Raw genomic sequence first — 553,576 nt, forward strand, 5'->3', positions numbered from 1 at the left:
TGGATTCTTCCCACACTATGTTTATAACTTGGCTTTACAAAACAACATTTAAAGAGCAAAACAAAGAAAAACTACAAAACTGTATATTCTAAGAAAAATATCTAAAATCAAGCAGTGCATGTATATTTATTTACAAAAACATTTCCCATATTTTTACATGTGAAAGACTGCATTAAATGGTATTATTTGTAGATTAAAAGTTAAACGTGAGTTTTTAAAAAATTGATAATCTAAAGAATGACTTTCTGAAAGAAAAGACTACCCTTTATAATACAGAACACATGATCACTACAGATATATCATGTCTAAAACTGCAAGTGTTCCCATTACAGCCAGTTTGCTTTTGGATAGCATTATAAACTTCCAAGTTTTGTTAAAATGTAGCACATAATGTGAGAAAATAATGACACGTGCATAGACTTTGTTTAAGTCTATAAATTGGTCAGTAGCAGATTGTGATTTAACTTGCCATTCCATTGTTAATTGTTTTCCCATCTCAACACTATTCTGTGTATCTTTCTAGCTGTATAGTAACTGTAGTTGTTGACTTACAACAGTTCATTTAGTGAGTGTTCGAAGTTACAATGGCATTGAAAAATGTGACCACTTTTCACACTTTTGACCATGGCAGCATGCCCAAAGTCACATGAACAAAATTCAGATGTTTGGCAGAATCAGAATCAATTTTTATTATAGTCACAGACCAGCACAAAAATTAAACATTAAAATAAATACATTCTCTAAAAGGTATTGAAAAATAACTAAGCAAACTAATAATATGTATAAAGATATTTAATTCTTTAGGTATTTTTTTCCTTATCATTGCATCAGCACAAAATTTTGCTACTGCATGAGTGGTGGCTGGTTTTGAATCCTGAAGGAGATGGTACACGTAGAAATTATCTGATGTCCCTAGAAATCTCTCTAATAAGAGGGAGAATGTTCATAGATCTGATGTTCCTGTAGAACCTGCGGACATGTGAGATATCTTCAACTTCCCCATTGCCACATGTGCACATTTGCTCAGCTATTGGGATTTTATCATGCCTGCCCTGCAGAAGTGTTGAGTGGAAGATATTACAGTAGGTCTGGCTCTAAAAAATGCTATTCTACTTTTAGGAAAAGTCAGGTCTTTCAGATACCTTGCTGGTTCCCACACACCTCACTTAATCTGATTTCTGCTGTGGAGAGATCTCCTCTTAAGTTCTAGCTGGAACTCTATGTCTGTCCAACCACTTCCTTGGCTTGATCATAGCCTAGGGATATTAAACACATGGGGAAAGTCCACAGAAGGCCAATTTATGCTCTATTGCCTGTTTCGAGGGAGAGGAAGTTGTCTATCAGGACTAAAGGAGTCAAGTCCTCTGGGAAGAACTGAATTTTCAACCAGTAAATTATCATCGTCTTCCAGGATCTTACCTGGATTTGAGGCATTGCTGTCTCAATTCTCAATTGGGTGTCTGATGTCCTGCTAGATGCAGCTAAAATGGATGGAAGAAATTTTGTTTGTATGGTTTGTATATACTCTTTGTTAAAAAAACAACCCTGTGCCCTGTAGAGAATTTGCATCAGTGTTTTAGTCTCAAAGAGTTTTAAGGCTGCAGCGACTAATCATACTCCACTTACCGTATGTTTTTTAAAAAGTGTTTGATAGGACCTAAGGTCCAGATGTGCCTTCCAAATACTTTTTGTATGGAAAACCACCTCAAGGTACTTGAATATATTGATGTTCTAAATTTTGCCTTTCTACCCTCCAAGAGTATTGAATAGCTCTTTTAGCAAAAACTAGGATTTTTGATTTATCGAAATTGAGGATCAGATTATTTTGTCTACAGTACTTTAATGTTGCTGAAATAGCTCTCGAGTCCAAGAATTTATGAAATAATAGTGGCAACATAAAAAAGTATCACTATTTTGTGTTGTGCTAAGTTGGGAGGATGGAAGTCTGGGTTATGCAGAAGGTCAATCAGCAGTTAATATATAGACTGAAAAGGGAAGGGGCCAAGATACATCCCTGGCATACTTATTGATCTCCCTTCCCTGAATCCAGCTTGTTCATCTTTAATTATGCCCTCTGAGATTATCTAATCTTGAAGTTTGTGGTTTAGGTGGTTAGCATACAACATGCTAATAACACTCAGTAGGCTAATGGGCCTGTAGTTACATGGATCGTTTTTATTGCTTGGCAACTGGATCATATTTATGATGGTTGCTGTGTCCTGAGATCATATCACCTTTTGCAACTCTTTAAGATTTACTTAACAACTGCAGTGATTTACTTAACAACTGTGGCAAGAAAGGAAGTAAAATGGGCCAAAACTCACTTAACAACTGACTTAGTAACATAAATTTTGAACTGAATTGAGGTCATACGTCAAGAACTACCTGTATACTTTCATGGGTAAAAGTGGCAACAGAAAGTATTTTAAAAAAACCTGCAACAGCACTCCAACATCACAAGCAAAAAGGGAAATGGGCGTACCTTTCCATTCTTGTTTCCATTTTATTTTTTTTGTAAGTAATATGTGGTAAATGTTAGATTCCAATACAAACTCGAATGCCCAAATTTGAGATGCAGAATTATTCTTCCATTAATAGTATTTTAGAAATGGCTTTGAAATGAGATTTCCTATTTTTGACTTTTGCAACCTAACAGCCTATTATTTTACTCCACTCACATTCGGGAATGACTTACAGACTGGGAGAAATTTAAATCTAGCAGTCCACCCTTTTCCAAGAGTAATTATATAATTATGAAGGTTTGTTGCTACTAAAACTAAAGCTCATGACAAACTATAGTTAGCATTTAGTCCAATATTAAAACAAATAGGGAAAAAAGTGTTTTAAGATCTCCTGCCCAAAGCTCAGGAATTAAGAATCATAAGGAACTTGGTGTCTCTCTTGAAATTCAAGGACAGTTCTGTGCTGCCTTGCATGTAACTATAGTTTGACTGTAACATTTGATTTTTAAATCAGAGACCAATTTTCTAGATATTAAAATGAGTTTATTGGGAAAACTTTATGTAGTCAAAAATAAGGTAACAAGCACAAACAGAATTCAAATTCAAATTTAATGGGTCTATAGCATGGGCCCAGGATATTTGCAGAACTGTCTTTCCTCAATGGGATTGGCCCACCCCACTGTGCTGGCAGAAGGGGCCCACTGTGGATCCCATCAGCCAAGGAATTTTAGCTGGTGAGATCCAGAAGAGCCTTTGGAATATTTTGCTGCAGGAGGTTAGATTCCCCCCCCCTTTTTTTTTAGCCTTCAGGAAGAACCTTAAAGCTTGGCTACGCCAGCTGGCATGAAGTTCTGAAGAAGAAGCTGTTGGGCTGGAAGTGATTGGTGCATTAAGACAGAAAGCACACCCACTTGTCCTACCCCATGGTTTTTTAGTCAGTTTTAATTTTTTTGTAATTTTATACTTACTGGATATTTGTATATTTTATCATGCTGTAAGCCACTCAGTCACTTCGAACTGTGAAATGGGTGGCAAATAAATTTTATAATAAATTATTCTGTTATTTAATATAACTTTATTAACTAGATCTACAGGATTTTGAGACTTCAAGACAATTTTAGAGTTCATTGCAGAAAGAAGGCTGGAGATAACTCATATGGAACAGCTTATCCGTTCAGATCTTTCAGCATGGCATCAACTTACTAGATGTGTTAGTGGCTTGCCAACAATTGTGGCAGCCCCTGCCCTTCCTCCTGAAGTTTAACAGACCTCTACTCTCCTTGTCCTTGCAAAGCACTGAAAACCTGAGCTTTTCCCAGAACTGCTAGGGTAATATGAGGCAACTGCATTATCAGAAGCTTGACCTGGCACCAGGTTTTTCTTTAATGTGTTAGGTTATCATTTTAATATGGTTTTTGTGTTTTAATTTTAAATTGAAAGCTGCTGAAGTTTGTTATAAAATGGGCAGCTATATAAATGTTTCAAATAAATAGTTTTTCAGCCAGGAGCTGAATGGGAGAAGTGCAGCCATATTAGTACTATGAGACCATAGGATGTCAACACTCGACTGCCTGGTAGGCTATAGTAGCTATAATCTTTCCTATTGTACATGTCCAGAAGATAGTGCTGTGAGATTCTCTGGCATCTCAGTTCTTGTCTTCTAATGTCCCACAGAATTCCATCTTGTTCATTGCCCACTCTTATAATGAACAGGGAAATGTGTTTTGGCTGATGCATGGTGATGATGCAGAGATATTATCATTTAGGATAAATTGGGAATTCTGACACTTTTTTGTGTGCATTAAAGAGGGATTTAAAGTACAATAAATTAAGTCTGTAGGAAGCTTTTTTTTTAGTGGGAAAGCATGTTACTCAATGCAGGTGACATTATGGGTGGGGAGGGTTCCCTTGGCTGCAGAAAGGGAGCCTGAAGAGGGGAAAGACTTTTAATGTGGCTACAGACTAAATAAATGATTCAATATAGAAAAACACAGATGCCTCTCAATATAGTCATAGCATCTTCACCTAGTAAGATCAATGGAAGACAGCCAATCCTACCTATAACAGTCTGTTACAGTATTTGAGAGAAGATGGAAATCAGGTGGACTCAGAAAAAAATCCTAGCAATGGAGGCAGCCTATCAACCACAGTCAGAACTGGGAAATTAACTAAAAATATAGTAGGCACTATCCTTTCCTAGATATACAATTGATCCCTTATGTGCTCAATAAACAAATGATTTGAGCCACTCAGTACAAATCAACTTTTAATTTGGTGCTCAAAGGACAGTCACTTTCATCTGTTTGTATGGTAAAGTCCCATAAAAATCCCAAGTAGGAAATCTATTCTGGAGCCTACATAAAAATGATGGTCCATGTTTTTGTAACAGAGTGAACAGAACAGGATTCTTTCTGTGCAAAGATACAATCCATCGCTTCCCATGGAACCTGCAAAGAAAAAAAAATCACATGAAATGAATTTCTGTGTCAGATCTCCTGGAGATACGTTTTACTCGTTTCCGACAAATGATGTGGACTTCGCAATTAAGTCAGCTGCTACCTCTTTTCAAGATATATTGGATAAAGTTGCAGAGGGATCATTTTAGGAAACGCGCGTGTTCAATATTCTGAGTTGCACCAAAGGTATCCCCAAAAAAATCCGCTTTTTGGATTTCCTTTTTTAAATCAACGTTATTAGGAATGCTAATGGCCCATCTGCCGCCTTTTTTTTTCTTGTGAATTCTTCTTTGTGGGCAACCCCGCTGGCTTTAGTTGCCCTGTCGAAACGCGCATACACCAAGAAAGGAGCAGCAACCTCAGCGGCTCGCTGAGCAAACCGATGGATCTCGCCCGGTTATACTTTCCGCACTAGAAGCAGGTAAAGAGACGGCTCGTTCGTACGACCGTTACGCCTCTCGCGCGTCTTACGTGGGATCTTTCTTGCAGCAGGTCAGCCGTACAAACCCCTCCGCTCCGGATCGCATCGGAAACATAACTCTACGGCCCGCTTCTGTCCCTAGACTTACTTACGTACAGGCGGACCGGAAGCTGCGCCAAATGGCTGGCTCAACGGCGCCTGCGCGCTGTCGCTTTTCGCACCCGGCTTCGCCTTGCGTAGAGGGAGAGGCGCCTGTGCGCGCCTTGGGCCCAAGAAGGATTTTGGTAGCGTGTAGGCCGGCTCTTTAGCCGGCCGCAGCAGCAGGTACTGGGGCTGGTGGTAGGTCGGCTATGCGCGCCTGATTCGAGGGGCCGGCCTCGCCTGAGAGAGTGCGGCCGCTGGGCTGCGTTTCGCCCAGGGCTGTGAGCAGGCCGGAGAGGAGGCAAAAGGAGGGCTGGGAGCGTGCGCGGCCTTTGGATTGGGGGCGCCCGCAGGCTGAACCTGGCGTCCCCGAGGCGGACCGGAGAGGCGAGGGCGAGGCCCCTCGAGAGCTTGGCAGGGCTGCTGCTTCTTAGTCGCGGGGCGTTGAGGGTGGTGACTTGCGGCGCTGGAAGGTAGGGGGTTACTCGGAAGGCGTGAAGTAGCTGCTGGATACGGCCTCTTTTCGGCTGCCAGTGGCCTTCCAGGATTTAGAACAAAAGTTCGTCCTGACATTTCCTACCTGGGATAGTTTGGCACCTGTGGAAGACTTGGGTACCCTTTTCACATTATAGGAAGCTTGGCCCTTTTTTTTAATACTGTGCAGAATTTTCACACCGGTCTTATTTCCAGTGGGGGAAAAACACAATCCCTGTAAATTGCCCCTCCCCCTCCTTTTACAAACAGTCTTGCCCAAATAGGTAAGAATGTACAGATCTTTATTTTTCGGTTAGCTGTTATCATTAGACCCAGAGTATAGTTGTTCCAGATGAGACAATTAACCGAAATGTTTTTCTGGGAAATAACAGTTTTGTAAGTAGTAAATCCTGTCGACTTGCATACAGCTTAAGGGATTTCCGAGGTACATTCTTGTGAGGTTCAGGGGTCAGTCACTGAAATACCGTATCCTCCTTTGACATCCGTCTTTCTTCCTGATACCTAGTTTTCTTCTTTCTAGATGCTGGTTTTGGATTCTTCCAGAGTCAGAACTGTATGATCACTTAGCCAATCAGTTAAAAAGAATTGATGTTCTGGATAGAGAAATGTTAGATATGAAGAGGTGTATTGATATTAAAGATGGATTATAATCATTATAGATTAGTGTTTTGTCCAGTTGCGTCCATTCTGTTACAAAGTGAATTTCACTTCCATAAAAGATCAGATATGTAGTTTAGCCATTCTCCTATTCAAAGGAGAACAGTTAAATCGCTACGAGAATGATTGATATAGTTTGATCCCTCTACTAAACCTCTACTTTTTCCAAGTGAAATTCAAGATACTTGTATTTACAAAATCCTAAACAGTTTACATTCAAGCTACAAGAGGTACCGCTCTTTTGGTACTCTGAGCTTCTTATCCTGACAGATCAGAAGTTCTCTGTTCCCTGGTATTGCTTCATTTAAGGAATGTTTTCCCCAAGAGGATCACTTATAATGTTTGTTGTGGTACTTTCGTACCATACATTTTTCCAGTCATTCTAACAACTTTTAGCACTTCTAGAATGTTTTATTGCTTCATTTTAAAAATATAGAATGGGGAATCAGATTATTTTAAAACATGGATTTTAAAATTATGTTAAGTTGTGATATGTTTATATGTGTAAGCTGACACATATACCTAGCATACATTGATTGTATCTTTGTATCTGCTTATCTTTCTCTGGCCACATGTCCCTGCATGTTCCTCAGTAACCAAATGTGGCCCTTGAGCCAGACAAGATTGCAGATGAGTTGTTTATCCAAATAAAGTTGGAACCACTGATAATTTACTGTGCTTGCTTATTTATATTAAGTGTATGAGAACAACTTTGACCCAGTTAGTAGATAAAAAAACGTAAAGATAACTTATTTATTACATGCATGCTACAATATTTCAAGCTCAGAGAAAAATGGAATATTTTATTTTGAACCTATGGTTCTTACATTTTCTTTAATAATAATGATAATAGCATATACTGATCCCTGCCCTTATGTGCAACATAGATAGATATGTCTATAAAATGCTACTTGGGGGTAAGGAATAGATAAAGAGATAGAATATCTTACCCAAAGTATTCCCTAGGAATGGAAAAGATAAGAAACTACTTGGTGTTCATGTTCCTACAATAAATGCAGTAACCAGTCATGTAGTTCTGAAAAATATTTCAAATATTTATATTGGAATCAATTTCCATTTCAATATTGTACAAGCATTATGTATATATAAAACTGAAATATTTGTCAGAATGCTTATACTATTTATTTTAGGAGCATTGCCAAGAAGACATGAAGGAATTCTTCAGATTGCTGTTTTCAATCCTGCAATATGTTTTGGGTTTAACTAGATGTTTTATTCCATCTCTCTAGCTGTAACTTTTTCTTTTTATATATCAATCTGCCTAATTCACAATGAAATCTATTGTAATTGACTAAATAGATGTTATCTTAATTAAGGACTTTTTTTGAGCTCATTGCATGTAGGTACCATATATTTTCCCTCAATCGACATGGTTTATGTTTCTGGAATGGTAGCTCAGGAGATGTTGTTTCTATTTTCTCTACTGTTCTTTGTCATTCTATTAAGTACTTTGATTCTGAAATGGTAGCCTCTATGCCTCCCCACCCCCAATGGAATTACTCCAAAACACACTGCCGTTCTGTCCATGTTTATATAAGAGTAAGTGGAATTTCCTAGTAAGTAAATTGCAAATGGTTTTTTGGGATGCTTCTAAACTCTTTTTAGAAGGTTTGTTAAATTTCTGAAGTTCTTAATTATCCATTTTGTCTTATGATATTACTATATAAGTACTCAAAATACCCTGTTCTGGTGGTGTCCAGCTTTTGTCAGCTTGAGGATTGCTTCAGGCTTTGAATCATAGGGTTGAATTCCATAAGTAGGCAGAATAGATCCGTTTTGGGGAGCTTGGAGTGAAATTGATGCCATAAGCCCCAGCAACATCTCTCCTAATTGTACCTGCCTGAGGTTTTATGGACAGCTCAATGAATGCTGCATAGGCTGAAATTATTGCTAATTTGATTGATATAGTTTATTTCAAAATAAAGAGAATAGAAAACTTCATTTGTATTTATAGGACATCTCAAATAATGTTTAACAGAGTTTGATTATAATTACCTAATTTGGCAATGCACTTCTGTAGTTAGAAGATTAATTCACATGGCTTCAGCTTATCCTGTGATTGCCATATTTTGGACTATTTTCCACAATATTATTTATATGACTATTAATAGAAAGCCTGTGTGCCATAGTGATTTAGCATCATAGAGAATTCAAGGGTACAGTCTCATGGAAACTCACAGTTTCCTGCAACCAAAATTACTTCATAGGAGGACTGTTGTAAAGAGTAAAATAAGGAGAGATTCTCAAGTAAGCTAGCTCAGGCCCATGGAGAAAGGTAGGATATACCGTAAATTTAGTAAATAAGTAAATTATCTTGCTTATCAAGGATGCATATGCATCCTTGGCTGTGTTTTATAAATTTGGAATTTATCAAAGCACTAAGAATTGTGGAGTTGCAGAGGGAAAGTAGTCAAAACAATGAATACAATAATAGAAAGATACATATACACTAGGATTGTTGAAAGGCGTGGTTTATCAATGTTGGAAATTGTTTTTTACATTTTTTTCTCTTCTGGACAAAAGGATGAATAAGAATTTTCAAGCAAGTTGACACACACTTTTGGAATTTTTCTGTTTTTGACACAATTTTCCAGGAGTTTTCTCCTTTAATTATTTGCAGTAATATATGTATTTATTTATTTTTGGGACTTATATGCCGCCCTATCTCCCGAAGGACTCAGGGCTGCTAACAACAATAAAAGACAATAATACAAATGTTAAAAAAAATTAAATTAAAGCCCCAATGATAAAATATTAAAAACATTTTTAAAAATCCCTATTGTCAGTCCAGGTCAGCCTGATTGAAAAGAAATGTTTTAAGGCTGCGAGGAAAGGACCGTAAAATGTAACACATTTTTCTGTTATAATGTGTTGCTTTCCTGAATTGTTTTTTCTTATACTACATTGTTATAAATCTGAGAAGTTATAAGTAATCTGTTAGGATGAGTACTTTGTGTTACTATCTCTCCAGATTTAAGTTGATCCCAACTTCTTTCTGCCTGCCTCATGTCTTATTGTTAGTTCATCACAAAGGGTTGTTGTCCATTTCCATCTTGGTGTCTGGATTTATATATGTCAGTAGTCTTTGATTTTATTTACAGCAGTTTGATTAAAGTATGTTTATTAAAATACAAAATGCCCCCAGAACTGACCATGCCCATTCCAGTAACATATTGCCCTTATTCTCCACAGCATATGGAATTGTTTTCTTAAGAGATTGTGATCTCCTCCACAAATAAACCCCACCTTGCTTTATTGAGTCAGTTTTGACTTAAGAGAAATTTGCAGACACACAAATATATATATTTTAACTTGGATAGGAGTCACCTCTCTCTATGGAAAAGCAATAAGTGGCAGAGGAATAATAAAAGAGGAGAACTGAAGGACCTAATTAATTAATGTTTATGGAATTAGATGACAAGTCAGGCACGAAAATGCAGGTTTATGGAGGAGATTAGCAATAGCACCTAGATTTATATACCACTTAATAGTGCTTTACAGCTCTCTAAGCAGTTTACAGAGTCAGCACATTGCCACCAACTATCTGGATCAGGGGTCTTCAGATTTGGCCCTTTTATGACTTGTGGACTTCAACTCCAAGAATTCCTCAGCCAGGCCATGTCATGCCTTGACTACAAACCAAAACTAGTTATGACCATAATTCTGGGCTCAGTTTCATTTGAAATTAAGGATTACCTGTAGTCCACTGTCCGTATTTCAAGCCAGAATTGAGTGTTGAGTTTGATTTATTTGAGTTTGATTTATTTGATTTATTTTCCAGCCAAAACCATAGACCAGGACTTTTCAACTTTTTCACCCATTGTAATACTTATAGGATATGGCCACATCCAAGTACCACCAGTCACCTAGCAAGGTGTCAAAAACTTGACCCCCAAAAAAGGAAAAAGGTGATGAAGTACAGGTAGTCCTCAACTTACAACAATTCGCTTAGTGACTGTTTGAAGTTACAATGGCACTGAAAAAAGTGCCCTCCAAGCCACAGCTGAGCAAGATGCCTGCCTGCCCGCCCAGCGGCGCTCTTCCTCCTGTCTGAGGTTTTCATTGTTGTGAGCATTTCTGTTGAGGATTGGCAGCGGGGGTGGGGGGGTGTTTGGTTTTTATTTTCCCCCACCCCCCGTCTGCTGGGTGGTTGCAGCAGGTTTTGGTCACTTAACATGACCCTGGGACACTGTGACCGTCATATGAATCAGTTACCAAGCATCTGAATGCATCACAAGACCTTGGAGATGCTGCAGCATTCCAGCTGATCTGGGCTCAGCAGAAGCACCAGGATCAGCACTAAGCTCCAGCTGGAGCCTGGCACTGATCCTGGTGCTTCCGCTGAGCCCTGGCAGCCCTGCAGCTCCAGCCATCTCTTGCTCAGGCTTGTGCGGTGTTGCCACCGGTTCAGCTCATTCCCCTCCCCCGCTACCACTTTTCTAGGATGGTCGTGTACCATCTGCCAGGTGCCAATGTACCACAGGTGGTACCTGTACCACTGGTTGAAAAGCCCTGTCTCAGACAGTATCACTGCAGTGAAGGTCGATTAACTCAAATTCTTTCCTCATATCCTAAAATCAGTTTAAATAGAAAACTCGTGCTCTATTAATCTACCTGTTTTTATTAAGTGCTTTGCTGTTTTTTGTTTATAGGGAGCTGTGTTTTTAACTATATTAACATCCAATTTCTCCATTATTTTCTGGGAACAGCAATCACTTCTTGACTATAGTGTCTTTACTTCATATAAATTGGTCTTGTATCTGGACTGAACATATCTCTAGCTAAAATTTTAGGAGGCAATTTTTTTCCCTTCCTGAGTGTATGGTCACAGAGGTGACCATCTCATTTCCTATAGCAATTACATTTCTCTTGTCCCTGATATTTAAGTTGTAATCTCGTTGTTTGGGTTAAAACCCATGCCATGTTAAGAACAAATATGCCTAAACTGTCTAATGTTGGTTGTCTCAGTACTGATGGCCTTGGGCTCTGCTTTTCCTTGACGGATAATAAAGCATGTTTAAGAATGAAGATAAAACATCTTCTGTTGACCGGAGATCTTAAGAATTAAAAAAGAGGAGCAAGTCTTTTGAGAATAAGAGAAACTAGCCTTCATACTGTCCCCTACCTTGATGGCCAAGGTTCTGTATAAACTGAGGTATAATCAGCATTACCTCCATTACCTACTCCAGGCTCTCCAGTTGGAGAATCCCTGTTGCCCTACCTTTGGGAAGGCCCTAGGAGCTGACTACATTTCTGTTGAACTATTAAAAATAATACGGAGTGGTGGATACCAGTCCTGATGGCGCTATTCACTTATATAAATAGTTTGCCAATGGAAATTGTTTTGCCATTTGTTTTACTCCTAGTGTTATTTATGGCCCTGGACCCAAAGTTATCTGTTGAGTGATTATACTTCTAATAAACCCTAAAACCCACAGGGGGAAAGCTTTTCCAGAAACCCCACAAGTGTTCATACCTTGGTCTCATATTCTCTTTGGGGTAGTAGTTTAATATAGTTTTTACTGCCGCTATCTAGTCCAGGGACATTTCACCTGACATCTCTCCAGGATATTTTTTTTAACCCTGTGCTGCTTTTCTATTAACTGGAAGATCAGGATAAACATTAAAATAATTTTAATCTGAGATTTAGAACAGACGTGAAAACAAAACTAATTCACAACTGCATTGCTTGAGATTGACTGCCATATCTTATAGCACAGTGATGGTGAATCAAGTGCCCAAACTGCAACCCAAAACCCACTTATTTATTGCAAAGTGCCAGGGCCGCATCAGCATTGTGGTGCTCTCGGGGGAGCGAGGGGCATGGGCATGGCCCACTGGGTGGGTGTGGCCCACTGAATGTGATCACTGTGGTGATCACAGCAGACTGGGCATGGGCGGGGTGGGTGTGGCCACCTTGATGTTGCTTGTGGGGGCCAGGCAGGGTTGGAGAAATCCAGGGGGTTACTGGCGGAGGCTCGTCCTGTGGGGTGAGGCAAGGCAAGGCGGGGTACCATTGCCATGAGGCAAGGCAGGGGCAGCTGCCGCCTGACACCATTGGCCCCCACACACAGAGGCCAGTGAGTGCATGGGGGCTGATGGTGTCCGTCAGTAGCCACAGCCTGCCGGCCCCTCAGCCAGCGCACTCTGCAGCTCCACAGCCTGCTGCCAATACCGGAGCAGCCCTCTAGCATCAGGTGGAGTAGGGGAGGGGGAGGCATGTGATGCAGACCGCCGGATGTGCCTACTCCATCCCATCTGTTTTTTGCTTGCGGTTGGAGAGCAGGTTGCTGCTGGTCATCTCCTCAGCCCCCTTATAGATCTTGTCCTTGGCCCGTGCGTGGGGCCTGTTCCCCCCGTGCACCCAATACACCTTGGGCTGGCACCGCCACCACTGCCCGGAGCACCTGGCCCGCCCAGCACAAATGAAGGTAAAACAGCCATCTAGCAAGCTCAAGTAGAGGGGGTAGAGCACGCCCATGCCCAGCAAACTGAAGGCCATCCCAAGTGGGGAAAGCTGGATCCCCATCAGCGCCATGCCCCCCCCAGTCCCAGCTAGGATTGTGTGCCTTCCCCCCATCTCTGCTGGGCCTGGGCGGCCATGACAGTGATGGGGATCGGGCTTTCCCTGCTTGGGATGGCCTTTTGCCTGCTGGCCCTGGGCGTGCTCTACCACCTTCACATGGGGCCTCCTAGCTGACCGCTTCGCCTCCTTCGTGCTGGGCAGGCCTGCAGCTCTGGCCAGCAGCCTAATGGAACTGCGCAAGAGGCTGGCGGCCGTGGTAGGTACCGAGGTGCGCCAGGGGAATGCGTTCCACCCACGGGCCAAGGGCAAGACCCTTGAGGGGGCTGAGGAGATGACCAGTGGCGATCAGCTCTCCAACCAAAAAGAGATGGGATGGAGTAAGCATGTCCAGCAGTCCACAACACGTACTCTCTCGACTGCTGCCGGAGGCCTGGCCCGATATTCACAGCGGGCTATGCAGCCTCTGCTGCCAGATGCTGTCGGTCCCCTTGCGCTCACCGTCTCCTGTGTGCATGCCTTGGGGGTCACCGGGCTGGGTGGGGGCAGGGCAGCGGGGAACAGTCCCTCGCCATCTCCGGGGCATCCCCAGGGGCCCAATGCCGCTTGCTCGCTCACTTCCTGCCCTGTCGCTTCCAAACGCCACGTGCACACTACTCTGGAGAACTCTGCTGGGGCATTAGCGGTCATGCCCACAGAGAGAGCTCTGAGTGCCGCCTCAAGTACGCGTGCCATAGTTTCGCCACCACTGGTATAGGTTCTCTTGCTTGAGCAGGGGTTGGACTAGAATATCTCTTATGGTTCCTTCCAACTCTTATTATTCTGTTAAGCAGGGCTTTTTTTGTCATAGAACGCTCAGAACAGAGTTCTGGCACCATTTTTAGATGGAACTTTGTAGAGTAGGCAAGGCGGATTGTATGACATGTCTGAGTTCCGCCACCTTTTTCTTTTACAAAAAAAGCACTGCTGTTGAGTATATTTGAGAGATTCCTGAACCCTAATCTCCTTGCTTGCTTTCCTTTGGATATGTTCCTGTTTGTCAGGTTTTTCTCAAAAAGCATTGCCTAGAACTATATGCAGTATTTGTAAGCAATCTACTGTACAGTTGAGTTGCTGAGGAAGGTTGGTTTGAAAGAGCCATATCCCAGTAGGAAACTCCTATGTATATATGAAATTGTACCTGGTGAAAGTTTTGTGCCAATCTTATCTGGAATTGTAAACTAAGACTGATCAGTATTTGAGATTTACATATATAGATATGACCGTGAAATCATTCAAGTCATGCTTTAGTTGAAGAATACATTTCTTTTAGGTTACTTACAATAAGAATTTATCTGTGTAGGATTTTTTTTTTTTGCTATAGTTTTAGCTTTGTTGGATTTAGGAAAATTACCTAAATAGTCGAAAGATTGAAGAATGAGCAATAAAAAGGGGAAAATAGCAATGTGTCTCTAACATTGCGTCTGTACTGGCAGTAAATTATGTGAGTTTCAAAGGAGAAGGGAAGTTGTAATAACTTGAAAGATATAAACTAACTTTAGTCCATTTATTAAAGAAAGAGAAAGAAATCACAATAATTGTTGGCTCATTTTTCCAGGTAAATTTATTCTGATTGTAATCAAGTTGCACGTATTTTCAGATCTGGCTTGTTCCAGTTTGCTTGTGTTTTTTTCCTCTCTTATTTTTGAGATTATGTTTAATATGCTTGTTTTTCTTATTAGGGCAAGACAGTTATTCAGAAATATATCGTAATAATTAGAGGAAATGAGGCCAATATTAGGAGAAGGATAAAAATAGCTTATCAAACTATGTTTTTCTTCTCAAACAAGATAATTCCTCCAACCCTTTTCACTGTTGATTTTAAATAATACACTTGAAATAAAAACATGAAGTTATATGTCAATTGAAACAGATTTTCTTTCTGATTACTTCCATTGCTTAGAAACCATGACATCTTCAGGAAAAGAGAATTTTCGACTCAAGAGTTATAAAAACAAGTCTCTGAACCCTGATGAAATGCGTCGCCGTCGGGAGGAAGAGGGCCTTCAGTTGCGGAAACAAAAACGAGAGGAGCAGGTACATACGTACATCCATGAATACATATATATGTAAAACATTTAGTAAAAAATCAATTATCAAGGAGCAAATGAAAGGGGGAAATGGAACAAAAATATTCCAGAAAATCATATGTTCAAAGATAATTAAGAAAAAACTGTTAATAAAGTTCCTGCATTTTAATTTTTTTAAGCCAAAGGATTTCCCAAAAATTTAATTGGTTTAATGGAATTCTGAATTGATTTTAAGAAAGACATACTTTCTGGCAGGTAATAAAAGCATTTATTTTATATATTTGTGTGTGATAACATTTTAGAAATTTTTGAATTTTAAACAGTAAAATGATGTAATTATTTACCAAAAGTACTATATTGAAAGAATTTATTGGCAGTGGCCATATCTATGAATTTCCTGGATGATGAAGTGTCAGTTAAGTAAAAGAAGCCAAATGTTGACTTTATCATCAAAAATAAGAGAATCTTCCAGAAACTAAAAGCCAAATCAGTTTGACTTTGATACCTAGGGAAGATGCTAGTGCAGTTCATAGTGACGGATCTGTAAACATTTGAAAAAAAAATCAGTGATTACTTGAAGTTAGCATGGATTTCCCAAGAACATACTGTTAAGACTCACTTGATTTCAATTTCAAGGCATAGGCATAGTCTTTCATGCCATGATCTCACAGAAAATGCATAGAGAGTATATAACACAGGTAGCAAGTAAAATAATAAAAGCCGAGTTACTGCAGCATTGCGATCACTCTTATATATTAAAGAGGCAATATTTATTACTTGAATACTCCAAGTGTTAGAGCTCAGCTGTTTTTTGTCCCCAACTAAGTTTGTACAATTCCTTGTTCTTTTAGAAAACATTCAGATTAAATTTCTAAGGAACATTCCAAATTCCTTGCTGTGTCTCAAATGCAGATCTTTTCTGTGAGGCTGGCAGTATAATTGAAACCAATACTTGTTTACATATTTTTACATACCAGGCCAATTTTTTTCATACTACCACCTTATGTCTGGCACCCTGAATTCTTATTCATAATTTTTTATTTATCCTGGAATTTCCTTAAATCAGCCCTGCGTGTTCAAACATGAGAATGGAGCAGCAACTTTGAGACATTGAATTGAGACTATTTGTAGCCAATTAAACCTAGGATCTCTTCCCAAGGATGTATTTTTGATTAGCCTCTTCATCCTGCCAAATATTTAACCAAATCACAACCCTTTAGTATAAGAAGGCATTCTCCCTAGCTCAATTCAGTGGCCATCCTACAGTGGTCTTTGACTAAGGCTTTGCTCATGTGATGAAAGGGCTAACAAAACTATAAAATACTTTCATTTCAGTGCCTCTTTTAAGCTGGCACACATTCATAGTTGATAACACCACATTTAAAGAAAACTGATCATTCTTACTGGTTCTGTTTATAATTTTTTCTTTCAAAAGGACATGGTTCTGTTATTCTAAATGCTATGTATTATGCAAAATGTTTCCTTTCCCGTTTACATATAACATGTTTTAGATTGGAATACATTTTATTATATACTGTTCATTGAACATAATAAATATTTTTTCTTCCCTATTACTTAGAAAACTAAATTTCTTAAATGTGTAATTATATTCTTGTTAAATAATACAAAAGAAGAAAACATGAGCTTTTGGACATGCTTTTGGTGTTCTTTGGTTTCAAGTGCTGGATAAAAGAATTCCATTCATAATGTTTTATATGAGCTTTCTAAGATTGTTGTGCTGCAGTAATTTAAATAATTCACTTTATATTCTATATGAAATAATGCAAAATATGTTGAGTATTCTGCTACTGGAAACCATTGAAATTTGGACAATTTCTGTTGTTCCACCCCAAGGCCACAAAAATTAGTAGGATATCAGATTATGCTTATTATGTACTCACCAATTTACAGAAAATATGTCACTGATTATTTTTAAATATGTGAATTAAACAGGTTTAATTAGGAGCTGTGAGACCCTTTCAGTATCTAGCTCTGTGACTTCTAAATAAACTAAGGAAACCAGCAACTAAGAAAGTTTGGAAACTTTTGATCTAGTTGATAATCTTCTGGAAGGGCTAGTATTTCATGTTTTAAAACTGCTGTAAAGAGAATTGGATGATCCTGCTCCACTACTCTTAAGTCCTGCTTAAAACAGGCTAACAAAACTGAAATTCAGAGACCATTACTTTATGCTGAAGGATATTATTAGCCTTTAGTCATTATGTTATGGATGTACCAGCAGCATATCCACAGTCTTCTAGCTAGATAAAGATAGACATCACAGTTGAAAGTGTGTGTCGGGGGGGGGAGGAGAGAGAGAGAGAGGGCTTTTTCAAGTATATTGCACATTTTTTTTGTATTTTGCCTCAATTTACACACTTTTCCATAGTATACAATGGATATAAAAAGTCTAAACATCCCTGTTAAAATTTTTGATATGTAAAAAAAACTAGACCAAGATAAATCATATCAGAACTTTTTCCACCTTTAATATAACATATAAGCTATATAATTCAGTTGAAAAACAAACCAGAATTTTTTAGGGGTAAAAGTAACAATGAAAATTTACAATAACATGGTTGCATAAGTGTGCACACCCTCATAAGTGAGGATGTGGCTATGTTCAGAATTAACCAATCACATGCATACTGATGTTAAATAGTAAGTCAGTACATACCTGCCATCAATTAAAGTGACTGATCAAAGACATATAAAGTTCAGCTGTTGTAGTAGTTTTTCTGACATTTACTCAGTTGCCCCTTACAGCAAAAGCCATGGCCTGCAAAGAACATACAGACCAACAAAAGGATCTTATTGTTGGAAAGTATCAGTCAGAAAGGGTCCAAAAAATTTCCAAGGCATTAGATATATCATGGAACATAGCGAAGACAGTCAGCATCAGGTGGAGAAAATAGACCACAACAGTGACATTATCAAGAACTGGACGTTCCTCCAAAATTGATAATAAAACAAAACTGGTCCAAGAGGCTGCTAAGAGGCCTACAACAACATTAAAGGAACCATATGAAGTTCTGGCGAGTACTGTTTGTGTACTTCATGTGATAACTACTGTATTGTTCATATGTCTGGGCTGTGGAGTAGGGTGGCAGGATGGAAGCTTTTCTTACAAAGAAAAACTTGTTGAAAAGCCTACGTCAAGTCTGAGAAAAGCATGTGGGAAAATGTGTTATGGTCTGATGAGACCAAGCTTGAACTTTCTAACCATAATTCCAAAAAGTACGTTTGGCACAAAAACAACACTGAACATCATCAAAGTACACCGTATTCACAGTGAAGCATGATAGTGGCAGTATTATATTTTGGGGCTGTTTTTCTTCAACTGGAACTGGGGCTTTAGTCAAGGTGGAGGGAATTAGGAACAGTTCCAAATGTCACTCAGTTTTGGCACAAGACCTCTGATGCTGATGAAGAGGAATTTCACTTTTCAACATGACAACAATCCAAAGCATACCTCGAAGTCAACAAAAGAATGACTTCACCAGAAGATCAAAATTTTGAAATGACTCACCCAGGATCCAAACTGGAATCCAATTAAAAATCTGTGGGATGACCTGAAAAGCTCTGTGCACAAGTGATGCCCTTGGAATCTTGACAGATTTGGAGCACTTTTGCAAGGAAGAATGGGCAAAGATTCCAAATGTCCAAGATGTGCCAGGCTCCTACCCCAGAAGACATGAGTGCCATCATAAAATCAAAAGTGCTTCAACAAGGTATTAATTTAAGGTTGTGCATTTTTATGTGACCATGGTTACTGTGCATTTTTTATTTTTCCACCTAAAAGATTTCAAATGTTTTTCAGTTGAATATTACAACTTACATATTATGTTAAAGCTGAAAAAAAATCTGAAGTGGTTTATCTTGGTCTGATTTCTTTACATCTCAAAAACCTGGCACTTTAACAGGGATGTGTTGACTTTCTACATCCATTGTATATAGTTGATTGTATAGTCTTCATTTTCTCCAACAGTTATATTATTTCATGTCCCTCCCAGCATTTTTTTCCAAACATTACTGAAGAGGTTATAGAGTCTAGGACCCTATGATTGTTTGATAAATTGTGAATTGTTTTATTCTCTAAATTACATGCTTTTAATTTTAATATCATTGCATTTCTTTTCTAGTTATTTAAACGTAGAAATGTTGCCACAGCTGATGAAGAGACAGAGGAGGAAGTCATGTCAGATGGTGGTTTCCATGAAACTCAAATGAATAACATGGAAATGACATCTGTAAGTCCATAATGAAATTCCAAATCCATTCTGAACATCTGGCTGACTGTGCGACCAACCATTTTAATAATTTCATTAATGATAATTTCTAAAGCTGTAAACCAAAATGCAATTCTCAAGATATCTGTTAATTGCATGAGCATTCTCAAATTAAGTATGCTGCATTTTTGCCTTGGAGAAAAAAGCAGATAAACAACAATTGGGCTATGCACTATATGTTATAGTATTTATAAGCTCTATTTTCAGTAGTTTCGAGCCACTGGCAGATGAACAATTTTAAACAGTTGAAAAAGTAAATTCTTAGAGCTTTTTTAAAAATATTTTTTTAAATTTAATCTTGCAGTTAAATGAACAGATATTTGGACTGTTTGGTTTTGATAAGGTTTACAGGATGTAATTAAAGAGAGGATGATTTCTCTTCCAGTAGATTCTTTCTTTGCTTTTTAAAAAGTTTAAAATGTAGAGAAGAAAAGGAAGCAGAGAGTGGTTTCATGTATTTTTGAAAATGTTACAAGGTACGTAAGTCATTCTGTTCTATATAGGACAGACATGTCAAACACAAGGCCCGGGGGCCAGATCCTGCCCGCGAAGTGGTTTCATGTGGCCCGTGAAGCCATCCTGGAAACAGTGAGGGAATGGCCCCCGCTGCCTTGGCCCTGGCCCAGAGACCCTCCTTCTGCCAGAGTCCCTCAGATCTGTCCCACTCCTGCCCAGGCCCCCATAGGCACCCTTGATGCGAATGATGTAGAGCTGGCCATGCCCACCCAGTAGGCCATATGCACTCTAGCCACGCCCACCCTGGCCATACCCACCCGGCCCATTGAGGACAACCACAATGCGGCCCTCAATGAAATTGAGTTTGACACCCCTGATATAGGAGAACCAATCTGGAAACCTCCAAGCTACATTATTTCTGCAGGATATTCACAATGCTGGGGGAGGGGGGACCCTAGCTTAACATCATTTTCAAAGCTATACCTGATTATTTAAAGGGAGACTTGAACTACTTGCTAGCTTTTGTCCCATATCTTTTTTCACTCTCATATTGCTTCTAACAAAATCAGTGGCAAATGGTTTTTTTTACACCCGATTCAAACTGAAAATGAAATAAATTGATTTTCCATTGTATCTTTGCTTGGAATTTTTTCTTCCATTCAGTTGTGCCTGATTCTGGACAGGTCCCTGCAGTTTTTTTGGCAAGATTTTTAGAAGTGATTTGCCCTTACCTGCTTCCTAGGGCCCGAGTGCTGGCTTTGTGCCTAAGCTGTAAATTAGAACACATGGTCTCTGGATTTGTAACCGTATCATTACACCCAAACTGGTGCTCTCTGGAACTTAAGCAATTTCTTATTTGAGTGGGGGTTTTCTTTGGCTGCCATTCTTTCCTAGCTAAGTGTTTTTGATATTGTCTGCTTTTAATCCTATGTGTACAACAGAGAATTGCAATTATGAGATGGCTGGTCATATAAATTGATATAAGAAATAAATATAAAATAGCCAGAGACCTAATTTAGGAGGAACAATGTGTTGATTTGGAAGTAAATGCCTAGTAAGCATTCTGTAATAATCCATACCAATACTAGTTACCATTTTAGTTTCCCTCTGAAGGGTATTTTAATGATTAATTAGTAATAAGGGACGCGGTGGCTTAGTGGGTTAGGACGCTGAGCTTGTCGATCAGAAGGTCGGCAGTTTGGCGGGTCGAATCCCGAGTGCCGCGTAACAGAGTGAGCACCTGTTACTCATCCCAGCTTCTGCCAACCTAGCAGTTCGAAAGCACGTAAAAATGCAAGTAGAAAAATAGGGACCACTGCGGTGGCAAGGTAACAGCGTTCCGTGCGCCTTTGGCGTCTAGTCATGCCGGCCACATGACCACGGAGACGTCCTCGGACAAGCGCTGGCTCTTTGGCTTTGAAACGGAGATGAGCACCGGCCCCTAGAGTCGGAAACGACTAGCACGCATGTGCGGGGGAACCTTTACCTTTACCTAATAAGTCTATGCTGAATCTCCATCAACACATGAGCAACATGTTATGGACTCTTAGTGTTCAGAAGCTGGAAACAGCAAACCTTACACCTCCTTCCTTTTATAGGCAAACTTTCTTTGAGATCTGTTCTTATCAGTAGAAACTTCCTCAAAAAGGCAATATTTCTAACACCTGCAATGCCTAGATTCCTTTTGTAGAACCTACATATTCTCAAAGCCTCACTGCCAAATTACTTCAACCTGAGGTCGGTTTTCTCTCAGGCTTTAGTCCCTAAAGGTCTTCAGCACAAAGCCGACAACCCTCTCAATCTCCAAAAAAATCTCTGTCCCTATCGCAGAGGCCCCCAGCCTTTTGGGCACCAGTGACTGTTTGTGTGGAGAAAGATTTTTTCCACGGACCAGCGGGGCCATGGTTTCATGTGCTGCCTGCAGCCAGTGGATGGGGCTTCACTTGTGCACGGCCCAGTTCCTGGTATGCCGTGGCCCGGGGGTTGGGGACTGCTGCCTTAGAGGGGACTTTGTCAGTTGGAACTAGATCTTTCACAGGTCTCGAGAGGTCATTCTCCCACCCATCACTCTTGATACAATTGGATTTACATCATTCAAAATCTGTATTATTAAAAATACCTATTCTTTTTGACTGGCTGCATCTTTTCACCTGGCCTAATGGTTACAGCCTAACCTATTTAGCTATTTATAGTGAGATATTTCCAGAACCCTCTCACTACAGTTCCCATTCTTTAGGGTCACAGCTGTCTTGTTAGTATTCTCTGTTCATGTTTCTGCACTGGAGACAGTGCTGCCATTTAATATAACCCTTTCAAATTCAATAATTTACAAAATTAAAGTGTGGCTTTGCAGAAGAAGCTTTTGAATGTTAAAGTTTACTACTGGTCCTATTTGTTTCATAGGTTCGGTAGATTGTTTCCATTCTATAAAAAATAGTTTGTGTTCCATGTTTGGAAGTCTTCAAACAACAAAGGGGGAAAGAGAACATTATTCAACTATTCTGAAGATCCTTTATAGTTTGGTGTGAATGAGGTAGAGGTAGTCCTTGATTTATGACTACAACTGAGCCCAAAATTTATGTTGCTAAGTGAAACATTTGTTAAGTGAGTTTTGCCCCATTTTATGATTTTTTGCGCCACAATTGTTAAGTGAATCATTACATTTGTTAAGTTAGTAACATGGTTATTAAGTGAATCTGGCTTCCCCATTGACTTTGCTTGTCAGAAGGTCGCAAAAGGTGATCATATGATCCAGAACGCTGCAACCGTCATAAATATGAGTCACTTGCCAAGCATCTGAATTTTGATTATGTGACCATGGGGATGCTGCAACAGTAATGTGAAAAATAACTCACTTTTTTCAATGCCGTTGTAACTTTGAACAGTTACTAAATTAACTGTTGTAAGTTGAGGACTACCTGTATTAGGTCATATTTCACTTGCAGGGACTTTCCTTGGTGTTTTAAGTAACCCCATCTAAGGAATGGGAAGATTTTTTTCCACTCCTGCATCAGTTATCTCAGTAGGGGTTCTTTGACAGCCTTTTAGTTGGTCAAGATTAAAACCTGAAATGAGGACTTTGTCAGAACTAGTATAACAGCACCCTTTACTCGTGTGGCTTTCTTAGCTTCCTAGGATGTCTCCTTTGCATCAAACCAGAGAGAATTTTCACAGCAAAGTGACTCACCTTTCCCTTTTTTGTAGAGGAAACAATTCATGCACCTATCACAATTATCTAAAAATATTTTTCCCAGAACAGTTGTTTTGATCATATTGTTCTTAAATTGATTAAACCTTTAAAATAAATAGATGAATTCTAAAATAAATAAATAAATTGATAAATTCTTTTTAATTGACTCCAGGTTCTAATGGAGACAGTTCTATATGTGCTAAATAATATTTAAATGCACTCACTGTGTAGTTCTTAATACTTCACTAAACTTCAGTATTCTTCCTTTTCTTTATACATTTCTTACACATTGTATGTCAGTATAAATATTAATAAAGCAATAATGATAATATATAACACTTATATGTTTCTTTCAAGAATTTAGCCCTGTTCATATGAATTCTGTTTCTGTTATGTGAATATATTCCTTAAATTGAATATAGAGATGGAAGGAAAAAATATTAATCTTTGCAGTTATCCAAATCATAGCTCCCAGTGTTGCTTTTGGAATTTTTATTTAATAACAAAATATATTTTAAGATTGTAATTTTTTCATTTGCCCTTGCAATTGTTTTTGTTGAATTCAGTTGTCTTTCTGAAACTACTTATTTTACAAAAAACCTCATGAATGAGAACAATGCCTCTTCGAGTCCAATTTAATTACTTAAATGATGTTAAATTTAAGAATTTCAATTTATTTTTTTTGAATTTTGAAGCAGTGTTTTTAAGTATTTTTTCCCCATTTGGAATTGTAGAATGCAGTGATCACCTCTGACATGACCGAGATGATCTTTTCCAATAGTCCAGAACAGCAGCTCTCAGCTACCCAAAAGTTCCGAAAACTTCTTTCAAAAGGTAAGTGTAAGAGTACTAGAGAGAGTTGCTGCTCCTAGGCATGTATTGTGGGTTTCCATCGAAGTTGTCCTATTATTAGCACTTACTACACATTAACAGGATGCCAGGTAAGGAGCCCAGGAATAGCAGTGCCCAAAGAAACCTCCCTGGATGCTCATCAGGCTCATTTCCATTCAACTTCCTACCTTCAAAAAAATGATTTAAAATATTGGATGGATGGCATCTTGCAAATGTAGAGCAAATGTGCAACTATTTCATTATTTCTGAGAATGCCTGTGATCCCTAAATTCTCCTAGAAAAATGCATGGTGAATGGCTGCTTCCCTGTATTTCTGTTTCACGTCCAGCAAATAGACAAAGGTAAATAGAGGTCGTAGGTCATGTCTTGGTGGAGGGTCATTCTGGTAAATTGATGCCTTGAAACTGGTAGAGCTATACAGTGATGTGAATTCAGAAGGCAAAACGTAATCCAGAGCATTCTTAGATATGTGCATTGCACCTGGCTCAAATAATTTAAAGCAGCTGCATTTTGTTTGTTTGTTTGTCTTGGGGCTGGCACAGTAAGAATAGAGTCTTAGGAAAAGCTACATTTAGTTAGGAAATCCTAACAGGTATTCTGTGTACATCCCAAAATATTTTGCCCTTCAGGTCCTAATCACTGCATTGCTCTAGCAACAGTTTATTCCAGTCCGGGTGTATGCCCGCTCAGTAATCATTTTGCAGCTGAACTCATAATGGGTTTTCAGAATACCAGATAATACCCACCACCCCAAAGAGGTTGTAGACCTATTTTCATGATATCAGGTTTAAAAGAGGAAAGAAATTTAGAACACAATGAAAAATAATTCATATTTTATATAAAGTTTATGGAGAAATATTTATGTATAGGAGGAGCAGGTGGATGAAATGAGCTTATAATTCTAAATAATATGTTTTAATTTCCTATTACATTCATCATTCATTCATATACATGTATACTCCTCATACTACAATTTACTTTTGCATGTGAGGTCATAGAAAACACAAAGTCAAAAAATAGAGAATGAACTAGTGCACTGTCCATTAGAGGTTACATATGTAGTTTACTCTGTAGATGAAGTCTGCTTTGCTCTGCTCTTTCTCTACATGACTAGACTTTATATAGACCTATAGTTCATTCAGTTTTGTAAAAGAGCGTGCATTCAGGGATCCAGTGTTCCACAGTGGAGGAAATTTTCCTTATCTGGGTTGCTCGTCTCCACTTGCCCTAAGAGGAGGATCAAAACATACAGTGTATCTCTGATTTGAAGAGGCACCAGTCTTCCTCTTAAAGTCTTTCCCCTACCCCTCGGCAGCAGCCTCCCTTCCACAGACGATCCCAGGAGCAGTTCTTGGCTCAACAGCTGAGTCAATAGATTCCACTTGTGCCACCTCTGCAGGTGAACAGAACTCCCTCAATCCCCATGAAGAGCTGAGAGACCATGGGGTAGGAAGGGACTAAGCCTAGAGACAACGAGCAGCCAATCTCCCACCTCCCACGACCAAGTGATCGGCGTTTCATCTGGACTTCTGCCATTGGATGCACCAGGTAACCTTGGCAGACCTCTCCCCATACAACCCTCACGACCCATCTCCCCCAAGGGCAAAGGAGACTACACTACCTCACAGGGGACCTCCTCTCTGTAACCAGTATCTTGAGGGAGAGAAAAGTTGCCATCTTGATGGGCCTAGACTGCATCCATCCCTTTCAAGTGAATGCTCACCCAGCAGAGGAAGAGAAAACACCTGTTCCTCTTTTATCTTTTGTTTTTCATCCTTCTATATTCTGAAGGAGTTTATCTCAAATACTGAAGGGGAGGGGCTGCTTCCTTCCACAGTGGAAGCACACAAAACCTTTAGTCATGTCTATCAGACTGAATGGGAGGAGCAACCCAGAAGAGGATTTCCCTCTATCCACTGAAGGAAAAGGATCTTCATGGTAATTGCAAGGATTTGTTTGCTTCAAGTAGATTTCCCATAGCATCATTGCTGTTGGGTTCTTCTTTTATAAATCACTTAACACTCACAATATTTTTTTGTAGTTTTCCTGTATCCTTTCTCATCACATACCCTTCTTCTCTAAAATATTTATGTAATCATTTTCTTAATTCTGCAACACAAAATGAAGATCCAAATGCTACTCCTGGTCTTTATTAATACTTAAAGGCAATGTTTAATATCTGATCACTAGCATATTGAATATAACCAGTTGTTACTGCATAGTTTATCATAAGTTTCTTTTTAAAATTATGTCCGCAATTTGACAAAACTCCATTTTCCTACCTGTTGAATTACTGTTAGTTAAAACACTTTTATAACTTAATTGAACTTTGCTTTCCTGCAACTTAAATCCATGGTTCTATTTGGATTCTGCAACAGCGGGGAACACCTTCTGTGTGAGATATTTGAACAGGGCTTTCCTATTCTAATTATTCTGTCCTTAAGACTTGATTTTGCATAATTCCTTCAACTCTCTTCACAAGAACTTAGATTTTGGTCCCTTGATCATCTTCCTCACTTTTCCATGAACAGTTCCAGTTGTCCTGAATCCTTAAAATATAGGGCCCACAATGAAACACAGTATTTGGGATAGCTAGACCAATGCAGAATTATTTAGAAATTATAATTCTGTTGATCAAGAGTTAATTTATATTTGCCATTTTTGCAGCTAGATCATCGTAATTTCTCTTTCTATTAAGGATATTAACTATCCCATCTAATTTTAAGCCATCTACAAATTGAATAAGTATTACTGCCACCTCCTAAATCCAGTAATTGTTTTTTTTAAAAGGTACTAGGCCCTAATACTGATTCTTAAAATTCTATGCTCAGTGCATCCATCTTTATGCTCAGCATCTTTAACAAACTGAACTTTAGCTTTCAATAACACTAAACCTTTTAATTGTCACGGGTTTCTTTTTATGCCCTTTCATTTTTTTATTCACTGGAATTGTTTGTGATAGTGTTTTTAGTATCTTTTAAAGAAACACTCATGTATCTTAAGCTCCTTTTCCTGTAAGAGTGTTCTGCCACAGGATCCACCTTTTGAGGTTTAAAGTATGTTTTTGACTATAGTCAAATTTAATTGAATCTTAATGTTTTTATTAGAAATGCTAAGAATAGCTGACCTTCCTTCACCCTCTGAAGGAGGGTAAATTTGACACAAGTCAAAAATTTCGTTAGAACTATACTTGGCAGAATTTTTTTCAATGGTTGATTTGAATGATTAAACTCATCCCCTTCCCTTTTTAAAACATTTGTAATTTGGTTTTAGATACACTTGCAGCATCTTTTCCATATGTGGGCAAACAGTAATTGACACCAACAATAGTAGTTTTTCTTGTTACCCCACTTGTTTTAATCCAGATGTTCTCTATAATATTACTAGATTTATTCAGTTGAATTTCTGATTAGATGTAGAGTATTCACTATTGATTTATTTTGTCACTGCGTTTTTTTCTGTTTTGTCAGTTTAGCACGTCTCACTCTGTTTTTCTGCCAGCTGCATTGTAATCTTATCATTGTAACCAAGGTGATTGTCACATGTCCAGCCATGTTTTGGTTTCATGTCTAGAACTACTATGATGTGCGCATGTCCAGCCACAAAAGTTTACTTTCTCTTTTTTTCTCTTTGTGCTGTCTTGTGAGAGAGCATGTAGTCAGTTAAGAGTATTTCTTTCCTTTTTCTGATTGAAGTTTTGTTATAGTAGAATATATGTTTTGGGGTTTCTTTATTTTTACCTGATGTTCATCATGCATCAAATGAACCACGGTTCATTGCCCTCTGATAGGGAGGTTTTGATTTATCTCCCTGACATATTTAATATTTTTCCTTTCTGTTTCCAAAGACTCAAGATAAATTGCACAGAAATGAAATAAAATTAGCACAAGGAAAAGTTAGGTTTAAAATTCAACATAATAAACATTGAAAACATTTCAGAATTTCACATAAAAAGATGTGTCTTGCCACCTTACTTTTCTGTTTTAGAGAAGAAAGTCACATTCTTGAGAAAAGCTGCAGATTGAAATAAATATGCAGATATTTTGCATAAAAAAGATGGATTGTTGGTAGTTAAAATTAAGTGCAATGAAATTCAATAACATTAAATTGAAGAAAACTTATAAACAGGAAAATGCCTTGTAGAATGAAATATATAGATCCCAAATAGAGTTGCTGAATTTCAGCTGCATACCTTCTGTCTCTGTATTTGCAGTATATAACAAATACTCCTTTTTGTTGCTTTCTCTTATTGAAGTAGAAATTGGGGATGTGTATTTCTCCTAGAGTCACCTGTTGTATCATTCCCACATGCTGCTTTTTTTTTTAAAAAAATGTCCTTTTCTTCCTCCTCTGTCACTGTGGAAGACAGAGAATCCTTCAGCAAACACTCTTTTTCCAGAACCATTCAGCTACAGCTAAATTAAATAAATAAGTTTGAGACTATTCAGGTTCCATTCCTGGTTCCACACACTTGTTTGCATATTTGTTGTCATCATTAGATGGGAGGAGGGACTGGGACATTGAAAAGTGTGGTGAAGACTAGTTTTCCGTTCTCCTTTGCAGTGGCTCCACTTTCAAATTTCTAGTCTTGGGGTAGGCACTTGCATGAAAGAAACTCAAATATAAGGTTTATTAAGGAAATAACATAATGATAAAATGGCTGGGCTATTCAAGTCTTTTTACAGTTTGCAGTCTATAATGTACTTTTCTCCCATTATGGAGAAAAAGCCTATCAAGTGAGAACAGGCCAGAGCTGAAGAAGAAAGAAAACGGAACTGAGAGGGAAGGGAGAATTTCAGGCTACCTAAGTAGAGGCATGTTCTTTAGAGGCAAATAAAATAAGTCTTTTAGAAAGGGATGGAAATAAAGGACAGAGTCCCTGTCTGTATGTGTTTCTCTAGAGTCGTTTGGTTTATAGGTGCAGAAAGCCGGTTGGTGAAAAGTTAAATTCTACAAAGTGGTCTGTGAGAGAGAAATAGTTGGGATGATACATGAGTGCACAAATTGTTTAAAACCTTTAACGTGAACCTATTTATGCACTTTATACCAAATTCTATCATATATTTTATAATTAAAATCAGTTAAAAGATGGAGGTGAGTAACACTATATGGTTATTTAATTTATCAATCAATTGCCTTAATTATTATTTTTTCCTTTTTGGCAAAACAGCACCTAGTTCAAAATGTGATTCAGATCGTATCTTAAAATAATGGTTTTGCATTTATAATACAGACCATACTATAGGTACCCGCCCAAACTTTAAATTGCTTCATATTTAAAAGATAACAGTGTTATTTTAATATATTTTTATTTTGTATCATCTCAAACAGAACCAAATCCACCTATAGATGAAGTTATCAGCACACCAGGAGTTGTTGCCAGGTTTGTGGAGTTCCTGAAGCGGAAGGAAAACTGCACATTACAGGTGTGATGTTTGTGTGTATTCGTTATTTGTAAAAAAATAAATAAAATAAATGCATATTCATACATAATTTAAAAAAATCTAAACTCACTGAAGTCAAAGTAGTATATAACAGCTCGAAATCTTTTATCATGAAGAACTTAATAGTTCAGCTTTAAAAATTTTATTGGTACCAAGAACATTTGTCTCATTTTAGTTTATTTCCACTCAGTTGGGAGGAGTGAATGTTAGTTTTTATTTCCTATTTCTTTGCTTATAAATTGTTTAACCCCAAAATGGATGCATAAATATACATGTAAATGCAACTTTAATAGTTTCCAAGTAGAAACGAAAATAATTGTTTTTTTTTCTTTGATCAAACCAGTCAATTTAGCTATCTCTGATAAATCATACTATTTCTTAACCAGTTATGTTGGTATACATACCAGGAAATACATCTTAACAGTTGTCAGCAACAACTGTTGCATAAAGTTACCTACCGTATTTTCCGGTGTATAAGACGACTGGGCGTATAAGATGACCCCCTACTTTTCCTGTTAAATTACCGTATTTTTCAGACCATAAGATGCACCTGACCATAAGACGCACCCAGTTTTTAGAGCAGGAAAACAAGAAAAAAAATATTCTGAAGCAAATAGTACTGGTATACTAAAACAGGGCTTTTCAACCTTTTCATCCATTGTACCACTTTTAGGACAAGGCAGTGTCCGAGTACCACCAGTCGCCCAGCAAGGTGTCAAAAACTTGACCCCCCCCCAAAAAAGGAAAAAAATGATAAAGTACAGGTAGTCCTCGGCTTACAATGATTCACTTAGTGACCGTTCAAAGTTACGACAGCACTGAAAAAGGTGACTTATGACCATTTTTCACACTTATGACCATTGCAGCATCCCCAGGGTCATGTGATTTACATTCGGATGCTTGACAATCGATTCATATTTATGATGGTCACATTGTTCCAGGGTCATGTGATCACCTTTTGCAACCTTCTGACAAGCAAAGTTAGTGGGGAAACCAGATTCACTTAACAATCATGTTACTAATTTAATTTCTCTCTCCTTCTCTTTCTCTCCCTCTCTCCCCCTCCCTCTTTCTTTCTCTCTCCTCTCCTTTCTCTCTCTCCCTTTCTCTCCCTCTCCCTCTTTCTCTCCCTATTTTTCTCTTTCCCTCTATTTCTCCCTCTTTCTCTCTCCCTCTATTTCTTTCTTTCTCCTTCTCTCTCCCTCTATCTCTCTCCCTTTCTTTCCCTCTCTCTTTCCCTCTCCCTCTTTCTCTCTCTCCCTCTATTTCTCTCCCTTTCTTTCTCCTTCTCTCTCTCTCCCTTTCTCTCCCTCCCTATTTCTCTTTCTCTCTCTCCCTCCCACTCCCATTGTCCCTTCCTTCTTTCCTTCCTTCGTTCCTTCCCTCTTTGTCCTTCCCTCTCCACGTTAGAGCAGTACCTGTGGAGGCGGCCCTGCAGCCCGGCTTTCTCTTGCAGAAAGCAAGCTGAAACGGAGCAAGGGAGATTGCCAGGAACGCGAATCGGCTGATCTCGTGTTCCTGAAATCTCCCTCACTCGGTTTCAGCTTCCCTTGCTACAAGAGAAACAGGCTGAAACGAGGGAGATTGCAGCAGTGCGAGATCAGCCGATTCGCATTCCTGGCAATCTCCCTCACTCCGTTTCAGCCTGCTTTCTCTTGTAGTAAGGGAAGCTGAAAGCGAGCAAAGGAGATTGCAGGAGCGTGAGATCGGCGTTTCTCAGCACGTGCCGATTCGTGCTCCTGGCAATCTCCCTTGCTTTCCACTTGCAGAGGTTGGGGCTGGCCATACGGATCAGCTTTGGACCATAAGACGCACCCTCGTTTCCCCCCCCCTTTTGGGGGGAAAAAGTGCGTCTTATAGTCCGAAAAATACGGGTATAGGGTTTGGGCTATACTCGCTGTATAAGACTACTGTATTTTTCTTTAGAGTTTATGGTTGTTAGTATATGGTTGTTTATGATTGTTTTTTTTTCCTATACCTTGTATTTAGCTCTGGGAAGTCGGGGGGGGGAGGGGGAGAGGGGTAGGGAGGGAGGGGGAGGGGGGATTGTTAAAGATAAAATGTATGTTAAAACTTTTCAATAAAAAAAAAAGACTACTGTATTTTCCAGCGTATAAGACGACTGGGCGTATAAGATGACCCCCGACTTTTGAGAAGATTTTCATGGGTTAAAAAGTCGTCTTATACGCCGGAAAATACGGTAACATAAGGCTACAGAAGTGGAATATGTTTGTTTGTCATGATTTACATTGTGTTGTTTGGTAGAGTTCTTTACACAAATCTGTACAAAGGATCAGTATTAGTTCAAACAGTTTGGTCCATGAGCCTTGTAATGTTGTTCAGGTAGTAGATTGAAGACTAAGGGCTGCTTTTTCCCTTCCCTGAAGCTTTCCCTGTTATCAATTTCTTTCTGTGTCTTTCTAAAGCACGGGTGTCAAACTCACCATGTCGTGACATGTCACGATGTAGCGTGATTTTTTTCCGCATTGCTGGAGCTGGGGTGGGCGCAGCCTCTGCATGATGCAACTGGCCTATGGGCCAGCAGTTTGACACCCCTGCTCTAAAAGAATACAAGCCTGGACTCAAATATTTTCATATCTATAATTGGAGATATGAAAATAAAGGCAGGTAATTCTGGAGATTTTAGTGGCATTCTCTCCCCCTTTCTAATTACACCCCAAGATGCTCATTTTAAAAGGGTGGGCTTTAAGCAGCCAAACCTTTTTCTTTCTCTTCCTTTTTATTTGTTTTCCCCATGTTAATCACTTTGTACATGTGCCTTAAACCACGATTTACACTATGGCTTGTTTATAAAAATGTGACTTTAACAGTACTTAAGGCAAATGATCCAAATAGCGTGCACCATTGTGCAAATAACGTGCACTGTTCTATCAATGCTTTGAATGGCTTCTGAAATCTGAAACCTCATAAGAAGACTGTGCCTACCATTTTTCAATTTGCACATGCTGTTCTTGTAATGCATCAGAAGGCCTCAGAAGCATTGTGAGAATGGCATGCACAATTTGGAGACTGGTGTGCACAACCATCTTGCAGTGCTTTGGAAGGCCTCAGAAGGTTTTAGAAGCATTATGAAAATGGAGCGTGCTATTTGGAGAAGGGCGCAAGCAACCTTGGGAAGAAGGCCTGGCATAACCAACAGCCACAGAGGACCAGGTTGGGCAGTGCACCTTGTTAGCAATGAAAAGAAGATGATGTAGGTCAGCTGTGTGTTGCAGGGCAGCAGTGATGGCTGGGGCTTTGCAGCTGTAACTTTGGGGATCAAGTGTAACTATCATTTGTTCATTGCTTCAGTAACTTTGGTTGTTGAATGAATGGTCAATAAGCAAGGACTTCTCAATTGTGAACTACTAGCAACTATTTGTGGGCGAGGCTTACACATAATTAGCAAAATTTTGCTACTTTTAGAGAAATTTCTCTTGATTATTTAATAGATGATACAACTTAAGGTGCTGGTACTTACCTTTAAAGCCCTACATGGCCTAGGCCCGGGATATTTGCAGGACTGTCTGCTGCCGGGAACGACTTCCCATCGCCCAGTGCGCTCACACAGAGAGGGCCTCCTCAGGGTGCCATCGGTTAGACAATGTCGGCTGGCGACCCCCAGGGGGAGGGCCTTCTCTGTGGGAGTGCCAGCCCTGTGGAACCAACTCCCCCTTGAGCTCCCCCGGATCTCCGGTCCTTTCGCCGCGGCCTTAAAACTTTCCTTTTTCATCAGGCTGACCTGGACTGACGGCAGGGTTTTTTAAAATGTTTTTTAATCTTTAATTGTTTAGTTTAACTTATTTATTGGGGCTGTTTATTTAATTTCTTTTAACTTTTGTATTGTTGTTTTTATTGTTGTTAGCCGCCCTGAGTCCTTTGGGAGATAGGGCGGCATATAAGTCCCAAAAATAAATAAATAAATAAACTAAAAGCTATCAGAGTACCCAGGAAATTTAAAGAAAAGGGAGGCCATGAACTGGTGCTCAACGTCCCTATAGAACTGGCAATACAGAATAATATGGGACTGTGGTTTGTATAGCACCCATATCATAAGGGTGGTATTGAGTTTCGCGTGGAGTTTTTTTATATTTCCCTTCCAGTAAGCTAGGGAGGATATTAAATGAAGCTGAAGATAAAGCTCTCCTAAATTTGAGAACTGATATGATATAAATAGGCTGGTTTAGACACTAAAATATGGTTATTCGTAATTATATTGTGAATGAAAGCAGTAATTTCTGTTTACCTTCTATATCCTTTTTCTTAGATCTAGCTTGATCTGACTTCTAAGTTAGATCACTAGAGAAACCATAGATGCTTAGATACTAGATACTCGATACTCAGATACTAAACACATCCGTGTGTTTCTTGTTGTTATTGGTAATTTATATGTGACCCTGTAAATACAACTAAAATGGAATTGAATATTATATTTTAAAAATCAATGGCTGAAGCTTTTTCTATCTCCTAATGCAGTTTGAAGCTGCCTGGGTTCTGACTAACATTGCCTCTGGAAATTCCCTTCAAACTCGGATTGTGATCCAAGCTGGAGCTGTTCCTATCTTCATAGAACTACTCAGCTCAGAATTTGAAGATGTTCAGGAACAGGTTAGATTCTCAGAAAATAAAATGGGGAAAAAAGAAATTAAGTAGAATGGATTTCTCCAAAATTGAAAATTGTCTTTATAGTGTTACTTTATCTTACTTGATTGCTATTTTGTGTCTTGTTTTACTGTGACTTTATGATTTATTACTGTTTAAATTGTATTATTATTTTACTGAATAGTTAGCCTGGAGGTATAGTCTTTAAATCTTCTTAGATGCATAATGTAATACTAGAAAAGTCTTCGTAGTGGAATACAGGACACTGAAGATTATACTGAACATATTTAATTCTGACTCTTTTCTTTCTTTCTCAGGCTGTTTGGGCTCTAGGTAATATTGCAGGTGATAGTACCATGTGTAGAGACTATGTCCTCGACTGCAACATCTTGCCCCCTCTATTACAGTAAGTGATGCAAATGATACTCAGGTTTATTAGCAAGGGTGCTATAATCTTTGTGAAAAGCAAATATTTACCAGCAGAGTGCAGCAAAATAATGAATTCCAGTTTATGAACTGACAGGCCATCCTACAACTAAAAAATGTGCTTGGATGGAATACCATAGGGGAAACTGACTTATACCACCTTCATTTCCTTGATGAAGGTGAAACATAAAGTGTAGATAAAATAAGAAAGTGTTTCACAATTGGTAATTTCTCATTAAAAATAAAAACATCCTTACAGTTGGTTCATAGGGAGAGCATCTCATAAGCCTGAATAATAAATATAAATATAATAATAAATGTATTGTCAATCCACTACGCAAGAAGATGACATTGTAAACCTCTATTTCTATTTTCAGATTGCTTTCCAAACAGAATCGTCTTACCATGACTCGGAATGCAGTATGGGCACTATCTAATCTTTGCAGAGGGAAGAACCCTCCTCCAGATTTTGTTAAGGTACAGAATAAAATTCAAGAGGAGTTAATGTCCCAAAGGTGTTTTCTCCAAAAGGCAACTGGATTTTCTTGGGGGGGGGGGTTCTGTGAAAACATTTCACTTCTCATCCAAGAAGCTTCTTCAGTTCTGGTTTTTCCTGTTGCTTTTTCTAAAAGTTGTTCACACTAGGTTTATTTTCTCAGAATGCCTGGTTCGCAATTACTTTCTCATTCTCAGCTGTACCAATTATTGCAATTTTTCTGTAAGCTGTAATCTTTCTGGAATATTTCTTTGGAATAGCAATCAACTCCTGCACAGAGAAGAAGTGGCTAATTTCTCATTATTAATAATAGAGGGGACAAAGTACCTCAAGTACAGTAATTGAGAAACAAAGGGAAGTTTCTTTCCCTTTTTGCAAACCTATTGAAAACCATTGATTTTTTTTTCAGAGTGAAAAACAAAGAGATCTACATGGAAGAAGACAGGGGTCTAAACTCTATAGAAATATATCATAGGAGGTAAAACATAGCTCCTATGGTTAAATAAAATTTTTCTAAAGAAACAGTAAGCCAGACTAGCCAACAACACTTACTTTATTTTTGGTATATTGCACAGGATGTCAGTTTTCGTGATCATTTGCCTAAGACATAGGCTTGTGCTTGGTGCACTGATCTCCTTGCGCAGGGAATAAGTTTGTTTTCTTGAACACGAGATAGTTGAGCTAGAGAGATGGAGAGGGGAGATAATTTGGGATGTATTAACTTTATTTCAGTCTTCAAAAAAATAACTCCCTTGCTGTCAAGAAGAATAAGGAACTTGGGGAAGGACATAATTGTGATGGCCTCCTCAGACACTTCCCTGGACACCTCTTCGGACGCTAGCTCGAAGGAGGTTGAGCCAGTCCCAGCCATGTAATGGGCAGAGGTGATAACATGTCTGGAGGTTGCTGGTGGCTCTGAGCAGGGAGCAATGAGACCAAGCACAGTGGAGCGATCATGGGGAGAGAAATCAGATGAGCAGCCAGCTGAGCATGGGTCAGTTGAACCACAGATGAAGCAGGACTGCCCTGAGCCTTCAGGTGGAGAGAGTGTGCAGCTGCAGCTGGACAGCAAGGAGAAGGAGGAACTGCCTCCTCCACCAGTCCAAGAGCACACAGGATGAAGAAGGGACAGGAGGTCAGCCCAGCTACTTGTGAAGCGGCAGCCTTGTTCCTCTGGATAGGCTGCATTAGGTGCCAGCGATTTAGCCCAATGGGAGCAGGGAAATGACACTGGGAACAATGCATCTGTTTTGATGCCCAGCATTTGCCAGCTTCTTAGTTGAGCTTCCTGACCATGACCGTGGATTTTAGATCCTGGATTTGTGTCTTGACTCTTTGATCTGCCTCTTTGATCTGCCTTTGCCTTGAACCCAAACTATCTCCAGACCCAGTATTTATACCTTGCCTGGCTTCTATTTTGTCTTGCCTTGTGGAGTTCTCCACCTTCATGGATTCATGCTGGAGTCATTCCAGAACTGAGCTGTGAACATGTTGGGGGGTTGCCCTGTTGCTTGATTGGGGATTTTCTGGGGAAGATTCTTGGAAGGGCTTGGAAAGCATCAATAAATCCCTTGAAATCTCTGAGGTGTGTGAGCATGTGAGCTGGAGCAGGACAATAATTTCATAGAAGACTGAGATATTCCCAAAGAAGATCCCTAATCCTTGGATGTTGAATGCATATTCTTTCATACCAAGAGTACTCCCCCATAGAGTTGAAGGCTTTCAGTTGCAGATGATTTGATGACAGGATGAGTTCGTGTTGGGTACAGAACATATAGTAATTTGTCTACCTGAGGAAAATATTATAGATAAAATATTACAATAAGCTGCTATATAGCACTGGGGAAGGGGAAAACCCATTGTGGGAATACTGTAAATGTAATATATCTTGATTTCATCAGCAAATCATTTGAGAGCGTCAAGAGGAACGTGGCTGGAGATGGCCTCAGCAACATTGTACGTTTGGATTTTCAAAAATTATTTGACAGAATTATTCATCAAATTTTTTGAATAAACCTAATGGTCAAGGGATAAGAGGAACTGTCTGAATAGTTGTATTATTTTTAAAAATAGTGTATTTATACAGTGTCAAGAAGAGTTTAGAGCACGGGTGTGAAACTTGTGTCACATATGATGTATCATGACTTTTTTGCCTTTGCGGAGCTGGGTTGGGTATGGTCTGCATGTGAGACATCCAGCTGGTAGGCCGTCAGTTTGACACCCCTGGTTTAGAAGCTGTATTGCTGTTCTAGTGTGAGAGTCAGAATGTCCCATTTTCTCCTGCTTGTTTTCTCATGGCTTACTCCAGAGTAAGCATTCAAATCTCCACCATTCTCACTATTTAAAAAATGTTCTCCAAGAGACTCAAAAATAGAAAATCTTGATAACTATTTTTTTCTTTTTCAACAACATGTACTGGTAATTATATCTGTGACTTGTTTTAAAGCCACAGTTGTACTTTAGGAATTAGGTTAGTAAGTCAGTAATTACTATGTGCATTGAAAGCAGGAGTCCTTTCCCTATAAATGTTTCTTTATCTCTCTAAGATTCCAAGTGTTGTGCAAAATCAAACACAAAACGCAAATGGAGAGGCATTTAAAAGATCAGCAATTTGTCATTAGCAATACATATTTCGTTTGGATAAAATCTGAAAGAAGAATTGGTTTCTATATTTTGGTTTTCAGTGGAAACTATGTGAAATTCTTCTTAATTTCAAAATATTAAAATGAACAGTGATAGTCCAATTGTTATTACATTTTTTCACTCCAATTATTTATTGTTGGACTGGTTCAGGTTTACAGTCTTCACTTGATGTATAGTGAAGCGCTCTTTTTATACATAAGAATTCAGTTTTGGCAACCTTCAGAGTAAGAAGCAGTTCATGTGTCATTTTAATAGAAACCATTTGATTAATTATTTCCCTTTTTCTTCCTTTGCAGGTGTCACCCTGTCTGAGTGTACTCTCATGGCTGCTGTTTGTTAATGACACAGATGTTCTAGCAGATGCATGTTGGGCTCTCTCCTACCTGTCTGATGGACCCAATGATAAAATTCAGGCTGTGATTGATGCTGGAGTGTGTAGGAGACTCGTAGAGCTGTTGATGTAAGGATTTTAGATCAAATAAATGATCTAAATAATTTATAAATAAATTAAATTATTAAATAATTTTTTCCAGTATCAGTGTAAGATTGAATCAATGTTTGTTTCACATTCATTGACTGATTCATCTGGTTCCAGTGCTTCCTTTTAGAATAGCATTTAAACAATCAGTCATCTTGGCTTTACAGCACATCTTTCCAATATCTGTTTTCTTAGAATACTACAAAATAGCTAGCTATGATCTTGATGGAAGATTAAGTAAGGTCTTTATTTGAAAGTAAAATTTGCCAATATGCAATATCTCTTGTAGTTGCCCAGTCTTCCTTTTGCCACTCATTTAGGCCTACCAACTCTTCCTTCTATGCTTCAGAGTTCATGAACAACTGGGAAATGACATCTTGACATTGCTGGACATGTAACCAAGATTAACAGTTGGAGGCTTTTGTGGGGAACTGCACACATCTCACTGAGATAATAAACTCTGAGGGATTACGGATGACTGGGTTATCTACACTAAATGACAGAATAGCATGGAAAGAATCCTTTGTTAACCCTGTAGCTTTAATGAGGACAATATAGTCACATTTTGCTTAAGCTGGTTCATATCTGCACACCTTTCACTCCCACACACAAACAGCAGACACCCACCAACTGGCCAAGGAGGAATGGAAGCAATAAATTACAGCTTCATATGGATTGTCTACATATATAGTTTCCCTCCCCTCATCCAATTGCTTCCTCTGGTCTCCCAAAATTACAAAATGTAATATGAACAATTACGGATATTATATTCATAATGTGTAATTAATGCTGGATCACATACCTTAACATTCTGCAATGCAATACTAAACAAGTATAAACTATACTTGCATTGCAGGAGGTGTACAAAGATACTGAGTTGAATATTTTTATACATTACAGGAATATCCTACTTTGCCCGCAATAAACTGGTAAATTAGGAAAGTATAGAACAGTGTTTATATTTTTAATAATTCGCTATAATTTCTAAGTAGTGAAAATCCGATTCAAAGAACAGGAATTTGTTTATTAACATTTTTATTCAGTTTACTCTGGACTCCCCTTAGGGTAAAATTTTTCTTTCATTCAATGACTTTTTTCCCCCCAAAATACAAAATAGTTATTTTTTTAAAAAAGTACTGAATTCAGAGATGTTACTTCTTTTATACATGGTTTACCCATTTGACAGTAGAAGATAGATCCTTATTCATTCTCCATTTTGTATTTTTTAATTATTGACAATTTAAATCTGTGCATAGTTTTCATATATGGATTCACACAGTCTCTTCTCAGACTGTGATGTAGCTCTGTCTACTTTTGATATGCAGTTTTTGTTTAACCATTCATGACTCATTTTCAAGGAATGTGACAAATTTGGTTTCAGCCTTTTGACAACAATTGTACAGCAATATTATAATAAACAATATTTAGTATTATTATTACATTCAACCCAAAAGCAAAACATACCCAGAAATGTTACAGTGTCATATGTTCATGAGTATTCATTGAAAAAGGTAGTATAAAAAGAATGACACCACATAGTAATCATCACAAAATATCTACATTTGAATAAATATTTGTCTATATTTTACAGTTTAGTAATAATTTCCTGTGTGGTATTTTTTTAATCAGATTTGGATTTTTTTGGAGTGTTACTGTGCTTGATTATAAGAGAGCATTATATCTGTTAAACTGCATCCTTCTCTTGTTTTAGGCACAATGACTACAAAGTAATATCACCTGCCTTGCGAGCAGTTGGGAATATTGTTACAGGAGATGATATCCAGACCCAGGTATTAATTTTTTATATTGGAACTTAATGTATGCGTTTCAATCAAGTCATTGGACAGAAGTAAATTTGCCCATCTGAGGAACATCATAAAAACACGAGGTTTTTTTGTGAAAGACAACATGGTTTCCTTACTGTGTTTTAGATTTTAGTGCTTGGAGGTTCAATGAAAGTTACTTCAGTTATTTTACAGGGTCTGAGACATATAACTTGCTGAATAGGTATGTCTCTGCCTATTAATTTTATTTATTTGAAGTGCAGTTAAATCTTTAGATCATAAATAATTTCACATGATCTCCTACATTCCTTAAAGATTTAGAAATAGGATTCATCTGTAAATATACATTACCTTTTCATTCTTATTGTTCAACTCTTGGTAAAACAAAATACAAAATTATTGAATTAGTACTTAACCCTGAACAATGTCGGCTGGCAACCCCCAGGGGGAGGGCCTTCTCTGTGGGGGCACCTGCCCTGTGGAATCAGCTTTCCCTGGAGCTCCGGATTACCCCAGACCTCCGGTCCTTTCGTCGTGACCTTAAGACATTTCTTTTCCAACAGGCTGACCTGGACTGATGATAATGGGGTTTTAATCTGTTTTTTAAGGTTTTATAGGATTGGGGCTACTGATAGTTTAATTTTAATTTTAATATTTGTATTTTTTTGTATTTTATTGTTGTTAGCCGCCCTGAGTCCTTTGGGAGATAGGGCGGCATATAAGTCCCATTAAATGAATGAATGAATGAATGAATGAATGAATGTTATTTTTACATAGAATTTGAATAAAAACTGGTATAAAATGTGAAATGGCGGAGGGAGGGTCGTGCTCCTTCCTCACACTTTTCTTTTTGTGAAGGGCATACATACAGTTGCAAGAAAAAGTATGTGAACCCTTTGGGATTACATGGAGTTTTGCATGAATTGGCCATAAAATGCGCTCTAAACGTCATGTAAGTCACAACAATAGAAAAACACAGTCTGCTTAAAATAATACTACACAAACATTAGCTGTTGTCAGGTTTTAATTGAACATAAGATGGAAACATTCACAGTGCAGGGTGGAAAAAGTATGTGAACCCCTAGCCTAATGACTTCTCCAAGAGCTAATTGGAGCCAGGAGTGAACCAACCTTGACCCCAATCAGTGTGATGATATTGGATGTGTTGCTGACAGCTGTCCTGCCCTTTAAAAACACACACCTGTTTTGGGTTTACTGGTCTCAAGAAGCACTGTCTGATGTGAACCATGCCTCGCAGAAAAGAGCTCTCAGAAGACCTACGATCAAGAATTGTTGACTTGCATGAAGCTGGAAAGGGTTACAAAAGTATCTCCAAAAGCCTTGATGTTCATGTGTCCATGGTAAGACAGACTGTCTACAAATGGAGAAAGTTTACCACTGTTGCTACTCTTCCTAGGCGTGGTCGTCCTGTAAAAATGACTGCAAGAGCACAGCACATAATGCTTAATGAGGTAAAGAAGAATCCTAGAGTGTCAGCTAAAGACCTACAGAAATCTCTGGCACATGCTAACATTTGTGTTGACACATCTACAATAAGGAAAACATTAAACAAGAATGGAGTACATGGGAGGACACCACGGAGGAAGCCATTGCTGTCCAAAAAAAATATTGCACCACGTTCGAAGTTTGCAAAAGAGCACCTGGATGTTCCACAGCACTACTGGCAAAATATACTGTGGACAGATGAAACCAAAATTGTTTGGGAAAAACACACAACACTATGTGTGGAGAAAAAAAGGCACAGCACACCAACATCAAAACCTCATCCCCACTGTAAAACATGGCGGAGGGAGCATCATGGTTTGGGGCTGCTTTGCTGCCTCAGGGCCTGGACGGATTGTTGTCATTGATGGGAAAATGAATTCCAGAGTTTATCAGGACATTTTGCAGGAAAACGTACAACCATCTGTCTGCCAACTGAAGCTCCGCAGAGGATGGGTGATGCAACAGGACAATGACCCAAAGCATACAAGTAATTCAACAAAACAATGGCTTCAACAGAACAGAATACGCCTTCTGGAGTGGCCCAGTCAGAGTCTTGACCTCAACCCGATTGAAATGCTGTGGCATGACCTTAAGAGAGTGATTCACACCAGACATCCCAAGAATATTGCTATACTGAAACAGTTTTGTGAAGAGGAGTGGTCCAAAATTACTCCAGATCGTTGTGCAGGTCTGATCTGCAACTACAGGAAACGTTTGGTTGAGGTTATTGCTGCCAAAGGAGGGTCAACCAGTTATTAAGTCCAAAGGTTCACATACTTTTTCCACCCTGCACTGTGAATGTTTCCATCTTATCTTCAATTAAAACATGACAACAGCTAATGTTTGTGTAGTATTATTTTAAGCAGACTGTGTTTTTCTATTGTTGTGACTTACATGACGTTTAGAGCGCATTTTATGGCCAATTCATGCAAAACTCCACGTAATCCCAAAGGGTTCACATACTTTTTCTTGCAACTATATTGTTGCTTAGTATATTAATAAGCTTGCTGAGTGGTTGAGCAGATGTTTTAACCAGATCTATATATGTTTGAATTTTCTGCAATGCCTGGAGATTCATCATATATTATAAATGGTGTAGAAATATTTAAACATAAATGAAAATATTGGAATAAGCTCCTAACTGTAAGGACCTGCCTCAATCCCTCTTCCCAAGAAAGCAGAACTCGTGGAACAGCTTCATTCCAAAAGGAACTTTTATTAGGAGAAGTTGACAGCAGGCATAAAAGGCAGGATCTGAGAGTTTCCCGTGCAAATCAATAGGTTTAAGGAGCAATTGGCAAACCCCACCCCAATAGTCCATCCAGTCAGTTCAAACGAGCCAATCTCCAGGTGTGAACCTGCTGTGGAAACGGGGTTGATAAGACACCATTCCCAACTGTTAGGCTGTTAGGTCTTTGCGCTTGTTCTTCTGCAGCTAGATATAAGGCAGATGGCCAGAGACACATTCCATTCTCACCCCAGGCTAGCAATAAGGGGAATAGACCAAAGAGCAGGCAGATAGAGGAAAGCTGAGAGGATACATTGTAGTGCCTATTGCTTCCCCCTCCCCCAGGAGTAAGGCAGAACCCGCAGAAAGATAGAATAAAGAAATCACACCCCACCCAATAACTGGGTTCTGACTTCAAAAACTTCCTGAAATAATAGAAAGTTATTGGACAGAACTGTTGAAATGAACCCAGTTATGTTCTGAACATGTTCTCCTTCCTCAAAATAAATCTACAAATCTAAATAATTTGATCTTAGTGGTGTTTAAAAAGATGAGTGGTTGAGTATCAAGTAATGTAGCGATCTGTATCCATAAATGCATTTTCTTTTCTTTGCCTGGAAGGAGTTTAAGCTAAGGGCTCTTCAGTTTCCCAGACCTTGTCAAAGTCCTTTTAAAAATATGGCTACTCTGTTTTTATGACCCTGTAATCCCTTAATTCGTGTTAGAGTCAGGGCAAGATAAAAAAGTTCTGTATAGCTCAGTACAGCTGTCAGATAGCCAGTCAAATGTGTGGCTCTCCTATCATGTCTGATTGGTTTTACCGAATGATTTTGCTTTCAGATTCTTTCCTATTCTGTTATTATTTCCAGGGGTCTTCAAACTTGGCCCTTTTATGACTTGTGGACTTCAACTCCCAGAATTCCTCAGCCAGCTTTGCTGGCTGAGGAATTCTGGGAGTTGAAGTCCACAAGTCATAAAAGGGCCAAGTTTGAAGACCCCTGATTTAGGCAGATGTAGCAAAGACTACCTATCTGCAAGTACTGGTATATGTGCTTCCATTCCCTTAGGAATATGAGTGCCATTCAAAACTATATATACAAACATTTTTTAAAAAAATTTGTAAGCTACCTAAAAATCAGTTAAGCTCAAAATCCTAGTCCACAGCCCTTTCCTCTATTGTAATATAACTTGTGTGGCAGATGCCAGTCAGCATAACCTGCCATTGATCTGCAGTTCAAGTTCAAACAGGAGATCCAGCATGTTGAGAGAATTGCTGGTAGCCTGGTGGTGGCTGGCTGGCTGTTAGAAAATAAAACTCTGTATTCAACTGCTGCTTATGTTATACTTCCATGAGAATTTTTTAAAAAAACATATTGGTTAGATTTTTTTTCTCCAGGAGCTCAGAATGGCTTACGTGGCATACTCAGCTTTAATTTTATCTTCACAACAAAACATCTGAGATTGATTGATCTGAGAGATTCAAAATAACCTAGTGAGCTTCTGTGCAAGTTACATCCCCAAATGCCTCTATAATCCTAACCCAATATTTTTATCGTTACATACACACTGGCAAAAGCTGGATTTTTTTAAAAAAAAGGCAAGATTGCTGCCCCTGCCCAAGCTCCATTAAAAAAAACCCCAGAAAGTTCTGCCTGGGTGTAAAAATCCTGTCTGCAGAGCTTTTACCTCCTAAACCTTTCTGTTTAGCATAAATAGAGCAGCATAAAATGAGCAGCTATGTGCTTACAACACTCAATTGCTCAGCAAAAAAAAATATTTTTTATACTTAAAAATCTTTTTTTAAAAATAGCAGTAGCTTTTCTTTAAGGCAGAAAGTCACAGGCATGTACATCCACAGAGTTGCTTCATGATGCTATGAGTAGAACAGGCTTTTTCAGTCTAGGCTCTGGTCTGCTGCCAGCGTTTTGGCTCCGTGATGCACGCGCCTGGTGGGCTACAAAGCAGGTGTATAATTTCAGACCTGCCTTGGTCAGGGACTGTTGCATAGCCATATGTGAATGCTCCCCACTAGCCATGTGTGAATGCAGATGGGTCCCTCAAAGTGAACTACATGAGATCTCCATCCAGGATCCAGTAAAACCAGGGAACTACATGGAATCCATGCAGCTTGGCTGGTATCTCCCTTTAATACTCTTTTATTATTCTAGTTCTTGTTTTGAAATTCACATTTCAAAATCTTCACTTAAAAATCCCTCCCCCAAAAAACCTATTAAACAGCAAAAAGGAAAAAAACCACATCAGCATAGAGTGTTGCTTCTGATGCCACAGCATAATAGCCCTCAGTCATTCTTGGTTAATCTCAAAAGCCTAGTTAGGGATGGACCTAGTTAGTACTTGAATTGGGGGACTGTAAGAGGATCCCAGGGCTATAGTTGAAAAAGCATCCCAGAACTTGGGAATGGCCCATATTTCTGCCATGAGCTCCACTCAAGGGAGAGTTTGCCTTTACCCTTCAGCCTTTGGTAATAATTACTCATGTTGTTTCCACTGACCATCCCTCCAGTCCTATCTCACTGGATAAGCCATCTGCTGTCATGCTTCTCTCTGCAAGCTTTTCTTAAAGTTCTTTTTTAATTATTTGTTGAAGTTTTAGGACCATTGTTTCTGATGTTGTTGTCTTTGTGCTTCGGTTAATTGTTCTTATTACATCGTCCGAGTATAGTCTAAAATCTATTCTCCCTCTTTCTAGGTAATACTGAACTGTGCAGCCCTGCAAAGTTTATTACACTTGCTAAGTAGTCCTAAAGAATCAATCAAAAAGGAGGCATGTTGGACAATATCAAACATTACAGCCGGAAACAGAGCACAGATTCAAGTAATTAATCATTTGCTGGGGGCGGGGGAGAGAAAAAGACATATTTGCAAGGACAAAGTGAGACATCTTTATAAAGCTTTTGAAAAGGACGTATCTTTCTCCTCATAATCCAAGAAATGTTATATTGTATTTCTAAGCAGAAACTTAAGAGAAGTGAATTCCAGCTATATTGACAGTTTGGAAATATAGGTAGTCCTCATTCAGCAACCACAGTTGGGACTGGCAACTTGGCTGTTAAGTGAAGCAGTCATTAAGTGAAACCACAATTGGGGTTATAATCTTTACTTCAGCTTCATTTGCTTTACAGACCCACAAAGCTTATAAAATTGAGGTTAGTTGCAAAGGTAGTTTCTTCACCACTGTAACTGAATGGTTTCTGGACAAGGCAGTCGCTAAACAAGGACTACCAGTTAACTGGTGCCAAATAATATAGTGTAGACATAAATAGAGAGAAATGCATATTGCCGTGAGTGTCACCAAATTAACTCTAGGAAAAGGGGTTTTTGTCTACAATTTTATTTGTTATTTAATCCTCTCTTTCAGACTGTCATAGATGCCAGTATTTTTCCAGCTCTAATAAGTATTTTGCAAACTGCTGAGTTTCGGACAAGAAAAGAAGCTGCTTGGGCAATCACTAATGCAACATCTGGTGGCTCTGCTGAACAAATTAAGTAAGTAGTAGTGAATTGCTCATAGCTGATTGATGAAAACCATTACAAAACATTAAGGATGATGATCCAGGAGCTGCATTGATGCCCTTAAAACACCCCCAAAAATCATGTTGTTGAAATTCATCAAAGTGCAATTTTTGGCAATGCATATATTTATATTATTGTGGTTAAAAGTGCAGAAGGAAAATAATAAGCTTCTATAGTGCTTAATGCATTATTTTACATTTTAAATCTCCCAGACTTTTCAAAAAATGAAAATAACCAATTTTTGGTTCCATCTTCCAATGACATCGCTGCCAACTTTCTTCTATTCTTTGAGAAACAGACCCCCTTCCCCTCCAAAACTGAGCATCAACCAATCCCTATCTCCATTGCACAGCTATTGCCTGTCTGTTTTGTATTTGCTCCCAAAGATACTTTAAAATAGAGGAATTGTGGTAGGAGCTGATTCCATGTTTTATTTTGTCTTACCTGCAACCAAATTTTTGCTAATTTTATTAGTTAATTTTATTCCATCTTTATTTGATAATTTTATTTGATATATCTTCATTAATGCTTTAGGTTGGCCTTTTAATACTTTTTAGCATTTTTCCAATTCATTATTTTGCTACTGACTAAATACTTTCCCAGAGAAAATTGATTAATTTTTCAGTAATAGTCTTCCTTATGTACAGCGTATTTAGAACATTTGAGCCATATTAATTTTACATTACAAAGTTATCTGTGCTTTTAAGTGATATAACCGTGATGTGCATCTTGACCAACAAAAACTTCTGAGTAACTTCCAATTGGTATGGTTTGCAGATATCTAGTAGAACTTGGTTGCATCAAACCACTCTGTGATCTCCTTACCGTGATGGATTCAAAAATTGTGCAGGTAGCACTTAATGGACTGGAAAACATCCTGAGGTTGGGTGAGCAAGAAGCAAGAAGAAGTGGCACTGGCATTAATCCATACTGTGCGCTCATCGAGGAAGCCTATGGTAAGGATGATGGCTAGAAACCAGGAGATGGACTTTGCTCTAAGCCTTCCTTGGCATGAAAGCTAGTTGGATCAGCCCCTCTCTCTCAGCTCAGCCTGCCTCATAGGGTTCCTATGGGGAACATTGGCAGGACTATTTATGCTTGCTGCCTTGAGTTGACATACAGACATGCATTAAAATAGGTGGGATGAAAATATAATAATATCCAGTAGGTTAGACTTCACTTACTTCCCATTGTTTATTTTAATCTGAATTTTAGTACAGTGTGCCTATTCTTTCAGTCCTTATCTAAAGCAGTTATTATAAACCTCTTTGCCTTCATCTTTGCTATATTCTTCCTTTTTCTTGCCTCCTATATTCCATTTCAAATAACATTTGTGTATTGCCATAGAAAAGGTTTGGTACAAATGTAAATGCGCCTTTTATTCTCAAAATAAAAACAAGATTTGAAAACTCTATTCTATTGTATAACCCAACAAAAGGTTGTGAGAGCCGTATCTTGACTTTTAAGATGTACTTGGCTACATTGGGTAAAAAAAATCATATTTGTTTGAACTGTAACATTAAGAGATTTGGAGAATATTTAATTATTTGTCTAACTGGCATCTGCAGGTTCTAAGATAGTAAAGAGAACATTAATTAATAAGCCTCAACCAACTTTAGTGCCAAAGGGACCTATAGCATCTTGAATAGCACAGAGCTAGTCTTCTTTACAATTTGCATAAGAATAAGTGAGTTCAGGCTGTCTGTTAGTTCAGTTTCTAGGTTTAGGGAAAGGCTAAAACAGAGCAACTGTATCTTCCAGTTCAAAATTTGATGGAAGTTCTTGTATTTTTTTTGCAGGCCTGGATAAGATTGAATTCCTGCAAAGCCACGAGAACCAAGAAATATATCAAAAGGCATTTGACCTGATTGAGCACTACTTTGGGACAGAAGAAGAAGACAGCAACATTGCCCCACAAGTAGATATTGGCCAGCAACAATACATCTTCCAGCAGTGTGAGGCTCCCATGGAAGGTTTCCAGCTCTGAAGTGCTCCTGTCTGCCATTAATGTAGAGCTCTGAGTGGTCTCATTTACTATAAATGTGTGAGCTGATTTGCTTGCTTTGCACATACACTACCTTAAACACAACTGGAAAAATATTTGCCTCTTAGTTGTAGGATGCCACTTTGGTAAGGGCTTATCTTAAATACTGAGCCCATCGTTCAGAACTGGCGCACTTCTGTAAAGATACCGTTTTTCCTGATTTTTCCTATTTTCCTAATACACTGAAAAGGTAACCCTAGAATCTCAAACAAGGACAGCGTTTCCATGTGGAGCATTCTTCACAGTCTACTGAGACTTTTGAGAGACTCTTCCTTCCCATGCATTCCTTTAGGTGCCTGCCTTGTTCAATGAATTTAAGAGAAATATTTAATGCACACTCAGAATTTGAGTGGCATTCTTCTGTGCGACAGCCTGGATTCCTGTTAATTTATAAGCATATATGGTTAGAATTATCCTATTCCCTGCAATCTATGAATACTTTTCTCCAGGTTCTAGGAATATTGTTAATTGTCAGCAAGCTGATTTCATTGCTCCCATTTTGACTGCATAGGATTTGGAGTTGCTCACTTTCTTCAATGCAGACAGAATCAGCTCATCCTTCTATTAAAAATATAGCACTTTCTTTGACATGTCCTAAATTGTGCCATTGATAGAGAAAATCTACCAGTCTAAATTAGTGCTGTCTCCTAAAGCATACTTTCACATCCTCACTAGCACAATAGTGAAAACTTCCAACTTAATTTTTTGTACAGCTCCATCACACAAAGCTGTATCTAGGTGGTTAATATTCTAAATTATTGATGCTATGGTAGGATACTTGATCCCTGATTTGCATCTGCTTTCACAAACTGAAGTTTCTAAATCAAATCAGACAGATTGGTTATTAGTAGTTTCGTTACAAATAGCAGAAACAATCTGCTCTGTATAATAGATGCCAGCACACCCAAATAATAATGTTTCACATTAAACTATAAGCACTTCAGCTGTTTAACACTCTTGCACCTTTCATCTAATTTTCAACACAACTGTCTCCAATGAAAAAGTTGTACTTCAGCCTCTGCAGCAGCTAAGAGATTCCATTTCTTGAAGAATACCCTTTGGGTAAGATGATGTTGGGGTCTCTAATAAGCTTGGATTTAAGGCCTTGGAAATGAATACCAGTTGCTTTGATCTTCTACATTCATGTCCACTGATCTTGATAGCATAATATAATTATTTCAGGAGTGTTGTCCTATGAATGAATTAAGTGGCATTTTCATTCAGTTTAACTTTTCCAAACATACCTTTGTTTACAATTCACAAAAGAAAACTAGCACCACCTACAACATATTATGTCAAAGTCTGATCCGTAACCTGTATCCCACATAGCTTCTATTGATATCTGTTCAGTAGCCACCTCAATTCAAATTACTGTATTCTCTTATGCTGAAGGTGCACCATGGGTTACAATGCCAGTTGAATTTCCATATTGTTTGATCTTAGGATTTTAAAAATAGAGCTAAGATGGCTAGGATGGTACATTTTGCAATAAACTAATTGTCCATTTTGTTGATTGTCCAGATTGTTGGACCCCAAGTGAGAGAAAAATATTATGGGCTCATGCTAATTGTTGTCTACGTAACATGTTTGACTCCAGATGATGTGACAATCATGTTTCCTGATTGGCTAGGATTGGTTTGGGAAGAGATCCCCATTTTTAACACCAGAAATCAGATGGGTAAAATAATCTGTTACACATAGGAAAGCAAGCAATATGCAGCAGGGGTCTTCAAACGTGGCCCTTTTATGACTTGTGGACGTCAACTCCCAGAATTCCTCAGCCAGGAAGACTGGCTGAGGAATTCTGGGAGTTGAGGTCCGCCAAGTTTGAAGACCCCTGATATGCAGTTCAAAATTAAATGAGCAATCTTTAACAATATTTTTAATTTTATATAATTTTTTCTTAAAGAATGGTAGAAACACTGATGAAAAGAAAAGGCCATTTCATTTCCACAAGGATTTTTTTTGTGGCTAGGTTTTTAAAGGGTAAATTACTGACTACATGTCATTTCTATATAATATGCTTTAAATCATGTACTTTATTGCATAGTTGTTCTAGAGAGAGGAACTACATATTTTGTAAATTAGCTTCGATGAAGTGTGTATGTGATACTGAAACATCACGTACACCAGTACTAATAAGTGTGTGCATATTTAGCTTGTACATGCACATACATACACTTCTGGGACAGTTGCTAATGTGTATGTATATATGTATATTTACACAAACTTCACAGTGGAAGTTTTTCTCTGAAGCTCCTAGAACAATAATGGTGCATTGGTGTTTCTTCTAGTAAATAATGACAGTTCTCTCTTTAAAAGGGTGAATTAAATCATATATTCAAATGAATGGACTGTGTATGTGTTTATAGAAGAGCTAATTAGATTTTTTAATATAGGTGAAATGTAGAAGTAGACTGTACAGTCCAGAGTTGTATAATTGAAGTATTTTAGATAGCCGAGGCTGCAAAATGTTACTAGTTATGTAACCTGTTGAAGGTAGTTCTTTGGGGGTTTTTTATGTGGAGCAAGGTGAGGAGATAAACTCCTGAAACAAATGTCAATACGTTTCAGGTGTGCACTGGGTGGATTGAATGGAATGTGAGAGGACTGTAATTATTATGTTGTCTTAAAGTGATTCAGAAAATGGGTGGGGGAGCTTGGAAAGATCTTTTTTGAAGTGCTTGCTTGTAAACCTTTTGTGTAGGTAACAGGGAAAGCCAACACTGGATTTAGTATCTTATTTACATATCCAGTTGTAGTCACAAGATTTTTGGCAGTAGCAAAGATTCCTCTAATACCTTTCTGGCTTGGCTGCCTGGGGGAGGGGAGATGGCATGGTTCTGTAAGAGTGGCAGGTGCATGTTCATGCACAGCTCCATTTGTGCAAGTGGAGCTTTGTGCACTCACACAAGTGTCTACTGCTTGCACGAGTGCCCACCGCTCACAAGTGGAGTTCCGCATGCTCGCCTGTCACTTTTGTGGCCCAGTTCCAAATGGGCTGTGGCCTGAGAGTTGGGGACCCCTGCTCTTAATAGTTCCAAGGTAGGTCAGAAGAGTGAAGGAAGATGAGTGTGGAAGGCAGAACTGTTCTTTTCCTTCCATGATAGCCTGTACTTTGCCATCACTTCATGAATTCAGGGCCAATTTCAAAAATTAAGGCTATCCTTCTTCTATTATTCTACAGTCCTCAACTTACAACCACAGTTGGGACCTGAATTTTAATAATTGCAGTTATATGTCAAGATACCACATCACTGGGCCAAATTTTTAGAACATTTTTACAGTCATCATTTAGTGAATCGTAGTTTTAAGTCTGAATCCATTGTGCAGAAAAGGTATTTTTTGCTGGAAATTCAGTCTTGTGACCATCGGGGTGATGTTTTGCAATGGCCGGAAGTGCTGTACAGATCATAAAGCACCCTTTCTGAGAATGTTGTAACTTTGGTTGTTAAACAACTGATCCTTAGTAGAGGACTACCTGTAGCTTGAACCTGAATTGCAGTAGACATTTTCAACAGAAGAATCTGGTTCTGCAAGTAAGCTTGACCAAATACTACAGAACATAGTATTATTCAAGTGAGGAATTAAATTTCATAAAATGTTTTCTTTTTAAGAAAAATGTGTAAATTTTTAAAGAAAAAATTACACATCACTGACAAATCCCCAAAATACAACAGCAGATTAATTTAGCATTAAGGCAGATGAGATGATCTTTGTCATATTTTTGGGGGAAATGTCAAGTAAAATGATGAGAATTTGAATTTCAAGTTGCTATCCAGTTGCTAGAATGTCATTGCTAAGTATGTATGGGCAGCACTATGGTTAACGTAACTGCTGAACTAAATCCTAAGTGAAAACAGTTACTAACCTGCAGTTTAGCACTTTGGATGTTGCCTTATGAAATGCATTATCTCTATACTGTATTTTTCCATGTATAAGATGCTATTTTTTCCTGCAAACACCCTGTTCAAAAATCAGGTGCGTCTTACACAAGTGCAGCATGTTATACACGGAAAAATAATGGTAACCTCTGCAGCCCAGGACATGCCTGTGTGGGTTGCCATGCTGCCTGGTGTAGGTGTCAAGCCCCTGTGGGCTTGCCACTAATGGGAGGGGGGAGGGGGCAAGATCGTCGACCGGCCGAACTTCTGGATTTGCCGGCTCAACTGTTTGGTGCTCGGCCGAACAGCTGGTTAGCGTGGAGAAATTTGCATGCCAGAGCATCTTATACAAGGGTGCGTCTTATAGATGGAAAAATATGGTACCATTCTTATTAAGCACAATACAGTAACAATTTGAGCACAGGTTGCCAAGAGTATCCAACAGTGATCTGGTTATTATAGAGAATCCTTTTTGTGCCCCAGATATAGATTCTGTGCTGAATAAAGCACAGAAGAGATTTTAGTAATGTACATTTAGTACATTTAGTAATGTATGGTTCCATTAATAATGCACAAAGGACTCCAGTTCTCCTTTGATCATTTATGAAAAGTTGAGCTGCATCTTATTTTTAATTTATATTTCTTTTCTCAGTTTTTTCCTGCATTTAATTTAAATTTAATGCTTTAATTTTCAAACTTTTAAACATATCTTCTATGCATTGTACTTGGGATCCCATCTGAGTTGTATGTCACTGAAACAGCAAGGTAGGCAACCTGCTATTAAGGTATCATTAGACAGCTGATTGTCAGCCATGTTCTCTGACAATCTGACTTCATTTTTAAAGAATCTTAATTAAAGTAATTTTGAAATTGGCATGCTTCAGCCCACCTAAGATCCATAGACACTTTTTGCAATGGAAAAAGACAAGTGGCTTCAATTGAGGGCTTTTTGGGGTGTATCCCCAATTGTCCATTTAAAAAAGATGAAGTAAACAATGGATGATATCATGCCCTTCCACTTTATCCTTTGTGATTGGCCATACCCATCATGGAAGTCATTTTGTGAGAATGCTTCCAACATGCTTCCTCCCCCATTTGTTCTGCTACTGCATAATTCTGAAATGTATTTGTCCTGAATCTCAGATAGGAATTCATCTTCATGGGTGTTCATTCTTTGGCATTTGGGTGTGATTTTTTTTTTTTGTACTATTCCACAAGACATTCCATGGTACAGGTAGTCCTCAACTTACAGCAGTTCATTTAATGACTGTTCAAAGTTACACCACCACCACTGAAAAATGTTTTTCAAAGTTACAACCTTTTGCGGCATCTTCATGATCATGTTGTCAAAATTCAGGTGCTTGGCAACTGGTTCATATTTATGACCATTGCACTGTCCCCAGGGTCACGTGGTCACCTTTTGCAACCTTCTCACAAGCAAAGTCAATGGGGAAGCCGGATTCATTTAACAACTGAGTTACTAACTTATAAACTGCAGCAATTTACTTTACAACTGTGGCAAGAAAGGTCGTAAAATAGGGCAAAACTCATTTAAATGTCTCACTTAACAGAAAATTTGGGCTCAATTGTTGTAAGTTAAGGACTACCTGTATTAGAAACTGTATTGGGTATTACCAACTTTCCTCAGTCAAGATTAATATTAAAACCAATGTTCAAAACAGGCTTTTCTCAACTCTTCTTACCATAGTTCATCTCCCCATCCATTGACCTTACATTACAAAAAAAAATGAAATATGACCTTTCCAACTGATGCTACCTGCTTTGCTTTTAATACTGTCAGCTATACTTCCATAACTATTGGGCAAAGCTGGTTCAACACCAACTCTGCACATGCTGTAACTACAAGGTTAAGATTCAATGCTATTACCAGCCAAGTAAGATACACAGTAATATCCAATTTAATACTTAGATGAAAAACTCAAACTTTAGTAGCAACTTTTGGAATGGATCTATGTTTTTAAATTCCAGCCTTTTGCATCTTTTCAAATGTTCATTTAATAAGAAAAATGAGTTCCCATTTGAAATAAATATTGGCATGAGCAATATTGGGAAGCAAGTAAAAGTGTGCTGTACGATTTCTTAAGGTTTTCATATTCTAGGTAGCTTTTGGATAGCTGCTGTTAGATTATTGTTTATTAAATACCATGCATTTCTTCAAATGTCAGGAAATGATTCCTCATTTCTTAGGCTTATGTCAGTTCAGTATTCTGGTTTGAAATTAAATCACACATCACACTTATTTCATGAAATGGAAAAAATGCCCAAGAGTAGAAAATACTTTGGATACAATTGCTACATCAGTCAGCCACAATTAATAAGACATACTAAAGGGACACAACTTGGGAATATAATAACAAGGTAAGTACCATTTACTGCTTCTTTAAATTTATATTTAAAATCAGATAAGTGGGAATACGTTATGAATTATTTTACCATTCATGCGTATGTTACCCAGTTCAGATGAATTCAGTATCCTGGATAGATCCTTTTATTGTTAGAGCAGGGTGTATTTCACAGGTTACATAGATTTTTAATACATATCCAGCATCCAGGATTTAAAGAAGCATTCTAATACAAGATTCAGCCTTTCAAAAACAAAAGGTGCTTTTGTTTTAGTTGGAAATGGGAGTCTTCATGAGAAAGGATGAAAATTTTAGAAGTATTGAACTATAAATTCTCTTTTTGAAATGTGAAAAATGAAGTAAATGTTTCTCAAGTTGCTCTTCCAATTCATGATGAAAACCAGCTTTGCACACCGACAGTTCTATCCACCTTTTTGATCATGGCTTGGCAGAAGCACTTTCAACAGCCTCTTCTATCTGCTCAACACTCGTGGTCATATACCGTAGTGATCTATATTTTTGAACATCCTGCAGAATGACCATAACATGGAAAGTAAGAGACAGTTAATTCTGTCATTATTTCTACAGCATGACAAATAGAAGCTTTAATGTTCACTTATCTGTAATTCTTAAAACATCTCTAAAACTGGAGTGGACAGAAGATAGATCTGGATATATAGTTAGATTACTGGATAACAAGAGTAAATCAGCAAACATTTCAGAATTCTCCAAAGCACCAGAGGGCAAGACAAGAAACAATGGTTGGAAACTGACCAAAGAGAGAAGCAACCTGGAATTAAGGAGAAACTTCCTAACACGGAGAACAATTAACCAGTGGAACAGCTTGTCTTCAGAAATTGTGGGCGCTCCATCACTGAACGTTTTTAAGAAGTGACTTGTCTGAAATGGTATAGGTTCTCCTGCTCGAGCAGGGGGTTGGACTAGAAGACCTTCAAGGTCCCTTCCATTTCCTATTAAGAGCAAAAAATAACTGCTTCCTAAAACAGGGCTTTTCAACCTTTTCACCCATTGTACCGCTTTTAGGATAGGACAACATCCGAGTACCACCAGTTGCCTAGCAAGGTGTCAAAAACTTGATCACCAAAAGGAAAAAAAAGTGATGAAGTACAGATAGTACTCGACTTACAACAGTTCGCTTAGTGACTATTCGAAGTTACAATGGCACTGAAAAAAGTGCTCCCGGAGCCACAGCTGAACAAGTCACCTGCCTGCCTGCCCAGCGGCGCTCTTCCTCCTGTCCCAAGGTTTTCATTGTGAGCATTTCTGTTGAGGATTGACAGTGGGGGTGTTTGATTTTTATTCCCCCCGTCTGCTGGGTGGTTGCAGAAGGTTTTGGTCACTTCACATGACCCTGGGACGCTGTGACCATCATAAATATGAATCAGTTGCCAAGCATCTGAATGTAAATCACAAGACCCTGGAGATGCTGCAACATTCCAGCTGATCGGCGCTTCTTCTGGACTCAGAAGCACCAGAATCAGCGCTGAGCTCCAGGTGGAGCCTGGTGCTGATCTTGGCGTTTCCATTAAGCCCTGACAGCCCTGCAGCTCCAGCCATCTCTCGCTCAGCCTTGTGCGGTGCTGCCACCGGTTCAGCTCATTCCCCTCCCCCCTACCACTTTTCTAGGATAGTTATGTACCACCTGCCAGGTGCCAATGTACCACAGGTGGTACCTGTACCACTGGTTGAAAAGTCCTTTTCTAAGGATATACATGTCTATAATTCTACAAGCCTGAAATCTGCAACAGAAGAGAGGAGAGTATCCTATGTTCTACTGGGTTAGTCCTTCATGTTCAAGTTTGTATCTCTTCTGGAGGTGACTCTGGGCAGCTTACAAACATTAAAACCAGAAACATTAAGAACAATAGTATAAAAGCAATCATACTAAAAATTGATTAAAGGGGGGTAGAAAGCATAACTACGGGGGGGGGGGAGTTGGTCTTTAACCACTTCCACAATGCCCCTGTGCTGAGGACCCAGGCATGCTAGTAGAGCGAGGTCTTCAGGCCCTCGGGAAGGTCAGGAGGGTCAGTGCAGGTCTCACCTTGGAGGAGGTATGAAGTTCCAAAGGGAAGGGTCCACAGCAGAGCAGTGTCTTCAGGATCCCACCTGTTGGAATTCTTTGGATGACAGGATCCATAGTATGCCCTCTGCTGGCATGGTTGGGGCGAGCCAATTTAATTGGGGTGAGGCAGTTCCTCAGCTGGGACCCAAGCCATACAGGGCTTTAAAAGTAATAATCAACACCTTGAATTGCAGCCAGAAGCAAACCAGCAACCAATGAAGCTTGTGGAGTGGCAGTATAACATGGGCCAACTGAGGTTCCCAAGAACTGCCTGCACTGTTACATGCTGCACCACTTATAGCTTCTGAATACTCTTCAAGGGTAACCCCATTAGAGTGCATTGCAATAGTCCAGGTGTGAGATCACTAGGGCTTGAGTCACTGAGTGCAGGGACTCCCGATCCAGGAAGAGGTGCAACTGGTGCACAATGCAAAGTTGGGCAAAGACACTCCTGGCCATGACTTGGAGCACAATTCGAGAGTCCAGGAGAACCCCCAAGTTGTGCACTGGGTCTGGGGTAATGCAACCCCATTCAGAACTAAATGTGTTACCATGCACCCAACGTCATTTGGTCTTGCCAGGGTTCTGCTGAAACTGTTGATCCCCATCTGGGCCCCTCCTCACTGCAGGGCAGCAGCAGCATCACTTGGGTCACCAGGGGTGGAGATGTAAAGTATGTGGTCTGGAGTTCTTTGGACAAATGACGGATACAATAACATTAATCAAGCTGTTACATATATAAGGAAGAAGGCACCCAAGGGGCTCATTGGGTATTGTTTAGGATAGATGACTGACTGACTGATTTGATTCATTGGCTCACACAAAGTGTTTCCTACTGCATGGAAGATGTTTAAACAAAAGTCAGAAAATAATGCAACCCTATAGGACAGTTGCAGATTGATTGGCAGGAGCTAGGAGTCACATTTTTGTGTCAAGCACTACAGAGGGTCTTCTCCACACTATTTTCAATGAGCTTTGAAATATAATTGAATAATGGGCAATCCATTAATACTTTTGTTTCCACTTTCAACCCTGTAACAATTTTATACTAACCTGTTTCCCTATCAAAACTGCAGATACAAAACCAATAAGCAGGATAGCCATTCCGAAGTAGGCTACCTTCACACGAAGCTTGCTTCTTGATGCACTCATTGTCTTTGCCCTTTAAAAAGCAATCATAAGGTTATCTCATGGAAATAGGGAGCCAGGGAAATAGCTGTATTGCACGTAAGATCTTGAAGTCAACTCTCCCATGGTTTTAGCTTACACTTAATTTTTACTTGTTTAATAGTTTAAAACATTTGCTCTGTTTTTATTGTGCTTTACCCAGAGTCGCTTTCATGAACTGCATGGCCATTTAAATTAGAATGATAAGAACCTAGATGCTTACACATTGCCAATTTTCAACAAGAAAAAATATCATATCTTATCTACTGGATCATATCTTGCAATTCTAGTTGTCTTTTTTGCATACTGATAGCTGGCTAAACAATACATTTGAAGAGACTACAAAGATGAGTGATTGAAAAGCAATCATACTTCCTGTTAAGTACAATAGGATGTTTGCAATTTCCTATACAGACTTATGAGAAAAGATGAAATAGCAAATTTGCATGACAACAGCAATGACAGTGAAACATAAGGGATAGGCTTGTACTAAGAAAGTTAGGAACAGTGGACAACTTTCTCCAATCTGAATGTGATTCAGATGTATGAGCTTCAAATTCCAGAATTTCCATTGCTCATATGAACTAAGGAAAACTAAACATCTGGAGTGAGAAGAGCCTGAGAAAAGCTAACAGAGCTTACTGAATCAAACCTACAATTACTCTTTAGTTCAGCATCCACAGTTTTACAAGAGCTTTTCTGCAGACAAAATATGTCCTCTGAACAAGACATTCCATTTAGCTGAAAACAGACATTCTCATCAAATTTACAGAATATAGAATAACAGCTGGAAAGGAACTTGGAATTTTATTCCAACCCCCTGCTCAAGCAGGAGATTATACCTATACTCTATTGAACCCCTCTTCTTTGTGACAGCCTCTCAAATATTAGAAGACTGCTATCATGTCATCTCTAGTCCACTTTGTTAGACTAGTTCTTGCAATTGTTCACCATTCACATTGGCCTCCAGTCCCCTAACAATTTTTTATTTATCAAATTTATAAATTTTATATACAAAATTATATTTTTTTCTTTTTAAAAAAACCATTATTTAAGCCGGTGGTCTACCACTAACTTTCAATATCATAAGTATTATACAGAAATATTCAGCCTTATTTGGCCTGAAACAGATGACAATCCACTTGACTGGATATCCCAGAGGTCATGATTTATAAGTCTCTTATGTTTTATAAGCCTCTGTATCTGAACTAAACAGACAAACTTTTTGGGTAGTTCCTCATAAAGAAATGACTTAAGTATTTGGTGTGAGTTTCCAAATCACAGGCAGTAATTCTGTTCTACTCTATATTTGTCAGACTATACCTAGAGTTCTGTGTCAAGCTTTGGACAAACAGTACTTCAAGATTCAAACAAATTGGAACAGGAAGAGGGAAAAGTGGTCCTAGAAAGAGAGATTGGAGAAACGGGTTTAATCTTGAGAATTTCGTGAGGATATGATAATATTCTTCTAGTTCTTGATGGAAGTATTTTGTAGACAAAATCATTATCTACTATCCAGACTGCAGTTTATAGAAAAATAATCTTAAAGCAGATTATGTTTGAATGCTAGGGGAAATCTAATGATAAATAGATTTAAGACGGATTGCCTGTGGAGGTAATGGATTTTCCCTTGATGGACGCATTTAAGCAGCAACTAATCAATATTTGTTTGGAGATATTTTCATTTGGATATCTGTATTACAGATATTATATAATTTTAAAATTGGTCCTGGATGCAAATTATGGAAGCTGTAATCCTAACTAAACAGAAAAACATCAGTGCAGGAATGGCTGGTGTACATATATTTGATATTCAAAATATTTTCATCATTTAAATTTTAATTTGTTGAATATATATGCTGCAAATCCTTAACACCTGATCATGTGAGATCATTTTTGCCCAAAGAAAACAATTTTGTTGCTTAGCTAACAAGATTCAGCAACTGGGAAACTACTTGTTCTTGCTGGTGTTGGGTATATTCTTATGTTGTTTGCAAGCATTCTGCACCTGTAATCTTATCAGCTTCTACCTTGAACTAAACAGATGGGTTTACATTTAGCTGTGCTTAGAGAAGAGTTACTGAAATGAAAAGTGGCAGTACATCAGATTTTAATAGGTATACTTTACACTTTATTATTTCTGAGTAAAACTCTTGGAGCAGACATGTCAAACTTGTGACATCACGTGACATCGTGCAACGTATCGGGAGAGTTTTGTCATTGCCGGCAATGGGATGGGCGCAGCTTCCGGATGATGTGTCTGGCCCGTGGGCCGGCAGTGTGACATCCATGTCTTAAGAGGATTGTTTTGTACATTTCATAAATACATATAAGAGTTAACACTGAATATGCTAAACACTGCATATTATTAAAGCATAAAACAGAGTTTTCATTTTAAAAAAGTAGTGATATTCCCCTCAAAGGAAGGAATTAGCAGTCTCCACATTCTCCAAACATTACTTAGTGGTCCGCAATTGCAGAAACTTTGAAAGTCTTCTGTAGTATGTGCTTATTGAAAGAAACATAAGCAACTTTCTGTAACTGGGTTAATTCCTAATCACTTATGATCTTAAGTGAGATTTTAAGGCTTCCCTGCTATAAAGCATTTCGTACAACTTTTAAGGGATGACCTTGCACTTTGCAAACTACATTATAGACAGCAAATTGGCTCAAATGACAGCAATTCCAAAGTCAACTTCAGACTAAAAGCTGCACCAGGGCTTCCAAGAAAGCAGCATGTTGGCTTCAGATTGCTGCTCTTGCATTAACATACCACCATTCCCCCCCCCGCCCCTGACCATCTGCCTTTTCAACACATGAAAAATAGGTATCTACTTGGTGTCAGCAACAATCATTTTTAATGGATAAAGAAAACCGAACATACGAGATGTGCTGAGGTATATCGTCTTCTTTCTTGAAGCGGCCTGACCACATCAACAGTTTCCTATCCCATTCAGAAACTTTGTGGTTGAATGGAGAGGAGGGGGCTGCAGGAGAAACAAAAGAGAAAATGCACCCACCTGAAACACCAAGGACAAAAGGCAGCATCAGAACTGAACTCCAGCATCACAGCCAAGGAGTCCCTTGGTAACAGTTTTCCTAAGGGTAACATACTTTATAGACATAGAGTACAGAATAACAGGGTGTTGTGATTCAGGGTCAGCCTGTGGGTTTGGCAGTTGGATCGGACGATTCAGAAGAGGAGGAGGGGGGTGTTGGAGAGCCTGCAGAGGACAGCCCTGAGGCTTTGCAGAGCCCTCAGCCAGGCCCCTCTCATCTGGTCACTACGCAGACCCAGCTGTGTGAGCCTGACAGCGTGGATGAAGATGACCCACAGCTGGCCCTGTTCAAGGATGCCCGACGCAGGAGGCAGTCAATCAGGAGTAAACAGAGGAAGGCAATGGGGCACCTCGGAAGGAGGCAGAGAGAAGCCACGCCTTGAACTGTTTAAAAGGGGAACGTGTGGGAGGGCTGGTTTGCTGAAGGCAACCGTTTGAATAGCTCCTGTTTCATGGTTCGTGTTTTGTTTTGCTCTGTTTGCTCTGTTTTGTGTCAATAAATTTGGCAGGCTTAGTTCCAGCCCCTTGCCTTTCTGTAAAGGGGTTGTCCCTGCCTTTTCTGCAGGGCCGGTAGTAGGCTGGTACAGAACACAGGGTTGGAAAAGACCTTGAGAGATCTTGCAGTCCAGAGGTGTCAAACTCGCAACATCACGTGACGTGTTGCAATGTATCGTGACTTTTTTCCATGGCCAGCAATGGGGTGGGCGCGGTTTCACCATGATGCACCCAGCCTGCGGGCCAGCAGTTTGACACCCCTGTTGTAGTCCAACCCCGTTCAAGCCAAAGATCCCATACTATTCTGCACTAATGGCTGTCCAGTTTCAACAATGAAGACAGCTTTAGCCCACCATGAAGAGAAGCAACTGTACAGTTAGCATTCATTCTCCACTCCGATGTGATAGCAGAAGCAGATATTTCACTTCTGTGACCCCCAGATTTCCTGTCTTTATTCCTTCCTTCATTGTTCTCTCCTGATATTCAGGTCAAATGGATATTTTCATGGCAGCCTTTTCTAGAGAGCTGGATGTAATATATCTGAAGTAGGATAATTTGACCTCATCATTTGTGCTTCAAGTGAGAACTCTGGGTTGACTTCTAGTTTTCTTGCTGTCCATGGTACTCACGACCAACACCAAAGATCAAAAGCATCAACAATCTGCCTCTCCTGCTTCAGTCCAATTTTCACTTCCATATAGTGTCACAGGAAATATCATGGCTTGGCACTAATTAAGCTCATTTACAATCTTTTTTTTTGCCATGGTCACTAAGTGAATCACTGCAGTTAAGTGAATCTTGCAGTTCTTAACTGAACCAGCTTTCCGCATTGACTTTGCTTGTCAGAAGCCTGGTAGGAAAGTCACAAATGGAGATCACATGACCCTGGGATGCTGCAACCCTTGCAAAGAAATGTTGGCTGTCAAGTGCCCAAATTTGGATTATGCTCCTGTGGGAATACTGCAATACTTTTAAGCGTGGGGAGCAGTTACAAGTCACTTTTTTCACTGCCATTGTAACTTCAAACAATTGCTAAACAAATGGTTGTAAGTCAAGGATGACTTGTATATGCTGGAAAATCAGTATTCAGTACTGCGATCACAAGCAGGTAGTTTTTCAAAATAGCAGACAGATCTCCCAGAAGGAGAATGCAGCCAGCACTGTTCTATCATCAGCGGTGGGTAATTCCTTGGAAAAACTCTGCAAGTCACTCTAACCCACTCTTTCTCAAACTTGGTAACTTTAAGCTATATGGGCCAACTCCCAGAATTCCCCACCAAGCTTAAACTTGCCAAGGTTGAGAATGACTGCTCTCATCATTATATCTGAATATTCAGCCATGTCTGTTGTTTTGATTCTTGTGAACCAAAAAATAGCACATGATTCCTGTGCAGTTTCATTTGATACAATAGTGGAACTGACAAATGTGCCACTACTGGCCAAGTATGCAATTCCGTGCTTCTGTATACTCATAAACTGCAATAGAATGTGTGTTTCCAGGAACAATTGGGAGAATAGAGAGCTTCCTCAGAGAGAGGCTCAGATTAAACTGCACAGTCCTGAGCTGGATGAGGGAGGGAGGAAGAAGTTCAGGGTAGTCACACCCTAGAATCTCTTAGGAAATTAGTAGGGTAGAGGGTTAAAGTTTTTCTCCATTAAGTATAAGCAAACAAAGGACTGGACTCAATTGGATTTTGCTGTGTCACAGGTAGCTCAATGCAACTCTAAGCCTTTACAAGTAGCTCAGTTATTAATTTAATTGAGAAGCTTTAATTGTTCATTTAATAATCAATGTCTCAAGTGTTCTCAGTGGCTATCCCCTTTTAAAGCAGAGAGTCTAGATTCAGGAAGCTTCACATGCTAATTGTGGCTTGCTTAAATATGATAGTATCTAGAAACTGATCATGATCAAAACAGGTACCTATCCCAACTAAGTGGTATGTAACTACACACCTGTCAATATGCTATCAATGAATAAGATTCTAGATCAAACATGAAGTGATCAATATGAAAACAACTTGAAACAATTATCATCCATAGGTCAGTTCGGATTTGTCAAAAAGTCAGATTAACCTTATCTCATATTTTGATTGAGTAACTTCCTTAATAAATTGTGGAAATATTGTACATCATGACATTCTGATTATTCAACTAATTAGACAATGGTGGAATGGCATGACAATTAAAGAAATATGTATGGCTCCAAAGCCATAACTCAATTTCTTGTTGAAGATTCCTTGTCAGACTTTAGTTTTAAGCCCTCTACTGTATTCAACATTTTTATTAATGAGCTGGCTGAAGAGTTGAAAAGAATGCTTATCAAACTTGCAAATGACACATAAGTGGATGGATTGTGAGAGAAATTTCAAATAATTAACCTCTTGAGAAACAAACCCGAGGATAACAGAATGAAACATAGACCACTAAATGCAAAGTTATGCATTCAGGAAGGAAAAATGCACAGATACTGTAGATAATGAAGAATTATCTTGTGAGGAAGTTATTGGAAAAGTGTGTTAATTACAAACTGAGCATGAGTCAATAATGGTTTGTGACTTCCAAAAAGTAAGTGAAATTTTAGACTTCATTAGGAGAAGTACAGATTGCAAAACGCAAAAAGTAATATTTTTCATTTATTCCTTATTAGTTTGATCTCATTTGGATTATTATTTTTAGTTTTGTATATTACACTTTAAAAAGAATTCAAACAAAACAGTCATTCAAAAGTCATTCAAGACAGATATTCAAAGAGTAAAAAGGATGACGAGAGACTAAAAACAAAAATTTACAAAAAGATGGTAGAAACTGGAAAAGTTTTAATTTTCAGAAGAAAAAATTGCATAAGAATCTTTCAAATACTTGAAATGATGTAATATAGAGAAGGCTACATCTGTTCTTTATTGAACTAGATCAAGTGAGACAAATTAATGGATTTAGGCTATCAAAAGGAAGATTCTGATTGCTTTCTAACTTTTATTTATTTATATATTTATAGCCTGTCTTTATTTTTATAAATAACTCAGACCAGCGCACATGCCCAATATTCTTCCTCCTCCTATCTGCTAATAGACAATTCAATATTGAAATCAATTACCCATTGATATAGTGGTTTCCCCTTACTGGATTGTTCAAGCAGAGACGTATTTATCTATTTGGAATGCTTAATTTGAATTCACACACTGAGTAAAGAGTTGGACTGTATGCCTAAGTGGCCCCTTCTTATCAGCTATTAATAGAATATTTACTCTTCCTTGATATTCTCAAATGCTTCAGTCAAGGGAATGATGTAGAAATCCAACACAGGAAAGTGCCTTTTTTTCTAATTTAATATATCCTCTTTTCCAAAAAGAGTGACACCAGACCCTTCCCTGCCATCCCAGAATCTATATACAGGGATGACTGTATATTATTGGTCCACTCTGTTCTAGTAAATTTTAAGTATGTTTAATATCTTGTTTTGACATCCCCATGTTTACATTTGTACAATATGTAAGTCTTAGCTCCATATATTTCTTGAGCGTGAATTCCTTATAACACAAAAAAGGAGCAAAAAGACCAAGTCAATTTTGAAACCTCCCTCTGACTTCCTGGAGAAGGCCAAGATTTCAGAAATGGCTTGCCCTTGCCTGCTTCCTGCAACTGAGAGAGGGACTGGCTCAAGGGCACTTAGCTGGCTTTGTCTCCAATGTGGGACTAGAACTCACGATCTCCAAGTTTTTAGCCTGATACCTTAACCACTACACCAAACTATGTTTTTTTTTCCTAGGGGGCAAATTAAAAATTTGCTCTGAATGGTTTGGGTGTGAGAATTTGGTACATATATACAACTTCCTAAATTGGAGTTTTTCTTTCTGCATTTAACAGCTTTGAAACTGAGGGAATAGAGCACACAAGGTAGTCATCTACTGGCTGTGTTCATCCAAAAACATAATCCATGGTCCATCTAACCAGAACAAACCACAGTTATATGGATTGACAGACCATCAGGCTATAAAAATCATGGTTTGCTATCAGCGGTTGAGTTCACATAACGTACTAAGAAAGAAAAACAAGCAATCACATTTTGGTTCACCATACTGTGTGAACCCACAGATGTGTCAACTTCCATTCATACTCTTTACGCCCTTAATATTTTCTCATTTGTTCCAAGTTAAAAGCCTGATCGAACCCAAATTTAATTACAACACAGATCTTAGTAGAAATAGAGGGCACGAGTTCCTGGAAACGCAGGCTATTGATCTCACAAATAAATCAAACTCTCCAACTCTTTGAATAAGCACCCGACTGCATTTTGGGGCATCAATCTACACCATGTGGATTGCTTCCCAACGAAGCATACAAAGGATTCGTCAAGAAATTATGAAGGCTCGACTTTACCTGCTTCTTTGAAATGTGGATTTTTTCCATCGGCCTTCACAGTTTTGCAATACAGTCTACTGGTTATCGAATACGGTGTTTTAGCAGGACGTGCGACCGACAAAATGCGTTTGTCCAGCCTCCTGACAATTTTGCCTGGACGAAAAAGAAACAGCCTTATTAAATTAACAACGAGAAAACGATAAGTAACCCATCGCTTGGCTTCCGATTCCTCTAGCTCAGGGGTCGGCAACCTCGGCTCTTTTATGACTCGTGGACTTCAACTCCCAGAATTCCTGAGCCAGCATAGCTGGCTCAGGAATTCTGGGAGTTGAAGTCCACGAGTCATAAAAGAGCCGAGGTTGCCGACCCCTGCGATCGGGGACAGTTCACGAGACCGAGCGGAAAAGAAGGAGCTCCGTTTAGGAAGGCGAGAAAACCTAAAAGCTGCCTGGCAGCCAGCAGAAGCACCCACCGACAGCCAGCGACATGATCACGCTTCGCCCTTGGATTTCCGCGGCCCGACTCTCGGTTTCCGGCCCTTCCGCCCTCCTGGTCCAGCCCTTCGAGCCAGCTTCTTCGCGCACTGGCTCGATGGCACCGCTTGCCTCTTGCCGAGCGGGAGAGGTTGGCTGGCTGAGGCCGACTAGCGGCACCAGCGCGAACTGCAAATAAAAGCGAGAGCGGAGTGCGGGGAGAATGATTGCTTCTTAGAATAATACGGATTTCTGCTGCTCGCCTCTAGTCTAGAAACTATTTTTATCTTAACTTTAATGTGATGAAATGTGTTCTATTGAAGGGCTGGAAATAATTTTCATTGCCCTTCTGATGCTTTCCTACGGTTAATTCATAGTTTTCTTTAATATGCCAATGTGTTCTGATAAAAATATCAACATGTTTACATTAGTTCTTTCACTGGAAAAGGTAAACTATATGCTGAATAACAGTGGAATGCTAGAAAAATGGCCCTAAAATATAGCCTTGCTTTTACTGAGGCTAGAATGATGGATCTAGCCTGGACAGAAGGGACCAATAATAAAACTGGGATTGTAATTGTTGAAAGGAAAATCTTCATCAGGATCCAGTCCAAGCCAGGAATAAACAAAATGGAGACTGCTTTAGAAAGAAGGTTGTAGTTTATTGAAGAGCAGAACCACAAAACATGAGGCTCTGGAGCAACTGACCACATATTGCTGGGAGTGGTGGCTTTTTATACCTTCTTGGGCGTTTGTGTTTGGAGTCGTTCCTGTGGCATGAACTTTGGACCTGAGGTTCAGTGTGCCCTTTTGGTATTCTGATGGTGGTGGGTTAATCCTATTATATCCTCAAGGTCATGTCCTGTTTCCCTGGGGCTGGGGCTAATGACTATGTCCTGTGTTGGATGGGTGAGGGTTGCTGGTTCTAGGGATCTTTGTCTTTCTAATCCCATCAGCTCTAAGATTCCTGGCTCCAGTCTTTCTTTCTTTCACTCTTTCTGAAAGGATTATCAAATCTACATTTCTACAGACTTGGCTTCCTGAGTTTCTGGCTGGGGGAGAGTGAGAGGTTTCTGCCTTTTAATATTCCCCAAAATATTTATTTTTCAGGGGGGTGGGGATTGTCTTTCTACAATCCCCCCTTTGTGCCATATAAGTGTGGATGACACACTTTTATTGGCACGTGGTTAAAATTTGAGCTGTCACGGAGACTTGATGGGTGTTTCTATTGGGGCTCCAGGATGTGGGGAAACAAGTTTTTAAACTGTTAATGCAGAAAGGGGAAGACACTAATAGAGGCAGCAGACAAAGATCCCTGCAGCGGCTTCCAAAAGGGGAGCCTTTCAACCCAAAAAGGTCTAAAAGTCAGGGCAAAAGTTCTGTTAGGTGGAAAAGAAATTTATAGTGTCTAATATTCTGTGACAATTATTTTTACATGTTGGATCTCACTTTGAGCTTCCAGTCAGGTTTGCACATGCCTCCCAAAATTCTTCACAGCCATGTTTTGCCTCAGTACATAATTACTGGCTGCCCATTTTCAAGGGTTATTTCCTGCCTTAGCTCTTAGTTTAGTGCGTCCAGGTTTGTGATGTCCAGTTAAGGTTAACCGGTGTGCAAGCCAGGCTATTAATATTTCTTAAATTGCACACAGTGAGCCCTAAGACTCCCACTATGAATCCACCAGTGCAACATATTCAGGGCTTCGGTCTGGAGATCTCTTTCCTGCTATCTCCTCAGTGAAGGCATATGAATTGCAAATCATCTGAGGGGGCCTGGTTCCCTCCCCCTTGGAATTTTCAGGAAAATATGCATGCAAAGGCCTTAGTGGTATAGAGCAAGAACCAGCTTTACATGGAGGTAGGTGAAGGGAATAGCCTCAGTGTGATTCTGAATGGGGGTGTGTGTGTGCATGTGTGTGTGTGCATGCAGCTACTTCTACAAGACAGGCAATACAACATCCTGGATAGTTTTTCCTCCTACTAGACAGAAATCCAAGGTGTTCAGGATTTGCTTTGCCAACCATCCCCAAATGCCATCCCTCCATGGTTTCAGGCAAAGGGTGAGCCAGCGAACGGTCTGTTTGGCAGCGATGTGTTTTCAAGCGAGCGGCCTGTTTGGTGAGTGGCCTGTTTTTGGGCGAAGGGTGAGTTACCAAGCGGCATATTTGGTGAGAGGCCCGTTTGACGAGCATTGTGTTTTCAGGTGAAGGGTGAGCGAGTGAGCTGGTTCATGCCACAGGAACAACTCCAAACACAAAAGCCCAAGAAAGTATAAAAACCCACCACTCCCAGCAACATGTGGTCAGCTGCTCCAGAGCCACATGTTTTGTGGTTCTGCTCTTCAATAAAGTACAACCTTCTTTCTAAAGCAGTCTCCATTTTGTTTATTCCCAGCTTGGACTGGACCCTGATGAAGATTTTTCTTTCAACATAATAGTCCATTCAAGTTGGTCATCACCCAGAATTAACAGTTTATAGTGACACAGCATTCCTAGATTGGACAAGTCCCCTTACCTACCCTCTATGTTACTATAAGAATCTGATGAATACCTTAAATGCCTGCATTGTAAGTAAACATTTTTCTCATTTTTCCATTACAGAGAATCACAGAGCCCATCCTCATTTGCACCTAAATAAAATACAAATATGCCCTGGCAGCATCTTATTTCTGCCATACCCATGAAAATAATACCACTGGTAACATCTTCTCCCCATCCCCATGAGCAAGCTTAAAAAGTCCTTTGTCACCACTCCCTCCTTCAAGCCAATGGGATCCAACAACAACTATAAGGTTTATTTGTGTAAGATACCTTTCACTCCCTTTTACATCAGAAGAAAAGTCAGGTGACCAGGACCAAGCAGCATTTATTGGTTATTTCAGCTGATATATCTCCTCTCCTCTGAGTCCTGATCAATTTCATTTGTTCTCATAATACTGTTGTTTCCTTACAAAGTTGGATTCAGTAGCTCTAAGACACTGGTCTACCCCAGCTGCAGCCCTATAACTTTTGCCTGTTTAGTGCAAAACTGAAATGGAACCATGGGCTTATGAGACTTCTCTCCATTATTTTGTAAACAGAGATCAAAAGAATCTGGAAGTTGATACCTAGAAGTTATTCTTCACCAGCTGTAAGGGTTTCATTTTTGAAAGACTTGCAGTTGGATAATTGGTGGCTGTACACTTAAGAGGAAAAATAAGGCTGGGAAAACTAATGCATAATTCCACCTGATTGTGAGTGGAATGGGGGGGGATATGTATATATCTATTATTTATCAAATTTGTATAGCTTCTCATCTCGCCATTAACAACTCCGCCATTAGCAACTCTTTGGGCAGTGCACAAGTGGATAAAAATAATATAAAACAACAGATATAAAAATATATACTATATAAAATATAGTTCCAGAATGTCAAAACAGATGGAGCTAATTTCAGAGGGGGGGAGGAGAATGTTCCATAATATGGTACCATGACAGGTATGTCTTCTGGGATGCACAAATGTAGATCTCTAGCTGATGGCATCTGTAGCATACCTTCTCTGCCAAATCTAATATAGACCAGGCTGAAATATCTGGGGATAAACAGTCCCTCAGATAATCTGGTCTCATGCCATGTAGGGTTTTAAAATGTCTGTCACAGTGCAAATCCACCCCTTATGTGCAACCTTGGGGGATTGGACGAAGACTTCCAAGATCCCTTCCAGATCTACGTTTCTAACTAAGATTGGAGAAACAGCTCCTAATTTGGGGAATTCCTCCAGCTTGGGAGATGCATCATGCAACAGAAGCAGCCTCTTTATTCAATTTGTATTGAAATAGAAATTGTGTCTCTTTTCCCTTTGTGGCCACATAGGAGTCACTGTCATTGACTCAAAGAAGGCAAATATAACTTAAAGGATGTTAGCAACCAGAACGAATTTGCTTGGGATATGGTGCTCTATTTTCTTACAACCATTGACAAGTTGCCACTCCTTCTCCAAAACACATGGCTCAAAGGCATCACAGGTAAACACACAATTGTGACTATGATTGCTGTTGTGTGTGGTTATAAAGCAATGTCGCATGACTGCACCAACTTGCAACAGCAACTCCTCATTGTAGTTAACCAAGAATCATTGTTTGTTTAGCACAAACTCAGGTCAAGTCAAGCCATTCTTCGTGTCACCCAGCCACAAGCCTTGGTAAGCTTTCTGAAGACTGCACAGGTGGAGGGTGGCCAAAGAGGCAGAGATGGAGGGAAATAAGCAGGTGTGGGAAGTGGCAGCAACCCTGTGTTCGTTAAGTGCAGGTGGGCTGCCAAGCCCTGGAATTTTAATCATACGTCCAGCGGCCAGAACTTTGGTCACAGCGTGTAAGTTCCTTCATGCAGCAGCATCATAACTTGGGTCACTGAACAAATGGTCATAAGTTGAGGAATACCTCCAGGTCTTTTGTACTCATTTAAAAATGTATTTGGTGGAAGCCTTTCAAGGTGGTGACTATGGTTGGTAGAAAGAATCTGGTTCACTTTATTTGTTTGTATCTGGCCTTTATTATTTTCACAAATAACTCAAGGTAGCCAATATATCCAACATACATTCCTCCTCCTATTTTCCACACAACAATTCTGTGAGGAGGGTTGGGCTGAGAGTGACTGGCTCAAAGTTACCCAGCTGGCTTTCATGACTGAGGCAGGACCTGAGCTCTTGATCTCTAGCCTGGTGCCTTAACCACTAGTCCAAAGTGGCTCCATCCACTTTGCAGGCTCCTCAGTGGAGAAACTGGTAGCTGCTCTTGCTCCACATTGGTTAAAGGGCCAAGGGCTTTTCCTGGATTCCCTTCCCCAAGTCTCTAGCCCTCTGCCTTTGTCCTCCTGCTCACAAGCAGTCTTTCTGCACACCTAGCAGGGCTCTTCAGCTCACCTGGTCCAAATACTCTTCCTTCCTTTCGTCTTTCCCCCTCTGCCTTGCCACCTCCAAGCCTGGCATTCAATCCCCTCCACGTTCCTGTCTTATTACAAGAACGTTCCTTTTCTTGTATCTAGCCAACTAGCTTTTTAGCTGAGCTGTTTTAAGCTGCCTTCTGCCAACCTGGGTTGACTTTTTCTTCCTTCCTGGGTTTTTCTATTTTACTGAGTTTTGCCCCAATATTACCTTAAACAAAATGAAGTCGAATTCCTAAAAGAGTGACTGAGATATGGTACTGAAGGGTCCGGTAACTGGAACAAAAAGAAATTGTTTAGCCTAACTAACTATTGCTATCTCGCTTTCCCTCTGATGTAACTCAATCCTTGCTGGAGTTGAGGAAATTTTGAGATTATAGATAACATGTTGTTTTGACTAAAAGAGAGCCTAATGTTAGGTAATGGAAAGAGGAAGAAAACTGATTTGTTCATAGATGGATCTAGCAAAGTAGCTGAATGGGGGGAAAAGACATGATGGATGTGTGATGGTGGATGGGGAGGAGAGAATGTTGGTGGAGGCTGGGGGACGGCTTTCCCTCCCTTTGGTCAGCTCAAGCCCGTGGGGTCTACAGCAGGCTCTGAGGTTGTTGATACAAGGGGAATATGGATACTTTTGGAAAAAAGTGGAAAGAAAGAAGATTGATTAATAATAATAATAATAATAATAATAATAATAATAATAATAATAATAATAATAAAAAAGTTACTCAAATAAAGTTGATAGACACATGGGAAGTTGAGGAGAATGGCACGCAGCTGCAAGGAGGAGTTAGAGAATGGGTTTTGTTTTTGGCTTATGTTGTGGGAAGTACACAGTGGCTGGACAGGTTGTGACATCCAGTGGTGAGGCCATTTCAATACAGGCCTCATCTCTGGAAAACCTGCTTTGAAATGATGTATGGGAGTTGCACGAAGGTTCAAGAACGTCAATGAAGAAAAGAATGTTACTCAGTATTTGCATAATCTGGCACAGGTTTTGTCTTGTATCTCAGTACAGGCCCAGGCTGCCCTACCACCTGTCTCCAATCCTTGTTCCTGGAGAGTGGGTTCAAGTGAAAGAACTGTCACCTATACCAGCCTTAAGTGGTCCCAGCCCCGTCAAGTCCTCCTGAGCACCTCAACTGCAGTGAAAAGTGGAAGGAATCAAGGTGGGTCCAGGATAAGATCCATCTTCCCTTCTCCAGTGGCAAGATCAGTCGCTGGACAGCCTAACATCAACCTGCCTCACCTGCCTCACTGTTTCCATTTAACTAGAAGAAAACTTCAATGGACTGGACTACCCTGGAACTCGGGTTTGTAGTATCTAGACTGTGTATTGCTACATTTTTTTTACATTGTTGCTGCTGCTTCCCTCACATCTTCTTCAGACCATGGGTCCAATACTTAAAGGAACAAAAGGGAGTTATGTTTATAACAAGACTATGTATTCCATTTGCAAAGTGGGGGATAGGGTCACTTGTTATGATCCAGTCAATACAGTAGTGCCCTACCAACAACTTCAAATCTGGACATATGGAGGGACGCACAGACAATACCTCTTGGGAAAGAATGACTTATGGATAGTGCCAGAGTTTCCGTTAATGTATGTAAAGCTATTGACTAAAATCAAGGTAAATGAACTAAATGTGGAGACAGGCCTACTCATTTAACACCAAATATGTTTGTACATCTTACCTTAGCTACAATCTTATGCCGTGTCTGAGCTGGAGCACTGCAAAGTGGTATGCAGGGGTAACCCTAAAGGAGTCAGCACTTCCCAGTGCAACGCTAATTACTGCAACCCATCTTGGCACTTAGTAGATCTTGGCACTAACCATCTGTCCCCAAAAGATGTACTCTCTGTGCAGAATGATTTCTGCTTGGGGCAGGAACTTAGCAGGATAGGCTATAGGCTTACTTATTCAGAGGTTTTACCAGTGTATAAGGAGCAAAATGGAAAAGGCCAGCGTATAGCAGAATTCAATATGTGGCTAAAGGAGTAGTGTAAAGGAAAAGGCTTTGGTTATATTAGTCATGATGTCTGTAGCTGGTCCAATGAAAAAGTGTACAAAAGAGATGGTTTGCATCCATCAAAGAAAGGGACTGAGTTACTTGGCAATAAATTCACAGATTTTCTGGAGAAATATTTAAACTGAACAATGGGGACAGTGAGTTAATTAATACAGAACATTCCTGTCCCCGGCAATCTAAAAATTATAGGGTTATCAGTGCATGTAACCTAGATGAATGTGTGGACAAGAATATCAACTTTTCTGTCAAGCAAAATCAAGCTTTTAATAGCGAGTGCCACACGAAATGCACTAATCAAACAGGTGGTAAGAAAATAGAGGAACTCAGATACCACACAGGTTATATAGAAAATAAACACAGGGTCAGTCATAAAGGATTCAAATGTCCATACACCAACGCACAGAGCATGAGCAACAAACAGGGTGAATTCAGGTAAATGAGGGCAGATATGATATTGTTGCCATTATGGAAACTAGGTGGGATGAAACCCACAAATGGAACACACAGCTAGTAGGATTTAAATTATTTAAAAGAAACAGACCAAATAAAAAAGGAGGTGGAATTGCTCTCTATAAAAGAAATAACCACATTTCTACAGAAATAGAGCACAACAATGATGAAAACTGTATCAAATGCATTTGGGCCAACCAACCAAACAGAGGTAATAGATGAACTTTTGGCTAGTCAGTTAACCAAGGTATGTAGGAAGCTCATCACAACAGTAATGAGGATTTTAATTACCCTGATATCAAACTCTGCACCAGGTGGAAGATCAAACAGATTCCTAACAAACCTAGCAGACAACTTTCTCTCCCAAAAAGTAGAGAAGAGAACTAGGGGATCAGCCATATTGGACAATTCTCACTAACAGAGATAAAATGATAGAAGGTATTGAAACTACAGGAACCTTGTGGGGGAATGACCATGCAATATTGGAATTCAATATTGCACAAGCAATAGAACACAGTCAAACATGGACTTTAAGAGAGCTAATTTCAACAAACTTAAAGAGAGCTTGGGAAGGATTCCATAGGTGTGAATCCTCAAGGGGAAAACAACTCAAGAAGCTTGGGAAATTTTTAAAAGTGAGATTATAAAAGCCCAGTCTAGCACAATACCAATGAAGAAGAAAAATAACAGCTCTTAAAAGAAACCAGCATGGCTGCATAAAGAATTCTCTGATAAATTGAAAGACAAAAAGGACAAGTATAAGAAGTGGAAAGAGGGACACATAACTAAGGAAGAATATCAGCAAATAGCCCAAGCCTGCATAGATGGTGAGGAAAGCTAAGGCTCAAAATGAACTAAGGCTTGCAACAAAAGTCAAAACTAACACAAAAAAGCTTCTTTCAACATGTAAAAAACAAGAAAAAAGTTAAGGAAATGATTGGTCCATTAGTGGGAGAAAGTGGCAGGAAGGTGACAAGCAAAAGGGAGAAAGCAGAACTACTCAACTTGTTTTTTCTATCCGTATTTACACAAAAGGAAAAAACAGTCCAACCTATCAAAAACAGTACTATAAAAAACAGATTAGAAACACAAGTTAAGATAGGGAAGAAAATGGTAAATGAGCACCTGTCCACTGTAGATGAGTTCAAATCACCAGGACCAGATGAATTCCACCCCAAGGTTCTGAAGGAACTGGCAGATGTAATCTCAGAATCATTGAGCTATATCTTTCAAAGATCCTGGAGCACTGGGGGACTACCAGAGGACTGGAAAAGAGCTGATATAGTTCCCATCTTCAAGAAAGGGAAAAAATGGATCCAGGAAACTACAGACCTATCAGCCTGATCTCAATACCTGAGAAGATTCTGGAAAAGATAATCAAGCAATGAATCAGCAAACACCTAGAGGGAAACAAAGTCATTATCAAAAGCCAACATGGGCTTGTCAAAAACAGATCATGCCAGACAAATCTTATTGCATTCTTTGACCAGGTGACAAAATTAGAGGACCAGAGGAATGCTGTGGATATAATTTACTTGGACTTCAGTAAGGCATTTGATAAAGTAGACCAAAACCTACAACCTGATAGATAGAAAAATGTGGCATTACCACCAGATGGATTCGTAGCTGGCTGACTGGCTGTACTCAGCATGTGGTCCTCAATGGAACTGCATCTATATGGAGGGAAGTATGTAGTGCAGGTGCTCCAGGGCTCTGTTCTGTGTCCAATGCTCTTCAACATCTTCATCAACAATTTGGATGAGGGGATAGATGTGGAACTCATCAAATTTGCAGCCAACATAAAGTTGGCAGGAAAAACTACCGATATCGCTTTTAAATACAGATTATAAGATATTTGCTAAGGTTTTGGCTAATAGACTGATGAGGGTTCTGCAACAGGTGATTCATGGGGACCAAACGGGGTTTATTAGTGGAAGACAAATGAAAACCAATGTGAGACATATAGTTGATGTGTTAGAGTTTTTGGAAAGGCACAACCAGATCTCTGCTGCGCTAATCTTTTTAGATGCTGAAAAGGCTTTTGATCAATTGAACTGGCAATTTTTGTTGAAAGTTTTAGACAAAATGGATTTTGGGGAAAAATTTTTACAACCGATTAGGGCATTATACCAAAAACAAACTGCCCGAATTATAGTTAACAATAGTTTGACAACAGTATGTAATATTGAGAAGGGCACAAGGCAAGGCTGTCCGCTATCGCCCTTGTTATTTATATTAACATTAGAGATACTATTGGTTAAGATTCGGAATTCGGAAAAAATTAAGGGGATACAAGTTGGAGATCAGGATTACAGATTGAGAGCATTTGCAGATGATCTGGTTGTTACAGTGACCCAGCCAGAGAACTCTGTTGTGGACCTGATGGAGATAATAACACAATATGGGAAGGTTTCTGGATTTAAAGTAAATATACAGAAAACTAAAATTTTGGCTAGAAATATGACAGTTTCGCAGAAGGCTCTCTTAGAAGGATTAACTGGATTTGAGATTGTTAAAAGGGTTAAATATTTGGGGGTGATTTTGTCGCCCTCTAATACAAAGCTATATAAAAATAATTATGAAAAGTTATGGGGGAAAATTCAAAAAGAACTGGAGAGTTGGGAAAAATTGCAATTGTCTTTGTTGGGACGGATCGCAGCAGTGAAAATGAATGTCCTGCCCAAATTTTTATTCTTATTTCAAATGATACCGATTCTTAAGAAAGACTCTAACTTGGAGGAATGGCAGCGTGGTATCAATAAATTTGTGTGGGCAGGGAAAAAGCCACGAGTTAAACTTAAGATTATGCAGGATACTCGTGAGAGAGGTGGCCTTAAAATGCCTAATTTTAAATTATATTATGAAGCTGCTGCACTAGTAGGAATAAGTGATTGGATTAATTTGACACAATCGAGGTTATTAAATCTTGAGGGCCATGATCTGTTGTTTGGCTGGCATGCATATTTGTTGTATGATAAGAAGGTAGATACTGTGTTTAGGATGCATATTTTAAGACAGGCATTGCTGAGAGTTTGGAAGAAGTATAGACATAAGTTAAGCAGCAAGATACCATTGTGGGCAATCCCAAAACACGCAATAGAAAATATACATGCTGGTTTCAAACATGATGAGACTACTTACAAGGAAATTTTAAGTTTGGAAAGGAATATTTGGTGCTTGAAATCATATAGTTTCTTGCGAGAAGAGAAGGTTGTTCAGACTTGGTTTCAATATATTCAGTTACAGGCCAGGTGGAAAGAAGACCAAAAAAATGGATTTGCAACGACTGATGAAAATTTGATAAAGCAAATTAGAAATCAAGGACCAGCACATATTAAACGGATATATCTTGCATTGATAGAGATCGATTCAGAAACAGAGCTTGTTAAGGATTGTATGATAAAATGGGCCCAAAACATTCAGGAAGTTATTACAATGGACACGTGGGAAAAGATCTGGGTGAGGAATGTAAAATTCACTCAAGCTCAAAGTTTAAGAGAGAACTTTTACAAAATGTTTTATAGATGGCATCTAGATCCTAAAAAGCTTGCAAGTATGTATCCGAATTATCAGCCTAAATGTTGGAGGTGTGGTGATGAAGAGGCAACATATTTTCACATATGGTGGATATGTAAAAAGGTCAAGGCTTTTTGGATAAAAGTCTGGTGGAATATGCAGAAGATTTTTAAACGGAGGATAAAGTTTTGTCCGCAATTTTTTTTGTTGGGAATAATTGTTGACGCTACAGTTGTGGACTCTAAGTTGATGCTGAATTTAGTTACGGCAGCAAGACTTTTGATAGGTCAATATTGGAAGAAAGAGGAACTGCCGACTATACAAGAGTGGATTTTAAAGGTTTCCGACTTGGCAGAGATGGCGAAGATTTCGGCCTATTTGAAAGATTACTCGCAAGAACATTATATTATGGAATGGAGAAAATGGATTGAGTTTATCCAGAATAAGTATAGGGTCAAGAAGTTTTATCTAGCATTTGAATAAGTCTTCTTTCGTTTTCTTTTTTCTTTTTTTATTTTGTCTTCTATATATATTTAATAATGCTAAGTTTTGTTTGATCCTATATAAGTTAGAGAGTGATGGATTTTAGAATTTATAGTTGTTAGTATATGGTTGTTTATGATTGCCTTTTTATATATATATACCTTGTATTTAGCTCTGGGAAGTCCGGGGGGGGGAGGGGGGTTAGGGGGAGGTGGGGGGGGAGGAGGGAGGGGGGGAGGGGGGGGAAGGGGGGAGGTAGGGAGGGGAGGTAGGGAGGGGGAAGGGGGTTTTTTAAAGGAAAACTGTATTTTTAAAACTTTTCAATAAAAAAAAAAAAAAAAAAAAGTTGGCAGGAAAAACCAATACTCCGGAAGATAGGCTTTTGGATAGGATTTTGACAGATTTGAACATTGGGCGCTATCTAACAAAATGAAATTCAATGTTGAAAAAAGTAAGGTTCTACATTTAGGCAGGAAAAACCAAATGCATAGGTATAGTATAGTACCTTGCTCAATAGTAGTGACTGTGAGAGGGATCTTGGAGTCCTAGTGGACAATCACTTAAATATGAGCCAGCAGTGTGCTGCAGCTGCCAAAAAAGCCAACACAGTGCTAGGCTGCATTAACAGAGGGATAGAATCAAGATCATGTGAAGTGTTAATACCACTTTACAATGCCTTGGTAAGGCCACACTTGGAATACTGCATCCAGTTTTGGTCACCACGATGTAAAAAAGATGTTGAGACTCTAGAAAGAGTATAGAGAAGAGCAACAAAGATGATTAGGGGACTGGAGGCTAAAACATATAAGGAATGGTTGCTGGAATTGGGTATGTGTAGTTTAATGAAGAAAAGGGCAAGGGGTGACATGATAGCAGTGTTCCAATATCTCGGCGGCTGTCATAAAGAAGAGGGAGTCAAGCTATTCTCCAAAGCACCTGAAGGCATGGCAAGAAGCAACAGATGGAAACTAATCAAGGAGAGAAGCAACCTAAAACTAAGGAAAATCTTCCTGACAGTTAGAACAATTTATCAGTGGAACAACCTGCCTTCAGAAGCAGTGAATGCTCCAACACTGGAAGTTTTTAAGAAGAGACTGGACAGCCATTTGTCTGAAATGGTATAGGGCAGTGGTGGCCAACCTATGGCACGTGTGCCAGAGGGGGCACTCGGAGTCCTCTCTGTGGGCATGCACACTTTGCTCTTTGGCTACGGTTTCATAGGAAAAAGCCATTTCTCAAGCCACTTCCTAGCCAAATCAAGCCTCCAGAGTGAGCACACTGTTTTCAGCTTTGAGTTATATCAAATCTGACACCAGAATCAGACTAACAGAAGACCTGAGTGCTGCATGTGTTGCTCTCAAACGTACAAAGTATAAGCCAAGGTTAGACAAATTATCAGCAAGCATACAACAGAAAAAAAAATCACATGAATTGTTCAAAAGCATGCCAAATGCAAACTTTTACCTTTCAGTAAAAAGTTGTTTCTATCATTGAAAGCTTTGTTATTGTGTTTTTCTTTTAAGACAAAAGAAGTTAATGTATGAGTTGTTTTTTCTAAACTAAAACCTCAGTATTCAGATTAAATTGCCGTGTTGGCACTTTGCGATAAATAAGTGGGTTTTGGGTTGCAGTTTGGGCACTCGGTCTCTAAAAGGTTTGCCATCACTGGTATAGGGTTTCCTGCCTAAACAGGGGGTTAGATTAGATGACCTCCAAGATCCCTTCCAACTTTATTAATTTTTTTTGTATAGATTTTACTGGTATTTTTAACAAAACATAAATCATTCAGTAATTTGTAAACAGTATGTTGTCTGGGTAACATTTATAAGACAATCTTTAACAATTGATTTCTATAATCTATATTCCATATGTTAATTTCAGTTGATTTCCCCTTTCCCCAAAGTATCTTTCTATTGCAAAACATTAGATTAAGACAATTCTCATTATTTTGATTAACAACAATTAAGTATGTAGTTTTTCCATTAATCCTATTTGTCATTTTAGTTGCCTTATCGTAAATCCTGTTACAGTGCTCATTTCAGCTTATTTCTCTCCCCAAATTCTAAATATTCTTACTAGTGACAATTTTTTCAACAATTTACTACATTTACGTTGCGAGTTTCACACCCGATATATATGGATAGGATGTACTGAAAGAGGGAATAAGGAGTGTACAGGAATGATTGATATCTTCCTTATAATGTAATGATTCTGTTGTCTGATTCTTATTGGCTAACGAAGTTTATAAAGCAATGCTACTAACTTTCTAAGGTGTGGCACTTCTGAACGCAAGGCTGCCGGTATTCAGATTGTGTTCCCACCCAGGACTTATTTCGATCAAAAATGAAGTGCTGTACCTTTAAGAAGCCTCTGCTTCGGTTTTCATGATTGGATTTTTATAATTTCTCAAGTTTTGCCAAGGGCCAGTGACCTTACAGTACCAAAGTCCTTGGCGCTGTACCCAGTGCCCAAATAATTCCATTTTACAACAGCTTTTAAGAAGCTTAACTTCTGACAAGGTTTCTTTTAAATAAAAATTATCCCTAAAAGTCGATTTCCTGTAGCCGTTTGGAATAATGCATTTCGACCTCTGTTCAGTGGCATGCCCTTTGTGGCATGCCCTGGTTCACACGTGGCTTCAAGAGCGTGCTAAATGAGCATTTTTTTTTCCTAAACGGCTTGCCTTGAACGAGAACCTTAAAGCAGGGGTCTTCAAACTTGGCCCTTTTATGACTTGTGGACTTCAACTCCCAGAATTCCTCAGCCAGCCCTGGCTGGCTGAGGAATTCTGGGAGTTGAAGTCCACAAGTCATAAAAGGGCCAAGTTTGAAGACCCCTGCCTTAAAGCTTCAAAATAACTCTGTATCCCAAGAAAACTGCCCCACGAAAAGAACCGGCTGCAAGTATTGCTTTTCACCTCCAACGCGGCTGCTGTTGCTTTTAAAATCGGTCTCAGTAACTACGTGACGACTTCAAGACCTCTAACCACCTGCATCCCGGCGCCCTTGGCCATCAGCACCCAGGCACAGCCAAAAAGCACGGCGGCCACCGCAACAGACGGCCCAAGACTTCCGGCCCGGCTCGGGATTCCGCGGAAGCCTGGCTCTTGGGGCGGCGAAGGAGCAGGAGGGGCGGGCCTGCCTCCGTCACGCCTTCTCATTGGTTGCCTTGAGACTTTCCAACATGGCAGCGCCCGGCTCTGCTCTAAATTGCGAGGACTTCGCTGAGTTTCAGGTACGGAGATGAACACGAGGCTGGGTGGCGCCCGGCGGGGAGAAGCGCGCGGGACGTCTCCCTCCCCGCGGTCGGCTGGCACGCACTGATTCGCCTCCTCGCTCTGGGGAACCGGACGGGTACCTTTACTCGCGCCGTAGAGGGGGAGCGGGACGGGCGGGAACAGCAACGTGGAGCAGACGGCGAGAGATTGATTCTCCACCCGTGAAGCGGAGAAGAGGAGGCTCGTTTGGGGGGCGGCGGAGGGGCTGGACCCGGGCTGCTTGAAGGAGAGCCCGCGTGCGTTCCTGGAGGCTGAAAAAGATTCCCATTGCCCAGCACACCCGAGAGCCACGCACGCGCGTGGAGGGATGCCTGCCTGGGTGTATTGTGTTCGAGGTTTTAGAAACGCTCTTCCTTGTAGTTTTCTCTACAATAGATCAGTATTACTGTCCTGCATTGCAGGAAGGAAGAGATGAGAGGGTGAATGGTTTGCCTCTCCGGACGACCTTGGGGGGGATCCCTACCGTAATAGAAAGGTGAATGTCAAAATCAGAGCCTTCCTTTGTCTCGCGAAAAGAAAAGGGGCGAATGGCAGATAATAGGAGCTATCTGAGGGAGCTGAGAGATTATCGAGTCCAGTGAGCAGCAAAATAAAGTATGGAAAAATTCTGAATCAAAATAGAACAAACGAAAGAGGAAAAAAGTTAATTTACACATTTTTTCTGTTATATTAAGTTATGTAATAATTCTTACGCGAGCTTCAATATGATTTTAAAATATTTGCAAAGGCATAGAAAATATAATCTTGTTCTTTCATTCTGTTATTTTAATCATGTTGAAAAGAAGAAAAAATGTACAGAAGGAACATTTTGGCTTCTGCAGTTGGAACTGCAGCCTCTCATTATAGTTGTGGAACATGGAAGACTTGCCCAGTAGAGACAGGACTCAGATTGTTACTCTTGAATATAGGAGGTTAGGGTTAGGGTTAGAATCGCTTCCCCAGAATGAAAAGGTTGGGCTTCACCAGGAATGGTGGTGTCTTGAGGTATTTTTTTTTATTTTAATTCCATTTATATCCCGCCCTTCTCCGAAGACTCAGGGCGGCTTACAAGCTTAGCAGTAGCCTTCATTCTATGTATATGCCTGCTTATTAGGGCTTTCACACACACACCCCCAAGCGGCATTATTACAAAGTCAGCTTATTGCCCCCAACAATCTGGGTCCTCATTTTACCTACCTACATGAGGGAGCAGACATCCTTTTCTTTAGTATAAAGAAGTCTTCATAGCATTCCGATGCTGCTTCAACACAGCGCCACAGACATCATTGCTGGAGAGGAACATGTCATTGCTGGTGTTCCGTTATGTTCCCTCCATTTTGCTGGTAGCTGCTGTTGCTTGGAGTAACAGAATAACCAGAAATATTAGCACAAGACCTGGAATGTTGGCCTCTTTAGATTAAAGTAGGCATGGGATTGAAACCATTGTCCTTAGAAATAAATACAGGCAATCCTTGGTTTAGTGACCATAAATGGAACCAGCAACTAAGTTGTTACTAAAAGTGAACAATAAGTAAACTATGAACGTCCTTACAATCTTATTTCAGCTTTACAGGTTGTAAATGTGAGGATCAATTGCAAACTTTTTCATCACTGTTGTAACTGAATGGTCACTAAACAAGGACTATCTGTTTAGTGTAATGGATAAAAGGGCTAGTCAGGACAAAAATGGGAATTATGACTGTTGAAACCAGAATGACAAGATTCTATTACTTTATTTTGTGGTCTAAAAGTTAATTGTATGAAGTATAGCAGAACAACAACTGTTAAGCCATAGTTGGGTCCACAGTTACTGTAATGGCAAAATACTGCATTAATTACAAATTCAGACTTGATCCCAGAACCAGTTGTGATTTGCTTTGAGACCCCCTAGTCTTTGGTTGTTTTCAGCAGTCGAACAAGGGACAGCCCATCATGAGTGATAACACTCAGTCTAGTAGCAGTAGCAAAGAAATGTACCCCTTCAGGAGTACTATTTGTATAGCTGCATTGTAATTATTTTTTCTATTACTGATTTGCATTACCAAAATTGACTGGATGAGGTATTATCATCTTTCTGAGGAATTTCCTTCCAGATTTTTTTTCTTGAATTTCAAGGCACCTGACTCAAAATGTAGTTTACAATTTTTAAAAGAGTACATTTTTTAAAAAAAATATGGATACAGCCACATAAAAAAGCAACCTCCATGAACCCAGGAGAGGTGTTACTGATCTTATTTGTAACCAGAGACTCACTTCTGTGGTTATAGAATGTGAATGCCTAGATATTACACCAGTGCATCCCAAACTTAGGTTGAATAAAAGTGGGTTTTTTTGGATAATGACATATAAACCTAATCACAACAGGGATACCGTATTTAGATTGACTTAAAGCAGACATGTCAAACTCACGACGTCACGTGACATATTGGAGCTTTTTCCCCATTGCCGGCAATGGGGTGAGCGCGGTTTCCTCATGACCCGTCCGGCCTGTGGGCCGGCAGTTTGAAACCCCTTACTTAAAAGTGTTTTATCTATATGGGGTAAAAAGGACTTTCTGATAAATGGTTTCGGGTAATAAAGGAAAAAGTTTGGGAAGCACAGCATTATAGTGTATTAAAAAGATAAGCTGTGTGTCATCCTGATGATCCTGCTGTTTAGTTGGATCCTTCTCCAGTCTCCTTGATCTTGTATCTCAGCTAGAGTTGGAATCACTTTGAGGGTTGGGAAATTTACCTCTCCATTCCCTAGACCACGGGTTGGGAACCCACGGCTCCGGAGCCGCATGCAACTCTTTAAGCCATCTCCTGCGGCTCCCAGTCCTCCTCCGCCATGTGCAGTTCCGGGGGAAAAAAGTGGGACCAAAAAAGTTCAATCAATCAATTCAAACTTCTCACCAAAAAAAAAAAACTTCGCAAAGTTTGAATTGATTGGTTGAACTTCTTTGGTTTGTGGGACTGCCCACAAGCCGTTTGTGGGACTGCCCACAACCTCTTTGCTTCTTTGGACTGTACGTGGCGGCAGCGGAGGAAGCGACGGGAGGACTGGAAAGGTGAGTGGGCCTTTTTTCTACCAGCTGCGCGGGTGGGGGCGGCCAGTCTCGGGGTGCCCCGGGCCTGCCTCTTCCCTGCCCCTTCCCTGCCCCTTCCCTGCCTGTCTCCCCTCGCCCTGCTCCGCCGCTGCCTCTGCTAGCCTAGGGGTCCGCCGGGGGTCTCGGAAGCTTCCCCTGTCGGCCCTTGCCTTTTGGTCATCCCGCGGGCGGCAGATCCCCCGCGGTGCCTGCCAGGCCTGCTGACCTTGGCAACAAATCCAAGCCACTTCGGGCCAGGCAGCAGAGAAAACGGGGCGGTGGAGGCTGGCAGAGCTGCTGCCTTTGCCTCCTCTTTGTTCGGGCCAGGCAGAGGAGAAAAGGGGGTGGCAGAGGCTGGTGGAGCTGCTGCCTTCGCCTCCTCTTCATTCAGGCCAGGCAGAGGAGAGAAGGGGGCACCTCCAGCTTCTCTCGGTGAGCACACTAGGCTGCTGCAACAGCTGCTGCCGCTGCCACTGCTTTCCTGTTGCTTACGCCCGGCGGGCAGGCGGTGCTGCCACAGCCACCAAAGACGGTGAGCTCAGCGGCTACCACGCCGGGCCTGGAGCACCTCCAGCGTCCCTCAGTGAGCGCACGAGGGCCACCCCAACAGCAGCTGCCACCAGTGGAGCGATTGCCCGGCCCTTGAGGCCCGCTGCTGCCATGGGGGCTGTCACGGAAATTTGTTTCTGCGTGGGAGGCAGAGGCTGACAGAGATGCGGCAGACCTCCAGCGTCTCTCTCGCTGCCACCTCCACCGCTAGTGTCGGCTTCTGCTATGGCCAAAGCACCTCCAGCGTCTCTTGCTGAGCACACTAGGCTGCTGCAACAGCAGCCATCCCCGCCGCCACTTTCCTGTTGCTTACGCCCGGCAGGCAGGTGGTGCTGCCATAGCCGCCAAAGACAGCAAGCGCGGCGGCCCCATGCCGGGCCTGGAGCACCTCCAGTGTCTCTCAGTGAGTGCACTAGGCTGCCCCAACAGCAGCCGCCACTACCGGAGCAATTGCCCGGCCCGCTGCTGCCATTGGGGCCGGCACAGGAATTTGTTTCTGCGGGGAGGCGGAGGCTGACGGAGATGTAGCAGACCTCCAGTGTCTCTCTCGCCGCTGATTCCACCACTACTGTTGTCAGTTTTCGCTACGGCCGAACCCGGGCAGCCTCCTCCACCCCCAGCAGTGGCATCTGGGAGTTCTCCGGTTTCATCGGAACCAATCAGCAAGTGGAAAAATTAGCAGTAGCAGCACTACCGGGAACGGTTTCAATCATTCCCTTCATTGCCAAGCGTCCCCATGGAAGTCAATGGAGGCACTGTGGCTGGCCTTTCGAGTGAATGAGAGCGAGAGAGAAGCATTTTCAAGCAAAATGTGAGTGAATAGAGGGAGAGGGAAGCTTTTTTGAACAAAGTGTGAGTGAATGAGAGAGAGAGCTTTTGCAAACAAAACGTGAGTGAATTGAGAGCAGAGGGGGCAGGGCGGGTGCATGTCTCACCTTAGGCTCCACTCTTCAGTCAAATCCTGTTCTGTGCATGTGCACACATTTTTGCGGCTCCCAGTTTTTCCTTTTGTGAGGGAACCGGTTCCGAGTGGCTGTTTCAGGTTGCCGTCCCCTGCCCTAGACAGCAGGCTGAAATCAGCCATGAAATTCATACCTGCCACAGCAACAATGAACTAGTCTTAGATATGTAATCCAAAACTCTAGTCCTTATCTTTTCTTTTGAACTTTAATCCTGTGATATGGATATGGAAGATATTGTATCGATTCTTGCCTTGGGAGTGAATCTAATTAAACATGGGTATACCTCAGGTTTGAGCTTACACTATGGTAATAAAAGGGACGCGGTGGCTCAGTGGGTTAGGACGCTGAGCTTGTCGATCGGAAGGTCGGCAGTTTGGCGGGTCGAATCCCGAGTGCCGCGTAGCAGAGTGAGCGCCTGTTACTCGTCCCAGCTTCTGCCCACCTAGCAGTTCGAAAGCATGTAAAAATGCAAGTAGAAAAATAGGGACCACTACGGTGGGAAGGTAACAGCGTTCCGTGCGCCTTTGGCGTCTAGTCATGCCGGCCACATGACCACGGAGATGTCCTCGGACAAGCGCTGGCTCTTCGGCTATGAAACGGAGATGAGCACCGGCCCCTAGAGTCGGAAACGACTAGCACACATGTGCGGGGGAACCTTTACCTTTACTATGGTAATAAAAGCATCATTACTTCTCTCTTATTTCATCAATAAGCTATTAGCCTGTGATTGTTAGAATGTCAAATTTCTAGAGAGGTAAGAATGACTAGATGCCTTCTTGGCCACTATGTAACACTGTTGAAAAAGTTGTTCAGAATATATAAAATGGAATTGGTGAGATTTTCACTCCATATAGGCAGAATTCACAGTATTGACCAATACAGTTGTCTAGGACTCCTTTTGACCAGTGCACTCTAAGTCAGATTTTGTAGCATGGTCCCTATCACTTCATCCATGCCTCTTCTGGCTCCTTTGGGGAAAAGATTGGGACATGAAAGGGGTTGTAATGCGCCTTTCCTTAAGAGGTCATCTTTGGAATCAACTATTTGAGAACTGTCACCCATTTTCCAAACTTCCCTTTTTAGGAAATGTCAACTAGGTGGTGCTGATTCATCTTCAAAGTACCCTGGAGAAAGCCAATTATCTAGATCCTTTTCAACCAGATTCATGCTTCCTAAAATGTTTCCCCTGGAAGAAACTGCTGCTAGGGAGGAAGGCCACAATTCAAAAATAATCATTTCTCTGGCAAAATCATAATGCTTATGAATGGCTTCTCCTGGAAGTGAAATTAGCTTCTTTGATTTTAGACTTCCAAAACCTAGTTAAAATCAATTTATTTCAGAGGGCTTTGAAGTGAATTGTGACATTGTCAGGATTATTTTTACAATTTTAACTTTAATTTATTCTGAATGTTTTATTGTATTTTGAAATTGTTGTAAACCAATCAGGGTGATGATTTATTCTAAATTCAATAAATGAGTTGTAAATGAGTTGTATGAGAGTATTCCCATGTTCAGCTAAGCTTGTAAGCCGCCCTGAGTCTTCGGAGAAGGGCGGGATATAAATGGAATTAAAATTAAAAAAAATAAACATGAGGGTGGAGAATTCACTCCTGTTCAGTGAGAGCTGAGTTAGATAGACAGCAGCTTTAACAAGAGCTAGGCTACCATCATTGAATTTCTGGTTTGGTAGGATGGATTTTAACATATTTCCCTCCCGTTCTGAGAATGTTAGTATTAGAGCACATATGGAGAATGACATGTCCCTGAAATGAAGAGGTAGGGGAAGGAGGCATCATAAGTAGAAAAAAGAATACCATCAGGATAAGATAGCAGAAGGAGAAGACATCAACAAGCAAGAAGATATAGATGGATGCAGATGTACAATGTCATGTGTACACTAATGACATTCATGTTGGTTTCTCCATAATACATCCATGTTCAATCAGATTTATTTGTGACAAAGCATGTCCACACAACATCTTGAATCATGAACTAGCCAATTAATTTACCCTTTTGGGTTAGGTAAATAGCCAATGTAGATAACTCATGGTTCAATGCACTATACAAACTTATAAAACTGAATGAATAAATCATGGCTAGCTTAACCCTGAGAAATGTACTTTATAAATACAGTGAATAGAATTGTACAATTGGGAGGGATCTTGGAAGTCGTCTAGTGCAAGTCCCAACTCAGGAGAAGAATCCTCAGACCATCCCAGAAAAAAATGGCTGTCCAATGGTGATGGAGCACCCATAACCTCAGGAGGTGGTCCTTCAGTTGTAAGACTGCTATTGTGTCTCCACTTCTCTTTTAAGCTAAATGTGCTCAATTTCTTTAACCATTCTTCACAGAATTTAGCCACAAGCCCCTCATAATATTTGTCACTTGTTTATGGATTTTTTTTCCAATTCCTCAGCATCTTTCTTGTATTATGGAAGAAGGGTGGAACAAGAGCCAGTTGGGTAGAAGCTTTACATTTCAATTTACAGATTTTTGTAAAAAAAATTCTTGGAAGTTATGGTTTTTCAAAATATAATTAATTAGTTATAGATAGCCTATTTTGCTTTGAAAATTGCTTTGAAAAACCAAAAACCAGTATTAAGCTTTAAGCTAAGAATGAATATCAAAAGCCATGGTCAACAGAGTATAAATCATGAAGGACAATTATAGGCTATATTTCATCCATGCTATGAAGAATCTGTTCTGGTTTAGGTATCCCATAACATTTTCCCATAAAATTGAAATATGAACTCTACACATGCAGAAACCAAATGTTTGATATAGTATGAATTCAGGAATTAAGTTGTAGCCTACAAATGTATTCCAGCTTGTTGAATTCCAGGTCAAATATATTTTTAAGATACGAAGTTATTGTAGGCGTTAAAGCATACTCCCACAACTTGATTTGCTATTCTTTTCATAGAATGAATCAAATGACCTGTCCAGTAAAAAGCATCACAAAATTTTCAAACAAAATCATTTTTGTTGACCATGGCTTTGATCTGGGGATTCCTGCCCTGGGCAGTTTGAACTAAAAGACTTTAGATTCCCTTTCAATCTTATGATCTATTTTAGGAATCTGGCACAACCAACATGTATAGTACTTTGCAGGTTTCCAGGAAATTTAAATATATGGTTCAAAAATATATTACTTGATCTGGTTGCTAATATACTGTTTATTTTTTTAATTCAAATTTTGCAACATTAAGTCTAAGTTTTTCCTCCCCTGCCCCCTCCCACCCAGGAAATGCTCAGGGTAACAAGAACAATTGATGACAGAATAGTCCATGAATTAAACACTACAGTTCCAACAGCTTCTTTCGCAGGAAAAGTTGATGCTAGGCAAACTTGTGAAGAACTTCATCATTCGGTAAATATATTTGTCCTTCCTCTTCATTTAGCTTCTTTCGTTTAAAACCTGATTTTGCTTTCACCAAGTGTATATAATTATTGGCATTTTATAGTGCTATAAATCTGGGAGTACCAACATCTAGGTGACCACTAGATGACAACAAAGGTTGAGAATTTTTCTATAGTTCTTTGCTGTCATCTACCATGTTTTCCTGAAAATAAAACCTATCCTGATTTTTTAGGGTAGGCCTAATATAAGCCCTACTCCAAAAATAAATCCTAATTAGCACCCCGCCCACTCTGTCCCACCTGGCTGCTGCAAAGGGGCAGGAGGCCGCACAGAACATCGCACTGCTGCTGCCACAACAAGGTGAGGCAGGTGGGGGAGGGGGCTGGAGCTGCCCCATGTGCCCCATACCCGCTTCCTTTAGCCCCCCTCCCCCCAGCCAGGCCATTCCTTGCTCTCTTTCACTCCCCTCCCGAGCCAGACTGCCATGCTACCATACTGAGGATGGATGGGTGGGGTAGGCCTGGTCCCCCTGTGCTGTTTTGGAGTCGGGGGGGAGAGAGTAACTGCAAAAGGCTCCGCTGCCACTGTTCGCCTCTGGAGGGGCTTTCTTCACACTTCGCTCCACAGATTACCTGCTGGGTGGCAGCCGCCACCTCCTCTGCCAACACTCGCATGGCTTGCGCCAGAACTGGGCAGCACAAGCCTCCCCTGCTGCCTCCGTCCGCCAGCCCTCCATCGCCACCACTGCAGAGAACAGGGAGCGGAGCAGCTCTGCGCAGCGATGCAGAGCAGAGCACTTGCTTGCCTCCCTGCATCTCCCTTCTCCATTCTCAAAATGGCAGTCCTGTTTCCTGCCACTTCTCTCCCAAAAGCAAAAAATTTCAACACTGCTTTCCAACTCTAGCGCATTTCTCTCCTGCTGAAACAGAGTTCGTGGGACTAAAAAAAAAGTTCAGTCAGACCTTCCAACTTCTTGCAGGGAAAAAAAGATTGGGGTGTTCCACTTCTTGAAGGACCAATTATACGATGGGGCGGGTTTTTTTCTCCTGGATACCTCGCTACATCTAGGTAGGCAGGTGGAGGTCGTGACCAGAGAGGCCCATTCATGCACATATTGCTCTACAATGTCATATAAAAGGCTGCTTTGAAGACTACCGGAAACTGCAGTTTGTGCAAAATGTGGAGCTCGCAGTCATCACATCCACATAATGCCTGTGCTGTGAGCCCTGCATTAGTTGCCCATCGATTCTGAATACAATTCAAAGTGCTGTCTAACACCTTAGATGGCTTGGCTCCTAAGTATATCTTTGGGGCCACTGCCTCCAAGAGGAATCTGCATTATGGCGCTTGCTCCCCAACAAAACCCATTAACAGTTCTCCATTACTGAAAACATTAAAAGAGGCACAGGCTCACAAAGATGTTTTTTTGTTGCAACCCCAATGTTACGGAATAATTCCTGAGATCAAATCGGCACATATCCTAATAGCGCTCTGTAAGCAGGAAAAGTAGCTTTCCCAGGGAGTACTTGGGGGAATGAAGAAGTTAGTATATTGCTTTGTTATTATATTGTTTTATTGTTGTAGACTGCCATCAGCCCGTACAGATTACAGCTGAATATTAAACATTGAAAACAATATATTTTAACACCAACATTTATCAATAAATAGGCCTACAATCAGTAGTTTCTAATTTAGTTACAAAAAGGTGCTTTGAAAGTTATGGGTGTACAAACCTAGCAACTTTCTTCAACCCTTTAAAACTCTCTTTCTTTTCCCTGGATTGGGCAGCAACTAAGAGGTTGGCACCATCCTGCTAATCAGGACAATGGGCATCATGTTGACTTTCTTTAAGTACAGTATGCCAATATAAGCTTCCTTAAGAGGGACTGGCACAATACCAGAGTCAATCACATTCTAATAATTTGACAGCACTAAACCTTTGTTCATCTCAAAGTATTTTTAAAGCAAAATATCTGTTTCCTTTTTGAAATTTTTGTAATTATTGTAAACCAGCAAAATGTCTATATTTTTACTCCAGAGGAACTGGGATGTATACTCTTACTGCAATTGTATGTTACACTCCATGGAAAATATTTTTGTTTTGTCCTGCTTAATTGATTTGTGAGATTTGGTAAGCTTGCTATTAAATTGTTATAGCAGGAATTCAGAAATTGTTTTTCTGGAATCTAAATGGAAGATAATTGGTTGTCATTATATTGAAAAATGCTTGGAAGATAACATCAAATTTTCAATTGCTTTAAATTCATGAGTCGCATTTTATTTACTTGTATAAGAGTGACAGTTTCATCATCTCCATTGGTAGATAAAAGAAGGAAAAATGATGACCAAGAGAATGGAGATTTCCTCTTGATTTCAGAATGCATGCCTATTTAAGGTAGCTAAACACAGCATTGGTTATTTCTCAAGTAGATCTACATAAATAAAAATACGATCTATTTCATAGACTACGAAATAGGGAAAAGTTTGAACAGAGAGCATTGCAATTGAATGTGCATACAACTGAAGGAAAGTTTAATTAAAACTCCTTTTAGAACCCTTGCCACACCCCCTTTTTTAAAGAAAGTGAGCGTAAGTGGTTGCCAATTTCTGTATTTTTAAATGACAAGGATTGCTGCTAACCACTTATTTAATAGCTACAGTATCTGGGCGAGCTATGAACAAAAAGCGCTAAGAATAATAAGAAGCTCTTCTGCTATGTCCATTACATGTGCATAGAAAGTGGTAATTTGATGAAAACCTCATTAATTTCTGCTTTTAACATTTAACGCATTATTGGACTGCTTGCTTATCTGGTTTTCTTTGTTTTTATTTACTGTCTATTTAGTTGAAAGAAGCTCATGAAAGTAGGGAGAGAATAATCAAAAGCTGTATTGCCCAAACTTCTAATGTAGTAAAACGTCTGCAGGAAGAGAGGAAGAAATCTCCGGATGACATAACTTTACTAAAACAACTCAGGAAAGAGCAGACAAAAGTAAGTAGCAGAATTTGGTTACTTTGAGTTCTATCATACGACGTTTCCCTGAAAATAAGCCCTAGCTTGAAATTTACGCGTGCACCTAATATAAGCTCTATGCCCAAAATAAGCCCTAGTTTTGGGGTGAGGCACACAAGTAAAAATCAAGCTTGGGTAGGAGGGTGGAGCTGCCCCATGTTCCCCGCACCTGCTTACCTTAGGACCGCTGCAGCCAGGCCTCCCATGCCCCGACACCTGTTGCACTGCTACCCGAGTTCTGCGGCCGCATGCCACATGGCGCATTGCACCGTTGCCGTTCGCAGGAGGCTGCACGGCTTGGCGCGCTGGTGCTGCCACTCGTGGCAGGAGACCATGTGGCTTGTTGCACCAATTTCACTGCAGCTGTTCGCAGCACTGACACGATGAGCCACACAGCCTCCTGTCATGAGCGGTGGCATCAGCGCGACGAGCCATGCATCCTCCTGAGAGTGGCAGCAACAGTGCGATGCGCCACATGGCGTGCGGCTTCAAGTGGCTGCAGAAGAACTCTAGCAGCGGCATGACAGGAGTTGGGGTATGGGAGGCCTGGCTGCGGCGGTCCTAAGGTAACCGGGTGAGACATCCAAAAAAATAAGACCTGGTGCCTCTTTCGGAGACAAAAATATAAGACTGGTTCTTATTTTCAGGGAAACACGGTATAAAATATGACTGAAAATTGATTTCCAGCAGTGTCACAGGAAAATAAAACATTTAAAATTACAAAAATAATATCTGTAGTTTGACATAATCATTCTAATGCTAGAAAAGGACCAGTTCTCTCTTAATGATGTATCTGTCATTAAATATTTCTCTATGCCCATGCTTCACTGGAGAAAACACATAGAAATAGAAATCATGAATTGACAAACTGGCTGTTGCAGAGATTGTATTATTAGATAAGGCAACATCTTTTTCAGTTGAAGCTCGACTCCTGGCGTCTTCATAATGGTGCAGTTATCTCAGCCACAATATGGACTTGCCTTGACATATTCCAGAATGTTAGTTCAACATCCGAGTTTTGCTTTGAGCCCTGGGGATTCATTCTAAGTACTGATCAAGCCTGATCCTCTTCAGCCAAGATCAGCTTGTTAATACAACAGTATTACCCGGGGGGGGGGGGGCGGAATTGACCCTGTGTTCTAGCCCTATCTTAGGTACAAAGCCAATCACCCTCTCTCAGCCATAGGAAACAGGCTACAGCAAACTATTTCCAAAAATGTAGGGACTGATTCAACTAGTTGAAGGAGTTAAGACTGTCTTTCTCACATACAGAGAGAAAAAAATTAGGAATCTACCATTATTATAATTTTCTCACGTACTAAGCAAAATATATATATGCACAGACACAAACGCACACACATATACACAATTTGATATTGTGTTACATATATAAATATGTCTTGTTAAACATACATAATTAAGTCTTGTTTGTGAAAATGTGTACAAAAGTTGTTCTGGTAATATAAATTAATAATTAAATTATTATTAATGTTTGCTTGTTGTTGTTGTTAGTTGCGAAGTCGTGTCCGACCCATCGCGACCCCATGGACAATGTTCCTCCAGGCCTTCCTGTCCTCTACCATCTTCTGGAGTCCATCTAGGCTCACGCCTACTGCTTCAGTGACTCCATCCAGCCACCTCATTCTCTGTCGTCCCCTTCTTCTATTGCCTTCAATCTTTCCCAGCATTAGGCTCTTCTCCAGTGAGTCCTTCCTTCTCATTAGGTGGCCAAAATATTTGAGTTTCAACTTCAGGATCTGGCCTTCTAAAGAGCAGTCAGGGTTGATCTCCTCTAGGACTGACCTGTTTGATCGCCTTGCAGTCCAAGGGACTCGCAGGAGTCTTCTCCAGCATCATAGTTCAAAGGCCTCAATTCTTTGGCTCCCAGCCTTTCTTATGGTCCAGCTTTCACTGCATACATTGCAACTGACAATAGCCTTGACTATACGCACTTTTGTTGGCAGGGTGATGTCTCTGCTTTTAGTATGCTGTCTAGATTTGCCATGGCTTTCCTCCCCAGGAGCAAGCGTCTTTTAATTTTCTTGGCTACAGTCCCCATCTGCGGTGATCTTGGAGCCCAGGAAAATAAAATCTGTCACTACCTCCATTTCTTCCCCATCTATTTGCCAGGAATTGAGAGGGCCGGATGCCATGATCTTGGTTTTCTTAATGTTAAGTTTCAAGCCAACTTTTGCACTCTCCTTCTTCACCCACAACAAGAGGCTCTTTAGTTCCTATTCACTTTCTGCCATTAGAGTGGTATCATCTGCATATCTTAGGTTGTTGATATTTCTCCCGGCAATTTTAATTCCAACTTTTGATTCATCTAGCCCTGCCTTTCTCATGATGTGCTCTGCATATAAGTTAAATAGGCAGGGTGACAGTATACAGCCTTAACCGGACTCCTTTTCCAATTTTGACCCAATCAGTGGTTCCGTGTCCAGTTCTCGCTGTTGCTTCTTGACCCGCATATAGATTTCTCAAGAGACAATGTTTGCTAGCTGAAGTCAAACCCAGTTTCAAAGGAAAGCAAACATAAAATTTAACCTATAAATCATGCATCTACATTTCTGAGCAGTCCTTGTGATGCTCATTTAGATGTAGAAAGACAGGTAAATGGTTCAGTCTCTTCTATAATGATAGTAAAGACTGGAAACTTCCATGCTCTATCAATTTTTTGCAATTTTTGTGATCTTAAAATATACTGTATTCATTTCAGCTGCTCTCTGGTGGCTTCCAAAACCTTTGGTATAGTATTTATTGTTAAAGATGCTGAGTATTGACAAAAGAAAAAAGGTTTCCTGAAACAGAACGAATTGTGAAATTATTTTTTGTCCAGAAGAGAGCAGTACAGAGCAAGGCGACTAACATACTTTGAGCACTGCAACTCCAACAGTTAGCTGGAGCCCTCAGTTTCTTCCTAAAGAGTTGCAAAGGGGTCCACTGGATAAAAAATAAGGCTCTACTGTCTAGATCCTTGCCATATGAAGGTAATTTCAGACATCAGAATCTGCAAATTTTTATAAGACAAATGTGAAATGATGGGATTTAATAATACATTGCTATATTTCTGTCCATGTAATTGGACGCACTTTGTTGTCTTGACTCACCAAGATCAAATTAAAATTAACTGCTATTATTACTAAAAAAAAGTCTTGGTTGTTTTAACAGCTAATTAGGACATATTCAAGGACATATGTTGAATAAAGAATTTGTCATTGTAGGGATTTAAATCATCTATAACAGAGGTGTCAAACTCTCAACATTACATGACGTGTCGCAACATATTGTGACTTTTTTTCCATTGCCGGCAATGGGGTGGGTGTGGTTTTGCCATGATGCATCCAGCCCACAGGCCGGCAGTTTGACACCCCCGATCTATATGATAACATCATCACCCAGGTGATGTAATTATTTGTGTCATTGCATCATTATGCCTCCGAAATAAATTGATTTAAATAATGTAGTTTGCATCATTTGCTTGATGACATCACCATGCAAATATTGCAGATCATGGCCAAATTAGATAAACTCTGTTGCATTAAAGTTTGGTAAATCAAATTTTCACTGCATTACAATAGCCCATTCAAAAGTATATTCTCTGTTTTTGCAATTTTTCAGCTGGGGTGAAAAGACAAAAGATTTTCTAATTTCTCACCAGTATGAATTTTAGCTTTAGCTTTGTTCTCTTCTAAATATCTAGAAAATGCTTACACTTTTAATATTTAATTCCCCAATATTCTACAATGAAATTCAAGTTTTTCATAGGAAGATTTATTTCTTGAATGGTGAGGAAACTTGATTAAATATTTTATTTTAATCTGTTGTAAGTATATTTTTAATATTTTTATCCAAAAAATACAATCTGTCTGCTCATGGTCAGTCCCAGCTGTTATGCTAAGTCTCTAAATCCTTTCTTCTTTTCTCTTTCTCATAGTTGAAATTAATGCAGTCAGAGTTAAATGTTGAAGAAGTGGTAAATGACAGAAGCTGGAAGGTAAGGAACAGTCCTAATTTGTGAATTTTTGTCATACCATATTAAGGCTCTGATTGATGGGGGAAGAAGACTAGACAGAGAAGTTAAATCCAAATATGAAAATCAGATAGAAATATCTTACATAGACACATACTCTCTTCAGTGTGACTATACAAAATAGTGCATGCAAGTAGTCTTCAACTGTAATGGAGCCTAGAACTTCCATCATAAATCATAACTCAAGACACCATGTGACCAACCTGATTTTACAGCCCTTTTTGCAACAGTCCTTAAGTGAACACTGCAATTGTTAAGCGAACACCACATTCATTAAGCAAGTCAATGCATTCCTACAGGCATTACTTGCCAGGAACCATCTGAAAAGGTTGATTTCTAACCAAAAAAAAAGTTGCAAATCCTGTCACATGACCACAGAACTGCAACTGGCCATAAAGATCATGTGGCTGCAATAATGTGACGACAGGGCTACTAACATCAGAACTTTGGAATGGTTCTGTCATAAAAACCTCTGCCCGCCATGTGTGGAAATATTTCAGCCAGTTATTTCAACCCTTTTATTCTGAAAGCTACAAACCTGGACAATTAGATATCACTTGTTTTGTTTTTCTGAGCACCTACATTTGGCTCCCTTTACTGCTTTACAGCACAGTAGCTAATTAGGTTTTTAGATACTTGGATCCATTCACATTTGTATCAATCAACTTTCTGTTTTGCTATTTTAGATATTTAATGAACGCTGCAGAACTCATTATAAGCCCCCAAAGACACAATAATGCAAATGAGGGGGAAAGATTTCCCTGAAAGTGGTCTTCAGTCATGCAAATAAACTGGAAAAGAAACATGGAACAAAATGCATGGGACCTCTTGAAAAATGATACCCACGAGATCTAGTACAATGAGTGATTTTGCTAATAAAGATAAACCAACTGTTAATTTGTACAAGACATATGAGGAAAAAAACATTAAAAATATTCAGACGGAATGTTATGTCACATATTTGGCCTCTTTTGATATAGCAGCAAATGTACTTTACTTTTATTCATGCTCATGTACCTGGAGATTTTTACATATAAAACAGCATTATACTCTGCTAATTGTGTAGGATCTTTTTACACTCCAAGAAATATTGAAGGTAAACAAAACATTTTTCTAATTACCAACAATGTATAATCCGAGTGTAATCACATCACATTGTGATGGCATGTTTCAGAGATGTGAGAGTCTTATACTGCAGGGGTTCCCAACCCCCAGCATCAGTCCATAGCCCTCCAGGAACCGAGCCGCGCAAGTTGAGCAAAGCCCCATCTGCACGTGCATGGGATCCAGGCAGCATCCAAAATCAAGCCTCCCCAGTCAGTGGAAAAACTGCCCCCCATGGAACCAGTCCCTAGCACCTTTAGAAATTTTTGTTTAATAAAGCATACACATGAAATTAGTAAGGTTGAATTTTGGAATGTTCTGTATGAATATGGACTTCAAGGTTTGATTTCTGAATGTGATAGTAGTGTATGATAATTTATAGAAGCATCATTTTGGTTGTTTGAAGACAGTGTTAGCTATGAAGAAATCATTGGATCCCTGGTGGTGTGGTGGTTAAAGTGCAATATTGCAGGAAAACTCTGCCTTCAGCCAGGAGTTCAATCCAGACGGGCTCAAGGTTCATTCAGCTTTTTATCCTTCTGAGGTTGGTAAAATGAGGACCCAGAATGTTGGGGGCATTATGCAAATAATGCTTCTATATTGTAAATAGCCAAGAGAATGCTATAAAGCATTATGGGGTGGTATATTAGTCTAAATGCTATTGCTATTGCTGTTGCTAGTTACAGAAATAGATAAGCCAATCTCTTGCTTCATTTTGGTTTTCTAAACTATACAATCCAACTATATTTTCATCGTTCATATTTCCACATCTTGCTTGAATGATTTTTTTGGCAGCTGCACTACACTGCCAGCTCATACTTAAGGGTTTATCCATTAGGACACCTAGATCCCTCTCACAATCACTAATTATTAAGCCAGGTACCACCTAATTTATACCTGTGTATTTGATTTTTCTTGCTTAAATGTATGACTTTACTTTTCTCAGCTCTGAATTGCATTTTGTTGGATAGGTCCAGTGTTCAGGTCTGTCAAGATCCTTTGGTATATTAAGACAATTAAGTATTTGCTATTTCCCTCAGCCTGACATTTGCAAATATGATGAGTTCCCCTTCTGTCTCCTTATCTAAATCATTTATGAAGATGTTAAATAGCTTGATAGAACCTTGAGATATTCCGCTGCATGTACAGTGGTGGCCAAAATTGTGGAAACATTTTGGGAAAAGTACATTTGGGTTTGATGGCTAATAACACCACTTTTTTGGAGTAGCACCCTAAAATTATATATCAATGGAAAGATAATTTAATCAAGAATGTAATGCAACAAAGTTTGTTCAATTATCTGTATTCTACGAAAAGTTATAGCCAAATAACCAAAAAAAGGAAGCACAACTTGCTTAGGTTGATATCAGGTAGTTTTCCTTCATCTGATTGTAGCCAATGAGCATGACTGTTTAGAGAGCCAATCAGGTGTCATCTTGTTTTGACAATGAGCCAATCAGATCACAGTAGAATTCAGTTACTGATGTCATGTATTGAAGCTGAGAGGAGGACATTTGTCAGTGTGTTATGTGATTGCTATGAAGTTGGTTGTGTTTTTTTTGTTATTTCATTTAGTGAGCTTGTAAAACGTAATGAAATTAAAGTAATGGTGCAAAGAGTTGACTGGTTGCCCAGAAAGCAATGTAAAATAGTATTATTAAGTGAACAAGGCTACAGTTATAAAGAAATTAGAAGAAAAATTGGTGGAAATTGCCTCAGAGGTTTGGTAACTTTCTACACATATTTGAATCTCTGAAGTAGTTTGAGAAGTTTTTTTAAACATCCTTAGCGTATAGCTGATCTATGAACCCAATGGATTTTATTTAAAGATTTTTCAAATATATCTAATAATTTGCTCCTTCATCTCCTTTAACTCCCTCTTTAGTCAAAGAGTAGCTTTTTTGTAAGTCAAGAATTGCTGGCCAATCAGCAATCATGAAAACCAGAATGTTTTAGCCACCCACAACAAAGCAGACCAAGCTACAAATTATTAAAAGTAATAAACTAAAACCACAATTTTCTGCCCTTTATATTTCTGCATCAAATTTATATAAAAAAAGATACTCCACACTTCCTTAGTTTGGCTTGCCTTAGCAGCCTTCTTCCTTGTGTAATACTAAAGAAATCCCCAAAATGGCACAGATCTTCAAAAAAAGTTAACAGATTGTAGCTTAATGAAGATTAATAGTCCTTAAAAATGATTAAGAAATGAAAGGCATTACTTACTGTTTGTTTGAAAAATAAACTCCAAAATGGCTGGTTCTTCAACAAGGAACTGATTGCAGCCCTGCCTCCCAATTTTTGGCACACAAGTTGCTTAGAAGCACAGTTCCTGAAGCTACTTGCATACCTTTGATGTATCAGAGGATCTTGAGGGATAATTCTAGGATTTTCCCTAACCCAGGAGAGTCATATAAACTAAAGGAATTCTGGTTCCTTCTGTTGATAGTTGAAAAAGCTACATTCCAGGGAAAAATCCTTCAGGGATCCCTCCCTGGGGATGTAATCAATCGGCCATCTTTTTACCGGAAGTAACAAATGCACTGAACATTCCAGAATCTTCCGAGATCTTAATGTCAGGCTGATAGGTCTGTAGTTTCCTGGATTCACTTTTCCCCCCTTTTTGAAGATGGGAAACCCATCAGCTCTTTTCCAGTCCTCTGGTACTTCTGGTATTTCCCCAGTGCTCTAGAAGCTTTGAAGGATTTTGTTCAGGTTTCTGAGATCACATCTGCCAATTCCTTCAGAAACCTGAGATTACGCTATTAGTATATTGCACTATTAGTATTACACCATTAGTACTCCAAAGCAAGATTATAAAAGAAGTATTTTATGGAGAATTGATGATATAGAGCAGGGGTGTCAAACTGCCAGCCTGCGGGCCGGACATGTCACCAAGAAAACGCGCCCACCCCATTGCCAGCAATGGGGAAAAAGCTCTGATACGTCGCACAACGTCACATGACGTCGCAAGTTTGACATGTCTGGTATAGAGAGAATCAATTATAAAACAAATGTATGAAGGAAGATTATAAGGGTCAAGAGGAAGATTGAAAAAATTACAACTGAAAGAGTTGTTGAATCCTCTGCAAGAAAAAGGTGAGAAGCTGCAAAAATTGTATCAAATGATGAATATGGTGGGAGCTAGGATGATTTACAAAGATGAAAAGGCATGGAGATAAACAGTGTTAGTATATGTTGGTTTCGGTTATACTTCCTTCTCTTTTCCCCATATCACGTATTTAGTTTTTATTCCTCTTTTCTGGGCTCTACATAACATTTATCCTCAAAATAAATAGCAGGAGGAATATGTATGACTTGAGAACCATTGAAAGTTCTACATAAAAGTGAGATTGCTTCTAGTGTTTTTGCATAGAAACACTACTTTAATAGGCATATTTAAGGTTTCAACATTGATCAAACCTTTAGATGTCTTGATGGAGCTCTTTCTATATTATTACGTTTCCAAACACTTGTACAACATTTATTGCACCTCAGCTGGTTGATAGTGCTTGCTGCCCTTGAGCTCACAAACTGAGCAAGGTTGGTGGGGCCTCATTAGTATGTTGATGGGAGCCTACTGGGGCTATGAGCCAAAATGGGAAAATGGAAAACCTCCTGAGCAAAGACTGACAAACACCCTCCATGCTGTTATCAGTAAAATCACATGGTTGTGACAATAGTGTCAATATGAATTCTGCTCATCAATAAAGGTTTCAATTTTTTCTAGAATGGTGCAATATATGAATATCACAAGATCACAAGATACGAATGAAGAAAATTATTTCAGTGTTAAGGGAAGCTCAGACTAGTTTGGAGACTTTTCAAACAAAGCCAGTGATAAGAGTTGAAAAGAATTATCAGGTCTGAATGTCCCCATGGATAATTAAATGAAGATTACCTACATAGTCCTATTGATGACATTGTAGGAAATTCCTCAGATTCTGAGTTAGGTTTATCTGATTTAACAGTCTGTATTCTGCTAGCGCCTTGCTGGTAGGAAGTTTCTTATAGCGTTTACCCAAAATATCCATCTCTCTCATTTATAACATTTGTTTGCCCTGCTTGCAACTTCTATCTTTCAGATAAATTCTTCTCTAAAACAAACATATTAACTTGTCTCTTTCAATGTTTCCTTAAAGAATGTAGGATTTTGCTCTTCTAGTGATCTTCCAGTATCTTTACTAACTCTTCTTGAGTCGCCTTCTTGCTGGTTATTGATTATTCCTTTTTTCTTCTTATCTGAGGACCTGCTACCGTATCCCTTGGTTTTTTTTCTGAGTTAATTTATACATGTCCCCCTTTTTAAAAAATAAAACAGTATTTCATGACTGAGTCAGTCACCATGTCAAGGCTGTAGAAAAGCCCATAGATCACAAAGATGCAAGGTTGGGTGTCTGTTGCTCTGTTCTCCTTTGTGGTAACTGCTCTTCCAGATATTTTAGAGGTGCTGAAATGTCAGCGTGCCATGAGAACACCAAATGAGTTCCCACCTGTAATTTATATAAAATTGAGACTGTCAAAACCCATTGTATGATATTTAATTTTAGCTCTGTGAGATCAGAGAGTTGCACTCTTTTCTTTCAACTGGACATCATAGCTTCCAGCTAAAATGATCCACATTCCTAGACAGACGTTTAGGAAATAGATACTGATGCATTTTTATTTGCAAAACAATTGGTTTTTATCTCTGCTGGTGTTGGTGGCTACATAACATATCATAGTAAAAAAAAATCCAGTGCTAATTTTCAATACCTCAATGATTAGGAGGGGCTGTTGCAGCACCTTTAGTTACTCATAGCACTTTGCTTTGTTACCTTCAGTCACTCATAGCATGTTTGTCAAACATTGTTGTAGCCTTTCTGCAACCGATAACCATGATTTGCTAAAGAAACCCAATTTGCTTAGTTTCATACAATATATTAAGCCAGACATCATGGTTTATAATTCCAGAGCTCCATTGTTATAATTAAGATTTATATCTGTCTTTCCTTCAACTTACTTGGAATCTCCATTTTATCTCCATAAAAACACCTCAGTGAGTGAGTTCTAAAATTGAGGAGAGACTTGAACCTGAGTCTTATTGGTTATCTCTTCAACTGCTGTAACACACTGACTCATTCTCACATGCTAAGCCAAAACCAAACTAACCACATTTGGACTTTTTATTTATTAAATTTATATGCCACCCATCTCCCCAATAGCGTGACTCTGGGCTGCTTAGAGAACAGAAAAAGATAAATAGAAAAGCAATTAAAAATTTAAAGTTGCATATTTAAAATTTAAAACTATGCAGAAAATCAGGACTAAGGAGATGGATGGAATGGGTTAAGTCTTCTTATCCTATCAACAACCTCCAGCGGTGAGCACTCCTCTCATGACCCCAAGCCAACCAGCAAAACCAAGTTTTAATGCCCTTCTGGAAGGCTAAAGGGTGCGAGCAATTCTCACCTCTGGTCGTAGAGTGTTCCACAGGGTTGGGGCCACAGCAGAAAAGGCTCTTCCCTGTGACTCCACCTGCTGGAATTCCTTAGCAGATAGAGTCCATAGCAGGCCTCTTCTGCTGGCATGAGTGGGGCAGGCTAGGTCCATTGGGTGGAGTAAAAGGTAAAGGTAAAGGTTCCCCCGCACATGCGTGCTAGTCGTTTCCAACTCTAGGGGCCGGTGCTCATCTCCGTTTCAAAGCCGAAGAGCCAGCGCTTGTCCAAGGACGTCTCCGTGGTCATGTGGCCGGCATAACTAGACGCCAAAGGCGCACGGAACGCTGTTACCTTCCCACCGGAGTGGTCCCTATTTTTCTACTTGCATTTTTTACGTGCTTTCGAACTGCTAGGTTGGCAGAAGCTGGGACGAGTAACAGGCGCTCACTCTGTTACGCAGCACTCGGGATTCGACCCGGCAAACTGCCGACATTCTGATCGACAAGCTCAGCGTCCTAACCCACTGAGCCACCGCGTCCCTATTGGGTGGAGACAACTCCTCAAATATCCTAGGCCCATGCCATACAGGGCTTTAGCAGTATTAACAATAATCAACAATAATTGGACCAGAAGCAGACTGATAATCAATACAGATCATGCAGCAGTGGTATTGTATGTGCCATCCTAGGGCCTTCCCAGAACTGCGCACACTGCTGCATTCTGCCCTAGCTATAGCTTTCGAATACTCTTCAAGGGTAGCCTCATGTAGAGCACATTGCAGTAATCCAACTGAGAGATGACTAGAACATGAGCAATCATGTGCAGAGCCTCATGATCTAAATAAGGGTGCAATTGGTGTACATGAAGTTGCACAAAGACCCTCCTAGCCACAACTGCCACCTACTTTTTGAACAGGAGTTGTGAGTCCAGGAGACTCCCAGGCTGCACACCAAGTCTGGAGTGCAGCCCCATCCAAAACTAAAGATGATAAACAGTTCACGAGGTGCCCTGCACCCACAGCCGTTCTATGTTGCCAGGGTCCAGTTGTCCCATATCCAGATCCCCACAGCCTCCAGGCACTGAGCCTGAGAAAGGGCAGCCACAGCATCACTTGGATCACCAGGGATGGAGATGTAATGCAGACTGATAATAATTCATCCAGTGGTGTTAAACAATCTTGCGCAGTGGTTTCATGTAAATTTTAAAAAGAAGTGAGTATTGAGCCCTATGGCATCCCACAAGGGAATGGCCATGGGCTGGACCTCTCGCTCTCTATAAACACTGATTGGGACTGGCCTTGGAAAAACCAGTGCCAAAGCACTGCAGTATTGCTCCATGCAGCCCCAAGCCACACAGGCAACCCAAAAGGATACTGTGAAATACGAGTCTATTCTGAGTCATAGATATGCTTAGAAGAGGCTGGGCCTCTGCTGTAGAACTGGGAATCTCTTAAGTAGCATCTGAGCAAAGTTAGTGTGCACCAACCAGCAACACCAGAAGTACCAGTAGATTCTTAAAGTTTCATTTTAGTGCCTCCCATTTTCTCCCTAGGTCATTCAAAACCTGATTGACAGCCTTGCTCACAGTTCCTTTCAGGTTCATATCCATTGCAACTTGTTAACCATTATTTAGCCAGTTACTCTAGCCAGATAACAATGCTAAGTACTTTAAAATATTTCAAGTCAAGTCATACACCCCTTAGGATACTTTGCACATATTAACAGTCTCTGATCTGTACAGAATGCACTCTATTCTGTGGAGCTCAGCAACTTTGGTAATAAATGCTTGTAACTACAGGTAGTCCTCAACATATGACTACAACTGACCCAAAAATTTCTGTTGCTAAGCAAGATGTTTGTTAAGTGAGTTTTGCCCCATTTTACAATCTTTTTGCCACAGTTGTTAAGTGAATCACTGAAGTTGCTAGGTTAGTAACACAGTTGTTAAGCGAACCTGGCTTTTTCATTGACTTTGCTTATCAGATGATCGCAAAAGATGACCACGTTACCCTGGGACACTGCAACTGTCGTAAATATGAGTCAGTTGCCAAGCATCTGAATTTTGATCATTGACCATGAGGATGCTGCAATGGTCATAAGTGTGAAAAACAGTCATAAGTCCCTTTTTTAAGTGCTGTTGTAACTTTGAATGGTCACTAAATGAACTTTTGTAATTCAAGGACTCCATCTATAGCTTAAAAAGCATGATCTCAATATCATAACTGGTGAGTTGCCATCACTTAGATTATATGGGTTGATGCATTAAAAAAGGCTGTGGTCCTATGCTATAAGCCCCATCTCCTTTGTGTGACTTGTTCTGCTCCCATGAGGTTTCCTGTAGACACCCAAATACAGATCTACATATGTTAACTAATTAGGTGGAATGTGGTTAGGCTTAACTCCTAGCAACCATCTTTGATAAAAATTCATAGCTGTCCCATAACTACTCCAAGTAATTGCATTGATCCCATCCATCTCCATCAACTGGTTCTTTCCAAATAAAAAACGGTGTTCCTCTATTGTTATTTCTAAGGTTGTTACTAAGACATGTGATCTTATTCAGTGTTTCTCAACCTTGGTGACTTTAAGATAGGTGACTGGGGAATTCTTGAAGCTGAACTGCACACATCTTAAAATATGCCAAGATTGAGAAACATTGATCTAAGTGACACAGAAGCTTTATTGCTCAATTACAAATAAACTTTAGACACTGCTTGATTAGACTTGTTAAAAAACCTATTTGGAAAGCTGGTCTGGTAGCGACTCCCCAAACTTTCAACAAGTCAATACCACCCAATTTCTCCCCATTAGCTGTGTAAGACTCACCACTCCTCTAAGCGAGTATATGTCCTGGGGCCAGAGAGTGGTGGTGTAAAGCAATTGATCGCTATTCTTTCTAGGCACATTACTTTTGCCAATGTCCTCAAAACATTTAAATTACAATTAAAAAATACAGAGCATTTCCAGAAGGCGCAGTTTGTTCTTTTTTCAACATGAGACCATGTTGGGCAGAATGAATATGGATATTTGTGTTTATTCTAACCTCTTTTTCCAAGGGACTCTTCCTGAGCTCTTATCAGCCCAGGAAGACAATATGCAATTCACTGAATCACTGTATTGTTAATCAGGTTCTACTGCAATCTTTTACTTTGTTCCTGGAGAGATCAGGCAGTCAGCAAATTATCTGGTTTGGAAAGAGACATTGGGCTGGTTGTTTCTGGTTTTCTGAGTGCCTGCTGAATAAGCTCAGCACCTGAGCCTGTGGTTGGAGGGGGAGAGTCTTACAGCTGCAGCTGACTCATGAATCAGATGACCAGCTGATGAGTGAAGACACATTCTTTCAGTAATTGCTTCCTCTTAAACGTATTTTTTAGAAAAAGAACAGGCAGTAGGGGAAACAGAGAAGTTGAAACTGCTTCCTTGCTTGCTCATTTGATTTATACAACCACACATCTTACAGAGCATAACTTTGGGCAGATTACAATAAAAATATTTTTAAAAAACCCACAATACTGAATCCTGTTGTCCCCAGTTGTAATCATCTACTGCTCCATTTAGCTTCAGCCTCACATTATCCCAACATTCGGGAAAAGTCAAGTAAAAGCTTTTGGAAGGCCAGAAAGGTAGGGCTTTCTCAGGAGGAAGGGTGGTCTAGTTCAGAGGTCCCCAATATTTTGTGCACCAGGGACTGGTTACGTGGTTTCCGCGGACTGGAGTGGGTGTGGCTTTGTGTGCTTCCTGCATCCTGCGGATGGGGCTTTGCTTGTTTGTGTAGACCAGTTGCTGGCATGCTATGGACCAATACTGCTCCTTTAGACTAGAGCAGGGGTCCAATCTGCTCTACTCTAAAGGGCAGGGGGCAGTGCCTAGATCCCACTAAATGGCCATATTTAAGGAAGCAGTCTGGAATCTGCTCATTCAGCAGACCTGATGGAACAGGAAGATATCCTCAAGGAAATGAAGTCCTGTAAATGACCTGGCATTGGGTCATTAAAGGCTTTAAAAATGATAACAAGCATTTTGAATCACACCAGAAACTGAAAGGCAGTGCAGCTCACACACAGCAGCTACGTGACATGAGTGAATGACAGAGTGCCAAAACTGCACCTGCAATCTCATTCTGGACCAGTTGCAATTTCAGGATGGTTTTCAAGGGCCAGCCTCATGTAGAGCACATTGCAGTAAACCAACCAACCAGGTGTGGATGACTGTAAAAAAGGCCTCCTAGTCCAGGAATGGATACCATTGGTTCACAAGATTAATTTGTGTCATGGTTGCCCTCTTGAGCAGGCACCATGAGTCTACCTGTAGGAGGACCCCCATACCAGCTCTGTCCAGAGATGAGCAACACCAACAAGAGTCAAAGATGATCTCTTGCCAGAACCTGGCAACCCAGAACCATTTAATTTTGCTAGGTTTGAATTGAAAAAGGTTCCTCCCTATCCAAATCCTTATAGCATCCAGGCACTCAGCCAGAATTGCTTGGCTGGCCAGGGATACAAATGTGTAGCTGGGTATCATAAACTCACTGAAGATGCCACACTGTAAGAAGTAACTTTGAGGAAATAACAGGAGGAACAGCTACAACTAAGACAATAGTCAATTTTTTAAAAAACCTGAGTTCAGGGCAGAAATGTAATATGAGAAAGCATCAGACGTGACCCTCCCTAGTTTTCATGAAGATAAAGGGGGAAGGGAAAGTGGGTTCATATTTCAAAATCTGGTTACTATAACCTTATAATAAAAATAATATTAGTTTCCATGTTTTTGGTTTCCAAGTTTGAACTGCTTTGGAGGGCAGACATGCAACATGCCATCGGATGAGCTCTTCCAAGCTGCATCAAGTAGATGTTGAAAAAGTAAGGGTGAAAGACTCGGGCACTGACCCAAAGGTACTTTTTCAGGAGGCAACTTGACTTTGTTTTTCCTTGAAGATGTTTCACTTCTCACCCAAGAAGCTTCTTCAGTTCTGATTCAAGCAGTGAGACATCCCAAACTGAGAAGGCCAAGAGTGTCCACCAACTGGAACCTACCACAGGAGGAGGAGAAGCACAGCAAAACATTGCCAGAGTAGTCCAGGAAATAATCAAAATCAGTGACACTAGAAACCACTGAAAGATCAAGAAGGGTCAGAATGGATGGACCACCTTACCCCAGGCCCTCCACAGTTAATCCTCAAACACAACTAAAGCTACTTTAGCACTGTAACCAGGCCTGAACCCTGACTGAAAAGGGTCTAGACTGCAGACCAAGCTGGTATTAAATAGCAACAGCCAGAGTCCAGGAGTATCAGGGCTCCAGAGAGCAGGCCTCGTGGCTCAGCACAGGGAGTCAAAATATAGTATTGGTCTTAAACACTGAGGCTCTCCCACCATATTTCCTGATGCCCATCAAGAAATACAAAGCTGTTACTCTCTCAGAATAACAGTTGGAAGGGACCTTGGAAGTCTTCTAGTCCAACCCCCTACTCAAGCAGGAGACCCATTGTTGTCCTTCTCTGCACCCTTTCTGGAGTCTCAACATCTCTTTTGTATCCTGGTCACCAAAACTGGATAAAGTACAGGTAGTCCTTGACTTACAACCACAACTGAGCCCAACATTTCTGTTGTTAAGCGAAACATTTGTTAAGTGAGTTTTGCCCCATTTTACGCCTTGTCACATTTGTTAAGTGAATCACTGCAGTTGTGAAATTAATAACACAGTTGTTAAGTGAATCTGGATTCCCCATTGACTTTGCTTGTCAGATAGTCACAAAAAGTGATCACATGACCCCGGTACCCTGAAACTGTCATAAATGTGAGTCATTTGCCAAGCATCTGAATTTTGATTACCTGACCCTAGTGATGCTACAAGAGTCATAAGTGTGAAAAATGGTCATAAGTCACTTTTCAGTGCTGTTGTAAATTTGAATGGTCACTAAACGAACTTTTGTAAGTCAAGGACTACCTATACTGTATTCCAAGTGTGGCCTTACCAAAGCAGTATAAAGTGGTACTAACACTTCATGTGACCTTGGTACTGTCCCCCTATTGATACAGCCTAGCCTCTCCCTGTCTCTCCATTTTACCTGTCCAATATAATGGCTAAGGGACTGTCCTGTCAGCATTAAAACTCCACTCTAATAATATTAGATTTTCTAGTTGTTGTTTTTCTGAAAAAGGCACAAAGCTAGGTTTTTCACAGACATACAAGAATAAATGGTTTCAGACTTGCATAACAGGAACCTCTTGCTTTTTTTTTCTTCTTCAAAGCCAGCTCATTGTTTGGTGTTGGTTTTTTTTTTTGAAGAATTGGGATAAAATAATTCCAACCTCTGAAGAGCTCCAACAACAAATTGCATGCAAAACTAATGTATCATTTGTTTTTAATAGAATTAAAATGCGTGCAGATTTAACAGTAACATCTTTGTAAAAACAAAGTATTTTTTGAACTTTTGCATAAGCACTACACTTATGGAGATACCTATATATACACCCCATAGGCATGTAACAGGAGAAAAGAACTCCTAAATAACTCTTCAGAAGTAAGTCAAATCATCATGCTTTTCTTTCTTGCTCTGGTAATTAGTGAGCTCCACCGGCTTGTTTTCATGTGGGAGTCTTTTGTACACTCGCACATGAAAGTACTCATCATTCCCCACGTGGATCTAGAAAATAAGAAAAACAATCAGATCCAATACCAGAAAAAGGGAGAAAAAGTCTGGTCTAATTAGCAAGAAATACTGCCTATAAACATTTTACAATATCTCAGGAACCCCTAGGAGTGAGAGGTCTGCATCCAGACTGCTGGAAGGGTTTTGCCATCTCCCTCTTTCCTGCCTTGAAAATGGACTCGAGAGTAACAGAATAACAGGGAAGGGACCTTGGAGGTCTTCTAGTCCAACCTCCTACCTTATATCAATTTAGATAAATGGTTGTCCAATCTCTTCTTAAAAACCTCCAATGTTGGAGCACCCACAACTTCTGAAGACTACTCATTCCACGATTAATTGTTCTGTCAGGAAGTTTCTCCTTAGTTCTACAATATGTTGTAGAACTTGATTAGTTTCCACTTATTGCTTCTTGTCCTGGCTTCATGTGCTTTGGAAAATAGCTTGATTCCCTCCTCTTTGTGGCAGTCCCTGAGATATCATGTCTCCCTTGGTCCTTCTCTTCACTAGACTAGCCATGCCCAGTTCCTGTAACCGTTCTTCATATGTTTTAGCCTCCAATCCCCTAATCATTTTTGTTGCTCTTCTCTACACTCTAGTCTCAACATCTTTTTTATCGTATATCGTGGCGACTAAAATTGGATGCAGTATTCCAAGTGCAGTTTTACCAAGGCATTATAAAGTGGTGTTAACACTGTCCCTTTGAGCTCCGTGCACCATGGCTGGAAAAGGCTCTATTGAGCCTGTTCCTGGCCTTGACAGAGGCTCCTCCATTCCATCACACAGCTAAATGGATTGCATTTATACAACTTAAAAAACTGACCCGATCCTTTTCTCCCTGATGTACTACTATTATCTGCACAGAGCACTATGGCAGTTGTACAGCTCTTACATAGATTACCTGAGCAACCTTTATTATATTTATTGCACCAGGCAGCAAATATAACAACAAAGACATTTTTCTTTCAATTGGCAGCAGGCACAGTGACTATTGCCACCCTATGGGGAAATCTAGAATGTTTTCATTTCCAGGCCATAAACTAGATGTAGTTTATCACTCAAATAAACTAGGTAAATCAGGGCTGTAAAAACTTGAAAGATGGCTAGAGAGTAGCAAAGAGGCCTTGGGGGATTTTTACAAGTAGTCCTAGAGCAAATTTATACTATAGCATCTTATAGGAACCACATGTGCTACCTTGATGAAAAAGTTTATTCCAGCAACCACTTGTGTTTTATATAAAATGGCATTGAAGGTGGTAAAGTTCCTGTTTTCTTTTTCTTCCAGCTGTGACTTTATCTTTGGGAACAGAAAAGGAGAAAAATACATGTTGTTGCTGTTTAAAACCACCAAAACACACATCCTGCAATACCACATTTATTACTGAAGAAACAGACAATAAATGTAGAAGTAAAATAAAAAATGAATGTTGAAAAGACGCTCTCTAAAAAGACACCAATGAAAGCATCTGATTTCCAGCTTGAAATACCCCAAACCAAATGTGGTACATTCTTGAGACAATGTTTTACTGTTTTTATTTACATGCTTCTGTTCAAAGTTTATAATTTTATAAAGCCTCAGTCTTGGGGTATTCAAGCACATTTCTACAGATTATACCTCACCCCAAGAGCCAGCTGTTCTACCCCATTTAACATTTGGTGGATAGATCCTAGAATCAGAAGTGTTTGCTTCAGAGATAAAGAATTAAATCATTCTTCTTTTCCAGCTAAACATGAACCATTATGTTTTGTGACTATTTGTACAACTCTTTCCTTTTCTGTTTTACATTTAAAGGATTTACTCTATTAGATTGTGCTTAGTTTAATTGTTTCTGAAGTGTTTTTGAGTGTCCAAATCCAGTAGAAAGGAAGAAAGAAATTCCAATGGCATACTGATTTTACCAACTTATTCTGTCTTATTGGGATGGAAGCTCCACTGAACTCAATGGGATTTATTCAGATGCAATACACACTATTAGGGGTATTTTTTAAAAAAACGGGCTACGCATCCAGTCTTATAGGAAAGTTCAATTAGCCAGCACTATTCAATAGGTTTATACTTCCCAGTTAGGATGGAAAGCCTATGTTTGGTGTTTTATCATCCTTTCTATTTGAAAATTAATTCTACAGATGCAAGTAGAATTCAGTGCACTTTACAGTCCTGCTCTAGAACCAAATTCCTATACAGATTACTCATTTAATAAAGCAAATCTATTTCAACTCATGTGACTTCCAATTCTTCAAAAAGGAGCAATTCTGATGGGTTGCATTGAGAAAATGTCATTGTTTTCTGAAGCATGACTTAGTAAATAGTTTAGGTCACAGTGCAAAGTATGCCAGAATCAAGGATATTTTATGTTATTTTATGTTCTTTTTTATTGTAAGGACATTATAGAGTAACAATATGTCACTATGTCAATCATGAATGTATGCACAATTGTGAATTAGAAAAGTAATATATCAAAGAATTAATAACCATGAAGTGAAACGAAATGGAAATACTATTTATTCAGTCAATTGCCAAGCAAAATAATAATAATGACAGCAAAGGGATTTAGAAGACAGGACAATCTAAACAGGAGAAATTATCTTGTTCTGTAGAAAGTGATGTACTAAAGTTTATTTGCTAAACTTCTCTGTGACACCACAAGGTACATCAGGAACCAGCAAAGACATGCTCAACTTGCTGTGCCTGGTAGGTAATTAGAGAACAGCAGCAGAGGAAGCAGTGCTGCACGAGTGGTGCATTAAAAGCAAATGTTATATCCTCTCATTAAATCAAGAATATTTGGGAGGGGCACTTCTTGTTGCTCGTTTTGTCCTAAATCAAGAAGCTATATTCTTCCAATTGGTCAGTCTTATGACTGAACATTCTGTCCAGATAATTTTACAAATCTCTGGAAATGCAATATTTACAAGCACACACAAAAGTTTAATTTTGGATATAAACCAGTTCTTTACTGAAGTGTCTCACTCAGCTAATTTTCAAACTTTAAAGGAAATAAAACACTGGAAAACAGATACTATTTCCTGCCCTGCTTTTTGTAATGAGTGGCAATTGGCTCCCCAGAATGAAGCAACAGCTCTAAAATATCAGTTTAAATATTTCATAAAATAATTTCTGGATTTTTAAAAAAAAATATTCTGTTTTCATATAGAATTCAAAGCTGATCAGATACTCTTTCCTCCTATTTTCCCCACAACAAGCTGCTAGATACCCATCCTGCAAAAGATATCTCAGCCTACGGCAGGGGTAGGCAACCTCGGCTCTTTTATGACTCATGGACTTCCAATTCCCAGAATTCCTGAGTCAGCTATGCTGAGTTGAAGTCCATGAGTCATAAAAGAGCCGAGGTTGCCTACCCCTGGCCTACGGAAAGAAAGGGGGCATAGGAAGTGTCTCCGGAGGGACCCTCCCTAGTTTTCTGGAAAGTAAAAGCAAAGGAGGAGAGAAATACTTACCGGCTTTTAAGTCTGTTAATGTAATCTTAAAGCTAGAGGTAGTATTCATAGTTGTACTTCTTGTCTGGACTACCTTGAAGGGCTATAACAAGTGTGTGTCAGAGCTTTTACAGGCTGAGGATTCCGGGGGCGGGGAGAGGGCAGCACTCGCTGCTGTCTGTCCGGGTGTTTTAAAGGAGACTTGACCATAACCTTTTCCATCGTTAACTATGGGGGGGTGAGGTGTTACCCCCTGTTGATAGGGCCCGCAACTTGGGCGTCCTCCTGGATTCACGGCTGAGTTTGGAAGATCATATAGGAGCCGTGGCCAGGGGGACTTTTGCCCGGGTTCGCCTGGTGCGCCAGTTGTGGCCCTATCTGGACCCAGATGCCCTACGCACAGTCACCCATGCGCTCGTGACCTCCCAGCTAGACTACTGCAATGCTCTCTACATGGGGCTGCCCTTGAGGACCACTCGGAGGCTTCAGCTGGTGCAGAATGCAGCCGTGCGAGTTCTGATGGGAGTCTCCCAATACTCCCATGTAACACCTCTTCTCCGCGAGCTGTATTGGCTTCCAGTTGCCCTCCGGGTGAGATTCAAGGTGCTGGTGATGACCTATAAAGCCCTAAATGGCATGGGCCCGGATTATCTGAGGGAGCACCTGCTGCCGGCATCAACTTTCCATCGTCCTGTGCGCTCCCACAGGGAGGGCCTCCTCAGGGTACCGCCGGTCAAGGATTGCCGGCGGGTGATCCCCAGGGGGAGGGCGTTCTCTGTGGGCGCGCCTGCCCTATGGAATCAACTGCCAACGGAACTTCGGACTGCCGCCCCCGACCTTTGTTCGTTTCGCCGGGACCTAAAAACCTGGCTCTTTGAGCTATCTGGTCTGGACTGAGGGGTTTTAATGCTTTTAAATTGTGATTTTGACTTTTTGGGGCTATACTTAATTTAATTTTATTTTAATTTTATATTGTATTGTTTTTAAATTTTCCCCTGTAAACCGCCCTGAGTCCTTCGGGAATAGGGCGGTATATAAACCGAATTAATAAATAAATAAATAAGAATGTAAGGAGGCCCTCCAATATGGGCTTTTGGAGAGTGTCTAAAATGCATCCACTCAGCCAACACGGGGACTACCCAATGGCAGATTCCAACCTGCCTGTTTGGATTTGTCTTGTCCAGGGGTAGGCAACCTCGGCTCTTTTATGACTCATGGACTTCAACTCCCAGAATTCCTGAGCCAGCCATGGGAGTTGAAGTCCATGAGTCATAAAAGAGCCGAGGTTGCCTACCCCTGGTCTTGTCAAACCGCAGCCATAGCTGGTCGAAAGGGCGAGGCAAGAAGCAGAGCAGACAGTCTCATCCCAGCACTACCCGGGGCTTCCCTCGAAGGCTGAAACAACCAAAAGGCAGCCGCCACCTCTGACTACTCTTCAGCCCTCCCGGTCCCAGTGCCAAATTACGAAGGAGAAAGCCTTTGTTCGGAGAAAGCCAAGTTACAAAGGCAACAACGGGGGAACTTGGGCGGGCAACTGAAGGCTTCAGGGGAGCGCTGGTCGTGGGGAAGGGAAAAGGGAAAGAAGTTCTCCGGCGAGGTTGCCCCCGCAAAGTTGGCGCTCTCTCTCTCTCTCTCTCTCTCTGCCTTACCTCCTGCGTGATTTGCTGCGTCTCTTCAGTAGCTGCCTTTGGCTCGGAAAGTCCGCCGCACGACATCGCTGATGGAGGGTAGGCGGAGGAGGAGGTGGTGGTGACGGCGACCACGCAAACGCAAGCCGAGTGTTCCCCCCCACCACGCCGTCCGGCCTTTGTAGCAGCTGTCCCCTATTAGGGGCGTAACCAGAGTATGAGGAACAGAGTATTTCCGGGTTCCGATGCCATTTTTGGAAACCCTCCGCTATGAGTAGGAGGCGAGAAGCTGGGAGGCTGGAGCGAAGGGGATAGGCCAGGGGTAGGCAACCTCGGCTCTTTTATGACTCATGGACTTCAACTCCCAGAATTCCTGAGCCAGCATGGCTGGCTCAGGAATTCTGGGAGTTGAAGTCCATGAGTCATAAAAGAGCCGAGGTTGCCTACCCCTGGGATAGGCTTCCTCGTGACGGCGACTCAGTCAAGAATGTGTTTCCCCCCCCCCCCGTGGGTAGGAAGAAAAGGAGGAAAAGATACTTCTCCTAACTCGGTCGTTTTTATTTGAGGGGCTTAGTTCTTAAACGCTGCGTGATTGCAAGTAGAATACGAATACAAACCATCATCTTGTCCGGTGGAATAAACGGTCTGTAATATGGAGGCAGCGTTTTCACACAATGCCCTAAATCAGAAACATGCATGGGAAGCGCGGGCCCTTATTGTTACACGTCATCCCCCAGAGGCCACCGGCAAATCGTGTATCGCACCTAGCCGAGATTAGGCAATGCCTAAAGCATTGGTTCAGTGCGTGGATTCTAACCGATCGCTTTAGTTTTACGAGGGATCCCCCTGAATCACTCCCACGAATTAAAGCAAAAGAATGATAGGTGGAGCCTTGAGAAATTGCCAACTAATACACACCAAAACACAACGCTCAAACTGCATAGAAATAGGAGAATCCATGCCTTGCACGATATTAGTTTTCCTTGTTTCTGGAAGAACGTTTTAAGTTTTTAAAGATCTGTTTCACAGCAAATTTGGAGAAAGTCTCTAGTAAATATGTGATTCTTATGAACTGATGCCTCAGATCAATAGTGAGAAAGCAAAAGAAATATTAGCAATAATGATTTTCATTTTGATAAAAATGATCTGTAGCTAATCTTAGGTGGTTTGCAACAGTTTTAACTATAAGAGTGCTCAGAGCTGGTTTTCCATTGATTTGGAGGGTTTGCATTTATCTTGTATATTGACAGACGTGCACGTTACAACAAATGTGTACATGTTCATGATACAATATTTGCTGAACTATGGATGCTCAGAAATAATGTTCATCTAATAATAACATATACAGTGACAATACTGTAATGCTGTAGAAGCCGCCTGAGCTTTGAGTTGTGCTATTGAAACTTTGTAACTGTTTTAGTTTTTGTTTTTTTTAATCCCATTTATATCCCACCCTTCTCTGAAGACTCAGGGCAGCTTACAATCTAAAGCACAAATCAATGTGCTTAGCAATAGCCTTCATTCTATGTATATGCCTGCTTATTAGGGCTTTTGCACACACACCCCCAGCGGCATTATTAGAAAGTCAGCTTAATTGCCCCCAACAATCTGGGTCCTCATTTTACCTACCTCGGAAGGATGGAAGGCTGAGTCAACCTTGAGCCTGGTGGGATGCGAACCTGCACTAATTGCAGGCAGCTGGTGTTACTTAAGGAGGCATTAGCCCACTGCTCCACCAAGGCTCTTGTTACAGTTACATATTAAGCAAACTATGAAAGACCCACTAATGATAGTTTTTTTATTGAAAAGTTTTACAGTACATTTTATCTTTAACAAAACAAAACCCCTCCCACCCCCTTCCCCTCCCACCCCCTTCCCACTCCCCAGCCCTCCCCAACCCCTCCCTCCCTTTCCCCTCCCCCCTCCCCCCTCCCTGACTTCCCAGAGCTAAGTACAGGGTATAAGAATACAAACAATCATAATCTACCTTATGCAAACGATCATAAACTATTAAAACTATCGCACTTTAACTCATATAGATTAACTCCAAACAGTATAAATATCACATCAATAATTATTCAAATGCTGGATAATACTTTTTAGTCCCATATTTACTCCATAGTATCTCTCTTTTGCAAATAGTCTTTCAGGTACACTAAAGTGCTAAAATTACTTTTAAATAATACAGTATCATTGTATATAAATTGCAGCAGATTTATCAGCATTTATCAGACTATTTCACCCTCTACATTTTCTATTCCCATGCCATGTATATATTTTTTAAATTTTCACATCTAATCTATTTCTTCATGAATCAAAAATGTACTTCCTTTCTCAGTTCTCTCTACTTCATATTCCTGAGAAGCTTCAATGGTAAAATTATTTTTCATTTACTACTGAGTTGACTGTTGATAGTTTCTTCTTCTAAAAGATGCTGGCATTCAAACACAGAAGAGTTCTTAATAATACTTAATATAAAGGGCTGATATGATGAGTCACTTTATATAATTAATTTTACAGGGAACTTTTAAAAATTTGTCTAACTCACAGCAGTAACAACAGTCTCATTACGAATGATTTCTGAAATTTCCTGTTCCTAATGGACTAAGAAATCAAAGAACTCTGATAGAAAACCACAGCTTTTAGTTTATAAGGTGAGGGGGAAATCTCTTCTCTGCACTCTTTCAAGAGTCTCAACATCTTTTTTGTATCATGGTGACCAGAACTGGAGGCAGTCTTCCAACTGTGATCTTATACCAAGGCAGTATATAGCATTACTAAGGCATCACTTGATCTTGATGCTATCCCTCTGCTGATGCAGCCTAGAACTGCATTGGCTTTTTTGGCAGCTGCAGCACACTGCTGGCTCACACTTGTTGCAGTCAGTTAGAGGCCTCCTAGATCCCTCTCACGGTTAATATTGATGAGCCACGTACCACCTATTCTATATCTGTGCATTTGTTTTTTCTTGCCTAAGGCCTTTTCTCATCATTGAATTGTGTTTTGTTGGGATAGGGCCCAGTATTCAAGTGTCAGTTTAATTCTCAGTTTCCAAGTTCAGCAGGACCTGAAAAAGGCTTTGTGTAAAACGAACCAGAGACAAAACTCATGGATAATATTCTCTAAGGATCAGCACTGAAATTGACAATAACTCAGTATCTGGCTTATGAAATATAATTAATTGAGAAATGTTGGTTAGCATGAAGTTCTGACATGTGAGCCCTATCACTTTCTTTCAACTTGACCCACTTTGTGGAAGCATTACATAAATAATATGGAGGTGGTTGCATCATATATGCCACTGAGGCTGTGGAGTTAAAATAAATAACATGTAAGTTTCAGGATACTGAAAATAAAGCTTTTTTATGAGTTCCATGCTGCTCTAAGAAGATTGCTATATCTGGGCTGCAAAGAAGCTAAGCAACTTGTAAGTGGAAACTTACTGTAGTGTAATTTATTGCCCACTAGTGGTTGCTGAGTTGGTTGCACTTTAAATGTGACTACTCAATGTTGTTCCAGATTCCAAGAGTCAGTTGACTGTTTTGAATATCTGCAAATATTGTATAAGTTAATTTTTTTCCTGCTCTCAGGGCTGAGCTCTTACATTTCTGATAAGGGTTTTTTAGTTATTAAAAAGATTGGAAATTATCAGGATCCAAAGTGTACTGCAATAATCAAAATATATCTGGAATTTATATCGCTGTGCATATCCCTGATATTGACAGGTCTTGATAACATCTGCCTTTGAGACGTGGACTTGAAAGATGGGGGCATTTAAGGCAGGTTCTCTTCACCCATATCTGTATTATTTTTGTAATGTTGGTGCAACACCTTTGCCTTCTATAATTCAAAGATTTTTAAAATGTCATAGGGCAAGGGCATGTGTGCATCCTCTTGTCAATTCTAGCAGCCAATCTGCAAGTTTGCCTATGTCCTGAGGATCATGCATTATAGGTTGCTTTTGATCCTGCATTCCCTTTTTGCCAATAGGTTTTAGCATACAGTAGGCCTGACTCAGGATTTGTCTTTTTCACCTAATGCAACAGATTTAAGGTTTATGTAAACATTTAAGGAGGAATAATGTCATTGAGGGTGATAAGGAGGTGATCTGCCAAGAAGAAACAAATAGTATGAACCAACAATAACTCAGTTTTAATAAAACAAGGATCGGATACATGAATGTGCTGATTTTCACAACGGGCTTGTTTCCTTGAGCAAGTAAGGGTAGGTTTTTTTTGGGGGGGGGTTGTAGCTGCAGATGTGAAAGTAGGAAACACTGGAGAAGTAAAGTGCATCTTTCACTGGCTCACTTAATAGCATTGGAAATTGCCTTGGCTGGAGCTTTGATACAAAACAAAAAGCTTTAGAAAAAGCTTACAATAAAGAATATATTCATTCACATTCACTTACCTTTGACTGCTATATTAATAAAAATTTCCTAATAGATTTTTGTAATCTGTACAAATCTCCTTTGGCATAGAAATAGTGAATATGGATTTTTAAAATATTTGCATACATATTGTTTATTTCTTTATTTTGATTGTTTTTGTCACTGTATGTATTCCTACTTAATTTTGGTTCTTTATAATAAATGTTTCTCATTCTGCAAAAAACAGAAAAGATGGACAAGCAAGTCAATCAATTTCATTTAAGAGAGGGGATTAGTTTTTGACAAGATTCTGAAAGATGAGCCCGGGTAGCAAAGTGGTTAAAATGCAGTATTGCAGGCAAACTCTGCCCACAGTCTGGGGTTTGGTTCTCACTGGCTTGAGGTTGACTTAGCCTTCCTTCCTTCCGAGGTGGGTAAAATGACCCAGATTGTTAGGGGAAATAGGCTGACTCTGTAAACCACTTAGAGAATGCTGTAAAGCACTATGGGGCAATATAAAATCTAAGTGCTATTGCTATTGTAAATTAGTGGTCCACAGAACATGAACCAACATCTGCAGCTATGAACTAAGCTCCATTTTGTACACTTTTCTCTGTATGGACATAATATAAGTGGGTATTGTATGGATTCTTTTATCAGTACAAAAACTTCAGAGGATATTAAGGTATAGGATAATTTATATTTATCAAAAACATCAAAGTATACAATACTTTTGCTGTTACTGAGTACATGTACTGCTGTTACTGCATACATGTACTGATTAAGGAAAATAGGCAAGCAATTCTAATAAAACAGAATCCAAATCTCACTTTGCACTTTGGCTCAAAATGAGACTAGTGTAATATGCAAAATATTTTGAATGTAAATGGTTTGACTTCAAAACAGGTTAATCTGATTATCCTGGAATTTCTTCAGTTCAAAATGGTGTATTTCAAACATCATTTCAAGTGAAAATGTTTTGTATGCCTTTGATGATTTTAAAATTGTAGCAGATAATGGGTTAAAATTTTGGAACAAAACAACTTTTTTTTGCTTAAGAGTTAATATTTTACTCCTTAAAATCTCCTCCAAATAGCAAAGAACAATTTCTTAGGGATTTATTTTTTAAAAAGAGGTTGCAGGGAGGGTGGGTTTGGGGGAGCATCCCATTTTAGATGAAATTTGTAAAATCTTGGGAGAAACAGGAGCTGATAAGTATGCATTTCTCCTTCTCTTACAATTTCAAGAACCCTTTGTGTTGAAGTAAATGCCTGAACTAGGCCTAAGCGAGAGCATACCGTGTGTACTTTATTTTTTTTTAATAATATTTTATTGATTTTCTCATTTTACAATTGGATATTTAAAAAGCAACGTGATGGCTGGATTAATCAATAGTTCAATAGTGTACATAAATCTTTCGTATAAATCTCATGTTACAACATCAGATCTTTCCTCTCTTTTTCCATTAATATCTGTTATCTCATATTAGGCTAGTACACTTTACACAGTCATGCTCGAAATTGTTGACACCCCAGAAATTTTTCCAGAAAATCAAGTATTTCTCACAGAAAAGTATTGCAGGAACACATGTTTTGCTATACACAGGTTTATTCCCTTTGTGTGTATTGGAACACAACAAAAAAGGGAGGAAAAAAAGCAAATTGGACATAATGTCAAACAAAACTCCAAAAATGGGCCGGACAAAATTATTGGCACCCTTTCAAAATTGTGGGTAAACAAAATTGTTTCAAGCATGTGATGCTCCTTTAAACTCACCTTGGGCAAGTAACAGGTGTGGGCAATATAAAAATCACACCTGAAAGCAGATAAAAAGGAGAGAAGTTCACTTAGTCTTTGCATTGTGTGTCTGTGTGTGCCACACTAAGCATGGACAACAGAAAGAGGAGAAGAGAACTGTCTGAGGACCAAAATTGTGGACAAATATCAACAATCTCAAGGTTACAAGTCCATCTCCAGAGATCTAGATTTGCCTTTGTCCACAGTGTGCAACATTATCAAGAAGTTTGCAACCCATGGCACTGTAGCGAATCTCCCTGGTCGTGGACAGAAGAGAAAAATTGATGAAAGGTTGCAACGCAGGATAGTCCAGATGGTGGATAAGCAGCCCCAAACAAGTTCCAAAGGAATGCAAGCTGTCCTGCAGGCTCAGGGAGCATCAGTGTCGGCGCAAACTATCCGTCGACATTTAAATGAAATGAAACGCTATGGCAGGAGACCCAGGAGGACCCCACTGCTGACACAGAGACATAAAAAAGCAAGATCACAGTTTGCTAAAAATGTACTTGAGTAAGCCAAAATCCTTCTGGGAAAACGTCTTGTGGACAGATGAGACCAAGATAGAGCTTTTTGGTAAAGCACATCATTCTACTGTTTACCGAAAATGAAATGAGGCCTACAAAGAAAAGAACACAGTACCTACAGTGAAATGTGGTGGAGGTTCAATGATGTTTTGGGGTTGTTTTGCTGCCTCTGGCACTGGGTGCCTTGAATGTGTGCAAGGCATCATGAAATCTGAGGATTACCAAAGGATTTTGGGTCGCACTGTAGAGCCCAGTGTCAGAAAGCTGGGTTTGCGTCCGAGATCTTGGGTCTTCCAGCAGGACAATGACCCCAAACATACATCAAAAAGCACCCAGAAATGGATGGCAAGAAAGCGCTGCAGAGTTCTGAAGTGGCCAGCAATGAGTCCAGATCTGAATCCCATTGAACACCTGTGGAGAGATCTTAAAATTACTGTTGGGAAAAGGCGCCCTTCCAATAAGAGAGACCTGGAACAGTTTGCAAAGGAAGAGTGGTCCAAAATTCTGGGTGAGAGGTGTAAGAAGCTTATTGATGGTTATAGGAAGCAACTGATTTCAGTTATTTTTTCCAAAGGGTGTGCAACCAAATATTAAGTTAAGGGTGCCAATAATTTTGTCCGGCCCATTTTTGGAGTTTTGTTTGACATTATGTCCAATTTGCTTTTTTTCCTCCCTTTTTTGTTGTGTTCCAATACATACAAAGGGAATAAACCTGTGTATAGCAAAACATGTGTTCCTGCAATACTTTTCTGTGAGAAATACTTGATTTTCTGGAAAAATTTCTGGGGTGCCAACAATTTCGAGCATGACTGTATGTACTGTGTGTACATGGTATGTAAGCGTCTCTGAGCTCTGTTTTAGTTTTTGTACATTTCGCGATTTGTTTTCCCGGAATTAGATGTGTTGCCTGAGAGCTCAGGGGAAGGAAGCCCAGTGATGCAATGGTTAGGAGGAGTGCCTGGGAAAGCAGCAGCAGCAGCTGGTATAGCAGAAGGAGGGCAGACTGAGGCTGAGCGTGGAAGCTAGGTAGGAGGGTCTCACCTTGGTCTCTTAATGGAAAAAACGGCACCCCTTGCAACCCTAATCTGCCCTTCACTCCTTCTATTGCTCATTTATCATGCAAGTAAGTGAACATGTTTTTGTGGTCTTGTTTTCAATTCCTAAATGATTAATACAATTTTAAAAAAAAGATGATACCTAAGAAAATGCCTTTTGTTCATTAAGTTTCAACATGCTGAGATTGTGGGTTTCTGAATGCAATTTTGCAACCTGTGTAAAATTCCATGTCAGGATTGATATATATTTTAGATAATAAATGAATCATATTTTAAACCTATTTGAGATAATATATATAATTGTCAATATAATTTAACATCATTTAATGGATTATATTTTATGTTTTATTTAATAGATTAAACTACCTCAAAAAAGTTTTGTAAAGCAGAACAGAACAGAGTAGAATAGAATAACAGAGTTGGTTCTAGTCCCACCCCCTGCTCAGGCAGGAAACCCTATACCATTTCAGACAAATGGCTGTCCAGTCTCTTCTTAAAAATTTCCAGTTTTGGAGCATTCACCACTTCTGGAGGCATGTTGTTCCACTGATTAATTCTTCTAACTGTCAGGAAGTTTCTCCTTAGTTCTAGGTTGCTTCTCTCCTTGGTTAGTTTCCATCCGTTGCTTCTTGTCCTGCTTTCAGGTGCTTTGGGAGAATAGGTTGACTCCCTCTTCTTTGTGGCAGCCCCTGAGATATTGGAACACTGCTGTCATGTCACCCGTAGCCTTTCTTTTCAAAGCCTATGATGGGAAAAGGCCAGAAATTATTGCAAACTGATAGAAACACCCTGGGTTCTCAGATGCTTGAACTATGTAAATGATATCCAAGGAATATCATAGATACTCCTATTTCCAAGTTAGGTTGGGCTAAGTTGTGTACATGAGGGAGAAGAAGCTCAGTAAGATAATTGGTAGGTAGAAGATCTGCACAAGGAATGCAACTAACGGACCTAAAAATAATATATGAAAATTATATATTTCTTTTATTTATTTTACAAATGATTGAAAAAAGCATAACTTATCTAATCCTTGTAGTGTATGGGAAATATTAGATTCATATCAGCTATTGATTGATTGATTGATTGACTGACTGATTGATTGACTGAATTTTTACCTTAATGGGTAAATCTAAGCTGGCTATTTCATTATCTAGATGCAATGGATGTGTTCACGGTACGTCCGTTCGACAATATTTCTCTGCCCTGCCATTTCTCCTTTGTGGATAGCACAGAAGGTTTATCCTTCACCTGGGAGAGGGAAGATATCAAGGAGGAACACGAAGTAGAAGATGATGATTTTTACAAATATTTTGTCGGACTCCATGATTTTTATCAGTTTTATCCGAAGGTGATATACAGCTTTAGCGACAACATGGAACAAGTGGAAGAGCGGAATTCCCTCTATGAAGGCAGGGTCTGGGTGGATGAGGAGGAGATTCCCGAGGGCAGCCTGACCCTCATGCTGGACCAGGTTCAGTTTTCTGACGAGGCCATGTACATATGCAAGGCCACTAATTCACGGGGCAGAGGGCTAAAAAAAATGAAGCTTCTTGTGGAAGGTAAGAATGCTTGTCTATTTTCTGGCATTGCCTCCAGTTGAAAATACCTAATACTTCTATTTGTACACCAAGGAGTACCACACTCTGCGAATTACCTTCTATAAATTGCTGAAGCTTCTTTTCTTCTGCTATGAATCTTATCTGTTTATTCTACAGCAAGCCTGACTTCCGTAGAAGAAGGCACTTTTCAAAGCAAATATGTTTCCTCTCCCCAGTTTTTTAAATCTTCCTTAGAAAACAAATCAAATCACAGATACAGAGTGAGGGATAGATGACTTAGCAATAGATAGTAAAATATGCAATAAAACAATAACAGAGAATAAAAGATAGTAAATAACATTTAAAAATATCACAAGAAACCTATTTTTAAAAAGACTAAGAACAAATTAAGACTCCAGCAATTTTTGTATATACTGCAAAATTGTTGCAACTCAAAAATCCTTGGTTAACAATCTTTCAACAATCTTTCAACAATCAAAATTGAGTCAGGGTAAGTGATTTTTCAGGAGCAATTTTACAACATTGGACTCCTCATTTAAGTGAGACCTTTCATCTTAAGGTCTCTTAAAAGGTCACTGACATTAGTGCATCCTACTTCCAAGGGGCGAGAAATACCAAGGTTCCACTGTTAACCTGGCCTTAGATAGTTTTTGGAAATGACTTGCTTTGTAACTTTGTTTCTATAAATAGCTTTTTTAAAACAGATGCACAGAGACTGAGTTTGATAACATTAAAAGCATTAACATTTCAAGAGGACTATTTTCACTAACATAAGTGAATCCAGAATGCCATAGAAGTTGCTGATATGTCAAGTAAAATCTTTTTCTGAATATATATTTTACCCTTCAGCAACTTCAGCTGAAACAGCAACAGAAGAATAAACTGGAGTGGTTAAGTAGTTTGCTTAATTAGGAGAACTTAAATTGCATTTCTAAGCAAATCAGATGTAGCAAATCCTTACATAGTTAATCATGACTACTGACTAACAGATTATCCTGTAAAGATATTTTAAAAGGGTGAAAACCATTTCCAAGTTGAAACATTATTTGATCAACAAGAACCCTGTTTTTTAGTAAATATAGAGGAATGAAATTTCAACTGACCTTTCAAAAATGAACATTTTATTTCTAAGCATACACCACATACTGAGCCTAGCTGCATTATTCCCACATTCTGCTAAATCGTATTATGAGGATAAACAGAGGAATACATTTTACATTATTACTTAAGGCAGAGCAACAAGTAAGAGAGGAACAGATTAAATAACCAGCAATAAATTGGGAATAGCTCTCAGAATGATAATCCACAAAAGTATAACAAGGCAATAAATAGGCATATTTCTGAGAGTCAGAGGTGAACTTGAAACTAAGTAACAGGAGAACAAGGGACATGACTATAAATGCAGAACAGAAGTATTTATATAAGTAAGGGAGAAGTTTTGAAGATTAATTTTCTGGAAAGAATGTGTTCCTTCTCACACCCACAATTCATGCCCTACCAATTTTTCTTTTTTCTTCTTCTTAAGAAATCAAGAAATGGCAAGTCACAGCTTGAATGAAATGAATCTTACTAATACTGAGCAAAATATCCTACAGCAGATTTTCAGAAGTTCTAATCCAGCATTTCCCACCTCATGTTTTCTATATATCTAGGACTTTAGCTCTTCTAGTTCTACAACCTGGATGTCCAATGCCTCTACTGAGGAGATAACTACTGGAAATAAAGAATGCAAGCTCTGGAAATATTGCTGTATGACATGTTTGAGAAATCTCAGAGCAATTGTTACAAAGCTGTAATTAGATTATTACTAATTGTTCTGTTTTTCCACCCCTCACAATTAGATGCTGAAGAGCCGCAGGTGCAGTTCAGCACAGTCGATGATACACTTGTAGCCAAGTGCATCTCAGCAGGCTGGTACCATATGCCAAAGGTAACCTGGCGTAACCGCAAGGAAGAGGATCTATCTGGCTATTCCAAGACAGAGATTCTGGAAGAGAAACGGGATGGGTCCCACCGAGTGGTATCTACATTACATTACCCTGTATTGCTCCATGAAATCTACACTTGTCACATTGAGGAGAGTGATGTGCTCAACAGACCTGTTAGGTCCATCCACAAAGTTCCAAGTTAGTGATCTCCAGTTGAAAACCTCTATTGGGTGTTGAAATAAGAAATCTGTTGTTACGCAAAGTCATGAGGACAAATTAATTATCAGTAAAATTGGCAGTCTTAAAGAACAGGTGATTAGAATGTCAAAAGTGTTTTATTCTCTCTCACAAAGAGTGGAGAGAATGTGGGGCCCAATAATTTTTTTTAGGCATATCTCCATCTTCCCTTACTTTTTGCAAAAAAGACAAAAAGTTAATTTCTGGTATAGCAATCAATAGTGTACTTAATAATTCAGTATACAGTACTTCGTTCAAAGTATTACTGATGCAACTACCCAAGCTGAATCTCATAAACCTCTCTGAGAAAATAAAATGGTTCCTGGCAAGTTAGTTATTTAGAAGTAATTTCTATGATAGTGAAAGAGCATTAGGCCATCTTCTGTGAAGATTTGTGTTGATATAAAATTATGTAATTACGGTACTTATCCTGAAATTTTGGATGGAGTATGAAGCTGTGAATGTCCCTACAGCAAAATGGGAATGATTTCTTCTCTTCAGGGCCAAATTCTTAGAAGACTTATTTGCTAGTGAGCCAACATATCAATTGTAAATGGTGTTATTATTTATCTATCTGGCACTTTTTTTTCTTTAACTTTCTCTTCACAGATCATTGTTCTACTAGTGATTTGCAGGGTCTTCTAGTGCATCCACCATTGTAGAAAAATAGCAGTACTATTCGGTTCCACATTAGTGATTTGTAGCATCTCACAGCATTGTTCAATCACTGCTGTGGAAAAATAATCTTCCTTATTGATAAGTTGCCACAGCAAAGACAGCTGGTGACACTGAAAATGCTATAATGCTGCAAACAGTGAATGGTAGGCTTTTTATCATTTCAGTGAGTTGGATGATGTGAGGAATACTCTATGCAGTGGACAAGGGCGGGTGGGAGGGGAGCTCTTTGTTGTGCTTTCATCCAGTCCATGCAGCATCACAAAACCATGATGGGATATTTCTATTCTGTCCTCAGTGATGAATCTCATTCTGCCTCAACAATGAGGATAACAACATGTCAAACTCGCGACATCACGTGACGTCGTGCAACATATCGGGATGGTTTTGCCATTGCTGGTAATGGGGTGGGCATGGCTTCCAGACGACGTGTCTGGCCCGCGGGCCAGCACTTTGACACAATCAAAGGATCCTCTTGGTTTCACCTGCCTGAAGAAACAATACTATGTGAGGAAGAGATACGTTTTTATAGATGGTAGAACAGCCATCAAAATATGGCTCTGAGATAGCTGATCAGTGCGTGTTGGGCAGTCGTTCTGCCTGGTCTAGCAAATAGTGCTCTCCTGTTTTATTGGGTGGACCCAACTAACTCATCTGCAGGAATGGGTGGTCTACATTTAAAGAGCCTTGGTGGAGCAGTGGGCTAATGCCTCCTTAAGCAACACCAGCTGCCTGCAATTAGTGCAGGTTCGCATCCCACCAGGCTCAAGGTTGACTCAGCCTTCCATCCTTCTGAGGTAGGTAAAATGAGGACCCAGATTGTTGGGGGCAATTAAGCTGACTTTGTAATAATGCCGCTTGGGGTGTGTGTGTGAAAGCCCTAATAAGCAGGCATATAACATAGAATGAAGGCTACTGCTAAGCTTGTAAGCCGCCCTGAGTCTTCGGAGAAGGGCGGGATATAAATGGAATTAAAATAAATAAAATAAATAAAATAAATACATGGGAGTGTTCATTCTACCAGGTAGGCAGGAAACTGTCGGCTTTGTCAGGCAGAACACAACATCATCCCCTGCAGTATAGTTGCCCATCCAGCCCTGGCACATCAGGCAGTCCTGCAGCTGATGGGGGGGGCAGTAGTAAAGGGCCTCTAGTTGGAAAACAGGCAATCTTCCAGAAGACTGATGGACATGTTCCAAAAAAAGGGTTAAACTATTTATCCCCTCTGCCTTTTCCTCTCTCTCTCTCTCCCCCCTCCCCCCCTCCCTCTCTCTTTGAACTGGCAGGAAAGATGGGTCCATGTTTAAAAACGGCATTTCCCACTTTTGCTCCCCTCCCCCAATAAATGAAGGGGTTTAAATAATCAGGGACAGCAGCCTTCAAAACAGCCTTCCCTACTTCTCTTGCCAGCTTGAAAAAGAGATAGCAGGTAGGGGAGAAAAGTGTCAATCACTTTCTTGAAAAATGCGTGACACGTTCCTGGTTTCTCCTGTCATGCAAGCCCAAGAAGTCCTGGAAAGCTATGCCTGCAATAGCCTCAAGTGGCCAACAGGTGCTGGGCCGATTGCAATCACTAGCCATGCGTTACCTAGGCAGATAGGTAGATATTGAAGTTGTTAAAACAGGCACTCTTGTTCTAGGAGAAAACTAAAAGCACAACTTTTGCATGAGAACCTCTAAATATATCTTTAGGCTGCTGCTGCAGTGGGCTAGAGTTCCCAAGGCAACCTCATGAGAATGTGCCCTTTAACACAGATTAGTGAGGTAGTTTCATACTGTGATTAGTGGACCATGAGGAAGAGCCCAGAATCTGATGGGCAAGTTGTTCTTGCCAATGATCTGAATGATAACTAGTAAAGAGCCTTTGAAATTAGGGTGAGTGGCTGCATGAAACTACATCAAAAGTCTTACGATGTTAAACGTAGCACATTCCTATGATAGAGGTGAAACGTTTTCAGGAAATTTAACTTTTTCCAGTTAATTCAAAGTGTAGCATAAGCACATCAGAAATCAGGGGAAATATTTTACATAGGAAACTATGAAAAACACCTCAGCCCATGTAAAATGGATGCATTAGTTGAGATTTCAAAATGTTGGTATCTGACTATAACTAGCAATGAAGTTGCTAGAGAACCAGACAGAAAATATTAGCAACAAAAGGTATACGTGTAGATATAGACATAGGTATAGATATAGAAGATACAGATACAGGGAGTCCTCAACTTACAACTATTCATTTAATGACTATTCAAAGTTGCAACGGCACTGAAAAAAGTGACTTATGACCATACTTATAACCATTGGAGCATCCCCAAGGTCTCGTGATGAAAATTCAGATACTTGGCAACTGGCATGTATTTATAACAGTGCAAGTAATTTACTTAATAACTGTAACAAGAGAGGTCCTAAAATGGGGCCAAATTCACTTAACAACTGTCTTGCTTAGCAATAAAAATTTTGGGTTTAATTATGATCGTTAAGTCAAGGACTATCTGAATAGGTATGTATAGACGTATAGATATGTAGGGGCAAATGTCTATGGAGATTCTCAGTCACCCAGGTCATGGTTGTCTCAAAGGTTCTGAGTCAGAACTGATGAAGCTTCCTGGATGGGAAGTGAAATGTCTTCTTCCTCAGAGGAAAATCATAGTCTAGTTGCCTTTTGAAAAAACACCTTTGAGATATGTAGGAGTATTTTTTTAACAAATGTGCTGGTTGTTTGTATGGCTGAGTTTGTTTTAACTTTTTAACTTTTCTTTTTTTTCAGAGAGGAAATATCATAATATGTACAATCACTACTAGAAAATCAACATCCAGCTGATGCAGTGAGGGAAGATAAGCACTCAGTTTTTCATCATGTCAGCTCTGTACAATGCCTGCAACAGCAGAAGGAAGAGGAGAAATATTGAAAATGAGACAATAAATTTTGCATATTGAGAGGAAGGATTGTTTATATTATTCTGTTAGAATGTTTGAATTAAATTGAATTGAATTAAAAACTGCCAAAATAATCCAAATGGACAGCCAAGACTGGATTGAGTTTTTTTCTACTTACAGGGGTGATTTGGTAAGGGGTGATTTAGCTCAGTGGTCCCCATCCTTTATCAGTTGGCAGACTGGAGGGAAAGGGAAGGGGAAGCATTTTACGCGCAAGCACATGCAAATGGCATGGCACTAGAGCCCCCATGACAATCGCTAGCCCTGCCCCGGTTTTGCCATGTGGATGCTAGCACAGAGCCCCATTTCAGCCACACAGCCCCATTTTCACCACGTGGAGCCCTATTTAGGCTATGCGGAACCCTGTTTAGGCCACGGGGTGCCTCGTTTAGGCCACATGGCTATGGTGCTACCACAAGTGGGGATAAGTGCCTCACACATATGCACGCACTGGCCACCCTGTCCCGCAGCCTGGTGGCCAGCAGGCCACAGCCCGGTAGTGGGCTGTGGCCTACAGGTTGGGGACTCCTGATTTAGCTGATCAAGCCCATCTGCTGGGCTAAAGCATCCCCAACAGATGTCATTCTCTGCTAGAAGACATCTGGCCAGGGGGAGCCCACCTAGCCTCTATTGTAAAGAAATTATTTAATTGCTATTAAGAAACTTAAAAAGTAATAAAAACAATAGCAATCATACATAAGCATAGGTCTGCAACAATTAGTTTTCCAGTGATTTTGGTAAGATCTCATTGAATTGTGTCTTTTGTTTCAGAAGCGGAGAAAAATATTTACAGGATTGGATTGCTAGCTTTACACCCAGCCTTCCTCTTTTCTGATTCCAGTTTAGGAACAGCAATGGGGCACTTAATCTGTCTTCCTGTAATTAAAATCTTTCATTACATTTCTGGGTTCTGTAAGAATAGACAACAGGTCTTTGATTTTCTTGTGTCATATCCTTTTTCAGATATTTCAAGGGAGTTATCATATCCTCTTCAATTCTCTTCTGAAGACTAAACATTCCCAAATCCTCCCATTTGTCTTCATTTCTAGCTGCCTGATCATCCCCACCCCATTTTTTGAACTTGTCCCAGTTCAGCTGAATCCTTCTTAAAATGTAACACTCACTTGCTGAGATGGGCTCCGGCAGGAGTCCAAAAGCTCAGAAGACGAAATCTCCGGTCCTGGTGACCGATCCGGATAGGATCCTGCAACATTATCCTGGGATACATATATTCACTTTCATTTGTGAGAAAATAATAAAGCATCTATAATAAGGAAAGCAACCAGTAAATGTCCTCCTGGCAAAAGGTACAGTTTTCCCCCTGTCCAGTGGCGTCCAATTCTAGGGGTAATGCTCATCTCTGTTTCTTAGCTGAGGGAGCCAGCATTGCCCAAAGATATTTTCTGTGGTCATATGGAAGCATGACTATACGGCGAGGCACACAGAATGCTGTTACCTTCTCACTAAAGTGATACCTATTTATCTACTCGCATTTGCATGCTTCTGAACTGCTATGTTGGCAGGAGCTGGGGCAATAACAGGAGGTCACCCTGTCACATGGTGATTGGATGTTGAACTGCCAACCTTTTTGTCAACAAGCCCAGCATCTTAACCACTAGGCCACCACGTCCCCTTCAAAAGGTCCTCAATGACATTATAACAAAATAAACATAGCCTGAGCCTAACTATATATAAATTACTTCAGATACAATACTGCAATTTATAATGATAATGGCCCTCCAGGGTGGCTTTGCCTTTGCTGTCTGAAACACCTGTCCTGCAGAGGCCAATTTGAAGTTGAGAGGCAAAGCACTGATGATGATGGAGACAGGCTAAATTCTGCGGTTAAACCAGGGTTTCTCGACCTCAGCAACTTTAAGATGTTCAGCTCTTAGAATTCCTCTGCAGCCACACATCTTAAAACTGCTGGGGCTGAGAAACTCTATGTTAAACAATCCCCCTCCCCACCTCCCAAGCAGGTAGGGGAAGCAAGAGCCTTTCCAGAGAGAAGAAGGCTCTGAAGGCACACAAGACTGTTAGTAGAAGAGGACCCTATTTTTGAATACTTCCCTGCACCTACGCAATCTGTTTCCCACTTCTGGTGAACAAAAGCAGCAAGTGGTGGGAGGCTAAACCCTGTGCTCTATCACAGGTAGAAATTTTGAGTGAAGCCGGTTGCCTCGTTACAATTCTGAAATCTGTTTTCACAATCTGTCTAATAAGTTGGTGGTGATTTCATAACTGCTCATTATGTAGTAACCACTCAAATATAGTTAGCTGTATATAGGAAAAGATATTTGTCTTAGTTTGCCCCCACACCGCCATAATGGAATGAGAATCACTTTCCCATCTCAAGCCTCGAAGAGTACAATATACTGAACTCAACTTGTTGGGGTTAATTACATGGTTATTATTGGACAGGGGAGAAAAGGAAGGTTTATCCATGATCAGGCAGTAAAAGACACAGCCGTGACTTTGCCCATTTCCTCAGCAATGGTAATGTTTGTGTATAGCAGCTGGCAATGTGGGTGATGTGACATCTCCTTTCCCTTATGGAGCCAGGCGTCTGCTTTCTGCCCCCAACCCAGGGATAGGCAGCGCGGTGGCAGCTGCTCCCATGAGTAGGCCACAGACCATAAGTGGCCCCCAGGCAACCAATAAGGGAACAGCAGTTAGGATGGCAAAGCTGCTTTGTGGCTACTTCTGCCTTTTCTCTGTTTCTGCTGCCTCCTGAGTTTTGAACGATCCACCATCTCAGTTGAATGCAAGCTTTGATATTGTTGTCCTGCCTCAAACAGCAAAAGGTCTCTTGGATAGTGCTGTACATAAATAATTCTTTGAAAGAAGATTCTTACTCTGCTAAACAAAATATCTAGTGACCATTTCCTAATGTCCTTTTGAAAAGTAAAATCATAATGCTGGTAGCATAAGGCAGGGCTTTTCAACCTTTTCACCCATTGTACCACTTTTAGGATTTGGCAACATCCGAGTACCACCAGTCGCCTAGCAAGGTGTCAAAAAAAGGAAAAAAAGTGATGAAGTACAGGTGGTCCTCGACTTACAACAGTTTGTTTAATGACTGTTCGAAGTTACAATAGCACTGCCCACCCGCCCGACAGTGCTCTTCCTCCTGTTCGAGGTTTTCATTGTTGTGAGCATTTCTGTTGAGGATTGGCAGCGGGGGTGGGGTGGGGTGGGTGTTTGGTTTTTATTCCCCCCATCTGCTGGGTGGTTGCAGCAGGTTTTGATCCCTTCACATGACCCTGGGACACTGTGACTGTCATAAATATGAATCAGTTGCCAAGCATCTGAATGTAAATCACAAGACCCTGGAGATGCTGCAACATTCCAGCTGATCGGCGCTCAGCAGAAGCATCAGGATCAGTGCGGAGCTCCAGCTGGAGCCTGGCGCTGATCCTGGCGCTTCCACTGAGCCCTGACAGCCCTGAAGAAGCGCTGATCCTGGCGTTTCCGTTGAGCCCTGACAGCCCTGCAGCTCCAGCCATCTCTCGCTCAGGCTTGTGCGGTGCTGCCACTGGTTCAGCTCATTCCCCTCCCCCGCTACCACTTTTCTAGGATGGTTGCGTACCACCTGCCAGGTGCCAATGTACCACAGGTGGTACCCCGTACCACTGGTTGAAAATCCCTGGCATAAGGAGGCAAACTGGTTAATCAAAATTATTTCTACCGGGGTTTAGGCCAGATTTAGAGAAATAGATTGCCTTGGGAAGCACCTAATCTTGGAACTGAATAAATAGGTTGGAAGGGACCTTAGGCTTATATCTGGTCTGATCCTCGTCCAGTACAAAATATCCTGTATTACACCATCCTTGCCAAATTGCTAACTACCCTTTCAGTGTCAGAAAGTTCACCAGCTTCCAAGGAGTCTATTCCATTGCTGAACTGCTCTAACTATTAGGATTTTTTTCTTGATGCTCAGGCAAAATCAGTTTCTTCATAATTTAGACCGGTTGTTTCTTGTCTTGTCTTCTGAAACAAAACTCAACAATTCTTCTGTCTTCTGAATAACAACCTTCAGATACCTGAAAATAACAATTATGTCTCCTCACAGTCTCCCCCCCCCCTTTTTCTTCCTGTGTAAGCATGCAGGGGTGGTAATTGGCCCAAATTCTTTGTAGTACTTGCATCTGTTCTTTGTTCTTAAGGCTTTACAGGAGGGGGGTTAGAGATAACAAATGATATTTAGGTAGCTCTGCTGTGGAGGACCTTGCTCTGCCCGCCATAAAGTAGCCTCTACCCCTTGACTCATCTTATTGATTTTTGTCCCCACCTCCACACCCACATGTGCATATGTTCTCCTCCTATTTCATCAGCCCCCTAACAACCCTGTGACATAGGGAGAGATGGCCATGTTCACAAGAAATGACAAACCACACTACAACCATATTGGAGTCTACAATATTATGTACCCCAAATTTATGTAACCCTAGCAGTGTGTTGAGAAAACTCAGAAGATTGGAGTAAATTACAGATAACCATGGTGAACAAACTCAGACACTAACCAGATCAAACTCACCCAGAGAGTTTCCACTACTTAGGGTGGGCTAGAATCTATTCTCCCAGTCCCCACTATTATTATTATTGTTGTTGTTACAATTTATATTCTGTCTTTGCTCTAGGAGCTGACAGAGGCACACCTGGCATTGCCTCACCTACAACCCTCTGAGGTAGAATGGACTGACCCAACACTTACAGCAAGTCCCCGGGAGACGGGTAGTTAAGAAATATGAAATATAAATATAAATAAAAAAGAAAATTTATATGGTTTGCTAAGGGCTGAAACGTGGCTCTCCCTAGCCAAGAGACCAACATCTCAAATCACTACCACCCTCAGAACTCTACGGTGCTGAATTCCGCAATTATTACCTGCTTACCTGGAAGCAAAAGTGGGACAACTACAGGTATAAATTTTGCTGTTAAAAACGAACCCTATGGAAAGCACTGCTTACGAAAGGTAAAGAAGCAGGAGTGTTGGACATGATTGAACTAACGCACTTGGGAGCTTCTCTGTGAAAAAGGCACGGGATTTATCTATTTTTATTATTATTATTATTATTATTATTATTATTATTATTATTATTATTATTATTATTATTATTATTATTATTATTATTATTATTATTATTTAATTATTATTATTATTATTTCTGCCCAACCGAAGGTGGCAAACCTCGGGCACGGCGGGGCGGGGAGGTCCGGGTGAAGGGCGAGTTCCGCTCCCGCGCTAGAGTCACCCATTCGGTGGCTGAGGGTCGCCGGCAGCAGGGAAGCGGCGCACGAAGCGGCGGCGGCAGAAGCAGCTCACTTCCTGGGCACTCTGGAGTTCGACCTGTGCATCCTCCGCGTTCCGCCAAGGAAGGCAGGAAGGCGGGCAGCGCTTCACCTGGCCGGCTCTCTTCCTTCCTTTCTAGACGGGTCGAGGACTCCTCCGCACGTGCAGTCCCCGCTTGGATGCGCAGCGGCCGAACCCCGAGATCGGCGCCCTCGGGGGGCCCCGTCTTTTTTTTTTTCCAAGTTGCGTCCAGGGAGCTCGGCGTTATCATTCCAGCGTCCGGAGAAGCCCGGCCTCGCTTCGCCGGCCAGACTAGAAGATCCACTGGCCACGCCTCGATCCAATACGGAGGGCCCTCTGAAATGAGCCAGGTGGCAAGGAAGGGCGTGGGAAGCCCCAGGCGCGGCGAGCGGCCGGCCGCGGCTGGAAGGCAGCGAGGCAGCGAATAAACAGAGGGCGCCAGGCCCCGGGCTCGCCCAACTCGCCTCGGTCGGTCTCCTTTCGGCCGAGATGAGCGGCTGGGCAGGGCTGGCCGGGCTCCTCCTGGCCGTGGCCGGAGCTCCGAAACAACTGCCGCAGCCGCCCCGGGCGCCGCCGAGTAGCCTTCGCCCGGCCGCCGCAGAACACGCCGCTCCGTTCGACCACGTCTTGAACGGGACGGTCAACCGAGGCGCGGAGCGGCTCTACTCCTTCAACTACACCAGTAAGGTGGGCCAGGTAAGGATGCCCTCGCCTGGTCTTCCGCAGTCCGGACGGGTGCTCCGGGGCAGGTGCGCAGGGCTTAGATCAGGGGTCTTCAAACTTGGCCCTTTTATGACTTGTGGACTTCAACTCCCAGAATTCCTCAGCCAGCAAAGCTGGCTGAGGAATTCTGGGAGTTGAAATCCACAAGTCATAAAAGGGCCAAGTTTGAAGACCCCTGGCTTAGATGATGGGAAAGGTAGGCTGGGGGCAAGGCCGAGCGATTCTGGACTGAAAACTGGTCGGGTTATTCATTTATTATCACTTTCAGGCCCCCTCCCCTTTTGGCACTTTCCTAGGAGCTAGCTATTTTTCTGAACTTGTTTTTTTTATGTGATTATTTCTGCAAATAAAACTCCCATTTAAACAAACTTCAGATTTCCCTGTTCTTTCTGAGTCATGCCAAATGCTTCGATTGCTTCCTTGAGATAATGTCAGACCTCATGTTATCATGGAATTACATAACAGTTAACCCCGCATTGGTAATTAGAGGTTATTATTACATCCATCACACTGTGTGTGTGTTTTTTTTTGGGGGGGTAGGAATAAGCAATGTGCAATAAAAGAAAAGATGTTAATAGATTAAATTAAAGAGATGCTCATTCATTCTCTGCTTGTGACCAAATCATCTAAATGTATTTATTTCATTTGGGCAGTGTTAGACTTCAGGGTTTACGTGTGTGTGTGTGTGTGTGTGTGTGTGTGTGTGTGTGTGTGTGTGTACCTGTTTGTGCATGTACACATATATGTATGTTTGTAAACATATGTAAACCCTGAAGTCTGCCCAAATGAAAGAAATATATATTTCATTTATATTCTTTAAGTATATTAAGTATATTTCTTTCACACCTATCACTTACTTTTGCATTCCAGTTCGTTCATTCTTGACTCTTTTTTACCACATACCCATAAAATAACCCATTTCCTTTGCATTCAATAGTTTCTTCTGATATAAGTTCTATATAAGAAAGAAGGCAAAATATACAGTATGTTTGCTTATTTTGATACACATTCAATCTTTACAATAATCTCCATATTACCCACTCTCTTTTTATCAGCAAGGAAAGTATACAACTACCTGGAAATGTGAAAAGAACAAATCCTTCTCTGAACTAAAAAAATAAAAATAACAAAGCAAAACATGTAAATATTTATCTTGCCAACCTTATAGGCAAGTTAATGTATGTATATGGACAAATTTAATATTTTTTCATTCTCTGTACGGTTATTCCAAATTGCTTGAATATTATTCAAAATTATTTTTGAAAATTGTTAAAAGTTATTGATTCAGTTTCCATAAACACTGGAGGCCACCCCACCAATTTCAAAACCTCTGGTTTTTTTCTGAGGGTGCAAGTAATGTAATGCCAAATCACATACATAGCAAGTATTTTATCTGTACGTGTTGCCATTCAACCTTTCTAGGTAAATTCTATTCTTTACATAGATTTTGAAAAGTGTTAAAAGTATCCTTATTTAATAACTTAATGGAACCATAAGCTTCCATTATGACCCTATGTTTTCTAGAAATACAACTCCAAAATGTGCAAAATGTGGTAAGGAATCTGATCTCCTTTTGTTCCTATAAAATAGTGGCAGAAATCAAATTTCTTGCTTCCTTCTGTATTTGAGATGGAGAGCAATTGTTCTAGAACAGGATTTTTAAATGCTAGGCTTCTTTTCTGAGACAGCTGATTCTGAGCAGAGGGCAGAAATTCTAAAGTGGATCATGAATCACATCATGCTTACTGGCTAAGATACCATCCCTTACACACAAGTGAATCCTTAATTTGAACAGACCAAGCAGGGTTATGGTGTTTCCATTATTCCCATGTCTCCATTAAAGCATTTGCATAAACTTTTGCTGTGAGCTATATGTAGGCTAATGGCAGCTTCTAAGCCCCACTCCCTCAGTGAAAAGGATAGCCTCCTGGAAGAAGATGAACTCTTTTGAATGAGATGCACTGACTGTCAGGCTACACCTGAGCAAAATGTCTATGGTGAAGTATGCTGCCTATACAGGTAGTCTTCGACTTTTGACCATATTTGAGCCCAAACTTTCAGTTGCTAAGTGAGATAGTTAAGTGAGTTTTGCCCCATTTTACAACCTTTCTTGCCACCGTTGTTAAGTGAATCATTGCAGTTAAGTTAGTAACATGTTTGTTAAGTGAATCTGACTTCCCCATTGACTTTGCATGTCAGAAGCTTGCAAAAGCTGATTACATGACCCCGGGACACTGTAACCGTCATAAATATGAGTCACCCGCCAAGCATATGAATTCTAATCACATGACCATAGGGATGCCACAACAGTCATAAGTGTGAAAAACAATCATACATCACTTTTTCCAGTGACTTGTAACTTCGAATGGTCACTAAGTGCACTGTTGTAAGTCAAGGACTACCTGTACTCACTGAGGAGCTATGTCTTTGGGGGAGTATCTTCCATCTCACATAGAACCATAGAATCATGGGGCTAGAAGGGATCTTGGAGGTCTTCTAGTCCAACCTCCTTCCCAAGGCAGGAGTCCTTCATTCCAGACAAATGGCTCTCCAATCTTGTCTTGAAAACTTTCAGTGACCAAACACTCACAACTGCAGAGGAAAGCTGTTCCATTGATCAATTGTTCTCATTTTCAGGAAATTTCTCATTAGTTCCAAATTAGATATCTCTTTAATGTGTTTCCACTAATTGTTTCTTGTCCTGCCTACTGGTGGTTTAGAGAACAGGTCTATCCCCTGTGACAGCCCCTCAAGTATCAGAAGACAGCTATCAGGTCACCCCTAATTCTTCTCTCCATTAAGCTAGCCATACTTAACTTTCCTTAACTGTTCATTATCTCATTTTTCAGGGTTTCCCAGGCATATGGAATTGTTTTTCCTTTTAGGATTTCCAGCCATGAAATCCTTTCTAATCTTTCTCTTAGTTTGTTAAAGCCAGCTCTCTTAAAGTCTAAAACAGTAGTCTGACTTTGTTCAGTCACTTTTTCCTGCACTATGGTGAATTGTAGTATGACACGGTCACTTTCTCCCAAGCTTCCTACCATTTCCATTTCTTCAACCATCTTATCCCTATTAGGATTAAATCCAGGGCAGCTGATCTTCTAGTTCCCTCTCCACTATTTGGGTGACAAAGTCGTCAACTAGGCACATCAGAAATCTGTTGTTATTGTTTCTTTTTACTTTTTTACTTATTGATTGGGAAATATAAAAGCATGAGAGGGTTTGCATGGAAAAAAAAACAGAATGAAATCCACCAATGTAAATATAGTTAAGTGCTAAAAAAGATTGTCACTTGTAAAAGTATTTAGAATTTGGGGGGAGAAATAAGATGAAATAAATATGGTGACAGGATTTATGATAAGGCAACTAAAACGATACACAGGAGTACCGAAACTATATATTTAACTGTTGTTAAGCAAACAAAACTGTCTTAATCTAATGTTTTGCAAAGAAAGATATGTTGGGGAAAGGGGAAATCAAGTGAAATTAACATATGAAACATAGATTATAGAATTTAATTGTTAAGGACTGTTTTATAAATTTTACCCAGACAACATTCTGTTTTATAATGATTTATGTTATGTTAAAAAATCTCAATAAAATATTTACACACAAAAAAATCAAGAAATCTGTTAGATATTCCATTCACTGCAGAATTTGTTTGCCAGTTGATTTCAGGGAAGTTACTACTACATGCCTTTCCTGCACACCTTGGCTAATAGATTAGCAAAAAGTTTGTCTATTTCCTCTGCTTGGTTAAATGGCCTATAGTACACACCCAGTGGTGGGATTCAGCCAGTTCGCACCACTTTGGCAGAACCCGTAGCTAATTTTTTGTTGCCCAGGCCCAGAATGGACTTCCAAAAGCGGCATCCACACAGGGAACTGGTTGTTCACATATTTGAATCCCACCACTGTACACTCCTATAACAATGCCATTTCTTTTTCCTCTAATATTCACTCAAATACCTTCAAGAAAGTTTTTATCCCTAGTATTGTGTATTTCTATAAAGGTGTAGTAATTTTTTACATACAAAGGAACACCTCCCCCTCTTTTTTAGCTTTATATTCAAATCACAGGTTTCATCCCACCAAGTTTCAGAAATTACAGCAATATTGTACCTGCCCTCATGTATTAGGACTTCATGTTATCCCTGTCTGAGCATGTGTAATGTCTTCATAAGTCTGCATCCTCTCTTTGTGGGCCGCATCCTAATTTACTCCCATCAGAAAAGGATTACAGTGGAAATACCATCGGGGTTACTCTGAATAGAACAGGCTAGAGTAGGCATTGACTGATGGAGTATCCCTGCTGTCTTTGTCTCTGTGCAGGTGGATGCCCTCCGTGTTACCGTGAAGAGTGACTCCGAAGACGATCAGTACCCTGTCTTGTTTGTAGTTCGGCAGCAAAAGGGGGTGCTGTCCTGGCAGCTCCCTCTCATTTTTCATGGGCTGTAAGTAATCGCTCCCTATGATAAGATATTTATCTCTATCCTATTTAGTTTTTCTCATTCCAACGTCTTCCCTCAAATTCCTTCTAAAAGATTTTTTTAAAGGGAGGTTTTTTTACTCTTTGCCTGCTAGAGAAGAAGCTTCCTTCATTTTTTTTGCAACATTGCATTTTACTTTGTGGCACATTTATTTTTTATTGTACAGAGAATTTACACTGAATTAAAGTGTAGAGATAAGGACAGATGGTAAATTTAAAAAATAATTCAGTATTGCTGGCTAAATCTGTTCTTTAATATTTAATTGAATCCTAATAGCTATTCAAAGTAAGTAGTAATTTCCTATCGAACACCTTTTTTTTTTACAATATTGGTTTTCATATAATTTTGTGCATAGCTATCTTTTGTTTTTGGAGTTTTGTAAAATAGACATGCACAACTCAAAATGGTTTGAAATATATATTTATTATGAATTAACCTCTTTTATGTTATACTTGTTAAATTTATACATTAAAACTGGCTTGTAATAAAGTACAGATATAATGTGGTAGGAACAATGGGAGTAATGAAACAGATGGGAGCACAATATAATTGTTTCAACAGAGTCAAGATAAGAGCCTGTTGTCTGGCCCCACTCAGTAATTAACAAACTCTTCTGAATAAACTAGTTTTCAGACTAACATCCTGTGATAACCCAGTTTGGAGGTTAGCAGAACATTAATTCTTGGGGTTTCCGTGCCAAACATAGAAATATGACCTTCTCAATATAGAATACCCAATTTTCCCAACATTTTATATTTGATCTGTCAGGGTAATTTTGTTCTTGTCAAAAATGTCACCTCTAGGGCAAAGAAACCTCTAACTAGCAGCTTGCATTTAATAACCTTCTACAACTGCTTTCATATTTCTACTCTTCACTTTGGAAATAAAAGAAATGGGTGTCAGTGGTTAGCACTTAATTCAAAATGATAATAATTAATAATAATAATAATAATAATAATAATAATAATAATAATAATAATAATAATAATAATAATAATAATGATGATGTTGGAAGGGACCTTGGAGGTCATCTAGTCCAACCCCCTGCTCAGGCAGGAAACCCTATACCATTTCAGACAAATGGCTGTCCAGTCTCTTCTTAAAAACTTTCAGTGTTCACCACTTCTGGAGGCAGGTTGTTCCACTGGTTAATTGTTCTAACTGTCAGGAAGTTTCTCTTTAATTCTCCTTGACTAGTTTCCATCCGTTGCTTCTTGTCCTGCCTTCAGTTGCTTTGGAGAATAGCTTGACTCCCTCTTCTTTCTGGCAGCCCCTGAGATATTGCAACACTGCTATCATGTCACCCCTCACCCTTCTCTTCGTTAAACTACACATACCCAATTCCAGCAACCATTCCTTATATGTTTTAGCCTTCAGTCTCCTAATCATCTTTGTTGCTCTTCTCTGTACTTTTTCTAGTCTCAACATCTTTTTTACATCGTGGTGCCCAAAACTGGATGCAGTATTCCAAGTGTGGCCTTACCAAGGCATTGTAAAGTGGTATTAATACTTCACTTGATCTTGATTCTATCCCTCTGTTAATGCAGCCTAGCACTGTGTTGGCTTTTTTGGCAGCTGGAGCACACTGCTGGCTCATATTTAAGTGATTGTCCACTAGGACTCCGAGATCTCTCTCACAGTTACTACTGTTGAGCAAGGTACCACCTATACTATACCTGTGCGTTTGGTTTTTCCTGCCTAAATGTAGAACCTTACTTTTTTCAACATTGAATTTCATTTTGTTAGATAGTGCCCAGTGTTCAAGTCTGTCCAGATCCTCCTGTATCTTAAGCCTGTCTTCTGGAGTATTAGCTATTCCTGCCAGCTTGGTGTCATCTGCAAATTTGATGAATTCCCCATCTATCCCCTCGTCCAAATCATTGATGAAGATGTTGAAGAGCACTGGGCCCAGAACAGAGCCCTGGGGCACCCCACTACACACTTCCTTCCATGTAGATGCAGTTCCATTGTAACATTGTAACAAAGTATGGCCGGTCAGCCAACTATGAATCCATCTGGTGGTGATGCTATCTAACCCACATTTTTCTATCTTATCAAGTAGTAGGTTGTGATCTACTTTATCAAATGCCTTACTGAAGTCCAAGTAAATTATATCCACAGCATTCCTCTGGTCCTCTAATTTTGTCACTTGGTCAAAGAATGCAATAAGATTTGTCTGGCATGATCTGGTTTTGACAAACCCATGTTGGCTTTTGATAAAGACTTTGTTTGCCTCTAGGTGTTCGCTGATTCATTGCTTGATTATCTTCCAGAATCTTCTCAGGTATTGAGATCAGGCTGATAGGTCTGTAGTTTCCTGGATCCATTTTTCCCCTTTCTTGAAGATGGGAACCATATCAGCTCTTTTCCAGTCCTCTGGTAGTTCCCCAGTGCTCCAGGATCCTTGAAAAATATAGTTCAGTGGTTCTGAGATCACGTCTGCCAGTTCCATGAGAACCTTGGGGTGTAATCCATTTGGTCCTGGTGATTTGAACTCGTCTAGGCTGGACAGGTGCTCACTTACCATTTTCTTGCCTATCTTAATGTGTTTCTATTCTGTTTTTTATGGCACTGGTTTTGGTAGGTTGGACTGTTTTTTCCCTTTGTGTAAAGACAGATGCAAAAAATGAGTTAAATAGTTCTGCTTTCTCCCTGTTGCTTGTCACCTTCTTGCCACTTTCCCCCACTAATGGACCAAACATTTCCTTAACTTTTTTCTTGTTTTTTACATGTTGAAAGAAGCTTTTTTTGTTATTTTTGACTTTGGTTGTAAGCCTTAGTTCATTTTGAGCCTTAGCTTTCCTCACTTCATCTTTGCAGGCTTGGGCTATTTGCTGATATTCTGCCTTAGTTATGTGCCCCTCTTTCCACTTCTTATACTTGTCCTTTTTATCTTTCATTTTATCAGAGAGTTCTTTATGCAGCCATGCTAGTTTCTTCTGAGAGCTGTTATTTTTCTTCTTTGTTGGTATTGTGCTAGACTAGGCCTTTATTATCTCACTTTTCAAAATTTCCCAAGCTTCGTAAGTTGTTTTCCCCTTTAGGATTCTCATCCATGGAATCCTTCCCAAGATCTCTCTAAGTTTATTGAAATTAGTTCTTTTAAAGTCCAAGACTCTAGTTTGACTGTGTTCTATTGCTTGTGCTTCCAGAATGTTGAATTCCAATATTGCATGATCACTTCCCCCCAAGGTTCCTGTGGCTTCAACACCTTCTATCATTTCATCTCTGTTAGTGAGGATTAGATCCAATATGGCTGATTACCTATTTCCCTTTTCTACTTTTTGGGAGACAAAGTTGTCTGCTAGAATTGTCAGGAATCTGTTTGATCTTCCACTTGGTGCAGAGTTTGTCTCTCAGTTGATGTCAGGGTAATTAAAAGTCCCCCATTACTATTGTGATGTGCTTCTTACATACTTTAGTTAGCTGACTAGCAAAAAGTTCACCTATTTCCTCTGTTTGGTTGGGCGGCCTATAGTATACATCTATGGCAATGTCATTTTCCCCACCTTTTATATTGACCCAAATTCATTCAGGACAATTTTCATCATTGTTGTGCTCTATTTCTGTAGAGATATAGCTATTTCTTATATAGAGAGCAACTCCACCTCCTCTTTTGTTAGATCTGTTTCTTTTAAATAATTTAAATCCCTCTAGCTGTGTGTTCCATTTGTGGGTTTCGTCCCACAATGTTTCTGTAATGGCAACAATATCATATCCGCCCTCATTTACCTGAATTTCTAGTTCATCCTGCTTACTGTTCATACTCTGTGCCTTGGTGTTCAAGTCCTTTATGACTGACCCTGTGTTTACTTTCTACATAACTTGTGTGGTGCCTGAGTTCCCCTATTTTCTTAGATTGCTGGGGACAGGGATTGTCCACTTCTCCTGCAGGATCTTTGTGGTAGAGGGGGCTGATAGCGCAGAGGCTCAATAGAGTAGAAGGGCTGAACTGAACACCTAATTCCTGCCTGAAGAGCACAGATTACAGACCCTAGATAAATAGTCTGTCCTTGTAGACCAGTGATTTGTATACAGATTAGGACAGTTTCCCAGTTTGAAAAGAGTGCTGCGAAAGACAGCTGAAAAACAAGTGTTGCACTGAACTAAGCCAGACATTCTGAGATGAAAGGAATCTCAGATGCACTTGCCCTGAATGTACTGCCACTGTTTTTGATTTTTAGTTATATGATTCACGCGCCATTAGGCACGCAGGCTGCTACTTTGCTTCTCCACCCACCTCCTTCTTAACTCACAGTATTGTAGCTTTTCCCAGCAACCTCTGGCCAAATTCAAGTACAGGACATGGATCAGAGGCTGACTGGTGCTGGACAGATTTCGAAGAGAAAAGGTCACCAGCAATTAGGAATTGATGTGGAAAAATCAATAGGCAGATAATGTGATATAAACAGGATTAGTGGAGGTAGATAACAGAAGATAGGATGGTGAGACAAAAGGCATGTCAGGTGTATGCTATGGAAATTGCTCAGGTTAAAAAGGTAACTTGGATGTCAACAATGTGCGCTGATTATATTCAGGGTAGTATTAAAGGCCAAGGGTTACTCTTTACCCACAATGCTGGAACTGCTCAATGCCTGAAAGAATAGAGCACTTGTGATGCTGCTTATTGGCTCCGTGACATATTCCAGACACAGTAACACTTCTGCTCTTAGTGAAGGAGTTATTTTTATCTCCTCCCTTCTGTTTTAAATGGCAGTTTGTTTTATAACATATACATAAATATTTGTATGAAATCATCTTCATTTAGATAATATTATATGGCGTCTGAGTGCAGGCACCTATAGGACCCTCAAAGATTTGTCTGGCTTCACCTTGCTGTCCTTTAGAAACGCTTTTTAAAAACCTGGGTTTTGAAGAATCCAGAGGCCAGGTTGATTCATGATCCCAGGTGGTAGAGGATGGATAACTAGTATTTAAGTATATAGCTACATGTCTATGGCAGGAGTGTCAAACTCAATTTCATTGTGGGCCGCATCAGCATTGTGGTTGCTGTTGGAGTGGGGGTGGGGGGTGGATAGCATGGGCATGGCCTACTGGTGGGCATGGACTACTGGATGGGCGTGGCGAGCTCAATGTCACTCGCATCAGGGGCGCCTGTGCAGGCTTGGGTAGGCCTGGGGCAGATCCAAGGGTCTCTGGCGGAGGAGGGTGGGACCGGGGCGAGCACTGGGACATGGTCCACTGGAGGAGCCTTACCGTCCCTCTCAGGCTGTGTGGGGGGCCGCTGTACGGTGGCGTGGGCTGCCCAGAGCCTTGGGCAGCGGAAGTCAAGCGCCCAGCCCTCGAGTTCAGGGACCCTGCAGCCCAGCCCAGCCCTCGAGTTCAGGGACCCTGCAGCCCAGCCTGCAGCCCCATTTCCCCAAGGGGGCACGCAACTGCGCTTACCTCCTCCTTGAGGCTGCTGCTGTGCTCGTTCTCCTTGGCCAAGTTGCTCATGGTGTTGCGGGAGGGCAAAATGTGTGGGTCAGAGGGAGGCCCACTCCCTTTCCATGCAAGGAGACCCTGCTTTGTAACTAAAGCATCCTCAGCAATAGGATGGGAGACCACCAGGAGAGGTCAGGAGGAGAGGACAAGCAGATGGTGAAAGAGCAACAGGGCTGTTCAGGGCCAAGTGCTAAGGCAGGACTTTCCTCGACCCTTCCTCCCTCCCTCCCACCCTCCCTTTCTTCCTTCCTCCTTTCCTCCCTTCTTCTGTTCCTCCCTCCTTTTTTCCCCTCCCTCCCTTCCTTCCTCCTGCATTCCTCCCTTCCTCCCTCTCTCCCTTCCTTCCTCTGTTCCTTCCTCCCTCCCTCCCTCCCTCCCTTTTTTTCCTCCCTCCCACCCTCTGTTCCTTCCTCCCTCCATTCCTTCCTTCCTCTGTTTCTTCCTCCCTCCGTTCTTCCCTCCCTTTTCCTCTCTCCCTTCCTTCCTCCCTCCGTTCCTCCCTCCCTCCTTCCATTCCTTCCTTCCTCCATTCGTTCCTTCACCTTCTCATCTCTTTCCTTCCTCCGTGCTCAGGAAGGGGTGATGGGAGGGGGAGAGATTGCCAGTGCTGCCATATTGCTGCCAGTCTTGCTATCCCACATGGGCGGGCGGGAGATGTCCCAATGAAAGGAAAGCCTTGTGGCTGCGAGGCTGGAGGTGCTGGTGGCAGTGGGGGTGGCTCTGATCTATAACCTGGTTGCATCCATCAAAGCCAGAATGCACTCAGCCTTAGATCCACGGGGCAGCCCCGCCCTGCCCCCTGGGCACGTGCACAAGCAGAGTCTGGCATCCCTGCTGGCTGTCTTGCCCCGCAGGTTGACTTCACCCAGGACACCAGCGCTGGCCACTTCCTATGCGCACACCTGGGGGGCAGGAACTTGCTGGTTCCAGGGCTGCCCCACCGCCTCTGCCCTTCCCCCCAGTTCTGAATCAGAAGCTTCCTGGATGAGAAGCGAAATGTCTTCAGAGAAAAACAAGAAAGTCCAATTGCCTCATAAAAAGCACCTTTGGGATATTTAAGCATGTGTTTTTCTCCAAAGCATTATACTCAACCATGTGGGGGTTTTTTTTAAAAACAGGTTTTATTTGAATGTCAGATTTTGCTTTTTTGTTGGCAGTTACCAGAGAAGTTACAACTACACGGAAGTCAGCCGTACCCTCTGCCCATCCGAGTCTGTACCTGAGAATAGATCTTCCGAGCAAATCATATTTATAAATGTAGCTTCCATGGCTCCCTATAACGCCCACTATCAGCTGCAAGTTACCAAGATTAAGAACTTCCAGCTTAGGTGAGTGGTCAGTTTCTGGATTTACCATTTCCAAAAATGGAAGACTAAAGTTTTGTTGTTGTTACTGTTGTCAGAATCAGCACTGGCTGAAAAATTAACACAACAAACCCATCTTTAAGCACCCTTTAGGTAAGGATTGTTCTATTCATATTTGATTACCATGTTTAATTTGATTTATTTATTAATCAAATTCATAAGGATGCCTGTCTCGTAGAAAGTGACTTTATAAATATATAACAATAATTCTCAATGGATTATTCCTATAAATAAATATGTTTTGGGATATAAATATTAATTATCAGTATTTAAAGTGTTCTTTTGCCTTAAGATTATAAAGAATTTTTATATACCCCAACTGTTTATATATCATTTTGTTTTCGTTCTTAATACTGTTATTTTCAGCATTTGTTCATCTATTTAAATAGAAAAATTTTTTTAAAAATTCCCATGGACAACATGGGAGGCCACAGTTAAAAAGCACACACTTTTTACTGATCACAAACAGCTTGAGTTGTTTGGATGCCTGCATGGAGATGTGCAAGCTGTGGGCCTACATCCCACTGATGCTGCAGACCAAAGTGGGGGACAAAATGCAAAACTGAGGACCCCGCAATGTGACAGGAATAACACAAAGAAGAAGAGAAACAGACAGAGCCAAACCATCTGAAAAAACAGTAGCAGTAGATTTTATCACTCTAGGCTGTAAGCTATATTATAAGCAGCAAAGGCTTCTGGCAAAAAAAGCCATCTATTAAATATGCTGCATATCCCCAGTTTTGTATGTCAAGCCAATGGATATGCAAAGCTGACCAGAAACAGCAAAGAAAGCAACATAGTGCTAACATATGGCATGTAAGCTAAAAATGTTTAGCCTGAGTCTCAGTAGCTTGCTGGCTGCATCACACAACTTTCCCTGTCCATCTGCATCTCTACCCAATGCTATTTTTCCTGCCCATTCCTTCATTTTTGGATTCTCCATGGGCTCACCTTACCTTTTAGCCTCACTTAATTCTCGGCGCTGATTTGCATGCATCCAATACTCTGCACCATTCTTAAGAAGAATTTGGAGGGGTTGGAGCAAGTTTAGAGAAGGACAAATGAGGATTATCAGGTAATTAGAAAATAATTACACAGTTGCTCTTATGAAGACAGAATGAAGGAGTTAGAAAAGTTCAAGTTTGAGAAGAGATGATTGAGAGAGTTTGAATACAATAGCAGTTTTCAAATACCTGAATGCAGTTGCAGAAGGGGACAACTACTATTAGCACAATAATGGTGTCTGCAATTATTTGCATTTTTTGGAGCACAGGGGAACAAAATGAGGATTGGAAAAGAACTGATGTGGTTCCCATCTTCCAAAAAAAATGGGGGGGGGGGAGAGCCAGAAAATACAGACCAATCAGCCAGATATCAAAACCTGGAAAGATCTTGGAAAAGGTAAACAAGCAACAAATCTCCAAACACCTAGAAGCAAACAAAGTTATAATCAGAATCCAACATGGGTTTGTCAAAAACAGATCATGTCAATAAATCTTATTTCATTCTTTGACAAAGTAACTAAAGTAGTGGATCAGTGAAATGCTGTGGACATAGTATACTTAGATTTCAGTAAAGTATGTGATAAGGTAGACCACAACTTACTTGTTGGCAAGCTAGAAAAATGTGGGATAGAAAGCATCACCATGAGATGGGTTTGTACCTGGCTGACAAATTGTACTCAGTGTGTAGTCCTCAAAGGAATTACATCTACATGGAGGGAAGTAAGCAGTGGGGTATCCCTAAGTTCTGTTTTGGGCCCAATACTCTTCAACATCTTCACAAATGATCTAGATGAGGGAATAGAACGGGAACTTACCACATTTGCAGAGGACACTAAGCTGGCAGGAATAGGAAACACTCCAGAAGACAAGCTCAAGATCCAAAAAGATCTTGATAGACTTGAACACTTGGCCCTATTTAATAAAATAAAATTTAATGTAGATAAAAGTAGGTTTTACACTTAGACAAGAAAAACCAATTGTATAGGTACAAGATAAGTGAAACTTGGTTTATGCCAGTAACTGTGAGAGGGATCTTGGAGTCTTAATGGACAGTCACTTAAATATATGTGTGGCAGCAGCAAAAAAAAGCCAATGCAATCCTAGGCTGGATTAATAGAGGGATAGAATCAAGATCACGTGAAGTTCTAGCACTGCTTTACAAAGCCTTAGTAAGACCACACTTGGAATACTGTATCCAGTTCTGGTCATCTCAGTATAAAAAATATATTGAGAAGACCAACAAGAATGATTAGGGGGTTGGAGGCTAAAACATGTGAAGAATGGTTACAGGAATTGGGTATGTCTAGTCCACAGGTCTGCAACCTGCGGCTCCAGAGCCGCATGCGGCTCTTTCAGCCGTCTCCTGCGGCTCTCAGTCCTTTGCCATGTGCAGTCCAAAAAAAAAAGTGGGACTAAAAAAGTTCAACCAATCAATTCAAATATGCAGGGTAGGTGCATATCACGCCTTGGCTCCACTCTTCAGTCAAACCCTGTTCTGCGCATTCACGCATGTATGCACATGCGCACACATTTTTTGCGGCTCCCAGTTTTTCCTTTTGTGAGGGAACCGGTTCCGAGTGGCTCTTTCACTGTTTCAGGTTGCTGACCCCTGGTCTAGTCTAATGAAGAGAAGGACTAAAGGTGACATGATAGCAGTGTTCCAATAACTCAGGGGTTGCCATAAAGAAGAGAGAGTTGATCTATTCTCAAAAGCACCAGAAGGCAAGATGATAAACAATGGATGAAAACTAACCAAGGAGACAATTAACCCAGGACTAAGGAGAAATTGCCTAACAGTGAGAGCAATCAATCAATGGAACAGCTTACCTTGAGAAGTTGTGGGTGCTCCATCACCAGAGGCTCTCAGAAAGGATCTGGATAACCATTTGTCTGAAATGGTACAGGGTCTCCTGCTTGAGCAGGGGGTTGGACTAGAAGACCTCTAAGTTTTCTTCCAATTATGTTATTCTATGTTCGATGTGCTTTGTTTTCAACAACTTAATATTCAGAACAATGGAAGAAGATATTATTAACAGAGGAGAAACTTGTTTTGTATCAGATAAATATGATATAAATCTTTTTAAATTAATGGATTCCTTGTAGCTTTAAAGCTGGCCCACAGGCCAGATGTGTCACGCCGAAACCGTGCCCACCCACCCCATTGCCAGCAATGGGGAAAAAGTCCCGATACGTCACACAACATCATGTGACATCGCGAGTTTGACATGCCTGCTTTAAAGGAACACCATCCAGAGTCCCTCTAAGAGTGAGATGAAAGCTCTAAAATATGACAAATCAATCACTCAATAAATAAACACAGATTATTTTTTTTCACTCTATGACTTCCTTTTTATTGTTGTAAATAGGCAGAAGAATTTTCTCAGAATAGTTTGATACTATGCTACTGTTTCGCAAGTTTTTGAAGAATGAGTTTAAGACAAGTGTTGCTACTTAATGCTTTATTTTTAGGTATTTATATTATTTTAATGCAGTTGAGAATTACTAGCTAAAACCCACAAATGCAAGCAGCATAAATCTGTTTCATAGCTAAAGTCATCTTCCCTGTGAATTTTTGAGCCTAGGAAGTTAAAGATGTTACTGCTTCAGCTTTCCTTATTTGCATTGAATTAAATATTTCTTCTATCATCTACTTCTGTTGGTATCAGAATAGCACATGTGCATATCCGATGTTGTTGAATTTTGTCCCAGAGTTTTAATTCCTATTTCTTCTAGTCTAACATTTCTCATGATATGTTCTGCAAATAAGCTAATAAATAAACAACATACAACCTAGACATGCTACTTTTCCATTTTTGCCTGTTAATTGCTCTGTATTCTCTTCTGTTACTTCCTGTTCATCATACTTCAATAGACATAGAAAGTATCCCAGTTCACAGTTGTTTTCAAAGACTGTCCATATTTGTTGTGGTCTACACAATCAAAAGCCTTAGTCTCATCGATAAGGCAAAAACAGATGTCCTTTTGGAACTTCACTGCAGTTTCTTTATAAATACACACACAGGAGAGAACCAGATATTGAACTCTATAATATGTACAGGATATTCATCAGTAGAGTTTTTGTTCATTCAAAAATGATCTATATGTTCATTTGTCACATGGGTGAAGGTAATTTGGAAAAATGAAGCCAGCTGTGGATATATAATGAGGTTCTTACCCCACCTCTAACAGTTTCTAACCGCTATCTTATGTGTATGTTTCATATTTTATCTTAATATCTGGACAAATTTCCGCAGCATGGACACTACTTTTGCCTTCACTGCCAGCCCTTCCCAACCACAGGTAAGTGATAATAATTATGTATGATAATGATAAAAACATCTTTTGAAAGTTTAGTTAAAATCCAAGGTATTAGAATATTATTTTTGGCTACTTATTGAAATAGGATACATTTGCCCTATATTATAAATCTTAGGGCAGAATGGAGCCAACAGACAGATTAAGCAGCTATTAATAAAAAAGCCTCAACATTATAAAATCAATGCTTATATATAGGGTAAAGCCTCCAGTAAGACACAAATGTTTATATACATAGCTAGATCTTTACTTCACACTGGAAGGAAATCACTATTGCTGCCAGCTGTACATTTTTTTCATTGGCACTGAAATGAAATTGCATCGTGTGCCAGCTGTACATTCCTATATAAAATAATGGGCCACACTTAATGACAGGATGAAGAGAAGCATCCAAGAAAGTACAAGAACAGCTCTTCTTCACCTAAGTCAATATCTTAGACTGTGTAGGACTTCGGCATTATTAACTACCTTTATATATATATATATATATATATATATATATATATATATATATATATATATATATATATATATATATATATATATATATATATATATATATATATATATATATATATATATATATATATGGTTTTATTGATTTTATAGTTTTACATTTAAATATTTAAAAAGCAGTGTGGCTGCTGAGTTAATCAATAATTCAATAAAATACAAATATCTTTAGTACAAGTTTCAGACTACTACATTAAATATTTCCTCTCTTTTCCCCTTAGTGTTTACTGTCTCATGTTTAAACTAATACAATTCTTATTATATCAATTAAATAAAAATAACTTTCTTACATTTATCAATTTTTATTTTATACATATCCTGGTTATTTTATCATTCAATCTTTATAGATTATCAATGTCCTAATTAGTTTTTCCCAATTTTTAGTTTCCCATTAATATTTAAATTTAACATTTAATATTTATAAATTCCAAGTTTTAAATAACCACAGTTCCCTTTATCCCAATTCATCACAAAATCTAATGTTCAGGATACACATCTTATCTATTTAAATATTTATGCATTATTGGGACTTATATGCCGCCCTATCTCACCATCTTATATCAACTAATAATACAATATAACTTTCTTATTTTCTATTAATTTCCGAATGCCTTAAATTTCTCTTATTTCAACATTAAATACTTCCTCTCTTTTTCTCTTGATGTCTACTTTCTCATATTTAAGCTAGTAATTTTTAGTATAGCAGCTAAGTAAAAACATATTTATTACATTTATCAATAGATTTTTAGCTTATATATATCTTAATTACTTTTACATTTAACCTTTATAAGCTAATCAATATTCAAATTTAAAGTTTAATATTTATACTTCCAAGTTTTAAATGACCAAAGTTTTCTTTATCTCAGCTCATAACAAAATCTAATATTCAAAGTACACATCTTGCCTATTTGAGTATGTTCTATTTTAATTCTCACTAATAAGTCAAAACCCCAATTTTCTTCAGCCTTATTGTAGCTTTCTTTCTTTGCCAACTCGCCTTCCATGTCCGTGCTTTTAAGTGTTGTTATATATATTGTTTGGAGTAGAAAAGGCTATCTGGTCACCATTTTTTTGGAAGGACTAACAAATCGCCTCTCTATTTTTCCATCTCGACGTAGTTGTCCTGAACTGTTTATCTTCCCTTCAGTCTGTTCTTCTTGATCCTCAGGTTTCTTCTGGTTTATATAGAAAGTCTTTTCCCTTTTCCATGTTGTCAGTCTACCTGTATATAACGGGCAGAGAGGCAAATGTAGACTGATAAAATCTCTCTTCTGTCTTCTTGGATTCTTGAGTCCAGACTGGTACCAAATCAGATAAATCTCCTCTGGAGGACATGGAATGCAATGGCAACCTTAATACTTAATACAACCTTAATACATATAATGGCAACCTTAATACTCCAATCTAGATGAATGCTATACTAGTACCTGGATATCAAGTGCTGGATGACATCTAACTCAACAAGTTCCTCTATTTGGGTGTGGATATTTATGACTGGAAAGAACAAGGTTCATTGGTATGATCTTGTAGTGTCAGTATTAGAAGCTGCATCAGCGTGATAATAAAATGGAATAAAAATTGACATCTCTTTAAGTTCCAGGTTATATTGCCAATCAATCTCCATCTGGGGTTGATCGCTACATTAGTTGACAATAAAAGAGATGCCAGCAATGATTTCCTCAGGGATGAAGAAACCAACCTGGCATATATTATTCACATCTAATTTATCCTATTATCCTTGTTTGTAGAATATCAAAAATATTAAAATAACAAAAATTTTAATTTCAAAATAACGCTCTTTAATAAAGCGAATCAGAGATATAAGACATAATGGAAATGTGGTTTCTATTACACTATTTCTTTCTTTAAATGCTATTTGTTTTTGAAAGAAAAGTCCTTTCTGCATGATGTCTTGCATGTATCCAGTGTAGCATTTGACCCACAACATCCCACTGAAACATAAAGGGAAAATCTAGTAGTGAAAATCAGCAACAATATATGTTTTCTAAATTTGCAATCCTGCAATTCCCTAAAAATAAACAAATATAAATAAAAATAAATAATAACTCAATAAATAGGTAAAACTGTTGTGAATGGGAGATGATTTTGACAGGATCCAGAGTCATTTAGCAGTGTGATTGTGTAGGAGGAGGGCAGTGGTAGTCTGGTAACAAATGGTCAGGGTAACCCAAATAAATGGACATTAGGATCAGGACTAGAGTAATCCAAATGGACGGAGTGGAAATCTGTAAAATATACCGAGAAACTGGCACAAACAGACATCATTTTTTTAACCAAGATAAACAATATGAAATCTTTCTCAAAAAAAATGAAGCACCTCTGTGCAATGTACATACTATGCAGACTACCACATAATAGAGGGTCTCAATAAAAATGTTTTAACACATTGCCCTAATTTAAACACTACTCTCTCTATACATCTGATGAAGTGAGTAGCCTCTTCTTTTAATAAAATTTAGTTAGTAAGAAAAGCTGCAACCAGATTCTTTTTTATTTTCAGCAATGTCACATGGCTGAAAGATAAGCTGTATAGATAGTATACTGCATTTCCCCCCCTTCCATTCAGTCACTTGCAATTCTGCCTGGACTAGTCCCTGCTGTTTTCTTGGCAAAGTTTTTTTCCTAGAAGTGGTTTACCATTTTCCCCTTCCTACGGCTGAGAGAAAGTGAGTGGCCCAGGATCACCCTACGGGTTTTGTGCCTAAGGCAGAATTAGAAGGAAATGGGTAAATTTAGCCTTAAAATAGGAAATGTAAGGGCAGAGATAACAGCACTCTTCATGTAAGTAAAATGTCTCTCAGAGGAAGGCCTTTGATGCATACCATGTAATCCCAGAATGCAAGGCAAAAAAGTGCATTCTACTTGATAGGGCAATCAATTACTCAGGCATAGAAGGGTTTCTCTTTTAGTGGTTCAGCAGAAGTAAAAGTTGGACAGACATCTGTCCATATTTTAATTTGAATTTCTGCATTGAGCATTGAGCATGGAGTTGAACTTGAACTAAATAATGAAATCATAGTACACTTTCAAGTAAGAGCATTTTTGGCAAATAACTATTTCACCCCTGAAGATCTCCAGCAGAAAATAACTCTCCCTTATATGTGACATCTTCTTCCATTAGGTGGCAGCTGCTCTAATCAAGAAGTTCTTCCTCTGTCTGACCTCTATACTAACTTCCTTGTAATATTACTCTAATACAGGCATGTCAAACTGCCAGCCCGTGGGCCGGATGCATCACGCCGAAACCACGTCCACCCCATTGCCGGCAATGGGGAAAAAGTCCAGATACATCGTGTGACGTCACGTGATGTCATGAGTTTGACATGCCTGCTCTAATAGATTCTGGTCCTGCCCAATATTTGCTCACAATAGCAGTGTGATAACCCTTCAAACATTTGCAAATGGATATCATTTTTCCTTCAGTTATTTCTTTTGAAGGTTAAATATAAATAGATTTTTTTAACCATTTCTCAGTATATTGATTGATAGTTATCAAACCAGAAAGCTTCTAGAGGCAATGCTTATTGTGTAATTCCTTGACAATAAAAAGCAGAGGAGCAGTGTTTGGCCTGGCAGGGAAACAACTATGGGCCTCTTTGTCTTCATCCCCCATCTTACTCTTCTGCTCATCCTATGCTTATCCAGCTTCCAGCAATATCCTGCCCAACTGCCTGTTAAAAGGATGCTGCACTGCCATCCCTTCCAGAAAAAGGGGAAACTGAGTGTTTATTTTCCCCTTTGATAAAATAAACTGATTTTTTCAAGAACCTCCTCATCACAGATAGTCCTCTACATATGAGCACAACTGGGACCAAAATTTCCATTGCTAAGCAAGGTGGTTGTTAAATGAGTCATGCCCAGTTCTATGACCTTTTTTGCCACGGTTGTAAAGCAGATCATTGCAGTTGATCATACGGTCATTAAGTGAGTCCAGCTTCCTCCATTGACTTTGCTTGTGGGAAGCCAGATGGGAAGGTTGCAAATAGTGATAACTGAAGTATTTGTATGAATGGCCTTATGGGAATAGTAGGCTTGTAACTGTTAGTTATTTCTCCAAATAATATTTTAAAAATAAGAATAGTAAAATCCAATATGAAAATAAAAATCAATAAAATGAAAGTGAACCATTCTGGGTCCTTAGGACGCTTTACAAGGCTGACTTGGCCCTTGATATCTTTTAATTGTACAGCAGTTAAAGGGGAAGGTGTAATAATTGTGTCGGGAAAAGCACTGAGCATTATAAAGGTATGGTGGAAAACAGGAAAACATTTCCTTAATTATCCCAAATATGCTTTTTCAAAAGGCAACTGACTTTGTTTTTCCTTGAAGATGTTTCGCTTCTTCAGTTCTGAAGTTCTTTAAATCTTTAAATATGGGTGAGCTCCATTTATCCAAGATAGTCATGCTGATACGACCATGCCTCTGAGTCTGTGTATGATTTGCCCTGTTGTCAGCCATGACCTATATGACTGAGGATCTTCATAGACATTTCCTTAATTAAATAAAAGTTTTATCATCTCTTCCAAGCCACTAGAGATACAATATTTTTATTTTATTTTTAACTTCCCTCTAGATTAAAATTAAGCAATTATATATTCCACAAACTGGAACTCTTCCAACTAGGCACTAACCAGCACAAAGCCTGCTTTACTGTGGTGAAATTGTTGTATTGTGTGGATATGACAGCAGTTCCCTGAGTGGCTAGTAGCTGAAAAACTTACTTCACTTAGCATCCTTCTTACATATATTACACACTTTCAGAGGGCCTCTGGTGGCTGATAGTCACTCTGGAATTTGGGCTGCTTTTGGTTGAGGGATTATTTATTGATTGTATTTATGGGATTAATTTTTGGTTGAGGTTTGGTTTTTATATTTAACTATGTGGAGATCTCTACTCACCTTTAAATAAACCCAGGTAGAGCTCTACTTTAAATATTACCACTCAACAAGGCAAGTCAGGAATAAACTCAGAGGTGTGGTGGCGTCAGCATGACTGTCTCAGATAAATGGGGCTTACCCATATTTAAAGATTATCTTTATGGCAGAAAGAATTGTAAAAGTGTTTTCTTCCTTCATAGTACTTTTTGTACCAGTTCCCTCCCGATGTGGATTCTGTCATTGTCAGAGTGATTTCTAAGACAATCTATCCCTGCTCTGTGGTTTCCATCCAAGATATTGTGGTAAGTCCTGCTAGTTTATGATAGGCTACTTGAATATTGGCAGTGTTTGTCTTTGCTTACTGTACTATTGCTGTTCAATTATAATATTTATTATGAAGTGCAAATCAGATTTGGACCATTTCTACATTCTGAATCATATTGGGCTGATTCGGACAGATCTGAGCTGCCTTCAAAGCAGGTAGATTCCAAGTCTTGCATCCTCCTAAAGTTGTTTGTGTTCACTTAGGACAGCGAGAGAAAAACAGTATCCCTGAAAACTGATTAATTTCTTGTGAACCTCTTCAAATATGACAAATATCTGGTTCAGAGAGGAGGCATGCAGAGATAACCCTGAAAGGAATTCAAGGAAGAATTACATTAACATTCACTTAGCCATGAAAGAAAGGAGATGTGAGAAAGAGGCTCAAGATTGTCCCACCTTGATTCTCTTGGGTATAAAGAGGGGGACAGAGAGAAACCCTAGTCAGGCTTTCAAGATTCTGTTATCATACTTTGCAACAGGGTTCCAGTAGCCTTTGTAGTGGCTGTTTCCTGACTCAACCTATCTCAGAGGACTGACAAAGTGGCTGGGAAGGAAGGGAGGACATTGTTTTTGTTAGTGACATTACCAACTTCCAGTAATAATAAGACTTAGCAAGCCGTGATGATAAAAAAGTGTTGTTTTATTTTTGAAGTACCTCACAAAGAAGAGGCAGGTGCTAATTAGGAGGAAAAGCTGTTTCTGCTTCACTGAGAGAGAAAGCTCTACAAACATGGGGTGGAGATACAGACTCTGCATGGCCCAAATTTGTATTGTCCTCTTTTTCCATAAGGCAGAAATGATAGTAGACTTTCCAAACTTATTACAGTCATCCCTTCTGTATAGAAAATATTTTTTTCATTCCTCTCTTGCTAATTTCCTTCCCATTAGTTCCTCCATGTTTATTCCTTTTTTCCCCTTTCCCAGGTCAGATACCCCTTACCCTCAACCCATCTCACTTTTTCTTTTTCCTGTTTCTGCTGCTTGGAGGGAGGGCAATGTTTTTGATTTACATGCATATTTGTGTGAGTATGCACGTACATTAATGTTATGCAGAGAGTTCCTTGTGTTGGTTAATTCAGATAAAATTAATTTTTTTGTCTTGGCTCAATCCTTTTCTAGAGTGTGGCTTTTATTCCCTCATTATGTGTTTGTGTGTATGTTCACTTACATGTGTAGAACATCTATTTTATTTATTTGTTTGTTTACTGTTACTTGTTTATAGGGATGGGTGGCATTTCTGCAGGTGGTTTTCCCTGGATTTGGCAACCTTAAGCTGATAAAGTGGGAAAGCTGCTCATTGCACAGGGGTTTTGTCTGTGTTTGTCATTTGTTTGTACTATTCATTTTGGGAGAAGGGTTCTTTGAAATTCAGGGTCATCTTCATTTTGATAAAGGTGGTATACAATAGTATCATGTTTTATTTAATAATTCTTTCTTCGAGGCAGAAACATAAAAAAGGTATATAAATTAAGCAAGCTCAAAGTGGCTCAAACTGGGAGCCACCGAATTGTTCTGTGATGTAATGAAACATGGGAATAAAGCTAAAGGTCTGGAACAGCTGGAATGGCCCTGTTCTGAACTGTGATCGAGAGAAGGAAAGAATCGGGAAGGCCTGCCAGGAATCTGTTAAAATAATCAGATATACAGAAGCAGAGGTAGCTCTCTAATCAGCTTCTTCATCTGTTGCAGTGTCCAGTTTATGATTTGGATTATAATGTGGAATTTAATGGAGTTTATCAATCCATGACAAAGCAGGCAGCCCTCACTGTGCAGGTGAGTGGATGGTGCTGTCTACTGTAGTCAGTCTGCTTTTGATGTACGGGAAAGTTGAGGGGGCAACTAAGCTGATCAGGATTTTCTGCAATCAATCATATGGATGGATAGAGATATTTTGGAAGGTAGAAACTCAGCTGGGAAAATCTGTCCATATTTAGAGAGAAGAGCTTTGGGGAAGCTGGCAAACATAGGAGAGGGCAGGCAATACTGAGCCAGGAGAAGTTGACTGCAGGCAGATGAGAAGTCTGGGACAAATCCAAGAAAGGGAGAGAGAAGGAATCCATTTTAAGAAAAAACATATAAGAATGCTGTACGTTTTCTTGAGTTTGAATGCATCTACACTATTTGCACACAAAAACATACCTGCAAGCAGTTGAGAAGTGTCAAGCAGTTAATTTTCATTAGGAGTACTAGTGAGAGCATGGTCACTAAACCAGAGATAGCCGGTGATCTTGCATCAAGAGGCATATTTGGAGTTTTGAAAAAATGTTGATCACTACAGAATCATGGCCCTCTTGACCCCTTTGGCAGCTCCAGAGGTCACCAAGTGTTCCAACTTTTGAAAGCCCAAATGGCCCTTTTCAGGGTCATGATGTCCTTCCTTAGAAAAGAATTAGGGTTGAAATAGATAACTTAAAGCTCTTGGAAGCTCAAGACCCTCTTTTCTGCAATAAGACCTTAACTCCAATTTTATTTTAAATGTTTAGTTATACAACATTTTATTATGGTCTTCAACTAGCATGAGGTAAAAACATAGAGATTATGAAATTAACAGCTTTGTCCTGAAAACAGTCTGTGGAGATAGTGAGTTAAAAGATAGAAGTTAGTATTAAAAGGTAAAGTTAAAAGATGGCAAAATAAAAGCTGCAAATGCTTATAAAATTAAGAAGTACAAAAAACCTCTAGGGTTAACTAGAATTAAAATTTAGTTAAAATTAAGTGTGGAATACAATAAAATATACTATAATTGCAAAAACATATTAAAATTCAGTTGTGGTAAAAAACTATAGAACTGAATAACTAAGAAATAGCAAGATAATAATTATGACTGATTAGCTTAGCTGGCACACACTACCTGGCAAATTTTACAGACTATGCAATGCAAAACATGGCAGCATTATGTTAAGAGGGAATTACATTCAAAGAGCATATACAATAAGCCAGTATGGCCTGGGAGAATGCAGATGGCTGTGTAAAATGGGCAGGAAAGGAAGACATAGAATCATAGAGCTGGAAGGGACCTTGAAGGCAGAAGACTTTATTCCATCACATGGTTGGTGGCATCTTGAAGGTTACAGATGTTCTTGGAAGAGGATCTTTCTTTTATCTTCCATCTAGCACAGCAAAAGAAAGGGCATTGTAGAGAGCTAGACCCAAAGATGCTTTTTCACGAGTCAACTAGACTTTCTTTTTTCTCTTTGAAGACGTTTTGCTTTTTATCCAAGAAGCTTCTTCAGCTGTGACTGGATTGTGGGGAATGGAAGGATTTATACTCCCTGAAGACAGCTGCATTCTTTTAGAGAGTTGTTGATGCCACCTGGAGGCTTATCTGCGTCATCAGGTTGACCTGAGTAATGCAAATAAGTGTGGAGCCTTCTTGGAACTGCTGAAAGGACTGTCTTGTAGATAGAAGATAGATGGTGTCACATCCTTCCCCTTCTGTTGAGAGAGTGCTGTTCAGTTTTGACATAAATGGCCTCTTTGACCCCTCTTTCAGAGCCAGACCTTTCTATGGCTGAGTAAGATATGCAGCTGCTGTTACTATATATATTAGGAATCCTAACTGAAATAATGTTATTGATTTGCTTATGTTCCTAGAACAATCATAAATTCAAAATACAACAAATATTGTAATTTTTTTTGAAAATGCATTAAATTATATTAAAAAAAACCTGAAACAATAATGTGAAAGAGCACCAGCCATGACTATTGATAAGAATTTTGCAGTCTTCTTAGGCTTCTTTCCATTTTGCATATATTACAGGCAATTTAAAGAATGTACTATCCAAGAAAGATAAATTTGTTAGAATTAAGGTCACTTGATTTCATATGGATCTAGTCAACTCTGCAAAGAATATTTGTGACACATGATTCTTGTGCCAGAATACATGGGCATAATAAATAATGGACACAGGATGATCTTGCATTTTTGTATAAGTCACAATATCTCATCTGTGGACCTGCTTTTGCAATGTGCATAATAATATATATTGATGTTGGATTATCTGTATATATTGGCAGGATTTTATTTTTCTCTAAAAAATACAGGAATAGAGCTTAGAAATAGACTCCTTTTTTACATCTTCTGTTGTTTTGGATTAACCATTGGCCAATCATAGCTACTGTATGCGAAACCTTTGGAATTCTGAATAATTTCTATCTAAACATTTCCTCTTTCACAAGAAAAGACTTTTAAAAAAATAAATCAGGATTTTCTTTCTCTGGGCATTGTGTGTGTCAGTCACTGCTATTTATTCACTTATTGCCAAGATCTCTAAAAGAACCCCCTGACTTCACAACAGTGAAAGAGCAGAATAATTGCTTTTATTTTGATGGATTTTAGAAGAATTAAAATTTGCTCTATTTCAAGAAGATAAGTGGGCCTGTCAGGGCTTATTTAGGAGATCAACTGCCTCCCCCTTCACTTCTCCCTTACTGTCCAATTATCTTTCCTAACTATAGTTGTCTACCAGCATTAAAAGTTATTGTGTTTTTTATTGCACAGAAAAAGGACTTCCCAAGCAAACAGTTTTTTGTTGTATTTGTCATAAAGCCAGAGGACTATGCTTGTGGCGGTTCAAGGCCACCCTCCATTCAAGGTAGGTGATTTATGATCAAGAAGACCAAGATGAATACTCTCTCTCAATGTTTCTGTTTTCGACATTGTTATTATTCTAGACTGTCATGGCAATCACAGTGAGACATGTACTATAATTGTTACATAAAATGTAATTTCCTTGAAAGAAGTCAAACTAGGTCCTGGGAAATGTAACCAAGAGTTTCCAGATGGGCACACTTCTATGAAGACACTCTGAGGACACACCGGCTGAAGTATGAAGCAGTGAGGCTACCCAAGCAGTCACTTTAAATGCAGTGACTTCTGCTCTGACTACCTTTCATGCTGATCTGGACTTGTAAGATAGTGTGAGTCAAGATGCCTCCACGATACAAGGAGTTGCGGCTCAGATATTTATCTTTCTAATTCAGGAACAGAGTGTGCCCTACACAAATCACTATGGCAATAATAGCGAATCTTTGGGCCTACTAAGGCTGCTTCCTCTTATTTAGGATAGAGGAATGGCAGTTTAGTTGGGAACTCTATCTTGAGGTACTTAGACCTCAATAGCAGCATCTAAAGCAGGGGTCTTCAAACTTGGCCCTGGCTGAGGAATTCTGGGAGTTGAAGTCCACAAGTCATAAAAGGGCCAACTTTGAAGACCCCTACTCTAAAGGCTTTCTTTCCAGAATTTAATTAGGTTTCTACTGGGTTTTAAATTGTCATGGTATCATTGTATCTACTAGTTTAATTCTTTTTAAATTTTCATTCTATGTTTGTTCTTTTTTAATTTTATTGTTGTGAGCCGCCCTGAGTCCTTAGGGAGAAGGGCGGCATATAAATTTAAGTAAATAAATAAATAAATAAATTGGAAGCTTAATGCACCACTTCTGCTGAAAAGATGGCCAACTGATGACACATACAAGGAGGGATCCCTGAAGGGTTTTTCCCTGGAATGTAGCTTTTTCAACTATCTACAGAAGGAACTGGGATTCCTTTAGTTTTTTTTAAAACCAAGTTTTATTGATTTTTTAATATTTACATATACATGTATTTGTGAAGCAATATGGTGGTTGGGTAGTCAAAATAACAAATAACAAGTTGTAAATAGTTCAGGTTACATCAACAGGGATTCCCTCTCTGATTCCCTTAGTTATCACATAGTCAAAATAGTCAAGTTAATACACTTCTAGTTGTAACCCAGTCAATTAACAAAATTTTCAATATATTTTCACTAATACATATCAATATTCTGTTTTAAAATTTTATCTAATTGCAATAGAATATTCTAGAATAGCCTATAGTATACAAAAGAAAGCTTAATTTTCAGGTAACCCACAATTCCCTATTTCAATAAAGAATAATTCTCTTGTCTACAAAATTTACATTGTTCGTTACAAAACATTCTTACGTTTTACCATTAAAGTCTAGTTTTCATCTTAACAAATCACCAATTATTAGAAGTATATTTTTTATCTTAAGCGTTCAACAATTATTAAAATAATATCTTTTATATATAAAATTCTAAATTCTATAATATAGTTCAAAAGTAACAACTAATATATTCTATAAGTCATCTTAACCGTACATCAATTGTTAAAATACTATCTTTTGATATATCGTTCCAAATTCTATAAAATAGTTCAGAATTATATTCTTACTTTTGTTTTCCCTTACAGATCTAAAAGCTAAATGTAGAATCAGTTATATTTTTAGAGATTCCCCTTAATCCATTGAAAGGTATTTTTATACTCTATCTTTAGGAATTCCAAAAAAGAAACAAGTTCAGTTTTTTAAATTTAACTCTTGCCTTCCTTTTGTGCCAATCAGGCTTCCCTCTTGGCATCTTTAAATTCTCAAATGTATCTTCCTTTCTTCCTATACCCCTTATTTGAATCTAGGGAGTGTATCCAAATGTCAATTTTGCAAGGAAAATGTCCCCTTTGTAGCCATTGTAGTTTTGCTTTGATAGTTCAGTTTTTGATGATTGATGTAATATAGTTGTCATTAGATCAGTCAAGTCTTTTTGTTCTTCCAATTCTATCTGGGTTAGGTAGAAAGTAGTAGCTGATGTTATGGTTGTCATTTGAATAGTTGAATTCTCAATATAGTGTACTTGAAGGCCTTTAGTATCTTCACTCTTAGTATTGCTTTCTTCAGGTGCTGTTGCTTTTTGAGTTGTAAGTTTTGTAGTTGCCATTAAAGTTTGGACTTAAGGTTTTCTGTAGGTTGCTTTTGTTGTTCTTTGAAATCTCTTATTTTAGTGTTAGTTTCCACTTCTTCTATTTGGTTTTGGGTTATCTTTTCCTCATTTAAAGTCAGAATTTGATTTGGTGGCTTTGAGTTGTCAGATTTTTCTTGCAGTTTGGCTTTAATTTGCTCTGTCATTGCCAAAATCGTGTCCAGTATCAGTTTATAGTCAAGTGGTGGGATATATTCATCCATTTCGGGGTTTTTTGCAGCTAAATCTTCCATGGAGGCTATTTTAATAAGAATCAAGGATTATCCACCTCCAAAAGAGTTGTTTTCAGTGCCAGGTGTTCCCACACTTATCTTTAAGAATAATGTCAAGGACAGCTCTGTTATTCAGTCAGCTGTCACAACAGAAGAAATTTACTTGCTGTACCAGGTTTCGCCACAAGATGTCATCAGTAACATAAAATGCAATGTAAAAACTTTCTTTTTTTTCCAAATTAATATAGAACTTTTGTAGCATTAGTCCAATTTTTTTCCTTAATTCACAGCTTAGAGAGAAAATAGGATAGTGGATCCCCAGCCAAAAATAGGAGCTTTTTAGTAAATACAGATAAAATTGCTTAGATTCTTTGCTGAATTAATTAAATTTCTTTTAAAGCTTTAAGGCTTTAAGATTTGTTCCCAGAGTAGATATTTGCTGTTTTTTCAAGAAATGGGGAAAGAAATTTTCAGGAAAGTCCCACAGGAAGATGGTTAAGGGAATAGGAAAGGTAAAGGCTCACCCAGGTCCTCCAGATTGCTTCTTAGTGCTGGGTAGTGCTTTTGGCTTTCGGCAGGAAACGGCTTAGTGATCAGCCATCTTTATGGATGGTCTCTTCTTCTTCGGGCCAAAAGAGATTGTCCCGAATTCAAGCAGAGGGCTGCTGCCCTTCTGCGATCGCAGGGAAGTCCTCCTCTTGGTAATCGCCCCTCCAGGGTGATTTTTGACCCTTTTCAGGGTCCTCCAAAAAAGAAAGAAATGGACGGCAGGAAGCGGACTGTTCCTGTGCATCCGGAAGCATCACGTGCACAAACCGAAAGCATCACACGCGTGAACCGGATGGCTTTACGGATGCAACGTATGATGTAAATATCCATGACAGAGGGAAGAGCAACCCCGATGATCTTCTCTGCCATCCTCAGTATTTGCTGTAAGGTTTTGCGATCCGAAACGGTGCAGTTTCCAAACCAGACAGTAATGCAACTGCTCAGGATGCTCTCAATAGTCCCTCTGTAGAAGATTGTGAGGATGTGTGGTGGAAGCTGTGACTTCCTCAGTTTCCTCAGAAAGTAAAGACGCTGGTGGGCCGTCCTTGTTATGGAACAGGTGTTGAGGGACCAAGTGAGATTCTCCGCCAAGTGAACACCAAGAAATTTGGTGCTCCTTATGATCTCCACGAAGGAGCCATCGATGTTCAGTGGAGAGTGGTCATATTTTGTCCTCCTGAAGTCAACAACCATCTCTTTTATCTACATTCAGAGACAGGTTGTTGGCTTTGCACCAGTCTATTAGCTTCTCCACCTCCTCTCTATATGCTGACTCATCGTTCTTGCTGATGAGACCCACCACGGTCGTGTCATCAGCGAACTTAATGATGTGGTTCGAACTGTGCATTGCTACACAGTCGTGTGTCAGTAAGGTGAACAACAGGGGACTGAGCACACAGCCCTGAGGGGCCCCAGTGTTCAGTATGATGGTGTTAGAAATGTTATTCGCAATCCGGGCTGATTGAGGTCTTCCAGTCAAAAAGTCCAGGATCCAGTTACAGAGGGAGCTTCCCCATCAGGTGTTGGGGAATAATAGTATTGAATGCTGAACTAAAGTCTATGAACAGCATACGTACATATGAGTCCTTGTTTTCTAGATGAGTGAGAGCTAGATGGAGTGTAGTAGAGATGGCGTCATCGGTGGAACGATTTGAGCGGTATGCAAACTGCAGTGGATCCAATGTTACGGGCAGCAGGGTTTTTATGTGCCTCATGACAAGCCTCTCGAAGCACTTCATGATGATGGGAGTAAGTGCAATGGGACGGTAGTCATTGAGGCAAGACACAGATGGTTTCTTCGGCATGGGAACGATGATCGTTGTCTTGAAGCACTTTGGGACAACAGTGGTGCTCAGAGAAATGTTAAAGATGTCAGTGAAAACATCTGCCAGTTGGTCTGCACATCCTCTGAGCACTCTGCCAGAAATATTGTCTGGTCCCGCAGCTTTCCATGGGTTGACTCTACTTAGGCGAAACTGGAAGTCCGGAATGTTGTTATCTTCTATTGTGCTAAAAAGAGTCGGAAGTCAACGCCTTTTTCTTTCTTCCCTTGTACCGCATATTTTCTTTCCCCCTTTCTTTTTTCTTCCTTTAATTTCCTATTTTTTATTTTTTTTTGTATTTTATACATTGAAAAAACAATAAAAGTTATACAGAATAGGAAGCTCAATGCCAGAAGCAAATGTATGTTCTCCCTCTCCTTCTCCCTCCCTCTCCCTGCTCCCCTCTCTGCATTCAAGAATTCTCAACTATTTTGATTTCTCTCTTTCTGGAAGCCATGGTCTAGTACAGTTCTCATGATTTGCAAACTTTTTGCATGATCGAATCACATGTATGTACATGCATGTATGTATTATGTTACTCTTTTTCAGGAAAGGCTAACTACACATGGAACCTCAAACGAATGAAGCATTTTGAAGTGACAGTGTTGCCTTCAGTTAAAGGTCTTGAAACATAATTCTGTATTTTCTTTTGTTAACCTTAACAAAAATCAATGAACCCCTACTATCACTATACATATGGTTTTATTAAAATAGTACAAAATAATGCATAACATACTCAGGTGATATTATGAGTTTGCACACTTGCAAGTGCTAAGTGATCATTTGATTCTCTCATCCTTCAGTTTGCTGTAATTCCATTTGGCGCAGATTTTCACTCCCAGTACAAATACTGGATTTTGAAGACATGTTTTTCCTAAGAACCACAGAATAGAAGAGATGTCAAAGTCTTGATTGCAAATTAATTTACAAATCTGTCTTCCAAGTGGAGAATAATATTGAGGATTGCACATAGTAAAAGGAAGAAGTGAGCATTTACCATTATTTCAAATGTTGGTCTACTGAGGAGAAAAAAGAATAAAAATACATGAAATTGGAGGAGTGAACAACATGGTAGCAGAGGAATGGGCTATAATTTCTTCATTTACTAATGGTACATCCTTGTCTTTTTCCTAGGCACTGTTTATATACATGCCATCCTTTTCAGTTTTCTGACTTTCTTCTCCTTCTATCTGGGTGCACTAGTGGTTGGATTTGTGCAGTACATCAGGTACAAAGAACATTAAGCACTGTTTAATAAAACATGTCTCCATTTATTAAAATGTTTAGGCCTGCATGATGGCATAACATAGGGTCCAGGCAAAACACCTGCTTTGGACTATGAGAAGTTGCAATAGATTAATTAAAAAAACTCTTGTACTATATATAGATGAAAGGTTGTGATGACATTAGTAGAATAACAATATCAATAAATGTGACTGCTTTTATAATATAGCATAGAGACAAAATGGTTTTCTGATGGTCCTTCTTCCATATTTACAAGCATTCAAATTGCTTAATCTCTGTCACAGAAATAATAAACAAACTGTATATTTACCATATTGTTGAAAAATCTCTAAAAAATGATAAAGAATTTGATAATCATTTAAAAGACACAAAATATTCTGCATATAATAGATTATATTCATAAAATATCATATATTGTTCCATTAGAATGACTATCACATTTTTTTTATTGAACGTATCGGCGGTTCCAAGAGCAAAGTAAATATAGATGAACATAAGTGGCACCCTTGACATGTAACCTTTTGCATTTCATAACAAGAGATAATCCTATTCATAATCACCCAAGCAAAGATAATTAAAATTAATATCTAACTAAAAATCATGTAACCAAAAATATCACTTCTATATGTTACTAAAGGCTTTTTACAATTACCTTTTTGTAAGGATAATAAATCTTAACAATCAAAAGGCATCAGATGCTTGAAATCGTTTTATAAATCCAAATTGTGCAGGATATATTATTGAATAATAACCTTTGTACCAAAGTAGCTGTTGGTTTCTTAGCAACAGTATTTTACAATGAAAGTGGTCATAGCTCTACCAAATTCAAAGTGATCTTGCCAATTTTTAAAATAACTATTATATAAGCTTTATAGATTTTTATGATAAATACTTGCCTCTTACTATTTAGAGATATTGATGATATCTACATGGTTATATTTGTGTTTGATTTCAGATTTCATAGGAAAACATCTATTGGAGGACTTAATGATGGTAATTATGCTAATATATTGTGTTGCTGTTATAGAATTGGAAGACATGTCATGATTTATTAAGTCCTGTCTTCCAACTGGACTAAACATCAAAAAAAATTTGTGGGGGAAATTGTTGGGCTCTGTATAATCATTGCTGTGGATTGATGCCCTGAAGGAGCCAACTTCCTAGAGAAAGTGCAAATAAGGGATAAGTGACTATATGATATGAATGTTTATCTTTAAATTCAGTTATTTCCTAATTTTCATACACTTTCTGCAATAGAATCTGGAATACTCATCAACTTGATTCTTTTTCCATCTTCTATCTCCCTCTCCCCCTCCCTCCCTCCCTCCCTCTCTCTCTCTCTCATCATTAAGTGATGTGGTTGTAAAGTGCAAAGTCACTGACTACATCACTTAGTGATGGCAAGCCTGACCATCCCTGATCAGTTGTTAACCAAATCCCACCCAGTCATTAAGTGAGGACCCATCCAATTCCAAGCTATTCCCATCCTCCTTCCAGAGATTCCATCTGATTTATCAAAATCTTATGTTGAACTTCTTAATTTTCTTTGGTTGTATGCCAGTCAGGAGAAGTCCCATCTGATGTTTATTCATCAGATACAATATATAGATACTATCCTGGATATCATTAAAATTTGCTATGTTTTTTCCAGAAAAACAAATCAGCAGAATTTTAACATATAGGTCTGCTCAAAACTCTACATGGTGCAAAAATGTAGTGTACCCAGGGTGGTTACAATATCACTACACTTGAAATCTCTTCAATTTCATTCTATTTAGGCTTAGATTCTGCTGATTTTCATCTTAGGTCATTTCTAGTATAATGTAGCCAACTTACATGAATTATTCAAGGCGCCTTTTTCCATTTCCTTGCCCAATCCAACATGCTCGTCCAGAGGGCTGAGGAAGGTGTTTGTTGATACTTTTTCACCAAAGAACAAGCAGCCTCAGCTATCAAGGGATTTTTGTAATTTCAATGGCCCTGACTCTTTCTTCATTTTTCTTTTTGTACTGAGATGTATAGTTGTCCTTGGTATAGATGATAAAACTATGAAATTATATGAGCAAGAAAAGGGGGTATTGTAATTTCTTCCCTCTACCACCATTAATATCTCATGTACTCTATCTCAGGGTGGTTATATTACAGAATTTTGTGACTCCAAGTTGTCCTAACAAACAGATGCTATTGTATATTTTTGCCTCTTGATGTTCCCTTTTACAAAATATTTATTTTGTTGTCATTGTATCTACTTTTCCCCCTGGAATTTATGTATTATAATAACTTTAAGCATGCCAAGTTTCTCTCACATCACTTTTTAATGAAAATATTACCCAGTACATTTGGACTGTTCTGATTCCTTCCACATGTGTGTACACTTTTGGGGCTACTCCCTGCAATAGAATAGAATAGAATAGAATAGAATAGAATAGAATAGAATAGAATAGAATAGAATAGAATAGAATAGAATAGAATAGAATAGAATAGAATAGAATAGAATTCTTTATTAGCCAAATGTGATTGGACATAAGAAGGAATTTGTCTCCAGTGCATAAGCTCTCAGTATACATAAAATCATGATCATAATCAGCATAAAAAATAAATTCATCATAAATCATAAGATACAACATTTAGTGATAGTCATAGAATACTAAATAATACAAAATAAATCACTAGGATAGTGAATAAAACAATATATTTTAAAAATTAAGCTATTAAGAAGGTTAAAAATTGGAATTATACAAGGCTATTGTAAGAATTACACCTAAATAATGTATTTGAAAACCTTTAACCCTGAAAAGTTCATACACATGTTATAATGATGCTATTAAATATAAATAAAAAATTTATAAACAGGTAGTAATTTATTAAGTAACTTTTAAGAAATAAATTTATTTCTTACAATACTGAATACTATAAACATTTAATTCATAAGCTCTTTATAATGTGAAGCCTAAATAGATTCATTGGGTGACTTCAACTAATCACCCAAGAAAGCAGAACTCTTGAAACAGGCATTGTCTCAAAAGGAAACTTTTATTAGGAACTAGTGATAGCAGGGAATTTGAGGCGAGATCTGAAGAAAAGCCCGTGTTAACGATATAATTAAGCAAGCAATATTCCCCCTCCCACCAAAGTCATAATGTCTGTTTGAAATCCAGCCAATCCACAGGTGGCCTGGTGGGTGGCTGACTGGCATGGTAGGCGTGCATCTCAAGGTCTTCTCCAGCTTTCGTTTCTTTGTAACTGTCTCCTAGATAAGGAGACATATTCCATACTCAAAGAAGGAGGCCAGACAAAGGAAAAAGAAAATGAAAGTTAATACTATGAATGTACCCCCCCCCCAACAATAATGGCAGGCTCCAAAAAGACGGAAAAAAGGAGAGAGAAGATGAGCAGTTTTGGGGTCTGACAGAATTATGCATTCTGATTTCCCCAAAGTGGGAATTTTGTTCTCTGCTGTCTGGGTTAGGCCAAGAGACTGGAAAGGTGGAAAATAAGAGGCCTCCTCAGCCTGAAGGATCCATCCCTAAATCCTCCACCTTTTTCGTATTTGCTACTCAGAAAGTTGGGTTGTCATCATCTGATAGCAACAGAGGATAGGGCATACTGCTTGGTAATGCCTAAAGCCAAATGGAAGGAGACATCTCTTCTCAATTCTAAATAGTTGGTTATCGTGTCTGCTGGGCCATTTGGACAGTCATAAGTAAAAAAAAAATATTCCTTGTTGGTTTACTTTGTAGGTCCTGGGACTTTGACTTCTTCTCATCCTATCACTGCCAGCACCCCTGAAGGAAGCAGCTATGGAGCTATAGGTATAGTAATTCTTCAGTTTCAGAGATGTTGTTTGGTATGTCTGTATCCTGTATTTAGCTAATAAAAATAGTGCATTTTTGTTTATGAGCTGCTGCTTGAAGTTGAGGGTGAGCTTGACATTTTCAGTTTTGTTTCTCATCTTTTCTGCTGTATTTTTGCTTTAGTCCATTTCTGTATCATTTCTGTCCAGATTTTTATGTTCTTTTTCTCACATACACATAGTTTTTTTACACTTTTTGTCTAATATGGAGGCAGTCAGCTTTTCACAGCTGGAAAGAATTGTTAGTCTCAGAATCATGTAAAATGGGAAGAGCTGTGGTGCATGCTGTATATAACAAAGACAAGATTTTCAGCAGCAGTAGCTCTGATGATATTACCTAATTTGGTAATGAAATGTCTGCATGAACACATCTGTCTGTCTGTCTGTCTGTCTGTCTGTCTGTCTCTATCTATCTATCTATCTATCTATCTATCTATCTATCTATCTATCTATCTATCTACATAGAGACAGAGACAGAGATAGCAATAGAGGTATGCTGCAGCTGCCAAAAAAGTTAATATAGTCCTAAACTGCATCAATAGAGGAATAGTATCAAGAGCACATGAAGTATCATGCAGAATATTAGTACCAGTATATACTGCACTGTTAAAACCATACTTGGAATACTACATCCAGGTCTGGTCACCATGATACAAAAAAGATGTTGAGACTCTAGAAAGAGTGCAGAGAAGAGCAACATATGATGAACATTTGCAGGATCTGAGTATGTCTTGTCTAACAAAGAGAAAAAGACTAAGGGTAACATGATAGCAGTCTTCCAATATTTGAGAGGCTGCCACAAAGAAGAGGGGAGTCAACCTATTCTCCAAAGCACCTGAGGGCAAGACAAGATGTAACGGAAACTTATCAAAGAGAAATTCCATCTAAGAACTCAACCTCAACAAGTTCTGTTCCTCTTAAATATAACTCAGATTTCTTTCCTTTCCTTACTCTTTTCTCACCTTTCTCTTTTTTCACCTTTCCTTAACAATTCTTGCCCATTTGGGGCTGTCATCACTGTTTCTGGTTGGCGACATCTTCTCAAAAGCAGAAAAATGCCTTTTACTAGGTGAAAAGTTCTCTGCAGTTTTTGTCCATTTTCTCTCCTTCTCTTTTCCTATATAAAAGGAATACTTCAACACCATCAGTGTTCCAATCCATGGTTAGAGTGAAAACTCATCCCTGCCTGCTTTCTGTATGACATGATATTATGTGCTACAACTGGCCTTTGGCATTTGCCTTACTGAAATTTAAATTTTTATTAATTAAAATTTATCTCCAAGATATAAATAAGTAAGCTAATTGTTAAAAATATTACTTCTTATGAGGAAAAAGAAAGTTCTCATACAAATTATTATTTCTGGGCAAAGGGATGAAGCAGAAAATGGAGACACGGGCAGAATTCATACCCATGTAAAAAGCAGAAATGTAGATGGAAGTTTAAATTATGAAGATATGAAGATATGATCTGATGGGGCAGTAAAGACATTGAAGAGACATGATACTCCTTGCCTGCTTGCATTTGTTGTTGTTTGGCAGTATTAAAAAGACCAATATTCACTATTCATGTCTTATGAGAAAGACTTTCAACACTACTATAATGTTGTGTACATGACTCACATAAAAATAAACAAAGCAACCAAATTTTGTACCACAATTTTCACTTTCAGATGAATCAAACTCCAGTGGAGGTCAAGAATTATCAAATCTAGATCGTAGGCCTCCTTGTGGCAGTGATACAGACAGCTCAGTGGAAGAGGAGAGTGATTTTGACACTATGCCTGAAATTGAAAGCAACAAGAACGTAATCCGCACTAAGGTATCTCTTGCAAATGGTGTTTGCATTTTTGTAAGGAATTATTTTTAGGTATCCTTTCTCTACATTATTGCAGTTATCATTTGAAGTGCAACAATCTAAGATCTAAAACTTTGTTTGCATCGGGAACATATCTACACATTATTGTATAGATTATTCTTTATGTTCAAAGAATAAAATATTCTGAAACATGATGGATTGTAAATATACTGCTCAAAAAAATAAAGGGAACACAAGATAAGACATCCTACTATTAAATACGGTACATTGTGTTGTTTAAGTGTTCCCTTTATTTTTTTGAACAGTATATTTAGCTCAGATGTATGTGAGGAAACAGTGTGATTATGACTTTTGTAGAATAGGCTATTCTCTACTGAGAAAATTTGCTCAGAAATTGACACACTTTTAATCAAACCATAAAGAAACCACAGCGTATAACTTTTGATCAGAGTATTCCTGCAAAAAGATTTGTTGAAAGAAAGCTTCTCAGGTATAAATGTCTGGCTCCCAAAGAAGGTTTAATTAATCAGGTTCTCATTTGTTATTTATAATTAGCATTGAATAGTATTGCTTATTTTATTTTCATTGTATTTATCATTTTTATTAGTTTTTTTTAATTCCACCTTTATTATTCTATAAGTAACTCAAGACAGTGAATATACCTAATATGCCTTCATCCTTCTATCAAGGTCATCCAGCCAGCTTTCCTGCCTAAGGCAGGATTAGAGCTCACAGTCTGCTGGTTTTTAGGCCAGCACCATAAGCAGTACACCAAATTGGCCCTACATTTTCACATTTTATTGTTAATTGCTCCCAAAATCTTGTTATACAGTGTTATAACCTAAATAAAAATATCTTAACTATAGTTTTAGGATATAGGGTAGTTCAGACGGTTGTGTTTTACGCAAACAGTAGTATCGGACAGGAGGTTCAAGGTTTAGGTCAGGGCTTTTCAATCTTTTCACCCATTGTACCACTTTTAGGATATGGCAACAACCAAGTACCACCAGTCGCCTAGCAAGGTGTCAAAAACTTGATGACCAAAAAAAAAAGGGAAAAAAAAGATGAAGTACAGGTAGTCCTCAACTTACAACAGTTTGCTTAGTGACTGTTTGAAGTTACAATGGCACTGAAAAAGTGCCCCCTAAGCCACAGCCAAGCAAGATACCTGCCTGCCCTCCCGGCAGAGCTCTTCCTCCTGTCCGAGGTTTTCATTGTTGTGAGCATTTCTGTTGAGGATTGGCAGTGGGGGTGGGGTGGGGGGTGTTTGGTTTTTATTCCCCCCCATCTGCTGGGTAGTTGCAGCAGGTTTTGGTCACTTCACATGACCTTGGGATGCTGTGACCATCATAAATATGAATCAGTTGCCAAGCATCTAAATGTAAATCACAAGACCCTGGAGATGCTGCAACATTCTAGCTGATCGGCGCTTCTTCTGGGCTTCTGGGCTTCTTACTTTAATGGAATATATTTGGTTTCGTATACTTGCCTTGACAGGTTGAAATGACATTCCTGATCTGAAAAGCTAGATTGTATTTTAATCCTTTTAAAGAACTGTGAAGATCTTGTCCTCTTTCTTTTTAGATGTTCCTTTATCTGTCAGACCTATCCAGAAAGGATCGGAGAATTGTCAGCAAAAAGTATAAAATTTATTTCTGGTAAGTTACTAACAAATTAACGGAACTCATTTTTTTATACTGAACTCATCTTTCTTTCTCTTCTCATAATTTAAACAGAATCCTTACAGGTGATTTTCTTGGTGAAATAAGAGTATAACACCAGTCTCAAACTGGTTAAACATGAATTTCCTGGTACAAAATTTCAGAATTTTGCACTGATGAATCTAAAAGAGAAGTAGCTTTCATTGTTAATTGTTTCTAGGGTGAGTGCCCAGAATAGGCAGACTTTATACTGAGATAACCGGGACCTGCACTTTAGAGACAATGACCACAGCACTCTGCATAGTAACCAGAAATCTAGTGGCAGCTAATGCAGCACCTCAATATGAATGTTATCCCTTAAGGCCTGGTCAGGAATGATTGAAACACTATTTTATTGAAGCCCTTATAAACAGAAGAACACTGACACTGACATCCCCTAAACTCTGCTGAAGATGTTATCTAGCCTGGTAATGAAACATTTGGAAATAAACCCACAAGCTTGGAGAATGAACCTTCACCCTGATCCTACACAGAGCTACAGATATTTGCCACTATTGCAAACAATGTAAAATGATTAACAGCTATAGAAACGTGGGTGGTTTTTTTTTTAAAAAATTGTGTTTTTATGTATCTATCTTTTTCTGCACCCTTTTCCTATCGCTGAAGGGGCTCATCTTAAATTCTGGATCAGCTTGGCATTTGGAGTCATGTTAACTCTATGTTCAGTTTAAGAAATTAATTTTTGCTTTATTTACTCTAATGAGACCATTTATTAACCTTCAATGGAAACATACACATTTAAATACAATGCATTGTATTCTGTAGGAACATCATCACAATTGCTGTTTTCTATGCCTTACCAGTGATCCAGTTGGTGATCACATACCAAACGGTGAGTTCCTGTGCCTTCTCAGCACAAATTAAGCCTCCAGGCTAATATCTTTTCCTACTTTTTACTCCTCCTCCCCCCAAGCCCTATTGCTTTGCAAACTGTTTTTAGATTCAGTTCCAATTATTTACTTTTTAGCTTTTATAGTGATGCCAGGTACTGCTAAGAGCGGTCATCTCACTCTTAGACAAACCGCACTAAAAGGAGATAACAAAGGGCAGGCACAGTTCATCCAGGCCTGCGTGTGAATGCCTATTACCTCAAGAGCATTTTACTTTAGTCTGTTTATTTTAGCGATTATAAAATCTGTCTTTTGTTTGACCTATTAACAAAAATGAAGTATCAAAACAAAATGAATTGAAAGCTGTAATACTACTGATGATCAAATCTGCAATGCTCCTTTCTCCTTTATTAATCCAGGTTTAATGTAAAAGACACTCTAACAAAGTTAAGCAACCATCATCAGATTTCTTGGTAACCAATTTCTGTTTGATCCCCAACAGTCAGGAAAATCCTAGCAGAGGGCCCTATTATGGAGAGTTTCTGCTTCTTACTTATTGTTACAGGGGTTGAAAGTATAGCAGAGGGTTAGACTAGGAGATTCCAAGGTCACAACCAGCCCTGTGATTTTAGAAGAGGGTGATTACACTGTACCTGTGGGGGAATCTGATTTTCAGTTGAGGGAGGAGTGAAACGGCTGCATAGCCATGAGTCCCTGTGAGGAGGAAGAGGCCAAATGGTGACCCTCCCTAAAACTTCACAGTATTTTTCTAGTGGTTATGCAGTATGTGCTTTAGTCTGACAAGATCTCTATCTATCAGCTCATCATGTCATTTCCGGTTACTTGCACCTGACCCATGTCTTCCATATGATCTCCTTGCTAGGGCCTCTGGAACTGGAAAATATCAGCAATTTGACGTGTGATGCTTGGCTTCCTCCTAGCCTGAGTTCCAATTTCTCCCAGCAAATTCCTTCTGCCTCTGCTTCCCCTACTATTAAAGCTTTCTAATTGAAGCCTGATAGAGACATAAAAGGAGGGCGGAGAGGGGAAAGAAACCAACCATGCATCTCCTTTTTCTAGATGGAAAGGACACAGAGTAGTGGAGAGCATTGTGGCTCCAAATGAATATTCCCTATATGTAGATAATAGAAGGAAGAGAAACGAATGGAGCTAATTCCCCAGTTAAGACCTATAGTGTCTGTTCCATATTTATGTTTCTTCATGAAAAAATAGAATGGATGTGCATAGGAAATGAAAATACATTGCAGTGCTGAAAGAAAAAAAACTAAGATGGAGCAGCAAATAACACTGGACAACAAAGATTGTTTCCCCAACACTTTTGTTTGTATCTTACAGATTTTTGGCTGCTAATTGTGAAAATAATTTGTAATCTAATCTATCACATAACGTTCTACAGAAATCTTCTGTTTCTACATAATAGCAATGTATACCCTTCAGTACCTGTTGGTTATGTTGCACTTATTTGAAAGAAACATAAGAAACCATGGGACTATGGTTGAAGTACATCCAGTACACCAAATACAACTGGAATATCTGTGGAGAACTAAAAGTAGTGGCTCTGCTGCTTGGAATGCAATTCAGATATACCAAATATTGCTTGTTTTTCCTCTCTTGGCTGTTGACCGTCTTTGCTGACATGTTGCAATGAATACAAGCAAAACTTTATGCTGGGTTGTTTTTTTCCCCCTCCCACTTTTTAGGTGGTGAATGTGACTGGAAATCAGGATATCTGCTATTATAACTTCCTTTGTGCTCATCCACTAGGAGTCCTGAGGTGTGCATGAGGATCATTCCCAATTTGTGGCTTGGGTTTTAATTTGAGTTTCTTTCTGTGTATTTGGGAAATGGGGATGGATATTTTCTGTGGGGTAAGTGGTTTGCAATGAATATAATTTTTTGCATGAAGTTTAATTTTCATAGATTTGTAGAATACCAGGATTGGAATGCATCTCTAGTCCAACTCCGCTCAGTCCAGAATCCATTACTGCAGCAGTATTGGTTGCAGACTAATAATATCATTTAATAAAAGAATAAAATCCCATAAAAGGAATGCTGTCAAAACCAAAAGCCAAGCAAAAGGAAGTTCTGACTTTACTATTTTTTAATTTGAATCAAAGTAATTTGACACATATAAGTAAAGGCAAGTTACATGCACAGTTACATGCATAGGTAAGGGCAAAATTTCCAGGACTGGTAGCAGTCACAGATGGCAAGAATAGAACTGAGTTCCATTCCCCCAAGGTATCCCAGATAGTAATCTTTTGGGGAAAATACTGGAAATCAGAACAGAGGACAACTATATTTCTTCCCCCAGCTCTAATCATGAAAAATATTTCAAATGGCTGCACTTGGGACTGCAATTCTGGGGTGACAGATTATTTCATTTTCCTCACAATGTTAGCCAAGCAAAGCTAGTGTTATCAGTGCCATCTCCACACCCTTGCAAAAGACAGCTTTGCACATAGGATTAAGATGACTCTTGGAAATAAACAGAAAAAATACTTTTTTATATAGCTGTATTCCCTTACAATTATTTTTATATGCTCAGTTCCAGAGACAAAAATATTATATGGCTTTTTTGCTTTTCTGCAGTGCTTTCAACAACATCCTCAGCAACATTGGCCACATGCTGCTGGGTGTCCTTTTCCTGTTGATTGTGTTGTGCAGAGACCTTCTCCATCGACGTTCCTTGCAAATGAAAGACATCTGTGCAACGGTATACTCTCTGCCTTCTTGCTGGGTAAAAATATGGCATTGTGGACACTAGTATAAAGTGCCTCTATCTTTCTGGTTCTTACAATGCCAGTGAAGCTAAGGATTTTGCTAAAGGAAAGGACCCTTTCTGTTCTCTTTCCTTCACGGAGCTATGCCTCTGGGCAGACTGCACATCTCATGATTATTTTACGAAGCCTTTGTTTTAATACCAAGCAGCTTAATTTAAAAGACTTGCATTTGTGGTGGGGAAGATGTTTAACTTTCCTCTAGGAGCATCTCACTCAGAATTATTTTCCCTAAGTTCTTTTCTCTCAGGAGGAGATTTCTGATTGGCTTTCTCTGCACTTCACTTGCCTTCAAACTGTTCAGCCCTCTAGACAGTTTGTGTGGGGAAAAGGCTGAGCATGAAGACAGCTAGCGAGAATTTGGGGCGGGGGGGGGAGGCAAGGCTGAGAGTTGCAAACAAACCCCAGAGAGGAAAGAGAGGCTGAATATGTAGGGGGAGGGGATGACTACAGTGAGGTGTGAGGGAGGGGGAGCATGGGAGGAGGTAAGCAAGAATGCAAGAAGTACACTGACCATATTTTCTTAGAAAATATAAAGGACAAACCTGAAAATGTAGCAAATCTGAAAGATGTTCTTAAGGATAAATGACATGTTCATAATTTTGCTTTATATAGGAGAATTCAAGGGCAAAATCAAGAAAATCTTTACAAAAATGCATATTCGAATAAAAATATCAACAGTCAAACAGTAAATTTATTTTAACAAGGCAATTCACCTTTCATATTTTTCACATGGAAGTAAAAGACCACATCAAGTGGTAACATTTATATGGTAAAGTGTGGTCCACCTTCTTCAGTTCTTTGCTAATAATTTTAGCTACTGTTAATTGGGCTTTAATTGTTTTATCTATTCATTTAATTAACTGCTTTACCTATTCTGAATGAAAAAAACAGAATGATAATTTAGTGCTTGGTTATTCCTCTATCTTATCTTCAAGGAATATGGGATCCCTAAGCATTTTGGCCTCTTCTATGCCATGGGTGTTGCTTTAATGATGGAAGGCGTCCTCAGTGCTTGCTACCATGTCTGTCCAAACTACACTAATTTCCAGTTTGGTAAGTGGAGGGCTTTCTACAGTAAAGATCTGTCAAAGTCTTCTGGCCTTTTGAGCAGGCTGGGTTTAGTGGCATTTAAAGATTTTAGAAAGAGTAAAGCAAAACAGTTAAGCAAGCAGGAGGGAGTCAGTTTCTAACATTTCATCCCTGGGTTAGGTTTGCATGCCCTGAGCCTGAAAAAACAGCTTTTCTCTTGTTGTTTTTTCTGAGAACTGGTATCACAAGAGATACTCAGTTGACATGTTGAATAAGTGACTGCATTCACAGAACAGACTGTAACACACACAAGCCCTCTCTATTTTACATTTATATATTGTGCAAACACAACTCATGTAGGTAATTTTCTTCTGGGGAAAGAGAGGAGTGGGATCTTTATACATGTAATCCTCAACTTACAACCCTAATGGAGACCAGAATTCCATCATAAATCATGATGGTCATAAGTCAAGGCACCCATGTGACCAGACCTGATTTTACAACTTTTTTATGGAGGTCTTTAAGCAAATACCTCAATCATTAAGTAAATGTGTCAGTCATTAAGTGAACATTGTGGTTGTTAAGCGAACCAGTGTATTCCTAGGGGTGCTTTCTGCCACAAACTGACCAAAAAGCCCAAAAAACAGCAAACAACTGATGTAAGTCATGATATGCTGCAACTGGCAGTAAAGATGAGCTGGTTGCTAAGCGCCCAAATGCAGTCATATGATGTGTATGTGTTGTGTGTGTACATGTGTTGAACCAGCAGAACTCCAGAACTAGACCATAACTAACTGTTGGTGGGTCTGGTCATTACCTGTCTTTTAAAATTGCTAAAATTGATTTTAACAGACTAATTGAGTAAGAAACATATAATTGTGTTCTTACCAATTCTACAAAAACAATTATAAATATACAAAAACAAAATGTGTTTTTATTTAGTACTCAGTCTTCTACTACAACTAAGAGATCTTGAGGTTGCTCTGCTGGCTCTTGGTTTGAAAAATTAGTTCCCCATACCTTTGGGCATTAGTTCCCATGGTCTTCTGTTGGCTTTTGATGCCACAGTCAAAAGGGCTTAGAAGTCTTGCTCTGAAATTAACATTGCAATCTGGAGAATGAGTTTTATTTCATTATCTGGCCTGATTCTAGCAATCTCAGCCTTCTACAACAACAGTAAATAGTTGGTCTAGAGTAGTAGTTATCTCTTTAATGTTACCAGAAGTGTAAGAACTGTTCTGTTTTCTCTTCTTTTGGCAGACACCTCTTTCATGTATATGATTGCAGGATTGTGTATGCTAAAACTATATCAGACTCGCCACCCCGACATCAACGCCAGTGCTTACTCAGCCTATGCATCCTTTGCAGTGGTTATTTGCCTTGCTGTACTTGGAGTGGTAGGATTGTGTTTTATGCATTGGTGCTATTGTACATAGAGTCATGGGCAAGGAAGGCAGAACTTCTGGGGAAAAAATCATAAAAAACTTCTGTGGATTCTCATGAACTTAAACTTAAATTCCACTGATGCCAAATAGCAAAAAATCATCAGCTGTCGGTGCTCAAGTGATGGCTCAGCAGTTAAAGACACTGAGCTCTGGGTCTGAGACCCAAGCACTGCACAACAGGGTGCATACCTGTTGCTTGCTCCAGGTCCTGCCCAATAGTGGGATTCAAATATGTGAACACCCGGTTCTCTGTGTGGATGCCCCTTCTGGAAGTCCATTCTGGGCCTGGGCAATAAAAAATTAGCTACCGGTTCTGCCAAACAAGTGCGAACTGGCTGAATCCCACCACTGGTCCTGCCCTCTTGGCAATTTGAAAGCATGCAAATGCAAGTACATAAATAAGGTACCACATTGGTGGGAAGGTAACAGCGTTCTTTGTGCTTCTGTCTATAGTCATGTTAGCCACATGACCATGGACCAGGTGTTTTTGGACAACCCTGGCTCCCTTGACTAAGAATCAGAGATGAGCACTATCCCCTAGAGTCAGACACATCTAGACAGGGGAAACCTTTACCTTTACCTTTGAAAATTTGGGGCTATCCTTAAAGAATATCCAGAAGCTGCAGCTGGTACAGAATGTGGCTGGACGAACAGTTCTAGGCTCCCCAAGGATTGTTCATGTAACTTCAGTAGCTGAATGAACTTCATTGGATGCCAGTTTGCTTCTGGGTCCAATTTAAGGTGTTGGTTATCCCCTTTAAAAACCTTTATGGCATGGGACCAAGTTACCTGAGAGATCAGCTTGTCCCAATTACATCGACCTTCCCACCTGGTCAGATAGACAGGATATGTTATAGACGCATCAGTTAAAGAATTCTGACTTTACATGATTTTATGGCTTTTTATCTACAAATTGCGCAGAGTCACTTAAATAGTAAGATGGGCAGTCCCTAAATTTGATAAATTATATAAAATGAAAGACAGAACTATTAAATAACAATGCCAGAAGTTCTTGTAGAAAGTATTTCACAGCCTAGAGAGTGTCCTTTTCTCAGAATCCAGGTTCGGTGCCTGATTTAATGAAATTATCAAAGCAATAAGTAAAAACAGTTAAAAAAGTAAAAATAATAAACTGTAATAATAAACTCAATATTACACTAATAAAAATCAGTACAACATGTTGCCTTAATAATCAAAAGCTGTCTATATTTAGTCTGTATTTAGATTTTTGAAAATGCAATTTGAGTATGATCACATTAAAATATAAATCAGATAATTATCTTTTCCCATCTCTATAGCTACATTATTAAATTACTATTAGATTTTATTGATTACATTATTTATTTATTGGTGTATCTCACTACACCTTTCTGATCACCAAACTTAGTTTAAGTTAGAAAAAAGCTCAGGATAAAGGATTTATTTTTTATTTGAAAGGCAGGATATAGTATGCCTTGGGGATAACTGTTTATTTATTCTTTCCAAGGTTTTTGGGAAAAATGTGTGGTTTTGGGTCCTCTTCTCCATCATCCATGTTGTGGCCTCTCTTGGTCTTAGCACCCAAATTTACTACATGGGTCGTTTTAAGATAGGTAAGTTTCACTTGAAAGTAAGTCTAATTAAAATCCAATTATTTTTCTGTTGGACAGAAAAAGTGGTTTTATATTTTGGAAAGTCTGCTGGAGTATATATGTGTGTCTGTGTGTGTGTGTGTGTGTGTAGTCTCAAAGATAACACAATCAATGAAGAAGCAATCAATGAAGAAGCAAACCCTTGAAGTTTGAACCAAAATAAAATGAATATGTGCTGCTGACAGGTAAACTAGGAAAATTAAAACATGAAAACTGAGGGCCAGCTTACCTCTGGATGGGCTTATCCATGAGTATATGTAGTATTTTTTTCTTTATTTAGTTAATTAAAAAAACTCTTTAAAAAGAAATTATTCTGAAGACTGCTGCTTACATGAAAGAAAAATAGATTAGCTTTATTTAGTGATTTGTTGTTACCGGTAGTTGCAAAGTCGTGTCCGACCCATCGTGACCCTATGGACAACGTTCCTCCAGGCCTTCCTGTCCTCTACCATCTTCTGGAGTCCATTTAAGCTCACGCCTACTGCTTCAGTGACTCCATCCAGCCACCTCATTCTCTGTCGTCCCCTTCTTCTATTGCCCTCAACCTTTCCCAGCATTAGGCTCTTCTCCAGTGAGTCCTTCCTTCTCATTAGGTGGCCAGAGTATTTGAGTTTCAACTTCAGGATCTGGCCTTCTAAAGAGCAGTCAGGGTTGATCTCCTCTAGGACTGACCGGTTTGATCGCCTTGCAGTCCAAGGGACTCGCAGGAGTCTTCTCCAGCACCATAGTTCAAAGGCCTCAATTCTTTGGCGCTCAGCCTTTCTTATGGTCCAACTTTCACAGCCATACATTGCAACTGGGAAGACCATGGCCTTGACTATACGCACTTTTTTTGACAGGGTGATGTCTCTGCTTTTTAGTGTGTTGTCTAGATTTGCCATGGCTTTCCTCCCAAGCAGCAAGCGTCTTTTAATTTCTTGGCTACAGTCCCCATCTGCGGTGATCTTGGAGCCCAGGAAAATAAAATCTGTCACTACCTCCATTTCTTCCCCATCTACTTGCCAGGAATTGAGAGGGCCAGATGCCATGATCTTGGTTTTCTTAATGTTTAGTTTCAACCCAAGTTTTGCACTCTCCTTCTTCACTCGCAACAAGAGGCTCTTTAGTTCCTCTTCACTTTCTGCCATTAGAGTGGTATCATCTGCATATCTTAGGTTGTTGATATTTCTCCTGGCAGTCCTAATTCCAACTTTTGATTCATCTAGCCCTGCCTTTCTCATGATGTGCTCTGCATATAAGTTCAGTAGGCAGGGCGACAGTATACAGCCTTGCCGGACTCCTTTTCCAATTTCTTCACTTTCTGCCATTAGAGTGGTATCATCTGCATATCGTAGGTTGTTGGGACCCCAAATTACTTAAGTCCATATAATGTGCTGTCTTTCAATCAGCTACTGAATGGCTTAGTTCAGAATTAGAAGAAAAATGTAGATGAACTGAGAGGAAGAAAGTGATAAAAACCTTGAGAATATCAGCCTAGTAAATAAGATGTATGTTACATAAGACATGCTAAGTTAAAAAAAAAGCTTTTGGGATTAAAAAAGCAGAAAGAAATGCAGTCTTTCTGCTAACTAGGTCTACATCTGTTGTCCTGGAGGTCAGTACATTTATAGGCACAGAAAGCTGGTGTATGCATCCCCTTCACAATGGCCATTGCACCAGTTAATCATTCCCACTGCCTCACAAAAGCCTTTAAACTGATCTCTTGACCATGACTTGGTGAGTATGTTAACTGCTGTCTCCCCTATGGGTTAATACTTGTCCTCAACAAGCCATAGTGGAATGCATCTTGTACGTGATGGTACTTGGCATCATTGTGCTTTGTACATGAGGTAGCTTTTTTGTTTTGGAAATCAAAATGCAATTTTGGTTGTCCTCAACTATAATTCAGCTTATCTGTCTCAAAGTCCAATATTAGTTTTTTGGCAAAGTAGTGCTGCAGATACACATACGTATTGAGATAAAATGTTACAGAAGCAGATACATATTCTGTGATTGAGAGAACAACTATTAACTGCTTTTTGCTAATCCAGCTTTCCACATAGTAAAACAAGTTTTTGGATAGATTTTCCTTCCTTTATATCTCCATCTGAGCTGCTAGTCTGGAATTACTGTCCGTAGGTAAAATTAATTTTCAATCTGCAGTACTCTTTAAGTATCTTTCTATTATCTTGACTCCATCTAGTCTTAACTTTCTTGATGCATTTACCTTCCTGCATGGTATCCCTATTGCTGATGTAGTTTCTGGCATAGTGACTGTTTAATAGCTAACTACTAAAAGCCTGGAGGTCCATTATGAAGAGAAAGTGAGCCAAGTAAGTGCACAGGTTAGAGTCAGAAATGAAGGAGGAAAAAGGTGAAAGCCTTGAGAATATCTGTCTAACCAATAGAAAGCCTGTAATTTAGAGACATGCAGAGTAAGTCTTTTTGACAGGAAAAGCATAGAATTTTTAACTATCTCTATGTCTACTACCTCTAATTATTAACAGGTTATAAGTTCAGAAAGCCAATGCATTCAACTAGACAATATATGAGAATGAGCTTTACTCTTACTGATTTTTTCCCCTCCAATGGGTTACATTTGTTTCTCAATCTTTAAGATGCATGTACTTTAACTCCCAGGATTCTCATGCCAGCCAAGTTGAGAAATAGACCTAAGAATCCGTGTTCACTTTTTTATACCTAATATTGACCCATTAAGGGATTACATATTTATTTATTTATTTGTGTTGTGTGTTGAAAGCAACAGTTTTTTTTTCAGCAAGTAGTGCTTTTCACAGGGAGCATAGAGCTGATAATTGTGTATGTGTGCACATTTTGATTAGCAAGCATTTGAGAACACCTCCTAGCTATCTTACTTCCTTTGCTTTATTAGTATATTCTTCTGACAACATTTTCCCCCTTTCTTTTCTGCTTCACTTGGAGCCAGATGTCTCTGATCCAGGTAACTAGCATTTGGGGTTAAACCTTCCCCCTTCTCACTAAGCAAAAAAGGACTTTGGTAGCAAGACTAAGAAATATGCTCATTTTTCTGGATTTTTATGGAAAAGTCAATAACCTGAATCCCCAGTGCCTTCTGAATAGATATTGTAAAACAAACCAGATGGCATAACTATTATTTCTCAAGAATGTTGGTGGTTGGAGATGGTATAAGTGGGCACTTTTCAGCAAAATTACTGGCAGATATCTTTTTATCAAATGCTTCTATAGGGGCTAAAAATGATAGGGATGATATCTCTAGTTAAACATTAGAAAGACCTGAGAAAATAGGTTGAAGTTAGGAACTTGGAGCATGAAATAGTGAAGACACTACAGCTGACACAGCACATCTATTCTGAGACTTGGGTAATGGCAGCAAAGATTCTTAGAGGAAAAGATAGCCTTTCAGATACACACGTCTTTAGTGCATGAAACTTTTAAGTACAGTATTAAAGCAAGTATCTGCATTCAAAAATGTGTTGGGAGCTATTGAAATATTTCCATTCTCCCTGTCTTGGTCAAGATACTGGCTAGTAGCTCTGTTTTTGATAAAACTGTATTTTTCCATTACATGAATTGTGGTACGGTATCCAGATATTCCATGTTATCTATGTCCCAGAAGAGTCAACATTAATGTATCAGCCAGAGCTGGTAGAAAGCAGTCCATGCCTCAAAATGTATCTTAAGAGATAAGTCACATTGAAATTATTGCTCTACTATAGGAGAAATGAACAGTTTACAGGAAAGGGTAGGATTAACTTTCTTTTTCTGTTTCTTCAGCCTCATAGAGTGTAAAACACCAAGCTGATAGTACGATAATTTTAGGTGGGACTGAAATGTTAGTTAGAAGTACCTACTTCTAATTTTTAGAGGATTAAGGGGTGAAATGAGTAAATACAATGGCAAACAAATTTGGAAAAGCTACGGTATATTCCTTGAAAATTGGTATTTTTGCTGCTAATTTTTGGCTACATATTCTGGAAGTGCTCTGGAAGCTGTAAATGAATGTTAGGTTTATAGCCTGTGGTTACCAATCCATAATTGAGATTACAATCAACTCCTATAAAAATCTATTCTTAATTACCTCAATATTTACCAGTTTTCAGCTGCCTAATAATAGTATAAAAAGTCATATTTTTATCACTAGTGTTAAAATAACTGGTCCGTTGTAACTTTTCGGAAAATCAAACATTTTTCAATAGATTCCAATCTACTTTATGCCAACTCTTGCTTCTCAGCCCCGGGTTATATATTTGCTTCAACATGATCTTAGTCAAATGCTGATTGCCATATTTTAAATCCTTTTGTTGTTTTCTGCCATAGATCTTGGGATTTTTCGACGTATAGCTATAGTATTGTACACAGATTATATACAACAATGCAGCCGACCCATGTACATGGTAAGTACTTCCGTCAGTCCGTGGAAGCTATCTTTGATGGATTATGAAAATGCTTTTCTTTTTCATTTGAAAACATATACATTGGTTTAAATAAACACAATGGTCTTATTTGACATTGCAGTAGTAATCTATTTTTTGAAAATACTTTGACGAGACAAACTACAGATGAATTCCCCTTGAGAGGTGGAGAGATGTGCCCTAAAGAGATGGAGGAGATGGAAAGATTCATAAATAAAAACCTAGAAAGGGGATTTATTGAACCTGCCAAACCCAAAGTGGCTGCCCCGGTCCTCTTTAGGGAGAAGGATGGCACTTTGCATTTGTGCGTGGATTACTGCGCCCTGAATGCAATTAGTGAAAGTAACCTGTATCCTCTACCCCTCATGAAGGACATGTTATCCCACCTATCAAAAGGAAGGATTTTTACCAAACTAGACCTTAGAGAAGTGTACTACCACATTAGGATCAAGGAAGGGGACGAATGGAAGACCGCATTTAATTGTCCAATGGGGTGCTACCAATTCAAAGTTTTGCTGTTCGGACTACAAGGGTCCTCCACAGTATTTATGCAATTAATCAATGAAGTGCTAAGGGAGCACCTATTTAAGGGGGTCCTGGTTTATTTGGATGACATCCTTATCTAAAGAGGAGCATATCAACCTAGTCAGAGTGGTCGTAAAAAAATTGCAGGCTGCCCACCTATATATGAAGTTATCAAAATGCGAAATCCACCAGGAAAGAATAGACTACCTGGGGTATCACATATCCCCAAAGGGCATAGAAATGGACCCCGAGAAACTCAGGACAGTACTAGAATGGGCTCCACCTTGCACAAGGAAGCAGTTGCAAATTTTCCTGAGTTTCGCAAACTTACTGCCAATTCATCCCCTCATTTGCCCAAATAGCCCTGCACCTCACGAACTTACTAAAAATGAAGGGAGAATCCTCAGTGAAACCTAGCCAGCCACCAAAATGGACAATGGAATGCCAAGTAGTGTTTGAGAGGTTAAAGAGACTTTTCTGCCGAACCAGTACTGAGGCACCCAGACATGGATAAACCTTTCGTAATACAGGCAGACGCAAGCAATGTGGCAGTGGGGGCTGTACTATTACAAGAAAACAATGAAGGGGTATTGCAACCATGTGCATACACGTCTAAGAAACTCATCGAAACGGAACAGCACTGGGCCATGCGGGAAAAAGAGACATATGGGGTGCGCTGGTCATTAATTACGTGGCACCATTTCCTTAAAGGAAATAAAATCCCTTTTCAGGTATGGACAGACCACAAAAACCTGGAAGCCTTAAAAACACTCAGGAAGCTCATTCCCAAGCAAGCCCGCTGGTCCCAACATTTTCACCAATTCCATTTTATGCTCAAGCACTTGCCGGGGGGGGGGGGAATTTCCTGGCAGATGCACTATCTCGCATGCCCCAATATAACAGCACATGAGCCACCGATTCTAAACCACTCATGCCTGAAACACAACTGGCAGCACCAGTAACCACCAGAGCCCTAGCTAAATTAAAGCCAGAGCTGGGTAGCCAAACCAAAGTTGAATTCTGGAAAACTTTGGAAACAGATGAGTGGTTTCAAAAGAATAGACACGTGTGCACCATCAAGGATGGACTGCCATGGGTGGGAGAGAAGTTATATATACCATCTACCCAGAGGGTCATTTTCATGCAACTATGCCATGATACAAAATCAGCAGGGCATTTTGGATTTGTAAAAACATTACATTTAATTGAAAGGCAATTTTGGTGGCCGTCCATGAAAAAGGATATAGAAAGTTACGTGGCCAGCTGCCCAATATGCGCAATGGCTAAGAGGTTGCAAGGGAAGTCGCCCGGACTGTTACAACCAGTGGTGAACCCCTCAGCCCCCTGGAAAGAAATATCCATGGATTTTATAGTGGAATTACCAGAAAGCAACGGAAACACTGTCATCTGTGGAGTTACGGACTTGTTTTCCAAACAAGTGCACTTTATCCCCTGCCAAAAGATTCCCAGCGCAAAAACCTTAGCAAAACTATTAATGCAGCACATCTACAGACTGCACGGGGCACCCCAACACTTCATATCTGATAGGGGAGTGCAATTTATGTAAAAATTTTGGAAGGAATTTTTATCCCTCTTAGGAACCACTCAGGGACTGTCATCTAGTCATCATCCTCAAGGGAACAGCCAATCAGAACATTCTAACTCAGTACTTGAGCAATACGTAAGATGCTTTATTAATTTCCAGCAGACAAATTGGACAGACCTACTCCCTTTAGCAGAAGTTGCTTACAATAATGCAGTCCACTCAAGCACAGGCTATACTCCCTTTCAAATAGCCACCGGTCAAAGTTTCAACCCTATGCCAGAACTAATCCCAAACGAACCGGAAATTCCATTGCTGAAAGAATGGATTGCACAATTACAAAACACCTGGCCAATCATTAGGAAAGCCTTAGACAAAGCTAGGAAGCATACAAAGCACAAGCAGACAAAAAGAGAGTTGAACTCTTACCATTCAGTGTAGGAGAAATGGTATATTTATCTACAAAATACCTAAAATCCCTACAGCCCTGTAAAAAACTTGGACCAAAATATATAGGACCTTTTCCAATTAAAAGAATCATAAACCCATTAACAGTAGAATTAGAACTACCCAAAAATTTTAGGCAAATCCTCCGGGATCTGGTTTATTTCTCCATCCTCAAAAGGTGTGAAGAACTGTGGAATGATCATGCTGCAAACAGAACTGGATTGGTTTTATCTTCCCTTTCTCATGATGGACTTATCACCTGGGGATTGGCCGGTCTGAACCGCCCGGATGAACTGTGGGGTGGGGTTTGCTTAGGGACAGTTTAAAATATCGATCTGTAAGGGAATCCCTCAGATCCTGTCTATTATGCCTGCTATCTCCTATTCTTAATAAAAGTTCCTGCTTGGAAGAAACTGTTTCCAAGAGTTCTGCTTTCTTAGGATGTGGGCTTGAAGTAGGTCCTGACACTTGGTCAAACTAATGAATGCCTTTCCCAATGTGGGATTTTAATTGCATAATACAGTCGAGGACCATGAAGAAGAAGAGTGGTGATAGAATACAGTCTTGTCTAAGTAGTAATTTCGAAGAAGTCCATAACGCAGCAGCTTGATAGTTGGTATAAATCCTTAAATATAGTAATGAAGTCTGCCAGTAAACCATATAAATGTAGGATCTGCCATAGAGATTCTCAGTGGACAAAGTTAAATGCTTTCTTAAAATCAATAAAGCTGATGCCCAGTGGTTGTCAATACTCAGTGCACTGTTTTCATAAGGTGAAGATTTGTTCGCAGCAGTACCTTCCACAGCAAAATCCAGCTTGTTCTTCTTTCAGACATTGGTATATGGCACTTTGCAGCTGCCTAAGGAGAATTATGCAGAGTCTTTCTAGGCACCGAGGAGGGTAATGTCCCGCCAGTTGGTGCCTTCTTATCCTTGATCACAACATTGGAGCTATTCCTTATTCCAGTCAGTTCATTAGCAATGTAATAAAAGTGCTTTGGAATCATTCTGATTGGCCGCTTCTTTTTTTTTTTTTTTATTGAAAAGTTTTAAAAATACAATTTTCCTTTAAGAGTCCCCCCTTCCCCCTCCCTCCTTGCACTGGCCGCTTCTTGCACTTCAGTGCCTTTCTGTTCCAATCATTCTTTCTTGTCTTCCCAGCAATTTCTCTTCACCATCCAGTTGAGCTCTATACATTTCCATTTTGATTTTTTTCATTTCATCCGCATAACTTTTAAGTATGCTGTTAATTATTTCCTGTTGAAAGCATTGGAATAAAACAGGAAAATGTTGATGTGACTTGATGACTGCATTCCTGTCAGTTGTTCATTTTTGGTTATTCTTTCTCTTCTCTAGGACAGAATGATTTTGCTTGTTGTTGGGAACCTGGTTAATTGGTCTTTGTAAGTAGCAAATGTATGCTTATATTTTTGTAGATTTATTTTGTACAATCAAGAGATACAAGTGTCTGTTGGAGAAGCTCTGTCTCTGAAATAGTGCTGCCTGCTATTTTTAAAACTTTTTCAAGTTGACAAATTATCTGATACTTAACAATTTCTTCCCATTTTCCTTGTTCCCCACCCTGGAAATTCCAGAATTCCTAATGTGATTATTGCAGCATAGGAATCAGACTTTGTTATGGAATTAGTTTAGCAAACTATTGGAATGCAAACTAGTTCCTTCTTTTCCTCATCCCCCCACCTTAAGCTTGATTTAGATTTCTGCATCAGGGAGCATATGTGTCTGTTGTTTGGAGATGGTTGCATTGTTATTGCATTTATATTTATACCAAGAAGAGGGGGTCACATTATTCACCAAAGCACCAGAGGGCAGAACAAGAAACAATGATTGGAAAATGATCAAAGAGAGAAGCAATCTGGAATTAAGGAGAAACTTCCTGACAATGAGGACAATTAACCAGTGGAACAGCTTGCCTCGAGGAATCGTGGGCACTCCATCATTGGAGATTTTTAAAAGAGGCTAGATAGACAGTCACTTGTCTGTGATGGTATAGATCCTCCTTCTTGAGCAGGGGGCTTGACTAGGAGACCTCCAAGGTCCTTTCCAGCTCTATTCTAGTCTAGTCTACTTTTGTGAATATTAATATCCTGGATAAGGGGTACTCAAACGACGTGTCTTGCCTTTTGCCTGCCTCCCAACAGGAAGTTAGATCAACCAGTCAGTATGTAGGGCACACATCTCCAGTTATGATTTGGGAGATGTGTGTGCCTCAGCCCAATCTGCAACCTACACTTACCCATCAACCCCTTCACAGCGTAAGTATGTGTTCACAACTATGCACAGTTGTGGGCAAGTCTTAATCAAGCCTAAAGGCATTCCTATCCCCAGCAGAGAATCAGGAACAGCCTCTGCTTGAATGAGTATAGTGACTCTGACTTAAGCTTGATTTAGACTTACTTCTACAGTGCATGGGAGTCATGGTCAAAATCATTTATAAATATATATATTTATTATGGGAATAAAATACAAATCAGAAAAAAACAAAAATATACATCCAACAGTAAGAGCAACAAAAAGAAAAGAAAAAATGTGTACAAAAAGGTGGGGGGGAACAACTCAAACATCCAACATTAAAACATAAAAAAAAATTCCAAACTAGCTGGATGCTGGAAAAAATAATTTAAAAAACATGATAAATTCTCCTCCCCCTGCATGCAAATAGTTATAAACTTACAAATGAAGGCAAAGTGAAAGTTATAAAGTTTTTCATCCTCATTTAACAAGAAAAATATAACAAATATTTCAGATGAGATCTCTATCTAATAATCGAATCGACCCAACATCTTATATAAAAAGTGAAAGAAAAAAAATGAAAAGCAGTCAACACGTTATCCCAAATATTATACTAGTCTTCAAATCCCTCTGTTAACCATCTGTTATTGTATTTAATACGTAAAAAGTCCACAAATGGCTTCCAGTGTCTTATAAAGCTGTCTAGTCCATTATCTCTAATCAAGGCAGTTAATTTCATCATCTCTGCTAATTCAATCAATTTTAAAATCTAATCTTCAACAGTCGACATCGCCTTTCCACGGCTTAGCAAGCACAATCCTTGCAGTAGTCACCATGTAAAGAAACAGGGTTCCAAAATTGTTTTTAGATTGATTTATCCGTAATACCTAAAAGAAAAGCTTCAGGTTTTATTAATATTTGTTTCTTAAGTATTTTCTCTATTATCATTATAACATTTATTCAGGATGTTTTCACATACTTGCAGGACCACCGTATATGATTAACTGTATCTGGATTTTGATTACATTTCCAACACTTGTTAGAAGTGTTGACTCAAAGGACTCAAATGTCTGCACACCAATGCGCAGAGTATGAACAGTAAGCAGGGTGAACTAGAAATTCAGGTAAATGAGGGCGGATATGATATTGTTGCCATTACGGAAACATGGTGGGACGAAACCCACAAATGGAACACACAGCTAGAGGGATTTAAATTACCGTATATACTTGAGTATAAGCCGAATTTTTCAGCCCACTTTTTGGGCTGAAAAATTCCACTTCGGCTTATACTCCAGTCAACAAAAAAACTTACCGAGGACTTGTGCGCGGCCGAGGCTTTGGTGCTACTTTCAGAGCCTTCTCCGCTAATCAGCTGTCTGCCCATCAGCTGTCCATAGGGATGCTGCAAAGCTCTCCTTCTCTAGGCCTTGGACTCCCTCCTGGCTGAAGAGTAGATGAACCAAGCCAGCAAGGAGACAAAATGTTTCTGCAGCTGTTTTTCCTCTGAAGTTTTTTTTTTTTTTAAAGTAATCTCCGAAGGTTATGCCAGAAAATGGAGGACGCTGGGTCTTTGCAAGCTTTAGCTGTCCGCCTGGCTGCCTGAAGGCCACCCTTTTCAGGCAGTCTGACAGACAGCTAAAACTTGCAAAGACCCAGCGTCCTCCATTTTCTGGCACAACTTTTAGGGATTTATTATTATTATTCCTACTACTACTATTACTACTACTACTACTTCAGGAGTAAAAAGTTGCAGAAAAAAATTCTCTCCTTACTAGCTTAGTTCCTCTACTCTTCCATCTGGAGCCAAGGTAAGATTTTAAAAAGGGATATTGGTTGGAAGGCAGAGGGAGAGTTTAGTTTTAGCATCTAAAAAAAGGGGGGGGGGGAAATCAGCGAGTACATCCCAACCAGCTTTTTTTGTTTTTGTTATTGAAGAAATATGGGGGAGGGGGAGGGGTTCTGGGGTGGGTTGGGGAGGGGATAATATTGTAACTTCAATAAAAAATTTCAATAAAAAAAAAGAAATATGGCTTTCTGGGGGAAGGTGGGGAGGGCGTTAAGGAAGGAAAGGGTTTTTGGAAGCTCGTCCTGAAGCTGCCTTTTGTGCAAGGGGCCTTTTCTCAAAGCCTAGAGAGGCAGCTTTGTTGCCTCCCCGTAGACAGCTGATGGGCGAACACCAAAAGCTCCAAAAGGCTAGGGAACTAGTCCCAGAACAAAACGGAGACCTGCCTGGCGGCAGAGGCTTGCAGAGCACGGATCCAGCCTCCGAGGCATGCAGAACGGCGGATCGGCTTATACTCGAGTCAACAACTTTTCCCAGTTTTTGGGGGTGAAATTGGGGGTCTCGGCTTATACTCGAGTCGGCTTATACTCAAGTATATACGGTATTTAAAAGAAACAGACTAAACAAAAGAGGAGTTGCTCTATATATAAGAAATAACTTTATCTCTACAGAAATAGAGCACAACAATGATGAAAACTATAAACTTGAATGTATTTGGGTCAATATAAAAGGGGGGAAAATGACATTGCCATAGGTGTATACTATAGGCCGCCCAACCAAGCAGAGGAAATAGATGAACTTTTTGCTAGTCAGTTAACTAAGGTATGTAGGAAGCGCATCACAATAGTAATGGGGGACTTTAATTATCCTGATATCAACTGGGAGACAAATTCTGCACCAAGTGGAAGATCTAACAGATTCCTGACAAACCTAGCAGACAACTTTCTCTCCCAAAAAGTAGAGAAGGGAACTAGGGGATTAGCCATATTGGATTTAATTCACACTAACAGAGATGAAATGATAGAAAGTGTCGAAACCACAGGAACCTTGGGGGGAAGTGATCATGCAATATTGGAATTCAACATTATGGAAACACAAGCAATAGAATACAGCCAAACTAGAGTCTTGGACTTTAAAAGAGCTAATTTCAATAAACTTAGAGAGACCTTGGGAAGAATTCCATGGATGAGAATCCTAAAGGGGAAAACAATTCAAGAAGCTTGGGAAATATTGAAAAGTGAGATAATAAAGGCCCAGTCTAGCACAATACCAACAAAGAAAAATAACAGCTTTCAAAAGAAACCAGCATGGCTGCATAAAAAACTCTCTGATAAACTGAAAGATAAAAAGGACAAGTATAAGAAGTGGAAAGAGGGGTACATAACTAAGGCAGAATATTAGCAAACAGCCCGTGCCTGCAAAGATGAAGTGAGGGAAGCTAAGGCTCAAAATGAACTAAGGCTTGCAACCAAAGTAAAAAATAACAAAAAAAGCTTCTTTCAACATATAAGAAACAAGAAAAAGTTAAGGAAATGATTGGTCCATTAGTGGGGGAAAGTGGCAAGAAGGTGACAAGCAACAGGGAGAAAGCAGAACTATTTAACTTGTTTTTTGCATCTGTCTTTACACAAAGGGAAAAACAGTCCAACCTACCAAAACCAGTGCCATAAAAAACAGAATAGAAACACAAGTTAAGATAAGCAAGAAAATGGTAAGTGAGCACCTGTCCAGCCTAGACGAGTTCAAATCACCAGGACCAGATGGATTACACCCCAAGGTTCTCAAGGAACTGGCAGACGTGATCTCAGAACCACTGAACTATATTTTTCAAGGATCCTGGAGCACTGGGGAACTACCAGAGGACTGGAAGAGAGCTGATTTATTTAATCTCATTTATATCCCGCCCTTCTCTGAAGACTCAGGGCGGCTTACAATTTAAAGCACAAACCAGTGTGCTTAGCAATAGCCTTCATTCTATGTATATGCCTGCTTATTAGGGCTTTCGCCCCCCCCCCAAGCGGCATTATTACAAAGTCAGCTTATTGCCCCCAACAATCTGGGTCCTCATTTTACCTACCTCGGAAGGATGGAAGGCTGAGTCAACCTTGAGCCTGGTGGGCAATTGCAGGCAGCTGGTGTTACTTAAGGAGGCATTAGCCCACTGCTCCACCAAGGCTCTTGATGTAGTTCCCATATTCAAAAAAGGGAAAAAAATAGATCCAGGAAACTACAGACCTATCAGCCTGATCTCAATACCTGGGAAGATTCTGGAAAAGATAATCAAACAACAAATCAGCGAACACCTTGATGCGAACAAAGTTATCACTAAAATCCAACATGGGTTTGTCAAAAACAGATCATGCCAGACAAATCTTATTGCATTCTTTGACCAAGTGACAAAATTAGAGGACCAGAGGAATGCTGTGGATATAATTTACTTGGACTTCAGTAAGGCATTTGATAAAGTAGATCACAACCTACTACTTGATAAGATAGAAAAATGTGGGTTAGACAGCATCACCACCAGATGGATTCATAGCTGGCTGACCGGCCATACTCAGCATGTGGTCCTCAATGGAACTGCATCTACATGGAAGGAAGTGTGTAGTGGGGTGCCCCAGGGCTCTGTTCTGGGCCCAGTGCTCTTCAACATCTTCACCGATGATTTGGACGAAGGGATAAATGGGGAACTCATCAAATTTGCAGACGACACCAAGCTGGCAGGAATAGCCAATACTCCAGAAGATAGGCTTAAGATACAGGAGGATCTGGACAGACTCGAACACTGGGCACTATCTAACAAAATGAAATTCAATTGTGAAAAAGTAAGGTTCTACATTTAGGCAGGAAAAATCAAATGCACAGGTATAGTATAGGTGGTACCTTGCTCAATAATAGTAACTGTGAGAGAGATCTCAAGAGTCCTAGTGGACAATCACTTAAATATGAGCTAGCAGTGTGCTGCAGCTGCCAAAAAAGCCAACACAGTGCTAGGCTGCATTAATAGAGGGATAGAATCAAGATCACGTGAATACCACTTTACAATGCCTTGGTAAGGCCACACCTGGAATACTGCATCCAGTTTTGGTCACCACGATGTAAAAAAGATGTCGAGACTCTAGAAAGAATACAGAGAAGAGCAACAAAGATGATTGGGGGACTGGAGGCTAAAACATATAGGGAACGGTTGCTGGAATTGGGTATGTGTAGTTTAATGAAGAGAAGGGTGAGGGGTGACATGATAGCAGTGTTCCAATATCTCAGGGGCTGCCAGAAAGAAGAGGGAGCCAAGCTATTCTCCAAAGCACCTGAAAGCAGGACAAGAAGCAACGGATGGAAACTAGTCAAGGAGAGAAGCAACCTAGAACTAAGGAGAAACTTCCTGACAGTTAGAACAACTAACCAGTGGAACAACCTGCCTCCAGAAGTGGTGAATGCTCCAACACTGGAAGTTTTTAAAAAGATACTGGCCAGCCATTTGTCTGAAATGGTATAGGGTTTCCTGCCTGAGCAGGGGGTTGGACTAGATGACCTCCAAGGTCCCTTCCAACTTATTATTAAGTCCCTCTATACATTTTTGCTAATCTATCTGTAGTCAAATACCAATGATACATTTTATAAAATAATTCCTTCAAAATATAATTCCAAGTAAATTTTAATCGATTAGTCCATACATTATCCCATTTATCTATATTATACCCAAAATATTTTGCCCATTTTACCAAGCAGTCTTTTACATATTCATCTTGCAGTAACATCATCTTCATCTTGAGTAACATTTTATATATTTTAGCAATCAAGTGGTCATCTCCAGAACATAAATTGATATCCAATTCAGTGAAAACAAAACTTTTTTATCATGTTTAAACCTTTCAAAAATTCTATAATTAAACAAAACCATCACTTACTAATTGTTCTCTTGAGAACATCTCTGGAGCCATTTTTAATTAAACTAGTGGATTTACGGCAAGAGGTTTTGACAAATGGACGATCTTTATTTGGTTTTCAGGTAGATCAAGATGCTTTACAATTATAAGTAAAACCATTAAAACATAGTTATTTTTCTGACTACAAAATCAGTTATTCTAAATAAATTGATCTGGATCAGCTTTGCATAGTTTTGTGCAACCATCTTGGATTATATTGCCTTTATTTTTCCCTTTTAGTGCAATTTTTGGACTAGTATATCGGCCAAGGGATTTTGCTTCTTACATGCTGGGCATTTTTATCTGCAATCTTTTGCTATATCTTGCCTTTTATGTCATCATGAAGGTAAGTGGTTCTTATTATTAGTTAATATCCTTTATATTGCCAAACTTAGACTGCTTTGAAGGGGAAATTAGATTGTTGTATGGTAGAATATGTTTGCTCAGTGCTCATCTTTCAGATCTGCCCTTCAAGAGTTGACTATAACTTTTTAAGCCTTTGGATAAGAGACCTCAGCGAATATTAATTTATGATGAAGTTATTCTTAAGAGAAAGTACACATTTTGTATATTTGATAGACTTAAGATACAGAAGGATCTTGACAGACTTAATTTTGGGCGCTATCTAACAAAATGAAATTCAATGGTGAAAAAAGTAAGGTTCTATATTTAGGCAAGAAAAACCCAATGCACAGGTATAGTATAGGTGGTACCCTGCTCAATAGTAGCAACTGTGAGAGGGATCTTGGAGTCCTAGTGGACAATCACTTAAATATGAGCCAGCATGTGCTGCAGCTACCAAAAAAGCCAACACAGTTGGGCTGCATTAACAGAGGGATAAAGATCACGTGAAGTGTTAATACCACTGGTAAGGCCACACTTGGAATACTGCATCCAGTTTTGGTCACCACAATGTAAAAAAGATACTGAGAACCTAGAAAGAGTACAGAGAAGAGCAAAAAAGATGATCAGGGGCCTGGAGGCTAAAACATAGAAGGAACGGTTGCTGGAAATGGGTATGTGTAGTTTAATGAAGAGAAGGAGAGGAGACATGACAGCAGAGTTCCAATATCTCAGGGGCTGCCACAAAGAAAAGGGAGTCAAGAGGGAGTTCTCCAAAACACCTGAAGGCAGGACAAGAAACAACGGATGGAAACTAACCAGAGAAGCAACCTAGAACTAAGGAAAGATTTCCTGACAGTAAAATAAGAATTAATCAGTGGAACAACCTAACTCCAGAAGCTGTGAATGCTCCAACAGTGGAAGTGTTTAAGAAGAGACTGGATAGCCATTTGTCTGAAATGGTATAGGCCAGGGTTTCCTGCCTTAGCAGGGGGTTGTACTAGATGACCCAAAGTCCCTTCCAACTTTACTACTACTACTACTACTACTACTATTATTATTGGAATACATATGATCTATCTAAACTTGGAAAGCACAATTCAACTATTAATTTAAAGACAGGTATTAACTACATTCCACAACCTCAAACTTAAAGGGGAAAACACAATTTAACAAAGTTTACAATTATCATCAGGCTCCTTATATGGAAATGCCAAGTGAAAAGAAGGAAGAGGAAGGGCCCCATACTGTCAGTCAAAGTTGAGATTAGCCCCCTTCCTGAAGGACCTAGGACCAGGTGTGAACTATTATTTTAGGATAGCTGCACATTTTAGATTTCTAGGAATGCTAAGAACATGGTAATTTGGAACAAATTCAGGCAGATTCCTCTTAATTTTCAATTAGGGTTGGGGTTGAAAACTCTTGAAAAGAAAGCTCTTTAAAGTTAGAGAAAGCTAGATTGGCTTGAAGAGAAAATGCTAGCTTTTCTAAAAATTTGATTAGTTCTCCCTTACATCCTTTTTGAGCCTTTTTTGTGCATCTCATAGGAAATGCCAAATATTATACTTTTTGTCTTTCCAGCTCCGCAGTTCAGAGAAGCTGTTGCCTTTCCCCCTCTTCTGTATTGTGGCCACAGCTGTGGTTTGGGCTGCAGCTCTTTATTTCTTTTTCCAGAACCCCAGTAGCTGGGAGGTAGGTTTCTTCCCTTTTTTTCTTGTTTCTGTTGCACTTCAGGAGTATTTGAAATGACCAAAAGTTACCAGAAGGAAAGGAGTTAAAGAAGCATTAGAGAACATGTGGACAACATTTCATTTGTTTCGATTTAAAACTCAGCTTTGGCTTCCTTCACTGTGATCTAATTTCTTATGCTAAGATCTATATAATATTAATATAAAACCAGTGTGATACTTTCTTACTGTTGAATGTAGGTCATATAGAAACACATTATTCCATTTTCTCCTTCCCTTTTTTATAATATACATTTCAAAGAACATTTATAAAGAACACATCTCTTGAAACTATTCCTTAACATCAAGGGTGTAAATTTCTACCTATATAAGGACCAATCTATTTGCCTAAATACCAGGTTTGGTAAAGCCAGAGCAAGCCATTAAAAAAGCAAAATCATATTTTTGATGTGTAATTCAGTTTCACCAATTACTTATAAAACCTTTTTATTAATGTTGCTTAAGAAATTTATTTGACATTTTAGCATTTGAAATTCATGGGCATTACATAGTTGGTACTATCAGGCACATTTTAATTATATTTGATATTTATTTTATTACATAGCTACTTAATTAAATGCCCTCTAAAAATCTCAGCAGTTTGCATAGAAAGCCTTAATAGATTCATTCATCCGTTTTATCCTCTTCACCACTCATTTCCTCCTTAGATTGGATTAGTGAGTTTGCTTACTGTGCTTTTCATAGTAGAGAAGAGCATTTAATCATTGAGATGTAAGGCTAGATCAGACATAAGGTTACATTTTCTATTGGAGAACATCTAGAATTCACTGGTTTTATCATTTCCTCCAGGAAACTCCAGCACAGTCTCGTGAAAAAAACCGACCATGTATCCTTCTGGGATTCTTTGATGACCATGATATCTGGCACTTCCTTTCAGCTGCTGCCTTGTTCTTTTCATTCTTGGTGAGATTTTTCTTAATAACAAAATAATGCCCTAAAGTAAATCATGTTAGGTATATTCTTAGCCCTACTGAACAGTATAAACATTGTATAGTTTGTAGTATTTCCTTTGTTGCAATGAAAATGGTTTATCTTCCGTAATGAAAATAGATGCTATCCCTAAATAAGTCCTCACTTATCAAACACTCATTAAGTGACCATTTGAAATTCCAATGGCACTGAAAAATGAGATTTACAACTGCTCCTTGAAGTTACAGTTGTTGCAGCATCCTTGCAGTCATGTGATCACAATTTAGGCACTTGGCAACCAGCACACATTTAAGTGGTTGCAGTACCCCACAGTCACATGATCACCATTTGCAACCTTCACCTCTGGCTTCCAAAAAGCAAATCAATGGGGAAGCAAGCAGGAGATTACGAGTCACGGTCACAACATTGTGTTTAATTACTTGTTTGGAGGTCATTGACAATGTAAGTCAAGGCAATCATGTGATTTTTCATTTTATGACTACATTTAGCAACAAAGTTGCCAATCTCAATGGTGCTATCTTCTTTGCTGGAATGTGCTTGGCTCACTAGATCATGAGGGTGTTGTATTTTAAGTACCGTATATGTCCATTCATTCAGCACGCTTAATCAGATCACTTAAGGAAACAGCTTATTATTCAGACCTGTTCATGTTAGGGTCAGAATCAAGTCCCAGTTATTTTTAAAATACACTGGGCCAGGTTTTACAAACTCAGAAAGAGTTAACTCTCTGTTCAGGCCTTAAGTCATAGAAATAATTATTTAGATCATTCTAAAGAAATGAGTTTCCAATTTTAAGAAAAGGCTGGTATTCCTTTTTAATTATCTTTATTAAATTGGAAAGGGAAGAACCAATATTTTTTGGATAGTACCTGGAACTGTTTTAAATTATGTTGAATACTATCCCTAAGTGTGTTTTAGATAATTTTTGTGAATATTATTTATGTTGTAATATTTTATTATTTTATTGCATAATGCTTAGATACTGTTAAATTAACATACAACTGCTAGAAAATCCAACCAGCAAAACAGAGGTCTTTTGCTGGAGGGAAGATGGTTTTCTTTTAAAAATAATTTACCCTGTAGGCCTATCTAAAAATAACATACTATTTGAGTCAGACACAAACAACTTCCTGTTATATTCCACTTAAACCCGTGTTAAGAAGGAAAGGCATGGAGAAATAACCTCCAACAAAAATGGTCAAAATAGAAAAACATCTTATTGCAAAACATCAGTAGTTGGGTTAACATCTGGGACAGCTGAATACCTTAATCTGATGGAAATAGTTCATTTGGCTCTTGATAACCATGTACCAGGATGGAAACAATTGCCCTAAGATCCCCCATCTAAACAAGTGCCCAATACACAGTGTATTAATGTATCCAGCCTCTTTCTTGGGCCAGCATGGCTGTCTTGCCTAAAATGTGTCCCTTCTACTACTGTTAATTTTAGAAGCCAGAGGATGCTTCTGATGGTTTGAAAAGATCCTGTCTCTCTCTCCTATTTAGCCAGCTTGCTTTTTGTTGTTGTTATTCTTGGCTTGGAGAAATATCCTTGGAAGGAGCACTTCCAGAACATATTTGGGCTGTATTTAAAGGTTACTGATTTAAAGAACTCCCACATGAGAAAATTTGAGCACAGTATAAATAATGTTCCCTTTGTCACCAGTTGGACCAGATGGTATCTCAGATTCTTTACAGAACTGAAGTAACAAGGATGTCCACCAGGGAAGGGAAAATGACAAAATATTATTGAACTCATCACATTAATTGCTATGAATTACATACTTGCATTAGACATCAGAATGCAAGTACTATAATTTTATTGATATATTAAATTTGGAGACCACCCATCTCCCTCATGGAGCACCTCTGGGCAATTTACAATACAAAACATCAAGGTTTTTATGATATTTGCATTGTGTCACTACACGATTCTTGGACCTATCAGTTTGCTGTAGAATAGATAATTACATCTTACAATATGGTATTTGTATCACCAAATCCTAAAATAAATATGTGCAGGGGGAAAAGCAACTACTATTCAGATTTCTAGGAGGAAGATGTCAGAACTATCCTGACTACAAAACTGATGTCATTTCTGCCTATTCTTCCATTTTGTACCAAGAAAAAAAAATACAAATGTCTTGATGCGCCTGTGATACATTCTTGCTCTAGGGCCTGCTTACCCTGGATGATGATTTGGATTCTGTGCCAAGGAACAAGATTCCTGTCTTCTGAGCTACAGGATAAGAACAGCGTACGATGCTTCACAGTGAAATTTGCTGTGTGGAGCAGTCAGAACAGAGCACCAAGTACACATTGGAAAGAAGCATCTTTGAAACAATTCCCATAGAGAGAAAACTGAACACTGCACAAATCATGTCCTCAACATTAGATCTATAGTATAATGCATTACATTGAAACTAATCAAGCTGGGGTATTCATAGGCTCTCTGTGGCCTTTCTTCACTTTTTTCACTTCACTTTCTTATAATGGATAAGGTTTATACCCAGCACTGTAGTTTCTTAGTTTGTAATTTACCAAATGCACATGGAATGATTCCCCTTTTGGCTACAGTGGAACCTTGGTATTCAATTGCTTTGAAACCCATTGAATTTGGTACTCAATGCATTTTGACACAAAATTTTTGTCCCAGTACTCATGTCTGTTTGGTATTCAATGCACAAGCTAGAACTTGTCGGGGTCAGTTGCCTTGTGACTCACTATATTATTCCTTATGGCAGAGGTCCCCAATCATTTGGGCACCAGGGACCCAAAAGGAGAGAGGTTTTTCCAGAGACTACAGGGGGCAAGGTTTTGTGTGCTGCCTGCATCCTGTGGATGGGGTTTTCCTTGTTTGTACGGACCAGTTGCTGGCATGCCACCGCCTGGTACTGGTCCACGGACCTGGGGTTGGGGACCCCTGCCTTATGGGAGAAATTTGTTTGGTACTTGTGTTTGATACACATCATGCCCCCCAGAACCAATTAACAATGAGCACCAAGGTTCTACTGTACTTGTGTTGTGTTGCTTGATTAGTCAGAAATACTTTATACAGTACTGAAATATTACAGAATTCTTATATAAAACATTTTGCAACTGTTGCATTTACTACATAAAATGATAGTAACTCATTCTTTTTGTACTGAAGACACCATCCCGTTTTTCCCTATAGTTCTTTAGACAATGTGAACAGTGCAACCTGCCTCGTTTTCAGAGGGAGGATGGTACACTTCTTTGTACAAAACATACTTTCCCTGCTCAGCTGGAAGGTGCTTTTCCTGTCCATGAGACTGTCTTATGCATTATAACATTTCTTTTAACTTAGATGTTTGGTTCTCCGACAGGTAATCCAGTATTACAATGTTATTTACCTTGCTAATCATCTATCACTATTGCCAGTGGTGAATTATCTTCTGATAATCTACAATCTCTTCATCTGCTGTTAATTTAAGCTTGTGCAAAATAACTGTTACGTGGCCAAGACGGAAAAGATCCAATCTTCTACCCTATTGTTTAATCTCAGAACTATGTTCAGAGGATGCTGTGTAGATATTTGTGCCATGCTTTGCTAAATTTAAATTAAAGCATGTCTCAGTATTATCAATATGAATTGCTTAAAGATGTTTGTTAACCTTTAACTATATTTGGACTTTCTCCTAATGATTATTTGGCAGCTAATAACACAGCCCAATTGTCTTCACTTTGATTAAAAAAATACTAAACACTGGAATTCTGCATCTGCTTTTCCAGGGTCTCTAGGTTAAACCTGCTGTATATTTAAAGGAAATCTAAGAATAAAGGAGACTTTTTTTCCATCCAGAGATCTTTTATGCATGCCTGATTGAGATCTGGGTGGTGCTTTGCATCTGATTCCAAAAGGGTGTGAGTGTCCTAATGTAGCATTTCAGCAAAGGAAACATCTCTCTTCCAAAGCATGCTTTGGGTTAGTGTTTTTCAAACCTAACAACTTTTAAATGTCTAAACTTCAACTCCCAGAATTTCCAGTTAGGATCTTAAAGTTGCCATATTTGAAAAACACTGTTCTAGGTCTCTTTTTGGAATCAAGCCAAAGCATTACACAGCCCAAATACACTGTACTCCAAGTCACATTTTCTAAAAACGTAGCAGCCCCAAATGTATTTTCCTATCCCTAAACTAGTTGCTGATCAATAGATCTGAAAATTACCAGCAAACTACTTTCTTTGCATAGCAATCAAAGCGATGCTCTGACCCACTATTTACAACATTCTATGTTGTGTCCAAGAATCAGCCTGGCTATTTTGAGTTTCTCACTATGGCTGAGCAGGTGGAGAAACGAAATTGGAACAAATTAGTGGGAAACCACAGACAGAATTGCTGGACATTTTAGTTGTTTGCCTTCTTAAAAATTACAATCTTAAATTTGGGTATTTAAATGTAAGATAATTTGTTTTGCTTTTTGTTTTTCCTGCAGGGGAAGAATTACAAAACACAAGCAGAACACAAAATGATAATGCACAAACTGTACATGTTTAAAAATAAAATACTATTTTGTTTATATCTATACAATGTTTACAATCAATATAATTTTACATTTAATAAAAATCTGAGAATTTTTTTAAAAATCAATGTTGCAGGTATTTACATACAAATGCATTCAATTTGTAAAAAGATGTCAAAATAAAAAAACCTTATTTACAATAATAAACTTTCCTTACAAGTTTATCTTCAAGATCTTGAAAATTTCTGGGGGACCTTAAGTATTGGATGGAATATTATAGAATGCACAACAACATACATTCTTAATTTGCTGAAAAATGTAGCACAATCATCATACATTTCTTAATTTCAAAACAAGAGGGAGTTTAGATACCGGTAATTCTTCTAGCTGCACAAGGAAACTGCCACAAGGGACAGCAGCAAAAGAAGAAAGGTATGACAGTAGGATATACACCTGTAGGCTACTGTGCTGTGTGACAGCAAGTTTTCTTTATCTGTTCCCATTAAAAGAGAAAGGTTTGACTACCTATACCCAACAGAAACTCTAAGGTATTATATACATACATCCCACATGATCTATACCTTCCATGTTTTCAACTGGTTCAGCCACTATTGCGCCCTATAGCATCTTGGCAATAAGAAAAGATCAATTACTCCTACATCCAAAAATTGGCATCCAATGCTTTATGTGCTTCTCTAGCATATGAGAAGCTTCAAATCACATCAGTGTCAATAAGACTATGTGATAAAGATCGCAGAATTTATGAGATCATACAATGGGAAATTTGTATTAAAGTTAGAATCCTGGAATAGTTTAAGATAAGATTCTTCAAAGTAAAGTTTTCTTCATTCCCCCTTTTTTAACTGAAGGGCACTATTACCTGAAATAAGAAAAAAACAGGATTTGCAGAGTGCATGGAATCTCATTAGGGAGCTGATGCTCTTTTGCTAAGCACAATCCGCTAATAATCAAAACTAAGGTAATTTATCTGCAATAGCACTTTTACCACTGCAAGCAATATATTGAAAATATATTTCCCCATGAAAATACACTTGAAAAATTGTAGAAATAGTCTATGCTGACATCTACCAAAAATTCTAACAAGAAATACTGATAAATGCTCAGAAAGTAGCTATTGGTTTTTATGAATACATAGTGAAAGTCTGAATACTTTTTTAATCTATTGTCATAAAGTTTTTACACAAACCAATATGCAGAATATCATATCCTTCAATCAAGGGTTCCTTTGTTGTACAATTGACTCAATGAAAGGGAATACAGGTTCTCCTATTAATTAAATACCCTGCCATTTACTTGCATTTTCTTTTCATCCGTGCATCAGACTCTTCCAATACATTTTCAGGAAAAACTTTAATACTGCACTCAGAAATCATAAACACTCATTATTGCATAGAAAAATTCTTCAAGAAACTGATTTCCTCTGCTGGTCAATATATTTTTGTCCAATTCTTCACTTCCGACTGTTTCACTACTTGTTATGCATTTAAATTGGTTAAGAAGAGCACCTGTTTTTTTTTTCAGTCCTTGGAGTATGATTATAGGAAATTGTTTTCTGTAAACAGCTGCATAGCCATCTAATAAGAGGGAGGAAAAGAAAGTAAAACAATCTGGCCCTTTTTGTATGAACTCTTTGATCTGTTAGCACGTTCTGCAAAATCTCTAACCCAGTAAAAACTGGAAATACAGGAGAATACATTTAAGAGCAAATATTTCTCGCCACTCATTGTAGGAAGACTTTCTTTATTCCTGCTATCAAAAACAAAGGTTCTGCCTCAAATTGGGCTGCTCTAGAAAAGTCATCTCTGCGTGGTTTCACATTCCAAATAATACAGTAAGATTGTAAGATACAACTATCAGATGGCCAGAAAACAGCTTATGAATATTCATCCTACTGTATTGTATTTATTGTTTTGGTTAACCAATTCAGAATTCTCTCAGCTTTTTCCCTCACAAGAGTTAGCGTGTCCTGGAACACTCAATACGCTGAAGACATTAAGTCAGAGCTTAATCCTAAAACATAGCTATATATTTTCAGTTACTTCAGCTTAGTGCTTTGCTAAATTCTAAGAAATGATACTATTATCCCCATTTTAGAATCACGTTGTATGTTATCTCCCAAAGGAGACAGGCCAATGATTGAAACTCTTGCTTTGCAGGACCTTATAAAAAGAAACAGAAACAAAGAATTAGCATTTATCAGAATAATACCTTAGACAATGATGTACAGATTTTTGTCATCAGCTGTGTGGAGAAACAAATAGAAATAGTGTTTTAAAGAAATCAAAGTGGTGTACTAAAATGTATGTTTTGATCTTGACAGAAATATTCTCTCGTTCCCTGACTCAAGTGTTTTGGAATGCTAAATCAACTATGGGGTGTGTGTGACTATTTCCATTCTCATACCATCAAGACCACCATTCCACTAAACACCACGTGATTCTTTTTTTCCTCTCATCTTAATTCCTCTGACTTGACAAAAGTATGTTTATGTATGTAATCAGTTTGCCTACGGACTACTATAACTCCTGTTCATTTTTATAGCCTCATATATCAATATTACTAGTTTCCTATTACTAGAGGAAATTCAAAATAATAAATGTAAAAAAAGGGGAGGTGGGGAGAGAAAATCTCCTAAGAGGGTTTAAAAAAAACAATACCTGAGAAAGCACACAGTATATTAATCAGTGGTAAAAAGAATGAATTCTATACTGAGTGGGAAGAAATTACTATATTACTACTACTATTCCTGCCAACCAGAAATCTTGAAAATGAAGCAATGTTTCCATACAGTTTCATAGAGGTCATCAGAAACTAAGCATGGCATTAAGTTGAAACTGAAGAATTTATAGCATAGAGATGTTTATACCAATTTTTAAAAGCAATCTAAATTTTCTCCATGTATCTTGTGAAAAATGTTACTTTCCAAGGATTATAAATGCAATTCTTCAGTTTGTTTCCCTAGTCCCATTTTTCATAGACATGGTAACAACAGAAGGGTGAAGAGTGTCACATTATCATAAGCTGCTGAAACAGGTTAAACTTTTAACAACTAGTTTGCATTTAGAGATGCATAATTTAGCAATCTTTTTATGTATAAGCCCAAGAATAACCTGCAAATAAACCATTCCAGAGTGATTGTTATAAATGGTCTTTTTACAAATGATAAATATGCATTACATATATAAAAATGGGCATTCAAAAAAAATTCATTCCCTTCCCATTCTTTTCACACAGCTGAATTGCAGTCATGACCTAGAATATGGCTTATATTATGGGCAGGCCGGTTTGATGATTGTTTCAAAGAATCAGAACCAGATGTATTTGCTATTGAGAGCAGTGGTGAGATTGCTGATCCATCTGAAGGAAGAGCTGTAGCTATTTCTGGGAATAAAGAAGTCAAATTAAAATTGGACAAGTGTGATGAATTGGCCACGTGCATTGGAGGCATATCTGTCAAAAGGGGAAAGCTTGGCTGAGCAAAACCAACTGGTCTGGGGGGTGACAAAATAGAACCAAATCGATTGTTTAAACCTCCACCATTTGGCTTCTCTGTACTTGGATTAGAAAACATTTGGTTAGAAAAATAAGGAATTGAAATGTCATTAGACAGGGAGGGATGTGCAGGAGAATATGGTGGATAGAAAGATGGCAATGTATTTTGAGGGTCAACTGGAATCAGTGCTGCTGTTCGGGTAGCGTTGGCTTGAGTTACTGGTGGAATAAATGATGTGTTAGCGTTTACTGGGGGATTCATTCCACTTTCTGGAATAAAAGGAAATCCAAAATTTTGAGACAAAGTGTGCTGATCAGCAGCTGTGCTGTCATGAGACACATGTGGCCCTTCGGGCATGAATCGTACAATGCTGCCCCTTTTTTCAAGGGTAGGCTGCTGTCGTCCAAGGATCATTCCTCCACCAGCAGATAAAGGGAGCTGAGGAAGAGAAGGTTCAAACACGTTCCCATGTCTCTGATTTGCAGAACGATTCCTTTCAGACGGGCGAATTTTAGAGCCACTGTTATCCTGCAAAGGATGTCTCGATCGATCAGTGGCTGAAGAATTGGTTTGCCGAACAGATGGAGGAACCTGGTCAGCATTCCCACGAGAGACTGGTGCATAGTGAAGAGGACGTGTAGCTCCATGTACATTGCTAGAAGCTGAGGCATTTATGTGACCTTTTGTTCCATGGCTCTCTGTTATTCTCATGGAATTAGATTTCTGGATAGAAATATTGGGACTTGAGTTACGGCCCTGAATATCTCCAGAAGAACTTGAGAAGGGAATAGTTAAAGCATTGTTCCTACCATTAATAGTACCAAGAGACATATCACAACTTTCTCTGTTCTGGTCATCACCTTCTCTCCGAATATGAATAATTTCTCTTGCTGGGGCACAATTATAGTCCACATTTGAGGAACTGGCACACTGTGAATTTCTCTGATGATCTGAAATTGGTCTTTGGTTTCCATTAGCTTGATCTCCAAGATGAGGAATAAGTAAACTTTGCATGAATCCTTGGTGGCATGTATTCTCATTGTCTCTTCGGGGAGGGAGAGGATTTCCTGCTGAAAGGCTTTGAACTGGTTGATAAGACAACCTCTTTTGTCTGTCTATTGGTGGTCCAGCATTTTGGGCAAGTCGAAAACTCTGTGTCTGCATACCCCTGAGAGAGTTACTTATTTCATTACTTCTTGAAGATTGCACATCAAAATTACCTGTAGTCTGTTGATTAATGGCATTCATCTTGAATGTCTGACACTCAGGAAGCCTTTGAATATCTGATCCAAGTGGATGATCTACAGATACATGACTTTGTGTATTATGAATTACTAGTTCTTTATTCCTAGATACATCGGCATAGTTTCTCATCTCAAGATGATCTGAAACTTTGAAGCTCTGCATGGATACTCCAAGCCTGTGTTCTGAATTAGATGAAGACTTCCCAATAAGTGCCTCTGCAGAGTAACTACTAACTCTATTTCTTTCTTGCCTATGGGGGAGACAGGGAACATCTGGTCTGGTGACAATACTAGGTTGAGACACTATCTGCTGCTCCAAAGCCCTAGAGGTCAACAGTCTATTCATCTGACTATGTCCTGAGACATGTTCAGAAGGAACTCCAGAACCTGGTTGTCTGCTGCCCACATCTGTTGACTGCTGATGTAGAACGTCCTGACCTGGATGGGTCCGTGGATGGCTATGAGTTCTACTCAAAGCAGGATTCTCACAATTCTTCTCAGGCTGGGAAGAAGGGTAATGCTGCTGCAACTGTTGAATCTGAGAGTGATGGGGATGTGGCTGGCTACTCTTTGACCGTGGCTGGTCATTTCCATGATGCTTCTGTTGTAAAGTAAGTGTGGTGGGCTGAGTGGCTTGAATGAGGCTTCTCTTTTTCTGCAGCTGTGCCTCTTGATGCAATATTCGTTGCCGATGGGCAATATGGGCTTGAGAATGTATAGAGCTTTCTGCAGGAGAAATATAATGCTGAAGTTGATACAATTGATGCCTTTCTCTTAGCTGTCCAGCCTGCTGTTGCTGTGGTTTTATGTATGGGTGATTTGCCTGAAGATGAGCCATGCCTTGAGAGAGAGCATGTTGGATAGGCTGCAAATGTTGTCCTGCTTGATCTAAGATCAGCGGATGAGAATTACATTGAACTTCAGCTTGCCTTGAAGTAGGTGACACAAAATTGCTGGCTTGAAATAACCTGTTATGGCCATTGGTATGTCCTTGACTACTCACTGATACTGCAAGATTAGATGAGTTGGGGGGGATCTGATTCACACGGATTTGATTTTGATCCTCATCAGCTGTTTGATTCAACAGAGCCATGTCTTCGAGTTGTAGAGGTGCTGTCTGGCAATGTTTCTGCCTCTTTGATGCAGAAAGCATGTGATCATCTTGAACAGAACGCTTGGCTGATTCTTTGCGGCTTTCTTGTCTTTGCTGCTTTAAATGTGGTTCACATATCTGTGGACCTTGCATCGTGCTAGTCTGAAGAGCAGATAACTGTTCTGAAGGATACTCTGCCATCAACCTTGGAGAATGTCTTGGAGACTGAGTCATATATGAATTAGCAGACACAGATGGAGTCCCAGATACAGAAACAGCTGTTTGATCTGAAGATGATGGTACTCCTGAGCAGCTTACTGGAGGATGTATGATGCAGGTTGGATGTATGAGATTATTCACACTCAAGCTTGAGGTGCTTGAGGGTTGTGGACTAGGAATCTGCAAAGCTGTATCAGACATTTCCAGACCAATAGAACAACTTTTCTCTGTAGACAACTCAATGTTTATTTGCACTGAACTCTGGGTACTGAAATTGTTTGGCCCCGTTTCCATGTTTTTAATTGAATGGGCTTTGAATGGTTGGTCTCTTCCTAAAGATGCTACTTTACTACCCTTGGAAACAGAGCTTCCTGACACTGTTCCTGTATTTTTTGCAAGAGTCTCTTGGTCAAAAATTGCTCTTGCAGCCAGTGCTACAATATCTGTTTGCTCTGAAAACGTGCAGGTGTTATGTGTGTTCACCAAAGTGTTGCTAGAAACGTTTCCCCTACATGTATCTGGCAACATGGATGCAACAGAAAAGCCACAACTGCTAGCTGAACTAGTTGACATAGGGGAGTCTACTTGCCTATTAGCAGTGATCGCTTCCTGGTCAGAGGTGCAAGAATTAGACGGTGTGAGATTTTCTTCTTCAGCATTTATCAGCAAGAGTTCTTGTTTCCTTCCCAAATTATCATTTGAGTTAATATTTGATTTTGTGCTTTGGATACAAAAACTGGGGTGCTCTACTTGGACTGAAAAGGATTTTTGTACATCTCCTACTTTATTAAACTCTGAGAACATTTTGGTTAGGCCCTGTTCTTCTAATAAATCTGAGGCTTGCATTACTATGGAACAATTTTGTTCCATCCTGCAGATCTCTGAGACCTCTGTTCTGGGAACATTTTCCGCATCTGTTTCTCTATTTGACACTGACGTCTCAGAAATTTGAGAAATTGTCACGTGAGAATCCGAAGAAGGGGGCAGTAAAGGACTGGTGGATATACATTTGGACAATTCTGATAACTTAGAATTTGCTGTTGAGTTGGCTTGAGATTGACATATTTGAAGAGGTGGAGAAGCACAGACTTTGGAAATCCCAGGAACTACCTCAAATTGACCCAATAAGGATGATTCAAGGGACAATGATCTAGGCACTCCAGCTGTATTCAGGTCAGGTGTCAGGGTAGATTCCATGTTCTGTTCAGTTCTCAGTCTATCTTTGGGATGAGGATCAGAAGCATTTGGTGTTATTCTACAGTTTGCCTGTGGTACAGCTAAGCACTGCAAAACAACAGGCATATTTTCAAGCAATATGTCACTTCCTGGATGTTCAGAAGCAGGTACCACATTTCTATCATTTTTTTTGCATTCTTTGTCAGGATCTACTTGACACGCAAGGTTGTTGCTGGCTACTGAAGTTTTCTTAGTACTTGAATTTTTATTAGACCACTTTGAATCCAAATCAGCAACTTTGGGTGGAGAAATGTCTAGTGACGTTGAAGTACAGGTTAATCTAGAATTCTCAGCAGCTGAAGAGGAAGGTATTGTCACTGTTAGCAAAGCAGGAGTTATTGGTGTGGTTTGGCTACTCACAGTTTTGGGGTTGGTAGATTGATTGCCAGACACTTGTTGACAGCTTTGGCCAGCCATCTGTGATATACTTTGATTGAGGTTAGCTAAAGCACCAAATGCATTGAGGGCAATGTTGGTATTTGGATCTTCACTGGTAGTAGGCTGAATAATTTGCATAGGGTTTTGATCTGAATCTCCAGAACAGGATTTCATAGGCTTTAATGCAAACAACTGTCCATTTAAAGAAATGGTCTGTGGAAGCTTTGGGTTAGACATTGAAACAGAAAATGTTTGTGTCAGGCAAGAAGATGTTGAAGAGGAGGGCCTTGGTAAAATATGAACAAGATGTTTCCCACCAAACATATGAGGGCCAGAGGCACTTTGTATAAGATTGCCAGCATTTGTTCCATTCACAGGCATTTTAACAACTGATGGTGTTGAGAAAAAAGAGAGAGGATTTGGATTAGCAGTTTGTATTATTACAATCTGTTGACTAACAGTCTGATTTGGAAGTTCAGATCTCAGCACTGGAGGACAGGAATTAGCATTAGGAGGCTGAAGAATTACAATGTTCTGATTAATAGGTGATGTATTAATAGGGGAGGTCATTGGCTGAGATACTTGAATCACTTGCATGGCTGGATTCAGGGGAAGCAGGCTGCTTGTAATTTGCGCTCTAGTTTGTGTCTTACTAATTAGTGGCTGAATAGGTAAAGATGGATAGGAAGGCAAGGTAACAACCAATTGGTCAGCTGGGTGTTCATCTGGAATTAGAGGGTTATTTAAACCAGCAGCATTGGCCAGAATCTTGTTTGGAGTGGAAGCTAGAATACTAGCACCATTAATTGGCTCATTTAGAAGGGCTGTCATTATGTTGGATGGAGTATGATTTAGAGGCTGGACAGTGCTTCCTGCTAGCTGCAATGTAGTCCATGTGGTTTGGGTATTTCCAGCTGAAGTGATTCTCATAAGATTACCAATGCTTTTTGACTCTGGAATGCCAACACCTGAAGAACTAGGAAAAGGCCATTTCTCTACACTAGTAGCAGGCACTATATTCAGTTCTGTTACAGCCTTTGGGGCCTCTCCCTCTGGAGCTCTACCATCTAGGGTTTTGAAGACCTTTTCTGTGGATGCCTTTCCACCAATAGATGCAGCACAGGTTGGGTCAGCTGCAGAAGATACACAGCTTCCTAGAGACCTACGTCTTGAACCCACTTCTGGTGGTATATTTGCTTGTTGACAATGAAACATATCTACACTAACATTGGAAGAAAGGCTGGTGCTTAGTACACTTGCTTTCTCAATCAGCTTCAAACTCCCTTGATTATTTTTAGATTTGGAGATGTCATTCTCATCTTGTGATGAAATCTGTTTTCCACTCTGCAGTCTTACTAGCTGTGAGGTATTCACAGAACTGGCAGCACTCGTACAGATAGACGTGCCCTGCTTGTTCTCAGAGGTAGATTGCTCAAGAGTTTTTTTGTCTGCATTTGGTAGGCCTGATACTAATGATGAAACTGAAGTCTGAATACCTGATTTGATTGCTGTTGAATAAATACTAGAAATGGTTGCAGGAGTGTTGCAAGTCCTCTGGACAGGAACAACATTAGCTGTCTGTTTCTGTAAATTATGTCCTATATTAAAAGTTATTCCTTGGACAGATGCCCCCTGGTTACTTCCACCAAACTGGTTGCCATTGGAATATACAATGATATTCTTTTGCAGTTGATCATTGGGTATAACAACAGAAATATTTGTATTTTTCAGATTTTCTTTCTTCTTCTGCATCTGATCATTCGGAATTACAATTGAAACATTTGAATTTTTAAGATTCCCTTTCCAATGGATGGTAGGATCATCGTAAAGGCAAATGTCATTCGCTTTCAATAATGCTATGTAGCGTCCATTTTCTTTCTGGAGTTCATCCAATTGCTTCCGGAGTTTTTTTATTTCTTCAGCTGCAGAGAAAATTGTAAGATGTTAATGCTAATTAGAAAAATCACAGAAAAATCTAGTTGATCAAGGGGTTGATTTCATTTGGCTAAGGCCTGTCCCTGCTATTACCCAAACTGCTATGTGAAATTGGGCTTGTATGCATTCTGTCTAATCCAGTACCTCATTCCTGATTTAATGTGTGAAAAAGTGCAGGTGTAGATGCCCTCTTAAAAAGGAACTATTTCGGTTGTTTTTATTATTACTATTCAAATTCATATTGGACTTTCCTATTGAAAAAATGGGAAAAAATGCTAGAGGATAATCATTGGTAGATTCTAATAAAAGAAACTATTGATTCTATTCTTGACATATAATATGGGTAAAATATAGATTCTAATACAATGGGATGAATTTTAAAAATAATTAAATTATTCTTATTCTCAGCTATTAATTAGAGTTAGATTTGCTTTCCTATTTTTAACTACAAGTTGTCCTCAACTTGCGACCACAACTGAGCCCAAACTTTCTGTTGCTAAGTGAAAAATTTGTTAAGTTAGCTGTGCCCCATTTTACGACTTTTTATTTATTTATTTTATTTATATTTAAATTTATATACCGCCCTATTCCCGTAGGACTCAGGGCGGTTTACAGGGAAAATTAAAAGTTAAAATACATCATATACAATTAAAAACGCCACGTTAAGTGAATCACTGCAGTTCTTAAATTATTAACACGGTTGTTGAGTGAATCTGGCTTCCCCATTGACTTTGCTGTCAGAAGGTCACAAAAGAGGATCACATCACTCCAGGACACTGCAACCATCATAAATGTGAGTCAGTTGTCAAGCATACAAATGTAAATCATGTAATCATGGGGATGCTGCAACGCTCCTAAGTGTGAAAAATGGTCATAATTCATAAGTCACTATTTTCAGTGCTGTTGTAACTTTGAATGGTCACTAAATAAATTGTTGTAAGTTGAGTACTACCTATGATTTTTTCATATAAAACCTTTTTTTTTCAAAAAAGCAACAATCCTAGCATATACCAAGGCAGATGTATTAAGAAGTAAAATGAGCCATAAAGGTTTGGAAGATCAGTGTTGAACTTGCTGGAAAGTTTTAATAATTGTTACAAAGTAAAGGAGAAACAGCATGAAACTTTATTTAAAATTGTGTATGCAATAAAAACAAGTGTGCCAATTTTATATTATGTTGAGAATAGTTAAAAGCTACATTTGCTAACTAAAGGTAAAGGTAAAGGTTCCCCCGCACATGCATGCTAGTCGTTTCCAACTCTAGGGGCTGGTGCTCATCCCCATTTCAAAGCCGAAGCGCCAGTGCTTGTCCGAGGATGTCTCCGTGGTCATGTGGCCGGCATGACTAGACGCCAAAGGCGCACGGAATGCTGTTACCTTCCCACCGTAGTGGTCCCTATTTTCTACTTGCATTTTTACATGCTTTTAAACTGATTCGACCCGCCAAACTGCCAACCTTCTGATCGACAAGCTCAGCGTCCTAACCCACTGAGCTACCGCGTCCCTTCATTTGCTAACTACTTTTATTAAATATAAACATAGATATACAGTAACAATAGAATATTTTAGAATATTTATCAGTGCTATAAATTGAAAGCTTACCACCTTGTAGAAACAGTGCTTTCTTCCTGAAGTAGAAATAGTTTGAAATAATTCAGTCACAGAAGAAAGATAGTACATTACTTCACTTTGTTTGGCGATGCTTCTGCAGCAGCCCCAGTTAAATAAGGAAAGATTATAACATGCCACATTCATAGAATAATCTATTCACCTTGTTCATTGTTTCCTCCATTCAACAGGAGTTCATCATTTTGCTTTTTCATTTCTGATATATATTTGTATGCTTGATCAAGAATCATGTTCTTACTCTGTAAAGGATACAGATTTTGAATTGATTTATAATGTCTAGAGGAAAAGTAACAAAATATTTAATCTAATAAAACTAATACTATCATCAACCCTTGCTAATAGATTACATAATGAAAAGCTTTCACACAAAAAATTTCCAGAAATTTTTACATTGCTCTTTTGCTTAGTTTTTTTTTATTCTAAAAAATATTACCTCCTATTGCAACTGATTTAGACAATTTCAAAATCATAATCAATTTCATCCAACTGCCACAGAATTTTGTTATATATTTTAAAAAGTTTGATAACCACTTGATGACAGAACTGCCAGTCACAATTGTAGTCACTAAACAAGCTCTATCTGTAATAAGATATTATATTTGATTGCATTTCATAATTAAAACTTGAGTATATTCCAATTTATTAACACCAAGTCCTGATTGTCTGAACAGGGGTATAAGAAGAATCAACTCTAAAGGCCATATACAGCTGCTATTAACATAAGACCCTACTTGCCTGTTTCAATGCAGGGGAACATGGAATTAGCTCACCAATTCGGTTTATACCAGCATTGATTTTCTTCTTTCGATGCCTCTCCACTATAAAAAACAGAACACATTGTATGTATATTTATAATTACAGTTTGCTTAGAAATAATCACACTTTTCTGTTTTGATAGTCTTTGGTTTTGCATACTTAAAAGAATCATCTGGATCCCACCAATATTAAAGTTCCTTCCAATTGGGAAGCATGGTCAATTGAAGATGGATCTGTGAGAATGGAGCTGATGCAATGGAAAAAGGAGCTGTGAATGAATCAATTCCCTGAATTCCTCTTCAGAATAAAGAGAGGCCCTGGGATCCGCCATAGTACTTCATACAGATGCTCCCTGCAATGAGACTGTAAATCAGGTATCTCTGGTGGGTTTTAGAGCTCTGGATGCTAGAAGAATCTTTTTGTTCAAGCTATAGTTCAGAGCCTAGGTTTGCCGCTTTCTCTGGAAGTGACTTGTAAGCTGCTTTTTGAATATTAAGAATTTTCAGAAGGACAAGTTTTATTACGCTGGGTGATTTTCCTCAGCAAAAGTTTCATATAAGTCTAAGAGCTTAAATAAAATCAGAAATACGCAGCAAAATGGTGACTTCTGGTTTGTCATTGCAGCCGCAGCGGACGTTAGAAGGTGAGCTCCGTCTTCTGTGTTCAATTTCGTTCCACTGGGGACCCTGGAAAGGGTCAAAAGTCACCCTGTAGGGGTGAAGAGCAAGGAAGGGACCCCCGCTTGATCGCGGGAGGGAGGCAGCCCTTCCGCTCGATCCGGGGCAACCCTCCAAACCGGTGGAGGAAAGACCGGCCATAGCAATATGGCTTGTGACTAAGCTGCAGACAGCTGAAGTCAAACTCACTATCAGGCACTTCTAAAGCAACGTGGATGAAACTGGGTGAGATCTGATCTTCTCTTTAAGATCCTAAGTATTTTCTTTTCCTGTAAAAGCTGCCCAAACTATCTTTTCCCCCGTGAGAAGGAAGGGAATTTCTATCCCACCCTCTAAGAACAGCGGTGACTGAGTACTCAGGGGAGTTAAAGCACTAAAAAGAACAATTTTAATCTAATTGGATTGATATGTTTCTGAAACCTGGACTTTCAGAAGTTTTCTTATTTTTACTGGAGACTTTTGTTTTTATCTACAAAAAAGAAATAAAACTGGAAAAAGGATTATAAAAATGTTGGACTTAAAAACTTTAAATGGCATCAGTGACATCTTGTGATGAAGTTTGGTATTACAAGTTGTTATTGCCTAAAAGAGACTTGGCTTGAAGCCCAGACTTCAGATAAAACTCTTTCAACCTTGATAAGATACCACATGTGAGAAACTCAGCTGTAAAACGAACTTCTGGGCGGCATAATTGGTCTGCTTGAACTATGAATATAAACCTTTACTGACTTTCAGAGCTATTTTGGGGAAATTGCTTTCCTATTTCTTTATCTGAGGAACATTGGTTATTATATGAGATGATGAAATACATTGGAGTATAAAAACTTACTTGACAAACGACTTCTACTATAAAAAGTACTTATAAATACGTGAAATAGAGGTCTCATACCTAGTTATAAAATTATTTTTAACATCTGATTTTAAAGTCCTCAACTTAACACACTATCAAGAGAATATGGATGAAGACCAGGAAAAGATCCTTTCCATGTTGAAAGCAATACATGAAACCATTCTTTCAGCTTGTGACAAAATAAGATGCAACATAAAAGAACAAGATGCCAGTTTAGATATACAAACCTAAATTTTGACTACAACCAAAGAACTAACAACACAGAAGATAACAGAAGAAGTGGAACAATCAAATACTAAGGCCTCAATTGACCAACAAATATAGTTAATGGAAAATCCAGAAAAGGGAGTGACAACACTGAAATTAGAAAAGACTTTCTATATAAATCAGAAGAAATTTGAGAAGAAAGAAGAACAGATTGAATTGAAGATAAACATATCAAGACAATCATGGGGAATTGGAATAATAGGGAGACGATCTAATGAACACAGATTAGCCTTTCCAAAAAAATGGCAACTTATTTCAAATAATATATATAATAATAGAGGGAGATCTATTTGATGATTTAAAAGCACTAACATGAAAAGCTAGTTGGCAAAGGAAGAAAGCCAGAATAAGACTGAAGAAAATTGGGGGTTTGATTTATTAGAGGGGATTTCATATTACTAATTAGAGGGTTAAAGGGAGAAGTTGAGATAAGGGGAATTTTGGTCATTAAAATGTTTGAAAATTAGTTGAAAATAAGGATTCTATTTTTTAATATTTAAAAATTAGACCCAAAAGAAAAAATTATGAATATGTTTGATTTATTGATTAACCCAGACAATATATATAATGGTTTTGATTTATTAAAGGGGGTACTGTATTATTAGATGATTTAATATAGTGGGAAATAGATAATTTTTATAAAATAGAACAAGATTATACTCAAATAGATAAGATGTGTATTTTGAATATTAGATTCTGTTACGAATTGAGATAAGGGAAACTTTGGTTACCTAAAGCCTGGAAATTATAAATATCAAATGTTAAATTTGAATATTGATGAGAAACTAAACATTGGGGAAAAACCAATAACAGGTCACTGATTGTCTATTGAATGTAAAAGTAATTAAGATACGTATAATCAAAAAATTTATTGATAAATGTAATAATGATGTTTTTACTTAGATGATATAAGAAATGTATTTGATGTTGTAACTTTAGATTTGTACTAAAGATTTTTGTATGTTATTGAACTATTAACCCAGCCACCAAGTTGCTTTTTAAATATCTAAATGTAAAATTAGAAAATTAATAAAATATTATTAAAAAAGAAATAAACAGCAAAATGGTGATTAGAAAGTTGATTTTAGAGAGTTTTTAAATAGGCTAAGAGGCCAGATTGACCATAATATTTAAGAATTAATTATAAGAATATTTCTTGTGGTTTGTTTAAAATCCTCTAAAAATATAAGATTTTGAATTTAAGTGTAATAAACCTTTCCCTTGGAAAATGTGGATTAGAGAAGAACATTCAAGGAGACCTCAAAGTCTGGTTACTAGAGGTAGTCAGAAAGAACTAAAGATTATAACTAAGGTACAGACACACTAATATAGAATGGCAGAAGGTATTTTATCTCTGGAAGAATTCAAGGATAATTGGCAACAGTGTACTCAGAATTTTCCTTTGAGATTACTTGTGAATATATAAACAGGTTCAAAAAAAGAGATAGAAAAGGTCAGAACTCAGAATTAGGCTGTTAGAACTTCCAGTTTGGTGTCATGAAGAGATGGGGAAAAGAAAGAATCCATATATACCTGTGTATATATATGGATTTTAACTCAGAAGAGTGACTTGGACAACCTTGTTATTTTAGACTTACAAAAAACAAGTGTCTTAATTATGAAGGAGTTCCTGAGAAAAGATAAAGACAAAATGTTTCTAAAACATTACTTAAAAGGAATGGATGTCTTTTAAATGTAAAAAGATTTATAAAGTTCGCTTATTGATCAAAGTTAAAACAGGTATTAATGTTTTTTTTACTATGACTGAATGATGCTTTAAAAATTTGTTTATAGATAACAGAAAAGATTTTTCATTCAGTAAAATTGAAGCAAAGTGTTAAATTTGCAAAGGAGATGTTTAGAGCAGGGGTCCTGGACCCCCAGTTCATGGCTCAGTGCCAGGCTGCAATCCACTGGGAACCAGGCCACGGAAGTGGTGGGAGTGCACATGTGTGAAGTTGCATTTAAGAAAGTGGCACTTGCATTTGTGTGAAACCATCCTCTCTCCCCCCATTTCCACCAGTCCACCGAGCCAGAAAGGTTTGGGACCACTATCTTAGTGGATATGATAAGAAATTGATTTGTGGAACATTGGGATTAAATTTTAATTTGTTGTTTCTGGTAGTTCTTAATGGATTTTTCTGATTAACTTTAGAAGAGGAGGCTTTAAGATCTGTTTACAGATATAAGATATGGGATGACAAGATGTGTGTGTGTGTGTGTAAATATTTCTGGTAACTCATAATGTTAGGTTTTATTTGCTAATAAAAGATGAGATGGGATGAAAAGATTGTAGCTTGAAATCTTAGAGGTGATAAGTTATTGAAATTGTACTTGTCATGATGAAGAGGAAGTCTCACATACTCACGCACAAACATTTTGTTCTGTGGGAAGAATCCAGAGAAAAGAAATATTTTGGGGAATAATAAAAAGGCAGAATTTATTTCCCCAAAGGAATAATGGAGAAGATTTTTAAAAGGGTAGAAATGTCTACACACACACACACACAACTCAGCAGAAACCAGCTTTTAGAAATTCAGATGTAATAATCCATTCAGGAAGGTTGGAGCCCTCAGCTAGAAGCTAAAGAGATCAGAAAGACAAAGACTTAAAATCTACATAACCCACCCAAACTCTAAGACAGGACATAATAGGATAAACCCACCACCATCAGAATACCAGAAAGGCATACTCAGACTCAGGTCAAAGTACATGACACAGGAAACAGGAAAAGGAAATAACCTCAAGAGCCCCAGAAGGTATAAAACCCCACTCCCTACATGTGCTCTCTTTTCTTCCAGAGCCATCTTTCTGTCTGGCTCTCCTCTTCAATAAACTACAAACTTCTTTCTAAAGTAGTCATGTTGTTTATTCCCGGCTTGGATTGGACCCTGATGAAGACTTTTCCTTCAACAGTTCTTTTTGTATTTTTCTTAGTTCGTATTAGTTTATCTTTGTATTTTTAAACTTCAATAAAAATTATTACTAAAAATATTAAAATCTTACCTGCATTGTGAGTCTCACGGTTTTTCTTCCTGTTTAAAAAACATGAACTATTTATTGCTATTTAAAGTATTTTACTAAATCCATAAAATTTGTAAAACAATGTTCTTCTTTTCTGACACCCCCCCAGATATACAGTGAAGATTGTAGCATATTATTGATTAGCCAGTTTATTTTTAAACATAAGAAAATATTCCCTAAAACACATACACACAAAATATGCACAAAATTGCATGCATAAAACAAGCACACAATAAGGCTTTCTTGTGGGAATTCAAGTTATGAACAAAGCTTCCAATATGGATCACATATTGTATCACCAGTAGTGTAAACAAATATCACAGATATGAGGAACAGGGGAAACATTATAAATGTATATGTGATAGATTTTTTTTGTGTACCAGAGCAGGGGATTATGTTACATGAATTTAAAATATAGTTTTATACTTTCCTATAAATTTCTTTCACAAAAATAAGTTTAAAGAACATTTATCCTGCCAATGTTCCATATTTCCATACTCCAATGACATTTATTCTTAAGTGTGGATAGAACAGAAATCATGTACTGGACCTTGGAAAAGCTTGCCATTGTAATGGCAGGAATGCAGTAATGTACTAGTAACTTGTGAGATTTGCCATTTCATTACTGTATTTCCCTTAGTACATTTTCTTAAAGAAGGATGTCATGTGAAAAATGCTCTTTTATTCTAATAGATGCTACACCAAATAATTTATTTTTCAATTACTGTCCCTGCAAATCTATTAAAACGACTGTGTTTATGTACATGTACACAAACACCACATGATTGATTAACTGACCTAGGCTTATCTCCTCCAATCCCAAAGGACTCTGGGTTGCTTACATTTAGAAAGTATGAAACAATTTATAGCTTTATCTGCAATTACAAAAATATCTGCATTTGAAGAACAATCAAGCAGCAAAGAAGAACTCAGGGTGGAGGCTTGCTACTAGCAGTTCTAGGCCCGTTTTTAAAAAAATGCAACTGCTTTCCTAAAACTTAGCAAAATGAAAGCTAATCTAATTTTAGCCTCGTTTCAAAGGAGATGCTTTTGTATTCAGTCTTTCTTCTAAGAAATATAAGAAACTTCATATAAAAAAGAAAGGGCAATAACTGTTCTTATCACAGAAACATACTTCTCACATTTGCATGGGGTGGATGGAGAACATGAAGTATATTTTTGCACAACCCCCCACCCCCCTATATTTTACACTAAATTCCTGCTAAACCTTTTAACTAATAAATGGATTTGTTTGCTAGATTAAATTCTGGTATTACTGATATGTTTGTAAAGTGTAGTGGGTTAACACACACAAGACGACGCCAGGCAGTGAATTCAGCTCTTTATTTGTAGAGAAGAACCAGCAACAGAATGGGCTGCCTGTGCCCTTTATATACTCTGGCTGCTGAGCTGATAGCCAATCAATTTAACTAGGCTTTTCCTGAAAACTGAGCCACGCCTTGCGGCAGTTATGTACAGCCCCTTCTAGCTGTCATCTGTTAAGCTATTGCTTAATACAATACACACTCCAATACACAGCACCCCTTCCCTCTTAAGAATGAACAATACAACTATATAATACAACTATATATACATTTTTTCCGGATAATATGTTGGTTCTTATGGTTGCACATAGTCTTTGAGGTAAGCCGGTGGCCTGTGATTCCTAGCAGATCTTCTCAGAGGCTCGCCCCTGTCCTGAGCCGATGAGTCAGCGGGTGCCTCTGCTCTGTCCTCACCCAGTGTACCACCCCCAGTTCCCAGCTCATTGTGAGCTCCCTGTGCCGGTTGTTGCCCGGGTTGAACAGTTCTTTCTGGCCATAGATCCAGTTCCCCCCTTGCGTTCGGCTGGTAATCATACGGAATCGTGGGTGGTGCTGACAAGTGTTCCTCATGTTAGTTGCTGGCTGGCAGTCTTTCAGAAACTCGTGACCTGATCTGATCAATGTGTCTTCTTATTTGTCGATCCCCCTCCACCCCTATAATGTAAGACAACGGCCCCGTTCTGTCAACCACCACCCCCGGGATCCATACATGTCCAGGCCCATAGTTCCTTGCCCATACCAAGTCGCCTGTGTGTAGTTTCCTAGGGGGGTTGGATCGATCCGACTCTGCAGCCACTCTGTCGGGGTGCAGTCTGTTTAGCTTGGTGATAAGCCTTCTGCCCCAACGAAGTTCTGCTGGGCTCTTTCCGGTAGCCGTGCATGGTGTGGTGTGTTGGTTAAGTAGGAATTGGGCAAACCTTTGGTGCCAGTCGCCGCTGATAATTTGTTTTAATGCGTCTTTGGTTGTGCGCACCACAATCCATTGGTGGCCAGGTGGAAGGGTGCTGATGTGACATGTCTAATTGTGTAGCTCCTCGTGAAAGCCTGGAATTCAGAGGTGGTGAATTGAGAGCCATTATCCGATACTAACACATCCGGGAGGCCATGTGTGGCAAAAAGTCCCCTGAGCGCTTGGATTGTCTTTGCTGTGGTCATGCTAGTTACTGGAACTACCTCCAACCACTTGGAATGGCTATCTACGACCACTAAAAACAACTGTCCCTGGAATGGCCCTGCGTAGTCAATGTGGACGTGGGACCATGGGGTGTGTGGCCTCCCACTTGTGAACAGGTGCATGTGGCATCTCAGGTCTGGACCTTTGACACACATAGCACCCTTTTACTTGCTCCTCTATGGCCTTATCTAGGGCTGGCCACCACAGGTAGCTTCTGGCTAGTGCCTTCATCCTTACTATTCCTGGATGCCCCTCATGTAGAGATTGGATGACTCTGTTCCTTAACTTTTCTGGAATTACCACCTGGCTGCCCCACAATAGGCAACCCTTGTGCATGGACATCTCACACCTGCGAATAAAATACGCCTGGAATTTTGGCCCCGGGCTTTTCTCCTGCCACCCAGTTGCTACCCATGTTAAAACTCTGCTCAGGATCTTGTCCGCCACTGTCTCAGCAGCGATATCCTTTGCCTTGAGTGGGCATTCTAGCAGGTCCTGAATGGTCAGTAGCTGAGCTGCCGGTGCCGGATCCGGATCCGCTTGCGTTAGTGGCAACCTACTTAGTCCATCAGCGTGACCCATCTCCTTCCCTGGCCTGTACATCAGTTTACAGTTATAGGCCGATAGGAAAATGGACCACCTGAGCATTCTTGGGGATAAGATCTGGGGAGTTTGCCTATCTAATGTGAACAACCCCAGTAGTGGCTTGTGATCTGTGAATATTGTGAATTCTCGGCCATAGAGGTAATCATGAAACTTTTTAACCCCAGCCACTATTGCCAAGGCCTCTTTATCAATTTGAGCATAATTCCTTTCAGCCCCTGACAGTGTCCTGGAGTAGTAGGCAATGGGTCTTTGGACCCCATCCCCTTCCAAATGACTCAGAACTGCCTCCACTCCATATAGGGAAGCATCACATGCTATGCAAATGGGCTTAGATTCTATAAAGTGAGTCACAGTTGAATCTCTGGACAACAGTTTCTTTAAACTCCTGAAACTATTTTCATGTATAGGGGTCCAGTTCCACACTGCCTGCTTATCCAGCAACCTGTGAAGGGGCTCAGCAATAGCTGCTTTATTTGGGACGAATGAATGATAGAAATTTAGTAGCCCCAGGAATGCTTGCAATTCTGTCTTATTCTTGGGGTGGGGGCCATCTTGATGGCCCTTACCTTGGACTCTGCAGGATGGATTCCCCTGGCATCAATTCTGAAACCCAGGAATTCAGTGGCCTTTACGCCAAAGCTGCATTTGTCTTTCTTTAACTTAAATCCTGCAGCACGAAATCTTCCTAACACTGTCTCCAATCGGTCAGCCAATACTTCTTCCGTGTTTCCCGCAATGAGTACATCATCAAAGTATGGACATACTCCTGGAATCCCTTTCAGAGTCCTCTCCATCACCTCCTGAAAAATTCCTGGAGCCAGTCACTCCGAACTGTAAACAGTTAACTTTATACGCTCCACGGTGAGTTACAATAATTTGTGCGTCGGCCGTCTCCCTGGTAACCGGGAGCTGCTGGTATGCCTGTGCAAGATCTAATTTAGCGAAAATGGTGCCACCTTGTAGGGAAGCGAGGACATGGCTGACCGTTGGGACCGGGTAAGCATGCAGACTGAGTGCTCGATTGATCGTGCACTTGTAATCCGCACAAATCCTAACCTCCCCATTTGATTTGAGGGGGGTGACTATTGGGGTTTCCCACTCACCCCCTTCTACGGCCTCTAACACCCCTTGTTCCACTAGTTTGTCCAGTTCGCTCTCAATTTTATGCTTGAAAGCAAAGGGAACTCTTCGGGCCTTAATTCTAATGGGCGGTACCTTAGGGTTTAACTTAAACGAAATGGGGGGCCCAGTGTATTTGCCCAGTTGATCATTGAAAACGTCTGCAAACCTTTTGCAGATGGTTTCGATCCTCTTGGCCTGGGTGTTGTGGATCCCTCCAATCACGATACCCAAGGCCTTGAACCAATCTAACCCCATTAAATTAGTCCTTCAGCCTTCAACTACGAGGACATCCAAACACCCCTGGAACCCCTTGAACCCCACAGACAATGTGGCTTCCCCCTTAATTTTAATTGGAGTGTTTTGGAAATCTGCTAATTTGATATCGGAAGGCCTCCACTTGACCCACCGCTGACTCCAGTTGCACACGTGTTCAAAAGTCTCATTTGAAATTACTGAGACTGCTGAACCAGAGTCCAGTTCCATCTTGCAGGGAATCCCCTAAAAACAGATATCCAATTAGGTTTTTGGGGTGAGTGGCCGGTGAACCCCGGTGTTATATATTTTGAAATTGCCAATGGACTGCTGGGGCCCCCAGGTACCTGTTAGAACTTCGTCCTCGGACTGGATCTCGTGCAGGCCGTCTCTGGGACGATTTCAGCAGACTGCTGCGATGTGGCCTGTTTTTCCGCAGGCCTGACATTTGGCCGTACGTAATTTGCAGGCTGCTCTGGTGTGATTTCCCCCGCAGCCTGCATACTTGGGGTGGGTCGTGCCGCATCCGCAACAGGTGCATTTGTGTTGTGTCATTGGTGTTGTTGGTTTCTTCTGGGTCCTTTTGCTGTTGTTGTGCCTTTGCCGTTGTTGTGGCATCTGGTCTTGGTGAACGTCGATGTCGGTTGTCTCATCCCAATATCTGCTTCCGTCGTACATAGCGTTTGCTCGATGCATGGCCCCTCCGGTAGTGCTGGGTCTAGGGTCGCTCTGCTCTGCGCCATCGTCCAGGTCTCTGGCCAAAACCTCATCCTGGACCTCCTGGAAGGTCAGGTTCAGCTTAGCGCACATTTTTGCTGCAACCGCTTGTCCCGGAGGCAAAAAATGACCCGGTCGCAAAGCCTCTCGACTAAATTTACAGAGGCGGGTGGCTTGTCACACCCCCACGATAAAATCTGCTGCTGATTCGCCCGGCCGCTGATCCCTTTTTTCAAAATGGAATCGCCAGATCAGCTCAGACATTCTTCTGTTGAAATGCCTGTTCAGTTTTTCCACGAGGTCGTTGTACGTAACGGCTCCAATGGCTGTTGGCGCGCACAGTCCCACGGCCAGATCGTGAATGGCTGGGCGGCTTGTCCACATTAGAGCCGCTACCTTCATACTGTCCTCCGTGATTCTGTTCACCCGTAGGTAGAACTCGACCTGACTCAGGTGTGATTCCCACTGCTCGGGACACCTTGGGTCAAATGGCTGGATCTGGCCAAACTGTGCCATGTTGCGTCTGGTCCTGCAGATCCTGCTTCGGATAGCCCTTAAACTCGGTAGCTGGGGAAGATGCCTCTTCCCCCAGTGAGTAATGCGGGCCCTTTGTTAAATCAGCTCTTTCTGAAGCAGGATCCCACCTTCGTCGCCAGTGAAGTGTAGTGGGTTAACACACACAAGACGATGCCAGGCAGTGAATTCAGCTCTTTATTTGTAGAGAAGAACCAGCAACAGAATGGGCTGCCTGTGCCCTTTATATACTCTGGCTGCTGAGCTGACAGCCAATCAATTTAACTAGGCTTTCCCGCTGAAAACTGAGCCACGCCTTGCGGCAGTTATGTACAGCCCCTTCTAGCTGTCATCTGTTAAGCTATTGCTTAATACAATACACACTCCAATACACAGCAGTTTGCATGCCACACTAAACAAGGTCGGACAATAACTACTACTGTTATGCTTCTTCCAGATAAATAACACCTCAAACAATACAGCAAAGCATAGCCTGTTATAGTTCACCACTGTTTGTCATGTTGGTTGATAGCTCACCTTTCATAGTATCTGGCTATCTTGGTACTTTTTTTCATTTTTGTCAAAAATAAATAAAATATGATAGATTAATTAAAATTGGAGGGGGCCCCCAGCCCCACTTCTTTCATGCCCATTTTACCCTTTTCAAATGTACAGGCTATTGCCTGCAGACAAAACACCCTCCTTTTTGTGGTTATCCTAGTCTTCAATCTCTTCTTCCAGAGGCTGGAACAGAGAATTAATCAAAGCACAGTCAGTGTCAATGCAATCTCAACCAAATCAATATCATTTATTACTCTGTAGCAAAGATAGGATTATACCATACACTTATTTGTAACTTGGAAACATACCGGTGCTGCTTCTTAAGAGGAGCTTTCTCTGTCATCTCTGGCATAGTTTGAGACAAAAGAATCTAGGAAAACAGAAAAACTCATCACAATCTTTGAAGCTACTATATCAATTCTCATTACAGTTGAAAATGCATGGTTTTTCAGCAAGCTTTTACATCTGTATTTGTAGCAAACTTTCACCGCAATTTTGAAATATTTTACATTAGCACAATGAATTAATGAAATTGTCAAAGGTGTTGGTACACCTATGCATTGAACACTGCAGGAGAAACAATGCAAAATCTCTCTATTTAGCTACTCATATATTATCTATACTCAGCAGCAAACCATTTACTAGCTTGTAAGCATTCTACAGTTTCTACTGCATCCAAAAATACTTCAGATCTTAGACTAATAAAATTGTCTGAAATACCGAAGCCTTATTTATATTTTACTTTAATATCTTCATAAATGACCTAGATGGAGGGACTCATCAAATTTGCAGATGAAACAAAGCTGGGGGGAACTGCTAACACTTCAGAAGATATCCTCAAGATCCAGAAGGATCTTGACAGACTTGTGCACTGTGTCCTATCCAAGAAGATGCAGTTTAGTGGCAAAAAATGTAAGATCCTGCACTTCGGCAGGAAAAAGAAATGCACAGGTACAGGATAAGCAACACCTGACTCAACAGTAGTGCCTATTAAGAGGGACTTAGATGTCCTGGTAGAACAACCACTTAAGTTCAGTGTTTCCCTGAAAGTAAGACCTGGTCTTACTTTCTTTTGGGCTCTGAAATAAGCACTAGGGCTTACTTTTGGGGTCGAGCTTATTTTTATTGGTACCAGCAGCATGTGAGCATGTGGCGGTGGGGCGGGGCTTGCGCATGGGGTGGAGACGCTATGCAGCAGCAAGAGCGTGGTGACAGACCAAATACTGGCACGGGCAGGTGGGGCAGGGCGCATGCCCTCCCCATGCCAGGCCAGCTCCTGCAGCCCTGGGGCGGCCGTGCTGGGCAGTGGTGAGAAGGGCACCAAGGTGGGATTGGCCAGCCCGACACTCCTCCAGCCAGAGCGGAGGGGTTTTGCCCCGGGTATCCAGGAAGGCCGCCTTCCTGGACTGGCCATGCCTGCCTGAGAGGGGAGTGGGCAGCCCAGGACCAAAGCAGCAGGTGGAGCGCCAGAGGCTCGAGGAGGGAAGGTGCTGAAATGAGGAGATGTCCTGCAATCAGCGCCCATGCCGGCTATCTCTTCCCCACCAGAGCCAGAATGCCGCCGCATTTACCGTAAGTGCCAGTAGATGTTGGCCTTCCCTCTGGTGACCTGGGCAGCTACGAGACAGAGACATACCCGTTTCACCATCTTGCCACCCGCTTTGCAGTTCCTACACAGTTCTCTGCCATTGCGGAGCTGAAGTGCTTGCCACACCACCGCCAAATGCCCTCGCTTCTTCAGGAATTGCATTTCTTCACTTATCTGATTTCCAGCCACATCCCGTTTCTCCTTCACACTCCTCCGCTGCCATGGGCAGGGAAACAAAAGAAATTTGTGGGGGAAAGAAAAAAGTCAATCAATTTCAACTTCACAAGATCTTTTTTTTTTGTGATAAGTTGGAATTGATTGACTTGTTTTTCCCCCACAAACTTTTGTTTCCCTGCACGTGGTGGTGGAGGAGCATGAAGGAGATACGAGATGGGGCTGGAAGTCTGGTAAGCAAAGATATGCAATTCCTGGGGAAAGTGAGGGCATTTGGGCTGTAGAGTGGCAAGCTCTTCAGCTCTGCAATGGCAGAGAACTGCGATGGAGCTACAAAGCAGGTGGCAAGATGCTGAAATAGGCCTGTCTCTGTCCCACAGCTGCCCAGGCCCGCCGGAGAGAAGGCTGACATCTACTGGCACTTATGGTAAATGTGGCGGCATATCGGCTCTGGTGGGGAAGGGGCAGCTGGCATGGCTGCTGATGGTAGGATGCCCGCTTGCTTTAGCACCTTCCTTCCCCGAGCCTCCGGCGCTCCACCTGCTACTTTGGTGGCTCTGTGGGCAGAGCTACGAAGAGAGCCAGGTGGCTTAAAGCGCCAGCAGTCTGGCTCAGAAGTGAAAGGGAAGAGGCTGGGCAGGTGAAGGGGGAATCTACCCCACCTGTTCCGTGGCCACTTTCAGCCGAGCCATGTTGCACCTGCCAATGGCGCGGCCATGAGGCTTGGCAGATTTCCAAAGCAGTTTGGAAACAAACGGGGGGGGGAACTGTTTTTTCCGACACAACTTTTTCCTTTTCCCCCCCAAGGCTTCCCAGCTCCAGTTAGGGTTGGGGGGGAGTGGGGATTAGGATTACTGTTGGCATGGGAGGCCTGGCTATGGCCTCGCATAAGTCAGATGGGGGGATCTGCCAAGCCTTATGGCAGCGGCACTGGGCGTGATGCACAATGCGGCAAATGGGAACAGCAGCTGAAACCAGCCACAAAACAAGCCAAGCGGCAGTAAGGGACTGATATACTATTGGTTAGCAGGGCACATGGGTCAGATGGGGGATCCGCCAAGCCTCATGGCAGCAGCACTAGTGGGCGTGATGCGCAATGCAGCAAATGGCACAAGCCGGGTAGCATGAGTGGCAGCAGTAAGGTATACCGTAGGTTAGCGTGGCATGTGGGTCAGATCGCCCCTCTCCCAGTGGCTTTGCCTCATCGCAGAGGCACTGGCAGCTTCCCCCACTTAACCTTGTGTCTATAGTAGAAACCAGACAGAATTGGCAGCCAGCCGTCTGTGCAGGCTGTTAAGTAGGTGTCAGAACCCACTTCAATCCACATCTTAAGAAAGGACTCTTGGAGACAAGGTTGTCCAAGCAGGAACTTTTACTAAGAAAGAGAAGATAGCGGGTATAATAGACAGGATCTGAGAAATCCCTTCACAGATCAATATTTTTAAATGTCCCCAAGCAAGCCCCACCCCACAGTTCATTTGGTCAGTTCCAGATCAGCCAAGTTCCAGGTGGCAAGCCCCTTGTGGGAAGAGGAGAGACATCAGTCCATTCATAGCAGAAACATTTCCACCCCCTCACATTCCATCCGGAGAAACAAACTAGATTCTGGAGGGTTTCATTCCACCCCCTTTCTTAGTTGCCCGTAAGATGAGAGGGAAAATGCCTAGTGAGAGAGTAATTGATCTTATTGTGATGGATAGCAGGCAGGCGGAATAAACAAAAGGTTACATTTGAGGAAGGAAGTGAAAGCAATAAAAACCCATGCTTGTTCCCTCTCCTCCTTGGGAATGGCAGAATCTGGGGGGGTGGGGGGTGAGATTTGGGTTTGCACAGAAAATAGTTAGAAATAAAATATAAATGGATTCTGACAGTAGGGCTTACTTTCGGGGGAGAGCTTATATTAGGCCCACCCCCGAAACTCAACCTGGGGCTTACTTTCAGGGGGACTTACTTTCGGGGAAACAGTGTAGGAACCAGCAGTGTTCTGCAATTGCCAAACAAGCCAACGCGGAACTGAGCTACATCAATAGAGGGATAGTATTAAGTGACAGAATCACTTTATACCACATTGGTGAGGCCACATTTGCGATATTGCATCCAGTTCTGGTCACAACAATATAAAAAAGATGTTGAGGCTCTAGAAAGAGTGCAGAGAAGAAATTCCATTCCAAACCTATAAATCTATGTATCAGTCACAAAGGATAATTCATGAAAGGCTTACTAAAAAGCCCTATTTTGTCATGAATATCTGAAGTAACAGCAAAATTCAATTTTATATTTAGTGTAAAATGTGTTCTATAACTTTAGTGAGTCTAACTTTTACCAGTTATTAAAACGTATAAAACCTAATATTAATCTACATAGGAGTGGCATGTTGGTTGAAACTCATGTCACTGATTCTTGTTTAACGTTTTTTCAGATACACTAGTGTTGGGTATATATATAAAATCAAAATATAAACCTGAAATACTTTATAACAATAAGGTAAAGGTAAAGGTTCCCCCGCACATGCGTGCTAGTCGTTTCCGACTCTAGGGGCCGGTGCTCATCTCCATTTCAAAGCCGAAGAGCCAGCGCTTGTCTGAGGACGTCTCCGTGGTCATGTGGCCAGCGTGACTAGACGCCAAAGGCGCACGGAACACTGTTACCTTCTGTTCTGTACCAGCCTGCTACCGGCCCTGCAGAAAAGGCAACCCCTTTACAAACGGCAAGAGGCTGGAATAACGTCTGCCAAATTTATTACAACAAAAACAAACAAGACACGAACCAAGATACAGGAGCTTTGAAACACTATCTGAGCGGTTGCTTTCAGCAAACCAGCCCTCCCCACACATTCCCTTTATAAAGAGTTCAGGGCGTGGCTTCTCTATGCCTCCTTCCGAGAAGCCCCACTGCCTTCCTCTGTTTACTCCTACTTGACTGCCTCCTGCGTCGGGCGTCCTTGAACAGGGCCAGCTGTGGGTCATCTTCATCCACACTGTCAGGCTCACACAGCTGGGTCTCCATGGTGACCAAGTGGGAGGGGCCTGCCTGAGGGCTATCATCAGCAAGATCTTCAACCCCCTCAGCAAGGTCTTCAACACCCCCCTCCTCCTCTGAGTCGTCCGACCCAACTGCCGAACCCACAGGCTGACCCTGAATCACAACACCTTCCCACCGTAGTGGTCCCTATTTTTCTACTTGCATTTTTACGTGCTTTCGAACTGCTAGGTTGGCAGAAGCTGGGACGAGTAACAGGCGCTTACTCTGTTACGTGGCACTCGGGATTTGATCCACCAAACTGCCGACCTTCTGATCGACAAGCTCAGCGTCTTAACCCACTGAGCCAATACAGATATGCAAATATTAATAAGGAAAAAAAATTAAAAAGGAAAAACTTGCCTGAAAACAAAAACATATCAAACAATTCAAGGAGTTTTAATATATTGCTAGATATTCTTCTTCTCTGCTTCTCTATGGTTCTCTATCTAAAAAGAAATCAGTTCAAATATTATCACTGCATGCATGTCAAGAATCTACTGCCATAAATCATGCTACATATGTTCAAAAACTCCATAAACCACAAACAGAACATAGAGAGATATACATACTTAGACAAACAATAATAACATATTGAAATTCATATGCATTTTAATACTAAATTTATCAACTGAAATCAAGCAAAAACTACTCATAACTGAACAGAAAGGACAAATTTAAGTTAGAAAATAATTTGACAATAAATAAATAGGAGATCCTCATCAATAGTTCCTTTTAAATGTTTTGCATTTAGCGTATCTATTGGCCAATAAAAGAAACAAGAAAAAACAAATCTTTCTACAGGTGGTGGCTATATAAGGAATAAAAGCGAAAATATTTTTTCCTTCCCTGCATAAAAGAAATCAAACATACATACAGCATGTATCAAATGTAAATCTATAGAAGAACACAGAAGAAAAATAAGGAGAATAGAATAAACAAGTGGCCACACTTCAGCTCACAAAAGTGGACAAGGATTTTCGGAATCAAATACAAGAGCAATAGTAAATTGTTCCAGAAAGTAAACTTCCACAAAGAGAACTATCACATGGAGGAATATGCTCAGTGGAAGAGATTTACAAGATATTCTTTACCATGCAATTAATAAAACACTTTTAGGCTACCACATGAAAACAAGGATAGACAATAAAGCACCAAGAACACAGAGCTGGAAGAGGAGAGCATGACTACTATTGAAAGATGACAAAGGACATAATTATGGTAATTAGCATTTGTCCTTGTGATAAATGTAAATGTATGCTTAAAAGATTTTTTCATTTATGAAGTTTGCCAGAATAACAAAAACACAAGTACTTTCCAATTTTCAGGAAGTTCACCAAGAGTTATTCTTCCCAGTTATCCATATGGAGAACACAGTATTATCAATAGCAATTATCACTCTATTTATCTCAGACTCTTTGAAGCTCTAAGAAAAAGACTCAGTCTCTTAATCTTTGATCAGAAATAATCAAATCAATCATATATGTGTGTGTGTAATGTGTGTATATATAATATGTATATTATATATATATTATATATATAATATATCTCTGTGTGTGTATATATATATATATATGTCTATAATATGTATATGTATATTTCAAGCAGATATTCACCAATTACAATTCTCATTGACATTCAATCATCTAAGAGTATTTTTTTTCTGAAAGTGTTCAGAAAACACTTTTTCTCAAAATCCAAATCTACGTTTTCATTACCTCCATTCATTCGAGCTTAACACACAACTATTACCAACCTATACATTCCTACTTTCATATACACCTACAACAATGTAGCTGTATATTTTAGCCCATTCATGCATAAATAAGCCGATACCTACATTTTTATACATGCATGCATTCATCAAATAGCTGTCATGGTGGGTTCGACCTTGACCCTTCCTGGGGCCTTTCAGGATGCTTTTTCATTCTTGCTTACCTCTGTTTTTTCCCCCAGAGCCATACAAAAGGGACTGAGAAGTAGAAACAATCCCTTGTGAAACTGTCCTGAGAGAGAAGCTAGTAGAAGGGAAAGAATATACAGCAGTGCACAACGAAACAACAAAAAGAGGACCAAATGAAAGGAAAATGAAATAATAATAATAAAAGGAGGGGGAAGAAACTCACTACTGAACACAAGAGTGACAGTTAAACGGAATCTAAGACAGCCAAAGACAGGTTTTTTAGAGAAAACTGCACTTATCATTTCATCATCTCTTGCAAATTTTTAGCCAAATTACTTCTTTTTAAAAGATGGTATTTTAGTTAGCTGTTAGTTTATTAATCTGTCGCTAGTTATAGTACTATATGTTACTCCTGGCTCATATTTGTAAAAGAAGAACTTTTCATTAGAGGACAAAAGAGTGCTGTTTTTGTTATCACTAACGGAAGAATAATGGCAGAAAATTGGCATTGTGGTGAAGGTAAGGCTTGACTGCAATTAAGGTTTTAGAATGACATGCTGAAGAAACAGGGCAACCAGACTGAACAAGAACATTTGAAGTATATCCAGTGAGTGACAGTTGAGTGGAAGCCTGTTGTTGAACTCACTGCTCTTTTAGTGGACTTGGAAGGCTCCCAAGAAAGAGATTTTTCTTGGATAGTGTCTGTTTTTCTCTGTCCTTATTACATCTCAAGATATTTACATGGCCATCTGCTCAGAGATGGGATAAGGTATCTGCAGGCTCTCTATATAATTTTGCAGGTTTCTTGATGGAGAAAGTCCTAGAGTGGTGTTGACGAACCTTTTAGAGACTGAGTGCCCAGAAACCGCCCTGCCCCCACCTCTGCCCTGCCCCGCCACTCACTGCCTCCATGACCTGCCGCATATCGCCCAAGGCGGCCCATCAGCACTATGGCGGATACGCCCTGTGGCTGTGCCCCGCAGCATCAACTGTGCGTGATGGGGCGTGAGGGTGGAGTCTTGTCCCCACTGCCCGGCTGCCATGTCCTTGGCTGTGCTGCTCCTTGTGGGCCCTGCCCGGGGGTGACTCTTCTCCGGGGAGGCTGCTGGTGAGAAGGGGGCCGAGGGGGGAGGCGGGGCTGAGGCAATGGCACATATGCCCACAAAGAGCACTCAGTGCCGCCTCTGGCACGCGTGCCATAGGTTGGCTACCACTGTCCTAGGGCTAAATATGAACTGGACAGAATCCAATATGTTGTTGAGACTGGATCTTGTGCTATGAATCAAGGATACTTTTGAGCTCATTATGTTCAAGGAAGTGGACAGGATTCTCCATGAGATGAGTTTGCCAAATGCAAGTTGGATTCATGTTTTTCCTAGTTCTTCCAGGCAGGAAGGAATTGGCTGGATTAGGGGAATTGACAATGCTTGTCTGAGGGAGACTGTAGTACCACCTGTTTAAAGAGCATCCCACCAGGCTCAAGGTTGACTCAGCCTTCCATCCTTCCGAGGTAGGTAAAATGAGGACCCAGATTGTTGGGGGCAATTAAGCTGACTTTGTAATAATGCCGCTTGGGGTGTGTGTGAAAGCCCTAATAAGCAGGCATATACATAGAATGAAGGCTACTGCTAAGCTTGTAAGCCGCCCTGAGTCTTCGGAGAAGGGCGGGATATAAATGGAATTAAAATAAATAAATAAAAATAAAAATAAAGAGGCATTTGTGTACTGTCTCTTGAAAAAGCTCTCCCTGAATACAGCCAAACTTTTAATCACCAACTTGCTGAGGGGAGTGATTCAGCTTCAAAGAGTGATAGAAGATATGGATTATCTAGATTCCATTGGATGTAAATGGCATTAGTCACATTGGTGTATGACCATCTCAACCTTGATGGGGGACACTCCACACTTCCAGTCCTTTTAAAATTCTTAGTGGCTTTTGATACTCTTGATCATACCATCATATCGAACTGTCAGCAGGAGTTAGGGGGTTGGAAGTGTTGTTCTCAGTGGCTTTTTTCTTGAGTGGATGGTTCTAGTCCAGCAGCTCCCAATCTTTTCTATTCCCCTAGAACGCTTCTGATATATTCGTGCACCCCTCACAAAAATTCAAAGTAACAGCAACTAATTATGCCTATACACTATAATTTTGAAATTTGAAATAATTTCGCACCTCCTGGAATATCATCTCGCACCCCTGGTTGGGAACCCTTTCTAGTCTATAATCAAAGTAGAGCAGTATTTAAGAGTGTAATTTCACCTATGTGGGATATCAGAGGGCATAGTGCTCTTTCTCATATTAATTTTTCATTATTTTTTTCATTTTTAATATTCTGTAAGGTATGAAGAAAGAAGAATATAACAGAATAGCCCAACACAATACAGTCAATGTTCACTCACAGGTTACACATGACACTCAATTTATCAATAGAACAGTTATTATTAGCATTTGTATAATCTTTCCAGAGCTGATAAAAACATGACTCATTCCTCTAAAAGTTTTATGTCACTTTTTTCATAAGAGAAAAATAATAATTGCAGATCAATTATTTAATGATAGGTTATCTAGAAATTTCCAGTTTAGAGCAATTCTTTCTGCTCCATCTTATGATTTTGATTTGGTGCCATTGTTGTCAACCCTTAGCAATCATACAGATTTTCTCCATGACAATCTGTTCCTAACCTGGTCTTTCTGCTCTTCCAACAGTCTCCATCATACACTAAACAAAATGTTTCTTTCTTGATCTTTCCTCCTTCTCAGGACCAGGCAATCTTTTCCCAAAGTGCTAATTGATCTCTCTTACTGAACATTAGAAATGCATCTACAAGGCCTATTTTTACTATTTACTTTATTTACTACTCAGTCAGATATTTAACAGCAAAAGTAAACATATAGACACTGTAAAATGCTGAGAAAAAAGTGTACTGAGTACGGAAGATTACTGTGACATAGATACACAGCCCTTGACTAAAGCATTTTTAAAGTTCAGAATGTCCAGATAACATTTGGAAATGGTTCAGACAGGTGCCTCCCTAAGTCACTGAACTATAAAGAGAAGAAATAAAACAATCAGGCTTACAAGATTCTGTTTTTATACCAAATCGTAATAAAAACAGTTTTAGCTATCCTGTGCAGTTGATTCTTAGTCTGATTTATCTTGTGGGGTCAACAGGTATATCTCAAGTCTTCTCTGAAACAGTAATCAAAAAACAAAACGATCAGACATTATTATGCAAAACAATTTTTATGACATTAAACAAACCTTTGGTCGCAACCTCAAAATATGCTAAGAACCCAAAAGAATGATTTTAGGCTATCATATAATGCTTTGTAGAAGCAACAGTGAAAACTGGACACGGAACCACTGATTGGTTCAAAATTGGAAAAGGAGTCCGGCAAGGCTGTATACTGTCGCCCTGCCTACCGAACTTATATGCAGAGCACATCATGAGAAAGGAAGGGCTAGATGAATCAAAAGTTGTAATTAAGATTGCCAGGAGAAATATCAACAACCTAAGATATGCAGACAATACCACTCTAATGGCAAAATGTAAAGAGGAACTAAAGAGCCTCTTGTTGCAGGTGAAGAAGGAGAGTGCAAAAGTTGGCTTGAAACTTAACATTAAGAAAACCAAGATCATAGCATCTGGCCTTCTCAATTCCTGGCAAATAGATGGGGAAGAAATGGAGGTAGTGACAAATTTTATTTTCCTGGGCTCCAAGATAACCGCAGATGGGGACTGCAGCCAAGAAATTAAAAGATGCTTGCTCTAGACAGCATACTAAAAAGCAGAGACATCACCCTGCCAACAAAACTGCATATAGTCAAGGCCATGGTTTTCCCAGTTGCAATGTATGGCTGTGAAAGTTGGACCATAAGAAAGGCTGAGCACCAAAGAATTGAGGCCTTTGAACTATGGTGCTGGAGAAGACTCCTGCGAGTCCATTGGACTGCAAGGCGATCAAACCGGTCAGTCCTAGAGGAGATCAACCCTGACTGCTCTTTAGAAGGTCAGATCCTGAAGTTGAAACTCAAATACTCTGGCCACCTAATGAGAAGGAAGGACTCACCTGAGAAGAGCTTAATGTTGGGAAAGATTGAGGGCAAGAGAAGAAAGGGACAATAGAGAATGAGGTGGCTGAATGAGGTGACTGAATCAGTAGGCGTGAGCTTAAATGGACTCCAGAAGATGGTAGAGGGCAGGAAGGCCTGGAGGAATGTTGTCCATGGGGTCGCGATGGGTCGGACACGAATTTGCAATTAACAACAACAACAACGCTTTGTATACTAAAATGAGGGTAATAGAAGAAGGGGATGACAGAGAATGAGGTGGCTGGATGGAGTCACTGAAGCAGTAGGCGTGAGCCTAAATGGACTCCAGAAGATGGTAGAGGACAGGAAGGCCTGGAGGAACATTGTCCATGGGGTCACAATGGGTCAGACACGACTTCATAGCTAACAACAACATACTAAAATGAGCATCCTGACACAGGCTGAAAAGCAACCAGTAAAAAAAGTAATTTCAATATGACAGCATTGTAACACCTACAATATGGCATTCTAGGCCAGCTACAAGCTCCAAAGTCTTGCAGATCTTTAGATTCCAAATAGAATAATTAATACTGAGAGTAGATACTTATCCAATAATCCATATAAGGCATTGTGTTATCACAACCATTAACTGTTTAACCAAGAATTTAGACTCTTTTGGAGAGATACATTTGCAAAAACTAAGCAGGACCTTATCAATCTGAACTTTAAACAAGAATAACCTAATTCTGTTTGTAGAAGATGAACAGGGGCACACATGGAAACCTTCAATAACCTTTTATAGTACTGAATTTGTGTGTTTTCCAAAGATTTTATGCAATAGGCATTCTATCCTTTTTTGCTTGAAGCATCTGTGGGAAAACAATTTTAGTGCTTGGTGCCAGCAATTATTCTCCTTTTGTAGGACAAAAAAAATCATGATAGTCCCTATTGTTTTAATTAACATTTTACATTTTACTATAATCTACACACACTTTACCCAAAAAATTATTGAGTATTATTCTAAACATTTAAGAGTTTTAAACTGTTTTATGGTAGCTTCTCCAATATTTAGGTCATTTCCCCAAAACCATAACTTTGGATTTTATATGCTTAACCTCTAGATATTTCTCAGCACAATAACCTAATTTTTTTAAACATTCTTTTATCCAATTATTATTATTGAAAGAAGAATCATAACACTTATCATATGATAAAACTTTCAAGAACCTAAAGAACTCTGCAATGAATTGAACTGAAGCCATTTTCACTTCGTTTTCAGTTGCCACATATTTAGAATAGAAGGGGGGAAAGTGTAGTTTTAAATTAGCCATAACAATTCTCAACTATCAGAACCGAGATCATTACTGATAACATTTTGGCAGGCTAGAGATCTGGGAGGAGTGCCCGTGTTTAGTAACAATTGGTGAATGTGATTTATGACATCTAATTGGGGTGAAAATTGTAACCTGCAACTTTTTAACCAGGGGTTAAACCCAGTCTTGGGTTCACCTTTGTACGTGCTGCTATTTTGTAGCCAAATAAAAATGTTCTTTCAGGAAGAATTCCTTGCCTTGAAGTTCTTTTAATTGGTCTCATCTATCAGAACCATGACATCTTAGCTGATCAGAAAGCCAGAGAATACATAAAAACGTCTGGGGAGATCCTGGGGAAGATCCTCAGCGGAGGCACCCTGGGAGCCAGCGAAACAGACTCTCATTACTCCCTGGCCAACGGGCTGTTTCAAATGTGAGGATGGTCACCGAATGCTGCTTGAAAACTCCAGTTTGAAAGCCTGACTGAGAAGCAGGGGGGAAACCAGGGAAAACCCTGCCGAAGCCAAAGGAAACAGTGATGAAAAGCATGGAGGTTGTCGAGATCCTAACCCCATCCAAACAGGGGGGAAGAATTCCGACCCAGACTGGGGAACCCTCGGAATCTTCAGAAGATGGCTCAGAGGACAAACCCCTGGTAAGTGGACCCATCGCGCCCCTCACCAGAACCGTAGAACTATTTAGCCCAGGGATGCCGGAAAAATCCCCAGAAAGTACAGCAGCAGCAAGAGAGGGGGAGTTGGAAGGCATACCAGAGGAATATTGACATCTGGCTGAGGTCTGACAAATTACCCCCTCACCAACCCATAGACTGTGCTATTGAAATGCTCCCGGGGCCAAGTTACCTAAACCAAAATTATACTCGATGACCCTGTGGGAATTAGAAGAATTTTTAAAAAATTGTAGAGAAGAATTTAGCAAGGGGTTTCATCCAGCCGGCAAAGCCAAAAACAGCAGCCCCTGTGCTATTCCTCAAAAAGAAGCCTGGGTCTCTTCATTTCTGTCTGGATTATAGGTCTCCCAACACAGTGAGTAAAACTAACCTCTACCCACTTTCCTTTGATGAAGGACATGCTGGCACATTTGTCTAAAGGGAAGATTTTTTCAAAGTTGGACTTGAGAGAGGCAAATTACAGAGTCAGAATCAAAAAGGGGGACGAATGGAAAAGTGCATTCAATTGCCCTTTAGGTTGTTTCCAATTCAGAGTTCTGCCATTCGGGCTTCAAGGGGCACCCACAGTATTTATACATTGATAAACGAGGTGCTCCAGGAACACCTCTATAAGGGGGTGCTTGTCTACTTGGACGACATCCTGATATTTACCGAGACTAAGGAGGAACATGTAAAACTGGTCAAAGCTGTGCTGAACAAGTTCCATCTGTATGCCAAATTATCTAAGTGTGAGTTCCACAAAGATAGGATCAATTACCTTGGATATCGCATCTCATCTAACAGCATAGAGATGGATCCTGGAAAAGTCCGGGCTGTGCTAGAATGGGTTCCACCCAACACCAGGGGGCAATTGCAAAGCTTCCTCAGATTTGCAAACTTTTACCGCCAATTCATCCCCTCTTTTGCACAAATTGCATTGCCCATTACAAACCTATTAAAGACAAAAGGGGAAACCGAAGCCCAGCCAGCCATTGAAATGGACTGTAGAATGCCAATTAAAAACGTTATTCTCAACAGAACCAGTATTAAAACACCTGGATACTGAGAAACCTTTTATAATTCAAGTGGATGCTAGTGATGTAGCAGTAGGAGCAGTACTGCTCAGGAGAATAATGAAAGAAAATTACAACCTTGTGCATACACATTGAGGAAACTTACAAAGACAGAACAAAGGTGGGTAGTTTGGGAAAAGGAAGCGTATGCCGTCCTGTGGGCTTTCTTAACCTGGCGACATTTCTTGGAGGGGAATAAAATTGTATCATCATCATCATCATCATCATCATCATCATTATTTCACCATAAAACAGGTACCAGGCAGAAAAAAATTCCTAGCAGATGCACTGTCACAGTTACCACAATACAGCAACACCAAATCAGAGATAACAGATCCACTCATGCCATCAAAGCAATTAGCAGCACCAGTCACCACTTGAGCGCAAGCCAAAATTCCAAAAACTCTAATAAGCCAAGCTGGAGTAGAGCTCAGGAAAGCGCTAAAGAAAGACAAATGGTTCCTAAGCCACAAAAATTTATGCACCATGAATGATGGACTTCCATGGGTGGGAGGGAAACTCATCGATAAAAAAGGACATTGAAAGCTATGTAACTAGTTGCCCAATATGCACAGCAGCCAAAAGGAGACAGGGGAAAACTCCAGGACTATTGCAGACAGTAGCTACCCCATCAGCTCCCTGAAGGGAGATCTCTATGGACTTTATTGTGGAATTACCAGAAAGTGGGGGAAATATAGTGATTTGAGTATAACAGACTTATTTGGGTATAACAGACTTATTCTAAGCAGGTACGTTTTATTCCATGCCAGAAAATCCCCACCGCCAAAATCTTAACAAAGTTATTTGTACAGCATATTTATCAACTACATGGAGCCCCACAACAGATTATATCGGATAGAGGGTGCAATTTAATTTGGAGTTTGGGAAAGCTTTTCTAGAACTGTCATCTAGTCATCATCCTCAGACAAATGATAGGATGGAACGTTCGAACTCAGTACTGGAGCAGTACTTAAGGTGCTTTATAAACTACCAAGACAACTGGATTGACCTCCTGCCGTTTGCAGAAGTCGCCTATAACAATGCAGTACATTCCAGCACCGGCTACACTCTGTTCTAAGAAGCGACGGGACAGAGTTTTAATCTGATGCCTGACCTACCTTCTACTGAACCGACCATCCCCTATTTAAAAGAGTGGATTGCACACCTCCAAAACACCTGACCAGTTGTGAGGAAAGCTTTAGATGAGGCTAGGGAGGCGTATAAATTCCAAGCAGATAAAAAATGAATTGAGCCCAAACCATTTCAAGTAGGAGAGAAAGTATACTTGTCTACAAAATATCTGAAGTCTCTACAACCCTCTAAAAAACTGGGACCAAAATTTGTAGGACCCTTCCCCATTAAAAGTATAATCAATCCAGTAACAGTTGAGCTAGAGTTCCCTGAGACATTTGGTCAGGTTCACCCACTATTTCACATCAGCCTTTTAAAGCGTGAACTGAACTCATCCTTAAGGCCAGCTACAACCTCTCCTTCCTCTCCAATTATGGTAGAAAGGGAGCAGCATTTTGAAATTAAAGACATTTTGGACTCTAGAAAATACCATGGATCCACTCAATATCTATTTGCTTGGAAGCATTTGCCTCCATCCCAGAACAAATGGGTCCTTAAATGCCATATTAGAGCACCTAGGCTACTTAGTAAATTCCATGCTATGTACCCTGATAAAGCAGACTAATTCCTCTTTTATCTCATTTTTTTTGTCTTTTACAGGTGGACCTTTTTACAGGGGGGCCTTTTTAGTTTCTTTTTCTCTTCTATGGGTTCTGCCATACGCCTGGGGAGGGGGGAGACCTTTGGGGGATTGTATGAGTGTTGCCCTTTTGCTTAGCTGCTACAATGTATCCTCCCCATTTCCTCTATCTGCTTGCTCTTTGAACTATTCTCCCCTTGATGTCAACCTGGGGTGTGAAAGGAATGTGCCTCCAGCCATCTGGCTTATCTCTCGCTGAGGAAGAGAAGGTGCAAAGACCCAATAACATTTTCACAGCTTGGGAACGGTGTCTTATCAGCCTCATTCCCACAGCAGACTTAACACCTGAGGATTGGCCCATTTGAACTGACCGGATAAACTGTTGGGGTGGGGTTTGCTTTTTGCTCCTTTAACCTATTGATTTGAGTGGGAAACCCTCAGATCCTACCTTCTATGCCTGCTGTCCACTTCCCTTAATAAAAGTTCCTTTTGGGATGAATCTGTTCCAAGAGTACTGCTTTCTTGGGAAGAGGTTTTGAAGTGTGTCCTTACACATGATAGCAGTATTCCAGTATTTGAGGGGCTGCCACAAAGAAGAGGGGGTCACATTATTCACCAAAGCACCAGAGAACAGGACAAGAAACAATGGTTGGAAACTGATCAAACAGAGAAGCAACCTACAATTAAGGAGAAACTTCCTGACAGTGAGGACAATTAACCAGTGGAACAGCCTGCCTCCAGAAACTGTGGGCGCTCCATCACTGGAGATTTTTAAGAAGAGGCTAGACGGTCACTTGTCTGAGATGGTATAGGTTCTCCTGCTTAAGCAGTGGGCTAGACTAGAAGACCTCCCAGGTCCCTTCCAGCTCTATTCTATTCTATTCTATTCTATTCTATTCTATTCTATTCTATTCTATTCTATCCTATTCTATTCTATTCTATTCTATTCTATTATTTGCATGGTTTTACACACTAATCTCAGTCTTGTTTTACTGTTTTCTGGCTTTATGTTTTGCCTAGTTGTGCTTTACAGATAACATTATCCTTATTGGATTGGTTACATATGGTTTTGTACTGATTGTAATAAAACAGCTATCTTTCCATCCATCCAATCAATAAAATCTGGCCTCTTTTTAGAATACTTCTTTTAGCTTTAAAGATGCGGTACCTAATAAAGGAAGATGTGCAGTACAGTACCTCCTCATTCTAAGTGTTTCAATCTAGATAGAAATGAATATACATTTATGGTAGTAGAATGACAGATTCACTTATGCTGATCAAATGTTTGGGAAATTTACAGATGTATGTTCCTATTTGCCACTTAACGTCTAAATCAGTATTTTGGGAAAATAGTATTTTGTCATAATGCCTTCATTTGGCTGTGACACACGCAACTGTATGTCCATTTGTACTCAATCTTGCTATGTGAAAATATCTATTTTAAAATTTTGTCTGTCACATCTTATAGCCAAGTTCTCAAAATAAGTAAAATAATCTTTATTGTCATTTTTTACTGTGAGCACACTGGCCCACATTAAAAATGAAATTCTGTTGTTGCCTGCTCTCAAAAGAAAAATATATATCTAGCCATACACATACATAACACCCGCAACACCCATACATACATATATACATATACTGGTAAGGAAATTTTGGAGAGTGAATATGTAAACCCACAGTGATATAATTTACTAGAGATTAGAGCTACATAATATAGAATTGAAAAGACCAGCCCTTTCTTGCACTTGGGAATAGTGATACGTCCATCTCTAAGGATTCATTCATTTCCCAGAAGCTTTCCTATCCCATTTCAGATACTTCTTCAGGTCCCTTGGAAGAAGTCAAAATGCATACAGTCATCCAGCTTTCAAACCTCAATGACTGTATGCATTTTCAGGCCTATAACCAAACACTTCAGCATGGCTCATTAGCGATCATCCTAATAACAGGGTTAATCCATTCTCAGATATTATTTTTCCAGTCCTGGAGTTCTCATTCTATTTCCAGGTCCGCCCTAATGATCTCGGGAGCCTTCAGGCTACATCCTTCTAGCCTGTCCTAAGTATTTCTCAAGGTTTATCCATTTCACTGGGGCAAGTATCTAATGCTCAAACAGTATTTTTATCAAGATATTTACATAAACAACACGTAAATAAAGAGTAACAAAAACGTTTCCATTTCCGGATCTGAACATGTTTGACTCAGAAGAAGCAATCCTAACCTTTTCTACCGATACTATTAATTTCCTTCCTTCTAGGACCCACTCATTTTAAGCGTAGCCAGCGCTGCCTTCTGCGGAACCCAATCATGCCAATAGTAGACCTAACTCCTCCCTTTCTTTCCTACGGGCCTCCGGAGAGCTCCCGAGGTTTCAAAGGGTGTTGCATAGCTGAAAGGAAGACCAGGTCCTGCCACAGGGCTCCGGAGAGAGAGAAGATGGCAACGTCTTTTGCTGTAAGAAGCAGGGCTGCGGAAGCCTCGGAAAAGGAGGTTTGAGGGGAAAACCCTGCTGGTACGAACCCAGAGGCTTAACGCGGAGGTATGCACTCGGAGAACGAGCAGAAGTTGAACCCGGAACATTTCGGGTGCAGAACCACTGTAGTATGGGGCTGCGAAGAGGGGCCAGACCCCCCCCCCGCCCCCAGGCCCACGAGGTTGGAGGGCCTCTCGCGTAGCCACCTCCTGCTGCGACCCTGGCCAGAGGGACTCACCGACGGAGTACAGGGTGGGCTCAGCAGCTGCAACCCCACCGAGGGGACCATCCTCCTCCGAGGAGGCCTCTTCGCTCCCGTATCCCTATGTGTACTCATACAAAATCCCACCCACCCCTCCCTGAACAGCCAATGGACGACCGAGTCCCCTCCCACTTCTGTCAATCAGCGATCCAGAACAAGGCCACCGAGCTTGGAGAAAGGCGAGGCCGGCCCACGAGCGCTTCATTGGCCGAAGCACCAGCCAATGAGCGCCCCAAAGGTTTGAGATTGACGTTCAATGGGTTAGATTGAGGAGAAATCGGAACAGCCTTGGAGGCTGTGAGATGCGGAGCAAGGAAGGCGAGAGGTTGAGAGCATTTCGGAAAGGCGAAAGTCGAGGAAGTGCAAGTCTGTTTGGAAGTCAGTCCAGATTCGTTTCCTCTGCCATTTTTTGTCTTTTCCCGGGTCTTACATAGCAGATATTTGACTTGATTCATACCATTCTCAAAGATTGTGTTTCTCAACTTCAGCAATTTTAAGATGTATGGACTTCGACTCCCAGAATTCCCCAGCAAACATAGAATTCTGGGAATTGAAGTCCATACTTTTATTTACCGGTATTTATTAAGAATTTTCACAAAGTAAAAGACAAAGGAAAATCAGAAAAGTGGAAGAAAAGGAAAAAACTTAATATATAAATGAATTCTGGCCTTCTTTTCAACACGTTACAGTTTTATTGGCCCTCCTCCCTCTTAATTATTGTTTTATTTTAACCCTTCACCTCCCTCATTTAATCTGCATTTTTCTTAATATTCAAATCCATAAGTCATTTTATTTTTTCTTCTCTTAGAAAAATTTCCATATAAGGTTTTTAATCTTTCAAAATGTTTTTGTTGTTTGTTCTCTGACTAAACAGGCCGGTTTCATCAGTTTTGCAAATTCTATTTTCACAATCCATTCCCCACTGTGAGAATTTTTATTATTCTTCCATCATTGAAGTTCTGCTATAAGACAAAATGTGGTCTGTTTGCTAGCTCTTGTGGTTGTAAAGTATGCAAAATCTTAGCCCAGAGCATGTATGAATTGTGATACTACATGCTACGGTAAATACGAGGATGTCAAGAATGAAACTTTGGCAGCTGCCTCTTTGTTTCAACTTGCCATTAGAGTAAGGGGAAGGAGGTATTGCTTTAGAATTGGTTAGATGGAGAAGTGAAACCTCTAGGATTCTGCTGAAGACTGAAAGCCTGAAACCTTTCCAAGGACACTGCAGCAGTTGTGAAGAGGAAGCAGATGGTTCCCATAACAGAGTGAAATTGTTTACATGAACTACGTGAGAGGGTAGGGGTTTGGCCAGAGAAATTATTGATTAATTCTATGAACTGGTGTCTGGGAACCTCAGAGTTAGTTTTGCTTTGACATTACCATACCATGTATTCAGTAAACACTAGGATTTTCAGAACCGGAATGAACCTGGAGTTTTATTTGGATTCTCGAACTGGATGTTGACATTAAATTAACTCTCTAGCAGACTAACTGGGCCATTGTGAAATGGAGGGGTACAACAGGGAGAAGCTCCCCTCTTGCGGTCGTTGACTATAACCCAGACGGAAGTGACAGACTCATTGACAGGGACTCGTCCGAAGCACAAAGCTGGATCAATACAGTCACCACTTACGGCTGAAAGAGGAAGGCCCACAGAGGTTCCTTACTTGGCACCAAGAATTATGTGGGTGAGTGGCCTCAGGAAGGCATCAGAAGCTGAATTTCCTCTGACTTTATCAGGGGCTTTGCCAACAAAGGGAACCAAGAGGACAGCAGAATGGAGAGAGCCGGTAGAGTGGAGGCTTCCTGTGACAGCTTATAGCCCTTCCATGCAGCAATTATGAGAGAAGTTCAGGGGATTGGAGGTTTGAGGAGCTGCCTCACCAAAGTGATTAGTTGTGGGTTCCACTCATCCACTTGTTACACCATCTCCACCCTCCCGACAAAGGTAGCTTAGGGCTGGTCTGGGATGTCAGAGGCTGCACAGCAGAGGTTGCTGTGGGACCATATTCTAGCAATTGCTATCCTGACAAGTTTTGGGACACCACCTGGCTGTTGAGCAGCCTACAAGAGAAAGACTCAGGCAGCACCACAGGGAGCTGAACTACCACCATGATATGTACTGGTATGGGAGGATCAACAGCCTCATCCTTTTAAAGTCATATTAGATAGCTGACCGGAGAAGTTGGCTTACATTCTAATCCAGGTGTGAAATTATTTAGAAAGATTTGGAGGCAGATATACTGATGACAGATTATGTGTGAATGCTATTTACATGAACCTGGAAGGGGATGCAGTGGAGTGGTTGATGTCCTTATACGATGAGGCAGCTGCAGAGCTCCATGATGTGGATGCCTTCATGAAAGAAGGTTTGAAGATCCCACCGAGGCAAGGAAGGCAGATGTGAGAATCAGGACGATTAAGCCAGGAAAGTGACCAGTTGCTGAATACATTAGGGAATTTTGTAGCCTGGTGTCTTGTGTAAGAGGGTGGCCTGAACATAAGTTGGTCTACCACTTCCAAGATGGATTAAACAACTGTATTACTATTGTCTATCCAGAGAGGTGCCTAATCTCCTGAGAGATTGGTACCAGTTGGTTACCAACATGGAATTAGATTTGATAGATTACTGACATCACACTAGTCATGATAACCAACCTTGCTGTGCAGCTGAGAGGCACGTGACTGGCTAGGGAAGCAAGGGAACTGTTGCAGGGACCAGAAGGGAGAGATCTGGGTATGGGAGCGTGTTTCCAGTGTGGAAAAGAGGGGTACTGAGCCACAGATTGCCCTGTACCACACCCAATGTCAGTACGTCAAGCTCCAAGCAAGTCTTAAGACAAAGAAGTTGGTACCAAAGTCCAAAGAAAAAACAAAAAACACTCAGCAGGCCATGGAGATTTCTTCCCCATCCAGTGAAGGGAACGGTGACCCAATTGTAAGTGGTCCTATTTCTCCGATGACTACCAGGGTAGAACTGTTCATGCACTCCTCGCAGTAAGGGAGACCATCACAGCCCTACTGGATTGGGGTGCACAGGGTCAGCTTGCAAACGGTAGAAAAAGTGGGACTGTGGCTCAGAAAGTTGAGACAACCCATGGGGTTTTAGCAATTAGATGGGTCTGTTACAAGCGCCGGTAGAGACCCAGCCATATAAGAATGTCCGTGGTGTGTCAGCCATGGTGCAGTGCCTGAGATGCAGTGGGCGTCTGAAGGCAGCCATGTTCATTTGTCCCATTCCATTCAGGCCGGTTCCTCCTCCTCTTGATCCCCACGAGAGCAAGATAGAAAAACCTGTGTGGGGGGGGTGCGTGTGGGCGCTCGGACCAGATTAATGAATGAATGGGCAGAAAGAGAGAGATGGGGAGAGGGAGGGAGGGAGGGAGAGAGAGAGAATATGAATATATGTGTTGTTCTTACTGGACCTTTAGTAAAGAACATTTAATGAAATATTTTGATTTTTTTTTAATTAAGAGATGAGGTATGGGGGTAATTATGCTGTATTTAAAGATGGTAGATAAGCTACTAAAATTGATTTTACCTGTTGGGATGAAGGCAAGGTGGGGTTTTTTCTTTCTCTTGTCCTTTTCTCTCCCCCCCCCCCGCAATTTTTTTCTTTTCTATTTTTCTATTTGTAGTTTTTATAGTTTGCACTGGCTTTTTATTTCATAAATATGAGGAGGACTAAAATAGACATTGAGTATTTTATTTAAAAGTAACCTTTTTTTGGAGTTCAAAATGTTTTGGTTGCATGCAGAAATAAAAATTTGTTTTCTTTGTAGCAGTTTATTGATTTCATAAACGCAACACACTATATTTTTTTTTATACATAGCAGAAAGGTAAAAAAACGATATATGCAGTGTTATCTTCATTTTAGATGTCAAAAGGGTTTTCTGGCTCCCAGTGTTTTCTGTGGGAAACAGGTCCAAATGGCTCTTTGAGTGTTTAAGGTTGCCGACCCGTGTCCCAGACCAAAAAGCAGTTGCAGAGTTTTCTGGGATGTGCAAATTTGTATAGACAATTTATTTCTACTTTTGCACAGATTGCTTTGCCCATAATAAATTTGTTAAAAACAGGAAAAGGGATTAGGCCAAAACCAAGTCACCATTAGCTTGGACTTTTGAATGCTAAGCAGCATTTGAAAAGCTAAAGAAGCTTTTTGTTGCAGAATCACTTTTAAGGGACCCAAACCCAGAGAAGCCATTTGTAATTCAAGCAGATGCAAGTGATGTGGCAGTGGGAGCCGTGCTGCTACAAAAAAAATGAGAAAGAGCTGCTACAACCATGTGCGTACACCTCTCAAAAGTTATCAGACACAGAGAAGGCGGGCTATGTGGGGAAAGGAAGGCTTTGCTGTGCTATGGACTCTCCTAATTTGGAGACAGTTTTTAGAGGATAGTAAAATCCCATTTGAAGTGTGGACAGATCATAAGAATTTAGAGGCTTTAAAGACCCCCCCAAAAAAACAAGTGTCCCCTAAACAAGTAAGATGGGCTCAATATGTCAATCAATTTAATTTTAATCTGTGTTACATGCGATGGGGAAAAAATTGTGGCTGATGCTCTTTCACATATGTCTCAATACAAGAGTTTTAAGGAAGAAGTGGTAAATTCTATAATTTCTTCCAGTCAGCTTGTGGCACCAGCAAGACTGGTTCCTCGCAGAGGACCCCTCTGCCCCCCCGGGGGGGGGAAAAGAAGTTTAAAGAAGCTTTGGAACAAGATACATATTCCAGAACCATAAAGATGATCTAATGATAAAACGAGATGGCATGGAAAAAGAATAAACTTTTTTTTCCTAGTAATCAAAGGACACTAGTGTTAGAAATAACACATGCTGTAAAATCAGCTGGTCATTTTGGATTTGCAAAAACCCTTCATTTTTTGAAGAGACGGTTTTGGTGGCCAAAAATTAAAAGAGATATAAAAGAACATGTTATTAGTTGCTCAGTTTGCGCTTCCATGAAGCAATTGCCTGGGAAAACCCTGGGTTTATTAGAACCTGTAGCTAACTCTAGGACAGGGCTTTTCAACCTTTTCACCAATTGTACCACTTTTAGGATATGGCAACATCCGAGTACCACCAGTCACCTAGGAAAAGGAAAAAAGTGATGAAGTACAGGTAGTCCTCAACTTACAACAGTTCGCTTAGTGCTGTTTGAAGTTACAATCGCACTGAAAAAAGTGCCCCTCAAGCCACAGCCGAGCACGACACCTGCCTGCCTGCCCGGCGGCGCTCTTCCTTCTGCCCAAGTTTTTTTGAGCATTTCTGTTGAGGATTGTCAGGGGGGGTGGGGTGGGGGTGTTTGTTTTTTATTGCCCCCATCTGCTGGGTGGTTGCAGCAGGTTTTGGTCACTTCACATGACCCTGGGACACTGTGACCGTCATAAATATGAATCAGTTGCCAAGCATCTGAATGTAAATCACAAGACCCTGGAGATGTTGCAACATTCCAGCAGATCGGCGCTACTTCTGGGCTCAGAAGCACCAGGATCAGCGCCGAGCTTTAGCTGGAGCCTGGCACTGATCCTGGTGCTTCCACTGAGCCCTGACAGCCCTGAAGAAGCGCTGATCCTGGGACTTGCTCAGGCTTGTGCGGTGCTGCCACCGGTTCACCTCATTCCCCTCCCCCGCTACCACTTTTCTACAATGGTCACGTACCACCTGCCAGGTGCCAATGTACCACAGGTAGTACCCGTAGTACCCGTACCACTGGTTGAAAAGCCCTGGTCTAGGAGACCATGGGAAGAAATAGCAATGGACTTCATTGTCAAATTCCTGAGAGTGCTGGAAGTACAGTAATATGGACAGTAGTTGACTTATTTTCATTACAAACACAGTTTGTAGCTTGTCCAAAGGTTCCCTCAGCTAAAAGCTTGGCCAAGATGTTTGTACAGCATATTTATAGGCTACATCTGACCCATCATCTGACCCATCCGCTGCGATAATCAAGTTCGCAGATGATACAACTGTGGTGGGTCTTATTACAGGTGGGGATGAGACAGCATATAGGGCGGAGGTACAAAAACTATCCATATGGTGTAGTAACAACAACTTGCACCTAAACATCGGCAAGACGAAAGAGATGGTGTTAGACTTCCGGAGAAAAAAGGAGGAACCTGCCCCACTTTACATCGGAGAGAACTGTGTAGAGAGAGTTTCCTCCTTTAAATTTCTGGGAGTCTACCTCTGTGAAGATCTGACCTGGAAAGTTAACACAACTCAGGTGGCTAGAAAGGCCCAACAGAGGCTTCACTTTCTTAGGGTCTTGCGGAAGAACAGGGTAGAACAACAGCTAATGACCCTCTTTTACTGGTCTACTATAGAGAGCGTCCTCTCGTATGATATTGTAGTTTGGTATGCTGGTCTGACAGCCGCGGATAGGAAAGTATTACAGAGGGTAGTGAGCACAGCACAAGACATTGTGGGCTGTTCCCTGACACCACTGGATGACATCGCCAGGGCTCGTTGCTTTGGAAGAGTGAGGAAGATTCTCAGGGATGACTCACACCCTGGACGGTATCTCTTTACTCTCCTACCATCCGGTAGGAGATAATAGGAATATAGCCAGCCGTACCAACAGGCTGAAAAATAGCTTTTATCCGTGGGCTGTTAGGCTTTTAAATGGGACATAATCTTATGCAGAATTGGCTTAGGAGGCCGGTGTATGGTGTAGTTGGTTCACATAGTGTGGTGGGATGGAGGGTTTGTTGTCACTGTGTGGGGGGGAGAGAGCACGGGGGGAGGCTCAGCTAATCTCAATGTACACATGTTGTACTTTGACAATAAAGGTTTATTTACATGGAGACCCCCAAAAGAATCATTTCAGACAGAGGGGTGCATTTCACTACAAAAGTTTGGAGAGAGTTCATCCAATCAATAGGATCGTCCCAAGAACTCAGTTCCAGATTTAATCCATGTATTAATGGAGCAGCAGAATGTACAAATGTAATGATAGAACTGTTGTGTATGTAAATAGTTGCAAACAGGGAAGATTGCAGATTGCAAAGATAGTGGGGGTTGAGCGGGAGATTCTGTTGCAATCATTGGTTGCCATAAACAAGAAGCGGGAAAATAGTCTCCAACGATTGGTTACAGTTCAAACAGTTCCACTATAAAAAGGTTGCAACATTTGACAGTTGCCAGTTGACTTTGTGTATTCAATAAACTCATTCCTTGTTAAACCACTCTGAGTCCTCGTCTATCAGAACCAAACAATTGGCGACGAAGGTGGGATAGACAGAAGACCAGAGAATTGGCGGAATTGTCGCGCAAAGGCGGCAAATTCGAATACGTGTCAAAGTCAACCGAGCGGCCGCGGCAGAATAAGAAAATTCTCCGAATGGCGCAGATTGGGTCATTGAAGGAATTCGACCCAAACTTCCCCGAAGATTGGGAAGAATACGTCGGACAGGTCGAAGGGTTCCTGCTAGTGAACGGAATCACCGACGACCGGAAAAAAGCGGCAGCATTACTGACGATTTGCGGCACACCGGTCTATCGAGTCGCTGTCGGTCTGTGTCAACCGCAACCGGTCTCAAGCGTGCCGTATGCCGATCTCCTTGCCAAACTAAAGGTCCACTTTACACCTAGGAGATCCGAACTATTCTGGCGGCGCATCTTCGAGAAAAGAAACCAGAGGCCGGGAGAGTCCATACAAAAATTTGTCGCTGCCGTCAGGGAAGCCGCAGTACGATGTAAATACGATAATCTTGAAATAAGAATTCGTGACCGTGTAGTACTGGGCTTGAGGGACGAGCAGCTACAAAACAGAATTATATCCAAACCCACTGGCGATCTGCAGGAGGTGATCGACGAACTTCTAACGTACGAATCAACCGGGTATCGCGACCCCCCCCGCAGTAGCATGGCAGCATCGTCCGAGATCAACCAAGAGGGCTATGTGGACTGCGGGGAGGCGGACCAGCAGTGGGAAGAAGATATCGCCGAAGTCTCCAGGCGATTCGGAAAATTGGTGCCAAGACCACCCAGAAGCGAAGGGCCCGAACCTAACCGACGTCAACAACCCGCAACTCCGCAAAGACAAGCGACAGGGCCACAACGACCATGGAGGGACACCGCAACCAGACCGCGCGAAAATGAACCACAGAACCGGTGCGGCAGCTGCGGCGGCAACCATCCCCGCGCATCTTGCCGATTCCGCACCGCAAAGTGCAGGGCGTGTGGGAAGACCGGCCACATCCAGGCCATCTGCAGGAGCCGTGCTCGAGACAACCGCCTCCACGAAGTCGATGTGTGGCCCGAAGGTAAGGTAACCCCTAACGTTAGTGGCAAGGAGTCCCTTAAACCCTGGGTAAAAATTCCAAAATTAGGGGAGGTGGCTCGAGTCAACCGCAGGAGAATTGGGAAAAATGGCAATTTTCCAGAAGGAAAATTAAAAATCATAGTCCATCTGCAAGGGGTTCCTTGCAGAATGGAAATCGACTCAGGGGCTTCAGTATCAATAATTTCCAGTGAAACCCTTGATAGGATTGAACAAATAAGTGGAAGAAAAATTCCACTTAGTTCAACAAAAATTCAATTAACCGATTTCCAAAAAAGCCCAATTAAAATAAAAGGGAAAATTAGTCTTCGCGTAGAATTTAAGGGATTTAAGGGGAATTTAGATTTAATAGTAACTGAGGGTCATAGGACTAGCCTAATTGGCATTAACTGGTTCCCTGCCCTGGGCATTTGGATCGGGGGAATAAATTCAATAATTAAAAATAAGACCCTCGAATCAGTCTGCAATGAATTTGCAGACGTATTCGACGGATCCCTCGGTAAATACAAAGGACCCCCAATTAAATTCAATCTAGACCCCTCAGTAAAACCTATCAGGCTTAAAGCCCGCAGGGTGCCTTTCGCCCTGAAGGAAAAAATCGAGGCCGAGCTCGAGAGGCTTGTAGGCCAAGGCGTGTTAGAACCTGTTGAGGGTGGTTTGTGGGAAACGCCGATTGTCACACCCCTCAAACCCAATGGGGATGTGAGAATCTGCGCTGACTACAAAGCCACCCTGAACATTGGAATGAAAAAACATGCTTACCCGGTCCCGACGGTGAAGCAGGTCCTCGCCACGATCCAGGACGGCGCCATGTTTGCCAAGCTAGACTTGGCGCATGCGTACTTACAGTTGACTGTTTCCGAAGAGGCTGCAGAAGCACAGACGATAGTTACCCACAAGGGGGCGTTCCGAGTCCACAGACTGCAATTTGGCATTGCAGCAGCTCCAGGCATCTTTCAAGAAGTGATGGAGAGGACCTTAAAGGGCATACCAGGTGTATGCCCTTACTTTGATGATGTCTTGATAGCTGGAAAAAATGAAGAAATGCTAGTGGAGCGGCTGGAACAGGTATTGGGAAGATTTAGAAGGGCTGGTTTAAAACTAAAAAGGGAAAAATGTTGCATTGGGGTTAAGTCCACTGATTTCTTGGGGTTCAGGATAGACAAAAATGGGGTCCATCCAACCCCTGAAAAAATAAAAGCAATTAAATTAGCTCCTGAGCCTAGGAACAAGGCTGAACTACAAGCCTTCCTTGGCTTAGTAAACTTCTACCATACATTTGTACCCCACAAGGCTGCCATTGCAGAACCTCTCCATAGGCTCTTAGATAAAAAGACTCCTTGGCAGTGGCAGAAGAAACATAGAATTAGTTTCCAAACGTTAAAAGACATTCTTTCCAGCCAATCAACTGTAACCCACTTCATAGAAAATAAACCAATTTACCTAGCGTGTGATGCTTCACCTTATGGTGTAGGGGCCGTGATCAGCCACTTAGACAACCAAGGAATGCAAAGACCAATAGCATATTATTCCAGGACACTAACCAAGGCAGAGCGGAACTACGCTCAGATAGACAGGGAAGCATTAGCAATCGTGGCTGGAGTTAAAAAGTTCCACGACTACCTGTATGGAAGGAACTTTACCATACTGACAGACCACAAACCCCTGTTGGGACTGTTTACCACAGATAAACAGACTCCCCAAATCATGTCACCCCGGATGCTGAGATGGTCCATTTTCCTCTCAGCATACTCATTCTCTCTTCAATACAGACCGGGCAAGGACATGGGGCACGCAGATGCCCTTAGCAGACTGCCCTTAAACATCACCGAGGGTGACCCTGCCCCAGTGGGACAAATAATGTCCCTACAGGACATCCCTGACTTGCCTCTAACTGCTAAAGACATAGCTGCGGCAACAAATAATGACCACACTTTAAAGAGAGTAATGGCCTGGGTCCTGAGCGGGTGGCCAAACGCCAACCCGGATGAAAAATACATTCCCTATTTTAGAAGGAAAGATGAACTATCAGTTCATCTGGGTTGCTTACTGTGGGGAAATCGCGTGGTTATTCCTGGGATCCACAGATCAGCTATTCTATTAGAATTACATGAAGGACACCCAGGAATAGTACGGATGAAAGCGTTGGCTAGGAGTCACTTGTGGTGGCCAGGTCTCGACAACGACATTGAGGAATGTGTTGCAAATTGCCATTTGTGTCAACGTTCTAGGCCAGAACAACAACACACCCGTACGCATAAGTGGGAGTTAGCTAGAAATCCTTGGTCCAGGATTCATATTGACTTTGCTGGACCTTTCCAAGGGTTAACATTCCTGGTGGTGGTTGATAGTTTCTCTAGGTGGCTAGAGGTAGTACCAGTTAGTTCAGTAACTTCAGGAAGAACAATACAGGTATTAAGGGGCCTCTTTGCCACTCATGGGTTACCGGATGTCATCGTGTCTGATAATGGGCCACAATTCACATCTATTGAATTCCAGGATTTCCTCAAGGCCAACTCGATTAAGCACAAGACATCAGCACCCTTCCACCCATCCACCAACGGCTTGGCTGAACGAAATGTGAGGACCACGAAAGATGCCTTAAAAAGAATCATTCGGGGTGACTGGCATCAAAGACTGGCCGAATTTTTGCTGGCCCAACATTCGACCCCATGCGCTGCTACAGGCAAAAGTCCAGCTGAAATGAGGTGGGGAAGGAGGTTGACCACCAAATTGGACAGATTACACCCTGACAGACTTATACCAAGCGCTGAATTGGACATGCCAAATAGAACATTTAAAGTGGGGGAATTAATCTGGGCCAGGAACTATACCCAAGGGGACAAATGGATTCCAGGGGTGGTTACTGAAATCTTGGGTCCCTTGTCGTACATTATTGAGGGGGAAGGGAATAGGATCATTAAAAGACATCTAGATCAGCTGAGGAAGAGATCTAGTGGATGCTTGCCAGAAGATGGGGACCAAAATATATTGGGGGGAAACAGTACATCCAGGTTCAGTAATAACATCATGCCAGAGAGTGAGGGAGAGGAAAGGCAAAATAATTCACCCCCTGGTACTCAACAACAACCATTTAGTCAATTTGACTGGGTAGCGCCCCTGCGAGGTAGGCCAGTGACCACTAATCTTCAAGCACAAACAAATACACAAATCAGCAACAGGGAAACATCAGAGTCGGGTAGCCAAGAGCCCAGGTCCAACAGAGACAATCAGCCAAGCATAAATGCTGGAAAAGGGGTCCCCTGCAGCCAGAGCAATAGATACCCTTCTAGAATCCATAAGCCACCAAAATATCTAAAGGATTTTGTTCAGAAATAACAACAACTGGGGGGTAAGGGGTGTTGTGTATGTAAATAGTTGCAAACAGGGAAGATTGCAGATTGCAAAGATAGTGGGGGTTGAGCGGGAGATTCTGTTGCAATCATTGGTTGCCATAAACAAGAAGCGGGAAAATAGTCTCCAACGATTGGTTACAGTTCAAACAGTTCCACTATAAAAAGGTTGCAACATTTGACAGTTGCCAGTTGACTTTGTGTATTCAATAAACTCATTCCTTGTTAAACCACTCTGAGTCCTCGTCTATCAGAACCAAACAAGAACAATATATAAAATGCTATGTAAATAATTGGACTGAATTATTACTGTTTGCTGAAGTAGCATATAGTAATGTAAGTCAGAATATCAGCAAATAGCCTGAGCCTGCAAAGATGAAGTGAGGAAAGCTAAGACTCAAAATGAACTAAGGCTTGCGACCAAAGTTAAAAATAACAAAAAAAGCTTCTTTCAACATGTAAAAAACAAGAAAAAAGTGAAGGAAATGATTGGTCCATTAGTGGGGGAAAGTGGCAAGAAGGTGACAAGCAACAGGGAAAAACAGAACTATTTAACTTGTTTTTTGCATCTGTATTTACACAAAGGGAAAAAACAGACCAACCTATCAAAAATAGTGCCATAAAAAACAGAATAGAAACACAAGTTAAGATAGGCAAGAAAATGGTAAGTGAGCGCCTGTCCAGCCTTGACGAGTTCAAATCACCAAGACCAGATGGATTACACACCGAGGTTCTCATGGAACTGGCAGATGTGTTCTCAGAACCACTGAACTATATTTTTCAAGGATCCTGGAGCTCTGGGGATCTACCAGAGGACTGGAAAAGAGCTGATGTAGTTCCCATATTCAAAAAAGGGAAAAAATAGATCCAGGAAACTACAGACCTATCAGCCTGACCTCAATACCTGGGAAGATTCTGGAAAAGATAATCAAACAATGAATCAGCGAACACCTAGAGGCAAAGAAAGTCATTACTAAAAGCCAACATTGGTTAGTCCAAAACAGATCATGCCAGACAAATCTTTTTGCATTCTTTGACCAAGTGACAAAATTAGTGGACCAGAGGAATGCTGTGGATATAATTTACTTGGACTTCAGTAAGGCATTTGATAAAGTAGATCACACCCTACTACCTACTAGATAGATACAAAAATGTGGCATTACCACCAGATGGATTTGTAACTGGCTGACCGGCCGTACTCAGCGTGTGGTCCTCAACAGAACCGCATCTACATGGAGGGAAGTGAGTAGTGGGATGCCCCAGGCCTCTGTTCTGGACCCAGTGCTCTTCAACATCTTCATCAACGATTTGGACGAGGGGATAGATGGGGAACTCATCAAATTTGCTGACGACACCAAGCTGGCAGGAATAGCCAACACTCCAGAAGACAGGCTTAAGATACAGGAGGATCTGGACAGACTTGAACACTGGGCGCTATCTAGCAAAATGAAATTCAATGGTGAAAAAGGTAAGGTTCTACATTTAGGCAAGAAAAACCAAATGTACAGATACCTTGCTCAATAGTAGTAACTGTGAGAGAGATCTCAGAGTCCTAGTGGACAATCACTTCAATATGAGCCAGCAGTGTGCTGCAGCTGCCAAAAAAGCCAACACAGTGCTAGGCTGCATTAACAGAGCGATAGAATCAAGATCAAGTGAAGTACTAATACCACTTTACAATGTCTTGGTAAGGCCACACCTGGAATACTGCATCCAGTTTTGGTCACCACGATGTAAAAAAGATGTTGAGACTCTAGAAAGAGTACAGAGAAGAGCAACAAAGATGATTGGGGGACTGGAGGCTAAAACATATAGGGAACGGTTGCTGGAATTGGGTATGTGTAGTTTAACGAAGAGAAGGGTGAGGGGTGACATGATAGCAGTGTTCCAATATCTCAGGGGCTGCCACAAAGAAGAGGGAGCCAAGCTATTCTCCAAAGCACCTGAAAGCAGGACAAAGAGCAACGGATGGAAACTAGTCAAGGAGAGAAGCAACCTAGAACTAAGGAGAAACTTCCTGACAGTTAGAACAATTAACCAGTGGAACAACCTGCCTCCAGAAGCTGTGAATGCTCCAACACTGGAAGTTTTTAAGAAGAGACTGGACAGCCATTTGTCTGAAATGGTATAGGGCAGGAGTCAGCAACCTGAAACAGTGAAAGAGCCACTCGGAACCGGTTCCCTCACAAAAGGAAAAACTGAGAGCTGCAAAAAATGTGTGCACATGCGCATACATGCGCGCATGTGCAGAACAGGGTTTGACTGAAGAGTGGAGCCAAGGCGAGATATGCACCTATCCTGCATATTTGAATTGATTGGTTGAACTTTTTAGTCCCACTTTTTTTTTTTGGACTGCACATGGCAGAGGACTGGGAGCCGCAGGTTGCAGACCTGTCGTATAGGGTTTCCTGCCTGAGCCAGGGGTTGGACTAGATGACCTCCAAGGTGCCTTCCAACTTTACTATTATGATTATGATTATGACATAGCAGCACAGGATTTATCCCTTTTAAAGTGGCTACAGGTATCAAATATGTGGCTATGTCCAAATTCCCACAAGGAACCCCTTCTTCAACAACATTAAGAGTGAATGGACAATATAAAGGACACATGGGTTGGGGTACTCAAAGCTTTGGAAAAAGCACACAAAAGTAAAAAACAAACAAACAAACAGGCAGATAGGAAAAGAGTTTGAAGTGGGAAGCAAGGTATATTTGTCCACAAAATACTTGAATCTTAAAATATATGGTAAAAAACTTGATCCTGAATATATAGGTCCTTTTATTGTCACAAGTTATCAATCCAGTTATTGTAAAACTAGATTTTAAACAAATTTACCCAGTGTTTCATTGTAGCTTATTAAAGCCTGTTCAAGGTACAAGAATGAGGCCAGTAGAGAAACCACCTCCACTCCCAATTCTACTTGAGGGAGAGAGGCATTGAAGAGAGGCATTGAAGAAATTTTGGATTGTAGATATTATAAAGGAAAACTGTAATATCAAGTAAGGTAGAAAGGATACCCAATTGCAGAGGCACAATGGGTAGCAGCAAATAATGTTAGAGCTGCTAAGCTAATAAAGAAATTCCCTGAACGACCCTGGTGAGGGGGGAGATTAGGAAATTAACCCATAATCAATGTCTATATGTATGTATATTTCTGTTTTTTTATGTATTTCCAGATTCATTCTTCTTTCGGGGAGGAGGTCAATATATCAAGAATGAAACTTTGGCAGCTACATGTCTCTTTGTTTCAACTTGCCATTAGAGTAAGGGGGGAGGTGTTGCTTTAGAATTGGTTAGATGGACCATGAGAGTCTGAAATCTTTCCAAGGACACTGCAGCAGATGTAGAGACGAAGCAGATGGTTCCCATAAAAAAGTGAAATTGTTTACATGAAATACATGAGAGGGTAGGGGTTTGGCTGGATAAATTATTGTTTAACTCTACGAAGTGGTGTCTGGGAATCTCAGAATTAGTTTTACTTTGATATTACCATGCTGTGTATTCAATAAACAGTAAGATTTTCGCAACCGGAAGGAACCTGGAGTTTTATTTGGATTCTCTAGCTGGATGTTGACAGAAGATTTACATGAATAAGGATATCTCTTTAAAAGGATATATGTTATATGACAACTTTTTGTTGTTTGCTAAAAAGGAGCATGAAATAAGCTGCCCATCTCTAGGTTTGAGTATTTGCACATTCATTTAGGGGCTGGGAAGTAGATTTTTCAATGGGGGTTGGTTAGAGGTTGGAGCTCATTATGAATGGATGTCACAGCCATAATTACAAGGAAAATTCAGAATCCTGCCAGGGTGGTGCTTTTCCATTATGTATTTACAGAAATTAAAATTATTACAAAGTATACATACATCAATCTACATCATCTACTTTGAAAACATAGGTAGTGACATAAACTATTGTCATATTAAATAATGGGGCAAACTAAAACTCTGTGCATAGACTTCTAGGAATAGATAGCCCTGAAATTAGTAAGTTCCTATATTTGTACAGGTTAAATTTGACAAATGTATTTAAGATTTCCAATTGCAATTAAGAGTTTTTAATTAAAAAGAGGTTGCTGTTTAAATATTGGAATTAAAATAGAAATTGTATCAAAGAAGGCAGATCTGTCATCCTGATTATTTTTCTAATTCTTTGCCTTTCTGTAATGTTTCAATAATAGTAAAATTTGAAAGCATTATTATCATTTCACCCTGATTCAGACTGTTACTCTCCAAAGAAAAGGGTTACATGAAAGTTCATTTAAACTGAAGCCATTCAGCTAAAAAAACATATATAAATCAGAAAATAATCTGAGTTGTGGCTTCCCTCAGTGGGTACTTTTCTCAGGAGCCACTTTGAGTTGTTGCCTATAGAAAAGCTTGTGTTGAATGCAAATTTGCAGAAATGTAGTGCTTTGATACAATTTCTCCTCAAAGGTTAGTGCTTCAAAATAGAAGTTATTGTGAAATCCATAGCAAAGCCCAGAGACTGTGGGAATTTATATAATAGAGGCCTCTTCTACACTTTTATTTGAAAGCAGGAAAGTTGGGGGCGGGGAGCAAATAGCCTGCACAAAACCTTTGAAAAGAAAAATATTGTCCTGTCCTTTGAAATGCAAAAGTGTCTGCTAAAACAGAGAGAATACGTTGTTTTATTTGTTAGGAAATTTAGATTGTTTATTAACCTTGTTTAGGATTTTCAGCACAGTTTCTTGGGCCCAACAGAAATCTTAGTTTCTTGTGCTGCTGTCAGCTTCTTCAAAATTTTAAGTACTCACTTCTCAGTTTTCTTCAAGTGTACCTAGAAAAGCCAGTAGCCTTCCCATAAAATATTTGACTTAATCCTATTGTATCCAACAACTCTTAGGGAAAGTTGGGCTAAAAGCAGCCAGCTTTTTTATGATGTTCATTGCCAAATTGGCTATTTAGGATGTGCTGGATTACCTTAAACCAGTGGTTCCCAACCTTTTCTATATCCCGCACACCTAGAACACTTTTGATATATTCTCGCACCCCTTACAAAAGTTTGAAATAATTGCAACGAATTATGCATGTACATTATAATTTTAAAAACCCAAGTTTTCACACCCCCTGGAATATCATCTCGCACCCCCGGTTGGGAACCCCTGCCTTAAACAGTGAAAACTGCAGTAGAGAATCAGGATGCAGAGAGGGAAATGATGTTAAGTATATTTTAATTTATGCTGCCTAATAATGTGTAATAAAATTTAGAAAAAAACTTTAGGGGAAAGTTTGTTTTTAATGTTCAAAAATAAACTTGTTCCTGTGTATAAAAGCATTACCTAAGATCTATGGACAATGCAATCCATTCATAGTTTGAAAACATCTTTCAACGAGCTATCTAATCTTCTGAAATGCCTGAATTTTCCTAGTAACAGTAATATGGCACATTAGAGTGACCTTTCTTTCTCTGAATTAGAAATTTAGTGTATGTAGCAAAAACGGACATTCTGAAGCCACCCATAGATTAAACATGAAGTCAAAGTTGGTTATCTTGGGGAATGATACACCTCCCTAGTTGGATTGCAGTTTTCGTTGACTATTTCCAGAAAAGTCATAGTGTAGTATCCTCAAGTAATGCTCCTGACTGAATTATGTAAAGGCTGACATTTCTTTTATATTGTAAACACAAGGAGGTCCTGAATATCAAGAGCTGGAGCTCCATTCTTCCTGTTTTGTCATGAATGCTGGCACGTGATGATTGCATAGTAGCCCTGGTAATTTCTTTTTATTTATCTGGCCTTGGTGATTATGGTAAGGTTCAAGGATCTGCTGATACTGATTTTGTATGATAGGCATTAGTGCTCTGTTATGTTTGCTGACTGCCACACATATATGTCTGATGGAGCATGTAACATGCAATCAGATCCAAATCTGATCTAAAATTAGCATTCTAGAAAGGCTTGCAGGGGCTGGAAAGAAATTGGGAAGGGCAATGCTTACGTTTAAAGAGAATTCCAAAACACTTTAAACTTTGTTCCTACAGTCAATTCCAAGGCTGGAATCATTGAATCAGAAGGAGAGTGAGCCCAAATGGAACAGACTGGGATAAACCACAATTGGTCCTTTCAGCAGTGTCAGTGCTTGGAAGGTTCTTTTCCACAGAAGGACCTAAAAATGTGAAGACCGTTCTGCTGGGCTTTCTTGGTGAACCTTGGTAGGTGAGGATGATCTTTAGCGAGGCACAAGAGAAAGAGGAAATATCCATTTGCAGACAGCAATTTAATTCTGTATTTTAAATTTGTGCTTATAAATCTTGAAGCCTGACACAGTAAACTGTCAACACTGCTGACATTGGATGTTCTTGCTTTGACAACGTATGAAGATGCAGCCTTTTTCTTTCTTATGCTTTACTCTTAGAATGAGATGATACTGGGGAAGGAGGAATGTGATGGGAGTTAGTTAGACATAATATTGTAATAGTGTGTGAACTCAGGACTTTTGAAATAAGAGATGATAAGAAATGGCAGGTTGGAGTAAAGGAGGGAAAGCCGCAGTTCAAACTAATTGCAGAATGTGATTTATGACTGTTAATTAGGGGAGGGAATTGTGTTTGATACTATGTGCTAAGGGGAGGGGAATCCAGATTTTGGCTTCGACTATGTATGTGGTGATGCTATGCAACTTGAATAAAGATCCTTTGAGGTAAACAATGCCTTGAAGTTCTTTGAAGAGTTTCATCTGTTGGAACCATGACATTAAGCCAAAATCTCCAAACCTTCCAAACTATCTAGGGGTCCTGTTCCACAGTCGCTGTCCCTAGACTTGAGGGATAAGCTGACAAAGATTTGGGGAAGATTTCATCATGGAGAAAGAGGGACTGCCTGAAACCAGCACCCTGGTAGCAGCTGCTACCCCAGGGTGGGAAGCGACAGCCAGCAAGCCGGTGGAGAAGGGGCTTTTGCAGGCCTCACAGCTGGAGGCCAAACCCAAGTAGCTAGGAGAGCTGATCTGGTCATCAGACTGGAGTACGTACGAGAGTTTCGCAAGTTAGCCGGTCAGATAGAAAGGTGGCCTGAGCAGTCCATAATTCATCACTTCAGGGAAAGGTTAAGACAATAACTTCTCTCAGGCCTGCATCTATTGAGCAGTACCTGATCAGCTGCAAGAATGGTACCAGGCAGCGGTAAGACTAGAAGCCTCCCACACCTGAAGCCGAGCCGAAGCCAGAGCAACCCAAAGCCAGCACCACCCCCAAAAACTTCCAGTTGCTGCGACTGCTGAAAGTCCCAGGTCACCCTGCAGGCCCACCAATCAAGTGCTTCCAATGCAGGGACATCAAGCAGCGGGGACATCGAGCAGGGACATCGAGCAGAGAATTGCCCAGTTCCCTACCCCCAACAGCAGAACAGACCAGAACCAGCAGCAAGAAAGAAACCTGCCCAGCAGCCAAGGAGAGAGAAATCCAACTGGATCACACAGGAACCGGTTACCCAAGTCACATCCTCCACAGGAGGACACTGGGACTAAGACTGGATTTGCCCCCCCCCCGGTCTACCCTCTTTCAACAGTGACGATAAAGGAGAGAGTGACCCAATGGTAACTCAACATGTCCCATCTTTCTCACTGCTGCCAAATTTATAATCCCTAAGTCGGGAGCACATGCAGACTTAAAAGTGCTAGTCGATTCTGGATGCTCCTGATGCGTCATTAGCTTGCCATTTGCCATGAAAATGGGCATACAAGCAATACTGCTCTCCAAACCCGTGAGGTTTGAGCAAGCCGATGGCTCCCTGATGGGAGGGAATTTAGTCACACAATTAACTGAGCCCTAATGCCTAGAAATAGGTGAGCTTTGGGAGTTTATTCACTTTCTAGTGGCTCCAAAAATGACTGAGGCTGTGATCCTAGGATTAGCCTAGTTGGACAAATGGAAGCCATTTATCTGGTGGGAGAAAGTAATGAGAACTGTGAAGTTACCTATAGGGCCCCAGCCCCCCATTGATTCAACAGATGTTAAAGGAAACTTTAGCCCACCCAACGAGCGAGTGCAAATGGCTGCCTCACCGCCACCAGGCGAGCCACTCATCCCCAGCGAGTACCGTGACCTAGCAGAGGAATTTAGTGAGAAAGAATGCGATACCCTGCCTCCCCACTGGCCCAATAATTGCTCCATTGAACTGTTGCCAGGGGCCAAACTCCCATGACCAAGAATGTACACCATGTCCCCCCTTGAAATGGAGGAGATGCAGCGATATGTGGACAAAAACCTAGGAAGGGGATTCATTGAACAGGCCAAGTCTGCTATGGGAGCCCCTGTATTGTTTAAAGAAAAATAAGATGGGTCTCTTCGTCTTTGCATAGACTATAAATCTCTGAACACAGTGAGTGTGGGAAATAAATACCCCCTTCCCCCCCTAAAGGACTTACTAACCCACATGGCTAAGGGGAGTGTCTTCATTAAATTAGACCTGAGAAGCATATTACCGGGTGAGAATAGAGGAGGGAGATGAGTGGAAAACTGTTCAACTGCCCCTTGGGAAGCTACCAGTTCAAAGTCATGCCATTTGGGCTACAGGGGGCCCCAGCTGTATTTATGCAGTTGATTGATGAGGTTCTACATGATCATCTATACAAAGGGGTTCTGGTGTATCTTGATGACATCCTGATATACAGCACGTATATCACTGATCATATAAAGCTGGTGAGAGAAGTATTAAACTATTGGAATGCCAAGCTTTATGTCAAATTGTCAAAATGTGAATTTCACCAGACCCAATTAGATTATCTTGGCTACAGAATTTCCAGTTGAAATGGACCCAGCCAAAGTGAAGGCTATAATTGAATGGCAGCCCCCAACTTCTATCGTCAATTCATCCTCTCCTTTGCCGAGATTGCCCTACTCCTTACAGAACTACTCAAAAAAGGCAGAGGAGGGAAACCACGATCAAGCCAACCACTAGCATAGACTATGGGCTGTCAAACAGCTTTTAAGAATTTAAAAAGACTATTTGTAATTCAAGCTGACGCCAGCAACGTGGCCGTCGGAGCTGTATTACTGCAAAAGAACCAAAGTGGGGGTCTTGCAACCCTGTGCCTACACCTCAATTTTTTTTACTGAAAGTGAAAGGAGATGGGTAATCTGGGAGAAGGAGGCATTTGCAATTAAGTGGGGGCTATTAAACTGGTGACACTAGAAGAGAGCAAGATGCCTTTTGAAGTATGGACAGATCACAAAAATCTAGAAGCACTGAAAACTCCCCGCAAATTGTCCCCCAAGCAAGTACCGTAGGTGCAGTACTTTAACCATTTCAATTTCACTCTAAAGTACACACCAGGAGGAAAAAACTTCCTAGCTGATGCGCTATCAAGATTGCCCCAGTACAAAAGCGAATGCGGAGGTTAACAAGGCAATTATCTCCAATCCACAAACTGCTGCTCAACTCATGCCTCGAAGGGCCCCTAATACTGATGACCCTGGGGCAAAGAAAATAAAACAAGAGCCCCTCACCGATCAATGGTTCAAAGAGAACCAAACATTCCTAACATGCAGGGATGGTTTGGCTTACAAGGGGGGGGGAAAACTGTGTTTGCCTGAAACCCTCCGTCTTAAGGCTCTCAAACACAGCCATGATGTAAAACAGGCTGGACACTTCGGATATTTAAAAACTCTACATCTCATCTGCTGGCAGTTTGGGTGGCCAGGATTAAAACGGGATGTGGAAAACTATGTCAGGAATTGCTCTGTATGTGCCAGCATGAAAAGAATTCCAGGGAAACCCCCTGGGTTGCGGCAGCCAATGGCAGACCCTTCTCAACCATGGGAAGAAATTGCTATGGACTTTATAGTAGACCTACCTGAAAGTAGAGGAAATATTGTCATCTGGAATGTGATAGACCTGTTTTCGAAGCAGGCTCATTTCATCGCCTGCAAAGGACTCCCATCTGTCCAACGACTGACAAAATAGTTCCTGAAACATATCTACCGGCTACATGGTGCCCCTAAGTGAATAATTTTGGGCAGGGGAGGTGCAGTTCACGGCGAAGTTTTGGAAGAGCTTTCTTAAATTAATTGGATCATCTCAAGGCCTATCGTCTGCTTTTCACCCATCTACCAATGGGGCTGCAGAATCCGCTAACAAGATGGTGGAGCAATATCTCAGATGTTATGTTTCATGCTAACAAACTGGACCTACCTCCTCCCTTTCGCAGAGGTGGCTTACAATAATTCTGTTCACAGCAGCACTGGCTACACACCTTTCAGAGTAGCCACAGGAAAAGAGTTCAGCCCAATACCTGAATACCCTCAGGTGCCCTCCGCCTCCCAGAAACTTGATCAGTGGGTGAGGGGGTGGGAAGAAGTTTGGAGAAACACAAAAACGGCATTAAAAAAGACTTCCGAGACTTATAAAAAACAGACTGATAAAAAGAGGACGCCTCAAATAACATTCCAAGTTGGGGAAAAGGTTTATCTGTCAACTAAATATTTACGCCTCAAATTACCCAGTAAGAAATTAGGACTGAAATTCTTGGGGCCTTTCCCCATCCCAAGGATCATCAACCTGGTCACAGTGGAATTACAACTCCCTAGGCTTTTAGGGAGAGTTCACCCTGTGTTCCACTGCAGCTTGCTGAAACCTTTTCGGGGCTCCACTTTAAGACCTCCCCCTAAGAAGGCACCCATGTCCCTCGTAGTGGCGGGTCAGAGTCACTATGAAGTAAAGTGTATTCTTGACTAGAATTTTTAAAGGGAAATTGCAGTATCTGGTACAATGGAAGGGATACTCACTGTCTGAAGCCACTTGGGTGAAATCTAGCGATGTGAAAGCCGACAGACTCATCAAAAGGTTTTATAGGAAACACCCCCAAAAAACCGAGAGTCCCCTAACATATGCTTTGGTTTACACTACAGGATCTGTCCTTTTTGTAAGGGGGGCCCCGAATTGGATGTTCTTGCTTTGACAATATATGGAGATGCAGCCTTTTTCTTTCTTATGCTTTACTTTTAGAATGAGATACTGGGGAAGGAGGAGGAATGTGATGGGAGTTAGACATAATATTGTAATAGTGTGTGAACTTAGGACTTTTGAAATAAGAGATAAGAAATGGGTTGGAGTAAAGGAGGGAAAGCCTGCATTTCAAACTAATTGGAGAATGTGATTTATGACTGTTAATTAGAGGAGGGAATTGTGTTTGATACTATATGCTAAGGGGAGGGGAATCCAGATTTTGGTTTCGACTATGTATGTGCCGATGCTATGCAACTTGAATAAAGATTCTGTAAGGTAAACAATGCCTTGAAGTTCTTTGAAGAGTTTCATCTGTTGGTACTATGACAGGAAAAGAGACAGATGTTGCAGAGAGACTATGACAAGGAAGACTGCCTTCTGAAAATACAGGGCAGGGCCTGTCCCAGACTAACATCTCCTCTGCTCATTAAAACATCTTGAAAAATAAAAGCTATTATGGTCTTTGTGGAGAAGACAACAGAATTCCTCTAAGGCCAAAGTCTTTTTATATGACAAATAAATTAATCCAAATTTATAATCAAGAAACTGGACTGGAAGTGGGTAGATTGTTCAAATTTAGTAGGCATCACAGGGCCAAGTTAATTAAAACATAGCTAGAATTTATTTAGGCTGTAATACCGGTAGCATGTCATCTTTAATGGACATAATTAACCAAATACTTTTATCTATACAAAAATATTCCCTCTTCCTGACATGTACATTTGCTTTCTTCCTTCTTGCATGCCATGATTATCTATATATCAAAATGTATTTTTATGAAGTTCACTTTCAGTTGTGCTATGAGAAACTATTTTGTGCTAAACTCTTTTAAAATCATCCAGCTATAGCTATAATGTCACATATATTCCTTACAAACTTCTAAATAGAAGTGAAGATGATTGAACAGGATTCCCCAACCGATTAGTATAATTGTACATATGCTGAAAGGCAAGAGTGGAAAATTTCCTGCTTACCTTGTGAGGTATTAAAAAGCATCTACTTTCGATCCTCCCACATTTGATTATTTCCAAAGGCAAGGCATTTCCCATAATTGGCAAATTTCTGCAGCATACCAAGCAGCATACTAAGCAATCTGCTGCTTTCTGCAGCATACTAAGCAATCTGCTGCTCTTTGCTATAGTTAAGCAACCAGAAAAACGTCCAGGGAGCTAGTAATTAAATCTTCTGTTTTTCTAAGTAAGGAATAGCCAATGATTGGCAGAACTAAGAGTCGCTGAAGTATAACTTCATTTTCTGATTTCTTTTAGCTTCTACAGCAGTTACTGTAAAATGGAAACCTCCCAAGAAATACTGAAAAATACATTTACAGAATGACAGTGACTGAAAACATGTTTTAAAAACTGGATTTTCTTGAAATCACAAAGGAAAACTGCCTGAAAAACAAGCAATTCATAGATCAAGAGAACCATTACAAATCTCAACTTTCGGTTCTGGAATAGGAATATATATACCTTTTCCTTAGCACCAGAAGGCAGTTGTGAACTAATACTAATTTAGGTCTCCAACCTTCTTCAAACTATTTGCCTTATCTACCACTAATAAGGGAAGAGGTGCTGGCACATAAGCTCAAGATGCACTTCAACATCTTTGTAAAAGGAAGACAATTTCTGAGAAACTAAAACATAAGACTTTGTAAACTATGACCAAAAGATTTTTAGTATGAAAATCTTCCCTATTCAAGGCTTCTACAGGAGAAGCTTAAAATGTTTTAATTGTAATTATGTAGCTTGGAGAAAGTTTGTTTGTAATGTATGGATCCAATACTTATTCAGGATCTTCTGCTAGGATTGTAAGGAATGATGAAGATTCTAGCGTTTTCATTTCCTTTGCAGTTAAATGCTTCATAATGCAACTTACTTGAATTTTCCCAATTTTGGTTTCCTTTGCTTCCAATTAATTACAATGAAATTAAAACATCCAATAGCAAGATTATACTATAACCACACAATCCCAAAAATTTCTTTTTCAAAGCAGAAAAATGGAAAATACAGCTCAGGTTCAAAAACAGAAAAGAAATACATTTTAATATTGATTTAAGTGATAGGGTAGAATCTTCCCACTGCAACTGGCTACATTTCCCCAAATGAAAAGAATAAACTGAATCTGACATTTTAGTACTGAATGCCAGAAACTCAAACTGAAGTTGCAAACAAGAGCATAACAAAATACAAAGCAAGAGCTCAGCAAAGTAGGCTACAGTTCTCGTATGTTGTTAGGAGAAAGCCAGGTATTTGCTGAATCTTTACAAGGTTCCCCCAATAAGCCGTGCTTCTTGGTGTTCTACAACACTCCTTTTTTAAAGATGACAGTCATGTCTTTAAATGTGTAAGAAAAATACAGTTTTAACCATCTTCTGTCTTGAGTAATTAATTTCAGCAAACCAGCTGAACCGTTTTCAGAACAAAGCTTATTTTTTTTTAAATAGTCACCTTTAACAATATTAAATGTTTTGTTCCTCCACTGTGCTACAGCCAAGGCATGTTCTCCTTTCCCCATGAAATGTATATTATCAGAGGAAGAGGGAAAGATGGTATAACTCATTTGGATTGTCACCTACACCTGTCAAGGTACATGACATCAGCTGGCCAAACTTAGTACAAATAAACTACCCATAAGACTGATGTCTGTGTATATTCCAAAGATCAACAAGGCCAAACCTGCTAAATCAAGTTCAGAACTAGACAGAAATAACCTCCAAATTGGAAAAGCAATATGGCACTGATGCAAGGTATTGCTTAAACTTTGTCCTTCATCAGAAAAGCAGAAGGATCACACATGCTGAAGAAAACTCTGACCTTTGGAAGACCATATGAAGCCTCCTTTCCCTCCCCCCATTAAAACTGAGTACTATTTCCATCCCAAAGAATGCAAAGTAGAGATATAAAATAAAAACACACAATTTGACAATCCTTAGGAAGTTATTAATTTGTTGGACAGGGTACAGCACGTATTAGGAAAAAGGAACAAAAAACCAAAACTCCAGGCCTTCTTTCCTTATTTGGTGACAAGAAAGTGCAAGAAAGGGTTTCCTGGGTTTTGTTCAGTTGTCAGATTTTTGCATATCTGTGTTCTGGCCAAGACAGGGGGCTTTGAGGCTTTTCTGCAGCACATGCGCATCTGCTGGTTCTATCCTTTTGTAGTAGTTCTTCTTTGTTTCAATGATCTCAAATCCAAATTTCCGGTAGAAATCAATTGCTGACTCATTGCTAATCTGAACATGCCTAGGACAAAAAAAGAAACAATATACTGGAATTTGGTTACACATATTAGCAAAGTATACATTTAGGCATCAGAAAAACGAATGAAAAGAAAGATACAGAAAATGGGTGTTACCAAACAAGTTGTATCAATACTCTTGTGAATGTAATGGGTAAGAAGCATTTTTCCCAACACTAAAACCGCATAACAAAAAAGTAGATCTTTTTGGCAGTTTCATGTCTGCAATGGCAAGTTTGGAAGAAGAAAGATCAGATAACCATCTCTGTCCAGCAGTAGAGGAGGAAAGTTCCTGCTTTGTCTCCCTAGCTGGTCTTTGTCTTCTTGCTCTCGCAGATGACACATGCCCAGCTGGACTGCTGAAGTGGCTGGGGTTGGGCTGGGCTTTTTACAGCCCCAAAGATGCAACATGCCAAAAAGCCCCTTTGCGCCATGCTCCTGGGCCAGGCTGGGGCTGGCGTTCGTGCTGTGAGAAAAGCAAAGCAAAGCAAAGCAAAAAGAAGTCCCAGAGCTACGGCATAGCTGCAGGGGCTGCATTTTGCTTTTTGCCCCAAGTCCAGCCCGGGAGCACAGCACAAGGAGGTCTGGGATACGCCACAGCTCTGGGGCTGCTTTTTTCTTTTTTTCCAGGCAAAGCACAATCCTGGCCTGGCCCTGCAACCCGGATAGGCATGCCTCATCACAATTCTGGTTGTAAGTCAAGGTTTACCTGTAAGCCTACAAAGGAAGCTTACCACAGTTAGGCTCAATCCACCCCATTCTTTGATCCTGAAACATGACCAAACTGACAAAGGCTCTCCTTATCCTCTCCTAAATTTTCAAACTACAGTTCAGAATTCCCATAGAAGTAGTACTCTTTTCAGCTTTAATAATGAAACCAACCATTACTATTCTTACTCTGAGAATGTTAAACGTGAATTGTCTGTTGCACTCTTCATTCCAATGATATACAGCTATTTCTATGGAAAGATCACAGATAACAATGGTAATCAAACTAATAGGTAATCAATGTATAAGTGGGTCATGTTGACAATAAGGTGGAAGAAGACTGGAACAATGCCCACGCTGACCGATGGCTACAGTACTCCTGGGCCTACAGACCTGCCAGCTGCACCTATAGAGGAGAGTGGGATCTGCCCTGTCACAGAAAAAGTTGGTCAATTCTTGATCTAAGCTTATTCTTTGAACATCTGATTTTTTTATGCTTCTCTCAGTAATAAGTAGAATTAAAAATGAACACAAATAATTAAATCCCCCAATGCTTGTATTGAATAAATCAACAGTATTTACTTACAGATAGATATTATCAAAGGTGCCATCTTTTTCACAGATGTTTAACACATGATTCAACATTTTAGTTCCTGAAAAAGAATTGAGAAAGTACAAAAAAAAATCATGTTATTTCTAGTCTTTTTCAAATTTTGTAATCCCAAGACCAGCAACACTGCTTCTGAAATTAGAATCTCAACTCCAATATTTGAGATTGGGCTCATTATTTAAAGAAAAAATTAAGGACGCTTTTAGAAAATAGCATCAAGTATGTTAAATTATTGAATTTATTAGCTGCAAGTTAATAGTTTGATAAATAACCCTAATAAGTAACTGCTTCCATTCTAAAAACTTATTCTTCATATAATATATGAAGTTTGGCTTTTCATTGTACACCAGCATCTTGTACTATTTCATTTTTGGAATGAGTACAGAAATAGTTACACTTTAAAGCTCAAGAGTCAAATAAAGGCCACTGAATATTTGCTAGAGCCTTACCTATTCCTAACCGTCGGTAAGGGGCCAGACATCCAAGTGTCATGATGTACAATCTTTTCTGATTCTGAGAATGATCTACTCTACAGCACACTGCGCCCACAGCAATATCATTGAAATAGGCTATCAAAAAGAAATGGGAACAGAAAGAAAGCATATTTACTTTAGTTTCATATATATACATATTGTTCCTTTATTCTTTGCAACAAATACTGAAAAAGGTGCATGAATAAGATACAAGACTTTTTAAAATTTCATATCATATATTTTAAGTCAATTCAAATTTTGAATTGAATCAATTCAAACAAGCCCTAAAACTCAATGAAACAGGCTGGTTAGAAAGGTTGCAGTTATTTTGAGGAAAAAAATTAACTCTGGACATCAAAAACAAGCAGATTACTAGCTTTTTATGTGCAGAAAATACATTTTGTAAAGGAGCATTCAAGACCATACACGTAGAACAAAGTGGTATAATCAATGGGACAATGGAAAGATGTTTCCAAAAATAGATACAGATAGATATTTGTGTGTGTGTGTGTGTGTGTGTGTGTGTGTGTGTGTGTGTGTGTCTGTGTCTGTGTGTGCGCGCACGTGTGATGGCAGATGAATGAATGCCTGGGCAAAGTCCCTGAAGAAGGCAAGATTTCATTAGTGATTTGCCCTTAACTCCTTCATAGAGCTGAGAGACAGCCACTGGCCTAAAGTCACGCAGCTAAGATAGGACTAGGACTCATGAGCTCCTGGTTCACGGGTCGGCAACCCGCGGCTCCGGAGCCGCATGCGGCTCTTTAAGCCATCCCCTGTGGCTCCCAGTCCTCCTCTGCCATTCTGGAAAAAAAGTGGGAGTAAAAAAGTCCCATTGAGAGAATGGGGTGGCAGAGGTTTGGGAAGCTGCGCGTGCAGCTCCGCCACCTCTGCAAGCCTCCGCCGAGAGAATGGGGCGGTAGAGGCTTGCCACCCATTCTCTTGGCGGAGACTTCTTTCAGGGGATCCAGCCTCTGCCGCCCCCTTCTCTCAGCTGGGCTCTGCCGAGACGAGAGAATGGGGCAGCAAGCCGCCGAGAATGGGGCAGTGGAGCGCTCCGCCGAGAGAATGGGGTGGTGGTGGCTTGCCGCCCATTCTCTCAGTGGAGACTTTTTTCAGGGGATCCAGCTCTGCCACCCCCTTCTCTCAGCTGCCCAGCTGAGAGAAGGGACAGCAGAGGCTAGATCCCCCGAAAGAAGTCTCTGCCGAAATGAGAGAATGGGGCGGTGGAGCACTCCGCCAAGAGAATGGGGCAGTGGAGGCTTGCCGCCCATTCTCTCGGCGGAGACTTCTTTCGGGGGATCCAGCCTCTGCCGTGCCGCGAGAACAGCAAGCCGCCCCATTCTCTCGGGGGAGTGCTCCACCGCCCCATTCTCTCGGTGGCTTGCCGCCCCGTTGTCTCGTCTCGGTGGAGACTTCTTTCGGGGCGGCAAGCCGCCGAGAGAATGGGGCAGTGGAGTGCTCCGCCGAGAGAATGGGGTGGCTTGCTGTTTTCTCGGCACGACAGAGGCTGGATCCCCCAAGTCTCCGCCGAGAGAATGGGCGGCAAGCCTCCACAGCCCTTCTCTCGGCGGAGCTCTCCACCGCCCCATTCTCTCGTTTCGGCGGAGACTTCTTTCGGGGGATCCAGCCTCTGCCGCCCCCTTCTCTCAGTTGCCTGGGCAGCTGAGAGAAGGGGGCGGCAGAGGCTGGATCCTCCGAAAGAAGTCTCCGCTGAGAGAATGGGCGGCAAGCCTCCACCGCCCCATTCTCTCAGCGGAGCGCTCCACCGCCCCATTCTCTCGTCTCGGCATAGCCCAGCTGAGAGAAGGGGGCGACAGAGGCTGGATCCCCCGAAAGAAGTCTCCGCCGAGATGAGAGAACGGGGTGGCAAGCCGTCGAGAGAATGGGGTGGTGGAGCGCTCCGCCGAGAGAATGGGGCGGCTTGATGTTCTCTTGGCGTGGCACGGCAGAGGCTGGATCCCCCGAAAGAAGTCTCCGCTGAGAGAATGGGCGGCAAGCCTCCACCGCCCCATTCTCTCAGCGGAGCGCTCCACCGCCCCATTCTCTCGGCAGCTTGCCACCCCATTCTCTCATCTCAGCGGAGACTTCTTTTGGGGGATCCAGCCTCCACCGCCCCATTCTCTCGGCGGAGCGCTCCACCGCCCCATTCTCTCGGCAGCTTGCCACCCCATTCTCTCATCTCAGCGGAGACTTCTTTTGGGGGATCCAGCCTCCGACGCCCCATTCTCTTGGTGGAGACTTGCAGAGCTGCTACCTTCGGCTGCTTTTCTTTCGGGGCATCCAGCTGTTGAGAGAAGGGGGTGGCAGAGGCTGGATCCCCCAAAAGAAAAGTAACCGAAAGCAAGCTGAAACAGAGAGGAGACTGCAAGAAGGGCGAGATCAGCGCGGGCTGAGACATGCTGATCTCGTGTTCCTGGCAATCTCCCTCAATTTCCACTTGTGAAGTTCGGGGCTGGCCTTACGGAGTTGCCAGAGCTCCTGGAAGGACGCATACACAGGGCCGCTGATCAGCCTCTTGTTTTGCGCATGCGTGCGCATGCACACTCTTTTTTGCGCCTCCCAGTTTTTTCTTTTGTGAGGGAACCGGTTCCGAGTGGCTCTTTCACTGTTTCAGCTTGCCAACCCCTGTCCTGGTTCATAGGTTTTCAGTTTAATATACTAAAAATCAATCAGAAATCCGTGATGAAAAGCTAAAAATGGAATGTTGTTTTCATGTTAGATGGAATACTCAATTATAGCAACCAAGAGTATATTGCAGTAATCTACCATAGAGACTGTAAAGATTTGGATGAAAGATAATTACTCGCTATGGCTTCAAAACAGTACCTGAAGAGGTATTGAAGAAGACAGGAGAAGGATATGATATGAGCCTTGGTGGAGCAGTGGGCTAATGCCTCCTTAAGTAACACCAGCTGCCTGCAATTAGTGCAGGTTCGCATCCCACCAGGCTCAAGGTTGACTCAGCCTTCCATCCTTCCGAGGTAGGTAAAATGAGGACCCAGATTGTTGGGGGCAATTAAGCTGACTTTGTAATAATGCCGCTTGGGGGGTGTATGAAAGCCCTAATAAGCAGGCATATACATAGAATGAAGGCTACTGCTAAGCTTGTAAGCCGCCCTGAGTCTTCGGAGAAGGGCGGGATATAAATGGAATTAAAATAAAATAAATAAAATAAATAAATATGTTGTCTAATTATTCCAGTGTGCAGGACATGGAATAATAAATAGTCTTAGGTTAGAGGAAATACAGATTCCAGTTAAAGATTGAGAAAACAGTCGAAAAATGTAAAATATCACATAGACCAATATTGTGTCCAGCTTCGTGTGAAATACAATTAAAATATGAAATATAAAAAATATGTTCAATAACATATATAGCATTAGATGATTTAGCTCCAACCCACTAAATAAAGATCAAGAACTTATACCCAGTTTGGCAAGCTCGCCGACCTCTAACACATCCTTGTAGAACTTGTCATTGTAGCTGACAGGAAAGATGACTTGGTTTAACCTCTTCAACTGCTTAATGTTGTGTGGCGTCACATCACCCAGTTCGATCCGGCTACTGGAACAAATCAAAATATGCTCAATACTCTAGGAATTTCATTTTTTTTTTAATTGAAAAGTTTTATCATACATTTTATCTTTGACAGTCCCCCATACCCCTCCCCTCATTTTTATTAAATTACATATGACTTAATAGGAGAGACCACTTCAATATACCTCAAATGTTAAATATAATTCTCAGTTAGAGACTTTGTAATTTTATATAAAACAAATCTGAACTGTTATTCAGAAAAGGAACTGTGGCTATTCTGATTAGCAAGAACAGAACCTAGAATATATGAAATAACTCACAGTTACTGTTATTTGTTTGACTGTCATTATTAACATATCTAAATACTCCTTTTTCCTTCTGCTTGCCCTACAACAACCCTGTGAGATGAGTTGTACTGAGAGAGGTGACTGGCGCAAATCCAGCTGGCTTTCATGTCTAACGCAGAATACTGTTAATTCTTATGACATTTCTATGTCACTAGTTCCCAGTTTCTTTTCATTTGGCAAATACTTAAGTCCCCCAATCCTCAATGGCTTTGGTGTCTATTAACATCACAATTAACTTGCTGTATACTATCAACAACATTCTGACTAAAAAGATCAGTCTTCCTGCACTATATTAATGCCTCAATTCCAATGACAGTTTGTTCTACAATAAAGGTTCTGCAATAGAAATGTTAGATGTTTTTAAATCAATGGTGGATGCATTCTGCGATCAGGGTTGCAAAAGGTGTGGGATAAACTGTACAAGAGTAAACAGTGATGTAAATAACTTGGACTATGCTATGGCCTTGGACAATAAGATGAGCATACTGAATCATGCTCTAAATGCTAGTACCAATTTGGGTAACTATTTCAATCAGAATTAAACTCATATCTCCCAGAAATAATATTTATTACCTATGCTACTGCATTATAAGTCAGTTGTAATTTCCAAGTCATTTTCAAGGACAATTCCAACCGTACATATAGATCTCTTACACTGAATTATTGTCTGGTTTCTCCTTCAGACAAGGGTACCAAAATCCCAACATAAGCTGTCCAGCATCAATTCAGGAGGACCCTTGAACTCTGAACCTGTTCCTTTTAGGGCCATGCAACCCCATGCACAACAACCCCATGGCTGGGCAGGGGCAGGGGCCGTCTACACAAATTTAATAAGAGGCCTCTGATTACTTTTTTATCTAAATTTATTACGGGGTTAGGGAGAGGGGTGGGAGATAGGGGTTGTCTGGCTATGGGGGGTGGCCAATCAACCATGGCTCAGGCCAGACTTGGGTCCGACCGCGCGGGGGGAGAACGGGGTGTGGTTGTCTCCGGGGCTCATGAGCGGGTCGTGGGATTACCGATTCCCACGACGGGGAATGGCAGCAGGTGGATAGACAGAGGGCCGTATCGTTACCGGGAGGGCCGTCTCCGCTATTTGCAAGCGGTGAGGCGCTCCGACCCTCTGCCTCTTCCCCGAGGTTCCGGGAGCGAGGATGTGCAGCCTCCTGAGCTCCGGCTGGTGTACCTGAATGCCAGGTCCGTGGTTAACAAAGCTCCCCTCGTTAGGGATTTAGTTGAGGGTGAGCACGCGGACCTGGCTTGCATCACGGAGACTTGGTTGGGCCCAGAGGGTGGGGTCCCTTTGGTTGACCTCTGCCCACCAGGCTTCCGGGTGCTACATCGGCCACGAGCTCATGGTAGGGGTGGGGGTGTGGCGGTGACTATTAGGGAGACCTTATGTCCGCGGGAGACCACCGTTCCTCAGATAGTCGGGTGTGTGTCTCTCTTCGTGAGATTTGGTTCTGGGGCGCAGTTGGGTTTGCTGCTGGTGTACATTTCGCCTAGTCGCGCAGCGGCAGCCCTGCCCGAGCTGCTCGATATCCTCTCGGGGTTGGTGGTTGAGTTTCCCAAACTTATAGTTTTGGGAGACTTCAATCTACCATCCCTGGGAGGCTCATCTGAGCTAGCTCGGGAGTTCATGGCTTCCATGACGGCCATGGACCTGACGCAAGTAATTTCTGAACCAACTCATGAGGGAGGCCACACCCTTGACCTGATTTTTTTATCTGGACGGTGGTTGGATGATCTTGGTGGGGGCTCTCCATTTATTATGCCCCTGTCATGGACCGAACATCACCTCCTGCGGCTGGTCTTCCGTTTTGCCACCCCCCGCCGTGGGGGTACGGAGCCAATTAGATGGTACCGCCCCAGACGCTTAATGGATCCTGATAGATTCCAAGCGGCGCTGGGGTCCCCACCTGCCTCCATTGCTCACAACTCGGCGGATGCCTTAGTGGAAGCCTGGGAAAGGGCAGCCACTGAGGCACTTGACCGGGTTGTACCCTTGCGGCCCCTGACCCGGTGCAGATCCCAACGAGCTCCATGGTTCTCCGCGGAGCTCCGGGAGATGAAGCGTCGGAAACGGGGCCTAGAGAGCTGCTGGAGGTCTAGCCGATCTGAATCCGACCGGTTGCGGTTAAGAACCCATATTAGGTCTTATCTCGCAGCGATGAGGGTGGCGAGGTGTAATTACTTCTCTACCCTCATCGCGTCCGCAGATAATCGCCCGGCCGCCCTGTTTAGGGTGACTCGCTCCCTTCTTAATCAGGAGGTGAGGGAGGATCCCTTGCAGGGTCGTGCCGAGGAATTCAGTCAACATCTGTCGGATAAAATCGCTCGGATTCGGACCGGTTTGGACTCCAGCTGGGCAGAGTCTGGCGATCAGGACACGGGCGGTCTTGTCAATGTTATCTGGGAGGAGTTTGATTCTGTGACCCCTGATGAAGTGGACAGGATTATGGGGAGGCTGAGCTCCACCACATGTTTATTGGATCCGTGCCCTTCCTGGCTGGTTTATGCAGCTAGGGAGAGGACACGAGGCTGGCTCCAGGCGGTTATATCTGCTTCTTTGAGTGAGGGTTATTTCCCCACCGTCTTGAAGGAGGCGGTGGTGAGACCTCTCCTCAAGAAGCCTGCCTTGGACCCAGCTGTATTGAACAACTTTCGTCCAGTCTCCAACCTTCGCTTTTTTGCGAAGGTTGTTGAGAGTGTGGTGGCGCATCAGCTCCCTCTGGTCCTGGATGAAGCGGATTATCTGGACCCTTACCAATCGGGTTTCAGGCCCGGGTACAGCACGGAGACGGCATTGGTCGCTCTGGTGAATGATCTCTGGAGGGCTCGGGATAGAGGATATTCCTCTGTCCTAGTCCTATTAGACCTCTCGGCGGCTTTCGATACCATCGACCATGGTATCTTGCTGCGGCGTCTCAGGGGATTGGGAGTGGGAGGCACAGTTCTTCAGTGGTTCTCCTCCTATCTCCTGGGACGCTCGCAGTCGGTGTTGGCAGGGGGGCAGAGATCGGCCCCTAGGTCTCTCGTTTGTGGAGTTCCTCAGGGGTCGGTTCTCTCGCCTCTCCTGTTCAACATCTACATGAAACCGCTGGGTGAGATCATTCGTGGTTTTGGAGTTGGGTATCATCAATATGCCGATGATACCCAACTTTTTATTTCGACCCCAAACCACCCCAGTGATGCCCTCGCTGTGATGTCCCGCTGCCTGGAGGCGGTTCGGGTCTGGATGGGGAGGAACAGACTTCAACTCAACCCTGACAAGACTGAGTGGCTGTACATTCCGGCATCCCGAGACATTCAAAATGTTCCATCGCTTTCTATGGGGGGTGAGTTCTTACCCCCCGTGGATAGGGCTCGCAACTTGGGAGTCCTCCTAGATTCACGACTTACCCTGGAAGACCATATAGTAGCCGTGACTAGGGGGGCTTTCGCCCAGGTTCGCCTGGTGCGCCAGTTGCGGCCCTATCTGGACCGGGATGCCCTGTGTACGGTCACTCATGCGCTCGTGACCTCTCGCCTAGACTATTGTAATGCTCTCTACATGGGGCTTCCCTTGAAGACCACTCGGAGGCTCCAACTGGTACAGAATGCGGCCGCGAGAGTTTTCTTGGGAGTTTCCCGGTACTCCCACGTTACACCTTTGCTCCGCGAGCTGCATTGGTTACCAGTTGTCTTCCGGGTAAGGTTCAAGGTCTTGGTTATGATCTTTAAGTCCTTACATGGCATGGGTCCGGGATACCTCGAGGACCACCTGCTGCCGGCGTCAACTCCCCTCCGCCCTGTGCGTGCCCACAGAGAGGGCCTCCTCAGGGTGCCTCCGGTCAGGGAATGTCGACTGGTGGCCCCCAGGGGGAGGGCCTTCTCTGTGGGTGCCCCGGCACTATGGAACCAACTGCCGGTTGAGCTCCGGATGGCATCGGACCTCCGATCCTTCCGTCGCGGGTTGAAGACCCACTTGTTTGAGTTAGCTGGTCTGGCCTGAAGGGGAATATGGGTTTTTAATTGGTTTTATTTTTTACTATTGCTGTATTTTAATTGGGCATGGTTTAATTCTTTTTAATCTTTGTACAGTTATTTATATATGCCCTGTGAACCGCCCTGAGTCCCTAGGGAGAAGGGCGGTATAGAAATCCAATAAATGAAATGAAATGAAATGAAACAAGTCTATTCACTGAAGTTCATCTATCAGAATCAACTTTAACAATTTGTCTTGTCCCAAATCAGCTTCAACTTCTATTCCCCAATCAAGTCCTTAATAGTCAGGAGACATATAGAACTGCTTAGATATTCAGTTCTGAGCTTTCAGAAAGAATAAGTTCTTCAAACTTATACATGATCATTTCCTGCTGAGTTAATATAGATATTAAATTACCATATGGAACACAAGATGCAACTTGCGGAACATCCCCTCCCCCTGTGAATTAAACAAATAATCTTCATTTTCCAAAAGCAGAATAAAACAGTACTTCCAATGCCCAGCTACCTCAAATACTCTAAAGGTATACCATGGATGATAGCAACAAAGGTAGTGAAGGATTCTACAGTATCACTAGAATTACATTCTCCCGCCTTTCTTCCTTTGACAATTTTGGATCTGAACCCAATTCTCCGAATTGAACAACAGAGATAGTGATCTGATTTTCATCAGAATAAGCCAAGATCCAGCTTCTCTTTTCCAACCTTCTCTGAAACCCATTTAAGATACTGTTCCTCCACAACTGGATAGCATACACACATTTCATTTTGAAAAAAATTTCTTGCTGACCAAATAAAAAATAATAAAACATGTCACTTTACAAAGAAAGCTAAGTATCTTTCAGCATAATATGAACCAATTTTATGACACTACTGATTGAATGAAATGTCTAAGTTTACATTATAAATTGTAATAATTATACAAAAACCCTATTTGAGGAAGAATTTCTTCCAGTGCATGCTTCAGAGTGCAACTTTCCAAAGAGCAGATGAAAGAAGAGAATGTCCAAAAATGGCGTTCCGAGATAACTGGGGGGAAACGAGTGGAGAGTTTGGTACAAAATATAGTACGGTATGTCTAGGATAGATCATCTAGATTCTGGGAGCACTGAATACCCAGAAAGTAAAACAGTAAACAACTGAAAATCTGTTTATGCCTTTCTGAGGCCTTCTTCTTCCGTCTCTTTCAGCCTGAAACAAAAAGGCTAAAAATGTTTCAGCCTGCCTTTTCTGTTATTATCACATTATTATCTCTCTCGGAGAGATTAATCTCTGTTCCTTCCAATGACACCCACTGCTAATTTATTTAGTAAATATTATCCAGTATGTCAGAATCAACTTTACAGTTGATTTGTAAAAACATAAAATAAAAAGTTAGGGTAAATGAAACATCATATTATTTATGATAATTATATTTGCCCTTAAGTTGTTTTAAGATAATTTGCTGAGTTTGTTTCAAAAGCTTCTATCTCTCTGAAAGCTGTTATACTGTAAAACAACAAAGACAAATTTGTAGATGATACTACACTATCAGCTGAAAAATGAAGTCAGTAACATAAATGGTAAGATGAAGAAATGGTACATGTTGAACATTTTTCTTTCCATTCAATAGTACACACCTCCTTCCCTCTCTGAAAATGTCTTATCTTCAGGGAAAAGCAGGAATTTTAACTTCTGATAAGCAGCTGATTTCAAGTAAGTTCGGAAGTTTCTGATTATAGCTCTCTAGAGCAGGGGTGTCAAACTGCCGGCCCACAGGCTGGATGCGTCACACGGAAGCTGCTCCTGGCAATAGCAAAACAGTCCCGATACGTTGCGCAACGTCATGTGATGTCACGAGTTTGACATATCTGCTCTAGAGGATTTCTTGATGTTAAAGTAGGCTAAACTCTTTTACTTAAAAGTATACTTAAATAAAGGCCTTTAAATAAATACTGCAGTTAAAGGTCACAATTTTTTCTGCCATTATTACTCAAAAGCACTAATTTGAACAGCAGATTGACAGTTTAATGTTAATTGCACTGAGTCATAAGCAATGCCCATTGATGACAATGCTTTGAATTAAGCAGATTCTATTACAAAAAAAAATAAGAATTTAAGGAAAAGCAATAATGCTGTATAGGGTTCCCCCCCCAACTCATCTTTGTAACAAAGTTCTACATACAGATAAAGTGTGGCCCTACTCATAGTGCAATCTACTTTGCCTCCAAAGTGCAGCCACCCAAACATTGCCCACTTCATGAGGCATCATAGGCCTTTCGGAAAGGAGTATTATTCTGGATGTTAATTCTCTTTTTTTCACAGCTTACTATGTCCCTTTTAAAACTGAATTTTAAAAACTAGAAAGAATCAGGATGTCTGATAAGTGTTAAGGAAGTGCTTGTGAGTTAAGTGATCCTGAGAATGTTACGTTATGATACCTTTGCCGGGTATCGCTTTATAGCTAGGATAGGCAGTTCCAGAGGTTGTATCTGCCAGCATACACATAACACAGCTGCATCCATAAGCTCCTTTCAGATGCTCAAAACATACGAGTACAGATAGACATATGCACACATGGAAACAAATAAAGCACTAAATATAACATAGTATAGAACAGAACTATACTTTTCAATAAAAATCAATAAATAACTAGTGGATTGCTTCCATATATAATTGTGCAGTATTAAACTACAGCTTTAAAATCTCATTTAAACCACCAGTAATAGTAACTTTAAGACAAAAGATAGAACCTAAGAAATAAAAAGCATCAAGAAAGATAAAATGCATTAAGACTACTTTTCATTTCTCACTCAAAAATAATTTATAAATTGAGGGGTCCTTGATGCTCTCTGAGCTTGGTTGTTTTCTTAAAAAGGTTTATTTACTCAAACTAGGTAACATCATCAAACAACCAAGCTCAGAGAGCATCAAGGACCCTTCATTTCAACCCTGAGCTACAAATATTTTCATTTATTGACAACTCGTAAATTGCATATTCCAGATACAGTACAATGCTGGTGTACCTAACTATAGCTTACATTCATTGCAGCAACCATATTAATTACAAAACATTGCAGAACACAGTATCTTCCCCAGACAACTTCCATCAATGATGAAACATGTTGTCAACGACATGCTCATTAGACGTAAAAGGACCACAATGAAGGGAGAAAGACCTACATGAACTAGTCAAACATACTATCCTCATTGAATCACTCACTATGTTGCAGACAACAGGAATAGATACCTGAAGACAGAGAAGACAATCTAATGACATAAATGGCATACAAATTTCTAATTGTTTTACTACCTACGATTCTATACCACAAAAGTTTGAAGCTTCAACAGATCTTATGAGATTGAGTGGATAAGGAACAGTCAGCTTACTGAACAATATTTCATGTAAGTATCATGTATTTGAAAGGCAGTACTGGTAAAATGTTTACAAAATGATCAGTATTTTTGTAGCTATTTAATCCATGAACTTTTTTAGCAATTGCTATAGTCTGATGTGACACCATGATATACCATGTTTTTATCAAAATTTATATTGTATCAACATCTGTATATACATCATCTGATAATATACATTAGAATAAAAATATTTTCTTCACTACGTTGTTCCCTTAGGACAGACATGTCAAACTCACGACGTCATGTGACGTATCGGAATGTTTTCCCCATTGCCGGCAATGGGGTGGGTGCAGTTTCATTGTGACACGTCCGGCCCACGGGCCGGCAGTTTGACACCCCTGCCTTAGGAAATCAGGGTTTAAATACCATATTTTTGGAAGGCAGAATAAAAACAGAGTTAAGTAAGATTAGAAATGACATCTTAACTATAATAGTTATTTCTAAATCCACCATAATCTCAAACTTCTAAATGGTTAAGCCTTTCTGGGCATGATTTCTTCTGATCATGCACAGCTATCACTTTTCCAAGTCAAAATTAGCAGGTCTATTATTCAGATATTATTATTCTACTAGGTCTAATTTCCATAAATATTTGATGCAGTTTCTCCTCAGGTTAGGGTGTCTCTTGTGTTGTAATGTTCAGTATCATTATAATTTATGAAAATATATTTGAAAAGTGCAGAAAAAATTATTTGGTATGCTTTATAGTACCATGAAGTCAATATATGCTGTCATTTTGAGCAAATCCTGTGCCAAGTTTAAATGCCCCTTCCTTATCCTGATCAAGTTTTTTTCATAACATTAAAACTGTAATCTTTCAAATTCTGGTGTAACTTTCTTGATGAATATACTGTACCCTTATTCAATTTAAAATCAGTTCTGTATTTATAAGCTTCTTCAGAAACATCTGAGCTGAATTTTTTCTCAACCAAAAATATCAGTAACTTCCAGTTTGAGAACCTTATTTTATTAAGTATTCAACAAAACTTTAAATGTTGTATTTATTACTTTCTTGTTCAAATAAGGGATCTTAATCATTGTTCAGGCACAGTTCTATAAAAGAAGGATCTTTGGTTGATTTAATGCCCCAGGGGCTATGTTTACCTGACAAACTGAATAAATCAAGGCAGTTTAGTTTACTATATTTTGGAAATTCAGCCCACAGTGGTTTAGTTTGCAGCTTAGTGTTAAATTAATAAACTACAGCTAAGATAAGTAAGCATGGTGTGAAATCTCAGCCATAAAGTTACTCAGTCTTTGAAGTATGATATAAAGCTGAAGGTAGTGCTATCCATTACAGTGCTGTTTATTCTTTTGCATTGCTGCTGGAACATGCCAGAAGCCTGGTCAGTATAATATGAAAGTTCTGCCAAGTGAAGCTTCATCCTTCTGGAAATCTTTTTTACTAAAGTCTCAAGGAATATAGTTAGTTTTATGTCAAGGATATGATTCCAAAAGACTGCCTTTTACAAGAAAGAAAAGGCCAGGTTCTTGTCTGCTTGATGAGATACCAGACTGAGCTTTAAAGGATTCAACCTTTGAATTGTTTGAAAGACTAGTAATCTCTTGTCAACCTTCTGGCTGTGATGAGACACATGAAATATGGATGGTACTAAAAGATTCTTATTGCAAAGGTCTCTTTGGGCATATAACAGAATAACTGGGGTAAAATGGTACATTTTTCTCAGGTTTTGAATGAGGTGTACACTATTATACCTGTTGAAAGAGGATAATTGTTTAAATTATGAAGTGACTTAGTGGGGAGGGAGGCTGCAGAATCAGAACTGAATGTTCAAAATAGTAAAATTCAAACATTTGAGAGCTGCCTTGCTTTCCAATCTGAAGATATAATACTCTACAAAACCTTAATTTTGCCTTATGAATTAACAAAGTTGCCTCCTCAGCAGTGGAAAACACTTGTGCTCTGGATATTGTTAGTTCTTTTTAAGCCACAATAAGCCAAAGTAAAGGGAGAGATACATACAGAGGCATTCCACCAAACCTATTTTATTTCAATAATATTTCAATCTACTGAGTTCAATCTTTATCCCCCTTTTTATCTCACATTATGATCTTAAGCTTCTCTCCACGGCAACCAAGAAGACTATCTTATGTAACTAAAAACAGCTACACAGATTATTGAAAACTGACTGCTCGGCACCTGGGATGGCCCAACATGTTAAAATTATTTGAAGTGCAGGAATTCTGCATTTTCAGAGCTTTCTTTGGAGCTTCAACCGTTGTTAAAGGAGGCTAGGCTCTTCTTTTTACTGGTGCGATACACCTTGAATTGGGACGCGATTCCCTTTATGGTGCAATTCCGCGCACGCTTCCTGGGACCGAATTCAAAAAGCTCGCCTCCCCCTCCCCCGCCACAGCGCCTCACTTCTCTCCCAAAATATCAGGCTACGTACTCCCTGAGCCAAGAGCAGAGCCCGCTTCGTTTTCATCCCCCTAAAAAGGCAGGTGAACGACTCCTAGCAGTTCTTAGAGCCGAGAAACAAAGAGACGCCGCCGCCGCCGCTAAAAGCGCGAGATAATAACCCGGGGTTCCCCCGTTCGCTTCGAAAGGATCCCTCGAAGCCGCCCCACGGATGTCAAGAGAGGAAAAAGAGGCGGCGGCGCCGGTCCCGCACTCACCCCTTCATGGCTGCTGAGGGCCCAAGATCTCGATCCAGAAGGGGCAGTCAGGCCGCTTCTGCCGCCACTCCACATGGGCCTCAGGCCGTTCCGACCGTCCGCGCGAGTGTGCGCGTAGCCCCACCCCTTTTCCTGTCTCAACCTTTCACCCAACGTGAGGTAGGGTGACGCGACGTGACGTGCGACGGCCACCCGCTTCAGACGTAGACAGGGTCCGCTTCTACGCTAGACGTCACGCAAGCGCGGGGCCTCCCCTACGATTGGCTGTGAAGGGCGTGCGAATCGCACTTTCATTTACACCAGGGGTCTTCAAACTTGGCCCTTTTATGACTTGTGGACTTCAACTCCCAGAATTCTGGGAGTTGAAGTCCACAAGTCATAAAAGGGCCAAGTTTGAAGACCCCCGATTTACACGGTTCATTTCAGGGTTCAATATGTGGTAGGACCTTTCAGGCGAAATGGAGCGTATTCTTCTCTCTTTTTCGAAAGAGTTAACAAAAAGACAAGCAAAATGGGATGCGCATTTCACTTGGAACAAAAAGGTTTTAATAAATAAATAAATAAACATTTATTGTCAAAGTACAACATGTGTACATTGAGATTAGCTGAGCCTCCCCCCCCCCCCCCGCTGCTCTCACCCCCCAACACACAGTGACAACAAACCCTCCATCCTACCACACCTTGTGAACCAACTACACCACACACCGGCCTCCCAAGTCAATCCTGCATAAGTTCACAGAGATTATGTCCCATTTAAAAGCCTAACAGCCCACGGATAAAAGTTATTTTTCAGCCTGTTGGTACGGCTGGCTATATTCCTATATGTCCTACCGGATGGTAGGAGAGTAAAGAGATACCGTCCAGGCTGTGAGTCATCCCTGAGAATCTTCCTCACTCTTCCAAGGCAACTTTAATAAAGTATGTAGTATGTATGTAGTAAACTTTAATAAAGTATGTAGTATGTATGTAGTAAAGTATGTAGTATAATTATGGTACATCTACTTTAATAAAGTAGATGTACCATAATTATACTACAAACATTCGGATGACCTCTACATGGCCACGAAGAGTTGCTTACCTAAAATAAAACCCGTACTTCTGCTTAATGTGTATTGTTGTGTTTGTACCATACAGTAAGAAAAAAAACCGGTGACGTTGTTTAGGTTATGGCTTTAATTTAAGGCATCGTCAGAACCTGAAGTACTGAATATTTTGGATTTATAGAAAATGCATTTGTAGCTTATAACGTTTAGTTACAAATTTATACAAAAGTCGTTTTTCAGACTTGCTAATCTATCTTGTGGCTAGGTCACGATTTACAAATTATAGTGAATGAGATCACATAGTGACTGAACCAAACAATCACGTTACGGCTAACCACAATATACAATATTTCACTGATTAATATATTAAAGGAACATAGGCCTGAATCCAGGCATATTTTAAATTAAACAAATACCTTATCTATAATTTGTAACCATGATTCTTATTAAGATAAGAATAAGATAAATCTAATAAACCATAGATACAAATTAGATTGCTGTATATCTAATATATATTGATAATATACAAATAAGATTGCTGTACAATCAGGCCAGGAATGTATTAACAATGGAGATCAGGGCTGCAAAGAGAAGCTGAGGAATCAGCTATCAACAAATGAACCAGCAAATGTGTGGAAAAGCCTTTAAAATAATACTGGCTACAGCAAACCTCCTTCCCTTTGAGGGAAGTCAGGTACCCAGAGAAGGAAATATTAAAAGGGCAGAAAAATATATTTCCTAAAGAGAAATTAAAGAACTAGGAAAGCATGCCCAGTTTTCTTAACAGTCTCAGGTCTCCTTCCCCACAAGCAGAAAACCAGTTCTATAGACATGCAAATGTGAGCCATCAAGAAGGTTGGAGCTAGAAGCTTAGGAAGACAAAGGCCTAACATCTACATACTCCAGCCCCAGGGAAGCAGGGGCTGGGACATACCCACAACCAGCAAGATTCCTAGAAGGGCACAACTGGACTCAGGACACACAGGAAACAGCCTCAAAACAGGAACCGGAAATAACTCCAAACAATAGAGTCCAGGGGGTATAAAAACCCACTATCCACATGTGGTCAGTCCTTTTCTGTTGGATCCATTTTCCTGTGTGGCTTTCTTCTGCAATAAACTGTAACCCTCTTCCCAAAGCAGTCACCATGTTGTTTATCCCCAGCTTGGATGGAACTATGATGAAGACTTTTCTTCCTACACCTTGCTGAAGAGAATTGACAACTGGCAAATTTTAATTTAATTTAATAATTTAATAATTTGATTTCTATACCGCCCTTCTCCCGAAGGACTCAGGGCGGTGAACAGGGCAATACACAATAAAAATCAGATACAAAAATTAAAAAACCATTAAAAACCATTAAACATCATGCCCATAAAATCAATACATATTAAGTTAAAAACTAATTTTAAAAACCCAACCCCATCCCGTCAGACCAGGCCGTAAGTTTGAGAGCAATTGACTGTCAGATATACCAACAATAGTCTCCTACACCTGACTCCATCTCTTTGCCCCCCTACCTCTGGTGATCACAGAAAAAGATGTGCATGGTCTATTTCACAGACAAAAGCGTGGAAAAGCACCTGATCAACTGCCCCCCATCTTTACCCACATCTCTAATAAATCACTGGAGATCTGTTATATCTCTTCTTGCTTCAAACTTTCTACTATCATCCGGGTGCCCAAGAAACCCTCCATTCAGGAGCTGAATTACTACAGAGTGATTGTTTTGACATCTGTAGTTATGAAAACTTTGGAAAGGTGCTGGCCCACCTAAATGACATAACGGATTTACTGCTAAGCCCCTTGCAGTTTGCTTACTGTGTAAATAGATTGACAGATGATGCTGGCAATATGGCACTGCACTACATCTAACAACATCTTGACTCCCCAGAGACCTATGCAACGGTCCTTTTTGTAGACTAGCTCGGCATTCAACACCATGATTCCAGAAATCCTTCTCTCTAAATTGACTCAACAAGCTGTACCTGATCATACTGCTGCACGGGTAGTGATGGAAGCACCCCAATACTCCCATATTATACCCCTCCTGCGTGAGCTGCATTGGTTACCGGTTGCCCTCCGGGTGAGATTTAAGGTGCTGGTACTTACCTTTAAAGCCCTACATGGCTTAGGCCCGGGATACTTGCAGGACCATCTGCTGCTGGGAACGAATTCCCATCGCCCAGTACGCTCACACAGAGAAGGCCTCCTCAGGGTACCGTTGGCTAGACAATGTCGGCTGGCGACCCCCAGGGGGAGAGCCTTCTCTGTGGGAGCACCAGCCCTATGGAACCAGCTCCCCCCTGAGCTTCGGATGGCCCCAGATCTCCAGTCCTTTCGCCGCAGCCTCAAAACACTCCTTTTCCACCTGGCTGACCTGGACTGACAGGGATTTTAATTATGTTTTTAATTTTTTAACTCTAATTTTTTAATTTATTTTAATTTTAATTTATTGTACAGGGGCCTTTAATTTTAATTTTATCTTAACTTCTGTATTTATTGTATGTTATTGTTGTTAGCCGCCCTGAGTCCTTTGGGAGATAGGGCAGCATATAAGTCCCAATAATAAATAAATAAATAAATAAATAAATAAATAAATAAATAAATAAATAAATAAATACTTGCAGATAGATTATAAGCTTTCTAACAGATAGGAAGCAGCAGGTAAAGCTAGGTAAAATCATATCAAATGCCTGTTCAGGAGCCCCCCCAGGGCTGTGTGCTTTCTCTATTACTCTTTTCTCTCTATACTGGTGACTGTATTTCAAAGGATCCCTCTGTTAAAATACTCAGGTTTGCACATGATACAACAGACATTGGTCTCATTTGACACAATAATGAGTCTGCATATAAAGGGAGGTAGATCAACTGGCCCTGTAGTGCAGCTGAAACAATCTGGAGCTGAACACTCTTAAAACTGTAAAGATGATAGTAGATTTTAGAAGAAGCTATCCTATTCTACTGCCTCCTGTAATATATTAGGCAACACAGTATCAACAGTAGAGACTTCCAAGTTTCTAGGTTCTATAAACTCCCAGGACTTGAAATGGACACCTAACATTAGAACCATCATTAAAAAAGCCCAACCAAGAATGTTCTTCCTGCATCAACTCAAAGCTCAGTCTGCTGAAGGATCTGCTGATATAGTTCTACAGAGGAATTGAGTTTGTCATTTGTACATTAATAACTGTCTGGTTTGGCACAGCAACCAAGCAGTACAGATTATAGACTTCAGTGGATAGTTAGAACTGCAGAAAAAAGAATTGCAACCAGCCTGTCTTCCTTTAAGGATCTGTATACTGCACAAACCAGGAGAGCTGAGAAAATAGCTACAGACCTTCCTAGAATCCATATGTGTCAATATAAAAGGAAAAAAGAATGACATTGCCATAGGTGTATACTACAGACCACCCAACCAAGCAGAAGAAATTGATGAACTTTTAGCTAAACAACTAACAAATGTACGGTATGTAGGAAACAAATGTACGTAGTAAAGGGATTAACTACCCTGATATCAACTGAGAGACAAACTTTGCAGCAAGTGGGAGATCAAACAAATTCCTAACCAACCTAGCTGACAACTTTGTCATCCAAAAGGTAGAGGAGGGAACTAAAGAAAAAGCTATACTGGACCTAATTCTTACTAATTGAGAAGTGATAGAGAGAGTTGAAGTTGCTGGAACTTTGGGTGAGAGTGATTGCATCATGTTAGAATTAAATATAATGCAAACATAAGCAATAAAACGTAATCTAGCTAGTGTCTTAAACTTTAATTATAAACACACTGATTTATATATCCTAAATATTCAAGTTAGCTGGAGTGGTATCTCTCTGAATGTAACAAAGCTTAAGGTATTGCACAAATCAGCTTTGACCTGGTTCACATATGCCAAAAAATTGGTTTGCTTGGTTTCATTTCAAATCCAATTGTATTCATATAACATAATTCATAGGTTTGTTTGTGAAAGTTCAGCTTCAGCTATTGGGCTTAATAATAAATAGTCATAATTTGATTTGCTTGTTTGGAGTTTAGTGTAATTTAGGCTATTTGTATTCTCTATCTTTAAAAGCAGATCTAATTCACATACTGTAATGCATACACTTCACTGAAAGTATATGTAAGGGTGTAGGTCTATACATACGTTGTATATAGTATGTTTAAATGTGTGTTATGTATGTGTAAACTTTGAGAGCAAGCAACTGAACTTCATTTTTAATGTGTGCCATTATGTCCACAGTAAAAAATGACAATAAAGGTTATCTATCTATCTATCTATCTATCTATCTATCTATCTATCTATCTATCTATCTATCTAAATGACATATTCCTTACTATTAAAAAGGTAAAGGTTCCCCCGCACATGTTAGTGCTAGTCGTTTCCAACTCTAGGGGCCGATGCTTATCTCCGTTTCAAAGCCGAAGAGCCAGCGCTTGTCCAAGGACATCTCCGTGGTCATGTGGCCGGCATGACTAGATGCCAAAGGCACACGGAACGCTGTTACCTTCCCATCGTAGTGGTCCCTATTTTTCTACTTGCATTTTTACGTGCTTTCAAACTGCTAGGTTGGCAGAAGCTGGGACGAGTAACAGGCGCTCACTCTGTTACGTGGCACTCGGGATTCGACCCGCCAAACTGCCGACCTTCTTTATCGACAAGCTCAGCATCCTAACCCACTGAGCCACTGCGTCGCTTTTTCCTTACTATTAGTTTTTATCAAAAGTATGCCAATTTAACAAATCACATTATGTCAAGGTTGATATGACATATCTAGTTAAAACCTGGTTTATTTTTAGTTCAGCATGTTAGAATTTAGAAGTGATTTCTAAGCCATGGTTTACTTTTACAATATTAGGTCAATTATAACTGATTTTGACACTCCACTATAATGCAATGAATATTATTATTATTATTATTATTTATTATTATTATTATTATTATTATTATTATTATTAATAATAATAATAATAATAATAATAATAATAATAATAATAATAATAATTTGGAAGGGACCTTGGAGGTCATCTAGTCCAACCCCCTGCTAAGGCAGGAAACCCTATACCATTTCAGACAAATGGCTGTCCAGTCTCTTCTTAAAAACCTCCAGTGTTGGAGCATTCACCACTTCTGGAGGCAGGTTGTTCCACTGATTAATTGTTCTAACTGTCAGGAAGTTTCTCCTTAGTTCTAGGTTGCTTCTCTCCTTGACTAGTTTCCATCCGTTGCTTCTTGTCCTGCTTTCAGGTGCTTTGGAGAATAGCTTGGCTCCCTCTTCTTTGTGGCAGCCCCTGAGATATTGGAACACTGCTATCATGTCACCCCTCACCCTTCTCTTCATTAAACTACACATACCCAATTCCAGCAACCGTTCCCTATATGTTTTAGCCTCCAGTCCCCCAATCATCTTTGTTGCTCTTCTCTGTACTCTTTCTAGAGTCTCAACATCTTTTTTACATCCTGGTGACCAAAACTGGATGCAGTATTCCACGTGTGGCCTTACCAAGGCATTGTAAAGTGGTATTAGTACTTCACTTGATCTTGATTCTATCCCTGTTAATGCAGCCTAGCACTGTGTTGGCTTTTTTGGCAGCTGCAGCACACTGCTGGCTCATATTGAAGTGATTGTCCACTAGGACAGTGTTTTTCAACCTTTTTTGGGCAAAGGCACACTTGTTTCATGAAAAAAATCACGAGGCACTGCACCGTTTTCCGCACCGTTGGACCTCCCCACGGTCGCTACATGAACGGTCGTAAGTCGAGGATGGCCTGTGTTCTCAAGGGGTTGGACTAGATGACCTCCAAGGTCCCTTCCAACTTCTTCTTCTTCTTCTTCTTCTTCTTCTTCTTATTATTATTATTATTATTAGCCTCTTTATTTTATTTTATTTTATTTTGGGGCTTTTGTTTGTTTTTGCTGTGAAGGAAAAGGAAAGCTTGCATTTCTTTTTAATTTTTCTTTCTGTATTTTCTTTTTTCTCTTCTTTTCTTTCTTCCTTCCTTCCTTCCTTCCTTCCCTCTCTTCCCTCCCTCTCTTTTCTTTCTTTATCTTCCTTCCTTCCTCTCTCCCACTTTCTTTCCCTCCCTCTCTCAATTTCTTGCTTTCTACTTGTTGTGGAAATTGGAAGCTACTTGCATTTCTTTTTAATTTTTCTTTCTGCATTTTTCTCCTTCATTTATTTTTCTTTCTTTCTTTCTTTCTTTCTTTCTTTTTCTTTTTCTTTCTTTTCTCTTTCTTTCTTTCTATCTTCCTTCCTTTCTTTCCTGCCTTTCTCTCTCCCACTTTCTTTCCCTCCCTCTCTCAATTTCTTGCTTTCTACTTGTTGTGGAAACTGGAAGCTACTTGCATTTCTTTTTAATTTTTCTTTCTGCATTTTTCTCCTTCATTTATTTTTCTTTCTTTTTTCTTTCTTTCTTTCTTTCTTTCTTTCTTTCTTTCTTTCTTTCTTTCTTTCTTTCTTTCTTTCCTTCTTTCTTTTTTTTCTTTCTTTCTTTCTCTTTCTTTTCTTTCTTTCTATCTTCCTTCCTTTCTTTCCTGCCTTTCTGTCTCCCACTTTCTTTCCCTCCCTCTCTCAATTTCTTGCTTTCTACTTGTTGTGGAAACTGAAGCTACTTGCATTTCTTTTTAATTTTTCTTCCTGCTTTTTTTCCTTCCTTCCTTCCTCCCTTCCTCTCTCTCTCTCTTTTTTCTATTCTCCTTTTTTTTCTTTCTCCCTCCCTTTTCCCCTTCCCCCTTTCTCCTTTTTTCCCTTCCTTTTTTCTTTCTTTCTCACCTTTACCATCAAAAGCACTTCACTCCAGAGGGGGGAGGAACCCCAAAGGTTTTTTATCTTTTTTATTTTCCGATAAGCGAGCCGGTCGCCTCTCCCCAGCTTCTCTCTCTTCAGCAAGAGACCCTCCGAAGCCAGAGAAGGGGGCGGAGCTACGCTGCCGTGGAGCCCTGGTGCCTAGAGAGGTCGAGCCCACTTCTTTTCCCGGGCTTTTGCTTCCAGCGAAGTAGGGCCGTCAGCTTAGCCAAGGCTCCGGTGCCCAGCGCTCCCCGCCAGAGAGTCTTGCAGCGCCGCTCCGCCCGCGGCTGTTCCTCCTCCTCCTCTCACCGCTGTCTCCTAGGTCAGTGTTTTTTCAATTTTTCCCACGGCACACCAGGCAACATCTCGCGGCACACTAGTGTGCCGCGGAACAGCGGTTGAAAAACACTGCACTAGGACTCTGAGATCTCTCTCACAGTTACTATTATTGAGCAAGGTACTACCTATACTATACCTGTGCATTTGATTTTTCCTGCCTAAATGCAGAACCTTACTTTTTTCATAATTGAATTTCATTTTGTTAGATAGTGCCCAGTGTTCGAGTCTGTCCAGATCCTTCTGTATCTTAAGCCTATCTTCTGGAGTATTGGCTATTCCTGCCAGCTTGGTGTCATCTGCAAATTTGATGAGTTCCCCATCTATCCCCTCATCCAAATCGTTGATGAAGATGTTGAAGAGCACTGGGCCCAGAACAGAGCCCTGGGGCACCCCACTACACACTTCCTTCCATGTAGATGCAGTTCCATTGAGGACCACACACTGAGTATGGCCTGTCAGCCAGCTACGAATCCATCTGGTGGTGATGCTATCTAACCCACATTTTTCTATCTTATCAAGTAGTAGGTTGTGCACTACTTTATCAAATGCCTTACTGAAATCAAAGTAAATTATATCTACAGCATTCCTCTGGTCCACTAGTTTTGTCACTTGGTCAAAGAATGCAATAAGGTTTGTCTGGCACAATCTGGTTTTGACAAACCCATGTTGGCTTTTAGTGATTACAAAGTATCACTACTAGTATCAATTTTAAACATAATAAAATCATAAGCACAATAAAATCCCTTCACCGGTTTATTAAAAAAATCGGGTGCACATGTGAACTCTTTCCGCCGTTTTTCATCCTCGTCCTCTCCCGTTTGTGTGAATTTAAAAGGACAAGGAACGATGACGACGACGCACTAGCCTTAACAGCTTTCTCGTTGCTATACAAAACACGGACCCAACTACAGGCCGCAGATCAACGCAAACGGAAAACACCTGACGTCACTTCCTTTGGCGCAAGCGCGTTGGACTTACCGGGGGAAGGTCGTTCTTGAGGGAAGCGGGAGGTCGCCGCGATTGGTGGCTGGGCGGTCAGCTGCTGCCGGCGCTGCGGAACGGGCGTGTCCCGTGGGCTGCTTCTTTCGCTCGCCCGAGGTTGTGCTTTCTTCCCCGGAGGGCAATTCCGTCGAGGGAGGGGAGCCTTCCGGATCAGGGGTTTCTTTTTCTTTCCATTCACTCCGTGGCCGCCCGTCTTTGGCCGGAGCTGACCTCTGCGCTTGGCCAAAAGATTCTTTCCTTCCTCGGAGCAATTACTGTTTGGGTGAGCCTCTTTGTGACAAAACGCTTCTGGTTCATTCATACCGTGAAGCCAGTTCCTCCGCAGTGTCTCATTACCGTAGCCCAGGGGTCTTCAAACTTGGCCCTTTTATGACTTGTGGACTTCAACTCCCAGAATTCCTCAGCCAGCTTTGCTGGCTGAGGAATTCTGGGAGTTGAAGTCCACAAGTCATAAAAGGGCCAAGTTTGAAGACCCCTGCCGTAGCCTTTTTAGTCAGGGATGGGAAATAGTGCCGGCTATTTCTTTCTCTTCACATTCGTTCCGTTGGTTTCTGTGTTGTGTTCTTTATACTTCAGCTTGATTCATGTTAAACCAAGCGGCGTCCAACTGAATCTAGTAAGCTGTAGCTTTTTGTATGTTTTCGTAGGTTATAATCTGAGAAAAATATGTCGACGGTTAATTGTTTTGAGATTTATTCGCTGACTGTTTTTGCCTTTATTTTGAAGTTGCGTTTAGCTATTTTATGTTCTGCCCAGAAAATTTTTCCTTAGTAAATTTCTTAATTGCTGAGATTTGTCTGTTATTAAAATAGAGAAACAAAAAAAAAAGAGATTAAATGGTCAAAGGAGCAGGTAGATATTCTATTTTGTTCTTGTCCTTAAGTTTCCTTTGCGTAGATTTCTATTTTGCCTCTTTTGGTTTTAATATGGATAACCGTAATGTGCAGATTTTCTACAATTTACTTCAAATTCTAATTAAAGTTTTCCACAATGACTTGCTGAAGATATTTGACTATGTGAGTATGGTGTTAACATGCCTTAAAAAGTAATAAATATAAAATTCATCAGTGTGAGCCTCAGATTTGATGATTGGGCAGATCAGAGCACATGTTGGGTGGGATACCATATGAGGACATGAGCAAGAATTTCTCTTTCACTGCATCTGAAAGGGCAAAGTCTCTGCAAATAGAGTCCCATGAAATCTTCCCGCCAACTGATTTACCAAATTACTGGGTGTGATATAATCAAATGAACAGAATGCTGTCCTTGTGAGACTGGGGACAGCTGTGTCAAATAGTATCCAAGTCATTTTTGAATAGCTAAGTAGGTTTGAATGCTTATCTTTCTGTTGGATAATTCTCCCACCCATTTTCATACTGTTACCAGTTTTCCAACCAGTATTCCTTTTTTCCAAACCCCATGTATGTTTTCTTTGTCATGCTGATAATGTAATTGCTGTAACTACAAGAAACAGGGAACTAAAACTAACCAAGCCACATCATGACAAAGCATGCTGCATGAGCAAGACTAATAATTCTTTTTCTGTATCTTAGAAGTCTGACTTCTCAGACTGGTTTCCCATGTCATACAGTTACAAGAAAAAGACCAAGCTCCAAAGTATAGGATGGTTTTTTATTTTTTTCTTAACTTTATTTTAATATATTGTGCAGTAATATTTTATTCACTTATTAGTTTTCTATTATAGAAAAATTAATTCCTTGCCAAATCATGAGACACTGAGATTTTTTCAGCATTTTATTTGTTTAATAGCCATTTGAAGTTACAACAGTATTAAAAAAAGTGACATGATCATTTTCACACTTAGGACCATTGTAACATCCCCATGGTTACATAATCAAAATTCAGACTCTTGGCATCTAGCATAGATTTATGATAATTATAGTGTCCTGGGGTCATGTGATTATCTTTTGCAACCGTCTGACAAAGTCAATGGGGAAGTCAGATTCAGTTAAGAACCCTGTTACTAACTTAACAATTACAGTGATTCACTTAACAACTGTGGCAAGAAAGGTTGTAAAATGGAGCAAAACTCACTTAACAATTGTCTTGTTTGGCAACAGAAATTTTGGGCTCAGTTGTGGTTTAAGTACAGGATTACCTGTACAGTAGCCTTGGTCTTTCATCAGTCATCAGTTCATTGAGAAGATGAAAGCAAAGTGGAAATAGAGGAAAATCCCCTTTCCACATCATCTGTGGTATTCTACCATCCTCCCCAAACGTGGGCAAACACTGTTAATTTTTGTACTAATGATATTTTTTTAAAAAAATCTTTTATTTTTAGCTTTTTTGAGCCAAAGTTCCAATCATTCTTTACTGTTTCATATTTTATTTTGCAAATATGAGTTACTGGCATATTTTCTTCAGAATTATTTTCTGAGTTACTTTACACTTCCTATACATGTATCTTAATTTCAGATGAAAATTCACAGCAGTTTCCTAAGCTGTTCCATGTTTTTGTTTTCATTGGATTGATGTGCTTCCTGTATCTTATTTCTAAGAAGTTCCAACACTTTTGACTTCCTCTGACCAGTTTGAGGTAATCTGTTGACATGGAGTAAAGCATCATCAACGTGGGGTTGATACCCAGCTGTAATACATCTCTCTTATTGACCCAATGAAGCTAACATGGTTCTTGCCCTGTTTTTGGAAGTTGTGGACAATTTTTGCTTAATTCTAGCAGGGTTGAATGGCTGTGGATCTTAGGGTCTTTTCAAATCTGTGGACCTTCCACTATAAACCCTAGATGTGATACCTCTTCCCCAGTGAGAAGTTCTTGGATTCTCAGCTCTTGCTCAAAGAGCAGTTAGCAGCTAGAGTTAGGAAAGCTTTTGCAAAAATCCATTCTGGGATTGGGCGGGCCAGTTCATAGTTACTTCATATTTTGATCACTTCCCATTTGGACTATTAGAGTGCACTTTACATGGGATGCCTTTGAAGTCTACTTGGAAGTTACTACTGGTCCAGAGTGCAGCAACATGATAGTTATGGGTACACCCCTGCATTCTCATATAGCACCATTATTTCCTAAGTTGCACTGGCACACACTAAGCTTCTTGGTGCAATATAGAGCTCCTCATGGCACAGAACTGGGTTATTTGTGGGACTAGGCAAAAATGTTTTGATCACTTCCCTCCCCATTTAGGTGATTCTGAGACTACACCCGTCTACTTCCTACTGTTAAGTTACATGCCACACTGCATACTATGTTAAGTTATAATTAGTCGGGTTTTGGCCTCCCATGATTAATGAACAGAGTCTTTTGGGGCTATCTGACAAATAATAGTTAAGCACAATATGTAAACCTTGACGGCGTGGTAAATTTTGTATTTTGGTTATTGGTAGTAATAAAATAAGCTTTTTTCAATATTTTCTATCTTACGTTTTTACATAGACCTGTAGCTTCCTTAAACTTGCAGGTTAAGTAGGCACACTAATGCTGTTTAAATGGAACTTTTTGCTTTTTTTTCTTCTTGCTTAACTTGAAAGTCTAGAGCTGTATTTGCATAATTGTGAACTAAGCCAAGATTTATTTTAGCACAGTGTTATTGAAAAACGTCTTGTCAGATTTAGTTTTACAGTGCTGTGTGTGTAAGGCAATTGGAGTTTATTTAATAAATCATTTAATCATGAATCCAGAGGCTCAGTTCACAGAACCTCTTAAGCTAAAATGTGGTGTATTCATATTATAAATCTAGATAATTTATATTCCATATTCTGCAAACCCCAGCATTACCTCTTATGCAATAAGCAATGGCTGTATTAACCATTGTTTACTCACTAGTGTTATTATATGTTGTGTAATCCTTGTAGATGAATATAATCATCTTACAAATTAGTAAAATCAATTCTAGATTTATTTTATCTCAGTTTCTTTTGTTAATAGCCAGAGGATATCCCCTCAAATCCAGCCTTGTAAAAATACATTTTTTGTGTTTTTGTGAGTGTGCTTTTGGTTTATTGAGGGATTTGTTTAGATTTCAAGAATTACCATGCAACCAAGGTTTTGTGTATGTGTGAATCCAGCCACTGAACTTTGTAAATAATATTGTATAGTTTAGTATGCTGTATGAATCCAGCCATTTCTATTCTTTCAGTAAACCATGACTTAGCATGGTATGTCAACATTGTTTAAAATTTTTAAGTTTCTTTAATGAGCTGGAGGTTTGTTAAGGTTTATCATTTTTGTTTATGTGCAGTATTGTGTTCACATAGTTGTCTTTTTGGTGGAGACTGTTCTTATATAAATGGTCTTGTGTAGAGTCATGTTATCCATATATTGGTTTTAATGGGCTGTATATTCTTGATTCTTTAAGATGCCTACATATGAATCTGGTTTTTTCTGCAAATTTAATATGCAAGGAGATGGTTATATGTTTCGATAGTATGTATAGTTTATGTATTGTACTTTCATAGTGTCTGCGGATTAGTAAAGATCTATGTTTTGTCCATGTTGAATATTTTTCAGCATTAGTGGTTTCCCTTCTGTGACTTGGATATTTTGTTACCTTTTGTGGAATATTTGGAAATTCCAAATGCAATTGGACTTTAAGGAGGAGTGTTTTTCAACCTTGGCAATTTTAAGACGTGTAGACTGGGGAAACTGGAAGTTGGTCCACACATCTTACACTTGCTGAAATTGGAGTAACAGATTGTTTTGTTGAATATCAGAGGCTGTTGCTGGGTTTAGAAATGGCAACCTCACTTCCATGTTCCTCTTATTTAATTTAGTTCCAAAGATACTGATTAGATTATGGAATATTTTTTATAAAATCCATAAACTCTTCTCTTAATTTGGCTTTGGAAAATTGACTTTGATGTTACTTTATCATTTAGCAGAATGGAACAATTCAGAGCCTCAGACTGACAGAGATCACGCATGGATGTTTCACTATTAATCATTTTTTCTATTTTAAGTAGTTTGTCTGTGTCAGAGTTGGGAAGAATGAATAAATCAGCGTGATTATTTCTGGTCTCTTGTGAGACAGCTGTCAAGAATCTAATACTGTATTGTGTCTTTTCTGAATGTGAACATGTTAGCATTTCTCCAGTGCACATGGCACGAAATTCAAACAATCCATTGTACTAGAAGGAAAAATAATTCTGAAGAAATTTTAGTATACCGGTAGTTAAACATTTCCTTTAACCTATAGCTCTACTAAACGCAGTGCACATCAAAACTATGTCATCCAAAATGCCCCAAAACAGCAAAAAAAATATTTTTTTCCAGAGGAGTATATTCCAGTAGCACTGAAGTTATAGTTAGCAAAGGCTCGTGTACAATTAATCTTCGGTGTTCAGCTGGGACTTTACTTCTCTTTTACACTCCTCTGGAAAAGGTGCAATCCAAATTCCTAATGAGAGCCATATTTCAGGTAGTGTCCCAAATGTAAGTACACAGGTGGGAGGCAAGACTAGCCAAAATCGAAAGAGGTGCATGGATTTACATTTTTGCACATTGGTTAAAACTCCTCTTTTCCCCTAGAAGTTTGAGTTCTCCTCTTATAGAAGTCAATTTTGAATCAGTGTGGTTCAGGACCATCTCACAAACACTCCAGTATCTTGGTTTGTCCAGGGAAGTGCTTTTGATGATGGGGTATGAGTGTGCACTTAGTGCACTCAAACAACATGTTAAAGATCTGGAAAACTAACAAGATTGGGCTGCTCTTTACAAGAACGTTTTTTTGAGCAGTCAAATCCCCCCTTTTACAGCAGTGAGATATTTATATCAAACAACTCTCCCCAAAATCCGAAGGCCATTAACCTTAATGTGCTGCAACACACTTCCCACAGCAGTTTGGTAGGGCCCATACAAAAAGAATACCATATGAGCTGAGATTGTGCCCCTGTGGACAAGGGGCCATTGAAACTACAGCTCACATCCTGTTATACTGCATCTTCTCTCAGGGACCCAGTTTATAACACCTCACTTCATAAAATATCCAGGAAATACTGTTGTTTTTCACAGGGCAACTACTGTTATCAAATCAGTACCAAATAGTTTTTCTGATTGTGGCTAATCTTAATGTATCATTTTGTTTATTTTTTATTTTTTACTATTAGTATTGTTTTAATGCTTTTATTTGTAATGCTAGTCTGTGACTGTGACCATAATAAAATTTAATAATAATAATAATAATAATAATAATAATAATAATAATAATAATAATAATAATATTGAAAGGGATCTTGGAGGTCATCTAGTCCAACCCCCATGCTCAGGCAGGAAACCTTATACCAGGGGTAGGCAACCTTGGCTCTTTTATGACTCGTGGACTTCAACTGAAAAGAGCCAAGGTTGCCTACCCCTGCCCTATACCATTTCAAACAAATGGCTGTCCAATTTCTTCTTAAAAACTTCCAGTGTTGGAGCATTCACAGCTTCTGGAAGCAGGTTGTTCCACTGGTTAATTGTTCTAACTGTCAGGAAGTTTCTCCTTAGTTCTAGGTTGCTTCTCTATTTGGTTAGTTTCCATCCATTGGTTCTTGTCTTTCCTTCAGGTGCTTTGGAGAATAGCTTGACTCCCTCTTCTTTGTGGCAGCCCCTGAGATATTGGAACACTGCTATCATGTCTCCCCTTGTCCTTCTCTTCATTAAACTAGACATACCCAATTCCAGCAACTGTTCCTTGTACATTTTAGCCTCCAGTCCCCTAATCATCTTTGTTGCTTTTCTCTGTACTCTTTCTAGAGTCTCAACATCTTTTTTACATCCTGGTGACCAAAACTGGATGTAGTATTCCACGTGTGGCCTTACCAAGGCATTGTAAAGTGGTATTAACACCTCACATGATCTTGATTCTATCCCTCTGTTAATGCAGCCCTGCACTGTGTTGGCTTTTTTGGCAGCTGCAGCACATTGCTGGCTCATATCTAAGTGATTGTCCATTAGGACTCCGAGATCCCTCTCACAGTTATTACTGTTCAGCAAGGTACCTCCTAACTATACCTGTGCATTTGGTTTTTCTTGCCTAAATGTAGAACCTTACTTTTTTCACCATTGAATTTCATTTTGTTAGATAGTGCCCAATGTTCAAGTCTGTCAAGATCCTTCTGTGTCTTAAGCCTGTCTTCTGGAGTGTTGGTTATTCCTGCCAGCTTGTTGTTGTCTGTAAATTTGATGAGTTCCCCATCTATCCCCTCTTCCAAATCATTGATGAAGATGTTGAAGAGTATAGGGCCCAGAACAGAGCCCTGGGGCACCCCACTACACACTTCCCTCCATGTAGATGCAGTTCCATTGAGGACTACACTCTGAGTACATCCGGTTAGCCAGCTACGAATCCATCTGGTGGTGATGCTGTCTAATAAACCTTTTTCTATCTTATCAAGTAGTAGGTTGTGATCTACTTTATCTGCTTGATTGATCTCCTTTAAACATGCCAGGTAGTTTCCTTTTTAATCTTCGTTATGGGTGTCTGATATTTCAAAGCATTTCTCATTTCCATTTAATATAAGATGATTTTTAGAAGAACAGTTTCTAAAATTGAAATTATGCTGCAATTATTTTAAATAGTAACAATTCATAGTTACCTTCTATTATAATAACTTTAAAATGTTCATATCACTGTCAGAAAACCTAAATTTTTTACAGTTGTAAATTTTAGTAAAGAAATAGTATAAGATATACTATGTCAATATAGTCTAAATACATAGAATTAAGTAGAATTCTGATAGAATGAAGCCAAGACTCAAGAACTTGAAATGGAGAAAAATGCTTATATATTTTTATATTGCAGTTCACAAACTTACATTTTTATTTCAGTTTTATAAAGTACGGTACATTATAAAGATTCAGTATATTAAAGCAAGGGTTTACATTAATTACAATTTCTAATTTGTTAATATAAGTATTCAAATGGAAAGCTTATTAAATGTCATCTATATGGCATTTAATAATCACTGGTGGGCATTATGTAACTATATAATATCTGTTACGAAGTTCAGTTCTCTGCCTGTTCTGCAGAACTGAGCAACTTGATTTGTGCAATATCAGTACATAGTTGTTTCCCAGAGGTAACAACTATAGAATAGAATTTCATAATTTTAGCTCTTATCATATTGAAAACTGTAATGGCAACATCTGTGCGAATAGGCTGAACTAGTTTATAACAATTGACTTTGAATTTTCAAAATACATGCAAAAGCACAGTTGATTCCAGGTATGTCCCAAAGCATGTAATATTGCTATTCATTTGGTCTGATTTGATATAGTGTCATTTGCTACTATGTTGATATCTCTTGTGCAGCTGAAATATATTTTCTTATAAGTGAAATCATGAGTCTAATTTTTTCATAGCTGGATTACCATTTTATAGAGACATCATTGGACCATCCCAACATAACTAAATACAATAAGCACTGCTAAGACATAGAAGATGTCTTCTCAAAGTGGAAAAAATCTTAATCAGCTATTAACTCCTTGGTGGAGCAGTGGGCTAATGTAACACCAGCTGCCTGCAATTAGTGCAGGTTCGCATCCCACCAGGCTCAAGGTTGACTCAGCCTTCCATCCTTCCGAGGTAGGTAAAATGAGGACCCAGATTGTTGGGGGCAATTAAGCTGACTTTGTAATAATGCCGCTTGGGGTGTGTGTGTGAAAGCCCTAATAAGCAGGCATATACATAGAATGAAGGCTACTGCTAAGCTTGGAAGCCACCCTGAGTCTTCAGAGAAGGGCGGGATATAAATGGAATTAAAATAAAAATAAAAAAATGAAGAAGAAAGATACAGCAAATAACTATGTTATGATCTGAAAACCTCTTTGTAACAAAACGTGTAGTAAAACACTTATTAAATCCTTATTGAGCTTATGACAGATTTATCTTGCTTTTGATAGGCGGATCTTATTATAGTGCACAGGTAGTCCTGGGCTTACAACTGATTGCTTAATGTCCATTGAAAGATACAAAAGACCTCCCAGAAAGCATTTACATTTCTGTTTCAAAGTTACTGCTGCTGCAATGCCCCGGTGGTCATTTGCCTTTACAACCAACTGCAGGGATGTAACAGTGACCCTCCACCTATTTCCTTCTACCATCCTGTTCTGCCAGGTCCCTACCGGCATTGTGCCTGCTTTTCCCTCCCACTGGGTCCCCACAGGGCTTGGGGCTCCTCCCATTCACTTTCATCCATTGTGTAGTTATCTTCTGAAGATCTCCAGAGCTTCCAATCTCATATTGAGGAAGGAGGGCAGGCCATTCTGTCTCTCAGTGTCCCTGAGCCGTACAACCCAGGAATGGAATGATCTGCTCTGCTTCCCTAAGATTGTATTATTGCTTTGTCTCTGGCCTACATGGAGCTCTGGAGATCTTCAAAAGGTAAATATGCAATGGATGTTGGGGTGGGCAGGGGCCCCAAGCCCTGGGAGGATCCAGTGAAGGGGAAAGGCCTGCAGGGGTCCATTGAGAGGGAAAGATGCCCAAGAGCTGTGGGAAGCCAGAGGGGCAGGAAGCAGAGTATGGGGTATTTCGGGGGGGGGGGTTGGGAAGAGGATCAATGAGGGTGGACCTGTGCCTGTGCTAGGCCTCCCAGGACTCTCCCCACCCCTGAGGCACCCCATGTTGTGCTTAACAACTTATGGTGTTTAACAACCACATCAGAGAGAGGTGGGGGACAGGCTCCATTAAGGTTGTAGGATGAGGACTACCGTATTGTACTGAAAGTCTTAAAAATTTTGAAGCTAGTTGGTCTTCTAACAATATATTTGCAACTGCAATAGTCCTGGTGGAGAAATTGATGAGTCATCAGGTCAAGTGATTATTTCTCAGCTGTATGTGTGTAAACTCTTTTTTGACATATTTGTGAGTTTCAGGCAAAGCAAATTATTTCCAGTTTCTAATTACTTAAGTGGTTCCTTTTATAACTTTATGATCTTGGTGGATATTTAAGGTAAGATCTAGCTTGTATTTTTACTATAAAATTCTTTGGAAGAAATTGATTCTGAAGTGAATTATAATTGAGAAACATAATTTCACTAATCTAAAAGCTTCAGTCTCTTAAAATATCACATCAAATGATGTTAGATATCACAATATTATCCCACAATAATATCTAAATGAAGTGGTACTTTTAACATTGAGATAGGAAAATCTAAATGGAGAATAATTTATATTGGTGTGCTTCTTGGAGCACTACATTATAAATTGGCTATTTAATATACTTAAAATAGATCTGGAGCAATCAACATGTCACGTTATACATAAGTGTATTGTAAATGAGTACAGTAGCTTTTTTAAAGAATGGCAAAGACATATGTATTGTACAACTCCTATGCATCTATTGGAAATGTAGAAATTAACAGAGAACTAACTGTATGATAAAATACTGAAAATGTAGAAATTTGTAGGAAGAATAACAGACAAAAGCGGAATTAATTACTGTGTTATATTTTCTTCTTAGAATTGAATCTTTCACTGTAATGCTTGCAGTTTCTCTGTTTTCTGGAACATATTCTTGATCTGTTTTGGAGGATTTACTTAGTGCTGCATCATATTCATATATGTTCATATGTTCAAAATGACCTGCATTCTATTAATGCAAAATTTCTAGTTCTTTTTTCTCTCTCCCTCACAAGACTTTTTAAAACTTATATTTCATGGCTTGTGTGGGTCTTCTCTACCATCTCTCCAGTTTATCCTTGTCTCTTGATTCTTTCTCCATCATTCAGAACCTCTGTACCCTTCCTTCCCTCTGTCCTTGGACTCTTCACCATGCTAATCAACAAGAACTATTTTTTTATTTCCCTTTGCTCTTTTCTTGATTGGCTGGAAATATTACATACTATATATGTTATTTTTTGCCACAATAGGTCAGAATTATGGGGAAATTAAGATGCTTCAGCTTTAGTCTGAAATAATTCCAGTTGCTGAAAGGTTTTTGAGATTTATTTTTTTAACTCATAGCAGTTAGGTATTTTAAGTGGTGCAGTGCAAATTTGTGAGAATACAGTGATGCCAGTAATCACCATCTTGCCAGCCTTTAGTCTATTAAACAGTGTGGGAATGGTTGAAATATTTTTAAAAACTAGCAGTTATTTTAATGTTGAATTTTTATTATTCAAAATAAAATGTTTTTGGCTGTTCAGAATTGAAGGAATTCAAACACAAGATACTGAATGCTGGTTTCTGGCAGATCAGTAGTTGGCAGTTGAAATCTAGAAATCAGGATGTTCTGGTTCAGTATAAATAATACTTCAAAAACTACATATATAATATTATCCATGATACATGTGTTTGAGAAAATTTGCTTACTGCTTGAATTGTCAAATCACCCTGATTGATTTTAAGAAACTCTTGAATTCTCTGATTATCTTGTTGTTTATACACACACACACACACACACACACACACGATTAGGAATAGGGTAGGGTTAGGTTGGGGTTAGGGTTAGGATTTTTTTAAATGACATTCTTAATAATTAGCAAACAGTATGTTGTCTGGGCTCATGTATTTAAAAAACAATGAATAATAATTATAATAAACAATATGTTAATCACTCAATAGTCGTCTTCTTACTAGTATATATTCAATGTTACATATATTCCTTTCTTTCTAACTCATTTTTCTAGCCATTGATAAAACTTATCCCATGTTCTAAAATACACTGAATCTTCTTTCTCTTTTCTCTTTTATCCATTTCTGCACACTGTAAAATTTTCTTAATTAGTTCTTCAGTTGGTAAGTTTTCATTTTTCCAATATTGGGCAAATACAATTCTCTCTGCAGTTAGTACATGTAAAATTAAATATATATAGTCTTTCTCATAATTTGCTCCCATTGTTCCTAACAAAATAATTCTGGCTTGAAATCTATTTGTTTTTTAGTCATTTTCTCCAACCATAAATGTATTTTTGAACAAAATCTTTTAGCTTTACGGCTTGTCCACCAGATATGATAATATGTACCTGGCTTTTGTTTGCATTTCCAACCCTTGTTTGAAGTATTTTTAAACATTTTCGCTAATCTCACTGGTGTTAAATGCCATCTGTAAACATTTTATATAAGTTTTCTTTATATGCCACTGCTTTTGTTAATTTAGCATTTCTTTCCCATAAACATTGCCAGTTTTGTAATTCTATATTATGTCCAAAGTTCTTTGCACATGTTATCATTATTTCTTTTACTTGTTCCTCTTCCGTCTTTAAGCTTAACAGATATTTATAGAGTTTCTTAATCAATTTTTCATCTGTTTTTAGCAGTATCTGATCGAATTCTGTCTGTTCTTTATAGAATCCCATTGTTGTAGCATCTTTTTCATATCTAGTTTGGATTTGCAAATATGGCCACCATGATAGATCAATACCTTGTTCTTGTAAATCTTATCTGTCTTTCAATTTCCCTTCATTGTCCAAAATATCGTTATAGGTCACAACTTTGTCATAATTAATTATATTTGGGTAAGCAAATGCTTCCATTTATATAATGGGAGACTTCAATGGAATAATAGATGGAACTTTGGAATATAAAAGCACTAAGCAAGGGAAGAAAGGAAGAAATATGTTACCTAAAGCATTTTTAAAAATGGCAGAAGAACTCTATATCCAAGATATATGGAGAGAGAAAAAATCCGAAGAAACTACAATAAACATTTTACTCAAATAGACATAAATCATGGTCAAGAATTGATATGATATAGACATCCTCGGAACTTAGCACGATGATACAAGAAATTGAGATAGAAACTAATATCTGGGCAGATCATAATCTAATAAAGATGATTTGGAGAGGAGCCAAGAAAAAATTAAGATGGTCCTTGAACAAATCTATATTGAAAGAAAAAGAATTCATACAACTAGTGACAAAGGAAATGGACTTTTTTTCAAAATAAGAAAGACGAAACATTGCTTCAAAATGTGTGGGACACAGCTAAAGCATATTTCAGAGAATTGTCTATAACAAACTGCTAAAAAGAATAAAGAAAAGAAACAACAACAGTTAAAGTTGAAGGAAGAATTCAGAAAATTAAAATCAGAATCACAAATAGACCCACAAAAGAAAATACTTAAGAAGCAAATGGAGATAATAAAACATAAATTAAACCTAGCTGAGATGAAAATAATGGCCCAATAGATTAAAAGGGCTAAACAGAACTTTTTTGAAAATGCCAATAAACCGGAGAGAGGGTTCACATATAGACTGAAAAAAGAAAAAGAAAAAAAAACTGATAAACAAGTTGCAAGACTCAAAAGGTGAATTACAGTGTCAAAATGATACAATTAAAAAAATTATCAAAGACTATTATGAAATACTTTACAACACAGAGGAAATTTCAAAAGAAAAAATACAGCAGTATTTAAAAAAGCAGACTTACCAAAAATTTCAGAGAATATTCAAAATATATTAAATAGAAAAATATCAATGATGGAGATTACAGAGGCTATAAAAAGCCAAAAAAAAGATAAGACTCCGGGTCCAGATGGATTATCTGCAGAGCTTTATAAATCATTACAAGATATACTGAGCCAAATATTGAAAGAATTGTGCAATGAAATACTTTTTGAGGCTAAAATAGTAAATACATGGACTGAAGCCAATATTACCCTAATACCCAAAGAAGACTCTGATCTTCTGCAAATAAAAAATTACAGACCAATATAGTTATTAAACGTAGATTATAAAATGTTCGCCTCAATAATAGCAGAAAGACTAAAGTTTCTGACCGAATTTATACATATACCGTATTTTCCGGCGTATAAGACGACTTTTTAACCCATGAAAACCTTCTCAAAAGTCGGGGGTCATCTTATACGCCGGGTGTTAGGGTTAGGGGCAGTTTTATTGTCCGATATTACAGGAAAAACCAGAGGCAACACCCTTCCACACATACACACACGCAGGCAACCTCGGCAGCTCATTGATAGGGGGGGAGGAAGGGGGAGAGAATCACAAAATTGCTGTCTGTTGTCGAGCCCTGCAGGGCCGACACTACGCAGGGCACGGGTCGGCAACCCGCGGCTCCGGAGCCGCATGCAGCTCTTTGAGCCGTCTCCTGCGGCTTCCAGCCGCCCGGTGCGCGCGCACCTCTTCGAACGGGCAGTGGTGCGCGCGGACCTCTCCAAATGGAGAGTGGCACCGCCCGTTCCAAGAGGTGCACGCACACCTCTCCAAGCCGCCGCCGTCCCGTCCGGAGACCTGCCACATTCACGGTAGCTGTGCAAACAGGATGGCGGCGGTTTGGAGAGTGCGCGCGCACCTCTCCCAAGCCGCCGCCGTTCGGAGACCTGCCGACGTTTGGGGAGGTTTGGGGAGGTGCGCGCTCACCTCCCCAAACGTCGGCAGGTTTGGGGAGGTGCGCGCGCACCTCTCGGAATGGGTAGCGGCCCCGCTTGTTGCGAAAGCTGCCGCGGCCCGTCTGCAAAGCTGCCGCTTTCGGCAGTTTTGCAGACGGGCCGTCGCCGTCGCGCAACCGGGAACCGGTTCCATCACACATTAAAAAAAAGGCAACCGTGCGTGTCCACGCATGCGCAAGAAACATTTTTTGCGCATGCGCGTGCATGGACACACGCACGCGGCTCCCACTTTTTTTATGTGTGATGGAACCGGTTCCCAGTGGCTCTTTTCCTTTTTCGGGTTGCCGACCCATGACTGAGGGTTTAGCTAGCCATAACAATGTAGAAGTGTGGGAACTCAAGGATGTTTTCTGATAAGGTTTTGGCGGGCTGAGGGACCTGTCAGCTTTTAAATCACTAGATTTTACCCATGTGGCTTCAGACAATGGATATCCTTTCAACTGCACTAAGTACTGTAACTTTCCCTTAAAAAGTGTAGAATGAAGAATACGCTCACTTCATAATGGGTCTGTCCAGCTACCACTAGAGGGCTAGGTGCCTTCTTAGGGGGAGGTCGTAAGGTAGAACCCCGAAAAGGTTTCAATAGGCTACATAGGGTGGACTTTCCCTAAGAGTCTGGGAAACTTTTAACTCCACCGTGACTGGGTTAATGATTCTTACGATGGGGAAAGGACCTAGATACTTCGTTCCCAACTTCTTACTAGGCAACTTAAGTCATAAATATTTTGTGGATAAGTACACTTTTTTTTGGGGAGCCCTCTTTTTATCTGCTTGTTTTTATATGTCTCAGAATCCTTTTTCAGAGCTATTTTCATTTTGTCCCAAACCTCCTCCTACCCCCTCACCCACTGGTCAAGTGTTTGGGAAGCAGAAGGTCCCTGAGGATATTCAGGTAATGGGTTGAATTCTTTTCCTGTGGCAACTTTAAAAGGCGTAAAACTAGCACTGCTGTGAACAGAGTTATTGTAAGCCACCTCTGCGAAAGGGAGGAGGTCAGTCCAGTTCATTTGCTGATAATCCACATAGTATCTGAGGTACTGCTCCACCATTGAGTTCACTTTTTCAGCTGCCCCGTTCATAGATGGGTGAAAAGCCAATGACAGTCTTTGCGATGAGCCAATTAACTTGAGGAAACCCCTCCAGAACTTGGCCATAAATTTTATCCCTCGGTCTGAGATTATCCGCTTTGGCATGCCGTGCAGCCTCTAAATGTGCCTAAGAAACATCTTGGTTAGTTTCTGGGCTGATGGGAGTCCTTTGCAGGTGATGAAATGAGTCTGCTTCAAAAAAAGATCTATCACAGTCCAAATCACCGTATTCCCCCTACTTTCATGTAACGCCACAATAAAATCCATAGCAATTTCTTCCCATCCTGGGAAGGATCCGCAACTGGTTGCAATAGTCCAGGGGGTTTTCCCGGAATTCTTTTCATGGTGGCACACACAGCACAGCTCTTGACGTAGTTCTCTATGTCCCATTTCAAATATGGCCACCAGAATTGTCAATGAACCAGATGCAGTGTTTTTAAATAGCCAAAGTGTCCAGCTTGTTTCACATCATGAATGTGCTGCAGAGCATTGAGGTGGAGGGTTTTGGGCAAATACAACTTTCCCTTTTGTAAGCCAATCCATCCTTGCATGGTTTGATTGTCCTTGAACCATTGATCATTGTGGAGTTCCTGTTTTAATTTCCTCACCCCAGGGTTTGGGATTCTCGAAGATGGGCCTCTTTGTGGTGCTAGTTGAGAAGCAGCTCGCAGTGTAGATATGATTGCTTCACTAACCTCTTCATGCTGGCTCTCAGTCACCCATGTGCTCGTGACCTCCCGGTTAGACTACTGCAACGCTCTCTACATGGGGCTGCCCTCGAGGACCACTCGGAGGCTTCAGCTGGTGCAGAATGCTGCTGTGCGAGTTGTGATGGGGTTTCCCAATACTCCCATGTAACACCTCTACTCCGCGAGCTGCATTGGCTTCCAGTTGCCCTCCGGGTGAGATTCAAGGTGCTGGTGATGACCTATAAAGCCCTAAATGGCTTGGGGCTGGGATATTTGAGGGAACACCTGCTGCCGGCATCAAGTTCCCTTCGTCCTGTGCGCTCCCACATGGAGGGCCTTCTCAGGGTGCCGGCGGTAAAAGACTGCCGGCGGATAACACCCAGGGGGAGGGCCTTTTCAGTGGGTGCGCCTGCCCTTTGGAACCATCTACCTGTGGAGCTTAGGACTGCCCCCGACCTTCAGTCATTCCGCCGGGACCTGAAGACCTGGCTCTTTGAGCTTTCTGGCCCAAGCTGAGAGTTTTTAATTGGGGTTTTATATTTTTCAGGGATCAAATTTAATTATTTTAATTGTTTTTAACTTTTGTATTGTATTGATGTTTTTAAATACTTTGTAAACCGCCCTGAGTCCTACGGGAAAAGGGCGGTATATAAATTCAATAAACTTAAACTTATATTGAGGCAATCTGGATAAAGTGTCAGCTAAAAAGTGTTTTTTCCCTGGTATGTACTTTAGGGTGAAGTTAAATCAGTTAAAATATTGCGCCCACCATACTTGCTTCGGGGACAGCTTGTGGGGAGTTTTCAGTACCTCTAGATTTTTGTGATCAGTCCATACTTCGAAAGGCACCTTGTTCCTTTCTAGGTAGTGCTGCCAGTTTAATAGAGCCCAATGAATTGCAAAGGCTTCCTTCTCCCACACTGCCCACCTTCTCTCGCAGTCGGTGAACTTTTTTGAGGTGTAGGCACAGGGCTGCAGGACCCCCTCATGGTTCTTTTGCAAAAGTACAGTTCCAACGGTCACATCACTGGCATAGGCTTGAATCACAAAGGGCCTCCCTGGGCAGGAATGCTTTAGGACTGGCTCGACCGCAAATAGTCTTTTCAGGTTTTCAAAAGCAGTTTGACAGTTCATAGTCTATGTTAGCGGCTTGCCCGGTAGCGGCTTTCCCCCCCTCTTTGCCGGTTTTTAACAAGCCCATGAAGGGTAAAGCAATTTTGGCAAATGAGGGGGTGAATTGTTGGTAAAAGTTGATGAACTCCAGAAAGCTTTGAAGCTGTTTGTGAGTCTTTGGGGGTTGCCATTCGATTACGACTCTCACTTTACCAGGATCAATTTCAATGCCCTCACCGGAAATTCTGTAGCCTAAATAATACACTAGCTTCGCGTGGTCAGCCATGTTCATGCTGTATATCAGGATATCATCAAAATACACCAAAAACCCTTTGTACAAACGATCATGTAGCACCTGGTTAATCAGCTGCATGAAGACAGCTGGAGCCCCCTGTAGTCCAAATGGCATAACGTTGAACTGATAGCTACCCATGGGACAGTTAAAAGCTGTCTTCCATTCATCTTCTTTTCTTATTCTCACTCGGTAATATGCCTTGCATAGATCCAATTTTGTGAAGATGCTCCCCTTTGCTAAATGGGTTTAGTAAGTCCTTCAGGAGGGGGAGGGGGTACTTATTTTCTATACTCACAGCATTTAACCCCTTATGTTCCATGCAGAGATGAAGCGTCCCTTCTTTTTTCTCTTTAAATAACACCAGAGCCCCCACCTGAGATTTGGCTGGCTCAATGAATCCTCTTGCCAGGTTCTTGATCACATGTTGTTGCAGTTCATCCATTTCAAGGGGGGTCATGGCATATATCCTCAGCCGTGGGAGTTTAGCTCCCAGTAACAGTTCAATGGTGCAGTGATTGGGCCGATGGGGTGGCAGGATGTTGCATCTCTGCTAGATCCTGGTATTCGCTGGGGATGAGTGCCTTGCTTGGATGTGGCAGGGTAGCTATCTTTGCTAACTTGGTAGATGGCCTAGACCAGACACGTCAAACTTGCGACGTCACGTGACGTTGCACAATGTATCAGGACAGTTTTGCCATTGCCGGCAAAGGGGTTGATGTGGCTTCTGGATGACATGTCCGGCCCATGGGCCAGGAGTTTGACACCCCTGGCCTAGACTCTCCAGTAATGGCTGAATTAAGAGGGGGTTTGGGCCCTATAGGACTAGCCCCTCCTTGAAGTGATGCACCAGGTACTGCTCAGGGCACCTTTCTATCTGATCTGCTACCTTGCTACCTTGTACATATTCCAATGCAGGTCTACCGTCTTGCTTTATCTTGTAAATTTGTTTCTCCGCTTTGAGGGCTATGGATGGGTCCTCGAATCTGGCTCTTAATCTAAGGAAGAAGAGATGGAGATCCCCCAGTTCAGGCGCTTGCTCGTTGTACAGAGCATTTAGCCACTCAGACACTTCCTCTTCCAGATTGGCCGTGACCACGTCGACCGTAGCAGCTGGATTTGGATAGAAATTGGCATTGTGATTCATGTGGGAACATACTTGATTAAGGAAGAAGGTCAGCTTCTCCGGATCACCATCAAAAGTCTCTCTAAGGGGTGGCGCCATCATGGGCTGCTGCCCCCCCATTTCGGCTGCATTCCCATCAGCTGTTGGCCTCCCAGCAGCTGCTGACCTCCCAACTGTGGCATCCCCAATTGCTGCAGACCCCCCCCCCCCGTGGTCATTGTACATTCAGGAGCTGTTACCATCCCCACTGCTGCTGCACTCCCAACAGTTGCTGACCTCCCCGCGGCGGCATCCCCAGTTGCTGTAGGCCCCCCAGAGGTTGTTGCACATTCAGGGGCTGTTGCTAACCCCACTGCTGCTGTGCTCCCACTGGCTGCTGAACTCCCAGCAGCGGTGGCTGTGCTATTCCCAATTGCTGCAGGACCCCCAACGATTGTGGTGCTCCAAGCTGTTGCTGCCTGGCCAACAAATTGTGTAGCTGTTGTACTAAACCTTGTTGAACACTCACATCTGGGTCTCCTCCCTGCTTAGGCCTCGGGCTTGGGTGGCACCAACAGTGATGCACAGGGCTGTGTGACCGATATTAGCGATGGTTGGGGCTCTCACGGTACTGATGATGAACTGGACTTCAGTTGCCCAGGTGTTGGCTCGGGATTTGGTAGTGGGGCCATCCGTCAGGGCTGTCATCATAATCCCGCTGCCTGGAACCATCACAGTGGTGGTGCCTGTCAAGGGATCGCGACAACCGACGCTGACCAGGGCTTCTCCAGTGGCTGGGGCTCTCGCATTGTGAACAGCACTCTGAAGTCTTTGAGAAGCAGCAGCGACTCAGACTGCCGTGTTTAGAGCGGCGGCTGGGACTCTCTTTTCTTGCAGGGCTAGAGGTGAATGCTGGTGGCTTTGAGGCTGGGGAAACCGCCCGCGCTCCATCAGCAGGGCTGAGGCTTCTCCTAGGCACAGAGTGGTGTTGGCCTCACTGATCATCATGTTCATTGGCATGTGAAGAGTGAGAAAGTTGTTCCCCACTCCTCACCACCAGCCCTTCAAATCCATCCACTATCCCTTCTTTTATGTCCATTCGATTTTTTTCTTCCTGTTTGCTATTTCTGCTGGAAGGCAGGAGATGTCTCTGTACTGTTTATTGTGCATGTGATCGGATGGTGTGTGAATATTGCAGAAGGTGTTAATTATTTTATAGTTAGAATACCTTGTTATAGACATCAGTTCTTAATTGTTTTTAGTGCTGGCCTTGCTCTTTCTTGGAATGTACACTTGTATGGAAAGAGAAAATTGTGTAGGATTAGTTGGATTTGGCAAGCATATGTTGACCGGGAATCTGAGTATCCAAGAATATTTGTTTATCTTTTTCGAGGGAGGTATCTTAAATTTAGGGTCATCTTCCTATATTTCTGCCTTTTATTTTTGTTTTCTAGGTGCAGAACTTTATTATTAGTTCTTTCTTCAAATATGTTTGATTTTTTGATTCTTTTTCTAGTGCTTCAGTAGCATTTCACTTACTGATGCATCACAAAGGACCAGGACCCTGTGGCATTTTTTACATAAAGGGCTAGTAGCATGATGCTAGAGACAATTCATATCAATATTCTGGAATTGTGGCTACTTTCAGAGCTCTTCAAGGATTCAGAATACTGCTTCAAGGACATGCAATCCAAGTAATTGCAAACAACACAAAAGAGAACCTGTCCCCTCATACTTCTTGAACTGTAATTGAAGGTTTGAAATAGTTGCACTTGCTTGTAGTATATTTGAAGATGAGCAGTTGCATCTTAGAAGTTTCCAAGCAAATGTGCACGATGTATCTTTTGCCACTGATTTTCCATCAGAAGACAGTCAGATGCTGACTTATTTATAGGGCTGTGCAAACAATGGAAAAGGAATGTTTTGCAGAATACAGGAATATTCATGAAGAATATCTTTTCAGATAGTTAAAGCAGCAGCATCATTTGTAAGGCTTGCATCAGGCAATGGTTGTTTCTGGTTCTCAGCAGTAATACTATATTCATTTGCTTTCTCCACTTCTGGCAAGGGTAATTGCTGTGGTTCAGAAGGAAATGCTGGCAATTTTTTGAAGGCCTCAACAGCTATATATATATCTGCAATATGCAATGCTATAATTGGTTGTCTAGTACTTTCATCTATTTTGTTAGGATGCATTGCCTCACAATTTATATAGTTTAATACAGGTAGTCCTTGACTTACAACAGTTCGTTTAAGTACTGTTCAAAGTTATAACGGCACTGAAAAAAGTAACATGACCGTTTTTCACACTTAATGACCCTTGCAGCATCCCCATGGTCACATGATTTACATTCAGATGCTTGTCAACTGACACATATTTATGACAGTTGCAGTGTCTTGAGGTCATGTGATCCCCTCTTGCGACCTTCTGGCAAGCAAAAGTAAATGAAGAAGCCAGATTTACTTAACAACCATGTTACTAACTTAAAAACTGCAGTGATTCACTTAACAGCTGTGGCAAGAAAAATCGTAAAGTGGTGCAAAACTCACTTAACAAATTTCTCACTTAGCAACATAAATTCTGGCCTCAGTTGTGGTTGTAAGTCGAGGACTACCTGTGTTCAGATGTGAAATTTCTAAGACTGCAGATCTGAGAGGATGCAGGTACAGTTATAGATACTTATGCACTCAAATAGTCATATTCCATTCTACACGTGTTAAAGAGACTATTAAATGAACAAAGGAAGAGAATGCAAATTTAATAACTGACAGGGTCACAAGTAAGAGAATGTTACAAGTAAAATTCTCTTACTTGTTATAACACAAATTATGCTCAGAAACTCTAATAGTGGTAATAATTAATGACATTCATTCTGCTTTGCTAGATACTGACCAAGATCATCTGATTTACAAATCTGATTAAATATTTTCTGCGCTCATTTTCCAGATTATTGAAGATTTAAAATGGATTTCTCTAAACTCCCCAAAATCCGTGATGAAGATAGAGAAGACAGGTTTGGCTATGTCTATGGAGTCTCAGGGCCTGGTAAGTAGTACTTTGGTCTCGTTGAGAAATCTCTGCCTTCCTCTTTCACATAGTAACATTATGAGAATCTCTCACTATGGTGGAGATATTTTTATACTTGTTGTTATTCTTTGTGTGGACATGAACAGAATAGAGCACGGTTCTGTCCTAAATGTTTGCCTTTTGCTCTTTTGAGCCTTCTAGAATGATGGTGTTCGCTAGTGTTGAGGTCAATTCCTCCAAAACATGGGAAGATTTTCCTTCCCTGCATGGAGGGGAAGGGGAATTGCTTGGTGCACTGGGGAAACAGCTACAAATCCAATGTCGCCTCCATTTGCAACCTTCCCTGCCATTGACTTTCTGATGAAGCTGGCAGAGAAGATTGCAAATGGTAGTCAATAAATGATTGGAATCAGTTGGCAGTGACATGATTACAAGGCACTGGGCAGTAATTTTAAATGCGAAGAGATTGCCAAGTGCCCAAAATGTGGTATTGTAATGGGGGTGGGGGTGGGTCTGCTGCAACATTTTATGATTACATTTACATTTAATGTCTGGTCATAAATTGAAGACTACTTATATGCTTCAGAGCATGTGTAAAGTACTTGCATAAAATTCTTTTTCAAATTAATAGACCTTTGCTTTAATGGGTACCTCCTAGTCTCAGTACTGGTATTTCATTTGAAGTCCTTACCTTTCTCAGAGGTCCTTCTGCCCTTTTTCCAATTAAAGACTCATTTGTTTTTTCCAAGCTACAGTATCACACAACCTTTCTTCCAATCCTGTTACCTAATTCTTTTTGAACTGTTGTTGAATTGGAACTGAGAACTTACATTATTCTGTGTGAAAATATACAAATTATAGACAGTTCTACCAAAAACCTCAGTTTTGAAACCTTGGCATGATGATCTGATAATGCAGATTCACAAATGGCAAAAAACACTGTTACAAATAAAGAGTATATAATTCTAATGAGGCTAATACAGTTTTATGCATGTTTACTCATGTTCATATTAATAATAATAATAATAATAAAGTTGGAAGGGACCTTGGAGGTCATCTAGTCCAACCCCCTGCTCAGGCAGGAAACCTTATACCATTTCAGGCAAATGGCTGGCCAGTCTCTTTTTAAAAACTTCCAGTGTTGGAGCATTCACCACCTCTGGAGGCAGGTTGTTCCACTGGTTAATTGTTCTAACTGTCAGGAAGTTTCTCCTTAGTTCTGGGTTGCTTCTCTCCTTGACTAGTTTCCATCCGTTGCTTCTTGTCCTGCTTTCAGGTGCTTTGGAGAATAGAGATAGGATAGCAGCTTAGCAAATTATTTTTATCAATATTGCAATAATTAGAAGTGAGAAGATAGTAGTGATGTACTAACATAGAAAATTTGACACAAAGGATCTTTCAGAAACCAATATCAAAGAATTTTACAAGAAGTGAGATATAAATTTAATTTATTGTTTAATGTAATTTACTCAAGCCATACATTTCTCAGTTTAAGAAACCATTACTTTTTTTTCTTACCGTTACTAGATTCTTTTTCTCCTTTCTTTCACCTGCTTCTTTTAATTATCTCAGGTAATTGTGGCTTGTTGTATGACTGGTGTAGCTTGTCTTTGTCAATCACTTGTTTATATTATACTATTGAAGAAAAAGAACATGGAAGTATTCTTGTAGTTCTCATCAGCATTTTTAGGTACAATGATGCACATTACTAAAGCTCACACTGATGTATTTTCATGAAAGTTCCTTATGATATTCTCTCTCAAACATGCATCATCCAAGTCTTTCACTATAGATTTGGCTATAACAGCAAGCTGGTCAGGATCCAGTCTGACCCCAAGTTTCAGAAGTTCTCTTCACTGAAGGATTTTATCCAGTTTCTGTGATAAATGCCAAGAAACATGTTTTTATCAATTCAGAAAATTCATGTGGATCCTTTAGTAACCCATTTAGATCTACCTTGTGCAAAGTTGCATTATCTGCTTATTGAGTATTTTAACTGAGCCCTATATGTTAAGTAAAGAGTTCAATAGGGCTCCTGAGGAACTTTAAATAGGGGTTTTTTGCATGTCTGATATTTGTTAGTTGAGCTCATATTCAGAAAACAATAGATGTGAGTCCTATCCTCACATTTCTATATTAAAATAATGCTTAGTTCTTTCATACCAAATAGCCAGATTTATAGTAAAGAATATATATACAGCTACTATTAGCTAGAATCATAATTCAATCCATATAATCCTTTCCTTTGTTGTTTTTTAGTGGTCACTGCTTGCAGCATGGCAGGAGCTGCTATGTATGAACTGGTACGAGTTGGCAATAGTGAACTTGTAGGAGAGATTATCCGTTTGGAGGGTGACATGGCTACTATCCAGGTGTATGAGGAAACCTGTATCCTTTTAGCTGATATGCAATTTAGATTTTTTTAGCTTAAGATGTGACTTTAGAGTAATGGGAAGACAAAATATGGCCTGGTTTAACAATTACAGTTAGACTATAAGCATTTAATAATATTTTTATGCATAATATCAGTTAACAAAAAATAAAATTTATTAGCTGGACAATTTATAAAATTATAAGTGCAGACATGATTATGCATGAAATGTTTGGTTTAAATGGTTAACAATGAATCTTTGGAATGTTTGCAATATTTCTTTTGGCTCATCATTAGACAAACATTTACGCCAACACTGATTGTATTTGACCCTGTTTTCCAGAGTAATTTCCTCAACAATTTGTTTAGCTGGTGTTTCAGTTGGAGATCCTGTGCTTCGCACTGGCAAACCACTCTCTGTGGAACTTGGCCCGGGAATCATGGGAGCCATTTTTGATGGTATCCAAAGACCTTTGTCAGACATTAGTAGTCGGACTCAAAGTATATACATTCCCAGAGGAGTAAATGTGACAGCTTTGAGTAGAGATATCAAATGGGACTTCATTCCTATAAAAAACCTGCGAGTAAGTTATCTTGGGTTCTTTAAAATATTCCAATAGATGTTTTGTACATATTTGAACAAGGATTTTCCACACTAAAATGGAAACCAGGATACTAGCATCCACCAGCTGTTGTATCTATATTTCCTGATTAAGTTAAGTTAAACATTGCATCTTGAGTATGAAATATTTCCAAAATCATCAAAGTGACTCTTCTCGATTTCAAACTGGATGTTTCAAATCCACATTGTTTGGATTCAAATACTTTGCACACTCTTGTAGGATTTCAACAAATTACCTTCAGATGAAATTCCCCAAAGTCATTCAGGAAACATTTGGATCCATCAGATCATTTTAACAGATCCTTCACCCTTTGCAAGTTTGCAACTGAGACTGAGTTTCCATGTCAATTAAATTGAAAAAAACTCTCCTCATCTTCAGATTATCAAATTTAGCATATGGCCTGCTCTATTCAAATAGATGAAAAATATGTTTAGGCAGATCTGTGTTTACCAGAATGGGCATGCAGTCCTGAGTGGCTCACAACTGAGCAATCTCAGTAGACAGATTTGTGATACACAATATCCCTACGTTGTTCTCACCCTCCAAACAGTACATCCGTTCAAAATTGCCAGACCCTTGGATGGAGCTCCTAGTCAACAAGATGGAATTTTTAGAAATCATTGCTATCATTTCCTGCCTTCTGCTACAGCAACAAATTATACCTGCTATAATATGGCAGATAGAGCTGGAAGAGACAAATTCTCTCCCTTTTTTCAACATTCCTGATTAGTGCTTTCATCCAGAATTAAATTTAGAAACTAAACATTCCACCATGAATTAATTTCATAAAAAGTATAACCTTTTTGTCCGAAGCACCACCTTCTTCTTTGTCATAATTTAATTTCAACCTGAAATGAAGGAAGGCCAAAGAGTATCCTGCTCTTCTTTCCTTGCAAGCTCTCACAACAGCCTACCCCTCTATATTCTCAGTGCTCTTTCCCATGCCATGGCCATTCCTCCCTGTCCTCCAACTTCATAACAGTGTCTGACTAGCAAACATCTCCCATTTTTTTTAATAAAAAAACCTTCTCATGACTCACTTGCACATAGACATATCAGAAAGGACATCCTGTTGTCTCTCAAAAGTATAAACCATTTTGGTAACGAACAATTTAAGAGAAACGTCTCTTTAAACTTCACCTGCTTCAGGAAATTGGTTCAAGGTCTTGGGGCAGCCAACATCTAGTGGAAGATGTGTCAGGTTGCGTGCTTGGGGATACCAAGAACATCATAGAAAGTCAGGAACAAGCAAATAGGAAGCAAGATGATAATAGTGCACTGAGTTTCTCCCAGTTTACTTGTGATTTCAGCTTTTACCTTGTGTCAGAGTTTTATTGGGAGTTTTATTGCCCCCTTCTTTGTTTTAGAAGCTTTAATTTTATTTATGCTTTACTTTATCTTCATATTTCCATTTGAATTGATATTTGTCTCTCTATATGTCATTTTTACTTTTAAGGAGCTTGGTGATTTTTGTGATTACAAAGATTAGATATAAATCAAATTAGTTGAGTTGAGAGGTTGCTGTACTAGATTCTGAAAGGTTCCTGAATTTCCTGCCTTCTGGTCAGTTGTAAAAACAGCTGGAGATCAGAGTTATTTGGGAAATTGAGGATGCAAATAAAACAAAGTTTTAGAAAAAAAAGTCCCATCTACTTTTGAAGAAGATGATAAATAATGACATTTGAAGAACCTAAGGATGAGAAAGAAGGACATGAAGTTGGTTACAAGACAAAGAAGAGTAAGTAATGAAAATACAGTTGTCTCCACAAAGGGAAAAAATGTATTATCATAGGTCTTGGACAAATATGACAAATATGATGACGGAATGCAACTTAAGATTTATAGCAGAGAGTAACTATAGGCCAGCGAGACAGAATCCTTGTCAGAAACCATTTCCTATTGGGGGGGTTGGTTCTGTCCTTTTCTGGCTTCTTTCTATGGGTTCTGTCATTCTCCTGAGGGGGAAGGGGGAGGTCCTTTGGGATGCCTTATTTCTCCTTTTGCTTAGCTACAATGTATCCTGTCTGCCTTTTCTGTCTGCTTGCTCTTTGAACTATTTCCCCTTGATATCAACCTGGGGTGAGAAAGGAAGGTGCCTTCGGGCATCTGGCTTATCTCTGACTGCAGGTGCGAAGACCCAACAATGTCATCACAGGCATGGGAACGGACTCCATTATCAGCCGGGTTCCCACAGCAAACCTAACACCTGGGGATTGGCTCGTTCGAACTGATTGGATAAACTATTGGGGTGGGGTTTGCTTGAGGCTCCTTTAACCTATTGATCTGAGCTGGAAACCCTCAGATCCTGCCTTCCATGCCTGCTATCAGCTTCTCCTAATAAAAGTTCCTTTTGGAATGAAACTGCTCCAAGAGTCCTGCTTTCTTGGGAGGGTCGTTACATTAGAAACGACCCTCCCAAGAAAGCAGGAAAGTCAAGGTGGAGAGGTTGCTTCGCCTCAGTGAAGATGAGGATGACAGGCCACCCCACTCCAACCGGTTCCTAGAGCAAGCTATTGACATGCTGAGAGTTGCCTTCGATTCGTGCCCAGTCAGGCTACATCAGCTGATGGTGACGGACACCAACCTAGGAGATGGAGAGGACATTGAACCATCAAGAAGTTCCCTCCGCTGGGGGTGATGAGGTATAGCAGAGAGCTGCATCGTTTGCAGTTTTTCTTGACTCAAGTCTTAAACTACATGCAAGAATATGGCCAAGAAATACCGAGCGACCACGGCCGAATAAGGATTGTATAGATGACCCTAGATGGCGACGCTGTTGAATGGGTGGTGGATCTCCATGATGCCGATGCACCAGAGCTGCAAAATTTCAAGCCAATTCATGGCAGCTCTCCAGAGATGGTTCGAAGACCCTTTGGTCGACTGGAAAGCACAGGAGCGCATAAAGACTGTCAGACAAGGGTGACAGCCTTTACATGCAGGAATTCCGAGCCCTAGCCAGCAAGCTGAACTGGCCTGAGGACATCCTGGTAGGTCATCTCAAAGAAGGCCTAAACAATGACCTGTATTATGCTTGCATTCCTCGGGGAGATCCTGACCAGCTCCAAGATTGGTACATCTTAGCTGAGGAAGCAGAAATTGATCGTGCCAGAAGGCAGCGATATGGCGGGACATCCTGGGGAAAGTCACCAGTGGAGTTACCTCAAGAACCGACAAAACAGACCACTACCACCCCGAGGGCAACAGGCTGTTTCAAATGCAGGAAGGACAGGCATTGTGTCACCGAGTGCCGCTCGAAAAACCCCGTCTGAAAACCTGACTGAACTGCTGGGGGGAAGCCCGGAAAAATTCCGTCAAAACCGAAGGAGACAGCAATGAAAAGTGTGGAGGTTGTTGAGTTCCTGGCCCCGTCGGGCCAGACGGGAGGAACTCCAATCCAGCCAGGAGGATCCGATTCCTCACTCGGAAGATGAACCCCTGGTAAGTGGACCCGTCATGCCCCTCACCAGGACCATAGAACTGTTTAGCCCAGGGATGCTGGAGAAAGTTGCACTTAGAGCCCTGATAGATTCCGGCTGCACTCGCTGTCTTATAAGTCCAAACCTGGTGGGGAATTTAGGGATTCCGGTGAGGAGGCTGAAGAAACCGATTTCGTTCGGTCAATTAGATGGGTCCATTGCAGGGGGGACACCAGTCACTCTTGCCACATTACCTGTCCAACTCACTATAGGGGATCACATAGAGACTCTAACATTTGTAATGACCCCTGGAATGGAATGCCCACTCACTAAACCAACTGTTGTAAGTGGAGGACTACCTGCACCATCTTTGTTCCAGCTGAAATCATACATCATTTAAAGCAGGGGGGCTTTATTATTTCTTTGTCCTTGATTTCCTCCTGATGAAAATCTTCAAGGATACAACTAGTTGGAACATCACTGAGAGAATTCCTGCTTACTTGACCACCAGTATTAGCTGAGAATACTTATAATAGAAGGCAGTTATCATGTTTATTGCACTGCAATATTCTTGTGTATCTATTTGGTCTGAAATGTTTTTTGTTTATTGTGAAGAGGTCTGATTGCATTTATTACTGGAACAGGACATTATTGTTACATTTATTGAACTTATATTGAAATATTAAGATATTTCTTGATATATAAGGTAACTTTACCATTAGGGTAAGTCAAAGCTATATATCACCAAAACAAGAAGGATTTGTCTTAATGGATTATAGAGCTACATTAGCATAGGTTCAGTATTGTATGTATGTTTTCACTGTTTATATATGTAATGGGGAGGAACAGGCTTCAACTCAACCCGGACAAGACTGAATGGCTGTACATACCGGCATGTCAGGAAATTCAGATTATTCCATCTCTTAATATTGGGGGCGAGTTATTACCCCCCGTAGATAAGGCTCACAATCTGGGTGTCCTCTTAGATTCACAGCTCTCCTTAGAAGATCATATAGGAGCTGTGACTAGAGGGGCCTTCGCCCAGGTTCGTCTGGTGTGCCAGTTGCGACCCTATCTGGACCTGGATGCCTTGCGTACAGTCACCCATGCACTTATGACCTCTCACCTAGACTACTGCAATGCTCTTTACATGGGGCTGCCCTTGAGAACCACTCGGAAGCTTCAGCTGGTACAGAGTGCAGCTGCACGAGTTCTTTTGGGGGTCTCCCGATACTCCCATATTACACCTCTGCTCCGTGAGCTGCACTGGCTTCCAGTTGCCTTCCGAGTGAAATTCGCCTTCCGAGTTAAATTCAAGGTGCTGGTGATGACATACAAAGCCCTACATGGCATGGGTCTGGATTACCTGCGGGAGCACCTACTGCCGGCGTCAACGTCCCTCCGTCCGGTACGTTCCCACAGAGAGGGCCTCCTCAGGGTACCACCGGTCAGAGCATGTCGGCTGGTGACCCCCAGGGGGAGAGCATTCTCTGTGGGTGCACCAATCCTTTGGAACCACTTACCAGCTGAACTCCGGATGGCCCCTGACCTTCGCTCCTTCCGGCGTGATCTAAAAACTTATCTATTCGAACAAGCCGGCCTGGCCTGATGGATTTGGGTTTTAAAATTATTTAACTAATGTATTCTTATTTTATTGCCCTGTACACCACCCTGAGTCCTTCAGGAGAAGGGCGGTATATAAATCAAATAAATAAATAAAATAATGTATATTCTTTATACTAAATCTCCACACTTGTGATGATACATTTAAGATCTTTTCCTTGGATGATTTGCCTGTACTGTGGCGTCCAGTTCATCATCTGTATTAGGAGAATGCTCTACATTGTGTTATTAGAGAAAGAGAAAAGGCATTTGCTGACTCTGTCAATATAAGGCCCCCAGTCACTTTTCCCAAAGGAATGTGGTGTTCGATTTTCAATGTGTCGCCCATTTATAGAAATTCATATATAGACACCCCTAGATATTCATATATAGAGCATGTATTTGTAACTTAAGAATTTCTTTTTAATTGCAGGTTGGTAGCCACATTACAGGTGGAGATATCTATGGCCTAGTGAATGAGAATTCCCTTATCAAGCACAAAATCATGTTGCCTCCACGAAACAGAGGTACAATAACGTACATTGCTCCACCTGGAAATTATGATGCGTCTGTAAGTTTTTCTTTTAATTAAGTTTGCTAGTCTGCTGTCCTAAATAATACGTAGATTTTGATGCTTTAGACTGGTACCAAATTGGAGGGGGGGAAAACTCCCATTATTTTCTCACTACAAATCCTTGCTTAAATTGTAGGGTTGCTACATGTTTGAGATAAAAAGAATAACAGAAATGTATAACCACCTTCCTCTCTAATTTCCCTGACAGTCCTGTGTGTGTGTGTGTGTGTGTGTGTGTGAGAGAGAGTGTGTCTATCTATCTATATACCCCACTGAAATTAGTGTATAGCTGAACTAATACTGATGAGAAGCAACATAACTGGAGTATTACAGTATTAATGAGCCAACAGCTTTAAAATTATTTGTACTTTATAGATAGCCTTCATGGTGCCCTGAATTGCTATAGTGGATGTAGCTTTATGGAAATATACGGTACTTCTTTGCTTCTATGCCCTCCAGCCTCTGCCCAGCACAATTCTTGACTCTCTCCACTTTACTAACATAGTTCTCATTTGACTAGTGAAGTTAGCTTTAGTCTTGTATTTACAATGTTTGCTTGTTTTCAGTCTGTCATTTGCATTGATCTTTATGCTGCTTTCATTTAGGATGTTGTGTTGGAACTGGAGTTTGAGGATGTGAAGGAGAAATTTTCAATGGTTCAGGTCTGGCCTGTACGTCAGGTCCGTCCTGTTACAGAAAAATTACCTGCAAACCACCCTCTTTTAACTGGTCAGAGAGTCCTTGATGCACTGTTTCCGTAAGTGTCAGTTGTTTCTAACTGCTTTATTGTTGAAAGTGAGAATTTGTGCTCTTTCTTTTTTATGAATCACAATTATTTTATAACATTGTGATTCCTTCTAAGCCTGAAAGCTCACTGAATGAGCTATTTCTCACAGCCTTTTCTCAACTTCAACTACTGCCTCACACTGTAGTTGCAGTGAGAAAAGAGAGTATGACAGAAAAGCATTGAACAACCAAAAAGAAATTATAAACACACATATTTTTTCAACATTTAAATATGAAATAAATTCCCACTGTAAAATTTGCATCTTTGTAAATTTTAGTTTCAGATAAAACATTGATTTTTCAGAGAAAAGAGTGCCTTTATGTTTTAAAGGGCTTGGTGGTGCAGTGGTTTGAATGCAGTACTGAAGGCTACTTCTGCTGACTGAGCTACCAGCAGTTCGGCAGTTTGATTCTGGCTGGCTGAAGTTAGACTAATTTAAGTAATTATGTCCTTAATTATTTTGAGACTCCATTATACATTGTTTTTCTCTTACACACATATACATATATATGTTGTTGTTGTTAGCTGCGAAGTCGTGTCCGACCCATCGCGACCCTATGGACAATGTTCCTCCAGGCCTTCTTGTCCTCTACCAATACATATATATAGAAGGATGTAATACTTCTTTTATTCAATATCTTATTTGTGTCTGCCCTCAGGGCTGTAATAAATTCGAATTTTCTGGAATTCCTATATCCAGAAGTAAGGGTTCCCTCCCAACTTTCTTCTGAACCCAAACAAAAGGAATTTAGTGGTGTTTATGAGTTCTTCAGGGTTAAGCTCATTATGTTGAGAAAGATAGAATTTGCTCGCTTTTTATAGGTCCAGATTACTTATCTTATATCCTGGAGAGAGAAGATTTTTGGGATGGAATATCAGTTGGGTCACTAGAGCAGTTTTCTCTGGAATGGAAAGAACAAGAATGCCTTCCAAAACATGGGAAGGGCTGGAGCAGCCAAGTGAGATTATAGAGTTGCTGATTGCTTTACAAAGCCCTCTGTTACACAGCACTTTCCATGATGTTTTCTTTTGATTTAATATGAACTTTTTTTTTTAATCTAGGTGTGTTCAAGGAGGTACTACTGCTATTCCTGGGGCGTTTGGCTGTGGAAAGACAGTTATTTCCCAATCCCTTTCCAAATATTCCAATAGTGATGTTATTATCTATGTAGGCTGTGGTGAACGGGGAAATGAAATGTCAGAAGTGCTCAGAGATTTTCCAGAGGTTGGTACTGGGACTTGGCAATACTGTACAAATGAGAGTTCAGGTGGGAGGTTCTGGCTTCATATTGCAATTTAATTTAAGCAATTATGTTGATTTCCAGAAATAAATAAATGAAAAGCATTCTTGGAAGCCTTCCCAAGGCTTTTTAGTTCCCCTAAAAAGATAGTTGAAACGTTTTTATTGGCTGTACAAACCATTGAAATGGTTTTATTGGCTGTCCAAATATGTTTGTTTCTGGTATTTGAAGTTGGTTGATTAGATAGTAAGACTTGGGGGAAAATTAAATAAAAATACAAAATCTTTTAAATAGAAAATAAACTGAGAGCTTCTGACACTGCAGACAAATTCCTGGTGTATCTAATCACACTTGGCCAAATAAAGCCTGTTCTATTCTGTTCTGTTCTATTCTAGCAGTTTTAGAATGTAAATTTTTAAACTGTATTTTATTGCTGTTTTATGGAGCTATAACTTTCCACTCAATATGAGCAGAGTTGCCTTAAGAACCTGTTTTCACAGAAATATTTTAATGGGCAATCTGTAGGCTAGATGTAATCCTACCTTATTTTAGTGGAGCCCCCAACCCAATTTTAATGGCTCTTATATACCACCAAATTCACTCTCATCCTCTATAGTTACATCATTGGATACTTTACAACCTTTATAAATCCAGAACTGTTAAGCAGATGTGCAGTGCCAAGGTCCAGGAAGGGTCCCCAACTTTATTCACAATTTTAAAAATGGCCATTTAAAAAATGGTAAAAAATACAAAATCATTTTAGTGTATTTTTTGTTTTGTTTTATTTTTCTGTTTTGTATCTTGAGATTATTGATAAAAGGCGAGTTAAATATTAACATCTAGAAACAGAAGCAGCAATTCTGTTCTTAGAACTGAATTTAAATGAAATGAATTTAAACATAATTCTTATTTAAGAAAAGAAACAAAGTGTTTTTTACACCTTGAATGCTAACAAACTCATTTTAGCAGAATCGTTAATAGACTACGGTTCATTTCATAGTTAACTCTATGCAATCCCTCTGAATCTCTATACATCCTGCACTGAATTTTTAGGCAGTTATCCAAATTTTAGGGATATTTGGTTGAGTTCAGTTTTTCAGGGTAAATTCACTGAATCTGTTATATTTCCATGATTCAGGATCTTAAATTTGGCATACCAACCCTTTAAAAATGTATGCAAAAATTTCTGTAAAGCATAGCTGTTAGGAGGAAATATTGTGTCTTTTGCATTTGTAATAGGATAATGATATAGTTTGGGGGTCAAAATTTGTGAATCATTTCAGTATCTACTTTTATTTTTCCTTTAGAAAACAAATACCCTTTTGTTTACATTTTTCTTTTGTCTTTGTAGCTGACTATGGAAGTTGATGGTAAGGTAGAAAGCATAATGAAGAGAACTGCTTTAGTAGCAAACACTTCCAATATGCCTGTTGCTGCCAGAGAAGCCTCTATCTACACTGGTAAGAAATGTGGAAACAAAGATGGTATTGACTTAATGCTTGTTTCTTAGTCTTTTAGCTATTGCTGGCCTTCTCAAATTCAAAAGGTGCTTATAACAATTTGTCTATGAATTTACCTTTGACCTGTGTCACTAAGGATTACACTCAAGAACTGCCATTAATGTAGAATAAAAACAGAACTGTAATAGTAGTGCCAATTTTTTTTATTTTAATCCCATTTATATCCCGCCCTTCTCCGAAGACTCAGGGCAGCTTACAATTTAAAGCACAAACCAATGTGCTTAGCAATAGCCTTCATTCTATGTATATGCCTGCTTATTAGGGCTTTCGCCCCCCCCCCCCCAAGCGGCATTATTACAAAGTCAGCTTATTGCCCCCAACAATCTGGGTCCTCAGATTGAAGTTGATTGGGCAAGAAAAGGAACCTTATGGAGATCTAATTTGCTATCTCTCTTGTAGAGGACCTAAAGACACCCAGGCCATTAACTATAGATTTGACAGCTTTACCAAGAAGACCAGACAAGAAACATTATTGTAAAACTACTTTAATAGAATCTTGCAAGTCTGAAAGTATAATTCTCCTGCTGTCACCTTTACAGCCCAACCTTTGGAGGCTCTTGCTCTGCCCACTATACAGGCTGTCTCTTTTCTGCCTGTTTCCCAGGCAGCATCTCTTTGCCCTGCCTCCCACGGTCTTTCCCACATAAGAAGAACTGATCAGCTAGAGCTGCACATGTCGATCCTAGGACCTCAGCAGAGCCCCAGCAACACTGTAGCTCCAACAGATTCTCCCCCAGGCTTCTCTAAATTGTACACTGTGGTACAAATCTTAGATTCTGGAATTCTAGATTTCTTATAAGCCACTACAGGTGATAATTAATATTTGATTTGTAATTGTTATTGGTCATAGGGATTACCCTGTCTGAATACTTTCGTGACATGGGCTATCATGTCAGTATGATGGCTGACTCAACTTCCCGATGGGCAGAGGCACTTCGAGAAATTTCAGGGCGACTGGCTGAAATGCCTGCGGGTATGCATTTTCTTCTTTGTAACTTTTGAAAAAAAACTGATTCAAAAATTTTAAGTTTTCTTGTCATTAGAGAAGCTAACTTGCATTATATTTGGTAATTGCAGATAGTGGCTATCCAGCCTACCTTGGTGCTCGCCTAGCTTCTTTCTATGAACGGGCTGGTAGAGTGAAGTGTCTGGGGAATCCAGAGAGAGAAGGAAGTGTTAGCATAGTTGGAGCGTAAGTATATTAGCAACAAGATGTTCTTTTTCTGTACGTTGTATATTATTTTGCATTATGGTCTGTTACCTGATCATCTTGTACATAGAAAACGTTCCCTGAAATTAGAAATGCTTGTTCATAAAGTGAAACTGAAAGAGATAATGGGGAGCATTCTTTCAAGACAGCATTAGAGAGAACAATCTGCATATTTGTTAAAGTTATTATTTTCTTGATACTGTACATAGTTTTTCACTATTCTGTAAATACTATGCAAAGTCTATGACAGGGCTTTTCAACCAGTGGTACATTGGCACCTGGCAGATGGTACGTGACCATCCTAGAAAAGTGGTAGCTAGGGAGGGGAATGAGCTGAACCGGTGGCAGCACCACACAAGCCTGAGCGAGAGATGGCTGGAGCTGCAGGGCTGTCAGGGCTCAGCGGAAGTGCCAGGATCAGCGCCAGGCTCCAGCTGGAATGTTGCAGCATCTCCAGGGTCTTTACATTCAGATGCTTGGCAATTGATTCATATTTATGATGGTCACAGTTTCCCATGGTCATGTGAAGTGACCAAAACCTGCTGCAACCACCCAGCAAAAGGGGGGGGAATAAAAACCAAACACCCCACCCCACCCCCACTGCCAATCCTCAACAGAAATGCTCACAACAATGAAAACCTCGGACAGGAGGAAGAGCGCCACCAGGCAGGCAGGCAGGTGTCTTGCTCGGCTGTGGCTTGGGGGGCACTTTCTTCAGTGCCATTGTAACTTCAAACAGTCACTAAGCAAACTGTTGTAAGTCGAGGACTACCTGTACTTCATCACTTTTTTCCTTTTTTTTTGGTCAAGTTTTTGACACCTTGCTGGGCGACTGGTGGTCCTCAGATGTTGCCATATCCTAAAAGTGGTACAATGGGTGAAAAGGTTGAAAAGCCCTGGCCTATGATACATTTTAGGAACTATGGTCAGCCTTGGTGGAGCAGTGGGCTAATGCCTCCTTAAGTAACACCAGCTGCCTGCAATTAGTGCAGGTTCGCATCCCACCAGGCTCAAGGTTGACTCAGCCTTCCATCCTTCCGAGGTAGGTAAAATGAGGACCCAGATTGTTGGGGGCAATAAGCTGACTTTGTAATAATGCCGCTTGGGGGGGCGAAAGCCCTAATAAGCAGGCATATACATAGAATGAAGGCTACTGCTAAGCTTGTAAGCCGCCCTGAGTCTTCGGAGAAGGGCGGGATATAAATGGGATTAAAATAAATAAATAAAAATAAATCAAATTGTTCATTTAAGTCTTTCTCTGCCCATTTATATTAGATTAACTATTCATTTTCTTAATATCTTTCCAACCTAGTCCTTACCTGGATTCTTAAAAATTACTTAAAATGGGGAAAAAACATAGATTTAGTGGTAAAACTCATACTTTGAATATCATTTATGACAACCGCTGTTGTGATTAAGGAAGATTTTTCTTTGGTGATCTTAGTAAGATCGCTAGAGAGGGCAAAGCTAAAAGTTCAGTCTTTCTTGGGTGTTGCAATGGAACATTCTCAGTATTAAACAGGCAGCTCAGAGTTCTGCTTGAAAAGAAGCATTTGATTAGGAAGTCCAAGCCTAAACATACACATACAGAGAGGCCAGGGCAAATCTTAGAAGAGGCATTAGGATGGTGAAACAGCAATATAAACATAAGGTGGAGAACCACTTAGCAGACAGCAATTTGAGGCAAGTGTGGCAGGGACTGCAGCAATTAACCAATTACAAGGGCAGTACGAGGAGCATGGTTAACACCAATGCCTCGTTGGCTGAGGAGCTGAATATCTTTTTCGCTCGCTACGAGGTAAAAAGACCAGACCCCGTAGCCTCTGCTGGCCGGCCTTCTGATTTTCAGCAACTCACCTTATCTGAAGACCAAGTGAGAACTGTATTGAAGGCTGTGAATCCCAGCAAAGCCGCAGGCCCAGATGGGGTGCTGGGGATAGTGGTTAGGAATTGTGCCGACCAATTAGCAGGGTTCCTGACAAGGATTTTTAACATCTTGCAAACGGCATGTGTACCATCGTGCTTGAAAGCAGCTACCATTGTCCCAGTCCCCAAGAAAACTGCAGTTGAGTGCCTGAATGACTACAGACCTGTTGCATTAACGTCTGTAGTCATGAAATGCTTCAAAAGATTGGTTCTCCAACATCTTAGGACATGCCTCCCACTGGACTTTGATAAACATCAATTTGCCTACAGGGGAAATAGGTCGACAGACGATGCCATAGCTACTGCTTTACACTCTGTAGCAAGTCATCTTGAGAAACCTGGAAGTTATGTCAGGATGCTTTTTGTTGATTATAGCTCAGCTTTCAACACCATTTTGCCGAGCATTCTCATCAAGAAGCTGACTGACTTGAAATTCTCCCCCTCCATCTGCGATTGGATTCAAGACTTTCTTAGGGACCGGTTACAAACAGTGAGGGTTGGGTCTGCTTTGTCCACCCCCCTGAAGCTTTGCACCAGCTCGCCACAGGGCTGCGTGCTTAGCCCCTACCTGTACTCTTTGTACACATATGACTGTGTATCATCCAACCCATCTACTGCGATAATTAAGTTTGCAGATGATACGAACGTGGTGAGTCTTATTACAGGTGGGGATGAGACAGCATACAGGGTGGAGGTACAAAAACTATCCATATGGTGTAACAACAACTTGCACCTGAACATCAGCAAGACAAAAGAGATGGAGCTAGACTTCCGGAGGAAAAAGGAGGAACCTGCCCCACTTTACATCGGGGAGGATTGTGTGGACTTTCCTCCTTTAAATTTCTGGGAGTCTATCTCTGCGAAGATCTGACCTGGAAAGTTAATACAACCCAGGTGGCCAGAAAGGCCCAACAGAGACTTCACTTTCTCAGGGTCTTGTGGAAGAACAGGGTAGAACAATGGCTTATGACCCTCTTTTACCGGAGAGAGCGTCCTCTTGTACTGTATTGTGGTTTGGTATGCCGGTCTGACAGCCGCGGATAGGAAGGCATTACAGAGGGTGGTGAGCACAGCACAAGACCTTGTGGGCTGTCCCCTGACACCACTGGATGACATCGCCAGGGCTTGCTGCCTTGGAAGAGTGAGGAAAATTCTCAGGGATGACTCACACCCTGGACGGTATCTCTTTACTCTCCTACCATCGGGTAGGAAATATAGGAGTATAGCCAGCCACACCAACAGGCTGAAAACAGCTTTTATCCATGGGCTGTTAGGCTTTTGAATGGGAAATAATTTTTACAAACTTTATGCATAATTGACTTGTGAGGCTGGTGTGTTGTTCAATTAGTTCACATGGTGTAATAAGATAGAGGGTTTGTGTCACTGTAAGCTGGGGGGTTGGGGCACGAAGGGAGGCTCAGCCAATCTCAATGTATACATGATTGTACTTTGACAATAAAGGTTCATTCATTCATTAAAGAGTGAATTGCAAACATATTGTACAGTTGATGGTCCTTCTCAATTTGATGTAAGTATTACTACTGATTGTGATTTCCCCTTTCTGTCTTTTCTCTCCCACCCCAATTCAGTGTATCTCCTCCTGGAGGTGACTTCTCTGACCCAGTTACTTCTGCTACTCTGGGTATTGTTCAGGTAGGCAATAATTCTGCTCTCTAAGTAGAATGTAAGCTTTAATAAAAAGCTTATTGAATCTAATCGGTGAGTCTGTTACTATGAAAGACTACGTGTTGTTTATCATTCTTAATCTATTTATAAATATTTAGGCACATGAGTTTGGGTAGCCAACCTGCAGCAAAGAGATGCTGCTATTCTGGTTCTGAGATACTTAGTTTGCTGCCCAGCTTTCCAGGGGCTTCTTATTCCCTGCATCTGATGATTGGTCCATCTAACATAACATTTTGTAATAATGCCGCTGGGGGGGGCGAAAGCCCTAATAAGCAGGCATATACATAGAATGAAGGCTATTGCTATTGCTAAGCACATTGGTTTGTGCTTAAATTGTAAGCCGCCCTGAGTCTTCGGAGAAGGGCGGGATATAAATGGGATTTTTTTAAAAAAGCATGAAACCCTGGCCTTGTGGCCTTGTTCTTCTTAAAGAAGTACTCTGAGGCAAATGTGGTTCTGTTAATTAAGGATGCTCATTGACATTTTATTACTTTTGGGGCAGGTGTTCTGGGGCTTGGATAAGAAGCTTGCTCAACGTAAACATTTTCCATCTGTGAATTGGCTCATTAGCTACAGCAAATACACACGTGCTTTGGATGAATACTATGACAAGCATTTCCCCGAGTTTGTTCCCTTGAGAACTAAATCAAAAGAGATATTGCAGGAAGAGGAGGATCTTGCAGAGATTGTACAGTTGGTGGGGAAGGTGAGTGAAGGAACATCGCTCTTATTGAGCCATTTCTATAGCTGAAGCTATTTGGATTAGTTAATTATTTAATTAATTATAAAATGCTTTGTCTTTTTTATTAAAGTAATTCCAAAGGAGTGTACAAACAAATGTTAAAACTATACCAATTGGCAACTTCTGAAAATTTGGTGACATGTGTTCAGAGCAGACATACTTGTGTTGTCAGTGGTAGTTTCAAGATATTGGAGACATAAAATTTTTACTGTTTAAACATTTGCACAATGCTAGTATTGCTGTTGGGTGCTATAGATAATCTAAAGTTAATACAGTCCTAATTAAACACTTCCCTAGGCAAAACAGAAGGGAACGTTGTTGCAACATAGGCAAGTTCATATTCCCAACCAAGCAGTGAGCTGGAAAAGACATCATTTGTTTGTGATACCATCAAAAGAGATAGGAAAGTATTCTTATTCTTACCCTTATACTCATTCATGGTTCAAAATTGCCACTTTTTCAAATTAATTTGGTGCATTTGGGGAGGTTCAACCTCCTGTACCTGTATCCTTAAATCCTGCCACAATGCTAAAATTAGGCTGAATTCAGCACCAGAGTAACTATTTTGGGATACTTAAGAATGGATATCATGGTGTTGATCCCATTCTTTCTTAAATGTTGAATGAAGTAAAAAAAATGCACCACCAATATTGGCCATTTTGTTGCTGAATTTCAATATAATAGCATATTCTTAGGATGCTAGAGGAGGAAGTGGCAAGCAGATCAATTGCTCATTAAAGAGAATTAAGGAGAAGTAGTAAAGAACAGAAAGGACTGAAGACACAATTATTAGAGGCAAGAGTAATAATAGTATGGTTGATAAAAGTGATTTTCAGAGTTAATATTAGAGCAGCTTTTCTTCTCATGCCAACTGTGAGAGATGTCTAAATACCGGTAAGTAAAAAAACTAAGTAAAGGTTTTTCTGTGAAGATTCCCATGATGTATTGATAACAACCAATTCTTATATTTTGATTGGCTTGTTATCTGGATCAGATCACTGTTTTAAAAGACTTTTTCTATTCTCTCACTTTAGGCTTCTTTGGCAGAAACTGACAAAATTACACTGGAAGTTGCCAAGCTCATTAAAGATGATTTCCTGCAACAGAATGGTTATAGCCCATATGACAGGTATGGCCATGGGAAATTCTGTCTGCAGGGACTGTTCATGTAGAATGTCTTGATGTCTTGATCTCTGGTAATAAAGTTCTTTTAGATTTGTATTGCGTGTTAAGTATACTCTGACATACAAATTCTTCCCATTCAGTAGTCTTACTAGTTTTCCCAGCAGTTCAGAAAACTACACCATGCTATTTTTTCTTCGCACCCGGCACTGTTGGGGCTAGCCTACCTTTGGCCAACACTGTTGCATAAATATTAAATATCAACTCACATTTCACAAGTAGGAGCTTATTTTTTCTGTCCTGAATATTATATCAAACAGTGCTCTGATACAAAAATGCTGAAGATCCAGCTTTCCTCATCAATTTTGCATTCCAATTAGCTGTAAGTGTGCATTATTGAGGGCAACAAAGGACAAGTCCTCAATTGGCACGGGTAGGGGCCTTCGACGTAAACCCAACAAGAGGCCCCTGGTTAGTTTTTTGTCTATATTTTTTAGAGGGTTAGGGAGGGGGGAGGGTACTCCTTTTGGTTGTTTGGACAAGGGGGGCAGTCCAACAACCTCTGTTCAGGCCAGTGCCGAGGTAGATCGCGGAGGGGAGGAGCGGGGGTCGGTTGCCTCTGGGATCCCAGGGCTGGTCGTGGGATTACCTATTCCCACGACGTCAGGGAATGGCAGCAGGTGTAGGAGCAGAGGGCCGTATCGATCTCAGGGAAGGCCTCTACGCTGCTTACAAGCGGTGAGGCACTCCGACCCTCTGGTTCCACCCCGAGGTCCCGGGAGTGAGGATGTGCAGCCTCCTGAGCTCCGGCTGGTGTACTTGAATGCCAGGTCTGTCGCTAACAAAGCTCCTCTCATCCGTGAATTGGTCGAGGGTGAGCAGGCGGACCTGGCTTGCATCACGGAGACTTGGTTTGGCCCAGAGGGAGGGATTCCTCTGGTTGATCTTGGCCCACCAGGTTTCCGGGTGCTACACCGGCCTCGGGCTCAGGGTAGGGGTGGGGGTGTGGCTGTTGTTATGAGGGAGACCTTGTGTCCGTGGGAGGCCACCGTTCCCCAGATAGTCGGGTGTGAGTCTCTCTTCTTGAGATGCGGCCCTGGTGCGCAGTTGGGCTTGCTGCTGGTGTACCTTTCGCCTAGTCACGCAGCAGCAGCCCTGCCTGAGCTTCTCGATGTCCTCTCTGGGTTGGTGATTGAGTTCCCGAAACTCATAGTTTTGGGGGACTTTAATCTACCATCTCTGGGAGGATCATCTGAGTTAGCTCGGGAGTTCATGGCTTCCATGACGGCCATGGACCTGACGCAAGTAATTTTGGGACCGACTCATGTGGGAGGCCACACCCTTGACCTGATTTTCTTATCTGGACAGTGGTTAGATGATCTTGGTGGGGGCTCCCCAATTGTTATGCCCCTGTCATGGACCGATCATCATCTCCTGCGGCTGGTCTTCCGTTTTGCCACCCCCCGCTGTGGGTGTATGGAACCAAGTAGATGGTACCGCCCCAGACGCTTGATGGATCCCGAGAGGTTCCAGGTGGCGCTGGGGTCCCCACCTGCCTCCTCCGCTCACAGCTCGGCAGATGCCCTAGTGGAAGCCTGGGAAAGGGCAGCCACTGAGGCTCTTGACCGAGTTGTACCCTTGCGGCCCCTGACCCAGTGCAGATCCCGACGAGCTCCATGGTTTTCTGCGGAGCTCCGGGAGATGAAGCGTCAGAGACGGGGCCTAGAGAGCGGTTGGAGATCCAGCCGATCCGAATCCGACCGATTGCGACTAAGAGCCTATACTAGGTCTTATCTCGCTACGATAAGGGTGGCGAGGTCTAATCACTTTGCTACCCTTATCGCGTCCGCAGATAATCGCCCAGCCGCCCTGTTTAGGGTGACTCGCTCCCTCCTTAATCAAGAGGTGAGGGAGGAACCCTTGCAGGGTCGTGCCGAGGAGTTTAACCAACATCTGTCGGACAAAATCGCTCGGATTCGGACCGGTCTGGACTCTGACTGGGCAGAGTCTGACGATCAGGACACGGGCGGTCTTGTCGATATCACCTGGGAGGAGTTTGATTCTGTGACTCCGGAGGAAGTGGACAGGATTATGGGAAGGCTGAGCTCCACCACATGTTTATTGGACCCGTGCCCTTCCTGGCTGGTCTATGCAGCCCGGGAGAGGACACGCAGCTGGTTCCAGGCAGTTATATCGGCTTCTTTGAATGAGGGTAGCTTCCCTGCCGTCTTGAAAGAGGCGGTGGTGAGGCCCCTCCTCAAGAAGCCTGCCTTGGACCCAGATGTATTGAACAACTTTCGTCCGGTCTCTAACCTTCGCTTTCTTGCGAAGGTTGTTGAGAGTGTGGTGGCGCATCAGCTCCCTCTGGTCCTGGATGAAGCGGATTATCTAGACCCGTACCAATCGGGTTTCAGGCCCGGGTACAGCACGGAGACGGCATTGGTCGCGCTGGTGAATGATCTCTGGAGGGCTTGGGACAGGGGACATTCCTCTGTTCTAGTCCTATTAGACCTCTCAGCGGCTTTCGATACCATCGACCATGGTATCTTGCTGCGGCGTCTCAGGGGATTGGGAGTGGGAGGCACGGTTTTACAGTGGTTCTCCTATCTCCAGGGACGTTCGCAGTCGGTGTTGACAGGAGGGCATAGGTCGACCGCAAGGTCTCTCGTTTGTGGAGTTCCTCAGGGGTCGGTCCTCTCGCCTCTCCTGTTCAACATCTACATGAAACCGCTGGGTGAGATCATTCGTGGCTTTGGAGTTGGGTATCATCAGTACGCTGATGATACCCAGCTTTTTCTTTCGACCCCAAACCACCCCAGTGATGCCCTCGACGTGATGTCCCATTGCCTGGAGGCGGTTCGGGTCTGGATGGGGAGGAACAGACTTCAACTCAACCCCGACAAGACTGAGTGGCTTTGCATACCTTCAGCCCGGACCAATTTGGATATTCCATCTCTCTCCATGGGGGGTGAACTATTACCCCCCGTAGATAGGGCTCGCAACTTGGGAGTCCTCCTAGATTCACGGCTTACTTTGGAAGATCATATAGTGGCTGTGACTAGGGGGGCCTTTGCCCAGGTTCGCCTGGTGCGCCAGTTGCGGCCCTATCTAGGCCGGGATGACTTATGCACGGTCACTCACGCGCTCGTGACCTCTCGTCTGGACTACTGCAACGCTCTCTACATGGGGTTGCCCTTGAGGACCACCCGGAGGTTACAACTGGTACAGAATGCAGCTGCAAGAGTTGTGTTGGGAGTCTCCCGATACTCCCACGTTACACCTCTGCTCCGTGAGCTGCATTGGTTACCAGTTGTCTTCCGGGTGAGATTCAAGGTACTAGTAATGGTGTTTAAGGCCCTACATGGCAGGGGTCCGGAGTACCTCAGGGAACACCTGCTGCCGGCATCAACTTCCCTGCGCCCTGTGCGTTCCCACAGAGAGGGACTCCTCAGGGTGCCACTGATCAGAGAATGTTGATTGGTGGCCCCCAGGGGGAGATCCGTCTCTGTGGGCGCTCCGGAGCTATGGAATCAGTTACCGGTGGAGCTCCGGATGGCGCCCGATCTTCGCTCCTTTCGCCGCGATCTGAAAACATTTCTATTCGAACAAGCCGGCCTGGCCTGATGGGGGATTGCTGGGGTCTTTTATTGCTGTATTTTTGGGGTTTTTATAAACGTATTGTATTAATTGTTTTTAATGGGCAACTATTTAATCTTTTTTTAATATTTGTAACTTTGCATTTTATTCTTGCCCTGTTCACCGCCCTGAGTCCTTCGGGAGAAGGGCGGTATAGAAATATTAATAAACTAAACTAAACTAAATTGGTACCATGAACGCCTTGTACGTGAGCTTTTTGTTGCAAAATTTAGGCTTAAATTGAAGAAAGTAGGGAAAAGCACTAGGCCACTCAGATATGAACTAAATCATATCCCTGATGAATACACATTAGAGGTGACAAATAGATTTAAGGAATTAGATCTGATAGACCGAGTACCTGAAGAATTATGAACGGAGGTTCGCAACATTGTACAAGAGGTAGCAACTAAAACCATCCCAAAGAAAAAGAAATGCAAGGAAAGCAAAATGGCTTTCTGAGGAAGCTTTGCAAATAGCTGAGGAAAGAAGGGAAGCGAAAGGCAAGGGAGAAAGATACACCCAGTTGAATGCAGAATTCCAGAGAATAGCTAGAAGAGATAAGAATGCCTTCCAGCAAATTTGGAAAACTCAACAGTGGCCACAGGATTGGAAAACGTCAGTTTACATTCCAATTCCAAAGAAAGGCAATGCCAAAGAACGTTCAAAGTATCACACCATTGCATTCATTTCACATGCTAGTAAAGTTATGCTTAAAATCCTACAAGCTAGACTCCAGCAGTATGTGGATCGAGAACTACCAGAAGTACAGGGAGGATTTTGAAGAGGCAGAGGAACTAGAGATCAAATTGCCAACATACGCTGGATCATGGAGAAAGCTAGGGAGTTCCAGAAAAACATCTACTTCTACTTCATTGATTATGCTAAACCCTTTGTGTGGATCACAACAAATTGTGGCAAGTTCTTAAAGAGATGGGAGTATCAGACCATCTTATTTTTTCCTTGAGAAACCTATATGTGGGTCAAGAAGCAACAATGAGAACTGGACACGGAACCACTGATTGGTTCCAAATTGGGAAAGGAGTCCGGTAAGGCTGTATACTGTCACCCTGCCTATTTAACTTATATGCAGAGCACATCATGAGAAAGGCAGGGCTAGATGAATCAAAAGTTGGAATTAAAATTACCGGGAGAAATATCAACAACCTAAGATATGCAGACGATACCACTCTAATGGCAAAATGTGAAGAGGAACTAAAGAGCCTCTTGTTGCGAGTGAAGAAGGAGAGTGCAAAAGTTGGCTTGAAACTCAACATTAAGAAAACCAAGATCATGGCATCCGGCCCTCTCAATTCCTGGCAAATAGATGGGGAAGAAATGGAGGTAGTGACAGATTTTATTTTCCTGGGCTCCAAGATCACCGCAGATGGGGACTGCGGCCAAGAAATTAGAAGACGCTTGCTCCTGGGGAGGAAAGCTATGGCAAATCTTGACACCATACTAAAAAACAGAGACATCACCCTGTCAACAAAAGTGCGTATAGTCAAAGCCATGGTTTTCCCAGTTGCAATGTATGGCTGTGAAAGTTGGACCATAAGAAAGGCTGAGCACCAAAGAATTGAGGTCTTTGAACTATGGTGCTGGAGAAGACTCCTGCGAGTCCCTTGGACTGCAAGGCGTTCAAACCGGTCAGTCCTAGAAGAGGTCAACCCTGACTGCTCTTTAGAAGGCCAGATCCTGAAGTTGAAACTCAAATATTTTGGCCACCTAATGAGAAGGACTCACTGGAGAAGAGCCTAATGCTGGGAAAGATTGAGGGCAATAGAAGAATGGGACGACAGAGAATGAGGTGACTGGATGGAGTCACTGAAGCAGTAGGTGTGAGCTTAAATGCACTCCAGAAGATGGTAGAGGACAGGAAGGCCTGGAGGAACGTTGTCCATGGGGTCGTGATGGGTCAGACACGACTTTGCAACTAATAACAAAACTAAGGGGAAAGAACCAAGTGGAACTAAGGGCAAAGATACCAGCTTTCTTCACCCTCAACATTTACACCAAATAGCACAGCATTCATATTTCACATTTTCTAAGAATTGGCCTTTTGTTGAAGTGTGTTTCAATTGTAGGCTAGTCTCTTTCACTTTGCTCAGATGTTAGGAACATTGTTCCATTTCTTTCTCTTTTTTGTCAGTGGATTCCTTTGTGCTTATTCAGGATATATTATACTAGATTCTTATTCTGATGGTAGTCAGGACATGCAGCATGAATGCAAATACTAATTATGGGGAAGTAACTCCTAGTCTAGTCCTTCAGAAGTCTCTTCTGTTAAAAGTGCTGGGTAGTTCCTCTACAACTAAAGAATTATGTACAAATAAGCAAATGTTCTATAACCTGAGTGTGCTATTCAAATTTGTGTAACTGCTGTGCTAAAGATACCATGATAAAAAAACTATGAAAGTTGCTTATTCAGCCCATAGAAAATGTCCTCTTCACCTTGTTTCCGTATATGCATTGTCCGTTATAAAAAGCTGAATTCTATAGCCAACTGCTGTGCATTTATCACTTCTTCTACAAATGTTAATTATCAAACACAAATATTTGCTAACCTGTTTGAACAATTTAGTCATTAAAAAGTTCCTTAATTCTGAAAAAGATGAGTTTTGGTACTGTTTTCATTAGGTTCTGCCCATTTTATAAGACTGTGGGGATGCTGTCTAACGTGATTGCGTTTTATGATATGGCACGCCGAGCAGTTGAGACTACTGCCCAAAGTGACAATAAGATTACATGGTCCATTATCAAAGAGAACATGAGTGAAATCCTTTACCGACTTACCTCTATGAAATTCAAGGTATGTACTCTGCATTAGGATTATAACAAAACAATATGTACAAGTAGTCCTCAACTTACAACCATAAATGGGATAAATGCCATTGTTAAGTCGTCGGGACTGTGAGTCATCTTGTGACCAGATTCGATTTTATGACTCTTTTACTGTGGTTATAAGTTGAGTTGTGTGGTCGTGTGAATCCAGCTTAATCAGCAATGATTTTTCCAAGACTGTGCAGCAGCTAAACTTGTGCGGAGAACTGATCATGTTTTAGATAATATTTAAACAGAAATATTGAACATTCAATAGGGTTCACGACCATATTTCTTGTTCATGTCCCAAATCGGATATAAGATTGTTCCTTTAACATTCTATTAATCTAACTGCCATTTATAAAAAACAGCGTTGACAAGAGAGTTTAGTTTTTTAATTAAACTGCTAGAGATAGTCACTGATATATTAATAGGAAGAGCAAGAGGTAGGTCTAAGACTCTAAGTGGTTCCATCTTGTAATGTGATTTAGCGAGAATTGTAAAATACCTGCTTTTCTATTCTGTTGATAAAGCAAAGTGGTGGATGGCCTTGTTTTCTTATTATGGCATTAATTGGTCGCAGACCTCCTTAGAGTCTGTTTCTGTCATCTCCTGGTGCCTGTTCAAATGATGTGCAAAGGTAAGCAGCTAGGTCTTTCGTATCACCTCTGGACTCAGGAAGGTGGATGGTGCATTTCACAGTTCCAATTTCTTTTTGAATATGAAACTTTGTACACATGCAGATTGGTATTTGTGTTGTTACAGTTATAAGGGAAGTGCAAGAGAAAATAATAACTCTACTGCATAAGGTATTTATCTATTGGGGATATGTGTGTGCTGGCTGTTTCGTTTTACTACATGGGACAGAGATGGATCCCATCAGGCATATCAAAAGACCAATTCCCTCTGCACCATTGGTAGGAATTCTGCAATGTCAAGATATTCATGACATCTTCTGAGGAAGTGCTGTCTTTCTAAACCTCTTGAGTGATTATCCAGTTTTGTTCTGTTGAATTTCAGGACCCAGTGAAAGATGGAGAAGCAAAGATCAAAGCAGACTTCGCCCAGCTGTTTGAAGACATGCAGAATGCATTCCGCAGTTTGGAGGACTAGAAATTCCCATTTCAGTGTTTCTCATTTCAGTCTTCTCTTTTTCCATTAGAAGATGAAGATATCTATTGTGATGACTTATAACTGGAAAAACATTCCTATTTAGTTTTGACAGTTCCGTGCGTCTTTGTGCAAATGTAAAGCAGACTTTGTTATAGTCCCAGTAAGGCTTGACGTCTTCTCACCAAATTTAATCCTTCAACTGTTTCTCTCTTTGGAAGAGAATTAAGGTTGTCAAAGTGTAGATTTCTTCAGAGCGGAAAAAGGCAGTTGAATCAGTTTTCTACTGCATGTGGTCATGCATGATGCTTCAAAGGTAGTTTTGTTTATTCTTTAATGCTGCTGTTGTGTCTATAATCAGTAGAATTGATCAGAATTATAGATCAATATTTTGGTAAAAAAAAGTTCTTCCCCATTCTTCTTAATGGGATGAAAAATCTTCAGGATTAGAACTGATGGGCAAAATTATTCCCAACAGCAGTCTATAGTCAGTCATTACTATTTGAGGAAATGTATGCCTTTTGAATGTACATGCAACTTGTTAAGTTATTTTTCTATGCTTTTTATGCTTGGAAAAGATCAACCCTTCTTTTATTTCCGGGTGTTTGCTATTTAGAATTGAATGTATCCTTGTTTGAGAAAATGTAACACTATAAACTTTGTCTCTCACAGATCAAGATAAAAATGAAAAACCATGGAATAGTTGTACACAAGTTTTTAAATTTGCTGAAGAGAATGTTAAAATCCCAAGCTTTAATTTTAAAAAAGCTGCTAATCCTTTCTCCTTGTAAAGATCACTGTGTCTAGTTTTCTTATAGCATGTTAACAGCAAGCATTATATGACTATCATACATAATTACAATTTAAATAATGTGAAAGATCATCTTAAAAGTTGAACCTCCTAATGCCATTGTGACATTGCTGCAAAACAGACTATCCTAGCCAACATTTGTGTAAATCCACTCTGGAATCTGTTTCCTTGCACATTTGTAAATGTATTATGAAATATGATTATAAATAGGATACAATGAAACTGGAAACAAGGTTGCTAAACAAGGTTATAATAACATTATTTCCTCTTCCTGACCACTTTAACTGTAGAGGTAATGGCCCTTCTGTTTCTGGTGTGGCACTCAATTAATATTGGTTTTAAGCCTACCAGAAAAGTGCTTTTTCCTCATTTAGGCAATGCCAGTTAAATTTAATAACTGCATTTTCAATTATTTTGAGTTCTATAAGAAAGCTAATTTCATTTACATTGTGTTACAGAACATGATATATGAAAAGCAATTTTGCTTCTTTTGCTGAAATTCTTATTGGCTCTATTATGTTGTAGCATTCTATGCCTAGGAAACTGATTAACTACTATAATTTTACATACAATGTATTATGCTGCTTTGTTCCGTGTTTCTCCCTCACTGTGCAATTTATTTTTGGATAAAAATAAAATTCTGTGTCAGTGTTAGAAAAATGATGCTCATAATATTACAAACTCTATGGTTTCAAAAGAAGAGGAACTGATGGGAAGAAACAGCATTGTATCTATGGCTTTGTGTATATTTGTTCAAATCTTAAAGAATACAATTGTGGTGTTAATATACTATTCTTGTCCATCATAGAATAAACGTTTTTAGCCTTTTAATCAGTGCACTCCGTCAACAAGACTTTGCAGAAGTTAGTAATATAATAAAAATGAATAAACTTAAACTCTGCCTATGTTATCTAAGCACTTCAACACACTATATTCGACTATTATCTCTAAACCAGACATGTCAAACACAAGGCCCGGGGCCCAGATCTGGCCTGCGAAGTGGTTTCATGTGGTCCGCGAAGCCATCCTGGAAACAGTGAGGGAACGGCCCCCACTGCCTTGGCCCTGGCCCAGAGACCCTCCTTCTGCCAGAGACCCTCAGATCTGTCCCACTCCTGCCCAGGCCCCCATAGGCAACCTTGATGCGAACGATGTAGAGCTGGCCATGCCCACCCAGTAGGCCATACACACTAGCCACGCCCACCCAGTAGGCCACGCCCACCCTGGCCATACCTATCCGGCCCCCTGAGGGCAACCACAATGCTGATGCGGCCTTCAATGAAATTGAGTTTGATACCCCTGCTCTAAACCAATTAGAAATTATGGATATTTAGATTCAGGATTATGTATATTTAAATAATCACTCAGAAGCATCTACTCTCAAGCTTTAGGATATTATTCTATATTCCTTGGAATTAGAATCTGCAGCACTATTGGAAGTGCTTTTTATTGAGTGATTAGGGCAGCATTTTTCCAATTCCCTTCCTTCTCTAGAATGAAAGCTATTTTTCTTCTTGAAAGTTCATTCTACAGTGATCTCTATACAGATTCTATACCAGAGGTCTTCAAACTTGGCCCTTTTATGACTTCCTCAGCCAGGCACACTGAAGTCCACAAGTCATAAAAGGGCCAAGTTTGAAGACTCCTGTTCTACCAATGTCTCTTCTCACAGCTTCAAAAAACTACTATACAAATTAGATTCTGTTTGGTCCTAACGTTTGAATTGCGATGTAATAAACCTAGGTGGATTCCTGGCTATTCTGGGGGATTTTATTAACATTATAGCGCAAGTAATAGCAGATTAGGAAAAGAAAACTGCAAAGGTAATTTGGATAAATGCTTATTTGGTTGTAAGCAGATGTGAAACGATGAATGGGAAACTGTATCTTTTGCTTATACCTTTCCTGATTCTAGTATGTGCAAAAAGTAGTCACTGTTTTACATAAAGATGCACTTTTCTTAGTACACAAACAGTAAAATCATGGCAACAAAATACGGTTTAATCAAATGTTAAAATAACAAACTCTTTAAATATAAGGCAACACTGATTTGTATTTTACTGAAAAGAATGAAAAAAGCAAAAACTTGATTTTTTTATGTAAAAATATTTTCACATTTTAATGTTTGCAACAATATCTTTCATACTTGAGCTTATTAACAACAACTGTATCTCCAAACCTGCATTACATACACAAACTGGAATTACACAAATTCCTCCAGAGGAATTAGACTTTCTCCTCTTCCTGTTCTTCAGATTGTTTCCTGGATATTAAGACATACCAGATTTGGTCGATTCCTCATTCGACTTAAGAACTCTAATTCATTACAGAAAAACCTCCTCAATTGTCCTGACCCTATTAAAAAAGAGAATTTTATAATCCATCTCTTTCTCATTAAAAATAATACCAGCACACTGTATCTCAGCCAGCTCCTGGGTATCTTAGAATTTAGGGAGAAGGGTGGGGAGAAGATATAAAAGGGACCCTTTTCATTTTTTTAGTCATCACTGTCAAGGAAATCAGTATAAGTGGAGGAACAAATAAGTGCAATAGGTTTTGGCATATTTGTATTTCGTATTTCTTAATGGCCCATATTTACATTTCATATTTCTTAACATCCCATCTTTTGCTTGTCCAATTAAGATGTGCAGTGTAATTCTACTTATTGCCTTTATTAAAATCTTTTTTAAAAGAAATCAGGAACTAAGTTTGCCTATATCTGAACAAAAGCTTACAGTATTTTTTACAATATACCAATGGTCTCCATTTGCATAAATCAGCCTTCTATCCTTCATCAGATTAGATTTCAACTCCATAAAACTCAAAACACAGTGATCAATATTTTCCATCTCTAACTGCTGATATTCCAATTAATATAAGAACAATTTTCCTGAGCCATTTTGTAATACAGATCAGCTTCTCGGGGCCTTAGAATATCCCTCCTAAAATCTCTCAATTTAATTCCTAGCAGGGATTGATTAAACTGGTATCTGCCCTAGGTATGAAACTTCTGGCATACTGAAGTAAATTTGGCAACTTCCTCGGTGTTTTATTCATCTATTTTGAAGCTTCTGGGATTTGTAAGTAGTAAATTGAGGACTATAGTGAGGCATCAGGATTTCTATATTGTTAAATGATTTCTATTGATTACAGTGAAGCAACATATCATGGGAATAGTTGAATAGTTGGCATGATTTCTAAAAAAAAAATCTAGTTTTTTCCTTAGCACTTAGCATTCTGTGAGGTTGAAGACATATAACATACCTGTATTAGAAGATTTTCTATCCACTCTGAAAGTCAACACTATGGATCGACAGACAACTGGACTTCTGCATAAGTTTTTCAAATATTGTGTGAGCAGATCTTCTTGCTCTTCCAGCATCTGTCAAAATCAGATAAATAGCCTTGATTTGCACTCAAAGCCATTAGGTAAAATTCCTAATCCAAGTGGTTATTAAATTTCCCAATTCAAAATAAACCACTTACCCTAGCTCCTGTGCTAATTTCATTATGCTGAATGCAGATATTTCCCTTAATCCGAATATGATTTTGCAGGACCTCCCATTCCTTGGGGCTCAAACTCAACATTTGTTGCACCTGTTGGTTCTTGCAAAATACCACAACCTCACTTGTTCCATCTTCTACTAGGATTCTGTGATAATAAGTGGGATTTAAAATATATCGCATTCTCATTCAGAATAATGGATATCTGTAATTCTATTCTGTATGTCATAAAATAATAATTTGAGTAGCAGGTAGTCCTTGACTTACAACTGGATGCTTAGCAACTGTTCAAAATTATGATAGATTCCCCCCTAGCTACTTATGACCCAGTTCCAAAGTCCCAGTGGCCAACCCCCCTCTCCCAGTCACGTGACCATGTCTGGTGCACAACCTGTATTTATGGCCATTTGGAGTGCCTCGCAGTCGTCTGAGTGTTTTATGAAGTTTTTGCTAAACCCAGCATTTACTTCAAATTTTTGGCAAAATCCTCCTATTGCCAACAATGGATTCACTTCAGGGCCACAGCGGTTGCTTTACGTGGCAACCCTTTTTACAACCATCATGACTTACGATTGAGGATCACTTCTCGATTTTAAATATATTTGATCAAATAATAATTTCAGTACACCAAAAAGTTGCCAGATTTCAGGATTAAGTACTTATATAGACAAAACGAGCAAACTATTCAACATTCTATATTGTATAATTTGAATATGCATTATTGCTTTTTCCTATATAAATATAAGAAGGGACGCGGTGGCTCAGTGGGTTAGGACGCTGAACTTGTCGATCGGAAGGTCGGCAGTTTGGCGGGTCGAATCCCGAGTGCCGCGTAGCAGAGTGAGCGCCTGTTACTCGTCCCAGCTTCTGCCAACCTAGCAGTTCGAAAGCACGTAAAAATGCAAGTAGAAAAATAGGGACCACTACGGTGGGAAGGTAACAGCGCTCCGTGCGCCTTTGGCGTCTAGTCATGCCGGCCACATGACCACGGAGACGTCCTCGGACAAGCGCTGGCTCTTCGGCTATGAAACGGAGATGAGCACCGGCCCTTAGAGTCGGAAACGACTAGCACGCATGTGCGGGGGAACCTTTACCTTTACCTTTATATAAATATATGGGGACAATAAAAATTATTAGCAGTGATAGACATTTCTTTCCAAGTACTTACTTAGCTGTAGCTTTAATCATTCCTGTATGTGATGAGCAAGAATTGTTACATTCATTGTGCCTTCCCTGGTAAGAGGGAAAATATGTTGATAAAATTGGGCTAATTGTCATGTTAGTATAAAAATGTATATGGTACTACGATTTCAGATTACAGGTGTGAAGTTTGAATGACCCATATGTTCATCCAAAAGAATAAAACAATACAATACAGCAATTATGACGTGAGGAAAGCAGCTTAGGAATTCCCAGATTCAAATATGGCTGATTAGATACCTCTGTGAAGATGTTGCAGATATCACAGAACCATTGCATGGATAAAGATAGGATACATGTCAAATGGCAAGTGACTTGTGGTTGGCCCATATTAAAAGGCTGAAGTGGTACATTGGATAAATAACCTATTGGAAACTTAGGAGTGGAATCCAGATGTCTGCAAATAAAAAAGAAAAAGGGGCTTTCATCAAATTCTGCAGTTGGATGAGAAGTAAAAAAGTTTCAAGGTAACTTCTGAGGTTGATACTCACTTTGGAGAATTGTGAGATGGAGGAGTCAGAACACACACGTCACTAGAGGCAATAAAAATACAATAGACATTTCCAAATCTGTAATGAAAAAAAATGGATTTTGGATAGTAGTACAATTAAATGTGATAAAGAACCAATGAGAACGGTTGTGGAGAAGCAAAAAAAAAGTATGTACAAACAGTACCTGAGTTAACAACAAATTCAGTTCCCTAACTCTGTCTTTTAACTTGCATTTTAAATCGGAATCCATACTTACAAACAAGTTGCTTATTAAAAATGACAGATGGCTTTGTCTTTCCTTGAGCCAACTAAGAGCTGAAGCAATACAACACTTTTAGGAACTGATGAAAACAGGGTGCATATTAAAAATGTGTGGCTTCAGTGGTTCCCGAAAATACTGTGTGGCTTCAGTGTTTCAGCAGTTCAAGGAAGGAAAACACAACCATTTTTAGTAACAGGGAGCCCATTTATACCTAGTAAATTGTGTAATCAAGAATCCAGGGAATTTCCAGAGATATTAACAAGTCACTGAGAAGAGCAGAGAAAGGAGCTGATAGGGCATTTTGGTACACTGTGCTTGAAGAAGCATGGCAGCTCCGGAGAATAAACAGGCTGAGAAGACAACTGAGGCAGTCAGGCACATCACACTTGAATGTGAGAGTGATAGTGGCAACCAAGAGAAGATAGGAGGAAGGGAGGAAGGAAAGTGCTGATAGTTTGGAAAGACTAAAGCAGGGGTCCCCAACCCCCGGTCCATGGACCAGTTCCGGGCCACACAAACAAGCAAAGCCCCATCCACGAGATGCAGGCAGCACACACCCTCCAGTCTGCAGAAAAACCTCTCCACGGAACCGGTCCCTGGTGCCCAAAAAGTTGGGGACCTCTGGATTAGAGCACAGGCTATGAAAGGAAGGGAGAAAAAGATGAGATGCACTAGTCTTGCTTTATTCTGTAAAATCTCTCCAGATTGTCTCTTTGCTAATGCCCAGAACAATTCAGTTTCAATTCAATCAGAACCAGCTCAGAATAGCAAGATTTCTAATTCAAAGTATATTTTCTGTGTGAAACAAAACACATTTTCTGTTCTGTAGCCAAGTGGTAGCCAAGACATTAGTAGAAATTTTGAACAAATGGTTGTAAGTTGAAAACTACCTGTACTACCAAAGGCAAGCAGATATCAATAATGTCATATATGATGAATAATAATATGATGCTTCAGTACCTCTGAGCTCAAGACATACCTGGAAATTTTGCACTGTAGATCCCGAAACAAAATCATAGCTCCAGGCAACAAACCCCAAAGATATGGCACAAAAGCGGCTTGAATATAGACATCCAGAAGAATTGAAGAATCATGTGTAGGTGCTATGCTCAGCTTTATAGTATAATTCCAGGGCAAGAGGCCACCTAAATAGAATAGAATCGAGCTGGAAGGGACCTTGGAGGGCTTCTAGTCAAGCCCCCTGCTCAAGCAAAAGAACCTATACCATCTCAGACAAGTGACTGTCTAGCCTCTTTTTAAAAATCTCCAGTGATGGAGCACCCACGATTTCTGGGGGTAAGCTGTTCCACTGGTTAATTGTCCTCACTATCAGGAAGTTTCTCCTTAATTCCAGGTTGCTTCTCTCTTTGATCAGTTTCCAACCATTGTTTCTTGTCCTGCCCTCTGGTGCTTTGGAGAATAATGTGACCCCCCTCTTCATGGTGGCAGCCCAGCAAATACTGGAATACTGCTATCGTGTCGCCCTTATTTCTTCTTTTCTTTAGACTAGCTAAATCCAAGTCCTGCAGCCATTCTTCGTATATTTTAGTCTCCAGGCCTTTGATCATCTTAGTTGCTCTTCTCTGAATTTTTCCCAAACTCTCAACATCTTTTTTGTGATATGGCGACCAAAATTGGCTGCAGTATTCCAGGTGTGGTCTTACTAGGGTTTTATAAAGCGGTACTAATAACTCGCATGATCTTGATTCTATGCCTGTTTATACAACCCAGGATTGTATTAGCTGTTTTGGCTGCTGCTACACACTGCTGGCTCATGGTTAAGTGATCGTCCACTAGGACTCCAAGGTCCCTCTCACAATCACAGTTTAATAGGTAGAAGACAGTTTGCTCTCAGGTTGACCCTAACACTACTTTAGCTCTAGGCTATAGAAAATTCATTTTTCCTCTTGCAGAGTAATTCTCACCAATATATTCTGAATAGACTGGTTAGTTTACTTAGACGTGTGTGTGTGTGTGTGTGTGCGCACACACACACACACACAAAGAGTATTGTTCTCAGCACTTACACATTTTCCAAATAGTTACCTTTTTCCTGAGCATAGGCATCTGTTTCTGTCTTCTTTCCAGAATGAGAGTCACACAAAGTTCTTTCCATTATTTCTCCAGAAAAAGAGACCAGAGAACCTTTGGAGCTGATGAGGGAACATTTAACTTACTACATTTCCAGCTTTTCATCCAAAACAGAGATTAAAGTAAACTGAAAAGTATAAACTATAATTTTAAGCATAACTCTAGATTAAAAGCACTAACCCTAGATTAAAAATAACATAAATAAAATAAAATCAGTAAGATATCAGCATCTTCTAAATTAAAATCAGTTCAACAACAAATTTAAAAGGTATTGTCTACATCTTAATTTTAAATACTGAAAAAATAACTGATACAGGTAGTATATTTATTATTTAAGATTAACTTTGCTTCCAATCTCAACCAGTCACCAAAAGTGCTAAATTTGGGCTTCTTAAATACTAACACTATCCAAAGAAAAGTGACTTTGCCTGCCAAATGTATGCTTGATGATCATGGAACAGAGAGAAAGGGTTCTTCTAAAGATCTTAAAACTAAGTCCAGTCTTTTATAATATCCCAGTAAGTTAACACTAAACAATCAGGCTATTATCATCACTATGAATTGTGCCCACACATTTAAAAACATTTTTATCGTATCTATCGCAAAACTATGTTTTAAAAAGGAAGATCAGCAGCAATTTCTAAAATCAACTCTTTAGTCAGATAGATGTCTCTCATACGCCAATTCCAAAATCTATAAATATACAGTGAAAATGCCTTCTATTTTTCCCAACAGATCTCCACTGTTACCGGCCACATCCTTCTCTGTATGCATATTCTCTCACATACACAGATCACACTCACATGAAAACATGAGCATGCATGCACATATTCAAAGAGTCTTCTTCTTCTAGCAAAAACAGTAAAAAGGGAGGGGAAATGGCTGGGGACAAGTTAGCACTTTCTTTGGGTTTTGTTATTTTTAGCTGAGTGTTTCAGTTGTAACTTTGCAAAGAATAACAATGACTTCGTTTGTCAGAATACACAAGAATCCCATTATGTCCTAGCTGTAGTGTAAATGATAGCTAAATCTTAAATTATGATTTTGTGTACTCAAAAAGCAAGAATAAAATTTGCTTTAACTGAAGTAAAGCAAACTAGGTTTAGTGTGAACAAGCAGCCTGGATATGTCTTGTGTCTCTCTCCAACTCTTTCCCATCTTGTGCTTCAGAATTAGTTTATATTTTATTGTTAGCCAAGATAAAGTACAACTTTTAAAAAGTAGAGTACCTGTATTCCATCTCATTTCCTTAAAGACCATAATTACAATTTCCACAGTAAATCTCTCAGTAAACTAAAAGAAAATACATTTTACCTCAGACTGAGTATTTCTGCAATGGAGAACATTTTTTGCTCCCTTTTTAACATGTCTGACATGGGCTGAAAAAGAAAAGATAAATACATTCATCCATTGCTCTGCCCCTTCACGTGGTGAACCTACTGTGCTGGCATTAAAATTGTTTGCTTCTACTCATGCCTAGAACTCTGTTAGTTCATTTTTCCCCCAAATCAAAATCAAAATAGAAAGGACTGGAAGAAATACAGATTAACTTACCTGAGAAATCCGTCTCACATGATTCACATAGGCCCCATCTGGGAACGGCAGAAAAAAGGAACAGCTCAAGTTTGATTTGTTTCCTGGAGCCAGTGAGGGCCACTTTTTGTCAAAAATATCCAAATCCTGAAAAAAATACAGCCAACTGAGACCTACCGCAGAATCAAAATGTCCAGACACTTCCACCACAAGGAATCTTGAAAGACAAAAAATTGGACTAGAAGGCCCAATCACCGGTTTTTATCCTTCCTGAGTAAATCAGTTGAAGCCCAGCAATAAATTTCACAATTTATTTTACTCTTACCGTGCACTGAGGTAGAACGAGCTGGTACAGATGGTCAACATGTAGAAATGGGAACCAGTGCAGAGAGTTCTTCAAAAACAGTAACAATACCTGAAGTGGGAATAATTTGAGAAGTCCATTAACAAATGAAACCCAAATTTTACCATAGTTTTGGCAGTGAGAAACAAACCACAGTATGCTATTTGGCAAGATTAAGTTCTAGATTACAGTTCCTTGCTTGTGTAGAACAGCATGGACAAACTTGGGGATAAAACTGGGCACGTTTTATAGTGGCTCAAATGTGCCAAAACCGATTGGCACTGTCTTTACTATTTGTAGAGAATGCTGTATGGGCACAACAAAGGCTTAGTATTTAATTAAAACACCTTTTGTGAAACCATAACAAGCAACAAAGGACAACATCCATGGGTCCATTTAAGGACAACCACAACATATGAATAAAGAATGATAAAGAGAGTAAATTATTATATATTTCTTGAACTAAGAGCAAGAGCAGAGATCTGTCTGAAGATAGTCCAGTCGTGAGCTGATTAATATATTTTGAGGTATGGGCTTAATTCTGTATGAAAGAGCTGAAGTATAAATGAAAAAGTACAAAGTGATGTCATTCAGTTTGTTCTGGATCTCATGCACGTTACCCAACGATGATTATAGAAGAACAGAAATGCAACATTCTGAATGAATGCAATCATGTGCCATTTCTCCACTTCACTTCACCCTTACTTTCTGCTGGGCTTCGCTGGTCTCTTCAAAAGTAATAAGCTTGAGTTCCTCCTGTTCTTCATTTTCTCCAAGACTGTGGCATAGCTTAGGTTTGCCCATCCATAAAACTGTGGCCTGAAAGCAGAGTTGCATTGTCTTCCCATTTTCAGACTTGCTTTCTGAATTGTGGAAGTAGTTGCGCCACGCAAGTCCTTCCTTTTGAATCAGCAAAAACAGACGAGATACACAGGTGATCTTCTCAGTACTGTTCCTGAAATGTTCTGGCTCCTTGGTATTTGATTCTTCTATTCCCTTTTCTTTGCTTTTAGCTTTCCTTGCTGAGGGTCTCAGATCAGTTGTTGAGCTGCCGCTGTCTTTCACATCACAGGAGGTCTGTTCATAGATATGAGGACTTTTTTGGGGTCTCTTTTCAGGAATATGAAGAACTTTCACATCCTCAAAATAAAACTGTGCACAAAGCCTGTGAAGAGATGAACAGAAAAGTAGCATGACTGCAGCTCTAGAGAAGTAATAGGTAAAGGTAAAGGTTCCCCTGCACGTGCGTGCTAGTCGTTTCCAACTCTAGGGGCCGGTGCTCATCTCCGTTTCAAAGCCGAAGAGCCAGCGCTTGTCCGAGGACGTCTCCGTGGTCATGTGGCCGGCATGATTAGATGCCAAAGGCGCACAGAGCGCTATTGCCTTCCCACCGTAGTGGTCCCTATTTGTCTACTTGCATTTTTACGTGCTTTCGAACTGCTAGGTTGGCAGAAGCTGGGATGAGTAACAGGCGCTCACTCTGTTACACGGCACTTGGGATTCGACCCACCAAACTGAGATGTAATAGGGAGAAAGAAACACAAACTGCAGAATCAGGACACTCAACTCATCATAATGATTTTTCTGTAATAGACAAAGCGTGTCCTACAGTATAATGGGTTGCTCCTCCATTTCCATTCTCAGTTAAAATCTACCGCAAAACACCTGCAATGTGTCAGCCTTACAAGGTAGAGCAGATTAGGAAACCACAGTTAGGAATATAATACTACTTTCATTAAAAAGTTAAGAGAAACAGAATGGGTAGAAATTCGTCAGAGGGAGATCCAGTTGAGAATGGAACTTCACTGCTAAGATTCAGCTATAAGGTGCAATGTGACATGACCACACTAAACTCCAAACATACAGAGAACAACTGGGATGGAACTTTTTATTTTAATCAAGAGAAAATCAGAATAAAGGAAAATATTCAAAATTCAATGAACTAAACATGAGCCATATTAGTACAACAATTATTCATATTAGGTTTCTTTCTTCATAGTTCTAAAACAATATTTTACATTTGATTTTTTTATCTGCACCTTTGACTTGTTCTATGATTCTGCTGTTTTTAAACTTCATAAGTTTTTAAAAAAAGGATACCTGCCTTTTCTTTTTCTTTATATGCTTGGCTGTAATTGGTTGTTGTGAAGAAGAAAAGTCATTTTGAGGAAATTGCTCTATAACAAGCTGAAAAATATTCACCTGGAGGAGGCACCCTGTAGTTGAAAAAAAAATGAAATTATCAGTAATAAGCAAAGTTGACTACTATAAAAAACATAGCAGAGAGCAGAAGGAACATTTTTCAATACCCACCTTAGCAGAGGTGATGTAGGACAGGGCTTTTCAACTGGTGGTACGCGTACCACTTGTGGTACTATGCCACATGGCAGGTGGTACGTGATTGTTAGCCAAGTGTAGCAGGGGAGGGGAATGAGGCTAAGTGAGCCGAGCCTGAGGGAGAGAGGGAGAGGCAGCTACAACTGCAGGACTGTCTGGGCTCAGCAGAAGCCCCAGGAGCCGGCAGGGCTCCATCTGATTGGCACTTCCAGAAACAGCTCTGGAGGTGAACTGAAGAAAAAGGGCAAGGGGAGGGTATAAAAGGAGGTGGCTTGGGTGGAAAAAAAGACAACAGGGAAAGGTTTAATCCCTTTAAACAAATGTAATTAGTTTTACCCCCTTTAATTGAGTCTCTGTATGGCTTTTAGAAAGTTTTGTTTGAAGGTAAACTGGCTTAATTTAAAGCTAAAGCTTTTCCCAATTGCAGCAGCTTTCTATCTGTGATTGCAACATTGTGACACATGACACCCTGAGGCAGCTTAAAGAGAAAAATATTTTCTTACTTTGCACTTGATTACTACGTCTTTAAGGGTACAGGGAAGGGATTGGGGGGGGATGCATTTTTACTACACTGTGAAGAGCTCAGAAGGGCCAACCAGCTAGCTCAGGAGTCTACAAACTTAGAAACTTTAAGACCCGTGGACTTCAACTCCCAGAATTCCTCAACCAGCCATGAGGGCTGAGGAATTCTGGGAGTTGAAGTCCACAAGTCTCAAAAGTGCCATGTTTAAAGACCCCTGAGCTAGCTGGTAGTGGTGCATATTAATAAACATGGATAAATTCATCATACATTTGTCAGTGCAAAAGGAAAGTGATTCAGCAAGGGAATAGTCACCAAAGAAATTAAAACTGGTACTTTTTTTCTCTACAATTTGTAATAGTTTATTAATTTTAGAATAAAATACAAAAATAAAAAAAAAATAGTAGGACACAGTGGGGAGGAAAAAGGGGGCAAAAGTGAGGGGGAGAAGGGAAAAAGAATAGACTTTCTCTGTTGCAGTATAAGGAAGCATTAACATTGAACCTCAACTTTTTACTTTTCCATAATATTATAAACTAGCCATTTCTATAACAACAAATGAATCTAATCAGTAAAACCCCAAGTCTTCCCCCTCTTTTTTTAGTCATCTAGTTTTTGACAACTTGCTAAGCACTGGTGGTACTCAAATATTGTCATGTCCTAAAAGTGATGCTGAATTTAATAACGGCAGCAAGACTTTTGGTAGCGCAATATTGGAAGAAGGAGGATTTGCCTACTTAGAAGAATGGACTTTAAAAGTATCGAACCTGGCAGAAATGACACAAATTTCAGCATATTTGAAGGATCATTCTCAACAAAGATATATCTTGGAATGGAGAAGATGGATTGATTATATTCAGAATAAATATGGGACTAAAAAGTTTCATTTAGCATTTGAATAAGTATTAGATTTATAAGATTTGTTATTTAGTTATTTTTTAAGGAGAGTTAAATTGCGATAGGATTTAAAGTGTTATTATAGCTAGTTAACATATTATAGTTTAAGATTGTTAGGGTCAATACCCTGTATTATGCTCTGGGAAGTCGGGGGGGGAGGGGAAACTGGGAGGGGGTGGGGGAGGGATGGGATTTATGTTTAAAATGCATTTGTAAAACTCTTTAATAAAAAAAAGAAACTTCTCTTCTTCACATGCTGTTGGTGCAACTGCCCAAATAACATTTTTTGCCCCTCTTTCCCTCTCCATCAGTATTCAGAAGCAGCTACTTTCACTTCCATATAGCATACTGTGCAAATAGCACACTGCTTGCAGAAGAACTATTTTCACTCTGCTGACTGTTGGGCATCAAAATAAAGCTGAACATTTTATGTATGTACACCTTGAGAGGCTTCCACTGTCAACTAAAATTTATCTTTAAAACGGCTTTAAATAAAATCTCAGGCTTGTGTAGGTCCCTAGATCACAAGAAATTTCTCCAAAATCATCTCACAAAAGAAAGAGAATACTTTCATTTTATTTATGGCAGAGTTGGTTAAAACTGTTTCCTTAAAAAAAACTGCACTTCTGCAAACTTGTGTTTCAAGTCTGCTGATACTTGAAACAAGTCTGCTGATAACCCTCTTTCCTAGCTACATAAACAGTATAATTCAAATAACTAAATAGGAATACAAAAAATAAGATTATCAGCTAAAATTGCATAGACTACCAGGCAGACAACTTGATGGGTAGCTTCATTTTAATATTAATTAGTATTAAGTGGCCATTATTCTATATTTCCCCCAAATTATAGATAAAACTCAGTCAAATAAACAATGAACATACCTATTAGTGATGTGTCAGTGAATGGTCTGCAATCTTTGTGGAAAATTATACAAGGAAGACTGTTACTTCTGTCTCGTAATTGGAGGGAACCACTACTGGAATACTCCAGCACTCCAAGCAACAGCTATCCTCCCACCCCAAAAATAAAAGGTGATTATTAGCCATTGACAGGAAAAGAATACAACTATTCATTAATTATGTTCGATCCTTATAAGAATACTCTTTTGTTTATTTTTCTAGGAGTATCTAAACCACAAAACTTTTTACAATACAGAGAACTAATGTCAGCTTGATACTTCTCTGGAATTCTGTCATCAGTTGTTTTGTTTGCAAACACTAATTCTTAGTAAAAGAACCTATCACTTCAATCAAATGGAATCGAGGGTCTTTCTTTCCTAGGGACCTAGCTGGGGCAAGCGTGACAACTAATTTGATGGAGTGGTTAAAATATTTAGGCTAGAAACCTGGAGACAGTGAGTTTTAGTTGTACACACAGCTAGCTGGTTGACTTTTGCTCCTTCTCAGTCCTAGGAAGGAGGCAAGGGCAAAATCACTTTTGAAATCTTGTCAAGAAACTTCAGGCACTTGTCCTGGTATTTGCCAGGACTCAACACACACGGACACATGTTTATTCTCTGAGTTTAGTATACATCAAAAGACTATTCTTTCTCTCAATCTTTGAGAAGATAAGTGTCATACTTACCAATGGTGGATGAAAACATTCAGCTGACAAAATGCAGTAGTTCTGGGCCAATGTGAAATTTAATTCTTGCATATTTAGGTTGCAGATCTTTGAGTCAGAATGCAACTGCTGCAGTGGACCACAGCTTTCCCAGCAGCTCCTCTCAACCATACTATACAGTTGGACAAAATGTGGAATCTGACACGGTGGCTCCAGAATCTGGTACTAGGAAAAGGTTTAGGAGTTAAGTTATCTCCACATAGAAGATAAATCCACAGGATTATGGAAAAAGGTATTACCTGGTCTAGGAGACAGTGGTGCTTTTCTGCCAGAATCTCTACGTGCAAGTTTCTTTCCTGCTTCTTGGGTAGTAGCAGGGAATTCAGAATAGGAACAATAAACTTCTCTATTAGTTCTTGAGAATGATGGCTAAAGCAAAGCTGCATTTTTTGGTGCTGAGTGAAATAACAGAACCTAGAAAGATTTAAGATAACATGACATTCTTCGGAGATGTAATGAAGGGAAATGAATTTCAGGTGAAGAAAATTTAGGGGGAAAAATCAGAAGAACATAAAACAAGACAAAGAACAAATTCAAAGTAATTTACAACATAATTTCTTGAGCTTATTTATTCCTTGTACCCAAAAAATCTGGTGCTCTTCAGATGCTCTATATTTCAACTCCAACAAACTCAGCCAATATTACTAGTGACTATGAGCCTAAAATAATATTAAAATCAAATAAATCTGAATTGATAAGTACTAAAAATTTATCTCAATATTTGTATTGTGTATAATAATCGCTTCCTATAATTTAGGCATTACTACTCACCAACATATGAGAAAAATGCTTCTCTGGGCCGATATAATATAGGGAAATTCTAGGCCTTGGATATTCTTTGAATAGGACCACAGACTTGGATAGGATCACAAAGGCTCTGAAATCCAACCATCTGCTCAGTGGAGGAATCCAGATTAAAAACATCCACAAAAGGGTTGTCTTATGCTTGGACACAACTAACAAAAGCTAGTCCCTTTGGGTAATTTGTTTTACTACCAAGCTGCTCTAGGAGGGTTTTCTTAATGTTCGACTGGAGGCTGCTGCCACATAATTTAAATCCACTTTTTATATTCTGCATTCTAGAATAACAGATCTTTGCTTTTGTAGGTTTGAACTGTGGGGTCCTTGGTGTTCTCTGAGCTTGGCTGTATTCATTACCAAGTCAGGTAGGAAACATCATGGTAAGAGATTTAAGAAGCTCAGAGATTTAAGAAGGCTCAACACTCATTTGCACTATTCAGGTGACTCTGAATAAACTTCCAAGTGGCCTCAACAACTCTCAGAAAGAATGCTAATGACCAGATGACTGCAAGGAATATACATCCTTCCATCCTCCACCATTCAGTAAGAAATGTAGACATTTCTTAAAGAGAAGAGAAACGTCTTCAAGGAAAAACAAAGCCCAGTTGCCTTTTGAAAAAGCACCTTTGGATCTTTTATGAATTGAAGTATTTTTTTCCTTGTTCCCTGTCAGAGCTTCAAACTCTCTTAGCGCAACCTGTTCTCTGCCAAAAATCGCTGCTACTGTCCTATTCACTCACACTGAGAGCTGTCTGTCCGGAAACTGCTACCTTATATCTTGGGCCTGTATTTGTAGTATTGGGAGTTCCACAGCCTCTGACCAGAGTACATGGAGACTTGCATCCTGGCTGCAATTCTTGGGGACTCAGTTTGCATGTGACTGTATGCAACCTGTAATTGCAGAGGTGCCTACATGTGCCTCTCTGCATATGTGCATTGGATTGCACATATTCACCCTTTTAGTCTTAAACTGCAGGAAAAAAGAATTATCTTAAATTATAGAAAATTAGTATCAGGCCTTAAGTGTATGCCTGAAGAAAGGTTATACAACTTCATATTATCATAGGCCATTGATTTTAATCACACACACCTTTGTTCAAATATTTCCAGCAAGTTGACCAGATAAAGATAGAGTGACAGGCTTAAATTATAACGCAAGAGTAGTTGCAGGTAATAATTTCCAAAGCAGTTTACAGGTTGATGTAATATGCTATATACTGAAAAACTCTTTAGCACAATGGTAGTATGTAGACAAGCTCCAAAAGCAGCAGGAATAGTAGGTAAAGGCATCTCCAAAAGATGGACATCTCGGAGCTAACATGTAAAGCATAAAGAAAAATTGAAGATTTAAAAATTTTTCCAACAATTTTCACACAATAATTGGCTTTACAGTCAGTCAGGAAACTAACTGGGCAACATATTACACAATCCTCATCAGAATGCATCCTTCTCCAATAAGGATTTCTTGCTTTTAAATCAGAAACCTCTCCTGGCATAACTGCACTGTAGCTGGAAACAGCCTCTTATCTTATCTCTTATCTTCTTTTCAGACAGTCTACTTTCTTTAAAACTGCATTTCTAATGGAGACTGTAAACTACTCCAAGCCAACTCACCTCTATGCATGCTCCTGGTCGGAATCCACAGCCAGTATTCAACATCTGCCGATAAGCAAGACAAAGTACGTATTTGTTATCTAGTTCATAGAGGCCAGCTTGGGCATTTAACACTCGAGTGATAGTACCCTGAAAAGAGAATAATGAAAGGTTATGCTATAGATAGTTTGTAATGCTTACCAGAGTCATGTCTGAAGAAATGTTCAAGTGCAGGTTGAAAACAAAGTTTTCTTTGTATAAGTGTCACAATTTACTTACTGTATAAGAGATGAGCTCGGATTTTCTAACAGAACCCAGTATAATTTCTTCCTTCTGCACTTTCAATAAACTTTTAGGCTGTATAGAAGGCATCGTGGAAACTGGTGCCATGGAACTTCCTTGTGAAGTTACATCTAGACATTGTTCCTTTGTTTGTTCTTTGCAGTAAGGCAGAAGGCATGATGAAGAGCTGGCTCTGAAAACATTCTGTCCAGCACTTTTGAGGCAAGATATCTTCAAGTCAGTTAGGACATATTTGTGCCCCAGTTGTAGTGCATGATGCCAAACCAAGTGGGGAGCCTTCTAGGATAGAGAAATCAGGGAGAATGTCAAAATTCAGCACCTATAAGAACATCTGTGGAGCTTTTCTGATTCTAAGGTCACTTGAGGTACATATGACATTAGTATCAATGAAGGCCTATTCCACATTGTCACTGGAGACTGCTTTATTGATTTTCCTTCCAATATATTGTATGAGCTCTTTTAAGAGAAAGAGCAATGTAATCTACAAGCAGTACTATTAGGCAACCCATGTATAATTAGATGCTACCTTTACTATTCCATTGTGGTGCAGTGGTTAGAATGCAATACTGCAGTCTACCTCTGCTGACTGTTGGCAATTCGGCAGTTTGAGTCTCACCAGCTCAAGGTTGACTCAGCCGTCCATCCTTCCAAGGTCAGTAAAATGAGGACCCAGATTGTGGGGGGCAATATGCTGACTTTGTAAACCGCTTAGAGAAGACTGTAAAGCATTGTGAAGCGATATATAAGTCTAAGTGCTATTGCTATTCCCAAGCCCAATAGGAATTTAATCATGAAGAAAACCAACCCACACTGGTTGTGATGCATGATTAGCAAAATCATCATTATCCTCCAAACATCTTAGCAGACCAATTTGACTTCTACTTCCTCAAAAACAGTATATCTCAGCCTATGAACCACATAATTGGTCATGGTGGTTATTCATCAACCAACTTCTCTGTAGAAATTTAAGAAAAGGCATAGCTCTATTTTGAATAAAGGATAAAATAAACATACAGTAAATAAACATACTTGTACTACCACTGGAACACAAGCAGAAGAACTAAAACACTTCAGGAAGAGGAAGAAGAAAGTCTTTTGGTTGAAATAGAGAATAGTAGTCAACCTGACTAGTTCACCTGCCACATTCACCTTCGCTGTATTCTTATTCTGAGGCCTAAAAAAAGCAAAAAGAGTCCTGGCAGATCAGCAAAATGTACATTTCATAAGGCATTGTGTTTCTAATCATGGGCAATCAGATGCTGCCAAAAATCTCACAAAGAGGACCTGAATGCAATCTCGTTCTTTTACTGTAAACAACTCATGATTTATGAATATTAATTACCAGTATTACAATTTCATTAGCATGTTCCAGGCCTGACCTCCCTCAATTCAGACCTACCTCCCAAATGTAGGGTGAATGTAGATGTTTAGTGGTTATTCCCAAAGTATAGGATGTAAATTAAATCCATCGGCTGATACTAATCAAATTATACTACAGATGAAAAGAAGCTACCAAACACTGTTTTATAAAAAGAGCAGCCTACTGAAATCTTGCAGCAATTGGCTGAGGCACCTGAGACCACAAATGCTTCCTCATTTAGGCACATTATTGCGCAAGTTCCAGAGACTCTAGTTCCATCTCAATTGCTCAATAGCTCCCTTTGGATTCTGGGAGTCTTGTTTTTTTTCTTTATCTCTTCTATTTGTTCCTTGAATGAGGTAACTGACCCAGCAGCAATGGCCATTATTGGCAGTTAATGAGATTACAGGTAATCCTCACTTAACCACTCTCCTGTTTAACAACCATTTGAAGTTATTATTATGAGAAAGTAACTTTACAATCAGTTCTTGCACTAATGACTGGCAGCATCCCATAGTCAAGTGGTTGCCTTTTGTGTGCCTCACAGCTGGCTTCAGACAAGAACAGTCAATACAGAAACCAAGAGTAAAATTGCAAGTTGTGATCATATTATATCTTGCTTAATGACTATCACTTAGCGAGTTACCAGTCCTCATTGTGGTCATTAAGCAACAGAGGGTAATGGCCATTATTGTTCCATTACAGATAGTCCTTGACTTATGATTTAGAATTAAAATAGCATTATTTTCCCTCTTCTTTTGATATAGGAAATATGAAAATAAGATTGATATGAATAAAAATTTTAGCTATATAAATGCAATTAACATTGAGAAAATCATAACTGATATACTTTAAATATTGATGGGAAATTAAACCTTAACAAGAGCACGAAAAACAGGAGATTAATGAATTGATATTATTTGTATATTAGTGAAATATGATGAAGATGTTTACATCTAACTCTGTATACATCAATAGTACCAAGAATTAATCATGTTTTTAATTTTTACAGGTTTTAGTGGGGCTTTGTAAAATTTAATTTCTTTTAATATTTGTATTCATTGTTTTTATTGTTGTTTTTATTGTTGTTAGCCGCCCTGAATCCTTCGGGAGATAGGGCAGCATATAAGTCCCATAATTAAATTAAATTAAATTGTGTAATGAAGGGAAAATGGAAAAAATATGGGGGGGAAAAGGAGAATCAGGGAAAAAATACTGGATTGTGCAGTACTGAATAGACTTATACTGAAGAAGTTAATGTTAAATATGTGAACCCAGACAACATATTGTTTACTAAGCTCTAAAGATTGTAATTCTTAAAAATTAATAAAACTTAAAAAAAAGAAGTTACACAAAAGTGAATACCTGCAGATAGAGATATATGCTGCACCCATGTGTATCCCTTTAAAGAAGCCACACCTTTTCCTGGAAAATGTGCATTTAAATTAAGATGTCTCCATCCTCACTTTCTTAACAATTAAGGAAGGAAATGGATGAGATTAGGGAGAGGAGTGATCAATATGCCTAAATAATAGTAAATCTTTACCTGGCACTGAGTAGCTCCGCAGCTGTCCCAGGGTAGAAAACAGGGATGGTACTAAGATTCTTCTCTGATCCAGACAGTACTTGAATTGGTTCTTCTAGGATCTCCAAATATCCAGTTGTGCCCTCGCCTATCTGGGGAACATATATCCAACTAGGGAAGAGTGACAGATGTTCTAGCCACTCAAGCTTAAAATGCAGGAACTGCCCAAAAGAGAAAAAGTGACATTAGCTATACAAAGGCTAAATGGCCTTTATTTGAAACTTATAGATGCATATAGAAATACCTATCATGCTAATCCCATTCAGGTTTAATACATATTGACTCTACTAGAAAGTAATTTAGTTGCCCGCTCCAAAACGTTATTTGAATATTTCCAGCAAAATCCTATTGGATAGGAAGGGAGGTAAATTCAGCTTCCTTCATTTGAACATCAGTGTATTTACTAGCAGCATGAATGAACCAAGTAGAGGAAAACAAGTGAATAAACAGTCTCACAAACTGCATCATGACTACATGTGATAACTAGAACTGTATTTGATCCTCCAGATGTTGTGTGTGTATGTGTATATATGTATGTATGTATGCATACACAGACACACACACACACAAACAATATTTGGCTGTTAATCTTGACATCAATGTTACTTCAAAAATCAGATGCTAAGTATCAAGGAGTATGTTTCCAATTCCTGTTTATGAGCACACCAGGGTTAGTTGATGATTGCAAGAAACAAAAAGACTTGGTCTTGATCCAGCTGCATATTCTATTTAACTGGATACCCGGTATCTATCCCAGTGCATAATGAGAATAATTTTAAAGGCCCCCCAATCATCACTTTTATTTTTTCTGCTAAGATCTGTAATGTCTCTCTCCTAAGCAGCACTGGATAGCTAAGCAACAGAACATCTTAGTGCCTACCACACAGGGAAGTGCTCCAGTGTTATCTTGCAAATAAACACTGCCATCCATCATCTTATTTTTTTTTCCTGGTGTTTCAATTCTCAAGTAGCCTATGAGCATCAAATGAGATTGTTCCAAATATTTCTGGTCAGGCAAAATAGTTTCATTTTGGTGGATCCATTCTCTGAATTCATCAGAACTTGAGGTTAAACGACTACAGCAAGGTATATGCCGAGATTGAAGATCAGAGATAGAAGTAATGCTGGAACATATAATTATGTTAATTTATAGTGAAGAATGAAGACATAAATGTTGCTATTGTAGAGTTAAAACAAATAAAGACCTCCATATAAATTGTTTTGACCTTTGAAATTAAAACAAGATATATCTGTAAAATATTAATTATAAACAATGGGTTTATTAAACTGTCACAGCAAGTGGCAGAATCTAACCATTACTGAAAGGCTAAGTAGAGTCAGATCTCATTGTGTTTGAATGAAAAAATACTAGAAACTCTAGGGCTCAGAAATGTACAGTTGAAAAAAAATTTCGGAAGAGGGTAATAGGGTAACCATTTAAATACTACTACTAAGAAACCAACATAGACTTGTCCATGAATTCAACAAGGAATTGAGTTCAACTTGAGGGAAACTTTCTCTTCACTTTTATTGCTTGCTATGCTGGCTGTTGTATTTCACTTTGCTTCCTAATGATCATCATATCTGTTCTTTTCCCAAGTGTAACATTTTATTAAAAGGCACGAACCGCAGCTCACTTCATTTATTTCTGAGGCAGAGGGTTAGTTGTGCATCTCATGAATGATAATTATCGCAACTGAAGGCAAATATACGTTTCCCAGGATAATGTTGCAGGATCCAATCTGAGTCAGTCACCGGGGCCAGAGATTTAGTCTTCCAAGGTTTTCAACTCGTGCTATGAACTTCTCTGAATGAGGGCAAAGTAGAACCCCATCTTGTCCAACACTTTACTACCATCGCCATCCGACCCTTTCAAGGGAGGCTTAACTAAGTTAGGTGGGGCTGAAGGAGATTTTCGCTTTCAAGTGCCTTGCTGGCGGCGAGACGCCAAAACACTAACCACGTTTACTGGATTAAACTGAGAGCGTACGCCCCCGTGTGTAGTACGTAACCTTAAACCAGGGGTAGGCAACCTCGGCTCTTTTATGACTCATGGACTTCAACTCCCAGAATTCCTGAGTCAGCATAGCTGACTCAGGAATTCTGGGAGTTGAAGTCCATGAGTCATAAAAGAGCCGAGGTTGCCTACCCCTGCCTTAAACTAATCACGCTAGATATCCTCGCACAATAAACTAAACCACAAACTAGCAACAAACGTTTTAGCCCAGCAAACTCGTTCCTCTCGGAATATTGGTAAGCAGAGAGCAGGAGAGGAGGTGGAAGGGAAGAAAAATAAAATAAAAAGACGGACGATCGATTGAAATGTCACGCCGGCGACACCGCCCCCCTTTTGTCGCCCCCCACCCCACCTGCCGGCGCGTGCTGGGCTGCTGCGATTCGGGTTCCAGAAACGCTTCAATGACTGCCGGCGGCTGCTCGCCATCTCGTTACTCTCGCCCTTGCAAAAGCGGGAAGCGCAGCCTGCGCAACGCGCGAGGACGTCTGAACGGAGACTTGAGGGCGCGAATTTCTCGAACCGGGAGCGACCGCTTCACCGCCCGCTCCTTCTGGCCGTTGGAGGAAGGCGCCGGGTATTGCAGGGAAGACCGCCCTGCATGCACGTTATTCCGCGCGGACGCTTCCGCACACGACTTCCTTGCTAAACTGCACGGAATTCAGTAAGCAAAAAGGGTATCTGCAAACCGCAGACAATGCCCAAAAGCAGATATAACTTGGCTAAGCATATCTGAAACTACCTGGAACTGATTTTTTTAGTATACTGTTCTCTCCATCTCAGCCCCTACAAGTATTTTGTATGAAATGCTATTTTTGCTTCATATTTCAATGTTTAAAAAATAGCGGTTAGGAACTTCCAGGGCGCAGGCGATTCATTCGCCCGCACGTTGCAAATCGAAGGAGGCTGCTACCCGGATGTCGTCACTCACGAAAGGTCTACGAAAAAGCAGAGGGAGCACAACTGCGGTATCAAGCCGAGGGCGAGCCAGTTGCTCATTAAGACGCCTGCCGGGGGATCTAGCCGTGTTTTGCATTTTGAAAAGCGGCTGTTACCTCGCATCCCGAGACGAGATGCACGCTATGAGTGACAAGCTGCGTAAATTGACTTCATAGACTATTATTGTTTAAATCACATGTGCATTTAAAGGTAGTATGGATAGAGAAAACTAACTTATCTTTACCAACTTAAAATCGATTGTAAGTTGAAAATCGATGCATGGACTAAATCTGTCTTAGAAAAACAGGGTCTTTCTCTAGTTGCAGCTTTCACTTCCACCCTAACAAGAAGGTGGAGGCACCCTAACTTAAATAGGATTGTCGTCTCTACTTTTTCATTATTCTATAGACAAGTTGAGGTCAAGAGACGGAAGAAGCGATTGTTTCAGCTTTTCGAGTGTACAGAAATACACGTGCTGTCCTATTTTACTATCATAGAGCCCTCTAAATAAGGGTGGAAAAGACTCCTCTGCATTGGTTAATAAGCCAGACTTCTTAGTTTCCTTTCCCCCTATTTAAATATATACGTCTTCAGATGGAACTGATTGCTGCCTCTAAAACTTGACTGCGGAGTTTAGAATTTTGCCGCATCTGTAGTTTCCCAGTATAAATTCTGAAAAGAGACCGTGGGAAGATTGAATAAATGCTGAGGATTCAGGGTCTATCGAAATTATCTTCTGTAGAGAATAAATTATTGTCCATCAATACCTTTTTATTTAAAAAAATCTAAATAGAAAACAAGAGTCCATTATTGTTAGTCCTAAGCTGAAAGTCATAAAAAACAAAAAGGATTAAGAAACATTTTAAAATCCCAATTTAAAGATATGCATTATCGTTTTTGAGAATTTAGTAATATAGTCCACTGTGAATATTGCAAGTGTGAAATAAAACTAAAGCTACATACATGTTGCTAAAAATTCAGTGTAATCAGATTTTGATGATGAGGTTTTTTTTAAAAGGCAGCAGCCAGCCCACTTTGCTGATAATAGAAGATAAGCAGTGGTGAGCCACTTCCTATTCACTGCCAAAATCCCTGCACGTTGTATCCATGTAATCGGCAGAGTCGAGTTCAACACAGAGGCAACTTTGCTTTGTTTACTTTTCTGGGGAGCAGAGAAATTAATTTTTTCTCATTACATTATCAAAATTACTAATAATAATGTGTTCTCCTTCCTTTACAGCTGATAAAGTTGCAGGTTAAGGTTACAAAAAGCAATGAAATAGTCTCTTCAAGAATGTGCACTTGTGATACTTTCAGAGTTTCCTGTTGGCGCAGGTTGCCTTATATATTCATTCATTAGATTTTAATGTTACCTGTATTATTTTATAAGTAACTTAAAGCAGCATATTCCTTCCTCCTATTTCCCCCACAACAACAGCCCTGAGAAAGAGTGACTGACCCAAAGTCATTCAGCCGACTTTCATATTTAAGGCAGGACTACAACTCTCCTGGTTTCTGGGCCAGCACTTTAACTGCTACACCAAACTGGCTCTTTTAAGGCAAGTAACAATACTTGTTTAAAATAAAATGCTAATGTGAATTATATCTTCTGCCAGCTCCACCTCACATGTCTCTGATAGTTCATTTGAATTGCCTGCAAAAGTTTTTACAGGGAAACAGCCAAATGCCATTTAGTTTGTTGCTTGTTTATTAGGAAACTATGTCACAGTTGGCATGTTGCATGAATATTGTGTGGTGCTTTTCACACACCAAACTGTGCCATAGTTAACCATGGTTTGTGGGATAAGCCTAAATTGGCTGGATTAACCCCACACTAAACATAAAATCTAAAATCAGACATACAGACCTGGCGTTAACATGCTTAAATCACAGTCTAACCTGATTTTCTTCTAAAATGTACCTTGTTATGTACATTTTACAATAAATTTGGGAAAAAGAGGAAAGCTAGGATGAAATTAGCTTTCCAAAGTGCTAAACTAATTTTTTTTTCTTTGAGGCATCTTATTAGTTAGTCTTTTGAAAATAAAATCTAACCTTCTTCCATGGCATTCTGTGTAGGACTTAGTTTACTGAGAATGAATGGGTTAACTGCCTTGTTCACATGCTATGAGTAGATTCCTCTGAACATTATAGGGTGGATGGACTAATATTTCATGTGGGTGGGAATTTATGTCTCCACCCTTTCCTTACTTTTGGCTTCCTGTTTTATAAGGAACTTGGATTACCAGGCACGGAAGTTTTACTCTCTTCCCTTTTTGGAACAGTTGCCAAAGGTCACGCAGCCAGGGGCCCGCTCTGCAAATGTAAGGGGCAAGCTGGCCAAAGTATGATCCCACTGGGGTTCTTTCAAGTTTTAGTAATTCTGGTAAGTGGATATTTAAGGAAAATGGCTGAAGGAGAAAGTGAAACTCTGGGGGATATGATTATAAAGGCTGAAGGAGAATATTAGTTGCTACTATATTTGATTTCTAATTATTTCATATTTGTTAATCTGAAATGGGTGGTATCTGTTGCCAGGCATAATATAGGAGAAAATATTGATGTTAGATCACTTGTATAATAGTCTCAGTTTTGTCCCTGTTTGTTTTTCTCTGTTGGTTGGTTCTTCTTCCCTTGAAGATTTGGCAGCAATCGTCATAGAGATTGCCTCTGAAAAAATTATTTTAATGTATGGACCTCTTTTAATTGGTGAGATTTTTCTGATGAGTATACAGGATTTTGTTTGTTTGGATAATGTGTTTTCATTCTCTAGTTCTGTGTAATATTACTTCAAGGAGGTGACTTTGTTAGAGATAAATGAGAATGATTTTTAGTCTTTTCATTACTTTTAACAACTTCCTTAACATCCAGAAGATATTCAAAATAGGGCAGGGTGGCTGTGAATGTTCACTTCCAAACAGGGAACACTTCCAAAAAAATCAAAACAAACCATCAGTCACACAAATAAGGGGAGAATTATTTTAAAAAAACATTCCATAGGAATCATATTTTGTTGTTCACACAGAGGGAAAAAAGCCATTTTTTAAAAGAGCCCAAAATATATAAATTTCCAGTTGCTTGTCAGCTAACCTTATTAATCCGTTACATAGGAATAAAGGTACTTGTTACATTAAGACCTAAAAGCATTAACACATTAATAGCAGCAGCCCATACTGTGGAAAACTGCCCATTAACTTTCCACAGCACTGTACAGATTTCTTAAACTAAAATTGTGAACCTATTGTATACTCTTGATCGAAGATTGGTACACTCATAAAAATGTTCATTAGAAATGTATGCAAATATATGTAAAATACTTAATGCTTTCTTTAAGAATCATCAGTTTGACATTGATAGGTTTGAAATCCAGACTAATGTAATTTGGTAGTATGCTTCCATGTTATTTTACAAAATTTATAAAGTTGTATTTTAATAATAGGCATAGTTCTATGGGATTTAACAAAGATATTGGGAAAAGTGAATTTACATCTCTGCAAGTATAAAAGGGAAGAAATCATGATGTAAATTTCATTATCCTGGCATCACTGTGGTTAGAAATAGACACCTAGTTTAACAAAGCTCAAATTCTTTACCTATTGTAATTGACATTTTAGATGTCTCTATGATGCTGAATTTCTTCACCATTCAATATACAACTGGTCAAAATATCTGGAGAATTAAATCATCTTTGTTTTTAATAATGTTCTGCTTTGAATCCATGCTCTTATAATGTTTTGCTATACTGCACGGCATTTACCAGTTTGATGTAGTGGTTGAGGTGCTGGCCTGGAAGTCTGGAACTGTGAGTTCTAGTCCATCTTTAGGTGTGAAAGCCAACTGGATGACTTTGGGACAGTCATTTTCTTTCAGCTCAACCCACCTCATAGGGTTGTTGTTTGGAAAATATAAGGAGGAAGAGTATTAGGTATGTTCTCCGCCTTGAGTTATTTATAAAAATAAAAAGGGCATAAAATAAAAAATAAATGTACCTCCTATTTGGTGGCGTGTTGTTAGCAATAAATTTTCAGACAGACCTTAGTTAGAGATTCTGTCTTGAATACAATCATACAAGCATGCTTTGAATAAAACTGACTTCCTTGTGTCATACTTGCCAAAAAGTACAACATAATGAATGTTATCCAAGAGACAAGCATGATTGTACTGTTGGAAATGAAATTAATGAAAATGATGACTGTTTGAAACAATCAAAACTTATCTAAGCAAAAATTCAAATATGGGATATTGTAAATAAAAAACATGATTGTTGTTAAAATTTTGCACTTATTTATATTTACATTTATTTAAAACATTTCTACCCTGTCTCCATCAACAAGGGTTCTGTATACAATACAGCAAAGACATACTAAAGAGTGTGACATACATTTGTGACATATAAAAATAAGATATTTTCTTATTTTTAAAAAATCTCATAGTTGTTCCATAACTTAAACCACCTCAAGGATTGGATGCATGCAGAAACAGTGGTGCTTTGACTCATTTACAAAATATAAATAGCATAGGGGCCATCTGTATTAAAGAATAGGGGCTGTTACTGAGAAAGCCTGTCCCGGTACCTCTTGAGGAGGGAGACATCTCTAGCAGCCCCTCTCTTGATGACCATTTGGACAGAAGATGAAAAACAGACGATAATGTAAGAGTGATAATTGCAACAAACCTTTATTTTTTAAAACTAACAGACATGGAAGAAAAGGAAGCATGAAAACTGCTGAATTAATAGCTGAAATAATGTGATATATGAGAAAAAAAATCCATTTAAGATAAAGATTGTTGCAAACATGAGGCTGAGAGGAATCTAGTAATCTGCTGCAAATAATTTTCTCTGTTTACTTCAGATTATAATTCCAACTAATTAAAAACAGCAGACATAGGTGAACCCAGGACCTGGTTTAAGGCTGGGTGTGGTGGTGGGGGGCAATTAATATACAGAGTGTCATCTGAACCCTCTTTTACTATTTTGTATGAATCAAGCCCATCATATCTTATTCAACAAATTATGGTTTGAATAGGTATCTGTCATGAATTGTGAACCCAGTCATAATTTCTAAATAAATATGGAACTGAAGGGAATGTTTTGCTGACTAACGCTGAGAAATATTTTGAGTCAATTCTGTTCTTGTGTTTAGTTTTTTTTAGTTTTATTAAATTTTTATACTGCCCTTCTCCCGAAGGACTAAGGGCGGTGTACAGGGCAATAAATATCAGAATATAAATACCGTACAAAAGTTAAAAGAAGTTAAAAGAATTAAATAATCATGCCCAATATAATACAATGATTATTGTTGTCAAGTTCACTCTCTCTAAGTCTTGATACTGAGATTTTTTCAGAAAAAATAATTACAAAATATAAGTAGAAAATCAATTGAAACTATGTCCTATATTGCTTTATACCTTTAAGTAGCTCTGTAAGCTGCCTGAACTTTTTCAAAAACTGATTGGAAGAGACCACTATTCCTGACCTTTTTAAATGGTGACCTCTGGCAAGTCCATTATACTTTTGTTCCTACTTACTACAAAAAAAATGTTTGCAGGGTTCTATTTTCCTTTCTCCCCCCCACCCCACCCCCAAAGTATTCAGAACATGATTATTGGTTAGATGGTCAGTACCCACCTAGATGAGGAAAATTCCAGAAGTTTTTAGGAGAGTCTTCAGTTTTAGGCCCCTTGATGGTAGAACTAAGTTATTGACAGTTTTACCTCACATATTCCCTTTTTAGCAGAAGGACGCATGGCATGACCCAGATACACAGTGTGAGGCTGGCAGGAAAGTTCGAAGTTAGGAAAAAGGTAAAACAACTTCAATCAATCAGTCAATCAATCAGTCAGAATAGAGCTGGAAGGGACCTTGGAGGCCTTCTAGTCCAGCCTCCTGCTCAAGTAGGAAGGAGTCCCTATATCATTTCAGACAAGTGGCTTTCCAGTCTCTTCTTAAAAACCTCAACGTACAGAAGCATATCTTCCACTGTTACTAATAGACAGAAGAAGTTGTTTATGTTGGCATATGAGAGGAAAGGATTTTTTTTAATGAAGCTTTTAAGTTGCACAACAATTTCCAAGCTGCTGGTAAGTCAGTAAAACATAAGAAACTTCCTGAAAGAGGAATGCTTTCTATTTCTGTGTAGAGGACCCTGTGTAGGCGTCAGATGTCTTCTTCAGCTCATTAATTTTTACATTAATAATTGTTAATTGATTAAACAAGGCTGTTACAATCTCAACAGCTAAAACATAGTTAAAAAGTTACCTGGCCAGAAAAAACTGGACAAGATTTGGCAGTTAGAATGTCACTTTAACTTTTTAAAATAATTGTTGCATTTAAAACAACAACACAAATAGAAAAAAAAAGGAACAAAACAAAAGATTTATACATTATAAAAACAACAACCTTTTCCCACACTAGATTACTTTATGGGGAAATCCAAACATTAAAAATTCGGAAAAAGATGGTGATATGTAAAAATTGGATGCTGACTTGGTAGATAATGAGAATGAACTTTTAACATCATGTACTGAGAGACAAATACCATATTCTATCTATCTTCATTTTGTGTATCTCAGTGACTACAGTTACAACATTTGTTAACAACATTGTATGGAACAACAGCATTTTCTGTTTCTGAAATGTTGCAAAGGTCATAAGTGTGGAAAACAGTCATAACTCACTATTTTAAAGTAATTTTTACATTTTAAAGTTGTAATTTCAAACGATGATTAAATGAATGGTTGTAAGTCTGTAACCTATACAGTATTATATCTTATACATTGTATTTTATTTTTTTCTGTTATATCTTTTGCACTTATTTTTAAAACACTTGCTTTTGAGAATGTTGGACATTGTTACAAGCATAGCTACATATGCTATTTTCAGAGTAAACTATGCTTTGTTGTTGTTGTTGTTGTTGTTAGCTGCGAAGTCGTGTCCGACCCATCGCGACCCTATGGACAACATTCCTCCAGGCCTTCCTGTCCTCTACCATCTTCTGGAGTCCATTTAAGCTCACGCCTACTGCTTCAGTGACTCCATCCAGCCACCTCATTCTCTGTCGTCCCCTTCTTCTATTGCCCTCGATCTTTCCCAGCATTAGGCTCTTCTCCAGTGAGTCCTTCCTTCTCATTAGGTGGCCAAAGTACTTGAGTTTTAGCTTCAGGATCTGGCCTTCTAAAGAGCAGTCAGGATTGATCTCCTCTAGGACTGACCGGTTTGATCGCCTTGCGGTCCAAGGGACTCGCAGGAGTCTTCTCCAGCACCACAGTTCAAAGGCCTCAATTCTTTGGCGCTCAGCCTTTCTTATGGTCCAACTTTCACTGCCATACATTGCAAAAACTATGCTTACAAGAATCAAATGTTTTCCTTAACTAGAAGAAAATAAGCAGTTTAGTTTGTATACAGGTAGTGTTTGACTTACAACCACAATTGAGCCCAACATTTCTGTTACTGAGATATTTGTTAAGTGAGTCTTGTCCCATTTTACAACCTTTCTAGCCATAATTGTTAAGTAAATCACTGAAGTTGATAAGTTAGTAAAACGGTTGTTAATCTGGCTTCCCCATTGACTTTGCTTGTCAGAAGATCGCAAAAGATGATCACATGACCCTGGGACACTGCAGCTGTCATAAATAAGAGTCAGCTGCCAAGTGTCTGAATTTTGATCATGTGACCATGAGGTAATTGGTCATAAGTGTGAAAAATGGTCATAAGTCACTTTTTTCAGTTCTATTGTAACTTCAGTCACTAAATGAATTGTTATAAGTTGAGGACTACCTGTATCATGCTAAATTGTAATGTGGCTCTTTTACTTTGTGTTTAATATGTTGTGTGGACTAATTCAACAAAACACGGTTTAAATCATGGTTTATTATGAGCCACATATGAATTTATTCTACCTTATTGGATATGAACTGAAAACCCATCTAAATAAAAAAGATGAGGAAATGTAATGATCCCAGTGTCTTGCCCTGCTTCAAACCAGACTTAATTGATTTGCCTGTTCCTCCACAGATGATACTTTTGCAGCTAGGGGCACCATACAACCTGCAAGACAGTTGCCCATTTTGTCATGTAGTGCTGATGGATTCACTTTTTGTTACATTGTATTAATTCTAGAATATTCATTAAAGGAGTGTTCTAGGTTTAACGGTCCTTTTTTTTCAAAATTGAATTTAATTTGTACTGGTCAGTCAGAATAGTTTATATGCTAATTGTTGCAATGTAGTACTGGTAAATAGATTTGACTGTTGGAAGATGGAGAATCTTGTGCAATTCAACAAAAGCAAATAAAATGTACAGGATGGTTGCTTATTTTTTATTGCCCTATTTATAATGCTTTATTCCCTTATCTGGATGATACCATAATCAACAATCTGAATAATACTATTACTCTCACTTTGAGAATATGTATTCTAGAATCCATTGCCTTAAAGAATATGACTAACAGATCGTCAGCCTTTGATGAAAATTGCCTTACTTCACTGTTATTCTTCACAGGTAAATTTAATCCTGATTCAGTTGAGAATTGGGGAGTCCTTGGCAATACCACTTCTTTCTGAGCCCATACGAATCCATGAGGTTTTAGCAGAGAAACATACCTTCATTCATTTGAGTGGAAGAGAGCGGAGAGAAATTCAGTGCCAAGTTGGGCACTATCTTCACCCAAATGGAACTCACTGCTGTATTAAGTGCCACAAAGGTATTACTCTAATTTATATTCTAGTTTGTTGTGACTCAGGGCCAGCCTGTGGGCCCGGCAGCCGGCTCAGATGTATCGGATGACTCAGATGAGGGGGAGGAGGAGTGTGTGGGAGATGAACCGGCTGATGATGGCTTGCAGGCTTGGCAGAGCTCCCAGCCGGGGCCCTCTTCTCAGCTGCGTGAGCCCGATAGTGCGGAGGATGATGACCCACAGCTGGCCCTGTTCAAGGACGCCCGACGCAGGAGGCAGTCGAGCAGGACCAAGCAGAGAAAGGCTGCGGGTCTCCTCGGGAGGAGGCAGAGGGAGGCCACGCCCTGAACTCTGAATAAAAGGAGTGTTTGGGGAAGGGCTGGTTGCTGAAAGCAACCCTTCCGCTTGAGGATTCAAGTTCCAGTGTTTTTGTTTCTTGTTCTGTTAATTGACTAATAAATCTTGGCAGACGCTTTTCAGCCTTGGACGCTCTCCAGTCTCTACTGTTTGAATAGGGGTTTGCCTTATTACAAGGCCGGTAGTTGGCTGGTTCAGAACATAGTTGTTCTGTTTGCATTTCAGTATTTTCAGGATTCTTACCCCTCAAAAATATGTTACTTTCTTTTAAAATTAAACTCACATGTATAATATTGGGGGGGGGACTTTTCTAGCAAATGACAGCTTTCTAATGTAAAAGGAATAGTGGTATCCCTCTTGTGTTTGTATATCACATAAGAGAAAAGATTAAGTATTCATCTATGACACATTGCATTTAAGTATAGTGTGATTATTTGGTTAAAACAATGTAAAAAAGTGAGAACTCGACTTCTGTGGTTTGTAAGCAGTGTTTTATGACTTAGTATAATATGTGAACCATTAATTTTGTGATTTATTCAACAAAACATTACTAAAACTTTTATTTTGTACAGTTGCATCTTTGGACACGCTATGAGTTTGTGCCAGTATACCATATGTTGAAGGGATGTGGGCAAAAGTATGTTAGCTTGTGCAGAACAGCACAAACCTCCTTAAGGTAAACTTGGGATATGTTTATGCTTATTGCATGCAACCCCAAATATGCCAAAACTGACAGATTACTCTAAGCAAGCAAGGAAGGCTGTATTTGTTAAGATGATTAACCTACAAGTTCTCTGTCTTATTCATAAGTATTATGTGAATATATCCATTCTTGTAGGTGAGAACATTTCATTTTGAATTAAAAAGGGATCTTAACAGGTAGATGAAAAAAGGCTAGGTCTGTGGGGAAGAATCAATATAGTGAGACTGAATATTGCATTGATACACAATCTGAAAGCCCTGCCTGTGTTGCTTCCATTTAATTCTTTTATCCAGATTTGCAAGTTAATATATTAAACTTTTATAGAAGGAAGAAACATCAAGGAAATTGCTGTCCAAGTTATAGCTCTTGGTTTTAGTTTTCCCAGTTATAAAGAATATTAATTGACTCAATGACATTGCGCATATGCATGTTTTAAATATGCATTGGAATGCTACTAGGCTCAACTTAAAAGTTATTAATTTAGCATGCTTGAGCTCCTGGCAAGTTCTTAGTCCTAACAATAGTTGGTATATAATCAGTTTTCCAGCTTTGTTGAGTAGATTATTAAAAGCTGCTTATAATTCTTAAAAGAAATTAATGCTTTGAGGTCATTTTTATTTTAAATTGCTTTTAAAAGCAAGCAAAAAGCAAATTCTTACTCTTAATCAGTTAATAAGTGACAATAGTTCTGAAGAATTGGATGGATCAACTGACCTCTAAGTTGAATAAATAAATAGTTTTTATATATGCTGAATAATAATATATCCACTTTGGTATGCCCACCATTTGGCCACAATGGCTTCTAAAACCCCAGAGGCACAGAGTGTGTTTGAGAAATTATTTCACTGAACACTGAGACTTGAAACCATAATTTATTAGTATCATAAATTTTAAATATGTGCAAAAACAATTTTGGACACTATACTAGAAATTTGGTATAATGAATTGGAATATCTTGCATTGCTCAGTGTTCAACAATATATCAGAAAAAATTGGTATCATTTGATTTTTAAAGATTTTAAGACTTGTGACAAACATTTCATAGGATTTATAAATTTAGACAAGTTTTTTTCAGGTTTATTGGGCCCTTCTGAAAATGTATAAAAAAGGAATTCATAAATATGTTACATTTCAATGAATGGCAGTAATGAAAGAGGCAGGATGAATTTTGGGGGAAATTGTGCAAAATTATGAACAAATATTAGGAAAAAAGTTCTTCTTCTTGTTGTTGTTAGGTGGATAGGATAGGTATAGAGAGAACAGAGAAAAGAGAACCAGGGGAGAGGACCAAGCTATTGAAAATACTAGAATGAATGAAAATTGTGACTGTTGACATACAGTTAGAAAAAGGTTTCTCATTTTGGAATGTTTTTAAGCAGAAATGTATTGATACTGTATGGAAGAGAAGTGAATATAACTCTTAACAGGAATAGACAAATCTAACAGCAATAAATCTAAAAACACGAAGGATATAAGGACGATGAGTGGTTCTGAATGCTGATCATTATTTACTTGTGTCAGGAGTGGATCTTGTGGGAAGAAACAGAAGTAGAATAACTGCAGAAAAAAATAGTGTAGGGAAAAGCATAAGAAGGCAGATTAATCTAACAGAATGAATGGAAATTAAATGTTAAAGAAACAGGACATGAAAACTACTTAGAAAAGACAAAAATGAAATGCCACAGAAGTGTGTGGAGTTACTCAAATGGAAAAAAGTGAAAAAGAATGCTTGGTGGTATGATGAATTCTGATGTCTGTGAATGAGAAAAAGTGCACAGAGAAGGAGGATTATTATAAAAAAAACAAGTATGAAAGTTACTTACAGGTAGTTCTTGACTTATGACCACAAATGAGTCTAAAATTTCTGTTGCTAGGCAATTGTTAAGTGAGTTTTGTCCCATTTTATGAACTATCTTGCCACAGTTGTTAAGTGAGTCACTGTAGTTGTTAAATTAGTATCATGGATAAATGAAAATCATTTCCCCATTGACACTGCTTGTGATAAGGTCACAGAAGGTGATCACATGACCTTGGGACACTGCAACCATCATAAATATGAGCCAGTTGACAAGCGTCTGAATTTTGACTCCATGATAATGCGAAGGTCATAAGTGTGAAAAATGATCATGTCACTTTTTTCAGTGCCCTTGTAATTTCAAATAGTGATTAAACAAATGGTTGTAAGTTGAGGACTACCTATATCAGACATGTCAAACTTGCGACGTCATGTGACGTCGTGAGATGTATCGGGACTGTTTTGCCATTGCCGACAATGGAGTGGGCATGGCTTCCAGATGACACGTCCGGCCCGCGGGCTGGCAGTTTGACACCCCTGATAATTTTTATGCAAAGGAAAACAATAGCAAAGAATGCAATCAAAGACAGCAAAAATTTATTGAAATTAAAGGACGTTGAGAAAATGTAGAACAGTTTTGATGAAAATAAAAATGGTTTTGAAAGTGGGTCAAAATGTGGAGAATCACACAAGCAATTTTGGAGAAACTATGTGATGACATACAAAAATATGTTTTAATGCTGGGCAATGTAGAAAACATTAGAAACTGAAACTGATTCCTCCTTAACTCTCTGGGGCATAAGAAGGAGAGAAAGGGGAAGACATAATGAGGCTTTTAAGTTTCTGTGACTTTAGCCAATATCTGTATTGTGGAATACTATCATTCTTGCATAGTATTTTTGTTTCCTGATTCAGTCTACTTCAAATAATTGATAGTAAAGAGCCTTAAGAGGAGCCTCCAGAAGAAAACAAAAATAAAACAGTAATATAACAGTAATTTTGGGCTCAATTGTAGTCGTACATTGAGGACTACCTGTATTCTACTAACCATGTCTTACAATAATAACCTACAAAAATTTTGTTTATAGTTTGTTCTTGAAGTGTTGCAGAAAAACAAACTATACTTCAGTCCTTATTTCAAATTCTACGTATTCTCTACATACACTTTCCAATAAGAAGACTTTTGTCTCTTTTGCCAGTCTATTATTCCACTGTATATGTTCTATTGCATTAAAAACCTTGCCAAATTTCCAGCAAATTGGATAACTCTTAAAGACTTGGATAATCCCAAAATTGTCAGCAGTACCGACATTGATGTCTCATTAACCTCAGAAACCCTAGACTTAGCAAATAAGACAGAAACTACCCTGACTCGGGTACAGACTACAACAAATGGCAATTTAGCTTATTATACCAAACAAGAGTATTGCTGAAGGCAGTGGGACAAAGACTTTTGAACCTGCAAACGCTCCTCTTTATTAGAAAATGAGTCACTGCACCTCCTTTCCTCTCTAGGCTCCTGTACAAGACATTGCAGAATGATTCTCATCTCAACACCAATCTTTAGCATGCATTCCATGGTCTTGAGGATGCTTTGTTTGTTAAATTTATTATTAATTATGATTTGCTGTTTTTACAAGGGACTTGGTTACCTGAAACTCTTTCTCTTGATGGTTCTGTGTCATTCTCACTGAGAGCGTTCCTGGGTCTTGGGTCTCTTTTAGAATTTGTTGATGCTGGGAGGGGGAATGTGGATGAGAGTCCAGGTAGTCATAACAATAATAACTCAGCTTGGGAACCCAAGGTTATTAGGTCCAGAGTTGATAGAGATTTGGCAGGTTGGAGAGCTGGGGAGAAAGCCTGTGCTTCAAGTTAATTGGGGGATGTGATTTATGTTAATTGGAGGAGGGAATTGTGCTTTGCTACTTTGTCCCAGGAGAGGGGAATTCAGTTTTTGGCTTCAACTATGTAGTGCTGATACTTTGTTTCTCGAATAAAAGATTCTTTAAGAAAAAGAATGCCTTGAAGTTCTTTTGAAAAGATTCATCTGTCGGAACCATGACAAAGGTATTGTCACAGGATGTAAGCTGTTCTAAGTAAAGCTGTCTTTTGTAGATGGTGATTTTGTCAATCCCAGTGATGATCAAGTGTTGCTCAAGATGTTTTGGGACTAGACCTAGAGTGCTGTTATTATTGGTACTATCTTTGCTTTTTTGTCACAGTCTTTCTACTTCTGCTTGCAGGCCTTTATATTTTGTGATTTTCCCCCCCAGTTCTTTCTGTTCAAATACTCCAAATACTGTTACGTCTACTTTCCAGATTTTTTTTGTCTTTCTTATTAACAATTGTTAAATCTTTCAACAATGTTCAATTTATTTTTTATTGCATTTTATTTTACTTAGCTTATTTTATCTTTTACCTTTTTTATCCCACGTTCCATAAATCTGCTCAACGAGCAAAATAAAGTTTTATGAATCTTGTTGCCGAGAGAAAGGTAGCAAGACTGAATGCAGAAGCTACAGGAGATTCATTTGCTAAGCATACCTGGGAAGTTGTCTGGCAAAATACTGAAGAAAAGGTTATGATAGAGATTGTGTAACTTAATAGATGAACTCAGTACTATTTCATAACCTAATTGTCCTTCTATCGTACTTGCTAAGATGATATGTGTGTACACATTTACAAATTAATTATCTAAGTTCAGGAAATAAGCCTAGAAATAACAAATTGGAATTTACCTTACATTGATTGGGATAAGGAACAGCAATACAGTATCTTAAATGGCAAATATGCCTGCCATTCACCTCATTTATGCTCTCCGGATAATGAGAGTGCAGGTGAAACCTTCAGGCTTACTCTCCATAAAAGGGAAGATAAATTACATATGTTTTGCTGCCACTTATTACAAAACCAGTTTATTGCCAGCTGTTTTCCTGAAGGAGAGGAGGAGTCTCCTGAAAGAAAACCTTTGGAAAGAAGAAGGGCCCAGTAAAGTATGTGTGTATATGTGCATGGATGTAGTTGAACTTGGACAAAGAATATGAGTGTAGTCCTGACACTGCATTAGGGCATAACGTGATATGTTTGGTTCTGATTTGCACATGTTATGTAAACCCCGTCTCATGACTTGTAAATTATGGTTTGTGGCTTAATATGTTGAACAATCCCCTTCATGTGTTACTGCCTTGTCGTGGCGAAGGGGCTTGCGTAATTCAATGAAGCTATGAGCTATGCCGTGCAGGGCTACCCAAGACGGACAGGTCATAGCAGAGAGTTCTGACAAAACGTGATCCACTGGAGAAGGAAATGGCAACCCACTCCAGTATCTTTGCCATGAAAACCCTATGGACAGTACCAAAAGGCAAAACGATATGATGCTGGAAGATGAGCCCCTCAGGTCGGAAGGCATCCAATATGCTACTGGGGAAGAGCAGAGGGCTAGTACTAGTAGCGCCAGAAAGAATGAAGCGACTGGGCCAAAGCCGAAAGGACGCTCAGCTGTGGATATGTCTGGTGGTGAAAGGAAAGTCCGATGCTGTAAAGATTTTTTCTCCATAGGAACCTGGAATGTAAGATCCATGAATCAAGGAAAGCTGGACGTGGTCAAACAAGAGATGACAAGACTAAACATTGACATCTTAGGTATCAGCGAACTAAAATGGACAGGAATGGGTGAATTTAATTCAGATGACCATCAGGTATACTACTGCGGGCAAGAATCCCTCAGAAGAAATGGAGTAGCCTTCATAGTCAATAAAAAAATAGGAAAAGCAATACTGGGATACAATCCTCAAAATGACAGAATGATCTCAGTTCGAATCCAAGGCAAACCATTCAATATCACAGTAGTCCAAGTCTATGCCCCAACCACCGGTGCTGAAGAGGATGAAATTGACCGGTTCTATGAAGCCCTACAGCACCTTATAGAACTAACACCAAAAAATGATGTCCTTATCATCATGGGGGATTGGAATGCTAGTAAAGTTATGCTTAAAATTCTACAAGCTAGACTCCAGCAGTATGTGGATCGAGAACTACCAGAAGTACAGGCAGGATTTCGAAGAGGCAGAGGAACTAGAGATCAAATTGCTAACATACGCTGGATCATGGAGAAAGCTAGAGAGTTCCAGAAAAACATCTACTTCTGGCAAATTGATGGGGAAGAAATGGAGGTAGTGACAGATTTTATTTTCCTGGGCTCCAAGATCACTGCAGATGGGGACTGTAGCCAAGAAATTAAAAGACGCTTGCTCCTCGGGAGGAAAGCAATGGCAAATCTAGACAGCACACTAAAAAGCAGAGACATCACCCTGTCAACAAAAGTGCGTATAGTCAAGGCTATGGTCTTCCCAGTTGCAATGTATGGCAGTGAAAGCTGGACCATAAGAAAGGCTGAGCGTCAAAGAATTAAAGCCTTTGAACTATGGTGCTGGAGAAGACTCCTGCGAGTTCCTTGGACTGCAAGGCGATCAAACCGGTCAGTCCTAGAGGAGATCAACCCTGACTGCTCTTTAGAAGGCCAGATCCTGAAGCTAAAACTCAAATACTTTGGCCACCTAATGAGAAGGATGGACTCACTGGAGAAGAGCCTAATGCTGGGAAAGATTGAGGGCAATAGAAGAAGGGGACGACAGAGAATGAGGTGGCTGGATGGAGTCATTGAAGCAGTAGGCGTGAGCTTAGATGGACTCCAGAAGATGGTAGAGGACAGGAAGGCCTGGAGGAACATTGTCCATAGGGCCGCGATGGGTCGGACACGACTTCGCAACTAACAACAACAACAACAACAATGTTGAACAAATCCAGCCAACAAATCCAGTCTGGTTTGATGAATAAGCAATAGTTAAACACACTTATTGCAGTGTGTTAACCCAGTCTGAGTATGGATTCAGCTGGGACTGTTTATAAGAATACAGGAGATGTATGTATGAGAGCTTGTGTGGGAACATACAGTATGCTTATAGATGTGCTCATAACAACTAAATCATTCTCAGCCCCCCTCCCCTCCCCAAATTTGCTAGTTTTGGGTTAGGGGAAAACTGTTAATCCCTGACTCTGTTTTGCTGGAGGAAAGTTATTTATTGGCTAGAAGCCTTACATAGACAGGAATTTTCTACCGTTTTGTTCTGATTTCTTGCAGGAAATTGGAAAATACACTGGCCTCAGAACTGGGTAACTACATAGTTTAGTTCTCTTCTGATCATAACTTTGTTCAGCAGATATTGAAATATGACAACAATTCCAAGGAGGAAAAAATGACAGTCTACAGAGGAAACCCGTGTGACTGTATAAGAAATATAGTAAACAACAACCTGTGAGGTTGGATGGGCTGAAAAAGAGTGCTCAGTTCAGATTCAGTCCAATTAATTTTATTGTCAGAAAGGGCTACCAAATGTTCATTTTATTTTATTTAATCTCTGTATGAAAGACTCAGGTTTGTCAGTAAATATCAACTTATCTTTTGCAATTAAGGCTACCTCCATATTTCTTTCCTCCATGTATCAAACAATGACTTTTTCTGTTTCCAACTTCAAAATAGTTGTACACTATTGATTTTCAGCTCTTACGTTTTCAAGGGGTTCCAAGAGCCACAGAAGATGCATTTTGGGGTTCTCAAGAGTTTTGCATTGATAGCACTAGCTGCTGGCTTCTGTATTCTGCCTCACAACAGTAGCCCATGCAGTCATCGCTACCTGCATGTTCTATTGGGGCTGCCTGGAAAACCACTGAAAACTGCTTTTGGTGTAGAATGTGATAACCCAGCTCTTGGTGGATTTGCCATGCAAAGAGCCCTCATACTTGAGCTCTGAGCTGGAATAAATCACCAATATGTTTCCAGGCATACTATAAATCCAACAGCTGGCTTTGAACTATCAAACTCAGCACAGCTTGGCCCCAGGACAGGACCACTCTTTCCAACCAGAATCAATTTACTTGGCATGTTCATCAAGGGAGAAAGTCTCAGTTGTCCAGAAATTAGTTTGCCTTCTCTTATAATAGCATTCCAGAAGAGTTCTTCCTGACACATGAGGGTTTTGGTGGTGGTTTAGATGCATTTCTTGTCTATTATAAAATCTTGGTCAATTTATAATTGTCCATTTATCATGATTTTTGACAGTACTTTGTACATTTATTTTAAATTCAGGCATGGACATTTTATTTTTGATATTATTGTGAAAATTTTAATAGTTTTAGATTGTTGTAAATTATCCTTGATAGATTCATTAGTATAAATATAATAAATAATAAGTATAGTAGTTACAGTACATCCTCCATTTTTAGATTATTTGAAAGATTCAGTATCAGTCATTTACTTGATCACTGGTGATTTCCTTTCCCTTTCTAGGAACTTACCTTTCAGAACATTGTACAGGGCCAGATAAAGCAACTAAATGCTCTGTGTGTCCCGAAAATGCATTTATGCCTACAGAAAATAAATCACCAAAGTGTTTTGCGTGTCAGTCATGTCGTCCAAGTAAGTCTAACTTTATATTTGGTTAAATTAAAAATGAGCACTAATGAACAAAGTAAGCATTAGAACTTTGTGTATTTATTTGTGTACATATAGCTGTTGGTGCCAGATGTGTCTATATTTTTATTATTAATAAGTTGTTCAGGAAGGCCTGGAGGAATGTTGTCCATAGGGTCGCGATGGGTCAGACACGACTTCGCAACTAACAACAACAACAAGTTATTCATTACGTTTACTATATTTTATTATAATATCTGCATCCTTATGTTCTGTTCTTCATACAGAGTTCTCTGCAGTAATGCCAATTATAAATTACATTTATAAATTAGGAAAGGGAGGGGAAGGGGAGGGCCAAGCTGGAGTCAAATGACAGATGAATAGGTCGGGAAGCATGTTTAACAATAACAATTTGCTAAAAATGTCAGTGTAGGCTCATTGGTACAGATTTTTGGAGGAGGAAGCATTATATTGAGTTTTATATCTTTTTATAAATTCAAATGTTTTTATATTATTTATTAGATTTTTATCCCACCTTTATTATTCTTATAAATAACTCAAGGCAGCGAACATACATAATACTCCTTCCTCCTTCTATTTTCCTCACAACAATTCTGTGGAGGTAGGTTGGGCTGAAAGAGAGTGACTGGCCGAAGGTCACCCATCTGTTTTTCATGCCTACTTTAACCACCGCACTAAATTGGCTGGTAAATTTATATTTTAATTTATATTTTTAATGATATAAAATATAAGCATTAGAACAGTTTTACAAATTAAGCATTGCATACAGAAATAAAAGCCTACAAGACTATTCTGCTATCATATACAGCAGTAGGATCTCAATAGAAATACTCAAGCTTTTCCTCACTCCTCCCAGGCTTTCAGCAGATAATAAAGTTCAGTTGTACCAAGTGGGAAAACACTGTTTGTGGTTGTGACAGTAATCAATATAAAACTACCAGAACTTCTGAATTCTTATGCAAGAATTGCAGTGCCTGTCATAATGGAAAGGTCAGAAAAGACTGTAAGTATAATCTCAAAAAATCATTATAACAATTTAAACCTGTCTCCATCTTCATTCAGGTCATCTATGTTAATGCTGTATGTTATTGTTCAGTGTGATGTATTTGCTTGTCAGAGCTGGTCTTTTCCCATTTCCTTCTTATTTTTATCTGGTTATCTGTGATCCATCTTTTATCACTTAACATGCATCATATGGTACCAGATACTGAATTAAAAACAACATTAATCAGGGAAAGTGATATAAAAAAAGAGATAACTTCAAACTACTGTGTAATTTGTAGGGAATGAGAGTAGAACCATACATGCTTCAAAGCCTCTGGGGGTTCTCGTGAGGCATCTGTCTGCATCCTTTTTAATTGAAGAGATCTTTTTCCTGGGATTATGCTGCAGCTGTGAAATTCTGGGAGAAGATGCAGCTGATTTAGAGCACTGGAGAGCTTAAGTCTTGAGGACTGCTTCATTTTCTTTGGTAACAGTACTAGCACTGTCATCTTCAGGGATGCTTTTTGACTTTGCAGTGATGAAATTCCTTGGTAGTCTTCCATCCTAGCCCTGATAACTAATTTTTGAGTCCAAACTATGAAAGCCAAATGCTATCACTAGCTGCAGAAAAGAGGCATTACTTTTTTCTTTCTGTTATTTTGAATAAATTTGAGGAAGACCCCTTCCCCTTTTTATATTTTTTGGTACAGTATTGGTTCATTCTAAATTTCTGCATTCTTAATATTATCTAATTCCAGACCTTCTGTGCTCCATTACTTGTCAATGCCATTCTCACATCGTTGCTAATCTTTTCCTCTGGTTTTGCCCCCATCTCATAATTACTTTCAAACTCACTTTCTTCAAGTTGTCTGTCTTCTTGCCAAACATCTTCTAGCCCAGGGGTGTCAAACTGCCGGCCCAAGGGGCGGATGCGTCATCTGGAAGCCACACCCACCCCATTCCCAGCAATGACAAAACTCTCCCGATATGTTGCGTGATGTCACATGACGTTGTGAGTTTGACATGTCTGTTCTAGCCATGTCAAAGTAAGCTGTAGTACCCACAGCTTACTTCAAACTTCTTTCATCCAGAAAACAAAGAACATGGACCCCACAAATCAAAGCTGTCATGAGGACAACTACTATTATGTTTTAATATAAATATTAATATTTCTTCCACTTAAATCAAATGCTCCTATTATTTTCTCCCTGAAAACTATTGCTCCCTAAAAAATATTTCCAATTTTTTTTGGAAATTTTATTTCTCATGTTACTACTTCCCAATCTAGCCTACACTTTCATCTCATACAAATGTTAATCAGAGCTGTCTGTTTGACTTTTGGGGACCATCCCAAGTTGAGTATTTATCTGGATTTAAAAGCTTATTATCAATTAATAATTATTACTTGCTTTTCCTGCTTTTTTCTAGGCACATCAGATAGTGATACGATATGCGAATGTCACAGGGGATTTTTTCTTCAGGAGGATCAGAATAAATGCCTTCCCTGCAGCAGGTGGGGAAATATTATTTATCTTTAATACATGTGGGAATAACTCCTGGGCTAGGTGTAATTGTAGGCCTTGTCTCTGCACTCCCAGATGATTCATCCTCCTGCTTCCATGCTCATTTCCCATGGAAATTGCTCTGGGTCTCAACCTGTCAATCTGCTTTCTAGCTGATCTCTGCTCTAATCCTTTGTACAGTGGGATGGATATGTCATCATGTGCTTACCAGTTAACAGAATAACAGTTAAAAGAGGCCTTGGAGGTCTTCTGGTCCACTTCTCTGCTCAGGTAGGAGACCCTATCCTATGTCAGAAAAGTGGTTGTCCAGTCTCTTCTGAAAAACCTCCAGTTGTCCCAGAGTAGTAGTGCTGAAAATAGTTGGGGAGCTTCATGAAGTTCAACCTTCTCCTCTGTTTTTCATCCTAATGTGTTGTGAAGCTTTGAAAATGTATCTTATGGAATTATTGAATTCCAGTCTTAAATTTCCCTCCTCTGTACTAACCAGCTGATTAGCACTATTTCAATTTACCAAGTCTGCTGTAATTTAAAGTTGCCAACCCCAAGATAAGGGACAAAAGTGTGACAGAAAAAGCCGTGTATATCATGTAAACAAATGTGAGAAGGGCACAGGGGAGTCTGAAGCCTTGACTCTGCTGTTTCTGATTGCCATACACAGGCACATCTTTGCTATTAAAAGAGGGGTTACATTCCTGCAGGATAATCACCTGCAACTACTGGGTTTTATTCTGGGTCTAGCTACACATAATGAAGGAAATGTGGGTTCCTAATTTTGGAGAACAACCCTTGCTGATTGGGACTAGCAGTCCTGACTAGAATTCTTAGCTCTTCTGAACTCTCACTCACAATTCCACACGCAAATAACTCCTTAATCTTATTTTAATCTTTTTCATCTGACATTTCTTTAATGAGACTCAAACCTAGCGGGTCTGGGTAACGATTAATTCTTTTTTGCTCTTGTTTTCAGAAACACGTGTTGCCAAGATTATGTACATTTCCACTCTCTTTTGACGTTTTAAGAAGCAGTTGAATAGTTTAATTTGAGTAATTTAATTCCCCTTGTTTTCTAATTCTGGATATAGAATCAAAGGATAGTAAAATAAGAAATGCTGTTGAATGTTATCTGTATGTACAGAAATTTCTGATTTCATCTTCTAGCTGCAATAAGGAAGATTGCCTGGAGCAGTGTGAAAGAGAAAGGGAAATTAAAAGTCCATCAAATTCCATAGGTGAGATTTGAAATAAATTATCTAATATTTTAACTTGATTACCACTATTTCCTTTGTATCACATTTTCATCTTTGCTGTAATATTCTTTTTTCATTAACATTTATTTTCATATCTTTTCAAACTAACATCCAACATGTTTTTTTCCATTTAGAACTCGTATCTGTCCTCAGTTTCTTGACTGTCATGTTTGCAGTTGGTTTTGTTGCATTAACATTCAGAGCTTGCAAGAAATATTTTCCAGAAAGACAGTACTTCTCTTCCTGTAGTAAGTATCATTAATTGCCTGTTAATAAAATAAAAGAAAGTGACTGATTTCATTAAATGAATTACAGATCTAAAGCAATGAATCAGAACTGGATACAATGAAAGGTTATCAACATAGCTTTTTATTTTCATATTTGTCCCATTCATTTAAGATTGCAAAGACTCAGGGTTTTTGAAGGAGAAATTGCAATGTGTAGTGTCACCAGATACATGTTTCTATTGAACTTTAACAAGTGATTCAGACTCCAGAGAGGTAAATAAAAATATAGCCACCTGTGGTATTGATGAATATATGCAAGGAAGTGAAGGTTTAATCATGAATAAAATGGCTATGTCAAAAAGTATGGGTTGTTATCATATAGATTGTTATGGTTATTTATGAAAGTAATAATCTGTATTTATGTATTGAATGTACATTGTACTTCAGTCACTGAAATAATTCTGAAGTGGCTTGCATGTTAAAAATAATTGTGGAAATTGGGAAAAGTAACAGAGCATACACAAATTGCAATGAGATTTACTGTATATGCTAAGATGCTTGAGAAGGTGTTTGGCAGAATTTTGATTGTCACTTCTCAGGTCTGCAGGTATGCAGACCAATATTTTTACTTTTCAGTATGTCATTAATATTTCAAAATTTATATGTTAGCTGATTTAGAGAAAGAATGTGTAAAGTGCACTGTGGTGAGAGTTGATAGGAGTGACAGGTATCAGAAGAGTGAGCAGTTGAGGACTGTCCACCTTTCACAAAGGACACATCCAGCCCTCTATTAAGAAAATGTGAGAGAAAATGGACAACAGACACATTCCCCTAAATTACTTACATGGAAGGATTTTCCTTTGGAAGTACAGTACTAATAAATACTATTACCCAAAGCTTGTCCCTTGGATTAACCGTTTCTAGTCCAGGCAGCAAGGAAGAAAGTGACAATATATATGGCCCTGGGAGAAGTTTGTGCCCCAGTATGCTAACACATCTGTGACTTAGCATCATCTTTGAATTTATGGACAGTGAGCCATGGTTTTAATGTAGCATGTTTTGTGAGTTCAGCCTTTGATGACTTGTTGCACCAGTAAAATAAACATAATACTGTATTTTATCTCTGTTAAAATCCATATCTTGTATGTTAAATAATTTTTATATTAAAATATCTATTTATTGAAAGTAGAGACGAGCCTTTACTCACACCTGAAACTGGAAAGGAGCTTCAGATTCAGCATGAAGATGCTCACATTTCCTGTCTGTGCTCCTTAAAGAAACCATACCTTTACCTGGATTTGCATAGCATAGTCCCAGATCAACATGTCACAGCTCAGCCAGTCTGATTTGCCATGTTCTATCCATACTGTTGTAATTTTGTTATCTAATCTAAGAACTTGTCTGTTAAGTATATTATATTTACAATAACTACTAACATCCAATCATCTGTATCCATTGAGAAATGTTTTGTTTTAGTACAATTTCAGCTGTTTATCTACTAGTTCAGCATCAACCTGTGAGAATATACATTCATGTGTCTTTTGTTTTATTTTTTCAGCTTCAGGTGAACAGTTAAAAAAGCAACTTGCATCCAAGGTAAGTCTAACGTTCCCCACAGGTATGTCTCCACACAGATCAGGATTAACTCAACATTCTTATTGCTATTATTGCAAAGTAAGATAGATTAGGCGTCCTTAGATCCTGATAAATTTATGAATAGATTCTAGGTTTCTGTTTCTTAAATCACTAGCAATTGATTCTTTTCCCCCACCAATGATTCATTTTTAATGGACATTCATATGGTATGTATTTTTCTTTAACACTACCATTGGCTCAAACAAGACTTACCTATAAATATGCTATCCTTCTTTCCCCCCAAAATGATTTACATACTGAAGCATTCCAAAGTGAGAAAAGGGAGAGAGGATTGAGGGAGAAATGAGAAAAGACAGCTTCTAAGCTACCTTCATGATGGACAAAAACAGTGTCAGAAAACAGCCACTGAATTAGGTGATACAGTGTTGCATAGCATCTTTATTTCAAATGTAGAGCATAATACATTGACCTAAAACTACACAGGTATAAGGATTACAGCAATTTTGTATATGAAATATAATATGACTAAATTCATAATGAACTGTAATGAAAACACTACTTTTAAGTTCTGTGAACAAAATTGTAGTATTAATATTAAGTTCTGTAAGCAGTAAAATACAGTTTGCAAGACACATTAAAATTAATAAGCTATATGTGTAAAATCAATCAGAAATGTAGCATCAGTTTAGCTCTAATATAAGGAATATTAAGAACTATGTAATATTATCTTACAGATTATAAACATTGCTTTTTAAAATACTTAATTAGTTCCAGCTTAGATTTATAAATTGTAATACAAAACAGAGGCATTTTGCATGTTATTGAGAGAGTATAAGCATTTTCCAGTATGTCTGATTAGCATTCTCTCACAGTCTTAGAGCATTAGCAAGATAAAAGTATTATGCACTCTCTGTATAGCAGGCATTGAAGATGTGCTGAGAAATCCACACTGCCCAGCTTTACAACAGTAGAGATGTTTCATAGAGGCATTTTCTTATACTATCCTCTGCAATAGCAACAGTGAAAGCATTCCAAAATAACAGTATAAAATCCCTCTCTATTTTGGGTCTTCTGTATGCATTGCTGGTGATGCTATATGCTTCCATTTCTCAGGGCACAATAGATACTCAACCTACCTTGTTCAGTATTCAAAATATGGTTCTGCAGCACAGTGCAAGCCTTTTAAATAGCCCTAAGAATACAGGCTAGCCAAGTATTATAAAATCCTAGCATGATCACCTCAGCATTAATGCCTTCTTCCATGTACCATGAAAATTATTATCAAGGAAGTTAGATTTGAGCCAAAGAGAAACCCTTTTACTGATTCCATATCCTTTGACCATCTTACCAGAGGGAGTACATCTGTTTCAGATGTAGGAGAACAGCACTGAAACTTGGCATACAGAAAGTCATAAATCTTATTTCAGTTTTTAATGTTGCCAGCCATCACTATAAAGCATCCTGGAAAACAGATCCAAGTTCTTTCATAGATTCCCGAGTTATAAAAATAATCTACTGTAACTGGAGAGTTGTATGCTAATCACTAATAAGATACTATAGTGAAAGTAGACAGTAACTGTCACTGTGTATTATTTAAATGTAGATTATCAAACAGGACTTATATTCAGAGTGGTGGAAACCAATATCGTAAAATCTCCTTTCAGTCTTCCCTTTCCTCCTCAGCTTCTAGTACACTTGAACTGAAACCATCTGCCACTATCTCATTAGTGAACCAGGTTTCCTGGATCATTCTGATATCACATTTTAAATGTAGAGTTGAGAAAACAACCATTCATGCTCCTGTAGCATCCTGCAACACTCCAGCTCAAGGGGAAACTCTTATGCTACACTTCTGTTAGTAATAGCGATGGCACTTAGATTTATATACCGCTCCATAGTGCTCCATACCGCTCCACTATCTCTAAGTGGTTTCCAGAGTCAGCATATTTTCCCCAACAATCAAGAGTCCTCATTTTACCGACCTCAGAATGATGGAGGCTGAGTCAATCTTGAGCTGGTCATGATCAAACTCCTGGCAGTGAGCAGAGTCAGCCTGCAATACTGCATTCTAATCACTGTACCACCATGGCTCCTTATTCCTTTATTTGTGACTGCACTCATGAAAGCTAAGGTGGAGGTTTTTGAGATGTGTCCTACAATGGAGGAAGATGAGATGCAGAGAAAAGTGAAGAGAAGAAAAGTAGTGAATATATGTCAAATACATTTAAGTGACATCATTTTAATCACTAAGCCTTAAATAATATAAATACATAAAACATATAAATATAAAGTAAATAAAGTAAAATAAAAATTTGTCAGTTTGGTCTAGTTTAGTGATTAAGACCCCAGGCTAGAAAGTTAGTTCAGTCAGCTCAATCTGCTCCTGCATGTCCTATACCTCATCACTTTGATTTCCAGCTGCCTCATGATTAATGGATTACATAAAACCATAGACTGGCCCCATTCCTATCTAGAAAGGGTCAGGAAAGAAGTGAGGCAAAATAAATCCACTCCATCAGGGTACATAGTTATGGAATTCCAGGCATGTTCACCATTTCTATAATCCACAAGCAGCAACAGGGTAAGTCTACATGATGTTAGTTATTCCTCCTAACAGGGTATGTATGTCCTTGTTGCTTAGACTGCAGATAAAGCAAAAAACACTCTTTTGGACATAAAAGAAGAAACGATCTCGAGTACCATGCAAGTGCTACCATTGGGGAATGGCCAAGGGCAAGAACTGCCAGACTGCATAAAATCTGCAAGAGAGACCCGGATTTCTGACAGTAAGGGCAACTTCCTTTAAAACATACTGGAGTGGGTGATAGGTGCTATTAAAAATATTTGTGCATTACAGGTAGTCCTCGAGTTACAAATGGAATGGAGCCTGCCCATTCCATTCGTAACTTAAGAATTCATGGGAGTGAATCTCGTACCTCGAACAAGATCACTCTCTGCTTTTACCCACGAATTTGCTAATTTAATACATGGGCGAATGCACAGGTCATTAAGTGAACATGAGGTATCTCAGGGTGGGGAAGGCCATGCGGGGCCTAGTGATGGAACAGGCCACCTACTTCAGACCACCCAAGCTTCCCCCCCCCCGACCCACTGAAATACCTCATTCTTCCTCTCCCGGGGTCCCTTCAATTGCTCCCCCTCCATCCTGCCGCGCCCGGGTCACTTACCTTGTGAAGATATGTCTCCTCTCCAGCCTGTTTCTTTGTTCCCAGTGAGAGCAGAGGAAGAGCAGGATGAGCATGCCCTGCTCAGCTTCTCTGACTCATTGGGCTGCCGGCCACTTCTGGAGTGGCAGGCAGCCTCGGTGAGTCTCCTCCAAAGGCTTCCAGGCTTGGTGTGGAAAAGCGTTTGCATGCCAAAGGGAGGTTTGGGGCAATAAAATCACATTGCTTCAAACCTCCTGTTGGCATGCAAACACTTTTTGCGCAGAGCCTGGAAGGTTCTGGATGCCCTGATCTTGTGGGAAGTCAGGCACCCATTCTCTGCAAAAGTGGATGGGTGCCTGAGCACAAGATCATGGCCCTTAGAAGCTTTCAGCCTCCTTTCTGGGGATCAGAGGCTCACAAGAGGTTTCCCCGCCCAGAATAGACCTCTGGAGACCCGCTACCACCGCACCTGACCTCCGATCTGGATGTGGGAGGCCCGCAGTGGGTCTCTGGAGGTTCACTCTGGGCTGAGAAGAAGGGAAGACTTCGATGTTTCAGCCCTTACCTCCATTTGCAAAGACTTTCGCCGCAGATCTAGTCCAGGCCTCTGCAGAGAACAGAGGCCTTTAGTACCATGAGATCTTGCATGATCTTACGGTACTTTAGGTCTCCATTCTCTGCAAACACACAGAAGGCCAGAAGCAGCAAAACAGCCAAGATGCGAAGACTCTAGATAGTATCCACAGGCCTAGTGACTAGGGAGACCTGGGACAGGGGGGTTGTTGAGGGAGTGGCCAGGGTGAATGTTGCAGTGTCTCTGCAGTCATTTGTAAGGGTGAACAACTGCCGTAGTGCTGCAATATTTGTAATTTTGGGACTTTTTCGTAAACACTAGGGGCACTTATCCCGTAACTTAGAACATTTGCAACTCGGTATATCTACCAAGATGACATGTAGAATATGTGGAATATGGCTGCCAATCAAAAGACCAAAAAGCAGAGGGGAAAAAAGTCTTACTCAAATATTAAAAAGTACAGAGAATCTTAAATATAGGTAGTGTGAGGCCCAATAGCCTCTATTTAGTTTCTTTATTGTTGTTTGCCTACAGATAGAATCTTTCCATAGAAAAGCAACTATTATCCACATAACTAAAGGTATATTCTTTGAACTGCCAGGAAAATATTGTCTTTGCCCTCTTTGTGCCTTTAGTCTAAGACATCAAAGCTATGCTGCTTCTTTGCTGACTTGTAGGCAGCCCCTCCGTCCTGGGATTACAGACTACAGTGCCTCAGGTTTACAGAGGATCTCATGTTTTGATTCAAAAGAAAAGACATTGCTCACAATAGGCATTTTACATATTTTATGCTTTTTGATCATTATGAAAATTTTGCGTATACAAAACTGATAAATGAGGTGTCCCTAACCCCTGGGCCATGGTCCACTACCAGGTTGTGTCCCATTTGGATCAGGCCGTGCAAGCATCCCCTCCCCCACCACCGGCCACCAAGCTGAAAACTTTGGGGATTGCTGTGATAAATAACTAATCGACATAGAGAATGTTCAAACAAATATCTGTAAGTGCTGGAATTTAAGCACATGGGAAGCTCTTTATAGACCAGGACTAGGACATGAATAGAAGAGAACAGAGCAGAATAGAATAGAATAGAACAGAATTCTTTAAGGGCCAAATGTGATTGGACACAAGGAATTTGTCTCCAGTGCATAAGTTCACAGTGTATATGTAAACAGCAAATAATAGGTCATAGATCATATATCATAGTTACAATCATTAATCATATGTTACAAAAGCAATTGATAAATCATAAGAAAACAATAGGAGAAGATAGGAAAGTTGAGAAGATGAGAAAATATGAGAAATGAGACAGTGCTGTGGGAATTAAGTGTTCAGCAGAGTGATGGCATGGGGGGGAAAACTATATTTGTGTCTAGTTGTTTTGGCATGCAACGCTCTATAGCGGCATCCTGAGGGGAGAAGTTGAAATAGTATGGGCAGGATGTGAGGTGTCTGTAGATACTTTCTCTGGTTCGTGCAGTATACAGATCCTCAACAGAAGGCAGGCTGGTTGCGGTTTATTTTTTTCTGCAGTCCTAACTACTCTTTCAAGTCTCTGTCTGTTCTGTTTGGCTGCTGTGCCAAACCAAACAGTTGTTGAGGTACAAATGACAAACTCAATAATTCCTCTGTAGAACTGCATCAGCAGATCCTTGGACAGTCTGAGCTTTCTGAGTTGACGCAGGAAGAACATTCTTTCTTGTGCTTTTTAATTATGGTTATCATACTGTCTTTGTGTTCTCTAGATGAAATCCTAGCTAGGATGTGAACAGGGTGTATTGTACTGTGAAGAACTATCCTATTAGCCAATATAGGAAGGTTTTAAAATACTAAGTGTACTTAGTACTAAGTACTAAGCGTGACATACACTTCTGCAAATCCAAAGAGGCAGTAGAGAAGGTTTAAAGTCATTAAAGCATCCAGGACAGTTAACAGATAATCCATCATTCTTTTACTAAAATGATCAAAATAATAGCTTCTTCTTCCCAAAATGAAGCCAATACTGTAGTACTCTTCTTAAATTTACATTAACCAAGTCCCATTTTTTTTACTTGGTTCTGATAAAATATAAATATTTCACTGTAGAAAAATTAGATAGTGATATAATACAAGCAAAACCCTACCAAATAAGAACATTATTGTCACTTCTCAGTTAAGTGGCGTCACCAGAACTTCGGCTTCCCTAGACCATGGTGTAGATAAAGATCTACAAGAACTGGAAAAATATATATTTGGAAAACAACTGGCTCATCTTATCAAAAGGGCTTTAAACTAAAAATGGGTGGGTGGGGGAACTTCATGATCTATTGAAACCTAATTCCAAGCAAAAATCACTAGATAACCAATCACATAAGGAGGAAGGGAGTAAAGAGCAGTGCTTTTTTTGTAAAAGAAAAAGGTGCCGGAACTCACACCTGTCATACAACCCGCCTTGCCTACCCTACAAGGTTCCATCCAAAAAAGGTGCCGGAACTCCGTTCTGAGCGTTCTATGAGAAAAAAAGCCCTGGTAAAGAGAAAAAAGAAACAAAGAAAAACATAATGAAATAGAGAGTGATGGAAAGGATGGAAATCCCAATTATAAAGTAGGAGATACAAGAAACATACCCAAGACCAATAAAGGACTCAAATGCCTACATAGTAATGCTCAAAGTTTAGGGAACAAGCAGGGCGAACGTGAAGTATTATTGCAAGAAGGCAGATACGATTTGTCATTACTGAAACCTGGTGGGATGAAACTTATGACTGGAATGTACTGATGGAAAGATATAAACTATTCAAAAGAAACAGACCCAACAAAAGAGGAGGTGGAGTTGCATTATACATAAAACATCACTACATCTCTGACAGAACCTAGACCTTGAAGAATCCTACAACAGTCAAATATAGTGGACATTTCTTAGTTTAATAATATTTTTCCTAATAGATAAGTTTTATAATGCTTATAGAATTACTTATCTGGGTAGAAACACTGAATACTGTGTAGATCAGGGGTCCCCAACCCCCGGTCCATGGACCAGTACTGTGCTACGGCATGCCAGCAACCGGGCCGCACAAACAAGCAAAGCCCCATCTGCAAGATGCAGGGAGCTCACAAAACCACGCACCCTCTGGTCTGTGGAAAAACCACTCTCCACAGAACTGGTGCCTGGTGCCCAAAAGATTGGGGACCTCTGGTGTAGATAATTTTGTGGGGAGGGGATTATGTTAAAATTTCAACGGAATGGATTTAATACTTCCACCTTAAGTTTTTATTGCTTAATTGTCCCATTCAAAGAACTATATGGGAGTTCAAGTTGTTGCCTTCTAATATACAGGTATCTACCTAAAACTTAGTATCTTTCTTACCATAGAGAATCTGGCACTGAGGGAAGAATAAAAATGCTAGACACATTTTTTCAACTGTATGCTTTTCCCCCAGGTCCTGTGGTTTTATATGCTGTGATGGATGCTGTACCAGTATTACGATGGAAGGAATTTGTGAGGAACCTGGGACTGAGCGAAAATACAATTGAGAGGATTTTTTTTGACCATAGGCCTGTGCGGGATGCACAATATGAGACACTAAAAGAATGGAGACTATTGGCAAACCATGATGCTACTATGGAGCGCATCAGTCAGGTTCTCAGTAGAATGGACCTAAGTGGATGTATTGAGGATATTCAGGAAGCACTGGTCAAACAGTGAGAGACATTGTATTAACTGCTTTCTTTCCAAAGAGAACTCACTGGTGCAAACTTACTTTATCTTCAAGTTTGTTTTTCTATTGTACCATAAATGGAATTTTTTAAATATACTGTGTATCCCTAACATATGCTTTAAATGGAATCATCCAGTTAATTAAGCAAATTAAGGTGTGTGTGTAATATAAGAGTTACCTATTAATATTCATCCACTATATAGCCAAACTCATATCAAATGTTTGTTTTGTTTTTTAATGCCCATTATTTTTGTCTACTTCTTACTGTATATGTTTCATGTGCCCAGTAACTATGCACTTGTGAAAAAAATATAGATCTTTTAAAACAAGGGAAGGAATGAACATATTAAGGGGGGGGGGACTTTGAGAAAAGATTGTTCAGTTTTAAGGAAGAGGAAACTATGAGAAAGAAACTTGAAACAATAACACCTTGATTTTGGATCCTATAAGATGGGTCAGAGAGAAACTGCCAAGTTTCAAGATTTTGCTTTTCTTCCCTACAACAATAAAGAGCATTCTTGGAACCTCTGCTTTACCCTATTTCTTGCCTTTGCTTTTCTTGAATGGTTGCATGCATACTGTTTTTATTAGGAAAGCTTAATTTGTATACTAACTATAGGGTCAGTATTGGTATCTAGGATTTTTCAGACTGGAGAGACTTTACAAATCATCATATACAACTAGTATTAAATCCATAAATAGTATAAATATATACTATATTATAAATATAATAAATATTGAATATAAATATGTAGTATATAGTTATAGTATAAATATTAATCTTGGAGTCCTAATGGACAATCACTTAAATATGAGCCAGTGGTGAGCTGAGCTACCAAAAAAACCAATGCAATTTGAGGCTACATTAACAGAGATCTAGAATCAAGATCATGTGAAGTGTTAATACCACTTTATAATGCTTCAAACCTGCTTAGTCCTCTCTTTATTCTAGAGACAACAGATTCCATGGAAATAGCAGTTCTGAATCTCTTTTCAACTTCGAGTCCTTGTCATTCAAAAGATTCCCCTGAAGAATATGAAGACGAACTTCAGCACCTTGAAGGAAAGTACCTGGGATCCTGGTGACATTTCAAAGATGTGCCCTATTTTTATCTGTATTACCATCGAGGAACTGTCACGTCTTTGCCAGAACACACAGCTGGAAGACATGGTGAAAGTCTTGCAAGTTGGTGGCTATTACAGATAGAAATACGTCTGACAGTGAAAGACCTACAGGGAAGCTAGAGGGCTGCAGATATGAGACAAAATGGTGCCTGACCAGTTGATGCCAGAGAGACTAGCTCTACTTCTCTGCCTTCCTCCAGAAGCTTAGTTTCAGATGACTCCTTTTCCACAAATTGGCCCCTAATGTAGATCTAATCATCCTGTATCTCTCCACTCAACAGCAGGACCCCAGAAGAACGCTGCACTACAACCAGAGCTGGACCTGGATCCAATCAACTTCCTTGTGATAATGTCTGGTAAGGCTTGACACCCAAGGTTAAACTGAAGACTTTGAAAAAGAAAGGCCTCCAATTCAGTTCTCACCTGGAGAAATTGGCCTTTCACTATTCCATTTCCTTTTTCTTACCATTCTGGTTATGCAGGAAGTGTGTGGTGACACCAGCCCCCTGGCCCCAGCTCCTTCTCTTAGACTGAGTCAGGTTAAACCCTCCCCACATATCATGACCCAGAAAAACATGGTCACATGCCATATCTTAGAGCACATGTGTAGGTAGGCAGAGCCACAGCTTGTTCCTCCCTTGACTTCTCAGGAAGTCTATCAGGCTGACCCTTACACATTTCTTCCTGTGGACCTGGGATAGGCAGAATGATCCAACCTTGTCTCTTCATGATATTCTTTCCAGCATCTTTGACAAGCTGCTCTGGGCCATCGTCATTTTGCTGTACTGCAGTTAGAATGCGTTCCTGTTCCTGACCAAGATGAAGGTGGGCTTTTAGCTTCCTAAAGGAGCAGAGCAACAGTCCAGCCCTCCTCATCCTGCAGCTACAGGTGGAGATACAGCTTGGAAGGAGGTGGCTCTCCTGCATGGGCAGATTTTAATGTCTCTTGGAGATACTATTGTTTCCTGTGAGGGCAATTATGTTGAGAAAACCATGTTGTTTGGAAGAACAACAGGTAATATAAAAAGCTACCAGGACTGGAAGCTAAAACATACAAAGAATGGTTGAAGGAATTGGGTATGTTTAGTTTAATGAAAAGGACTAGGAATGACATGATAGCAGTGTTCCATTATCTAAGGCAGGGCTTTTCAACCTTTTCACCCATTGTACCACTTTTAGGATATGGCAACATCTGAGTACCACCAGTCACCTAGCAAGGTGTCAAAAACTTGATGACCAAAAAAAAAGTAAAAAAGTGATGAACTACAGGTAGTCCTCAACTTACAACAGTTCGCTTAGTGACTGTTCAAAGTTACAATGGCACTGAAAAAAGTGCCCAAGCACAGCCGAGCAAGACATCTGCCTGCCTGCCTGGCGGCACTTTCTCCTGTCCGAGGTTTTCATTGTGAGCATTTCTGTTGAGGATTGGCAGCGGGGGTGGGGTGGGGTTTGGTTTTTATTCCCCCCTCCCCCCCATCTGCTAGGTGGTTGCAGCAGGTTTTGGTCACTTCACATGACCCTGGGACACTGTGACTGTCATAACTATGAATCAGTTGCCAAGCATCTGAATATAAATCACAAGACCCTGGAGATGCTGCAACATTCCAGCTGATTGGCGCTTCTTCTGGGCTCAGAAGCGCCAGAATCAACGCTGAGCTCCAGGTGGAGCCTGGTGCTGATCTTGGCGTTTCCACTAAGCCCTGCAGCTCCAGCCATCTCTCGCTCAGGCTTGTGCGGTGCTGCCACTAGTTCAGCTCATTCCCCTCCCCCGCTACTACTTTTCTAGGATGGTCACGTACCACCTGCCAATGTACCACAGGTGGTACCCGTACCACTGGTTGAAAAGCCCTTATCTAAGGGGCTGCCACAAAGAAGAGAGAGTCAAGCTATTCTGCAAAGAACCTGAAGGCAGAAGCAATGGATTGAAACTAATCAAGGAGAAAATCTTCCTGACCACTAGAATAATCACTAGAACGATTTGCTTGCAGAAAATGTGGGTGCTCCAACATTGGAGGTTTTTAAGAAAATATTGGACAACCATTTGTCTGAAATGTTATAGGGTTTCCTGCTTGAGCAAGGGTTGGACTAGAAGACCTCAAGATCCGTTCAAATTGTTAGTCTGTTAGATACAATCAGTGATAACATACAATTAACAAACATTTATGTGTAGGATTTGTTGACCTTCCCTTTATAGGTAAGTAATTGAATACATTTAAACAACATAGCCCATATCCCCTGCTGAAGAGAAGAGAGAAGAGAAACTGGAAGGAACCTTGGAGGTCTTCTAGTCCAGCCCCTTGCTCAAGCAGGAGAACCTATACCATTTCAGACAAGTGACTGTCCAGTCTCTGCTTAAAAACCTCCAGTGATGGAGCGCCCACGATTTCTGAAGACAAGCTGTTCCACTGGTTAATTGTCCTCACTGTTAGGAAGTTTCTCCTTAATTCCAGGTCGCTTCTCTCTTCGGTCAGTTTCCAACCATTGTTTCTTGTCCTGCCCTCTGGTGCGTTGGAGAATAGTTTGATGCCCTCTTAATTTCGCTCTGTAATCAGAAATGCTTACACGAAATACCAGCATTTTTAAATAGCATATCTGCGCCCTGCGATGAAGTTTTAACGTCCATCCGTTAGGAAAAAAAGGAACGGACCATTACAGGAATACTAAAACCAACGTTGAACGGGAGGAGACAAACTCGCGGGTGAGATCAAATGCTGGATCCCCTCGGATATTTCTATGGGCGCTAGAAATTCCGCCACTGTGAATGAGATGCGCGAAGAAGCCGGCTCGCAGTTCCTGGAGTATCTGGCGAGGCTTTTACGGGAAATCGTCAGTAAAGGACGACACTTCCGGCGCTTTGAACGGTTTGGCGGGAAGATGGCGGCTGAGGGCTGCTGCCTGGAAGAACCGAGACCGTGGCTCCTGGAGGCGGCCACGGTCCCCTTTTCTCCCCGTGAAGAAGCCACGAGGGGCCCAGTGCTCAGCCCACCTGCCGGCTTAGAGAGCTCCAGAGCCCGGACTCGCAGCTTGCAAGGTAAGCAGGCTTTGAACCCGTAGCCGGGCGGGTTCAGTTCAGTCTCAAAAGGATGAGAAATATAAGAAATATATTTGGAAGCTGAACGGCTGGGAAAAATAATGGCTAGTAATCGAGAAAGGTTTATTAGTAAGATTTCATTGCAGCCGATGCATGCTAAGCGTGAGCTGCAAATAAAGCACGCAGTGGCCAGAGATGAATTTTTTGGTTACAACTTTTGCTAACTTATTAAAATGTCAAATGGTCATTGTGATATGGGACTGGAGAAACATCTCCTGGAGCAGTAGCTGCATAAAAGAAAGCTTCTCAAAACTTGCTGTTTTCTACACGGGAATTCTTAAATGAATCTAATAAATGATAGTTAAACTTTATTTAAATTTTATTAATATTTTTCTTACTGTATCACACATTTTCCTGAATAGTCATAAGGCAGAATATTGATTTTGAAACTAAAATTTATGGGCAAATTTCTAACCATTAAATAAGATTTCTGTCCTAACCATGTTTCTCCTTTGTATGACTTACAAATGAGTTTTAGAAAATCACTTATGCAGTATTTCAGGGGACATATTTATGTTATCGCATCTGAGAAGAAACCTGAATTCAAAATGTATTACTTAAACCTCAGTAGTAATTTCTGAATTCTGCTTTATCAGACTAGTTCATACTCTGAAAAACATTTTGTTCTATTAATTGATAAACAAAAGCATTATATGATACATTTATCTGTCAGATTATTTATTTTGCAACTTTGCATCCCTTTGACAACTGGTTATCATTATAGATCCAGGATAGGCACTTTCCACTTCCAATTGGTAGATCAATTTGCACTGTAATTCTTTGGATGTATTATATGCAGTTCAGACATATGGGATAGGCAGGATTAGAAAGACTTACTTAGATTTCAAAAGATACAATATATGAAGTGCCTTGTGAGTTAGAGATTGCATATGTACATGTGCATACATAGAAAAAGAACAAATGCACACAAGGACCCCACACCTTGATGCAACTGCAGTTGCTCAGAAGATACAGATGCTAGCTAGTTCAACTGTAGTGGAATCTTTGGAGAAGGATTTTTTTTTCACAACAGCATTAACCAAGATCATGAAGAAGGATACAAACTAAATTATGCAGCTTTAATTATGTCTGTCTCAACATTCCCATTTCGAGTCACAATAGTGTTTTTGTCCTGCTTCAGCAGTGAGAAACAGCAGTTGATTCTCTTCCACAAACTTAGTGGGTTTTCAACTGAATTGAGGGGAAAATTTCCCAAGGACCTTAATGGGTGAATACATATTTTCTCACATTCACTTCAGAAGGATTCCACACCAAGCCAGAACTTTTAATTTTTTAAAAATAAATTGTTCAGAAACTGTTGTGAGCATGCTTATGACTTTGCTGTTTCCAATAATGTATTGGTTATTGCTACTTACATTTGCTTGCATATTTTTTTTATTAAAGAGTTCTACAAAAACAAAATTTTACAATATATCCCCAAATCCCCCCCACCCCAAACCCGCCCACCCGCTTGCATATTAACAATTTTCTGTTGCTTTTCATTTGTAATTTTGTAAATGGAGACAGTATCTAATTTTTCTCAAGGAAATGAAAGCTGTTTCCATTCTAACAGTTTCAATAATCCAAATAATAATACATTGATAAAATCACCATTAGTCAATTGCAAAAGGCAGCTTTATTTGGAATAGCTTACATCCTGTTATGATACCCTTAACACTGTCAAACAACATCTGCTTATTCCAGATCCTTGGGAGAAACTTGATAGGTGGATAAACATGACAAATGTGGTCTATACGCTTGGCTGCCTGCGCAACAAAAATAATGCTCCCTTAAAATCTCTGATATTTATTCATATTAAATATTTCAAAAACTGCATAAAGTTCTGTGAAAAACATTTAATTAAATGTGGTTACCATAAGAACTATGCTTTCATATCAGAAGCTCATACTGATTACCAGGAAGCCTTGTCATCTAAGTACTATAGTGATTCTCAGCTCCCATTATTTTCTATGGATATTTATGACTCCTATCCAGGGAGCAAAAGTCAGTTCTTATTGATCTCACAACTATACACTATAATTAGCTTTTAAATCCTAACAATTTTTTCATATTTATTAATCCCCTGTATGTCCCACCAACCACCTCTGTGGTAGAGGAGTCCTAATGTAATGCTGGATTTCCACTTAGGACCATGTCAACATGTGGATGTTCCTGATGACAACAGTGACAAACTATTGTTAGCAAACTGGGAGCTTCCCAAAACAGTCCTGGAGAAATATCATGGTTTGGGAGTAGTTCGTATGTTCCAATGGCAAGCAGAGTGCTTGATGGCTGATCAAGTATTGGAGGGAAGGAACTTAGTCTACTCGGGTAAGACAGATACTAATAAAATCATTTACTGTTTTTTTTCCTTTTTCTGCATTTTTTTTAGTTTTATAGGATTTAGGTGAGAACAATTTAGACAATTTTACTGAAGTATTTAGATATTGAATTGGATAGTGTGCTTCCCTTTTTTATTCTGTTTCTAATATAAATTAATTTTAATGGCAGTTTCTTTAGTAATGTCAAATGACATGGATTTGGATTACATTTTAAGCATGGGAAAGTTGGAAAAAAATTAACAAAATTTATTTCATAAATGATACTAATATTCTTCCAACTTTTTAATAACTCTTACAGAAAGTTTGAGGACAAGATGTGTCAGGGCCCACTTCAAAACCTCATCCCAAGAAAGCAGAACTTGTGGAAGCAGACTCTTCCACAAGGAACTTTTATTAGGAGAAGCTGATAGCAGCCATACTAGACAGGATCTGAGGATTTCCCATGCAGATCGATAGGTTAAAGTGTCCTAAGCAAAAACTCCTCCCCATAGTTCATCCGGTCAGTTCGAATCAGCCAATCCTCAGGTGTTAAGTCCATAATGAGAAATGGGAGATAACATCAGGCTGGCTCCTGTTGTAACAGTGATGTTTAGGCGACTCTTCGCACCTTCTCTTGAGAGCGCAGAGATAAGCCAGTTGCCGGAGGTCACATTCCTTTCTTCCTCCTGCCTTTGCTAGCTGACATTAAGGTAGAAGAAAATTCAGAGAGAAATAATGCAGGAAAGCAAAGTGTTACAATGTAGCGATAGAGTAAGTCAAGGCAATAACCCCGGAAACATTCCCCTCTCCCTCCAGGAGTATGGCAGAACTCAGGGAGAGATGAGAATGAGAAGTGGGTCAGGGGAGAAATATGAATGAGACATAGGAAAGCAATATAACTATGGGTTCTGACATGATGTATGTAAATACTCTAAATTTATAAGAAGCATTGTTGATTGATAAGAATGTTTTCCAAGCTAGTGGCTGTAGAAAAATACGGTATTAGATAAAGAGAAATGTTTTTAAATTCTTATTGTTAGAGTATCAGTATGCTAGAGCGATATTTATGAAAGTGAGAGAGGCTTAGATATTTCTACCTGATTGGTACAAAAATATTTTGGATTCTTATTTCTATTTTATTAATAGCATAACCTGACTTTTTTAGACTGCAATACAGTGTAAATTTACTGAGTGGAGTAATTTTGCGTTGCTAAGCAAGATGGTTGTTAAGTAAGTTATGCTCCATGTTATGATTTTTTGCCACAGTTGTTAAGCGAATCACTGCATTTAAGTGAATAATGTGGTGGTTAAGTGAAAATCTACCTTCCCCCATTGACTTTCCTTGCTGGAAGCCGGCTCAGATGATTATTGGTGGGAGACCATGTGCTCTCTGAACAGTCTATAATTTTAGAAATTCTTGAATAAAAAAAAAGTCTAGCTGTTAATCATTTTCTTATAAATTGTTGCCTCTTTTTTCAATGGCTTTCAGCTCCCACGAGTGCGGGGAAAACACTTGTTGCCGAATTACTCATATTGAAGAGAGTTTTAGAAACACGGAAGAAAGCATTGTTCATTCTCCCTTTCATCTCTGTGGCAAAAGAGAAGAAATATTACCTACAGGTGTGATTTAAAATTGTAGTGGGACTTTCTTTAGTGGCTTTGGATTGCCTGTTTTTTTAAAAAACTGGAACGGGGTAGTGATCTTGATGTGCATTGTGATCTTGAAGCAACATAAATCACATATATTCTTGGCACGATCATTTGCAAGTTAAGGAAAGTAATTATTTAACTACCGTAGGTTTATTTTCTACTTACTTACCAAAGAATGGGCAGTTTATAAGTATCAACACTGAAACAAACCCATCATTAAAACTTTATATTAATAGGTTGTAAATAATTTTAGAAGTGCTGATTTTGAACACTGCCTGTATCTATGTGCTTCTTTCTGAAAAATAGGCTATGTTCCAAGAAGAGGGTGTACAAGTGGAAGGTTATATAGGCAGTGTTTCTCCTTCGGTCCCTTTTTCTGCACTGGACGTTGCAGTCTGTACTATTGAGAGAGCCAACGGTCTGGTCAATAGACTCATAGATGAGAAAACTCTTGACTCTCTGGGTAAGCTGACAAATATCAATATAAAGAGAATAGTGAAAAACAAATTGTTTACTTGGATACATCTTTTTTCAGCATGATAGCCACGTCTGTAACCATTTTTTCTCTCATGAACAGAAAGAACACACACATTCACATACATCCCCTTGTTATTGTTAGCTGCGAAGTCGTGTCTGACCCATCGCAACCCCATGGACAATGTTCCTCCAGGCCTTCCTGTCCTCTACCATCTTCTGGAGTCCATTTAAGCTCACGCCTATTGCTTCAGTGACACCATCCAGCCACCTCATTTTCTGTCGTCCCTCTATTGCCCTCAATCTTTCCCAGCATTAGGCTCTTCTCCAGTGAGTCCTTCCTTCTCATTAGGTGGCCAAAGTATTTGGGTTTCAACTTCAGGATCTGGCCTTCTAAAGAGCAGTCAGGGTTGATCTCCTCTAGGACTGACTGGTTTGATCGCCTTGCAGTCCAAGGGACTCGCAGGAGTCTTCTCCAGCACCATAGTTCAAAGGCCTCAATTCTTTGGCGCTCAGCCTTTCTTATGGTCCAACTTTCACTGCCATACATTGCAACTGGGAAGACCATAGCCTTGACTATATGCACTTTTGTTGACAGGGTGATGTCTCTGCTTTTTAGTGTGCTGTCTAGATTTGCCATTGCTTTCCTCCCGAGGAGCAAGCGTCTTTTAATTTATTGGCTACAGTCCCCATCTGCAGTGATCTTGGAGCCCAGGAAAATAAAATCTGTCACTACCTCCATTTCTTCCCCATCTATTTGCCAGGAATTGAGAGGGCCGGATGCCATGATCTTGGTTTTCTTAATGTTTAGTTTCAACCCAGGTTTTGCACTCTCCTTCACTCGCAACAAGAGGCTCTTTAGTTCCTCTTCACCTTCTGCCATTAGAGTGGTATCATCTTAGGTTGTTGATGTTTCTTCCGGCAATCTTAATGCCAACTTTTGATTCATCTAGCCCTGCCTTTCTCATGATCTACTCTGCATATAAGTTAAGTTACTTACAAAGCCCTACATGGTATGGGTCCGGATTACCTACAGCAACACCTGCGGCCGGCGTCAACTTCCCTCCGTCTAGTGCGCTCCCACAGAGAGGGCCTCCTCAGGGTGCCTCCGATCAAAGAATGCCGATTGGTGGCCCCCAGGGGGAGGGCGTTCTCTGTGGGCGCGCCAGACCTGTGGAACCGCTTGCCGGCTGAGCTCCGGATGGCCCCCGACCTTCGCTCCTTCCGGCGCGATCTAAAAACGTATTTATTTGAGCAATCTGACCTGGTCTGATGGGTTAGGGTTGGGGTTTTAAACATGTTCTTAATTATTGTGTTAAATTTTAAATTTGGGCATTATATTTAATTGTATTTTAACTTTTATATTCTGTTTTTTTATATTTATTGCCCTGTATACCGCCCTGAGTCCTTCGGGAGAAGGGCGGTATAAAAATATAATAAATAAATTAATAAATTAATAATAAATAGGCAGGGCGACAGTATACAGCCTTGCCGGACTCCTTTCCCAATTTTCAACCAATCAGTGGTTCCGTGTCCAGTTCTCACTGTTGCTTCTTGACCCACATATAGGTTTCTCAAGAGACAAATAAGATGGTCTGGTACTCCCATCTCTTTAAGAACTTGCCACAGTTTGTTGTGATCCACACAATGAAAGGTTTTAGCATAGTCAATGAAGCAGAAGTAGATGTTTTTCTGGAACTCCCTAGCTTTCTTCATGATCCAGCGTATGTTGGCAATTTGATCTCTAGTTCCTCTGCCTCTTCGAAATCCTGCCTGTACTTCTGGTAGTTCTCGATCCACATACTGCTGGAGTCTAGCTTGTAGGATTTTAAGCATAACTTTACTAGCATGTGAAATGAGTGCAATGGTGCGATAGTTTGAACATTCTTTGGCACTGCCTTTCTTTGGAATTGGAATATACACTGATCTTTTCCAATCCTGTGGCCACTGTTGAGTTTTCCAAATTTGCTGGCAAATTGAGTGTAGCACTTTTACTGCATCATCTTTTAAGATTTTTAATAGCTCAGCTGGAATACTGTCACCTCCACTAGCTTTGTTGTTGCTCAGTTTTTCTAAGGCCCACTTCACTTCACATTCTAGGATGTCTGGCTCGAGGTCAGTGACCACCTCATCATGGTTATCAGGGACGTTAAGCTCATTCTTGTATAGTTCTTCTGTGTAATTTTGCCATCTCTTCTGAATCTCTTCTGCCTCTGTTAGGTCCCTGCCATTTTGGTCCTTTATCATGCCCATTTTTGCATGAAACGTTCCCTTCATCTCTCCAATGTTCTTGAAGAGATCTCTGGTCCTCCCTATTCTATTGTTTTCTTATATTTTTCCCCACTGTTCATTTAAGAAGGCATTCTTATCTCTTCTAGCTATTCTTTGGAATTCTGCATTCAATTGGGCGTATCTTTCTTTTTCTCCTTTGCCTTTCCTCATCTATTTGCAAATCTTCCTCAGACAGCCATTTTGCTTTCTTGCATTTCTTTTTCTTTGGGATGGTTTTAGTTGCTACCTCTTGTACAACGTTGCCAACCTCTGTCCATAGTTCTTCAGGCACTCTGTCTATCAGATCTATTTCCTTAAATCTATTTGTCACCTCTACTGTATATTCAACAGGGATATGATTTAATTCATACCTGAGTGGCCTAGTGCTTTCCCCTACTTTCTTCAGTTTAAGCCTAAACTTTGCAACGAGAAGCTCATGGTCTGAGCCACAGTCAGCTCCTGGTCTTGTTTTTGCTGACTGTATAGAGCTTCTCCATCTTTGGCTGCAGAGCACATAGTCAATCTGATTTCTTTGTTGACCGTCTGGTGATGTCCATGTGTAGAGCCGTCTCTTGGATTGTTGGAAAAGAGTGTTTGCTATGACCATCATATTCTCTTGACAAAATTCTGTCAGCCTGTGTGCCCTGCTTCATTTTGTACTCCAAGGCCAAACTTGCCTGTTCCGATTATCTTTTGGCTTCCAACTTTAGAATTCCAATCCCCCATGATGATAAGGACATCATTTTTGGTGTTAGTTCTATAAGGTGCTGTAGGGCTTCATAGAACCGGTCAATTTCATCCTCTTTAGCACCAGTGGTTGGGGCATAGACTTGGACTACTGTGATATTGAATGGTTTGCCTTGGATTTGAACTGAGATCATTCTGTCATTTTGGGGATTGTATCCCAGTATTGCTTTCCCTACTCTTTTATTGACTATGAAGACTACTCCATTTCTTCTGAGGGATTCTTGCCCGCAGTAGTATACCTGATGGTCATCTTTATTAAATTCACCCATTCCTGTCCATTGTAGTTCGCTGATTCCTAAGATGTCGATGTTCAGTCTTGTCATCTCTTGTTTGACCACGTCCAGCTTTTCTTGATTCATGGATCTTACATTCCAGGTTCCTATGGAGAAAAAATCTTTACTGCATCGACTTTCCTTTCACCACCAGATACATCCACAGCTGAGTGTCCTTTCGGCTTTGGCCCAGTCGCTTCATTCTGGCGCTACTAGTACTAGCCCTCTGCTCTTCCCCAGTAGCATATTGGACAACTTCCGACCTGAGGGGCTCATCTTCCAGCATCATATCTTATTGCCTTTTGGTACTGTCCATGGGGTTTTCATGGCAGATACTGGAGTGGTTTGCCATTTCCTTCTCCAGTGGATCACGTTTTGTCAGAACTCTCTGCTATGACCTGTCTGTCTTGGGTGGCCCTGCACGGCATAGCTCATAGCTTCACTGAATTACGCAAGCCCCTTCGCCACGACAAGGCAGTAATCCATGAAGGGGATACATCCCCTACCCCCTAGCAAAGACAAAAATATGAAAAAGAATAACGTAGAAGAGGTATGAAAAAGGGGTAGCTATATTGGGAAGGAGAGAAAATTAAAACTATTTGTTGAATGGTTGGCAGAAAAATAATGATTTGGAATAAACCTGTGCATGCCTGCTCTCTACAGAAATGTGAAAAAGCAAGAATGTTCCATGTAAAGATTTTTTTTAACATATGTGGATATATCAATATTTTATCTTTATTCAAACTATGTATAAAGATAAAGGTGATGTAACTGAACAAAAGAACTATGAAAAATTGACTTTCCAATCATCTTTTCAAGAAAAATAATTACAGACATATCATTTCCTTCTGTGGAAAAAGTAGGTACCCCCTTTGATCTAATATCTAGCATGTCCCCTTTGGCAGAAAAAAAACTTCAAATTTTTTTTTTATAATTGTCTACCAGTTTCTATGTCAACTGGGAGAAATTTGTTCCTACTTTTGTTCCAGAATTTTTATACCTATGCAAATTAAAGGGATTTCTTACAGGCATAGCCCATTTCATATTACCCTGCAGTATCTCAATAGGATTTAGATCTGGGGTTTGTCTTGGCCATTCGAAAACTTTTCATTGTAGGGTTTTTTTAAGTTTTTAAGTTTTTTTTCCTTAGTGGATTTACAGGAATATTTAGGGTAATTGTGGTGTTGCAAAGTCCTCTTTTAGTTGAGCTTCAATCTTCTGCCAAATTATATCGTATTATCCTCAAGTATCCTCTTTTACAATGAAGAATTCATATTGGAATCTATGGTGGTGATTTGCTCAGGCCCTGATACAGCAAAGCAACCTCAAACCATAACATTTCCATCGCCATGTTTTACATTTGGTATCAGGTTCTTCTGGTGAAATGCTGTCTTTTGTTTTCACCAAATGTGTCTTCTGGGGCTGTAGCCAAAGACTATCTGCCTTGTCTGTCCAGAGCACATTGTTTAGAAATCCTGGTCTTTACCTAGATATTCATGAGCAAACTTTAGCGTTGCCTTAATGTTTTTTCTGGACAGCAAAAGTTTTTCCCCTACCACAGGGGTGTCAAACTCAATTTCATTGAGGGCCGCATCAGCATTGCGGTTGCCCTCAGGGGGCCGGGTGGGTATGGCCAGGGTGGGTGTGGCCTACTGGGTGGGCGTGGCCAGCTCTACATCGTTGACATCAAGGGTGCCTATGGGGGCCTGGGCAGGAGTGGGACAGATCTGAGGGTCTCTGGCAGAAGGAGGGTCTCTGGGCCAGGGCCAAGGCAGTGGGGGCCGTTCCCTCACTGTTTCCAGGATGGCTTCGTGGGCCACATGAAACCACTTTGTGGGCCGGATCCGGCCCCTGGGCCTTGTGTTTGACATGTCTGCCCTACCATAACCCCCATGTAGATCTACGTTCTAATAGTAGACTCAAGCATTTTGACATCAGTAGTAATGAGAGCTTCCTGTAAGTCACATGATGAAGTTCTGGAGTTCCCAGAAACCTTTTTTCAGCACTTTATAAATCCCTTTCATCTATAACTATCTGAAGATGGTAAATGTATGTCCTTCAACAACACAGAGCAAATTGAACTAAATACCTGAGTTTTCAATAAGACAGGTTCCTCCCGGATCCTCTCTAATAATGTTCTAATTATTTGTACCTGATGTGGTATACCTTATTCTTATTTTAGGGATTTGAGATGATGATAAATGTAGGGACGTATTTACTTTTTTCATTTGAGAAATTTGTATTTATGCTTATTTAAATTACACAATGGATTACAAAATGTATATGGTGCATGATACCTTTACCAATATTGTTGAAACAAAGACTTAAGATATTTATCTTGAAAAAGTCAAAAATTTCAAATGAAGAGTAGTTAATTTTTCACATGAAAATATGATTACTCTCAAGACTTCTTGTGAATTTTAGATTATTTATTATGAAATTCTGCCATAGACTACAGAATAATCCATTGAAGGAGGAAATAGAATGCAATTTGCTAGCTCTATTCCATCTTTTTACTTGCACATTAGACAGATTGAATGGAGGTAGAATGAAGCTTCTACCGCAACTTCTATCATTTGTAAAGGGAGGATTAGAAAAATGTGGGTATTCATTGAAGACGTTTGTATTTTCCTGTTTCTTTTTCAGCTACTTACTTGTATTATTTGCTACCTTTGTTTACAATAATGTAATGCTTACATTATTATTTACAATAGTATTCTCCATTTGGTGAACACAATCCAAATATTCTTCCTAAGTTATTTTGGAGAAAACTTGATTTTGTAGTGAATACAATACATGCAGTTTGTTTTAAGGTTATTGATAGTTTATTTTTCCTTTTATAATAGATACTGTTTTGGAATCTGCTTTGACAAATTAAAATATGCATATTCCATTCTCCCCTCTCTTCCTTTCTTTTTATAGGAATAGTTGTTGTGGATGAATTGCACATGTTAGGAGATTCTCACAGAGGATATTTATTAGAACTTCTGCTGGCAAAGATTTGTTTTTTGACTAAAAGAATAAAGAACAAGTACGTAGTATGAAAAATCATGATTTCTTTACTATTTGATCTTTTAAAACAAGCAGATTTGGGACTTAAGGATTTAGTTAAAATGTTAAATAATTTGCCTGACAACCATAAACACTTTTTAATGACCACTTCTAATTAGACTTAATTTGGAATGGCTGTCTAAATCATTTGCTTAGATATACTCTTAATGTGTTTAACATGGGTTCTGGGAAAGCTGTTAAGAATTGTCCCTAATACATTTTATTTATTATTTGAAGGATTGTTTGAATCTCACTTAGAATGAATCTTCACTTTATATAAATAAGTATTCAGTAAATTAAAATTCACTTTTTTATTTATACATATACCTCAGTATAACCTGGGTGTATGTTCTACCTAGTGATAATTGGGCAATTCTGTTTAGCTTGTGAGATTAACCAGGTAGTAACAACTGCTGAAGCCAATGACAAAATACTGTATACAGGTAGTCCTCATTTAGTGACCACAATCACCACCCGCTTTCCTTTGTTAACTGAGATCTTCCATCTCTTTCTACCAATAGTATAGCCAGTTTGACTTTTGTGTACTTTGTCTGGTGATGTCCATATTGCTTTGGTTGTTTGAAGACAATTAGAAATGAAGAGATTGGCAGAAGCTGATAAGTCATTCTCTTGCTTCATTGCAGTTTTCTAGGCTATGCAATCCAATTAAACCTTCTTCCTTGCTGTTTCTAACTTTGGCATTCTAGTCTCCAACCATAAGCAACATGTCTTTCCTGCATTTTTGTTGATTTCAAATTTAACTTGATTATAAAACTCATAAACTTTCTCTTCTTTTCAGTCAGTTTTGTTGGAGCATAAACCTGGATAATTGTCACAGTAGGGGGTTCTCTGTGAAGTCTAATTGATGTTATTTGTTCACTGATTGCATTACAACCAAGTACTGCTCTTTCTAGATCCTTCCTGATAATGAAAACTACATCATTCCTTTGTTTTTTATGTCTTGAGTAATAAACAGCATGATTGACTGAAAATGTCCAATTCCAGTCTTTTCAATTTGTTTACACTTAAAATACCAATATTTTGTCAGGTTACACCATATCGAGCCTTTCCATCTTTATGCTTCTTACAATATGTTCCATGTTCCCACTGTAGTTCTATCTTTGCAGCTTCAGATTTTCTTTTCTTGCATGGCAACATCAGCAACTGAAGGGCTTTAATCTAGCTACCTCATAACATCATTAGTACTCCAATCTTAGCTCTTCCTCAGTAGCTTATCATCCAATAATATATTGTTAATTGCTTTATCTTATCTACTCAAGTAGTTTTCTTGGTAAACTAGAAGTGTGGTATACCACGGCCTTCTTCCAAACAGTATGAAATGACTTCGCCATTGTCATGAAAATGATCTTCCGCTTCCAGCATCTTTCTTTATCACTGCTGCCCAATATACAGTAGAAGTCTGCTTGCTTTAGCTGTTAGCATACAATCCTAGTGTTCTTTGCAAAGCCCTCCTAGGAAACCTCTCCACCACAGCGAGAACTTGTGGTAGGGGAAGTAACCCTCTAATGCAGCCTTGCTAAACAAAATGTTTTGTTCTCTCTTACATCAGGGTTAGGGAGGGGATGCCAAATGAGTTATACTGTGGAAGTTGTGTAATGGTAAAGGAAACGGCTAAATTACTAAGTAGGCTAGTAGAAAGCTTTTGGGAGAAGTTTAAGACTTCAAGTTTTGCACCCTATGGTCACTCTACTTAGGGCTACCTTTGAAGATCACTCAAAAGTTACAATCTATCCAGAGCACATTAGTGCAGGCGGTTGCTTCCATGTTACACTGCTGCTCCACAAGTTGCATTGGTTTTCATTGGGCTGCTGAGTACTATCTATACAGCTCCTTGTGATAGGAGCTAAGATGTTTTCAGAATCAACTCTCCATGATAGTTTCTGCCCATTATGTCCGACAGATTGGGCATTGCTCCCAGCCCTCTCTATTAACTGGTGCCAGGAAGCATTCTGTCTGTTATAATGTGTGTGCCCTCTGGAACACCATGCCCTCTGAGATTTGCAGGGCCATTACCCTGGAAGCATTTCTAAGTCCTTGAAGAGTTCTTGAAGTTAGGCAATTGTGTCAGTATGTTAGTATTCTTTGTGGTTGAGTTGGGCTTGTTCCTGGACAATATTACTTTATTAGTAGTTGCTGATTTTGTTTTTTAGCCCAGTGTGCGCTAACCAGTGTTATAATTGCAGGATAGGCAGAAATATAAATTGACATAATACATAAATCCAGCTCCACTATCCGTGCTCCCCTATCAATAGGAAGTAATAATTGTTGACAGACACAGAATTCATTTCATAAAACTATTGACCATCACATCAGTGTGATTTAATATGTTAATAAATTCTATAAATAAATATGCAGTGGAATCAGTTTTCAAAATTCAAAATAGGTTTGTTTATTCCTGCAGACAAATCCTGGAAGAGACATTTTGTAATAAAATACAGATTATAGGAATGAGTGCCACCCTTCCTAATTTGGATCTTCTGGCTTCCTGGCTAAATGCAGAACTGTACCACACAGACTTCCGTCCAGTACCCCTTCTGGAACAAGTAAAAATTGGCAATAAGATTTATGACTCTTCAAATGCAGTTGTGAGAGAAATTCAACCTGTACTGAATATTAAGGTATTTGCCCATACTGAAAATTAGTTTGATGCAATATTACTTTTTAATATAAAATTATGGCAACATTTTATGTATATTAATATTCCTATACTATTATAAAAAAGTTCTGGTTTCATCTGAATATTTGTCTTCAAAATTCTTTGTATCATTATATGTATTTGTATTCATTTTTTTTACTCTTTCACAAGTCCCACATATATGTATGGTAAAAATAACCTTTTATGTTTTTCACATTTCCAATACTGACTAAAAATACTTTTATACACTTTAGATAATTTCTCTGGTGTCATATGCCAACAGCACATTATTTTGTAAAATTCCTCTCTTAAATAATGTCACAATGTGAATTTCAGTCCTTTTAATGTTCTTTCCCATTGGTCTGTTCATATCTACATATCACTATATACAGTAGTACCGTATATGGTATACTATATATACTCATAGGATCGTCATTTCTATTACTTACTAACAGCTTCCTCATGTCAGTGGAGAAATTGGCAGGAAGTATAAACTTAATCATACCAGCTTCCTGGAAGCAAAGTCCCCCCATTTGTAGAATCTCCCCAATCCCCTCTTTGCTCACACTGTGCTGCCACTTGCACATTACTGTGTATCTTTCTTGACCCATGCTGAATCTCCTTGCATGTGCAGCATCTCTCTCACATCCCCATGCACCAAACCCATATCACACTCCATGTACTCTCTAACACAGACATGCACCCTTCCTGCTCTGCCCCACACCCCTCCACATCCTTTCCACCCCACACAGCCCCCCTGTATATCTTCCCTGTCCCGCACAGCAACTCATGGACCTCCATACAGCTTCCTAACCTGCGCAGTACCTCCCACACAGGTTGGGAGGGTGTGCAGGGTAGAGTGTGTGGATAAGGAAGTATACGCTCGGGGCTGCATGAGAAGCACCATGTGAGTCAGAAGGTTTTCAGGGAGCTTCAAGCAAGGTGCACCAGGGATCACAGAGGGCATTTGGGGTGTGCAGGATAGGTAAGAAAATATCTCAAACTATTTTGATAAATTGTCTATAATCAATATTCTTAACCATTTTATCATGCACTCTTTAACTTGTTCTTCGGCTTCAAATATCAGCAAATATATTTATCATTTGTAAACAAATCAGTTTCAAATTTTGTTTTGTTTTTCAATTCCAATTATTTTTAATCTATATTAAATCTTTTTCTTAATTTTAGATATATATGAAAACCATTGACAACTAACTCCAGCTGTAGTGATTTGTTCTTTGACTTCATCTTCAGTTCTACATGGTCCTGTATTAGCAAATCTTGATATGTTAACTGTTTGTCCTTGCTCGCTGTTTCTTTTCTATAAAATGCTTCTTGTGCTGAAATCAGTAAAGACATTTTTGGACACAGCCTGGTTTTATATCTATTCCATATTCTTAGTATGGCACTCCTAACATGATTTACTTTAACTTTCTACATTTTCTTTAACTTTCTTGTATGTTAAAAAGCAAAACCATCCAAATCTCAGCTTGTGTTCTTCTAATTATAACATTCTTTTACTTCTCAAGAGCACCCCCAAACATCAGACTGCGAAATACAATTTACAAATACAACTCAGGCAATCCTAATCCTCTTTCTTTTATGTCTTAAAGAATTTTATATTTAAACCTTCCATTTTATTTCCATAGCCCTAATATGTAATTGTCACTTTCTACAATTGTTTAGGGAGATGAGGACCATGTGGTGACTCTGTGTTATGAGACAGTTCAGGATGGACATTCAGTTCTTGTATTTTGTCCAACAAAGAATTGGTGTGAGAAATTAGCAGACATCATTGCCAGGGAATTCTGCAGTATTCAACAAAAGAGTAAGTCAAGAGTAAGGGATAGAAGAAGAGAAGGGAGTTGGAGAGAAAGCATAAGGTTTTAAGGCTGTTTTCCTTTCTGAAGATCTTCAAAAGATGTCAACCCTTTCACCTGTTACGCTGTGCCAGGAAGGGATAGAAAAGTTGTTGATTCAGTTGAAGCAGTCTCCTTCTGGCTTGGACAGTGTGCTTCACCGGACCATCAAGTGGGGAGTTGCTTTTCACCATGCAGGTACACTTTTTGTTATCATGCTTATCAATAGGTGTGAAATTTCTAGCATGTTGTGACCATGTAAAGATGGAGAAGAATATGTCTAAAACACATTGGGTTTGATCTGTAGGCCTTAAACTGGTGATGATTGGAAATAAAACTAGTGGTAAAAATTTCAGATAAACTCCTGTTCAGGTAGAAGAAGGAAACGAGGTAGTAATTATGCTGAGATTATGAAGAATGTTGACATAAATTGTGGCCATTGTGGTCTATACAATGAAAATATGGATATAAATTAAGAGATGAACTAAAATATGATGGGAAGATTCTTAAGATTACTGTAGAATAGAACAGTTGAAGAAACAGACTTATTTAAATAGCACAGAAGTAACGGAAATTGAGGAAGAATTGCCTTGCATGTTAAAAATTTTCATGTTGAAGAGAAATCCCAGGTAATGAACTTGGTAGCACTGTCAAGAGGATCAGGATTAAATTAACCAGAACTAATAAAAGTATCAGCACTGGTGACTTTTTTTTTAAATTCCACCTGGTCTTCACAAGATGACTACTTCCCAGGCAGGGAACCAACATCTCAGCAGAATCACATGAGTTTTGGCATGTACACAATAAGCAATTCAGAAAATTGTAGGAATTGTAAGCAGGAAGGAGCATGTAATATTGGAATTGTCAATATTAACAGAAATTGTTGTGCATGTATGGTATCTACCTTGAAACTATACACTTTAATGAAGTCAGTAGGATTCCATGAAGTCAAAGTTGTTCGTAAAAGGAAGAAAAAATAGATGGCTACAAAAAAGGAGAGATAATTAAGGCACAAAAGGATATCCTAAAAAGAAAAAATGGAGGATGGCAAAAGCTAATGTGGTTAGAAAAATCATTAAGTGAATATCTACAAATTGAAAAGAACACATTAAAAAAGGAAAGAGGGGCATGTCACTAAAGTACATAGAAGTAATTCTGAAAGTATAGAAGGTATCAGAAAAGCTAAACCTCACAATGAGTTGAGGTTAGTGATGGATGTTAAGAACAACACACATTTTTTCAAGTAAGTTTGAAATTAAAGGCAGTAAGGACTTTTACAGATAGGGGATTCAAATTCTGTTTTTATATAACTTTTATAAGACCAAATGTTGGGCATCTCCAACAGTGTAATAAACTTTTACACTTACATTTGCCCCAAACATTTCCTGATTAGGAAAATTCAGTGTGCTTAATTTCAGTAAAGGTTTGCATGTTTTGATTTTCATCTAAGTTGTTATAAGCAGCTTTTAGTCTGGGTTTTGTGCTTTTTAAAATATCCTGTATTGTGGGCTTTTGACTGTAATAGTGAACAAAACTATTTTATTGTGGATGCCATGAGTCACCATTGCTCAGTTAGCAGTGGTACAAAGGAACGTCTTTTTTGTTTTAGAATGATCTCACGATCAAGAGCAGGGAGAATATTTTTGTTTGTTTTCTCTACCAGCATTGTTAATTCTTTTAACTTTTAATTGAAAAGTTTAATTATTATTTTTACCATTTTATTGTAAACTAATTGAAATTTTTAATGAAAATGAAAAATGCCACCTATATATTAAACTTATAAAGCATATTCATCTTAAAACTATTTTTCAGGTTTGACATTTGATGAACGAGATATAATTGAAGTAGCTTTCCGTCAAGGTGTCCTGCGAGTTTTAATAGCAACTTCCACACTTTCTTCGGGGGTAAATTTGCCTGCACGTCGGGTAATTATCCGAACTCCTGTATTTGGTAGCAGACTGTTGGATATCTTGACATACAAACAAATGGCTGGAAGAGCTGGAAGGAAAGGAGTAGATACTATAGGTAAATGCATTTAGAGCCCTTTATCTGTTTATGTTTGTAACTAGAACAACATGAATCTTATCATACTTTAAAGTCCAAAACTTTAAAGTTTTGGTAAATTATTTTCTTCCACATACTTAGTCATTTTCTCCCATGGAGTTTCTTCTTTAATTATTTTTTTTATTGCTTCATTTTTAAATTGTAAACAGTCTTTTTCATCTACTAAATTGTTTATCAATTTTTTCTCCTGTTTTTTTAAGTTTATAAGCTAACCATCTTCCTGGTTTATTTGCATTTTGAAAGAAGGTTTGCTTTGCCCTTTTAATTTTCTGTGCCAGTTTTTCTGATTCTATTAAATTTAGTTTATGTTTTATTATTTCCACTTGTCTTTTAAATATTTTCTTTTTTCTGGATTCCTTTCCACACCATTTTTAGAGGATTATGATTGCCCAAGTACCTAATTCTATTTCAATTTCCTGCATATTAACCCCTCAATCAGGCGTCATCCAAATCATATCAATTCTGGACCAAGGTTTATTAGAATAAAATGTATATTGTGATATTCCTGGGTTTGTTTCTTTCCAAATATCTTCTACACCAATTTCCTCTATCATATTGAAAAAAGTCTTAGGTAATCTTTTTCTTCCTTGTTTCCCTGATTTACTGCTTTTATAGTCTAATGTTCTGTTTACTTACTGCATTGAAATTCCCAATTAAGCATATATTTTGATATTCCATTTCTACTATTTTTCTGTGAAAGTTTTCATAAAATTCTTCTTGTCTGTTATTTGGTGTATAGCTATCAAAAGTATCTGTTTTTGATTTAAAAATATTTCTACCATTAATATTCTTCCTTCTTCATCTGCATAAATCATTTTGGAATCTATTGTCTCTTTAACATATATAACTACTCTTTTTTTGTTGAGCTGATGTGTAATAAAGTTTTCCAAGTTTTGGATTTTCCAATAATTTATGATGATGTTTTTTTGTGTGTGTCTCTTGCAAACATATCAATGTTTAATTTCTGTAGTTGTTTGAAAATTCTTTTTCTTTTTGATGGGGAATTCAATCCATTTATATTCACTGAAAAAAATCCATTTTCCTTCTCCATTTTAATTTACTTATATTTAGGTCTTGTTGATCTTGTAATCCTCTACTCTCTTACTGTTCCCTCAACTTCTTGATTCATCTCTTTTTCTTCTTCCACTTGTGTAGTTGTTTCCTCTATTGTTTGTTCTTTCTTTTTCTGGCTTCTTCCATCCTCTTGTTGATATTGTGTTCTTTCTCCCAGAAATGCTCTATATCTTTCATCAAAATCCTTTACCTTCCACACTGAATCCAATCGATATCTTTTATTATTCCAATTGATTAGAATCCCTTCTGGCATCAGCCATCTAAAATTTACTCCTTTTGCAATCAGCTTTGTAGTCAAGAAATGATATTGTCTTCAAGTATCCCTTATTCTCTTGGGAATCTGTTTCAGCACTACTATTTCTTTATATTGTAATGAGTCATTTCTGACTCTTCTTAATATCTCATCCCTTGTTTTCTTCATAAATCTTACCTGGACTTCTCTGGGCAATTTGTGTTTCCTCACGTAACTTTAGCTCATTCTAAATATTTCATCCACTTCTTGCTGCATCTCCAATCTTTCAATTTTTAGGGCCTCTGACAATAGATTAATAATCACTTCTGCTATATCTTCCTCTTTATGTTTGGGTATGTTCTGGAGTCTCAGGTAGTGTACAGCTTTCCACAGCAGTGACTCCTCCTTCTAAGTTTTGATTTGCTTGTTCTAATCTTTCATTCTCTGTCATTAGTGCTTCAATTTTTTCTCCAGTATCTTCTGATTGATCTTCCACCTTCTGAATTCTTTGTTCATTTTTAAGAATCATTTGTTGGTGAACCTCAAATTGTTTCTTTATATCAAGCATTTGCTCATTTAGCTTATCAAGATTGCTTTTTGTTTCTTGGTGATTCTTCTGCATCATTTCTTGCATTAGTTGTAAAGTTGCATGCATCTCTTTTTGGAGATTGTTTGCCTTCTCTCGTTGTAACATTGCTTCAATAGATCCCTGACTTGCTGGACTAGATATTCCAGAAGACAGTGCAAAAGCAGATTTTTTTGTAAATTTTTTAATAAAGTTTTTTTTTTAACCTCTACATACATATATTAGTTTTTCAAACAGTGTGCGATCTGGATTCATAAAATGCTAATACATAATTGAGTCTTATTCTTTGGTTCTCTCTTCTAACCATTTGTAGAATAAATTCCAGCTTTGGTAATATTTTGTTTCTTATTTATCTTTCAGTCTCATAGTTAATCTGTCCATCTCTGCGCATTCCAGTATCTTTTTTATTATCTCTTCTTCTGAAGGTATTTGTTCATTTTTCCAACATTGTGCATAGCTTATTTTTGCTGCAGTTACAATATGTAAAACCAGGTATAAATTTTGCTTATTAATCTTTTCTGGTACTATACCTAATAAAAAAAATTCAGGATTAAATACTACATGTTCTCCTAATATTTTTTCTAGCCAAGCATGTATTTTTCCCCAATAAGCCTTTACCTTGTCTCATGTCCACCAGATATGATAATATGTACCTAAGTTACGTTTACATTTCCAACATTTACCTGATACATTTTTAAACATTTTTGCTAATCTAGCTGGAGGTAAGTGCCATCTATAAAACATTTTATACAAATTTTCTTTATATGCAGTTGACATTGTCAATTTATGATTTCTCTCCCACAATTTTTGCCATTTTTCTAATTCTATATTATAACCAAAGTTTTCCGCCCACCTTATCATTGTCCCTTTAATTTTTTCACTTTCCATCTCTAAAGTTAACAAAAATTATACAATTTCTTAATTAATTTCTCATCAGAAGTTAATAATATCTTATCAAACACATTTTGTTCTTTATAAAATCCATACATTTTCATATCTTTTTCATATCTATTTTGTATTTGTAATTTAAGAGTGATAATAGATGTATTGGAATACTACGAGCTACATCCAGGGAAACAAATGGCATTAATATTTTTAGATGCTCAAAAGGCATTTGATAATCTTTCATGGCAATTTATGATTCATCAATTACAAACAATGGACTTTGGACAGAATTTTATAAATATGGTAAAAACAATATACAATAAACAAACAGCCAAAATGATTTTGAATGGAGATTGTACTGAGAGCTTTGAAATAAGGAAAGGCACAAGGCAAGGATGCCCTCTATCCCCTCTGTTATTCATTTTCACTTTGGAAGTTTTAAATCGAAATATTAAGACAAGATACAGAAATTAGAGAGGGTTGGGGATAAAGGGTGAAACATATAAATTACAAGCATTTGCTGATGATTTAGTATTTATTTTGGAAGATCCCTTGGAGATGATTCCAAAATTGTGGGGAAAATTATAACAATATGGTGAAATAGCGGGACTAAAAATTAATAAAGAAAAAACTAAGTTAATTGTTAAGAATCTTACGGATAAGCAAAAAAGCCGAGTGTCAGAAGTGACAGAGGTACAGATAGTGAAAAAGGGCATCAACATGTCATGGTGGGTACAGATTTTTTTTGTAATTTTAGTGAAGTTGTTCAAGCAAGCAAGTTTTGTAAATCCACAGGGAGAAGAGAGGAAAAGAAAAAAAAAACAAAAAACAAGCCAACTGGTTTAGGCTATAATCCAATTTTAGAAAAAATCCCACTACTTTAGACTATAATCCAACTTTAAGAAGAGCCAACTGTTTTAGGCTATAATCCAAGTTTAAAAAGAGCCAACTGTTTTAGGCTATAATCCAAATTTAAAAGGGATCCAACTGCTTTAGGCTATAATCCAAATTTAAAAGGGAGCCAACTGCTTTAGGCTGTAATCCAAGTTTAAAAAGAACCAAATGCTTTAGGCTATAATCCAAGTTTAAAAAAGGGCCAACTGCTTTAAGGTATAATCCAACAACAACAAAAGGCAATTGCATAAATCTAGTCCAGATATTTCTGTCAGTTCAAAGATATTTTTTAAAAACCCTGTCTCTAAGTAGTTTCTATAATAGCTATCTCTGGAGTTAAAAGATACAGTTATATATAAAAAAAGTCTTTGTTTTTTTTTGTAGAGTCAGAGAATGTTCTTTGTTTAGCACAGGTGTTGTTTCAAGGTCAACACTCTTCTGACTGTTTCTGTATTATTGTAGTATCTTCCTTCATCACTAGATGTCCTCATTAATTGTAATGTCTCTATCCAGTAATAAAACTTTATTTAAAATGCTCTTTCACAACAAAGTAAAAAAGTCTTCCCAAATCAAAAAAGTTACCCTGAAAAAATTATTATTTTTTCAATCAGTCTCAAGTCTTCTCTGCGTATTTTTTATATTCCTTAATTTTGTTCCCCCATTTCAGATTTCTCACTGCTTTTAACTCTTTTCTTCCCGAGTCCTCCTAGGGTTTTTACTTTTAAAAATTATCCAGTTCAGGGATTTATATTTTAAAAATCCATAGGGAAGAGATATTAAGAACAATGTCACCCAGATCTCACACGTTGACAGTCAGCTGTTTGGTGGCACTGCCGCTTTTGTTTCTTTCCTGGCTGTCTATGGCCTGGGCTCTCTGCATATTTGCTGGCAGCCTTTCTCCTGGCTGTTTAAAGAGTTCCGTTGGTCTGTTTGGACCAACCATCGTAGGCTCTGAACTCTCAAGGTTTCCCTTCCTCCTCGTTGCCTCTCCAGGGCAACTTTCCGACCTATGGGTCTCCAGACAAAGCGAAATTGGACTAGGAAACCGGAACTCCAGTTTCTTTCATCAGTGTTGTCATGGTTCCGACTGAGGAGACAGATCAAAGAACAGTCCAGCATTGTTTTATTCTAAAAAGTCTATAATAATGAGAACGAAGTATTGGCACTCATGGATGGGTGCCAGAATCTGAAATTCCTCTCTTAAACACATCGTATCATGCACAATTTCCTCCCTTAATTATACGTCATAAATCACATTCTTCAATTAGTTGTAAAGTTTCACTTCCTTTCTGTAGCACGCCAATTTTATCAAAACAACCGGGTTAACCTTCCCCCCTGTTCATTGATTCAAAGCAAAACAGAAGGAAAAAACTGCCTCATATTGTCAGAGCAAAAACATCCAATGTTTGCAGCATTGACATCCTCCCCCCCTTACAAAAAGGATAGATCCTGTAATGTAAACAAAAGCATATGTCAGGGATTATCTCTTGGTTTGTTGGGGGGTTTTTCCATGAAACTTTCTGATGAGTCGGTCAGCCTTCACATCGCTAGATTTCACCCAATTAGCTTCAGGCAGTGAGTACCCCTTCCATTGTACTAGGTACTGCAATTTCCCTTTAAAGATTCTAGAGTCAAGAATGCTTTTCACTTCATAGTGTCTCTGACCCGCTACTACAAGGGGCCTGAGTGCCTTCTTAGGGGGAGGTCTTAAGGTGGAGTCCCAAAAAGGTTTCAGCAGTCTGCAATGGAAGACAAGGTGAACTTTCCCTAAAAGCCTGGGGAGTTTTAATTCTACTGTGACGGGGTTGATGATCCTTACAATGGGGAAAGGCCCCAAGAATTTCGGTCCTAATTTCTTGCTGGGTAATTTGGGGCATAAATATTTAGTTGACAGATAAACCTTTTCCCCCACTTGGAATGTTCTTTGGGGAGCCCTCTTTTTATTACCGTTTTTATAAGTCTCGTAAGTCTTTTTTAATGCCATTTTCGTGTTTCTCCAAACCTCTTCCCACCCCCTTACCCATGGATCAAGTGTCTGGAGGACACCTGAGAATAGTCAGACATTGGGCTGAACTCTTATAGTTTATAGTTTATTAAATTTTTATACCGCCCTTCTCCCGAGGGACTCAGGGCGGTGAACAGGGCATATAATAAAAATACAGAATACAAACGTTAAGAACAAATTAAATTATAGCCCAAATAAAACAGTAAAAAATACAAATATTAAAACCCAAGTTAACTCCCCATCAGGCCAGGCCAGCTTGTTCAAATAAACAGGTCTTTAGGCCGCGCCGGAAGGAGCGGAGATCCGGTGCCATCCGGAGCTCAACCGGCAGTTGATTCCACAAAGCCGGGGCGCCCACAGAGAAGGCCCTCCCCCTGGGGGCCACCAGCCGGCATTCCCTGACCGGAGGCACCCTGAGGAGGCCCTCTCTGTGGGAACGTCCTGTGGCTACTCTGAAAGGCGTGTAGCTGGTGCTGCTGTGAACAGAATTATTGTAAGCCACCTCGGCAAAAGGGAGGAGGTCAGTCCAGTTTGTCTGCTGGTAGGAAACATAGCATCTGAGATATTGCTCCACCATTTTGTTAGCGGATTCTGCAGCCCTATTGGTAGCTGGATGAAAAACAGATGATAAGCCTTGAGATGATTCAATTAATTTAAGGAAACTCCTCCAAAATTTTGCTGTGAACTGCACTCCTATATCTGAAATTATTCGCTTAGGGGTGCCATGCAGTTGGTAGCTATGTTTCAGGAACAATTTAGTCAGTCGTTGGGCAGATGGGAGTCCTTTGCAGGCGATAAAATGAGCCTGCTTCGAAAACAGGTCTATCACAGTCCAGATGACAGTATTTCCTCTACTTTCGGGTAGGTCTACAATAAAGTCCATAGCTATTTCTTCCCATGGTTGAGAAAGGTCTGCCACCAGCTGCAATAACACAGGGGTTTCCCCTGGAATTCTTTTCATGGTGGTACAACTCCTGACATAGTTTTCTACATCTCGTTTTAGCCCCAGCCACCAAATTTGTCGGCTGATGAGGTGTAGAGTTTTTAAATATCCGAAGTGTCCAGCCTGTTTTATATCATGGCTGTGTTTGAGAGCACTGAGGGTGGAGGGCTTCAGGTAGATACAGTTTCCCCCCCTTATATGCCAAACCATGCCTGCATGTTAAGGAGGTTTGATTATCTTGGAACCATTGATCGGTGAGGAGCTCTCATTTTATCTTCCTCGCTCCCGGATTAGGGGTTCTGCAAGGTGTGAGTTGTGCCACAGGTTGTGAATTAGGGATAATTGCTTTGTTGACCTCTTTGTGTTCGCTTTTGTACTGGGGCAATCGGGATAGCGCATCAGCTATCCCGGCATGTGCTTTAGAGTGAAGTTGAAACAATTAAAGTACTGTGCCCACCGCACTTGTTTTGGGGACAGTTTGCGGGGGGGTCTTCAGTGCCTCTAGGTTTTTGTGATCTGTCCATACTTCAAGTGGCACCTTGCTTCCCTCTAAATCAGACATGTCAAACACAAGGCCCGGGGGCCGGATCCGGCCCGCGAAGTGGCTTCATGCGGCCCACGAAGCCCTCCTGGAAACAGTGAGGGAACGGCCCCCTCTGCCTTGGCCCTGGCCCAGAGACCCTCCTCCTGCCAGAGACCCTCAGATCTGTCCCACTCCTGTCCAGGCCCCCATAGGCACCCTTGATGCGAACGATGTAGAGCTGGCCACGCCCACCCAGTAGGCCATATGCACTTTGGCCACACCCACCCAGTAGGCCACGCCCACCCTGGCCATACCCACCTGGCCCCTTGAAGGTAACCGCAATGCTGATGCGGCCCTCAATGAAATTGAGTTTGACACCCCTGCTCTAAATAGTGTCGCCACTTTAACAGGCTCCACCTAATGGGGAAGGCCTCCTTCTCCCAGATTGCCCATCTCCTCTCTCTTTCAGTGAATTTTTTGGAGGTGTAGGTGCAGGGTTGTAGGACTCCACTTTTGTTCTTTTGCAGTAATACAGCATGGATAGAATTATATGCAAATTCAGCTAATGGTGTCAGTGACAGCTAGTTGTCCTGTCTGTATGTACAGTAACACCTTAAATAGTGTTGCAACATCTGGTCAGTCTTCTTAGCCTCCCTGTTTGTAACAGGGTGGTGGGCTGATGAAAAATTAATTTGTACCTTCAAAAGCTGAAATAATGCCTTCGAAAACATGGAACTAAATTGACTTCCATGATCTGAAACTGCTATATAAATCATTTATGTTTAACAAAAAGCATCCAGATACAGAATAACAGAAGGGACATTGTAGATCATCTAGTCCAGCTCCCTGCCCAAGCAGGAGATCCTATACCATTTCTGACAAGTGGTTGTCTTTTTGAATGCCTCCAGTGATGAAGCACCCACAACTTTTGAAGGAAAGCTGTTCCATTGGTTGATTGTTCTCACTACTATCAGAAAATTTCTCCTTATTTCTAGTTGAATCTTTCCTTGATCAGTTTCCATACATTGTTCATTGGCCATCGGGTGCTTTGAAAAATAGATTGTCTCTTCCTCTCTGTGACAGCCCTTCAAATATTGGAACACTGCTATCATGTCACTCCTGGTCTTTCTCTTCACTAGACTAGCCATGCCCAGTTCTTGCAACCGTTCTTCATATGTTTTAGCCTCCAGTCCTCTAATCATCTTTGTTGCTGTTCTCTGCAATGTCAGGTCCCACTTCAAACCCACATCTTAAGAAAGCAGAACTCTTGGAAACAATTTCTTCCAAACAGGAACTTTTATTAAGAGTAGGTGATAGCAGCATAAGACCGGATCTGAGATTTCCCGTGCAGTGCAGTAGATTATAGTATCCCCAAACAAGACCCCACCCCATAGATCAACCGCCTGATGTGGGATGGCCAATCCCCAAGTGTTACGTCCATTGTGGGAACTGGGGAGGTAACATCGGCCTGTCTCCAGTTCACGCAACGAGGTCAGTGGTTTCTTCACACCTTCCACTGAGAGTGTAAACATAAACCAGGCACTGAGGTTACATTCCTTATTTCCTCCTTTGTTCTTTATTAATAGTTTAAAAGATAGAGTTCAGAGAGAGAGATAACGCAGGAAACAAGTTGTTGAGGATACAGATCCAATAAACAAAGTAAAGGATTACATTGTAGCGAATAGAGGAAGTGAAAGTAATAGCCCTGCAGGCAGAACCCAGAGAAAGGTGGGATTCGTTTTTAGATCAGAGAGGATAGATAGAAATGAAATAAAATAGGAATGGGTTCTGACATACTCTTTCCCTCCTCTACCTTTTGGTCAACAAAGTTGTCAGCTAGATTAGTCAGGAACCTGTTTGATTGGTCACTTGCTGCAGAATTAGTCCTCCAGTTGATGTCAGGAAATTGAAGTCCCCCCATTACTATTGTAGTGTCCTTCCTACATGAACATGATGAAGTGTCCCATCTTGCTGAAAAGGTCCTCCACTACCTCCATCAATATGGATGGACCCCTGTTCTTCATCTGGTGTTCCCACCACAATCCCTGAGGAAAGGGGAGGTATAATTTTAAAAATAAGATTAGGCAGTGTGCTTGTCAGGCAAAGTAGAATAATATTACATCTACATGAGCAATATGTGGTCTTCTGGTTGTTGCTAAACTGCCATTTCCATTATTTCTCAACATCGACCATGATGGTAGAATAAATAAATGAGAGACGCAGTTTAGTACCTGCTTATTCCTGTCCTCAAAACAAAACAAAGTCAATGTGATTTCTTGTCTAATATATTTTATTTTTAGGTTAAAAGTATCCCAGTGTTATAAATGCTAAGCATCATTCTTCATACTTTTTCAATGTATAATGTAAATTTTTCCTTTCACTTTATTTTGGTTCAAGATTTGCCAAGTTATGTAGGATTCAGATTTTTAAAAAGCCATTGCATGGTTGGTCAGTTATATAATTATGGAATTGTTGCAGTAGCAAACAAAAGAATAGCTGTTAGAAGAGAAACCTTATATGAATAGTTACATTATTTATTCTACGTTTCATTTCTACTGAGTAATGTTTTGGTCAGATTACGTGCTCGAGAACATGTTTTTTTAAAGCCCTGCAGCCTTAAGCCACTTGATAACCCGTATAAATTGGCTGGAAATGAAGCTGGCTTAAGAAAACCCTTTCTGGGTTTCAGTACTTGGCTTCATTTTGGAAGTGGTGATTGGGTTCTATATTTTCCATTTTCCTAATTGATAGATACCCTGCTTTGTTGAAACTGCAGGAAACATGGGTGAGAGTGACCATGTCATATTGGAATTCAATATAATGCAAATACCTGGAAAGTAAAGTAATCACTTTATTTTCCATGAACAAGTCTTTAAGAGGATTGGTTGCCATTGATACTCCTTTCATGTGATCCTCCCTCCACTAAGTCTTCCTTGAGCCTGATAGGACAAGTGTTATGTAATCTTGCTATTATGTAAGAAACAGCAGCCAGATCAATATTTTGACTAGAAAAATAGATAAAAGTTTTACTGATTTCATAATACTCAGGTTTCAACGCTAATTTTCAGCCATAACTGTATATACTAAAATCAGTCCAAAATCCAAGTAAGTTTATTGTTGTTTTTCATGTATCTGTTTATTAAAATATTGAACAGCATGCTCAGCATGTAAAAAAAGTATAGTTAGGGAACAAAGAATATAAGTGATCAAATATAGGTTTACTCCTTAATAACAGTGGCCAAGTCCTGCATAAATATGCTTGCAACCATTTGACCTAGGTGGTCAAATATTATTTATGCATGGGAATGCTGTTGAACCAATATAACATTTTCTAATTTACAACATTGTATGTAACAGGTGAGAGCATTTTGGTGTGTAAGCCCTCTGAAAAATCAAAAGGAATTGCTCTTCTCCATGGTGGTATGAAGCCAGTGGGTAGCTGTTTGCTTAGCCTCAAGGGAGAAGGAATCACCTCCAGTATGTTACGGGCAATTCTTGAGGTATGTAATGCCAGGAATGAGTAAAACATTCATAATGTAAATATTATTTGTTAACAAGATTTTGCACTGTTTCTATGAAGCTGCTATGTGCATTTGTAGGAATTCTCTTCAAGTTGCCTTAAACATAAATTCATGGTGTCAGGGCCCACCTCAATACCTCATCCTAAGAAAGCAGAACTCATGGAAGCAGTTGCTTCCAAAAGGAACTTTTATTAGGAGAAGCTGATAGCAGGCATAATACACAGGATCTGAGGGTTTCACGCTCAGATCAATAGGTTAAAAGAATCCCCAGCAAACCCCACCCCAATAGTTCATCTGGTCAGTTTGAACGGGCCCATCCTTAGGTGTTACGCCCGTTGTGGGAAAGAGCTGATAACACCGGTATTTCCCAGGCTCATAGTGATGTTGGGGCTTTGCACCTTCCCTTCTGAAATGGGAGATAAGCCAGATGGCCACAGGCACATTTCTTTCTCACCCCAAGTTACCATTAAGGGAGAGACAGTTCAAAGAGCAAGTATGCAGAGACAGCAAAAGGGATTCATTGTAGTGATAGAGAAAACAAAGAGACAGCCCGCAGCGTCTTTGCCCCTTCCCTCTAGAGTATGACAGAACCCAGAGTAATAGAAGAAATAGAATCAGAGAGAGTTCCCCTTAATAATAAATGGGTACTGACACATGGTTAAGATATAGCCCAACAGTCTCAAGATTAGAGAGGTACAAAAAAAATCAAATGTCAATACATTTCTATATGTTTGTTTATCCTAAAGGGAATATTGATTTACAGTTACAGAGATCTATACATGTTTGAAGATATGTCAGTGTTTGAAATGTATGTACTATACACAACTGTTCCTGATATGTGCACCAACCTGAACAGGTAACTTTCAAAAATAACCTATATCTTTTCAAGTATGTTTATTACCCTTTTATTCTGATAGATCATTGTAAGTGGAGTAGCTAGCTCTTCAGAAGACATCCAGAGTTATGCATCCTGTACACTCCTCGCAGCTAGTTTGAGAGACTTCCAAGACTGTAGGAGAGAGCAGGAGAAAATTTGTGAGGGATCTATTGAAACTTGTGTGAAATGGCTGCTTGAGAAGGAATTCATCATGATTTCAGTAACGGACGTTGGCAAAGGTAAAAATGCTAATTTATATATGAATTGAGTATTTTTAATTACAATTAAGGAAATGTAGATCAGGAAACATTTGTAGTACTTTATAGTAATTATATTTTCTGATTACAATAAATAAATGGTAATTGAATTTACAATCAAATACATATTAGATATACATGCTTATCTTCATAAATGTTGGCAATCTAATATAGTAAATGTCCAATCAGAAATAAATCTGTGGCTTATTTTTAATCAGGAGTTTGGTAGCATATGATACAACTAACACATTTTATTAAGCAGCTTTTGGTTTTCAGCTTATGCCTTTGAATACAATTGATTAATTGAAAAAGGTCCCCCACTTCTGAACTTTTGCCACCATAAACTAACATGGCTCTTTTAATCAATGACATTTAATTTATTTACTTTATGCTAAGCAGGTATTATTTTATTTATTTTTTATCCTATCTGTGGAAGAGCTATACCTGGGACACTGTTGTGATGATACATGAAATGCACCCTTATCCTCTATTGTAGTCCTTTATCAGCTGACCTGCAGCAATCTCATGTCTTCTATAGAAAGCGTGAAGTCATGTATTCATGTCTCTCATAAAACTGCTGGATGATGTGGCTCTTCTATTAGTTAATCAATTGGTTTGCTACTCTCACATGTATATGTTTGTATTGACACCAGAAATGGAAAAACAAATTATTTATCTGCACAGATAGTCCTTGGGTTATGATGGCAATTTGGACTGGAATTGCTGTCTCTAGGCAATGAAGTTATAATGCATGTTGTCAGCAACAGCAGTCCTGCAGTCCTGGTTGCCCCTGTAATCCCAAAATGTGCAAATGGTTAATTGGAAAGCAGAAAGCAGCAGGAGATAAAGAGCATATGGGTGGCACAGGGGGGTGGGGGAGCTCCATGCAGGCCACACCCAAATTGGAAGACAGGGTGCTATAGATGAGCAGAGAGGGGCAGAGAAAAGGAGGACGCAGGTCTTTGTGAGTGTTCTGTACCAACCTACTACCGGCCCTGCAGAAAAGGCAGAGACAACCCCTTTTACAAGAAGGCAAGAGGCTGGAACTAAGCCTGCCAAATTTATTAACATAAAAACATAAACAGAGCAAAGAGAGCAAACATGAACCATGAAACAGGAGCTATTCAAACGGTTGCCTTCAGCAAACCAGCCCTCCCACACATTCCCCTTTTAAACAGTTCAGTGAGCACTGGGAGGCCCAGAGTCACAGTCAATAATCTGTGGACACTGCACACTACAGACGCTGCAACTATCATAAGTGTTAGATCGTGAGTTCTGGACCGCATGGCCAAGATGGACGACTCAGGACACAGGGTTCAACATAGTACACTTTATTGCTTCAGCACAGACTAACTCTAACAAAGGGCAACTGCCCCTTTTATATACCTAGCCAGGTATACTTCGAACCAATCCCAATATCCGGATTTCCCGCCAAAGGATGCCCTGCCAATCCTGACAGAGCACCCTGCCACCGGGTGGTGTCAGTAGCTTATCATTGTGTGACATCCCCTATGAGTGTGACATCCCCTATGTACATAACAATAAGTGTTGGCTGATTGTCAAGAGCCCAAATGTTGTGCATGTGACTGTAAGGGTGCTATGAGAGCCAGAACTTTAAGTACCACTCATTCTGTTGGAGAAGGAGTGGCAGAACCTGAGGGCAGAATTAAGAATCCCTACAAAGCCAATTTCAATCAGTACTGACTGTTAGTTAAACATTAATATTCTCAACTAAGGGTTAGCACCTCCATGGAATTAAATAAGGGTCAGAAGAATTCAAGGGAGGTTGGAATTAGATTGTTTATGGCTACTAGAGATTCTAAGCTGATCCCTTTTTTAACTTTGCCCCCAGGTTCTGCCATTCTTTCAATAAGATAAGATACCTTTATTGTCTTTTTTTACTGTGGGCACCATGGCACGTCAAAAATTAAATTAAATTTAATTTTAATTTTTTAAATTTTAATTCCATTTATATCCCGCCCTTCTCCGAAGACTCAGGGCGGCTTACAAGCTTAGCAGTAGCCTTCATTCTATGTATATGCCTGCTTATTAGGGCTTTCACACACCCCCAAGCGGCATTATTACAAAGTCAGCTTATTGCCCCCAACAATCTGGGTCCTCATTTTACCTACCTCGGAAGGATGGAAGCTGAGTCAACCTTGAGCTTGGTGGGACTCGAACCTGCACTAATTGCAGGCAGCTGGTGTTACTTAAGGAGGCATTAGCCCACTGCTCCACCAAGGCTCTGTTGCCCGCTCTCAAAGTGAAACACATACATGACACACACCTAAACATACTATATACAACCTATGTATAGACCCATCCCCCTACATATACATAACAAATAAATATTAAATACTGTCCATCTTGAATATATAACGGAAGGAGGAAGCTTGAGAGTTCACAAGGTTAATGCTGTATGGAATGAAACTATGGCTGAATCTGGATGTTCTGCTACGGATACCACGAAGCCTCCTCCCAGAAGGTAACAAGAAAAATAGGTCATGAAGAGGATGTGTAGTGTCCCAGATATCAAGCAGCGCTTCTGTGATGTGTCCTGGATGGGAGGGAGGGAACTGCCAATGATCTTTTCGGCCATCCTCACAACTTTCTGCACTGCCTTCCTGTCTGAAGCAGTGATGCTTCCAAACCAGACTGTGATGCTGTATGACAGGATGCTCTCAATCGTCCCCCTGTAGAAAGTGGTCAGGACAGGGGAAGGAACATGTGCGTTTCTCATGTGACGCAGAAAATGCAGGTGCTGCTGTGCCCGCTTCACCAGTTTCTCACTGTTGAGCAACCAAGCCACCCTACTCATTAGCTGCACACCCAGGAATTTGATGCTGGTAACCATCTCCACAGGTGAATCATTAATACACAGAGAAGTGTGGCTGTGCCTGCCTTTGCTAAATTCGACAATGATCTTTTTGGTTTTCCCGGTATTTAAAACTAGGCTGTTTTCCTTACACCAGTTCACTAACCCCTCAACCTCCTTGCGGTAAGCTTCCTCATTGTCATCATGAATAAGGCCCACTACTGTTGTATCATCTGCGAACTTCACAATATGGTTGGTGGCAAACCTAGCACAACAGTCATGGGTCAACTGGGTGAACAGCAATGGACTTAGGACACAGCCCTGAGGAGAACCTGTGCTCAAGAAAATGGTATTAGAGTTATTTGTTCCAACTCGCACATATTGGGGCTGTTGGTAAGAAAATTAAGATTCCAGTTGCACAAAGGTGTGTTTAAGCCTAAAAGGCCCAGTTTATCTACTAGATGCTGGGGAATGATTGTGTTAAACACCGAACTAAAGTTAACAAACAACAAACGCACATAAGTATTTCTTTCCTTTAAGTGCTTGAAGCTCAGATGGAGAATGGAAGAAATAGCATCTTCCGTAGAGTGATTTGGTCGGTAGGCAAACAAGCGGTTCAAATGCTGGTGGGAGGCTGGATACAATAATGTCCTTTATCAACTTCTCAAAGCATTTCGTAATGGTGGATGTCAGTGCAACCGGGCGGTAATCATTTAGGCCTGTAATAGTGGACTTTTTTGGCACTGGCAAGATGATGGCCATCTTAAAATATGATGGGACCACTGCCTGCTGCAATGAGAGATTGAAAATATCTGTGAGAACACAAGCCAGCTCATCTGCGCATTCCCTAAGGACACGTCCAGGGATGTTATCTGGCCTGCTGCTTTCTGAATGTTAGCTTTCTGCAGTGTTTTCTGGATAGAGGCGACATCAAACCTTAGCACTTGCTCATCAGGATGGGGCACAGCTTTCCTGGCAGGAGTGCTATTTGATGCCTCAAATCTACCAAAAATGTATTCAGTTTGTTTAAGAAGTCCGTCTCGTCCTTGCATCTCGATGGGAGTCACCTTGTAATCCGTAATGGCCTGGATTCCTTTCCACATTCGCCTGGTGTTTCCCCTACACATTCAGTGCCTTTGCAACTTTGAAGGATCACTGAACAAGGGATCAGTAAGCAAGGACTCTCTGTAATGTTACCCTTTTAATAACCAAACAGTTTGTCTTCTTCAGTGAAACAGGTTGCTGTCTTCTAAAAGCAACAGGGGAAACAGCCTGTTTCTTCTAACTGGAGATATTAACAGAATGTCCTTGCTAGCATGTTTCTAGATAAACCAATTTTCTGACTTGACACTGAGCTGTTGTTTCGAATTGATTTTTCTAAATGACTGTAGTTCTATATAAGATGGCTAGATCTATTCTTATTAAATCATAGTACAGCATACACTTTGTTCCTATTAGGTCAGAAAATAATTAATCATGTACCCTATTATCTTAGATTCTTAGTCTAATTTCCAATTGAATATAACTTTCAAAGGATGAACAACATTAATTGGATGCAGCAAAATCAATATTTGTCTCTAAAACTAGACTGTGGTTGCATTGCATATGATAATAAGTGCTTCATTTTTCTCTTGGCAGAAATATATCGTCCGACACATCTTGGCTCTGCTACTCTGTTTTCCTCCTTTTCCCCAACAGCAGCACTAGAAATTTTTGCTGATCTCCAGAGAGCAATGAAGAGTTTTGTTCTAGAGAATGATCTGCACAGTCTTTATTTGGTAGGTGTGTGTGTGTGTGTGTGTGTGTGTGTGTATGACAGTAGTGGATTAGGTTTAATGTATCTATCAAACATATTTAACTCTTGTTTGAAAGTCAAGACACAACATAGAGCAATAAAGTTAATTCTCCATTTTATTCACCATTCCAAAGAAGAATAGGGGGACTGTAAGATAATCCTGAATCTTAAAGCACTGAAATGAAGGTACAGAAGGACATGAAAATCAAATGTGGAAGCCATCTTACCAGGCAACATACAGGTGTTAATGGATTTATCAGAAGAATATATGTACTTGCACACTGGAGATTCCTCAGATTTGCTTACACAGCATGATTCCAGATCATGACTCCTATTTGGCCTTGCATCAGCTACATGGATATTCTGCAAGATATTTTTTTAAAAGTTTTATTAGCTTAAAAAACGTGTTGTCTGAGTATCTTATTCACTAATACAAATTAAATTCCTAATCCCTAAATCTTTTCTCTATCCATTGATAAAATAGGTCCCAAGTTTGAAAATATTCTGTTTCTTCTTTTTCTTTCAACCTTAAAGTACGTCTGTCCATTTCCACACAGTCTAATATTTTTTGATTATTTCTTCTGGTTGTATTTCTTTGTTCTTCCAATATTGTGCAAATATAATTCTTGTTGCTGTTATCACATGTAGAATCAGATGTATACTTTGCTTATCAAGTTTTTCTGGCATTCTACCTAGTAAAAAAAATGCAGGTTTATAGTCTATGTGTCTCTCTAACATTTTTTCTAACCAAGTGTGGATTATTGTCCAATATCTCTTTGCTTTAACACATGTCCACCAAATGTGATAATAATTACCTGGTTTGTGTTTACATTTCCAACATTTCTCTGACATATTTTTAAACATCTTTTGCTAATTTTTTTGGTGGCAAGTGCCATCTATAGAACATTTTATATAAGTTTTCTTTAAATGAAGCTGACATTGTCAATTTATAGTTTCTTTCCCACAAGACCAAGAGCCTTGGTGGAGCAGTGGGCTAATGCCTCCTTAAGTAACACCAGCTGCCTGCAATTAGTGCAGGTTCGCATCCCACCAGGCTCAAGGTTGACTCAGCCTTCCATCCTTCCGAGGTAGGTAAAATGAGGATCCAGATTGTTGGGGGCAACAAGCTGACTTTGTAATAATGCCGCTTGGGGTTTGTGTGAAAGCCCTAATAAGCAGGCATATACATAGAATGAAGGCTACTGCTAAGCTTGTAAGCCGCCCTGAGTCTTCGGAGAAGGGCGGGATATAAATGGAATTAAAATAAAAAAATTAAAAAAAAAATAAACTTTGCCACTTCTGTAAGTCTATATTAGATTCTAAATTCTATGCCCATGCTATCATTGTCTCTTTTACTTGTTCATCTTCCATTTTGAAATTTAATAAGAAATTGTACATTTTTTCATCAGAAGGTAATAATGTCTGATCAAACATAGTCTGCTTTTTATAAAATCCATACTGTTTAATATCTTTGTCATATCTGACTTGCATTTGTAAATGTGACCACCATGTTAAATTGATGCCCTGATTTTCCATCTCTTGCCTGGATTTTAAGTTCCCTTCAGAATTTAGGATTTCTTTGTATGTTCATATTTTATCAAGACTGACTAGATTTGGAAGTACAGATGTTTCCATTGTTGAAAGCCATCCTGGAATTTTCAGATAAATTTTATATTTTATTTTTTTCTCAAGTTAATAATAGTGCATTTCTTTTTTAATAAATATTTTATTGGATTTTAAATATAACAATCTACAGTGCCTAATGTAGTGGTTTTGGAAGTATTTATGTATTTCATTTTTTCCATACCATAAAAAAGCATGGCAACCAAATTGTAAGTCATGTCCCTTCAGATACAGCAATGTTTTATTTCTAAGAGTTATCCATTCTTTTATCCATGTTAATACTGATGCTTGATAATATAAAAGCCAATCTAGCAAGCCAAAGCCTCCATTTCCCTTGGCTTCTTGTAACATTTTCAATTTAATTCTAGCTTTCTTTCCTTGCTAGATAAATTTTTGAATTAGAGAGTTTAAATCTTCAAAGAATTTTTGCTCCAGTTTCATAAGTATCGTTTGAAACAAAAATAATATTTTTTTTAGTTGTTGAATCATAAATTCCCGAGAAACATCAAATGACTTTTGGGCATCTAAAAATACTAATGCCAGTTGTTTCCATGGATGAAGTTCATAATATTCCAATATATCTAGTATTACCCTCAAATTATTTTTTATTTGTCTCTTTGGCAAAAATCCATTTTGATCTGGATGTATAAAGTCAGTCAAAAAACTTTTCAGCCTCTCAGCTATTATTGAAGTGAATATTTTATGGTCCACATTCAGTAGCGATATCGGTCTATTTTTTATCTGGATCAGATCTGAGTCCTCTTGGTATCAAAGTAACATTTGCTTCTGTCCATGTATTTATTGGAGTTTTGCCTTCAATAAAAATTTGTCACATACATCTTACAATGTTGAACTTAAAAAGTCTATCCTCTATCATGTTGAAAAAAGTCTTAGATATTTTTTTTCTTCCTTGTTTCCCTGATTTACTGCTTTTATAATCTAATGTCCCGTCTACTACTGCATTGAAATTCCCAATTAAGCATATATTTTGATATTCCATTTCTACTATTTTTCTGTGAAGGTTTTGATAAAATTCTTCTTGTTTGTTATTTGGTACATATATTGCTATCAAAAGTATCTGTTTTTGATTTAAAAATATTTCTACCATTAATATTCTTCCTTCTTCATCTGTATAAATCATTTTGGAATCTATTGTCTCTTTAACATATATAACTACTCTTTTTTTGTTGAGCTGATGTGTAATAAAGTTTTCCAAGTTTTGGATTTTCCAATAATTTATGATGTTGTTTATGTGGGTCTCTTGCAAACAAATTATATCAATGTTTAATTTCTGTAGTTTGAAAATTCTTTTTCTTTTTGATGGGGAATTCAATCCATTTATATTCACTGAAAAAAATCCATTTTCCTTCTCCATTTTGATTTACTTATATTTAGGTCTTGTTGATCTCGTAATCCTCTACTCTCTTACTGTTCCCTCACCTTCTTGATTCATCTTGTCTTTTTCTTCTTCCACTTCTGTAGTTGTTTCCTCTATTGTTTGTTCTTTCTTTTTCTGGCTTCTTCCATCCTCTTGTTGATATTGTGTTCTTTCTCCCAGAAATGCTCTATATCTTTCATCAAAATCCTTTGCCTTCCACACTGAATCCAATCAATATCTTTTGTTATTCCAATTGATTAGAATCCCTTCTGGCATCAGCCATCTAAAATTTACTCCTTTTGCAATCAGCTTTGTAGTCAAGAAATGATATTGTCTTCAAGTATCCCTTATTCTCTTGGGAATCTGTTTCAGCACTACTATTTCTTTATATTGTAATGAGTCATTTCTGACTCTTCTTAATATCTCATCCCTTGTTTTCTTCATAAATCTTACCTGGACTTCTCTGGGCAATTTGTGTTTCCTCATGTAACTTGAGTTCATTCTAAATATTTCATCCACTTCTTGCTGCATCTCCAATCTTTCAGTTTTTAGGGCCTCTGATAATAGATTAATAATCACTTCTGCTATATCTTCCTCTTTATGTTTTATCTTTCATTTATCTTTTATTTAAAATGCTCTTTCACAACAAAGTAAAAAAATCTTCCCAAATCAAAAAAGTTATCCAACGAAAGATTATCATTTTTTTCAATCAGTCTCAAATCTTTTCTGCATATTTTTATATTCCTTAATTTTGTCCCCCCATTTCAGATTTCTTGCTGCTTTTAACTCTTTTCTTCCCAAGTCTTCCTGGGGTTTTTACTTTTAAAAGTTATCCAATTCAGGGATTTATATTTTAAAAGTCCATAGGGAAGAGAAATAAAGAACAATCTCACCCAGATCAAACACATCATTGACAGTTAGCTGTTTGTCGGCGCTGCCGCAGCTCTTCACTTCTTCCCCAGCTATCTATGACTTTGGTTGTCTGCTTATTTTCTGGCAGCCTTTCTCCTGCCTGTTTAAAGAATTTCCTCGGTCTGTTTGGACCAACCACTGTTGGCTCCGAACTCCCAAGGTTTCCCTTCCTTCTCTTTTCCTCTCCAGGGCGACTTTCTGACCTCTTTGGGTCTCCAGACAAGCGAAATCGGATTAGGAAACCAGAGCTCTGGTTTCTTTCATCCATGTCGCCATGACACCCGGGGTGCTGGATATTCTGCAAGATTATTTGTCCTTTTATGCAAACTTATTTAATTTCTATGCCTAGATTATTTCTTAGTCAGAGCCTCTATCAAGTACATGGCTACAGATACACTTCCCAGTAAACACTGTACACTCACTCCAGTACACACACACTGTAACTGGAGTATAAAAATCTTTCTTCCCCCTCCAACAGCCCCCCTCCAACAAGCTAGCCAAGGTATGGATTAAAAAGCAAAGAGCAATCTCATATGAATATTATGTATTACCCTCCTAGAGCCAAATTGGGACTCGTATTAGTAAAACACTATTTCAGCCAACATTAGATCCACTTCTTTTTATTATGAAAAATGTTCAACATTTCTCCAAAGAAATTGAAATCTTATAATTTGAAAACTAACTCAGTTTGGTTGGGTTTTTTGTAGGTCACTCCTGTTTATGAAGACTGGACCAAAATAGACTGGTACCAGTTCTTTTGCTTGTGGGAGAAGCTGCCTGCCTCATTGAGAAGAGTAGCACAACTTGTGGGGATTGAAGAAAGTTTTTTGGCTTGTTCCGTCAAAGGCAACATCATTGCTAAAACAGAGAAGCAATATAGGCAAATGGCTATCCACAAAAGGTAATGACTCAATATTTATTTATTTATTTATTTATTTATTTATTTATTTATTTATACATACATACATACATACATACATACATACATACATACATACATACATACAGTCATGGCCGAAATTGTTGGCACCCCAGAAAGTTTTCCAGAAAATCAAGTATTTCTCACAGAAAAGTATTGCAGGAACACATGTTTTGCTATATACAGGTTTATTCCCTTTGTGTGTATTGGAACACAACAAAAAAAGGGAGGAAAAAAAGCAAATTGGACATAATGTCAAACAAAACTCCAAAAATGGGCCGGACAAAATTATTGGCACCCTTAACTTAATATTTGGTTGCACACCCTTTGGAAAAAATAACTGAAATCAGTCGCTTCCTATAACCATCAATAAACTTCTTACACATCTCACCCGGAATTTTGGACCACTCTTCCTTTGCAAACTGTTCCAGGTCTCTCTTATTGGAAGGACACCTTTTCCCAACAGCAATTTTAAGATCTCTCCACAGGTGTTCAATGGGATTCAGATCTGGACTCATTGCTGGCCACTTCAGAACTCTCCAGCGCTTTCTTGCCATCCATTTCTGGGTGCTTTTTGACGTATGTTTGGGGTCATTGTCCTGCTGGAAGACCCAAGATCTCGGACGCAAACCCAGCTTTCTGACACTGGGCTCTACAGTGCGACCCAAAATCCTTTGGTAAACCTCAGATTTCATGATTCCTTGCACACATTCAAGGCACCCAGTGCCAGAGGCAGCAAAACATCATTGAACCTCCACCACATTTCACTGTAGGTACTGTGTTCTTTTCTTTGTAGGCCTCATTTTGTTTTCGGTAAACAGTAGAAAGATGTGCTTTACCAAAAAGCTCTATCTTGGTCTCATCTGTCCACAAGACGTTTTCCCAGAAGGATTTTGGCTTACTCAAGTACACTTTGGCAAACTGTAATCTTGCTTTTTTATGTCTGTGTCAGCAGTGGGGTCCTCCTGGGTCTCCTGCCATAGCGTTTCATTTCATTTAAATGTTGACGGATAGTTTGCGCTGACACTGATGCTCCCTGAGCCTGCAGGACAGCTTGCATTCCTTTGGAACTTGTTTGGGGCTGCTTATCCACCATCAGGATTATCCTGCATTGCAACCTTTCATCAATTTTTCTCTTCTGTCCACGACCAGGGAGATTCGCTATAGTGCCATGGGTTGCAAACTTCTTGATAATGTTGCGCACTGTGGACAAAGGCAAATCTAGATCTCTGGAGATGGACTTGTAACCTTGAGATTGTTGATATTTGTCCACAATTTTGGTTCTCAAGTCCTCAGACAGTTCTCTTCTCCTCTTTCTGTTGTCCATGCTTAGCATGGCACACACAGACACACAATGCAAAGACTAAGTGAACTTCTCTCCTTTTTATCTGCTTTCAGGTGTGATTTTTATATTGCCCACACCTATTACTTGCCCCAGGTGAGTTTCAAGGAGCATCACATGCTTGAAACAATCTTGTTTATCCACAATTTTGAAAGGGTGCCAATAATTTTGTCCGGCCCATTTTTGGAGTTTTGTTTGACATCATGTCCAATTTGCTTTTTTTCCTCCCTTTTTTGTTGTGTTCCAATACACACAAAGGGAATAAACCTGTGTATAGCAAAACATGTGTTCCTGCAATACTTTTCTGTGAGAAATACTTGATTTTCTGGAAAAATTTCTGGGGTGCCAACAATTTCGGCCATGACTGTACATAGTTGCAAAATTTGTCTCTTTATCTGCAGCAATTTCTATTTGTTTAGCTGGAAACAATTATTACTGATGAGTTATTTTTGCGGCAGCTTTATAATCTAACTTTTTCACACCACTGAGAAAGGTTACCCAGGATACAGTTGTCTATCTTTTTGCTTCCCATTTTATCAATTTTTCTACCTCTTTATCAAATATCTGTTTGGTCACTTTGCTTTCTTTTACAGAAAGAAATATAACATGATTGTATCTTAATTAATTTTATTAATACAGATTTTTTACAAGCTTGGCTCTTCTGGATTTAATAAATGAAGTTCCTTTAAAGGATGTTGCAAAGAAATATGGCTGTAGTCGTGGACAGCTTCAGTCTTTACAACAGTCTGCCGCTACATATGCAGGTAAGAAATTACTGATAGTGTTCCAAATAAGTAATGAACAACAATTTAGGTGACAGCCTGGTTTAATAAATCAATCTCCATTTTTCAGTCAATTTCATTTACTGGTATTAAGTAGGTACTTTGTGCATGCACTTTCTCAACAAGCAAAACAGAAAAGATGACAAATTTCCATACTTACCTCATTATCATTACATTCATTCTCATTCTTCCATTATGGAGCATTGGTAAAGATTAAAATAGGTCCAACGGCCATTTGTACAACAAAACCAAGATAGAAGGAATGTTCACATTATAGCTATGACTGAGCAAGATTTACTGAACATGTTCTTTTAAGCCAGGAAAAAAAAATCATATACAAGCTTTCAACAAACCATGACAATATTTTCTTTTTTGATGGGAATTACCTGTAATTGCCTCTCTCACTTGATAAAACATCCTGGAGTGTGCACACAAAGGTAGAAATAACCTCCATATGTGGGGAACCATGGAGAAAATCTGTGTGGTCATTAAGATTCAATAACAATGGCACATAATGATCAAGATGTGGGGAATAAACTATTTTCACAATTGTTCCTGCCTTGTTTTGCTATAGGAAATTGGCATTTGTTTCCTGCCAGCTTCCCACAAGTAAAGTCATTTGGGGAAGCCAGCAGGAAACTGGAAATTGTTCTTGTTCTTGCTAGTTATCATCTACCCGTGCTCTGTCCCTATGCCATCTGTTCACTTGCCTGCCCATGGGGTCTCCTCACGATACCCACAGAACTTTCCTACTGGACTGCTTGGAGTCCTTGGGCTTCTGCCTCTTCCTGCTTAACAACTCACACAATCTTGGTGTTACTAGGGCAGTTAGGACTGCTGGGATTGGTGTCAGTAAGTGAATGCAATCACATAGCACAAGTCGTGCTTTTATGATGGCATTGCTTGGCAACGGAAATTCTTGTCCCAATTCCCATCATAACCCAAGGAATACTTGTAGAAAAAAAATAGAAAAAATATATTGAGGATTTACAAAGCAGAAAAATTACATTAAGATTTACAGGATGGTGAAAGAAAAAGTTATATCATTTTTGCAGGTCATATTGAATTGGAACAAATAATTTTTAAAAACATCAATTTAACACTGTAAGAATATTAAATTCAAATCAGAAATCAAGATAAGCAGGCCAGTTGATAAGAAATATCAATCATTAAGTTATTAAGAATATAATAATTAGCAAGAAATTCCAACTTATATGAAACAGTAACTTGGTGGCCAATCAGGCAAAATCTAACGTTTTAAATGGAGCAGAAGTCTTTGAGTGCAATTATAGTTCATCTGTGGTCCCCAACCTAAATGTTAATATCAGACATTTTGGATTAAAAATTATTTTAATATTAATGCAATAACCTTAGTTCCTTTCCTCTAGGGAAAAAAATGGAAAACAGAATACGGACACATACTATACTGTTCTAAACAATCTACAGAGAGTTCCTTGGCTTTTTCAGACTTAAGGAGGTGTATTTCCACAAAGGGCTTTGAATAGAATATCTGGGGAAATACTGCTTTTTCTTTGAGTGTGTTCACCAAAATTGTAGTGTCATTGATTCCCCCCCTCTTCAGGCAACAGAGGACTCATTTTTACCAATATTTAACTATTTACTCATTCAGTTTTCCTCATATTAGCAGTTTAGACAAAATGTCCATTCTTGCTAAGTACAAGGTTTTCTGAAATAAGTTTTCTAAATGTTAAAAAGCCCCATTATTCATCTTAAAAGATACCACCTAGGAGAGGGAAAGTAGTGCTGAACTACTTTCAGGTACAAACAAAATTTAGCACATTGTAAGACAAATATGGAGATAGAAGGTGACACTAGTAATGATTGAACATAAACAGAGTATGCTTATAAGTTTTCTTTAGATCATTTGATTCAGAGAAAGATATTCTTAGCATAACCAGACAATTTAAAAGCTCAAGATTGTTAAGTTGTTCAAAAGGCATCCATTCTTGTGCTTTAATGCATTAAAAGTTTTTTTCTTGACTGAGTTGTGCTACATTTGCTGGATGATTTAAACATTCAAACATTTGCTAGATGATTATTTCATGTGAGAGAACATACCCCAAGGGAATCTGAGTTTTCAGAATTTTCAGACAGACATTCACTAATGTGGAATGGCAGATTCAATCTTTTTCCTCTTCTATTTATATTTTAAAATATATATTTCTATATTCCAGGGATGATTACTATTTTCTGTAAGCAGCTGGGATGGCACAACATGGAACAATTGCTGTCCCAGTTTCAGAGTCGCCTTAATTTTGGAATTCAGAGAGAACTCTGTGATCTTGTCCGGATATCTTTGCTAAATGCACAGTGTGCTAGAGCTCTTTACAATGCCGGTTTCATCACAGTGGCTGATGTAGCTAAAGGGACTCTTGAGGAAGTAGAAAAGGTTTTCAGAAATGCAGCACCATTCAGAAGGTAGGAAAACATTTCAGTATTGCTGAATATCTTTTTTGTGTAATGTAACTTGAGGAAGGTTAAGCTACTGGATAATAGTTCACTTGGATACAATTCAAATACTCTTGAATTCTCCATCAGTGAGAGGTTATAGCAGGCAGAAAAAGTACAAAAGCTGCTAAAGTCCCTCTTCCTGCCAAGTTAACCATATTTGCGATCTTACTTCAAGGAGGGAAGAAAGAACTTAACAGACTTTCCTTTGCAACATATTTGTCTTCGTTTTATTCCTTTTACTCTGGAGCCATTTAGCTGTGCAAGATCTCTTGGTAACTGACATACTGATTTTGGTCAGATAATTAGATAATCCTTGTCATCCCACCCAGACAAAGATATTGCTGTCCACAATCACTTCCAACTTGCACAATTTAGTTTACTGACAAAATGAAAAATCAATTTTTATGGGAAATAAGTAGTCCTTTTTTAGTGAGTAGAAGATAGTATCACGCTTAGGTGTGTAGATATATATATATATATATAGAGATATATATATAGAAACCAATTCCATGTATGATATATATATATATATATATAGAGAGAGAGAGAGAGATATAGAAACCAATTCCATATATGACTCACTTTAATTAGAGATTTTACTATTATTTCTACAGCCCCTTGGTTAATGATTCTTATCCCCCCCCCAGTGTTAGCTTAATCCAGAGAACCACTTTAGTGTAGTGTTGAGGCATAGTATAGTGTAGGAACTGGGAGAACATGAGTTCTAGTCTCCACCTTAGGTACAAAGGCAGCTGGGTGACCCTGGGCCTGTCACCCTCTCACCCTAGGAAGCAGACAATGGCAAACTACTTCTGAAATCTTCCTAAGAAAACTGCAGGAATTTATCCAGGCAGTCACCAGAAGTCAGCATTAACTCTAAAGCACCCAAAAAATATCCACACCTTAGTCCATCACAAATATGTTGCCATTTTCTGTTTAAAATATGTATATATTAAAATATTCCAATGAGGGTTTTCTTCTATTCTTGAAGAACATAAAATTATAAAAAGTTGGAATTAATGATTTGTTCCTTGCTGACTTTATAGTAGGTCAAAATTTACAATATTTAGCTCCTGCTTTCCCACTTTCTTTCCTTAGGCACTGCAGTGTGATACTCAGGTATATATATATATACTCAGGTATATATATATACACAGAAAATAGCTTATACAGTTCATAAATTATCAGTGACATAAGCGATTTTTTATTTTCTTTTAATTTATTTATTTGTATCCTACCTTTATAATTTTTATTTATTTTATTTATTATTTATTTTAATTCCATTTATATCCTGCCCTTCTCCGAAGACTCAGGGCGGCTTACAAGCTTAGCAGTAGCCTTCATTCTATGTATATGCCTGCTTATTAGGGCTTTCACACACACCCCCAAGCGGCATTATTACAAAGTCAGCTTAATTGCCCCCAACAATCTGGGTCCTCATTTTACCTACCTCAGAAGGATGGAAGGCTGAGTCAACCTTGAGCCTGGTGGGATGCGAACCTGCACTAATTGCAGGCAGCTGGTGTTACTTAAGGAGGCATTAGCCCACTGTTCCATCAAGGCTCTTAAATAAGTCAAGGTGGAAACATATCCAACACACCTCCCTCCTCGTATTTTCCCCACAACAACAACCCTATGAGGTGAGGTGAGAGTGAGGGACTGGCCCAAACTCCTGGCCTTGCTCTTTGTACCCCTGTGCCTTAACCACTATACCAAACTGACTCTCTGAACTCCATTTCAGCTCCATGTTCCTATACTTCATGAGTTTTGTATAAAGAATGGTAGCTTGAAATCTTTACAGGTAGTCCCTAATTAAGAACAGAATTTTTATCACTGAGTAATGCAGTTGCAGGTGTAACATCACATGACTGCATCACTCGGTGACATTAGTTTCAGTAGTCCCATTTGTGGCCATTAGTCCAGGCTCTCATTCTTCTCCTGCCCTGCCACACTCACCTCCACTGCAACACCCCCAACTGCCTATCTCCCACATCTCTGCCCTTTGAGGCACCCTCCATTCCACCACCTTGTGCGCCCCCATTGCCCTACATGTACTCGCTGCTCTTCTGAAATCAGCTTGTTCCTTCACTAGGTGGCTGCTGGCCATGTGTAGCCTTCTTATGAGGATTAGGAAGGCTTCAGAAGGCCTCCGGAAGAAGCCCTCGTAGTCAGCGGCTGCCTTGTGGAGGGCCAGACTGGAAATCAGCAGTGGGAAGAAAAAGATGGCAAAGATCAGTTGGGGCAGCAGAGACAGCTAAGTGCAGGGCCGCCAAAAGGGCAGAGATGGGGAGTGGGGAAGCAAGTGGGTGGAGGGAAACTGAACTGCACCCTGTGAATAAATGCAGGCGGGCTGTCAAGCACCCATTTTGATCACCCTGGGGGTGCTGCAGCTTTGAGGACTGGGCATCACAGTACTATTCATTCAGCACCATCATAACTTCAAATGGTTCCTTAATGAATGGTTGTTAAGGGAGGACGTCCTGTAATATGCTTGTGTGTCTTGCACTCCCTTCCATATGTCTATGGAGATTCTCAATAATCCAGGTCATGGTTGTCCCTAAGTTGCTTTTTTTAAAACAAAAAACAAAACAAAAGGCAACTGGACTTTGTCTCCCCCCCCCCTTCTGAAGACCTTTCGTTTCTTACCCAAGAAGCTTCTTCGGTCCTAAGTTAAGTGGTGGGGAATGGAAAGATTTATATCTTTACAGTCAGCAAAGAGTCATTCAGGCCACTTGGGAGATTATCAGAGTCACCTGAATCAGAGTGCAAATGGGAGTGGAACCTTCTTGGGATTGCGGAAAGGACTGCATTCATTCCCTCCCAACTTTTTTCCTTTCATTTGGCTGTTGCCCCACTTATTAATCCTATTCGTCCAAAGCAGGTGCCTGATCATGCTCAATTGTTGAACTCATTCAATCTGTAAATACTTTAAGCATCATTCTTGCTTTATTCTAGTACTTCTTTCCCTCAAGGCTGCAGATATTTCCCTTCTTGCCTACCAGAACCATCTTCCTTGTTACTTTTTTACAGGTGGTTTGAAAGGAGGGCATCTGTCTTCTGTCAAGTGTTCACTTTGCCTCAAAAGATCTCCTGTGTTAGTCAAAGATAAGAAGATACTGTATGAATTCCTTAGTTATATTTAAAAATGAAAGATAATTTTTTTAATAAAACTGGTTTGTGTCCCTTGCTTTAGCACTCGCAGAGCAGTAGATGAAGATGAGCAAGCTGCCATGGAGCGCCTTAACACCCATTTCATGTGGATGTCTGGAATGAAAGGCTTAACTGAAGGTGAAGCAGCCCGTCTGATTGTAGAGGAGGCTAAAAGGCTTTTAAAGCACGACTTAGCTCTTTGGGGAGTGCAGTGGAACCCCAATACCTCAATCTTACTGGATACGTCTTACACACTTTCCACAAAGGAAAGTGTTACAGAAGGCCACCAGAAACTCAGAAATAACCACAATACAGACACAAGTGTGAATTCACAAATTAAAAATATATTGTCCGTTAAACAAAAAAATAAGAGGCAGCTGGATGGTAATTCAGCAGAAGAGATTGATAATAAGGTTCCAATAGGGGCAGAGGCAAGAAATGATGACATACACCCTAGTGCCAAGAAACGAATGAATTTAAACAGAGATATGATAAATTCACATGAGAAACAGATGTTGGATGCCGGTGAAGCAATGGAAAGCGGTGAAGACATTATGAAGAGAAGCTTGAAAGAAGGCATAAAAAACGATGTTGCAACTAGATTTAAATCTAATGTTGAACTTCATTTCAAGCAAAGTATGGATGAAAATACAATTACAAATCCCAATGGGATATTACAAGCTGCAAATAGAGATGAAGTGAATATTCATACCTGCAGTTTTTCAAGCAACACAGAACGTATTAAGAATGGTTATTCTCCTGATTTGGATCTTGTCTTCAAAGAATTTGAAGAAAGCTTCCAGCTGGATACCCAAACAGATAGACTACTACAACAGCAGATGGCAGATGAAACTGCTAACAAGCAACAAATCAAAGACAAAAAACTGGTAGCCAGTCTAACACAGAAAAACTGCATTGATATAAATGGTACCAATATGTCAGAAAAAAATGCTATATGTATTAAAGATAAACTAGAGTGTGGAAAAGCACATTCAGCATTATTGCTTAGTAAAGTATCAGATTTGGGATGGCGTCAAACTGAAAAATACCCAGGAACATCAGTTGGCTTGGAAACAAGTTGTTTTTCTGTTGCAGATTCCCAGTTGGATAGCTTCTTACGGCACTATCAAACTCCAAACTTAACAGAACAACAGCTCACTGTTCTTCCAAATAATATTTCTTTGTCTCTCAACCAATATCCATCCACTGTGGATATAAATGAAGCAAATCTGAATGGCAATGATAGTTTATTATTTGATGGAGACTTTAATCACATGGATGGCTCCCAGGATGGTGATAACAGTGAAATAATTATGGAGACACAGGAGCTGGTAAACCTTCCTTTGTTCAAAAGTGCTTTAAAATATACCTCGGGTGAATTGAAAACAAGACCGAATAAAGCTATATCAAATAGCACTGTGAACCAAAAATTGTCAATGGGATGTAACTTTATAATGTCAGATACTAGTTCTTTACATGAACCAAAAATATTAAATGATGTGGTTTTACCTCCTTTTTATAAAAACGGCAAGATTCTGAATAAGACAATGAAAAGGCTAAAAAGTAGTGAAAAGAATGTAAGTGAAATTCCACAGAAAGATTGTGCAGAAGAAAATGATAAGCGAATGAACAACTCTGATGTTTTATTTGATTTGAGTCCAGGAATGCAGGAAATTTTAGACAGAGGGTTAAGTCCTTCCAATGATAAATCTGAACTGGGGCCAAAAAACAAATTGAATTTAGTGTTTTCTAAGAATACTACAGATTCAAGGACTCCTGCCATTTGTCCTGATCAATGTGAATTATCCTTGCACAAAGATTTTGGCAGAAATTGTGTAACAAGAATGAAGGATGATCAAAAAAACAAAAATGGAAGTTGTGTTTCTTGGATAGATGGGAACAAAATGCCCTTTTCACCACTGAATGTCATAGAGTCTACTTCAAAATGCATAGAAATACCAGTTGTGACAAAAACAGAAAATCCAATCTCTATAGATAAAATTCCATATGTTCAGTTGATACAGAAGGATAAATCTGTTTTACCCATACAGGAACAAGTGTTACAACATCAGCCAGAACATTCAGAACATATGGAGTTTAATCTTGAGGATAATTCACTGATAAATGAATGTTTTTCACTCCATTTATCTCAGGAAAACGTTCCTCCAGCATCTTGCAGTGCTGATAATTTCTCAATAATTGATGTTGCAAATGATAAAACTCTCTTCCAAACTTTCATTAAAGAATGGAAAACACACAAAAAATTTTCTATCTCTGTGGCTTGTGAAAAGACAAAAAGCCCTCTGTCGCACAGATCAGCTATTGGTGCAAAGTTCAAGCAAGGTGAGTTGTCTGTTGTGTTTTAGCTTGCAGATGAATATTTCCAAATTTGTATTAAACTATTTTTAACAAAAAAACATTTACAGATCAATTAGATAATTTAATTAAAATTTTGGAAGGAAATAAATTCAGAATTTTATAGCTATGCAAGAGTTACTGATGTCAAGGTGGCAGGTGCTCTCCGTAATTGAGATGTACTTCATATGAAACATCAACCAAGACTGATAGTTCTGCGGGCAGTAAAGCAGTAATTCTATACAGTATATACATTCAACTTAATACAGCATGTTTTGTTTATACATAGTACACAGTGCTGCACACTTGTGCACACATGCATGAGCACACAGGAATTAAAATTGTATGATACTGCTAAGGTCAGGCCTATAGTGCCAAGTGCCAGAACATTTGAAAAATTTTAACCACATCACTTTAGCTGATAGACTGAAAATTGTACGGTAGACATTTATGTGCTAGTTGCTAAACTGTGTAGCAGTGATACTGAGTGGCTAAGCTGAACAAAGAAAAAGAAAGGCAAATATCTTATTTTGCTAAATGCCTCCCTCAAGACCATAATTAAGAGCACTGTCTGAATATGTACATTTATAGATGTAAAACAGCTATAAGCTCTTAATAAACAAATCAAAGTTGACAAGTTATCGGTCAATTGAAGAATGGCATGACATCTGATCAGGATGAGTTGTAAGCACTTCTAAACTGCATTAATCTCACTTCCTTTAAGACTGTCTAGCCATATCCTAGAGACGTGGTGGCTCAGTGGGTTAGGACGCTGAACTTGTCGATCAGATGGTCGGCAGTTTGGCGAGTTGAATCCCGAGTGCCGCGTAACAGAGTGAGCGCCTGTTACTCGTCCTAGCTTATGCCAACCTAGCAGTTCGAAAGCACGTAAAAATGCAAGTAGAAAAATAGGGACCACTACGGTGGTAACGTAACAACGTTCCATGTGCCTTTGGCGTCTAGTCATGCCAGCCACATGACCACGGAGATGTCCTCGGATAAGCGCTGACTCTTCGGCTTTGAAACGGAGATGAGCACTGGCCCCTAGAGTTGGAAACGACTAGCACGCATGTGCGGGGGAACCTTTACTTTTACCTTTAGCCATATCTTAGAAAGAGAAATTCCAGAGACATAGAAAAAGCTAATATTAGTGTTATTCTCAAATAAGAAAAAGATATATTGCTTCCTTTGTCATATAACTAATGGCATTTATTAACCAAATAGCACAGATTTCTACCATATTATGCTATATTTTGTTCTGTCAGAATCAAACTAAATTCATACCCCTAATAAATAGGTGAGGGCAGTTAGAAGAAGGTTTATCACTGCAATGCTTTTAAAATGCATGTGGCTGTTTTATTACTATTAGCACACATAAAATACTTGTTTTAATGAAAGTATGGAAGTACTGTATGGAAGTTAAGTTCATGACTATCATAAATTTATCTGCTGGTGATTACCCAATGAATTTATAGTTTGGTACTACTGTATGCTCTTATCACAATTATTTTACTTAAAGAAAGACTTTTCAGAGATGGATTTTTCAGTGATAGCATAAGTTAATTAAAAAAGATGTGCTGCAGTTAAGTAGGAAGAGACTATATTGGGGTTATTATAATCTAATTTATGTTCTTTTCAACCAATTAAACTGTTCAAAAAAATATGTAAATGTGGTGACGATCCTGTCCATCAACATAATTATTCTCTGAAAGCAAAATAGAATAGGACCAAATTTGGTCTGAAAGCTGCAAAAGATAGATTGAATTAAAAAATTGGCTTGATCAGGCCAGGGGCTACAGAGAAAAAACATAAATTGCTGCCCCCTGCCAAATCCCCCGTGCCTTTCAAAGAGAGACATTTGGGCAACTGCTAAGAATATTGCTGTCTCCCCCATTTTAAGTCCATTTCCTCTTTCTCAGAAGTGTAATCCAGAGTAGGGATAGATGGAAAGATCTGAAATGTCAAAAGAATTGCAGACACAATTTCCCTTACTACTTGTTTTTACTTTCATTTGTATTCATTTATAAAATGAATGTGTATGTCTGTGCAAACTTTAAATATGCTTTAGGTTTCCTGGATTTATTGATTAGAGTAGATTTAAATCCAGTATTATAAATACAGCCAGCATGGGAAGGAGCAGGAAAAACAAATCCAGTCACTTGGCACAATCATAAAGAGATTCATTGAGGGGAGGAAAGATTCATATAGCAAGATTGTTGCTCTGCTGAATTAATGATTTACGGCTATTTTTATATCTCTGCTTATTTGGAATTCCACATCATGTTAACTACACTGTTGGCAAACATCTTCATATACTGCTACATAATACTGCCAGAATTTACTGAATTTAATTATGTAGGACAAAGATGAAGAGGATGGATGACTATTACACTTTAGTATATTTAGCACGGCAAAAAAGCTATACCTTGATGCCATCAGTGTTGTTGAAATTCATCTTTCTAACATTAGAATACTTAGAACCTATAGATAAGTGATAGTTTTTCTATAGGTTTAAAAGATTATAAACAATACCAAAATGGAAAGACTGCTTTCTACATGAAGTCTTTGGCTGATTGAAACTTGCAAAGGTTAAAATTATTGTAGCCTGCCTCTGTGTGTCCATGATTGCTCTATAGGAAGTAAATCTCTGAAAATTCTCTGTGAGAATGATGGATTTCCTGTTCATGCCTGCGAAGACTTGCTGGTGGTTGGATTAGCTGTGTGCTGGGGTAGAAAGGATGCTTACTACGTCTCATTGCAGCAGAACTCTCAAAGCCAGATTGGTAAGAATGTCTTTATTGTGTACTTCCAAAGAGGTAATAAATGTAGCGTGTGTGTATGTATGTGTATATGTGTGTTTTAATGAATTGTTAAAGTTAGTAGCATTTATTGAAGAATACCTCCAAATTATGCCGTTTTTAAAAGTAATTAGGAAATTGTTTGCCTGGGGCAAAAAGCCCAGCAAAGACCCTAGGACAGGGGTAGGCAACCTCGGCTCTTTTATGACTCATGGACTTCAACTCCCAGAATTCCTGAGCCAGCTATGCTGAGGGGAAAGAGAGAGGTTTCCAAGCTGAGCCATGCCCTAGGACAAGGGGAAGAAAATATCTTTTGAGACACAGTTCTGAGTCAGGTGACAAAAAGAAAGGTATATGTAGAAAGGAAAGAGAAAGAGAAATATTTTCAGTATAGTTTACAATAGAAAAAGGCAAGGAAGGTTTCTGCTTTTGTATAACAAAGCACACTTGTATACAAACATATGCTGTCATGCTTTCTTCCTCTCGCTTTTTCTTGTCTCTTTAGAAGCAAGTCCCAGTTTGGCACAGCCTCCATTGGATCAAGACCTGTCTGTGGCAGAAAGATTGCGACATCTTAAGCTACGTCTGCAGGAGTCTGAGAGAGCATTTTCACTTGTTGTTTATGATTTTATTCAGCACTACAAGATTCTCCTGAAGGCCTGTGGCATCTCATTAGCAGGATGTTTTGAGGACCCAAAGGTTTGCTAACTTCATCTCTTATAATGCTTTTATTTCTATAATGGCACTCAACCTGGTAAACTAAATATGAGGAAGGAAGAGGATAACCTGAGAAGGAAGGTGTTGTGGGTAGGGGAGTTTTCTTATACTAATTGTTACAAGTTAGGTTCTTTGTCAAGATTCCACGTAGTTCTCACTTCTTACAACTACATATAAGAATTAATGCAAGTTCAAGCATGCACTTCCAAGATGACTTTGACAACCACAAGTTCATAGAGCTTCTCTTAGAATCTGAAGATCTGAGGAAAAACCCGCGCAAGCAGTATATTAAAAGCAATGTTCATTACTCCTCCCCCCAGGGTCTGTGTGAATTCGAGCCAATCCAGAGTGGCATAATGTTTTGGTAACTGGCTCCATTGGCATGCTCTTCAAGGTCTCTCTCGCTTTCGTTTCCTTCTGGCTCCAAGTGCAAAAGTCTCCTAGATAAGGGTGATGCATTCCTTCTCCTGGGGGAAGGGCATAGTGGCAAGACAGTGCAAAGCATCCCCAAAGTATCTCCCCTCCTAACAGAATGGCAGGCCCCCAAAATGGTTACAAAAGCAAGTAAACTATAAGAAGGGAAACAATACATTTCTTTGGGGACCTGACATATTCACTGAACCAGTTGTTTCTTCAATAATGCCATTGACTAAACCACTCACTAAGGAAGATTAGGCTATCATAAAACAGTGCTTCCAACCCCCAATGCTTGCAGATACTCCAGAAGCTTTACTGTGATCAGTGGTACCAAAGGCTGCCAAGAAATGTAAAGATCTGGAAAACCACCCTCGTCTAAGCTTGACAAATGTCATCACAAAAGCAACCAATGCAATTCCAAGCTTAAATCCACCTGGAGGAAGTGAGGTTGATTTTAACAGCAAATGGTTGTACAAAATGATCAAAGCAGCCAGGCAGGAAACCTCCATGGCCTGATATAAAGACATTCATGCCCGACATCATCAAAACTAGAGTCCTTCCTCACAGGCAAAAGTCAGTACATACCCCTGAGACATATGATGGATCTGCACCACAGGATACAAGTCTCTTGAGAGGAGATATCCCTCCATCTAGGTCATAATACATGTCCGTTCTTCATCTTGAACAAATCATGGACTTACATGATCTTATTCCGAGGTAGGTAAAATGAGGACCCAGATTGTTGGGGGCAATAAGCTGACTTTGTAAAAATGCCGCTGGGGGTGGGGCGAAAGCCCTAAATAAGCAGGTATATACATAGAATGAAGGCTATTGCTAAGCACATTGTGCTTTAGATTGTAAGCCGCCCTGAGTCTTTGGAGAAGGGCGGGATATAAATGGGATTAAAAAAAAACACAGACTTACCAGATGAGCCCTCCACAGGATGTAGGTGTGAGGCTACTGGGGTGGAGGTGGAGATTGGCACCAAACTGTCAATTTTTCTTCCCCTGTAACAGCTTTGTGCCTTGCATTGTACCTCCTTCAGCCCATCACCACCAGAACATATTCACCTGCTTCCCCACTACACAAACCTACCCTGCAATATGATATTCAGTTACTATTTAGGTATTTCACACAATTATCGGGCAATGGGGCTACTCATTGGCATCCTCATTAAACATTAACATGAATAAATATTATTTAAAAGATGAATATTGTGGTCTTCTATGATATTACTGTAGCATAGAATAGCTACTAAGTGCAAAGACCAGTAAAGCAGAGTGACCATTGGAACCCATGCTTCTATTGAATTCTGGGAATTAGTAATCCTATAAATCTGTCATGGTTCCGATAGACTAGACATGTCAAACACAAGGGCCAGGGGCCGGATTCGGCCCACGAAGTGGTTTCAAGTGGCCCACGAAACCATCCTGAAAACAGTGAGGGAACGGCTCCTGCTGCCTTGGCCCTGGTCCAATGTACAATTTCATGGTGGTCATCTATACTGAAATACATTCAGTCTTAGCTCCACAAGGCCGTCTGGAAACAGCAAGGGACTCTGCCATGTCAGCACTGCCCCCTGGGCACACACTGAGGTGGTATCACCCTTTGTGAGGAATGAAGAAGTGCACCATCGCCTGGAAGTGGCCAGCACATGGCCCTGCCTACTTTGGGCAAGCTAGGGGCTGGGCAGTGTTGCGCTTCTCTTCAGATTCGTGCCACCTGGCTCAGCCTCTCGGCACTGTGAGGAGAGCACCCCGCTGCCTGCCAAAACCGGGCAGACTGGGGGCTGGGCAGCATTGCACAGGTAACATCGACTCTCACGCTGCTCATGGCATCCCCTCCCCCAGAGCCCACCAAGCCAGATATGTGATTTCCAGGCGATGGTTCCTTTTTTCATTCCTCATGAAGGGTGACATCTCCCCAGCTGTGTTTCTTGCCTGTTTTTCTCCCTCCCTCATCTCAAAATATTTTCCCACCACTCGAAGGAAGGAGAGGGAGGATCTGAGGAAGTCCTGCCTTAGTCCTGCCCTGCTGCCCTTTCACCATCCCCTTGCCCCCTCCACCTGGCCTATCCTGGGGGGGTCTCCCATCCTATTGCTAAGGGAGCTCTGGATACAAAGCCAGGTCTCTTCACATGGAGAGGGAGTGGGCCTCCTCTTGACTTTGCCCTCATACCCATCATGAGCAACCTGGCTAAGGAGAGTAAGCACAGCAGCAGCAGCCTTGTGGAGGAGGTAAGTGCAGCTGGGCGCCCCCTTGGGGAAGTGGGGCTGTGCTAAGTGCCGCGGGTGCTTGAGGGCTGGCTGAGCATTTGACCTCTGCACCACCGTCCAGCCCACCCCCGCATGGCCTGAGAGGAACAGTAAGGCTCCTCCAGCGGACTGTGCCTTGGCACTTGTCCCGGTCCCATGTCCTGCCAGAGACCCTCATATCTGTCCCACTCCTGCCCAGGCCCCCATAGGCATCCTTGACGCGAACAATGTAGAGCTGGCCATGCCCACTCAGTAGGCCACACGCATTCCAGCCACGCCCACCCAGTAGGCCATGCCCACCCTGGCTGCCACCCCCCCACCCCAGGGCAACCACAATGCTGATGCGGCCTTCAGTGAAATTGAGTTTGACACCCCTGTGATAGATGAAACCCATCAAAAGAACTTCAAGGCAAGATTCTTCCTCAAAGAACATTTTGTTCAGGAAACAAAGTATCGGCACTATATAGTTGAACCCAAAAACTAAATTCCCTTTCCCCAGATACAAAGTAACAAAGTGCTATTCCCACCCCCAATAAGCTGTCATAAATCACATTCTCCAATTATCCTACAAGCGGGCTTTCTCCCCAGCTCCTCAGCCTGTCAAAACGTTACCAGCTTGTCCTTGTGTTCCCACAAAGCAGAGTTATTATGGCTAGGTGAGCTGAGCTTTCATCCCAATCCCTCCCTTCTGCACCTGATTTCTAAATACCAGAAAAAGCATGTTAAAGGAAAAGAGAATGGCTGCATTTTCATCAGTTGTCAGAGCGGGAACATCCAACGTTTACAGCGTTGACACTGGCTTCTGAAGTGGGATATAGATATGTCAACAATATATTTGCATTTTGCAAACTTGACTATGTTGCATTTTTGTGAAAAATGTGCTTTTCCCATATAATTTTGTGAATGCTGAACATTTTTTTCTTCCTCTAGGTAGCATGCTGGTTAATGGACCCTGAATCAAAAGAAGATTCCCTTCACAATATGGTTGCCAATTTCCTTCCTCAGGACTTATTCTTGCTAGACAACATTGGAGCAGGCCAGGGAAATCAGAGCCTGGGTCTCAGTGCCAGTGCAGATCAGTCTGGACGTTACAGGGCATCTGTAGAGTCTGTTCTTGTCTTCCATATCATAGAAGAACTCCAGATTATACTACGTAAGGATAACTTGCAAGGTAAAAACGCTATAGGACTGAGATCATTTAACGAAAGGCATTAAATGATTAAAATTCATCCTGAGCTTCAAAATAATACATGTAAATTTTGCAGATTGTTGTGTCACAATATTATATTTTTATCATAAAGGTTTCAGACAATCATGTTTTTGCATCCGAACACTATAAGCATCAACCGAAAATGAAATAGTGAATTGGGTGACATAGCAGTTAAACTCAAATGTTCTTTATGATTTGTAGATTTAGACCTTTTTATTTATTAATTAGCTTTTAACTTTCTAGTTCATTTCTTGATTACTTATTTTTTTTAATAATGTGTTAGCATTCCAGTGTTTGGAGCATAAGTTCATCTTCCTGCATTGTACGCATGCTCTGCAGAATACATAATTGAGGGTAAGTTGATAGGTGATGAGGTGGCAGGGTGAAAATCGGAGCAAGTAGTAGCTTTCATTCAAATGTCCTAAAATGGTATCCGTAATATATTTTGCAGAATGTAACAAAAATTATATTTTGCTTCATTTGTCATTATCATAGATATTTTTCAGAAAGTGGAGATGCCGAATCAGTATTGCTTGGCCTTGCTGGAACTCAATGGCATAGGTTTCAGCACAGTAGAATGTGAGGCCCAGAAACATGTTATGGAAGCAAAATTGAATGAGATTGAGAATCGGATATACCAGCTGGCAGGTCACAGTTTCTCCTTGACCTGTCCAGATGATGTTGCTGAGGTATTGTGATGAACTTACATGAATAGATTATGTTTTGATTCAGACATCATCAATGAAATTTTGATTGGAAGAAGTTTGTTGCCTCTGTTTAACCAGTAAAGTTCTAATTGCTTCTGAAGAAAATGTTTTCTCAATGTTAGTTTTAAAATTATTTTTAAAATGTTTGCTCATATTTTTCTATCGATTTTGCAATATATAAAGTAGAGCAAACATTGTCTAAAATCACAGCTTGTAGCAACTATTTAATAAAACACTTCAATTGGAATGCTTCTAATTGCTTGTAATTTCTTATGATTATAAGTTAAATTTCTTGGCTCAAAATTTATTGACTATTGTTGGTATGGGCCCATTCCTTTGTGCCTCTTAATTCATACCATAGACTATCATTAAAAAAAATGTAAGCATTCCAACTAGAAGAGTTCATTCAATTCCACACACATTCGCACTTATGTTACCTAGTTGGGTAATGAAATATCTGCAAGCAAACAATAAAGCTCATGGAGCACTAAGAAATTCGCAGTTCAACCCTGAGCTGTAAATATTCTCTTCTATTGGAAAGTTCATTCATTTACAGTATGTAATCCTAGATGAATATTTAAATAATGAATCTAGTAAGCATCATTCAAGGATGTTTGTTGATTTTATCTGATTGTTTGCTGCTCAGAGTTGCCTTCAGTAATATGGTTTGACTATGCAAATTTGTTAAATTTTAAAAAGCAGATTCATCTATATATTCTTGGGGGGAGGGAAGGGAGGATGGAATCAGAAGCATCTTCAGTTTACCTTGGTTTATGTTGTCTCAATTAGTACATCTGCCACTACAGAGCACATTTGTCATTTGTTGATTTATTTCATTGCTCTTGTTTTACTGTCATATTCAGAGACTCGGTGTCCTTTTATTTTATAGCTTAACACAGCCATGATTTTGGTCTGGTGCCATAGTGTTCCCAAAACACTTTTTGCTATCTGAGCTATTTTTTTGCTTATTTTTTTAAATTCATATTCTGCATTTTAAAAATAGTGATGCAGTTCATTTAAACAACATTTAAAGCCTGAAACTTAATGATTAAAATTAGAACTCCTCTACAGCAGGGGTTCCCAATTCCCGGTCCTTGGACCAGTACTGGGCCATGGCATGCCAGCAACCAGTCCTCACAAACAAGCAAAACTCCATCCGTGGAATGCAGGCAGCACACAAAACCACGCCCGCTCTGGTCCACGGAAAAACCTCTCTCCATGTAACCGGTCGCTGGTGCCCAAAAGGTTGGGGACCTCTGCTCTACAGTTTGTTTAAAACTGTCAGTTCCTTAAAATTCTTGATGCAAGACCTCAATATTAGCTTAAAACAGATTGTAATTCTGTCTCTTGATTTATTTATTTTTTCGTGAGGATTCTGCTATTTTTTATTGCTTTTATGAAAACATATTTAAACAAAAAAAATGCATATAAGAAACAAGACATAACATAAACAATACAATCAACAAAAATACGAAAAGAATACTTAACTTCCGTTATTCCTAATCTTTCTAATCAGTTTCAGGTGACTTCCTCAAGTCCCCCCTATCTGCGTTTCATCGTAAATCATCATTAGCAATTTCTATTTCATAATTTTAAATCATATTTAATATCTATATTTAATTTCTTATCATTTAACAATCATTGTTTCATATTATCCTTAATACTAAACATTAAACTCTAAAACTACAACCTATAAACACTTCCAAGTCCATTTCAAACTAGTTGATATAACAATATTTCTTCAAATAGTCCTTGAATTTCTTCCAATCTTCTTCCACCAACTCTTCTCCCTGGTCACGGATTTTCCCTGTCAGTTCAGCGAGTTCCATATAGTCCATCATTTTCATCTGCCATTCTTCCATCGTTGGTATTTCTTGTGTCTTCCAATTCTTGGCTATCAAAATTCTCGCTGCTGTTGTGGCATACAGAAAGAAAGTGACATCTTTTTTGGGAATTTCTTTTCCGACTATACCCAATAAGAAGGCTTCTGGTTTCTTAGTAAATGTGTTTTTCAAAACTTTCTTTAATTAATTATAAATCTTTTCCCAGAAGTCCTTTACTATGGGGCAAGTCCACCACATGTGGTAAAAGGTTCCTTCTACAGCTTTACATTTCCAGCATTCATTATCATGTGTATGATAAATTTTTGCAAGTTTAACCGGTGTTAAATACCACCTATACATCATCTTCATCATATTTTCTTTCAAAACATTGCATGCTGTAAACTTAATACCCTTTTTCCACATCCTCTCCCAGTCCTCCATCATAATGTTATGCCCCACATCATTAGCCCAATCAATCATCACTGATTTCACTTGTTCATCTTCTGTGTGCCACTCCAGCAATAAATTATACATCTTGGAAAGATTCTTTAATTTTGTATCTAACAGTAACGTTTCAAATTTGGATTTCTCTATTTGAAAACCTCTTTTTTATCCATTTTATACACTTCATTCATTTGGTAATATTGAAACCAATCATCAACATTATCTTTCAACTGCTCATATGTTTTTATCTTAAATTGGTCTCCTTGTACCAATATATCCTTATATTTCAGCCACTTGGTTTCCATATTTGACCGTTTCTGGGTCTTAGCCTCTAGTGGTGAAATCCACCTGGGTGTTTTACTTTCTAACAGGTCTTTATATCTCATCCACACATTAATCAATGGCTTTCTAATTGTATGATTTTTAAAGCCTTTGTGGACCTTTGTCTTATCGTACCATAAATATGCATGCCATCCAAATACATTGTCAAAACCTTCCAAATCTAATACATCGGTATTCTCTAACACAAACCAATCTCTCAACCAGCAAAAAGCAGCAGCTTCAAAATAAAGTTTCAAATCTGGCAGGGAGAAGCCCCCTCTATCTTTTGAATCTGTTAATAGCTTGAATTTAACTCTAGGTTTTTCCCCCTGCCAGATAAATTTCGATAATACCTTTTGCCATTCTTTAAAACAATTCAACTTTTCAATAATTGGAAGCACTTGAAATAGAAACAACATTTTTGGCAATACATTCATCTTAACAACTGAGATTCGGCCCATCAAAGACAATTTCAAATTTGTCCAAATATCTAGATCTCTCTTAATTTCATTCCACATTTTGTCGTAATTATCTTTATACAAATTCAAATTTTTCCCCGTCATATTTACACCCAGATACTTTACCTTTTTTACAAACATCAAACCAGTGGCTTCCTGTAACTTATTTTTTTCCTCTAATGACAGGTTTTTCCCTAAAACTTTGGTTTTACTCTTATTCAATTTAAAACCTGCAACATGTCTGAACTCTTGTATTATTTCCAGTGCTTTAATTGCACTGGTTTCTGGATCTTGTAACGTTAACACCAAATCGTCAGCAAAGGCTTTTAACTTATATTGTTTCGAACCCCCTACAATCCCTTTCACACCTTCCTCTTTCCTTATCATATTCAGCAAGACTTCCAGAACCGTAATAAACAACAGAGGGGAGAGTGGGCACCCTTGCCTGGTACCCTTTTCAATTCTAATTTCCTCTGACACCACATTATTAACTATAATTTTTGCTTTTTGCTCAGAATAGATTGCATTTAAACCATTCATAAAACTCTGCCCAACCTCCGTATTTTCAAAATTCTTCTTCATAAAACTCCAAGAAATGTTGTCAAAGGCCTTCTTCGCATCAATAAACATTAATATAGCCTTACAGTTCTTTTTGGCCTCTAACCTTTCCAAAATATCTACTATATTCCTAATGTTATCCTTCATATGTCTACCAGGTAAAAAACCTGCTTGATCATGATGAATAAGATCTTGAAGGACCTTCTTCAATCTTGTAGCCAAGATATTTGCAAAAATTTTGTAATCCACATTTAACGAGGAGATTGGGCGGTAATTCTTTACTTGAGCTCTGTCTGTATCTGGTTTGGGTATCAGCGTAATAAATGCTTCTCTCCAGGTCTCGGGTGCCTTAACCCCCTCTAGTAATTCATTGCATACTTCCATCAGTGGCTGAATCAGCCGGTCTTTCAATGTCTTATAATATTTTGCTGTCAATCCGTCAGGTCCTGGTGCCTTGCCAATTTGCATTTGATTAATTGCTGCTTCCAATTCTTGTCTTGTAATCCGGTAATTGAGTAGGGTCCTTTTCTCTTCAGGAATTTTCTGCCATCCATATTTGTCCAATAACTGTTCTGTTTTAATTAAATCCTCTTTTTCTTTCTTGTATAGCTGCTTATAATATTTCTGAAAACATTTCCTAATTTCTGCAGGGTTCTCAATAGTCTTTTCCTCTTGCGTTATCATAGTTATTGTACTTTGTTTCTGTCTCTTTTTCAACTGCCAAGCTAGTAACTTGCCACATTTATTTGCCGATTCAAAAGACCTTTGCTTCATCATTTTTATTTTCCATTCAATTTCTTGATTAATTATCTGAGAGAATTGTGATTGAAGGGCTTTTATTTCTTTTTGAACCTGTTGATTCTTTGGATTACTCCTCAATTTTTTCTCTTTCTCTTTCAATTGGTTCAAGATGATATCTTTCTTTTCATTTTGGGCCTTCTTCCTTATTACATTCTGTTGAATCAAAAAACCTGTCTCTTGATTTTTGAAGGGTCACGGAAGGACACCAGGTGACATTCTGATATATCCAGGAGAGGGGGGGGGGAGAGAGTGTTGGAATTTTTTTACCCAGTTTTGGGGATATTTAAATGATAGTGGAAAGCCTTGGGAGGCAAATTACTCAATTTCTATTTAGAACTTCCCCAAGTAGCCTGAATATTTGAATAGCACAAATATATAAAAGAAAAATAGTAAAAGAAAAAAGGTATTAAAAACAGATAGAGTGAGAAAGAAAAAAAGAAGCAGCTTTGATCTTCTTTACAGCAGTTACAAATTTAAATCATGTTAATAATTTCTCCCATTTTAGAACTATATTGTATACCTTTGTTGCATATTCAACTGCTTTTAATCAGGAAATCCAGAAATTACCAGTTCATTTTTATCCATTTTTCCAAAAAGTCTATAAAGGATTTCCAGTCCTTTATAAAAGTACTCATGCCAAAGAAGCTAAAAATCTTATTGCTGAAATTCAGCTATTTTTGATGGCATGACCTTAGCATGTGTGAAGCTTACATGGACCCCTTCCCAAAGTTAATCTAAGTTAAAGAGATTCATCTTAGCCAGTTTTAGCATTGTATATTGTAGAATTAAAACAGATTTACAATAATGCCTAACTAGAACTTTTAGTAAAAATTAAGAAAGCAACTCATCATTAATTTTTGTATTATATCTCTCTGCATTTCAGTGATGATAATCTATTTAAACCTAAAAATGCAATTCAGTTTTAGATAAAACTTAAGCATTATGAGGGTGCAGTTGTAAAAGTTTTAATCAGAACATTTGCATCATGTTAATAATTAAAATATAAAACATATTCAAATTTCATTTTTCCCCCCGAAAGAAAAACCTGCATCCCAATATGGGTCAAGAGAGAGAGACCCAAAGGCCTTCATAGCTGGTGAAGTGCTGAACAAGGACTAAGAAGAATTCTGAGTGTTCAAGACCACACTTAGTCATGGAAATTCTCTGGATGATTTTGGACAGAGCAGAAAACCATCTAGTTTACTCAGAAGTTGTTTAAAAGATTAAAACTGGATTATTATTAGACTCTGTTTTCTGCTCGTTGAGGGATAAGATATAAACATGTTTTGAAAAGTTGTGTTGAGCATTAAGATAAGATGCAATTGCATGATGCTGTGTTCTGTTTCAGGTATTATTTCTGGAGCAAAAGTTGCCATCAGACGGAGAACTAAAAATTCAAAATGGCAAGAAAGTGTTGGGTTGTACTAGAAAAGCAACAACAAATAAGAATCGGGCCAGACTGAGTAAACAGTTCAGTACAACAAAGGTAGTTTTTATGTGATGTAACTTTGTGGAATCTCCATTTTATCCCCAAAGAAAGACTATACAGTATTTCTGCTTTGTTAATAATTTCCAATTTACATAATCATTCATCAGCCAGAATTTTTGAAAGAACAGGTTCTTCAAAATCATCTGGAGGAATTCTGTTTCTTTATAGAAGAACAGTCCTTAACAGCTTCTTTCTATAAGTAATCCAATTGTCTATTTAAATTCTAGTGGACTACAGTTATACTCTCCTACCTTTTTGTCAGGGTCTAAAGCCGTGGCTGTGCCAGTCGGCTTGGGGCCCCAGTGGGGGATCAGCCCGATGGAGATGATTGATTGAGTAATAACAGATCCCACCTCCTCCCTCGCCTTCCCCCATGTGTTTTTAGTTTTAATGTTTGTTTTTAACTTTTTAGGTTTTATGTAACTATAAGCCGCCCAGAGTTATCCTATGGTAAGATGGGCGGCCAATAAATTTTATAAATGTATAAATAAACAAACAAATAAATTAGGTGCTCGATTCACCCTTTCCTTTAAAACTTAGATGTCTTATATGTAAATATTCTCAATCATCAATGCTTTCCATACTTTCCTATCATCCTCAAATTTAATTTAGCAGTAGTCTGTTCCTGTTACATGGAATGGTTTTTTTCTTTTCAGTAAGCATTTCACATAACTATTAAGAAAATTTCCAGTTCCTTTGGTATTTTTTATACTTGGCTTGCAAAAGGGAGACCTTATGATGACACAGATTTCAGAATTGACTCCTTCAGAATTTCCTCTAGAATCTATTTGCCATGGAGGATACCACAGACACATGTGACATGGAAAAGATTTGTTATATGTCTAGAATATGTTGAAAGTTCCCTCAGTGAACAGACTGACAGAGTGAGTGTCAAAGCATTCTGCAGAGGGGATAGGGAATAATGATCCTCCATGAGACAAAAATATACAAAGTATACAAAAGTATACAAAGATGATTAGGGGACTGGAGGCTAAAACATATAGGGAACGGTTGCTGGAATTGGGTATGTGTAGTTTAATGAAGAGAAGGATGAGGGGGGACATGATAGCAGTGTTCCAATATCTCGGGGGCTGCCACAAAGAAGAGGGAGTCAAGCTATTCTCCAAAGCACCTGAAAGCAGGACAAGAAGCAACAGATGGAAACTAGTCAAGGAGAGAAGCAACCTAGAACTAAGGAGAAACTTCCTGACAGTTAGAAAAACTAACCAGTGGAACAACCTGCCTCCAGAAGCGGTGAATGCTCCAACACTGGACGTTTTCAAGAAAAGACTGGACAGCCATTTGTCTGAAATGGTATGGGTTTCCTGCCTGAGCAGGGGGTTGGACTAGATGACCTCCAAGGTCCCTTCCAACTTTTTTTATTGTTGTTGTTGTTACTACTATTTGCTAATCAAGAAAAGGCATTTATATTACTTAACAATAAATAAAATGACAACACTTTAATCTTGGCTGCTAGTTTTATTCAGTACAAATAAAGAATATGTATTTGCTCAAACCAACTGGTAATTTAGAAAGATAGTATTCTAATGATTGTCCCAAGTAAATGGTCATGAAATTTTCAAATAATCTTGTAAACAGAAAAACATTTAATTGGTTTGTCTTATTATTTATTTCTATAGGATGTTTTAGAAAAATTGAAGAAATTGCACCCTTTGCCTGGCCTGATTTTAGATTGGAGAAAGATCACTAATGCAATAACTAAAGTGATATTTCCACTACAGAGGGAGAAACTTTTCAACCCTGTCCTAGGAATGGAAAGAATCTATCCTGTTTCTCAATTTCAAAGTGCTACAGGTAGCAAGTTATTATCCTAGCAAATTTAACAATTATTTGCAGACTATGCACCCCACACACACTTTGGTTGCTGAAGACTGATAGCATGTTTTCCTTTCATTTTGAGGCAAGAAATGTTTACAAATGTATGAAATGTGGAATGTTCTCTAAAATAAGCATACAAAAGTCTTACAATACAAAACCTATCACCTCTTGCCCTCAAAGTTTTAACAAAATCTCCTTTCACCATGCAAGCCTGCAATCCACATATCCATCACAAACTCACTTTTTTATGATTCTGTGTCTGACTCAACCATGAGACCATCTTTCAACTTCCAAGCCTACATTTATCTTTGCTCTGTTTGTAGGCCGCATAAGCTTCAGAGAACCCAATATACAGAATGTACCTAAAGACTTTGAGATTGAAATGCCAACAATGGTTGAAGAGAGCCCACCTTTTCAGAAACAACACAGTATTTTAAGAAGCAGGTAAAAATATAGTAAATTATTTTTGCTTTTTAAAATTTTAGTTTCAGTTCTTAGATTTTTGGGTCACATTTCTGAAAAGACATGAGCTATCAGACTTACATTAGATACACATTCTGCTTGTACTTATTGATTGTGTTTACCACACTTATATCTCACCTTTTTATTAGAAACTCACCTTAGCTCATATGATAAATACAGCTGAGACATAGCAACTTGTCTAAAGTAGCTAAAAATAAGCTAGAATTAGCATTGTGGGAAGATTATTGATGAACAGTGGAAGATCAAAAGATGTAGAAATATTTCAAATTTTAAGACCAATAACCCTTAGACTAAAAGATTGATTGGTTTGATTGACTAACTAATGTAAAATGGTTTCTGTAGCCTAGAAAAGAAAATCTGGAGCAGCAGTGGTAGTGAGAGTCAGAAATCCAAAAATGTTGGCAGTGTGAATAGATGCTCTTTACTGCCTTTTCACCAGGTTTAGTCACTAGGGATAGAGAAGAGGAAACAACCAATTGTTGGTTGAAATTCAGATGGTTCTGAATGGGTTGGAAGGCAGTTAAGAAGTGTGTCACCGAAGCCCAGTAGATAAAGGCCTCTGGGTAGGGAAGCTTCATGGATAGACCTCTGATGACACCAACCCTCCAGTTGAGACTGTGACTTCATGAACCAGAAAAGAAGGCTTGCAAGTACTATTTGCTTGTCACTATTTTGGATGCTCCCCTCCCCCTGAAAATCAGTTTGAGGAAAGCCCTGGCTAATAAACCCATTTATAATTCCTTAAAAAAAATCCCTCTAAATTTGGGGAGGCACTCATTTGATCCATTAAATCTCAACACTAAAGAAAATTTGGGTGAAAATTTGTACTTAATCCAGAGCAGGGGTGTCAAATTGCCAGCCCACGGGCCAGTTTCATTATACTGAAGCCGCACCCACCCAATTGCCAGCAATGCAAAAAGAGTCCCGATACATCACGTGATGTGGCGGGTTTGACACCCGTGATCCACAGAAATGATACAATATGCTCCATAAGGCTATGGCTCCCAGAGAAGACACAAACTGAAAATATTGGCCACTGCTGATTTGAACATTAATGGCAACAAGCAGCAAGTATATTTTGCATTTATTCGCTACACATTAATTGTTGAATTGTATAGAAATAAGCAATAAGCCAAGTTTTAATTTAAAAACATATTTTATAGATATGGAAAACATTCTGTGTTACCATGTGGAACTAAGATTCAAACTGAAGAAATATCAAACAGGAAGAAAATACTATTTTCTGTTAGTATGAGACATGCCTTTGTACCATTTCCAGGTAATGCCTTAAAATTATTTTGACTTGATTTGCACTTAATGACCACACATGATTTGCTTAACAACAGCAACTGCCATCTGCTTGAATCACTGAACCTCATTCTGGTCCATTCAGATTAATTTACATATTATTTTCAAACACATCCTTTCTTCCTTTAAAACTTTCACTCTCTGTCAGACTTTAACAGCCCTTCCCCTTCAACATTAGAAAAGAAGAAACATAATTTTGGTGACAATCACATTATTTTTTTTATTCATAAAAAAATATTGCATTCATCTATGATTTTAATAAAATTTCAATGCTTAGAATTCCACAACCGAAATCCCATCAAGCATTTTTCTATAAAATAGATGCCCATTCTTTTTATCAAAAATGTTCTAGCCCTGCCTTAGACAAGAAAACCAGCTAAGTGAGTTTGGGCGAGTCACACACTCGTGGAAGAGGCAGGAGGATTAGATATGTTTGCCACCTTAAATTATAAATATACAAAAAGGAAGATAAAAATCTAACAATAATAATAATATAATGAGAACATGGGCTGCAGTCCTTAAGTCACTAAGGTCTTATTGTAAATCATGTGGACAGCCATTTTTTTTTCAGAAACACGGCGATAGGTTTTTTAGAAATTTCACCATTCATTATCTCTTACCTGCAAATAGTGTTGGTGTTGTTTATCCATTTTCTAATGATCAGTTCACCCAATAAATTTTTGTACTCTTAATAATAATAATAGAACGGTATAAAAATTTATCAATAATACAATGAACATTTTAGTATTAATGACATTTTATTATTACTTATATTTAATATATTAGTGCCTCTGCCACATGTTGATGTTTCACAGTATAAATTTTTGGGTTAATAATAAGATAACACATAGGAGCCTTTTTTGAAATATATATTTAAAAAAATTCTTAGTATAAAATAAAAATAAAGACAATGGAAAAAAGGGAAAGGAAAGGAGAAAGACGGGGTAGAATAAGGGGAGGAGAAATAAAACAAAAAGCAGTGACTTCTAACTTTTTCGGTGCAGTAAGAAACAATGAAGTTATATCAGCTTTTTTAGTTATACCACATACTGTTGTAATTATTAGCTATTTCTGTAGCAATTACCCAGTTAATTGTCAAAACACAAAGTCAAAAAAATTTTTTTCTATTTCACACAGAAAGTCCAAAATTAGTTTCCAAGTTACCACAAAACTGTTTTCATTCTTGTCCCTAATTAGCGGAGTCAGCTTCTCCGCCAGTTCCATCATCTTTTCAATCCATTCTTCCATTGCGGCAGTTGAAACTTCTTTCCATTTCTGGATGTATAAAATTCTTGCAGCTATCAATATGTGTAGTAACAACGTTCTATTTTTTTTCCAATATATCTAATTAGTCTGAAAAGAAAAAAAAATCCAGTTTCCATTGTTGTTGTTGTTGTTAGCTGCGAAGTCGTGTCCGACCCATCGCGACCCTATGGACAACATTCCTCCAGGCCTTCCTGTCTTCTACCATCTTCTGGAGTCCATTTAAGCTCACGCCTACTGCTTCAGTGACTCCATCCAGCCACCTCATTCTCTGTCGTCCCCTTCTTCTATTGCCCTCGATCTTTCCCAGCATTAGGCTCTTCTCCAGTGAGTCCTTCCTTCTCATTAGGTGGCCAAAGTATTTGAGTTTTAGCTTCAGGATCTGGCCTTCTAAAGAGCAGTCAGGATTGATCTCCTCTAGGACTGACCGGTTTGATCGCCTTGCAGTCCAAGGGACTCGCAGGAGTCTTCTCCAGCACCATAGTTCAAAGGCCTCAATTCTTTGGCGCTCAGCCTTTCTTATGGTCCAACTTTCACTGCCATACATTGCAACTGGGAAGACCATAGCCTTGACTATACGCACTTTTGTTGACAGGGTGATGTCTCTGCTTTTTAGTGTGCTGTCTAGATTTGCCATGGCTTTCCTCCCCAGGAGCAAGCGTCTTTTAATTTCTTGGCTACAGTCCCCATCTGCAGTGATCTTGGAGCCCAGGAAAACAAAATCTGTCACTACCTCCATTTCTTCCCCATCTATTTGCCAAGAATTGAGAGGGCCAGATGCCATGATCTTGGTTTTCTTAATGTTAAGTTTCAACCCAAGTTTTGCACTCTCCTTCTTCACTCGCAACAAGAGGCTCTTTAGTTCTTCTTCACTTTCTGCCATTAGAGTGGTATCATCTGCGTATCTTAGGTTGTTGATATTTCTTCCGGCAATCTTAATTCCAACTTTTGATTCATCTAGCCCTGCCTTTCTCATGATGTGCTCTGCATATAAGTTAAATAGGCAGGGCGACAGTATACAGCCTTGCCGGACTCCTTTCCAAATTTTGAACCAATCAGTGGTTCCGTGTCCAGTTCTCACTGTTGCTTCTTGACCCGCATATAGGTTTCTCAAGAGACAAATAAGATGGTCTGGTACTCCCATCTCTTTAAGAACTTGCCACAGTTTGTTATGATCCACACAATCAAAGGCTTTAGCATAGTCAATGAAGCAGAAGTAGATGTTTTTCTGGAACTCCCTAGCTTTCTCCATGATCCAGCGTATGTTGGCAATTTGATCTCTAGTTCCTCTGCCTCTTCGAAATCCTGCCTGTACTTCTGGTAGTTCTCGATCCACATACTGCTGAAGTCTAGCTTGTAGGATTTTAAGCATGACTTTACTAGCATGAGAAATGAGTGCAATGGTGCGATAGTTTGAACATTCTTTGGCACTGCCTTTCTTTGGAATTGGAATGTAAACTGATCTTTTCCAATCCTGTGGCCACTGTTGAGTTTTCCAAATTTGCTGGCAAATTGAGTGTAGCACTTTTACTGCACTGTCTTTTAAGATTTTGAATAGCTCAGCTGGAATACTGTCACCTCCACTAGCTTTGTTGTTGCTCAGCTTTTCTTCACCTCACATTCTAGGATGTCTGGCTCGAGGTCAGTGACCACCTCATTGTGATTATCTGGGACGTTAAGCTCATTCTTGTATAGTTCTTCTGTGTAATTTTGCCACCTCTTCTTAATCTCTTCTGCCTCTGTTAGGTCCCTGCCATTTTGGTCCTTTATCATGCCCATTTTTGCATGAAACGTTCCCTTCATCTCTCCAATTTTCTTGAAAAGATCTCTTGTCCTCCCTATTCTATTGTTTTCTTCTATTTCTTTGCACTGTTCATTTAAGAAGGCATTCTTATCTCTTCTAGCTATTCTCTGGAATTCTGCATTCAATTGGGCATATCTATGTTTTTCTCCCTTGCCTTTCGCTTCCCTCCTTTCCTCAGCTATTTGCAAAGCTTCTTCAGACAGCCATTTTGCTTTCTTGCATTTCTTTTTCTTTGGGATGGTTTTGGTTGCTACCTGTTGTACAATGTCACGAACCTCTGTCCATAGTTCTTCAGGCACTCTGTCTATCAGATCTAATTCCTTAAATCTATTTGTCACCTCTACTGTATATTCAACAGGGATATGATTTAATTCATACCTGAGTGGCCTAGTGCTTTTCCCTACTTTCTTCAGTTTAAGCCTAAACTTTGCAAGGAGAAGCTCATGGTCTGAGCCACAGTCAGCTCCTGGTCTTGTTTTTACCGACTGTATAGAGCTTCTCCATCTTTGGCTGCAGAGCATATAGTCAATCTGATTTCTGTGTTGACCGTCTGGTGATGTCCATGTGTAGAGCCGTCTCTTGGGTTGTTGGAAAAGAGTGTTTGCTATGATCATCGTATTCTCTTGACAAAATTCTATCAGCCTGTGCCCTGCTTCATTTTGTACTCCAAGGCCAAACTTGCCTGTTATTCCAGTTATCTTTTGGCTTCCTACTTTAGCATTCCAATCCCCCATGATGATAAGGACATCATTTTTGGGTGTTACTTCTATAAGGTGCTGTAGGGCTTCATAGAACCGGTCAATTTCAGTTTCCATTGTAAGTCCATTTAAAAAATTTTCTGAATTAAACCATGGATTTGTACCCAATATTTCTTTGCTTTGTCACATGTATATGATAAAAAGTGCTCTCCTTACACTTACACTTGCAACAAGTATTTGAAACACCCTTATACATCTTTGCTGGTTTATTTGGCATTAAATACCACCAGTACATCATTTTATAGACATTCTCTTTAAGATTATAATTCAATATGAATTATAGTTCTTTAACCCAGTTGTCCCCAACCTTTCTGACTTGACAGACCAGGATGGGGGGGGAGAGGGAATGGTTCTGTATGAGCGGTGGGCACGCATGCTCTCCGCTCGCACAAATGGAGCTTCACCTGCTTATGTGTGTGCCTGCCGCTCACAGAAGTGGAGCTGCACCCGCTGTCTTCCCCACTCTTTGCGTGGCTCGGTTCCAAATAGCCCATGGCCCAAGGGCTGGTGACCCCTGCTTTAACCCACATATTTTCCTATTGCTCTAGTTTTGTATTATAACCAGAATTTCTTGCTCCCTGTATCAGACTATGTTTAACATATTCATTTTCTAGGTTTAACTATAGCAACCGTTTACAAACCTTGGCTATAAGATGTTCATCATTACTACAGACTATCATTTCAAGTTTATTTTTAGCAGCTTCAAAACCATGATTTTTGTCATCCAGAGTAAATTTATCTTTCAATTGTGGATAGGTGAACAAGTAACAAGTAGGGCTTTCTAGTTCCAAACCAGCACATTTTAAGAGTTGTTTGTACTTGGTATTTTCCTTACTTAAGATACTTATACATAAACAACTGTCATACTTTGGAAAAGTTTCAGGTCTTTCTTCTTTACTACCGTCTACATAGAGCACTGTTGAGGAAGAGTTATAATTTAGCTTTTTTTGTGTGTGCACAGAGACTTCATTCTGGGCAAAAAATGTAAAGATATGACACTTAACCTTTTCTGAATTGTATTTAACTGGATTATTACAATATAATATGATCTACATCATGGGATAAACCTGTTGAAACTGAAATAGGAACTTACACATATCGATGTATCTTTCACTTGAAAGATTATTAAGGGAGAGAAAGAAGCTCATATTTGTGATTTCAAGGAAATCAGTTAATCTAGAAATTGTTTTGCATGATTGACCATAGGTGGCTTGATCTTGGCTGCTGATTACTCTCAGCTTGAGTTAAGAATCCTTGCTCATTTTTGTTCTGATGATCGGCTACTCCGGGCCTTTGATAACAACGTTGATGTCTTTAGAAGCATTGCAGCTGAGTGGAAGAACATTAACCCTGAAGAGGTTGGGAATGATTTAAGGCAACAAGCTAAGCAGGTAGTTTTAAAAATGTATATCTTTCCTGAGATATCAATTTAGTTGAACATTTTTTTTACCTTTCTCTATGCCTATGATTAATATCTAATATTTAATCAGGTATATAATATAAATTTTATTTCATGTTTGGTGTATATGAAATTTCTAGTAAGTTTAATATTAAGAGTATCATAGTTGAAAATTAAGCATCATAGTATTCCATTAAATATGTAATGTAATTAAAAACAGATTTACTGCAAAATAGAACTGTGAGGTAGACATTTTACTTTTGCCACTAAGCTGCAAGCATATTTCATATACCAGAACACCAATGTTATGTTTTATTACTGGGTAGATCTGTAATATTTTTCAAGATCATGTTTAGGAAATCTAGGAAACCTATCCCATTAAGAACTGCCCAATTCCTAATGCAGATAATCCTTGACTATCATTCATTCAGCGACAATTCAAAGTTATGGTGTCCCTGAATAAGGGACTTATGACAGAAATTGCAGTGCCCCCACTGTCACACGATCAAAATGTGGGTGTTTGGCAGGTCACCTGCACTTTTAACCACAGAGCATTTCAACTCCTATCAACTCCTCACCCAATCTCTGGCTTTTTGGCTAACAGGCCAAGGCCTGTTTCAAATCGGGCCCCATTGGCTGTGGGCAAGAGTGCGTGAAGCTCCACTTGCGCATGCAAAGGGCGCTTGAGTGGAGGGTGCTTGTGCTCGCTCATGAAGCTTCACTCTCTGCTCGTGCAAGTGGAGCTTCATGAACACAAGTGCCCGCCCCGAGCGTAAGTGCAGCTTTGCTCATGAGCACAAGTGCCCTCCGCTCACATGCAAAGCTCCATTCGTGAAAGTGGAGGGTGCATGCATCCATCGCTCACACCAATGGAGCTGTGCATGCATGCACATGCTGCTCCAACAGACATCCCTGCACCAGGCTGGGCAGCCAAGGTGGAAAGGTTTGGGACCGCTGGGCTACCCCACATAGCAGAAGTGGCAGCAGTGGGGCTACAAAAAGAGATCTTCCAAAACCTCAGAGAAGGCCACACTTGGCTTTTTCCAAATTGTACATGGCCTTCTCACAATGCTTTGGAAGGCTTCTGAGGCCTTCTGAAGCATGGCAAGAAAGTTCACAGGATTTGGAGAAGAAGGCCTGGAGCAGCCAGCAGCTGCCTTGCATAGGGTCAACAGCAGCAGGAGGAAAAGAAGACGACAAAACTCAACTGAGGAGGTAGAGTAGCTAGGACTGGGTTGGGGCAGCTAAGGTTTCCTGGGGTGCTGCGGCTTTGCACCATGCTGCTGGGGTTTCCTAAGGCACTGCTGCGGCTTTGCACTGTGCTAATGGAGTGGCTGGAACTTCCTGGGGCACTATGGCCTTGTGCTGTGCTGCTGGAGCTTCCCAGGGCCCTGCATCTTTGTGTCAAGCAATTGGGGTGACTGGAGCTTTGCACCGCAGTGCTGATGCAAAAGGTGCCTGAGTCTTTCCTGCGGCTCAGGGGTTTCTTGCAACCTTAGAACTGTAGCATTGCCAAAAAGCCTCTGAGCCACAGCATGACAGAGAGCCCCAGGGTTCTGGAGCCGCTTCCCACCTTATCAAGGTTTGAGGCTAGGAGGGACTAAACCTGGAATGGCTTGGATTGGGATGGGCCATTGGCTATCAACTGATGGAATTCAGTAAACAACAGTAAAAGTGAGTGCCAGGATTGCTGTTGCTAAGCAATGCAGTCACATGATTATATTTTACCATCACATTGCTTAGTGGTCAAAATTCTGTTCCCAATTGTGGTTATAACCAGTACCTTTCTCTTTCCTTTCATCTTTTTCTTGTTTACTTTCCTTATCTCTTCTGTCTCCTCAACTGGCAGAGTCCTTCCTTTCCTTAAATAGAAAAGATCTTGCTTGCTGGCTGAGAGCAGAGATATCTTTATGGCATGGTGGCAGATCCAACTTTTCTCTAACCCTAACCCTAACCCTATATTGAATACAATGTATATTATAAAAATAACTGGGTTTTGACCATAATCAACATTGTTAGGTTTGTTAGGTATTTATCATATGTAGCAAGGGTGTAAAGTTTAGAAGTTTCAAAATCTTTAGATGAGGCTGACAGAAGGCAGAAGAAATGAAGAGGGGAAATGTAAATAATATTTGAGTCTTCCAATTAACTAGATTCCAAAATAGGATGTGTGGATTGAGGTTGTAAATGCCAAGAATGTTTGTCAAGTTGTCCCAGTTCTTTCTCATATATTTCTTGGCATAAGAGTAGGATATAAATTAAATAAATGAACCCTAACAGTCCACCACATCAAAAGGAGAGCTTCTGCGTATGTAAGTCCCCAAAGAGGCAACGTAGGCATTTTTCTGCTTCTCTTCTAATTATTGTACTGGGAGGATTTATAGACAACACTGTAGACCTCTGCAGCTTTAATACCGTATATACTTGAGTATAAGCCGAATTTTTCAGCCCACTTTTTGGGCTGAAAAATTCCACTTCGGCTTATACTCCAGTCAACAAAAAAACTTACCGAGGACTTGTGCGCGGCCGAGGCTTTGGTGCTTCCGGGATCGCGCGCACCTCTCCCAAGCCACCGCCGTCCGGAGACCTGCCGAAGTTTGGGGAGGTTTGGGGAGGTGCGTGCGCACCTCCCCAAACCTCCCCAAACGTCGGCAGGTCTCCGGACCTCCGCGCCCTGCCTGCCTGCTTCTTTCCGCTGCGGAAAGAAGCAGGCAGGCAGGGCGCGGAGGTCCGGAGACCTGCCGACGTTTGGGGAGGTTTGGGGAGGTGCCCAAACCTCCCCAAACGTCGGCAGGTCTCCGGACCTCTGCGCCCTGCCTGCCTGCTTCTTTCCGCAGCGGAAAGAAGCAGGCAGGCAGGGCGCGGAGGTCCAGAGACCTGCCGACGTTTGGGGAGGTTTGGGGAGGTGCGCGCCTCCCCAAACCTCCCCAAACGTCGGCAGGGCGCGGAGGTCCGGAGACCTGCCGACGTTTGGGGAGGTTTGGGGAGGTGCCCAAACCTCCCCAAACGTCGGCAGGTCTCCGGACCCCCGCGCCCTGCCTGCCTGCTTCTTTCCGCAGCGGAAAGAAGCAGGCAGGCAGGGCGCGGAGGTCCGGAGACCTGCCGACGTTTGGGGAGGTTTGGGGAGGTGCGCGCGCACCTCCCCAAACCTCCCCAAACTTTGGCAGGTCTCCGGACGGCGGCGGCTTGGGAGAGGTGCGCGCGATCCTGGAAGCACCGAAGCCTCGGCCGCGCGCAAGTCCTCGGTAAGCTCCGGGCGGTCACTTGCTTCGCGTCTCCTGAGGGAAGGGGGGGCGACTGGAGCGGGCGTGTTTCCTCGCCTGCTGGGCGCCGCGATTTGCCCGGGGAACGCGCGGGCCCCGAATGGCAGCGTGGAGCGAGGAAGCGGACAGCCAGGGCTTCCCCGAGAGCCGCGGCCACACAGGGTATTCCTGTGTATTCAGGCTTGCAAAATGGCGGATCGAGCCTCTGCTGGCGGCAGAGGCTTGCAGAGCGCAGATCCAGCCTCCGTCGGCGGCGGAGGCTTGCAGAACGGCGGATCGGCTTATACTCGAGTCAATAACTTTTTCCAGTTTTTGGGGGTGAAATTGGGGGTCTCGGCTTATACTCGAGTCGGCTTATACTCAAGTATATACGGTAAGTAGTTTTCCTCTCTTCTGTGTTTGGCAGTTGTGTTTCTGCTTCTATTCTCTTAAAATGTCAACATAATGTTGTATGCTGCCCAAAATCTTTTGTTTGTGAGATGAGTGGCTGTATAAATTGGTTTAATAAATAAGCAAATAAATAAATAATCACCCTTCTTCTACTTTTCTGAATTGGTATTCTTTTTTTCCCTGCCATATGAAACTAAACTTTTTAATTTTAATTTTAGTACTGCTTTACAAAGCCCTAGTAAGACCAGACCTGGAATACTGCAGCCAATTTTGGTCACCATATCACAAAAAAGATGTTGAGAGTTTGGAAAAAATTCAGAAAAGAGCAACTAAGATGAGGAGGCTAAAACATACGAAGAATGGCTGCAGGACATGGATTTGGCTAGTCTAAAGAAAAGAAGAAATAGGGGAGACATGATAGCAGTGTTCCAGAATTTGAGGGGCTGCCACAAGGCAGAGGGGGTCAGGTTGTTTACCAGAGCACCAGAGGGAAGGACGAGAAACAATGGCTGGAAACTGGTCAGAGAGAAGCAACCTGCAATTAAGGAGAATCTCCCTGACAGTGAGGACAATCAACCAGTGGAAAAGCTTACCCCCAGAAATCGTGAGGGCTCCATCACTGGAAATTTTTAAGAAGAGACTAAACAATCTAGTCCAGGGTGCTGGACTAGAAGACCTCCAAGGTCCCTTCCAGCTCTATTCTATTGAATTGTGAACTCACAGTTTAGCGAGCCAGCCATCGCCCTAGCCTAGATCATAACCTCAATTTGTGGCAGGGAAATTATTCTCCATCAGCCATTTTGCTTCCCTTCAATCTTTTGATACAGTTACAAGTAAACATTATGAAGGAACTCAGTTGGTAGGAACTTGTCTTCCCTTTTCAAAGACTTTTAAAATATTTTTCAGTAAAGCAGGGTTAAATAATTCACGGTATGGTGCCCTCAAAATTACAAAGCTGAACAAACCTATTGTTCAGCAAGTATAATCTAATATTTCAAATGAAGTGGCAGTTTTGTGCCAAAATGTCTTATTCTTCAATCTTTTTGATTATTCACTAGTAAATTGGAACCTTATCTTTTTCACTAGATTTGCTATGGAATAATCTACGGAATTGGAACTAAATCCTTAGGGGAGCAGATGGGTGTTCAAGAAACTGATGCTTTGTGCTTCATTGAGTCCTTCAAATCCAGATATCCAGGTAAAGATTGCCGGGATCTATTGTTCTTGGTATCCTTGTTCACTGATTTACTAAGTGCAAGGCTGGTTCAATGATAGTCCTCACTTAATTGGGATTGGAATGTCTATTGGTAAATGATGCAGCAGGGTAGATTATATATACTGATGAAGCTGTCTTTCCTGATACCTGTTTGTGTATGTGCATATTAGAGAGAGAGAGGATGAGAATCTGAAAGTGTTATAATAAAACTGCATTGTGAAACTCCAAACTGTTTGGTTCACAGATTTCCTAGGTAGTTCAAGCATAAGGGTTTGATGCATTTCTGGAGGGTAGGAAATCCCTCAGCCTGAAATTCATTTATGCATGTGTGAATGAACTAACGATAGGACACTTTTTATGGAACAGTTCTGAAGGGAGATCCATTTTGGTTAACTTTCTTCATTTCTAGGGAAAACAAGTTATTGCTGCTGCTATTCAGTAAACAATGGAAATTTGAGATTTATCAACAGGTTCAGATTTTCATGGTAGTTTGGAATCAGCCCTGCAACCATTTGTTCTCACTATGTCACAGACTCTGGGGCATGGGTTTCTTTATTAATAGCTATGCCACAGTATATATATATATTTCATATATATATGAAATTGCAGCACATTTAATCTTTTCTGTTGAAATGTAACAGCCCTGGAAAGCTTCTGATCAATCCATTCCTCCACTGGAAACACCTCCTGCCTCCTTCCTCTTGCCAGGGCATTGTTTCCCATGTTCTGGAGACAGTGAATACAGTGTTTTTTGAAAGATCAGCACATGGAAATAGTAAGAGTGTGATAGTGCCCTTTTCCTAGTAATAATAATAAGGAAACGTAAGACCTAAGCATGAAGCACTGTAATGTAAGATATGCCTTAGATCTACTGAGTGTTGAATAACAGTTGCTAAGATAAGGAAGTTGATACTGTTAGTAAAAATTAGCAGTGTATGTGTGGTCTCAACCGGGAATTTATATGTGATGAACTGATAGCAGACACCAGAAATGAGATAATATTTCATGTTTTTGTAGGTATTCAGAAATTCCTGAAAGAGACAGCAAAGACATGCAAGCAGGATGGGTTTGTGCAGACAATCATGGGAAGGCGTAGATACCTTCCAGCAATTAAGGAAACAAATCCTTTCAAGAAGGCTCAGGTATAGTGAGAGAAACATTTTGTTAAACCGCTACACCTGTCAGAACCCACCTCAACCCCCTTCTTAAGACAGTAATCTCTTGGAGACAGAGTTTTCCAAGCAGGAACTTTTACTAAGAAATAGGAGATAGCAAGCATAATAAGCAGGATCTGAGGGATTCCCTTACATCTCAATAATTTTAAAGTGCCCCCAAGCAAACCCCACCCCACAGTTCATTCGGTCAGTTCCAGATCAGCCAATCTCCAGGTGGTTAAGTCCATCGTGGGAAAGGAAAGATAACAATCCGTTTGCAGCACGATCATTTCCACAGCTCCTCACACCTCCTTCGGAGAAATAAATCAGATCCTGGAGGGTTGTATCTCTTCCTCCAGCCCCTTTTCTAGTTGCCCCGTAAGTTCAGAGAGAATGCATAGCATAGAAAGCAATTTGTTACATTGTAATGGATAGCAGACAGGTGGATAAACAAAAGGGTACATTTATGGAGGAAGTGAAAACAATAAAGCCCACATGCCTGTCCCCTCTCCCCCTTGGGAATGGCAGAATGCAGAGGAAGATGAGATTTGGTTTTAGCACAGAGGAGATACTTAGAAATGAAATACAAATGGATTCTGACATCAATAAAACGCATACAGTCATGCTGTATTCCACCTTCTTTGTGGTACTATTCTTGTTATCTGGATACTTACGTGTGATCTTACCATTAACTTTCAAACACTGTTTGCTGTATTTCTAATTTCTTCTCCCTGTTGACCTGTCATTACCATGATCAAATTACAGCTCATTCTTCTGTAGAGATGTAGAAGTAGCTCCCCTTGTTTCTAGTGCTCAGTCTTGTGATTTATTTCAGGACATCCCCTCCCAAATGAAGCATGTAAACACCAAAATGAAAAACCTGGTGGCTTTACATTTTCTTGGAGAGAACCGCAATCCTAGATATGTCAGTTGCCTAATTCTTATATGCTGAAGGAGGGTCTTCCAATTAACAGTTGTGAGCTATTTGTTTTTTATTCAAAATCAGTGCAGGCTTCTGATTCTAATATATTTTATTGTATTTATTTCTTGCTCAGTTTAACAATAAATTATCTGCATTCTTTGTTTTCGATGCACACCTAAAAAAACCCATCTTCCCTACTTTGAGTTTTAAAATTATTAAAATGGCCCTTTCATGCTGTATGACTAATTTGAAGTACAGAGTATATCATTTTTAAATAGCCAGGATTTAAGATTTCAGTCTGAGGGGCAGGAAGAGATTTGCATGCATGGATTTTAATGCCAACTGTATGTATTGATTTGAATGATTTGAATTGTCTTTAATAAGAGCTTATCAGAACATTTTTAAAAAAACAACAACTCATATTAAATTGCATGTTTACATGCAGTGCCACAGGTCTGTCTAGTACCACATACAGTTTAGTTGTGTTGCTTTACTACAGAACTGTTTACTTCTTTTAACTGCCAAACAACTATTTCAAACTATTTCTGCAAAACTATTTCTTCATTGTTCTTCTTTCTCTTTTTTAGTTTAAGATTCCATCCTTATTTGTTTGTTTGCTTGCTTCATTATTATACTTGTAACTTACCTAATACTGTAGGTATGGTTCTTTAGATTTGTCTGTTTTCATCTGTGCTACAGAACACAGAAATGCTGCAATACTATTATTATTTCAGGCTGTTGTTATAAAGAAAGAGACACAAACAGGAAAAGAGAGAATGTTCCTGGAATAAAATTAACATTTTCAGTTGAATATAGATTCTGTTGCCTATTTATAGCAATTAATTTGTTTGCATTTCTACACTGTGATTTTCATGAACTTTAGGCAGAGAGGCAAGCTGTAAACACTGTTATTCAGGGCTCTGCTGCAGATATTGTCAAGACAGCCACAGTGAATATACAGACACAGCTGGAAGCTTTACCTTCAGCAGTAAAATCTTTTGGACATTTGGAGAACTCATTCCCCAAAATATTGTCAGGTCAGTCTTTTTTTGTTTCTTCCTGTCTTTGTATTTTACATTTGGTATTAAATGTTCTAGATTTTAAAACTAAGGGAAACATCTACTTTCATGTAAGAAAGATATAAAATGTTTGCTCCTTTTTCAGAGCACCTGACCAGGTTTTGCTTTTAGCCTGCCTCAGAACACTAAATATTCCAAGCAGGTATTTCCATATGGTGAGTCAGCTGTCTTGGGTTCAGTTAAAATCAGTGTTCAAATACATTTTCATTTACAGTGTAAATGAAAAATATACTCAAGTAAGGATAATATTTCTAAGGCTGTTTCAGGGAAGCAAAATAGTCAAGCCTTCTGTTACTTTTTAGACAACTGCATTAGAACATCACAACTTTAACAAGTAAGATTTGGGGAAAACCATGGGTCATCAAGCTGACACATTTGGCCTACAGGACCTTAAATGATGTCCTCCCTCAATGTTCACTAAGGATTCAGAGACAGTAAGGGATAGGCTCTGCCAATAGCCCCTCTCTCTCATCATCTGACTTATGGGATACCTTCTGGGGAAAGAGGCAGTTCTGTTATCTATCTCTGCCTTTCATCAGTTAGACATTTAACAAAATGAAAGGAGAATTCGAGGATTCCTCATATTCCCACATCTGCATGTTATCCTGATTATTATTGTTGTTGTTGTTATTGTTATTGTTGTTGTTGTTATTATTATTATTGTTGTTGTTGTTGTTGTTATTATTATTATTATTATTATTATTATTATTATTATTATTATTATTATTATTATTATTATTATTCCTGATTATGTAGATGCAGAAAGTGATTTCCTACATCCTTTACACAGGCATGGAAAGTGATGAAATTGTCTTTTTCTTCTGATTTAAACAGGCTATTAAAATACAGTCCTCAATAATGGGTTAACAGAGAAATAAAAACCAAGGGGAAAATAATATGCCTAAATTAAATAAAAATTAGCTCCTTTCTAAGTTCTGTACAAATTCTTTACAGATCCATCAAACAGGACCAAAAAAGAGTAAAATGTAATGTAAGACACTGGGGTAATAACAAAATAAATCTATAATACTGATCCTGGTATAAAAAATAGCAGAATAAAGAATAAATTCAAATAATGAAAAGAAATCCATTTTTATTATTGTAAAGTGTTACATTATTTTTAATATCATAGTGATTCCTAAGCCTTGAAAATAATTTACAATTATAAGAATTCTCTCCTTTTATTAATTTTCCAAAGAGAGCAGGAAAATCAGACTCTTGACTGTCAAAATTGTAGGAGAAAAAAATTAAATCAAAATGACAAAGTTGGAAAGCCTTTGGCATTGACATGGTTAGGGAAAATATGATGGCTGTTTCAGGAAAGTGATTGTAGTTGGACACAGTTTGTTTGCTTAGCCAAGTTCTTCAAAGTGCGCATCAGAATCAAGTGCCATAGATCAGAAAAAAACAGAAAGGAACTGGGGAAGAGTGACAGTGGGATATAGGGCAACAGCGGCTGATAGCAGCCTTTCCCCTGCTATGTCCAGTATAACACTGCAAAATATCACAACAGCTATACAGCATTTATTTGAATACTTCAGGGGCAGGAAAATATACTTGGTATTTGTTGGACCTGGGGCTCAACTCCCTCATCATCCTGTGTTTTTTTTTTAAATTCTAGATTCTAAGATCAATATTTTTCTAAAATGTAATACCAAAACTATATGTGTTACTCTAAACATGTCCTGACCAATGCAGGTTAGACCAAAACAGTTATTTCTTTACAGAAAAGCTTCTGTATTCATTTCTGAATGTGAATGTAGCTTTGTTGAATCTATTGGCTTAACAATCTCCCTCCTGGTGACTTCTACTTCCCAATTACTTCAGTGTTTTCTTCACTAAGCACTATCACTTCTTTCCTTTGGAGGGCAGCATGTAGCAATAATGAGTTTTATACCTTTAATGTCCTCTGAAACTGTTCTTTTAACATTTAAAGATACAGTGTTTATTCTTCTAGGAAAATCACAGAGGATGAAAAAGAAGGAGATTATGCATCCCAAACATGGAGGATTCTTCATACTCCAATTGCATGATGAACTTCTGTATGAAGTTGGGGAAGACAACATAATTCAGGTATCATTATACAGTTACCCAGAAATCCTTACAGATTGGTTGTTATCTGTATGGTTATCAAGTTGACTACAAAGGATACAATAACATTCCAAAGGGAAGTCAGCAACTGTTCAAAATTGTTATTGGACTCCAATCCGGTTCTGTCCTTATGTTTAGGTCTACCATCTACGTCTTCTAAAGTAACTTTAGACAGAAGTTGCGTTCAGAGCTATAGGGAATAAAGAGCAAATTGGCTGATTTTTCAGGCTGCAAAATGCCATTCATGTATGCTTGGGCTGAGTTTCATGAGAATGTTTCTGTTTTTAAAAAAACACACAACATAAAATGGATTATGATTCTTTGAATCAGTTGTGTAATTTACTTTTTCAGATTCTCTGAATCATTGTTCCTGCCCTAATATTAAAGATACTGTGACGCACCTTAAAGATTATTCAACTTTTATAACTAGTAAAAAAGAAAGTTACATTGGTAATCCATGCACTCAGTTATTTTTCTAAGCCTATATTGTTGTTGTTTTCAGGTGGCACAGATTGTTAAGCATGAAATGGAAAATGCTGTAAAACTCTCAGTAAAGCTTTCAGTAAGAATCAAAATTGGGCCTAGCTGGGGAGATCTCCAAGACTTGGAATTCTGAATGATGAACAGACGTTTCTAACACACAATTCTATGAGGAAATGTATAGGCTGGACATTATGCATATTTCTTTTTTTCTTTCTTTTTTTTGCACTGATACATCCCTTAATATTTCAGAAAAAATCTAAACCCCTAAATCTGTTAAGAAAATAATTCAGATGTCATGGTATAACTAAAACTTACTAAGAAATTGTTTCACGAAATAGTATTAGATCCTGATAACATCTTAGTGATTCCAATGCCCACACTGAACTGTTAAAATATTGAAGTATTAAAGAAGGATGAATTTAAGATTATTTTTTAAATGCAATGCAGTTCAGAACAGCTAGAAGGATCAGTTGTTGTATTTTACGAGTACAGCTTTTTTAATGAAGAATATATATTTAACTTATTTCATATACATAATGAAATATATGAATAATAAAATGGAGTTAATCTATTTTGCTATGTGTGTAACTTAAATATAAGGAGTATCTGTATCTCAGGTTTCTGTAATAATTCCATGATTTTTATATGTGAGTTACTGACCATATATATGATCCTTATGAGTTTTCTTCTTATGTGTAAAGGAGAATACAAAATATGAAATATACCCTGCTAAAGATAAATTTCTTCCATGTAGTACATGCACGAAGTATCTGTCTATTGCAGGGCATGATCAATGATTAGAATGTTCCTTGATTTAATAGAATACAGTCTTGTATTTAAAAATTTGCAATCCATTTCTTTCTTATTTTATCAAATCAACCTTTATTGTCAGAGTACAACATGTGTACAGTGAGATTGGCTGAGCCTCCCTTCGTGCACCCCCCCAACACAACTCACAGTGAAGACAAAATAACAAACAAAAAAACCCTAACCCAGTGAATCCTACTAACAAATACACAATCTTATTGCACCATGTCAACTTATTGCACAACGTGCCAGCCCCGCAAGTCTGTCATACTATGTGGACATGGAATTATTTTCCATTCAGGAGTCTGACAGCCCGTGGGTAGAAAGTGTTCTTCAGCCTGTTGGTGCAGCTGGCTTTGCTTCTATAGGAGAGTGAAGAAGTGCTGACCAGGGTATGAGTCATCCCTGAGGATTTTCCTCACTCTTCTAAGGCAATGGGCCCTAGCAATGTCATCTAGTAATATCAGGGGACAGCCCATGATGTTTTGTGCTGTGCTCACCACCTTCTGTAGTGTCTTTCTATCCACGGCTGTCGAGCCAGCATACCACACCAAAATGCAATGTGAGAGGACGCTTTCTATAGTGGACCGGTAAAAGGAGGTCATCAATCGTTGTTCCACTTTGTTCTTTCGCAAGACCCTAAGGAAGTGGAGTCTCTGTTGGGCCTTTCTGGCCACCTGGGTTGTGTTGATTTTCCAGGTAAGATCTTTGCTGAGATAGACTCCCAGGAATTTAAAGGAGGAAACTCTCCACACTGCCCCCCTCGATGTAAAGTGGGGCGGGTTCCTATCTTTTCTTCCAGAAGTCTAACATTATTTTATTTTTCATCTGACAAATCCTATGTAGTGTAGCTTACTATTCTGGTTTGTTATCTTTTCTATGTGATTTGAAATCAGTCAATGAATTTGCTCATATTGTTCCATAATATAATTTACTTCATCACTTAGTGTAAAATAAACAGAGGCATGTTCCTTCTGTTGAGCCTCAAAATAACTCTGCATTTGGAACTTTCACTTTATCAAAAAGTCAGTGTAGAAAAGGGCTTTTCAACCAGTGGTATGGGTACCACCTGTGGTACATTGGCACCTGGCAGGTGGTACGCGACCATCTTAGAAAAGTGGTAGCAGGGGAGGGGAATGAGCTGAACCGGTGGCAGCTCTGCACAAGCCTGAGTGAGAGACAGCTGGAGCTGCAGGGCTGTCAGGGCTCAGCGGAAGTGCCAGGTTCAGCACTTCTTCAGGGCTCAGCGGAAGCACCAGGATCAGCGCCAGGCTCCAGCTAGAGCTTGGCGCTGAACCCAGTGCTTCTGGTGAGCCCAGAAGAAGCGCTGATCAGCTGGAATGTTGCAGCATCCCCAGGGTCTTGTGATTTACATTCAGATGCTTGGCAACTGATTCATATTTATGACGGTCACAGTGTCCCAGGGTCATGTGAAGTGACCAAAACCTGCTGCAACCACCCAGCAGGGGGAAAAATATAAACCAAACACCCCCGACCCCCCCCTCTGCCAATCCTCAACAGAAATGCTCACAACAATGAAAACAGGACAGGAGGAAGAACACCGCCGGGCGGGCAGGCAGGCATCTTGCTTAGCTGTGGCTTGGAGGGCACTTTTTCAGTGCCATTGTAACTTCGAACAGTCACTAAGCGAACTGTTGTAAGTTGAAGACTATCTATACATCACTTTTTATTCTCTTTTTGGTCAAGTTTTTGACACCTTGCTAGGCGACTGGTGGTACAATGGGTGAAAAGGTTGAAAAGCCCTGGTGTAGAAGATAATTATGCAGAAAAAAGAAATTAAAACAATATTTAATATTTAAAAAGTCTTCCTTATTACAGGTAGGTCACAATTTAGTGCAAATTGTAAATTGATACCAAGTTACATTTAATACAACCCAAAATTTAGTTAAGGCAAGGTTAACATATACATATTTGATGTACATTTGATGTTATATTATTATGTTATCTGTGATTAAGATTTTAGACATGCTAATCTTCATGCAAAATGGAACAAAGGAAGATTCTATCAGAGGAAAACTGCAAGTTTGAAAAAAAAGTTCATTATTACATTAGAGCAAAATTTTGATATATTGAACAATACAAATATGTTCATAACAATACTAAAATTGGATGAGATGTTCAAATGCCTGGATTTGTGGCAGAATTTTTTACTTTCATTTTACTTTCTATAACTATTGTATGAACCATAAATTGAAATCATAAATATATTCTTTTTATCCATTATTGCAATATTTAGTTAGGTTTAAAAATTTTCACTTTAAATAGTAAGAAATTGAATAATGGTACCATTTTGTGGGATTCTTTAATTGAGATCTGTACCTGTAAAGGAAAAGTGGGGAACAGAATTTACAATAGGAGCCAGTATGAAAGAAGACAACACTATTGGCTCAAGTATGAGTATCAACTAAATTAGTGGTTGTCTATTAGGACTCCTAGATCCCTCTCAGTTACTTTTGTTAAGCCAAGTGCCGCCTATTCTATACCTGTACATTTGGTTTTTTCTAACTAAGTGCAGGACTTTACTTTCTCACCACTGAACTGCATTTTGTTGGATAGGGCCCAATGCTCAAGTCTGCCAAGATTCTTTTGAATAAGTATAAGCCAAAACTTTCATTCTTGGAGAAATCCATCAGATTTCTTTCAAGTCCATCGAAACCAGAAACATAATTCAGAGAATCCACCACAATCTGCATCAAGATATTTCTCAGCTCAAAACCTTTACAAAATACGCAAATTTAAGGAAAGTTTAAGACAAAAACATTTAATCCAAAAATGTTGGATAATAATGTAGCATATAACCAATGAACCTTGGTTAAAGTTGCAAAACTTTTTGTTGATGGAACAAACTTAAGGAATATATGTGATACTGGATACAATAGTAAGATCTGTCTAAAAATCTCTAGACATCCCATAAAGAAAGCACAAAGGTTTGGCCACTGAACTTTATATGACTTTATTTGTTAACTAATGAAATGCATGACTGTTTTCAAACTAAACTTGCCTATAGAAAAAAGAATGTCAAATCAGAGAAATGCAGTTTATTTTCAGCTAAAAGCAACATGCTAGAAATGTTTTAAAATGTCTATGTGTACATGTGGAATATAACAATAAAACCCCTTTCCTTAGTCATAGCATGCTTTGCTTTTTTTGTATAGGAAGCCAGTTAATCATGCAAAATTTTGTTCAGTGTAATTGCATTAACAATCTAATATATACATGCTGCTTCAAACAAGGAATTATCCTTTCTACAGCTTATATTCAGAGCCAGTTATATGTTACCTTTTAGACACTGATCATTTGCAAAAGACTCAAGGTAGATGCAAAGATCCACCGTGCAATGGCCTTAGAAAACAATCTTCTTTGGCTCTCTGAGGGACAGCAAAGGAAAAAGGAAACAGCATGGAACAAGAGACTGATCTGTTGAAGCTTGTCCCACCTAATTTCTCAATACAGCACATTCAGGGATAGCTTCCAGGTTGAAAATCAGAACTGGTACCATTTTTTGTCCTTGTATTTGATCATTACCTGAAAGAATAGAGATAACAATATTCAAGTGACACGGAGATATGAATGTTTTCCTTTCATCCTAACATTCTGCAATATAAACCCTAAACTCCAACTTCCAGAGACTGCCTATCTGTTTGGGTGCTTGTAGACTGTATGCTGCAGCATATCTTTGAATATATGGACAACTGAGGTAACGTGTCCTGATCAGGACCAGAACTTCTGCTGCTATTGGAGCCCTAAAGGAAGGGTGAGGATTGCCCTTTGGAATCAATTACCGGTTGACCTCCGGATGGCTCCCGACCTTCGCTCTTTCTGCCGGGATCTGAAAACCTATTTATTTGAACAGGCCGGCCTGGTTTAAGGGTTTGGGGTATTTTTAATTATTTATTGTTAGGGCTTAATTAATTTAATTTCATTTTAACTTTTGTATGTAAAGCTTTTACTGCCCTGTACACCGCCCTGAGTCCTTCGGGAGAAGGGCGGTATAGAAATTCAATTATAAATAAATAAATAAATAAATAATATTTGACGAAAGACATGTTTATTGCAAATTGAGGCTTAAAGCACCACTGTATTCTTCATTGAACCACGCCAAACATTTAGCCAGTTTCTGTTTGGGGAGGTATTAGGGAGTGAAAGCAATCTGAATGTCTGAGCATGCGGAGAAACCTAGAAGGGTGATTGATGATTCCTATGAGAGACAATGGGTGAGGCTGCATGGGTTAGTTGCAGGCAGCGCATCAGCCAACTCCCAATCAGCGTTTTAAAGTGTATTATTAAAACACAGGCAACACAGAGGTCCTGGCACCCTGGAAATTCAGCAGAAAGGTTGAAGGGAAGTTTAGTAGCAGCCAGGCTAGCCAGCTGAAAGAACTGGGTTCAATCCTGTAAACTACTTTCAAAAGCATAATAAGTGCAGTTGAAACAGTTTCTATCCCAGTTTCTATCATGCAATTCCTCTTTCTTAATTATGTTTGTTCACCACAATCACTGCTGCTGGAATAAAAAAAAAGAATAAATGCACTAAATATGGCCCAAAATAGGTAAGAAGGTCTTAAACAAATCTGATTTACATGTCATCTGCCTAATGGAGTGAATAAATCAGTTCAAGAGTATATCCCTCATCTCAATGCACAGTAAAGGCAAGAAATGCTTCTCCGGGATCAACATTCACCTCATGTGCATGTTTGGAAAATGCCTCTGCACTTGACATCATTCTTGCTGTCTTTTCATCTAGTTCTCCAAGTTTTTGTCCCCTTTCATCAAGAGCAAGACGTGCACGAGCCAGATCTCCTATAGCACCTCCTGCAGCTCCTTTCATACCCTCAATCGATCCTGGAATATGTTGAGCAAGAGTACGAGATGCTTTTCCTGATGTTGCTTCGCCAACTGGAAATGGAACAGAATATTTTATTATGTTTCTTGAAACTTCCTGCCTATGTCTACACCAACAGATGAAGTAGATTATAGAAAGAATTCTTATTCAGATCACAGAATTATTGAATCACAGATATGGGAGAAGTACTGTAGGCCATCATGAATCCAAAATAAAGCATTCCCGACAGATGGCTGTCTAAATTCCATTTGAATGTATCCCTTCAAACAGAGTTCATCACTTCTTGTGTTAATTAGTTCCACTTGAAATTTGGATGGTTTTTCCCCTAATATAATTTAGAACCTGCCTTCTCAGGATGTAAGCCAATTTCTACTTTCATTTGGCATGTCTTCAAATAATTCAAAATTGTATATTTTGGTAGGATGTGGGTGTTTAGTCCCTTGTTCATTTCTGTTCATATTTGAATCTGTTTCAGTTTATATGACTATTTGTTAAAGCACGATGTCCATAACTGGCCACTGTACTAGTGATAAGGTGTGACCAAGTAGAATAACATGACATTATGGCTCCCAATGACTTGAAAACTATACTTCTCTTAAAAGGTAAAGGTTCCTCTGTACATGCGTGCTAGTCGTTTCCAACTCTAGGGGCCGGTGCTCATCTCCGTTTCAAAGCCGAAGAGCCAGCGCTTGTCCGAGGACGTCTCCGTGGTCATGTGGCCAGCATGACTAGACACCAAAGGCACACAGAACGCTGTTACTTCCCACCATAGTGGTCCCTATTTTTCTACTTGCATTTTTACGTGCTTTCAAACTGCTAGTTTGGCAGGAGCTGGGACGTGTAACAGGTGCTCACTCTGTTACGCGGCACTCGGGATTCAACCTGCCAAACTGCTGACCTTCTGATCAACAAGCTCAGCGTCCTAACCCACTGAGCCACCACGTCCCTTCTCTTAGCTACAGACTAAAACTGCATTTTCCTTTCGGTAGCTATGCCACTCACTGCTGAGTCATATTCAGTTTGTAATCATCTACTGTTCCAAGATTGCTTTTCTAGATCTTAATACTAATTGACATTTTTCCAATTCTATATAGATTTGTTTTTCTGTCTCCTATGTGATTTTTTGCTGTTAAATGTAATTCTGTTATCTTCATCCATTTTACTATTAATTTTGAGATGTTTGATATTTGAGGGGTCACATCTCCCAATTACATCTACCAATTTCACCAGATCCAATCATGTTGTGGGTCACTTCAGCTAGGGAACTTTATTTGGTGGGTCTCTGCTGTGGCCCATGCTTTATTTAACATTCTTTTTTAACATCATTTTTTTTATCTTTCGGAAGATCCCTTGAGATCTGGTTATCTTAGCAGACTTCCAGATCCCAGGGTCCCAGGTGAAATACTGTGCTATTAACACCCACTTTTTGCCCAATATTATTTTCTTTTAGTTTTGTGCATTGATTTATTTTGATGCCTTCCTTTTTTATTTCCTCATTGGAATTATTTGCAATGTTTTTTCAATAACTTTCAATACAATTAAGGGACGTGGTGGCTCAGTGGGTTAGGACGCTGAGTTTGTCGATCAGAAGGTCGGCAGTTTGGCGGGTCAAATCCCGAGTGCCACGTAACAGAGTGAGCGCCTGTTACATGTCCCAGCTCCTGCCAACCTAGCAGTTCGAAAGCAAGTAAAAATGCAAGTAGAAAAATAGGGACCACTATGGTGGGAAGGTAACAGTGTTCCGTGCGCCTTTGGCATCTAGTCATGCCAGCCACATGACCATGGAGATGTCCTCGGACAAGCGCTGGCTCTTTGGCTTTGAAATGGAGATGAGCACCGGCCCCTAGAGTCGGAAACGACTAGCACGCATGTGCGGGGGAACCTTTACCTTTTATAAAGAATAAATTATACAAAATAAGTACTATTTATTGAGATACTTTAGGAATAACTGCAAAAGGACTGCTTTGTGTTGTCACTAAAATCCTGGCTACCATGGGAAAACATTTCCATTCTCAGAAAATATATTATTTTGAATGAGATAACCCACTTCAATAGAGTTTTATTCTGCAAAACAATATTCCCCAACATAGAGCCCTGTAGATATTCAGGTCGTTTGAGAATTTTAGCAGGTATGCTTGAATCACCGGCTCTTCCCAGATGGTAGAAGATGATACAGTAATCTTTCTGCTTCCCAATTTCAATTTTAGGGGAAACTGTTCATGATGAAAATAGGGACAATAGATGGAGAAAAACCTGTGTGTTGTGCACCTATCAGATCATTTTGTAATCAAGAAACCCAAGTATATGCAATTAATACTATATTGCAATAAGTTAAGGTTACAACATACAACAATCCCCCCCAACCTCAGTAGAATAAAAAGCAAACATACCCATATTGTCCATGAAATAAATCCCAGAGTCTAGTAATACCTTTATTTTGTCCCAAAATGGCACAGAAGAATGTGCAAACTTTCAAGTTCTCAAGAACTCTTCATCAGGCAACATGTAACAAAAAGCAGGGAATGGAGAAGCAAGAAAGTCCAAAAATTAGGCTAGATGTTTCAGCCATGAGGTCTGAAGTCAGTCTTAAGATGAATGAAATATATTGAATGCAATAGAAAGTTGTAGGCATTATTGATGTCAGACAATGAGACTTTAGTAAGTTCATGCAAGTAACTGATGGCTTTTGACTCCTCAGATTAACCTTACATTAGTACAATAAGATACTAGTTGCATATATCTGGGTCCATCTTTTTTTCTTTTTGTAGGAATAATTGGGTGAGATATTCATACAATATATATATTTTTATCTTTGGATACATAACGCATTATTCAGTACCTCCATTGTAGCCTTTAGCACACAGATACATAGCAACTTTCTAGAACATTTGCAACATTGTTCAAATATTAGTTTTGAACAACCATTTCAGAAAGGCCAGTGTTATACTATCACAATTTTATTCTATTTATTTTCATTTTCTATATTTTACTTTGATTCCTTTTTTGGTGATACATTTTATGGGGAAAAACACTTACACAGTTCTTCTCGGTCAAGTGTTCCCCCAGTTCCACCAAATAGCCCCTTCAGGAAACCTCTGTATTGAGCCTCTGGGGTATCCATGGGAATGAACAAATCACCAAGCATGTCCTGTTTAAACAACAGCACAAAAAACAATCCATTTCAAGTCATTTCAGCTGAACTTCACAAGAGAAGCTCCTGAATGTTTATTAAGCTGTATGTAGGATATACCAACAGATGAATTTTAAATGTTAAACCCATCTGCTGGTTGCCAGAAGCCAGATGAAAAATTCATCTCTGAATAATCAATAATCTTCCCAATGAGAAAATTTCTGATGTATCACACAAAGGTCTCTTAGTCAGAAATGTCCATTCCTAGAATTAGTAGATGTTTTCTTATGCTCTGGGATACAATATACAGTACATAGTTGAACTCTCAAGCAATATAAGGCGAACTCTGTCCCTGACTTTTCAATCTTTATCATGGCCATCTCATTTTTTTTATTTCACCTTTAGTAGCCAATGTGACTATGTTGAACTCTCCTAGCGTGTATGGAAATAAAGCTTTACATCTCATGACAGATCATGGTTAACATTCAGGGGTATATCTAGAATGTATGCAACAGCACATCCCTATACCCTTATTGTAAGATACTGCCAGTGATGTACTGCTAAAATGTTCCAAAAAATGGCTGTGCCAAATCCATTGCAGCCACTAATTGCAGAACAGCTAATTGGCATGCTAGGTGTTAAGGCTCACCTTTAGGTTGTGGCCAGTCTGACATCTTTGCGGTCAACTGGTGCACAAAATTCCAGATAATTTAACTGGCTTTGATGAGCTGGTGTGAGCCAACTCCAGCACACCACTGGATATTGCCATCCATGGTGACTCTTGACCTCACCCCATGCATCTTTCTACCATTGCTATAGGAACATCAGTACACAATGTTCATTTTCAAAAGGTAGTGGCGTTATAAGCTTTTTTTTTCATTACAAGCCTCTCACAAGAACGCTAAGAAGACTAAATGAGCAGAAAAGCACTGCAGCAGTCCTGAACATCAGGAAAAGGAAACAGATCATCTATACCAAGCATGTCCAATCCATATACTACATGCAGCCCTGGATAACTTGTAAGCCGCCCTGAGTCTTCGGAGAAGGGCGGGATATAAATGGAATTAAAAATAAAATAAAATAAATAACTAGTAATGCAGCCCCACAAGATTGTAATAAAAAGTATTAAAAAACAAAGGAAGCTTCTTATTTATATACATTAACAATATTATACATTTTATATGCAGCCCAAGATAATTCCTCTTCATTCAATGTGGCCCAGGTAAGCCAAAAAATTGGTCACACTTCATCTATGCATTTTCCAATAAAATGAACACCCACCCAATTTTATCAAAAAATGCCTGACCACTCAGTACACTATAGGACAATCAGCACAAGTTATGAAAAAGGATAACTGTCATACATCAAAAACAGCTCAGAAACAACTAATAGACTATTACAACTACATGGCATCATCCTAGCACACCTAAAGCCCTCCAAAACACCCTAAGTAAACCGAAAGACCCCGTAGCCTCATAAATAAAAACAGGAATCATCTACAGCATAGACGGTAAGAACTGTAACAACCGCTATATAGCACAGAAGACTAGCAAAGTGTATCCGTGAACCCCAACTAGTGGTCAGAAGCTTCCTTAATTACACAATAGATGGAGAGACATCACTATTGTTTCAGTTGGGTACTCATGAGAATTCTAGACCAAGTGAGGTCCAAAAATGCTAGAGGATTCCTGGAAGCCTGGCACTTAGACAAACCAGCCAGAGATAAACACATCTATATATAACCGTTCAAAAGAGACAATCAAAAAGCTAAAAAGGAAACAAAAAGACCAAAACACCTCTTCACCAGTGATCAACAACCAGATAAACAGATTAACATCAAGATTAATACTAGACCAACAACCAAGTAGTAAATAATACCCCACACAAGGAACTACAGCCTAATCAAGGAACCACCAAGAACACTTCCAACAACACTGACAGGATAAGCTCCTTGTATATAAACAGATGATGTTACCTAATGAAATGTCCTCAAGAAACAACCAACCTCCAAGAGCACCATGGTCCTCACAGGCTCCTCAGTGTTTAATGTGACTTAGTCCTTCCTCCTGGCACCATTTCATTCATGGAGTAGGACTGAGTTGACAGAACAGGTAACATTTGGGAAAATATTACTTGCAAGCCATTTGGGAAAATATTACTTTGCAAATTAACAAACTAAATTTGCCTTCCAGACCTTGCTGAACTACATTTTACAATGCCATTGGTGTCAAAGCTGCCTCATCCCAGGCACTATCCATTGTTTCATGCAATCTCCATGCCTGTCAGAAATCCACCTGACTTCCTAATGATCAGTTCACTCGTAATCCAAAGCTCTCTATTCTCTGTAGAATCCTTGGTACAAGAGGATTTGAGGTCATCATCCAGGGATCATATCCTGCCTATAAAGAACACTATTCTCCAAAGGATTTCCCTAAGACTCTTATTCTTCCTGGAAGCAAATGAGCTGTCATTTTGAGAGAGAGATGAAACTGTGATGTTACAAGTATTTTCTGCATATTCTCCGACTCTCAAATCATCTCCAGCTCAGCCACTTTAGATTCAAGGAAACAAACCTCTTTTTTTGGCATTGCGCTTTTACAGCACAGAAGCTATGTTTGTCATTATATTTCAAGATCTACCTGCAGATGGTCAAACATTTCCTGGCTATAGTTCAGTCGTTGGACTTCTGTTGGAGAACCAAGATACAAAGCTTGTCCTTCATTAGTAAAACAAAAGGTCCGGGCAATCCTTGTATCTGTTTCAGGCAAATAATTCACATCTAGCAGCGAACGAAGGCTGGGTAAACTGAAAATAAACAGATAGATTCTGTAGAAACAGGTTTTAACACAATATTATTTGCAGTACATATTGAGTAGCATATTTTCACAGCTGTGATTCAAGCAAACAAAACAAAATTATGCATTTAAATAGTATGAGTATGGCTGCAGATCTACGAATAATTATTTGGGAATAAGTCATATTTAATGCAATACAGTTATCAACATTGTTATAAGCCTCAAGATTAGATTAGAAAATGCATGTACCAATCAATTGCTATGGCAATTGCAGGTAGGGATTCATCCTGTTCAAATTCTTGGATTATATTGCGCCCTCTACAAAAGCAAAACTAAATTATCTGGCACTTGTGAATTAAACTTGCATATAAAGTCATTTCTGTGAGCCACTAAAAAGAGTAAGTGAACTTCAGACTCAGCCAGGCTTTGCCAACTACAGAGAATGATCTAAATACTATAAAATACTTCTGTAGCCATAAGGACATAGAAGGGCCATTTTCTTGAGCCTCAGAGAGGCATGTGGTGTTTATGCCCTGCTTAAGGTAGGTAGCTGGGAATGATATTTTGGATCGTGTGTTTGTCTGGGTATTGGGGGGAGGTTAAGAGATTAGATGAATGACTGAAGCTTTCCTTAGGCATATATTCTATTCTTTGGGAGAAGAATAGTAGATGCAATAATTTGAGCTGTGAAGATAATTTCCAAGGTTAACAAGTAAGCAATCAGAAGTTGAAATTGGCAGGATCAACACAAGAAATTTCTCCCAAAAGGCTAGAAAACACTTGGATGGTTCTAGCTATGTTTTAAGGTCATTTGTAAATTTGAATAAATAAATTGCATGGAATTTGGAGCTCTTCATGTGCGTATACTGCATATGTGTTTTCCTAAAACATTATCTTGAGCAGAATCTCCAAGGATGGATCCCTTCAGAGGGATCCATCTTTACCAACATCTCACAGACTTCATTGTCCAGCAATTAGTGAAGAGTGCCACATTCCTCTTCACCTCAAGGCTTGTGTGTGGCAAGAAAGGGTCATGGCTTACAGTCATGAAATGGTATCAAGTACCTCAGTATCATGATATGCCCATTGGCACAAAAACATGCCAAGCAAACACTGTTACAGAGGGTCACCACATCTGCTTGTAAAAATAATGTGTCTGTGATGTTGTGAACATAGAGGCATATCTGGGAAGGCAATGAAAATACTTTGGCTTGTTTCTCTGAGCAGATAATGGCAAGCTGGTGGTCTCCTGTGTTCTGGGAGCATGAAGAATGAAGGACAAGTTTCCTTTTATTAGTTCTTTCACTATCCTCAGTGGCATTTGGATCTTTCCATGCTTCATAGGGAGGATGTATTAATGTTCCCATGCAGTCCAAGCAAGCAAAGGTTAACACTGCTCCCTTTAGTGATAAAATTGTACCTATAAAACAGAATTCATAGGGTTTAATAATCTTGTATTGATGCCAGTATATATTAGCTGCGTTATAAAATTTCTTTCTCTCGCCCTCTCTCCCTCTGTCTCTGTTCCTCTCTCACACACACATACACACAGAGACACTTTTTTCCCCAGCTTATACCATTTCAGTATATATCATTATATGATTGCAAGACAGGGTCAGACCTCTAAATCTCGAGATACTGTACTCAATCAGGTCAAGGAACTCACTCCCCACTCCCCAATTTCTTAGTATATTCCCCTCATGTTCCTTATAGATGAAAAATGTTGAAATAATGTCATGTTGTCTGGATTAAGTATATATTCATTTCTAGCAGCTTCCTGACATTTCAAGCTAGAGTTCTGCTATGTTTTAATTATTAAATAAAATGTTATGTTCTGAATTACTTTTGATATAGCAATGTGCTGCATTAAAGAAGCTTTTTTAAGAGTTGTACAAAATTTGTTTTTAATTAAAAAAGAGCTAACTTTAATCAAAACTCAAAAATGATGAATTTGTAATGATATCAAAGATTTTTTTGTTATGATACCTGAACGCTGGCATGGATTTTTTAAAAAAATATCCAATATCAAAACAATGACTTGTCACTAGGCTCGTATAAAAAATTGTCAGCTAAAGCAGGGCTTTTCAACCTTTTCACCCATTTTACCACTTTTAGGATATGGCGACATCCGAGTACCACCAGTCACCTAGCAAGGTGTCAAAAACCTGATGACCAAAAAAAAAAAGGAAAAAAGTGACGAAGTATAGGTACTCCTCGACTTACAACAGTTCACTTAGTGACTGTTTGAAGTTACAGTGGCACTGAAGAAAGTGCCCCCCAAGCCACAGCCGAGCAAGACACCTGCCTGCCTGCCCGGCGGCACTCTTCCTCCTGTCTGAGGTTTTCATTGTTGTGAGCATTTCTGTTGAGGATTGGCAGAGAGGGCGGGGGTGGGAGGTGTTTGGTTTTTATTCCCCCCCTTTTGCTGGGTGGTTGCAGCAGGTTTTGGTCACTTCACATGACCTTGGGACACTGTGACCATCATAAATATGAATCAGTTGCCAAGCATCTGAATGTAAATCACAAGACCCTGGAGATGCTGCAACATTCCAGCTGATCGGCGCTTCTTCTGGGCTCAGCGGAAGCACCAGGATCAGCACCGAGCTCCAGCTGGAGCCTGGCACTGATCCTGGTGCTTCCACTGAGCCCTGACAGCCCTGCAGCTCCAGCCATCTTTCGCTCAGGCTTGTGCGGTGCTGCCACTGGTTCAGCTCATTCTCCTTCCCCGCTACCACATTTCTAGGATGGTCACGTACCACCTGCCAGGTGCCAATGTACCACAGGTGGTACCCGTACCACTGGTTGAAAAGCCCTGAGTTAAAATATTGGAATTCTTGGCCTTTTCTGCTTCTTCCTGAGAAAAAGGGTATGCATTCAGACTGATGAGGATGGATCACTGGTTCACTTCCCACTGAGTCTGCTCCCAATTTCAACTATCCTTTACAGAGCAAATCTAGATTACATTAGACTGCAGAAATAGTCTTGTAGGATCCAATCTGAGTCAGAGGTTCTGTATTCTGAGCTTTCGGACTCCTGCCGAAGTCCATCCTCGTGGAACTGCTCTCTAACAGAGTGTGAGCTGTTCTTTGTGTGTCCTTGTTTATTGCAGTGAATTTGATTTTGCAGCTACTAAGATTGTGGGATAAACAAGCACAAAAAAAGCCAGGGAAGTGATTGAAGCCTGGGGAACAGATTCCTCATCAGTCAACAGGTGTGCTGATTTACCACCAACCTATCAAGTACTTAGAAGACAAGGGCTGGGCAGCACAAGTAAACAATAGCTAACAACTTAAAAGCCATGCCTTGCGGCAGTGGCAATAGCAGTGGGACACACCTCGTGGCAGCAGCAACAGTGGCACAACACGCTTTGCAGCAGCAGGAGCCATGTGGCATGGTAAGCGGGTGTGGGGTGTATGGGGCAGCTCCCCCCCTTCACCTTGTGTCTTAGCGAATAAATAAGACTTATTTTCAGGGTAAGGCTTATATAAGGCCCACCCCCAAAAATCAAGCTAGGGCTTATTTTTGGGGTAGGTCTTATTTTCAGGGAAACACGGTAAATACCATGCACAGAACAGCTCACACTCTGCTAGAGAGCAGTTCTCTGAAGATGGGTTCCGACAGGAGTCGGAAAGCTCAGAATACAAAACCTGGTGATGAACCCAGATTGGATCCTGCAACATTATCCTGGGATACGTATATATGCCTTCATTCTTGAAACAGACTTGTGTTATTTTCAGTCTTTTGTAAGTATTCAAATTACCTTACTCTCCCATTATACATACACATGTAGACATGCACAGACATATACACACTCTTTAGTATACCTAGGGGCAATCCCAGAGGTTAGCACAGGTATCCTAATGACCTTCCTTTCTTCTTTTCTATTTCAATTACCGTATATACTTGAGTATAAGCCGAATTTTTCAGCCCACTTTTTGGGCTGAAAAACTCCACTTCGGCTTATACTCCAGTCAACAAAAAAAAAGAACTGTCCGTTCGTTCGGAACAGGCTGCTGAGAGAAGCTGCCTCGCCTGCTGCGCCCCCAAAAACCGCCGCTGCCGCTTTCCCCCCCCCATCGCTCACCCGCTGCCCCCGAAAATGCCGCTGCCGCTTTCCCCCCCATCGCTCACCCGCTGCCCCCGAAAATGCCGCTGCCGCTTTCCCCCCCCCATCGCTCACCCGCTGCCCCCGAAAATGCCGCTGCCGCTTTCCCCCCCCCATCGCTCACCCGCTGCCCCCGAAAATGCCGCTGCCGCTTTCCCCCCCCCATCGCTCACCCGTGCTTTCCCCCCCATCGCTCACCCGTGCTTTCCCCCCCCATCGCTCACCCGTGCTTTCTCTCCCCATCGCTCACCCGTGCTTTCCCCCCCCATCGCTCACCCGTGCTTTCTCTCCCCATCGCTCACCCGTGCCGCCCCGAAAATGCCGCTGCCGCTCGCCCGCTTGCTCGCTTCCTCGCCCGGGGACCAGCACCAGCCAGCCAGCCCGCCGGCGAGAAGCCCGGCCCGGAGGTGAGGGGAGGGAGCGGAGTCGCTCACCCGTGCTTTCCCCCCCCATCGCTCACCCGTGCTTTCTCTCCCCATCGCTCACCCGTGCTTTCCCCCCCCCATCGCTCACCCGTGCTTTCTCTCCCCATCGCTCACCCGTGCCGCCCCGAAAATGCCGCTGCCGCTCGCCCGCTTGCTCGCCCGGGGACCAGCACCAGCCAGCCAGCCCGCCGGCGAGAAGCCCGGCCCGGAGGTGAGGGGAGGGAGCGGAGTCGCTCACCCGTGCTTTCCCCCCCCCATCGCTCACCCGTGCTTTCTCTCCCCATCGCTCACCCGTGCTTTCCCCCCCCATCGCTCACCCGTGCTTTCTCTCCCCATCGCTCACCCGTGCCGCCCCGAAAATGCCGCTGCCGCTCGCCCGCTTGCTCGCTTCCTCGCCCGGGGACCAGCACCAGCCAGCCAGCCCGCCGGCGAGAAGCCCGGCCCGGAGGTGAGGGGAGGGAGCGGAGTCGCTCACCCGTGCTTTCCCCCCCCCCATCGCTCACCCGTGCTTTCTCTCCCCATCAAAGATTCTTGGAAGTAATGGTTGGAAAAGTTTGCAAGTCTTTGGGAAAGTTCAAGAAGTGAAAGGAATACCCTCCTCTTGAAAGACCAGATAAGGCAGACAGGGAGATGAAGAGTTCAACCGAGTTTCCTCTTTTGTTCAGGCATCTGCACCCGCTGCTTTTAAACTCGCCTGGCGCTGCAACGGCACCCGTTTCCCCCGGCGAGTTTTCCCTACCTGTCCCCTGCAGAATCGCGGCGGCGCCCCCGGAGAAGCCTACCCCGAGGCTGCGGCCGATTTTTCCTTCTCCTAGACTCTGCCGCCCAGAGCGTTGTTTCTCCCCCTCATGCGTGCATGGGATGAGGCGAGAAACCAACAGCCTGCGTCCGTCTCTCTTTATGTATATTTCTGTATATATCTTATCTCGGGATCTAGACCTTTCGAAGGAGAAGGGGCGGCTGGAGTTCGTGAGTTGCTGTGGGACCCAAGGGTTGGGGGAAGAGAGATGGGAGGGAAAAGGGGAGAAACCTGCCGCTGGCTAGTTCTTTGTCTGATCGGGGAGCCTGAACAAAAGAGGAAACTCGGTTGAACTCTTCATCTCCCTGTCTGCCTTATCTGGCTTTTTGAAACGCACCACCGGCTGCTCCGTCCAGAAGCCCAGATTCGGGAGGGCTGCTTGGCTTCCACTTGAGCCCATCTATGTCCGCGGGCCCCCCCCCCACTACCCCTAGACCTCCGCCGCCGGCGGAGGCTGGATCCGCGCTCCGCAGCGGCAGGGCGCGGATCCAGCAGAAAGAAGCAGGCAGGCAAGGCACGGAGATCCGGAGACCTGCTGATGATTGGGGAGGTTTGGGCACCTCCCCAAACCTCGGCAGGTCTTTGGATCTCCGTGCCTTGCCTGCCTGCTTCTTTCTGCTGGATCCGCGCCCTGCCGCCGGCAGAGGCTTGTGGAGCACGGATCCAGCCTCCGCCGGCATGCAGGCAAATCCTGCTAAAGGGCTTTCCCCCCCCCCCCACACTGGATCCGCGCTCCGCAAGCCTCTGCCGGCGGCAGGGCGCGGATCCAGCAGAAAGAAGCAGGCAGGCAAGGCACGGAGATCCGAAGACCTGCCGAGGTTTGGGGAGGTGCCCAAACCTCCCCAATCATCAGCAGGTCTCCGGATCTCCGTGCCTTGCCTGCCTGCTTCTTTCTGCTGGATCCGCGCCCTGCCGCTGCGGAGCGCGGATCCAGCCTCCGCCGGCGGCGGAGGTCTAGGGGTAGTGGGGGGGGGCCCGCGGACATAGATGGGCTCAAGTGGAAGCCAAGCAGCCCTCCCGAATCTGGGCTTCTGGACGGAGCAGCCGGTGGTGCGTTTCAAAAAGCCAGATAAGGCAGACAGGGAGATGAAGAGTTCAACCGAGTTTCCTCTTTTGTTCAGGCTCCCCGATCAGACAAAGAACTAGCCAGCGGCAGGTTTCTCCCCTTTTCCCTCCCATCTCTCTTCCCCCAACCCTTGGGTCCCACAGCAACTCACGAACTCCAGCCGCCCCTTCTCCTTCGAAAGGTCTAGATCCCGAGATAAGATATATACAGAAATATACATAAAGAGAGACGGACGCAGGCTGTTGGTTTCTCGCCTCATCCCATGCACGCATGAGGGGGAGAAACAACGCTCTGGGCGGCAGAGTCTAGGAGAAGGAAAAATCGGCCGCAGCCTCGGGGTAGGCTTCTCCGGGGGCGCCGCCGCGATTCTGCAGGGGACAGGTAGGGAAAACTCGCCGGGGGAAACGGGTGCCGTTGCAGCGCCAGGCGAGTTTAAAAGCAGCGGGTGCAGATGCCTGAACAAAAGAGGAAACTCGGTTGAACTCTTCATCTCCCTGTCTGCCTTATCTGGTCTTTCAAGAGGAGGGTATTCCTTTCACTTCTTGAACTTTCCCAAAGACTTGCAAACTTTTCCAACCATTACTTCCAAGAATCTTTGATGGGGAGAGAAAGCACGGGTGAGCGATGGGGGGGGGAAAGCACGGGTGAGCGACTCCGCTCCCTCCCCTCACCTCCGGGCCGGGCTTCTCGCCGGCGGGCTGGCTGGCTGGTGCTGGTCCCCGGGCGAGGAAGCGAGCAAGCGGGCGAGCGGCAGCGGCATTTTCGGGGCGGCACGGGTGAGCGATGGGGAGAGAAAGCACGGGTGAGCGATGGGGGGGGAAAGCACGGGTGAGCGATGGGGAGAGAAAGCACGGGTGAGCGATGGGGGGGGAAAGCACGGGTGAGCGACTCCGCTCCCTCCCCTCACCTCCGGGCCGGGCTTCTCGCCGGCGGGCTGGCTGGCTGGTGCTGGTCCCCGGGCGAGGAAGCGAGCAAGCGGGCGAGCGGCAGCGGCATTTTCGGGGCGGCACGGGTGAGCGATGGGGAGAGAAAGCACGGGTGAGCGATGGGGGGGGAAAGCACGGGTGAGCGATGGGGAGAGAAAGCACGGGTGAGCGATGGGGGGGGGAAAGCACGGGTGAGCGACTCCGCTCCCTCCCCTCACCTCCGGGCCGGGCTTCTCGCCGGCGGGCTGGCTGGCTGGTGCTGGTCCCCGGGCGAGGAAGCGAGCAAGCGGGCGAGCGGCAGCGGCATTTTCGGGGCGGCACGGGTGAGCGATGGGGAGAGAAAGCACGGGTGAGCGATGGGGGGGGAAAGCACGGGTGAGCGATGGGGAGAGAAAGCACGGGTGAGCGATGGGGGGGGAAAGCACGGGTGAGCGATGGGGGGGGAAAGCACGGGTGAGCGATGGGGGGGGAAAGCACGGGTGAGCGATGGGGGGGGAAAGCACGGGTGAGCGATGGGGGGGGAAAGCACGGGTGAGCGATGGGGAGAGAAAGCACGGGTGAGCGAAAGAAGCAGGCAGGCAAGGCACGGAGATCCGGAGACCTGCTGACGTTTGGGGAGGTTTGGGGAGGTGCGCGCGCACCTCCCCAAATCTCCCCAAACTTCGGCAGGTCTCCGGACGGCGGCGGCTTGGGAGAGGTGCGCGCGATCCTGGAAGCACCGAAGCCTCGGCCGCGCGCAAGTCCTCGGTAAGTTCCGGGCGGTCACTTGCTTCGCGTCTCCTGAGGGAAGGGGGGGCGACTGGAGCGGGCGTGTTTCCTCGCCTGCTGGGCGCCGCGATTTGCCCAGGGAACGCGCGGGCCCCGAATGGCAGCGTGGAACGAGGAAGCGGACAGCCAGGGCTTCCCCGAGAGCCGCGGCCACACAGGGTATTCCTGTGTATTCAGGCTTGCAAAATGGCGGATCGAGCCTCTGCTGGCGGCGGAGGCTTGCAGAACGGCGGATCGGCTTATACTCGAGTCACGAACTTTTTCCAGTTTTTGGGGGTGAAAATGGGGGTCTCGGCTTATACTCGAGTCGGCTTATACTCAAGTATATACGGTAACAGCCCCAAGGCAAAAGCACAGAAAGAAATAAAGTAATCTAATTATACTTCGTGTTAATTGACATATTTCAAGTAACTATAGCAATCTGAAATTCTTACCACTGAGCGAAATTGTTACTGGCTCCGTTGGCCTTAATTCATCGACAGTGGGAAGGTGAAGGGAAAGAGTCAAGACTACACCCAGGCCTGTTCCAACCCAGAGGCAAGGAGACAAAGATGTGTCATTTTTCCGTGAAAATGACTCCATGAAATATAAAGCTGTGATTGCTTCCTTAGATTCTTTGTCAATACTGCAGATGCTAGAACTTCGAGAAGGACTGAATGAGTTCTCTCTGTTTTCTGTTGCAGAAAAGTAAGACAGATTAACATGTGAAGTTGCCATTTACCAAGACAAATTATGGTCTTGCTATTATCCAATTAAAAGAAATGTATTTTTGGTAACCATCTCATCCTCTCTGAAGGCAATCTGTGATTCTGTTTGTTAGAGCAGCTGTAGCTCATTCACTAAGACAGGACTTCTCACAGATTTTTAATTTTTAATTCCATAGATGATTATTGCTTTAGAACTCTAAAGACTGTTAATTCACGTACAGATTGTAATTAAATTTTTTTGAAAGGTGAAAACAGAAATATACAGTAAGTGGAAACTAGCCTTCCACTGTGATGGGCAAAGAGATCTCCATGCAAGCAGCAGACTGTGCTTTCCTAAATGGAGGCTTTCCAGGAGCACGACGATTGATTTTGGAAACATCTGCACTGGACAGTCGTTTTCCAGAACTGCAAGTTAGGGAAGTTGGATTTGTACAGTGTCCATTTAAAGAATCTGAAATGAGATTACATTAGAGTTTTCATTAAGATCAAAAAGAGGTTGCTATAAAGGCTGCAGTTATTTGACAATTTCTTCTCTGCTTATGCTTCATACACATTTTTTAAATACTGTATTGTCATTTGAGAAAATGAACATTTGTCTATTTACTGTTATTTGTTTTCTATATTTTACCAAAACTGGAAAAGGCAGGCGTTATATTATAGGATTTTACAAAACATATTATATAATATAAATTTTCAGTTAAGAAAGAGAACAACTTTATTTGATCTTTTGCCAGTAACAAAATTTACATTAATATTTCTGTTTATTATTACCTGGAAAATATTGTAATAGCCTATACCTTCAATGAATATCAAACTTTTGTTCAAAATTGAAGATTGATGCAATTTTTTTGTAATTTTTATATAGAAGATATTGTAAATTATATAGACCCTGAATGTCGTCACTCACGCCCTGGTCATCTCTCAGTTGGATTACTGCAACACACGCTACATGGGGCTTCCCTTGAAAAATATTCAGAAGCTACAGTTGGTACAAAATCATTTTAACAGTTCTATTGATGGCAGCCCAAAACACAATAATAGGATAAAGGCCAAAGCATGTAATTAATGTTCCAACTCCTGAATTATATGTCCAATGCACTGTAACTTGAACGTTTTCTGAGGCACTTAAGAAAAGTGAATTAAAAACTTCAGAACTTTTTTTTGAGCATCCTATTATCATTATTTTGGTTATAAAGCTGAACAGCCCAACACCACTCAAACCATTCAGATACAAACTCCAGACAAAGAAAATAAAGAAGAAAAATAATAAAGAAATATACAATTACACTGATAATTTGGTACTCAACTGCTTTGAAAGTTGGTACTCAATGCATTTTCACGTGAAAATTTTTTCTTGATCATTGATTGTTTGGTACTCGATGCACAAGCTAGAACTTGTCAGTGCCAGCTGTCTTGTGACTTACTACCTTATTCCTTGTGGGGAAAAATTTGTTTGGTGCTCATCATTTTTGGTACTCATCGCACCTCCCAGAACCAATTAACAATTGAGTACTAAGGTATAATAATCCAGTGCAATGTTTTGTTGCTGGAGCTGCTTATAGAAGTAGAAGGGAAGAGAATGATTTTTTTAAATTTCCCTAACTTGTCCTCAAAATGTAGGATCAGACTAGAAAACCACGGTTGGAACGTGGAGAGAGAAAAAAAAGTTTAATTATGCAAACACATCTGTTTGCATTTATCCACTGAAACCACAAAATATATCCAAAATCTTAAAGGCACAAACCCTTCAATTCTAATTTCCATTCATTCTTACCCAAAATATCAAATCATATTGGTTTTAACTGCTTATTTTAATAATGCACCTAGAGAAAAATTGTAGATTGGCTCAACTGCAGTGGTGGGATTCAAATATGTGAACAATCTGTTCTCTATGTGGATGCCACTTCCGGAAGTCCATTCTGGGCCTGGGCAACAAAAAATTAGCTACCGGTTTTGCTGAACTGGTGCGAACTGGCTGAATCCCACAACTGCCCAACTGGGTACACTTCTCATTTTAAACTGGGTAGACTGGCATTTGAAGCTAGACTGCTCAATGCAACATATTTCCTGTTATTGCAAACATAGGCATAAATAAGGCCTAGTTATAGTCAGCCCTGTGGAAGGCAGAAAGAATTAAAACTCTGTCCTCCATTTCATGGTCTCTGCTCTAGCATGATCCCTTACATCAACTGTTTGTTTAAAAGAGAGAGAGAAATTACACTTTAAAGCAGAATTATAGGAATAACATTCAGGCAAAGAAAAATGTAATTTTTTGTATTCTTGCAATTCCCAGTAAGTATTCCTTTCTATCTTTCTTTATAAATGGCTCCAGGAAGATAAAAGTAAGATTAATTTTAATATAAAGCTAATACAAATGTCTGGGCATAAAGAATAGACTGCCCTGTTTAGACATCTTGGGTGTCTAAGAAAACTTTCAAAAAATAGAGATCAGAAATTGACTTCCTACAAAGCTATGCCCTCTGCTTTACATCTCTTTTGCCCTTATCTGAAGATATGTGGGTGACTGGCTTCACATGCCTTTTTCTTATGAATGGTTTGCCTTATTAAACATCTTCATATGTGCTCTTTCACATCACCATCTGTCTCAGGAACTAATGTAATCAAATTCCCAGTAGGTTAGACATGATCTGGCAGTTTAGTTCTGTTGGCAGAGAAGGAGGAGATGGGTCTAAAACATTTTGAGAGACATGGTAAACAAATCTGCAAGTTTACTACATAAGTCCAAAATGAAAACTATTTGTAAGGAACTATTTGTAACTCAGCATGTTCTGGCTTGCTTTCATGTTCCTAAGGTAGCAAGATCAAATTTAAATTCTGAGATGCTAGATGTAAAGACGATTAGCCCCCAAATAATAATTACCTGAAGCTGTGGGGGACCTGCACCGCTCCAGCTCCATTGGAAATGGACCATCTGGTATCTCTGTGACACCTGTTAAAATATTAAATTAGAATATATTAATAATTATTGCAATCAACATTATATAAGCATACTATCCCACAAAAGACCTCTTTTTGTTCTTTTCCATTCCATTCTGTAATGAATAAATAAGAAGGCCTTGATGGACAGAGGGAAGATCCAGTATCAAGGCAATGATCAGATAGACAGATCCCAAGGCATGAAAGTGTTTGCAAAAACTACTCATTCAGTTTCCCACCATCCAATTCACAGGAAGATAAAAGAAGAAGGAAAGGAAGCAAAAAAATAAAAAATAAAAATAAAAAGCAGACACTATGCAGACCTAAAGCTACTTTTATTAAAACATCTATAACAGAATCTTACAAGTCTGAATATACACATTCACATTCTGCTCTGGGTTGTCTACAACCCACAAGAACATTTAAATACAGGTATGGAATTATACAATTCTATTGTAGCAAAGAATGCCATTTTGCTACCTGGAATTCAGTCTCTGGATACAATTCAATGGACTTGGACTATAGAATAAAATCTTATTTTTTGAAATAAATAATAGAAACAGGCATGCAGAACTCATAAACGCTTCTTGTCTCTGAAACAGCAGTGGTTGGACTATTGTGGTAATAGATTTTTGTGACATACATACTCAATAAGGAACCTTTTAAATGGAAAATAATGCAAGGACTTAGTCTTCTATAGAAAAGGTGGAAACAATACTAATAATATTTAGCAGCCTGGTACCAAATTTAACAGATACCTGCAAATGGCCAGGATTTCAAGAAACAAGGAACCAGGATACAATCTTTGGAATGACTTACTGTGCACCATTGAATCTTAACTGAGTAAAGAGCAAAGCGGGGATGGAAGCATCTTTTCCTTACTGAGAACATACCCATTCACAGAATTATGCCGATCTATCATTAGGAAAACAGTGGGCTTGGAAACTGTTTGCTATTGATGCTAGTGATAAACTTCTGCTTGATTACTTAGAAACTAAGCTAGACAGTCTCCCAAGGTCTTGTCTTCCATACAAGGCTACTGAGAAGAACAATGCATAGGTTTGGAGGAAATTTGTCAGACCTGCCCCAATCCGATCCTTAAGAAAAGAAAAGCCTTCGACTCCATTTGGTTAAAACAAAGGGTTCTTTTATTAAGAGTGTTGGTTGCAGTAAAGTCACGTCAGCTCTGAAATTACTGTGCTCACTGGATACAAAAAAAAGGTGTAGGTTTGCTGCCAGTACATCCCTCCCCCCCCCCGCCCCTGGTGACCAGTCCGTTTCCAGCCAACCAGAGCTCACCAAGATGTTTTGAGAACTCAGGTGTTTGGGGGGTAATCCACATATTTCTCAGGGTGCCTGGCCATGGGATGCTGCTACAAACAGGATCTGGCTGCTCTGGTCCTTATCACCTGTCATTCCCCTCTCCCAGTTTCCTATCACATACACACAAAACTTTATTGCCCTTTCATCCTTTATTGCCCTTTCATCCTTTCTCCCCCTTCTTCTTTTTAGGGCAGGATGCCTATGAAACCCCCAAGCCGAGCCAGGCAGATCTGACAATATTACCAATAGGTTGAAACCATTTAGGTAGAGGTCTCTTTTTGTGCAAACTCAGGATTTGCTGTGTCCACGATCCGCCAGCCCCCAGATGGAAAGGCTGAAACCTCCATGCCTTGAGGCAAGTGATTCAAGAGAGGAGGATCACATGGGGCCAGTGATTGATGCATGGATGTGGCATAGGCTGAGGTGAGGAGAAGAGCAAGAGGCTATGGGGCGGTCTTTGGGGCGGAAGAGTCACCGCTGCTAACAGAGCACCATCCTCAGCTGTGGATAAAAGGCAGGGGTGGAGATGAATAGGTGTGGCAGACAACCATCTCCCTGCCGGTCAGCCACTTCTATTTGGAACTCCTGACTCTTGTTTGGAAACCTGGTGGAGTTTTCCTTATATCCTGTGGCGCTGGGAATCAAAGCGCCTTCTGAGCGTGTGTGTGTTTGTGTTATGTTGGAAAACAGCCAGCTTGCCTGAAGGACTCTTGTTGCAAGCGTGAAAGACTGAGATTAATTCTGGGTTTTGGGAGAACCCTGCAGAGGAAAAGGGAGTGAGCTCCGTTGTTTGGAGGCAACTTAAGTCTTTAACAGTCGACTGTGTGAAATTGCTGGTGTTCCTGAATTAAAGGAACATTGGAGATTTATTGGTGCATCTGTTGTGTTCAGGGAGTTGGGTCAGAACAGTTTGCCAACCCCTAAACTAACAACCTGGAGCAGCTCCGGGCGGAGAATGCACAGCTGATGCAACAAGTAGCCATGCTTTCAGGACAGCTGGCTCAGCTCCAGGCTGCCACCGCTCCATGCTTCTGAAGCAAATGCCCCATTGCTGTGCCAGATAAATTTGATGGGACGCAGGCCCAGTTCCCGGCGTTTTTTGGACAATGCCAACTTTATATGAGCCTGCGGGCAGAGGACTTCCCCACTGACCAGACGAAAGTGGAGTTCATGCTCAGCCTTTTGTTCGGAACTGCAGCCTGGTGGGACACTCCCTTTCTCACCCAGGCCAGTCCACTGCTGGATGACTTTCCAAGGTCCTGCACGCAACTTCACCTCATGTATGAGAATCCCATTTAAGGCGCAGACTGCCAGCAGACACCTCAAGGCCCTGAAACAGGGGCGATGGACACTGAGTATATCAGCGAGTTCAGACTACTCAGCCAGGTCTCTACCTGGAATGAGGTGGCACTGATGGATGTCTTCCAGGATGGGCTGTCAGAGGGGCTCCTAGACGAGTTGGCCTGTGTGAACACACTGCCCACTCTCAACAAACTCATCCATTTATGCCTCCAAATAGATGCGCGGCTACAGCAGCAGATAAGCTGCCATGTCCCCCCCCAGGAGGCCTATTCACCCCCTGTCCAGCATGAGGACCCCACTCCACGGGAGGAGCCCATGGAACCTGGGGCCACCAGACCTTGCCTCTCTGTTGAAGAGAGGAACAGATGGCATTGGGGGAGGGGGGCCTGTGCCTGTATTGTGGGAAGCTGGGACATATGGCAGCTTCTTGCCCCAAGAAGAAGAGAGAGGTGTCATCATCTGGGCCTGTCATGTTCACCCTGGATAACTTGCCGGAAAATGCCTAAAGCCCAACCTAGGGGGCATCTTAGGTTGGGAATCTCAACAAACGGGCCAGGGTCCTCTGGTGCCCTTGCCTGAGGAATGGCCCCAGCATTTGATTCTGGTCATGCGCTTGCTTCTGCTGGACTGACAACATGGCATTTTAGCCCATGCCCTGATAGACTACCATGAACTTTATAGACACCACATTTGTGGCCAAATGGTCAATCCTACAGTGCCCGGTGTCTCCCCCACTCCTTGTGGAGACCATCGATGGCCGGTTGCTGTAGTCCAGCCCAATTACGGCCACCATGCAACTGCCGCTGATGCATATTAGCATCCACGAGGAGGCTATCCAATTTTACATCACCTCCAACCTGCATTTTCCAGTGGTCCTAGACATGGACTGGCTTCAGGTGCATGACCCCCTGATCTCTTGGTCCCAGAGCCTTATTGTGTTCCAGAGCCAGCAGTGCACTGGCCATCACCACCAAGTATGCACGGCCCAAATCCCAAGTCTCGCCAGGGCAGCCCTGCCATCTAAACTGACTGACTTTGCTGACATCTTCAGCGAGAAAGAGGCGGACCAACTGCCCTGACATATTTATGTCATGTCCGAGCCCGGACTGGCCACGCTGTGGGACTTTCTGGCGAAAAATCTGGTGAGGGGTTTCATTCGGCCTTCTGCTTCTGCACTGGCTGCCCCCATGTTGTTTGTTAAGAAGAAATTGGGAGAATTGAGACTCTGTTGCGATTACCACAAATTTAACTCCATCACGATGCACAACAAGTACCCGCTACCCCTCATCTCAGAACTCTTAGAACTGCTCTGGGAGGCTCAAGTCTTCACCAAACTGGACCTATAGGGGGCGTACAGTCTGGTCTGGGTCCGGGCTGGATACGAGTGGAAGAAGGTGTTTCATACTCTGTATGGGCATTTTGAGTACACGGTCATGCTGTTTGGCTTGACCAATGCCCCCACTGTTTTCCAGCACTTAATGAATGATATTTCCCGGGACCTATTAGACCGGTTTGTCATCATGATGACATTTTGATTTATTCCCCATCCCAGGAGAGCCATCAACACCTCCAGCTGATTCTGCAATGGCTTCAGAAGCACCAGCTCTACGCCAAGCTGGAGAAATGCCAGTTCTTCCAGACTACTGTTGAGTTCCTAGGTCACTGCATCTCCCCCGAGGGCATAGCCATGGAACCCGGCAAGGTGGAGGTGTTAGGTAACTGGCAGTCTCCACGTCAGGCCTAGGACGTTCAATGGCTCCTGGGCATCGCCAATTACTAACGGACTTTCATCCCTGGGTTTGTGTCCTTGACCACACCTCTCACTCAACTCCTACAGAAACGGACTTCTTTCTAGTGAAGCACTGTGGAGCAAGGAGCATTTGAGAGTCTGAAACGAGCTTTTATGAAGGTGCCTATCTTGAAACATCCTGACCTGCACCATCCCTTTGTTGTGGAGGCAGACACATTCAACATTGCTGTGGGGGCGGTGCTACTCCAGGCTCACACCCCTGGTGGCACTCTCTTTCCCTGCACCTATTGTTCCCAGAAACTCAATCTGGCAGAGCGCAATTATAACATCTGGGAAAAAGAGTTGCTGGCCATCAAGGTGGCATTTGAGGCCTGGAGGCATCACCTGGAGGGGGTGCACACCGATCATAAGAGTTTAGAGTTTCTGCAGGCTGCCCAGAAATTGAACCAGTGTCAGATTCAATGGTCCATCTTCTTGGCTCGGTTCAATTTTGGTGTTACATACATTCCAAGCAACCACAATCAGAGAGTGGATGCTCTTTCCCATAAACCAGAATATATGCGCATGGAAGAGAAGCCTCCACTCCGGACAATCTTGCCCATGGAGTCCCTTGCAGTGTTCTAGGAACTGGTGGACTTGAAGGTACAGATTGGGGAGGCCCAGCAACAGGACATGTGTGTGGACCGACAGTGGGGGAGTCGGGACCAGACTCCTCAAGGATGTTCATGGATGGATTCCTCCAGTTCCATGGCCAGCTGTATGTCCCTGCAGGTCCGCTTCAGGGCCTCGTCTTATCTCAATGCCACGAAAGTCCCACTGCGGGGCATTTCAGCCTGTTTAAGACATTGGATTTGGTCTCCCACACCTTCTGGTGGCCTTGCCTATGGCACTACATCCGCGCCTATGTTGCATCCTGTGGCCAAGCATGTCACAGGGGCACCCCCAGGTCTTCTGCACCCCTTCCCAACTCCTGACAGGCCCTGGGGGGCAGTCTCCATGGATTTTCTGATGGACTTGTCACCTTCATTGGGGTTCACTACGGTCCTTGTGGTGATTGACATGTTGACCAAATTAATGCACTTTATTCCCTGCCATGGGCTTCCAACGGCCCATGTCATGGCCCTGCTCTTCATCCAGCATATTTTCCGGCTACATGGACTGCCTGACAAAGTTATCTCAGAAAGAGGGACACAATTCATGGCCCAGTTTTAGAAGAAACTGCTGTGGGCCCTCGAAGTCCAGGTGTATCTGTCCTCGGCCTACCACCCAGAATTGGATGGAGGGGCGGAGAAGGTCATAGGAATCCTGGAGTTGTTTTATCAACCAAAAAAAGGATGACTGGACGAACTATTTAGCGGTGGCCGAGTTCGCCTTTAACAATTCTCAGCATACATTCACAAGTATGACTCCATTCCTCACCAACGTGGGTTACCACCCTGTTGTGACTCAGGGTCAGCCTGTGGGTTCGGCACCCGGCTCAGAGGTATCGGATGACTCAGATGAGGGGGAGGAGGTGTGTGTGGGTGACGAACCGGCTGATGATGGCTTGCAGGCTTGGCAGAGCTCCCAGCCGGGGACCTCCTCTCAGCTGCGTGAGCCCGATAGTGCGGAGGATGATGACCCACAGCTGGCCCTGTTCAAGGACGCCCGACGCAGGAGGCAGTCGAGCAGGACTAAGCAGAAAAAGGCTGCGGGTCTCCTCGGGAGGAGGCACAGGGAGACCACGCCCTGAGCTCTCTATAAAAGGAGTGTTTGGGGAGGGGCTGGTTGCTGAAAGCAACTTTTCCGCTTGAGAAGACAAGCTCTAGTGTTTTGGTTAACTGCGTAATTAAATCTTGGCAGAAGCCTTTTAGCCTTGGACGCTCTCCAGTCTCTTCTTTTTGAATAGGGGTTTGCTAGAAGAGGGCTGGTTCAGAACACACCCCTGGCTGTTCCCTCTTATGCTGGTTGACTCCCCAGTACCTGTGGCCAAGGATTATCTTGCTGAGTTACAGGTGGTCCACTGCTTAGGCCGGCAACAGCCGGACAAAGCCAAGGAGGACTACAAAAAGGTTGCAGACCAGTCCTGACAGGACACACCAGCTTTAGCCATGGGTGACCAGGTGTGGTTGTCCACTAAACACCTCCCATCCAATCGACCGGCTAGGAAGCTGGACCATCTCTTTCTGGGCCCCTTTCCCATTGAGGGTGTCATCAATCCAGTGGCATATTGGCTGACCCTGCCACGTTCCTTAAAAGTCCACTCGGTCTTCCATTGGTCACTCCTGGTCCTGGAGCAGCTGGCCTGCCCACTCTGTCAACTGGAACATCCTCCCTCGGAGGCACGTGATGATGGCACTGCCGTCTCCAGCATCCATGACTCCCGATAGCTCAAGGGTCACTTCCAGTACCTCATTGAAAGGAAGGGCTATTGACTGGAGGACTTCAAGTCAGAGGACGTGGCCCACATGCATGCTCCTGCACTGATCCAAGAGTTCCACACCTGGTTCCCTTCACGGCTGCACCAGATTGTCAGCCCTAGGGTAAGAGCCCTGCGGTGAGGGATAGTGTTGTGGCCTGTTGGCTGCCGGACGACTTCACGGCCGACTCAGAGGAGGAAGCACTGGAGTAGGCATTGGGCCCAGTGTCAGAGCCAGCTGAAAGCTCTGATGGGGATGAAGGAATGGACCTGTCAGAGGTAGGGACAGAGATGGAGTGTGGGCCGTCTGCCAGCCCCTAGATGGAAAGGCTGAAACCTCCATGCTTTGAGGCAAGTGATTCAGAAAAGGAGGATCACATGGGGCCAGTGATTGATGTGCGTGTGCGGTGTAGGCTGAGGAGAGAAAAGGTAAGAAGCTATGGGGCAGTCTTCAGGGCAGAAGAGTCACCGCTGCTAACAGAGCCCCACTCTCAGCTGTGGCTAAAAGGCAGGGGCAGAGATGAATAGGTGTGGCAGACAACTATTCGTCTCCCTGCCGGTCAGCCACTTCTACAGTATTTGGAACTCATAACTCTTGTTTGGAAACTTGCCGGAGTTTTCCTCAGATCCTGTGCCACTGGGAGTCGGAGCACCTGCTGAGCGTGTGCGTGTCTTATGTTGGAAAAGAGCCAGTTTGCTTGAAGGACTCTTGCTGCAAGTGTGAGAGACTGAGATTAACTCTGGATTTTGGGAGACCCCTGCAGAGGAAAAGGGAGCGAGCTCCGTTGTTTAGAGGTAACTAAAGACTTTAACAGTTGACTATGTAAAACTGCTGGTGTTCCTGAATAAAAGGAATGTTGGACATTTATTGGTGCATCTCTTGTGTTTGGGGAGTCAGGTCAGAACACCCCAGTTCAAGATGGTGTTAAAGTCTGACACTGTAGGGACCCCATAAGAACATCGACTCCTCTACAATCCTCCCTACACTTCAAAGGTATTATTAAGGCAGTTTTTGCCACACATATATTTGCACATTTATTTGCAAAGATGGAATGTTTCAAGGATTTCTGGAACATTCTCCTCATCTTCCATTTCAGAGATGTTCCAATGTTTTTCCAGAAGTAAATCCTCCATAATGGAAAGTAGCTAATGGTGTTCAAATATATTCCAGATTACTATAACATAAAATGTAACTATTAATAGTTCATAAACTAAGCCTGCCCTAGTTGCTTAGTCTACTAGAAGTGATAAAGACTCCTAGTTCTATGGTGAAAAGAAAGCTTTAAAAAAGTGATGGAATATTTTATTCAGAGGAGGTGGGAGGGGACCATGTCAAGCCATTACACTTTACAATTCCTTGGTAAGGCCACACTTGGAATACTGCATCCAGTTTTGGTCACCAAAATGTAAAAAAAGATGTTGAGACTCTGGAAAGAGTACAGAGAAGAGCAACAAAGGAGATCAGGGGATTGGAGGCTAAAACGTACAAGGAACAGTTTTTGGAATTGGGTATGTCTAGTTTAATGAAGAGAAGGACAAGGGGGGACATGATAGTAGTGTTCCAATATCTCAGGGGCTGCCACAAAGAGGAGAGAGTCAAGCTATTCTCCAAAGCACCTGAAGGCAGGACAAGAAGCAGTCCAGAACAGGAAAGCCACTGGGGCTGTTGCAGCCAGAAGCCAACCCTAAAGCTCCATGGGAAGAAATTGCCATGGATTTTATTGTGGAATTACCCAAGAGCTCTGGGAGTACAGTGATTTGGCTGTAATCGACTGATTTGTAAAGCAAGCACACTTTGTGGCATGTCCAAAGATTCTATCAGCCCGAAGTTTGGCAAAGTTGTTCATGCAACATATATACCGGCTGCATGGAGTTCCAAGACGAATCATCTCTGACCAGAGGGTGCAATTTACTGCAAAGTTTTGGTGGGAGTTCCTAAAATTAATAGGCTCTTCCCAAGGGCTTAGCTCAGGGTTTCATCTGAATACTAACGGGGTGGCTGAAAAGGCAAAATCATTGATAGAGAAATATTTATGCTGCTATGTAAACTATCAGCAAACTCATTGGGCGGAGCTCCTGCCTTTCACAGAAGTGGCATATAACAACTTGGTACATAGTAGCACTGGGTGAGCCTGAACCATGCCAAGGTCATTGCCGCAGGTGCTTGATGGAGAAGTAAACTGTTCCCATAACAAAAAGAAATATTAGTATTGGGCAATGTGGATACCCGGTGGGAGAGGAGAGGGAATCCAATGTTTAACTAAGCAAGCTTTTGAATGGGAAATCTCAGAGTTGGCTTCACTTCTTCAGTTCTGAGATGATGTATCCAATAAAGTTATCCCTGCTGGGACTTGTCTTGAGGATTCCTTTTGTTGGGTTTATTAGTCAGACTGTTAACACTTACTCTTATTAGTATTTGACTAATCACCTGCTAGAATTTTTCATATAGCTTTGCTCTTTATATATTTTCCTAACTAGCCAACATATATTTTCTACAGACATTCCCAAAATTGCAGAGCATAAAATGAAATATTACTCAAATTAATTTTCACTGTATTTGCTACCTGCGCTAAACTGCTTGCTTCGGCGAGGAGATCGAGGTTGGCGCTGATAGGGATCACTTGATCCATAGAGGTCAAAGCTTCCTATGCTCAGCAGTTTAGTCTTCTGCATAAAATCTACAACAACCAGACCATTGCAGTTTCCAAATGCAATTCTGTGAAAAGAAATACGGTTTAAGTATTTTAGAGTTATCTCTTTCAAGTACTGAAACTGGAATAGATTTCAAACAAAGAGGCATTCATATAAGGTAATTCTTGTTTTTAAGTTTTATTTTTCTTCATCAATTTTTTTATCATGCATGTTGTCTTTTATTGTTCTTATAGTATGAGCCCCAGAGAAATCTGGAGTCAGATGGCATCTAAATAAGATGAATTAAATTTAGCTCATTTTAAGAACCAGATCAGATGATGGGTCACTCATCTTTGGTTTCATGACAGACACTGAAAAGGGAGCCTGCTTGTCAAGAAGAGCTGACTTAAACCATGAGTGGGTGGGTGACTCATAGCCTACAAGTGACATATAGTTCCTAGGACCTAGAAAATCATCTTTATTGCTCTGAGACCAGGCTGCTAAAATTCATCAGTGATATAACCAAATTTTGGCATTATGATATATGGTCACTTTTTTGTAAGTATGCTTGTAAGGAAGGGAGTGAGAACAATTTGGCTCTGAGAGACTTTCCACTTCCACATTTGGTCCTAAAACTCCCAAAGTAAACCAAAGAAGTTCATATTCCTTTGGGTTATATCATATCATCACTGGAGCATCTACTACAGCTCTTCAGAAGTTGAGAGGCTTAAGTATGTGTTTCCAAGCAGGTTATTCAGGCAATTACTAATCTCCTCTTGATAGGAGGTACTCATACTTAAGGTTTTATGGGCGATCCTTCAGGTCTGCTCTCTGTATAACCAGAAAGAAATAAGGACAGTTGCTAGTTCATGAGGAAAAACATTGTACACTTTAAGAAACTATAGCAATCAAAATGGCACAGAAAAGATTGTAACCAGATGGTGAAAAAAGGATAATTTGGAAAAAGATAAAATATTGAATGCTCCAATTTATATGATTCAATCTCAAAGTGACTCCTAGGAATAGTGGGCAACATCTGGCATAAAAAAAGGAGAGAATGTCTGTTTTTCAGGAACAATGAATCTTCCTGCTTCCCCCACACTTATATGAGAGCCAATTTATCCTCTTCTGTACCATAGCTAAGATAGGTAAAGGTAAAGGTTCCCCCGCACATGCATGCTAGTTGTTTCTGACTCTAGGGGCCGGTGCTCATCTCCATTTCAAAGCCGAAGAGCCAGCGCTTGTCCGAGGACATCTCCGTGGTAATGTGGCCGGCATGACTAGACGCCAAAGGCACACGGAACGCTGTTACCTTCCCACCGCAGTGGTCCCTATTTTTCTACTTGCATTTTTACGTGCTTTCGAACTGCTAGGTTGGCAGAAGCTGGGACGAGTAACAGGCGCTCACTCTGCTACGCGGCACTCGGGATTTGACCCGCCAAACTGCCGACCTTCTGATCGACAAGCTCAGCGTCCTAACCCACTGAGCCACCGCGTCCCTTATAGCTAAGATAAGTTGGGAATTAATTGGGCCTAAAACGGAAATGCCACAATGATGTCTAATAGTGGCAATTCAGAGGGAGTTTGGTAAAGAAAAATCCAACAGTATGTGAACTCCACACCACCCCCCATCTCAATATTATGCCCTAAATGTAAGTATCCCGATTCACGAGTACAACCCCATGAGAGCAGGAGCATTAAGTTTAAATTAAAGCATCCATAACAGATATCTGAATAGCTTCTCTTTCAAGAAATCTTTGTAAGGCTTCTTATAATTAGTAAATTGATGAAAGTACTACCTTCCCATATTTTAATACATTATAATGAGTGCATAATTAGTACATTCTCTAACGTTAAATCAGAAATTGCCCTTCTGAAATTTAAATGTGCAGTATTATTTTCCTTCCTCATATATAGTATTCTAATTCCAAAGCACACAAAATGGGAGGCAGGCAGAAACACAAGCAAGGAAGAATTCTTCCTTGCATAGACTATGCATGGCAACAATATTGTTATGTTCTCAAGCAAAGGAGGATTAGTAGAAGGATAATCATAATAAATAGCAGTATTTTTTTCTCTGACACCAAATTAATATTATACTGAAAGACAATATATATGTGAATGTCAAGGACGAAATATTACCACCTTCTTGTTGTATGCAATTTCTTATCCTTGAATCACATTTTTTAAAATATTTCATCAATTTCCTTAATGGTTGGGATAGCTTATTAAGTACAATATACATCCTTATAAAATAAAATGCAAACATCAAAGGGATGGCTTTAAAAGTTCTGGAATACTAAAATGTGTTGACTTGTTCCCAAAAAGGAATTGGGAATGGGCTTGCTTTAACTCCAGGAACAATTCATTCCAAAAAGGGCATGGAGAAAACAGAATTGGTCATTAATGTCACGCATTTCCATGGCAAGACCTGTAAATGGTAACCCACAAATGACCTAACAGTGTGTATAACACTATAGGTAGTCCTTGCTATACAACCATTCCCTTAACTATCATTGAAAATTACAGTCCTCGCACTTATAATCATAGCAGAGTATGCAGTCACATGATCAGAATTTTGGAGCTTAGCAACTGGATCACATTTCTGATGCTTGCAGCGTCCCAGGATCACATGATTGCCATTTGCAATCTTCCAGCAAGCGAAGTCAATGGGGAAAGCTGGATTTAATTGCCCCATGATTCCCTTAGTAATTATGATGAAGCTAGTAAAATTGACTGCAACTCACTCAATGACCACATCACTCAGCGACACTTCTCTGTATGTACACTGAGACAGTGTGAAACAAAAAGCAAAAGAGGGTTGTTTTGATAAACTGAATTTTAGTCTATAAAACCCAAATATAATCTTTAAAAAGTCCCAATAGTCTTATTGATAACCACACTGAAGGTGTGTGTGTATTATACACACACACACACACACACACACACATATACAAACACACACACAATTTGGATTGCTAACAAAGAATTAAAGGGAGACTGGTATAGCTATTTCAAGCTGCTTTGCTCTCATCAGCCAGCCACACCCTTCTGAGATTCAAACCTGGGCTGCTTGCATGTTAGGCAGCTGTGTTAACCTCTAGGCCACAGGCTCTTTCTCACTTTGTCAGCTATATCAGGTAGGTTTGTTTCCTTGAAGATAATCCTCTAATAATCAATGCAATGAAGGTCATTAAAATAAGGGTCACATAATAGCTGTCTTCCTGAACTTGAGGGGCTGTCACAGAGAATTTATTCTCCAAAGCACCAGAAGACAAGACAAGCAGTAATGAGTGGAAGCTTCTTAAAGAGAGATCCAACCTAGAACCTAGAACTGAGAAGAAATTTCCTGACAGTGAGAAGAGTTAATCCAGTGGAACAGCTTGCCTCCTGGAGTTGTGGGTGGTCCATCACTGGAGGTTTTCAAGAATAGATTGGACAATCATTTGATAGGGATGGTATAAGGTCTCTTGCCTTAAGCATAGAACAGTGGTCCCCAACTTTTCTAGCTCTGTGGACCAACAGCAGCAGCGGGGAGAGGGGATGCTTTCAAGTGTGCATCCACCATTTGTGCAAATGGAGCTTTGCACGCTTGCATGCTCACCTGCCGCTTGCATGGCCCAGTTCCCAATGGAACTGGTACCAGGCCATGGTACCAGGCCATGGACCAGGTGTTGGAGACCTCTAGACTAGAAGACTTCTAAGATGGTATAGGGTTTCCTGCCTGAGCAGGGGGTTGGACTAGATGACCTCCAAGGTCCCTTCCAACTTTATATTATTATTATTATTATTATTATTATTATTATTATTATTATTATTATTATTATTATTATTATTATTATTATTATTATTATATCCTTTTCAGCCCTATGATTCTATAGTCTATGAATGTCTGTGGAGATTCTCAGTCATCCAGGTCATATTTGTCTCAAAGGTTTTTTTTCCAAAAGGCAACTGGATTGTTTTATCCTTGAGTAAGAATAAGAAGACAGTTTGGTTCTCATCCAAGAAGTTTCATCAGTTCTGGCAGAATGGTGAGGACGATGGAAGGATGAAGGAATCATATTCTATGAATATACATGCCTCAAAATACTTGTTTTTAGCTCTGGGAAGTGTGGGGGGGAAGGGGGGTGGTTTGGGGTGGGTGGGTTTTGGGGATATGTATTGTAAAATCTTTTTTTTGTAAAACTCTTTAATAAAAAAATACTTGTTTTTTGTTCATAGATATGCCAACAATTTTGAGGTTATGAAAATTTTATATTGATTCATGATAAAAGTAAATAATATATGATGTTAAAAGTAAAAGTAATTTATGATGGCTGACCCCTGTGGAAAAATAAGTGAAATCCATGCCTTGTTTGAACTACACAGGCTGTAACAGTTTTTAGAACTCTAATGTTTCTTCCTCCATGGTTTGACAGCTTCCATGAAAAACTCAAGAACATTCACGAGGATCCAAATATTGTGTTTATGACAGTACCAAAAATCACCAGATTGTTATGGGTTATTTTTTGCAAAAGGCTGTTTTGATAGTGCTTTCATTTGGATCTTACATAAGGAGTAATAGGGATCTGTATCTTGGTCCCATCTTTTCTGCCATTTTCTTCCAAACCACCAAAAGAAGACAAACTGATTAGAATATCTTTTTCTCTCCCTGGAACAGGTTCTATTACTGGTTCCAGATAGACCTCCATTCTAAAGATGACTCAGATTTCCCATTTCCCAGCTAGGCAAACTGACCAAACCCAAATGAAGATATAAGGGGATAACTTACAATCCATAGGCTGAATTCACTGCTAGGCTGGTTATTTGTTGAGGAAGCTCACCATCTACACACAACAATTGAATAACAAGTTCTGCTTGATAACCAGGGGGCATCCTTACGGCACGAGTCTTCACACTAAGAAGAAGAGGAGAAACAATTATCAAAATGATCAAAATGATCTGATTACCCAACTGGAAATCACTTGCATTGATAAGAAAACTGGCTTTGAGAAAAGAATAGGAAAAGAGTGGGTGAGAAACAGTAAATATGTATAAATGTGTGTAAATAGTATTGATTGAAGTTTTCTTCCTCTCAACTGCTTGTCTTATCCCAATTGTTTCCAGTGGTATCTTCTGTGTAAAACAAATCAGTGTTATATCGTCATATTAGGTCTCATTTGATTCTTGAAGCAAGGGTAACAAAAAATCATGATGCTTTTTCATATAAAGCAAGAATGCAATCTACAGTAACTCCTGATTAGAAATGTTAAAGAGCTATTGGAATAATCCTAGCTTACCCTTCCATTGTGGAAAAGAGCAAGATTAAAGTTCTTCCATCTCCCTATTTTTTATCGTCACCTGACACATTTCGTGGGGTTGAACTGAAGAGTAGGACACTCTTCACTTTGCGACAAGAATAATCATTTAATGCTGTTCGTGATTGCTTAACTGTGTGGCACTAAATAGAGATAAAGAAATTCAATTCTTCTCAAAAAAACCCTCAGTCACTACATTGGAATGGAAGAATCATAGTGATTTATTGCTCTAAATTGTAATGTTTTATTAATACAGGGCCTAAAATATAACACAACAAAATTCTGTGACTATACGAGAAAGTCCTAAGTTCTCGCTCTCTATCCATATCCCGTTCTGGAGCTATCCCAATTTTGCTAGCTTCATTTCATTTCTCAACTATCCAGATTCTTTGGAAATTTTGTTTCTGTTTTCTAAAGATTAGCTATTCTCCTCATTTTTTATACTGAATAGTTTATAAGCATTCTCTTGGCCACCTTGTTTATGGTATTTATAAAGACATCAAAGGATATTTGGCCAGCTGGGCTTCATCAGTGTGTGAGAATCTAGCATAGGTGAGAAGCCATGAAAGTCTCCTTAGGAGGAGAAGGAAGAAGGACTGGTGGTTTGAAGAACACAGCTTGCCCTTCCTTTTTCATCCCCAGACTCGAGCATTCTTTTACTTTTGAGACATTAAACATTCAAACACCTTCTACTCCGATATTCAATGTCAACATAGCATTAGGTCTCAGAGGAACAGCAACTTCAAACAATGGGCTTAGGGACTTAGCCAAAACAAATATGGAGGGGTGTGCCAGCCTAGATGTGTTAGGAATCTATTGTAGTACGTGGTTATTGGTAGCTACTAAATCAGCTGTGCTGAGCTCAGTCTCAAATGAGAGGAATGATTTCTACAGTCTTTCTTAATAAAGAAATAGCACAATGGTGAGCAACTACACTTATTTGAACATTCTGTAACCATTTCTTAGTACAAAAACAGAAAATAATTCTTGAGATACTATTTATACAGAGCTATCAAAATCTATGATACTTCACAATCTTAGCAGAAAAATATAGATGTTGAAGAAATTTTGTTATAAATGTTGAAAAAGAACAAAAACAATTTAAATCAGTCTACATTCTTTACCTGAGAAATGGACTACAATCCATTGTTTGCTCAGATGAAGCATTGGAATTGCCCGAGAGGTCTTTTAAAGATGAAAAATTGGAAGAGGCATCAGCAAATGAAGTCATAATTTCTGCTTCAGGACTAATGGTATCTTCTATCTCATTCTGGAGCTTCACCTCTAAAGACTTTAAAAAAATAAAACTCAGATTAGATTTAGAAATATAGTTAAAAGATTCAATATTGTGAAGCCAATCTGCTTTCACAGTATTCCAGAATGTCAGCTACATGCCTGGAAACTGCAAACTTCCCAAACTAGGCTAAGTATGAAGGAATCCATCAAAATTATAATGACTGTCAATTGTAAAGCACAATTTAAAAAAAACTAATCAGAGGAAGAAGGTATCCTAAATGTGCCTTCATACTGTACCATAATAATCTTGTGGTCTAGATTCCTGGAAACAGAGAATATATTTTTCTGTTCTCATCTAAATATGAAGGTGATTCCAGCTTCTTAGAGATTTCTATGAGCAATAGGAACCTAGACATTAAGAAAGAGTACTTTCCCAGAATTTGTTTCCCAATCTATCTTATGATGATGTGGACTGAAGACCTGCAAGGTAGACTTGCAAATTTCTCCAATAATAATAATAATAATAATAATAATAATAATAATAATAATAATAATAATAATAATAATAATAATAATAATAATAAATCTTTATTGTCAAAGTACAACATGTGTACATTGAGATTAGCTGAGCCTCCCCCTGTGCTCCCTCCCCCCAACACACATATAAGTGGTGAGTTAAGCGATGTCATGGATAGGAAGCAACAGGTTGAAACTGAACCCTGGCAAGACCCAGTGGCTCTGAGTTTGGGGTTCTTTGGTCCATGGCTATATAAATTTTCTAAATATATAAGTCTCAGTAGACCACTAAAAGTGTGAGCTATGATATCCAAGGCATCCCTTTCCCTTTCAAGGGCTTAGACTCTAAAACTTATTTGGTTCCTTTAGACATTTGAGATCAAGATGGCAGGCTAGGAATTTGGCTGATTCGAAAGAACTGCTATGGAGGAAGGCATAGGCTGTCAAACCTCCAACTTTTTCTGGAGCTGTTTGTGAGGAACTCCACAGGACTGCAGAAAAGTAATTGAGATAAAGCAAATTCATAAACTACAAATTCAAGACTGCAAATTCTCTTGATTTAAAATCATGGGTTATGAGGAGGAAAGATGGTTAGAAGTTCTTCTGAGACCAACAGAAGAGAATATTTGAAGCTCAGGGTTGAACTGTGGGGTCCTTAGTGCTCTCTGAGCTGGGTGTTTTTCTTGCACACATATTCTTCCATGCTTGCACCTGCACTAATGATGTTACTTAGTTTGGTAATGAAACATTAACAAGAAAACCACCAAGCTCAGAGAGCACCAAGGACCTAACAGTTCTTCTGAGAGAAAGATCCAGAAGAATAAAAACTGCCTGTCAGAATGGGAGCATTCAATAAAATGTTTTGTTTTAACAGATTCAGTTTGTAGTTGGAAAATATTAATTTTGTAGCATCAAAATAACCTGTTGATTCCAAAAAAGTCTGTTTTGACGTTCTTCCTATGCAAGTCATCCTCAAAAGTATACTTATGACAGCTTCTTTTGAATGTTTAAAATATATATAGGAAAGCCATAATAGCTAGCTGCATAGTCAGGTTTCAACTGTAACCACTGCATGGTAAACATAGCCATGTTTATTGATAACTATAATTGATTAAAGGGAAACTTGGTATATTAATGTAAGCAAATCAGTGCATAAGCAATACTCATACAAACTTACCGATATTTCAGTATTAACTTCATGTTTGCTGAATCTATAAACAATAACATATGCAGAGACACCAGCTATGCAAAATATTCTACTTTCAGGACACCAGTACATTAACTGGATTGCACAAGGATCCTCTTCTATCATATCTGCTGCTGGCTTGCCTTCCAACTTCCGTTTTTCAAATATTTTTGAAGTTTTTAACTTGTACAGCATTTGCAGTGTGACTGGAAAAAATTGAAATGATCTATTATATTACTTTGATGTTAAAACGGAAAGTGGAAAGAAAGTGTATTGTTACAATCTGTATTTTCTATTATCTTCACTATTTTTATTTTGGGATCCTCACTATTTGTAGCCCTCTGATTGAAAGCACAGGCACACCGTAAAAAGTCTGGTATTTAGTGCTTACCAAAAAAAAAGCTTTAAAAAAAGCACAGCTTCAATGCTAAATATCCTGTACTGTCAAAAGAATACTGAACCTTCCTTTACATTTTTCAGATATTATATTGTAGCATATAATCAGCAATCTGTTTCTGATGGGCAGCAGATGAATTGAGCAGCAGGAAAAGGGAAAGAGATTCCTTATGACTCACACTCTGTGCAGCACTCTGCTTTAAATGAGAAAAACAGACTACATTTTATGTACTGTACTCCAGTCTTCTTTCAATCATTTTAATTGCTCATTAATCATTTGAATATGCAGTTAAACAGAAGTGGAAGCCTCTTAATGATCAATTGCAGAATCAGAAAAAAGATCACATGAAGACCAAACCATACTAGAAATCTAACTACTGTTAGATTTCTAGTGTCTTTGCAGGCGTACAGTTTTGACTTTTATTCATTCCTACTCATTCACACTCTGCTACAATTTTTCCCCTTTTAAATAATATTTCACAGCTTGTCGGGAATTCATTACATTGTACCAATTTCACGTATTTTGAGTAACAGATTCAATAACTGCAATTAATTCACTCATTTTCAAATCTGTAACATACATTTATAATGCAGAAATAAATTTAAAAACTTACTGGCAGAAGCATCCCAAAATTTTACTGATCCGTCTGCATGACTTAAAAGAATATAGTAAAGGCCAATTAAAACAAGGTAGAATAACATTATCATCATCATATACTTCTACCAAGACTGATCTTGGTTTCAATTCCTGTGATAAAAGGTGACAAATCTCAATTGCCATCTGTAGTCATTGGGAACACTTGATCTTCTAAGCAGCATTTTTCTTCTCTCCTTGCCTGTCAGAACCATGAAGGAAGTCCTAGTTTTGTTAAGGAACGAAGGATATCAGGACTTGATTAATGTGGGTGCTGTTCATTTATCTCCTTTGTAGTTTCTCATAAGATGATTAACACTAGAACTGGCCGCATAACTCATCTGAAATGTACTGTAGAACAAAGATTTCTTACACTAGCTAAAATTAAATGGAAGTATGATAAGGAGCAGCCAGGTTTTGGGTAGATGAAGAAACCTACAGCTACTTTAATGGATTCTATCTTCAAGTGGCTTTTTCAAACATTGGTTCCATGCATATCTTTGTAAATGATTTTTGCTGTAACCTACCGAAAGCCAATACTTATTTATTTATTATTAGATTTTTATCCTGCCTTTGTTACTTTATTAAAAACTCAAGGTATCAAACATATGGAATTCTCCTTCCTCTTTCTATTTTCCCCACAACAACAACCCTGCATAGAGATGAGCGTCTCCACAAGCAGATTTTTCCCCTCTATTAACAAAAGCAGATTTAACCACTGCAGAAAGAGGATCACATCAAAGAGCATTTCAAAGCTACCATATATATCTCTTCTTCAGACCTAAGACTTAAGTTCAAATAGGCAAGTCTCCTGTTCTTGAAAAGATGCATGTGGCATGAGTGTAACAAAGGCTGGTAACCTAATACATACCTTATGTATGTTACTAAATGTGTTCTGTGAAAGCCTCAATTTATCAAATCATTAGGGAGTGGAATTCAATATCTATAGGCCCATTTAATATTATAATGACCATGACATATGGAAAACATAATTTAGACTGTAAGAGGAATAAAGGGTGAATACAAATTTTAAAAAGTGATAGATTGGGTTTATGAAACTAAGAAAAATGAGAAAGATGTAATATATTGGACTGAAGGTTTCTAACAGTTTCTTGTGGAGTAGAATTAATGAAGGGAAGAAAAAGTGCAGGTTTAAATATGAGTAAAAGGGCTAAACTATATATTAAACAGTATAAATGTATATAAAAAGTATAAATTCATCTCCTATAGGTTGTTTTAGATGTGTGTAGATATAGAAATCCATGGTATGAGAAAGAATATTTGATGGGATGGTGTAAAAGTAGTGGTTGAATTAAAAAAAAATGCACATAAGAGATGCAGGATGACAGAAAAATATAATACATCATTCTAGCATGCAATGCTGTGAAAATGTTGAAAAATTGTGAAGTATAGAAGGTGCAACCAGAAAAATGTTAAAATATGGACATTATTTACTTACGGAGTTCCTATGTGACCTATTTATTTTGTATGTGAAAGTTACATCTACTATATGCCTGTTAACTGGAAAATGCTGATCTATTTCTCTATACTAAAGGAAGTCCTAGCAGGAATACAAAAATTCCAGTGGGATTAGTTTAACACAGACATGTCAAACACAAGGCCCGGGGGCCGGATCCAGCCCGGGAAGTGGTTTCATGTGGCCCGCGAAGCCATCCTGGAAACAGTGAGGGAACGGCCCCCACTGCCCTGGCCCTGGCCCAGAGACCCTCTTTCTGCCAGAGACCCTCAGATCTGTCCCACTCCTGCCCAGGTCCCCATAGGCACCCTCGATGCGAACAATGTAGAGCTGGCCATGCCCACCCAGTAGGCCATACGCACTCTAGCCACACCCACCCAGTAGGCCACGCCCACCCTGGCCATACCCACCCGGCCCCTTGAGGGCAACCGCAATGCTGATGAAATTGAGTTTGACACCTCTGGTTTAACAGAACAACAGAGCTGGAAAGGACTTTGGAGATCTTCCAGTCCAACCCCCTGCTCAAACAGAAAACTCTGTTCCATTCCAAACAAATGGTTATCCTTAAATACCTCCAGTAATGGAGAACACATAACTTCTGGGGAAAGCCATTCCACTGATTACAGTTACAGTTCCTGCAATTGTCCATTGTATGTTTTAGCCTCCAGACCCCTACTCATCTTTGTTGCTCTTCTCTGCTCTCTTTCTAGAGCCTCAACATCTTTTTTGTATTGTGGTGACCAAATGTATTGTGGATGAGGTATTCCAAGTGTGGTCTTACCAAAGTATTATTAAGAGGTACTAACACTTCACGTGATCTTGATACTGTTCTTCTATTGATGCAGCCTAGGACCGCATTGGCTTTTTTGACAGCTGCTACACTGCTGCCTCTAGTGGTTGTTCACTAGAACTTCTAGATCCCTCTCACACTTACTTATGTTGAGCCAGGTACTTCCTATTCTATACTTGTGCATTTGGTTTTTGTTGCCTAAGTGTAAAATCTTCCTTTTCTAAGCACTGAATTGCATTTTTTGGGGGGAGAGAGCTCAGTGTTCAACTCAGTCAAGATCTTTCTGTAATCTTGAGCCTATCTTCTAAAGTGTTGGCTATTTCCCCCAACTTGTCTGCAAATTTGAGGAGTCCCCCTTCTATCCCCTCATCTATGAAGAACTTGAAGAGTACTGGGCCCACTGCATGCTTTCCTCCATGTAGATATAGTTTCATGCTGAGTGCAATTGGTCAGCCAGTTATAAATTCATCTGGTGATGATACTTTTTCTACCTTACCAAGAGGTGGGCTGTAGTCTACTTTGTCAAGTGCCTTACTGAAGTCCAAGTATACTACATCTACAGCATTTTGCTATTCCACTAATTTAGTCATTTTGTCAAAGAATACACTAAGATTTGTCTGGCATGATCTGTTTTTGACAAACCCATGTTGGCTTCTAAATAAGTTTATTAAATATGCCTAGGAAAATAGCAGAATTCTGGTTAAAAAGTTAGAAGCTATGACACTGAACAAAATTTGGGAAGTGGCATGCAAGTTTGTGTTTAAAAGAAGGTAAGCAGATGAGATTTTTTTAAAAAATATTTTATTGGAGAAATATAATAACCCCAGAGGGAAAACCAAAACTAAGACTTTATACATACTGTCTTTATTGTAATGTTACAGTAACAGAATCTTGCAAATCTCAGAGCACTTCTCCCCTTTCTTGCCTTTAGAAACAGAATCATGTGGCTGGAAGGGACCTTGGATGTCTTCTATTCCAACCTCATGCCAAGGCAGGAGAACTTATAGATTATCTAGACTCTTTTCTGTTTAGCTTCTAACTAGATGTAACTAGATGTGAGAATCAGGAGGAAGAGCCACAGTCTAGATAATAATCTGATAACGGGGCAAGCTCCTCAGAATGGACTCTCTCTACATATGATAAATGGTTAAGGGAACTAGGTAGGTCTACCCTAATGAAGACAAGGTTTAGGGGGTGGCATGATAGCTGTTTTCCAATACTTGAGGGAATGACACAGAGAACAAGCTTGTTAAAGAGAGAAGCAACCTGGAATTAAGGAGAAATTTCCTGACAGTGAGAACAATTAACCAATGGAACACTTGCCTCCCAGAATTGTGGATTTTCAATTGCTGGAGGTTTTCGAGAAAAGATTGGACATCCATTTGTCTGGGATGGTATATCATAAAAAAATATTCATGTACAGACTGACACCTTCAGCCCTCCCCTGGCCAAAACATGACACTGCATCAAAAATAAAAAAGATATACGGTATTTTTTTTAGCAGATTCAGTGCTCTTTCTTTTAAAGAAACCTGAACAACACCCTCCTTAGAATAAATAGGCCAAACATTTCTTTTTGCTCTCTGATATTAGCAACATGGGATGGGTGAGAAAGACAAGAATACAGAAACATGGGTCCTATCAATATTCTTGGATATCAAAAACTACAATTCGTCCCATTTTTTTTCTTAAATGAGGACATTGATACCTTTGAAATTCTCATACAGTGATGGAGAGAATATCAGAGCAGATGTTAACAATTTACTAAGTAGAAATTCTGAAAAAATGGTACAATTTACTAAGTGGAAATTCTGAAAAATTGGTACAGAAAGCTATCTATAGTTCTAACTTACCATGAGGGGCATTCTGTTGTAAAATTATTTTTATCCTAAGGAGAAATATAATACTAGCAGACATTTTTCTCCATTGCTATCACAGCTCTAGGTGTTTGAAGAATTCTGAGCTTATCTCACTTGAACTTGTGTTTTCTTGAATCTACTTCTAGTTTCACCCTCAGTTTTCCTTACAACAGACTAAGGGGAACAACAATCGTATTAATAATGAAGTCACCCAATTCTCTGTTGGAATATCACTTACCGTATATTTCAAAGGCAAATTGGAACAAGGTCCTTATGAATTCTCAGGACTGTTTAGATATTTGTTCATTAATTTCCAACTGGACTTTTCAGTCATGCCTTTTGATTTGGAGTATTTTTTTACTTTTTTACTTTCTTTCTTTTATATTTGGTGCTATTCACCTTAAGGATACATGGTGAAGAAAGATGGAGTAAAATTTTAAGCAAAAACTAACAAACCTACAACTATTTCCAACAGCCAGTATGTTATAATAGCACTTTCCTTACCCTGTAATAATAATCTCAGGATATGTTTGTGATCCTAGGTTCCATACTCCACCAGTGATAGGCCACTCCTAAAAATAAATAAATTAATTTTTATATCTGTCTGTCTAAAGTATTGCAATAACATGTTTTTGCTACTTCATTATAGATTCAATGACAATGTAATACTCACAAAACTATTATCTTTTGTATTTACATGGTGATACAAAAGCTTAAGAAAAACACTTAATAGCTAATTACTAGGTTGTTTTATATTATATTTAACCATGGTGTCCCCCACTTTTGGTGTGTGAGTAAAATAGAGTAAAATTTATCTAAGGAAATAAATTTTATTTAAAGCAAAAATAAATGTTTAGCCCTCACTATTATAGGCTCTGCAAGCTCACAGAATCTGATTCAGTATTAAGAAACCTGGAATTCCATCTTGTGTGATTGTATATGTATTTAAGTCTGGACTCTGAATCAGTCATTTAAGAAAACAGCCAGACTCATTTTTATATGATTCACAGCTGCTTGTTTCCCCATTTGATTCAAATTCAATCCCTCAATTAGAAATCCCTGCTTCCCATTTATGGTAGCTGAGTATCAACAATCAGCTATAATTTGTTTCTACATAAGAGATGACAAAAGGTAGGCAAATTTGGGGTCTTGGGTACATTTGACATTTTTTAAAGTGCTGTGGATTCAAAAATTAGGCTGATTAATAACAACCTGATTCTCTTGTAACAAGAATAACAAGAATTTCTGTTCTTGTCTCTTAGAGAAAAGCAAGGGCTTTTCAGAAACAAGGGACGGGGACAAAGGGAGAGGGAGAAAGAGGGCAGGAATCTGCACATGGGGACAGTACAGGTCCAACATGAGAGAGTCTGTTAAGACACAGTATCCCTAACAAAATATCATAAATACTAGAGGCAAAGAACAATGAAACATTACCATGAAAACTAGCAATCTGTTTTAATTAGTGCTGCTTCAGTAACACTTTCCCTTTTTTATTCTTTACCTTATTGCTATATCCTTGCTTCTTATGTTTTGCACCTACAGAATATAGCACAGGAATCAAATCTGGAGGACAATCAGCAAAATATTCTGTGCAGGTAACAGGTGAATCATGAATATCCATGGGATAAGGATTTTCAAAAATGGGAAAACTAAATGAGAAAGACATTTATTAGCATACCCCTTAAAGACAAAATTATTTAATATATTAATTATTTGAAAAGAAGCACATTACCGAGTATATACACAGACACACAATTTTTTAACAATGCTTGACACAAATGTAGACAGTGAGATAAAAATTAAGACTATTTCAATGCCAATTAGATTAAGATGACTACATACTAATAATTTAAGTGTTTTTTATTGGGGCTTATATACCATTCCAAACCACAGAGATTCTGAACAGCCTACATTCCTTCTAATACTAAGATGATGAAAAGAGTAACAAAGGGCAAATTTAACAAAGGGCAAATCAATAATAGTAGAAAAACAGTAACTGAGAACAATTATAAAGAAGAATATAATCACCAGGGAACAATAAACATACAATTACAGTCCAGGATGGAGCTTCCAACTTCTACTGGATCTTCTCCCAGGCTTTTATAGCTCTCCTAACTCAACCAGATAAATGGGGCTCAAATCCTTTCTCTTAATCTCTTAGAGCAGGGATGTCAAACTAGTGGCCCGTGGGCCAGATGCGTCACGCACAGGCTACGTCCACCCCAGCTCCGCAATGGCAAAAAAGTCGCAATATGTCACGATACATCACGTGAGATGATCGAGTTTGACACCTGTGTCTTAGAGAATCATGCTTTTTATGGGTGCATCAGCTATTTGGTTGTCTCACTGTCTCACTGTGTTGGTGAATATGGCATTTTAGATTGCAGATGCTGCTTCTATAGAATCTTACAAAAGAATTGTAAGATTAAATCAGTTCATCTCTTGCTATGGCATCACTCAATGAAAGATAATCAATCTGCTTAACTATCGCTGGAGATTGAATGCCACAAAGATTGACTCAAGAATTTCAAGGGACCTAGAAGATGGAAATGTCAGGAAGTATTTGTTTTCCCAATAAGATGCTTCATTATCAAGCAAGATTCCATCCTATAATTCAGACACACCTTTATCATTTTGGTACAAATTAGGCCCTTGGCTATGCTGTTTTTTTTTAATCTAAAGGAAATTGTTTTAGGAAGAGGACATTGTACTTAATCTTGTCAACAACTGGAATAATTTGTTTCAGATTAAATGGGCAAGGTAAAAAAAAAGTACAGTACTGGCCAAAATTGTGGAAACTCTGGGAAAAGTGTACATTTGAGGTTTGATGGCTAATAACACCACTTTTTTTGGAGTAGTACCATAAAATTATATATCAGTGGAAAGATAATTTAATCAAGAATGTAATGCAATAAGTTTTATGAAGGATTTGCTATTAAAATAGCAGTTATAAAGAAGAAAAGTGAAACATGTAGAAAAAATGAGGTATACAAAAATTATCACCATAGAAAAAACGAGATATACAAAAATTATTACCATGTCAGTTAATACTTAGTTGGGTAACTTTTAGCATGAATTACAGCCTTACAATGTCTTCCCATGGAGTGAGCCAAGTCCTTTAGTTCTGCAGCTGTTATAATGTGAAACCAAGATTGAATGATTGGTTCTATTAACTGGGTTTTAATGATGGGTTGCTTCTGACTAACAAGTTTCTTTAGTCGGCTCCATAGATTTTCAATTGGGTTAAGGTCTGGGCTATTCCCAGGCCATTACAGCAGTGGAATATGATTATCTTGAAACCACTTTTTGCACACAGCAGCATGACATGGAGCTGAATCCTGTTGAAATATAAATGCTTCATTGTCTTGGAAAAGATCATGTGTGGAAGGCTTCTGTTTGGGCTCAAGTATTTCATTAATGTATATTTGGTCATTTATATTCTCATTCATTCCACAAATTCTGCCCACACCTTTTGATGTCATACAACCCCAGATCATAACTCTGACTCGGTGTTTCACGGTAATGTAATGCAATCAGGATGCAAATCTTCTCTGATTCTTCTTACGTATTTTATGCTATCACTACCAAACAGGGAGATCTTGGTCTCATCACTCCAAATAACACCGTCCCATTGTTCCTCTGTCCAAGTAACATGGGTTTTAGCCCAGTTTAGTCTTTTCAACCTTTGTTTGAGAGATAAAAGTGGCTTTTTTCGTCGAATTCTAGATTTTAGGCCAGATTCCTGCAGTCTGCGCTGAACAGTCCTTGCACTCAACTTCACATTGCATTGCGCCATTTCATCTTGTATACACCCAGATTATTTTCTTCTGTCACGTAGGCACAGTCTCTTAATTCTTCTATCATCACTTGCTGTTGTGCACCTTTCCCTGCCTTTAACAGTGTGGTTTTGTAGTGACTGAGTCTCCTTATACCTCTTCAAAAACTTAGAAATGCCACCTTTGGTTAAGTTTCCACCATTTTTTCTTCTAATTTCTTTATAACTGTAGCCTTGTTCACTTAATAATACTATTTTACATTGCTTTCTGGGACACCAGTCAACTCTTTTCACTATTACTTTAATTTTATTACGTTTTACAAGCTCACTAAATGAAAGAACACAAAAAAACCTAATCAACTTGCTAGCGATCACATAACACACTGACAAATATCCTCCTCTCAGCTTCAATACATGACATCAGTAACTGAATCCTACTGTGATCTGATTGGCTCATTGCCAAAACAAGATGATACCTGATTGGCTCTCTAAACACTCATTGGCTACTATCAGATGAAGGAAAGCCACCTGATATCAACCTAAGCAAGTTGTGCTTCCTTTTTCTGGTTATTTGGCTATAACCTTTCATAGAATACAGATAATTGAACAAACTTTATTGCATTACATTCTTGATTAAATTATCTTTCCACTGATATATAATTTAATGGTACTACTCCAAAGAAAAGTGGAGTTATTAGCCATGAAACCTCAAACATACACTTTTCCCAAAAGGTTTCCACAATTTTGGCCACCACTGTATATAATAAATCAACACTATTGTATAATTATGATCCTAATGTTCATTTGTTGTTGTTAAACTGACTTACAAGTGGCAGTGCAGATATGCCTCACCCTAAAGTGTAGGGCTGTGTGCAATTTAAAAAGTCATCTAGAAAGTACTTCCTCTTTCTTATGAAGTTAAGTAGCTTTTAAGTTAAGTGGCTTTTTTCAGGCTTCCAGGTGAAGCTTCTTAAAACAGACCCCACATGGAGGTCTGGAAAAAGGTGAGCTGCTTTAATGAATAGCATTTCCAAATATCCTCAGAGTCTAATTAAGAAAAACCCCTCTGAGCTGCTTCATGTATTACAAAGAAGCAACCAAATATAAATAAATCAGTGAAGTGGAGAGAGAAAGAAGGCAACATGGCTGGTTAACCCTTTCTCTCAATGTTTGATTAGATCTTTGATTGGATGGACTAATCAAATAGTACTGTCCATTGATTCCATTTCTTTTCCTTTGTACTAAGAAAAAATGCAAAAGGAAGATCTGAAAAAGTTCCCACTAACTCTCCCTCCCATTACATTTTATAAACAAGGCATTTTGTATAAAGACTTCCTCTGGAATATTTATGCTTGATGCCCTCAACTGCCTCCCCTAAAAAAATTATGAGACTTTTGACCTTGTCACCAGGTTATCATAGAGAAAAAGGTATGAAAAAATAATCTTTGATTGGGTTTGAGTATGGCACAATGTAGATAATTTTATCTTCTTGCTTTTTACTTTAGTACCAATAGAAGAGAATGTATGTAGCTCAAGGTTGAATGGTAGAGTCCATGGTGCTCTCTGAGCTTGTTGTTTGATTCTAGACTTTCCTGCAAGATGCAGTATGAAGTACAACACTTAAGATGCTACCTATTTTGGTAACAAATGTCTGCAGGCAAAGAACCAAACTTAGCACCAAAGACTCCACAATCATATTTTAGTATACAATTATATGAACTGTATTGTGTTGATTGTTTTGCTTTTCAAAGTACTTGCTTTAGGCAAATTGATCACTGATTCCATTAGTGAATCTATAAAATAAGGGATTCTGAAATAGCTTTTTTGAAAATAAGACATGGTGATTAAAATTAGTGAACACAGAAAAATAGGGGGATGGAGAAGTATCTTTTAAAGCTATAATCTTTATTAGATAATTTACTAGAGCATAATTTTGGAAGGATATGTTTAACAAAGAAACAGACAGCTAAAGATATCTAAAATATTGGTCATAGTATCAATGAATAGTGAAGTTGTTTGTTTTGAAAACATTTTGGCTTTGGTTTGTCATATTACTTTATATTTCCAAACTCAATAGCAAATCTATGCTTCTCTCCCAGGAATTATTGTTAACACCATATGGAATTATACTTACTGGCTTTGAGTCAGATCAACAACAATTAGATCTTTTTCCAATAGTATAACAACAGCATAGGGTTCTTGAATTTCTACATACAAATAAACACAAATTAGATTATTAAATAAAAACCATACAACCATTGTTCTGAACAAATGCAGGATTTTTTATAAAACGAAATTGCTGCCCAAACCCTACTGAAGCAGCAGTGAGAACAGGCAAAGCAGTTCTATGAGAAAGTTGTGCATGCCCATTGACAGGAAGGGCCACTGATAGCTGAAATAGACAGTGATCATGGATGGACAACCAGAATATGAAGTAGGACTCTAGGGTCTTATGCTTGATCACGGAGTTGAACTACCATCTTTCCCCAAAAATAAGACCCGGTCTCTTTTTTCTTCCTCCAAAAGAGGCAGTAGGTCTTATTTTGGGGGGATGTCTTATTTTTTTCTTGATATTTGCCTCATCTCATGGCAGCAGCACCAACAGCCCCATTCAGCTGGCTGCATGGCCCCTGGCCCACTTCTGCAGCTACTCGTGGCAGGCTGTGTGGCCACCAAGAGGCAAAGCACATGGGCGAGAGGGTGGAGCTGCCCTAAAGTGTCCATAGGCACTGAAACACTTTTTGCCTAAAGGGAGACTGGAAGCTTGGTCTGCTTGCAAATGGGGTGCTTGGAAACCGAGTGATCTGCTCTGTTTCCAAGTGCCCTATTTGCAAGCAGACAAAGCTTTCAGTTTCCCTCTGGGCAAAAAGTGTGTGGCACATCCGGATCACCTGCCTCCCCCCGCCTCTGCCTTTACGCTTGGACTTACCTGTGCTGCACTAAGAGACCGGTGGGCTGCTGCTGCCGCCGGACACCATCAGCCCCCTTGTGCTTGCTGGCCACCCCCACCCCCCTGGGCTTACTTTTGGGGTAGGGCTTATATTAGGCCCATCCCCCAAATCAGGCTAGGGCTTATTTTCAGGTGGATCTTATTTTCGGGGAGACATGGTAGAAGTCCCTTCAAAGACCCTTCCAACTCTGTTATTCTGCATTCCATTCTGTATTCTAGGAGAAAGAGCAAAGGCATGCAGTATTTAATCTACTGGAAAGGCTCCCCAGAATCTGAACTCTCTTGAGAGAATGCAAGATATGTCCCTGCTCCTGAGTTAGTCTGGCAATTTCACTGTTTCCCTGAGGAGCTACAACTGACCAAGCTCCTGGTCCCCCACCCTATGCTACTCAAGGAATCAACCTTAACCAACCTCTGTCAGCACATCCAGAGGCAGGCAGGGCACCTGATTATGCTGGGCCTTTCACTTCTGCCCTTCAAGCCCTGAAGGTAAGTAGGGAGGGACCTAATAAACTTTTCATGTTTTCCAGCAACCACCACCTGACTCCCTGGCCATTTCAGAAGAGGGGGAGGAATATTCCTTAGAAATGGCTTCACTGCCTCCACTATCAAGTTACCATGAGAACTCAGATTATGAAGAGCCCATGCAGGAAGGGAAAGGTGTCTCTGAACAATCCGTGGAAGTGGCGGGGTGGAGCAGGTTGGAGGGGAGGGTGATGTGGGAGATTAAGAGGCAGAATCTGGGGCAGAGCCAAGAAAGGAATCAGTCTGGCTCCCATAAATAATCCAAGTCCAGCCCCCTTTTGAATTTTATTAACTCTCATCTAGTGCAAGTTTAGTGTTGACAGTTGACTAGACTTTTGTGTACAAGCTTGAGCAATGAACCTTCTTAACTGGAACTTAATGTATGGTCCTGATTCTTTGTGGATGACAACATGTTGCTGTCAGATTAGCTCTTAGAATTGCAGTAAATCTAAATCTACAGAAATGGAGAAATTTCTCTTTTTTGAGTGATGGATAAATAGTTGGGAAAAAGTCATAGAACTTTGTTTTTATATATTATCATATGCAAAAACATGAAAAGATCTGGCACAATGGAGGAATGGTTGGTGAAGATGATGAAACTTGCAGAGATGGTTTAATTAGAGAAAAGACAGTGTCTGCATTTATTGTTGACTGGAAATTCCTTATAGACTTTTTGGGTGAAACAGAAATAAATGAATTTATGGTTTATGTTGTGATGATTAGAAAAAAATGGATAACAGAAAAAAGAGGGGTTTTGTAACCCAAAAAAAGTAATAATTTTATATGTGTACTTATAATTGCTGTAAAGAAAATTAGAAGCTACTTCTATTTCTTTTCTTTTTCCACTTTTGGCTTTTTCTTTGTTTTCTTTTTTTCCTTCTTTCTTTCCTCTACTTTAAATTAGTTCTTGTTAGTTTTTATCTCTGTTTCAAAATGCTTAATACTGTAATATTAAAAAATACACAGAGCGAGTACCTTAATTAACTCAACTGAATGTTTATAATTATTGCCAGCTTTTCCATTTTTTAAAACCCTTAATCAGCCTCTCCCTGCTTCACTGTTTCCTTTCCTGGCTTTTAAACATCTATCTCATGAAGGATTTTTTAAAAAAAAACAAAGCTTGAAACTGTTACAAAATTTCAATTGGCTTAATAAAAGGATTATGGGTTATGGAATTTTTCATGGACAATGTTATGCAATGCAGTTATTATTTTTGTTTGTTGTGTTATTTATTATTTAAACTTGTTACACATACTTACCATTTGGATATGGAGTTTCACAAAGAGTTAAAAAGTCAACTACGGGGTGATCCATCTCAAGCACTGTAATTGCTTTTCCATGCATGATTGTCAGACCTGGCCTTCGCCAAGGTTTATCATAAGAAAGTCCACCAGAAAAAATGATAAAAGGGTCACTATATTAAAAAATAAAATACAGTAATTATAGTTCACACTTTTTCATTGACTTTGAAACTGCAATTTTTACAAGTTGAGATGAACAGATTATATCCAGATTGTAATTAAAACTAATAATATTTCTAAGTGATCTTTTTAAGATTCATGAGATTATCAAATTTCTTTCTTATAACTGTGAAGTTTAGTTATTTCCTTAGCTTTGGCCAACCCAAACAGTAGCTTCAGTTGCTTGTCGAATTCAAAAGTAATGGCAAAAGTTGAAGGAGATGGGCTCTCTTACAGTATAGATCAGGGGTCAGCAACCTGAAACAGTGAAAGAGCCACTCGGAAACGGTTCCCTCACAAAAGGAAAAACTGGGAGCTGGGAGCTGCAAAAAAATGTGTGCACATGCGCATACATGCGCAGAACAGGGTTTGACTGAAGAGTGGAGCCAAGGTGAGATATGCACCTACCCTGCATATTTGAATTGATTGGTTGAACGTTTTTAGTCCCACTTTTTTTTTGGGGGGGACTGCACATGGCAGAGGACTGGGAGCCACAGGAGACGGCTGAAAGAGCCGCATGTGGCTCCGGAGCCGCGGGTTGCAGACCTGTGGTATAGATGATCACTATATACTGAACTCCTGCATCACAAATGCATTGCTCACTTGCTACAGGCAAGAAGTTCCTTTAAATAGTATCTCTCTCTCCCTAAAAGGTAAAGGTTCCCCCGCACATGCGTGCTAGTCGTTTCCAACTCTAGGGGCCGGTGCTCATCTCCGTTTCAAAGCCGAAGAGCCAGTGCTTGTCTGAGGACGTCTCCGTGGTCATGTGGCCGGCATGACTAGACACCAAAGGCGCACGGAACACTGTTACCTTCCCACCATAGTGGTCCCTATTTTTCTACTTGAATTTTTACGTGCTTTCGAACTGCTAGGTTGGCAGAAGCTGGGACGAGTAACAGGTGCTCACTCTGCTACACGGCACTCGGGATTCGACCCACCAAACTGCCGACCTTCTGATCGACAACAAGCTCAGCGTCCTAACCCACTGAGCCACCGCGTCCCTACTTATATCAATAATATATGGCTTATTCAATAAACAAAGGATAAATTACACCTGATTTCAGTGTGTGAAGTCAATCTCTATATGCTTCCCTGAAACACTTAAAAGGAACCAAAAACTTTTCCTGCTCTCAGTTTTTGTTATAGATCCTATATAGGTATAAGCAGAAACTGTTGCATCGATTAACAGAATTGTACATGTTCACAGTTGAGAGAGGCAGAAAAAAGTGAATCTAATCGCATAAGTGCCCTCGTTTCGGCAGGTACAAGGCCCTGTCTCAGGATCCTAGCTGCCTCTTTGGTGTGATCAAGAAGAGTACCTACCTGTTTTTACAGGTCTTGTATTCTGCTTTAAGAATGGGCTTACAAGATTCAACTTTTTTCCCATCTCGCAGAATCTTACCTGTAAAGGAATTGTTTAGAAAAGACCCATTTATTTTCCCATAATGCCAGTAGATAGAGTTGCTATGGCTGTTCTGAGCAATAACAAACAATTACAAGAGTAAAATGATCGTGTTTCTAGGGGCCTCTGTGGATTGGAGATGTCCTTAGGGATACAACAAAGAACAACATTCCAATGTACTTCATAAACTCAGCTGGGGCTAGGGCATCAAAAACAGCTGAAACATTTAGGTAATTCAGATGTGGCCTAATAATAAATTATTATTAATAGTAAAATACCAAACCTTTGCTGAATAAGGCAGTCTTGGGCAGCTGACAAAGAGAGCAAGCTTGTCCCCTAAAAGCACATCTCAGGCAGTGGCAACAATTCATTTTTCTAAGCAACTTTTCTAGATAATTTCTCCTTTTTATTCTCATAATATTCATCATATTTAATGCAGGATTGGTTCTAGATATTTTTGCAGTCTAGGCAAAATCTTATTCCAGTTCTCCCCACAGTTTGACTCATCTTCCCATTCAGTGAGGAATTTTAAAAAAGATGCCCTCTTCTTTCTTTCTTTGAGTTTTGGAGGTTATCCTTAGGATTTTCCACTCAGGACAGTTTTTTTCTCAGAAATTTTCACCTTATTTACACAGTAAGTAATTTTAATTACAGTATCCATTCTCATCATAAGGCAACAATTCAGAGAAATTATATTTAATGTTCAAGTGGCTGTGCTGGCTCACATAGTGCACCATTACTGCTTTTCTGTTTTTCACTGTGTTTTTGGAAGCCTTTTCAGTTCTGGAGTTCCTGGTCCAGTGTCTACTCAACCTTAGCATAAAACCAGACCTGATTTTACATATGTGCCCCAAGGGCATTGTCAGGATCCACCCCAATCCACGTCTTAGGAAAACAAAAACTCTTGGAGTCAGTTCTAGTCCAAAAGAAATTTTTACTAGGACATGCTTGGTTGTGGAAATACAAGACAGGACTTAGTATTGTTTTACAAATTGAAACTTTATAAAGGGTTCCCGGTTCAACCCCCCTTCCCTCAACCCCATTTGGTCAGCCCCCATCATTTTACTTCGTGTCATCCCTTTCATGGGAAAAAGGGAACTTCGAATCTTTATGGTTATTGCCTTCTTCCTTTACAAATTCAAATGGAGACACAGGCCAGATGCCTTCTTCCCTAACCCTCCCTTTTGTTCCCCCAGTTCAAAAGGTTTCCCTTGGTCTTTGAAATAACCTAAGGCAGGCTGAATCCACATGCGCTCCTCCTTCCTCGGGAGATGGCAGAATCCATGGGGGGGAATAATGTTTTAAACATACATTTATAAATGTGATATAAATGGATTCTGACAGGCATTTTTCTTTCTGTTATTTCTCCTCTGTAAATTGTCCCATTCTAGCATCAAATCAAAACAACCTTTACCATGGTCAAAGACCAGCACAGTCCAGCAACAGAATATTTCACAATACTTCTCTTTTCTTTCTGGGTTATTTTTCTAGAGAAACATTTTCTCACCATTTTCTCTGTATGTTTTTGCATCATCATTTCTTATCTGGAAGCAGTTCAGCTGCTCTGTCAGAATTTTATTCCCCAATCAGCTTGCTTTCTAAAGCTTCTGCTTGTCTTTGAAGGAAATATGGAAATATTTTTCTCAACTGGATAGATTAGACAAGAGGTAATTTAGTCCACATATTAAAGATTGGCCTTTTCTGGTTTGCCCATTCACCAAGCTGGTCTTTGGCTAATCCAGATAGATAACCTTAGCCTTAAGGCTATTGCCCTTTGCTGAGATTTGCCCCTAGTATAGATAGTATTGCTTGTCTTCCATTAGATTTTCACTTCTGGAGAGAAAGAGAATAGTGAGTCCCCTGCCATATTATTCACAACAACACGCTAGATTATGGAAAGCAGTTTCAATAAAAAATCATGAAAACTTCGATAAATAGATCCCAGATTCAAATGCTATAATTCTATTTGAAATTAATAAGGTCCATTGCTCAATTAGAGCCAATACAAAAGTGCATTGCCTAAGTCAGAACTTTAATGCTTTAATTGTATCTTACATATATCAGCAACAATGGATATATCTTACCATGAGGAATGATTATCTGGAAAGGCCGGCTGGGACTTTTTAGATTCCATAGAGTTAAACTGCCATCAGAATGACTGCACATAAATTGCTTCCCTTCATGATGCCATCCAATTGAGTGAATAGCCTAAGCAGAACAATAATTCACAAAGAGAACCTTGAGCTCCCGCAAATAAAGATATCCTCTTTTCTTTATTGTTGGGAATACATATAATGGCCTATTGAGACCAGATCTAATCAAAATGAATTCACCAAGGTTTAACACCAGGAACATGAAAAATGATAAATGCTCAGGGTCTAGTTAACTTATTAAGCCTCCTTGAAGAGCAAGAATACATGATGAAACAGGTAGGAAAAAACTAAATAAGCTTCTTAGAAAGTTCCTTCATTCTTTAGGGTTTCTAATTAAATTTGAATACTTTCACCTTCCTTCTTCTCCTCTTCCTTCTGCTAATGTGATACCTACTCTGCTTCCAAGTGGGGAGCAATGACTTTAAATAACATGAAGTTACTAAATGTCTGGAAGAAAAATTCTAATGATAAGACCAATTTGATAAAGGAAACAATTTCCCCTCCACTATTCAAGCAAAGGATTGAGAGCTACCAGTGATAAATTAGATTCTTGCACTCAGTCAAAGGTCTACATTCCCTTGCATTTTTATTATTTTGATTAACCACTGAATTCTATTCTCTTAGAACCAAATCCCACTGAGCTCAGTTGCACTTAAATATATAAAGAGAAACTTTTAGAGGCCAGTTCTTTGCATAACTGTTCAATAAAGATTTAGTTCTATTCTGCCAAGTGCAGAGAGCAGGACAGCAGATTTGGTACATGTGATTAATGTTAAAGCTTAAAAATCTTTTAAATCCCTCAGTAAATGGTAATGGCACAAACAAATCTTGGAATCATATAGTTAGAAGAGATCTAAGAGGTCAACTCCAGCTTCTAGACATTAACATGATTCACTACCCTATCCCCACTAGATGACTATCCAGTGTCTGACTGAAAATGTCCAGTGAAGAAACCATTTTGTGTGGTAATCTGTTCCACTAATGTATGGTTTTTACTGTCATACATTTTTCCTATGTGCTCAAAGCTTAATGCTATTAGTTCTAGGCTTATGTACTGGGCACAAGTGAGAATAAGTCTGAAACCTTTGCAGTGTATTCGCTCTTCAGCTGTTTGAAGACAGATATCGTGTCCCCTGTCAACCCTCCCTCCTAATAAATGGGGGAAGACAGTAACAGCCCTTTCTTACTTGGGTTGCATATTATCTGTTCTCAAAGTGATTTAATCTCTGAGTGGAAAATGTGTTATTCATCCCTATAATTTCTAATCAATGTCATACAGTATTTTTAAAAATTGCAAAGCATATCTGCTGTCTGGAGCCATCATTCGTTAGTAATTGCATCAGACTCAGGCACCTGGAGCTATACTTTGTAGTTGCTTCTACTCTTACAGTCACAAGGAAAATGAAAATGATGTTGCTGAAGTGGCTAGAGCCAAATGGATCAATTTTTCTTTTTTTAAAAAAAAGAGTAATGAAGTCTACATCTCTTGATTTTGTTCTGGTTTGGTTTAATACAAAAAAGGCATGTTGGAAGCCTTAAATAGCTTGATATTGTTGTTTTAGTTTATTCACTATAAAACAAAACTCAGAGAAAATTCCCAATTTATACCAAATGTGGTTTGTGCAATCATTGGCTCAGTAACCATATGAATATTTTTAATGATTACATTTAATTTAATGATTTTATATAGTTTAGTTTTAGAAATCTATAATTGGAGTCTCCAGACCCAAACCTAGCGTTCTTCAGTTATCATCTTTCTATAAGCCAGTTATACATTGCAAACAATGTGCAGGAATGAAACTGGGAACACGCCAATAGAATACTGTTGCTGCTGCTGCTGAAAATCATGAAAACCATGAAAACCTGGTGGGCACATTTACTTGAAAAAACAGTAGAAAATAAGCAGGTTAAATATTGTAGGATTACTGAATGCAAAGTGATAAAGTCTTGGCACATAACACACCAGATTTAACTGTTTGAAAAAAAGGTGTAGATATTGATGTGGCAATACCTGGGGACAGTAGAACAGAAGACAAAGAATTGGAGAGGATCTTAAAGTATCAAGATCTGAAAATTGAAATTGAAATTAGGGCATAAACTGGCAATGGTTGTTGCAGTGGTTATCAGCACACTGAGTGTCATACCTAAACGCCTTTGAAGGGATCAAAATGTAATCTTTTATGTATAATCCATCTTTCATGTATAACATAACCCAGCTATTGTTCATTTATTTATTTTTGCTTGCTTTCTGTACATGCTCCAATGTAATCTAAATTGTGCTGACCAAAGAAAAAGAAAAAGCTTTCTGTTACTTTAAAATGTGTCCCCCCCACTTTTTCTCTGACTTCGCAAATGTATAGCTTTGCTTGTGGTTCTCTGCTGCAGCTTGAAAAGTATCGAAGGTTTCTGGGCTAACTGCCAGCTATTGAGCTATTGTTTTATTAGAATTTAGAGATGCAGGGCTGTAACAAATTGAATAGATAAGGAAATTCAAACGAAAGAAGAAATCTTTTAGATGTGCAAAACCCTTTTAATGTTAAGAAAAATGTATCAGCTATAAAAAGGAAGAACTTCTTGATTAGGTGTGCCTTTTCTCTTCTGTCTCGCAGTGTGTTTGTGACAAGAGATTAGGACACCCCAGCTACTACTTTGATCTTTCACTGTGTTCTTTCAGTAGCCTCGTGTTCAGAATCTTTTTGGATTTATTGGAATTCTGAGCTAAAAACCTTACACCTTGATATCTGTGTATTAACCAAATTCAAATCTTAAGCAAGAAAGGTATTGTTCTGTATAATTAGGGTGTTCTTTTGGTTTGTTGCACAGTGAATCAGATATTTAGAATAGATTTGGCATTTTTATCCACCTATTAAGTCTCTCACAAGGATCTGGATAGGCAGATGTGGATGTTTGATGGTGTTGAAAGTATTGCCGCAGGATGTGAGCTGTTCTAAGTAAAACTGCCTTTTGCAATTAACTGATGGTGAGTTTGTCAATGCCAATGGTGTTCAAGTGGTGCTCCAGATGTTTTAGGACTGCACCCAAAGTGCCTATTACAACTGGCACTACCTTTGCTTTCTTTTGCCACAGTCATTCAACTGTTATTTGCAGGTTTTTGTACTTTGTTATCTGCTCCAGTTTCTTCTTTTCTATTCTGCTATCTCCATGTATTGCCATGGCCATTATCCAGACTTTTTTTTCTTTCTTATTGACAATTATTAAGTCTGGGGCAGACATGTCAAACTCATGACGTCATGTGACGTCACATGATGTATCAGAGCTTTTTCTCCATTTCCGACAATGGAGTGGGTGCGGTTTCCTGAAGATGTGTCCGGCCTGCAGGCCGGCAGTTTGACACCCCTGATCTGGGGTATTATGTGGCAGGTGCCTATTGGTTTGAATTCTGAAGTCCCAGAATACTTTAGCTTCTTCATTTTCTATTACTTTCTCTATTTTATGGTCCTACCAGTTTTTGCTTGCAGACAAATGGTATTTCTTGCAGATCATCCAATGCACCATTATTGCTACTTTGTCATGCTGTTGTTTGTAGTCAGTCTGTGCATTGTTATAGTATATTGCATAGTCAGCCAGATGTTCAGATTGAATTTAGCATTTTTATTTACCTACTGAATCCTTCTCAAGGTCCTAGGATAGGCAGATGCTGATGTTTGATGGTGTTGAAGGTATTGTTGCAGGATGTAAACTGCTCTGAGTAAAGCTGCCTTTTGCTATTGATTGATGGTACATTTGTTAATGTTGACAGTATTCAAGTGGTGCTCAGGTTGTTTTGAGATTGTACCCAAAGCACTCATTACTCTTAAGTCCTTGGTTAGGACTTGAGTTACAGTATTAGGTTTCTACTATTTAGAATCTAGACTGTGAATCTAACTGTAAATTACCCAAACATAATTTATTACATTTATACAATTCTGTTAAGAATATGTTGGAAAGTTAACAGCATCCTGTCCTTGACAGCCCAAACCCTAGTCAATTCTCTTTTTTTAAAAAAAACAGAAAGCAAAAGCTGTTTAAACAGAATTCATAGGCAGCTGTTGTTGTTAGTTGCGAAGTCATGTCCGACCCATTGCGACCCCATGGACAACGTTCCTCCAGGCCTTCCTGTCCTCTACCATCTTCTGGGGTCCATTTAAGCTCACTCCTACTGCTTCAGTGACTCCATCCAGCCACCTCATTCTTGTCGTCCCCTTCTTCTCTTGCCCTCAATCTTTCCTAGCATTAGGCTCTTCTCCAGTGAGTCCTTCCTTCTCATTAGGTGGCCAGAGTATTTGAGTTTCAACTTCAGGATCTGGCCTTCTAAAGAGCAGTCAGGGTTGATCTCTCTAGGACTGACAGATTTAATTCCTAATCCTTTATTCTTTTCCCTAGCCATTGATAAAATAAGTCCCACGTTTGATAATATTCTCTTTCTTCTTTTTCTTTCAACCTCAAAGTAAGTCTATCCATCTCTGCACATTTTAATATTTTTTAATTATTTCTTCATCTGATGATATTTCTTAATTTTTCCAGTATTGTGCGAATATAATTCTTGCAGCTGTTATTACATGTAAAATCAAATATATGCTTTGTTGGACTTCTGGTTTGCCATGTGGCCGCCATGGATGTCTGGAAGATGAGCTCTGTCTTCCCTGTCCAGTTTCGCACTGCTGGGGGACCCTGAAAAGGGTCAAAAGTCGCCCTGTAGAGGCTACCAGCAAGGAGGGGCCTTTGCTGGATCATGGGAGAGCGGTAGCTCTCCCACTAGAGCCAGCAAAATCCTCCAAACCGGCGGATGAAAGACCGGCCATAGAAATATGGCTTGTCACTAGGCTGCAGACAGCCAGTCACACCTACCATCAGGCAACTTTAAAGCAGCATGGAAGAGACTAGGTGAGATCTACCTCTTTTTAAAAATTGAAGTAAAACTGAAAAGATCAAAATAACTTTGGGGCGACATCTTGTGGCTAAACCTGATACTTCTACCTGCTATTGTCTGAAAGAGACTTGACTGACAGCCCAGAAAATAGATAAGATACATGCAACCTTCAACCTTCATCTGTGAAAAGCTCAGCTGTGCTTTTTATCTAGTGGATTTCCTGACTGTTAAGCTTTTAGTCTAATATACTAGCATGGAAGAAAACCAGGAACAGATTTTTTCCTATGGAAGAAAATCAAGAACAAAGTTTTGTTATGTTGAAAGCAATTCTTCAGAATCTCCTTACAGCTGGTGAAGAAATAAGAAGCTTCAAAAACAAAACAAAACAAGAAGGCAGCCCGGTTATGCAATCTCAAACTATGACTATAACTAAGGAATCATCTATACAGAATACAACAGAAAAAGTGGAACAATTAAGTACTATGACTATGATTTAACTACTCAACAAATACAGATAATGGAAAATCCAGAAAAGAAACTGACAATATGGAAAAAGGAAAAGATTTCCTATACAAATCAGAAAGAACCTGAGGATCAAAAAGAAAAACAGATGGAAGAGAAGACAAACAGTTCAAGACAATTACGTCGAGATGGAAAAATAAAGAGAAGACTTGCTGGACCTGCTAGTCCTCTAAAAAAAATGGCGACTGGATGGTTTTCGCAATGTCAAATAATAGACATAACAATACAAGGAGATTTGTTTGATGACTCAAAAGCATAGGCATGGAAGACGATTTGGCAAAGAAAGAAAGCTGGAATAAGACTGAATAAGATCTACTTATGAGAATTAAAATAGAATATACAAATAGATAAAATGTGTATTTTGAATATAAGATATTGTTATGAATTGAGATAAAGAAAATTATGGTCATGTACAATTTAGAAGTATAATTACTAACAGCTAAATTTGAATATTGATTTGTGTGTAAAGGACATGTAAAGATGATTAAAATAAATATAAGCTAAAATCTTATTGATGAATGTAATAAATAGGACTCTATGTAGCGGTAAGAAAAAGAAAAAAAATAGTTTAAATATCAGATAATAGATATAAAGAGGAAGAGAGAGGAAGTATTAAACATTGAAATAAAAGAAATTTTGGTTATTAAATTTAAGATATTTGAAAATTATTAGAAAATAAGAATATTATATTGTATTATTAATTTGTTGATATAGATGGTGAGAACCTTATATAGATTAAGATGTGTATCCTGAATATTAGATCTTGTGAGGAATTGTCTTTGGGTGTCTCTTATTCTCTTAGGGATCTGCTTTAACACCACAATTTCTTTATTCTTATATTGTAATGGTTCATCTCTGACTCTTCTCAGTATATCATCTCTTATTGTTTTCTTTATAAATCTTACATGGACTTCTTTGGGTAGTTTATATTTCCTTGCATAGCTTGAATTCATTCGAAATATTTCATCTATCTCCATTTGTATCTCTGCTCATTCTGTTTTTAAAGCCTCTGCCAGTAGATTAATAATCACTTCTGCTATATCTTCTCTGTCTTCAGGAATATTTTGAAATCTTAAGTAGTGTACAGCTTTCTCCATTTCCAAAGTTGCAACTGTTTCTTCTAAGCTGGTTTGCTTGTTCTAATTTTACATTTTCTTGCATTAGTGCTTTCATTATTTTGTCAATGTCATCTGATTTATTTTCCATTCTCTGAATTCTTTGTTTATTTTTAACCATCATTTGCTGATGAACCTCAAATTGTGTCTTTATATCCAACATTTTTTCGTTTAATTTATCAAAGTTACGTTTTGTCTCTTCATGATTTCTCTGTATTGATTCTTGAATTAATTTTAGTGTAGTTAGCATCTCAGTTTGAGCTATATTTATTTTTTCTTGCTGCAACATTGTTTCAATAAATCCCTGGCTTGTTAGGGCTAGATATTCCAATAGAGGGTGCAGAGGAAGTTTTTTTTGATAAGTCTAGTGAGATTTGGTGCACTCATTTTTCAATTGAGTGAGTTTATAAATCCACAAGGAGAAAAAGCAAGATTAAAAAAAAAGAAAAATGAAAAAAGCCAACTGACTTAGGCTAAAATCCAATCATAAAATGAGCCAACTACTTTAGGCTAAATCCAGATGCTCCAGTCAATTCACAGATGTAAAAAGCCCTCTGTCTCCAAATAATTCCTGTTGTAGTTATATCCAGGGTCAAAAGATATGATTGTGGAGAGTCTCTTCTAGTGTAAAATCATATAAAGCTCTTTATTTATGCCAGGTGTTGTTTCAAGGTCAAGAGCTTTTCAAGTTCTTTTAGTATTTGGTATTGCTGTAGTATCTCCTTTCACCTCTAGATGTCCTTATTTCCTATATTGTCTATATCAGGCATGTCAAACTGCCGGCCTGCGGGCTGGATGCATCACGCCGAAACCGCACCCACCCCATTGCTGGCAATAAGGAAAAGGTCATGATAGTTATGCCTGGTCTATATCCATATTTAGAAGATTTTTTGAAAAGTTTTCTTTTAAAGTTCTTTTTAAATTATTTCTCATAGAAATTGAATATAAAAGGATTTTCCACACCCATAGGGGTTAAGTGGTTTTTCTTTAAATCAGTCCAAATTCTATTTTTAAGTATTCTTTTATATTCCTTAATTTCCTTCCCCTCTTTGTAATTTCTCGCTGCTTTTAATTCTCTTCTCCCCTGATCTTTCCGGGGTCTTTGCTTCGGAAATTGTTTCCAATCAGGTGATCTCTATTTCCAAGTCCATAAGGAAGAGGAATAAAACAATCTCACCCAGTTTTAGCACGTTGTTGACAGTCAGCTGCTTGGTGGCACGCTGTGGCTTCTCTCTTTTTTTTTCCAGCTGATGATGACTTGGACTGCCTGTGCTTATAGGCAGCCTTTGTTCCGTCTATTTGAAGAGGTTCCTCGGGTCATTTGGACTGACCGCTGTCTGGTCCAGACTCCCAAAGCTTCCCTTCTTCTTCGTTGCCTCTCCAGGGCACCTTTCTGACCCCTTGGGGTCACCGGACTCAACAAAATCAGGCTAGGAAGCCAGAGCCCCGGTTTCTTCCACCCGTCTAATCATAGCATCAGACCGAAAGTCTCTATATACAGATTTTCTTAACACATATATGCTTGTCAGACAATTTTAATTAATGTATGCTACCTTCTCTAATGCTCACAACTTTCTATGGAATTTTCTGTATAAACAAGTCACTAAATCTGGAGAAGAAAAATTTAATAATAGTAATAATCCAGCTGGTACACTATTCCAGGAAATAGGAATTAGGGTGCTTTATCTTAAAAGGGAATGCTAAATTCTTATCATCATTTTACTATATATAATAAGATGACTTGGTTTCTTACATTAATGAGCATTAGCTCTAAAGTATGCCTTTTGCCTAGTTAAAATCTGAGATAAGGTTAAATAAATATTTATTCAATATCTCATTCTTCTTCAAAAGAGCACAGAGCTTAGTATATGTGATTATCCAATTTTCTTCTTAAGAAGACAGCTATGACTAGGTTGGAAGCAAATGCCATGTAGGAACTGGATCTCATCAGAGTAACATGGCAATGTGGTTTTAATAAATTGAATAGATGAATATAGCAAGAATAACACAATTATGGCTGATTTTGATTATCTCATGTAACACTAAGATAATCATGTACCACTTTTATTTCTTTTGCTGCCATCCATTCAGTACGTACCATGCCTGAGGCAAATGGAAGATATTAATTAATCACTGTATATATTTTAGAAACCAGAAAACTCTACATACCTTGTGCTTTTAAAGAAAACAGAAATAGCTTACCTCATCATAATATGCCCTTAAATCTGCTCTTTTTGATCTCAGATCCCATAACACTATGGTCCCATTTTCATAACCTATTAATAACTGAGGAAGAGGGAGGAGAAAGAAAACAATCAAATTCTCAAATTAATATGTTTTAAGAATATTTATTATAAAGCACATGCAGATAAATGTAACATATGCAATAATATGGAAAATTCAACACTGTTATTCTTTATGACCTTGCATGTATTCTTTGCAAAAATTACCTCATACCCTTCATTGTCTAAGCGAGGCACACTCAAAAATTGTGATCTAAATCTGGTACGCATAAAATCTTATCAAATGATTTACCAATATAAGGTACATATACTGTGCTTTGCCCCTGTACAAAAGAATGATTACCATTTTCCAGGCTTACATATTCCTGTGTAGCTGATCCCAGACTCGAAAAAAGTTTTGGGTTATTCACAATATGCACACTTGCTCCACTGTCCAACAGCCAAATGTCTTTCTTGTTTTTGTTATTTGCCTCCATCACAGAAATCTGTGTGTCTTCTTTTTTCTATCTCTGTGCTTTCTCTTTCCTGCTTGAATCTTTCAATTTTCTTAATGGGCAATTTCTCTGGATATGCTGAGTGGATCCACATGCAAAGCAGTGTTTCACTACACAAACTTCCACCTTATTTTCTCAGTGGAAAACAGTTTCTTTTCGTCTGGGCTGCAAATTACTGTGGTTTCTTTCTAGCATTTTCTGTTCTTCTTC

At 39.8% G+C, this 553,576-nt stretch overlaps 13 protein-coding genes across 21 annotated transcripts in view; 7 read left to right on the forward strand and 6 right to left on the reverse strand.

Moving 5' to 3' along the window:
* Nucleotides 1-5,536: 5,536 nt before the first annotated feature.
* KPNA1 (karyopherin subunit alpha 1) lies at nt 5,537-48,226 on the forward strand. Its single transcript, XM_081318154.1, has 14 exons — nt 5,537-5,663; nt 15,119-15,252; nt 19,388-19,495; nt 23,915-24,014; nt 29,364-29,458; nt 33,953-34,084; nt 34,396-34,484; nt 34,882-34,981; nt 37,940-38,103; nt 39,833-39,911; nt 45,350-45,475; nt 46,019-46,146; nt 46,951-47,129; nt 47,973-48,226. Exons 2-14 carry the CDS (start codon nt 15,124-15,126, stop codon nt 48,158-48,160), a joined length of 1,617 nt encoding a protein of 538 aa, XP_081174280.1. The 5' UTR covers nt 5,537-5,663; nt 15,119-15,123; the 3' UTR covers nt 48,161-48,226.
* A 4,123-nt stretch (nt 48,227-52,349) lies between these two features.
* On the reverse strand, nt 52,350-66,264 carry FAM162A (family with sequence similarity 162 member A). Of its 2 annotated transcripts, none has more exons than XM_081318163.1 (5): nt 66,103-66,264; nt 65,649-65,783; nt 60,602-60,737; nt 57,604-57,712; nt 52,350-54,992 (listed from the first exon to the last, which is right to left on the reverse strand). In XM_081318163.1, the coding sequence occupies exons 1-5, from the start codon at nt 66,116-66,118 to the stop codon at nt 54,903-54,905; spliced, it is 486 nt and encodes a 161-aa protein (XP_081174289.1). In that variant the 5' UTR covers nt 66,119-66,264; the 3' UTR covers nt 52,350-54,902. The 2 variants fall into 2 exon arrangements, with proteins under 2 accessions (XP_081174289.1, XP_081174290.1); XM_081318164.1 differs by having other exon boundaries at nt 52,400-54,992; nt 60,602-60,704; nt 66,103-66,261.
* A 14,399-nt stretch (nt 66,265-80,663) lies between these two features.
* Nucleotides 80,664-97,229, forward strand: MIX23 (mitochondrial matrix import factor 23). Its single transcript, XM_081318165.1, has 5 exons — nt 80,664-80,736; nt 88,582-88,707; nt 91,544-91,690; nt 95,649-95,708; nt 96,431-97,229. Exons 1-5 carry the CDS (start codon nt 80,686-80,688, stop codon nt 96,479-96,481), a joined length of 435 nt encoding a protein of 144 aa, XP_081174291.1. The 5' UTR covers nt 80,664-80,685; the 3' UTR covers nt 96,482-97,229.
* An 11,385-nt stretch (nt 97,230-108,614) lies between these two features.
* On the reverse strand, nt 108,615-114,250 carry CSTA (cystatin A). The gene is made up of 3 exons (XM_081321129.1): nt 114,004-114,250; nt 110,112-110,213; nt 108,615-108,913 (listed from the first exon to the last, which is right to left on the reverse strand). The coding sequence occupies exons 1-3, from the start codon at nt 114,067-114,069 to the stop codon at nt 108,785-108,787; spliced, it is 297 nt and encodes a 98-aa protein (XP_081177255.1). The 5' UTR covers nt 114,070-114,250; the 3' UTR covers nt 108,615-108,784.
* A 7,317-nt stretch (nt 114,251-121,567) lies between these two features.
* On the forward strand, nt 121,568-129,173 carry LOC308661766 (V-set domain-containing T-cell activation inhibitor 1-like). Of its 2 annotated transcripts, none has more exons than XM_081316941.1 (4): nt 121,568-121,795; nt 122,882-123,286; nt 125,128-125,412; nt 128,894-129,173. In XM_081316941.1, the coding sequence occupies exons 1-4, from the start codon at nt 121,726-121,728 to the stop codon at nt 128,926-128,928; spliced, it is 795 nt and encodes a 264-aa protein (XP_081173067.1). In that variant the 5' UTR covers nt 121,568-121,725; the 3' UTR covers nt 128,929-129,173. The 2 variants fall into 2 exon arrangements, with proteins under 2 accessions (XP_081173067.1, XP_081173068.1); XM_081316942.1 differs by having other exon boundaries at nt 121,669-121,698.
* A 5,128-nt stretch (nt 129,174-134,301) lies between these two features.
* SIDT1 (SID1 transmembrane family member 1) lies at nt 134,302-204,928 on the forward strand. Of its 4 annotated transcripts, none has more exons than XM_081318150.1 (25): nt 134,305-135,073; nt 139,433-139,554; nt 146,193-146,363; nt 150,658-150,703; nt 156,331-156,432; nt 158,144-158,227; nt 160,956-161,049; nt 165,881-165,952; nt 166,466-166,559; nt 167,532-167,569; nt 170,317-170,388; nt 172,100-172,248; nt 173,830-173,903; nt 174,732-174,798; nt 176,518-176,591; nt 177,410-177,533; nt 178,536-178,653; nt 179,890-180,026; nt 181,561-181,666; nt 186,005-186,081; nt 189,971-190,017; nt 196,817-196,922; nt 198,500-198,610; nt 199,456-199,569; nt 204,053-204,865. In XM_081318150.1, the coding sequence occupies exons 1-25, from the start codon at nt 134,867-134,869 to the stop codon at nt 204,260-204,262; spliced, it is 2,616 nt and encodes an 871-aa protein (XP_081174276.1). In that variant the 5' UTR covers nt 134,305-134,866; the 3' UTR covers nt 204,263-204,865. The 4 variants fall into 4 exon arrangements, with proteins under 4 accessions (XP_081174277.1, XP_081174276.1, XP_081174278.1 ...); XM_081318152.1 differs by having other exon boundaries at nt 134,306-135,073; nt 201,772-204,213; XM_081318151.1 differs by lacking the exon at nt 158,144-158,227 and having other exon boundaries at nt 134,302-135,073; nt 204,053-204,928.
* Nucleotides 204,929-204,931: 3 nt separating this feature from the next.
* USF3 (upstream transcription factor family member 3) lies at nt 204,932-245,447 on the reverse strand. Of its 3 annotated transcripts, XM_081318148.1 has the most exons (8): nt 245,364-245,447; nt 227,480-227,541; nt 220,884-220,912; nt 216,063-216,145; nt 215,470-215,566; nt 206,309-213,685; nt 205,606-205,674; nt 204,932-204,959 (listed from the first exon to the last, which is right to left on the reverse strand). In XM_081318148.1, the coding sequence occupies exons 1-6, from the start codon at nt 245,412-245,414 to the stop codon at nt 207,327-207,329; spliced, it is 6,681 nt and encodes a 2,226-aa protein (XP_081174274.1). In that variant the 5' UTR covers nt 245,415-245,447; the 3' UTR covers nt 204,932-204,959; nt 205,606-205,674; nt 206,309-207,326. The 3 variants fall into 3 exon arrangements, with proteins under 3 accessions (XP_081174274.1, XP_081174273.1, XP_081174275.1); XM_081318147.1 differs by lacking the exon at nt 204,932-204,959 and having other exon boundaries at nt 205,448-205,674; XM_081318149.1 differs by lacking the exons at nt 204,932-204,959; nt 205,606-205,674; nt 245,364-245,447 and adding an exon at nt 243,101-243,215 and having other exon boundaries at nt 206,702-213,685.
* Nucleotides 245,448-270,017: 24,570 nt separating this feature from the next.
* Nucleotides 270,018-287,151, reverse strand: NAA50 (N-alpha-acetyltransferase 50, NatE catalytic subunit). Of its 2 annotated transcripts, none has more exons than XM_081317904.1 (5): nt 286,935-287,151; nt 276,455-276,588; nt 273,004-273,123; nt 272,531-272,597; nt 270,018-271,241 (listed from the first exon to the last, which is right to left on the reverse strand). In XM_081317904.1, the coding sequence occupies exons 1-5, from the start codon at nt 286,940-286,942 to the stop codon at nt 271,061-271,063; spliced, it is 510 nt and encodes a 169-aa protein (XP_081174030.1). In that variant the 5' UTR covers nt 286,943-287,151; the 3' UTR covers nt 270,018-271,060. The 2 variants fall into 2 exon arrangements, with proteins under 2 accessions (XP_081174030.1, XP_081174029.1); XM_081317903.1 differs by having other exon boundaries at nt 276,455-276,591; nt 286,935-287,069.
* An 8,939-nt stretch (nt 287,152-296,090) lies between these two features.
* On the forward strand, nt 296,091-345,756 carry ATP6V1A (ATPase H+ transporting V1 subunit A). Its single transcript, XM_081318247.1, has 15 exons — nt 296,091-296,367; nt 317,648-317,746; nt 319,988-320,116; nt 320,469-320,683; nt 326,174-326,311; nt 326,920-327,071; nt 328,164-328,326; nt 329,694-329,802; nt 330,713-330,835; nt 330,940-331,054; nt 334,588-334,651; nt 335,187-335,390; nt 336,461-336,555; nt 342,822-342,993; nt 344,025-345,756. Exons 2-15 carry the CDS (start codon nt 317,665-317,667, stop codon nt 344,115-344,117), a joined length of 1,854 nt encoding a protein of 617 aa, XP_081174373.1. The 5' UTR covers nt 296,091-296,367; nt 317,648-317,664; the 3' UTR covers nt 344,118-345,756.
* A 1,278-nt stretch (nt 345,757-347,034) lies between these two features.
* CTC1 (CST telomere replication complex component 1) lies at nt 347,035-367,997 on the reverse strand. The gene is made up of 23 exons (XM_081317161.1): nt 367,740-367,997; nt 366,251-366,494; nt 365,332-365,531; nt 363,455-363,599; nt 362,402-362,704; nt 362,144-362,272; nt 361,620-361,843; nt 359,968-360,142; nt 359,690-359,893; nt 358,987-359,110; nt 356,453-356,564; nt 355,054-355,513; nt 354,331-354,420; nt 354,027-354,152; nt 353,787-353,851; nt 352,428-352,534; nt 351,361-351,526; nt 350,120-350,197; nt 349,869-350,025; nt 349,597-349,661; nt 348,411-348,576; nt 348,189-348,306; nt 347,035-347,279 (listed from the first exon to the last, which is right to left on the reverse strand). The coding sequence occupies exons 1-23, from the start codon at nt 367,811-367,813 to the stop codon at nt 347,176-347,178; spliced, it is 3,636 nt and encodes a 1,211-aa protein (XP_081173287.1). The 5' UTR covers nt 367,814-367,997; the 3' UTR covers nt 347,035-347,175.
* A 2,568-nt stretch (nt 367,998-370,565) lies between these two features.
* On the forward strand, nt 370,566-399,884 carry LOC308661925 (tumor necrosis factor receptor superfamily member 1A-like). The gene is made up of 10 exons (XM_081317172.1): nt 370,566-370,709; nt 376,824-377,025; nt 386,200-386,328; nt 387,200-387,346; nt 388,756-388,840; nt 390,009-390,079; nt 390,232-390,345; nt 391,883-391,920; nt 394,562-394,706; nt 399,082-399,884. The coding sequence occupies exons 1-10, from the start codon at nt 370,671-370,673 to the stop codon at nt 399,345-399,347; spliced, it is 1,236 nt and encodes a 411-aa protein (XP_081173298.1). The 5' UTR covers nt 370,566-370,670; the 3' UTR covers nt 399,348-399,884.
* A 3,362-nt stretch (nt 399,885-403,246) lies between these two features.
* Nucleotides 403,247-486,565, forward strand: POLQ (DNA polymerase theta; the record flags this gene model as incomplete). The annotated part of the gene is given in 31 exon segments (XM_081318921.1): nt 403,247-403,334; nt 403,337-403,516; nt 405,725-405,907; nt 407,387-407,517; nt 407,854-408,010; nt 414,234-414,342; nt 416,785-417,001; nt 418,705-418,846; nt 418,929-419,075; nt 420,690-420,902; nt 431,441-431,583; nt 432,522-432,720; nt 437,192-437,331; nt 441,969-442,162; nt 444,162-444,286; nt 446,500-446,743; nt 449,970-452,269; nt 454,918-455,064; nt 455,585-455,778; nt 459,399-459,639; nt 460,174-460,367; nt 466,139-466,276; nt 467,920-468,094; nt 468,442-468,562; nt 469,765-469,880; nt 474,941-475,125; nt 479,873-479,984; nt 481,020-481,144; nt 482,962-483,115; nt 485,115-485,230; nt 485,751-486,565. Coding segments are annotated over 31 exon segments (7,044 nt in total). The 3' UTR covers nt 485,865-486,565.
* A 2,851-nt stretch (nt 486,566-489,416) lies between these two features.
* STXBP5L (syntaxin binding protein 5L) overlaps nt 489,417-553,576 on the reverse strand; it is a gene marked incomplete at its 5' end in the record, with an annotated part of 103,793 nt that continues 39,633 nt past the window's right edge. Inside the window, 20 exons of the mRNA XM_081317162.1 lie at nt 489,417-490,084; nt 491,241-491,455; nt 494,439-494,550; nt 497,172-497,337; nt 498,393-498,747; nt 505,851-506,090; nt 506,404-506,574; nt 509,005-509,073; nt 518,398-518,549; nt 523,239-523,364; nt 524,889-525,055; nt 526,694-526,908; nt 527,713-527,753; nt 532,362-532,429; nt 533,359-533,506; nt 537,767-537,839; nt 540,367-540,521; nt 541,891-541,969; nt 544,054-544,177; nt 552,832-552,915. Of these exons, the coding sequence (XP_081173288.1) occupies nt 490,043-490,084; nt 491,241-491,455; nt 494,439-494,550; nt 497,172-497,337; nt 498,393-498,747; nt 505,851-506,090; nt 506,404-506,574; nt 509,005-509,073; nt 518,398-518,549; nt 523,239-523,364; nt 524,889-525,055; nt 526,694-526,908; nt 527,713-527,753; nt 532,362-532,429; nt 533,359-533,506; nt 537,767-537,839; nt 540,367-540,521; nt 541,891-541,969; nt 544,054-544,177; nt 552,832-552,915 (2,802 nt within the window). The 3' untranslated portion in view covers nt 489,417-490,042. The remainder of the gene's footprint in view (nt 490,085-491,240; nt 491,456-494,438; nt 494,551-497,171; nt 497,338-498,392; nt 498,748-505,850; nt 506,091-506,403; nt 506,575-509,004; nt 509,074-518,397; nt 518,550-523,238; nt 523,365-524,888; nt 525,056-526,693; nt 526,909-527,712; nt 527,754-532,361; nt 532,430-533,358; nt 533,507-537,766; nt 537,840-540,366; nt 540,522-541,890; nt 541,970-544,053; nt 544,178-552,831; nt 552,916-553,576) is intronic.

This window comes from Vipera berus (assembly GCF_964194415.1).
Source record: "Vipera berus genome assembly, chromosome: 2".
NCBI classification, from domain to species: Eukaryota; Metazoa; Chordata; class Lepidosauria; order Squamata; family Viperidae; genus Vipera; species Vipera berus.

Bases quoted from the DNA above. Each gene is read 5' to 3' on its own strand.
- KPNA1 (XM_081318154.1), top strand. From the start codon at position 15,124: ATGACATCTTCAGGAAAAGAGAATTTTCGACTCAAGAGTTATAAAAAC. The intron at 19,496-23,914 runs GTAAGTCCATAA...TTGGAATTGTAG, and splicing joins ATAACATGGAAATGACATCT to AATGCAGTGATCACCTCTGA. The intron at 34,485-34,881 runs GTAAGTGATGCA...TTCTATTTTCAG, and splicing joins ATCTTGCCCCCTCTATTACA to ATTGCTTTCCAAACAGAATC.
- FAM162A (XM_081318163.1), bottom strand. The intron at 57,713-60,601 runs GTATGTTCGGTT...TGCTTTTTAAAG, and splicing joins GATATACCTCAGCACATCTC to GGCAAAGACAATGAGTGCAT. The intron at 54,993-57,603 runs GTTAGTATAAAA...GTCATTCTGCAG, and splicing joins CAGTTTTGATAGGGAAACAG to GATGTTCAAAAATATAGATC.
- MIX23 (XM_081318165.1), top strand. From the start codon at position 80,686: ATGGCAGCGCCCGGCTCTGCTCTAAATTGCGAGGACTTCGCTGAGTTT. The intron at 80,737-88,581 runs GTACGGAGATGA...CCTCCCACCCAG, and splicing joins AGGACTTCGCTGAGTTTCAG to GAAATGCTCAGGGTAACAAG. The intron at 88,708-91,543 runs GTAAATATATTT...CTGTCTATTTAG, and splicing joins GTGAAGAACTTCATCATTCG to TTGAAAGAAGCTCATGAAAG.
- CSTA (XM_081321129.1), bottom strand. From the start codon at position 114,069: ATGTCGTGCGGCGGACTTTCCGAGCCAAAGGCAGCTACTGAAGAGACG. The intron at 110,214-114,003 runs GTAAGGCAGAGA...CTGTTCCCAAAG, and splicing joins CGCAGCAAATCACGCAGGAG to ATAAAGTCACAGCTGGAAGA. The intron at 108,914-110,111 runs GTAGCACATGTG...CTTATTTTCTAG, and splicing joins GAATAAACTTTTTCATCAAG to ATCCACGTGGGGAATGATGA.
- LOC308661766 (XM_081316941.1), top strand. From the start codon at position 121,726: ATGGAAAAAACGGCACCCCTTGCAACCCTAATCTGCCCTTCACTCCTT. The intron at 121,796-122,881 runs GTAAGTGAACAT...TTCATTATCTAG, and splicing joins ATTGCTCATTTATCATGCAA to ATGCAATGGATGTGTTCACG. The intron at 125,413-128,893 runs GTTAGTGATCTC...CTTTTTTTTCAG, and splicing joins GTCCATCCACAAAGTTCCAA to AGAGGAAATATCATAATATG.
- SIDT1 (XM_081318150.1), top strand. From the start codon at position 134,867: ATGAGCGGCTGGGCAGGGCTGGCCGGGCTCCTCCTGGCCGTGGCCGGA. The intron at 146,364-150,657 runs GTGAGTGGTCAG...AAATTTCCGCAG, and splicing joins ATTAAGAACTTCCAGCTTAG to CATGGACACTACTTTTGCCT. The intron at 158,228-160,955 runs GTGAGTGGATGG...TTTATTGCACAG, and splicing joins AGGCAGCCCTCACTGTGCAG to AAAAAGGACTTCCCAAGCAA.
- USF3 (XM_081318148.1), bottom strand. From the start codon at position 245,414: ATGGTCCCCTCGGTGGGGTTGCAGCTGCTGAGCCCACCCTGTACTCCG. The intron at 227,542-245,363 runs GTGAGTCCCTCT...CTGTTTTCCTAG, and splicing joins GCCCACCCTGTACTCCGTCG to ATTCTTTTGTCTCAAACTAT. The intron at 215,567-216,062 runs GCAAGTAGGGTC...TATCCTTTACAG, and splicing joins GTTCCCCTGCATTGAAACAG to AGTAAGAACATGATTCTTGA.
- NAA50 (XM_081317903.1), bottom strand. The intron at 272,598-273,003 runs GTAAGGCTCTAG...ATTCTTTTTCAG, and splicing joins TTACCGACGGTTAGGAATAG to GAACTAAAATGTTGAATCAT. The intron at 271,242-272,530 runs GTAAGTAAATAC...TTTTTGTCCTAG, and splicing joins ACCTTTGATAATATCTATCT to GCATGTTCAGATTAGCAATG.
- ATP6V1A (XM_081318247.1), top strand. From the start codon at position 317,665: ATGGATTTCTCTAAACTCCCCAAAATCCGTGATGAAGATAGAGAAGAC. The intron at 320,117-320,468 runs GTATCCTTTTAG...CAATTTGTTTAG, and splicing joins CCAGGTGTATGAGGAAACCT to CTGGTGTTTCAGTTGGAGAT. The intron at 334,652-335,186 runs GTAGGCAATAAT...CTTTTGGGGCAG, and splicing joins CTACTCTGGGTATTGTTCAG to GTGTTCTGGGGCTTGGATAA.
- CTC1 (XM_081317161.1), bottom strand. From the start codon at position 367,813: ATGGCGAGCAGCCGCCGGCAGTCATTGAAGCGTTTCTGGAACCCGAAT. The intron at 354,153-354,330 runs GTAAGAGTAAAA...TATTTTTTTCAG, and splicing joins TCGTTCTACCTCAGTGCACG to GATTTGGATATTTTTGACAA. The intron at 348,307-348,410 runs GTAAGTGGTTTA...TGATTTTGACAG, and splicing joins AAATTAGCACAGGAGCTAGG to ATGCTGGAAGAGCAAGAAGA.
- LOC308661925 (XM_081317172.1), top strand. From the start codon at position 370,671: ATGATCCCACTGGGGTTCTTTCAAGTTTTAGTAATTCTG. The intron at 377,026-386,199 runs GTATTACTCTAA...TTCCCTTTCTAG, and splicing joins CTGTATTAAGTGCCACAAAG to GAACTTACCTTTCAGAACAT. The intron at 388,841-390,008 runs GTGGGGAAATAT...TTCATCTTCTAG, and splicing joins AAATGCCTTCCCTGCAGCAG to CTGCAATAAGGAAGATTGCC.